Source organism: Bubalus kerabau, chromosome 2 (assembly GCF_029407905.1).
Source record: "Bubalus kerabau isolate K-KA32 ecotype Philippines breed swamp buffalo chromosome 2, PCC_UOA_SB_1v2, whole genome shotgun sequence".
Classification (NCBI taxonomy): domain Eukaryota; kingdom Metazoa; phylum Chordata; class Mammalia; order Artiodactyla; family Bovidae; genus Bubalus; species Bubalus kerabau.
The window spans coordinates 180353620-180930335 of NC_073625.1; the positions used below are offsets into that span (position 1 = coordinate 180353620).

Here is a 576716-nt window from a genome sequence, read left to right on the forward strand (position 1 = left end):
TTTACCACTGAGTAAGTTCAGAGTTCTTCTCTGCAATACAACGCATTGCAGTGCAGGCGTCATCTGGCCCAATGCATGCCATTCTGTGGGGAACGGGACTCAGGGAACCAGTCCAAAAGCTATGTTATTCTGGTTCCTGCTATTTCTGTGGTAATAAACTGCCCTTCATTTCATGAGAAATGTTGTATGACATTCCTTATACATGGAATCTAAAAAGAAATGGTACAAATAAGCTGTCTTTCATCTCTGACCCAGGAGTCTGATAGAACGGCATTCATAAACCAATGGCAGGTCACTTAGTTTGCAAGTAGGGTAAAATCTCTTGACCCTTCACAGGTTTGACAGTGTCAGCAAACATGTGCACCAAAATATATGTTCAACCAGGCAATAAATTGTCCTCCATTTCATTGCCTGTTAATGACAAGGAGTTGGGGAGGAAATGTAGATTGAATACTAGGGAAAAGGTTCAAAGACAGCTGTCTGAACTGGGCCTCGCATGTTGCAACTCTCCTCTAATGGGGACAATTTGTCAGTCCACTGGACAGCTTCAAGTTCACTGTATAATTGATATGAAGATTTTTCTTGAGGGCAGCTGGCCAAAGGTTCTGTCTCCATTGAATAATAATTACAAAAATACCCACACACCCCTGAAAGGAAATGAGGGGAATTTGTGACCACAATGTAAAGAAAGCCAGAGAAATCTGTAAACGTTTGGCCAGTTCAGTTGGAAGATGAAGAAATGGGATGTGTGATTCTTGTTAAGGAAAGTTGGGAACAACTGGTTCATCTATCTGTCTGTCATGACAACTACAAATCTATTTGGAAGTGACAATATAGGGTTCAGAGATTTCTTTCTTTCTTTCTTTCTTTTGCAGTAGGTACTAGCCACAATAAGGGAGTTTTCCCTAAAACAAACTCCTCTGGGAAACCATAAATAAGGTGTTGACTAGTATCTAGGGCCTTAGTGCCCTGGATTGAGTTTACAATAATGATTAAAGTGACCTACTGCAGAATGAGAATCTGACCCAATGGAATCTAGACAAATGCTTGCTGTCAACCCTGCCACCCTTGAAAATTCCCCTAGTCCTTATGTAGAGATCGAGTAAGAACATAGGAGGTTTTCTCTTAGTAATGGGAAATGATGCCCCAGATTAATGAGGGCTCCTCAAAGAAGGTTATTGGAGTGGGAGCCAAGCCTAAGCCAGCCAGATGGCACACATCCCATGGCCTCAGTGAGAAATCAATGTGGCTGTGACTGCTGAGTCAAGAGATTCCCAATGATGAAATAGAGGGTGTCAGCCGTGAGGACATCACCATTCCATTTAGTATCGGATAGGCTAAAACAATGGAAGTTTGTTTGTAAGAGCTGAGAGAAGCTGCACTGCTTGAAATGAAAAGTAAATGTGCCTTGCTTACTGGTGTGGAGTTACTCTCTCCAGTTCCCTCGATTCTCTCTTTATCCTCAGTTACTTTGAGGATAAAGCTGATTATGCATGGGGCTGAAATTTCCTCCTGTTCCAAGAAGTTCTGAAGTCAATATGCACCTGTCTGTGTGTGCTAGGGGACTTTGAGGAAAGATTCAAATTGGTGTGACTCTGTTGGATACAGTTATCCAAGTCACCCTCATGCCTGTTGCCCGATTATTTAATACCCACTTTTATGAAGTATAATATAGAAGAAAAATTGTAAAAATTGTAAATTAAAAGCCTGATGAATTTTCATAAAGCAAACTCATCCATGTAACCACTACCCAGATCAGGAAATAAGAGAGCAGATGTAGTTAATGGGGTTTGAACAAGTTTCAGGGGCGAGGAAGGGAGTTAATGTAATTTTGTGGTTGGGACCCTTCAGGCCAATTAAATGTACTATGGCTGTGGCTTCCACTGCTGGATGTGCAATTGATATTGATGTTTTACATGCATGTATTGTGAATGCTAATAAAGTCCAGAGGAGAGTCTCCTGATCAGAAGATAAGTGTTCACTGAATGCTTATTATTTCCCCACAGATGCCTAAACTGTGCTGTGATTTGCCGGAGGTGAATGAGTCAGATTTTAGCAAGAGTGTCTCTACTTCCTGATGTCCAAAGATTTCTTACAAAAATGATGCCCTGTTGGTTGGCAAGTCAGAAGCTTGGGTCTCTGTGGTTCTGACTGTAGTATAATCATACCTCTGGGGTGGCTGATAAACCCTGACAAAATTCAATTCTTGGGACTATGTGGATGGATTCACAGTGTTCAGGTATACCTCTTTTGAAAAGCACCTATTAGCTTGCTCTTGTGGAAAGTGAATGTGTGATCATGAAGTCCTTGTAACTCAAGATCAATGATTAACAAATGGGAAATGTCCAATGAGCCTCACTTGTCAAATGGAAATAGTATGTTTAAGTCCCTAGCCAGGTTGGCCCAACAGCACCTTGGTTTTTTCATTAAAAAAAGTGAAAACTATCTCTTGGAAGAAACTTCATGTCCTATTCTATGACTTTGGAAAACTACTTGAAAGTATCTGTACCAAGCAATTTCACTTCTGGATATATACTAACAGAAATGCAAACATGTGTTTATCAAAAGACATGTACACCAAAAAATATGTGTTAGAATATTCATAGTACAGTTATAACAATCAAAAACTGGAAATAACTCAGATGTATGACAATGGGGTAAATAAGCAAATTGTGGTGTATTCACAAAAGGAATATCATAAGCTATTAAAATGAACAAATTAAATTGTAAGGACATGAATTTCACAAATATGATTTGAGCAAAAATATCAGGTACAGAAAAATACACACTATTAACCCATTTATATAAAGTTAAAAATAACACAAAACATTATGTTTAATGTTTTAGGTAGCAGGAGATGACTACCTGTTTACTTTTGCAAAGCTTCAGGAATTGTGACTGGGAGGGAACTTGATGCTAATGGCTTTCTTATTTCCTGATGTAGGTTGTAGTTTCAGGGGTAAATTTGTTTTATTAAAAGTCATCAGAATATTGACTTATAATCTGGACAGTTTTTCTTCTGTATTATACTTTTATAAAAGTGAAAATTAAATAATCAGGGTTATTGAAAATAAAATACTAGCACAAATATACAAAGAAGAAAACTACACATTAATCATATTATGAACACAGAAGCAAGAATCCTAAGTAAAAATATAACATATCAAATCCACCACTAAATTAAAAGCAAAACATACCATGATGAAATATTTTGCTTCAGGAATTCAAGTCTAGATCAATATATTATCTTCTCTGTAGATGCCAAAATGCATTTGAAAAAAATAAAGTACCTATTTAAAATAATAATTCTTAGCAAAACAAAGATGCTCTCTTACTTGAATATCTATATAATAGCAGTAACCAATACCACACTTCATTATGGAACAATAAAGGCATTTCTGTTTAAATGAGCAGAAAGACAAATATATCTGCCAATATTATTATTGAACATTTTTCTAGATGTTCCAGACAATGCAAGAAGGCAGGAAAATAATTAAATTAAAAAATATTGATAACTTGGAATTAATATTCTCTTTTATTGAGACTGTAATATTATGTACCTGAATAAAAAGCAAATGAAATAATAAATTTCATTGAAGAAATGTTAAATAGTAATAATGCTCAGCATTATTGGTATTTGGATATTTATAAAATGTACATTAGGGACTTCCCTGGTGGTCCAGTGGTTGAGAATTCACCTGCCAATGCAGGGCACGCAGGTTTGATCCCTGGTCTGAGAAGATTCCACATGCCATGGAGCAACTAAGCCTGTGAGCCTCAACTACTGAGACTGACAGCTGCAATTACTGAAGTCTGCATGCTTAGAGCCCATGCTCTGCAATAAGATAAGCCACCGCAATGAGGAGCCTATGCACCACAACAAAGACTAGCCCTGCTCACTGCAAGTAGAGAAAGCCTGCATGCAGCTTTGAAGACCCAGTGTAATCAACAAATAAATTAATTAAAAATACATTCAAAATTAGAAAGTGTAATGAGAAACAAGGTTCTCTTAACTATAGCAAAACTTGAATTACAGCATTTATTAGCAAAAAAAGACACACAGCATCTATAAGAAAACTACAACACTTTGTTGCAGACTATAAAAGACTACTTAATGAAATGGAGAAAATTCCATATTTATAAATTACATGGTATATGAGGCAAGGATTTCTACTCTCCCACACTCATATTTAGAGCTATATCTTCCAGCTGAATGAATCACAAGCTGGAATCAAGATTGCTGGAGAAATATCAATAACCTCACATATGCAGATGACCCCACCCTTAAGGCAGAAAGCAAAAAGGAATTAAAGAACCTCTTGTTGAAGGTAAGAGGAGAGTGGAAAAAGCTGGCTTAAAACTCAACATTCAAAATACGAAGATTATGGCCTCTGGTCTCATCACTTCATGGCTAATAGATGGGGACACATGGAAACCGCAACACACTTTATTTTCTTGGGCTCCAAAATGACTGTGGATGGTGACTGCAGCTATGAAATTAAAAGGCACTCTTTGAAAGAAAAACTGTGACAAACCTAGAGAGCGTATTAAAAAGCAGAGATGTTACTTTTCCAACAAAGGTCCATCTAGTCAAAGCTATGTTTTTTCCAGTAGTCATGTATGGATGTGAGAGCCGGACAATAAAAAAGGCTGAGTGACGAAGAATTGATGCCTTCGAACTGTGGTACTGGAGAAGTCCCAAGTCCCTTGGACAGCAAGGAGATAAAACCAGTCAATCCTAAAGGAAATCAACCCTGAACGTTCATTGGAAAGACTGATGCTGAAGCCGAAGCTCCAAAACTTTGGCCACCTGATGCAAAAAACCGATGCATTAGAAAGACCCTGATGCTGTGAAAGATTGAAGACAGGAAGAGAAGGGGATGACAAAGGATGAGATGATTGGATGATATCACCAACTCAAAGGACATGAGTTTGAGGAAACTCTGGGAGATGGTGAAGGACAGGGATGCCTGGCGTGCTGCAGTCCATGGGGTCACAAGCAGTTGGACACAATTGTGTGACTTAACAACAACAGAGCTATATCAATAAAATTGCCAGTATTTTGGAACTTTACAAAATAATCTCGTAATTCAACTGGAAAAATATATAGGGGAAAATAGTAATGAAAATTATGAAAGTGAATAAAGATTGATGACCCATGATACACAACATTAAAATGTGTAATGAGGCTGTGATAATTAAGATAGTGCTGTCCTGGAATAAGAGCTAGCAGACTAATGAAGCATCTCACATGTCCAAAAACAGATATGTATATACGTGTATGTATAGAGACACACACATGTGTGTGTGTTGATCTAGTTTAAAGGGAACAAGGGAAATAAGAGGGGAATGGGTAGCTTATGCCCACTATTTCCAATCACAGGCAACCATTTTATTGTGTTCAATGCAGATACTTTAGTTATGTATGTATATAATAAAAGAGGTATTACATTATCCATCCTAATTCTTGCTTTGCCTACTGATCTTAAAATTTTTGAAAGCTTCTATGTGAAACTCTACTAGTCCATTACCCGAGACACAAGCACTCCATGGTGTGCATCCAACACATTTTGGCTATTGACTTTCTCAGCAATAGGCTCCCAGATTGCCTTGATGTCTTACCATCAGCCAACTTCTGGTAGAGTCCAATGACATTAGTCAACTAAGCTGGGAGATTTGAAATCAGTTAGAATGGCTGATCTTGACTCTTTTGTTACTGTTGAGGCCTTGCATATTCTCTTGGTCATGAGTTTTCCCTTTTCTAGTGTAAGAACATTCCCCTCGGCAAAGATGCATGTGCCATGTTTGGAAACCGGGCCATAATCGGTGGCAATTGTGTTGTCTTCATGGCTTGGCTCTGTGTGCCATTTGTGATCAGCATCCACACATCCACTTTTACACACAGGAAAGCAAGGTATGTTTTAGAAAACAATGTGTATTTTAGGGTCAGTTAAATCAGGATTGGAATCTCGTCTCTGCAACCCAGTATCTTAACCAAAGCATGCAGTCTTCCTATGCCTCATCAGTTTTTACATCTAAGTTTTTACATCAGTGAAATGCTAATAGCAATACCTTGTTCATTAGGGCATAGTGAGGCATAAATGAGATAGCATATGGCAAGATTACTTACTGTTCTTTGAAGACATCAGGCTGTTTTTTGAACACATCAGATCATAGCTTCAGTGGCATTTGCCTACAAAACTCCTATCCGGGTCATTTCCTTACCTCCTTCAAGTATTTGCTCAAATCCCGTCTTCTTAATGAGTTCTGCCCTGATCACCATAATTAAAATTGTGAACTACTCTTCTTCTCTCCAACTTTTCCCTTTTCCACAGCACTTTTACCTTCAAAGATGTTAGAAAATTTAAGTTTAAGTTTATTGTTACTGTCTGGATCTTCCCTGAAGATCCAGATCTGTATTTTGTCTACTGATGGATCCTAAGCACTTGAAACAGTGCCTGTTTCCAGATGCTTGAAGTTCCTACTAAGTAAACATTTGTTGAATGAATAGTTACAGTTAGCACTGTTAAAATCAGAGTAGTCCGGAGTCCCATTTTTCACAATGCCAGTATGGATGCTTGAGAAAGTCAGCCTTTGGAGAAGACAAATACCAGACTGAAGTCTGGGTGGGGTTGAGAACTTATTGTCAATTACTGTGTAAGAGACCAGAGGTCCTTGGGGGATTTAGTCAGACAGAGTCACCTTTGTATGGAGTAGACACTTCATAAAGGCCTACTGGCTGGATTTTGGAGATGGCATGCATTTCTTAACTTTGAACAAGGAGACATACATTTGTGCCTTAAGCGAGAAGAGTTTATACCTTACGTTCCATGACCAAATGAGGAATGTCCTTTCTTGTCTATCAGCCCAACAACTTGGAAAAGAGCTCAACTTTTGTCTAAAAGTCAGCCTGGAAGCTGATCCTTCTGGCAGCTGAAATGAAGATGGAGTGCTCATTAGAAAGGGTTTTCAGGATCCCACGTGAGCAAAGGAGGAACACCATCCCTGTTTTACAGACCAGTGAAATGACATTCCTCCTCCCCCAGTATCAGAAGAAGGCTGGTGCAGCTGCAGGTCACTGATGACTTGGCAGTCAGCTCCGATCAGAAAACTACTAGGAAAGAGAGGTCCCAGGTGAGGGCAGATGCTGGTGTCTGTAGGGTCCATGGAATCTGTGGGCTGTTTGAAAATAACAAGGAGTATATGACTGTTACAAGGAGTGTTTCTCTTCTCTCTCAGTTGCCTTCTGCTCCTCCTGTGCCACTATCAACTCTCTTCCTTTCTTCCCACCCCCCTTCACTGCTTTCCTTTCCTTCCTCTGCCACAGCTCCTCTGCTCTAGATCAGTGGAAGCCTGAAAAAAAACACAGATGGCAGGGCCTGTCCCTCAGAGCTTCTGATCCGTTGCTGCTGGGCTGAAGCAGAGAGCTTGTAGTTCGAACAAGTGTCCAGCTGATTGCTGCAGCCACCAGTCTGGGGTCCACAATTTGAGAAGCCCTGCTTTACTGCCTGCTCCCTCTTTACTCAACTTCTTAGTATGTTTATCTACTTCTGCCTCCATCTCCTCTCTCTCACTGTCTTGGTCTTTCCTCTGTGTGTGTGCTTAGTCACTCAGTCATGTCCTACTTGTAGCAAACCCATGGATTTTAGCCTATCAGACTCCTCTGTCTGTGGAATTTTCCAGGTAGCAATACTGGAGTGGGTGGCCATTTCCTCCTCCAGGGGATTGAACTCATGTCCCATGCATTGGCAAGCAGATTCTTTACCGCTGAGCCAACTGGGAATCCCAGTCTCTCCCCTATGTCCTCGCTAATTTCTTTGTGTGCTGCTCTGAGGTCACCGGTTCCTCCTTTGGTAACTTAGAATTGTGAACATGTAGAGAAGGAAACCCCAGGTCCCATTACCCAGCACCCTGAACCCCAGGCTTGACTTCTGTCTTTCCTTTTCTCCCTGATGCTCTTCATAAGCCCTTGTGCCAAAGCCTCTCTGTGAGGGACAGTGACACCCTGCATGCCCATGTGGGAACTAAAGCTCAGGTCCTTCCATATGGCAGACCTGTACCTTTGTTCCTTTCTCCCACAGAGAATGCCTGGGAATCTTCAAAGAGCTCAGAAGTGGGGGAAGAGATGAGAGAAAGTGAATCCATTAAAAGGCGTAAAAGTTGACAGTTTCAAAAATAATGATCTGGGTTTCCTCTTATTTAAAACTACTCAGATGCCCTGCTGCTTCCATTGCTGTTGCAACTGACACTCAGCTACGTTTGGAATTAAAAATACATAAGTGCTTTTTGAAAGAGCTGCTAATTTGAAGGTCATTAGCAGCCAAAAACATATTTCTTTTATTTATTAAAAAAGGCATGTAATAAAGCTATTAATATTTACTCTCCTCCTGAGCTCTGGCATGCTGACTCGTTCCAGCTTAAGCTGCTTGCCTCCTCTTGGCCCCCAGCAACATGTCCTTTGTTGGCCTTTGCGTCCTCACACCTGCCCTGTATCTTACAGCTGCCTGGAGGCCTCCAGGACCCAGAAGAGCCTGTGACTCACAGCTGACTGGGATGGATGTAAATTGCCATTAGAGGTGGTGAAATGGCCCCGTCTTCCAGGACGAGGACACTTGCGGGCAGCTGTTAAGCGCTGATGGGTTCAGAGGCACTTGCCTCGATAATGAGAGTATTTGGGATAATTTCCCCTGTGAGCTGCAGCTTGTGTCCTCAGTAGCCCTGGCCTGTGTCACAGCAGCCAGGCAGGCAGTCTCCCCTGGGGCCTGCTTGATGGCCAACAGTCCGGCTGGCACTTGGCTCATCATCCTTTCACGTCTCCAGGGAGCATTGCACACCTCGCCCAGCCCCCCAGGCTGGGGTGGCCCCGGCTTCACACCACTGTCACTCACTGCAGCCTGGACTCTTTCTTTGTGTGTGCACATCACTCTCTTGTGTTTCTCTGTCTCCTGTGGCTTCCAAAGAGCTGGTCTCACCCCACAGCCCCACCTCCCAACTCCCTCTCCTAAGCTGTTTTATGAGGGAAATTACTAGAAGACCAGTCTGTCAACAGCTTCTCTGCAAATCCTACTTGCAAAAGGAGGAGGGGATGAGGAGAGAAGCGGGGGGTGAGGGACGCAATGAGGGTGGGGGTTGTGGTTGCCATAGAAATAGAGAAATGCAACTGACAACTGAGAAGCTCTGCGGAGCAAAGGAGAAGGAGGGGAGGATGACGAGGGTGAGAGGAGCTGTTGATCGATGGGCAGTTGCATAATATGTGTTTGGAGGAAGGAAGATGTGGAGAGAGGTCTCCATCTAAGAGTGCAGATCCTGCCAGAGGGCAGGGATGACTACAGAATGCAGTCACCAGGCCTAGAGCAAGAGAAACAAGTAACACAGGGTCTGCTGAAATGCACCAATGCCATGGGTACCAGCCGGATGCCCTCTACGCCAGTTGTGGGACTAGCCACCAGCGTTCTGGTGTGGGTGAGGTGGAGCCTTATGTCAGCCAGGGGACCTTGGGATTCCAGCTAAAAACCTGATGTGTGACCAAAGGAGACACAATTGTGTACTCTGCTTTCACTCCTTTTCCCTGAGATTTATTCCTTCATTATATATATATATATAAAAAAGCCATTTTGAGCTTACTTAACCAATTTTATCTAATTGCTTTTATTTCTTCTAATTACTATATGTATGAGGCAACCAGTTATGCTGGAAGCTATGTGGAGGCTGGGAAAGGGACACATTCCCCATGGTATATGAAGAGTATAGGTCTCAGCGAGGCTTTAGGAATGCTCTTGGGGCCTCAGAGGCTGCAGGGGTGGGCCAATGGCTCTGAGAGCCAGGGCCAGGAGCACACAGCATCTGGGTCATCGGAACCATTTCCATCGCCGCCAATGACAGGGGACCTCACCTGGGAGGGTGTGGGCTGCTGGGGGCCAGACTTGCCTAGCTGGCCTGTCTCTGGAGCATGTCTGCTGCTCTCTGTATGTCCGGAAATGGCCAGCTTGTCTCCTGCCAGACCCCTCATCCAGGAGGCCAGACCTTCTGAAATCAGTCTCCTCTGCCTCCTTCAGGACTCCTGCCCTTATGACAGCACCTCTCAGGTCATTTTTGTCCACTCCTCAACTAGAATGTTAAGTGCCATTGGAGCAAAGAGTGTGCCTGTGTTATAGTGATTCAGTAAAGACATGTGAGTCAATGAATTCATAACTTTGGTTTAACCACTTCGAGACCCTTTTTGAGTCTTAACTGCATCACTCTCGAGTAACCTGCTTGGATGTCTCTGCTTTCCCCTGTCCCTCTATCGGTTGCCTGGAGAAGGTCCCATTCTTTTCCTTAATCCCTAAGGAGAGAGATTCCCTGGGATGATTCTTCCCTTTCCTGATGCTTCAAGACCAGGATCATTTTAACACTGACCATGAGCGTCTACCTTTCACCACTCACAGCAATGTTCTGAGAAACGTGCTCTGTTTCCATCTTTCTATATGATGGGTGCTAATAAGCAGGGTGAGAGTCCAGTAAGAATCTCCTGAAATGGGCTTTCCAGGATGACTGTAAGAGACCACTAATGAGAATCCCAGGATCAGGATATAGTTGGGGAGGCTTTTGTAAGTATTTTGGATTCCTGAACTTTACCATCGCCTCCCTGACTCCAGTCACTGCTTTTCCATCCACCTGAGGCAGGTTGCATCCACGCTGGCCTGACTCCAAAGTGAAAGTTCTTAACCACTAGCTAGACCAGGCTCAGCAAACTAATACCTGTGTACCTTATGTAGCCCTCCACCTGTTTTTGTAAATAAAGTTTTATTGGAACACAGTCATACCCACTCATCTAATATAATTTATGATGACTTTCGTGCTACAATGGCGGAGTTGAATAGTTGTAGCAGATACCATATGGCTCACAAGTCTAAAATATTTTTTTCTCAAGCCTTTTACAGAAAAATGCTACTATCTCCTGGATTACATCTACTGCAGTAGATTCTAGAAGAGATGCTGAATAGTCCTGCTCTCTGGTTATCCACAGGACTCAGAACCACAAACAGTTAACTAAATCTCAGTACCATATGACAGTTTGCAAATAAGACCAAAGGAATGATGTTCACTCAGATGAAATCAGCTGTACAGTTATGCCCCCTGGGCCAGACAAGTTAATGCTTGGCAAACTGCCCTTTCTGTGAAACATCCCAGCAGGAGCTGAGCCCCATGGTGGGAAGAAAACAATAAAAAAATTGTTAATTGTTAAATTGAATGTCAGAGAGAATATCTTTCAAAGTCGCAGTCGGCAGTTTGCATTTGGAAAACATTAGATTGTGAGTAAGGCTGGAGGTCACCAATGAGGCAGAAGGGCCCTTCCCCAACTGGGCAAAGTGGATGCAAGGCTGGGTGCCATCTGCTCTGTTCTGCAGGGGGACCCGTCACCAGGTGCCCTGCTCAGCTGCTGAGTTTTCCTTCAGAGAAAGCACAAATGAAAGCATGTGAGCAGGGCAGTGTAAACACAGTTCTAAAGAGTTGAAGTAAACGTGGCCCAGCTTTGCACCTGTGGTGAAGTCACTTCAAGAAGAATCCGTGTAATCAGTGAGTATTGTTGGTCTTTTGGTTTTCTCGGCTGGAAGCAACTGATGTCAGAGATGCATGGATTCAATTATTAGTTTACTTATTCAACAGATTTACTGTGTGAGGACTCTGCCCCAGGCCTGCAGGCTCAGCCATGAATAAGACATGCTTCCCAGTTTGGCAAAGCTCCCAGTCTGGGAATGTGGGATACAGATGCATCAACAGACCATTATAATACAGAGAGTGAGCATTATGATGGCGAGAAGCACAGGGAACTGAGGGGCCCCAGAAGAGAAGCAGCTGACCAAGTAGGAAGCCTCTGGGATGCCTTCAAGGGGAGCTGAGACTCAAAGCTTGGCCAGGAAGCAGCCAGGTGATACGAGGTGGGCCAGAGCATTGTTCCAACTTGGAATCCCAGGACAGACAGCAAGGCCATGGGTATCAGGGAAAGGGTCATGGGAGATCAGAGCAGGGGGTTGGAAAATGTGAAAAAATATGAGGAAGATGCATAGGTTTCCAAACTTCCATTTTCCAAGTCCCTCCTTTAAGCACTTTGCCACGTGTACGTGCTTGCTAAGTCACTTCAGTCGTGTCTGATTCTTTGCAACACTATGGACTGTAGCCCACCAAGCTCCTCTGTCCATGGGATTCTCCAGGCAATAGCACTGGAGTGGGTTGCCATGACCTCCTCCAAGTGATTTTCCCACCCAGGGTTCGAAAGAACCCTTATCTGTAATGTCTAGTTGCATTGGCAGGCAGGTTCTTTACCACTAGCGCCACCTGGGAAGCCTAAGCACCTTGGCTATATCCACATGTTAATTACACTGTCATTTAGTTACTCTTTCTTCTTAAAACCAAGGCATAGTTTTACTTAAATAAATTTATTTTAAAAGGAAAGTTGATGGTATCTGTGAAATAATATAGTATGTATTTTATGCACTGCATATTTTTTCTTTAGTATGCATTAAAATAAATGTATGACTATTATGAGTTTAAACAATTTAGACACATAAGTTCTTGCCAATTGATGCATTCATGGAAACCCAGCAGGTTGACCTGCTAGACTGCATTTCAGTCACAAGAAAATCTCTGAACAGTTATAGCTGAAGAAAGCCCCTCATATGGACCAATAGGCCCAGAAACTGGGTTTTGATCCAATGAAGAGATTTGGTTTAGAACCAGGAAGGACGAGAGCAGGCAACGTGCCTAGGCAACATATTGAAGGCATTTCCAGAATCCAAGCCTTGGTCCAGGATGACAGGCAGCCTGGGAACCCACTCAGGAGCAAGGCAAAGTTCAGTTTCAACCTCAGCAAACATGCGAGGTGAAGGGCAGAAATGATTAAGATGACAGATACAAGCAACTGTGAAGTTCACACAAACCCCACATCCACAGAGGTTAAGGATTGACCTTATCAGAGGCAAGAAGGCTTTTTACAGCAAACCTCAGGCACTGATTTGATTTCTATTTTTAGATCATGTTCCCAAATCTCTAGACGCAAAACAGATACCAGGCAACATTTATGGAGCCCTCACTAAAAATCGGAAATTAGACTGTGTGAATAATGGGGGCCCTCATTTCCTCCTCACAGAAACCTTGTGAGGTAGAGAATATGATCCCCATTTTATAGACACAAATCCTCCATGTGTCAATAAGTCACCCATGCTGAGTGACAGGATTGGGACATCCAGTAAGGAGTTCTGGGAGGACTCCTCACAAAGGATGGCAGTGTGCTTGTGAGTCAGAGAACAACCTTCAGACAAACAACCTGTGTTGAAATCCTGGCTCTTCAGTGTCGTCTAGAACAAGTTGCTTGAACTTGAGCCTCATTACTTAATTCATTTTCAAAATACGTATGATAATACCAGTTGAATAAATACTTGGTGTGCATGGTTCATAGCAAGTGCTCAAAAATAAAAATGTAGCAATAGTAGTAATTGCTATTACCAATTATATAATTTAATTTGTGATTATTATTTTTAAGAACTTCTCAAGTGGCCATAATTCCGGCTTCACCCTAGGAATACCTCCTCTAATTAGCTGATAGAAAGACTCACTTTAAATTCTAAATGAAGGATACTCTCCGCTTTTACACAGACTGAAGCATGATGCTGCTGCTGAGTCACTTCAGTCGTGTCCGACTCTGTGCAACCCCATAGACGGCAGCCCACCAGGCTCCCCCGTCCCTGGGATTCTCCAGGCAACAACACTGGAGTGGGTTGCCATTTCCTTCTCCAATGCATGAAAGTGAAAAGTGAAAGTGAAGTCGCTCAGTCGTGTCCTACCCTCAGCGACCCCATGGACTGCAGCCCACCAGGCTCCTCCGTCCATGGTATTTTCCAGGCAAGAGTACTGGAGTGGGGTGCCATTGCCTTCTCCATAGGAGGAGAGCAATCATGTTTAAAATAAAACCTCTTACCCATCAGAGACAGTTGGAGGGCTCAAACAGAACCTTGTGTACACCAGGACCAAGGGAAGGGAGCAGTGACCCCACAAGAGACCGAGCCAGACCTGCCTTTGAGTGCTTGAGGGTCTAGGCCTTGTCTCTAGCGCCATGGGTTCAATCGCGACTCTGGTGGTCACATAAGAGGCTACGGGAACCATGTGACTAGACTGGGAGGAGATGAGAAGGTGAGCTTGAGTTCTGCTAGAACTCCTGTCATTGCTCATTTCATTCACCCTCCAAACTGAATTACAGCAGCTGCATTTTCAGTCACAACACCCATCCAGCAGCACTCCCTGCTTCTTGGGGCCTGACCCTCTCCATGCATCTTCCTGTCTTCTCTCCTCATGAGTTCCTTTTCATCAGCCTTTAAACATGCTCAAGTTTTTCCCACTAAAACATAACAAGCAAAGGGGGCTTCATCCTGCTACTTCTTTCTTTTTCTTCTTCCCTTCAAAGTAGAGCTTTTTGAAAGATTGTGATGGCCTCTCTGTCTTCAGTTCAGCCAGTGTCTTCTGTCACTGCTTCTGCTGAAACTGCCCTACCAAGATTGCCCATGGCCTCCTGCAGCTAAACCCACAGCCAGTTTTCAATCCTTGCCTTATATCAGCCCTTCTTGGCAGCGCTGGGCCCTGGAGCTGCTGTTCTTTCCCTAAAAGGCTTTCCTTTGGCTCCACAGACATGGCACACTCTGGCTTTTCCTCGTTTCTTGCAGTGGCTTCATCCTGACCCCTCTGTGGGCCTCCATTTTCCAGGGCATCTTTTAAATATGGCTGTTTTCAATGCATCCACTTCTCTCCCCAACTTCACATCCTCATGCAGGAGACTCTTCCATTTCCATGGTTTTGCTGATCATCTAGAAGAAAGATGGCCCCCAAATCTATATAATCTACCCAAATCTCTTTGCTGAATTATGAACCCTATTTCCAATGGCCCATCAGCAACTCAGATTCAATTGTTACCCCCTCTCTCATATTTTCCTCCTTTCGTATCTTTTATTTCTGTGAATGGTATCAAAACCCACTCAGTTGCCCAAGCCACAAGTTTGGGGTGTCCTCCTCAACTCCTCCCACCCTCATCCCTGACAGCCAATCCACCTCTACCTTCTGCTGGTCTTACCTCCTTCATATTCCTCGAATTGGTCCACTTTTCATCCCCAGTGGTACTCCATACCCCCATCCAGACCACCATCAGCTCCTGCCTGCATTATTGCACCAGCCTCCTAACCAGGCTCCCAGAATTGAATCTAGTTCCTCCACTACATTTTCCATTTTGTGGCCAGAGTGATTTATAGAACATATTAATGCCCTTGCTTCAGTCCACTTTCCACCATTCGCACTTAGAACAGTACCCAGATTCCTCATACCACATAAGACCCTTCATGATCTAGCCCCTGCCTACCTGTCCAGGCATCCACTACCAAAATCTTCTTCTCCAGCCTTGTTGAACAGCCAGTGATCCCACAAACATGCCACCCACCCTATGGCTTGCAAATTTTCATCTGTGCTGCTACCTCCTCTTGCAAGGCGAGTTTCATCACGGACATCTCCCGCTTCCCGATTTGATAAGTCCTTTCCATCCTCAGTGAACCCCCTCACCAAGGCCTTTTTAGACCCTCTCGGATAATGGCAGTGCCTTTCTCTGGGCTTCCATAGCCATGTTTGTTTATTTCCCCACTAAAGTTATGTACGAAATTTAGTTCAGCTACCAAAGATGGTAGCTGGGAATTGGCATCGTAATCTGAGTCAGAGAACCATTTCCAAAGCTACATTAATTCACACTGTTGTTGCCAATATGAATTTAAAGATCAGAAAAGGAAACTGAAGTCTCATTGGAATGAAGAAACCTCTCTCTTTTAGAACAGCATAGCATGGGCTCAGCATCTCGGTAGCGTAGAAGTGGCTTATTTGCCCATCATTTTGTTTTTTGATTTCGCCTTTTCCTGTTGAATGTGTGGCTACAGGAAATCTTATAGTGGCTTTAGAAATGTAAAACAACTCTTAGAAGAAATTCATAGGGTACAAGGAGTGGCAAAGATGAAATAAAGTTTCCTTGCTCAGGGAAGTCCTGCCCATCCTTTCTGCCAAATTTGACATTGTCCTGAAGGGACAGGGAGCTGGTTCTGCTTTCAGGAGAATGACCATCCAGTGTGTTCCTTTGCCCTTCCAGTTTATCTTTACTGTCCCAGGGACGATGTCGCTTTCATTTCTGCATCTGTGGAACTTCGTACAGTGACTGACACTCGGTGGGAGGCTGCTTTCCCGGATTGGTACCCTGGGGAAGTTCATGACATCGTATCAAAGATGCAGGGTTGAAAGGGGGTGTGTTAAACTTCACACAACTAAAATTAGAATAGCCTACAATTGATTGCAGTTAAGAGTAAGTTAGAAAGATTCCCACTGAATACCTAGCAATTTATTTCTTTAAAAGCATGTTGTTTAAGGTCAGGGGCCTCTATAGGTGATGTAGGACATGTTAGATTTTCTCAACTCAAACTAATTGAAGTCACCCAATATGTGTGGAGCACCTTCCTGTGGCAGGCAGTGTGCTGCCTACAGAGATGAATAGGATGTGCTCCTGTGCCCACTTTCACTTTGGGGATCACTTTTCTATCACTTTCCCCACATTTCTATCTGGCAACATTTGTGTGCCAGCCATGATTCCCAGCAACACAGGGCCGGCCCATCAAGGGCTTGTGATAATATGGTCAACCCAAGACGGATGCAAATGTGGTGGGAAAGGAGAGGAAGCATCTTCTTTTCTCTCAGGTGAGTGATACAGGTCTATCTGCTGCTGCCCACGGATTGTCCAGCCCACCCACGCTGAGGTCTGCAGAATGTGTTGCCCCCACCCACCTCCAACTCCCAGGCCTGCTGCTCTCTGAGAAGGACTGAGAGTTTGTTCTTAGACCTCTGTGCTCCCGTTCTGTTCTCAATATGAAACTGCTGATCTTAAGAGACTCTTGGTGGTGATTAATTCAACATTTGATCTCAATCAACTTGAATGACTTCCTTCCTTTGATAACCTTTCTGTGACCTCAGTGACTCCCCTGTACCACCACTAGCCCCTAGCCCTATTGGTATTTTGGACAATATAAAACGTCTGGCACCTTTTGAAAATGATCCTGTGACTTCTTTATGAACTGCAAGGTGTGGCAATGAACACAGGGCTCACTCTACAGGGATCTTCTTTGAGCCTTCTTGGCGGCAGCGAACCCTGGATGATGCCTGTCTACTACTGGTACCCTATCATGCTATGCTTCTCCTTTTACTCACTTTCACAGTAGGAATTAATCATGCTTAGTTAGTTGGTGCCCGAGCCATTATTACCCATGCCCCTTGATATTCCTGGAGTCCTAGTCCTGTGTCCTCACTGGTTTCTACTCACTTCACAAATGGATGATCAAGGGTATATTCCAATTCTCGTTGGATTTAAATTATCCTAAGGGTCCTTAGTGCACTTCCCTGGTGGCTCAGACAGTAAAGAATCTGCCTGCAATGCAGGATACCTGGGTTTGATCCTTGAGTTAGGGAGATCCCTGGAGAAGAGAATGGCGTGGCAACCCACTCCAGTATTCTTGCCTGGAGAATTCCATGGACAGAGGAGCCTGGCGGGCTGCAGTCCACAGGGTTACAAAGAGTCAGACACAGCTGAGCAACCACTACTACTACTAGGAGTCCTTGGTGTGAGCCCAGTGAACTCCTTCTACAGTTACCTTGGTGGGGGGCGGGTACAGGGAGGCAGAAGGAGGTGTATGACCTCAGTAGTATGTGTGCCTGTTCAACATCTAAGAACTTCAGTGGTTTTTCAGATATGCAATAAGTACATGTCTGTAGATTTATCTATTCTATCCTTCATTCCTATCTTTGAGTATTGGAGAGGGGCAAGCAGAGGACACAGGGAGGTGAGTCATAATCTTCAAGGCTTTCCCACAAATCACTTCCATTCCAATAACTCCTGATCCAGGAACATGGATTAAGCATCTCCCACCTGCCTCCCATGTCACCCCCACCCCTGTGACTCTTGGTGATTCAGGTGGCTCCCCTGGGAGCTACACCCTGGGCTGAACAGCACAGCTGTAGATTTCATTTCCTTAAGCTGGTTCTTAGGGCCACAGGCCGGAGAAGGCAGTGGCACCCCGCTCCAGTACTCTTGCCTGGAAAATCCCATGGACGGAGGAGCCTGGTAGGCTTCAGTCCATGGGGTCGCTAAGAGTCGGACACAACTGAGCGACTTCACTTTCACTTTTCACCTTCATGCATTGGAGAAGGAAATGGCAACCCACTCCAGTGTTCTTGCCTGGAGAATCCCAGGGACGGGGGAGCCTGGTGGGCTTCCGTCTATGGGGTCGCACAGAGTCGGACATGACTGAAGCGACTTAGCAGCAGCAGCAGCAGGGCCACAGGCCACTGACTACTGTGCAAAGTGTGTTTTAAAGGAAGCATCTGAATTAGAACTAATTCTCCTCCATAGGGTGAGGCAGCCTCGCTGAAATGCGTAAGACTGGGGTCTTGCTGGCACCAGCCTTCTCCCCAGGGGCTCTTTTGACGGTGTGAGTAGAGTCACCTAGTGCCAGTGGGCACAGATGCCTCGTGCAGGAGACCAGCCTCTCCCATCCCTCATGCCCAAGAGTGAGAGGCTTCATTCCCCTCTTTCTGAGTAACTCGAGAACCTCGATGTCTATCAAGCCCCGAGTCAAGGGCTTTACCTCTATTGTCACGGTTAGGAAGTCAGGTTACTGCAGTGGTTCTCAAAGTGTGGTCCCCAAACCAATGACATCAGCATGACCTGGCAACTTATGAGAAGTGCACATTTTCAGGTTCCCCTCCTGAGATCTGCTGAATCAGAAAACTTGGAGGTGGGGCCCAGAGATGTGTGTTTTATTGACTATACCCTCCAGGTGATGCTGGTCAGGCACAGGTGTAAGTCCTGCTGGGATGGCAGGCGAGAGTGTGGAGTGGCTCACCACAGCCTGACTCCACCATTCTATGATCTAGGTAAGGTCTCTGTCCTTCAGTTTCCTCACCTGAAATGGGGCATCTGCTAAAGGTTAATACAGGTAAAGCACTTAGGAACATGCCTGGCATGGAGAGCCTGCCCCACAGTGTTAGCTAGGCTTCCTCCAAGGTATTAATAGTTATCACTAGCTGACTATTCACTTGAGGAGACTGAGGTCAGAGAGATTAGTGACTGCCATGCTCAGAGGAAGGGCGAGGGGTCTCACTCACCAGAGACACTCTGCATCATTGTAGACAGTTGTGTTCAGGCTTGGCCATGCCCCTCCTACTGGGAACTAGGCAGAGGGTGCCTGAGCCTTGACTCTGTTGACCCCTCATGTTTTCCCCTTGGGTATGTTGGATTCTTTCTCTCTTTCATGGGATCTTATGGACACACCAAAGGGCTTGCCGTGACCCTCGCCTTGACCATGCTTTGTCCACAGCCAGGAGGTGGAGGTGGACTGGCCTTGGTGGAGTCACAGTGAGGATGTTGGGTTTAGGAGGCTGCTTGAGAAATGTGGTGACAAATTAGAATTCATTCCTGTGGAAAACTGAGACTAGATTAGCCAAATTGCCTAGCCTCATGAGACATGGCGTGGATCGAGGTCTTTGGGGATAATTCACAAATTATGCATGGAATTGGTGAGCTATTAATGAGGGAGGTTCTCTCCTCTACCTGCTGTATGGCTGGATGGGGCCATATGCAAGTCTGCTGAGACAGTTTGGATCGTCTCCTCCCAGCCTCTCACGAAGCAAAGGATGGAGCTTTCAGATAGGGCCCCCCCTGCATCAGAGCCTGTGAGCCTGTCTGAAGGGACTTCAAGAAGGTAAGTGTCTCTCCAGGTAAAGTTCCCTGAGAATAGGTAAAAAGGCTAATCTCACCTTAAATATGTTTGAAATTACCTAAGTGGGAAACCTAGCTTCTTTCTCTGACTACCGCACCTCCCCCAACACACACACACCAACTGCATGTTCACAGACCCCACAAGGAAGGGCCTGGATTAGTCTTCAGTGGCTTTCACAAAATTCACTTGGATGTGAAATCCTTGAATGCAGTGTGTAAACTGAGCTGAGGGCAGAGTCTGTGTTGCTGGTGATTATTTATGTTAATTTGCCCGTGACTTCTTGTGCTGTATATTGGAGGCTTTGGAGCCTCCTGTTTATTTGGCTCTTTTTTGGGGTCACATCAGTGAGAGTGATTCTCACACATTCTGCTTCTTGGGTGTCGTGGGGTCTGGGATTTCCCCCCACCCCTTATTAGGGGAAGAAAGGCAGTTATTAAGGATTCTCCCATACCATGGGGAGGGACCCGCTGGCGTCTGGGAATACACACTCTGACACCATTCTATGTAAACCCGGACATGCTTCTGCTCATTTTAATTAGACAGATAAAATTAGCAAGGAGATTAAGGAAAAAGGAGAAATTAAAAATATTTAAATGTTAGGTGGAATTTACAAAAGTGAATTGAACAATGAGGTACAGGAAGGAATGCAGAGAAACACAGACACATCTGAAACGTTCCTCAGATGCCACACAGCTCAAGCCAGTCCCCAGATGAGGGGAAGAAGAACTCTCTTCCTCACCTTCTTGAATTAGGTTCGGGGGATGTGGAAGAACATTCTCCAGAAACACCTTCCTTCTCCTTCTCTTCAGATGTCACCAAGAATAACGAATCAGTCAGTATCATTCTCGAATGGCCCACACTGCATCCAATTCAAACCACTCACCTGTTTCCTATCTGAATTTGCAAGCTTTCCGGAGATTTTTTCCCTTTTCATTTTATTTTTCTCCCTACTCTCTCTCCCCACTGAGCCAACAGGCCAATGGGGCCAATCAGAAAACCAGACCGACAACATGCTCCAGCCCCTGTGGATTTTCCAGGGGCAAAGACGTCCCAGCTCTTTCTTGTTTGCATCTGTTACGAACAAGCAGTTACCTGATAACACAGACATACATAGGCGTGCCTTTGCACACGGAAACAGGTGTTTTTTGTTTTTTTTTTTTTTTCCAATTTGTGGTTTCTTTTTCCTTTTTGCAGAAAATGCAAACAAAAGAAAAACAAGGTTTTCAATTGAAGGTACATCTCTTCTTCAATATGAAGACATTAATTGAATTGGTTGGATCCCCCATGCAGTGGTCAGCAAGGTCCTTTGGCAACTGACATAACATCTGGAGTCTCAGGAGCTGGGGTTTGTTTGAAGAAACTTCCCTACACAAGTCATGAGCAAAGGGAGATGGATGTGCGGGGAGGGAGAGGGCTCGTGGGGAGGAGGACAAAAGGAGAAAAGAAAAGAACGTCATTGGTGAGGAAGAAAATGGGAAATTACTTCTGTTTCTTCCCTCGACCTCCTTCCCTTTCTTCTTGCCAGTGGATGACTCCAGCCCACCCAGGGTGCGAGCTGAGTTCACTCTTGGGGTCTTTGACGCTTACTGTTTTGTCTTCACTTCCACTGAACATCACCTTTATGTATTTTTATGCTTACATATTTGGTTCCCCACGGCACCTTAAACGTGCATCAGTCACTGAGAAATGAAGGTTGCCTATTAGGAATAGGTCCAGCTTATTCTTCATTATGAGAACGCATTTCTCAGGTGAGAAGCCAGTCTCTCCAGAACATTCCACAGTGGTCAACCTCTGGTTCCCCTTGAGCCTAGTCCTTTTCCTTCCTCTCCTCCCCACAGAAAACAAGAGTTGTCATGCCATTGCCGTTGGTGACTGACTCATCTGGACCCTCATAGACAGAATGCTGTTCAGGATCTTCTTCTGATGACCTGCCAGGGTGACCCCTATTCTCAGGAGGTCTCTAGGAGGGAAAAAGCCACAAAGAAGGGACATTAGTGCTTTCCACTGGTCAGAACTCATCACAGAAGGCAAGCTTCTAATAATAGTGGGGTAGGCAAGAAAAGATGTTTAGAATCCAATGTGCCCAAGTTTATCGGAGGCTGGCAAACATCTAACTCAATATTCCCTTTCTCAATCTCAATTTCTCCATGCAGTGGCCCTTGCTTCCAATGCCCCCTCCAGCTTAGAAGACCCTGAAAGTGCTGTGCATTCTTCTTCACCTACAGGTTCTGGAGCAGCCTTTTCATTGTGTCCATGACCCTAGGCGGACTAGAACTTTCCTCTGCTATTTTTTTTTTTTTTAACACTCCAAGCACAGACTGTATGGGGCTTTGGTTATTCTGTGAGGTTTCTGCCTAAATTAGTGATCACCCATTGTGATTGAAAAGATGTAGGGCTTGCCTAGTTTTCTGATGTTTTCCCCTGAGTTTCCATTTTCTGCTTCTGTTAGAATTTTAATGTCATGAATTTTTAAGAAGGGTGATCTCAAAATAACTTTCAAATATCTGCCCAAGCAGGAATCCAAGGAAGATGTTTAGGATAGGGATTTGGACTGGATTCATCTATGAGCTGTGAGTCTTAATATGAACAAGTTCATGGCTTATATTTGACTTTGGGGAGACCCATGCATCTTCCTTTAGTTAATAATATTACATTATTTGAGTGCTTCCCATGTGCCACATACTAATTCATTTATACCCATGGAAGCATTTCATAAAAACTGCCAAACCACTCAGAGTCGATGATAATAATTTACCAGCAATCATTTCTCACCTGTGTCCTGCGGGTAGACAATAGACAAGTGCCTTATATATACTATTCCACTTACCTCTCACCACAAACCAATGAGGTGGGTACTATTATTATTTGCATATTTATAGACGAGGCAAGCAGGGCTTAAAGAAGTTAAGTAACATGTTCAAGATCACACAGCAGGTAAGCAGTGGTGGAGCTGGGCTTCAAACTCAGGACGGCCTGGCTCTCAGTTACCCTGCACGGCTGCTCTCAGAATTCTTCTAATGTCCTGACTGTACTCCCTGAAGACCCCCCTGCCCCAGCAGAGCAGATGGGTCTGAGCACTGTACGTGAGATTCATGGGGAGGCCCCTGTACTGGCTTCCCGTCTACACCTGGGCCCCCCAACCCCTCCTTTCAGCTGGTGGTCAGCCTCCCTTGGGTTGCAGCTGGCCTAGATTGTCAAATTGTCCATGTCTTTTCAGCAAATACTTTTGAGAGGTATCCTTGAATTCTGAATTCACAAATTGTCCTGCAATCTACTTTATTTAGGTACACGTGTTCTTTTCCCACCTTTTATCACTCAAGAAGCAAAGGAAATTGCTCCAATAGTGTGTGGACATTTTTTACTTTTAACTAAATCCCTTAATTTTCAGTTTCACTTTCCTTTTATTTTTCCCCTAGCTCTTTATCATGTGGCTATTCCCAGACTGAAGGAATGACTCCACTTGATTCCTTAGGCTTGTGGAGGATCAGGTGATGCGGGTCCCCATACTCATCCCATGACAGTGGGAAATCAGATACAGTCCTGTGTTCATGGACACTCACTCCACTTCTAAACCCAAGCATCCTTTTTAGCTCTGTAAGATGGGGAAGCTGGTTTTCCACTGGGAAGGGCTTATTTTTTATTTTTGGTGTCTGATGATAATTCATGATGGCAAGGGCTTTTTAAGGCATCACCGGGAATTGAACTCAAGTGTGAAAAAATGAATTCTGGTGTTTAGTGGATCCAAGGCTAGAGGGACATCCAAGCCATTTCCCAAGAGAAAGTGGAGGTTCCATCATTTCTGGAGGGAATAAACCTGAGAGATATGAAGCTGGACTCTAGGAAAATTGATTGCAGACTAGCAGGCTGGGACAGAAGGCTGAGGGTCAATAAGCTGTCCCCCTGGCACCCAAATGCTAGAGTTGGAAGACCCCCACCTCTCCCCAGGGACTCAGTAACTGGCCCACCCCAGGATGGAATCCCAGCCCAGAGCACTGTGTCTGAAACAGCACAGGTTTCAGTGTTTGTCCATTACCTGGCAGACTGACCAGGGGAAATATGTGTCACAGGCCACCAACCCCAGCTGCAGCAGGGCAGCTGGTCAGGTCCCTGCTGGTGTGTGTGTGTGTGTATGCATGTGTGTTCAGAAGTTGACTCTTGCCCACTGTAATCCAGATGCAGATTTGAGTCAATGCACATTAGAATTACCTAGGGAGTTTTAACATCCGGATGCCCAGGTCTCACCATGTCCCAAATCAATCATAAGATCTGGGTGTAGGAATCAGTAGTTAAAAGGATCTCAGGAGACTCAGTGTACATGCAGCAAAGTACAGCCCCATGTGTCCCCAGTTGGATAGGCGGGAGCATACGGAGCCAGCAGTCAGGAAAGCAGGCTTCAGTTCCCGCTTCGTCACTCCTGACAGCCCAGTCTCCAGGCACTAATGCCATCGCCTTTCTGAATCTCTGAATGGAAGGGGTAGAACTAGATACAGATTTCCCAAACTGCAGGTCCACAAAACCCTGCCTTCTGAAATACAGTTCCACGGTATTTAATAATTTTCCATGGGCTTCTTTATCTCAGGATTTTTCATGGCCTTTACAGTGCTAATATGTGGAGTGAATCTCCAGGAGAGTGATAAAGTACTCAGTATTTCCTAAATTTATTTGACCATGGGACCTTTTTTCCAAGGAGAACCTATTAACATTTCTCAGAACGGGTGCTGCTCAGAACATTCTTGGGGAAATGATGGACTGCACGGGTCTTTAAGACCCTTTCTGGCTCTCATCTTATTTGAATAATTTTAGTTTTTGTATTCCTCCACACTCCTGTGGGGGCTGCAGTTGGAAAATAATTTGTGGGGGCTGGAAACGTCTGCTTATTTACAAGTGCTATCTGAGGACGAAGACAGGCTCCGGGCGCATAGGCGACTGCTGCTGAATCAGTGCTCTGCCTCTTCCTGCTCTGATGTTTAAAGTGCTGGCTGGCTGTGTTCTTTCCATCTGGATGCTCTTCTTGATGGGCTGAGTTTAAAAACTTAAATGGAGGAGAGGCTCTCGGTGATTAGGCAAATGACATATGGCAGTAGCTTGGAGGAACTCTCATTTGGGACCTGAAATAAATCTCAGCCTCCCCACCTCACCCCTACATCATTCCCAGGCTCTTCCCCGCCAGGCCTGGTTCTATCCCGAGGTGGGGCTCTGAGGATGAGGCCAGACCCGCACCACGAGAGACAGCAGCGAGGGAGCCTTGACCTCCACCCTCAGGCAGGACAGAGACGAGGCCCACCACTTACTCTGATGTCATCTGGGTGACCAGCTGGAGGGATGTGAAGCCGGCAGTGAGGAAGCTGTCCCTGTACTGGCCCATCTTGATGGCACTGAGCCAGTCGTCCACGGTGGTGAAGGCTGTGAAGTCTGGGATGGAGCGGTCAAGTAGGGGCTGGGAAGGCCTGGGAGACAGACAGAGGGGAGCAGTGACCCTACAGCTGCAGGGGGGCATGGGCAGACCACACTCTGGGCGGACGGTGGACTTCATGGAGGTTCGGCACCCCTGGTGGGATGAGGATTATGGAGGAAACCGGGGCTGACCGTTCCTTCTCTATACAGTTCTGAGCTGGCACAGCTCCTCAAGGCCAGGCGGCCCATCACCCTGCCCCTGGGCTCTGTCCCATGCCAGTCAGCCCAGACCAGCAGACTGACACAGCATGGAGTCTGAAGGGAAGAGAAGGATCCCACTCCTTTGTAAACTGAAATCTAAGAGCTTCACCAACCAAAGATATGGTTCTTTTACAAATATATGAAGTTCACTGCAGGCTCCACAATGTCAGCAACATTCTTTCCTCCTTGTTCCATCCTCCACTGACTGAAAGAAATGGAATAGAGCAGTCCACTGCTGACCTTCTCTCGCATACTTTCAGAGCAGACCCCCAGGTACCACCCCCAGAAATCAGGGTGCCATTTTCACATCGCCCTCACCTTCAGCATCCACACCCAACCCTTCACCAAGTCATAAAAATTTAACTTTCAAAACCTCTCAAGCTCACTTGCTTCTTTCTACACAATTAGCCTGATTCAAGATGCTATCTCTATGGTTACTGCCATGTCTTCCTATCAAGTCTGTCTTCATGCTCCCCTCAACATCAGGTCCACACTAGCCTGCACTCTTTAAAAAAGGTAGATGTGATCATGACAGGAACCCCCATCCCTTACCCCTGATCCATGTCAAACTTGACCCACTTCAGTGAGTAATCATTGCTATGAAAACTCAGAGGCCTTAGCAGGGCCTAAAGGCTCTGAGTATCTGGCCCTTGCCTGTCTTCCCAGCCTCAGTCCCCACCTGGTCTCCTCACAAACAGCACTCCCAACACGCTGGCCCTGTCCTTCCCATGCTTGGGCCTCTGCACAGGCTGGAACCCTGACCTTCTGCTCCCACCTCACTTTCACTCAGCTACTGCATCCTCGCCCTTCAGCTCTCAACTGAAATAACAGGCATCAGGGTCGCCTCCCTCACGCAAGACCAAGGTGTATGCTCTCCAAGTATCACACACTTCCCTGCCACACTGGCCAGTGAAGTGTCAGTTGGAGTATCTTTGGGCAACCATCTGATTCATGTGTACTGCTCCTAAAGGATTCTGAGCTCCATGGGGGTGGGCATGTCTATCTTGTTCATTCTCTATGGCCAGCAAGGTCACAGCAGTTAGCACAGAAGCACCCAATACACTCTGGTCCAAAGGATGAATTAAAAAACAAGTTAACACTGCAAAGGTAGATGAGTGATGTACAGCTGACAGTTGCTGACAGTAGCTGACAGCTCTGTGCATTTGCTAGTAACACATCCAATTGCTCTAAATTTCTGTCCCATAGCTGTCAGGTTGGCCAAGGTTCCAAGTCTGCAGCTCCCCCTGCCTCACACTGAAAGGTGTCCTCTGGAAACCGAATTGCCCAGAAGTGGGGTCTCATATCAGTTAGATAAGATAAGCCTAATTATTACAGAGCCCATGCCCAGTCTATCTGACGCCAAAGGACATAGACCGCCAGACAGGTATTCGATCATCTGTCTACAGCCCATGCTGGGGATAGGGAATATTTCAGAAAGGTAGAGGGAAAAAAGGAAGGGAAGAGTCTTGGAAATTCTTCTATCTGTGGATAAGCTCAGTCACCTCTCCCTTGCTGTCAGTGGATTGAAGGCTAGCAGACTTGCTCAGGGCTCTTCCCAACTATGAGACCCCACCCCCACCCCTAGGCACCACTTTGCTCAACTGGACTCACACGGCGGTGATGGTAGCCACAGTCTTGAGACTTGCCGGGTTCCGGATCATCTTGTCCAGGGTGTTGACAATCTCTGCAAAGCGGGGCCGGCTGTTACGGTCCTTCTGCCAACAGTCCAGCATGAGTTGGTGCAGAGCAGCTGGGCAGTCCATGGGAGGGGGCAGCCGGTAGTCCTGCTCGATGGCATTGATGACCTGCAGAGACACACATGAGAACAGGTATGACTGCTGATGAGTCACTAGTCAGTCATTCACAAATTAGCCCTGGAGGGTGGAGCCTCCTTGCCCCAGGTCCTCATTCTGTGCCACTATACCTCTCACTATAACAGACTTTATGGGCACTTGGCTTCTGCCCCTCGACTATGAGTTCCCAGAAAGCAGGGCCTGCATCTTATTGTGTCTTTGTGTCCCCAGCTACTGGGATAGGGCCTGACATTTACTAGATGGCTATGAAATGTTTGCTAAAGAACTGTTGGAGCTTCTCCTTTGAGAAGATACCAGGCCCAATCTTGCCTTCCTGGCAGCTGGTGGGACCAGGGCAGATGAAACAATGGCACACGGAAATGCAGTGAACCCACTATTTGCAAACGACACCCACCAGAGCCCATGGTGGGCCTCATCCTTCTACTGCTATGGGAAGAGAAAGGGAGAGAGGGGATCAGAATGTGATGGAGAACCTACTTCATGCCAGGGACCCGTTAGATGCTTTCTAGACTATCTGCCTTAATCTTTATGAGGCAGCGACAGGAATTCGATAGAAGATAATTTAGTTAAACAAACTGGTTCAGTACAATGACAATGGTAGAAATAACAAGGTGATCCAACATAAATATCTTCAATCAAGTTTTGTTAATTTTCATAGATTCCAGGGGATAATTTTGCAAAGATTTTAGGATCTGTAAGCACCCTTTACTTCTCAGTTTCTAATTCATTTAAATTAATTATGCCTGCTCTCTGCTTTTGGAAATGGTAAAAATAATTACAAGTGACCCAGTGCTAAACATACAAATTTATTATGGCACACTCATAGCACAATGCAAGGAATGGAATACAATGCAGGCCTTAAGATGTTGCAAAAATGTACCTATTGAAATGGAAATATACTCCCATTATTATATTAGGCAAAAGAGCAGGCTGTCTAAGTGCAGGTATGGTATAATTTTACTTTTGTAGAAAAACAAGAATCAAAACAAAACAAAACTAATAATTACACACATACATAGAAAAGTCCTTGGAAGGGTCTATACGATAGAGCTAAGGGTGGTTGCCCCTGGGTGGGTAGAAATGTGAATGCCCTTGTGTTTGTCTTTTTGTTTCTTTATATGTTTATACCCTATAATAATTAGGCATTGATTTTACATTAACACAACAGTTAAAGACCTTTAACAACATAGGAAATAATTTGGAGCTCAGGAATTTTCAGGTGTTTTTGCTTCTACTTTAAAATATGTCAGATTCATTTCAACTGATTATTCTTTTTTTTTTTTAACTTTGTAAATTGGTCAGAAAGTGAATATTCTTGATTAGTTTATACTGTTACAAATTCTATGCATGGTATTCAGGGCATGAGGGGGAATGAGATAATATAATAACCTGAAGTCATTAGAGATAATCAAGGTATATTATTACTTCTATTCAATGTGGCAATAAAAAAAAAAAACAAACAAAAAAAAAACACCCACAATGTTTCAGGAAAACAAGCACACAAACCATACCAATATGATCACTTTATAAAAAACCAGCTACTGTGGACGTGCACTTTTGAATAATATGATATACCACCAACAAATGTTTACCTCGGCCAGACTGTTGTCAATCAGACTACCTATTACCCTCTCAGGAGTCCATTTTAGCCCTATTTCCCCATGAGGAAATGAATATGCAATCAGGGGGAGTTATTTACCTAAGGGCACGCAGCTAGTGAGGGACAGGGCTGGGAAAGAGATATCTAAGTTCATGTTCTGAACACCTTGAAGCCTACTCTTTCAGACTCTCTGGGATTGCCACAGTGATCTCAGCCTGGAGAACAGTCCTTGGAGCTGTTTGATGTCTTCATGGTAGGAAATGGGGATATGCAGCTAAAGCAAGTAACCCAAGAGGGTGAGTAACGAGGCATCCTTTCTAGCTCCTTCCAGACAGCCAGGTGGAGGGGCCCAGTCACAGAGTTCCCACTCAGCATGGGGACAAGTGGGATTATCCACTGAATGGCTCCACAAGCTCTGGATTGCCTAAAGACAAGCTGGTGGGGCCAGCAGGAGGGGTTTGTGTCCAGATTCAACTTCTTTGAGGGGGATGGGGCCCCTAAAGTCTTCCAATGCAAGGCAGCTCATGTTCCCCTACACTGCTGGCCTCGTTGCTCGAATTATTTCATGGCCAGATTCCCATACACCAATGTTCCCCCTAACAAGATTCCTCTTCTGCCTGCCCAAAAGAAGAAGGAGCACTGAGGCAAAGCCCTTCTGTGGGCACAGCTCAGAGGTGTGACCAGCTGACCCAAGCACTCCTGGCACATCATTGAGTGGCCAGAGTACTGGCATGCTCTGACTCTCCTGTCTGGGAGCTTTAGACCAGATGGCATTTAGTCGCTTTGCCCTTGTCTCCTCTACACACCACCTCTTTAGAATCTCCGAAAGACTGTTCTGGTGTTTGATTATGTATTTCCTCTGTTTGTTTGATGTGCTGACTTTCTTTTAAAGAGGACATCAAAGAGTCACTGATTCCTCCTCCCTGCAGGTCCGAAGCCCCATGCACTGTGTCGATGATGGTGTGGCATTGCCATTGAGCACAGAGACCTTGGAGATCTGGGTTAAAATACTAACTCCATTTCTTATTAGCTCCAGAAACATGGGAGAGTCACTTGACTTCCTGAAACTGCACAGATGGGGGTGTCAGGAGAGCCAAGTGATACAATGAGGCAGTGTGCATTGAGCACCAAACGTTAGAGTCATGAAAAGGATCCCATCGTCACGTGGAGGCTGTCACTGTGGCCATGGCTATTACAGTGGAGGTCTTCTCTGCAGAAAGTGCTGCTGTTCTCTACCAGCCATCTGGAGGTTTAGGAAGATGGTGTCTGGAAAACACCAAGCAGGTAGTGGGGACTTGTTAAATGGGACCTCTCTCCCAGAGTGTCACCTTTTGTGATAGAGGAGACGGGAACCCCCTCCCCTGCTTTTGCTTACAAAATTGGACTTTATTCCATCTACTATTTCTTCTGGACAACTTTGCTGTTATTGCTTGAGTAGATAATACTTTGGGAGCAATGATGCTTCTTAAAGCTTTTCTCTCTGCTCCAAAGAAAAAATACCAAATCATTAGTTGGTATATGGGTAACATTAATCTATGATTTTACCAGTGGCTCAGTGGTAAAGAATCCACCTGACAATGCAGGAGACCTGGGTTTGGTTCCTGGGTCAGGAAGATCCCCTGGAGAATGAAATGGCAACTCACTCCAGTATTCTTCCCTGGAAAATCCCATGGACAGAGAAGCCTGGTGGGCTACAGTTCATGGGGTTGCAAAAGAGTCTGACATGACTGAGCTACTAAACAACAACATTCATCTACTTGTGTCCTTCACTGAAGCACTATACATTTGAAAATTTTTATTCTCTTTTTAAGGATTGGTGTTTTCTAAATTTTCTAAGTACATATAAGTTATATTCAAATTAAAACATCATTATTTCAAAAAAGTACTTGTGATCCTCTAATGGAGCTTGGGGATCACTCCCTGTCACACCTGCCTCACTGGCAGCTGTGGAAAAAGCCAAGAGGAGGCAGAATTGGGACTTACAGTCCTAACACCAGTGACTGCATCCAACTGCATCTGACTTGTGAACACAGATGTGACCCAAACCTGGGGTCAGAGGGCATCCTGCTGAGCAGACTTGAAAATCAGAGCAAGTCCTGGGCCCCTTGTGGGCTTCCCTGGTGGTTCAGACTGTAAAAAAAAATCCACCTGCAATGCGGGAGACCTGAGTTCTATCCTTGGGTTGGGCAGATCCCCTGGAGAAGGGGACAGCTACCCACTCCCATATTCTTGCCTGGGGAATTCCATGGATAGAGGAGCCTGGCAGGCTATAGTCCATAGCATTGCAGAGAGTCAAACAGGACTGAGTGACTTTCACTTCACTTCTGCCTGGGCCCCTTTCCTTGATCCATGACAGGATGAGATAAGTGGATGTTGAAAGACTGGCGATTGAAATGAGATCAGATGGTATTTCCAGAGAGAAGCTGATGGTGAGTGTGGCAGTGAGAACATGTCGGGCGCTGTCATGGAGCAGGCCTAACTCACTTTGAATGGTCTGCAGCGACAGGTGCAGTGGGCTGCCTTTGCTCATCTGTACCCTGGGATGGCAGGTGTGGGGTTGGGTGGGGATGAGGGGCAGGTGGTCTGGCCCAGGGGCCCAGGGCTTGTGCTCCTCTTTGAAAGGAGCAGGACCCCTCCTCTTGCCTCCTGTCCCCAGCGGGGCTCCCAACTGCCCCCAGACATGCACTTTTCATTAGTGAGTTGGGCGGTGGGCGGGCTTCCTCGACCTTCCATGTGGAGAGTGAAGTGGAGGAGCTCAGAGTAGTGGAGGATCCAGGGCAGAGGGGGTTAAGTTGAGCTCTGATGTTTCAATAAAACCGCAGCTCCTCTCCACAGACACTGCCACTCTCATTATCTCTGTCAATCAGATCCAAGCAGTAGAACTTCCAAGTTCTCTCTCTGGCTGACAAACTGTCTGTACATGTTCAAAGAACTTCCTGGGCTCTGGAAGCCCAATTACCAGCACTCCGACTTGCCTCTGCAATTCTCTTTCTTAAAGCCTTTCAATTGTCATCTGTAAAATCCTTTACTGCCACCACCTCAGTGGTTTCTGATGAGTCGGGCTGCAGCCGGGAGCCCCTCCTGGGTCTCTCCCAGGCCGGGTCGGGAGATGCCTTCTGAATGGGCAAAAGTCACTCTCTGCCTTCCACAGAGAGTAAACTGGTACTTGGGTCAATGGTGAAAGGCTTTATTTTAGGGGGAAAAAAAAACACAAAAAACAAAAGGAGAATAAAACTGCTCCTTTGCAGATGTTCCTATTCCCTTTGAGGCCCAGCTCAAGCATTAAATATCTGGAAACCTTCTTTACCTACCCCCAAATGTTCCCATAGCCCTGTGTATATGGTGCTGGGCTGTAAACCCCCAAAGAATAGAGCCAGTAAGCACAATGCTTAGTCACGGTTAGCAAACTCTGAGTGTCTGTTGAGTGAATGATTTGGGATTTCTGAAAGTCTAATATCAGAAACTTCATTTGTTTTCAGCAGAGGTGAATACATTTGCTGAGAATATCCTGAATGTCAAATCTTGCCTGTCAGAGAGTTTTCAAATCCATTCCACATGTGCTGAATTGTTCTTAATCGGATTACAGTCTCTGGGCAGGACAACATGGGTCTGCTTTTTCTGGCTAACATTTATTTCTCATCTAGCTGACAGTGTGGACGGAACCAGAGTGCAGCTGATTTCATGAAAGCAGCCTTGGCATCAATTCCGACACTTACTGATTCGACACGCTACAGGAGCAGAGGCAAAGCATGGAGAATCAGAGATAATAGAGGATCTAGACACCACCTATGGTCAGCAATAGAACCTGGCTGAGGAGACAGCTTTTTCACCTGCTCTGGGCTGAAGGCACTCTACCCTCTGGAACAGGGGGCATTACTGCTAAGCACCCAGCTCCTTTTCTGTTTCATTAGACAGGTCACCACCTTTCTCAACCTTCTGAGCAACAGCCATGGCTGGAAACCTCTGACTGGACAGAGGACTGGTTGGGGGCCAACTTCTCCAGTTTACCAGTGCCTTGGGAGCCCAACCCATGATGGAAGTGCTTCTGGGGTGGCTGTTTTCCCCATCTGGACTGGGCCAGCCCTGTCTCTTCTTCCTTGGAGGTTGGGGAAGATAATAACTGCTCCCCAGTGATGGGAAGAGCAAGTGAGAACACAGGTAATGCAGATATTGCAGACTTCGATCCCCTTAGCCCCAAAGGAACTGTATATATTCAGAACACAAGAAGGAGTGGTCCCAGGGATGAGGTGGGGGGGATCCAGGTAGGATTTTGATTGTGACCTTATCAAAGCAAATCATCCACAAAACGTTATCCACTTTTTGGTAATTATGGAGCAAAGGATCCCATCTGGAACACCCCTAAAATGCCTCTGCTAAAAGCATCTCAGATGACGCTTCTCTTTCCTATCTCCCTGTCCCTTGCGGGTCAGGGAGGGGTGTTGCTGACCACTCAGCTTCGTCCCCGCCCAAGACCCGTCTGGAGCTGACCAACTCTGGGACTCTTGCTCAGCACCCCCTTCACCAACAGGTGCCAAGGATTCAGAAGAACAGATTCTCAGGAATAAGGGCCTTTACAATGAACTCCTCCCTTTAGAGCTGAGACACAGAAGTCGCAGACAAAAGCTGCTGCTGGCTCAACACAGCACATCTGTCAGAGCAGAGCAGCTGGAAGCCAGGTCCTGCCAGGCAACCAGCACTGCTCCCTCTCCATCACACACGGTGACAGAGGGCACGCAGGCAAGTGCTTGGCAGCAGGGTACAATTCCCTGGTCAACTTTGGGCCTGATCTATTCATGATTCAGGCCATTCAGAACCAGCCCATCATCTCCCAGATTGGTCAGGGCACATTTTCAGGCTTTGGGGTCATAGGAACCATCACATCTCTGTGCTGGGTTCTTGATTAGTTCAAACACTGGTGCAAAGGAGGCCCCTGAGTACCCTGCATCAGACACTTCACATTCAGGACCCAAGGCCCAGTGAGAAACCAGGTGGGCCTGGCATGCCAGAGCCCTGGAACCCCTGGGGTGAGGGTGGTAGCAGCCGGGAGCAGCTGACACTTACATCTTGGTTGGACATGTCCCAGTAGGGTCTCTCTCCAAATGACATGACTTCCCACATGACAATCCCATAGCTCCAGACGTCGCTGGCAGACGTGAACTTGCGGTAGGCGATGGCCTCTGGAGCCGTCCATCTCACAGGGATCTTGCCTCCCTGGGGGAAGGAGAAGCCTGGTCAGTCCAACTACTGGGTTCCCAGTTGAAAGTCGGTAAGAATAAACTGGGCACACACGTCCATCCTTCCACCCCTACCCCGATGTCTTGCGAACTAGGACAGTGGGGTCCCCAGGCAGAGGAATCTGCAGGGCTGGTCTCTCTCACACCACGTGTGGGCACATCGAATTGCTCCACACCAGGGGTGGTGACTGGGGCTGCGGTTGCATTCACCCCCAGTTCCCTATGTCCTGATCCTATCATCACCATGGGTGAGAGGAGCAGTGGAACTAACATAGATGCATAGGACACTGTGAGATCAGCTACGTGAGCCGTGACAGGCAGATGCGGCTCTGCTGGCCTACGGTATTGTACGTACGAGTCACAACACTTGGGTCAGAAGGAAGCTAAGCAAGCAAAACAGGAAGACAGTGAAGGTAACACCTCTGGACACCCCCAACCACAAATCACCCTCTGCCCCCTGCACCCTGTGCTCCAGCCCCGGGGACAGGCTGTCCTCACTCTGCAAGCCACAGGCAGCCCTGGCCACACTTGGTTTACCCGGCCCAGCACTGAAAGATGCTGGCTCTCCCCCCTGCCTTTCTGTGCAGGTTGACATCCAGAGCTGCAGACACTTTCCTAAATGGCCAATCTTAGGTTTGTTTCCCCATCTTCCCCCCTCCAGCCCCACCCTGGAAGTTTTCAGCTTGGCTCTCTGCTTGGCCCTCAGGTCATCTGCCAGACCTCAGCCTATTTTGTTTACCAGTGTGCATGCTCAGCCACAAAGTCATGGCCGACTCCTCGCGACCCCATGGACTAGCCCTCCAGGCTCCTCTGTCCATTAGATTTCCCAGGCAAGAATATTAGAGTGGGTTGCCATTTCCTCCTGCAAGGAATCTTCCTGACTCAGGGATTGAGCCTGCATCTCCTCCATTGGAAAGCAAGTTTCTTACCACCAAGCCACCTGAGAAGCAAGGGATTGCTATCCATCCATTTGTACACGTACCCCCTCAACAGATAGGCAGTGGGCACTGCTTTGTGCCAGGCCCTTCCTGGCACAGGAGGAGCTGGTGTCCCAGAGCTGAGCCAGCTAGGGGCCCTGCCCTCAACCTGCATGGGGCATGGGAAGGCAGACAAGAAACAGAAACTTAATATGTACTGTTAGCAAGATGGAAAGTGATGAGGGTGAGGCCGAGGGGGATACAGGGTGTGTGAGAACTGGAGGAGACTCCCTAACACTGGAAGGGGTCAGGGAAGGTGGCCAGGAACAGTCAGAGGGGCAGTTCTCTGGAGCCTTTGGCCAAATGTGGATACCAGTACTGTCCCTTTCTACCTGTGTGACTTAGGGAAAGTTATCTAACCTCTCTGTGCCTCTGTTTCTTATTGCCAAAATGGGAGTAATGATCACACTTACATAGTCAGGGTGTCATGAGGAAAACGGGGTTACTATCCATCCAGTGCTGGGGCAGGGCCAGGCATAGAGGGTCCATGCTATCCACTTGGTAACTAGTTAATCAGGCAGAGCATGTGGAGGAGGGAAGTCCAGGCAGAGAGGAGCACGGGCAGATGCTGGGGGTAGCAGGCAGCAGATAGGGAGGTAACTTCCCCCAATGTAGGGTGGTCAGAGCACGGAATTCTGAAGGGGGATGTAAAGAGAGGGGAGCTCTCTCGGGTACTGATGCCACTCATGGGGGCAGAGTTCATCATTCTCTAGGGGAAAAAACGATCCTCGTTTTTAAGTCTTCACACCAAACACTGGACTTCACTGTCCTGGCCCCATTGAGATGCCTGGGCTCTGCCTCCATAATACACGAGGCCTACATGTCCCTCCATCCCCTTCTCATCTGCTCCCTGCCTTGACTGAAGGAGGCTATTTTTATTCTGACCATCCTCATGATCTGTTCAGATCACCAGAAATACACGTTGGACTTCAGCAAAAAATACCTTTAAAATGCATAAGTGGTTAATCTGAGCACCAGTGAGAGAAAAAGGAGCAAGCTGCAAAGTGTATTTTTATCTGGTTTCCTAGCCGGGGTCTGGGAGGAATGAAGGCATTCTGGCCCCAACCTCCCCAGGCACACATCCAGCTTTCCGCAAAGACAGCCCTGATTTCCCCCAGGACTGTGGCAGGCTTTTGTGGTGGGAGAGTCCTCAACTCAAATACCAGCCACGTGACAAATGCCTTGAGGGCAGGTTCTGGCTGCGGAGGCAACAGGATGCTCCGTTCTCACCATCCCCCCAAACATGGATGAATTTATTGGTTTTATCTCCTTGATACCACGGTTGGGAAGAGAGGTGGAAAATCCAGCCAGTGAACCAGGAGTTGTCGAACACAGTGTCCGACAGCTCAGAGATCCCATGCTGTGTGGCCACACTGGGTGGGGGATATTGCCACACCCGGAGAGGACCTGGGGCTCCCCTGGAGCAGAGGGGTCTCTCAATACAATACACCTGGGTTACGTAAGGTAGGAGAGAGCAGGAATTTAATTAGTGTCAGGCTGTGTGTGTGTGAGAGAGAGGCAATGAGACTCAGAGTGAAAACGTACCAGTGTGTGTGAGAGAGTGAGAAACAGAGAATTTGGTCATGTGGGTCTGTGGATCAGAGTCAGGGCTTCTCTTTTGCGCCTGTTTGTGTCAGGGAACGGGGAAGGGAGATGAAAGCGTGCTTCTCCTGAATTTCAAAGAGGCGATTTGGGAGTCTGAAGGTGTCCTCTCTGCCAAGTCTGGGGCAGACCCCGGGGGCGGCTTTGACAGCTGTGGCACCTCCCTCCTGCACGTCAGCTGGCAGTGCCAGGCCCCTGGCGAGGCACCTCCTTGCGTTGTTGGGCCTCACTGAACACAGAGTTCATCCTGTCACCACCCTGCCTCCATCCCAGCAGGTGACAGAGCCTTTGAGAAGAGTCACCCTGGACAGGCAGGTGACAGTTTTGTCACGAAGGCCCCCCGCCAAGAGAGCAGGGGACGCTGACCTCCAGGCTGGCAGGAGGGAAGGGGCTGGGTGGTCTCCTTCCTGGGGGGTTTAGAGTTCCCTCTCAGCTTTGCAAACATCACATCATCAGCATTGCCTTCAGATGCTCAGAGGTAATTATGATGGATTATTTAACTCATCTTCAATTACATGGAAGAAAATCTATTAATGTAGAGATGGTGACCAGCCCCACGCAGGGGATTAGGTGAAAAGGAAATGGAATGGCATCGCAGCTGCCGGCGCTTCCTCTCATGAGGAAGGTCCTTCTTCCAGAAGAGAAGTCTGGACCAGAAAGACCAAGGTCAGGGTGCCCCTGTGACGGCCAAGTGCTCTGAGGGTCCTGGTTCTTGCCAGTGGAGGCATGAGGAAGAGGCATAAGGAAGGAGTGATCTGCTCTGCTGGATGGGAGGAAGCACAAGGGACAAATTCTCAGGGGGGCAGACGACAGATGAAGCCCACGGGAAGGATTCTGCACCCTTGTGGGCCAGAGGGGCTGACACTGGGCTTGAAGAGAGCATTGTCCCCTGCACGGGTTCCTCCAAGCACCAGATGCTTTGATGTCCCCCAGGGATGCTGAAGGCACAGGTGTGCATTCTGCAGGGACCGGGGACCAGGTTCCCTAGAGCATCTATAGGAGTCACCATTGGGACATGGTGGGAGAGAAGAGAAGAGGATGGGAAGGCAGCTCACCATCAGTGTACTTCATACACTGACCTTCCAGGTAAAGCGTGGCATTCTTCACAAGTGTGACACTTCTAAAAGTGTGTTTCAGAATACTCACGCCTTAACTCAGGTATGAGACCAACTGCAAAGACTCTGTGTGTGTGTGTGATTTGATACACTAGGAAGTGATGTCTGGCAGCAGATTAATTTTAACCCAGCCATTCAAGGGCACCTGCTAAAAACACACAGCCACACCTACCACTAAGAGTGATGCCAATAGGTAGAAGGTTTCAGCCTAGAGGTACTGTAGTTCCTCAGGCTCAGCCAGCCTGCAATAAACATCTATGCAGCACCCACTCGGCAAGCACCCTGCTGGGAACCTGACAGGAAGGACACTCAGCCCCGCTCTCGGGTGACAGAGATCCCCAAGGCCCCCCAGACAGCTCGCTGCCTCGCTGCAGTGACATTAGAGAGGTATAGCTCATATCTCCGGCTCTAGGACCCACCGGACTGTGGAGTTTTTCAGGCTACAGTCTGAGCATAGCACTGGTTTCTCTTCCTAGCTATTCAGCATAGAGATGCCTAGAAGGGTAATGTTTCTAGCTGTCTGGGCACTGTTACAGTACTTTTCTCCATCATCAGGTGTGAGACAAAGCCTCAGTGGGGATATTACAGGAATCCAGACACTGATGAATATTGAGTATTGTCAGTCATAGAATCATTGGAATCATGTGCGGGAGGAATCCCCTTGAAGTGATAGGTTTATGACTGAGACGTGATGTAGTGGCTCTGAATTTCATAATGCCCACGCTCAAACAGGTTTATAATATATAAAACATATTGGGGTCGTTTTGAAGATCCAACATGATACATATATATATGTAAACCACTCAGAATATTATTGTTACCATTAAACAAGAATTTATGGAGTGTTGTGAGTTGAGTTTGCCCCCACCAACCCCCAAAACAATACACTCAACTTCTAAATTCCTGTATCAGTACACGTGATAATCTAACCCTAACCCTTATTTGGAAATCTGGTCTTTGAGGATGGAACTGTAACCACAGAACCAGCTCTAATCTGGCCCTATTCTGTTTCTAACAAGATGCTGAGTCATTTTTCAGAGGCAATAGGAACAAAACTGCAAGTCATACAGCTGAAGTGTATGCAGAGAATTTATTGATCTCATATAACACCCGGAACCAAAGTTTTTCCACGCCACAGAACCAAAGGACCAGGACATGATGGAACCTGAACGCTGAAACCCTTTCAGAAGCTAAAGGTTCATTGTCCATGAAGACCAGTTCTGCAGCTTCTTTACCATACCACAAACAGCCACGCTCCAAAACCCTCTAATCAAAACCTGCCGCACCAGTGGTCCATGTACCAACCCTCCTCCCCTAATTTGTAAAACTATGACCCAACCCTGGATCGATCAGAGAGAGAGAGATCTGAGCCCTGTCTCCTGTCTCTTTGCTGGTCGACCTCACAATAAAGCTTTGCCTGTTCTCAAATGCTGCTGCTGCTGCTGCTAAGTCGCTTCAGTCGTGTCCGACTCTGTGCGACCCCATAGATGGCAGCCCACCAGGCTTCCCGTCCCTGGGATTCTCCAGGCAAGAACACTGGAGTGGGTTGCCATTTCCTTCTCCAATGCATGAAAGTGAAAAGTGAAAGGGAAGTCGCTCAGTCGTGTCCGACTCTAGCGACCCCATGGACTGCAGCCCACCAGGCTCCTCCATCCATGGGATTCTCCAGGCAAGAGTACTGGAGTGGGTGCCACTGCCTTCTCCTCTCAAATGCTAGTGCCATAGTATTGGCTTCTATGCACGTCAGCCCTTTGCTGGGTAACAGGAAGTAAAAGGTGAGGCCATACTGGATTAGAGTGGGCCCTAAATCCAGTCACTGGTGTCCTTACAGGAAGGCCATGTGAAAATACAGAGATAGAAGAGGGCATGCAAAGTGAAGACAGAGACAGCAAAGGGAGTGATGCATCTACAAGCCAAGGAATGGCTAGGGTTGACAGCAGCCACCAGAAATGAGGAGAGAGGCCTCGGTCACATTTCTCTCTGGAAGTTCTGGAGGGAATGTGACCCAGCCAACAACTTGATTTTGGACTTTTAGCCTCCAGAACTAGGAGGGAAAAAAAATGCTTGCTGTTTCAGATCAGTACAGTAGCTCAGTGATGTCTGACTCTTTGCGACCCCATGGATTGCGGCATGCCAGGCTTCCCTGTCCAATACCAACTCCCAGAGCTTGCTCAAATTTATGTCCATCGAGTCAGTGATGCCATCCAATCATTTCATCCTCTGTCGTCCCCTTCTCCTCCTGACTTTAATCTTTCCCAGCATCAGGGTATTTTCCAATGAGTCAGTTCTTTGCATCAGATGGCCTAAGTATTGGAGTTTCAGCTTCAACATCAGTCCTTCCAATGAATATTCAGGACTAATTTCCTTTAGGACTGACTGGTTTGGTCTCCTTGCAGTCCAAGGGACTCTCAAGAGTCTTCTCCAATACCACCGTTTAAAAGCATCAATTCTTCTGTGCTCAGCTTTCTTTGTAGTCCAACTCTTATATCCGTACATGACTACTGGAAAAACCATAGCTTTGACTAGATGGACCTTTATCAGCAAAGTAATGTCTCTAATTTTTAATACACTGTCTAGGTTGGTCATAGCTTTTCTTCCAAGGAGCAAGCATCCTTTAATTTAATGGCTGCAGTCACCATCTGCAGTGACTTGGGAGCCCCCCAAAATAAAAAGTCTGTCACCATTTCCATTGTTTCTCCATCTATTTGCCATGGAGTGATGGGACCAGATGCCATGATCTTAATTTTTTGAATGTTGAGTTTTAAGCCCAATTTTTCACTCTCCTCTTTCACTTTCATCAAGAGGCTCTTTAGTTCTTCTTCACTTTCTGCCATAAGGGTGGTGTCATCTGCATATCTGAGGTTATTGATATTTCTCCCGGCAATCTTGATTCCAGCTTGTGCTTCATCCAGCCCATTGTTTCTCATGATGTATTCTGCATATAAGACAATATACAGCCTTGACGTACTCCTTTCCCGATTTGGAACCAGTCTGTTGTTGCATGTCCAGTTTTAACTGCTGCTTGTTGACCTGCATACAGATTTATCAGGAGGCAGGTCAGGTGGTCTGGTATTCCCAACTTTTTCAGAAGTTTCCACAGTTTATTGTGATCCATGCACTCAAAGGCTTTGGCGTAGTCAGTAAAGCAGAGTAGATGTTTTTCTGGAACTCTCTTGCTTTTTTGATGATCCAACGGATGTTGGCAATTTGATCTCTGGTTCCTCTGCCTTTTCTAAATCAGCTTGACAATCTGGAAGTTCACAGTTGACATACTGTTGAAGCCCAGCTTGGAGAATTTTGAGCATTACTTTACTAGCGTGTGAGAGGAGTGCAATCATGTGGTAGTTTGAACATTCTTTGGCATTGCCCTTCTTTGGGACTGGAATGAAAATGGAGCTTTTCCAGTCCTGTGGCACTGCTGAGCTTTCCAGATTTGCTGGCATATATTGAGTGCAGCACTTTAACATCATCATCTTTTAGGATTTGAAATAGCTCAACTGGAATTCCATCACCTTCACTAGCTTTGTTCATAGCGATGCTTCCTAAGGCCCACTTGACTTCGCATTCCAGAATGTATGTCTCTAGATGAGTTATCACACCATCGTGGTTATCTAGGTCATGAAGATCTTTTCTGTATAGTTCTGTGTACTCTTGCCACCTCTTCTTAATAGCAGCCCAAGGAAATGGATACACTGAGTATATGCCATTTTATCAGGCACTAGTTAAAAATATTGCTGTTAAATTCCCAGGTCCACCATGGGCTACTACTGGGCGGGTGATGGTAGTGGGATCTGGGGATGAGGGAACTTTCTAACATTAAGGTGGAAGCCCAGCAGATAAACCACAGGGCCTTCTGTAATATCTCCTCAGTGCTGGTGATCAGTCTTCTTCCTGAAGGACTGCCCTTTGCCTAGCAACATGAGCGCTGTGGGGTGGGGTCTTCAAGGACAGAGCCTTGGTGCTTCCACTGATGTGGTACTGAGGACCACAGTCAGAAGGCAGCTCTGATGATGACGGTGACATGCCCCAGGGAGAACCCACCCTCACTCTGCTAGCAGTGTCCTCAGACCCAGGCAGTCAGTCCAGGCCTGGGTAGCTGCATCTTAATTACAGAGCACTAGCTGAAGGCCATGTCAATATCTTTTCCTGACATACCCAGTAAACCTAGCATGTGCTTCTGGGATCACTCTGGTGAAGGTCATTACTATTATTATTTTAAAATGCCAATAGGTGATCCAATTTCTTCAGAATCTCTGGGAGTGGTGCCCAAGTACTGGTGAGTTTTAACATGTTTCAGGTGATTCTAATGAGCAGTCATTGAGCACATGTATTGGTCTGCAGCCGTGGTTCTCAAATTTGAATGTGCATCAGAATCAGTCCTGTTAAAACACACATCACACAGCCCTAACCTGGACTTTCGAATGTACTAGCTCTAGGGTTGGCTTTGAGAATTTACATTTCTAATAAATTTTCAATGTGGCTCCTACACTTTAAGAATCACTAGCATAGACCAATCGAGCATAAGTCATGGATTGAGTGAAGTCTCATCTCAAATACCAGCTCTGGTCATTGTTAACAGCTGGGTTGAGAAGGATCCTAAGGCTTCATCTGGACTCAGCAAGGAAACGTGCCATGACTGCTGAGCGATGCCTGCCACAAGTGAGGGAGTGGTAGCCTATATACGGCGAGTATTTGCCTCACTGCAAGGAACTGCAAAAGATCTTAAAATGGAGGGGGGAAAGGGCAATGAGCTGGCCTCATCAAAGTTTCCATTAAGTATTTTTAAGGCCCGAGGGAAACAGAGGGTTAACTGAGGTGAAGTTTACATCATATGGAGCAAGCAGCCCTCTGGAGTGGCAAGTGGAGCACTGCCAGAAGCAGTGACTGTCCTGAACGTGTCGTTGACCAGCCTTGATGAGGCATCTGTCCAGAAGGGGCTCCTTGCAGCCCTCAGTAGACACTTCAGACACCAATGTCCCTCTCCTCAGGGTACATCCGTGGGACACGCTCTCCTGCTCTCCAGTTCCTGTCCACTGCATTGAGCCCAGAGACCTAACATGATTCCAAGGGTTAAATTAAGAAGGTATTTTAGAATGAATGTCTCTATTTAAAGCACTCTGAAAGTACACTGACCCATTTTTTCCAACCTAATCAGCAAAGTGATTTTTCCTCCAGATAAGACCCATATCAGCCTAGAAGGAAAAGAAGTTTACGCTGAAAAGGTTATCTTTATCTTAGCATTACGGGCTTCTAACAGCCAGTGGAAATGGCTTCTGGCTGCTGGATTGCAACTGAGTCTATATTATAAAGAGGCCGTTCCTAGTTCCCTAGGATGCCAGGAATTTGCATGAAAACACTCTCTCCATCTCTCCATCTTCTGAGAGAGTTCATCTGGCCCCACTGCTTATTTCTTTCCAGAAGCCACAATCTTGATGGTGACACTGTAATTTATTACCATGCTAAGGATTACGATGCAACATACAGAGAATTAGAACTTTAGGTGGGAAACCGGCTGCAGGAACAGGTGAGCTTTTGGAGAGGATGGTCTTATTTGTCATGCAAATGGCACACAGAACAGAGAAAAGGGCTGGGAGAAAAGACAACCCAAAGAGACACACTGCGTTGGCTGCAGACAAAATTGTTTCTAAATAGAATGTTTTTCAAAGCTTTTCTTGAAGCATTAGCTGCTCCTCCGAAATGAATGACACAATGTATTTCGTACTAGTAATAAAATATGTGATTTGAATAGCTACAAATGGAGAGATTTACAGTCGGTGGGGTCCTGGCTGCCTCTCCCCTGAGCTTTGTGAGCGTTGAAACCCTTCTGTGAGATGCTGCGAAAGGTAATTGCAGCCCAAACATCATTTTCCAGCAGCGAGAGAAAGGCCTATTTGGACATAAATTAACTAAAAATATGCGGATGATAGTGTGAAGAACAGAAAGGCCATTTGGTGACGTTTCCCAGCTGGAAAACACACACACACACACCCTGTTTTCAACCATACAGGCGTTGTTTCTCTGTACTATACCGTCAGGGTAAACAGCTGTCTTTTACTATCCACCCCCAAAATAGCCCCTGATGGCTGAGATGTGGGCATTTAGTTTATATATATATATATATACACACACACACACACACACACACACACACATATCACAGATTTCTCGAGTTTATAATTTAAAAGAAAGGGTAGAGAGACAAGGGCTAAAAATTCACTGGCTGCCTTCATTCATTGGACAAGCAGGGTGTCTGTACCCTCTCTGGGCAGGGGCGATACAGGGGCAGAGAACAATACCACTTCTGCCCTGAGGAGGGCGCTTTGCTCAGAGTCCAGCAGTGGTGATCATCGGGGATGGTGGGGCTTGGTCTCTCCTGGTGCAACCCCCAAGCCTGGGCCTCACTCTCAGTGCTCCTGAAAAGTCTGCCCCTAGAGAGCATTTGGATTAACTGGTCTAATCTGCTTCAGATTCTCCACACTGTGCCTACCCAGAGGCGGACTGCTGGTCACCCAGGGAGGGACCCATTACCCCTCAAGGACCTGCTGAGCAAGGATGTGTCTGCCCAGCTGTGAAACAAAAATACCCCCCTCCCCAACAAGGGGGTCGGGTGGGAGAGTGAGCTTCTTCGCCCTCCATCCAGGGATGAGCAGGGCTGAGGGGGAGGCTAGCCAGTCACCCTGATCTCTACCCTTCCCCTCGTGGGCTGATCCAGTGCGCAGGGCAGGAACTGAGCTTTTTCCTGGAACCGCCATCATCAGAGCTTCACTGCTGACGGGCAGCCTCAGCCCCACCCTTAGAGACCACAGTTCTCTCCTTTTCTAGTCAACCTGCTTGCCTTGCCCTGGACCACGTCTCCGTGACTCCTGTCTCTGCCAACAGGCTGTGGTGGTGCCCCACCTTTGCCCCCAAGGGTCTCCCCTGTGACCTTCAGGTAACCACACTTCTCCCCTTCTAGTCCTGCCCCTGTCTGCGAGCTTCCTGCTGCTGCGAGGCGCGGCTGCACCTCGCATGGCAACCTGGCGAGGCCTCAGACAGTGAGCGGTGAGGGGAGGGGCCGCAGGTCGGGCGGCTGCCCCGTCTACGCGGCCATCCTGGGACCTCTGTCCCGCTCTGGGAAGCCTGTGAGGTTTATTCCTCGACCTCACTGAGCTGACTAAGGCCTTCCATGTTTTCCTTCCTCTGCTGTAAGCATCGGCGGACGGTGGCAACTCATTTTCACTGGTATACTCGGTCTTTTCCTTATTCACAGGGTAATATGCTGCCTCACCAACGTCCACGAGCCACGCTTCCAGCCTCTCTTCCTGTTCCCACCCTCCAGCAGCTATTTTAAAATAATCAGTCACATTAAATAGCTGAAGTTCCCCTGGCCTTCTGAACTGCCCTCCCTTCTTGGCACGGCTTCTCCCTCAAACAATCCCAGCAGTTATAACAAAGTCACTTAACCACTCTGTCTTACCATCTCCACCTGCCAATAGGGATAATAATGCTTAATTATCTCAGAGGGGCGCAGGAGGCGCTGCTGGCGGATGCTGGCAGCGTGTGAGATGTGTGAGCGAGGCTGCTCTGCCTGCCTCCTGGCAGGAGCCTTGTTCTCCAGGCCGCCTGACCTCTCTGGCAGCAGTGAAGGAGGGCAGGGCCAGCCCCAGAGACCATTCGGGGAGGCCAGCTCTCCAGAGCCCCTTCTTAATCAGTTACATGAACCAGGGGAGGCAAGGATGGGGGCCAGGGGTCCACACCTGATAGACGGTGGAGGGGGCACTTGAAAGCGGCTTCAATTCCTAATCCCATGCTGCCTTTTCCTCATAGCAGATAGTGAGAAAGAAGAAGGAAAGATAAATGGGGGTAAATGTCCCTGAATATGGAGGCCAGGAACATCTTGTCTACCCAAAAAGGGAAAAAAAGAATTGATTTCTGTTTCACTTTTACAGAGCATGGAGCCACTAGCTTCATCATCTCCTCTAGACTGTCCAAGGCCCAGTGGGTTCAGGGCTACAAAAGACCGTGTGAGTCTACCGCATTTTTGATGTTTGGGGAGCCTTTGTTGAGATATAAGAATACTAAAGTGTACCTCAAAGTAAAACGAGAAAAAAAAAATACGTGTTGCTTTCTTTTTCAAATAAAGCATTAACAAGCACAGTGTACTGAGGAGGCATAAACTAAGAAGATTGGTGGTGGTCCCCACATAAGGAGGGGCATGGGGAGGTGGGAGGAACCTCACAAACTGTGGCAGGAGTATACACTGGCAAAAAAGTTTTAGGAAGTGAACTTTTTTCCTACCCAGACTTGAAATATGCAGTTCTTAACATCACCATGTGGGGCAGCTGAACATCATGTGCTCAAATGTGGTACCCTGAGAAGGACACACCATCATTTATGTAACGCATAAAGCATAGCCCAGTTCTAAGCATGAGGAGAGATCAGACAAACCCCTAAAGAGGAAGCTTCTATTCAAAGTAGGGGCAGTGTTCTTTAACAATGACAATATCATAAAAAACAAAACAAAACAAAACAAAAAAAACAAAGAAAGGCTGTAAAAGTGTTCCAGATTAAAAGAGACTTTATCAACATGACAATGAAATGCAGTATCTGATCCTGGACTAGATCTTGCACTAGAAGGAAAAAGTGCTAAAAAGGACATTGAGGGTCAGTTAACAGTATTAGAATACAGACAGTAGATTTAATAGAAGTATCTTATCCATGTTAAATTACTGAAGTTGACAACTGCACGATTACAGTTATTAACCGAATATCCCTATTCTTAGGAAATTCAGAAATATATACTGAAGTATGTGGGATACTTCATGGGAATAAAAACCATGATATCTGCAGCAGGCCTTCCAAGAGTTTAGAAAAAAACTTTTTGGGTGGGGAGCAGACAAATAATAAAGAAATGGGGTGAAATGATAAGAACAAGTGAAAAATCTGGGCAGAGGTTATATGGATATTATTTGTATTATTTTTGGAACTTTTCTTTAAGCTTGACATTAAAAATTAAAAATGTGCAAATTCTTTGGCTCAGCAATTATTTTTCTTGAAGTTAATTGTATAGAACTAGCTATACAGGTATGCAGAGTCATCTATATAAGAATATTCACTGAAGCACGGTTTGAAATAATACAACATCAGAAGCTGCCTAGATAGCCATCAAAGAGAGTTTGTTTTAAAAAAAAGGAAAGTTTGTTAGTTCCTACAGCTCATTCATACAAAGGATGCCTGAGAAAAAATCTGAGAAAGCCACAGGGGTAGCAGCAACAGGTTTCCAAAAGCAGGAAGTAAGGTACTAAGCAGGGAAAAGCTCATATCTATGATACATTGTCAAGTGACAAAGCAAGGCAATGAATGGATTGGTTTGTATATTGAGACTATTTTTGAGACCATAAAAATTATAAACACACACACACATACAAGCTGGGAAGGAAACACACCAAACTATTCATGACAGACTTCTAGAGATTGGGAAGTGAGAGTCTCTTTCACTTTTTACTTTAAACACAATTTTAATTTATTTTTTAAGCATTGCTTTTAAAAATAAACCATAATATTTTAAAAACACAGAATTACTAGGGACTTCGTTGGGTCCCTTTGTTCAGATGAGCTGATGTTTCAAGTTGGACCCATGAGGTCCTTCTTCCTGCCTGCTCTGGGTGTGGGGGGAAGGAGTTGGATGAGGACAGGCCTAAGTCTGGTGAGTGGGGCCTGTGATAACAGCCACTAAGAACCACAAGGGGAAGGGTCAAGTCTGGGTTGGAACAGCAGGAACTGAAGGGCATCTTGCTCCTGCTGTGAAGAGCCCAGCTGCCTTGGGACAGCCATCGCACTCCCTGGGTCTATGGGTTTCCACTCCGCTCAACAGTGACCAGTCTTCTACTTGGTATTTCAGATCTCTAGGAAGCATGTGTGTCACTCATTAATTAATTTCTTAATTCACTCCACAGTTACTGAGCTGCACACGAAAGCTGAGGTAAACGAGGAAGCCAGGCCAGCTGCTGGAGAGACAAATGCAGGGCTGGCTGAGACCATGAGGCCTGTGGCAGAGGCCTTGAAGAGCCACTGAGCCGCCTGGAGGAGGGCACTGATGTGAAAGCAGGTATAGGCTGTGCCAGCAGCGTCGTGAGCACGGTGAGAGCTAGGCTGTAGGCTGAGCTGCCCACGGTTTTTCCCAAGCTCTCATGCTCTTTCTAGGCCTTGGATTCTGCTGTCCCAACGAGGCTTGCATACAGAACTTGCTTGGGGTGTGGTGGGACCCCAGCCTGATACAGACTTTAGTCAATGTTGCTTGCATCTTATCTGTTCTTTCTCTTGATTAATCTCTCTATTTTCTGATCTACTTTAGGATTTATAGTTTTCCCATTTCTTAGAAAACTGACTCCTGGAGAGCCTCACACATTCCCAGGCTCAGCTTTCTCTCAACTTGCTGGATCTAAACCCCTGGTCTGCCTCCCTGCCTATCCTGCTGGAGCCCATAGGAGCCCAGGGCTGGGTGGTTTGGAACCACCTGGGCACTTCACAGTAGGAAGGAGAAACACATCAGTGTCTGCACCTCTAGCCCTGAACTTGACCTTTTCGCTGTGGCACTTAGTAGCTGTTGTCACTTGGGGCCTTCCTAATCTCACCGGAGCCTTAAAACTCTGTCTGGGATTGCAAGGCCAATTCCATTCCAAATTTTCTGTAATTGTGAGAGTCGTGGGAACATTCCCTGCTGAAGTCCAAGGCTCTTTCTCTTCAGAGACTTTGTAACCCATTTTATTTGGAGCTGGTAAACTGTGAGCCCCTCCAAAACAATTCCTATTCTCACCAGATCCATAGTCTCCTGAGGTCTGGGAACCCACTGTTTTGTAGGAGCCCACAAAGTTCAGGAGACAGTCTCCAATCACAAGACAAGAGAAACTCTGGCAACTTCCCAAGACCTGTGGTCTCTGCACATGGTAAGCAGAGCCTGCTCATCTGGGCTTGGTGGACAGCTTCCCAGTGGTTCTACAACCTGTAGGAAACATTTCAGTATCTCTGGAGGCCTCTCAGACTTTCACATTTCTGGGCCCTCCAGTGCTGTGTTTTACTACCTGGGGCAAAGGATGGGTAAGGTCAGAACAGGGCAGGGTGGAGTTGGGGGAGGGAGGGCATCCTAGCTCTGGAACAAAGTAGGCATGAGGCAGAGAAGCAGGAATTAATGAGCCAGCATATTTGTGGGACAGATTGGAGTTTGTCTACTTCCCCCCTCTTCTACCCTCCCCTCAAGTAAATCAAGTAGATCAAAAGTGTGGGCATCTTTGAAAGGTCATAGCCTAAAACAGGAATTGGTAACCTGGGGACAGATGAGAATGTTAATGTTTCTGGCCAAAGATCATTCCAAAAGTTCTCAGGCAAAAATCATAGAGTGTGATCTTTAGAATGTTATTAGGTTGAGTTTCCAAGCATGACAAAAGAACATTTGATTGCCTTACGGAACTAGCATTGAAAATATTCCCTTTGTCAATGACAAGTGCTGGCTTGGTGACAAGAGTTGGAAAAGGTAATTTTGCAGCTGTGGTAGTACAGGCAGGTTCAGATAAAAATCATCAATGAATGCTAAAGCTAAGGAAGAGAGAGTGGGGATTTTGATGAAGAACAGGGTATTTTCATAGCCTCACTGTCTTCCCACAGACTGCTTATCAGTTACAAGAGAAAAAATATGTACATATATTGCATGTAAATATACATTGGAGAAGTTGGAGAAAACCTTGACTGGGTGATCAAATCAGTAAGTCCAGTGTGAGGCGGCACATAGACATGATATATTGAGATATGATACTTTAGGAAGGACACACATCACTTACATAGACTGTGGCCAAGAATGTAGAAACTGAATCTAATTATGATGAATACCAGAAAAACCCAAAGGGATAACGTTCTATTAATGAAAACAAAACTGACTGTACTATTAAAAAAAAAGTCAATGTCATCAAAGACAAAGAACGACAATGGAAATATTCCAGATTGAAGGAGACTGAAGAGATATGAGGACTAAGCCCTGACCCTGGACTGTAGGTCCTAGAAGGCAGTCAGTCTTCATAGACACTGATTTGAAGAAAATTAAAAATCTTATCCATAGTGTAGATGTCTCCATCAAATATGAGGTGGGGGGTGGGTGTAAGTGTATGGATTTTAGCCAAATGAAAAGTTCTCTGAAATATCATTTTCAAATGATGAGGTATCTAAAGAAATTCTCTGACCAAATAATGGCATTTCCTTTTGAAATTGTTCCTACAGAGAAGCCAGTGATGAGTGCCTCTGAGCATTTTTATCATGACTTCAAATGTAGACAGTGAAGAAAATACAACACGGACAATAGTTTTGATGGTCCCAAATTAAAACTTCCCTGAATCTTCCTTAAAGACTGATGGTGGGCATGATCTGAAGAGTCTCTTTCAGGCCTGAAAAAATATTGATATGATTAGTGGAATAAAAATATGGAACACATAAAATGACCCATTGTCATCAAATTGGATGATCTATTGTCTTCAGGTACTGTTCTTGTAGCGGCCAATCCCTTGTCTGAAAGGAAACCCTGGTAAGAGTTCAATCTAAAACAGAGTTGAGTAGGTGTGTGGTTGAAGCTGGGTGGTAGTCTAAACCTGGCTAGGTTTCCCCATCTCCTTGGCAGGGTCCCAACCCAGTTCCTTTAAATTCTAGGACATGGAGCTGACATTATTGACCATGTGAGTTGAAAGGCATTCTAGTGACTCACATTGTTTTCTTTCCTTTAATTCACATGTATATTCTAACATAATTGCTTCAATTTTGATCTTATTAAGAATTGTAAAAATATTATTTGTTGCAAATGGTTAGGCCCAGTGATGGTTCAACTATTTATTAAGCCTAAAGGAAGCATATGCCTCCTGTAGGTGACTGAATGGACTCTAATATCTTAATACAGGTTTTTTTTAAATGCCTTATATAGTTTTTGAAAAAACATTACACTCTGCAAAATTGCACAATAAAACAAAAAAGACTATGGGGAAAAATTGCATTTGGAGAAGACCACTCAAAATATAACAAAACCACAACAGTCCTAGGAAAAATAGCAAATAGGCAAATTAAAACCTGCATTTGCAATCAAAACCTGGATTTTGTGCTTCTTCTTTGGAGATATAGGTCCTGGGAGGCATTTCCATCCCACAGAGATCAGTTTCATTAAAATTAAAAATCTGACACACAGTATAGACTTATTTATCCAAAATATTATAATTTAACATAAAGGACATTCTTCCATAGTCTCCTCATTTTTTTGTCTCAGCTTTATCAGGTAGCAGAGTAGAAAATAGAGTGGTTCTAAAAACTACTAAACCAGCCACTACTTGCACTACAGAAAGGCTTTTCTGTTATTTCAACTTTTTTCTTAAGGTCTTCTTATGATGCTAATTAAGGTTTTCTGTTTAATTTTAAGAAAACTTGCCCCTCATTGCTTTATGACATGAGTATCCCAGGAAAGGCTCATATGAGAGCCATTATTCTGACACTGTTCCCCCATTAACCAACCACGTATTGAGTGAGTTTGCATTGAAGAAACAGATGCTGTAAGAGAACAGCTATATCTCCATTCCTGTTTTTTATGAGGAATCTCAGAGGAGGCGAGAACAAATGAACATTTATCAAGGATCCACTGGGTACTCTGCTGGACACTTGGTATATTTAAAACCGTTTGATTTTCACAGTCATACCTTATTAGAAGCAGGTTCTTACCCTTGTTTTATAGATTAGAAAACTAAAGTTCATGAAGTAAAAATCTCACCTGGTTTACATAATATATTAGCAGCAGATTCTGGATTTGTACTTCAGTCTCATTACCATCCAAGATTGTACTCTTTATACAACATCAGTCAGATTTTAATGCAAGGATCCCACCATTTGCATTATTAACTGAATGTAACTTTATTGGAACAGATTTTCTCCCCAAATCACGTAAAAATATTTCACTAAGATTCAGAATAATTGATTCTATGTCATCAACTTTTATAGTAATTTGTATCTTGTTACATTTTACAGGACTTTAGAAATTAAAGCACTTTCAATACAATATTTTTCCTTTGATCTCTACAATCAACAGTCATGTGATATAGACAGAGTATAATATCCTATTCCCATCTGACAAATAACAGAGCCTCAGAGAGGTAAAGTGACTTTTACCATAAGTTAATAATTTGGCCAGGACTCACCATGTGTTCTGGCTAAAAACTCAGCCTTGTTCTTATAAGTGCTGAGGGGATCACCCTTCAGAATTATCTACTCTGAAGCTCTATGCTTTGAATTGTTTGTTATTAGAGCTATTGGACCGAGTTATGCTACATGTTTTGAAATGTGATGAAAACATTGAAAAATAAAGCAAGGAAAAAATTATTTTAGTGTGTCATTGAAGATAATGATTACTGGTAGAATAATGCATATCAAAAGCCAGTACAAATAAACAACAACAAAAAAAAACCTGAATAATGGATTTCAAATGATGAGGTATTCTAATTTACTAAAATAATTTTCTAATACTGAGAACTATTGTAGAAAACCAATCATTATTTTAGAATAATAGAACCATAGCATGTGTAATAACAAGTAATTTAGGAGGAACATCAGTTCAGTTCAGTTCAGTTCAGTCGCTCAGTCACGTGACTGAGCGACTGAACTGAACTGAACTGAACTGATGTTCCTCCTAAATTACTTGTTATTACACATGCTCGTCCGACTCTTTGCGACCCCATGAATCACAGCACGCCAGGCCTCCCTGTCCATCACCAACTCCCGGAGTTCACTCAAACTCACATCCATCGAGTTGGTGATGCCATCCAGCCATCTCATCCTCTGTCGTCCCCTTCTCCTCCTGCCCCCAATCCCTCCCAACATCAGAGTCTTTTCCAATGAGTCAACTCTTCTCATGAGGTGGCCAAAGTACTGGAGTTTCATCTTCAGCATCATTCCCTCCAAAGAAATTCCAGGGCTGATCTCCTTTAGAATGGACTGGTTGGATCTCCTTGTAGTCCAAGGGACTCTCAAGAGTCTTCTCCAACACCACAGTTCAAAAGCATCAATAAGCTCCCTTAAAGTGATACTAAGGAACCAGCCCCTCCCCTTGCCCAGGCTTTTGCTCCCACCTTTAACCCCATTCCATTCACTCCTGTCCCAGTGTTTCCTGGCCAAATCTCTGCCCTTCTAATTTCTCTATGTAGAATATCTAACTACGAAGCCATTTCATACTATTTTATCAGTGATGTTGGTTTAAAAGCATATGAACTCACATTGCTGGGAGATGGAGGATGGAGCCTCCCTGGATTTTCTGCCATCCTCTACCATCCTTGTGCATGCTCGCTCAGTCATGTCGGACTCTTTGCAACCCCATGAACTGTGGCCTGCCAGGCTTCTCTGTACATGGGATTTCCCAGTCAAGAATACTGGAGTGGGCTGCCATTTCCTTTTCCAAGGGATCTTCCCAACCCAGGTATCAAACCTGCATCTCCTGCACTGGCAGGAGGATTTTATTTTTTACCACTGAGCCACTGGGAGAGATCCTTCGAGTGTGCAAAATTCTCTTTCAAAGAAGTTTAAAACAACAACAAGAAAATGATGGTGCCTAAGGTCAAGGCCCCATGGCCACTCCTGGCTAAGTCATGGACCAGAGCCCTGGGGCATGTTCTCAAAACATACATCTCTAATAGTCAAGAAGTAAAAAGATGTGTGCTGACAAGGCAAGTATCTTGTCCCATCTGGCATGGAGTACCAAGATGTGAAGCTGCTGGGTCAGGCCCAGGCAGAATTGGGCTGAGGCTTTGCATGTTAATAGAAAACTCTCAGAAGGTTAATGAATGGAAGGTCAGCCTTGCTCTTGTCACTTGGGTCACCTCCTCTCACTTCTCCCCACTGCGCAGTTCCTTGGCTAACAAGAGAAGAAAGGAACGAAGATCTGACAGGTTACTTTGAAAAGCCAGTCACTGCTGACCAAGAAAAAAAAAATATCCACCTCCAAGAAAGAAAGAGCTGGCCAGGAGGAGAGGCAAGCAGCTTGTAACTCACAAGCTGAATCCATGGGCTTTGAACATTTCTTTATGCCTTTCCCCCCCCCCCCTTTTGATCAAACACCCAGATGGCATGCGTTCTCTAAGTGAGCAGTATTAGTAGAAGTCTCCAGGGATCTTTTTACCAGAGTCTTCTTTTCCCGTTTTGTACTCTCTCACTTTCTCACAGGAAAAGGGTTTCCTTGAATGCTTTTGTGGGAGGATTAAAATAAAATCTTCCCTCTGAAATCCTCCCCACATATTCCCCCGGAGCTACAGTATATGCAGGATGAGGCAGCCAAGTGACCTGTGATCAGCTCTCTGCCTGCTCTTTCCCTTTCTCACTTTGCTCTCTCTTCCTCTCTTGCTTACACTCTGACTCACTCTTTCTTTTACCTCTGGATCTATAAACTACTCTGGAAGAGAGCTCCTTGGCTGCCTTCAGATTTTTAAATTCAGCTTTCCCAGAGGAGGTGTAATATGCTCAGCCTTGATAGGTCTAGTTTTGAGTGACTGGGGTCTCTAGAAAATCACTCTTGTTTCCATGTGCTCTCAGAGGGCTGGATGGAAGGGCCTGGTTTTCCTCTCTTGGATAAACAACTTGCCTTCTAGAGATTTGCTAGTCCCAGAGGCCTCTCTGTGAGGAGACTCTGCCCTGGGCAGGGCTCATGGATCAAGCCCTCTCAGGTCCTAAAGTGAAAGTGAAAGTGAAGTTGCTCAGTCGTGTCCGACTCTTTGCTACCCCATGGACTGTAGCCTACCAGACTCCTCTGTCCATGGGATTCTCCAGGCAAGAGTACTGGAGTGGGTTGCCATTTCATTCTCCAGGGGATCTTCCCAACCCAGGGATCAAACCTGCGTCTCCCTCATTCCAGGCAGACGCTTTAACCGCTGAGCCACAAGGGAAGCTAGGTCCTAAATGCCCTACCAAACTGGGAGCAAGCACCTCCCTGTCCCCAGTACCAACTTCTTTAATGACACAGAGGAGGCCTGTGTCATTAGAGGAGGCCTCTAATGAACTAGAGGGAGATTGCAAAGACTCCAGAACCTCATTCTTAAAAGGACACAGGTCATTGGATTTAGGGCCCACCTTAATCCATCCCATCTTAATTTGATTATATCTGCAAAGACCCTCTTTCCAAATAAGGTCACACTCACTGGTACTGAGGTTAGAACTTCAGTGTAACTTCTTTTGGGGAAATACAATGCAACCAATAACAGGGCCCTTCCAGGGTTAACGTGCCATGATTTTACTGCCCTGCACACCCTCTTCCCAAAGCCAGCCTGTTTATAAGTTGGGAGCACACACTACTTTCTGACCTCTCCCATTCTGATCTGTTCCCCTTTCTGGAAAATCCTCAGCCTCTGGCCCTTGTAACCTTATTCATTTACCCATCCATTCATCCATCCTTCCATCTATCCATCCTTTCATCCATCCATCCTGTTAACAGTTACTGAGTACCTTTTCTGTGCCCAGTTTTTCTGCTGAGTTTGCCTCTAACTCATCCAGAAACTTACTCCACCCCTTCTCTCATCTCAGCTGAAAGCCATCTCTCTTTTCTCTAAGCCATGGCTCCAACTTATATTTACTAAGCATCCAATCAGCAAAGCAAGCTTATATCTTGGTGAATGATTTACAGATACTACTGTCAATCAACATATTAAATATAAATAACATTTATTCTCCTTCCCTAGCAGCGGTCCTTGGCTCTTGCAAGGAATCAATGATCCTTGATTGACAGCTTCATTGACTTCTTGACTCACTCTTTGGGACTTCAGCTGAGAAGGTGAAATCTTGCTCTCCACCCTCTGCTGGGTGTGCTTCAATCCAGGCGCCCTCAGGTTTCAAGCCCCATTTCTGCATAGGGGGCCCCAGCCTATTCCCTGAGAGTGTGGGTCAGGGTCTCATTTACAGCTCCTCCTCTCTTCCTACCCCCAGTCCCACCCCTAGAGTGCAAAGGCTGGAGCAAAGCTAAGGGGAGCTCACTTAGGTTGCTCACAGTCCTATCCCATGAAGCTGACTCACCTCTCCTCACCATTCCCGAACCATCCCTTTTGAAAGCTTTTCCTCCTGGACAGCTGATTCTCCCCCATCTGTGCTGTGCACCAGCTTTCCCAGCACTCTTCTCCCCTCCACACCCTGTCCTTGCTGGGATGGTCCTCATGGGGCCCTGGCTTCACTCTTTCCCTAATGAGCACCTTTCCACCTCTGAGTTTCAGCCCAGAAGTTCCTTCCTCAGAGTATGTAACACATGCTTGATATCTGTTTCACCATGGCACCTAACAATTGTAATTATAGCATGCAACAACTGTAATTACATGGTTAATTGCATTTGTTGTAATTGCATTTGTTGCATCTTTTTTGCTAGGAAGGAAATTCAAAGAGCTCAGAAAGCATCTGTTTTTTGCATTGCTGTATGTTGTACACAATAGGTGCTTAATATGTGTTTACTGAGAATGACTGGCGGAAGCATTGCAGGGGCCTGCGCTTTCCTACAGGTGGCTGGCCCCTCCTGCATGATGACAGGCATGATGACAGGCACACAGGGAGGAGGGCTTTGCCTGGCTGAACCCGCACATCAGGCTCAGAGCAGAGAGAAGTGCTGGCCGAGAAACCTGACCTGGGCCTTGCTCTACTCCCCAGGGTACGAGTTGGCTCAGGATCTGAAATCCCATCCTGATTCCACTCATGCTAATAATACGCTGGCCTTACTAATAATAATTATGCTGAGTCTTTTTCAAAAGGGCATTTCAGTCAGGGCCTAATATCCCTAACTGAGCATCTGGTGACAAAGTGATCCTGGGAGAGAGAGCAGTGGAGCAGGGGCAGGGTTGCCGCTGGAAGAAGAGTGACGTCAGTGGCCAAGCAGGGGCTATGGAGGCAGCATTTGAATGATTCAACCCTCAGCTTAATTAATGCAACTGGGGAAAGTCCAGGGGACTGGGATTCTGTTTCATTCTGGCTGCAATTAAAGGGGTTCCCTTATTTTCTTTCCTTGTCTTTGTTCTTCTGCACTTTGCCATCCACCCCAGAGAGAACCTGTTACCCTAGTTCAATGACTGAAAGAAGAGCAAGAAATCATAATTTGAAAATGGCCTCCTGAGGGAAGCCTGGGATCAGACCAGGAGGAGAAGTATGATTTAAATGCAAACACTGCCAAGAAGGGTGAGGAGAAGTGAAACTGGACCTGAACTCACTGGACAGAGAGCCAGAGCACCTTTCTCATTAGGAAGGACTGAGTTCCCAGCCTGAACCCAAAACATTAGGCAGAGGGACAACCTTCTTAGTAGCAATTTCTGAATGAGAAACTGCAGAGTGCAGACAGAGGGGCTCTCTCCTGAAGCCTGGAAGGAGTGATTCTCTCTGAGGTAATTTTCTGCTTCTAGTATCTTTTAAGTATTAAGTATACTATATAACAAACAAAACAACAACACCAAAACAAACAAAATAACCCCCAAACAAAATAGAATGCTTTAGCAGTATCACTCACTTCTCAGTGGTAAGGAAAGGAACAGCTTAGCCCTTACCTCATGGCAGCTGGGAGGGCTTGTGTCTGCATGTGTCTGTCTCGAGGTAGCCCTGGGTGCCTGTGTGTTCCTCTGTGTCTTTGGTTGTGATAGGGTATCTACGTGTGGATATTGCACTCTATCTGTGTATGTGCCTGTCCATGTGATGTGTGTGATGCTGATGGAAGTCACTCACCACAGGCTTTAAAAAAAATTCATATATATATATATATTCACACACACTATTGAGAAAAGAGAAAGCAAGGGAATTCCAGAAAAAAAAAAAACATCTACTTCTGTTTCATTGACTGCCCTAAGCCTTTGACTATGTGGATCATAACAAACTGTGGAAACTCTTAAAGAGATGGGAATATCAGATCATCTTACCTGTTTCCTGAGAAACCTGTATACAGATCAAGAAGCAACAATTAGAACTTTATATGGAACAATGGACTGGCTCAAAAGTGAGAAAGGAGTATGACAAGGCTATATGTTGTCACCCTGTTTATTTAACTTATATGCAGCATACATCATGCGAAATGCCAGGCTGGATGAGTTACAAGCTGGAATCAAGATTGCCGGGAGAAATATCAACAACCTCAGATATGCAGATGATACCACTCTAATGACAGAAAGTGAAGAGGAACTAAAGAGCATTTAGATGAGGGTGAAAGATGAGAGTGAAAAAGCCAGATTAAAACTCAATATTAAAAAACTAAGATCATGGCATTGGGATTCCCATCACTTCATGGCAAATAGAAGGGGAAAAGGTGGAAGCAGTGAGAGATTTCCTTTTCTTGGGCTCTAAAACCACTGTGAATGATGACTGCTGCCAAGAAATTAGAAAACGATTGCTTCTTGGAAGGAAAGCTATGACAAACCTAGACAGTGTGTTAAAAAGCAAAGACATGACTTTGCCAACAAAAGTCCATATAGTCAGAGCTATGGTCTTTCCAGTAGTCATGCACGGATGTGACAGCTGGACCCTAAAGAAGGCAGAGCACCAAAGAACTGATGCTTTCAAACTGTGGTACTGGAGAAGATGCTTGAGAGTCCCTTGGACATCAAGGAGAGCAAGCCAGTCAATCCTAAAGGAAATCAACCCTGAATACTCATTGGAAGAACTGATGCTGAAGCTGAAGCTTCAATACTTTGGCCATCTGATATGAAAAGCCAACTCAAAGAAAAAGACCCTGATCCTGGGAAAGATTGAAGGCAGAAGGAGAAGAGGGTGATATAAGATGAGATGTTTGGATAGCATCACTGACTCAGTGGATGTGAACTTGGGCAAGCTCCAGGAGATGGTGAGTGACAGGGAAGCCTGGCATGCTACTGTCCATGGGGTCGCTAGGAGTCAGGCACAACTTGGTGACTGAACAACAACAACACTATTGATACTACGGGGATCCCAGGTGGTGCTGAGTGATAAAGAACCTGCCTGCCAATGCAGAAGACATAAGAGATGTGGGTTCAATTCCTGGGTTAGGAAGATCCCCTGGAGGAGGGTATGGCAACCCACTCCAGCAGTCTTGCTTGGAGAATCCCATGGACAGAGAAGTCTGACAGGGTATGCTCCATAGGGTCATAAAGAGTCGAACACGACTGAAGTGACTTAGCATGCACATTGATACTATATATAAAATATAAACTACTAAGAACCTACTGTATAGCACAGGCAACTTTGCTCAGTGCTCTGTGGTGATTAAACAGGAAGTAAACCCCAAAGAGATGGGATATATGCATATGTATAGCTGATTAACTTACTGTACAATGGAAATTGACACAACATTGCAAAGCAACTATACTCCAACAAAAATTAATTTTTAAAAAAGTTCACAGAGGCTTCCTATCTTCACCTAGAATCCCCCTAACCATTTTTCACCCATGAGGGCTGGAGATGGCGCCACTGGCTCCGGGTGAACAGAAAGTCTGGGCAGCCTGGACGGGAGACGGCTGGCTGTGCACCCAGCTTTGCCCTCAGTCCCCCGCTGGTTCAAGGACAGTGATACAGGTTTTCCACTCCTCTGGAATATGCCCAAGCAAAGGCGGTCTCAGATTGTTTGTGGTACCCACTACCCCTGTGCAGGGTGGGCTCAGGACCTGGCATGGAGAAGGGGGAGGGCCTCTAAGGCTGAGGCTCTGACCCCTCCATTGATTTTCTCTGTCGATTCCCTCTTTGAAAGTCTCCCAAGTAGGTTCCTAGAGAAAAAAAGATTCTCCATCTCAGATATGCCCCTCAGGCACCCTGGACAACTTCCCTTCCTTAAGCACTTATTGACTTAAAGAAGATGGAGGCTAAACAAGTGCAGTGTACAAAACCTCTGTGTGCTGAACTTTAGTGTCTGGCCAGTAACCATGTCAATGAAAATGATGGAGGTGTTAATTCGTGTAAGTTTGGTGCTATGGCATAGAAGAATCTTAAAGCTGAGGGTAATCATCAGTCTGTCTCCAACTCCTAAAAACCAACCTCAGGATATTCAGGACTGATTTAATCAGTTACGCTTCCCACCCCCACCCCCACCCAAAGGAGAGCTGATGAATGGGGCAGGGGTGAGGCATTCAGATCTGGGAAATGGGTTATTAGGTGGAGCAAAGTAGCAGGGTCAGATAGGGGTGCTGAGACCCGGAGGCATATGCTGGTGTGGGGCTCTGTGGTGGAGACACTCACCCTTCTCTGCCTTCTCAGACACAAGTGATGCTGGACTAAGGCAGAGGGGCTCCAGTTCCTACAAAGACATGGTGCCCGAGGGTGGCCCCAGGACCTGCATACTCCCCGGGGCTTGGGGAGAGAGGAAGAGGTCTAGGATGACTGAAAACACATTTTCTTTTCTAGTTTAATTGGACAGGGACTCAGTATCAGATTTACTCTGATTTTTGAAAAATAACTGACGTGCCTTGCAATGTAGTTTGTGGGGAAATTTATGCTTCCTCAAACAGTTTCAATGCAGACATTCCAAAAGTGCGGTCCAGCTCTAGTGCTATCAGCATCATCTGGTCCTTGTCTGAAATGCATATTCCTATCTCAGGCCCACTGATCAGAAATTCTGAGTGCGGGACCCAGAAATCTATGCTTTCCTAGCCTTCTAGGGCATTCTGGGGCACAGGGAAGTGTGAGAACCATGGGGGCTTTTTTTTTTAAGATTTTTTTTTTGATGTGGACCATTTTTAAAGTTTTTTTTATTGAATTTGTTACAATATTGCTCCTATTTTATTATGTTTTGGTTCTTTTGGCCATGAGGCTGCACCCCCCGCTTTGGAAGGTGAAATCTTTCAAAATTCTTCCATGTCGATCCTGTCACGAGGGCCCTCAGTTTTCCTTTTGAATATCAGCTTTTCCTGGGTTTCTGGAAGCTCTCTGTTCTACTGTTTTCTGTTTTGCAATGACTCAGAAGAGGGAACGGAGAATGCAATGGCACCCCACTCCAGTACTCTTGCCTGGAAAATCCCATGGACAGAGGAGCCTGGGAGGCTGCAGTCCATGGGGTCACGAAGGTCGGACACGACTGAGCGACTTCACTTTCACTTTTCACTTTCACGCACTGGAGAAGGAACTGGCAACCCACTCCAGTGTTCTTGCCTGGAGAATCCCAGGGACAGCAGAGCCTGGTGGGCTGCAGTCTATGGGGTCGCACAGAGTCAGACACGACTGACTGAAGTGACTTAGCAGCAGCAGTGTTAGTCGCTCAGTCAAGTCCGACTCTTTATGACCCCATGGACTGTAGCTTGCCAGGCCCCTCTATCCATGGGATTCTCCAGGCAAGAATAGTGGACTTGGTTGCCATTCCCTTCTCCAGGGGATCTTCCCAACCCAGGGATTGAACCTGAGTCTCCTGACTTGCTGGCAGATTCTTTACTGTCTGAGCCACCAGGGAAGCCAAAGCATCGTTTGAATCCAAATCTTGCAAATTCCTACCATGTTCAAAGAATCATTTTGCCACCTCAGAGTGGGAGAGAGTTCTAGAGAGATCTTTTTGCCACCTTCTCAGCCCACATTCCTGAAGACATGGGCAGCATATCATGGAATAAAGGCCAAATTTTTTGTGAAAGGAGAGGCCCTGGAGACTTCAGCAGGAATCGATAGTGGCTAGAATGGATGCTGTCTCCCGGAAACACAGTGAGGATTCAAGCTATGGCTGAGGCGATAAGTCATGGGAGTAATGGGAGAGGACAAGACAAGGGTCCTGCCTTCATGGTGACAGGTGACTGAAATTCATCACAGGGGAACAAGGGCCTCTGCAGAGCACATGTGGAGTAGGCTCAGGAAGAGCCCTGGGGCCAGGTGCTCCAGAGATGGCTTCGGGGGACAGACTGACCCTTGTCCCTCAGGGAGGGTGGACCTTCCATGTGCAGTGCCCCTGGGGGGGCACTGTGTCTGACACAGGTGGAGCAGATTCTTGAGGAAGGGGCCCAGCAGAGCCATCCCAGAGTCCATCTTCATGGAAAGCAGGGAGTGCAGCATGTGAGGGAGAGCTGGGCAGCCTAGAAGTCGGCCGGCTGATCACCTGAGAAGATGGATTCTGCTTCCTGCCAGGAAGGGCAGATGCCCAAGAAGCAGCTCTGTTTGAGGTTCACAGATGGGGACAGAGTAGGCAAGGAACGTCAGCTGACATTTGAACAGAGAAAGCCGGAAGGAGAGAGGCACAGGCAGGCTAGGACAGAAGGGAGCCTCAGAAAAGCAGAAACACCGGAAACACACTGGGAGCCAGGGCTGAGACAAGAGGGTTGAGAGGAAGGCAGAGCAAAGGGGAAGGGGCTCGGGAAGATCAGAGGCACCTTGAAGACAGAGTGCACTTCACATAAAACAGGGAGGCCTGCAGGGAGCAGCATAGAGGGAAGGCGCGGGCGGGGCCAGAGACTTCCTAGAGAGATAGCCTGGGGCTCTGAAGGATGGGAAAGTTGACACTGCTTTAGCAGAAGGAACCTGGCTGAATACTAAGAAGGGAAGATTCTGCTCACAAAGGGACCCGATGGAGGCTCTTCCTACTGATCAGAAAAGAAAGCCAGGCATGATGGAGCAGAGCTTTTGACTTACCCAGCAGAAAGCTGATACACATAGAGGGTCCGTGGAACCCTGTGAGGGCTCTGTCTACCAGTGTGGGCTAAGAAAGGGTGAAAGTCAGGTTTGTGAATTGTGTTTGTGAGCCCCAAATGCAAAGAGTTAACCAAAGATGTGGCACTTTCCCTGATATGAGTGCCTTTTTGTGCTATTAGTATGACCTGTGAAGTCAAACACTGAGTCTGGGTCTGTAACTCAAGCATGGTGTCATGGACCAAATGTACATGTCCTCCCCAAATTCATATGAATTCATGTTTATCACATATTTATCACATAACCTCCAATGTGATGGTATTTGGAGATGAGGCCTTTGGGAGGTAATTGGGTCTAGAGGAGGTCATAAGGGTGGAGACCCCATGATGGGATTAGTGTCCTTATAGGAAGAGGAAGAGAGACCAGAGCTGCTTGCTTTCTCTGTCTCTTTCTCTGCCTCTGCCTCTCTCTGCCATGTGACCATAGAGCAAGAAGGCTGCCAACTGCAAGCCGGTAAGAGGGCTCTTGTTGTCAGGAACTAAATTTGCCAGCATCTTGATCTTGGACTTCCCAGTCTCCAGTTTCTCCAAAACTGTGGGAAATGTTTAATGTGTAAGCCACCTAGTCTATGATATTTTGTTATAGCTGCTTGAGCAGACTAAGACACATGGAAATGTTATTTTGAATACCCATAACGGCATTCAGACATATACCTGCCAAAAGGAAAGTGGTGTAAATTGTACAGGTGTTAGAGCCCAGCTAAGCTCATTGTTCTGTCTCTCTGGAATGTTGGGAGCAATTCAGAACTCCTCCCTGTTTTAGTGGGCTTATTTCAATCATAAGAGCACAAAGGAGCAATTCTATCTGTTCATTATACCAGGAGCCTGATGGGAAGGAAATGCTCCTGGGGCTAGAAATAGCAATTTAAAACAGAGAAGGAAGACCTGGGGGGAAGCATGGTAGAGAATTAAGACAGAATAAGAGATGAAGGCTGAGGGCCTGATAGGAAAAACTAGAAAACTTTAATAGCTATGACTGAGGTCTTCACTTATAAAGTAACACAAGATGTATTAGAAGCTGACGATGTTTAAAAGGTCTTGAAAGAATTGCATAAATAGGGAACTTAAGATGGAGCAGAGCTGGCTGAAGGGCTATTTCATGGATCTGCTGATTAAGGGTTATTAATAAGCCGAAGGTTCCACTTTTAGTGTGGAGGAGCATGCCTCTGACAAACAGATTCTCTGCAAATTAAAACAAAATACAAGAGAAGAGAAAGGAAAGAAGAAAAAAAGAAAGAAAGGAAAACCTACCTGAAGGTTCCAGAAACTGAGCAGCACAAGGTGAGTCTTATTTTTGCAGTTTTGCCCTGGGGCAGCTGTCCACCCAGTGGCTAAAACACTAATGGAAAAAACCTACCATCTTTCTGGCTGAAGAAACCAAGGAAGGAGTCCTGGATAATCGGGGATGCTGGAGAGCTGGGGAAGGATCCCTCAACACAAGAGAACCAGGGAAATGGAATTCCAAATTCTGGGTGTAAACTTTCCTCAATTCTATGGCTGACTCCTGAACCATGCAAGCATAAGATAGACTGAAAGCCACAGGAACTGAGCTGCTACCCACTGCAGACATAACAGAGTCTGCAGGTTGAGTGTAACATGTTAACTTCCTGCTATATCAAAAACATCAATAATCTTTGGGTCAATGTTACAGAATTCAGAGTCTCTACAACACATAATAACATTCACAACACATGTAATCCAAAACTACTAGACATACAAAGAGCCAGAGAAATGTGATCCATCTTCATGGGGAAAAAGACGCCAACCCATGATGACCTAGATTTATGACAGTGGTTACTATGGCTGTGCTCAACGGGGTAAAGAAAAATATAGTTATGATGAATAAAAAAAACTCAGTGAACAATTAGAAAGTATAAAAGAAAGATTCATAACAAAGTACAAAGCTTAAAAAAAATACAATATCAGAAAAAAAAATTTCGAGGGAAATTTTCAGAAGAATGGAGATGGTAAATGAAAGAATCAATGAATTTAAAGATAGAGATGAGGAACGGAGAAGAAAACAATGGGGAAAATAATGAACAGAGCCTTAGGAACCTGTGGGACAATCTACACATTGGTAATTATAGTCCTAGAAGGAGGGAAAAGGGGAAAGGAAATAATATATGAAGGACTGTGGTTGAAAAATTCCCAAATAATAGTGAAAGACATAAATTTACAATTTAAGAAGCTTAGAGAATCTCAAAAAGATAAATTGGGGGGAAAAAAGACATGACCGTGCCCATCATAATCAAGTTAAAAACTGAAAATAATGGGAAAATCTTAAATGCAACCAGAGAAAAAGTGTGTGTGTGTATGTGTGTGTGTATATATATATATATATATATATATATATATATATATATATATCTCCTAGGGTAACCATGAAAATTGTGAAGAAGTAGAGCTGAAAAAATGCATAGACAAATGAAAGTTAATAGCCTGCCCACCTCTGCTTAAAGATGGGGTGGTAGCAGTGATGAAGCATGGCCTGACCTCCACATTGCCCAAAGGCCCGCGGAGCCAGTTGGCAAACATAACAATTCGTTTCTGGATCTTTGGGAAGGAAAGGGGAAAGAAAGAAGGAGAAATAGGCTTTCTGGGACATCACAAATGACCTAATCTGAGTAGGGAGTCTGGCACAGTGTGGGGCCAGGGAAAGAGCCCAGGTGTCCCAAGCACTGGGTGCACAGTCTGGAGACTGGACTGAAGGACCAAAGCTACACGAACAGGCTCTGAACTGAGCAGCTCATTTGATCACTTTGGGCCTCAGATCCCTCCTCTGCAAAGCGAGGGGGAAGGATTTACAGTAAATTCTTAGTAATTGCCTCTCTAGAGGAAAGGGACAGTTGAGCATTCATGCTCCTACTTGAGTTTTGTGCATTTGTGTTGGTCACTGTTGGGCTTCTTCATGATCAGAATGAATTCCTTTGCCTTCTTTGTCCTCTCCTGAGCCAAAACACATTTACACCCCCGTTTTGATTCTTGTCTTTATGCTGATGACTCCTTAATGCACGTCTTTTTTGGACTTCTCCCTCATGATCCAAACCCATAATCAGTGGCCTATTCAGCAGCTCTACTTAGCCTACGAGCACCTAAAAGTCAAATTTTTCTAAACAAGAGTCTTTCAAAATTTTGTATCAGAATCATCCAGGAATCTATGCCTCTGTACTCCTTATTAACTCCAGGTAAACCTGATACCGGAGAAGGCAATGGCAACCCACTCCAGTACTCTTGCCTGGAAAATCCCATGGACGGAAGAGCCTGGTAGGCTGCAGTCCATGGGGTCGCTAAGAGTCGGACACGACTGAGCAACTTCACTTTCACTTTCCACTTTCATGCATTGGAGAAGGAAATGGCAACCCACTCCAGTGTTCTTGCCTGGAGAATCCCATGGACGGAGAAGCCTGGTAGGCTGCAGTCCATGGGGTCACACAGAGTCGGACAGGACTGAAGAGATGCAGCAACAGCAACAACCTGATACCCACCAAAATTTGAGCAATACTTATTTAAATGAAACCCACAATTCATTCAAAACCTGCTATTTCTCTAACCGGTTCCTTTCCAGCATCTCCATTCAATCAGAGAATGGCATCACCATCCACCCAGAGGCACAGTCCAAGATGCCAAGTGTCATCCTTGGACCTCTGTCACCCTCTCACCCAAGTATCACCCACTACCAAGTCTTTCCCATGTTTCTCTCCTGATTCCTCTGGGTTTCATTCATCCCCACTGCCCTTGGCCTCCTAACACACATTGCTTCCACTTTTGCCGTCTGTCCTCCACATTTGAGTCATGGTATGCAGGTCAGGAAGCAACAGTTAGAACTGGACATGGAAAAACAGACTGGTTCCAAATAGGAAAAGGAGTACGTCAAGGCTGTATATTGTCACCCTACTTATTTAACTTATATGCAGAGTACATCATGAGAAACACTGGGCTGGAGGAAGCACAAGCTGGAATCAAGATTGCCGGGAGAAATATCAATAACCACAGATATGCAGATGACATTACCCTTATGGCAGAAAGTGAAGAGGAACTAAAATGCCTCTTGATGAAAGTGAAAGTGGAGAGTGAAAAAGTTGGCTTAAAGCTCAACATTCAGAAAATGAAGATCATGGCATCTGGTCCCATCACTTCATGGGAAATAGATGGGGAAACAGTGGAAACTGTGTCAGACTTTATTTTTTTGGGTTCCAAAATCACTGCAGATGGTGACTGCAGCCATGAAATTAAAAGACGCTTACTCCTTGGAAGGAAAGTTATGTCCAACCTAGATAGCATATTCAAAAGCAGAGACATTACTTTGCCAACAAAGGTTCGTCTAGTCAAGGCTATGGTTTTTCCTGTGGTCATGTATGGATGTGAGAGTTGGACTGTGAAGAAAGCTGAGAGCCAAGGAATTGATGCTTTTGAATTGTGGTGTTGGAGAAGACTCCTGAGAGTCCCTTGGACTGCAAGGAGATCCAACCAGTCCATTCTGAAGGAGATCAGCCCTGGGATTTCTTTGGAAGGACTGATGCTAAAGCTGAAACTCCAATACTTTGGCCACCTCATGCGAAGAGTTGACTCATTGGAAAAGACTCTGATGCTGGGAGGGATTGGGGGCAGGAGGAGAAGGGGACGACAGAGGCTGAGATGGCTGGATGGCATCACTGACTCGATGGACGTGAGCCTGAGTGAACTCCAGGAGTTGGTGATGGACAGGGAAGCCTGGTGTGCTGCGATTCATGGGGTCGCAAAGAGTCGGACACGACTGAGCGACTGAACTGAACTGAAATGTTTTTTAACAATATTTTATTTTGAAACAAGTTTCAATATCTAGAAACATTTCAAGATTACTACCAAAAATGCCTATACATTCTTCATCAAGATACTCTATTCAAATTCTTAAAAACTGTCACAGAAATGCCCTATAGGGATCATATATATTACCCAGTTGTCATGCCTCTTTAATGCCCTTCAATCTGGAACAGTTGTCGGTCTACTTAACTTTCATGACTTTGAAATTTCAAGATCCTAGGTTAGGTATTTAATAAAGCATATCTCAATTTTAATTTTTCTGATGTTTCCTCATGATAAGACCCAAGTTAAACGTTTTGAACAGAGTATCTGAAATGCTATGTTTTTTCACTGCATCTTCTTAAGTGTCTGTTATTGGTGGTGTGAACTCTAAACATTTGATTCAGATGGTGTTACCAGATTTCTCTGTAAAGTTACTTTCTCCTCTTTTGTAATACATATTTTGGGGGAAATACTTTGAGGCTATGTAAGATCCCCATTTCTCTCTCCAGTTTCACCTGAAGTACAAGCATCCATTATGTTTCTTAACTATTAATCTGATGGTCACCAAATAGTGATTTTTCATATCCATGTTAACTGCACAGTTCCTATCTTATTCAATAGATTATAATCTGTTACCATCAGTGTATATTAAGTTCTAAATTATCCTATATTTGGACACTGGGAAGTCCTTCAAGCTGAGTATTGTGTTCTTTTGGCATATTACGATTATTCTTTGAGTACTTTCTTACTTTCTGGCACAAAACAATGTACATACTTCCTCTGTCTAGGCTCTGGAAGGGGCCATTTAGCTAGTGAGTCCTGGTTGCTTTTAGTATAGAAGAGAATATAGAATCCAAGATCTGAGTGCCAGGTGTATTTTTTGCTACATGGGTGCCATTGCTTTGAGGCACTCTCAGCTCATATTTATTTATCTCTTTTTATATTGAAAACCACAAGTTTCACACTGATACCTCCAATTCCGGTTCAATTTTTTTAAACATGGAGAGGCTATTTATTCAACAGCAACTTTGAAGACAAAGCCTCAGAAGTCTGAGGGGATACATTTTCCTTATTTCTACTTCAGTTCACATAATTCATTCTAGCTTTCATGCTTTCCATATTTGTACCTCCTTTTCCAAAAGCTTCCATTATCTCCAATATAATTTTCAATATCTCTATGTATATAGCTAATATCCCAATCATATTGGGTTTCCAGCTCCTTCACCTGTGAGTCTCAATTCCTGCTAGGGTTTACTTCTCTAGGTCAGGACATCTACCTAAACTGGGCCTGCCAAATGGAGTTTTGGAGAAAGAAAGATGGAAGGAAGCCTTCCTTTTGTTTGTTTATACAGAAGGGAGGGAAGATATTGGAAAGAAAAAGCAAGAGGAAAAACCAGGTTATTTTCCTAAAATGGAAATTAATCACCTTTGGGTCATGTGTGTGCATCTGTGTACACCCTTCTCTCCCCCCACCCCTACCCCCATACACAGAATGACTGCTTATTGCTCTAAGGCAGTAAATTCCATCACAAATGTCTGGGAGGCCCATCTAATGTAACTACTGCTGACCTCATTGGTCAGTTTCCCTTCTTTATCCAAATGCTCTTCTAAAATTCCACCTGCCCTATTGACACAAGCCCTTTGTATGTACTACTTACGTTTCTCAGTGCTCTAACCTACCATATGCATTTGGTTGACTTATTCTTCAAATCTCTGCTGGAGCCCATCTCCTCTGAAAGCTCTCCTTAATTCCCCTAGGTCTAATAAGGCTGTTTTTCTCATGTATTATTTTCCTCATGCAGTCACAGAACACAGTGACTCTCAGCTGTCAATTATGCACTTATTTGTGTGTGCATCTGACTGAGCTTCCCTTTCCTCATTCAGTTGTGAGTAATGTGAGAACAGTAATGCTGTCTCTTTTCAATCCTAATTGTGCCTCCAGATTGTACCCCAGGATTGGCACATAGTAGATGATCAATAAATATTTTTCATGTGAATAAGCTGCATTTTTATAAACATAAATAGTTTAGTCATCAAACATGATAATTTTTTCTATTTTGAATAAAAGGCAAAACATGGAAGAATAATATGGTAAAATATATCCTGAAAACTGTTAGGTTTAGGAGTTTATACAGTTCGTCATTTAGAAGAAACACATACAGAGTCACAACAGATGATCTAAATAATGTGTGCAGGACAATAACATAGGAAGCTTTACATCTAAGAAACTTTCAATGTAAGGCATATACAGATTGGATGTTTGGTTCACATTATTATTTATGTGACTCAAGGTCATTAAAACGTCAGTCTTTCCAAATGTAGAATAGCATTCCATTCAAAACTCATATGTGAGTGTATATGTATTACTAGGTAGTTTTAGGTAGATCACTGGACAAAGTGATCTTAAGTTGAAATAAAAGACATTTGAAAAGAGCCAAGATTTTTTAAACACAAATGAAGATAGCTTAATTTATCCAAACAGTAAAACTCTTGCTAAAATTAATATAATCAGAATAATACTGAAAGTAAAACTTTTGATAAAGTTACTATAATTAGAATAATATGGTTGGGCATAAGAATAAATAAATTGACCAACGGAGGAGATTTTAGAATCAAAACATTGTTTATGTAAAGAACTTAACATATGACAAGAATGACATATGAGCCAATAAAATATGGAAAATATCTTCAATAAATGGTGTTGATATAATTTTCTATATTTACCTGCATAAAAACACAATAAAAATATATGTCCTAACATATTCAAAATCATATTTGAGAATAGCCCTGGTGTCTACCAACAAGAGAATGGATAAATAAACATAGACTGTTACAGTAATTAAGAAAAAACTACTGCTTCACTCAGCAACAGGAAAGGATCTCATACTCAGAATGCTAAAAGAAAGCAGTCAGGCATGAAGAGCATCCTGATACCATTTATGAGGAGTTCTAGAAGAGACAAAAGGAACCTATATTTGAAAAAAAGTCAGAACAGCGGGCACCTCTGCATTTGGGACAGAGGAAGGACATGAGGGAACTTCCTGGTATGACGACCAAGTTTTCTATTTTGATAGAATTTTGGGTCACATAGTTGTATACATTTGTTAAAACTCTGTAAATGTACACTTAAGATCTGTGTACTTCTTTGTGCAAATTTTGCCTTAATCAAGTAAAGAAGTATAAACAAATATATATACTCTCATTAAAAGTCATTTTGATATTTGGCAAAACTAATACAGTTATGTAAAGTTTAAAAATAAAATAAAATTTAAAAAAGGCATATGCTAAAGTGTTTATGGGTGATGTGTGCACATGTCTACAACTTTTCTGGAAATATATCAACAAAATAGGGTGGAGTGATGAATCGATAGAGGAATGGATTAAATAAATAGTTACATGATAAATCAAACTTATCAAGATAATAAGATAGTATAGGAAATTTTAAAAAGCATTTTACAACCTTGGGATGGAGAGAACTTTTAGAATAAGCCAAAAAATCCAACAAGTAGAGAAAAAGATAGATATTTTAGACCAAATGAATATGAACCACTTTTGCAAGCCAAAGGGTATCATAAATAATATCAAAAAGACAAGCGTATTTTTTTAAATACAAAAAAGAATTGTACTGGGACTTCCTTGGTGATTCAGTGGTTAAGAATTTGCCTTCCAATGCAGGGGACGTAGTTCGATCCTTGGTCTGGTAAATGCTGCTGCTAAGTCACTTCAGTCGAGTCCGACTCTGTGCGACCCCATAGACAGCAGCCCACCAGGCTCCCCTGTCCCTGGGATTCTCCAGGCAAGAACACTGGAGTGGGTTGCCATTTCCTTCTCCAATGCATGAAAGTGAAAAGTGAAAGGGAAGTCGCTCAGTTGTGTCCAACTTTTAGCAACCCCGTGCAGCCTACCACGCTCCTCCGTCCATGGGATTTTCCAGGCAAGAGTACTGGAGTGGGGTGCCATACTGTGGGGCAACTAAGCCTGAGTGCTGCAATGAAGATGCAGAGCAGACAAAAAGAAAAAAATAATCTTTATAAAAAATAACTGTACTTTTTTGTGCAGGAAAACATGAAGGAACTAACTGTATCATAACCCAATAGAAAAATAGGTAAATACATGTATAGATAATTAGTGAAAGAAGAAACATGAATCCCAATAACTATGCAAAAATATCTCTAGGAGTCAGTTGAAAATTCAATGAAAAGAAAACGAGTTATCATTTTTCATCTTTGGATTAGCAAATTTTAAAATATTGATTACATCCAATGCTGGTGAAGATGTTAGAAGATGGGCACCATATATCCCTAGTGGAGTGTGAAGGTTTACAAACTTTCAAAGTAGCAACATGGAGTAAGAATCCCCAAGAGAATCACAAGACACAGAAAAACAGGCACAGTATGATCCCATTTTTATAAAATAAAAAATTTCTTTTTGAACAAAGATAAAAGTGTGAAAGCAGACACATCTAACTGTTGAAACTGATGCTTCAGAACAGGAGTTGGTAAACCATTGCCTAAGTACCAAATTTGGCAGGTCACCTGCTTTTTTACAGCCCAGGGGCTAGGAATGGCATTCATACATTTTTAAAGGGTTACATTTTAAATGGTTATATAATCATGTACATAATATCCTCATTTGGCCTTTTAGCCAGCAAAGTCTAAAATATTTTCTATATAGCACTTTAGGAAAAGTTCACCAAACACTTCTTTAAGGGAATTGTAGGTTCTTATTTATCCTTTTTTCTTCTCTGTATTGTTCTGACTTTTATAATAATCAGGTATTGTTTTTGCAAGTTTAAGGGATATAACTGGTGGGTAGATTAGGAAGATCAGTCACTTTTGATGCTGTTATGAATAGATGTATGAAGACAAAAGGAAACCAGGGAGACTCATTAGGAAGCTACTATAACAGTCCAGGTGAGAGAGAATGGTGCTTTGGAATAGGGTGGGGTCACAGTAGAGATGTGAGAGTTGGATCATAAAGAAGGCTGAGCACCAAAGAACTGATGCTTTCAAACTGTGGTGTTGGACAAGACTCTTGAGAGTCCCTTGGACAGCAAGGAGATCCAACCAGTCAATCCTAAGCAAAATCAACCCTGAATGCTGATTGGGAGAACTGATGTTGAAGCTGAAGCTCCAATACTTTGGTCACCTGATGCAAAGAGCTGACTCATTGGAAAAGATCCTGATGCTGGGAAAGATTGAAGGCAGGAGGAGAAGAGGACGACAGAGGATGAGATGGTTGGATGACATCATCAACTCAATGGACATGAATTTAAGCAAACTCCAGGAGATGATGAAAGACAGGGAAGCCTGGTGTGTTGCAGTCCATGTGATAGCAAAGTCAGACATGTGACTGAACAACAGCAGAGATGAGAAGAAAGGAGCAGACTTTATAGAAACCTATAGGAATAGGGTAGGGCTTCTCTGGTGGCTCAATGGTAAAGAATCTGCCTGCCAATACAAGAGATACAGGTTTGATCCTTGGGTCGGGAAGATCCTCTGGAGAAGGAAACAGCAGCCCACTCCAATATTCTTGCCTGAGAAATCTCATGGACAGAGGAGCCTGGTGGGCTACAGTTCATGGGGTCATAAAAGAGTTGGACACAACCTAATGACTAAACAACAATAATATAGGATTAGTGGAAGGATTGAACTTGGATGGGGAGGCACAGAGAGAACTCAAGACTGATTCCTAGGTTTCACCGTTAGGAATGGTACAACTACTGAGTTGAAGAGATGGGGGAGAGGAGATTGGAGAGTAAATCAAGAGCTCTATTTAGGACCTGTTAAGTTTTAAAGGGAATTGTGTGAACTAGGCAGTTGGACACAGATGATTATAGCTGTTCAGGCTGTAGAGGAGGCTGAGATAGAAATACAAATTTCACGGTACTCATCATGTTGTTCAATTACCAAGTCATGATACTTATAGCTTTCTGGAAGTAATGAAGACAGAGAAGAGGACTGAGGTAGGACATAGATGGGCTCCAGGTTAGGCATTTACAACTGGCCTCCCGTTTACAATTCACGGGCAGGAATAAAAGTGGGCTTCAGGCTGGACACTTAAAACTAGCCTCCTGTTTGCACTGCCTGAGACGGAAGATAGGTGGGCCCCAGGTAGGCATTTTCAATCAGTCTCCTATTTGCTCTCCAAAATGGAAGTAACAACAGAAACAGAAATAGCCAGGCTTTGTCTCTTGTGGGCACCTTAAAATAACCATCATGGCAGGAACAGAGAAGGGCTAAATTTTGTTTCAGTATAAGATCAAGAGATCACATGTTTCCCTCCTTGGGGCAAGGGAGACACTACACATGCGCAGAGAGATTCTTTGGGGGTCAAAAGTCAGGGGATGCCAGGTCATAATCAGTTTTACTTCTATCCTTCCAGACACTTTTTTGTTGAAATCCATCTTGGCTGAGGAGCGCATGCGTGCCTAGGGGAGGGTCACAGAGTTCGGCCACGTGTCTTACTGCATGTACTCTGCTTTTGCAAAATATGTTTTACTTGTCTCTTTACCTTCCACCTCTTCATCAGAATTGTTTCTTGTCAAGTGAGGTAAGGACTGGGGATTTAGGCTCTAGTCACACTCTGTGGTCAAGTGGTTAGGATGCCTGGTCAGGGAACTAAAGTCTCACTTCCAACTACCACTCACTGCTGCTGCTTACTGCAAGCTTCCACTAGCTGCTGCATGTGCCCCAAATCAGGACCAGGAATCTACCTGATGACACAGTACTCAACCCAACTGGAGCCCGCTCCCTGTAGATGATGTCTTTCATGCCATTGACCAAATGTTTGGACTCCCCCAAATCATCCTTTTTCAAAACATCCTCTTTCATTGGCCAGGAACATCATGGCTTCAGAGGAGACACCAACACTTCCTCACAGCCTGTGCCCTAACATTTGTCTGAACAACCAGTGGCTGTCATTTCTCCTGGACGAACGGTCCACCCAGCATTTGGCTTCCCCAGAGGACAAATGAGCTCTGGTCCCAGTTCCTCCCTGCATGCCCCACCATCGATCCTCGCTATGTGCAGCCACTTTTTACTCCTGCCACGCTTTGACCTGAAAAGACCCAGAAGGACTCACCAAGGAGCTGGTGTAGGTGGGATCTGAGGTGTCATCCTGGAGGTAGCGGGAAAGGCCAAAGTCGGACACCTTGCACACCAAGTTACTGTTGACCAGAATGTTCCTTGCAGCTAGGTCCCGGTGCACGTAGTTCATCTCCGCCAGGTACTTCATGCCCGCAGCAATGCCCCTCAGCATCCCCACCAGCTGGATCACCGTGAACTGTCCATCATTTTGCTGTAATAAGACACCAAAGGCATCCAGATCAAGACTGGCTTCAGTGGTTACAAGGAAGCCAAGCTGCCACGGTCCCACTACTAGTCACTTTTGTCAATGCTGGACTAAGCTGCTTCCACCCCCTCCCGGCCCCACTCCCATTCTCTTACCTCTCCTCCAATACTCTGCCTTCTTCTGGCCAAGCCTTGTGGATTTCATCTTCAAGTTACATCTCAAAGCCATTCACTCCTCTCTGCCTTCACTGCCACCATTTTAACCAAGTCATCTTCATCCATCACCTGTAACAGCCTCCCTCCACCTGCTCCCCTCTGAAATCCCTTCTCTAAGGGAAGTTAGAGCCATCCTTGTAAGACATAAATCCAGTCATGTCACTGGCTGGCTTAAAGCACTCTACTGGCCTCCTATTGCATTAAGGGAAAGTGCCAATCTCCTCAGCTTGGCCCACAGGGCCCCAGGGGATCACCTTATGCTACTTCTCTTGTACTCCATGCTGAAGGCACAGTGCCTGATGACCTTTCAATTCCCTCCCTGGCCAAGCCTTTCCTGCCTCAGGGCCCTGATACAGGCTCTTCTCTGCTTCTCCCCCACAGTCAACACCCACTTGCCTCAAATCTCCACTTAAATGTCACCTCCTCATAGAGGAGTGTCCCTATAAGCAGTTCCCTCCCCAACCCATAATTAGCACGTTCATATTACTATCTTCCAGTGCATGCTCTTACTTTCCTTCTCAGCACATATCACAAGGTGTAGCTGTATGTGTGGATGGCTGTGTGTCTGCCTGTCTCTGCTGCTCTGAGATAAGAACTCTGTCTCTTGTGGTTGCCATAGCACTCCCAGTGCTGACGACGTTTGAGTAGACAGATGCAGCTCAACAAACATTTGCTGGATGAATGACTGGTACGTTACTTCCTGGCCCCAGAATTAAATGTTAAGATGTTTTCCTGGACACTGGGATAACACATGTGCCTCAGAGGGCTGGTTGGTCAGGAGAAGTGCATGTGCCACGTCTGGCTTGTGGACCTTCCCAGTAAATGAGAGCTGTTGCTGCCCCACCTCCTGCCAACCTGAAGCGTTGTCTTCTTTCCAATAAGTTTCTTACCTGGCTGCCCTCCCTCCTCCATGGTTACAGACAGCTTGTCAGTGAATGAATGTGTGCCTTGCTCCACCTCCCCAAAGCCACTGAGTTTGGACATTGCCCACCCACACTGGTTACATCAGTGGACCCTGGACTGTGCTGCCAAGAACACATTTTCCCAATCAGTCCAGCCCCAGCTGCTCCCTAAAGTGCTGTGGGTTATGTAAGTAGAGCATGGTCCAGGCATTGAGGTGCTCTGACTGGGGGAGAAGTGGGAGGAGCCAAGATACCCTGGGTTAGTCTAGTTATTGCTGAACACAAACCTTGGACAAAGCAGCCTCTCCCTCTGCCCCAGAGTCCTCCTGTGAAATACAGGAAGCATAAACAATGTGAGGAGCTCCCATTTATTGAGCATCTACTGTCTGTGAGATGGCATACAATGCACTCACATGCATTATCTCACTAATATGTATGGGACACATCATTAGGCATGTGGTTCTGCAAAAGTAATTTTCTACACAAAAGTAGGTAAGGAAAAATAAAACAGCTGTTATCAAAATGTTACACATTTTTTTTATTCAGGAAAAAATCCAACAATTGAAAAGTTTAACAATGGTGGCACTAATTGTTGAAGACTCTGTTCCTCATGCAAGATTGGTTATGCCCCTCGGTCAATTGAAGGAGGGGAGCAGACTGGCACTCCCTCTACTCCTTCCTGAGTACACCTCCTCCACCGGAAGGAGGTCCCCCCAAACACACTGAGTCTGACACACTCCAAGTTTCAGTTTCTCACTCAAACCTTAACCACCTCCCAATCTGCCCAGAACGCTTTCCCCGCAATATTTGCTTCTAACCAACTCCAAAAGAAAGTGCAGGGCTGCTTTTCGGAAACTGATTGGTTTTCAGCACATGGTGCCCATCTGCCAGAGCTGGATGTGCTGTGAGTGATGCAAATCTTCTTTACTAATGAACTTCACTCCACACCTCCTTACGAAGCTAGCCCTGCTTTCCCCAGCACCATCATTTCTCTAAGTGGGTCTCTGGGGATCTGCCTCCCCAGAAAGTTGTCATGCAACTTTCGTATATTAGGAAATGTATTTCAGCCACGAGCCACAAGGGTCGATTTTTTTCAATTCAGTTTGTTACTTCTCCTTTGTAAGTGGAGACAACAATGTGGTTAAAAATAAATGTCTCCCTACAGAAGCCCACTTGCAGACAGATGTTGGGGAGGGCACTGATGGCAGCTGGAAGCAGTTCTGCCAAGAGCAGCATTGAAAGCATTTGCAGATTTGTGTCTGTGTTTCCACTTTAAGTCATTAAAGACTTCACTGAGCTGCTTCATTTTCTGATTGGAATATTTAGATCAGTCATCTTACAGATTCTGGTGTCAACAAACAACAAGAAATGGTTAAAAGTCCAGGCTTTGGAGCCAGACAGATCATGGTGGGTCTGAGCTCCATTTCTCACTGGCTGCATACCCTTGGGTAGGTTATTTAACCGCCAGAGCAGTGATTACCACATCTGTAAAATAAGAGTACAGTGAATCTCTTTTCTTTAGATTTGAGATTCAAGGTTAAATGAGATAATACATATGGAGGGATTGGCTCAGTGCCTCATGAATAGTAAGATATAGTGTATAGTGAAGTTGCTCAGCTGTGTCCGACTCTTTGCGACCCTGTGGACTGTAGCCTACCAGGTTTCTCTGTCCATGGGATTCTCCAGGCAAGAATACTGGAGTGGCTTACCATTTCCTTCTCCAGGGGATCTTCCTGACCCAGGGATCGAACCCGGGTCTCCCGCATTGGAGGCAGACGCTTTAACCTCTGAGCCACCAGGGAAGTGATAGCAGTCACTATTGCTGACATTATCAGTAAGGCCATAATGTCTTACTAACCAGCTCTCCCATGAACCCCAGGTGCCTGGCGAGAGACACGGAAGACACCTCAGGCCAAGACTGTAGGTTCTTCCTGGCCTCTTTGGTGTGTGGGGCAGATATCTTAGAATCACTGTCCTCAGAGATCCTAGTTCGCTGAGAATTCAGAGTTCAGCAGGTTGGCACACCCACCCAAACTGTCAGTCAGTCAGTCAGTTCAGTTGCTCAGTCGTGTCTGACTCTTTGCAAGCCCATGGACTGCAGCACGCCAGGCTTCCTTGTCTATCACCAACTCCTGGAGCTTGCTCAAACTCATGTCCATCAAGTTGGTGATGCCATCCAACCATTGCATCCTCTGTCATTCCCTTCTCTTCCCACCTTCAATCATTCCCAGCATCAGGGTCTTTTCTAATGAGTCAGTTCTTCACATCAGGTGGTCAAAATATTGAAGTTTCAGCTTCAGCATCAGCTCTTCCAACGAATATTCAGAACTGATTTCCTTTAGGATGGACTGATTGGATCTCCTTGCAGTCCAAGGGACTCTTAAGGGTCTTCTCCAACACCACAGTTCAAAAGCATCAATTCTTCAGCACTTAGTTTTCTTTATAGTTCAACTCTCACATCCATACACGACTACTGGAAAAACCATGGCTTTGACTAGATGGACCTTTGTTGGCAAAGTAATGTCTCTGCTTTTTAATATGCTGTCTAGGTTGATCATAACTTTTCTTCAAAGGAGCAAGCATCTTTTAATTTCATGGCTGCAGACACCATCTGCAGGGATTTTGGAACCCAAGAAAATAAAGTCTTTCACTGTTTCCATAGTTTCCCCATCTATTTGCCATGAAGTGATGGGACCAGATGCCATGATCTTCATTTTCTGAATGTTGAGTTTTAAGCCAACTTTTTCACCCTCCTCTTTCATTTTCATCAAGAGGCTCTTTAGTTCTTCTTCGCTTTCTGCCATAAGGGTGGTGTCATCTGCATATCTGAGGTTATTGATATTTTTCCCAGCTATCTTGATTCCAGCTTGTGCTTCTTCCAGCCCAGCGTTTCTCATGATGTACTCTGCATATAAGTTAAATAAGCAGGGTGACAACATACAGCCTTGACCGACTCCTTTCCCAATTTGGAATCAGTCTGATGTTCCATGTCCAGTTCTACCTGTTGCTTGCTGACCTGTATACAGATTTCTCAGGAGGCAGGTCAGGTGGTCTGGTATTCCCATCTCTTGAAGAATTTTCCACAGTTTGTCGTGATCCACACAATCAAAGGCTTTGGCATAGTCAATAAAGCAGATGTTTTTCTGGAACTCTCTCACTTTTTCAATGATCCAACAGATGTTGGCAATTTAATGTCTGGTTCCTCTGCCTTTTCTAAATCCAGCATCTTGAACATCTGGAAGTTCATGGTTCATGTACTGTTGAAGCCTGGCTTGGAGAATTTTGAGCATTACTTTGCTAGTGTGTGAGATGACTGCAATTGTGTGGTAATTTGAACATTCTTTGGCATTGCCTGTCTTTAGGATTGGAATGAAAACTGACCTTTTCCAGTCCTGTGGCCACTGCTGAGTTTTTCAAATTTGCTGGCATATTGGGTACAACACTTTCATAGCATCGTCTTTTAGGATTTGAAACAGCTCAAATTTCCATCACCTCCACTAGCTTTGTTTGTAGTGATGCTTCCTAAGGCCCACTTGACTTCACATTCTGGGATGTCTGGCTCTAGGTCAGTGATCACACCATTGTGGTTATCTGGGTCATGAAGATATTTTTTGTATAGTTCGTCTGTGTATTCTTGCCACCTCTTAATATCTTCTGCTTCTGTTAGGTCCATACCATTTCTGTTCTTTATTGAGCCCATCTTTGCATGAAATGTTCCCTTAATATCTCTATTTTTCTTGAAGAGATCTCTAGTCTTTTACATTCTATTGTTTTCCTTTATTTCTTTGCATTGATCACTAAGCAAGGCTTTCATATCTCTCCTCACTATTCTTTGGAACTCTGCATTCAAATAGATATACCTTTCCTTTTCTCCTTTGCCTTTAGCCTGTCTTCTTTTCTCAGCTATTTGTAAGGCCTCCTCAAACAACCATTTTGCCTTTCTGCATTTCTTTTTCTTGTGGATGATCTTGATCACTGCCTCTTGTACAATGTCATGAACCTCCATCCATAGTTCTCCAGGCACTCTATCAGAATCCCTTGAATCTATTTGTTACTTCCACTATATAATCGTCAGGGATATGATTTAGGTCATACCTGAATCATCTAGTGGTTTTCCTTACTTTCTTCAATATAAGTCTGAATTTGGCAATAAGGAGTTCATGATCTGAGCCACAGTCAGCTCCTAGACTTGTTTTTGCTGGCTATATAGAGCTTCTCTATCTTTGGCTGCAAAGAATATAATCAATCTGATTTTCGTATTGACCATCTGGTGATGTCCATGTGTAGTCTTTTCTTGTGTTGCTGGAAGAGGGTATTTGCTATGACGAGTGCATTCTCTTGGCAAAACTCTATTAGCCTTTGACCTGCTTCATTTTGTACTCCAAAGGCAAATTTGCCTGTTACTCCAGGTATCTCTTGACTTCCTATTTTTGTATTCAAGTCCCCTATAAGGAAAAGAACCTTTTCTTTGGGTGTTAGTTCTAGAAGGTCTTGTAAGTCTTCAACCATTCAATTTCAATTTCTTCAGCATTACTGGTTGGGGCATAGACTTGGATTAGTGTGATATTGAATGGTTTGCCTTGGAAACAAACAGAGATCATTCTGTTGTTTTTGAGATTGCATCCAAGTACTGTATTTTGGACTCTTTTGTTGACTATGATGGCTACTGTTTCTTCTAAGGGATTTTTGCCCACAGTAGTAGATATAATGGTCATATTAGTTAAATTTCACCCAATCCAGTCCATTTTAGTTCAGATTCCTAAAATGTCAACGTTCACTCTTGCCATGTCCTGTGTGAGCACTTACAATTTGCCTTGATTCATGGACCTAACATTCCAGGTTCCTATGAAATATTGTTCTTTAATGCATTGGACTTTACTTCCCTCACCAGTCACATCCACAACTGGGTGTTGTTTTCGATTTGGCTCTGTCTCTTCCTTCTTTCTGGAGTTATTTCTTCACTGATCTCTCATAGCATATTGGGCACCTACCGACCTGGGGAGTTCATCTTTCAGTGTCCTATCAGCCTTTTCATGCTGTTCATGGGGCTCTCAAGGCAAGAAAACTGAAGTGGTTTGCCATTCCCTTTTCCAGTGGACCACGTTTTGTCAGAATTCTCCACCATGACCCATCCATCTTAGGTGGCCCCACACAGCACGGGTCATAGCTTCATTGAGTTAGACAAGGCTGTTGTCCATGTGATCAGTTTGGTTAGTTTTCTGTGATTGTGGTTTTCATTCTGTCTGCCTTCTGATGGATAATGACAAGAGGCTTATGGAATCTTCCTGATGGGAGAGACTTACTGAGGGGGAAACTGGGTCTTGTTCTGATGGGCAGGGCTGTGTTCAGTAAATCTTTAATACAATTTTCTCTTGATGGGGGGGCGGGGGGGGTGGGCTGTGTTCCTTCCATGTTGTTTGACCTGAGGCCAAACTACGGTGGAGGTAATGAAGTTAATGGTGACCTCCTTCAAAAGGTCCCATGCATGCACTTCGGCACTCAGTGCCCCCGACCCTGCAGCAGGCCACTGCCGACCCTCACATCCTACTACCCAAACTGCAGTAGGACCTAATAACAGAGGCCTGAAGTTAGGATCATTCATCTATAAACTCTGACTTCTTCCCTTCCTTGGTTTTTGTATGGAAAGTCATACTTCATAGAATATGTTTTCATCCTTAACACTGGTCCTGTGGAGTAGGTAAGGCAGGCGATGTTACTTTGTTTTTATAAAGAAGATGAAAGAAGTCCAGAAAGTTTAAGTGATCAGCCTTAAGTCATTCTGTGTGATATTCATTTATTAAAAAAAATCTAAGTCCAAACAACAAATTGCTTCTCCACTGACATTCCATCTTTGATCGATTGGGAATGACTGCCTGTGTGGAAAAGTCTGTGTATAAGCTTTGTAGGAAGAAGAGCTATGATTGATGAATGATGTCTGCGATGGCCATAGAAATAGAAAGGAGAGCCATGAACCACAAATATGCTACACTAATCTGAATCTTTTCTAATTCCTTTTCAATGCCTTTTCCCACCTAAAGGGAATCAGTCCTGAATATTCATTGGAAGGGCTGATGCTGAAGCTGAAACTCCAATACTTTGGCCACCTGATGCAAAGAACTGACTCATTGGAAAAGACCCTGATGCTGGGAAAGATTGAAAGGAGGAGGAAGAGGGGACAACAGAGGATGAGATGGTTGGATGGCATCACTACCTCGATGGACATGAGTTTGAGCATGCTCCGGGAGTTGGGGATGGACAGGAAAGCCTGGCGTGCTGCAGTCCATGGGGTCACAAAGAATCAGACACGACTGAGCAACTGAACTGAACTGATGCTAACTCTGCAATACTTTTTCTTTAAGATCTGCAGGGAAATCACATACTATGATAAGACAGTCACACCAGTTGAGTTCATAATCTTGGTGAAACTTATAGGTATGAATATTAAGTTTTTCTTACATGTCCAGCTGTTTTATATTCAGTTCATTGATATAAACTTCCACAAAAGAACTTCCAGAGATAATGAACATCAACATACAAAGATAAACAAGAAAGGAAAAAAAAAAAAAAAAAAGCCCAGATTTCTTAGAACTCCAGGAAAGGATCTGGTTCCATGCTGAGAACATGGTAAAAACAGTTTATAGAAGAAATAAAGGCTGGGTGAAGTGATTTAAACTTTCTTCCCTTCACAAAATGCTTTCTGCTGAAATTGCTTTTCTGCAAATTCACTGAAGCCACTTGCTGGCCCTTTTATTAGACAGGAAGGATTTAGGTATTTCAACTTTCATTGACAAACCCACTTCAGGAAATGAAACCCTTATTTGATTTGTTTGAAGAGAATGAATCATAGATTTTTTTTTTACCTGAAAGAACCCTTTCAAGACCATCCAGCTCAATGCCTTTAGTTTATAGATTAGGAAATTGAGTTAACAGACTTGCTCAAGGCCACGCGGTGACTCATAACAGAGCCTAAAGCAGGGCCTTGGTCTCAGAACTTGCAATCTGGGATTCTCTCCCTGACAACTGGCTTGCTGTCATCTAGCTCCAGCCTATGAATGAGCATCCCATGAATGATAAATGCCCCCAACTGACATTGCTCAGTGACTTTTAAGAGTTTCCCAGTTACGGCCATCTGTGAATGCACCAGCAATAACCACAAAGCCTTGCTTTAGCCATGAAGGCCTTACAGAGCAGGCTAACCTTCTTGGCTAGGGCATAAGGCATTGAGATGGCATTCCTTAGGCATTCCTAAGATGATGGAGGAGCAACCAGATTGAATGCCCTGAGTCTGAGTGCCAAGAAGGAAATATTTAATTATAGATTTGCATGCTACCTAATCCATAGCATATTTTTAAAAAATATGGATAATTATGACCCCACTGAATGTATGGTTAAATAATAACAATGTTTCCAATCCCTCCATAATGTGAAGGGTTCTAAGTCCTGCGATGAGAGAGGAGCTTTGAGTGGACTGTGAGAAGCGGTGTCTGATGTCGTCACTGGACCATTGATGCTCAAAGGCTCTGAGACCCTGACTCAGAGCTGCAGGCATGGCCACAATCCAAAGCTACTACATCTGGTGTGAAGGGGCCCCTTTGTGGGGTTGGAGGAGGAGAGAACAGGTGCATAAATTGAAGTCGGACCCTTTTCCTTTCTTCTGTGAATGGAGATCCTAAAATTATACTACCTCCCAGAAGATGGACCCTGCAGAACTGAACTGATGACCCACTTTTCAATTTTATCAAGCAGCAGATACATCAATTAATGCTGCTATGCTCCAGGGTCTGGTAGTAAGGCTGAAATTAGATTTATAGATTACCTGCCTCTACACCGCGCAGGGAGTTGGACACGCTTCATTTCCCTCCCCTCCTGGCGCTGCCTGCTCTGGCCGCTCCCTTTCTGCCATCTTTCCCCTCCATTTCCCTGTGCTTCTCTCTCATCTTGAGCTTTTCTCTCACTGCCTAGGCTGCATCATCATGAAAAATAACTGGTATCCAACTTGCCCCCATGTCCTGTGCCCCGCAAATGGAAATAGGTGTGTGCAGAGCAGCGCAGAGTTCTGACTTTTTGCAGGCTCCTGAGAATGAATCACTTTGCTCCCCTGCATGTTCCCAGGAGAGAATCTGATCTCAGTTCCCAGGTTGTGTTAAGAGTCTCTGAGAAGCACCGACAGGTGACTTGTGGGAAATAAATGACTCCTGAATTGGTCTGGAGGCTGGTTCCAGAAGATACTTCTTCTTCTAACATTACCACCTATTCATGTTTATTTGACTGTCTGCATGAGCAATCTGATCATGAAGGAATGCCCCCAGGGGAGCATGGTCCATGCCCCATTGTGACACAAGAGGTCTGGTGACAAGGACAAGAGATCCGTGTACACTCAGGATGCTCCATCAATCATGCCACAACCAACTGCTTTTGCTCTAGAAATGGTCTTTCATTCCACTACCCTCTACTCGGTGCTCACTGTGTTAGGTGCTGGGGTCATACAAAGTATATCCCACACCCTCAAAGAGACTGTACCATGACAAGTACATGGGTCCCATCACCTATATCATCTGCCCCCCACTCTGCCAAACAAAAGCCACTACTGCCTATTGACCCAGACGAGCATAAAGCATGTGCTCCCCCTGCAAAGGAAGCTTCAGTATGTACAAGTGCAGCTTCTAGACAAGTCCCCAGCTTCCTGTCCACAGGGAAGCCCCTAAACTCTACTTCTGGGCTTCAGAGCCACCGTGCAACTGCTGACAGATTACCGAACAGGCCACCCTGACTTCAGCCTCTGAATACGCAGCTCTACTGTTCTGTCAGCCTATCTGCTGTCTGGCAAATTCCTCCTTCTTCAACATTAGAGAAGTTCTCTCTCCTCTTTGAAGCCATCCCTGGCTTTCTCAAAAAGGTTTCAGTTCTACTATATGTGATACCTCTGTCCTTCATGCGTGGAAACAAAAAGTCACCCCAGGGATTGGAGCCTGCCAGGCTCCTCCGTCCATGGGATTCTCCAGGCAAGAATACTGGAGTGGGTTGCCATTTCCTTCTCCAGGGGATCTTCCCAACCCAGGGATGGAACCCAGGTCTCCTGCGTTGCAGGCAGATTCTTTACCGTCTGAGCCACCAGAGAAGCCCATCATCACATATGTGACACCTCTGTGCTTCATGCATAGAAACAAAAAGTACAATCCAGACAGATGATTACTGGAAGCTTCCAGCATGAAGGTCCTGGGGGGCAGGGGCATCTCTTCAGGTTGTATTCTCTATGATGGACATGGCAGGACTTCTCATCCCTTATGTGTAAGAAGACATCAGGTTAAAGTACCCATCAAAATGTGGGGAGTGCTTCCTCTCCATGAATCTGGGGGAGTTCATCACCATGGTTGAAGGATGCTATGTGACTGTTCAGGCTAGGTTACAGAACTGATACAGCTTCTACCTTCTGTGCTCAGGATGCTTGTTCTGAGGACCCAGCTTGCTGTGAGGAAGCCAGAGATGGCCAGGTGGAGAGATGCCAGCTGACACCCAGCATCAACTATGAGACAGATGAGTAAATGAGTCTTTGGGTGATTCCAGATCTTAGCCCTTGAGCTGCCCCTGCTGACAACACATGGAATAGAGAGGTGCCTACCCAAATTACAGACTTATGAGCAAACTAAATTGCTATTGTGCTAAGTCACTGAAGTTTGGGGTGATTTGTTTCATGGCATTAAAGCAATCTCTCTCTCATCAGTATAGGCCCAGTTCCCAGCACAGGGCACGGTCAGAGCAGTCACCTGGTGAATGCTTCAATGACTGACTCCTGGTGAATGTTTCAATGAATAGTCCTTTGATCTGAAGTCATAGCTACTGTTTGGTAGCTTTGATAACATGCATAGCCAGCTACTTGGTATTACCCTGAAGCCCTTGCTCAGGGGCCTTGCCCCTGTACCCTCTTGCTCCCAGGCTCCCCACCTAAGCCTTTGGTCTGAGGCAGGCCTTGCTCCATGGCCTGTGGTTAGACAGCTTCTATCCCCTAGACGTAAGCACTATGGCCACACTCATACAAGCCCTCTCTGAGTAGCTCTGAGATGCCCCATAGAAATGAAAGTGCCTCTATTGTGGCTGCATTTGGGCATTCTGACGATGGTCCTTTGTAGATCTCTCGGCTATAGGCCTTTGGGGCCCCCATCCCTGCTCCAGGCTGGGTGGGCGCCACAGCTCTCCATCAAGCCCAGAAAAGACTTGTGGACACTTGTGACACACTGTTCCCGTGTCCTGCCCAGAAGCACCTCCTCAGAGGCCAGGTGGCCCAGGCGTCAGACAAGGGCAATGTGTTTTATTTCTGAACTGCAAATGAAGAGAGCTGAATGGAAGGGCGGCTGTGCTGGGGAAAAGGCAGGGATGGCCACCGATGTCTGCATGAATCACGCAGGACAGCAGAGCAGCTGGGAGTCTCTTCAATCTCCATGATTCATACGGATGCCAATGGCCATCCTCTGTCCTCTGTTCATTCTTACTCATCGAGGCCTGGCTCTGTGCCATCCTTCTATGGAGGGGTCCACGTGCTCTGCTTTGTTCTTTCTTTTTAGAAACAAATCTGTTAACCTTGCTAACACCTCCAATGCCTATCTGTATTTCATCAGGGATTCCTAAGTGCAGGTGGTCCTCGCGTGGACGCTTCTTCCCAGCCCACCACGGTCCCCCAGCTCCCACCAGCACCAGCATCCTCTGTGTTTTTACTCTGAAGGGTAAAGGTAAGCTGAGCAGTTCTTACCCTGAGAAACGAATCCAAAGCGCCATTCTCCATGAACTCCGTGATGATCATGACCGGCCGGCTCTTGGTGACCACACCCTCCAGGCGAATGATGTTGGGATGGTCAAACTGCCCCATGATGCTCGCCTCACTCAGAAAGTCCCGTCGCTGCTTCTCTGAGTACCCAGCCTTCAGCGTCTTAATGGCCACATAGATTTCCCTCTTGCCTGGAAGTTTCAAACGCCCCTTGTACACCTCTCCAAACTCTCCTGCAAAAAGAATGCAATTATAACCCGCTTTCTCCTCATCCTGTGCTGCCATGAGGGGAGGCAGCTTACCAGGAACAATGGTGCTCCAAGTGGAATGGTGATTAAAGTGGCAAAAAGGAAAGGGTGACCTCTCATTATAACTGTGACGGCCTGGCTCTTAGCAGTTCATGGCAAACACAGAAGAAATACCCAAATACACTCTTTACCTTGGATTTTAGACAGCTTGGGTAACTGAAGTGAAATTACAGACTCTATATGGGTTTATTTTTCCTCACGTTTAGATTTTCATTTGTATCCCAGCTGAACAATTGAGATGAAATGGTCAGTTTCACTGTGGCAGAAACATAATTCATTTTTAGCAGGGCCTAGTATAAGAATGTCCAGGGGCTAGGGACATGTTCAGGTCCTCCAGTCCTCTGAATGAGATGTATAGTGTTTATGTTCCTACATTGCCCTGAAAGTGTTTATGTTTATTGGGTCCCTAAGAAGCAGACACTGAGGAGTTAGGAAGGGAAGTTAGCAGACTCTGCAGGATAAAGGGGAGAGGAAGCAGGATTGCTCAAGCCCCAGATTACAATGCAGGAGAGGCCCAAACTGCAGTGCAGACCTGACAGCTTCATCCAACCCAATGCGGAGCTCCAGAATAAAGAGTGCCCATCCCAAAAAGACCCTACCCTAGCATCCCACTGGCTCTGTCACTGGCTGGGGTTTTGCCAGAAAGAGTTGGGCCCTGCGGGAAAGCTAAGGTAGATCCTGAAGGCACTGCGGTGGGAAGCTGGCAGCTACCTGCACTCCTGGCAGCTGAACAGAAAGTGGCTTTTTCAAGTAGACACAAGCAGCGCACCTCCATGGGTTCTGCAGCATTTAAACATTTGTGTAGTAAAATCACCAGGAGTAAAAACAATTCTGGTGATGCTATTTCACAGCTGCTTAAAAAATCTGTTGAATCTTGTTCACGTGCTTTCAAAAGTTATGATTTAACTTGGTTTTGTAACTTCGGTGCCGTCATGTGAAGCAGTTTAGAATCTACTTATAAGTGCATCACAAAGATGGGTGTCAAAGGCCTGATAGAAGAAACATGTCTTTCTGCCAGGAGAAATTTCTTTGTCACTTTCAGCTTCTGGAAGACGATGATGGAGCAAACTGTGAGCGATCAGATAAATTACTGGCCGAATTACGAAAGCAAGTTAACATCTGTGATTTAGATGGGACTTTTTTTTTTTTGTATTTTCTGCTGCATGGATTGGAAGGAAGCTGCACGAAAGGGCTTTGGATGTAAAGCTGCTCCAGAGTCAATGGGACTTTTTAAGACTCCTAAGGCTGGAGTAGAGGTTGTCTTAAGCACCATTAGGAAGATTTCAATGAACTTAAGATAGACAGCATGTGTAATGCTGGTTTTGATACATGATCATACTGCTTGAGGTCAGACCAAGTCCCATTCATATCCGCACCTTGCACCCACTGCATTGCCTGGTATGTGGTAGGCATGCAATAGAAGCTGGGGCATCACATTTATTATTGTTTGTTTGGCTTTGCCCATCCTTGGGTTATAAACTGCTGGAGGCTCTATCTCTGTCCTATCCAAAATAAGTAGAAGTACCAGTATTAACATTTTTATAAAAGAATGTTTACTGCAGCATCTCCTTTAACGTCAAACACCATATGCCCATAACCAGGGGAATGGTTAAAAAGAGAACCGCCATACTGCAGAATGCTATGAGCTACTGAAGACTAATAGATGAATGAGATTTACTGACTTCAAAAAGATGTCCACATTATATTGCTAAGTGAGACAGAAAAGAAGAGAAAGTTAAGAATGTGGCCTGTAGAATAAGCCCAGGTTGAGATCTGTGTGTGTATGCCAAAAAACATTATGGAAAAAATTCATAGCAAATTTATTTTCAATTTCAAATTGTTTAAAATTTGGTTACACTGGAATGGTGGGAATAGGAATGGGGGAGTATGGATTAGTAAACTTAAATTAGTTGCTTTTCTGTTGTTTAAATTGTTACAATAAGCATTGATTTTTCAGTTTGAGTAAAATTTAAAGAAAAGTATTGAATAATAACTACTTGTCATATATGTGTGTGCTTGCATATGTACATATTTGTGTGTATGTATATGTATGTATACATATATGTGTGTATGCGTGCATATACATGTGTGTCTATATGCATGTTTGCATATATTGTATATATGGCTGTGTCTCTATATATGTGAATGTGAAAGTTGCTCAGTCATGTCCAACTCTTTGCAACCCCATGGACTATACAGTCCATGGAATTCTCCATGGCTAGAATACTGGAGTGGGTAGCCTTTCCCTTCACCAGGGAATCTTCCCGAGCCAGGGATTGAACCCAGGTCTCCTGCATTGCATGCGCAGATTCTTTACCAGCTGAGCCATATGTGAAGTCATGTGCAATTCCCCAGTAGAAGTGGAGAGACTGTCTTTGGTATCAAGGTCAACAGTGAGGTGTGAGGGCTCTTGGAATTAAAACTCTGTGGTTTTTCTTTAGCTGAGTTTTTACCAGAAAAGAAGAGGTAACCTTTTTCTTGTTGGATTCAGAGATTGTCCAAGGGCATGAGAACGCCCCTCCTGTTTACCGGGTTTTATTTAGTTGTACTTTCTCTTTCTTCTCCTCCTCCTCATGCTTATTCTAATTTTTTTTTACACTTTCCACTTTGATCAAGGGCTTCCAAGGTAGCACTAGTGGGAAAGCCTGCTAGTGGTAAAGACTCCTAACTTAGGAGACAAGGTTTGCATGTATATACATGGGTGCCTGTGCATAGATATATATGCATTCAATTCTCTGACACCTTGATCTAGTAGGTATTCAATAGCTATGAACTGAATGAATATATATGCATATTTAATAAGTATACATACTGAAGAATATCAGTATTTCTTTCCTATTATTGTACTAATGAATTCTATTTTCTTTTAGTAAAAAGACATAGTTCAGAGTGAGGGGAAAACATGCTAATATTTCTTCTTGGGGGAGATAGTACACCGATATATTTTGACCGCCTATATGCCAGGCACAGTGCTGGGTTTTTTGTGTGTCTTATCTCATTAATTCTCACAACCCGTTTATAAGTTGGGTATTATTATGCCCATTTTACTAATAAAGAAACTGAGGCACAAGGAAAACATGCCTCAGACCCCACAACTGTGAGGCAGTTAGGGATGCTGTGCATAGTTCATACCTTTTCCTGTCACATCACCTCTCAGAAGGTGTATTCAGTTAGCAGTGCCACCAGGAAGAGAGCTGGGGGAAGTCCCACGCAGGGACCACTGTGCCCCAACCGTGCAGGGTCCTAAGCATTCAAAGGCAGTTACTGTCACAATGAAACAGTAACAAGGGAACAGCAAACACGGTGGGACTATCTTGTAGACAAACGGCATTAGGCAAGATTAGAATATTTAGGAATCAGAATATTTATCTATTTCTACACATCAGTCTGGGAGTTTGTAAAAGCACCCTGGGTGAATTTATTATTCCTCACAACATACATGTAAACCCCAGAAGTTGAGGACTTCTGTTTTATACAAGCCGTTCTCAAGGATGGCTTCCCACAGCAACCCCCCCCCCCCCCAGAGAGCTTACAAAACACAGGGGCCTGGATCCCACCTGCAGGAATTCTTACTAGTTGGTCTGGGTGCAGCCTGGGCATGGACATATTTAAAAGCAGCCCACAGGATCAGCTACATAATTTGCAGGGCCTGGTGCAAAATGAAAATGCGGGACTCGCTGTTCAAAATTTATTAAGAATTTTAAGATTATGGTGGCAGAGCATTAAACTGAGCATGGGCCCTGTTGAGCGTGGGGGCCCGTGCACAGGTCACAGGTCCATAAAGTCAGGCCTGGCTGCCCAGGTGGGTCTGAGGAGCAGCCAAAGTTGAGAGCCATGGGTCAAAACCACCCAAGCATACTCAAACAGATCAGGGAACTGTCAAAGGCCCTGGAGCACCTGGAATTGATCCCTACACCTTTGAATTCTTTTGAAAGCAGTGCTTGCATATGAGCTGCCTCTCACTGCACAGGGCCTGACACACAGAGTGGGCTTTGTAGCTGTGACTGGTGAGAAAGAAGAAGAGAAAGAAGGAAGACGTGGATGAATGTGTGGCATCGCAAAGTCCCATCTACAGAGAACAGTGTGGGCCACGCACATTCCTTTCCTAATCAACAAATGTCATGTCGTTGTTTAACCTTTGTGGCTGACTGGTCTTCCGGTATAGTGCTCCTAACACTTTAGCTCTAAATTATATCCTTTAGAGGGGGTCTCTTCATATAGGTTTTTGAAATTATAAAGTAAAAATGTGAGAGGATTTTTCAGGCAGTGAAATTCCTCTGTAAGAAATTAAATGGGGAGGGGTGCCTATCATTATAAATCTGTCTAAACCCATAGCATCCAGAGTGAACCCGCACTAAGGACCTTGGTGATAATGATGGATTAGTGTAGGTTTCTCACCTGTGACAAGTGGAGCACTCTGCCTGGGGGTGTTGACAATGGGAGAGACTGTGTATGTGTCAGGCAGGGGTTATATGAGACATCGCTGTACCTTCCACTCTATTTTTCTGTGAACCTAAAACTTCTCTAAAAAAAAAAAAAGTGTTTTTAAAAAAGTGCTCTCCTTGGATAGGGAGAGATGGGTTCTGTATGGTTACCACATAGCAGTGTTATACGCTCTTGGAAAATCTGCTCCATAATCACTGGAAAGCAGTGACTTAAAGGATTGTGATTCTGTAAAAATAGCTCCTTTCTGGTATCTGACAAAGGAATGACTTCATATTCTCCAAGCCCAGAGGTTTTCAAACCACCAACTGCAAAGGAAGTCACTTCATAGTTCTCACTCAGAGGCTGTCCTCCACCATGTAATTCAGTGGCCCCCAGAGCAGTTGGGGCAAACTCTGGCCAAAAGGAGAAACTCTGGAGAAAGAAACCTGAGTCTACACCACCTCCCCACCCCCTCATCCTGGCACCACCCCTGGACTTCAGGCAGGGTGCTTCCCTGGTTCAGCCTCAGATTTCTCAGCTCTGTTGGACAAAAAGAACTGATTAACTGTGGGGCCTTCCCAGGTGTGGGGTCTATAAGAAAGTGCATTGCAAACTCCAGACTATTGAAGATACAGCAGGGTGGTGATTTTAAAAAGACAAACCAGGGGTGGGGAGTGGAGAATGGAAGAGAGAAGGGTTTCTGCAGCCAAGACAAGTAGGGTGCCAAGGGTCGTGAGAAGTCCCCCTGCCAGGTATCTGGGCATGGACAGTGTCTCCAGGTAAGCCCTGTGCACTAAAGTCTGCGGGTTCTGGCCCTTCTAGCACCCCCACAGGCTCATAGGGAACTGGAGTTGATGCACCATTTTAGTAATAAACAGAAAATTAAGGCCATCCATCACTTACAACCTGACTGCTGTCACCTGTAGTCTTTGACCTCAGGTTCATGTACTATGTTCAGGGGACTATTTTTGGACACCTTTCCTGCCATTAGGGCCAGAACTTGAGGCTTGTGGTGCTTTGACTTGCCATGATCTGAATTCTAGACACGACTGAGCACACAGACACATCACAAGAACTCTAAAAAGCTTCCTTTCACACGAGCTCCAAATCATAGCCATCCATTTTCCATATTTTTAAGAAAAATTCTTAACCCCTAAAATCTATTTTCAACAAATTCAGTATTAGCATTATATATACATATATATATATATATATACACACACACACACACACACATACTATACATAAACACACACACACACACACACACACACACACACACACATTGTTGTTTAGCCACTAAGTCATGTCAGACTCTTTGCGGCCCCATGGACTGTAGCCCACCAGGCTCCTCTGTCCATGGGATTTCCCAGGCAAGAACACTGGAGTGGGTTGCCATTTCCTTCTCCAGGGGGTCTTCTGGACCCAGAGATAGAAACCACGTCTCCTGCATTGGCAAGTGGATTCTTTACCACTGAGCCACCAGGGAAGCCTATATATATACACACACATAGATATACATATAATTTTAATTTTGGCCATTCTGTGTGGCTTGAGGGATCTTAGTTCCCCAACCAGGGATTGAACCTGGGTCATGGCAATAAAAGTGCTAAGTCCTAGTCACTGGACTGCCAGGGAAGTTCACAGAATTATATTTAAAATAGATACTTATAGGAAATGACTGAGTAGTGGTTATGGTTAGTTCTTTCTATGCAGTTCCTTGACTGACAGTAACGGCAGCCAACCTAATTTTGGTCTGGCTGAACTTTGATGGGCACAGGTCTTTGCAGCTGACCTTGGATCCTCTCCTAGAACCAAATCTCCTCTTGGCTAGGACCCAACTTCAGCTTCAGGCCAGTTTAGTGCCAGTGGCTCTTAGCAGTGGTTCTCAAAATGTGGTTCCTGCCCACCAGCACCAGCATCACCTGGAAACCTATTAGAAAAAGCAGCTTTGGAGCCCAACCTCTACCCACCCAGATCAGAAGCTCAGTAGGCAGGGCCCAGTGACTTGGGTGTTAACTTGCCTCCAGCTGATTCTGACGCCTGGCTCTAGTTGGAGAACTGCAGCCCTCAAAGCTGTCTGCTGAGGGTCATTTTGCTAGTTCCTGTCACTGCCCTCCCAGACAGCTGCTGAAATGATTCCCTACAAATTTCAGCTCCTTGCCAGGTCCTCTTCCTTATATTCCTTGACAAAATGAGGAAAAGAGAAAAAAATGGTTTAGCAGCATTAACTGCCTCAACTATTATATATAAAATCAGAAGGAAAGAATTTTCAATTTTTGGAAATGAAACATCCAACCTGCCAGCAGGTATTTCAAGTACTAGCTGTTGGCTATGTGCTTCTCGGATCCACACACAATTGCACTCTTTTCTTTAGCATTTTGAAGTCACAGACTGCCTCAGGGAGGGAAAAAGGGAAGTAGAGCTTCGTGTAACTAATTCAAGCTTTCACCAGAAAAGAAAGTTTTAAAGAATTCATTTAAACTAGGTTTAAAAATATGATTTATAGCGAGTTTTAAGACACTAGCCTGTGTAAGATAGGTATGGCTAAACTAGGGATAGTAAAATCATGGCAGGCATCCCACCACTTCCTGATGCTATACTCAGGACAGACATTACTAATTGATCACAATCCCACTTCTCTGCAGAGTTCCCTAGGTACCCATTACTAGGCTACTGGAGTTGGCAAATTAGATGACTCTAATTAGTAGCCATGATGCCCACAATACTTAATACCTAAATGGTGAGAGCAAATCTAGTTTTCTCTTTTCTCATAGCTTCTTATAGTCATTTATACAACCATATACCTAGATATCATTATTTTTAGATTGAACCCAGGTCTCCTGCATTGCAGGCAGACCATTTATCATCTGAACCACCAGGGAAGTACTTAACATAAGCAAGCACATACAACTAAAAATGCTAAATATTGTGGCACTCAATGTTAGCCTTCTTAAGTCAATAACTGATTATATTAAAATAGGAGGACCAGAGAACAGGACAAAGGTATTCTAGGAAGAACATGCTCTTCCCAGGGAATGAGGGGCATCTTTGTGGCATCACCATATGGGCACACTGAATTCTAGGACAGTACTGCCATTCCCAGTCAAGTGGCTTGGGTATTCCAAACTGCTAGATAAGAGTTTGACATCAGAAGCAATGTCTCTGTATACTTAGCTGCTGTTTTCCAGGACAGTGACAAAAGTGGAAGGTAGTGTGTGGGAGTTACATTCACTGGATTAAGGTCATTCGTATCTGGGTTTCAATTTTTGCCCTACTATTAACTCAACCAGTAACTTGGCCTTTGACAAATTGTTCACTGAATATTGATAGCCTTGAAAAGAGAAGTGAAAGTGTTAGTTGCTCAAGTCGTGTCCTACTTTGCAATCCCATGGACTGTAGCCCGCCAGGATCCTCTGTCCATGGAATTCTTCAGGCAATAATATTGGCATGGGTAGCCATTCCCTTCTCCAGGGGATCTTCCCAACCCAAGGATCAAACCTGGGTCTCCTGCATTGTAGGCAGATTCTTTAATGTATGAGCCACCATCCTTACCAGTTTACAAATGCATATGCAAATGCATGAGTGCTTGTGTGCATGTGTGCGCGCGCGCGCGCACACACACACACACACACACACACTAACTCACAGGGCTAACAGGGTCATTATGAGGGCTGAATGAAGCATGCACATGGTAAGTGTTCAGCGCATGCCAGCTATATTAATTATAATTACTGACAACATCTATTTATTTTGCTCCTCTAGAAACCTTATAGTCAAAGCTATGGTTTTTCCAGTAGTCATGTATGGATGTGAGAGTTGGACTATAAAGAAAGCTGAGCACTGAAGATTGAACTGTAGTGTTGGAGAAGACTCTTAAGAGTCCCTTGGACTGCAAGGGAATCCAACCCGTCAATCCTATAGGAAATCAGTCCAGAATATTCATTAGAAGGATTGATGCTTAAGCTGAAGCTCCAATACTTTGGCCACCTGATTGGAAGGACTGACTCATTGGAAAAGACCCTGATGCTGGGAAAGACTGAAGACGGGAGGAGAAGGGGATGACAGAGGATGAGATGGTTGGATGGCATCACTGATTCAATGGATATGAGTTTGAGTAAGCTCTGGGAGTTGTTGATGGACAGGGAAGCCTGGCATCCTGCAGTCCATGGGGTCGCAAAGAGTCAGACAGGACTGAGCGACCGAACTGTAATCTGGAAACCCTTCCTGCTGTAACTCCTATCCAGTATTGGTATTTTCTACCAAATCATCACCAAGAAACCATTCTCTTCCTCAAAGAGAAGAGATGGGTCTTCTTTGCTGGCCCCATCCTATCCGTATACACCACAGACTCCCTCTCCCCAACTCTCCTTATCCAGCCCTCTCACCTAAGCCATCTGTGGAAATGCTGGGTCAGCATCTGCTGGAGTAAGTGGGGGGGGCGGGTATTAATTAAAATACAATGGGCATGTCTCCCCTTCGATGATCCCTTCTGGTGACACCTTTACCTATATTTTCATTGTTGTGCTCAGGGCTGCTACATACAGTTATGCAGGTTGCACACTGTACAACCCAGGAACACCATTCATGCTTTAGGGCCCAAGTATACATGGAAGCCTTAGTTTATGCTCTGGGCTTGTCTACAGCTCAAACTGATCAGAATCAAGCAATGGATCAGAACTCCAGAGGTCAATTGAAGCTGACCTGTGAGTGATTCCTGTGAGTCAGATTCATGGTTTCAAAGAGTTAACTCTCTCCAAAGACAGCAGATGCCCTCTCTAAAAGGACTTCAATAATTCCCATCACTGCAAGGAAAAGAGGAAGGATCAGTCTTCCTCATTCCGATAGGCTCCTTTCAGAGCACCGAATGACTCACAATCTCGTGTGACCTCTTTCTGGTTTCTCTGCATACTCCCAAACTATACCCAGTTCTTCAAAGTCTTATCCCTATTATGATTTTCTTCTAAGGACATTTTTAACTGAGCACCTTAGTGCCACAGCAGGCCAGGCACGGGACTAACAGAAGTGCTCAAGTTTCATCACTCCCATGGAACTTTGAGCATGGTGATAAAAGAGGGGCAGTAAACAAATATTGGGACTTCCCTGGTGGTTCAATGGTAAAGAATCCTCCTGCCAATGCAGGAGACACAGGTTGGACCCCTGAGTTGGGAAGATCTCCTGGAGAAGGAAATGGCAACCCACTCTAGTATTCTTGCCTGGGAAATCCCATAGACAGAGGAACCTGGCAGACTATAATCCACAGGGTCACAAAAGAGCTGGAGACAATTGAATGGCTAAACAACAACAAAGCAAACATTACATAATGATAAATGACTAATTATATAGTTGACTCTTGATAAACATCAAGAGTTTGAATTGCATAGGTTCACTAGTACGGAGACTTCTTTCAATAAATAGGTACTATAATACTACACAATCTATGGTTGGTTGAGTCCAGGGATGTGGACTCATGGATACAGAGGGCTGGCTGTCGAGTTATACACATCAATTTTCAACCATACAGAGAGGTCTGTGCCCCTAACCCCTGTGTTGTTCAAGGGTCAAGTGTAATTCAGTCCTCTTGGTTGGTGTCACATCTGGCTCACAGTTATTTTGATTCCTTTGTTCATTATCCTCAACAATGGTAGAAGAATCTTTGGAGGTTGGTGCAATTCTTCAACCCCAAAGTTTTTAGATTGTATTCCATTGGCCTTTACTGGCAAGCACAACCACCAGTCCCCACACCTTGGGTGGCCACACAGCCCCCTTTTCCCTTTAAGGTGTTTAACCTGATGGCCATCACTTCTGGCCACAACCTCCAAGCCATGTCTCCCTGTCAGCTCCAGCCATCAAGCCCACTGGCCCCTCCATTCACCGTGTCTGGGTACTTTCTGGTTTAGGTTGGTTTACTTGCTGCAAGGCAGCCTTCCTTACCACACTTGATTCCAGCATTGACCACCTCAAACCTCCTCCATGTTTCCCAGCCCCATAACTGGTCTATGTGCCTCTGAATTCTTACAAACCTTTCCCATCACCCTTTCAAGTTCAATCAACACAGGTTCATCAGGTTCTTCTCCCACTTCATTTCTACTGCCTACCCTGCTCCGAGACTACTCACTCACTGTTTTATATAGGATACAATTCATACCCAACATCCTGATTGCTAGATTCCAGACTTAATGCTTAATTAAGTCACCTACCCTCAGGGATCCCCTCTGTAGGAGCCTTCTCTCAGCCTTGTTCTCAGAGTGTGCCACACAGAGCATCAGCCCATCCAGCAGCCCAAAGTTCTTAGAGGCCCCCCAGGTGCCTCTTTCCTGCATTCTTCCTTTGGCCATCAAGCCTCTCCTCATCCTGCCTCCAGGGCTTCGTGTTCTCTGACCCCTGTCTTACCTCTCAGTCCCATCCCCTCCTCCTGCAGAGCAGGACTTTGTGTCAACACATCAGCTGGGATTATGAGGTACTCAATGTGCTTTTCAGCATCCAGCACAGTTTCAGGCACGGAATCAATGTTTAATGAATGAGGATCTTTTTGAATTCTCTATTTAATCCCTCCTGCAACAAACACAGCCCTCCCCTCTGGATCTATATGCAGCAGAAATGGGCCAGTTCCTCTGCAACCTCTTTGAAATTATCTTGCACATTCTGGAAGGCCTGGGGTATGCTAAACTATCAGCTCTCCAGGAAGTGAAGAAACAAAACCTTTGATTTATACCATTTGCCAATTATCATGGTGTAAATACTTCTCCTATGGCTGATGTCAGACTACCAAGATGTCACCAAACACAGGGCTGCAAAATGATGCACACAATTGGCTCCTGCGAAGTAGCACAAACTGGCTCAGCACACCACTGCTGCCAGGCCATGGTCATTTCCCTCCTTAAGTTATTTAATTTTCCTCTTCTGTCTCGTTCTCTCATGCGTTTCCTCCAAACTTACTTTTCCTACTAGTTTTCAACCTTAAAAGCTCAGGCCAAAGGTGACCTTCTTTGCAAAGTCCTCCTGATCTCCCCATTCACTCCCAGAACCAGGAGCTGGACGCTGCTCTCTGTTGGCCCCAAACTTCACATTTGCTTGTGTTGTGGGATGTGTGAAACAGTGAACATGTTACTGGCCTGTTTCTCAACAAGACTGTCAGGGCAGGAGAGTATCTGTTCATCTCTGGGACTCAACATCCACAAGCAAAAAGTATTTAATAAGACCATGTTGAGGGAAGGAGAAAGGAACAGAATGAAGGAAGGGGAAAGGACTTCTGATTCTTCTCATGTTGTATTACCATTTTGGAACCCAGATTTGGTCCCCTGAGCTGAATCTGCCAGGTGGCTAAGAGAAATACTACCAACTACACTACAAATGTTACCTTACAAAATTCTTTTTTAAAAAAACTCAACTCACACAAGCTTTTTAGCATAAAGTGAAGTCAAGCTCAGTGAGGCTAGGAGTGGGAAAAGCAGGAGTGGTGACAGAGAGGAAGAATCAGAGGACAGAGAGAGACTGACTCCAGCCAGGAGTGTCTCCTGATGAAACTGCATCAAGTTCCACATAGTGAATTCACATCCACAGGGATGAGCTGTGCGATTAATGAATTGCAAGCAGATGGCTATCAGGTAGAAGGCAGTCAGCAGCAACTGGACAGAAGACTATCCCAAGCTACTGGGCATCTTCTATACTGCTCCATGTATCCATCCCTCCCCAGGACCAGGTAAGCCATGGCAGGGACTACGTCTTCTCTGAGCAGAATGCACAAACATGACAGCATCAGCAAAGGCTACCCAGAGATAGAAGGTGAAGGTGGGCCATGGATTGTCCCTTTATAGGCATCCAGCAGTTGGTGAGCTCACTCCAAGCTGCACCTCCCCAACAGGGTCATAAAGTGAGAAGGCTCTTTACTCCTCCCCTGACAAAGATGGGAGGGGGGCTGATATGGGCTCTCTGGGATGAAATGCAGTCCAGAATGCATTGCGCTAAGCACTCAACATAAATAACAACATTAAAATCACTAGCTCCATTTTCACATGACATAACAATAATGAACAACACAGAGGAGCAGGTACGAGATCAAAGCTTTCACTTTCAAGTTTACTGGAGAAATCTGAGTCCCTTCAAGTCATCCAGCTTATCTGGGATCCAGCCTTCTAAGGCATGATCCTTAGGTCTGTCGGTATCTAAGGGGGAAGAGAAAATTATCTGCACGGAAGTTAAAGTCGTGGTTCAGTAACATATTTAATGAAAATCAATGGGAAATACGTATAGACTGATGTAGATCAGATTATGGTCAGCTGGCTGGAACACGTGAGAGGTTGGTAGAAAGAGGGTCATGAGTCCTATAGGGAGGGTCCAGCACCCACCACAGGGATCCCATGAGGTTGGAGCTCTTTAAGAGGGAAATCAGAGCAGGAGAATGTGACTTAATGGGGCAAGCTTTCAAATGCAACTTCCAATTTCACAGATGGCTTTTTGACCCCTCAGCGCATTAAGAGAGGCAGTGAATGGGAGGAGGGTGAGTTTCCCCCTAAAGATAATATATGGAGTGGCTGTCTGGAAGACTTTGACTAAACATATTTTATGGAGCTTAAAATATTGGAAGAGGCAACCCCATAGCTCTCCAAATATTGATATGAAAAAAAAAGCACTTCCAGACATAGGAGCTTTGGGAGTACACAGCATACGAGTGAAGAGAGCCCGAACAATGTCTAATCCAATTTAAAGAAGAAGAGAAGACAAATAATGTTGCATAAGGAACCAAAAGTAGGAAAGAGGACACAAAGCAAACATATATTTTAAGAAGATTCAGAAAAGACCACAGAGGGGGCACTAAAGAGATTATTTCCAAAGGAATGATATTTGGGGATATTTTCCTCATTTATATCAATAAGGCTGGATCCATTATCCAACTGACTCAACTATTGATCTATTAAAGGAAGATGAAAATGCTAGACCAGCCTTTAGGTAGAGTGTCCTGATACCATCTCAGACAGTTATTCTCTGCTGGGCTGGGCTTGTATTCCAATGTAGATGAGAACATGCATTTCTTGGGAGGGAAGTCTGTCTTATATTATCATCCATATCATGGATCTTTTGTAGAAAATATGGATATGGGTGAGTTTTCTTCTAGAAATAGTGGTCCTTCTTTAGTTCATCATAGTCTGTCTCCAAATCCATGTATATCAGAAAAGGAAAACTGGAAGTGTGGGAATAAACTTTGCCCCAAAGCCATGGAGATATTGGAATCAGTGCTTGGGATTCTAAGTTCAGCTTCTAAAAAGAGATGTGCATTTCTCAACTTATCACCCTATTTCTCTGTCTTTATTTGCATTTGGTGTTCCATTTCCAGAGCTATTTCTGAATCTTTTAAAGCCAGAGTTGACTTCTCTGCAACACCAAATAAGCTTGGACACCATGAACAAGGTCCCAGAAGATCCTTAGACACACATTGTAGATGGCTTAGATGCACCTTTGGGGGAGAAAGATGATAGACATCACCCAGAATGGTGAAAGAGGATGTCTAGACACCAAGAGGGCAGAAAGGAGGGAAGGGAAGAAGAGCCATACCTGCTCCGATGACCTCTTCGATTTTCACAAAAGAGACATCAATCTCCTTCGCAAATTCCCGGACAGCTTCGTTGGGGTCCTCGTAAGTGAAGGGGTCAATGTAGATCTTCATCCCTGGGGAGCCTTTTTGGAGGAGATAAGCAGGGTTAACATCCCAAAGAGGACACATTAAGCACTGGCTGGTGTCCCCAGCAGTAATGGTCTGGCTGGGTTGGGGGCACCTCTCCTACACGTCCAGCTGCCTCACTTTTCCTTGTTGGACCTCCCTGTCTCCCTTCCCTCTGGGCCATGCTAGCCTGGCTCTCTGTCCTCTACCTCTCCTCCATATTTTCTGTGTTTGAGCTCTTGATGAAATGTGGAGCAGATTACTTATAAGTGACAGATCGGGACCAGTTCCCACAGCAGGAGCTCAGAGAAGGCAAAGAAGCTGATTGATGCCAACCAAATGCATTAGCAGAAAAGTGGTGGTAAAATGGCAGGGCAGATATCAATATTTATCAACTTGACAACTTTCCTGAGTGGAGGCCACCGTTAAGGTTATAACTGACAGCAGTGTCCAGGGCTGGAAGAGGTATGAGGATGGATTAAAAACAAAAAAAGAAATGGCTATTAGAAAAACCTCAAGATAGGAGTGCCAAGCCAGTAACCAGAACAGAAAACGTGAAGAGAAGAGCATAGAAAATACTGAGAGAGAAAATTGTAAAGTCTACACAGAATAAATGAGGTGGAATGAAAGAAGAAATGGTAATTGAACCCCCATGCCTTCAGACACAGTGAAGTATGAAAAGTGAATAAAATGGTGAATGAGAAATACATAAAGGAATATGGACTTTGTCACTGACGTTTACAGTGGCAAGATAAATAGGTGCGCATGGGGACAAAATAGAGAATTGTCATTGCAGAAAAAATACATTCGAAAAGTGGAAGAGAGGGGACAAAAACAGGAAATGGAACCCAAGAAACAAATGGATTCATCACAACGCCATTTTTCACCGTGTTGGACGTGTCATTAGGCAAGCAGGGGAAGGGATTTCCTGGGGGTGGTGAGATGGGAGGTGGGCTTCAAAGGCTGAACAGGACAGTCTGGCATGGCAGCCTTGTGAAGAGCAGTCATTTTCCCTTTCCGCTGCTGTTGTCTGGTTCCTAAAAGAGGCAGGTCATCAGGGCAGGCAGGTGGGGAAAAGCCCTCGTGCCGTGGCTGCGGCTAAGGTAACCTTAGGTTCCCTGAGCTTTGCCCTCTCAGCACACACTCCCCACTGCAGCTCCTTCTCAGCAACTCCCAGCCTTGAAAACACAATTTATATGTGTATAAATATATATACATATATAATGATAATTTATATATTATAAATTATCACATAATGACATTTCCCATCCAAAAAGTTCTGGTGGCTCTACGGTGACCCCAAATGAATGTTGCCCTAGTCACCAGGTCAGGCCAGAGTTTAATCCAGATGGAGAAGGAAGATGCAGCCAAGAACTCAAAGCGGAAATGTTTTTAAAGCCAGGTGCCCCGCCCAGAGGAATTACTTTTTCTGAAATTTGGATTATTCCCAGTCATGAAATAAAAGCACTCCAAGTGTGCTAGATATCAATCTAAAATGCTCTTTGAAAACCTGGGGATGACAATGTTGACCCTGGAATCTACTGATTGAACTTTGAACAAAGAAAATCCTCATCTTTATGATAGAATGTCTTAATCCCTGGGGCAGGGGTGGAGAAGGAATGGAAATTTTACTTTAATAGCAGTGGACAAAGGGAAAAATAGAACTAGAGGCTCATCTCTTTCTCCTTTCTCCAGAACAAGTAAAGAGCAAGAACGAGCAAACCACATGGACGTCTAACAACCCTGACCAGCATGTTCAGGCAGTCTCACTTCAGATTTCTTCAGAAGCAACAACTTAAGATAAGACGTGAAAGCAAGTAGGTGGTGATCCCTACTGGGATTATCTGGGAGGTGATCCCAAGAAGTGCCTGCAGGTCAGCGGGCAGTAAGGTAGGATGGAAAGGCAGCCTAAGAAAAACGTGCCTTCAAGGTGCTTACCGCCATGGGCTGTGGGTAACTGACACAGGCTTAACTCTCCCCCCCAAGGAACCTCTGAGATCACAAGCTTCAGAGTCAGCTAGGGTGGCGTGAGCTGGAGTGGCACCACACGACTCCCGTCAGTCATTGGTTGGGGCCTGCTCTGCCTGCTGTTCAGGTGGGCTGGAAGGGTCCAGGGCCAGAGAGGCGCTTAGGTGAAGAAACACAGATGCTTTAGGCGGAAGTTGGCCCCTGTGTGCTGGAGGGCTGAGCACTGGAGACAAGGCCACAGCAAAAGACCCACTCAAAATGCTAAACTGGTGGCAGGCCAGTGTCGACAACCTGTGACTTCTCCCCAGTTCTGGACTGAGATGAGAGAAGGCTGACAGGCCAGAGGCGGGGATCCCAAGGTAAGGTCAGAACTCTGAAGCCTCTCACTAGCTGGGCATTTTGCAGCAAGACCACATACATCTCTTCTATTATTTTTTTCTTCTGCCGAAGGAGGAGAAACACTTTCCTCCCGGGGCAGCTGTAATATTAAAGACCACATTGCAAGTGACATATCTAGCATGGTGCCGGGTGTACAGGAAGGGCTCACAAGCTGAAACACTCATGATTACTATCAGTAAATTGTTCTAGGAAGTGTATGGGGAGGTAGGAAGCTGGGGTGGTGGGGGTGGGCAGTGTTAAGGTTATATTAGTTACTTTAAAAATACCACCTTGTTATTTTGGATTAAGGGCTTTTAAATGATGTGTGCTAAGCTGTCCTACAGGAACTCTTCCACGAAAACTAATTAAACAATCTAGAATGCGCTGTAATGAATGGTTTGCAAGTAAAGACATATGTAAGGATGAATGAGAGAGGATTCTGAGTTAATGAGCTCCACAGATATTGGCCCTGATCAGTTCTGGGAAGGAACTATTCCCAGAAGGGAGAGTTTCATCTCTTAATGGTGCCAGGATTCATTCAGGCCAATGACGTCCGGGCAAATGTATCTTCATGGGAGAAAGTTCATCTTCTAATCACTGTCCGGTTTATTCATGAGCAGGTGTGCTACCTCACTGGCATGTGGAATTAAGGGGTGTGTGTGTGTGTGTGTGTGTGTGTGTGTGTGTATGCATGTATATGAGTACGTGTATATATGGGGTGTGTGTGTAAGCAAACAAATGTATATCCATGTATGAATGTGTGTATATGCGTGCATGCACACAATGTCTCAACTGCTGCTCTGGGCCAGGCATGGGCTTTGGTCATCACCAAAGTCTTTCACAAGAAACTGAGGAGAGCACGCAGCCTAGGAGAGCTGATATAATGTCAGTTTAGAACATCCTGCACCTATGCAGGGTAGGAATCGGTCTTTGTTTTCCCTGAAACTGAGGGTACGTTATTAGACTGAGGCAGGAAAACTGAAATCAGAAGTCTAAAATCGATTCAAACCCAGTTCTTTTGCAATGACAAGGGTCTGATACAGTCAGCTTAGGAATGGCCCTGGCTGGACTCTTCTGCTGAGGCGGTCTCTATTCCTAAGTCTGGAGAACCATTTGGCTGAACATGTGCTCTAAAGGCTCTCCCTGCATCCATCTTATCCCTGGATGACACATCTCACCAGATCTCTCTCCCGCATCACAACTACCCTTTTTCTAGTCCCAGAAGGAGACGTGGGGAAAAAAATGCCTTCAGCTACGCAGAACAGGTCATTTGTCTTTTGGCTCATTTTGTGTTTCTGCATAAATCCTGCATCAGCCTGTTCCTGCTCCCACTTGCCAGTGAGCAGTTTTTAATTATCAGGGAAATGGTATTTAGTGCAATGAATCACCAGACAGTGAACAAGGAATTCACGTCAGCTGCGGAGTCGGGCACAGCCAAACATTTGGAGACAGGGCTCAGAAAATGTTCTCAGATTGTGAGTGTTGGGGAAATATTATTAACGGCAGTTACAATAATATCAGATGTAATATAGCTCTATAATGTAAGACATTTTATAATGCTCCGTTCAATGCTTCTCATTATTATTAGTGTTAATATTGCAATATTTATAGTATTTTATAGTTTCTGGTTATTTTCATTATTTTTAACATAGGTTATATACCTTTGGCACAAAAATGGTATGCACAGATCTAAACTGATTGATGGTGCCAAGAGAGAGAGGAAATCTCTTCAATTTTATCATTTTCTAGCTTTCTAATTTCTATTGAAGGTATGATTTGCAGATATGTTTGTTCTTTGCTCTCAAAATTCATTTAAGCTATGACTAGGGTCACAGCCTGGATGGCTATAGCTTTAAAGGACCATAGTCCCAAGAGATCTGCAAAATCTTAAACATGAACCAAGGCTTTAAAGATATTAAGTTTGGGAAAAAATGACTCAGCCACTATCCAGAGCCTTCCTACGTGGTACGGAGCAGTCCGTGAAGCATAGGAAACTGCTGGCTATGGCTGGAGACTCTGGATCAGGAGATCAGGATGCTCTCAAAAGGGAAGAGGCTGGGACAAATTTGGGGGATGCTGGCAGATTGTGGGGTGTATCTAAAAAGTCAGCTTGACAAGTTTGCAAGTGCCAGGGTCCCAGGACAGGAGAGCATAGGCTGGGAAAGGGCCAGTTCTAAACAGGCAGTAACATTTGGGTATTAACAGTGGAAGGAGAAGATGGAATGCTGCCATCCAGTCCTCTTGCACATTCAGAAAGTACAAAAATGGTACCATGAACATTTTGTGGGTCCCATGACAGAGGCTTCAAGGGTGCCAGGAAGAGCCCAGTGCCTTCCTGCTGAGGGAAGATTCCTGGAATCTCACAGCAGGGTCCAGAAAGCTAGTGTATTAATTAGGCTGTTTTCAGTCTTTGACACCTTGTGTCCCAGCAGATCTGATGGAGCCATGGGGAAGGTGAAAGGCTGCCCCTCCTTTCCCACTCTGGAGCCAAGGCAGACTTTGCCATACTCGTAATTCACCTAAATTTAGTCCAGATATCTAAGCACAAGAGGGAAGCTGTTTAGGGGTTCCTGGGAGGGACCTCAGCCAGTCCTCTGCCTCGGGATGTTGATCACTCCTCATTCTCTCAGTGGTAACCCGTCACCCAACTGTGCCAGGGACCATAGGAGCCACAGGGAAAACAAAGCTCCTGGAGCTCTCAGTTCACTGAGACATGAACTGGGGAGCAGTGCTGGAGAGTCTAGAGTCAGGAGCCCGCAACTGGAAATGAGCTATAAGCGTAGCAGAAACCAGAAAAGGCAGAAGACTGTGGATGCCAGTCTCAAAGTTAGAGACCAAAAAGGACAGGTCACATGGTCCTTCACTGATGAGGGACAAGCTTGGAGTGTCCCAAGGCATAGCTCAGAGTGATACCTGCCATTGCATGGGTGAGGAGAGTGTGGCCAGCTTGAGTGTGGAAGGAAGTGGGGTCCAAGGTGGAACACTGGATACACTAGTGGGAAGGCCTTGACTACCATCAAAGGCATCCGATTGCTGCCAGTGGACACACAGAGCTGACAAATGTGCCAGCAGCAGGGGAGGGATGTGCTGAGAACAAGACATCGGGGAGTTCATTTGGCTGGCAGCCCTCACCACTCCCATGCATTGTTATGAGGATGGGGCTGGAGGCTGAGAAAAGAGTTCTGAGGTTGTTGCAGTAATTAAGGTGCAAGATAACAGTTTTTAGCCAGAGCCTCATAGTGACAACAGCAGAAAAAGCAAGAGAAATTTCAAAGGAAAAACTGACAGCACTTGGTGAGCAATTAAAGATGAGGAATGAAGGAAGGACCAGAAGAATCTGAATTAATGTCAAGACTTCCAGAATCAAGTGGTACTATTAACTACATGATGCACTTTGGGAAGGAAACTTGATTGTCCAGGAAGTTTGCACACGTGGTTTTAGACTTTGAATGCATGGACGAAACATACGGGTGCCTAGAAGTGAGTCTGAAGACTCAGAATAGAAACAGAGCTGCAAGACTGGATGTGGAGTGGTGGATGTGGGGGACACGTGAGTGACAGCTGAAGCTATTGGTATGAAAGGCTAAGGAATGGGCAGTTTCCTAGACCAAATTTGCCAGGCATTAGAAACACTTCGCTCCACCTGCTTCTTGAGACCAAGGCCAGGAAAATGGGTGGATGTCTTTTTCTATGAATGAATGGAGGTCATGGGTACCCAGCCAAGGTTAGAGGAAGAATCCAAGAAGGGGAGCCCCAGGGTGGGCAACAAGCCTGAGGGAAAAAGCACCGAGTCTGAGGAAGCTCTTCATTCAACCTTCTGTTTGGGGGTTTTACCACATTTCAAGATTTGTTCTTAAAAACACAGTCACAGCCTAATATGTGTCTCTAGGAGAAAAAAAGTGGATCACAGGCTACTTACTTCTTGATAGAGAAAGGTATTTCAGGAAAAACAGTTTAACATCTCTCTACTTCTTGGGTATCAATGACTAAGACAGGAATGTCCTTCCAGACAAGGCCCCCTGCCTCTGGGCCACTGAAGTCCTGTCAGGAAGCTGAGGGCAACAGCCTAGGAGCTGGGGACTCAAAGAGTTAACCAGGTTTCTAGAACTCTGGCTTAGAGCCAACAGCAGCCACACGGGTGAAGCCAGCTCATTAAATTTATTTGGCATTTAATAAGCACCCACTGAACACTCAGCCACCTTTTGCACCTGGGGGCTTTTCCTCCTCTTCCCATAGGCCCTCATTTACTCCTGTTCAGGTACCTCCAGGAGAGGCAGCCAAATGCCCAGTCTGTCTCCCTCCTCCAGGTATACCTGATCTTCACCCTGGTGTACAAGGTGATTCCCAGCACACTGGATGCTGTGTTCTGTACGGTTGGGAAATCCCTCCCACCCAGAGTCAAGCAAGCTGGAGCTATAGGAAATCTTGGAGCTAGATGTGCTTCTGGGATGAATCAAGTCCAGTGTCTTACCTAAAGCAGAACTCCATTCTACAGCATCTTTTACTGAGATCTGTGTCTGTGAGGGCAGAGGGCTCACCCCTCTTTCCACAAAGCAGCCTGTCTCTGCATGGACAGTTCCAGTATGGGGGGCTGTTCTTACACTGAATCAAATCTGGCCTACTTGGATCTCTCACTGATGGTTCCATTTATCCTCACAAAGCACAATAGCGTCACCTTTCCTTTGCCATGATGGTGTCATGCTTGGTGATGACCCCTAGGTCCCTCCCTGGATGTGACAGTTGGACCATAAAGAAGACTGAACATCAAAGAACTGATGCTTTTGAACTGTGGTGCTGGAGAAGACTCTTGAAAGTCCCCTGGACAGTGAGGAGATCAAACCAGTCAATCTTAAAGGAAATTAACCCTGAATATTCATTGGAAGGACTGATGCTGATGCTGAAGCCCCAATACTTTGGCTACTGATGTGGAGAGCCGACTTATTGGAAAAGATCCTGACACTAGGAAAGATTGAGGGCAAGAGAAGGGGCCAACACAGGATGAGATGGTTGGATGGCATCACTGTCTCAATGGACATGAGTTTGAGCAAACTCCAGGAGACAGTAAAGGACAGGGAAGCCTGGTGTGCTACAGTCCATGGGGTCACAAAGAGTCAGACATGACTGAGCAGCAGAAAAAAGAAAAAAAAAAAAAAAAAAAACAGGTCCCTGCCTGCATTTTCCCAGCACCAAATCAGTTGGTGTCTCTGAGGTCATGACTTGGCACCCTCCATGGGCCGGCTGCTTTGTTGACAATATCCTTCTTGACATGGGGTTCCTAGAACCAAGAATGTCCCTTTAGATGTTTCTCACCAGTGCAGAGGACAGCATGTCCATGTATTACCTCCTCTGATCCAAACTTTAATCTTGACCACAGAGTCAGACAGACCTGAGTTTAAAACTTTATGTTGCAAATCACTAACTCCAAGACTCTGGACAGGCTACTGGATTTTTCTGAGGCTGTTTCCTCACATGTGAAATCTACCTCATGGGATGGTTATGAGGATTCAATTAGTTACTGTGCTTAATACAGTCAATGCTCAAGGTGGAGGCTTTGGGCAGTATTTTCCTGCTTTAGTGGCAGTGCTTAGCTTTTTTACTAGTTTTTTATCACCCCTATTAAGCATGTGATCAAGTAAATACATAAACTTTCTCATACAAACAGATAGCAAGTCAGGTCTCCTCCTTTTCTTACTGCTTTATTTTTGTTTTAACCAACACTAGCTTCTAGATTTATCCCTCTAACATTTTGTCTTGCAGATTTCAAATTAGCATTCAGAGCTGTTGGATAGTTCTGAATTTTGATTCTGTCTTCTGTGGTGTTACTTATACCTCCCAACTGTTACCTACCAACTTGATAAGCATCCCTAGGTTTGCACCTGGCTATGATTTTAAAAAACAATCAAACAAACAAGAGATTGAACTGGACAAGGACTAAGATAAAACTGATGACTCCCTCCCTGGCTGACAGACTCATTAACCTACTTTCTTTCTGTATGAAGACCAACTCTGTACCCACTTTACTGTGCTTCTTCCCCTTAGGAGATCATCAAATATTTTGCCAAAATATGCAATGTCTTGCAAAGGCACAGCCCTAGTAAATGAGATGAGAGCCCCATGGTGGTGGTTTAGTCACTAAGTCATGTCCGACTCTTGTGACTCCATGGACTGTAACCTGCCAGGGATTCTCTGTCCATGGTAGTTTCTAGGCAAGAATAGGAGAAGTTGGAGTGAGTTGCCATTTTCTTCTCCAGGGGATCTTCCCGACCCAGGAATCGAACCTGGGTTTCCTGCATTGCAGGCAGATTTTTTACCCACTGAGGTATGAGGGAAGCCTGTATAACTTTTCTTAATAATAACTTTTAAAATAACCCTGTATTTAACCCTTAATAATCCCCAATGATCACTGAACTTAGTTTTAAATGTCCTGAACGCATCTGCTTCCCAGCTTCTTGGGTGTTTGGCAGGGACTGAGCTCACACTTGTGTTCTGAGGTCCCTGTGTTCAGTCCTCTTGTCCTGTGTGGAAATTAACGTGTGCCAATCTCTTATTTTGGATACATATCTCATTTGTTTTCAAAATTTCTCAAAGCTTAATAAAAATAGCTCTGTGATTATAACTGCAGCTGCCTGTAACACGGAGATGATTCTGTTAGGGCTGCTTTCTGAAAACCCTTGACCCCTTCCCAAGCCCTCACCTCCTCTCCCCACCTCTGCTCACTCCATCCATCTTAGAATTCAGTGCAGTGCTAACTATCATCCAGTGTGTAGCTACCCAAGCCTTAGAAGTACCTGGTAGCATTTCCCAAATGTAGCATCAACTGGAACTTTTCTAAAGATAGATTCCCAAGCCCACCTGGATCATCCCATCCAGACAGTTTTTAGTCAGCCAGCATCTTCTGAGGACTGTCCCATGGAAACCATAAGAACTTGCCATCTGTCTGCCTCTTTCTAGACATGGGAAACCCACACTTACCCACTCATCCTTGAACATGAACCACAGGCTCCCGGGCTCTTCAGCTTAGCATCTGGCACCATATCCACGCACTTTCTCTTCCCTACCTGCCTTCCCTCTAGTCACTCTCACCCCAATCAAATCCTCCTTTATAAGTCCATTCTCTGTGCTGCAGGCTCAGAGCCTGCCCTGGAAAGCACTTGGTATTCTCAAATTGACAAGATCTGTTGCATCTCCACAGGCTAGAGAAGGCATTACATTTGCCAATATTTCTATTATGTCTCCTTCAGTCTTTGCATCAGCTTAAAAGGCAGGTCTGGGAGGACAGATGCCAGCAGACTCTGTATGAAGCCCTGTGCCCTGCCTGCAGGGAAGACAGGCAAGGGCCTTCTTGGGTACTGATGAGTGAGGCTGGGGAGCTGCTGCAGGTTTCTTGTCCCTTCCAGGGCAGGAAGTGCTGAGATGTCCAGGTTAGCATCCATGTCCCCCCCAGTGAGGTGCATGCATATAGGTAGCCCAGGAATGGTTGTGTGCACACTTTCAGATCAACTGCATCTGCCTTTCTGCCTCCTGCAGTGGGACCCAGAGGAGGAGCCAACAAACCACCATCTAGGACTCCTGAGATTGGTCCTCATGTTTTGACTTGCTCCTGACCTCCAGGCACCTTGAGCTTCTGCAATATGGAGAGATGACGGGCTCTGCAGCCAGGTTTAGAGAACGTGAGGTCCATCTCTGCCACGCATGAGCTGCAAGACCTGGCAAAGTCATGGAACCTCCCTAGATTAATGCCTGCCACTAGAGTGGTTGCCAGGGTTGGAGGAGTTGAAATGAGCTACCAGAATAAAGTTCCCCATGCATGGCACCTGGTAAGCTTTCCATAACTAATTATTCCTACCCTCCCCCATCTCGGGCCGGTCTGTCCTCCATCAGAGCCTTGAGTTCCTTATTCTGCTTCGTGTGTGCTGTGTCTTCCCCAGCTCCACATCCCTTTGGCTGGTTCTCCAACAGTAATAGCGTTAGTCAGAATGACGGATGTCCATGGGAGAAAATGCACTGATGCAATTCAGTATGTGAGGCTATGAGTTCAGAGAACCAGAGTGCGGGAGAGGAGCCAGGTTTCAGGGACTGGGTAAAAAGAGGAGGGTTATTAATAGAAAGAAAGAGCATTTATAAAAGGAGGACAGATTTAAAAAGAAGACAGACTTCTAAGGCAGCAGAGGGACTGAACTCTGGTGCAGGAAGAACTCTGTGTGCCCAAGTCCTGGGGATGAAGACTGCACAGCTTGTCAACACTGTGTCCTCAGCCATCCTCAGTGGTTTCTGCTACTGAGGACTGGGTGTTGGGTCTTCTGCAGACCCTGAGAACCAGGGAGGCTTGATTCTCTTGGCCTTAGAGGTGAGAATTCCCCAGAAGGAGGCTGTGAGCACTTTGGAAGCCTATCTGCGCATGTGGGTGACACGTGGCAGCCTAGGAAAGCCAGCCCCTCCAGAGAAGAAAGTCAGGTCTGAGGCTGAAGAGGCCAAAAAGGCAGCAAGATGCACCCCAGCTTGAGGCTTGGGAACTCTCTGTACCCTCAATGAAGGGTATAAGGTTTAACTTGCTTGCCTTTAAAAGGAGGGGCTCCCTCCGAGGGTATCCCATTCTCACTATGGGCGTCTTTAGTTTTCAAAATGGCATTCCTCCTTTCGAGCCCAATTTTGTGTCCTCTGCTTTGAGGTGGACATGGCCATCTTTAAATGTTTCTTTCATCCAAAGAGTTCAAAGGATGCCAAATCTGAAATTGACTGCATAGTGGCTCTCAAGGCGGCCAGGCATCAGCCCAGAGCAGGGAGGTGGGGTGATGTCAGAACCCCAGAAGGCAGAGGCAGGAAGGCGGGGTGATGGAGAGAGCCCACCAGGTAATCTTGATGCACCCTGGATGGGGCACCTCCACGTGAGAATCACAGACAAATCAAAGTCTCTGTCCTTAGGAAGCTAAAGACCTGCCTGGAAGGGAAATGCGTCAGTTTATATTAAGTGAAAGTATCTGAAGATTTTGCTTTGAGGTGCAAAATCAGAATGTGAGCAAAGGAGAGAGAACACATTAGGATTTCCCTCTAAAACCAGCGACATCTGGTTAAAATGGAGGCCCAGGTGGCCTGCTGGGGGAGAGAAAGAGGGACAGATGGACCTGGAGTGTTGCAGGAGCTGTGTCTGTAGCCTTAGAAGGGGGCTGCTCTCCCAATCTCCCTCCCCCGACCCCAGTTTGTGTTGCTGAACATGGGTGTGAGCTGGACCACCCTGAGAGAGCCTTGGGGTCTCAGCCGGTGCCCAGTCCACAGCCCCATCCCCATCATGACTTACAACAGCAACCCAGGTGCCAGGGGCTTAGTCCTTTACAGACCCTTGGTAGGTTCTTGGTCTTGGATTGAAAACCCTGGGGAACAAAGCCATATCTACAGAGCAACCTTTGCAGAGCCCCAGCCTTGCCCTCATTCTAATACAAACTCCTCCGTGGCGAAACTGCTATGTGGGCACCCCGGCATCACTCTCTTGCCTGGGGTCACCTCGGGTGAGAACTTTTGCCTTGGACCCCATTTCCACTCCCAGAACCACCCAGAGAAGGGCTGCTTATGGTGTGTGTAGACAGAGCCTGCTTTCCATGCTCACCACCCAGGGAGCAGGGAGAGGGGGCTGGTACAGCCACAGCAGCACTGAGGTGAGATGCGGCTCACGGAGGAGGCTGGAGACAGAGAGGGCAGAGCACACAGCGCGGGGCAGGTTTCTGAGTGTGTCCGTGGAATTTGAAAGGAGTCATTTAGAAACAGCATGTCTGCTATGAGGATTGAAGCATTCTGCTTCCTGGAGGCAGGAAATAACCCGGCTGACCAGTGGGGACCTCTGCAGACCCTGCAGTGCTGCCCTGACACACTTCAAAGAAGAATTCCGACACAGGACTTAACATCACAAGTCGATAAAGGGAAATTTTAGTTATAAAAATATTATATATATAGGTTTTGAAAAAAGAGAGTAGATAATGAGTGAAAAACTTCTAAAGGCATTGCTTAAAAGAAAACACTTCGGAGATATCCCAACACTTTGGCCTCTTGGGCTCTGTTATCTTTTTAATTCCCTCCGTTCAAGTTCTCTGGCTTATCTGTGAATTTGGTTAACACATTCCCCAGCTGCCCCATTGGATAAGATAAGGCAGAAGATGTTAATAGAGAACCCTCCATCTTTTTCCACTGAGTCTGGTTTTAGGATTCATTGACTTGCTAAACCCAATCTCCCTGCATTCCGTGTCCTCTATGGGCTTATCATTGAGGAAGATAATTTACCTGCCAGGCATCCAATAAGTGCCCATGATGGGTGGACACAGATGGGGTGGACAGCCTTGGTCCCTGGGGACCCAGCCTCTGGGCACTGGTGGCTGGGAGGGGGCTCGCAGTGGGGACGGGCCAGTCTGCCTATAAGGAGCCCCCAAGCACTTGCCTCTTGACTCCGGAGCTCAGGTGGTGAGTGGCTCAGGCTTTCTACTCACCTCGGCCCGTGCTGTAATGCTGGAGCTTATCACTGTACACAGCTTCTTTGCTGTAAGCACGTTTCCTGTGGACACAAGGGAGAGGAGCTCTCTCAGCCAGGGTATATCCACACCACTCTGCTCCCAGGACCTCCACCCAGGCCCCCTGTTCTGATGCGGGCTCACCGGGCTTCTCCTGGGGTTGGGAACTGCAGCTGTCAGTTAAGCGGAACTGCTGTCGTGGCCAGCATTCTAGCTTGACCATCTCCGTGGGCAGGGGGCTCTGCTTTCAAGTCAAGGTCTTTCAGAGGTCAGGCAGGGCCAGGGACTCTACAGAGCTTGGTGAGAGGCCCTGGAGGATGCCTGCTAGCACTCTGGCTGCACTGTGGAACTTTTCAGGAGAGGCCAGCTGAATCTAGGCTAACCACCCAAGGCAGCAGCAGCAGTATTAAAAATTCACTAGAACTTCCAGACCCACCCTCCTGCAGGACCCGCTTTTGCAGAGCTCCTCTTCCCCTCCTTAGCTCCCTGCTGCCCACCTGCACCCTGTGCCCAGGCCCCAGCTCTGTAGCCAGAGGATGGATTGAGGCACAGGGCGGATGTTCCAGAGGGTCAAATGCAATTTTGTAACTGTCACTCCAGGAAGATCATCGTGTGTAGAGGGGTTAAATGAGTGGGCAAAAATGAGGTTGGGGGACAAATGCTCAGAGCCTTGCCCAGCCCCTCCAGAGGATTTATCTCCAGCACAGAGAAAATAAATGATCTGGAAAGTTCTAGGCTGCCCGTGGACAGAGAAAGGGTGATGACTGGTGAGCCTGACGGTGTGTCCCTGAATGGTCAGGTCCTGTTCAGTTCACATGACCGGGGAGGGTCCATGAGCCAGCCTTCCTGGGTCTGAGGAGAGCAGGCAGGAGTGGGGCCAGGGGGCCTACCTGCTGCAGACGATGGAGATAGCCACCAGGGACACCACAAACACCACCCCAGCTGCTGCTGAGCCAGCGATCAGGGGCAGCTGCTCCCGCAGCTCGGACTTGTAATCATCTAGCAGAGAGAGAGGTATTAGAAGCTTCCTGTCTGCCCTCTGCATGGGGCTGCTACTCAGCAATGCCACCAAGGACATCAGAGTGATAGATAGATAGAGTTTCTATACTTCAGAGCTGTAAGCCTGACCCAAACCAAGAGTAATCTTTAAGTCACACACACTCACAAAAGTAACCCCAAACAAATAATGTCAACAATAAAAGCAAGATAACAGTGACAGAGGACCTCACAACTAAGAGCTGATGACATTGGCCCTGGAGCAGAGGTAACTCTGTCTCCATGCACTCATGCGGAAGGCCTCTCAAAGGTCTGCCAGCCATGCTAAGGATACATCTAACAGGGGACATGGAAACCACTGCTGAAGTACCTTCTAAGACACAAAGTTGCTGAGATGCAGCCAGTCAACAGATTCACTGAGCAGAGGCTTAAGAGCATCTGCAGCCACCCAGTACCACATCCAGTTCTGCAGAGAATGAAGACACGTCAGGAAACAGCCCAGAACTCTCAAGCTCACACTCAAGAAGAATAGGGTCCCGGCTTCTGCCAGTGTTAGAAACACATGGGGGAGTGGCTGCCTGCGGGTCACAGAGGTGGACAGAGCTCTCTCAAACCCTGGCTTTATCATGGAGAAGCTTAGTGATCTTAGACAAAGCATCTAGTCTTGGACTCTCGGATTCTTTATCTGTTAAATTTTTAAATTAAATCATGTGACACATATTTCAGTGTCTGATGTATCACAGATGCCCCAAATACAAATTCTCTTCTCCTTAATCCATACAAACCACTCGGCCCAGGGGCCTATTGTTATTATTGTGGTTCTTCTCTCACTTGGTGTCAAGGAGCCATCACAGAATTTCAGGACTGAGGCAGATGGGGGTCAAGCTATGTATGTCCTATTACAACTGGGGCTGCCAGATACAGCGAATGAAAATATGGGATGATCAGTTACATATGAATTTCACGTAAACAACAAATAAGGTTTTAATCTAACTATGACCCAAATATTGCATGGGAGATACTTAGACAAACATTATTTGTTATTTACCTGAAATTCACATGTAACTGACCTGTATTTTATCTGCCCCCCACCCCATCATTCTGAGGTTCCCTGCTCTGCAGGTTTCTGCTCTGCAGAATCACTCAAGCCCAACTGTTAGACCCTTTTCCAGGTCCCTCCTCAGATCTACTGAATGGGAACCTCTGAGTGAACGGCAGGGTATCTGTGTGTTTACCAAGGACTCGGTGTGGTTCTTATGCGCCCAGATGTTTGGGAACCATGGTTCAACTTTGTGGCTAGAGGATGAGACTTGCCAAGACAAGGATATTGTTCTAGAAGCCTCCCACTCTCTAGAAATCAATTTTAAAGAGTGAAGGTAGAGTTTCAGTTTCCCTCTGCTGAGAACTTTTTGTAACATGTAACTTTTTTAAAAGTTAACTTGGCAAAAATAAAATAAATAAAAGGAAACACAGGGAGAAGTCCACGTAAATTAAAAAATTCCTAAGCCATGTGACCTTCAGCCCTTCAAATTGATTTCTAGATGTGTCCAGAACCAATATCCTTGGGTTTAGAAGTCTCCTTTTCCCACAGTGTGGAAGGAGCATAAGAATCACCCAGAATGCTTGGCAAACATGTAGATACTTGGCAAACATGTAGATACTTGGCAAACATGTAGATACAGAGTATATACTATATCTACATATACTGTATATACTGATTTATACTGCTGTATAAATCAGTTTTTAAAAAATTAGGCAGCCAAGTCAAAGGTTAGCAGGTTGTAGCTAAGTGCAGCCCAGAACCACAGCAGCTCTGTCCCTTGTGGAGGTCACCAGTCCAAAGCACAGCCACTGACCCTGGGTGGGATCCCACAGGTCCTCCTCGACCCAATGACCCTATCACTGACAACCTTCAGACTCACCTTTGTGCTGCAGAGAGGCCTGAAGCCTCAGTGAACATAATTATTACTGATGTGTGAACCTCAGTCATTAAGACAAATACTCTCCAATTTGGCCACTTACCAGAACTCTCTTACATCCAGCCCCTCTTGGGTTTACAAAACTTAACTGCCAAATGTAAAAGGAATAGCCTTCTTGGGAGAAATTTGTTACTTCTTGATTTGTCTAGCAGAATTGCCAAGAGACCAGTGCTCACAGCTTTTTGAATTTTGGGCTTTTAATCCTGTGTACCTTTTGATGCCAAAGTGCCCATAAATCTAGATGTGAAGTAAGGTACAAAGAGGGGAACAGAGTCCTTAAGGAACTGAAGATGGAGTGTGTTCTTTTCACACCAGCAGCATCATTAATCTGGATAAACTGGCTCACCTTTCTATCCTAACTCACCATCCTCCAAATATGAGTCCAAACTCACCTAAAATAAACTCAGAACTGACTGCAAACTCTAATCCTACAGAGGCCAGACAGCTCACATTGAAGCATCCAGGTACAGACCACTGGGAAGTGATGAGCCCTGCATGGGGCAGCAAGCCTCCGTCTCAAGACAAAGTCCTCATGCTAGGATGCTCACCAGCATTGCCTTCTCTTACAATTTTTCAAAAGAAAACGGATATTAAAATTTTTATATGAAATCATTTGATTTTTAAATCTTTCTGATGACTTTACAGAGAATGTTGGCCTAAAATAAAATGTTTTTCAAGGGCAGAGTGTTTTCTGTATAATTTAAGTAATAAAGGAAAAAATTAAAGCCTTTCTATTTGAGAGGCTGGGAATAGACTGACACTTGGGAGCTACCAGGAAATAGCTCATCAATGAATAAATATAGATACATAGTCAGTAGATAAATGAGTACATACACTATGGAAAGTAGCTAATGAAATAGACACCCATACACAAGTCTGAGGTTACAGGGAAACAGAATTTTATAACAACTAAAAGAGGTGATTTCAGAGGAGTAGCAGAGATTGTGACAACAGGGAACCAATAAAGCCCAAAGGTGGAAGTATTTTCAGGGACAAGATTGTCTAGCCTTGGAGGCTGCTTGGAAAACAGTGGCTGTTCTCTCTGGAGACACCTCAGCTGGACCTACTGGGGGTCACATGTGAAGCTGTTTTAAATATTCTGAGGTGTGTGGAACAGCCACTCCCCAGCGTGTCCCTCTGTTTCCTTCCCAGAGCCCTTAACTCATGCAGTGAAGCTGTGCACTCAGCTCCCAGCCCCGAGAGCAGAGGAGTAAAGTGGGAGTGACGGTGAAACAACTCAGAACCCCAGAAGAGCATGTCCTTTGATTTTGTGTTGGGCTCACTGCTCTGCAGACGCAGGCGTGTGTGTGGGAGCCTCTGCGCGTGCACGGTACAGAGACCTGAGAAGGAAAACCCACTAGATGTCGAAAACCCGGCCAGGCTTCAGACAGATGTTCTGCCTAGTGAATGCAGGTCCTCCTGGGGGCAAACCCTTCTGAGGCAATTCCACTGGAATCCAGTTAGCAGCTGGCATTTCGGCTGTGACCACTGCCTCCTGGGGGCTTCTTCTCCCCCGACTGCCTGCCGTGATCCAGGTCACCCGCCTGCCTCTTACCGTCCGTCAAGGTCTGGAAGCACATCTTGCCACTGAACTTTCCATAGCCGGCCACGGTGCGGGCGCGCACCTGGACCACGTACACCATGCCGGGCCGCAGGCCATCAATCCGCGCGGTGTTGGTCTGGCTCCTGGCCATGGAGGAGTTGAACTCATTGTGTTCCTGCAGGAGAGCAAGGGAAAGGGGTTGACAGCCTGCTCCTGAGCACGGGGCCCCTCGGTTCTGGGTCCTACAGATCTGCTAGAAGTTGTCCCGAGCCCCAGGCCATCCCTTGAAACCCCACAGACTGGGCTGGACCTAAAGAATAATAAACAGACTCTGGACTGTGGGGTGGTGATGGTCTGAAGAGAGGTCTGAGTAAATGGCTGAGCTCTCAGGGCCTGGCAAGGGGACAGTCATTTTCTACTCCTTCCCCTCCAGGGATCAGAGACAGAATGACAAAGCACATAGAGCTTTGCAAACCCCCTCTCATCCCTGACCTCAGCAGAAGCAAATGGCCACATTTGCACCTACCTGCCTCTCTTTGCATTGCTTCTGCTGAGCCCTGGTCTTTCCTCTCCTGGTCACTCCTAACAATGGCTGTTCTAGATCACTCCTTAAAAGACCTCAAGTCCTTGGACAAATGACTTTGTGTTCGCTCTGCTAAAAAGCTTGAGGCCATGCTGGACTACCTCCCACACCTGCTTCTGCTTTCATCTTGGCATGTGTCTGTCTGGGTGCCCACTGTCCAAGTTCCTCTCCATCAGCATCTAGGGAGGGCATGCTCCTTCTCCCTGGAGAACATGGCCTCTGTCCTCACCCCTCCCACTATTTAGGGGGTCAGTCCCACTCTTCTGTGTCATTCTCTTCAGCACCTTCTGCCTGGCCCTCTACAGTCCCTGTCACCTGCACATAGGTATCCTCTGGTGCTCACAGACCTGCTGTGTCTTTCTTCCTTCTGACTCTCCCACCCAGCACGAGTGCCTTACCGTGTCCTTGCTTGTGCTCTCTTTGCTGCTGATCTTGTGTAACATATGGTTTAGCCTGAACTTTTGTAGCTTCCAATCTTTTCTGCTACTCTCTTCCTACCCAATCCAAAGTTCTTTTGTAAAAAAGATCTGACTCCCTAAAGCTATTATCCAGTAGACAAAACTCCTAACTCTCAGTCCAGGGGCCTTTCATAATGAAATCAACTCCAATCTCTCACATCCCCCTGAGCCGCCACCTTGCTGCCTCTCCGGGTACCATAGCCCTGGCCTCCAGACCTTTGCTTAGGTTGCTTTCCCAGTCTGAAATGCCTCTCTCCAGGGGCTCCTCTGCATTCTCTGGTTTCCTTAAGCCTACATCCCTCAAGATCTCCTCTTCCAGGAAAGTGCCCCTCACTGTTCCAGCCCAAGGACTCTCTTCACTGCTGCCCATCATCTTTCTGCCTCGCCCGCATGCACCAGCTCATCTCTAATCATTTCCAAGTGACCACTGTGGAGATGGCAGCTGTTCAGAGTCTAGGTCTGCCCCTGTTTTGCACTGTGAATCTTAGAATAAAATGAAGATCTTAGGTCACCAGGAAGGAGGCCCCAAGTCCCACATGCAGATCTAGGGCACTGTGACGCGTTCTAGGCATAGCAGTTCAAGAGGCAGGGTGGTAAATGAGGAGAAAGTTGTTGCCCAGTGTGGTCTGTGAGCCACATATTTAGTCAAAGGACGGAAGAAATGTTGGGAGTTGAACCCGGACAAAAGAATACAGTACAGTGAGAAGAAATTGCCATCATCTTAAAATATGTAGATGTCTACTGTGCAGAGATGACCTGATATGCAATCATTCATTCATTTGGCCAGATGGTCACCATGACAACACACTACCATGTGGTGCCTGCTACCAAGGACTGTGGGTATCAAGCCATGGTCCCTGCCTTTGGGTACACAACATCTTGGGGGGGGGGGCTGAAAACTGCAGTGCTGAGTGAGTGACGGGGCAGAGGGCAGCTCAAGGGGTTATGAGGGTGCAGTAGAGGGCACCCCCAGCGCAGACTGATAAGGTGGTTGCGAGGGACTCAGAGAAAGGGTGGCATGAGTGAGTCTTGAAAGATGAAAGAAATTAGCCCCATGGATGAGTGAGGAGAGTAAGAACTGAATAGAGTATCCTTTGAGAACAGAATAAAACATGCAAAGGTGAGGCTGAAAGGAGATTAGGCACCTGCAAGTGACTGGGAGTCTCTGGAGGATAAGTGGCATGGGGGTGGTGATGAGTGACTTGGAAGCAGTTGTAAAGGACCCCAGGTGAGAGGCCATAGCAAATAGACAGCTGAAATTTACAAAGAGGCCCATGCTCACCCTAAGCAAAGCGATATCCACTGGCCTCTGGGCAAGATGGCCTGGGAAGAGATCACCCATACATCATTTGATCTATTTAAGAAGCAGGTGGATTCCTAACCCCACTCCACCCCCAATAAAGAATTCATCAAAAAGAAGGCTGTGCACTCTAGAAGGGGTGCCATCTAAAACTTTCATCGTTACTATCTTGACACACTGAAAACATAGTCTGAAACTACGAAAACATGATCCTTGCAAATTAGGACAAAATCCCATAGCTCCAAAATCTAGGCAGCTGCTTGACGTCTCTGGTTTTACTGTATTGGATGCAAGTGTGCACTTCTTGAAATATGTGAAACATCTCCTGGGCAGCTCTTTTCCTGAAAAATGTGTGCTGGTGTATTGGCATTTGGATGGTGAGAACCCATAATCACTTCATTGTCCACACATCCTTCAAGAAGTCCAGTGATTAAAATGAGTATCAGTCCTTGTTCTCTCAAAACCATTCATCAACCTCAGGCAGATAAGAGTGAAGAGCGGAGTTGCTTTTCCTTTTCTTCTTCTTCTTCTTTTTCTGGTTGCTTATGATTTTGTAAGTGTGAGGGGGACAGATGCTGCAGCTGTTGAGGGCAGAGACCATATCTTCTTTCTCCATCCCTAACATGTAGCATGGGGCTCGCCTTGCCTGGGTGCCCAACACCTCAGTGCTAATGAATAAATAAACAGTCCACTTTGGACCAGTAATTTGAACCCATGGATGGAGCACAAGATATTGCCAAGGTCTGAGTGAGTTCCTGTCAGAAAATGAAGAGTAGAAATAAATTTGAAGGGTATAAATACCCAAGGCCTAAAGCAGTCTGTCCTCACCTAGTTAATATGAAGAGCGAGTCGACGTCTAAATGCTTAATCATTAAGACAGCCAAGAGCAGCTGTAGATGTTCTCCCTTGGTTTGCCTATAAGCACTGACGTCAGGAGTGAAAAGTGCTACAAGACAGTAAACAAGAGAGAACATGAATGGAAGCATATTAAAATGGGGAAGAAGATGAGCATGGGAGAGTTCCTGGGAGTGTCATCAGCTTGATGGCATCTGAGCTCTCTATTAATGAGCTATTGGAGGAGACAAAAGCCTCATTGATTCCACTCACAGTACTGAGGTTGACAGGTGTTCCAAGCACAAACCAAGAGAGTGATGTGGAGTGGGAGACCCAGACTTGGAAAACTACAGCCTATGACCAACTACCTGTTTTTGCAAATAAAGTTTTATTGGATCCCAGCCATGCCCATATTCTATCGTCATCTATCTATTGCCCATGGCTGCTTCCTGCTATAAAGGCACAGTTGAGTAGTTGCAGTAGAGACTATGGCCTGTAAGCCTAAAATATTTACTAGCTGGTCCTCACAGAAAAATGATGTTGAGTCCTAGTTTAGAAGAAGTGGCACAGGAAGAAGGAATGATGAGTTCTATTTCTTTGGGTTGAATCCAGGACACCTACTGGGCTGAGTTCTGTTTGTATCTTCTAAAGACCAGGATTCCACACCCCTGTGGAACAGGCAGGCAAATGATTCTGGCTATAAGTATTTGGATTGAAAATTAAGATACACTGTCTTATTTCCGAGGCCAACAACATTGCATCAACATTGCATCCAGTCTTTCATTGAACTCAGAAATATACTGAAATATAATAAAAATATCTACAGTTCCAATTCTGTGGTTCCCTAGCTGTGGCCCGTGAGGTTAAGGGTAGATCATTTGACCTTTCTGTGACTTAGTTCTATTATCCATAAATTGATTATACTCAACTATCAAGTATCTTTCATTTCTTTTGAGAATCAGAACTAATATATCTGTGAATATCTGGCATATAACTGGCACTCAATATGTGATGAATTATTGCCATTGTGATTATTATTTCAAAATACCCTCACAAGATAATGTCCTTTCTTTAGAAATTAGAGATGGTCAAGGCAATGTAATGAATTTTATATTTGAGCACTTTATAAGCAAGTGAGACTTCTATTATAATATGTTGAATGGTAACCAATGCTTAGGCAAAGAATCTTCTCTTTCAGGAAAGCATTCTATCCTCTGGGACAATGATCTGCCTCACTGAGGTATGGAAGCCCCCTCTGGCATTGAACTGCTGTGCATGTGTTCTGTTAATAATTAGCATAAATTATTGAGAAGTAGGGACAGGATCTATAAGGAAGAATAAGCCTCCTTCATAGCATCAGAAGGCGAAGTTAATTGCAGTTTGTTTAGTGGGGAGGCTTGCATGGACAGGGAAAGGCTGTGGAGGAGTTGGGCGTGGGTGGCGGAATGAGGAGCTGGGGGACAGAGGCCTGAGCCTCATGGTTTCAGTTCTGAGGCTTTCACCCCCTCCTTTGGTGACTGCCCTTGGCACAGTGGGAGAGGAGAAGGGCAGGTGGTCTCCCATACATCCCACCCCTTCCCAGCACCACCACAGGCTACAGGGCAAAGACTAGAGACTCCCTTTCTAGCTGTGTGATCTGAGTAAGTTGGCCTTGTTTTTTTAAACTTCTTTATGTATTTGTTTCTTTACCCAAAACAATGTTATTAATATTTACCATGCTGGACTGTGAGGGGGGGAGATTGTTTAGAAAGTCTCTGGCACCCAACAGGGGCACACAAATAAGACATTATTATTTATTTGAGATGAGCTACAAGGCTCAAGTTCATGTGTGTATGGGAAGGGGAATGGGTGTGACCTTACTGGTGACTCTGACATCACACCATATATGGCCAAGCATGATATTCTATTGAAGAAGGTCAACTTGAATTTGGTCCAGGTCAACTTTGGTGATGAAATGAGGTCATGAAATCGATAGGTCCAGATTGGTCAAAAAATTTTTTGCATTTGTCCAACATTGACTTCATTAAATGATAAAATATATATATATATATATATATATATATATATCTAGTAAATAAAGACGCTCAGTTCAAAGCTGAATGAAAATAATGGTGGCTTATGAATCCAGATTATGTGAATTACCCCCAGTTCCCTGAATTATCAGAATCAACTGTGAAACTCAGAATCCTCTAAATGAGTAAATAGCTGCCTAATGCTCACCTTGCTTGCAAATTTGGCTATAACAGCTGAAGGGCACACCTCCTTGCAGGCTAGATCGGTGATCCATCTGGACTTCTGCTTTCAGGGAGGTAAACTGGTGACTTTTACAAATGTGAAAACTGACCTAGAGTAAGTGGTTCAGTAATGGGACCACAGCTGTGTGGTTGTCAGTTACAGACGGCTCTGGAAATGAAGGCTCCCTTCCCAATGCAGTCATGCTCCATTTCAACACTGCATCCATGTTGGAGTCTGCAGGTCTTCATCCTAGAACCTCTTCTTATCTCCACTGACCCACTGGACAGTCTCACCTGGGCTCAGGGCATCCACACACTGACAACTTCCAAATGGTCATCTCCAGCCCAGTCCACTCCTCTGAACTCCAAATGTGCATAGCTGCCTATTGCACATCTCCACTTGGCTATCTCAGAGGCATTTTAGACACGAAGCTGAATGGTCCCTTCCCTCAGCCCAGACATGCTCCAGTCACGAGTGATCCTGTTCTCAGTCATCCTAGTGACTCAGGCCCAAACACTCCCAATTGAAAATCCAACCTGTTGGAAATCCTGTTGGCTTTGGCTTTGTCCCCCATTTTTGTCTTAGATTATTATAATCTAGCAGGTCTATTTTCAGTGGAAAAGCTTGAATGATCCTTTTAAAATGTAAGTCAGATTCTGTTTCCCTTCTGCTCCAAACCTGCTATGGATCCCAATCTCATCTGTGGAAATGCTCAGGTTCTTACAGCCCAACATGAGCACCTGCTCGGATTACCTCTCCCCTAACTATTGTTTTCCTGTTGCTCATATGACTCCAGTCATGCTGGTCTCCTTCCTGCTCCTTGAACCAGCATTCATTATCTGGCTGCAGGGCTTTATATAGGCTCTCTATCTCCCACATGCCTGCTATACAACACCCTTTCTTCCTTCGGGTCTTTACTTAGAACTTACCTTCTCCAAAAGCTTCACTTTTACCATTCTATTTATTTTTGCAACTACTCCTCCCCCAAACCTGACCATTCTAATCCCATTTACCCTGATCTATTTCCCCCACTTTACAATCCTCTTTTTCTAACATACTGTATGATACCCTTATTCATTATGCTCATTATTCATTTTCTGTCCACTTGAATTAGAAAGTAAGCTTCTTGAGGGCAGGAATCCTTGTTTTATCTCTAGTATATCCCAGAACATTACTTGCCAAATAGCAGGCACTCAAAAAAAAAAAAAAATACTTGCCAAACAAATATAAATGAATAAATGGTGTTTGCACAAATACTGTATTGGGTCAGTATATAAGAAATACTGTATTTTCCTGGGATGTTGCAAGTGTTACAGTTCACCATGGTGGGAGGAAAGCCCTACTTCCCCCACAGATAGGCCAGGGGTAAATACCACAGGGCACCATTTCCCTTTTCTTGGCAGAACATGCCCTGCTGTAGTCCCCAGCAACAGCTACAAGAGAACAGTCAAGATGATGTACAAACTTCTATTTCTATTAATTTCTAGCTCTCGTTTCTTCATTTCCACTTAGATATTTTAAACCTTCATACATACATCAGTACATACATGCATATGATTTATAAATAAAAGATCTTTGTAGCCCAGCAAACACATGTAGCAAGTTGGTGAATGGGAGAATGGAATTGGTCCTGTCCATCCACGACGGCCCAGTGAGTGGTCCAGACAGCGGGGTAGGGTGTTGGAAGTTTCTCTCTTGAGTTGGTGCAGAAAGTGCCTGAGCGCTGGAGGCCTTTGCTGGGGCAGAGCTGGGGAGTGCTCTCAGGGAGCCTCTGGCCTCTGTCACCAGATTCTTCCCCCCATCAGGACTCCCTCCAGCCTGTATCCCCTCAGCTGACTACCACCCACACAACAGTGGCTGGCCCTGGATCTTGCAAGCCTGCAGGCAGGGCTGGCTTACCTTCTCATAGTACCGGATCTCATAGTCCAGGATGATGCCGTTGGGTTGCTCCGGCTGTGGCCATGACAATGTGATGCTCCTCATGGTGGCACTGACCTGGTGCATGATGGGAACAGTGGAAGGGGCTGCAGAGAGAGGAAGAGATAGGGCAGATGAAGAGACCCTTGATGATATGAGAAAGGTTGTCTTTCAGAGATAAATAGGCAGAGAAATGCTATTGGGTTGGAACGCTGCCTTTTCTTTCTCATCAGCTCAGCTGGAGCTACAGAACTTCCTGTAGGTTTTTCAGAATGAATGGAGTTTGGGCACCAAAGGAGAGAAAAGGTGACAATTTAGGACAGGAAGACATGTATGACGGCAGGAACTGGAGTGAACAAGAAGAAGAAAGATTTGACTAAAACAAGAGATGGCTGGAAAAACCACAGGAGAACAGTATGAACTGACAAATCCAGAGTCAGGCATGAAGGGCGTGACCAGCAGGACAAATCTATGCTTCAGGTAGTGGATCACGAAGAGCGATGGACTGCTTTTGAGCAAATGGTGTTGAAGGAACCTCAGTCTTGCAATAATGGGGTGAACCATCACAGAGAAGAGAATGTGGAGGCAAAGCCTGTCAGCGAAAGAGTCGAGCTGGTCAGTGCTGAATTGCTGTGCAGTGGAAAAGAGCATTCTAGCAAACATTTTCTGAGACTGCATGGAAGATTTTGCTGTGTTTCAAAAGGAAGAGAGGCGGCATCTCTCCAAAAGATATGTATACAGGCCAGCAACAGAGTTCTTTTCGACTTCTGTCAGAGTTTTCCAAATGAGGACATTTGCTATTGAGTGCTCACAAATATAAATGAAGAAATGATACACAAACCAAACATTTGGAAACAGAATAATAATTTCAAAGTCTGTGAAGTGCTTCTGAAATCTCTGTTTAAAAAGAATATTATTTATTTCCCAATTCAACATTTTTCACACAGTGTAAGTAAAATGAAAACAGTCTGGAAATAATAAATGGGGGCTGTCTGTCTAGGGAAGAAGCGGGTAATGGATGAGGCTGCAGTCTGCGCTCTGTTCAGGGGCTGTTCCGTTTAGTCCTGGCACTTCTGCAGTGATGAAGGTCGCTTCTTCACATGAGCTCGACTTTACAAGGCTTTCTCTGGGGACCATGGCTGAGTGACATTTACTGTCCCGGATTTAAGTTAATAGATTCCCCTCCAGGACCTGAAATTACAGAGCAGAGCTGCTGGGTCACAGGGCTCCCTCATTCTCCATTTTTCCATGATCCTAGGACTCTCAGCAGACACCCACTGCATGAGGTGCCTGGGCGAGGTGGAGATGCAGGGACGATTCAGGATATTAGGAAGATGCTCATAGTCTGGGGGAGCCATAAAAAGAGCACAGAGTGAGAGGTGCTGTGATGAGCCCTTAGAATCACAGTGTTCACCTGGGACTTTGCCCACTTCCCATTAGAGACCTTGCGATGTCTGTGAAAATGCGCCCCTCAGAGCTCCTACTCCTAGGAGCATAACTGACTAATGGCCCCAGCTGCAGCATTCTGAGATATATCACTGCATCCATGTGGAGCGGTTTCCCACATGCTGCTCCCACCCAATGACTGAAAGTGGTGGGGATGCTATGGCAGGTCCATTCTTAACTCTTCCAATGGGTGACTTATGCTCAAACATGCCCCATTGGACTTCCCGACATTTCCCTGCAACTCATGTCTGTCTAAAGCTCTTCCCACTCAATTCTTCTTCCTTCCCTCTCTCCTTTAGAGGGATCAGATCTTCACTGTGGTCTGATAGTTCACCCAGCCTCCTCTGGCCTCCACCCCACTTCCCCAGTAAATCTTTGGTATATCTGGTTTCATCGTGGCATCTGTGAATGGAGGACCTGAATTGATGCAGTTCTGAATCCCCTTATCAATTATTCTCTGCCAGCCCTGCTGCAATCCTGGGGACGGGAGGCTCACTGACTCCAGGAGTTGCTGCTCCATGCCTGCGTATCTCTCACCCATGTGCACGTCTTCCTTATCCTTATCTGAAATATGTCTTGGAACTTCCCACTGGTCTCAGTTCTGCCAACTGAAGTAATACAGAATGTTCCCTCTTTCACAGAATGGCTTGTCAAATAGCTAAAGAAACTAGTTAGGTCTCCCCTGAGTTTTTCCTGCTGAAAAGAATGACCAGATCCTATGGAAATTTCTCCCATGATTCGCTGCTACCTGAGGTGGCTGTCTTCCAAATGGGGCTTGTTATCTAAATCTCTTTAGGCATAAGGCCCGGAGGTGAATCCAATTCTCTCACTGCTGTTTGAACAGCAAAGATTAGAGTAAAACTAATATCTACAATGATCTGTGTACTATGCATCTATTCATAGGACCAGAAGCCTTTGCTTCAAAAACACATACCTGCGATTGGATTTTGAAACCACCGTCAATATAAACTTTAGGTTTTCCCATGGTATGCGCCTCATCTTTTGTCTATAGAGTTGGCTTTTTGCTTGGACTACAGGGATTTACATGTACCTTCATGGTGTCGAATTTGGCCTATTTGTCAATTAAGTGGAAATCATTTTTGATCCTGACTCAACTCTCACATGCATCTTCACTTCCTCCCAACTTAGGATCATGGCCCAGATCCACGTAATTAACTATTTAAACAAGTATTTACTGGGCATCTGTCATATGCCAGTAATCATTCTAGGTTCTAGAGAGTACAAATTAACATTATCTGTCTTCACAGAGCTTATTTTCTAGTGGAGGGATTCAGAGACTTAGACATAGTAAATATATAAATTATAAGGTATGTTAAAAATGTCAAGTACAGTGGGAAAAAAATGGATCAGAGGAGAAGGGATGCAGAATGCTATAATGTAGGAGGCCAGCTGGGGAGAGGCTGCAATTCTGAATCAGGTGGTCAGCCAGGCCCTGCCTGAGGAGCAGGTGTAGGAGCAAGGGATGAAGGAGGGAAGAGAGGGAGGCAGGTGGATACTTGGGAGGAGAGCCCATGAGATGGAAATGTCAGGGCAAAGCTTCTGATCTGGGAGCAGCCAGGCAACAGTAAAGAGCCAGTGGGACTGGTGCAAAGATGAGGCCACAGATGGTAGGGCCGCAGGGACAGTAAAAGAGGACCTTGGCTTCCACGGAGAGAGACGGGGACTCATGAGAAGGTCTTCGAACAGGGGAGTGACATCATGTGAGTTTCATGTATCACCCTCTGTTGTGTTGCAAATGGAGTGCAGAGGCTGTGGGAAAGCTGAAAGAACTATCTTAACACAATTGCAATAGGCCAGCTAGAAGACCATGGTGACTTGGATCAGGCTTGGAGTGGTGGAGGCAGTGAGAATGGGGATGGTCAGATTCTGAATATACTTAGACTATCTCAATGGATGTGGGATGTGGAAGAAATAGAAGAGTCATCATGACTCCAGGGTTTCTGGTTTGAGCAGCTGGAAAGTTTCTGGGTAGGGGCATAAGTGAGATCAGGGAAGACACTGGTACAGGCAGTCTGGAAGGAAAGACCAGGTGCTTTACTTGGGACCTGCTTGCTTTGAGACATCTAGGATGTACCAGACTAGTAGATGGCTGAGATGCATGTAGAAGAGGTCCAGGCTGAAGACATAAATTTGAAGTCACCAGTGTATCATATCAAAAGCACCAGAAATGACAGAAATGACCAAGAGCAGGAGCAGAATAGGTTATACAGTCTAAGATTCAGGAGATGAGGGAAAGCTGCCAAGGGGCCTGAAAAGAAAAACCAGGGCTCTGGAAGGAGAACCAGAGAGTGTGATCACCTACAGACCAAGCAGCAGTGTTCCCAGGAGGACAGGATGTGTGAGGTGCCGCTGCTGAGTTACTAAAGTAAAACTAGGCACCAGGTATGGATTGGTACAGGCTGGATTGTTAATGGTGGGGGGCGGGGTGGGAGTGGGGTTGACTTTGTTTCTTCGACACCTGTGTTCACTGTGTGCGGAACATCCAGGAGAGGATGAAGCTGCTTCAGGGAGAGTGAGGCTGTGTTCTGGAGTTTGTAGAGTTGGTCTGGGATCCTGCTGTGTCCACCAGGATGGGTGGGAATGGCCTCTTTGAATCTTCTCCCCAGCATCCCAACCACTGCCCCCACCCATCACACTGAAGGGGCTGCCCTTTCAGTCCTCTGTGGAAACAGGCTCCTTTGACATGATGTTATTCATGTCAGGGCCACATAGATTTTCAGGATCCTTCTGCCTAAAAAGCTGAAGCATTATGTATTAAAAATTGGAAAGATTAATCCCAACGACCTGAGGATTTTGATGGGATTGTTTCTTTTCTTTGCCTCTAATCCCTGGAAAGCCATCATTCAAAACTCAGCATATTTGCCACCCATGGTGCCAGGCCCCTCCTCTAACCACGCAGGACAGAAGGACAAGTAAAGTCACAGTCCTGCTTAGAGGTCCCGGTTGGGGTCAAATGGCAAAGAGACTTCATAGGGCGGGTTGATCCAGACTCAAAGGAGTCAAATCCACGGACAGGAATGCGCCTGTTACATAGGTGGCAAGGACCTCCTGGTAGCCCCTCAGCAGCACAAAGACCCAGGAGAAACTGCCAGCGGGTGACGGCCACCACGGCCAGCATTTCTTAGATTTATGGTGATGACGCTGTGGTCACAGACCCCAAGGCAGGCTGTTTATCCTCATATAGGTCATTCTAAATGTCTTACCTTTTAATTGAGATGGGATTTTGCACAGGGGAGAAAGTGGGAAAGTATTACTCCACCTCCCTGAAGATCAAGGGCAGCGTACATTTGGTACCCTGCCATCAGTCATCACCTATGGTGACAACTTCTTTTTCCTTCAAATGCAAATGCCACCTCTAAATCTAATGTTTTATATGCAAGAAAATCTTCAGACCAAACAAAACTAAAAAGTGCTCAGGTATTCATTCAAATACCAACTGCTTTTAGTAAAAGCAGAGGTAAGATAGGAGGGAAAATTAATTCAGAATAAGATAGGAGGGAAAATTAATTCAAAGCAGCAGCCCCTGGAACCCCAAATACAATGGTTTGAACAGTACACCCTGGCCAGCTGTCTTTTCTCATAAACCTGCATCCTCAGATGAAGGGATAGTTTCACTGAATCCTTGAAAGAATTTCTTCTTCACAAGCACACAGATCACTTTTGACTAAACTAAACATTCTACAGAGAGAAAGAAATGAAAATTATTAAAATTTAGCAAGTAAGCAAATACAGACCTTTCTTTAGAAAAAGAAAGGGCAAAGAATCAATTTAGAGGCTATTTGGAAAGAAGGTACTGATCAAGAAAGATGTGTTTGCAGACACAGAAACCAGATTGGTGGTTGGCAAGGGGGAAGAGTGCTGGGCAGGGATAGACCAGGAGTTTGGGATTAGTAGCTATGAATGATTATATATAGGCTGGATAAACAACAAGGTCCTACTGTATAACACAAGGAATTATATTCAATATTTTGTGATAAATCATTATAAAAAAGGATATATATATATATATGCATGAAAGTGAAAGTTGCTCAGTTGTGTCCAACTCTTTGCAACCCCATGGACTATACAGTCTATGTAATTCTCTAGGCCAGAATACTGGAGTGGATAGGCTTTCTCTTTTCCAGGGCATCTTCCAAACCCATGAATCAAACCCAGGTCTTCCGCATTGCAGGCAGGTTCTTTACTAGTTGAGCCACAAGGGAAGCCCAAGAATACTAGAGTGGGTAGCCTATCCCTTCTCCAGTGGATCTTCCTGACCCAGGAATTGAACCGGGGTCTCCTGCATTGCAGGCAGATTCTTTACCAACTGAGCTATGAGGGAAGCCATACTGAGTCATTTTGCTGTACAGCAGAAATTAACACAACACTGTAGATCGACTATACTTTAATACAATTAAAATTACAAAAAAGAAAGATATGTTTGGCCTAAAGAGACAGTGCTCAAAAAATCCAAACATACTCAAAATTGCCCTGAACTTTTTCTCAGTAAAGAGGCCAACCCAACAGGAAGCCAGGATCCAAAGAGGAGAGTGGGGAAGCAGTGACAAGTGTTCCATCAGGCACTGAGGAAAATCGTGTGAGGGTCCAAACAGAATCAGAACCAGGAGTGTCTGAATGAGTGTCTAGAGCCAATAATAAAAGGCCCTTTAACTGTGTCAGAAGCAGAAAGAGACTTGAACATCATTGGTCCAGGGGCTCAGGGATGGAGAAAATGCAAGGCAGGTGGGCTGAGTCCTTTGTCTCTGTTATTGTGAAGGAAGACCTTAGGGAGCCCTTCCTCCCAAACTGCTTTTGAAGCAGACAGATCTAAGCTGGTATATCACATTCAGCAGCGAGAGTGCACAGAATGTTCCTGCCTGAACTGACAAATGAGATGTGGATAAATTGCAGGGATGGGATGGTCCCAGTTGCAAGTTATGAAAGATCACACAGGTGACATGGGACAAGTGTCAGCCCAAACTGGTCATAGGTCACCGCCGGAGGCATCATGGATGGGCCCAGGCGGACCACCTACCAGCCCTCCATTTGTAAAGAAGGGCTCCAACGGAGATTGGAGGGCCTGCACCCCTCTGAGACTCCGGCTGGGTCTTGGGAGGGTGGCGTGATTCTGTCTGAAATTTAGTAACCCCAAATCTGGACCATGGAGTCTTACTGTGGAGCCTGATTTCCTATCTTGGGTTCTCCTGGACCAAACATTTTAAAATATTCTTTGCTTGACCTTTTAATCGAGTTAGAGACTCCAGTCATGTTCAAAGTTTTCTCAGAGAAAATAAGGGGCAGTTTTCTCCAAATGATTAAGCATCTCAGATTCCAAATGCAAGAATAGATTGATAATTTTTTTTCCCTAGGACAATTACTAAGTTCTAAAGCATTATCTTTCCTTATTAAAAATTACTTCCTAATGTCTTCATTGACTTTTATGTCCAAAGAATTCTTTCAACAGTTATCACCATAATCCATTTGGGGATATAATAAATGATGTTAAAATATTTTATTTAAGATAACAAAAGTATTTATCAGTAGTTTTGAAGAAAAATAATAGAAAACACACATGCATTTAAAATTAAGCTGATCTATTATATCAACCCTGAATGTTCATTGGAAGGACTGATGCTGAAACTGAAGCTCTACTACTTTGGCCACCAAATGCAAAGAGCCAACTCATTGGAAAGGACCCTGTTTCTGGGAAAGATAGAGGGCAGGAGGAGAAGGGGGTGACAGAGGATGAGATGGCTGGATGGCATCATCAACTCAATGGGCATGGGTTTGAGCAAACTCTAGAACAGTGAAGGACAGGGAAGGCTGGCATGCTGTTGTCCATGGGGTTGCAGAGTCAGATACAACTTAGCAACTGAACAACAACAACAATTGGAGTGAGATGTTTGAAGAGGCGATGAAAATATGGAACTTGAATTTTCAGAGTTCAGCAAATCTCATCTAAAGGGGAAAACAGTGTTTCTTCTGCAGGTAGAAAGTGCCAGGGGAAGCCTTGCTGTGAGGCCCAAGAGGGTCACTGCTGAGTCCCCTCTGCTTGGCCTCAGGTAACAAGCTTAGCAAATGTCCTGGACGACACATGGCCTTCAGTTAGGGGTTCTCCTATCTGAACTCCTCAAAGAGGCCAGTGGATAGGAGAGTCCATTGCCTCCCTCACAATAACTCATGCTGGACTGGCTGGTGCAGCTTTCCTCAGTCCTTCCATGAAGAAATGTTTGCATGGTGGGTGGCGATCCTCAGAGTGACCCCTCAGAGTGATACAGCTGCCCCAGCCTGAACAGTGTCCATCTGAGGTTTATCACCGCTTCTACCATCCTGGGCATTGCTGTTTCTAGGACAAATATCCATCATTTGATGAACATTTGGGTTGTTTCCACATTTGACTATTGTGAATAATGTTGCTAAGAACAGTCATTGTAAATTTCTGTGTGGACCTATATTTGCATTTCTCTTGGATACACGCCAAGGAGTGGAACTGCTGGATCACATGGTAATGCTAGCCCCTTACTCTTTCTAGAGTAGCATTTCCCAGCTAAATCATCCCTAGACTAATCACCTGCAATATACACCATAGACCTCAGCTGTGAGGAAGACAAGGAGGGTGGTGAGGAATGGTAAGGAGCCAAAGTCCCAGCCCAGAGCAGTAGGAGTTAGCAAAAATGCATACGGGCCATGCTTGGGGCCCAAGAGATGCTACAGAGAGAGGGGGACTCCTATTCTGGCTTTGCCATCTGCTTACTGTGTGGTCATGGGTTAAGGTTACTTAACTTCTTTGGACCTTAAATTCTTCAACTATAAAATAGGAATATTAACCCTGATGTTATGAGGTTTTCAAATGTTCCAAGGATGTGCCCTGTGTGGTCCATTGCTTCTTCCAACTTGATCCAGTCTGCCAACACAGGGGACTTGGCAACCAGCCCAAAGTCTCCTTCTGGGTCCACCACTGTTCACAGATGCAAATCAATCCCTGGGCATAGGTCCTCAAGGTAAATGTGAAAAGCACAACTCCGTGACAGGCCTTGGGTATTTGTATGATAAATATCTTTGAGGGGATAAATAAACATGTCAACCCAGTCAGAGTGGAGCGATGAATAAGAACGGGCTTAGAGAACAGGAAGGCTAACAGCAGGGTTCCCCGGAGGTTGGTGTGACAAATGCTCTGGAAGAAAGATGGTTTCCTGTAACATCTCGGGATGACCTGCAGTTTTGCTGGGAAGTAATCTAGGAAATAAACGATGGGGTGCCTTGTCCTTGAGGACAAGGAGAGCTTGTGACTGTGGGGAGGGGATGAGGCAGGACCCAACCATCCGGTGGTGTGAGTCAGGCCCAGGAGTCATGGACGGTCCCTTGGCTCTGTGCCCTCATTTCTTCTGGTCTGGTCGCCCACATTGACTGACACGTTAACATCCTGTCCCTGATCCTTGTCTCCCTCTGGGCCTCTTCCTATTATAGTACAGCCAGATTAATCATCCCAAAGCTCATTTTACCTACTTCCTCTGATGCTCCAAAACATTCATCGGATCCCCATTGGAAAGAGATCTCTACAGCTCTGGCCAGTCCAGGCTGCCTCCCACTCTTCCATCCAAGGAACCCGCCGCTCTCATCTCACTGCTCTACTCACTGATCCCAGCAGCACTCAGCTTTAGGGATCTCTGCCTGCAGAACCACCCCCTCTGCCCACCTCTCTTTATAACCCCACCAAGGCCCAGATCACGCCACTCACTGCCCTGGCTTAGCTGTGTCAGACCACGCCCACCAGAGTGTCCCTTCCTTCCTCCCAACTCAAAGTCCTTATTTTTAATAACGCTTATTGGGCTGTAATTACCACTTTGGGACACAGTGCACTGAGACCTAACTTTCCAGGTGCTCAGCTCTGCTCTCCATCACTGGAATAAATTCTTTAGGGCAGAGGTCTTGTTTTTACCCTCCTCCCACAGTGTTAGCATGTAACAGATGCTCAGTAAAAGTTTGCCTTTACTGGAAAGATCAGGGGCTCTTCTCCAAAGGCACTAGAAGTAAAAGGGGTCAAAATCACAGGTTTAAAGGCCAAACTTGGACAATAACCTTTAAAGGAGAAAGATGTGGGGTGGGGAGGCAGAATTGTGATTCTGCAGCCTGTACCTGGGAAGGACTATGGAGTGGGGCTGAGTATAGAGGTCCCAGGGGAGTGGGGACAGGAGTGCTTCTAGACCACAGAGGCAGGAACTGGGGAGGCTGGGGCCATTCCCATCTCACTGGAATTTGTCAGCTGAAATGTTACCCTAACATGCACAGTTTTCTAACTTCTTTTCTTTTTAAGCCGTGGAATTCTTTCTCCCAAGAAAAGATACCCTGAAGCATAAAGTGTGAAACAGAACCATGCAGTGCTGCTCTGGGCGATTCAAAAACAGGGGTCCCAGAACCTTGAGGCCAGTCCATTTTCTATGTCCTCAGCTCAGACTCTAAAGTGTTTGTGGAGGGAACCAAAACTGCTGGCAGCCTCCATCAGTCCCCTTGAGACCTCAGATTAACTTCTGTGAGTTCCTAAAAGGCATTAGTGATGAGGTTGGACCTGAGGAGTTGGGGGTGGTGGGTTATCTTTTTCTTTACATGAAACATAGCCTTAGAAAAAAAACCAAATCTATAAATGTCAGCTAAAGACATCAGACCCAATAGTACTGATGACAAAGAAGAATAATTTGCATGCAGAAGAATTGTGCAAGTGATGAACTGTGCGTAGAGAAATTGTGTTTCTTCTGACATCCCTATTCTAGGAGAGAATTTTGTTGAGAAGGTAATGCTTAGATAACAGGTTCCTCTTCTGTTGATGAAAACTCATTTCATTGCACAAATATGCTTGAATTTTACATTAGGAAGCCTGACTCATTAAATATTTTTGGTGCAGTAACATTTCTGGTCAAACTAGATTAAACAAATAAGCAATTAGTTTGGAGACTGGGTATGAATACAAAAGCAGAATTCATTATTTTTCTAATTGTTTTTCCCTAATGTGGACATTGGCGTCTTTGCTTTCACTCTGGGCTCTGCCTTGAGATGACCCAGACAATCCGTTCCAATCTCCCTCTGTACCTTGAGTCCCCTGGGGATAGAGGACTGCTCTGGGTGGGTGGCATCACTTCTATGCTGTTGTAGAGTATTACCTGAGTCTCATCAAAGGCTCAACCAAGTGTGAGTGGGGGAGAAAGTGACGGCTTGCAGCCTGGGTGTCTGAGTCAGCCCCACATCCACAGGGAGGCACTTCCTTCACCGGTCCCTCCACTGAGGGTTTGGTTCTAAGCCAAGGGAGCATGTGACAGAGGGGGCTGGGGCCTGGGGCCTGCTCTAGGGGTATGGGTTTACAGCAGAGGCCTTCGTTTCTGATAATTACCTCTGAGGTAATTATCTGAAATTACCAGATAATTCTCTAGTTCTCTCCTGGAATCATCTACCTGCTAGTTCTCAAATGTATTCCCAGATCAGCATCACCTGAGCACTGGGAAGGAATGCGGCATCTTGAGCTCCACCCCAGACCTACTGAATCAGAAACCCTGCAGGTGGAGCCCAACAACCTGTGTTTTAACAAGCCCTCCAGGGGATTCTGGTGCAAGCTCAACTTTGAAAACTGTTTGTCTAGAAATCAGAATGTTACATCTTAAAAGGACATCCGGGGTTATTCAGTTTTCTGTCAGTTCTTACAGTTTATGGATTATAGCACTGAGGGAGAGAGAGAAAGCTGACTTCCTTGTCCCTAGCAAGCTAGAGCAGAGTCTGAAACAGCATGGTTCCTGCCCCTGAGACGGCCTCTCTCTCTGCTCCCCATATACTCAAGCTCCTAGCATCTTCAGAACCCCTGGAGGATGCACAGCATGGGGAGGGTCACATAATTCATGGTTGCAGAGATCAGGGGTTCCACAGAGGTGAACGTGTGCAGCTCCCTATGCTAGGAGGGTAAGACATCCCAGTGAGTGTGTCCTGGGGCCTCTCTGCCTGCTGGGTCACCCCTCCTGGCAATTTCTCTCTCCTGGGGCAACCAGAAGGTGTGCTGGTAACAGGAAGCGACACTGAATGCTGTGCCCCATGGCAGCAGGAGGCTGTGAAGGGAAGTGTGAGTGATGGGGGTCCTTGTCAGGTGATGTCCATCCTAGGCAGGGGCCCCAGGGTGGCCTGTAGGGCGGCTGGGGTAGGCCACTCAGCTCCACCTCCCACAGGCCTGTCAGCCTTTGTCCTGTGGGACCAGAGCGATGGTAGCCCTGGTTTGCTGAATGCTTGATCACAGGAGGCACCAAAGGGGCCACAGGGGAGAGCAGATGACACCCCGTGTACCCCCTTACTCCCTGATTCTCACCCACACACCTGCAGCAGGGCACCTACTGACCACCCAAAGCCCGTCATCACCACACTGACACCAGAGAGGGGAGCCATGCCTGCAGCCGCTGGGACTCTCCTCCCTGGGCCTGGAGGTCAAAGTCTTCTGGCCTCAGGGCCAAGAGGTTCCCTGCAGGTAGGATTCCATGGGCACTGCCCAGCAGCGAGCTGTCCCTAAATTCCATCCCCACCATGTTCGGGGCCTCCATCCCCTTGACCTTGACTTCCTCCTTTACCACCCTGCACACCTCCGCCCCGGGCCCTCCAAAATGACTATTCAAGAACCAGAAAACTCCCCATGGCCTCCACCAGGCTCTTTCCAGAACATTCCCTCCATGTCTTCCTTAGGGAACAGTAGCTCCCCTGCAGACCCCTCCATCCTGAGGCTTTCCTCAGCATGGTGGTTATGACTTCATGCCCAGCACACCTCAGGGTCAGGAGGTGGGCCGTGTCCTCCTTGTTCCCCATCCACCTGCACCCTCGGCACAAATGCCCTTGGGCTGAACCGCTGCTCCCCGAGTGATGCTCCCACATCACACCCTGACTCACTGAAGCCTTGGGCTTCCCTCTCGGTCATCTTCTCAGTCTGTGCCTTGCCCTCCTGTAGGTAACTCCAAGGTCCACTGAATAGCGCACACTCACTCCCCAACCCCCACAACTCATCCAAATCTGCCCCTTCCTGACATTCACTTGGACTTGGCCCAGCCTGAAGTTGCTCCAATTTCAAAGCCACACATCAAGTATACTTTTTGAATGCAAGCATCCTGCCCACCTGGTGCAGCCTCTGATAACTCCACCCCACACCCCCAGCCCCACCCCACCCCCGCACAGCCTTAACTGGTTCTGCATAGCCCTATCCTGCTTCATCCAGCTTGGGTTCCATTTTGCAATAGCAGCGTAATTGACAATACTCCCCTAAGCAACAGGCGTGAGTTGCCTTCATCTTTCCATAGCATACAACCAGTAAAACTCAGCCTGAGAGAGACCCACCATCCTCTTTCTATAGGGCCTGCTCAGAGCAGCCAGGTACTGCTGAGAAAGCCACGCAACAGGGCAAATGGGCAGCTTTGTAAATGGAAGATCACAAACTTCAAATGGGCCTTCAAAATACTTTCTAGAAATGCTGAATTTCTCTGGTCAATTCCATCTCCCCTTCTCTGTAGTGCACTGCCTAACATTTTCATTCTCCTTCAACTCCAAAGCCTCCTCTCTCATTCTCAGCAACCGAGCTTATCTCCCACCTACGGAGAAAATAGAAGACTGAATGTCCAACTTCATAAATAATACCTCTGCTTGGGCACTCAGAATCTCAGCAAGTGACACATGCACAGAACCCAGCCCACCATCCCTGTGCGCTTCTGGGAGCCCCCTTGCGTCTCCCACATATTTGCAAATCAGCCCTCATTCTCCTGCTTTGGTTTCTTTGTTTTATATGCAGGCTGCCTGAGGAGCCCATAGAAAAGCTGCTCACTGAGCCAGACTTCCAGGGCCCTCCCTGGGGAGCCGTGGGCTTATAAGAACTCAGTTTCCCTGTGTTCCCCCAGGCGGCACCCATTCAGCCTCCCACAGGCTGTCTCCCTGCTGAGCTGCAGCGCCTCCTCGGAGCCTTGGGGCTACCTATTTGAGCCTTGAACCTCAGTGACCCGTCAAGGCCTCCTTCTTTGCCCTCCTTATCTTCTCCCCTTTTTAGGGCATCCGATGAGCCATCAGACACCAGAAGGCCCTGTCTCCACCCAGCACCCCCAATACCCAGCTTCTCCCAAGCTTCCCTTTCCACATGCAAACCCATTCCTGCAAACAAATGGCAGCACACTGGGTCAGGAGACGCCACCAAACTGTGAACATTATGTCAGGCCCAAGGGAACTTCCTGGGACACAGGACACTGCTTAGAGGTACAGGGATTACTGGAGCCGTGAGACCTGGTCTTTTCCCTTACGAGCCCTGGTCCATCAGGAGAAATACAGTCCATGTGCACAAACAACTCGTGCACATCCAAGAACTCATGCGTTGTCTTTACAACTAGTACAGCTCAGATGACAACGCATGCATGGGCTCACAGGGTCATGAATGGGTGCTTGTTCCCCTGAGCTTTTCTGGATACAGAAAGCATTTGTTCTGTCCAGAAAAAAAGACAGAAAGGAAGAAACACAAGCACATATTTAAATCTCCAGGGCTCAATGCTACAGCTGATGTTACCCTGCAGCTCAGCTCTCCAAGGAAACTGAGCCCCAGGCCTGGGATGCTGGCAAAAAGTGCCCCTTGCACAAGAAAAAATCTGGGGTCCAGCATTGCCTTTATTTACCCAGAATACTTAATGTGTCTTTTTTTCCCCATCTTTCATATCCGCTCAGAGAAGATGTTAATTTTCTGAAATTAAACACTTAGCTTGATTACTGTTTTGTTAATTGCTGCATTCAAAAACCCCTGGTGCTTCTGCCTGTTTAACATGAATAGTGCTGTGAAAATGATAGGCGCGGAGCTGGCGTGCAGGTGGACAGACAGCAGCCCTGGAACGCCACCCTGACATCCCTGCTGGTGCCTGCTGGAGCAGCTGGGGCCCTGACTGTGGGGGAGGGGGCAGTCCAACCGTCCAGCGTGGCTGAATGTCTCCCACACAGGGCTGTGTTTTGGAAGAATACTGCACCCAGGAAGTCCAGGTCTCAGCAACATCTGGGAGAATGTGGGGTCTCAACTCTAAACACAGTGCCTGCCCAGAGATGCTGGAGGAAGGAAAGACCATAGAGAGCACGCAAGCTACACCATTTGTTGATGTTTGAGATGAATTTAAGAATGACTGAGGCATCCATTCATACATTCATTTGATAATTTATTAATTCATTCAATGAACATTTCTCAAATGCTATTATTTCAGGCACCTAGCTAGACACGGGGGGATCATAGCCACACAGATGGATATAAGACCCAACTCTCCTGGAGATGACAGTCTGTTCATGGAACTGACATTTGCCAGAGGAGCAAAGAGCAGGCTCATTTGCCTGGGCCACCCCCTTTGCCTGGGCTACAAAGCAGACAGAAACTATCTCCTGATCCAGCTGGAGGCTCCCTCTGTAAAGAGGGTGAAAACAATTTCATTTGGACTTTGAATAGGGGAGGAACTTACTACAGTTCTACTGCCAGCAATCTCCTTTTCACCTAACAAACTCTGTACCTAGAGCGCCTGGCCCAAGAGCTAGTAAAATGAGCAAATAGGTCCCTGGGGCCCATGGGGCCCTCCAGTCATCCTCAGAGCAATGCAGCTGTTCTCAAGCTGTTAGCAGCATCCTTAGGCATTGCTCAGGACTGGAATAGGGAGCATACCTATGCCCAACCACCGAGTGGCCCAGCACATGAAATCTGTCCACAAGAAGTTCCAACTGGTCAGATAATGAATAATATAATATCCCACCCAGTATTGTCTCTGTGTGGGCTTCCCAGATGGTGCTAGTGGTAAAGAATCTACCTACCGATGCTGGAGATGCAAGACATCCAGGTTTGATTCCTGGGTCAGGAAGAGCACCTGAAGAAGGAAATGGCACCCCACCCCAGTATTCTTGCCTGGAGAATACCATGCACAGAGGAGCCTGGTGGGATACAGTCCCTGGGGCTGCAGAGTTGGACATGACTGAGCAGTTGAGTGCACACACTGTGTGGCAACAACCTCCTCAGATTGAAAGCTCTCGAGCAACAGCATGTGATCACATCCTAACTTTCACCAAGTGTGAGTTGGTGCTTGCAGGCTGTGGAACCCAGAGCCCAGCTGAGATCCCCCTTGGTGCCCTTCTGGGCCTCTGAGACCAGTTTCAATGAATGCTGGGGACCAGAACATGAGCTCCCCAAGACACAGACTCTTGTCTGTGCTGTTTGTTCCTGTGTTCTTTGTGCCTGGAACCATGTATGACACACAGAAGACCTCAATAAATATTTGTCGAGTCAGTGAATGAGAGCCCCTAGAAGCAGAAGACAAGCAATCAGCAAGTGGAAGGCAATCGCAAAGACTGTGGTGAGTACATTTCCAAAGTTAACATGCTTAAGCAACAAACAAATCCCCCTCTGAATGTGGTTGAATCTCACTATGTTCCTTTGAGACCACTGGGGCTCCTGGTAATACCCTATGATCAGTCCCTTACATTTTCCCTTTAGGATCTATAGGGGAGGAAGACACCTGGTTCCCTGCTGACCTGGAAGAATCACTTGCCCACCTGTGGATCACCAGGACATATTACAATCACTACACATCAACCAAACATATGTCATATGCAGGGACTAAAGAAGCGTGGCAAATATTTATCAAGACTTTATGCCTAGTGCTGTGTGGTCCTTCTCTCATGAAGCTGTGGTAGGGTGGGAAGTCTGATTCTCTGCAGAGGTCACCATCTAGTGCAGAACCTAAGGCTGCCAGTAGTGGAAACCCATGACTTTGGTCAAGGGCAATGCTACATGCTGACCTGCTCAGCTCAAAAGACAAGAAACCCTATTTGCTAATGGCAGGACCTCTCTGAGGCTGCTTGGAAGTTCCTTCTCAATACCAGGGCTTCAGAAACAATAAAAACAACCTTTTTATGATAAGAAAGCAATGAAATGAACTATGAAATTGAATTGAAAACAGTGAAATTTTCATTGACTTTAGGTTTTTAAAAAACTTTTCCTTATTAACCTCAAAGAAAGTTCTCCTTAAAGTCATTCCCATCTTTTTGAAGTTCCAACTCAATCTTCTCTCTGCTCTGGAGCAAATTTCACCTGCTAATTTCCAATGAGACCAGCCCTTAAAAACAGACTAGATTCACCATATGGATTGTAACACTCTAAATTTTCACAGGCAGCAGTGTAATATTGTTTTAATATTTAATTTTGAGATTTACATAATATCTTTCCTCCAAAGAGCTCAATATATTGCAATATCATAAAATTCCTTTTCATATTCAAAGATTATTCTTTATGCATGCAAATACTATATTTAACCAAGGAATAATGCAAATTAGGTGATATGTTCAGAGGAATTGGTGGGCTGGGTAATTCATGTATGGGAAAAGTAGCATCTCTGAGTGTCTTTAATTGTTTGGGAACTTCAAAAATGCCTTAAAATGGACAAACTAGAGGCTTGTGGCGATTGACAGAGTGGTATAGAGTTTTTTAAATAAAATTAAGTAACGGCTTGTGTCTGTGTTGCAGGCTCAGGCGATATGTTAGTATTTTACATGCAGTCAGCACAGCAGGCCATATATGAACTGTGTGTAAAATAAATGTCAGATAGAAATGCTGCTGATGCGTGCTGCTGCTACTGCTGCTAAGTCGCTTCAGTCGTGCCCGACTCTGTGCGACCCCAGAGACGGCAGCCCACCAGGCTTCCCCGTCCCCGGGATTCTCCAGGCAAGAACACTGGAGTGGGCCGCCACCTCTTTCTCCAATGCATGAAAGTGAAAAGTGAAAGTGAAGTCTCCCAGTCGCGTCTGACTCCAGCGACCCCATGGACTGCAGCCCACCAGGCTCCCCCGTCCATGGGATCCTCCAGGCTGATGTGTAGTACAAGGGAAAAGTGCTGCTTCTCCAAACACAATGAGGAGAGACAGTCGGGCTCCTCGGAGCCACAGAAAGAGCCTGTTCTGGGCACACACATCCCATTCTATCCTCACCCTCTCCGTTAACCCCCGGGGACACAGATTTCCCTGCTCTCCTTTCTGGTACCTACTCCTTTCGTGAAGAATGGCCACACTGACATCTATCATTTATCTTATTTAGATGACATCAGTCCCAAACAAAGGGACTCAGGGCTTTGGAAAGAGAAAAACTGGGGGGAAAAGGCCCAGCAAATTGCTGTCTGGCTCAGGATACATTCTCAGAAATGATGCTCATCTCCCAGTCCATCACACGGTTTGCAAAGTGATTTTCTATCCCCTGTGTCATTTGCTCGTCACACAGCACTAGGAAGCAGGTGTCATTACTCCCGTCTTACTGGGGAGAAAGGAGGGATTGTGGCAATTCAATGGATTTGCGTGAGTCACGTGAGGAGCAGAGAGAGGGACCAAGCCCAGGACTCCCCGCCCACTGCACAGCCACCACCACGAGCCCAGGAATCAGGGAAGGTGACTGCCCCATGGTGGCATGAGATGGTACAGCACAGCACACTCACCATTTAGGCCTGGGTAGATCAGATCAGCTCTTTGAGTCTATGGGCAAGTCACAGCCAAAAAGTCAAATCCAGAATTGGATCTGATTGCCTTGCAGGTGTTTTAGGATTTTCTAGTTATTTGTCAACATTTTTAATATGGATTTTCAGTTTCTAGAATCTGGCAGCACTGGGTATGGCACCACTTGCTGGAGCTGAGTAGGGGCTGCTCCTTTCTCCCCATCAGTTCCCTGTGGTCTCCACCCCTCCCCTCTGTCTGGCCCTGGGTGGCTCCTCTCCATTACCTTCCTGGCCTCATGGGTCTTTGAGTGTGCTCTCTCTGGCTTAGATGCTCCCAAATTTACTGACTTTATTTTACCACACTACAAGTTGATTTTATGGATGTGCTGGTCTGGTTTGTCTCATTTTTCCCAACATTTCCTCCAAGGTCCTCGTCCCCAACTCTGACACTCTGAGTCTAGTTGGCAGAAAAGATAAGTAAAGTTTGTCATTCACTTTAATTCTGTCTGACAGCTGGATGATCCAGCCATCACTCTGAACCTGGGGCCAGGTGCCAGAGAGTGACTGCAAGAGTTAGTGGTGATAACAACCTCTCTGCAGATCGCTGGGCCACTGCAAGAGAGAGAGTTCCACCTGATCTGGTCTATTTTAAACTCAAGGCAGCTGTATTCAGTGCAAGGCTGCATCCCTAAAGACCTCACGTAAATCTAAGCTTGCATAATTCATGACCAACCCTGACCAAAGATGATGGACATTTTTTTGACAGCTAAAGTGGCCCAGCTATGTGGCAATAGCTTAGAGGAAGCTTACAACTTACACGGCTCACCATAATGCGATTTTTGATTTGTCCGAGGATAAAATGGCTACAAACCTAAGTATGAAACCCAGAAACATCATTTGCTGGCTGTGAGAGGCTGAGCAAATTTCAAAAGCTCTCTGAACCCATTTTCTTCATCTGACCCACCTCATTTTTATAAAGAACTTGATAGGGACTTGGCACATTGGAGTTGCTCAAAAATGGTAGTTCTCTGCCACTGTTTATGAGCTGGATGAGGACCCTACCCTGATCCTCTCCAAGTAATTCAAGATCCTCGAGTAGTCTGACTGTATACCTGACTGGGGTCATCACAGGAGGAGATGGAGGTTCTCTGGATCTCAGGATTCAATAGACCCTTTGGTGTCCCCAGCCACTCTTGTTTCTGACAGAAGAACTATTACTATATCCAATGTGTACCCAATGGACCAAAATATAACTATAAAATCTCCTTAGATCACAACCTTAGGATCAAGAGAAGTGTATTGGTGACTTTCTCAGATAGAATGATGCCAACCATAACCGTTTTTGTCAGATACAAAAAAAAATCAGCTAACATGAGCTGTCTGCCTCCATTGGGTAGGGCTTATGAGAGTGATACAATGCAGCATCAATGCAGCATACCTGGGAAGCCCCAAGGAAGAACAGCATGACAAACCCTGACTCTGTTGGTGAGTAAGAATGGCTCACCCAGCCACCTGCTGTCCATAGCTCCTAAACAAAGGAGGAACCACCCCACAGGAGTGCACAGTACCCAAAAACAGACAATGATGTTCAGAATACTTGCAGCCAACTCGTCCAAACTCTTCCCTCATGTGACCCAAACATCCATTGTCAGAATCCAACTCACCTTGGGAACAATTTGCACCCCTTAACAGTTGCACACCTAGCTCACCTCTCCATCCAAAGGCAGTGGAAGCCTTTAATGATTCACTGTCACAGAAAAAATTGTGGAAGGTAACCAGGTTGTTCACTGAGGTCCCCTCCCCTCAGCAGGATGGCATTGTCTGGCTCTGGATAACCCCTCTGTGTGTGTAAGCTGTGACATGGGGAGCCCAGAGGCACCATCCACCTTTCAGGGCAGGAAACAGAAGGCAGAGGCAGAATGGACGGCCTGCTGACCCTTCTTCTAATCCTAGATTCCTCAAGCCATTTGAAGTCTCTGTTTCCTTATTGGAAAAATTGGGAACAATAACACACAAGCCACAGAGTAATTATGAAGATCAAACGAGTGCAAGTATTCCAAAACTATCTACTCAAAAGAGACACAAACATGAATAATAACTATTCCTCACCTACTCCTTAATCAGGACCCACTAGTAGTCTTCCGTCATTTCAGTTTGGGCTGTTCCAGGAAGGGAACAGATGCTCAACGAACACTTAGCAGTTGACTTAGTGCTTGACTCCGGGACTACTCCTGGTCAAATTCTTTACCTGCCGATCTATCTGAAAGTGTAAGTGTTAGTTGCTCAGTTGTGTCTGACTCTTTGCACCCCCATAGACTGTAGCCCATGAGGCTCTTCTGTTCATGGAATTCTCCAGGCAAGAATACTGGCGTGGGTAGCCCTTCTCCCAACCTTCTTCCCAACCCAGGGATCGAACCCAGCTCTCCTGTAGATTCTTTACCATCTGAGCCATCACTCATGACCCAAATAGTAGGAGAGATGTGGCCACAGGTACTGACAAGGGGTCACAACACACCCAGAGATGAGGATAGGGAGGATGAACCGGATCTTGCCAGAGTGGAAGAGCTCTGGGGTGCCCTGGAAAGGGGACAGAAATGTCATGACTTCTTGGTGATACAGGAGTTCATCTACCTCATCCCTTAACAGATCTGAGTGAGTCACTACGAATCTTTTGATGGTATTAGTCTCTCTTTCATCTTTTATAAAATCTGGAGCTTCCATTCATGTTCTTAAAGTCCTCTTGCAGAAGTACAGGCTCAAGTGTTTATTTTTAAAATTCTCGTCTTTTTAGGCAAATTATCTTTTGGTTGAAAATATTTTGCATTCATGTGTGGATTCACCATAGCAGCACATTGTTTCTTATCCTATGGATAAGAAATCACTGGTTAACCTGATCTTTATTTTATAATAACCATATGCCATGAAGAAGCAGGTGCAGCTTTACCTCATCGATCATAAACTTTCTGACACCCTAATTCCAGGATTCCCAAAGAGAAGTCATTGACTGGATGGTGACAGTGGGACTATGACTACGAAGTCAGGAAAAATTAAGAATAAAGGGCCCATCAGAGGGGGAACAAAGGACATGAGAAACGCTTCTGGAAGGGCCAATGGGTGAGGATAAAGATAAATATTTTGAACACTGGTAATGCAGGGTCCCTTGTAGGAGCCCTGGTCTCTCGGCCCCACAAGCCTGGGAAGGTGCAGATGGCAAGACAAGCAGATGGGCAGGTTCGGGAATAGCAGGGTAAGGGAAGGGAGGGGCAGAAATCAAAGCAAACCAATATAAGTGGCAGGTTTGTTCACACATGCTTAGAGAGAGAAAAGACAGCCAAGCCCAGCGTAACATGACAGCCTGGCAGGATTATTATTCCCAGAAGCTGGGACACTAAAATATTTCAGCCAGTTTTCTGCCTTAAACTCTCCAAGGGAAATACTGCTAACAAAGGCTGCCCATGTTACGTGCTCATCATGATGCAGAAATGACCATTTCCTTCTCTTTGGCTAAGACAGGCTGTCACAACCTTTCTCTCCATGGCACTGGGGCTGCGGTCACCAGCTGGAGGCTTCCACACTTCCACTCTTATTTTCTCACTACACACGTATGCATGTAAACACGTGACCACAGGCATACATACAAACACGCACACACGAACACACACATGCTCTCAGCAACAACGCAGCCATCTGGACAGCCATGCTCTCTGATGACACCTTTTTTTCTTCTCCATTCTGACAGCTTAAACCCAAGAATCATCTGCCATCAAAGATGCCTGGTATTAAAAGAGGCAGAACAAGTCTCAGGACTGGGGGGAGGGGGTGATGAGGAGTAGGAAAGGATGGAGAAGGATAGAAGAGGTCAACAATTGGGAGCTACGTGGAAAGAGAGAGAGCCCAGCTCCTGCTATTCCACTAACAAGCTATCCTTTTACAATTTGCTGATTGAGAAAAATCCATAATTCCAAGTAAGATAATGGTCCACTGCTTATGATTCTCATCATTGTCTATAAGAGGTGATCTTAACATCCCCTTTGCAGCCTTGAACCTTCCCCCCAGGGGGGACATTGCTCATTTCTCTCTATTTCCTTTGGTATTTACTGCATGAGTACAGCATATGATGCTTGGGATACACCACCTTGCAGCTCTGCACTTTGTGTCTACGCCCTGGAAATTTTTCAGTTAATGAGTTTCATGGGAGGAACAAGGGTACCCAAGTGTCATTGTATCCCTCACAGTGTCTAATCCACAGCTTGGCACACAGTAGATGCTGAATAACTGCCTCAATAAAGAGGGAATAAATAAATAAATGAGTGAGAAGGCAATGGCACCCCACTCCAGTACTCTTGCCTGGAAAATCCCATGGATGGAGGAGCCTGGTAGGCTGCAGTCCATGGGGTCGCTAGGAATAGGACACGACTGAGCGACTCCACTTTCACTTTTCGCTTTCATGCATTGGAGAAGGAAATGGCAACCCACTCCAGTGTTCTTGCCTGGAGAATCTCAGGACAGGGAAGCCTGGTGGGCTGCCGTGTATGGGGTCTTACAGAGTCGGACATGACTGAAGTGACTTAGCAGTAGCAGAGTGAGTACATGAATGGACTGATTAAATGGATTTTTAAAAATGGATTGTTGCAAGAGGTGTGAAATGTAATAAAAGGAAAAGGTCAGAAGAGCAAAAGACTTGGAAATAGAGAAGAGAAGAAAATGTGTTCTGAGCTATGCAGTACAGGGATGTACTGGCCATCAGGATCGATCTATTATAAACTGTCTGAAGTCTCTATAACAGTGTAGCATTCATCTGAGCATGCTGTAAAGGAGAGTGCACTCTTGAATTACATGGGTTTAATTGAAAAATAATCTATGAAGGCAATACTGACAAGATTTCTGGGAAGTTGCTTTCATTGGGTTTTCTAAGAAAGTACCACTGGTGTTCTCAAGATCGTACAGTGCTTCTGCCCATTCACCCACCTACCCATCCATCCATCTGTCCATACATCCTTCCAAGGATGGTCCTTGAGCCCTAGCTGAATGTACAGAGCACTGGGTCCATGCTAGCCTGAGTATACATCTTTGCTTTTGTACCAGGCACAGGAAAAGCCCTCAGAATCCAGCTCACTCTCAGAGGTGAAACCCTACCTCTCCATGGTCTCAAATGCCCATCACCTGATACCTTCACTCCTGGGAGGAGGCCTGGGTGCAGAGTAACGGGTTGGGTGTGGCTGCAGCTTTGCTCCTGCACAGAGGTGGCCAAGTGTCAGCCCCACAGACAGACAAAAGGGGCATAGACACCTCCAGACTTACCAGCTTGGTTTGTGGTGATGTTGACAGAGACGTGCTGTGGGGGAAAGGGACTCTTGCTGGAGACCCCATTGACAGCCTGGATGTCAAAGGTATACGGGGTATGGGCCCACAGGCTGCTGATGGAGACGCGGCACTCAGTCAGGCCCAGCTGCCTGGGCACGAACTCCACATTGTCGTCACAGCGGGAGCAGCTCCGGCGGTCTGCCCGGCACTTCTTACAGATGATGTTGTAGGTCACATCATCCCGCCCACCCGTCTCCCGAGGAGGGTGCCATTCCAGAATGATGGATGTCTCATTGACGATGGAGATGACATTGCGGGGACCTGATGGGACACCTGCAGGGAGACAAAGAAAGGCCCAGTGAGGTTGGGTGGAAGCTTGGCCAGCTTCTCTCCATCCCTCTTTGGTGTGATCCCACCCTCCTCACATACACATATCCCCTTTCTTCCCTCAACTCCAAACAACCATGTCCCAATCCTTTCTGAGAAAAAATGACAGATGGAGATGACAACCTGTTGCCAGCTCCCCTTTTAGTCATCCCAGTGAGGCTTTTCTTCTCTGAATCATGTCTGCCAAGGGAGAGGAGGATGGAGGTCTTGGATACAAGCCCTTTTGTTCTCAGGACTCAGCTGCATCCTCCAGGCAGCTTTAGCATCAGTGACATGTATGTATATTGGACTCTTATTGGATTCCATGTCTCTTCTTAACTTGTGGAGAACTCAAGGGTTGGAGGACAGGACTCAACATAATCAGGCATCTTGCATACAGTCTCACACAACCTGGGATCTATGTGGTATGTGCATGGCAGTGGGAGTGTTTCTCTGCAGGATGGGCTTCCAGAACACCTGGAGAAATGAATATTCACATTGTACAAGCTGTGGTTCAAGAAGCCATGCTGGGTAGGAGATTCACACAGCCACTATTTCTTACCCCATAATACAAGAAGAGCATAGCGGTTTGTCCCAGACACTCTGCTAGCTACCAGAGCTGGTCTTAAGCTGATATGGCACTCCAAACATTGGTGGTCAGATCTATTCATGGAAAACAAGAGATCTGAACAGACCGTCTCTCCTACAAACCAGTCAGGCTCACTGGGACTCAAGGAGGGCAGCCTCTTTCCTCCGGACAGTTCCATCCATGGCTGCTGTTCACACACCTGCAAAGGCTGAGATGCCTTGTTGCAAAACTCTAGAAAGCTTGGTCCCTAGTAGGAGAGCAGAATGCTGCTAAATTCATAGCTGCAGTCCTGAGCATTTTGAGATCCAGTTGGAGAATCTCCTGCCCAAGAACAGAATGGATCATAGCCTCTGGTTCCCAGGATGGGCTCTGCTTATCCTCAGTATCCAGCTGATGGAAACAGACTCTGACTGGAAGCTCCTTTTCTAAATGGCAGGCCTGTGGGAGCCACTGCTCTGGATAGTAATGCATTCAGAATTCACGCACGTGACTGTCGCCAGCTGAACGGAGACATGTGTAAAGCGGTTCATGCTGGAGACAAGAATCAAATGCCAACACACAGAATGAGGGAATAACAACAAGGTCGGGGGGCACCAGGGAAGGATTCTGTGTTGAATCAGTCAACAGCAAGCAGAGAGAGCAGAAAGCAAATATTAAATCGGATTCTATTAAAACATGAAAGAAAATCAGTACTGTACTATATAAAGCCCATTAGACCTGAGCTAAAGCATAGTTTTCATGCATGCTTGTGACAGGGCAGGATTCATGAAGCATTTTTACTGAGGTCTTGCAAATAGCATTCAAGAATCCCCCACCCATCTGACCAGGGATAAACATCCATCTCTTTTGAAATCAGTGCACAGCTAGTATTGGGCAGGCATTGGGGATCGCCCTAGGTGGACTTCTATTGGTCATGGCCAGCCTTGTCTCACACCACATTCATCATTAACGCCCATATTGGCCAGTGCCTGTCTTAGACATGTCTGTTTGCTTGGACAGATGAGACTCAGACCACAAGCTCCCTGTGGTGAATGCCATCACTGTCTGACTCACTGTCACCGCAGATAGCCTAGCCTCAGCCACAGGCCACTGTTTCTCATAGTCATAAAAATTACATTCACCAAGCACTTGTTCCACGCCAGGCGTGGGGTAAATCCTTTAACCATATTATCTTGCTGCATCCTGTGGAATCCTCTGGTTATCACTCAAAAAGCAGCCTTGGGTGGAGGGGCAGAGACAGTACTGTTAGGGAGAGTGACCATTGACCCCTCCCATCCTTTGGAGATGGCCCCCCACACACACCCTGATTCCAGTTACCTCCTCTTGTCCTTGAACTTCAACTTCATCCTCTCCCCTGACTCTGCTTTCTCCACCTAAATTTGCATAAGTCATAGCCATTTAAAACCCAAACATGGTCACCCGGCATATCTTTCTCTATGTTGAATGTCCCTCTTCACTCTCCAGCCAAGCTTCCCCAAAGTGGAGTCACACATCATACAGGCTCTCCTCTCTCCCTGTTCAACCACCTGCAGTCTGGTTTCTCCCCAACTCCTCTGTCATGCCTGCCTCCCCCACCTTTTTTTGGACAGGGGTAGGGTGGTGTGGGGGGTTCCCTACTTGACAAATCCAGAGAATTGGTCCTTACCTTCCTAACATACTTTGTGGTCACTGGCCAGAACATGGGGACCCAACACACAGTTCGTCAGCGGCATCTCCTTTCCTCAGATCTTTTCCTTCCTCTGTATCTCTATCACCTCACAAAAATGGGCTCCACCAATTTTCCTTCCCTAAAGCAAAGCCTCTAATCAATCCTTCAATCGCTTTCCATATCTCCCATCTATTCTCATCCACCAGGGTGTGAGTTTCAAAATGTACATGGGATCATATCATTCTCTGCTCAAATACCAGTTATTTAAAAGTTTACCCTCCTTTCCATGTCCTTCAAGTCCCCATATGGACTTGCTGCTCTTGATTTCATCTCTGGGTCATACTGTGACCAACAGGAAGTTCCCGCCACGTCCTGTGCACACTGAACTCACTTCACATCCCTAAGCCTCTGCACTGCATTCTCTCTTTTGTCTGGAATTCTTCTCCTTCTATCTACTCGAGGAACTCTTGCTCACCCTTCCAGATCCAGCACATTTCACTAGGAGACTTCCCTGATGCTCACAGTCACACACCTCCCCTCTGGGCTTCCATAAGCCCATTTCTGGCGGTGTAACTCAGAATCGTATGGAGGTAAGAGATGGACCATGAAGAAGTGCCGAAGAATTGATGCTTTTGAACTGTGGTGTTGGAGAAGACTCTTGAGAGTCCCTTGGACAGCAAGGAAATCAAACCAGTGAATCCTAATGGAAATCAAACCTGAATACTCATTGGAAGAACTGATGCTGAAACTGAAGCTCCAATACTTTGGCCACCTGATGCGAAGAGCCAGTTCACCCTAAAAGACCCTGATTCTGGGAAAGATTGAAGGCAAAAGGAGAAGAGGGAGGCAGAGGATGAGATGGTTGGATGGCATCACCAATTCAATGGACGTGAACTTGGACAAATTCCAGGAGATGGTGAGGTACAGAGAAGCCTGGCATGCTGCAGTCCATGGGGTTGCAAAGAATCACACACGACTCAACAACTGAACAACGACTCAGAATCCACCATCACACTGAGATGGGCTCTTCCTAAGCATCCTCACCACACTATGGCCTGCTGGTGAGCAGGGCCTGGTAGCTGGTTTGTCTCCATGATTCCCATGTCCAGCACTCTGCCTAGGGGAGGCCCCATTCTACCAGTTTTCGACCTCTGCTCAGTGTGCAAGGCTGTAGGTCACACGTGTGCACCCCTCTCCAGCATGAGACAGATGCCCTGCGGTGGGGCAGAGGGAACATGCAGGAGCAGTGAGGACCCTGTTGTGCCCCTGAGTGGTAGAGTGAAGTCAAAGTCACTTAGTAGTGTCCGACTCTTTGCGACCCCATGAATTGCAGCACACCAGGCCTCCCTGTCCATCACCAACTCCCGGAGTTCACTCAGACTCATGTCCATCGAGTCAGTGATGCCATCCAGCCATCTCAGCCTCTGTCGTCCCCTTCTCCTCCTGCCCCCAATCCCTCCCAGCATCAGACTCTTTTCCAATGAGTCAACTCTTCGCATGAGGTGGCCAAAGTACTGGAGTTTCAGCTTTAGCATCATTCCTTCCAAAGAAATCCCAGGGCTGATCTCCTCCAGAATGGACTGGCTGGATCTCCTTGCAGTCCAAGGGACTCTCAAGAGTCTTCTCCAACACCACAGTTCAAAAGCATCAATTCTTCAGTGCTCAGCCTTCTTCACAGTCCAACTTTCACATCCATACATGACCACAGGAAAAACCATAGCCTTGACTAGACGAACCTTTGTTGGCAAAGTAATGTCTCTGCTTTACAATATGATATCTAGGTTGGTCATAACTTTCCTTCCAAGGAGTAAGCGTCTTTTAATTTCATGGATGCAGTCACCATCTGCAGTGATTTTGGAGCCCAGAAAAATTAAGTCTGCCACTGTTTCCACTGTTTCCCCATCTATTTCCCATGAAGTGGTGGGACCGGATGCCATGATCTTCGTTTTCTGAATGTTGAGCTTTAAGCCAACTTTTTCACTCTCCACTTTCACTTTCATCAAGAGGCTTTTTTTTTATTGTATACATTTCCTTTTGTATTCCTTTCTTATTTTTAAATAAGAATATACATTGAAGCTCTATTTTTTTCTGACATTCAACGTTCCTCTTCACTTTCTGCCATAAGGGTGGTGTCATCTGCATATCTGAGGTTATTGATATTTCTCCCGGCAAGTTTGATTCCAGCTTGTGTTTCTTCCAGTCCAGCGTTTCTCATGATGTACTCTGCATAGAAGTTAAATAAACAGGGTGACCACATACAGCCTTGACGTACTCCTTTTCCTATTTGGAACCAGTCTGTTGTTCCATGTCCAGTTCTAACTGTTGCTTCCTGACCTGCATACAAATCTCTCAAGAGGCAGGTCAGGTGGTCTGGGATTCCCATCTCTTTCAGAATTTTCCACAGTTTATTGTGATGCACACAGTCAAAGGCTTTGGCATAGTCAATAAAGCAGAAATAGATGTTTTTCTGGAACTCTCTTGCTTTTTCTATGATCCAGCGGATGTTGGCAATTTGATCTCTGGTTCCTCTGCCTTTTCTAAAACCAGCTTGAACATCAGGAAGTTCATGGTTCACATATTGCTGAAGCTTGGCTTGGAGAATTTTGAGCATGACTTTACTAGCATGTGAGATGAGTGCAATTGTGCGGTAGTTTGAGCATTCTTTGGCATTGCCTTTCTTTGGGATTGGAATGAAAACTGACCTTTTCCAGTCCTGTGGCCACTGCTGAGTTTTCCAAATTTGCTGGCATATTGAGTGCAGCACTTTCACAGCATCATCTTTCAGGATTCGGAATAGTTCAACTGGAATTCCATCACCTCCACTAGCTTTGTTCGTAGTGATGCTTTCTAAGGCCCACTTGACTTCAGATTCCAGGATGTCTGGCTCTAGGTCAGTGATCACACCATCGTGATTATCTGGGTCATGAAGATCTTTTTGTACAGTTCTTCTGTGTATTCTTGCCATCTCTTCTTAATATCTTCTGCTTCTGTTAGGTTCATACCGTTTCTGTCCTTTATCGAGCTCATCTTTGCATGAAATATTCCTTTGGTATCTCTGATTTTCTTGAAGAGATCCCTAGTCTTTCCCATTCTGTTGTTTTCCTCTATTTCTTTGCATTGATCACTGAAGAAGGCTTTCTTATCTCTTCTAGCTATTCTTCGGAACTCTGCATTCAGATGTTTATATCTTTCCTTTTCTCCTTTGCTTTTCACTTCTCTTCTTTTCACAGCTATTTGTAAGGCCTCCCCAGACAGCCATTTTGCTTTTTTGTATTTCTTTTCTATGGGAATGGTCTTGTTCCCTGTCTCCTGTACAATGTCACAAACCTCATTCCATAGTTCATCAGGCACGGACTATACAGTCCTTGAATTCTCTAGGCCAGAATGCTGGAGTGGGTAGCCTTTCCCTTCTCCAGGGGATCTTCCTGACTCAGGAATTGAACCCGGGTCTCCTGCATTTTAGGCAGATTCTTTACAGACTGAGCCACCAGAGAAGCCCAAGTGGTAGAAGTTTTGGTGAAACACAAGTGGCAGAAGAGAAACTGAACCATCCCTGATCCATCTGTGTCCCTGAGAGCTGAGGAGACCCACCCTGGTCGATACTTTTTCCATGTCTGTTCATTTGCTTCCCATTCAAGAAGAAAAGCAGTGGGTTTCTGTGAATGATGAATTTTTCATGTTTATTTAAAACAGACTCCATATGAAGCAAGCACGTCTCATCCATGGCTGCGCTCCAGGGCACATGCATCTGTGGGCCATGAACGGGGGTCTCTGGGAGCCATGGTTGCTGAGTCCAGGGCTACACAAATCTGAATCCTTTCCTTCCAAGATCAGGAGCAGACTTTAATGGCCCTCCCTGGAGAGCAGACTCAGACAGCCAGGAGAACCTGAACACTATCTTGTGGTCTCAGAAGCCAGCATGGTGCCTGGGTTCACAGCATACCCTTATGGAGGTGGCCCAGGTCTGGGCCACCAACAACTACTAGAACCCCATTCATTATTTATTTGTTTACTCACTCACTCTTTAAATAAATACTCCTGCACTATTGTGGGCACTTGGGAGATAGGATAAAGCAAAGCAGATGAGCTTCTGCTCCCATGGAGTTTACACTGGTGGGGGTGGGGGAGTGACAGAAAAGAATAGAGAAATAAAGAGATAAAGGACACAGAGATAAAGGAGATGAAGGAAATAAAGCTGCCCCTAGGCTCAGATTGCCTCCCTGCAATGCTTCACACCTGACCCTTTTCCTATGAGGAACCCTTCCAGGACAGGCAAGCCAGGCCCAGTGTCTGGGCAGCTAAAGCAACGATGGTTCCCAAGTCCTGCATTGTCCTGATGACAAGGACGCATTTCTGCAAGTAGGTAGCTTGGATCCTCCTGTGTCTGGACAAAGAGTCTGACCACAGCAGAGCTGGCCTCCAGATAAATCTTCCTAAAGGAAATGTCAGGGCCACTTCCTACTCATCTAGGCTGTAGCCCCTTGTTTGGGGTCCTCCCCCTGTAGAGAGAATTTGTCTAGCACCAGGTCCCCAGCAACATCCTTAGGAAGGAGGCCAACTGAGACCAGCAAAAAAAAAAAAAAAAAAAAAAAAAACCTTTAAAAGGGGGAGTGGAGAGGGAACCAGAGAGAGAAGAAAATTTGCTTTATCCGTCCTCAGAAGCCCTCAGGAAGTGCGCTGGCAGGGCTCAGAGCCAGGGTCTCCTTGTCTAAGCTCCCTGCTCTCTCGTCCGCGTCCTCGTTTTTCTTAATTACATACAGACAGGCTTTTTGAAGCCTCTCTGATCTGTTGCCACGGTTACTACTGATGAAAGCTTCCTGCTAAAAGGGCTAGGAAAACTCAGTCCTTTTAAAGGATGGGAAAACTGCTGAGCTGTGATTCTCTGGGTGGGAGGAACACGGTGGATTCTGGACTGTGGGGATGGGTCTCCAGGGTCTTCCAGGATGTGCCTGAGAGCTTAGCTCTGCCCACATGAAGCATGGATGGCACTGGGAATTCAGAAAGTTAGGCAGAATTTATCCTTCTAGAGCCATAAGCTACCCCTAATGTCGTCACACTGAGATGGAATCTCCTGCTTCTTAATGTGTTTTGGGCCAGATGAATTTTTTTTTTTAAAGATTTGAGAGACAGAGTGGGTGGGAAAGAGTAGGTGAGTTTATTTGTATAAAGCTGGAAATAAGAGCACTCTTGAGTAATCAGAGGGGAAATATGCTTAAGACAGGTAAGCCTCAAAAGCCAATTTTATCAGGAATCTTAAAAAAGCCAACATCTAGTTTTAGAATTTAAATGTGAATTTCTGGCTGGTCCAAAGTACAGAGCAGGCAATGTCCAGCTAACTGCGCATTGCTGTTGCCAGGGTTTGTGTCCTCATATCCCTCACCATGGAGAGCAGGTGAAGATGACAATCACAGGAAAGTGATGTACTCCTGGGAGCCCCCTTGTGCAGGCTGGAATTGGACTCCTCTGCCTAAGGCCAGAGATGAGGTCCTCCCTTGTTTGTGAATGACCCCTTGAAGAATCTGATGAAAGCAACAAAGCTTTTCCTGAGAAAAATGAACATGTATTTGAACATATATGCATGTTTTCAGAGACTCTGAGGGATCTTTGAAACCAACCAACAAACCTCTTAAATGTTTTCAGCAACAAAATTTTAAAAAAAATATTCTCTTGTTGGCAAAGCTTAGGAATGTGAACTTCTGAGCCTTAATTTTCTCATCTGAAAAATGGTAGTTTTGAAGATGTAATGAGATAATAAGTCCAAGGGTTTAGCTGTGTGGCTGGTACACAGAAAAACTCAGTTAATGTCAGCTGCTATTAGTATTAGTATTGTCATTATTGGATGATCTGGAATCCTGACCCTCTCATCAAACTAAGGCTATTCTAGTTCAGTCACTTATTCCTTGAGCAGAGACCCTGATGCCCAGACCTGTGTGGGCAGCCATAAAGATATAGAGGTTACAGCCCATAATGTTGGGGAATCCATTTGTTTATTACTGAGACAAGATCCCTTACCTATGGAGTACTGGGAATTGTGGACACATTTAGCTAAGGATCAAAGCAAGTGATCCAGACACAAAGAGTTACAGACAGATGTTTGAGGAATGGTAAGATCAATGCATGACAGAATTTTTTGAGATGGTGTCTGGGCATCTTGCCCACAAGATTGGAGCTGTACTTGGGTAGAGGCATCTTGAAAGCTATTTGCTCTAATATATGCCCTCTGGACCACCTAACCCTTATAAGCACCCCCTAGGCAGAGGCCTAGTCTTGGGTATGGGGCTGTGTCTTCAGCATGGTTCCACACTTTTTGTCTTTTGGGCTTAAAATTTCTGTGTGCACTTACACATCTGTTTCCTGGCCTCCCAAAAGGCAGCCTGACTTCGGCACAGTATCTGGTCTTGCTTGTTCTCCTTCCTCCTGTGGACAGGGAAATCCCTCTTTTATACTTCTAGAGTAAACTGTGTCCTCTACTCAATATTCTTTTAGGAGAAAGGATTGAAATAGGGTCTGTGAATGAGCCAGAAAGGACATGGGATACTCAAAGCTCTGAGATGCAGAGGTAGTGTTCTCATGGCTAAGAAGAGTCAAGATTGTGGTTTGGAAAACTAACTGCATATTTTAATGTGAGTTGAGGGTTAAGAAGGGATAGAAAGGGAGATCAGAAAATAACATCATAGACAGGGGTGGCAAAAAAACAGTGTGTTGTGAGGGGCCAGGAAGACATGTGAGGAGCAGGACCAGATGGGTTATTGAAAATGATAGTACTATCAGGACATCTCTACTCATGGCCCACTGTGACATACCTACTTTAAGAAATTGTGTCTGAGTGATTAGAAGGCTTCCTAGAGAAGAATAAAGGTCTTTGAGATTTTATGGAGAAACAGGAGTCAAGGAGAAGAAGCAGACATGGAATTGGGGGCTGTGGAGATCTAAAGAGGTCTTCTATCAAAGCAAAATATGCAGGAAACTAAGTCAGGCTGGTGGTTATGCCTTTGTCCTCAGTACAGAACATAGGGCTGAAAGCAGAATGGGCTGGAGTGTAACATAAGCCAAAAAAGGGAACGTTTGTCAGAAAGGTAGTAGAGTTACCAAGTAAACATGAGGTCAGCTTCATGTTCAGTTATGGTTCCTTCTTTGGGTAACTTGTTATTTGAAAACAATGTCAAAACAAAAAGCCCTCTGTATTCTCTCTGGCTGCCATGTGTAGCTTTGACACTCTTCAGCCTAAGTTCAGCTCTCAGTCTTTCTCTCTGCACTTCTCTTTTCCTCCTAAGGCACCAATTCCTCTTCCACCATTCCTTCACTAGATGTAGATTTCCTGGGGAAGACTAGACAAGAATGACCACTATGCTAGAGGAAAGCGTTGTGATGCAGGGGACCATGCTGGTTCAGCACCTTGGAGAGGGGCATGAGTTGGCTTGCTCTCACTCCTTTCACTGGGATTCCCTGGATGGCAGTAGGCAGTTTCTAAAGATCTCTCTCAGGTACCAATAACACCATAATAATAGGAATCTGTGATAGCAGGGGTTAGACGGTCTTGTCTTTGGAGGTGGGATGGGTATATGACTATTTGAGGCCATATCAGGGGACCAAGAGGAAGCTATCAGGAATCTGAAGAAAAGCAGTGGCATCAAGTGGACAGACTGCTGAGGCACACTCCATTCAATAAAGAAACCAAGAGGGGCTTAGGAACTTTGGAAAAAGCAGACCAAGTGTTGGCTATAATTCACGAGTGACAGACTAGACAATTGGAACACAGTTTTGCTCAAGGTGAAGATGGTAATATCTCAAGTCCTAAAGTGGCTTTTCCTAAAAGGGAGTCAGTCATGCTGGGGGCTTGAGGCACAGAACTGGAAAGCTGAGTCCAGTTTGTCTCTTTGCAAGCTCAGGTACACTGGTTACTCCCCTAAGAATGTAGGCTGTCTCTCCTGAGGCAAGGAGGAGAGGACATTGAAACCTCGAGCTGTCGTGTTGTTTTACTTTTCCTAATTGCCCCAGGGGCAATTTTATATTGCTTTGAATGAATTTAAACTAGACCCCAGGGACATGCCTTCCTGTGAACAGACACCTGTGCCATCTGCATGGACATCTGAAGGACAAGGCTTTGATTTGGTTACACGTGTTTGTTTCATACCACTGAGTGACTGATTAATTTTGGTAGTTCATCTAGACGATTTCTACAAGGATCATCTGAAAGATCAGAGAGATGGCCGTGGTTTCCATTTTAATAGAGTTCTGCATGGAGTTGTGAATTTCATTTCAACAACAAACCTACATGCAAAGTACTATCATAGGCATTTTGGTACATAAGTTAATGAAGCCTCATTTTCCCAATATCCCATGAGGTAGGAACTATTATCCCCATTTTACATATAAAGAAACTGTAGCTCAGAGACATTAAGTAACTTGCCTAAATTATGTGGTGGGTGAGTGCTGGAATCAAGACTTGAGTATAAGCCTGGATGTTCCCAAAGCTTATCCTTAACAACTCTTCCCCCCAGGGTGGAGGCACCTAAGAGTGCAAAGTGCAGGTGTGATGCAAATACAGCCAGGTGCTGGGGGCAGGGGGCCAGTCTCTCATGAAGGCAGGAAGCTCTTGCTTCTGAACCATTTTAGTAGCTTCCCTGTAGAAACAGAGCAACCGCGGTTCCAGGGCTGGGCTGAGCATGTCTGCATGTGTTGCTCATTAGGGTCTTGGAAACACTGGGCCTGTACTCAGGCAATTCCCCTAATCATAACAGTTAGTAATAAGAAGAAACGACTAGTCAAAACAAGGAGGGACCCTGATGAGAGGGATTTCAGGAGCATTAAAGAACCCAGTGTTACACATTTCTCCAAACACCAATGTTTGCAGAAAGTATTTCTTGTTTCACTTGCTTCAGTGGAGCTAATTGTGTGGGAGAGAGGGGATGGATTCACTTTCTGGGAAAAGAGTCCCCTCTCCCTGACCTAAATTGAAGCCTGAGCATCTAGGTTTCTCCAGGGCTGCAGAAGCCCTTGGAGGACAGCTGAGGCCCCTGCCTTCCTAAGGAAGTGCATCCCAGCAGGAAGGGCTTACGACCATCTGTGTCACTGCCTGTGGGGACAGGAGGCTGAATCTTCTATTTGTGGCCCCAAGTGAGGCCAGAGAGAGGGAAGTTTGGATAGAATGTCCCCTGCAGATTTCCTGGGGACACTTCAATCAAGGAGAGACAGAAGTCATGTCATCTTAAAGACCTGGTCTTCAAGACCTCCTTTCTGGCCCTGAAATGAGGCCTCAGGGCTTTCTGAAATGGTGAAAGATGTGCTGGAAAATTGGGCTGAGTGCCAGCTTTGTGACTTTAGGCAGGTCACTTGCATAGTCTGAGCCTAATCTTTCACTCCTGGCTGATCCATCCATGTTCCTGAGACTCTATGTTACACTAAGACCCATACATAAGATTATGGTATGAAAAGTTCCCTGGTGTCTACCCTGAGGAGCTCAAAGTGTGCAGCGAAGGCAGGCACCTGCACAGCAGCCACACAAGCCACTGACTGACAAGGCTGGTGGACACACACCCCCTGAGCCTGGAGATGGCCACACACTGAGCTGCAAGGGGACATGCAGGCTCCCTGCTCTCTTCTCACTGATGAGGGAATCAAACAGCTGAATATACATTGAGGCTGTCAGTGTATCTTAGTGTGCTCCACACGCACTAAAGACTATCTGGTAGTTACCCAGAAATCCCTGTCCATCCATCCACCTTCCAGCAGAGAAACAGTTACCACGTACACACCTGTGCAGTGAATAGAAGACACTGTCTGGGACATTTGACATGCAGGCCCTCTGAAGACATCTTCCTGCTTACGACTTCTGAGGCCCTAGACAGACTTCCTTTATGGGATTTACCAGGTTTAAAACTAAACATGCAAAAAACTAAGATCATGGCATCTAGTCCCATCACTTCATGGCAAATTGATGGGGGAAACAGTGACAAACTTCATTTTCTTGGATTCCAAAATCAGTGCATGGTGACTGCAGCCATGAAAGTAAAAGACGCTTGCTCCTTGGAAGAAGAGCTATGACAAGTTTAGATAACGTGTAAAAAGCAGAGATATCACTCTGCCGACAAAGGTCCATATAGTCAAGGCTATGGTTATTCCAGTAGTTAAAGTTATTCCAGATGTGAGTGTTGAACCATTAAGGAGGCTGAGCACTGAAGAATTGATGCTTTCAAATTGTGCTGGAAAAGACTCTTGAGAGTCCTTTGGATAGAAAGGAGATCAAATCAGTCAATTCTAAAGGAAATCAACCCTGAATATTCACTGGAAGGACTGATGTTGAAGCTTAAGCTCCAATACTTTGGCTACCTGATGCACAGAGCTGGCTCACTGGAAAAGACCCTGATGCTGAGAAAGATTGAGGGCAAGAGGAGAAGATGGAGGCAGAGGATGAGACAATGAGATAATGAGATGGTTGGATGTCATCACTGACTCAATAGACATGAGTTTGAGCAAACTACAGGAGATCGTGAAGGACAGGGAAGCCTGGCATGCTGCAGTTACTGCGGTGGCATGATTTAGTGACTGAACCACAAAGCTTGTCTACAGGGCTCCTACCCAGGTTAGGGAAGGCTGGACACTCCTAGACCCTACTCGTGGCATCTCTCACTCCAGTATCCCCATATGGTCCCCACAGATCTTCCTCCTGAAAGATCCATACACTAGGCCAGAGCCTGCCAGGCATGCTGCAAGGTGTTTACTGTCACCAGAGGCGACAGTCTAAGCCAGAGTCTTCTTGAAATCAAAAGACTTTGGGACATATACCAGTTTTTGGCACAACAGAAAGATAGACCCTACTTTGGCAGAGCCTCCCACAGAGCAACATGTTTTGGAACATCATTTCTAATTGATACCAACTCAGACCCTGAACCACCCCAAACCACTTATTTGATTTAGCATGTCCTGACTCAGCCCAGAGCTTGGTAATTCCCCCCATGCTGGTGCAAGTATGGAGGCTGAGATCAGGAAAGAAATCTAGAGCAAGGAAATGGATGCTATGGGTCTTGAGATATGGTTGGTAGCCACTGGGATAAGGCCTGTCAAGGATGAGGGTCACACACATGATGGAAACCTTAGAGGTAAACCACCTCAGCTCCCTCAAACTCCCTGTAGCACACAGCCTACTGTGAGCTCTCAAATACTAGGTACTAAAGGGAGAAGGGCATGGATTTTCCAAGGTAGTTTTTAAAATACTATATCCATCTGGGCCAGACTGGACAAGCCCCTGCTGCATGTGGGGAGCTGGAGAGGGAGGCAGTAGCTGGGATGAGGTCTCAAGGCTACTGCATGATTAGCAGTCATCTCTCCTCACCATCCCCAGAGAGAGGGTGGTACCCATGAATGAGTCTTGCATCTCCACAGTTCTTCACAAATTACCAAAATCCCTTTCACTGTGTGACAGAATTTTTCCAGTTGTCATAATTCTCTATCATTTTTAGACACTGTATAACAGAAAGGCATCAAAACAATAGCTGGGAAGGGACTATGGGTTACATAGTAATGGGTTATTCATTTAGTTTTCTCTAGGAAAACACAGAAGATAAAGAAGAGTTTTCAAAACAAATTTCAGATTTGCTATTATTCCCCTGGGGCTTCCCAGATGGCATGGTGGTAAAGAATCCACCTGCCAATGCAGGAGACACAGGAGACACATGTTCAACCCCTGGATCAGGAAGATCTCCTGTGTGAGGAAATGGCAACCCACTCAAGTACTCTTCCCTGGAGAACCCCATGGGCAGAGGAGCTTGATGGGCTGTAGCCCATGGGGTTGCAAAGAATCTGACATGACTGAGTGAGCATGCACACAGAAGAATCTCCCAGCACCGGCTTATGTGGTTCTAAAAGAGACACCCAGCCTCTTTCTGGGTGTACAAAAAGGCCCAGGATCCTAAGACAATAATTCAAGGTCAAGGGAACAAAAAGAAAAGTTGAAAAAGGCAGGTATACCTCCCAGAAAGGGAGGTATACCAAAATCAAATCATCCAAAATCAAGTCCTGATTCTGACATGTCTCATTTTTGGCATGGGAAGGAATCCTGGAGGTTAGGATGTATCCCTGGTGGTGAATGCCCTCTACTGTCCCTACCTGGTTGGCCAACTTCTGTTTAATTCCTCCGGTAATGGGAAGCTCACTATTCCCACCACCAGGAAGTCCTTTGCTAACAGTAATCATAACCTCTTTGAAAAATATAATGAAAAAAACTACCTATTCACAATAGCCACAAATCCCATAAAATTCATATGATTAAATCTCACAAGGCTTGTGTAATGCTTGTATGAAGACAACTATAAAACTTTACTTAAGGATATAAAAGAAGACTTGAACACATGCTCCTGGATGAAGAGATGCAGATCATAAAGATGACAGTCATCTCCAAAGTAACACATTTATTCAATGCAATCCCAGTCCCAATGTAATAGGATTGATTAATGAGTTGTGCCAAGCTGATTTCAAAGGTCATCTTGCAGATAAAAATGTTTAAGAGTTGGCAAGACATTTTGATAATGAATAATATGTACAGACTTCTTTTACCAGTTGTTGAAATATATGACAAAGCTACTACCTTTAGAACAGCTTAGAACTGGTGCCAGAAAAGACTAAACAATCAATGCTAAGGAATAAAGATGAGTACAGATAGGCACTTAGTCTGTAACCAAAGAGGCATTTCACTAACATTTTGGATAATTCAGATGGAGCTGATGGGATGCTATTTTTAATAAAAGAAATAAGAATACCGATATCACGTCTTACACAAAGCAAGTTTTAGATGAAGGAAGGAGCTAAAAATAAACACCATGTAAAGAACTAAAATAAAATGAGAGTGTTTTTATATCTTAAAGTGGGGAAGACATACACAAAACCCAGGCAAAAAGTCAAGACTCAAATCCCCCAAACCAGAAATAAAAAAAAGGTCAAGTTTAAGCTCAAAAATTAAAAATCTTGAAAATGCCAAAAATGTATTCATAAATAGAGTTAAAAATAAGTAGAGGGCTGAACAATCCCAAGTGGCTCAAGAGGTAAAGAACCCACCTGCAGTGAAGGAAATGCAGGAGATGTGGGTTCAATCCTGGGGTCAGGAAGATCTAATGGAGGAGGAAATGGCAACCCACTCCAGTTGCTTAGAAAGTCCCAGGGACAGAGGGTCCTGGAAGGCTATGGTCCATAGGGTCACAAAGCGTTGGACATGACTGAGCACATGCACATAAGAGGGCTGGGGGGCAAGATGTCACATTTAATTAACAGGCATCTAGAAGTCAATTTTTAAAAACATAAAAAGGGCAAAAACAGTCAATTTCCAGGAGACAAAATAAATTGGTCAATAAATGTATGAAAAAGACATAGTAATTTATACTAAGGGAAATACAGCCAAAATTTTTAGGAGGTCAGTCAAACTGGCAAAAGCCAGAGTCTGGATAACATCCAGCTGAGCCCGTGGGTGGAGAAGCAAGATGTACCCCACTGGTGGGGGTGTCACTTGGTCAAGCCTAGTCCTCCGGGACAGCACTTTGATTGGCTTTCTGAGTACATGTGCCCAGCAACCCAGCAATTCTATTTCTAGGTTAATTTCCTCCACAAATATAGGCTTGTGTGCCCTCAAGGTATGTCTGAGCATTTTCATTTTTATCTATATTAGTGAAATGCTGTGTTGACCACCTATGGGGGACTATATAACACAGCAGAGGTGGCTGTGCCTCCACCCTCTCCCCTCTCCCCCACTGTCCCCTCCTCCATCATCTTCCGCTTCCCTGACCCGCCAATTCCCCTCTGTTCCCCAGTCTTGCCGAAGGTCATTTCCAAGCCACTTCCATAGAGCTCACAAAATGACCCTTGACCATTGACACATAATCCTTCACTGTCTCAAGTGGGTAGCAGCATTAGTTTGATGTCAGGCCATCTCCGAGGCAATGGAACTCCTTCCTAAGGATTGAAGCCTAGCACTGAGGCCAAGGAGTCCTACCTGGTCAGGTCTGGGCAGAAATTGGGCCCTGCCACTCACGACCAAATGTATGAGCTAGGGCACTAGGCATGCTGGACCTCAGTTCTCTCATCTATACATTAGGAATAACAGTAGTACCACTTTATATTCTGTGAGGGTAACTGAGAAAATCCACGTCAGGGGCTTAATCAGCACCAGCTATCATGTTAGACTCACTGTTACTTGCTTATGCTCTTGATCCAGTTGGTTGTGGCCAGGGGTACCAGGCACATGGTACTTGGGGTCCACTCAGAAAGGGCCTTAGCCGTAGGCCATGGTGCTGCACAGTCTTTGCCATGCTTGGGATGCAGGCATGGGTGTGGCTGACCTCAACAGAGCTGCCTGCAGCCCTTTCACTGGCATGACCACAAAGCCTAGCCTTTGCTCACAGTAAGAGTGACTTCTCACCTCATGTGCAAGTTCCTCTGTGCTGGCCAGCAGATAGCACCCTTTTGGGGGGGAATAGAGCGGCTTTCTAACTTTCCTTACTGAGCACTGGCAGGGCCCCCCACTGCTCCCCTCCCCCAACCACCCACCTTCTAGGCATGTCTGATGCAGCAGAGCCAGCCTGTACCAAGCTACATCCCAATCTCACTACACAGGTGCCATGCTGGCCTCTTTCCACTCAGCAATGTTGAGCATCCTTTACTGCTACTTGCAAGGTGAGCAGAGCTTAGTGATAACCCAGAGGATCTGCTCAAAAACCACCTTGGACATCTTCTTGCAAGTCTAAGCCCATAGCCATGAGGAGCTAGGGGGAAGCAACACATCATGACCACCATTGCCCCAACCTTCTCTCTACAGAATGGGAAGGGAGGACAGAGGGACCTTTGTGTCCAAGTGGCATTTGGCCCTCTACCCATAAACCCCTGAGACCATTCATTCTTCTCAATGCAGTCTCAGAGTCAGAGCACCTTGGTTGTGCTGGGCAGAGGTGGTCGCACAATTGACTTAAGACTGGAGCCTGCTTTCTCTGTGCAAAGTCATCCATGACCATTTACCCACGGGGGAGTCCAGACTTTAAGCCCACAGCCAACCCCCTATCATAAGAGTTCTCAACCCTCTGGCTCCAAATGTGTACTTTACAGCCAATTGCATGGAAATTTTCTCAGAAGACCAACACAGAGTTTCAAAATAAATCACTACAAAATGCTAGTGTCCTGGTCCTATGCCACACATAATTCCAAGAGTATGGACAAGCCCATACTGACTACAAGACTCATTTCTTTTTACTTCACCCAATTTCCCATACAATTCAGAAACCTTCCTGGCAGGAATACCTCTTTGTACAATTTCAGTCAGTGTACTTCACTAATTACACAGGTAGCTTTGCTTACTTGGACAGTGTTCAGAATATACCCTTATACTAATTGAGAGTGGCTTCCTTCTATGAGAGTCAAAGAGCCCCTGGTCTTTGTCACACCCAAGCAAAGCCATCAGTGACATCGGTGGGTCTCTAACTGCTTTGGGGCTTTCACATGTATTCACCAGCCAGGGGATGTAGAAGATCACTGTCATGATTTGAGAAAGGGTCGGCTAGTGCCAGGTTTCTGATATGGCAGCTAGAAGGGCAGAGCTGGAGCCAGGAACCCTACCCAATGTAATGGGGTTGAGGGTGAGTTCTGAGTCCAGCCCCCAGGGAAGCTTAATGATCAGTAACAGAGGTGCAGTAGGCTCATATGGGTACCAGGACTGATTGGCAGCAGTGAAACTGAAAGCTTATTGCAAAGAGGCAACTGGCTGAAGGTCCAGGAGTGAGTCCCAGACCTAACCCCCTAGGGGACTTGGGCTTGGCCTCTGGTGTCAGAATTGGATCAGGATCTGATTCTGGGTTACAAGGATGGAAGAAGGGGGGGTAGGGGAACCAGGACCCTAGTCACAGCTGGGGATCACCTGTGAGGAGCTGGGGACCAAGGTGGTCTGCACCAGCAATACCTGGATTTGTGATCACATCATGATGGGGTCGAGATGGGGATGATGGTATAAGATTCCAGCCAACCTAGGATGACTCTCCAGAAGCAACTGCTCTAAAATGCCCATTCCCCACCCCCACCCACCCCCCACCCCACATTTTCTGTTCTGATTTTGGAATATGCAATTCAGATATGACTCAAACCTTATTCATAACAACCAAAACAAAGACAAGTTTTTGAGACCTTACCATACGTCTGATGCTGAGTTAGGTATATACATCATAACAACTCGAAACAATGATAAACAATATCCTCATTTTATGGAAAAGAAATGGAGTTTCAGAGAGGTTAAGTAACCATAGCAACAGAGGGGTAGAGTCGAGAGTGAAGTCTGGTCTGCCTGATCCCAACAGCAGGGCTCTTACCACTTGGCTATGTTGGGCACCTACCATGTAAGCCCACAGAGAAGATTTAAAAAATCAGATCAGTATGTCAACAGCTTCCAGTCCAGTGGACAGAGAAATCCCTACACCTGAACAGATCTGAATAGAATATTCAGAGCATGCACCTTCTTTCCTGGGGATGAAGTAAGATGCTGGCAGAAGAGAGACGATGTACAGCCACGTGCCTCTGACTGTCTCCTCTTTTGAGGAGGAGAATTAGAGCAGGGAAGATTTAAGAACCCTGAGCCATAGCTGCCATCCAATTCCAGCTTCCATCCCAGACCTGCCTGGGACCAAAGCCTGCAAATTAGACATCAAAGCCATTGCCTGAAGGCCAGCAAGGAGCATTCAGGACCACAGTGACTCCCACAGCCATGCCTTAGACAACTTTGTTCTGATTTTCAAAATAGAGAAGAGAGTAGATTAAATGAATAAATTTTACCTCAATCCCCTCCTACTTCTGAAACTTCATAGTTAAATCAGTGCTTTGTGAGCCTCAAGGAAACCGTGACAAAAATCAGCATGGGCCTCTAAGTATAAGTCAGGCCAAATGACATCATTTCTTTGTCTAAAAGTTTATGAGCCTTTAGAGAAAAAGAATATAGACAATATATCTAGATTTCAAGGACAGTAACTGAAAAAAGTACACAGATACTTGTGTACCAAAGGAAGAAATGTTAGCTAAATGATAATTCCAGTGCTTGGATTCAAGCTGCTTTGAAAATAGCACAAAAGTAGAGTGCACAACTCCAATAATAGTAGTAAAACAAAATAGCTTACTTTCATTGACTGCATCCTGTATGCCAAACACTGTTCTAAATAGTGTTCTAAATATTACTCCATTTATACCCTTGACAACACAGTGAGGCAGATGCTAACACTACACCCAGTTTATGAATGAGAAAATGGAGACAGAGAGCTGTGTCACTTGCCCCACATCACACAGCTGGAAAGTGTCAGAGCGGTGCTTGAGCTCAGCCCTAGAGCACAGACCGCAAAGCCCACACTCTCAACCCGTTACGCTAATACTTGTCAGTTGAAATCAGTTTTCAAAATGGGGTACACTTGAAAGAGCCCGGTGCCCAAACCCATGAGGCCAAAAGGTCTGAAGTTACAAGGATAAGTGCAGGAAAGAAAAGACCCAAATGGGCAGTATCTCCTGAAAAGACAAACAAAAACTTTTAATGTTTAGAAGTAAAGAAGTCTGATTGGAGCCCATGGTGTGAGAGGCTGCACCAAAGTGAACAATCAACAGGATCCCAGTCTCAGAAGAGCCACCAAATTTCTTTGGACCCTGCTTGAGGATGAAGGTCATATGTTTCATATGAGGGTCATATGTTTCTGGCTGCCATATTTTAAGAGTTGGATTGATAAATGTGAGAGATTCAGAATAGGCAGCCAGGACACTGAGGCTCAGGAAATCATGCACATTCGGGAGCAGATGATGTTTAGCCTACAGTAGGTGATTGAGGAAGGATGAGAAAGTTGTTCATAAGCAATGGAACCAAAGGTTCCACCCGCAGGACACTGCTCCTCAGTGATGGACCAGTGGTGAGGAGTGAAGGAAGGCAGAGCCTGACCCAAGGTGCAGAAGCTCTCTCTTACAGTGATAGGTGATGGCTGCCTAGCAATGGAGTACAGCCACCCTGCAGAAAAAGAAAAAAATCAGCTGTTTGTCATCACAAATATTCAGAAAGCTAAAAATGAAACGACTAATTCTCAGGGTTGTTGGAGAGACGAGAGGCTGACACTGGGGAGGAGTTTGAGAGGCAGGACCTAGAAGGCCACTCCAGGTGTTAATAATCTGTGACTCCAAATGCCCATAAGATGAAATGTTCTTAAGATGAAAAGCTGAAACAGAAATGTCAGCGCTTATGCCCAGCTATTAGCTTAAACCTTAGAGCTACATGATGCCTCCTAAGGGTTATATTCACTTGGGTCCAACAACTGTGAAAATAAATTGTAGACTATAGAAGTGTGAAAGCCCAAGTACACAGGCAATGCTGACCCTTCTTGAAACAGCAGTGACAGCTATAAATAGCTTTCAGCTCCCCGTCACATGACCTCAATTCTACATCCAGGTGTATATACTATCCGAATCCAGGTGCTCAGAGAAACAGCTTGCCCCATGACACTTGTTCCTCCATGACCCTTGTTGGAATTTCACCTCAAGGAAAACACACATTACCTCCACTTCAAAAGCACAAATGATGTTTTTATGCACAAGTGTGGATCACATACCAGGGTAAAGTCAAGTAGCTCCTTTACCTATAAAAAGGGGTACATGGTGGAACTTTTCCTAAAGCCCTGATCAGTAATGAATGAGTAAAACTAACCTTGAGTAAAGTAGCCCTCTTTCAATAGGTTGCAACTCCTAGATGAAGAGGAACGTGGCTTTGAAAAGGTTGGCTTTGGGGAAGTATTTAAAATCATCCCCAATGTGTCGGCATGTGAGCAAGCAGTCCCCAGTTTATAACACTGGATTCCTGTGCCCTGTGGAGTGTGTCACCCTGGGGGAAGCTTCCTGCTCTATTGGACTAAAGGGATCCTCCCTGAAATGATGGCACTCAGAGGCTACCTCTGGACCTTCTCGCTAGGTGGTGAGAAGGACCATCTGAGGGGTGAGACCCATCACTCCATCACTCTGCTCACCTGATCCTCCATCTGAGCTCAGGGGACTGGGCCCCACCAGTCACCAGTCACTTTCCTTCTGCTTCAGTTTCCCCCTCCACCCTCCCTGAGCCTGCTCCAGCCAGGCAGTGCTCACTCATCTCTACTCTCTCTCCTCCATCACTGCTCCCACCACCCAAGACAGAGAATGTCATGGAAACTGCGCCAGAGCAGGTGGGAGTGGTTCTGAGAACTAGTGACATCCTCCCCTGAAACACTCAACACTGACACACACTCACATCACACCCCCTCCTCTTCTCTTCTTCCGCGGGTATGTATTCATACCCTCCCAACCCCCCGTCTTTCCAGTCTGCTACACAAGACATTGATGGGGAGGAGCAGGCGCTTTGATTCCACTCGGCAGGAATTCACTCAATGGCCTTTTTCCCCAGGAGTCATAAAGCGGAGGACAGAGAAACATGACTAATTCTAAAGCGATGTTCTCAAATTTTAGTGAGCTTCAGAATCACCTGGAGGGCTTGTTAAAACTCAGATCTCTGCCTCCTCTTCTCCCCACTCCCCCTCCCCAGAGTACTTCATTCAGGAGGTCTAGAGAGGGGCTGAGAATTTGTATTTCTAACAAGTTCCCTGGTGACACTGAGGCTGCTTGTCCAAGTACTGCATCTAAAAACCACTGCTATAAAGGAAACCATTACTGGCCATCTTGTCAAGCATAAGCCAGCAGGACCCAGGATTGGTGGAAGAAGGTTATGATCTGATGTCCTTACAGACTTTTCACAGTGGCATGAAGACTATCAGACCTGTCTGCAGAGGAGTTCCTTCTTTCTCTGTCATCTCAAGGCCCCTCCCATCCCCTGAGTCCTGCTCCCCTCTTCTTTATCCTGCCTGGAAAGACCAAGTTTGGGCAATGCCACATTCCTGGGCAGTCCATCCAAGGACTATGTTCCCTCTATCATAGGGACCACTCTGCTGCCCTGGGACAGTTGGGATGAAAGAGGTTAACAGCTGCCAACAAAGGATGAAACATGAGCTTAAAGAGAGAAATGGGAGTAGGCAGAGATGAGAGAAGGAAGAGTGTATTCTTTTCCTTTGCTGTGGGAGGCAGATTCAAGAGCAAGAGGAACAGCAAATCTCCATCACCACCTGGCCATCTCCAACATCCTCCTCAGAGCTACCAAAGGGTAGTTCTCAATGTGTGTGAGGTCACGGCACTGGAGGCAGACAGTCATGAGCTTTCATTCTGGGGGCTTCCAAGACATCCTGTCATTAATTCCCACAACCTCCTAATCTGAGTTCCATCATGCCCAATTTGGCCAATAAGAAGCCCCAGTTCATGGAAGATGTCACATGTCCTAGGCTACACACCTTAGGATCCACACCCAACGTGCCTGCCTTGCTGCTCAGCCTCTCTGAGTCAGGAGGGAAGTCCGAGGTGGTCACTGGGGGATCACAGGGACTGGCCGCCAACATGTCTCCCATGAGAGGGGACAGCGGTATAGGATGATAATTTCTGGAGCCCTTTCTAACACTCCACCTCTATGATCAAAACGGCAGAGGGAACCGAGTGCATTTGAAGAAGAAATAAAGAAACAAGACAAGTACTAGCTTGTCTCTGTGATCCATCAAAGTTTTTCCCATGTGGGTGATGGAGAAAAAGGGTTTTTGTGGTCAGAAATGTAACAAGGCAATTATTTTTACACCAATCCTTTCACATAGTTTTTCACAGACAGCAATTTTATAAGACATAATTATCTATTTTCACCTGCTTCATAAATTCCTCCTTTCCATTTCTTCCCCCATAAATAGAAATTACTTAAAACTGAAGACATGCATTTCGGAGCTCACAGTGCTGCACAATTCCTCATGCATTCCTGGCTCCCAACTCTCTCCTGCTGGCCCACCCATCACACTTCCAGGGCCATGGGACCCTCCTGCAAAAGAAGTGAGTCTGGCCCTGAGGAGTCATGGAGTCCCTGCTCCCTGAGAACTGAGAGCTCAGCTCCTTGGCCATGGCTCCCGCCCCGTTTCTCAGCGTCTCTCAGCTCTGAAGGCCAGCTGCACCTGGAGTCCTCAGACACTCTGTCTGCAGCCCCCTCCTCCCATGGCCTGTCTGCTTCCAGTGGCCATCACCTTCTCATTTGTTTTCATCAAGAGCTCCAGGCCAAGGTGAATGGTGACTGTGATCTGAGCTGTACGATAGATTCTGCTGTGACACTCGGGGCTGGCATCAAACCTGTTCTCCCCCTGAGGACATCACTTTTATTTTTAGATCTCCAATCACACTGGAAGCTTCCATATCTGCTGCAATCTTCACACTTTCCAGGGATGTAACCAAAGCAAGTTCTAACACTGATTGAGAGTTTACTATGAACCAGGCACTGAGCCAAAGACTCCATAATATGATTTTGTTTAATCCGCATAACAACCCAGAGAAGCATGCATTATTATGAGGTCATGAGAAGAAAACAACAGAATGTAAGAAAGGTAAGAAATTAGTTCAATTCACAGAAACAGTAAGAAACAGAGACAAGATTCAAACTTCTGTCTGTGAAGTGCCAAGCCCACCTTCCCAATGCTACATGCAAATCGATGATTCAATCAGCATTCCCAGGACCTATTCAAGGAGATTGGGGGCAGTTTGGGGTGCCAAGACTCCCCAGGGGGCCTCAGGAGGAGAAAGCGGGAGGAGAAAGGTGAGAAAGTTCCTCAGCTGAAGTCAGTAACCTTGATATTCAGAATCTCAGCTCCCCAGCCTAGAGCCTTTGCAACCCTTCCTGGATGGTGGGGCTGGACATTCCCTTTGATCTCTCCTCCTGCCCACTTCTCTAAGTAGCCTACTGATAATTCCTCCTCGTTAAAGGTGGTCCCCACTGAGCACCCCATATAGCCTAGCTTCTTTCAAGGGGTTCTGTTAGCAGGGGTTGGGGTGGGGGTGATGTCACTTGTGATCTGTGACCTGCCTCTAGCCATCCCTCAGCTCTCACCTGATTCCATCCATGGCTTAGGTTGTCCTGTCTCTGAGAGCAGCCCTGACATGCTGCAGCGTTGCACCCTAAACTCTTACATCAGTCTTCTCAGTCCTCCCTTCCTTCCCTCCAAACCCTGCTGAGAACAAGGCTTCTTCCTGAAAATGAGCACATAGGGCCATGGCAGGACAAGAGGGCAGTTGGCCGGATATAATGCAGCAGATCTAGAATGTCAGGACTGGCAGAGACTCAAGGAGGATGGAGAAGAAGGAAGAAGGGAGCTGGGTGTCCGAGATCAGCAGCAGCAACATCATCACAGACTCATTCACACAGCTCCCTATGCCCCTCTTCTCTGACTTCACTAAAAGCCCACCCCAGCCCTTTGACACAGCCTTGGGGTGCATCCAAGTCCCTGCTGAATCCATGAACTTTGTCAAGCATAGGGCTGGACACTGTGCTTGGGCTTAGGGCTCCCAGGGCATTTCATCGGTCAAGGAGATCCTAGGTTCTCCCCAGAGATTAAAAAGAAAATAAAGAAATGCCCACACAGGGCTATGAAAGTTGTCATGCATTTTAAATGTTTAGCCTTTTAAATGTTTAGATTAATTTAAAATAAATTAACACTTTGAACACTATAAAAAATACAATGACTATATATGAGGTGCTTGTTTCACGAGATTAGCAAGAGTCATAAAAACATCAATTTTTTAGCAAACTACAGGTATTTTTAGCCTTGTAAAAGAGTACATTTTAAATCATAAACTTTTTTGTAAAATGTCCAGTATTGTCAGTGAATGACTATAGATACCACCTCATTAAAAGACAGTGGCAACAGGCATGCCTGAGGCCTAGGCCCTTGGAGGCTTCCCACACTGTGTCCCTTTCCCCCATCACATCCCAAACCTGAACACTGTAGGCACCCACCACCCTATATATTTTAGGACAGAGCTCCCCTTTGCCTGGGTCCTCCAAGCACCTCATCGGGCCATCACCATCCTTTGTTTGCCTGGACAGAGGTATGCTTGCGAAATGAACAAGCACCTGGGCCCTGCCCACCAATCCCCCCCCCCCCCACCCGCCCTGCCACCAACCCTCTATCAGCTGGCCGGGCCCATGCTGGCTGCCTTGCTCCACCTGCAGAACCAGCTGAGACCTAAGGCCATGGGGCAGGGCTGTGCCAGGCCTCCACAGCTCCAGATATGCTCCTTGTATCTGAAAAATTATTTACATTGGTGATGTGCTATGCCTTTTTAAGAGAACAGATGGCACCTCCAATTAGAATGCTTTAAAAGGAAACCCTAATGAGAGTATAAAAGCCAACAAATTGACTTTTTCATACAGTACTTCCCTGGCACACAATAAATCAAATATATAATGAGGCTCAATAAAATAATAGGTTTATTTACACTTGTTTTGCCTAGCACTGTGCTGCCAGCCAGCCCGGCCTCTGGGTCCTCTTACCCACTGCTGGACCCTGCCAACCAGAGCCTGGAGCTGGACAATGCGTCCTTGAGCTGCTCTTGGCCAGACCTCTACAGGCAACTGGGACTCTGATTTGGCAATTTCTGGCCAGACCCTAGAGTTCTGCTTGTGGAGGTTGAAAGAGCTCAGGGCTGTGTACAGGGTGTGGTGACATTCCTCCACACCCTGACATCTTGACAAGTCCTGCATTCACCTCCCCACTCTGGGTAACATGTGGAGATTGTGGTGGGACATAGGGGCGGGAAAGGTGTGCCTAACTTAGAGCTAGCTGCCAGTGCAAGAGAGAAAAGCTTGGGAGGTCTGAGTTTAATGAGCTGGACTCAGGACATGGGTGAGCAGTGGGGAGTGAAGGTCTACAGTGTGCAGAGTGAAGGCTCTGGGAATCTCCTGTTTATACCAGGAATCAACCCTGTTGGCTCAAGCACATCAGGTAAGGTGACAGGAGAGAAAAGGGAGATGTCATGTGAGAGGTAAAAGGAGAGGTGCTACAAAGCAATGAGCTCCACATCTGTCACTGTTCTACCTTCTTTCTAGGGGGCCTTCTTCAGGGCCTGGATGGATTTATAGGGTGTGTATGCTGGAGTTGGAAGCTGGGGTCCCAGACTTTTATTTTCATGAGTTTATCCGCAGAGGGAGGCTGGCCAGTAAGAGAGGGTCTGTAAGAGTGGAGGGGAATGTTTTCAGGATGCAGGCTGTGAGAACCTGGATTTTGGCAATCATGGAGACTGGTCCTTAGTCTGGATATCCAGGAAGCAGAGATTGAGCCTAAGTGGCTTCTAAAGAAGTGCATGAAACAATGCTTGTCGGGTTCACAGGGACACACAGAAGAACCTCAGAAATCAGTACAGGGGTACCACAAAAGGAAGACTGGGACTACAGGCAGCAGAAATGGAATCATTTCTGTTCATATCAACCCAGAGAGATCTGCGGAAAAATCAATTTACAAAAGGATGAGCTTTTTCTCAGTTCCAATCTATAAGCATTGATTGACCTCAGAAGTTTGATCTAGAAGACACTTTCATTCTTCTGCTTTATCCAGCAAAGGTTATATATACTGCAAGGCCAGAATTAAGAAATTCTACCTGGAGTTCAGTCATTTTTTTCTTCCCATCAGAACTGCAAATATGTATGAAATATTTCCTCCATGTCTTTCTATACTGGGGTAGGTGGAAGGAATTTGGTCAGAGGAGGTGAAGGAAAGGTCCTTACTCGGAGCAATCTGGGCAACATTACCCAACACAGAAGAAAGTTCCAGCATAATTAGAGGTTAACCTGGAGCACTGACTTCTGAATGCAACAAGAATACTGAAAGGGAAAAGTATCCCTATTTTAGGGCTGCCACACTTAGGAGTGGAGGAGCAAGTTCTTGAAAGTGCTGTGCAAGGATAAAGGTGCTTCTGATCTCCACATAATGCTGAATTATGAGGGAGAACATGGTGGGGAAATTCTCCTCTCCTCCAGCCCTCCCCCCAAGGGAGAAGAGTTGCCCCCCTTCCGTTTTGGCAGGATGACTGCCCTTCCCTCTACAGCAGAGAGTGGGAGAATGGTGGGGCTGATGCACAGGCCCCAGCCCCTAGAATTTCTGCCTCAGGGATTCATGCTAGACTCTGGTCCTGTCGTTTGGCAGAGGCATGGATGTACCATATAGGCACCTGGCACACAAGGACCTTCACTGGGTAACCAAAAAGACAAGTGAAGGATGACTGGACACTCTGCGGTACAGTAGAAACTCACACAACATTGTAAAGCAACCACGCGTGCGTGTGCTTGCTTGCTAAGTCAAGTCCAACTCTTTGTAGCCCACCAGGCTCCTCTGACCATGGGATTTCCCAGGCAAGAATACTGGAGTGAATCGCCATTTCCTTCTCCAGGGGATCTTTCCAACCCAGGGATCAAACCGGCATCTCCTGCACTGCCAGGTGGGTTCTTGTACACTGAGCCAATGCTCCAGTATAAAGTTTAAAAAGGGAAATACTGAGAGGCAGAGGAAGGCTTCTTGAGCCTGGCTGGGTGGGGAACAGTTTAGAGGCCTTATGAGAAAAAAGCTGAAACAGGGGAAAATCAGCAGCTGGCTGACAAAGTGGGAAGCAATGGTTGGGATCAATGGCTACTGCCAAATAGGAATTTTTGTTTAAAAGTGTTCAGTTCTCTTTTCTACTTCTCCATTGAATGTTCAGTAGAATCTACATCCATTGCCACAATAAGTTATCAGTGGTTACCTCTGGATATAGATAATATGGTTGCATTTGTTTTCATATTTACTCATTTCTGCTCAAATTCTCTCCAGTCAACATGCATTAACTTTATAATCAGAAACTATAACAAATGTTGTTTTATAAAAATCTACATTAGAAAAAAAGAAAAATTTTACTAGACAATTAGTAAAATCATGAGAGTTCTGAGGGGAGCCTGGTCACAGAGATACAGGGAGCCTAGTGAAAAGAGAGGATATTCTCAGCTGTGAAGACCAAGTGATCTTGGAGGAGGTGACTGGGAGAGTTACCAGGAATTATTCCAGCATCTTGGTGCACCTTGATTTTGCACTCAAAGAACTCTCCATTTGACATTTTTAACCATCTGGTGGACAGAAATTGTCTTGCTTGGGTAGGAGGAAGGCCCTCTCATCTGGGAGGAGAGGACAAAGAAAGAACATAATCTTGACCAATACTGATAGAGGGGCCCTGCTTGCCCAGCAAGGAGCTGTTCATTTCAGCACCACAGCCAGCATTTCTGCTTTGTACCTTGCAATTGGAGAATGGTGTCTTAAGTCTTCCCTGCCCCAGGCCCACCACTTGCACTATCAGACAATCAAACTCCCCAGCCCAGAGCCCCTACTATACACTTACTAGTGCATGCCACTTCTGGGGGGTCAAAATCCGCTCGGTAGTAGCCAGTCCGGCAGGTGCAGATGGGAGATGCCTCTGAAGGGGATCGGCTGTTGGAAGGGCAGTGAGAGCAGACCTCAGCTTCCTGGCTGGCCTTGAACATCCCTGCAGGGCAAGCTGGAAAATAAAGATGCTGTCTTAGAATTAATGGAAGAGGGGCCACAGAGGCCTTTCCCCGGAACTGGAAAATGAACCATTCTGTCCCCTTAAAAAGGACATTGAGATACCCCATTGCTCAAAGTGAGCATTTCAGATAGCGGAAACACCTACTTAAAACTTCCAAGTCTTCAAACATCCTCAGTGAAATATATTTTCCCAGTACCAATGGCCTCTCTCACTTAAACAATGTGAATAATGATTCTTCCCTTTCAGGTGTGTCAAGAGATTTAATTGAGAAAATGAATCTAATGTGTAGCTCAGTGTCTGAGGCATAAGTGCTCTATAAATGGTTATTCCCTCCCTCTTCCACCTGGTTAACAGTTGGGGCCTTACCCTGATCCACTCAGTGAAGGATTTTCACCGGTACTCAGATGGAATGATGCCCTGGTTGACAATGGGCTGGACCTATGGTTCTTAAATGTCATATTGCAACACACATGAGGGACACTGTGAGCTGTGTTAACACTTATTATGAATGATGGTAAAGGGCTGAAATTCATGACTGATCCTTTAAGAAGAAATGAAAGTGATTTCAAGGTTACTGGCTTAACAACATCATTCTCCCTTAATTGCATTTTGAAATGCTTGGAGGTGGGGGTGGGGCAAAGAAGGATGGCTTTACAGGCAGTGCACCAGGGAATGTGTCATGCACTTGGTATCATCTATCATGTACATGTCAGTGGGCAAGTTTGGGAACGCCTCGTACAACCCAATGCCCACTAGAGCTGTCCACAGATATAAGGCACTTATTCTTTTTTCTCCATAGGTCAGCCTGTGAAGAACCATGCCCCCAAAAGTCTGGCTCTAGGCCATTCCTCAAGCTTTTACCATGCCTCATCTCCAGAGACCTTTGATTCCAGACATCTGGTTCCTGCCTTGCCGATTCCTCAGAAAATTGGCCCTGCCTGTCTTCTTCCCTCAGGCCCTTTCTCACTATCTCAGCTCCTGACTCTTCTGGTCCTCAAGAAACCTGCTCTGGCTTATCCTCCTTTGAGACCAGGCAAAACTAATTTCATGGTCAACTGGCTTTCTTACATACTTCACTAATTCATTCAACAGACATTTAATATGATCCTGCTAAGAACTTGACCCAGGGAATTTTGAGAACAGAACCTGCCCTCAAGGAGTTCTTGATCCAATGTAGTCATACAACCACAACACTATGTGATCATTGCCAGGGACTTCCCAGATGGCAGTGATGCTAAAGAACTTGCTTGCCAATGCAGGAGACATAAAAGATGTGTGTTCAATCCCTGGGTCAGGAAGATCCCCTGAAGAAGGAAATGGCAACCCACTTCAGTATTCTTGTCTGGAGAATCCCATGGATGGAGGAGCCTGGCAGGCTACAGTCCATAGCATTGCAGAGTCAGACACAACTGAAGCAACTTAGCGTGCACACACATGAACACTGCCACAGTAGAAGTGCCACTACTAAGGTTTCTGCTTATACAAAGCTCATCTTCCCAAATAGACTGTCCTCCTGGCAAGTGCAGAGTATTTGTTAACAGTAGCAGTAGCCACCATCTGTTAACATTCTTGTCAAGTGCTTACATGCGTTCCTCTACGGGATAGCTATTATTAGCTCCATTTTGTTAATAAGGAAATTGGAACACTGAAAGGTTAAAAAAAGTTGCCTAGAATCACACAGTGGGAGAAGTAATAGGGATGATATACATATAAACTATTCGGAAAATATCCATATCTCTTCTACCGAGACAAGAAAGAACTGTTTCCTTTGCTGGGTAAGTTTTCTCACCCCCTCATTTGAAGTGAGCTAAAGGGTTTTGGTCACTCTGGAAGTGCCTAGGGCAGGAGCTCATCTTGAATGGGAGGAAATTTTTGTCATGGAATGTTCTGGAATGGCATAACTCAAGCATGTTCCAAGGAGTCCATGTCCTTTGGGTTGTTAACACCAGCTACTCACAAAAGGGGTCTGTGGTCAGACATTTTACATCTGTGGATTTAAAAAGGTCATGTCATTTTTTAATAAGAATTTTTAAGAACTCCCCAAAATGGGATATAGAATGCTGTATTTTCTCACCAAGAAACCCTATTTTGAAGAACATCTCCTGGGATTCCAGTTCCATGGAACACACTGGGGTGAACACTGTCTAGATGCTTCAGTAACCTTATCTTAAAGATTTCTGTTGTAACTCATGTAAAAATGGGCCACTTGCTACACGTCTCAGCACATTCAAAAGAAACTTCTGGGCAGAAAGCAAAAAGCAAAAAAACTTAAATCTCTACTAAAGGCTTAATAAATAAAACACCAAAGGAAAACTGAACGGTACACCCAAAGTGTCCTAGAATTTGACTTGCAGGTTTATCCTTTCAGACCCACACAGTAAAGTCTCTCCTTCTCGTTCCTCCTCTCTCCCTTTCTCCTTTCCATTTCTCGTCCTTCTCACCCGTGAGAAGCACTTGGCCTTTTCTACTGCGGATCAGCCAGCATTGCTGCCTCCTTCAGTTCTGGAGGTGGAGAACATGTAAATCCCAGGCCTGTGCTGCCCAAACACAGCAGAAGCTCTTTGCCTGGAAAGTGGGGGAGGGGAACATGGTGACTCATGCATTCACTGGATCCCAGCCACAAGTAATTTTCTTAATGTATCAGTCCAAGAGAAACAAGGTGTTTTCACTTTCTTTCCAGCATTTAAAAGCCTCCTTTCTTTACATTTAATACATTAACAGCATAAACAGCCATCCTGATGTCCACAAGTAGCAAGGGGGTTAGAAAGTGTCTTCCTCTGAGATCTGTGATGAAGGAAGGCAGAGAACCAGAATGAGGTGACTCCAGAACTAGGTGATTCCACAGAGTGGGGGCAATGACAGAGAAGGGGCCAAGCTGAACTTCAAAAGAAAGAAGTTCAGAGAAGGGCTGGGGTGAAAGGCCTTGGGAGGGGGCAAGACTCCATCCCCAATTAGCAACAGTCCTGGGTCCGATTCCTGGCTCAGCCGGATACTACCTGGGTGACCACTAGCAAGTTATGTCATCCTCATCTTGCTTATCTGTACAAAGAATCTATAAAAAAAGAAATTTAACACTTCTCACAAAAACTCCCACAGGTCATTAGAATTTATTAAACTCAAATATGAAAATTTACCAAGGATCAGTAAGAGTTAAACAGTGCTAATTCTTCTTTACCCTCATTTTTCCAGTTCCTTTTAAAAATAAGTTTTCTTTTAAGATTGATAAGCTTAGATTCCCAAAGTGGGCAAATCAATCCTGGGACCAAATGGAAAAATGTGTTTCTGCACAGATTATTTCTGCTTTGTATAATGGGAGAATCATTATATCTGTAACATATTTCTTATTGGTAATCACAAAATAGATGAATCTCATTAATATTCAGATTTCATAAGTTAATATTGTTTTAAAATCTATGTCTAGGCATTCCTTAATTTATAAAGAAGCCGTATTCCTAGGTTCACTTATTGAACATTTAGACTAACTTGTCAGCATAATTGGGCTATATTTTCTCATAGAATTAATGCTTTAAATAATGCTTAGCATGCCAGACTAGTCCACAAAGCCTTTTTTAACTCATCTTGTATCAGACATCACTGAAAAGAAATAGAAGTTAATAAGACTGTTACGTTACTAGAAATTTAACATAGAAAAATAAGTAAGAAATTTGTGCTACCCCTTGAGGAAAAGCAGCTTTAATTAGAGGTGATACATGGAGCTGCGCTTAGAGGCTAGCAAAAAAAATTTAGACCAAGAGAAGCAAAAGCAATGGCCTCAGCCCAGAGAAGTCACCTGAGTATATAAAGTAGTTTGGAGTAACACAGTAGAGAATGGTAGGGGCTCTGGCAGCCACACACACCTGCCTGAAGGCTCAAAAAAAAAAATAATTAAATGCTGTGATCACCTAATCAAGCACATATCCAAAATTGTCAAGCAATTTTGAAGTTGATAACACAGTTACTTGCTTTAATATCATTTCAAAACTCAGGGGTTGCCTTTCTCTTGATTAAAATTGTGGTCAGAGTGAAGTAAGCCAGAAAGAAAAACACCAATACAGTATACTAATGCATATATATGGAATTTAGAAAGATGGTAACAATAACCCTGTGTACGAGACAGCAAAAGAGACACTGATGTATAGAACAGTCTTATGGACTCTGTGGGAGAGGGAGAGGGTGGGAAGATTTGGGAGAATGGCATTGAAACATGTAAAATATCATGTCTGAAACGAGTCGCCAGTCCAGGTTGGATGCACGATACTGGATGCTTGGGGCTGGTGCACTGGGACGACCCAGAGGGATGGAATGGGGAGGGAGGAGGGTTCAGGATGGGGAGCACATGTATACCTGTGGCGGATTCATTTTGATATTTGGCAAAACTAATACAATTATGTCAAGTTTAAAAATAAAATTAAATTAAAAAAAAAAACTGTGGTCAGCACTGTCACTATAGTCACGAACTTCTCATTCAACTAATTTTTTTTTAATTTAAATTTTATTTTTTTCTTTTTTTTATTATCAATAAAGCTCTTTTAAAAATTGGGGGGAAAAATAAATAAATCATTCAACTAATTTTATAGACGATCTAGGCAAGCAGAGCCCAGAGGGTAGGGGACAGGCTCTGGGAAGTGCCCTTCCCTGTGGGGTGAGAGAGGAGGCAGACAGTGGAACGCTGGTGTGTGTGTGCTTAGCTTAGGGGTGGGGGCACCGGTCAGACAGGAAGTGCCTGACTTGGAGGATCCCCCACTATGAGATGAGGACCAGAAGAAGCATTTTCCAGTGGCGACTAAGGGGTGAAATTCAAGAGAGGCTAAGACAAAACTCGAAGGGAAGAGGTGGAAGAACAGGAGAGGTAGGAAGGAAAATTAGGTCAGAGTACCCAGGCCCATCTCCCCCGGGAGCATTTCATCACTATTCCGGGAGGTGCGTGGGAAAGGAAGAGCCGCAGGGCCTTGCTGTGTATTCCCACAAGACCTCTGTCCGAGGGACACCTGTGACTTGGAGGGCTGTACGTTTCTGACATTAGCACAGCCCAGACCGCTTTGTTTCCTTAAGAAAAGGGTGGGGGTGACTTCCATTGACTCCATTGCAGAGGATCACGGTTCAGACAGGTAAATGGAGCTTTTAGGTGGTACCCCCTCCCTTGCCACGCACACACATCTTTCCCCGCCCCTGACTCGGGCAGAGAGCAACAGACAAGACATGAGTACCAGGTCCCTAAGCATGTGTGTATTTTCCATCCCCCAAGCAAAATACGCAGCATTTCCCTCCCACTTCAAGCAACAAGGGACTGGTACATGTGACCTCTAGCTGATATCCAGAAGGGCACCTTGAAACACCCACCCAACTTCTCAGAGCCTCAGGATGTAAGGAATCATCTAGAGCTTACAATGCTCTTGAGAACCCCCTCCCCTCCCCTCCCTGCACACAGCCTCCCCGTGACACTAAATCCATCACCAACAGTACTATTACTTTATAAAGAAACAGATTAAGTGTCTCATAAACAGTGCAGTGATTGAGATAATGGAAAGCGCCTCTCGTCCCCATCTGCAGCATCAGGTTATGAAGCATTTCCAAGCAGCCAGGAAGAGGAAATTAATAGAAGCAAGAGGGAATAACCACTTTTATGCAATTTCCTCAGGAGATAGTGGACCATCTAATCTTTATTGGAGCCCTTTAACCTGTCACTCAGCACTCACCAGAGCCTCTTTAGCTCTCACAATTTTTCTTGATATCCAAGAGAGATAAAATGAAAACCTCATAACATTATTTTATAATTTTTGTACTTGGAGGGTGCACATTGCCTCTGCCCCTCCCCCTCTACTGAGGCCTCACGAAACATTTTTATGCAGCAGGAATGTGGGCGAGCTTAACTATTCCCGGTGCATGGTCCAGAGGGTCACAGCTTCTCTGCAGAAAGGAAATCTCTCCGTGCATTTTAAATGCGATGCTTCCCTCCACCGCCGCCTTCTGTCCTTGGTTTTTCTTTTTAATAATTTGATTACTTCTCCTGATCTAATTTTTTTCCCCCAAATGAGTTTGCAAAGGTTCATGCCAATGAATATTCATCCCCTGTTTAAGAACCGGGTGCCTTTTTCTCAAGGCAGGTGCAGCTCAGCAGCTGGCTGGGGAGGTGTGCCTGCCTCTCGGGTGACAGTGAGAGGGGCGAGGCTCGTGCTCCTGGTGAGGAAGAAAGAGGTTCACAGCCCTGAGCTCACTGCCTCTCAACCTCCTCTTTTGTCTCCAAACTCTGCCGGTGCTCTTGAGGAGCCTGCTGGGGTGGGCAGTGGCTGAGACACACCTCCGCAGCCTCTAGGATGGGCGTGGTGGGCGGGACAGGGGGGCGGCGGCTGCTGCTGCTGCTGCTGCTGCTCCTGCTGCTGCTCCTAAGTCGCTCCAGTCGTGTCCGACTCTGTGCCACCCCATAGACGGCAGCCCACCAGGCTCCCCCATCCCTGGGATTCTCCAGGTAAGAACATCGGAGTGGGTTGCCATTTTCTTCTCCAATGCATGAAAGTGAAAAGTGAAAGTGAAGTCACTCAGTCGTGCCGGACTCTTAGCGACCCCATGGGTTGCAGCCCACCAGGCTCCTCCCTCCATGGGATTTTCCAGGCAAGAGTACTAGAGTACCCGGGTTGCCATCACCTTCTCCAACAGGGGGCGGCGTCAAGCCCTTTATGCAGGGCATGTGCACAGCTCTGCAAGGCTCTACTCTGAGGTCTTGTGGCCTCAGGTGAGCCCTGTTTGTACATTCACGCCGGCGACCCAATGCCTCCCTCATCTTCACTTTACAGAGGCTGACCCCAGGGGTTCTTGACTCTGGGCCTCCAGTCATGAAGCTCTGGGGAAGGAGGTGTGCTGGGGTTCCCTGTCTATGTCATCAGCAGTCTGTGTGTTTCCCAGACATGGGTCTCCCTGAACAATCTCAGGACATCCCAGTTGGACCCAGGTCTTGTGAAACCCCCACTTTCCCTTATAGTGAGGGCAATGTATTGAGAAAACCAATAGCAGAGAAGTGGTTTCCAGGCATCCACCCAGTGGATCATCCAACTACTGTACTAGATGGAAAGGTCTCTGAAGGTTGATGCTAGGTGTTGCCCTCTCTGCATTTTCTTCTCCCTGGTACTGAGCACAGGCCTTCCACATAGACACATGCATTGGCTGCCTGGAGGTGGTGGCACACGCACAGGCCTTGAAGGATAGGCAAAAGCTGATGCAGAAATGGGAGGGTGAGGCAAAGGGAAAAGAGTGCCCCAAGCCTCGGAGAGAACAGAAACAGCACTTGCCTGGGGAACTTGGAGGGAGAGGCGACCTGGCAGTAGAGGCTGCCTGGCACACACAGCATTCTTGGGGCCACAGCAGGAAGTGGGCTGGAGTACTCAGGTGTGTCTGACTGTATACATGGGGCCAAATGGATCTCCAGTCCCTGCCTTCATGGGCCCAGTGCCAGCAGTAACAGCCTGTGCAGAGGGAACACTTAGCTGTGTCATACAGTCGCATCACTCTTAGTGACACTTGCTGAAATTGATGAACGCTGCAGGCACCATGACATAGACGAGACTGTAACTTCCAGTGCTATTAAGCTGCTCAGGCAGTAGCAGCAGCAAGCCTAGAACACATCAATCAGCAGGGAAGTTGTTAAAGATGGGGGGTCGGGGTCAGGGGCACTTAGCCTTGGTGAAATGGGGAGATCACTGGTCAGAACTGAAGGATGACAAACAGAAGAGCAGTGTCCCGAGGGGGAGGGGCAGGCACTTAGATCTTTGTCCCTGATGGCGCCTATCCCTAGGAAACAGCCGGGCACAGCACATCCAAGACCAGGTTTGGGGAGGGAGACTGGACTGGGGTTCAGAGCCTCTCAGCAGGGAATTCAGGGCTGCATCCTGCAGTCCTGGCCCAAGTCAGTGTTTAGGTGGTGGGATAGTGTGAAGCAAACCTAGGGGTTTTCTATGATCTAGGCCAGTGATTCTCAACCTGTGGTCTCTAGACCAGAACCACCAGCAGCAGGACCTTGGAACTTGTGGAAATTCAGAATCCAAGACCCTACTCCAAACCTACTAAACCAGAAATGCTGGGGTGGGGCCCAGTGATCTGAGTGTTCGAAAGCCTTCCAGGGGATTCTGACACAGCTCTAGTTTGAGAACTGCTGCTTTAGGATCTCCAGGTAAAGTAGAAACATTCTGGCCTTGGGGTCTGTGAAAACGGCCACTCCCTGGTTATGTGATCTTATGCAAGTTACTTAACCCTCGACCTCAGCCCCCAACCCTGTATACAGGGACACTAGAGTAACTTCCTTCTTACAGTTTTGTGATGATCAGTATAATATATGTAAACATACTGGAATGTAGCATCGCCTCAATAAATAGCGGCTAGGTGTTTTCTACAAGGAGCCAGACTGAATGTTTTCAACTGTCATTCATTTTAAACTATTTAAATTGGCCACTTAATATAAACTTGGAGCCATGCCACGCACTGAGATCTACCGGTGGATGAAACACACAAAGAGCCCTCCGCCATGAAGCTGACTTCCTAGTGGAGGAAGTGAAGTGAAGTCGCTCAGTCGTGTCCAACTCTTTGCGACCCCATGGACTGTAGCCCACCAGGCTCCTCTGTCCATGGGATTCTCCAGGCAAGAATACTGGAGTGGGTTGCCATTTCCTTCTCCAGTGGGTCTTCTGGACCCAGGGATCGAACCCAGGTCTCCCACATTGCAGGCAGACGCTTTAACCTCTGAGACTCTAAACTGGAAATTCCAACAGAGAGAATCAGTTTTGGAGGCCAGATCAGGTACTAACTGAGGCTGGGAGGGTCTCAGACAACTGACACCTAAGTAAAGACATAAAGAATTAATAGAAGCTGAATAGGTTGCAGAGGTAAAGTGGGTTAGTGAGGTGAGACAGAACACCCTCCATGTGGAGAAAGCAGCATGTGCAAAGGCCCTGGAGAAAAAAAACATGACTCAGTCCTTAAATTGTGAGCAGTGTTTCTAAGACCAATTGTTGTACATGGAGTGGGCAGGGGTCAGTTGATAAGGAGGCTGAGTTTCCTGTCAGCTCCTAGATTTGATCCTTAGGTCACGGGCCACTGCTGAGTTTAACACTGGGGAAAAAACACAATCAGATTTTTTGTGTCTGAAAGATCACACTGGCTGCTGGGAAGAGAATGGGTCAGAGGAGTGGGGACAGCTAAAGAGAGTCTCAAAAGCCCAGAAAGAGTGATAATCACTGGGGTAGTGGGAACAGAGTCAAAAGTCATTAGAAGAGGAGGAGCTGGCGATTAACTGGGCCTCCCTCATTCATCAACAGTATGGACGGAGTCCCCACTGGATGTCAGGCACTGGGCTAAGTGACCTGTTGATGGATTGTACCCCTACTTTCCTACCAGTGCCAGAAAGCCTGCCCTCCATACTTCATCTACTTGGGCCAGGCATTTTCCTCTTCCTGGAGTTCTCTTTTAAAAACCCTATACCCTGGCATTGAGTTCACTTTCCCTATGACTTTGAGGGGGTTGAGAGTGACATTAGGAAAGGGAAGAATGGGGAAGTGGGGTGGGGACTCCTCCTGGAGCTGGCTGGGTCTGCTCCCCACCACCAGCCAGCAAACAGGGCCCTCACCCTGAGGAGGCTCCTTCACGCAGGAATCTTTCAGGACCTTGGACAGGGAGGGAGGGGTCCTCTAGCTGGAGACCCAGCCCCCAGCTACTCCACGTCACTGGATCCTGAAGGTTGCAGTGCTACCTGAGTGCCTTCCCAACAGGCCACCTGACAGCCAGTAGCTACTGGGGGCCCCATGGAACGGCTGCTTAAGCTTTAGCCGGACAGAGCCCTTTCCCTTTTATAAGTTTGACTCATTTGAGGGGTACTTCCTGTGTGCCCTGAGTTAGATCTAAGACAGTCACTTTCTTTACGCTGGGAGAGGAGAGGGCCGTTGTTGAGGAGTTAGGGCAGACATGCAGGGAATCAGATGTAGAAGGGGGCCTGGAGGAGCCCTCGATCCATAGGTAGCAGATGGCCAGTGAAGATGGAATTCTTCAGATGTGGGGCTCCAGGGGCAGAGCAAGGCCTCCTGGAGAAAAGCTAATGTCACAGCCAGGTGGTGAAGGAGGTAGGTGAGCACATGCTGGGGGTACAGCAGGGGAAGGAGGGGTCTGTCCTTGAGCAGAGAGCAGAAGCATGCTGCCAGCAGCAGGACAGATCCCTTTAAGGGAGTATGGCCTCCCCATTTCCCACCCCACCACCCAAGATGCTCCTCAGGGTCCCTGGAACTCGACAAAGCAGAAATGAGGGTCAGATCACTTCAGATCTTCCAATGGGCCTCTCCTGATATCCGACACTCTGGGCCACAGGGCTGCCAGGCCTCAGCTCCCACTGCTGTGTCAGGGGAGGGGGTGGGCAGGGAATCCCCAGATGCCCCGTCTCTGGGCCCTGTTCCCACCCACGTCAGAGCCTGCCTGCCAATGCTCTGAAAGCACTGTCAATCTGGTTTCTCTGGGCAGCAGGCAACGGGGACATATGCTTGCAGTCAGGTGGCTTCCCACATTTTCTAACTGAAGTGTTTATTTTACCCTTTGAGAAAAGCCTTATTTTTAAGTATTCCCCGACATAGAACTTGATGGATTCCCTTAAAAAAATAATTTATGATCAAGTGTTTAAGGTAAATGAAGGTGACTTCTTACTGCATTTCTCAAGGCTGGACAATGACGAGAAGCCACCCTCCCTCTTCCTGTGGCTGGGGCAGGGCTGGCTACCTGCACGCACACAGACAGCCAGGCCTGGTGAGTCATCACACCCAGAAACAACACTGCTGTCCCTGCTCTCTGTTTCTCGGTGACAATGTAGGAAAAGGGAAAAAAAAAAAAAAAAAAAAAAACATGTTTGGATGCATCACACAAATTGCATTTCCTCTCCAAAATCTGACAAGGTAAATAGCACTCGTCTCTTAGGGAAGGTTATTGTTTCTCCTTTTCCAAGCTTCCTCGTTCCAGGGTTTTGTTGAGTCCACAAATCACATGCAGTCAGGGTGGAAACAGACCTTAGAAACACCCTAGAAGAGGGTCAGCTGGTATAGCTATGATCACCACCTCCCATGTTGTCCATGGCAGACATCGCTAATCAATCATGGCACTCATTCCCAGTCAACCTAGATCAGAGCTCAGAATCTTTAACACAATGCCCCCCACCCCACCCCCGCCCCAGGCAGCTGCTACCCACGGATCAGAGTTGGCGCATCCTAGATCTATGATGGAGAAACTAAGGCCAGGAGAAGGCAAGGGATAACTTGGTCAGAGATGCACCAGAACAAGCCTCAGGGAACCAGAACAAGCCTCAGAGTCTGCTCCACCAGCCTCATCAGGATGAGCCCGCTGCAGCCCTGGGGGAGCTTACCCCATCCCTGTCTCCGCCTGCCTCGACTCCTTCTCCTTTTCGTCTTTGAGGTCAGCCCCACTGCACAGCCTCCTCTCCAGCTGGGATGCCAGGGAACCTAATTATTCTCTCTGTGTGCATCCGGGGAAGAGTTGCATTATGTTTAAGTAAGTGTAGCTAAGAGGTGCCACATCTCACGAGAAGGTCAAGTGCTGCATATGTATAATATAAGATTAAGATTTTCTCCTTCTGCAGTGTACTTGATAAAATAATTTTGCTGTGACCTTTACAGAAATGCAGGAGTAGAAATGGGCACAGTGGAACTTCCAGCTTCTCCCCTGGTCACAAAGTCATAAACACCATCAATCTATAACACTATTACACACCATTCAAGTGGGACAAGTGAGCAAAAGAAATGATTTTTATTTTTATTTTTTGGTAATGACAGAACAAAAGCATTGGAGGCTGAAATTCTCAAGCCGGATTACCAGAGCCGTTGACAGATAAAGGACATGAATGAATCCTTTCCGCATGCTGCCCTGGCCTAGCCTGGTGGCACAAAGCCTGGGGCAGGGGCCTCCTGCAGAGTGTCAGAGGAAAGGGGCCTGTCCAAGGTCACAGAGGAATCAGTAGGGTCTGATCGGCTCTGCCCTGCCCTTGTTAAGAGGGTGTGGGGGACTGGTCTCAGCTCCTGAACTGTGGTGACAGTGGGTGCACCACTCTGCAAGTCTGGGAGTCAACTCTAACAAAAAGGGAAAGAGCTGTGAGTAACAATCAATATTGAAATAATAAGGTTATATGCTCCAAGTAGGATTGAACATGACATTTATCCAAAAGGCTGAAGGCAGACAAAGTTGGCAGAATATTTTGGTCTGACCCATGACTTTCACTTGAGAACCTCACCAAATATGAGCAGGGAAACAGGGCTCAAAGATTCTGGAACAGGGAGGACACCCTCCTTCTGTGCAGCTGAGCAGAGACATCGGAGGCGCTGGACCCCTGGAGGCTGTGTGAATGGCCCAGCAGCTGCTGTAACTCAGAGCAGCTGAAAAAGGGCTCCTGCTGAGGAAGGGCAGAAAAGGGGTGAAGAGCTGTATGCTCTCTGGTGACCATTTATTCCCAGGTGCTGAGAAGTCATTTCCAGCATGCTCTGCATCCTTCCTATCTGCAGTTCCTGGATGTAATGATACAGGAGCATCACCAGTTACCTTCAGGTCTGTTAATTAAACATGACTAAGGGGGGAGCTTGCAGTAAAGCTCAGAGGTGTGAGGGTGGCACTTAGCACTTATCTCTCAATGTCCACCTAGGGCAGACAGAAAGAGCCATCCTTCTGAAGGCACCACATGAGGGAGGGTTTGGGAAGGAGCAACAGGTGCAGATGCCCAGGGAGGACCATGAGGTAGCAGTGGGGAGAGATGGGCGGGTCCTCCTGAGCAGCCCATGAGAGGATATTCCCAAAAGAAACAAGTCCCAGGCTGACGGGTTCATAGGAGCCTAGCGGGACAGGAGACCACCACCTGAACCCTCCACTGCAGAGGAGGGCGCCTGCTCTTCCTTGCTACCCTCTCCCTGCAGCAGAGGTCTCATATTGAACGAGAGACCAGCCTTTCCTGCAGAGCACAGTCGGGGGGTGATGCTGAGCGCTCTCCTCCCACCCTGTGCAACCTTTTAAGGCAAGGTTTGTGGGTGTCAAACTGACCTCCATTGGCTAAAACTGGTTACAAAGTTGTGTCAATAAAAATAACAAAACTAATAATAACAACAATCAGCATTTAAATAGCACATTTATCAAGGGCCAGGTACTCAGGTGCTCAGCAAGACTTCATTTCATACTCATAACAGTCCTAAAAGACATAAGCTACAATTATTCCCATTTTGCCCATCAGGAAACTGAGGGTCAACACAGTCAGCAGCTTGTCCAACGCCCGAAGTCAGTGATGGAGACAGGCACTGAACACAGGCTCTCTGACTCCAGAGACTTGAGAGCTCACTTGGAATGTTTTAAAATCAGGTAAATTTCCTTGCAACCAATAAAAACCAATGTGTATCATGTTAAATATAAACTATGGCAACGTGACTTCCTGGGGAAGGGGTGCCAGCTTCTAAGTTATAGACGCTACTACTCCAAAGTCATAGGAAACAAGTTCTATCATTTTTTTTTTTTGAGCCTTGGTTTCTTCATCTGTAAAAATGGAATTAATTGGCCCTATCTCATAGATTTGTTTTGATCATTAAATGAGATAATGAATATAAAATGTTTGGTGCTGCACCTAGCATATGATAACTACTCAGTTAAAAGTAGCTGTTTCAATGCTATTCTCTCAAATCATCCTACCCTCGCCTTCTCCCACAGAGTCCAAAAGACTAAAAAATAAAATAAAAGTAGCTGTTAATTTATTCTGTTATAAAATTATTATTGTTCACTATAAGTACTATGAGCTTCCCAGATGGCTCAGTGGTGACGTCGGAGATGCATGGGTTCAATTCCCGGCTCGGGAAGAGCCCCTGAAGGAGGAAATGGGCACCCATTCCAGTATTCTTGCCTGGAAAATCCCATGGAGAGAGGAGCCTGGCAGGCTACAGTCCATGGGGACATGACTGAGCACCTAGCACCATAAGTGGTGTGCTGATGTTACACTTTTAAAAATTCAACATTTGTCCCACTCCATGGAACATTCCCATCAAGGTTTAATAACCCATAGGCTTTGGCTTGAATTGCTAAGATTTAGGAATATAAACCGAAGCATATGTAACCTCTGGGCAGTGACTGTCAAGAGAGAAAGTTAGCTGGAAAGTAGACATTATGGCTGAACTCAGGCTATGAGGATTTCAGAGCAACAAGTTTAATATACCTGGGTCTCTAACACCAGGATACAGAGTACCCTACCAGCCTGGATATATTTTACATGACAGAAAACAAATCTCTCTATTTTAAAAAAATTATCTTACATATTTTTTCTTTCTCATCGACAGCTGGAATCCTAACACATCATTTCCTTTCAATTAAATTTTATAAGGAGGATGGTACCATTCCCATTTCACTGGCAATGACATTTGGGATCAGAGAGGTAGAACAACTTGCCTGGTATTTCACAGCTAGTCTGTGGAAGAGGCAGAATTCAAAACCAGATATGTTTGGCTTCAAAGCTGATATCCTTCCCAGTTATTGGGTTGGCCAAAAAGTTTATTTGGGTTTTTCAATAAGACTTGAGAATGACATGTTCAGATGCACTTAAGTTCTGATGAGAGGCTTGGGAAATGGATAAGATGTATTGCTTGTCTGCTCAGTGAAGGCATCTTGTCCTACTTTCCCTGCTTCAAAAGGGACGAGGGAAAACCATCTATGGTCCATGTCATATGCTGGCTCTGATCCCTCTGAGTCCCCGCCTGCCTTCATTCCTGACCAGATGTAAAAATGTGATGTATGGATGTGGTTGCTGGGCATTCTGCAGAAGCCTGCTCTAAAAGGCAAATTCATCCTTCCTGTGGCTTCTGATAGGCATAAGGAAGTGAAGGCAATGTCAATGGTAAGACTGGCTGATTTTCCAGAAGACAGTAGATGAGCAGCCCAGCAGCAGGTACGGGGTGATAAGTATTCACTGGACTACCTACTCCCACCTCTAGTGGGCACCAGCTCCCTAAAACATAAGATGTTTGCTTGGACATGACAGACAGGTACCTAGAATTATTATTGTTTATTATACCCCAGTCCAAATATGCCAAAGGAGGCTATCATATTTATGCCCACAGCCTGAATAACTTCAGGATGGGACAGTGGTACAGAAATAGCCAGCCTGCTGTCCACCAGCACTGGGGGCATAGAGAGTGAGTGCCAAGGAAATGGCATGCATTGAAATCTGGATTTCACCATCATCAGACTAATAGTCATTATAATCCTATGAAACTTCATTACTGAATTCCCCCTTTACCATTTCTACACGTAACACTCATTTGTTAATAACCAAGATAAAGGTCCATAAAACAATATTGCTCCCATGTAACACGTCTCTTTCTCCTTGCTCTCAATAAGACTCCAGAATTTCATCAGAGGAATGCAAGTGCTTCTATAAGATGTGTCAATTATTTCAAGATGACAGGTATTCGATTCCCAAACTCATCAGTAGGGGCCGAGAATGTATTGGTTCATCAAGCAGAGCACATTTCTGGAAGCGCTCTCACCATTTGGGAATCAAATAATAATTGCAATACCAACACCTTGACTTTCTAATGCATTTTTTCAAGCTAAAGGTTTTTGACACATTCCCCCACCAAACCCATTCTTAGCTTCATCTTCTTTGTAGGCTTCTGAAATAGTGAAGGCACTAGTTTTATTTCTTCCATTTTGCAGAGGAAGAAATTCAGATTCTCAACTCAGAAGCTGAGTGACTTACATAAACAAAGCATATTGGAGGCAAAGGAGAGATAGCAGATCTTTCACTCTGGAGCTCCAATCACTTGAGTACACAGCTTCAGAAACATCACTTCTTGAATCCAGGCCCTGAGCCGGATGCTAGATATACAGCACGGAGTAAGTCAGAGCCCCCATTCTCAAGGAACATCAGCGTAATGAAAGATGCTGACAATAATGACAAAATAACATGATTAATGGGAAAAGAGAGGCATGTAGAGAAGTGAGGAGAAAAGAGACAGTCCCCTCTCATATTAGTTGGGAGAGAGGACAGGTCTTTTGGAGATGACAGTTTTGAAGCATGAATAGGAGTTTGCTGCTGCTGCTGCTGCTGCTAAGTCACTTCAGTTGTGTCCAACTTTGTGCGACCCCATAGACAGCAGCCCACCAGGCTCCCCCGTCCCTGGGATTCTCCAGGCAAGAACACTGGAGTGGGTTGCCATTTCCTTCTCCAATGCATGAAAGTGAAAAGTGAAAGTGAAGTTGCTCAGTCGTGTCCAACTCTTCTCGACCCCATGGACTGCAGCCTACCAGGCTCCTCCGTCCATGGGATTTTCTAGGCAAGAGTACTGGAATGGGGTGCCATTGCCTTCTCTGGAATAGGAGTTTACTAGGTAGATAAAATGAAATAAGGCATTCAAACAAAGAAAATGGCATGTGCAAAGGCATGGTGATTGGGAGAGTCAAGGATGTTTAGTCCCTTGTTGGTGCCCTTTGAGAAGACTTCATCTTCAACAGAAGAGATATCAGCTGTTGCAAATGGGCTGAAATTAGTTTTGGAGCAGGTCAGAATGTTGTACTGAGTCTTGAAATAAGCTGGAATCATGGATGTTTCAGGAACACTCATCTCCATCCCCCATTGCTGACACTCTCCTGATGAGTGTCTGCCTCACTCTCTCATACAGTCCTTCTTGCCCGCCTCCTTCGGACCTCCCAGAGCTAATCAAAGAACCTTGTTCTGGTTAGTAGGGTATGGGTGTTGCAGCTCTGGATGGGGCTGCCCAGACTTCTGAACCCTGAGATAAGCACCTTTCTAATGTCCTGAACACATCTGAATGCATTCTCTGGGATACATTCGTCTTTTGCCCAGAGCAGAATGACACAAGTGCAAAAGGGCCCTTCCGTACAGAGTGAGAAGGTGCCACGGGCTGAATGTTTGTCCCCCACCCTCCCTGACAAGGGTTTCCCTGGTGGCTCAGATGGTAAAGAATATGCTTGCAATGCGGGAGACCCAGGTTCAATCCCTGCGTCCTGAAGATTCCCTGGAGAAGGGAATGGCTACCCACTCCAGTATTCTTGCCTGGAGAATCCCATGGACAGAGGAGCCTGACGGTCTTCAGTCAGTGGGGTCACAAAGAGTCAGGCACAACTGAGCAACTCTGTTTCCCCGACAAATCCATACACTGAAGGCCCAACCCCAGTGTGACAGGTATTTGGAAGCAGTGCCTTTAGACTAGGTCATGAGAGTGGGGCCCCCATGATGTCTCTCTCTCTCTGTTTCTCTCTCTCTCCCCCAGCCCGCCCCCCTTCCAGGTAATAAAGAAAGAGCATGTGAGGACCTAATCGGAAAACAACACATTGTCCAGGAAACGGAACTTCCCCAGACACCGAATCTTCTCGTACCTTGAGACCCCTCAGTCTGTGGAATTTTGTTAGAGCAGTGCCCACTCAGACGTAATGTGAGTTTCCCTTTTCGCCAAGACCCTGGCCTTCCCTCCAGGCGCAGGCTGATTCCTGTCTCCTGCGGAGGCCTCCTCTCTGCTCCAAATCAGGCTGTACTTCCGTCCTACCCAGGCAAGGCCCAGTGTGGATTTATGATTTAATTTGTGTGTATGGCACTAAGAAATGATTTCTGGGCTGGTCACTTAAGAAATGATTAAAGACCATCATTTCAAAGCCGCAGCACTCCCTGGGGGAAGGGAAGCAGAGCCTGAGTCAGAAGGAGGTGTCAGCAGAGCACAGGCTAGATGGACGCGTGACAGGGGAGGCCAGTCGCCTGGGGGAGAGGAGGCGGGAGGGCAGGGCCTGGATGCCTCCTTTCTGCGGTTGGGAGGGGTGTGCATGCCGGAGCCCTGGCCACGCCCCAAGACGGGGTGAGCTGGGTCTCCCATCTCACATTCATGACGCTATCTTTGTCCAGATTAGCAGGTACCATCTGAGGCAATTGCAGGCAAAGCCTGGCCCAGGCTCCCTTCCTCGACATCTTTACAACCTCAGAGCAGTAAACCTGGGCCTGAAGGTGGCGGAGTGTGAAGGCAGAAAGCAACTCATAAAGGCCTCCACCCTCCAGAAGCTCTCCGTGCACTGACATAGACCGGAAACCTGCATGCGGCAGCTCTAAATCACCCCGCCTTTTCTTCCCCGCGGACAGCCAAATGCCACACTGTGCCAATTTATGAGGTGTGGCTGTAAAGTTCTGAGACCAGCTAATAAGCTTGGGAAGACGCACTCGGCTCCCCTCGAGGAATTCCTCAAAGTCAGGGCTGTTCTCAGCACCTCCTGTGTTAATCAACCCAGTTGGGCACAGGAAAACCCAGCTGAGTCCTGGCTCCGCCTGCTCAGGGCTACACATTCAACACGCGGCCCAGGTGTCCCCAGAGGTGGCCATGGACCAGCAAAATTCACCCTAAGAGTTGACCCCAAACACCAGGGTTCCAGAACCAGTTCCTAAATCCTTGCTGCCTGTGAGGTCGTGGGTGAGACCTGCTGTCGCCTCTTTGGGCCACAGCGGGCTCATCTGTGAAATGGGATGGGTGGGGAGTAAGACCAGCTCTGTACCTTCACTGTTGGCTGGGGCGGTGAACACCTAAGACCTGATTTTCACATGAATTGCACCTCCCACAGCTGCTAACCTGAGCCTCTGAAACATTCGTCATGTTAAATGACACTCTGATTTTTGTAAACTCCTTTTATTCTGAATAGCAAAATCAGCTGCGGGAGCACATTCTAGTTTGTTTTACAACCTTTGTCAAGCATAATGACAGAGAGGTTCCTGGCAAGAAAGGGGCTGAGCCCCAGGCCAGCTCTGCTGCTGAGGGGTGTGAGCCCCTCTCCGGACCACACTCACCCCTTTGGTGAAATGAATGGCTAAAATGGAGTCAATGGCTCACCTATTCCTCTAACACATACTCGCCCTTACAGTCATCCACCTATCTTCTCCCTACTTGGCATGCTCCTTTACTAAGCAGGGGCCCAGCAACACACACAGGCGAGCAAGAAGCAGTCCCAACTACCAGGCCTCACACGCTGACCTGAAGGACCGACCCCACTTCAGTGCAGACAGTCCAGCCGCCATCGCTATTCTTTCTGGCTGTACCCGTGGGTCAGCTGGGGGTACCCAGAAATTAAAGGCCGTGCTCACCCAGCAGGGCTAAGGCAAGGTGGAGACTCGGTGCATCTGGATTCAGGCCTCCTAGAGAGATTTTCCCATTAGTTTGTACAGCTTCTCCATTCATAATGATACCAACCGTAATGAAGATAAATATTTTGCAATGAACTGTCGCTTTTTCACATGGGAAATAGCTATTCAAATTAAAGGCACTTTGGTCTCTCTCTTTCTCTTCCCCTTTATTCCATTTCATTTTCTTGGCATATTTCTGAGCTTAAAAAAAAAAAAAAAAAAAAAAGGAAAGAAAAAATCTGTCCTGAAAAGGGAGAGGGAGGACCATGGACTATCCAGCAAAGCATTTACTCGCTGCCTTGATTCACTATTTTACAGTTCTGCTGCCACAAACATGTGCCTGTGTGGGTACTCACTGAACTGCCATGATCACCTGCTCCTTAGAGGTGGTGGTGGGGGGGGCAGGATGGGACTGGGGACCATGGGGACCCAGGCTGCAAGGACTGTTCTGGGCTTCCAAGGAAGCTAGGGATGAGGCCAGGGGATAGATGTGATGGACACACTTGGCCTTTATTATCATTATTATCGTGCAGGCATTAATTAACTTGACCCAGGTAGCACTAACTTGTCTACTACACACAATTAAAAGCTTCAGTTATAGAGATGGGAGAACAGCAGGAGGGAACCTCACCACCTCCCCTTACACCTCCCCAAGCTCTACAGAAGATGCCCCTTGTGGTGCAGATGAAGCAACCCATCCCCCACTCACTTTCAGCTCATTTCATGCCATTGCTGCTAGGATTGGAGCCTTGCTCTGACGGTCTCACACTCTCTCTGTGTTTTCAGCCTCTGTCTCCAGGACACATCCTATGAACTGTCCACCAGCAGATGTCCCACCACCTGTAACTCCTCTAACCTCCTTCCCCTCCCTGCATCCACTTGTCACCACATCCTGTCATCTCTACATTCTGCTATTGTCAAATTCCCCAATTTCTGTCCCTACCTTGGTTCAGGCCCTTGTCTTGTCACCAGCTCCCTTATCTCTGTGATTGTGGCTCGCCTCCCCTGCACACCTGCCAGAGAAATCTGCCAGTAAGCCTCCAAGGGCACCTCCAACTTGGCAATGACGTCCTGTGCCTAGTTGTGGCTGATCTCAAGCCCCTCAGGATCAATGGCCCTGCTCACCCTTCTACTCTGTCAGCCTCTCCCTGCCCCTAAACACCCAAGCCCGCCCAGCTGCCTGAGGTGCTCAGGGCCCTCCTCCTGGAAGTATTGGGTCCTCTGCACCTGTCTTGACTTCTGTGTGCCCAAACCAGGGGTGTTTGTTTACCTGCCTGTCCCCCACCTCCACCAAGCTGCTCCCAGTACCTGATGCATCTTTGCCTGCCAGCACCTAAATAGCACTCATATGCCCATGTTGACTGGGTGAGAAAGTGGGTACAGGCAAGAAAAACTTTGAAGAGCTCAGACCTCGTTTTAACTTTTCCTACCATGTGACTAACCTCCTCCCAAGAGGTCACTAACACGAATCCTACTCTCTGCAGGCTCTTTTCACTCATCTGTGCACCTGAAATGTGACCACTGCCTCCAGTTTAGCTTACAGGCCACCTACCCATGTCAGTGCCCCTCATTTCCTGGTTGGCATGAATATCTCCTCCCAGAACTGTGCCCTCCTGCCCCGCCCTGGCCCTGCTTAGCCCTGTCTGTGCTTTTGTGTCCTGTCTGGGTTACAGTGCAGGATATGGAGCCAGGGGCCCAGGGAGGGAGCCTGGCCCCACCTCCTGCCAGCTGTGTGACCACAACCAGACACTAACCTCTCTAAGCCTCGGGCTCCCCACCTGTAAATTAGGAATAAAAGTAGTTCCTATCTGCTCGAAATGAAAGTGTTAGTGGCTCAGTTGTATCCGACTCTTTGCGACCCCATGGACTGTAGCCTGCCAGGCTCCTCTATTCTTGGAATGTTCCAGGCAAGAATACCGGAGTGGGTTGCTATTCCCCTCTCCAGGGGATCTTTCTGACCCAGGGATTGAACCCATGTCTCTTATGTCTCCTGCACTGCAGACAGATTCTTTACTGTGTAAGTCACCAGGGCTCAATAATAGTATACAATGGCAGCGCCTGTTGGAGAGTAAAAGTGATAATCTATGTAAAATGATTTGTAAATTAAGCAGTCAAAAGGGTTCATCACCATCATCCTCCTCTTCCTCCTCAACACCACCACCACCACCATCCGTCTGTCTCACTAATCAGTATACTTTGAGGGCACAGCCTGTAACCAGGTGCCATTTGCATGCTTCTATGTCAAGATCCTGTGCAGCCCAGGTGGTGTCTTCAGGCATTTGTTGAACTGAACTCACTATAAGACTATGCTCTTATCTCATTGGCTCTCGGGCTCTTACACCTGTCCATGGTGGTCCTGCCGTTTTCCCACGAAACCCCTGGCTTTCTCCCAAGCTCTTCTCTTGGCCCTGAACCAGTTTTAGGGGGTCCTCTGAGTAATCCAGGATGCCCTGTAGCTCTGAGTTTACTCCACCTACCCATGCTGGGGAAAGCCTACATTTAGCGCCCCTGAGACTGGGCCTCCTGCTCAGATCTCCCCACTCCTGCTGCTGCTCCATCTGCCTCACAGGGAGGCGCTCAGGCCTAACCTCTCCTTCCCCTCCCTCCCCCAGAAGTTGTGCAGCTCTGAACTCTCTGCCCACAGTGAATCCTTGGTGCCTTTTGTACCCTCCCGCCTCCCTGATGCTGGCCCCACCTCCGCACATGTGACTACTGCCTTTCGGATCTTAAAGTGATCGAATCCCCACCTCAGTGGATTGTCTGTTAGACAATCAGTCCCCCATACATCTCCAACCTTTTCAGATCCTCTTAGGCTCCCAGGTGCTGGAAGCAGGGGAACTACATTTCCCAGAATGCTGTGCTGTGGGGTTTGGATTAGAGCCCACCAATGACTGGCCTTCCACCAGAGGGGTGGAGGCAGAGGTGGGAACAGCCCACGGGTTTGGTAGAAGTGAAGTTTCACAGAGACCTCCGCCTGTTGTCCCTGCACTTGCTTCTGTGCTAGAGGCAGCAGTGGCCTCTGCCAATGCCACCTTCTGGCTACTGACTCCCTGAATGTTAGTGGCCAACCTGAAAGTGCTCGGGGGTCTGCCTGACCTCTGTCTCCTGTCTCTTTCAAGAGTTTTGTAGGCATCTGTGTGCATGTGTGCATGCTCAGTTGTGTCTGACTCTTTGCGACCCCATGGACAGTAGCCCACCAGGCTCCTCTGTCCATGGGATTTTCCAGGCAAGAATACCAGAGATTAGGTCGCCATTTCCTCCTCCAGGGATCTTCCTGACACAGGAATTGAACCCACGTCTCTTGTATCTCCTGCACTGGTAGACGGGCTCTGTACCCCTTGAGCCACTGGAGAAGACTTCCCCTATGTCAGACTGATTCTACTTGAAATACCTGGAGTATTTCTCTATCAACTCCTTTATCCTCCCCATACACAGCTTTTTGTAAAATACTTAATAGGTTGAAATAACTCTTCCCAAAGCCCCCCTTTTATGCCATACACTCTGAGAAGGTGTGAGAAGTATATTCAAAGGTACCAGGAACACAAAATTCCTCAGACTTCAAGTGCTTTGCTGATGATGGAGGGGATGGAGTGGAACTCTGGGCATTCCTCCCCCTACCCCTTCGCCCCTCTTATCCACCTGATTTTTCCCCTCACTACACTGGCGAGAGAGAGGATGGAGATTTTGCAGTGGAAGATGTCTGACTGAACTAGAAACGGTTGGATGTAAAGGCAACACTCAACACTGAATACACTGTGCTGTACAGAAATTATGTAATTATGCCAGTTAATCCTCAAAACAGCACAACAGCCATGCACAATAACAACAGGAAATGCCAGTGTGGGCGAGGACTTGCTCTGGGTGGGTGATGCACTCAGGCTCAGCTACCTTGTCATCTTCAATTCTCCCCCCAGCCCACGAAGGAGGTGCTGCCATTACATCTTTTAACAGATGTGGACACACCAAGATACAAGAGATTAAACAGTTTAACCCAGGTCCTACAGCTGCTTGTGACAGAGTCAAAATTCAACCCAGGTCTGTGTCACTCATGCACCTGTTCCAAGTTAAGGGAAGGTGGAGTTTGAAGCCTCAGACCACAACCTTCAGCTATTTTCACTGGCTCTCAAATCCTAAAGACACCGAGTTGTCCTTCCAGTGCCCCCTCTGAATCCTTCTCATACCTGTTCCCCCTCCCCTTCCCCAAAACCATCTCCTCAGATGGTCCAAACAGTGCCCTCTGGGAGTTTCCTGGCAATCCACTGGTTAAGATTTGGCACGTTCACTGCCATGGGGCCAGGTTCAATCCCTGGCTGAGGATCCCTAGGATCCCACAAGAAAAACACACAAAAGAGCCCACAGCCCTCGGAAGACTCTGCCTTTGCCCCACTCCAGGTGTCCCCAGGGTAATTTAATTAAAGAAATTCACCCTGTCTTGCAAAGAAAGTTTGCGTTTCCCCAGAAACAATTTCTTTTAGAAAGAATCTGATTAACCTTGTAAGACAAGCAACAGAAATTTGGGGTTGGGGGCAGGTTGTTCCTGCTCATCTCTCCCCTGCCCTCTCTGCTTTCTTCCCTGGCCCCAGCTTAACCTTCTGAAATCCTCCTCCCCCAGGAAGCCCTCCCCCGAGCCCAAGATCTCGTCCTATTAAGGCAGTAATCACCTTTTCTGCATGACCTTCCTCTTGCCCTTTGCAACCTTGCAAGTCACTCCCCAACCAGCAAGGATTGTGCAGACCAAGAGGCAGGGCTGCTACAGTGCCAGCTCCAGGGGACAGGGTGCCTCTTTAGCTCCACCAGCCCCCCAGAGCCACCCCCAAGCAACAGGACATCTGTTAAAACAGTGCCAGCTACCTCTATGCCCTTTTGTACCCTGGGTCCCCTCTAGACATATGTAGGTGGGCCTGGGGTGGCCATTTCTACTCAGACACTCCTGTGGCCCCTACATCTTGAGTAAGGGAGGTAGCTGGGGTGCTGGTTGACAGCAGAGGAAGGCAAAGCTGCAGTGAAGAGTGATTCCTGTCGGATGCCATTGCAGTGCCTCCGAGACTATACACCGGGGATGGCAATTAGCGTACACATAGCCACACACGCACAAATTGCAGAACCATTATTTTGTAATTTCCATAACGAGGCCTTTGGAATAACAATCAAACTGAAAGGAAATGGAAGAAGAACTGCCTAGAGGGAGCTCAGGACTGTCTGCCAAGGGCCTCCCCCGCCCGGCTCTCCACCATCACTGTCTAAACGAATGGCTGGCCTCCAGGAGGCGGGAAGCAGATTGAAGCCTCCTCTCTCGTGGGGTTTGTAGGCAGAGTCTTTCAGAGTACTTGCTCTAATGGAGTTAGGGAATTCGTGGCAGCAGCAGCAGGTGGAGGTCTCACACAGCACCAATTAATTGGAGGCATGGACCCATTGCAATGGAGGCATGGGTGCCCTATGGAGAGAGCTATGGGCCTCTGGATGGAAGTTTGGGTCCCAACTGGATGGAGGCATGGGTCTGAACTGGATGGAGGTCTGGTTCCCAACTGGTTGGAAGAATGGGTCCCAATTGAACGGAGGCCTGGCTCCCAGTTGGATGGAGGGGTATATGAGTTTCATTTGGATGGAGGCATATGTACCATCTAGATGGATATTCAGGTCACAGTTGGATGGACGCATAGGCCCACAAGCAGATTATCATCTTTTTGCAGGCTGAGAGCTCTATGATCAACTCATTCTAGCCTTCTGGGCCATCACTGCCCAAGTTCAAGACAGGTATTAATTCTTTAAGAAGAACTTATGGAGGGTAACTCTTTAGCGGTTGGCTGGTTGGTTTTTAAATTTATGTCTGCTCCCCACCTACTTCCTAACACAGGCACTGTTTTGGGCTCAGAATTGTGGTATCGGATGCTGGATGCTGGAGATCTGTGGCACCTGCTCACAAGTACTGTTACCCCCAAGGACCTTCTCTGTGGGTGGAGAAATCAGAGGAAAGGAAAAGAGACCCAGAGAAGGGAATGAACCTGCCCAGATCTATGAGAAGGCCTCTGTTCTAGAAGCTGAACAAATGGTAAGTGCTCAGAAACTACAGGCTGAATCTGAAAACCACACTAGAAGTTCTCTTGAATTTCAAGACTCTTCTGCTACTGGATTCTTCAAGAGTTATGCCCTTGTTGCTGTGAGCCCTTACCCTCCCTAAGAAAGATGCAAGATTAGGTTTCTCTGGACACAGTACGTTCCAACTCTAAAACTCCCTCTGCTTCCCTCTACCTTCCTCTTATAGGCTGTGTCTTCTCTGTCCACACTGGCCTTATAGGCTGCTCTTTTGGAAGACCTCAGCTGGCTGTGGCTGAAGAAGGTGATGGCTTTGCAATACGCAGGCCATGGGGTGAAGAGCTGCTGGCCCAGGCTTCTTCTACCTGCCTGCACATCGCAGATGTAGGAGATCGCCTTGTGAATGGCTGGTCTTTCCTGCCACCTGGGGCCAGGGAGCTGGGGTCAGGGTGCATTGCCCAACCAGTCCCTCTCCCTCTAGGAGACAGGCAGCCTCAGGCCCCATGGGCCTCCAGGACATCTCCCTGGCAGGATCCATGCTCTCTTCTGTTCTCGAGTGCATCAGCTGCTTCTCCCACTCTTTTGTTTCTCCCTTGCTGGGCTCAGGAGATGAGCTGGTCTTGAAGTCCTCCAGCCTTTTCACACAGGACCTCTAAGAGTCTGGCTTCTGACGCCATCAAACTCACTCTTAGCAAGGACCCTAGGTGAGGGATGCAAGAAGTAGACACCCATTGTTCAAGCTCCAATCCAGGCTCTGCTGCCAGTTGCTTTCCAAAGCTTGGGTAACTTGCTTTACCCTCTGGACCTTAGTTCCATATCTGCAAAATGGAGTGATAACAGCAGCACCTACTTCAAAGATTTTTGCGAGGATTAAATGAATGGTTACTGATTGCATACTTTCAACAGAGTCTACCAGGTATTAAGGGCTCCAAAACTGGGCTCAAACTTCTGACAGGCTAGTTCATACTGAATGTCTAAACCAATAGCAAGGTTGACCCTCCAGGGGGTCTCAACTCCCAAAATTCAACAAAGTCAAGCTCAGAAGGCCCTAGCTGCTCCTGAGCATCCTACTGCCAGTTTCCTGGTTATACCCCCAAGTTGGGCCTCCCGGGCTGTCCAGTCCTTCCCGTGTATGAATATCCAATGGTCTTTATGTTTGCACACATCCCATGCAGTGTTCCTTCAGCACCCTCTCAATCCACCAGCTCCTTCTACTATGTCTTCCCCTTCCCTAGGTTTGGGACCATTTCCCAACAAGTTTACACCCAGCCATCTTATTGCCACTCACTGACACAGGCTAGAAAGCAACTATGCCCATCAGAGGAAACGCCTTCCAAGGCAATAGAGAAGGCAGGACAGACGGCCAACACTGTGACTGGGACGGGGAGAGCTGTGATGGCTGAGGAGGTGCAGAGGGCAGGAAGGCACCCATTTTGTCTGCGGGAGGGAGAACAAGCTTAGGAGAAGGGATAGTGAACAGATGCCTCAGGGTTGAGCTGCAGAGCTACCGAGGGCTGCCTCTCCTGCAAGGGACAGAAGGTTGGCAGGACTCAGCTCAGTGGGCTGGACCAGGTGAGGTCTGCACCCTCCTTCTAGGCTTCACCCACTCTCCCCTTCTCCCCCTCAAATGAAGTGATCCTTTTGCCAAAGCATATTTTGGAGTCTAACTCTCTCCTTTCTTCCAGTAGCACAACTGGTAAAGAATCCGCCTGCAATGCAGGAGACCCCAGTTCAATTCTTGGGTAGGGAAGACCCCCTGGGGAAGGGACAGGCTGCCCACTCCTATATTCTTGGGCTCCCTGGTGGCTCAGATGGTAAAGAATCCACCTGCAATGCAGGAGACCCAGGTTCAATCCCTGGGTGGGGAAGATCCTCTGGAGAAGGGCATGGCAATCCATTAGAGTATTCTTGCCTGGAGAATCCCTACGTACAGAGGAGCCTGGTGGGCTACAGTCCATGGGGTTGCAAAGAGTTGGACATGACTGAGTGACTAAGCAGAGCAGAACAAACAACTTTATGGAGATATAATTAACAAACCATAACATTCATTGCAATTATACAGTTCAATGATTTTTAATAAATTTATAGAACTGTGCAACAATCACAATTCATTTTAGAACACTTCCCTCATCCCTGAAAGTTCCCGCATGCCCTCATGTTAATAAGTTCCCTCATGTCAATAACTTCTCCTACCTCAACTGTAGGCAACCACTGGCCTATTTTTCATCTACAGATTGCCTTTTCTAGATATTTCAAGGACTTGTTCTATATGTTCTTTGCATCTGGCTTCTTTCACCTGGCATAACATTTTTGAAGTTCATCCATAATGTAGCATATATGAGTACTTCATTCCCTTTTACTGATGAATAATGCTCCATTGTATGGATGTATCACACTGTGCTTACCCATTCACCAGTAATAGACATTTGTATAATTTCTACTTCTGGCTGTTATAAATAATGCTGCTGTGAACATGTATAGCCAAGTCATTGTGTGGACATATGTTTCCATTTTCTTCCATAAAAAAACCTAGGAATGGAATTTTGGGGTCATATGGTAAATTTATGTTTAAGAAACGGCCAAATTGTTTTCCAAAGGGGCTGTGTAATTTACATTCCCACCACCAGTAATGTACAAGGGACCCATTCCTTAAATTTAAAATTTAGAATTATAGCCATGCTAGTGGGCGTGTGAAATGGTTGCTCGTTGTGTTTTTGATTCGCATTTCCCTGCTGACTGATGATGTTGAGCATCTTTTCATGTACATATTAGTCATTTTTATATCTTCTTTGCTGAAATGCTTATTCAAATCTTTTGCTCATTTTTAAATGAGTTGTTTGGATTCTTACTACTGAATTTTTAAATATTTTTATTTATTTAGTTAGCTGTGTTGGGTCTTAGTTGTGGCACACGTTGTGGCAGGCAGGATCTTTCAGTTGAGATATGTGGGATCTATATTCTGAATTTAAGTCCCTCATCAGACAGATGATACACACATATTTTCACCCAGTATGTGCCATGTCTTCTAATTTTCTTAATGGTATCTTCTGAAGAGCAAAAGTTTTAATTTTGATGACATCCAACTTACCAATTTTCTCTTCTGTGGATTGTGTTTTTAGAGTCATATGAAAGAAATGACCTTTGCCCTAAGGTCACAAAATACTTTCCAAAAAGTTTTATAGTTTTAATTTTACCATTTAGGTCTCTGACCCATTTTGAGTTGATATGTGTGTATGGTGGGAGATAAAGTTCTAAGAGTTTGTGTTGAGTATGGATACCCAACTGTCCCACCACTGTGCCTTCTTTCTAAATGGATACCCAGCCCACCTCGTGGGATGCTTTCCAATCACCAATGTGACTCTGACTATCCATTCATCTCCAGATGCCTCAAATGGGAGGAAAGTAACACTGCATATCTGGTGCTGAGGAGAAAGGCCCAGGGATCCTCCTTGCAGGGTGCAGAGCATACCTCTTCCCTCTTAGACTGACCTGCTCACTGTTTACACTCAGGCTGAAGCAATGATGGTGGAGAACCATGAGGTGATGGAGGCGGGGTCTGGAGAGCAGCCTTCCTACCACAGAGAGAAGGAAGACACCAAGTCCCCTTATCAGCCAAACCCTTGTCCTTGGCTACTAAAAAGCCCCGCCAGCCCCTAGCTATTGCAGCTAGTATTGGGAAGCAGGAGAGACAGACATCACTAGACACTTCATCAGATCCATGTGAGCATCACAAACACCGATCTCTCTGGGGACCAGCGTTGCATGCTGCTGACCAAGATGGGGAAATGTGGACTCTGTGACTGGAGGGTGGGGACACAGATGACAACTCAGCAGCAGGCTTCCTCCTCAGAAAGTTCCCAGAAGACAGGCTCTGGAGGCCCACACAGAGGAACCCTGTGACATACAAAAGGAAAATGCGAGCAGACCCTCTGGCACTCCAAGTGTCTGAATTTCCAGATGGGCAGAGCTGCCAGGGTGGCAGGGACGGGGAGATGGACTGAGGGTGTGGCTCGGCTCCAGCAGAAATGCAGGGAGTGCAGAGGTGGGGAGTGAGGGGGGTCGTGGCTCAGGCATCAGATTCCCCTGCTCCAGGGACCACACTTTGAAAGCAGCCTCCTGCATCCAGCACCTACCCTCTCTTCCTCCAGACACCACCGGACGTTCCCAGAAATCTACCCTAATCTGGTGGGTAATCACTGCTCCCACCACATGCCAGAGAGCTTTATCAAACTGAAACCCAGAGGGGAGGTGACTGGCTCAGGCCCACAGTACAGGAGCCTGGACCAGGCTTGATCAGTGCCATTGCCTCTGGGCCAGGGGACCAGGACTTTCCCAGGTGAGAAACACATCAGTGGGTTTTGATAATGAAGTGACTCAAGACCTAACTGAAGGCATTTTGTTCAGAAGCAGATGGATAAGCATATTTCTAAAAGCAGGGACTATGTCGGACTTATTTAGTTAAACCCTAGAGGACTACACAAATCATTAAGAAACAGAATTAACCCTAAAGGAAAATCTTCCAGTGGTTTTGCATATAAAATCTGGGACTATAAAGTCTGGAAAGAGAGACCTGAGAGCCTATAGGACATTCTAAACTTGCATTCACTCAGTTATTCTTGTATAATTCAACAAATATCTGTTGACAGAAATGAATCACTTCTGTTTAAATCTAAGAGCTCATGATGATACTGAAAATGAAAATCCTCTGTGATAAATTTTGGAGGATGTAGGGACCAACTCATTATTTTAGAAACTGACAAAGAATCAAGCATGTATCTGCCTTTCCTATATAAATTATACCTCAAGGTAACCAAATCATAATGAGGGTAAGTTTCTCCTTATAAAAGTATTTCAGCTAATATGTGCAGAAGGATAGGCAGAAGAATATTAACACCTTGTCAAGTCTAATGAGATACTGGATCTGGGCAACGATACCGCCCACCTTTAACATCATGGGGAGACAAGCAGACACCATATGCCTCCTGATGGAAGAATAAGACAAGAGCAGTCTTTCCAAAGAAACACATCCAAATCTTATCAAGTCTCTTAAGTCCAATTTACAGAAAAATGCAGGGGACAGAGGAACATGTTAAACAACATTCAGTTCAGTTCAGTTCAGTCACTCAGTCGTGTCCGACTCTTTGCAACCCCATGAATTGCAGCACGCCAGGCCTCCCTGCCCATCACCAACTCCTGGAGTTCACTCAGACTCACGTCCATCGAGTCGGTGATGCCATCCAGTCACCTCAGCCTCTGTCGTCCCCTTCTCCTCCTGCCCCCAATCCCTCCCAGCATCAGAGTCTTTTCCAATGAGTCAACTCTTCGCATGAGGTGGCCAAAGTACTGGAGTTTCAGCTTTAGCATCATTTCTTCCAAAGAACACCCAGGGCTGATCTCCTTTAGAATGGACTGGTTGGATCTCCTTGCAGTCCAAGGGACTCTCAAGAGTCTTCTCCAACACCACAGTTCAAAAGCATCAATTCTTCGGCACTCAGCTTTCTTCACAGTCCAACTCTCACATCCATACATGACCACTGGAAAAACCATAGCCTTGACTAGATGGACCTTTTTTGGCCAAGTAATGTCTTTGCTTTTTAATATGCTATCTAGATTGGTCATAACTTTCTTTCCAAGGAGTAAGCGTCTTTTAATTTCATGGCTGCAATCACCATCTGCAGTGATTTTGGAGCCCCAAAAAATAAGGTCTGACACTGTTCCCACTGTTTCCCCATCTATTTCCCATGAAGTGATGGGACCAGATGCCATGATCTTCGTTTTATGAATGTTGAGTTTTAAGCCAACTTTTTCACTCTCCTCTTTTACTTTCATCAACAGGCTTTTGAGTTCCTCTTCACTTTCTGCCATAAGGGTGGTGTCATCTGCATATCTGAGGTTATTAATATTTCTCCCGGCAATCTTGATTCCAGCTTGTGCTTCTTCTAGCCCAGCTTTTCTCATGATGTACTCTGCATAGAAGTTAAATAAGCAGGGTGACAATATACAACCTTGACGTACTCCTTTTCCTATTTGGAACCAGTCTGTTGTTCCATGTCCAGTTCTAAGTGTTACTTCCTGACCTGCATACAAATTTCTCAAGAGGCAGGTCAGGTTGTCTGGTATTCCATCTCTTGAAGAATTTTCCACAGTTTTTGTGATCCACACAGTCAAAGGCTTTGGCATAGTCAATAAAGCAGAAATAGATGTTTTTTTTCTGGAACTGTCTTGCTTTTTCCATGTTCCAGCAGATGTTGGCAATTTGATCTCTGGTTCCTCTGCCTTTTCTAAAACCAGCTTGAACATCAGGAAGTTCACAGTTCACATATTGCTGAAGCCTGGCTTGGAGAATTTTGAGCATTACTTTACTAGCGTGTGAGATGAGTGCAATTGTGGGGTAGTTTGAGCATTGTTTGGTATTGCCTTTCTTTGGGATTGGAATGAAAACTGACCTTTTCCAGTTCTGTGGCCACTGCTGAGTTTTCCAAATTTGCTGGCATATTGAGTGCAGTACTTTCACAGCATCATCTTTCAGGATTTGAAATAGCTCAACTGGAATTCCATCACCTCCACTAGCTTTGTTCGTAGTGATCCTTTCTAAGCCCCACTTGACTTCAGATTCCAGGATGTCTGGCTCTAGGTGAGTGATCACACTATTGTGATTATCTTGAATGCAATTAACAAACCTAGATTATGCGACACTCTCCTAAACAAACTACCTGGTTTTTCAACAAACAGATCACAAGAACAAAGCAAGAGAGTTGGAGGGACTAACAGACTAAAAGACATTATACCAATTGCAATTTAAAGACTTCCTTCAGATCCTAATATAAACAACAACCTGTTTTAAAAAAAAAATGAGACACAAAGAACTTTGAAAACTCACAGGATCTTTGATGATATTAAGGGATTCTTGTAAATTTGTTTAGATATGATAATAGTATTGTGGTTATTTTTTTCTGAAGAACCCTTATCTTTAAGAGATACACATTGAAATATTTATAGATAAACTTACATGATTTCTCGGATTTGCTTCAACATAGGTCAACAGTTGGAAACAGACTGACCTTGCGTTGATAACAGATGAAGCTGAGAGATGAGCAGAAGATCCCCTGGATAAGGAACTGGCAACCCACTCCAGTATTCTTGCCTGGGAAATTCCATGCACAGAGGAGCTTGGCGGGCTATAGCCCGTGGGGTCACAAAGAGTCAGACATAACCAAGTGACTAAGAAACAGGGACGGAGCATGAAGAATGCTTTAGACTTCAAGGTCAGAATCAGCCATACAAAAGATCTGGGAAGTACCTTTCTAGGCAGGAGTGGCAAGTATAAAAGGCCCTGGAATGACCATGGGTTGTCTGAGAGGTAAGATGGCTTACATGGCTGCAGCTCAGTGAGCCTAGATGAATCGTAAGGAGACGTGTCAGAGAGGAGAGAGAGGTCAGGTCACAGTGGGCTGGTAAGGAATTTAGTTTTCTTAACAAAGACAATGATGGTTCTATTAAGAGAAGGAAGATGGCAGTCTCAGCTGGGCTCTGTGCCTGAGATGGAGCAAAGACTGGAACATATTTTCAAAATAAAGTTGATAGAACCTAGTGGTGGATGGAAAGCTGATTTGGGGAAGATACTGAGAAGTGGAATCAAGAATGACCTAACTTATTCAATTCAACAGCTGGATCTGTGCTGATGCTATTTATTGAGATGTTGAAAAGTAGGGAGCAATTAATGTGAAGGAGAAATGCAAGAGTTCTGCATGGGTGGTATTGAGCTTAAAATGCCCATTAGCCATCCAGAGGGAGATGTCAAGTCAGCAGGTGAATATATGACTCTGGAGCTCAGGTCTGGCTGGAGATGTAAATTTTGGAGTCATTAGCATATAAATGGTATTCAGAGCTAGGAGATTTTGCACTTACTACCAAAACAAAGAACTAAGGGGAACCCCCACTTCCTTTCCAAAAACATCTCTGGAACTTCAAATAAAATGGCATTGGAACAGAAAGAGGTGTCAAATTGCTTTAAATTGTCAACCCCTGTGTGTGTGTGTTAGTCGCTCAGTCTATGAAATACCATGGACTGTAGCCCTCCAGGATCCTCTGTCAATGGAATTCTCCAGGCAAGAATACTAGAGTGGGTAGCCATTCCCTTCTCCAGGGGATCTTCCTGACTAAAGGACTGAACCCGAGTCTCCCGCATTGCAGGCAGATTCTTTACCATCTGAGCCACCAGGAAAGCCCATCAACCCTCAGAGCCTAGTATGTAAGACTCCATAGATTCTTGTCCAGCACATTCTCTCTTTGTATCCTGCAGTTCCTCTTCATGAACTCCTCAAGAGTCACACAAACCCTTCCTCTGACTCAGCATATGCAACTGCTACTCTCTTTGAGGACTCTTAAAAAGTCATGTTATTCTCATGAAGGCTTCCTGTCCCTCACACTGGGTGGAAATGACCTTTCTTTGTCTGACTCATGCTGACCTGCATCTGCCTTCCTCTGAGATCTCCCTGCTCTCAACCCAGTGCGGTGCCTGTGAGGGCAGTCAGCCTCAGACAGACTGTGATGTCCACAGAAGCAGAGATTGTGTTACTCTCACTTTCGTGTCCTGACACAAAGGGGATGGTTGTTTGCAACCAGCGTCTCCTTAGTGGTTGTTCCAGTGAAGGGTCCTCCAATGTTGAAGGTTTACAAACCTTGTGCCGAGGCAGAGCCAGATCAGGTCAACAGAGGAAACCAGACAGGAAGCAAGTCTCCTTGGCTTTTGAGGAGGATCCTATGTAAGGAAGTGGTCTTGCTCACTCCCCAAAGCTTCCAACTGTGTGGGAAGAAAGAAGACATGACCAGGCAGACCCCCTCTGACCCTACGGGCCACACTTCCGCAGTGGTACAATGAACACTTGGCCTCAGGCATCATTTTTGATTCTATGTAGAATCAGAGCTTACCACCTGGTGTCCTTGTCTATCTACCTGTCTCAGGTGTAGAACTCCCTCTTTCATGCCCCAAACCTATGTCACACCCGGCCATCCATGCCACAACTCTCAAGGTATATTTTAAGGGTGCAGAATAATGCAAACATTTGCCTAAAACTGCAAAACCAGGGAGTTAAATAGAATGCAGAAAGTATCAGACATACAATTATTGAATAAATTTATTACTTGGCTGTACATCCAGAGAAGGCAATGGCACCCCACTCCAGTACTCTTGTCTGGAAAATCCCATGGACGGAGGAGCCTGGTAGGCTGCAGTCCATGGGGTCACTAAGAGTTGGACAGGACTGAGTGACTTCACTTTCACTTTTCACTTTCATGCATTGGAGAAGGAAATGGCAACCCACTCCAGTGTTCTTGCCTGGAGAATCCCAGGGACAGGAGAGCCTGGTGGGCTGCCATCCATGGGGTTGCACAGAGTCGGATACCACTGAGGTGACTTAGCAGCAGGAACACATCATTTTTACTTTATTGTTATCTCTACCCACTCCATCCCAAACTCCTCACAGTAATAAGCAAGTGACCTGGGCTGATGAAAAGAGGAAGGTCGCCTGAAACAGTGGCCTTGCCAGTCCATTCCTTACCTCCCTGGGCCCAGGACTCTTCCCCAAACGCTAAGGCTCAGCCTCCTGTTAGCCTGGTCAGTTCTACTGACAGTAATGCTGGTCAATGAGCCCAGAGACACCTGGCTTTCCACCCTGGACATGATCAAAGGTCAAGCCCCACTGATCCAGAACAGCTCAGGTGAGTTGTGGTTCCTTGGCTACCCAGTGCCCAGAGGAATGTAGGAAGCCCTGAACATCAGACCAGCCAAGAGTGAAGACCTGAACGCTTTACAGGCTGTCCAGAGTCCCTTTCTATAACCAAGCCAGCTTGATGGACTGTTTCAGGCGCACAGAGGGTGAAGCATACTCTGGGAGGCAAAGCACTCTGTGCCAGATTGGGCAGAGTGGCACCTGACCCAACAGTATCACACACAGACAGAGGTCCAGCTCTATGACTGTCATTTCATTTACATGATGTGAAACTGGCATTCAGTTTTTTCAATAGCTCTTTCATAGTTAAACTAATTTGGGAAATCCTGCACAACACATCTCCCTCCTCCAGATTCAGGCTAGATGTTCCCAGAAAGACTTCAGAAAGTGTCGTAGTAAAGAGACCTATTTGTGTTTAATTTAGTGGTTCTCAGTCATTCACGCACATGACCATCGTCTCTCACATTGCTACAATACGCATTTGAGGAAATGCTACTCAACAGCTCCACAATCAAACCATTCTAACTTTTTCTTTTTTTTTTTCAAACATGACATGTCAGTGGGACTCAAGTGGCCATCAGTGTCTTTAGTACCAGGTCATCAATGTCACATTTCAGAGCAAACACAGGAGGCTTGGAATGGTTCAGTGAGTGGCCTAGGATCACACAGCAGGTTATGGGAGAACTAGCAAGGGGACCTAGGGCTCCAGAAACCAGACCAGTGCTTGAGCTCTGGGAGGATGCATGTGAGCAAGAACACCAGGCCTCAGCTCGCAGAACTTGGCTCAGCCTCTATCCAACCTGGCAAAGCCTTATCCAGCTCTAAGGCCTGCTCACTGGCACACCTTTATCCATCTGACCTTCCTCATCAGAAGACCGAACCAACTTCCCTGCCCCAGGACAGCCCCACTGGCCTCTACTGCTGCTGGAAGTCCTGCTCTAAACCGTCTTCCGTGGGGTTTGAGGTTCTCCTCCATTATCTTGTAAAAGGCAGGTAGCCTGACAAAGAAGCAGCAGAGATCGCTTAGAAAACCCTTGCTGAGAACTGGCAAAACTGATGACCGACAAGAAGGCTTGGCTTGATCCAATAGAACACAAGAAGGTTTTGTTTTCAATTGAACTGATTGCCTTAAAAAGAATGAGCTACAAAAATTTGCTCAAAAGGATGAAAGGCCTAAATTAAGACCTAAAACTACTTATAAAATTCTCAGAAGAAAACAGATATAAATCATGTTCTTGGATTTAGGTAATGATTTCTTAACTGTGACACCAAACACACATGCAGCAAAAAGAAACAATAGGTCAACTGGATTTCATCAAAATTAAACTTGTGCTTCCAAGGATACCATTTACAAAAAGTGAAAGGACAACCCACAGAATGGGAGGAAATACTTGCAAATCATATATCTGAGAAGGGACTAGTATCCACAATATGTGAAAACTCTTACAAATCAACAATAAAAAGGCAAATAACCTAGTTTAAAGATGGGCAAATTGGTTGCACCAACATTTGTCTGAAAATGTACAAATAACCACAATAAGCATATTGAAAAGACATGCAATAACATTAGTCATTAGGGAAATGCAGATTAAAACTACAGTGAGGTACTACTTCATATCCACCAGGATGGCTGTAATCAAAAAATGGACAATAACAAATACTGCTGAGGATGTGGGGAAACAGGAACCCTTATATATTGTTAGTGGGGGTGTAAAATGGTGTACCTGCTCTGTAAAACAGTTCTGCAGTTCTTCAAAAGGTTAAACATAGAGTTAGCATATGATCCAGAATGCCCAATCTCAAACCCAGGAGAACTGAAAACTTATGTCCATGGAATAGCTTGTGCACAAATGTTTATTATTACTCATAATAGCTAACCCAATGCCCATCAACTGATGAACAGATTAACAAAGTGTGGGATATCTACAATGGAATATTGTTCAATTATAAAAAGAAAAGTGACAACATGGAGAACCTTGAAAACATTATGCTGAGTGAAATAAACCAGTTATAAAAGACCATATACTGCATGGTTCCATTTACATGAAATGTTCAGAATATGCAAATCCACAGAGACAGAAAGTAGGTGAGTAGGCAGAGGGGACAGAAGAGAGGAATGGGGAGTGACTGTAACCGGTATGGACTTATTTTGGGGGTGATGAAAATGTTATGGAGCAAGATCATGGTGATGGTTGGACAACTTGGTGAATACACTAAAAACCACTCTAAAGGGTGCATTTTATGACACATGAACTATCTCAACATTAAAGAGAGAGAGAGCACAAGCACGCAGGTGTTCCCGTCTTTCCCCATGGCCTTCCCCCTGGCTTGGCTCTTCTTGGTACTGCCTCTGGGAATTGTGGCCCAAACTGGTTTTCATCCTATGCACTAGCTCCCTGAGGCCCACAGGCCGTATGGACTCATCCGAGGTCACGTGTTAGCAGTGGTGGGGCTGGAACCAGAGCCCATGTCCCCATACCTGAGAGCCCCTGAGGGCCTATTCAGCTGCCCTAGGAATTTGAGGCTGTGGGATGCTATTTGGAGTAAAACAGATGCTTCACTCTTTTATGTCTACATTATCACCACCTCCATCCAGTCCCATCAGGAAGCAAATATCTGTGACTCTTCAAACAGGTAAAAATCCCATGCCCCCATCATGCAACAAACGCTGATAGTGAACCTAAGAGGCTTGGCAACTTTTGTTCCCCTAGGGTGCGAGGCACTTCCTGGGCCTCACCTCCTTCTCCACTGAAAACTCCCTCTTTTCCTCTTTTCTCCATCCCCCTCCTCTCTCTTTGCTCAACTTTTTGAGTTGTTTCAAGTAGGTGAGAGTTCACTTCTCAAGTAATGGCAAATTGGGAGACCTCCCTGTAATGGGGTGAGATGCCAGGGATCAGCCCATAGCACAAAAGTGACCTATGTCATCATATTCAGAGAACCTGCTACTTCAGATGCTCTCAGGTGACACCTAAATTCTAAATGTCAGCTTAGGAACCATGAAGCAGTAAATGATTGTGTTCACTCCGAGAGAGCTGCTTCTGTCTTAAAACTCTTCCTGCTTCCGAAGTAAACCTTGTGGAGAAGTTGAGCCCACATCCCCGGCTTTTATCACAGAACAGAATTTGGACAGAAGAATCTGCTGCCATAGGGACCAACCTGATACACTGCACATGGAAGAGGCAGGAGAATCTTTGTTGAAATGAACTGTTGGATAATATCCATAAGGATTGCTTCAGGAATTTGAACAAGGAGTTGATTTTAAAAATAAATTGCTTTCCCTTTTGTTCAAAGAAAGGGTAGATGTTATCTCTTTAGGCTACTGAAAATAAAGGGAAAACATGCTCTCAGACCCCATCATGCAATCTGATTTAATGGAAATGAAAGCCAAATGGAACAACATCTGACATACATTATATTACAATAAGTATCTATGCAAATAAACATTTACAATGTATTATTAAACAAAAATAAAGCTTTTCTGTGGTGTGTGTATATAATATTCTAAAATAAATACATATTAACTAAAAAATAAATAAATAAATTGCTTCTTCCCAACTGGATTCTGGGAGATGTCATTACATGATCTGAGGAGAAAAGCTTCCTGGGCTCAAATAAGTTTAGTAGAAGGTTCATATTACAACCCCCTACTGGAATCTTTTCTAAAGGAGATCAGTCCTAGGTATTCATTGGAAGGACTGATGCTAAAGCTGAAACTCCAATACTTTGGCCACCTCATGCGAAGAGTTGACTCATTGGAAAAGACTCTGATGCTGGGAGGGATTGGGGGCAGGAGGAGAAGGGGACGACAGAGGATGAGATGGCTGGATGGCATCACCGGCTCGATGGACATGAGTTTGAGTGAACTCCGGGAGTTGGTGATGGACAGGGAGGCCTGGCGTGCTGCAGTTCATGGGGTCGCAAAGAGTCGGACACGACTGAGCGACTGAACTGAACTGAACTGAAATCTTAGGAAGCACTCCAGAATATGAAAGAGTATGAAAATTCTCGAACCTGCAAAGAACATTCTCCCACATTCCCTGCATCATCTGACCACAGACCCTTTTCTACAGAACCCCCTTGTCTGCTGAAGAAACAGGAGCTCTATGATGTAAGTAGGAGATGCCATGGCTGAGCCAAGAGTGCTGCAAGACAGCCAGTGCTGAAGGAGAAGGTTTTGCTCCCGATGCTGGGGATGGGCGAGCAGCAGCAACAGGTAAGGTGGAGTTTGGGCTGAGACACACAGATGGGGTGAGGGGGTTGGTGAGGGTATGATGCATACCCTCAGGAGCTTTGTGGTGGCAGATGTCCAGAGATGCTGCTTGGACTATGTTTATACATCAGCAGGAGAGCTGTGTCCAGGAGATCTGGACAACGGTGAAGACAAGCTGGCAAGGAATCCCCTGTTGTGGCTGGGCCCTCCTCCTCTCCAGGTCATGGAGTGGCCACAGTCAATGGGGTAGGGGTCAAGAGGGGAGGAGAGCTGAGCCCACTCTCCAGCCAGGTGGGCCACCCCACCATTCCCGTTCCCAGCACCCCCAGCAGCAGAGGAGTAGTCGTCAGTGCTGCCATGAGAACACTTCATTCACCTTCTGCCACGTTCATAAAGCGAGACTGAAGCAGAGGGATGGTGGAGACATCGAGGCAGGCAGAACACACCAGGCCAAACCCATAAGCTCGGCTCCAGCACTCAGCACATAGTAGCTTTTTGGTGACCTTATTTCTCTCTTTTCCAGCCTGTGCCCCTCCACCAGTTGCCTGAATCTCTGCTCCTGGGGCTTGGGTGCATTTCCTTGAGTCCTGTCTCACCCCAGAGAATGCGTACCAGCTTCAGAGGGGCCGCCTCCTGGGCAAAATCCCAATGTTTCAGTATCTGATTGCTGTCTGCAGCTGATCAAATGTGATTTTCCAGTTGAGAGAGAAAAATAAACTCACTAAAGGAAGGGAGCTCAAAGTGAAGCATCCTAAAAGACAAAAGCCCGAGCACAATGCCCGAGCAGCCCCATGGCCAAGGTCGTCCCTGGCTTTCAGGAAAGGCAGCAAAGGAAAAAACTGGGGGCATCCCTGCCAACACATGTGTATGACACACACAGTGTATGTGTGTGTACAAGCACATACATCCATCCAACATGGTGCACATATGTCAAGGGACCTGATTTTGAGACTGGAAAATCTGGTCACTACACTCTGAAAACCTACAAAGAAGAAAGTGTGACCAAAACACTGTGGACTTGGGGCAGAACTCCTCTGAAGAGCTAGACAAGGAAGCCACCCTGTCCTAAGGACAGAAGGCAGGATGGGGGTTGCCAGGAAGAATCACAGGTGGAATGATCCAGTGGGGACCTCTGTCCTCTGTGAGTCTAGGAGGGTGGTTTAAGGAATGCATGAGGCTGGGCAGTGGGGGATTCTGGCTCTGGGGGACTTGCTAACCCCATTGGTAGGTCACACCAGAACCTCCCCAAAGAGGAAGAGAATAATAGAGTAGGAAGAGAGGAAGGAAGAAGATTTGGGGAGAGAAAAGCAGTACTGTCCCTGGGGCAGGATGGGAATGAATTGGGTGGCCTCAGCTCTGGAGACTGGGGGCTCAGAGGCTATCCCTAAATTTCATGCTTTCCATACCTTTCATCTGCCTCCAAACCCCTCCAGCTCTGACCTCTTGCTCTTTGGCCCCCTCTCCTCTAAGCCTTCCTCATTCAGGGACTCTTGCTGGGAAGGACTCTCCCAAGGAATCCTGGGCTGCACGTGGCCCTGGAGCCCCTCTGTGTTGGCAGAACACTTCTGAGCTTGCGCCAGCTCCTGCCCCAACTCCCACCTCACCTGCTCCTAGGACCAAAGGCAACAGGAGGGATGTGTCTTTGACATGCGTGGGGGTCTCCTTTCCCGAGGGTCACTGAGCTGGTGCAGAGGGGACTCCCAATTTCACCTCTCTGCACATGGATGTTCTCTCAGTCCACGTGAGGGGCAGGTCCCCTTGAGTCTGACACTTTGGCCAGAATCTTCTCCCGCATGGGGGTGGCCCATGTTGCTCACAACCTCTATCCCGCCCACCCATACTCCTCGGATCCCCTGCTTGCCAACAGCTCTGCTCCCAGGGTCCAGCCTCTTCCCTCCCCGTCTGCCTGTCTGCAAGGCCTCTGAGAAACCTCAGATATCTCTGTGTGGCAAATGCATTTAGAAGCATGAAATCTGTTGGAAATCTAATGAGACCAGGAGAAAAGAAAGACAGAATTTAACTTCTTTTTCCCAGTCCTGGATTTGATGTTGCCATCTCCTGTCTGCCCAGATGTGGCCCTGTTTTTGCTCAGACGTGCCAAGGGTGCCATCAGCACACCTGAGCTCATCCCCATGCTCTCTGTGGCCTCGGGGAAAAGAACACAGAGCATCTCATTGGCTTTGCTTATGACAGGTCCTACCAGAAGCTCCAGGAAGTCCATAGGCCTGCGGAGGGGTGCATTCTGGGAAGAGCCTAGCAGGACTGCTCCGTTTGAAGAGGACAAGGAGTGTGAAGTGTCTGTGGAGCCTCTACAGCCTGAGGGTGAGCATCAGCTCTGCAGGATGGAGCCTCACCCTTACTGTGTGCAGAGTGCCCTGTGCAAGCTTGCGAGGCAGAAGGTTCCAGCCCAGTGTTCCATGGTGATGTGCAAGTTTATGGTACCGTGGTCACCAGTCCTGGTCTTGGAAGTGAGCGGCACCCTTTCTCCAGGGAGTAAACAGCTGACGGGTGGGCGATCAGTGCCAGGACAGAGGATACAGGGCAGAGTGCTGTCCCGGGAAACCCTGGGCAGAAAGGCCCTAGGGAAACGCTGTGTTTCCTGCTTCCTGTCCTCTAGGCCACAGGTCTAGGTGCATGGATGGAGAGAGTAGGAGCCTCCCCACAAATGGAGAAGAAGGGACCACCTAGATCTGTGCTGTGGGGGCCGCACCATGGAGACGAGGCAGCCATCCCTGTGGGCACCAACCGAGTAAGTACAGGATGGTGCCAACCTTGACTGCATGACCCCCTTCACTCTCAAAGAGGGTTCTGCCACTTGCAAACTAACCAAAAATCATGCACAGGTCCCAGTCACCTCATCTCCTTGTACCTCAGTGTTCTCATCTTTAAAAAATGAGAGTCATGGCAGCAATTCCATAAGGCTGCTTCACAAGCAACCAGGCAGCGTTGAGCACAGGGCGGGCCCATGGGAGTGCGCAGGACATGTGAGCCAGCAGTAGGATGGAATCGCCCCTAAATATGGACCCCAAAAGACAGACAGAGAGATAGGTACAATATGTTCTCCGAAGTGTTATGCATCATCATTTTATGAAAAGCAGATACAAACCAAATGTCCAACATTATGGAAATTCATTTTCTATATGATATTATACCCAAAGATAGACAGCCAAATGGACAGTCATTAAAAAGAAGGTTCATGATGTTTTATATCAAATGTTTGGACTAGATTGTTAGGTACCAAATGCTAATAAACCAGATAATGAGGCTACAAGTTAAAGTAAACATACCAAAATATTAACAGAATTATGGATACTTTGTTGCCTACTTCTTTATTATGTTAACTTTTCAAATTTTTGACAGTAGGCATCTGTTAATTACATAGTCATCCTTCAGTATCCACAGGGGTTGGTTCCAGGACCCCTGCAGATATTAAACTCTGCAGACTTTCAAGTCCTTTATATAAAACAATGCTGCTGCTGCTGCTGCTGCTAAGTCACTTCAGTCATGTCCAACTCTGTGCGACCCCAGAGATGGCAGCCCACCAGGCTTCCCCATCCCTGGGATTCTCCGGGCAAGAACACTGGAGTGGGTAGCCATTTCCTTCTCCAATAAAACAATGCAGTACTTGCAAATAACCAGTGCTTATCCTTCCCCATATTTTAACTCACCTCTAGATTACATACAACACCTAGTACAATGTAAATGCTATGTAAATAGCTGTAAATACAATGTAAATGCTATGTAAATATTTGCCAGTGCATGGCAAATTCAAGTTTTGCTTTTTGGAACTTTCTGGAATTTTTTTCTTGGATATTTTTGATCCATGGTTGATTGAATCCATGGAGGTGGAACCTGCAGATACAAAGGGCCAACTGTACATTAAAAATATTTATTTACTTGGCCAAAAATCAAAAGTGAGGCCAGAGGAATATTCTCTAGGCATCAGGACATGCAAGGGAATGAGGTTCAACAGGACAAATGGACGCTTTTGGAAGAAGCAGCTCTAAAATCAGGAAAATACCCACAAAGAAAGGGATGAAACCCATGGGGAGTAAAAGAAAATCGAGCTTATAATAAATTTGAGTTTATAAGGAATAAATATGCAGTGTTTGTGGAAATTGTGTTGCATCTGGCAAAAAGAACAATAAATATGTATACAATGTAAGTCTTTTATAATAAATCCGGGAAGATCCAATGAGCCAATGACAAAGCCAGCAAGCACTGTAAGGAGTCTCAGGCCCCCCATGGACAATCAAGGTCTTTAGTACAACAACGGTGGGTTTAGGTGGCCATGCTCTGAGGCTATTGCCCTCTTCTCCAGTGTGGGAGGCCATCTGATGCCCCCCAGGGTAGGGGGATGCAAGATGCACAGCATGCCCATCTGGACCCTTCCCAGCTTCTACCCAGAGCTCTGTGGATTTCCCTCTTTGCACCTGGCTTCCCAGGGCTCTGAAGACTCTGCATTCCATCTTTCAATCCACTTTTGTTCTGCTCCAGTTTCAAGCCAACCTCCACTCCTCTGGAACAAACCCAAAATTTAAGGGCTCAAAGAGAAAAAGAATGATCATTTAAGAGGAACATAATGTGTGCTAGGTGTCATGAAGGGGACTGGGGGCCTAGCAGCAGATGAGACAGTTGTCATCTCCCAGAGGTTAAATTCATGTCAAGGTACCTTGTGCCAGGTCAGACACAGAGTAGAGCCTTCGAGCCTTGAATGAATGAGTGGGATAACTTAAAAATTATTTTATCTGCTCCATTAGTCAGAATTGTCTATAGAAACAGAACCAATGAGGGGTGTGTATATGTTTGGAGAGAGAGAAAGAGAGATAGAGGCAGAGGTAGAGACAGATTTTAAGGAGTTGGCTGACACAATTGTGGATCTAAATATGCAGGAGAGGTCAGCGTTCTAAAACCCAGGAAGAGTTACAATTCAAGTCCAAAGGCTACTGACAAAATTCACTCTTTCTTGGGGGATGTCAGTCTTTTTTTTTTTTCAACTGTAGGCTTTCAATTGATTAGATGAGGGCCATTCTTTTCCAACAACACAAGAGATAACTCTACACGTGGACATCACCAGATAGTCAATACTGAAATCAGATTGTTTATATTCTTCACAGTCAAACATGGAGAAGCTCTATCCAGTCAGCAAAAACAAGACCTGCTGCTGACTGTGGCTCAGCTCATGCACTCCTAAATTGCAAAATTCAGGCTTAAATTGAAGAAAGTAGGAAAACCATTAGGCCATTCAAGTATGACCTAAATCAAATCCCTTATGATTATACAGTGGAGGTGACGAATAGATTCAAAGGATTAGATTTGGTAGACAGAGTGCCTGAAAAACTACAGACCAAGGTTTGTAAAATTGTACAGGAAGCAGTGACCAAAACCATGTCCAAGAAAAATAAATTCAAGAAGGCAAAGTTGTTGTCTGTGGAGACTTTACAAATAGCTGAAAAAAGAAGAGAAGCAAAAGGCAAAGGAGAAGCGGAAAGATATACCCCAGTAAATGCAGAGTTCCAAAGAATAGCAACAAGAGATAAAAAAAAAGGTCTCCTTAAATTAACAATGCAAAGAAATAGAGGAAAACAATAAGAGTGGGAAAGACTATCGATCTCCTCAAGAAAATTGGAGATATCAAGGAACATTTCATGAAAGGATGGGCACGATAAAGGTCAGAAACAGTAAGAACCTAACAGAAGCATAAACAATTAAGAAGAGGTGGCAAGAATACACAGAAGAACTATACAAAAAAAGTTTTAATAACCTGGATAACCATGATGGTGTGGTCACTCACTTAGAGCCAGACATCCTGGAATGTGAAGTCAAGTGGGCCTTAGGAAGAATTACTACAAACAACACTAGTGAAGGTGATGGAATTTCAGCTGAGCTATTTCAAATCCTAAAAGATGATGCTGTTAAAGTGCTGCACACAATATGTCAGCAAATTTGGAAAATGCAGCAGTGGCCACAGAACTGGAAAAGGTCAGTTTTTATTCTAATCCCAAAGAAGGGCAGTGTCAAACAATGTTCAAACTACTGTACAATCGTGCTCATTTCACATACTAGTAAGTTTATGCTCAAAATCCTTCAGGCTAGGCTTCAGCAGTACATGAACCAAGAACTTCCAGATGTAAAGTCTGGGTTTAGAAAAGGCAGAGGAACCAGAGATCAAATTGCCAACATTTGTTGGATCGTAGAGAAAGCTTCATTGAGTACTCTAAAGCCTTTTACTGTGCAGATCACAACAAACTGTGGGAAATTCTTAAAGAGATGGGACTACCAGACCACCTTACCTGTCTCCTGAGAAACCTGTATGCAGGTCAAGAAGTAACAGTTAGAACTGGACATGGAACAGTAGACTGGTTCCAAATTGGGAAAGGAATACAGTAAGGGTGTATATTGTCACTCTGCTTATTTAACTTATATGCAGAGTACATCATGTGAAATGCCAGGATGGCTGAATCACAAGCTGGAATCAAGATTGCCAGGAGAAATATAAATAACCTTGGATATGCAGATGGTACTACTCTAACGGCAGAAAGTAAAGAGGAACTAAAGAGCCTCTTGATGAAGGTGAAAGAGGAAAGTGAAAAAGTTGGCTTAAAACTCAATATTCAGAAAACTAAAATAGCATCCAGTCCCATCGCTTCATGGAAAATAGAAGGGAAAAAAGTGGAAGCAGCAACAGATTTTATTTTCTTGAGCTCCAAAACCACCATAGATGGTGACTGCCGCTATGAAATTAAGACACTTGCTCCTTGGAAGGGAAGTTATGACAAAGCCAGACAGCATATTACAAAGCGGAGCCATCACTTTGCCCACAAATGTCTGTCTAATCAAAGCTACGGTTTTTCCAGTGTTCATTTATGAATGTGAACAACTGGACCATAAAGAAGGCTGAGTGCCAAAGAACTGATGCTTTCTAATTGTGGTGCTGAAGAAGACTCTTGAGAGTCCTGTGGTCTACAACAAGATCAAACCAGTCAATCCCAAAGGAAATCAACTCTGAATACTTATTGGAAGGACTGATGCTGAAGCTGAAGCTCCAGTACTTTGGCCACCTGATGTAAAGAGTCAACTCATTGGAAAAGACCCTGATGCTGATAAAGTAGAAGGCAAAAGGAGAAGGGGTGGCAGAGGATGAGATGGTTAGATAGCATCATTGACTCAACAGACATGAATTCGAGCAAACTCCAAGAGATAGTGAGGGACAGGAGAGTCTGGTGTGATACAGTCCACATGTCCAAAAGTTGGACATGACTTAGTGACTGAACAACAACCCACATTATGGAGGGGTAATATGTTTTATTCAAAGTCTACTGATTTAAATGTTAATATCATCTAAAAAAGTCTTCACAGAGACATCTGAGAAACATTTGACCAAATATTTGGATACCACGGCGTAGTTAAGCTGACAGAGTAAATTAACTATCACACTAATCTTATAGATTAAAACCTTATAGAAAAAAGCCAATCCTTGGAGACACCATGACTTGGTTATAGAGCTGACAGAGCCTAAATTCATAGTCCACCCAGTGTCTAAGCTACTTTCCTCCTTTACTCTGTATTTCCTAAATCAAAAGTTTTCTTTTCATTTTTTCTTTTTCTACCCAGCCTTTCCCTCAAATCCAGAAGCTAATTCAAACTTCAAATTTCAATGTTCATTCAAACTCAGAGACCATATTGAAGGTACTATCTATCCTTGTGGTCAATTTTCCAGAACTTCCAAAATATTCAATCAATACATACCAGAGATTCATACACTGTTCCATCAAGCCCATCCATGGGTTCTGTTCTACCTCTGACCAGCCATCTTTTTACACAAACCCAGTTTGATGTCTGCTGTGACCAGGGCTGAATACTGCCTCTGCAAGGACTGGAAATCTTTTCCTAAATGCTCATATACAACCTGTTCCTCTCTTCCCAGTACAGATTAACTCTGTACTGGCAAAGACATGTGTTAAACTGTTAGGTTGATCTGTATGAAATTGCTGATATCTGACCTATGAAGCAGCATTTTCATAGAGTTCAAGGAAAAATGAGCTCATCTTTCCCTGGTCGGACCTCACCTTCCTGGCATCCTGTTCTCTGTAGAGAGAGACTCTCCTCTCTCGCTGTGGACAGGAATGAAAGATGCTGTTATTAAAAACAATCTAAAGTGATTTGCGAAGTGACAGCATCTCTTAGAGCAATGAGGTAATGCATCCAGTTTGCCTTCTCCACCATTTAACTTCCTGACAGGAGGCACGGAATGGGAACAAATTGATTGTCCTGTACAAAGTCAAGTAAATAAATAGCAATGCTTAATGCAATCATTTTCCATATTGCCTCATCAAAACCCATGCAGTCAAAGCCATTTATGAATTACGTAGGTCCCTACCGTGGTCGTCTTTTCAGTGTGTTTCTCTCAAAGATGCCTGTAGGTAGGGAGAAATAGGAGAGCGGGTGCTAATCAATCTTGAAGCTATGATCAGAAACGATTTAGCAAGATGACAGCTTTTGCTTGAGCCATTCCTAAATTTCCAAGAGGAAACCTCCAAGGGACTAAGTCATTAATGGAATGATAGGAAGGAGACTGGTGGGGGAAGGGGGAGTTATTATTAGAGAATAAACACCTTGCTGCCTATGTCTACCTTATTTTTCAAAGCAAAAATGAAAAAAACTTTGGGAAGAAGAGAAAGTGGTTGAGATCCAGGCCCAGAGTGAGTGTGGGCTAGAATGAAATGGCCGCCCCCACATACACTCTAGCTTGCTGGATTTCTTATTTCCCTTTCTTTTGGCCATTCTCAAAGTTACCAGAGCCCAGAAAATCAAGGATAAAAAGATCTATATATGGCTGGAAGTTGGATATTGGAGTTATTCCATCAGCAGCTAAAAGTGGATCAGAGGTTCTGAAGCAGACACTCATGAATGAGATGAGGCCCAAACTGCAGGAAGCAGAAACCATGGCCTAAAAATCCAAGGCCACTCACTTTCCCATGCAGAAAGGATGGCCCCAGGAAGACAGTGCCCCCAACACGGATTAATAATCTGCAGTATGATGAGAAAAATATGAAAAATTAAATATGCTCTAATAAAGATACATTCATTTTCATTAAAAGGACTGCCCTTTATTATTATGTCCTTGCCACTTTGGGAAGTTGGGGATAAGATGTCTTCTCTCTTATAGAATTAGCAATGGCTGTAGATGGTCATTACATTTTCAGTGGTTTCCCAGGAGAATCACATCTAACTCAAAGGTTGGGTTATAAAGTAAGCATGTAAGACAAAAGTCTTAAAGTTTAATCCTCAAAAGCGTCCTCATTAGCCTTCCATGGCAGTCATACATTCATCCTCGTTTCATTCCCTCCAACTCATTCGTAGTCAACACTCTGTATCAGTTTGAATGCTAGTAACAGTAAAAGAATCCGCCTGCCAAGCAGGAGCCTGGGGTTCAATCCCTGAATCGGGAAGATCCTCTGGAGGAGGAAATGGCAACCCACCCCAGTATTCTTGCCTGGATAAGCCCATGGACAGAGGAACTCCAGGCAGGCTACACCCCATAGGGTCACACAGAGTCAGACACACCTTGGCAACAGAGCACACACAAGAGAACACCCACTGCACAAGAGCTTAAATTCCAAAGGGAACACACTGGCTGTGAAGACTAAAATGGAAGAAAACAGCAGCCTTCACTCCCTGGGGGAAGCCTGTCCTGGGGTTACCACAGGAAGCTCACAGCAGAAGAACTCAGGGACCAGCCAGCTTTTATTCCAATTCAGGTTTTCAAGCGCAAAGAACAATAAAGCACAGAGTTCAAAGGTCCAGAAGTTAGCCCAAGAGTGCTGAATTACTCACAGGCAGGAAGCATGGCTTTGCCTCTGTCCTCACAGAGAACTTGACACAAAACTAATGCTCAGGACTATATGATCAATGAATGAATGGATGAAGAGCTTGTTTGCTCTTCTCTAACCACATGCTTGTTGTGAAGGATTTTTAAAAATTAATTTATTTTAATTGGAGGCTAATTACTTTACAATATTGTAGTGGTTTTTGCCATACATTGACATGAATCAGCCACGGGTGTACATGTGTCCCCATCCTGAACCCCCCTCCCACCTCTCTCCCCATCCCATCCCTCAGGGTTGTCCCAGTGCACTGGCTTTGAGTGCCCTGTTTCATACATTGAACTTGGACTGGTGATCTATTTCACATATGGTAATATACATGTTTCAATAGTATTCTCTCAGATCACCCCACCCTTGCCTTCTCTCACAGAGTCCAAAAGTCTGTTCTTTATATCTGTTTCTCTTTTGCTGTCTCACATACAGGGTCATCATTACCATCTTTCTAAATTCTATATATATTCATTAATATACTGTATTGGTGTTTTTCTTTCTGACTTACTTCACTCTGTATGATAGGCTCCAGTTTCATCCACTTCATTAGAACTGATTCAAATGTGTTCTTTTTAATATCTGAGTAATATTCCATTGCGTATATGTACCACAGCTTTCTTATCCATTCGTCTACCGGTGGACATCTAGGTTGCTTCCATGTCCATGGCCCCCAAAGTACCAGACATTCTACCCATGCACAGGTGGGATTTATGTCTCCACCCTTATCTGAGCTCTGAGCTCCTGTCACTGTTTGAGGTGTTGACAATGATGGAAGCTCTGCTATGTCAGTTTCCAAACAGTAGCATTAGGAAACTCTTGGCAGCTTTCAATTCCTGTCTGCTGGGACACTCCCTCTTGGAACCCAGTCATCATACTGTGAAGAAGCCCAAGGCACATGGAGAAGAAAGGTGTTTTCTGGATGACGGTCCCAGCTGAGTTCTCAGTTGACAGCTACCATTGACCACCAGACCTCCCAGCCCAGTGCCATCCAATCATAAAGGCACAAGAGAAAGAGAGAAAGATGTGCCCAGCTAAGTCCAGCAAATCTTAGAATTGTGAGAAATATTAATGAAATCACTGTTGTTGTTGTTAGCCAAAGCATTTGTTACACAACAGGCAAAGCACATTAAGCAGCTTAAAGATGTAGTCTCAAAGACTTAAATAAGGAGATGCTTTTCAATGAGGAGGCTCCTCTCTTGCTCAGCTGCTGAAAGCTGAGTGCAGTCCTATGATGGCGTAGGAGTAATAAAAAGGCAGGGTTTTTAGACCAGGCTGTTCCATTTAGCTCCCCAAACAGCCAGTGGAGCATGACGGCCAGAGGCACCTTCTTCAGAGGAATAGAAGATGGCCCACTTCTAAGCCTATAAGGAAGCACCCACAGGGATAAAAACTCTAGCTCGATCAGTCCCCACACCTTCTAGAAATGTGTGCTTAGCGACCAAGCCCACAGAGGAAGGAAGCAGGAGTGAAGTGGCTATTGATTGGGCATTCGAGCTACTTCATCATCTCCTGAGACAGACACTCATGCGAGGAGGCACAAAGTTGGAAGGAGCAGAAGTCAGAGTGGCCTCATGACTGAGGGCCCTGGTGTAGATGCCATGGTGCGAGGAACACAGTGTTCACTGCCCAGCAAGTGTGACTAGATCCCTGCATGTGCATGGAGTGGCAGATGCAGTGAGAACATAGCTACTCAGCTCCCCTATAGTTCACGACACCAGTTTCAAACCTAAGGTTGTGGGCCCCTCGCAAGAGGAGAGACTTGCCAAGACTCAAAGGGAGACTCAGGAACGACTAAAGGAGGCTTCTTTTTCCTCTCTCCCTGAGACCTCAATCTGTGGTCACGCCACCCTCCCTAGCATCCCTGCCCTTGTTGTCCACTGACCCCTAGAGAGAATGGCTTCCCCAGGCTCCCTCTTCAAGTCATCACTCCATCGTATAGGTCTTTACCTTGACATCATAGGTTGCTATCTACTGTTTCCACTGCCTATTCACTCTCTGGGTAACCACTGCATGTTCATCTTCCATCTAGCTCAGGGCTCTTGATCTCAGTGTCATTGACTTTGCTGTTGTTATTTAGTTGCTAAGACACATCTGACTCTTTGTGACCCCATGGACTGTAATCTGCCAGGCTCCTGTGTCCATGGAATTTCCCAAGCAAAAATACTGGAGTGGGTTGCCATTTCCTCCTCCAGGGGATCTTTCCAACTCAGGAATCAAACTCACACTTCCTGCTTGGCAGTTGGATTCTTAACAATGAGCCACCTGGGAAGCCAGTACTATTGACATTCAGTTCAGTTCAGTCGCTCAGTCGTGTCCAACTCTTTGCGACCCCATGAATCGCAGCACGCCAGGCCTCCCTGTCCATCACCAACTCCCAGAGTTCACTCAAACTCACGTCCATCGAGTCAGTGACGCCATCCAGCCATCTCATCCTCTGTCGTCCCCTTCTCCTCCTGCCCCCAATCCCTCCCAGCATCAGAATCTTTTCCAATGAGTCAACTCTTCGCATGAGGTAGCCAAAGTACTGGAGTTTCAGCTTTAGCATCATTCCTTCCAAAGAAATCCCAGGGCTGATCTTCAGAATGGACTGGCTGGATCTCCTTGCAGTCCAAGGGACTCTCAAGAGTCTTCTCCAACACCACAGTTCAAAAGCATCAATTCTTCGGCACTCAGCTGTCTTCACAGTCCAACTCTCACATCTATACATGACCACTGAAAAAACCATAACCTTGACTAGACGGACCTTTGTTAGCAAAGTAATGTCTCTGCTTTTCAATATGCTATCTAGGTTGGTCATAACTTTTCTTCCAAGGAGTAAATGTCTTTTAATTTCATGGCTGCAGTCATCATCTGCAGTGATTTTGGAGCCCCAAAAAATAAAGTCTGCCACTGTTTCCACTGTTTCCCCATCTATTTCCCATGAAGTGATGGGACCAGATGCCATGATCTTCATTTTCTGAATATTGAGCTTTAAGTAGGGGCCAAATAATTCTTGGTCTTAGTAAGGTGTCTTATGCATTATGGGCTTCCCAGGTGGCGCTAATGGTAAAGAACCCACCTGCCAATGCAGGAGACTTAAGATCCCTGGGTCGGGAAGATCCCCTGGAGAAGGAAATGGCAACCCACTCCAGAATTTTTGCCTAGAGTATCCCATGGGCAGGAATGCTTGGTGGGCTATAGTCCATAGGCTCACAAAGAGTCAGACATGACTGAAGTGACTTAACGTGCACACATGCCTGTGCATTACAGCATCCTCTTACCCACTATTTGCCCACACACCCTCCAACTTTGACAATCAAAAGCCAAACAAGAGGGAAAACAATGCCTCTTCTGTTTAAGAACCGCTGAGGCTACCACACGGGTGTGAATAAATCTTTTTTAAGGGAAGGAAAAAAGAAAATGAATGAATGAATGAGTCAGTGTTTTGGAGAGAAAGCATTCTGCCCCTGGAAAGCCCTTGCATACAGAAAGCTGAGAGCTGCAGGCAGAGAAGAGTTAATGGGTCTGTCAGTCCTACTGATGCCCTGCATCCTCAATGGACTTTTGCTGGCTGTGCAGTTCAATGCGTTTCCAATTAACGAGAAGACGTGCAGATGCCAATGGACCTTTAATAGGGCCACAGGAATGGGGCCTCTGATAAGCCAGGCTGAATTCAGTGTGTGACATGAGAAGCTCAGGAACCTGTCTGCCAAGGTGCTGATTCACTTCCTTTGTCAAGTCGTACTTTGGAATGACAGCTTCTCAACTTCTGCTTCCCCAGCTGCCATCTGCAAAGGTTACCTGCTCTAATTTGCCAAGCATTTCTCCTCTCTCAGCCCCTCCCAGCTGTCACTTCTCTCCCGCTCCTTCAGGGACTCTTTTGGAGTTCACTGGACTGCTGTGTGCTATCCCTCACTGAGGTAGGACCAGGGAGCCTGTGGGGTTACAGGCTGTCAGGCGTTCATCAAGGAGAGAGGAGACAGAAGGCTCAGGGGCTTGGCTGCACCCCAATCTTTCTTGACCTCCTGGGCCTCTCTGCTCCCTTTCCAACTCAGTCACCCTCCTTACCCTGAGCTCAGGGCCCCCAAATATGAGCAACAGCAGGGTTATGGGCAAGGAAACAGTCCAATAAGATGTAAGATGTAAAACAGTCTAGGCATTCTTATTCTTTAAAATGAGAATAGGTACTGATTCTCAAAGGTTTAGCTACCGCTACTAAGCATCTTATGAGTGTCATCTCACGAAATGTGTTGGCAACCTCAGGAGGTAGACTTCTAACTTCCATTTTACAGGAGAAAAAAAAGTGTTTAGAAGATCTCTAATTTTAAGTTACATCAGAACTACCTGGAAGACCTGTTAAAACCCAGAGGATGGCTGGCCCCAATTCAGAGTTTCTGAGTCAGTAGGTCTGGATGGGGGCTGAAGAATTCCTGTTTCCTATTTCTCAATTGGAGGATGAATGCCTCAGACTAGAAAGCGATTAACATACTCAAGTGACTACACAGATGCCAAGGGGCCCTTCAGGTTACTCTGTGGGCCGACAGATCCCATTCTTATAGATGGACAAATAATCCAACCACCATCGCTCCACTCGTTAAATATTTGCCAGATATCTACCATGTGCCCTGCTGTGTGCTAATTGCTGGGGATGCAAACAAAAATAAGTTGTTCTCCAAGCATATATGCCCAGCAACGGAGAGAGGCACACGCAACAATGAGTGTGTACTTAGTCACTCAGTCGTGTCCAACTCTCTGAGACCCCGTGGACTGTAGCCCCTCAGGCTCCTCTGTCCATGGGATTCTCTAGGCAAGAGTACTGGAGTGGATTGCCATGCCCTCCTCCAGAGGATCTTCCCAACCCAGGGATGGAACCTAGGTCTCCTGCATTGCAGGTGGATTCTTTACTGTCAGAGCCACCAGGGAAGCCACAATAATTACAATAAAATGCAGGAAGCGTATGGCTCAGAAAGAACAAAGCATTTGCTGGAGCAGCACTTCTCAAACTTTTTGGTCTCAGTGTCCCTTGATAATCTTAAAAATTATTGAGAACCCCAATAATAAACTCATTATATGTGAACACAAAAAACATATTTGATGAAAAATAACTATATTCTCAATAAAACTATATTTTCTATAAAAGCGAGAAGACTAACATTGTTTTACAGTTTTTCAAATCTCTCTACTTTTGGTTCAACACTCAGCATTTGATTCATCATTTAATCAACTGCCACAGTCATGTTATATGTTATTTTGGTTGAAGTATACAAAGAAAATCAGTCTCACTCAGATATGTAGTTGGAAAAAAGAAAGGCATTGTAGTAACCTTTTCAGATAACTGAGGTCATTCTTTAATATTATACCAAAAATCAGTAAGTTTGGTTACAATGTGGAATTTACACCTAAACAACAATTTTGTGTTAATGTTTCATTAAAAATGTATTCTTCTATTTTGAATTTTTCATGGAAGTTTTAATATGCTTGATTTAGTCACATCATATATTGGCCATTTGGCAAATATCAATACAATGAGTTATGCGGGTTTTTCAAATGTTGACATATCATATGGTATAAAGAAAGACTACAGTCATTAAAATAAAATCTCTGAAATAACAGGAAACTGTCAAGGTTCCCCAAACACTAATTTTCACTTGAAATCTCATATTTTATTGTTATCATTAGCAAACAGTATTTTCAGTGGTTTTCCCTGGAATGAGGAGAAGGACATGGCAACCCACTCTAGTATCCTGGCCTGGAGAATCCCCATAGACAGAGGACCCTGGTGGGATACAGACCATGAGGTCTCAAAGAGTCAGAAATGACTAAGAGACTTCCACTTCACTTCACTTCACTTCTCTGGAATGAAAAGCTCACTCCTTTTATTTTCAAGTAGATATGTGCCAAATGTCCAAGTCTGAATAGCCATAATTTGTATTTCTATTGTTCTTTCAAGTAAAAAGTGATGTTCCATTTAAAAAAATGGTTAGTTCAGCTTGCAACTCAAATAAATATGTACTTTTGCTTGAGACAACCATGATACTTCAGTGTTCAGCAGAAGTTTTTTATTTGAACTCAATATTCCATCATCCAGAATCTTAAAAGGACATGTACTCAAGGACCAAAACTTTTAAAAAAATGTTAACTTGTTCTGCTTCATCAAGGGTATTCTTTTTTTTTTTCTTTTTTAATTTTATTTTATTTTTAAACTTTACAATATTGTATTAGTTTTGCCAAATATCGAAATGAATCTGCCACAGGTATATCTATGTTCCCCATCCTGAACCCTCCTCCCTTCTCCCTCCTCATACCCTCCCTCTGGGTCGTCCCAGTGCACCAGCTCCAAGCATCCAGTATCGTGCATCGAACCTGGACTGGCGACTAGTTTCATACATGAGGGTATTCTTAAGTGAAACTGACCTTTTCTGTTTGTTTCTTTGAGAAATTGTTAAGGACAGAACAATCACTTGTACACTTTGGAATACTAGCTTCATAGGCAGGTAGATCCAAGCTTTACCCTCTATCTGTGCAAACATCAATGCAGTGAAATAGGCAAATGGCATATAAGTTTTATTAAGAAAACAGTTCTAACCGTGAAGACCCCCTAAAAGGGTCCCCTGGGTCCATGGAGCACACGTTAAGGTCCTAGGTACCACAGTAGTACTAAATTCCATTTCTGAGGTGTCTCCTGAACAACTACTTATCCAGTTCCTACTCAGCTTCACTTCTGAGATGCCTCAAGAGATATCAAGAAAAGAAAACACCAAGGTGAAAATGTAGGGGAAAACATTTCAGGAAAGATAGTAATCTCTACTGAGAAGCTAAGAATAAAGCTGAATTAAGCAGGCAGCTTAAAAGGCATGACTTTAAAAACAACCAAATGTGTTAAGACACTACAGACCTAATTAATATGTTTTCTATTAATAATAATGAGTACCATTTATTAAACATTCACTAAGGGACAGACAAGTTTTGCCAAGAGAATGCACTGGTCATAGCAAACACCCTCTTCCAACAACACAAAAGACTCTACACATAGACATAACCAGATGGTCAACACCAAAATCAGATTGATTATATTCTTTGCAGCCAAAGATGGAGAAGCTCTATACAGTCAGCAAAAATAAGACTGGTAGCTGACTTTGGCTCAGATCATGACCTCCTTATTGCCAAATTCAGACTTAAATTGAAGAAAGTAGGGAAAACCACTAGACCATTCAGGTATGACCTAAATCAAATCCCTTATGATTAAACAGTGGAAGTGAGAAATAGATTTAAAGACTAGATCTGATAGACAGAGTGCCTGATGAACTATGGACAGAGGTTCATGACATTGTACAGGAGTCAGGGATTAAGACCATCCCCATGGAAAAGAAATGCAAAAAAGCAAAATGACTGTCTGAGGAGGCCTTACAAATAGCTGTGAAAAGAAGAGAAGTGAAAAGCAAAGGAGAAAAGGAAAGATATAAGCATCTGAATGCAGAGTTCCAAAGAATAGCAAGGAGAGATAAGAAAACCTTCCTCAGCGATCAATGCAAAGAAATAGAGGAAAACAACAGAATGGGAAAGACTAGAGATCTCAAGAAAATTAGAGATACCAAGGGAACATTTCATGCAAAGATGTGCTTGATAAAGGACAGAAATGGTATGGACCTAACAGAAGCAGAAGACATTAAGAAGAGGTGGCAACAATACACAGAAGAACTGGACAAAAAAGATCTTCACGACCAAGATAATCACGATGATGTGATCACTCACCTACAGCCAGACATCCTGGAATCTGAAGTCAAGTGGGCCTTAGAAAGCATCACTATGAACAAAGCTGGTGGAGGTGATAGGATTCCAGTTGAGTTATTTCAAATCCTGAAAGATGATGCTGTGAAAGTGTTGCACTCAATATGCCAGCAAATTTGGAAAACTCAGCAGTGGCCACAGGACTGGAAAAGGTCAGTTTTCATTCCAATCCCAAAGAAAGGCAATGCCAAAGAATGCTCAAACTACCGCACAATTGCACTCATCTCACACGCTAGTAAAGTCATGCTCAAAATTCTCCAAGCCAGGCTTCAGAAATATGTGAACTGTGAGCTTTCTGATGTTCAAGCTGGTTTTAGAAAAGGCAGAGGAACCAGAGATCAAATTGCCAGCATCCACTGGATCATGGAAAAAGCAAGAGAGTTCCAGAAAAACATCTATTTCTGCTTTATTGACTATGCCAAAGCCTTTGACTGTGTGGATCACAATAAACTGTGGAAAATTCTGAAAGAGATGGGAATACCAGACCACCTGACCTGCCTCTTGAGAAACCTATATGCAGGTCAGGAAGCACCAGTTAGAACTGGACATGGAACAACAGACTGGTTCCAAATAGGAAAGGGAGTATGTCAAGGCTGTATATTGTCACCATGCTTATTTAACTTATATGCAGAGTACATCATGAGAAGTGCTGGGCTGGAAGAAGCACAAGCTGGATTGCCAGGAGAAATATCAATAACCTCAGATATGCAGATGACACCACCCTTATGGCAGAAAGTGAAGAGGAACTAAAAAGCCTGTTGATGAAAGTGAAAGAGGAGAGTGAAAAGTTGGCTTAAAGCTCAACATTCATAAAACAAAGATCATGGCATCTGGTCCCATCACTTCATGGGAAATAGATGGGGAAACAGTGGAAACAGTGTCAGACTTTATTTTTCTGGGCTCCAAAATCACTTCAGATGGTGATTGCGGCCATGAAATTAAAAGATGGTTACTCCTTGGAAGGAAAGTTATGACCAACCTAAACAGCATCTTAAAAAGCAGAGACATTACTTTGCTAACAAAAGTCTGTCTAGTCAAGGCTATGGTTTTTCCAGTGGTCATGTATGGCTATGAGAGTTGAACTGTGAAGAAAGCTGAGAGCTGAAGAATTGATGCTTTTGAACTGTGGTGTTGGAGAAGACTCTTGAGAGTCCCTTGGACTGCAAGGAGATCCAAGGAGTCCATCCAAAAGGAGATCAGTCCTGGGTGTTCATTGGAAGGACTGATGCTAAAGCTGAAACTCCAATACTTTGGTCACCTCATGCGAAGAGTTTACTCATTGGTTAAGATCCTGATGCTGGGAGGGATTGGGGGCAGGAGGAGAAGGGGACGACAGAGGATGAAATGGCTGGATGGCATCACTGACTCAATGGGCATGAGTCTGAGTGAACTCCGGGAGTTGGTGATGGACAGGGAGGCCTGGAGTGCTGCGATTCATGAGGTCGCAAAGAGTCGGACACGACTGAGTGACTGAACTGAACTGAAGGGACAGACATTGTGTTGAGAGGTTTGTCTATGTTATCTTGTTTGCTCTTTCCAACAACCCTATGTAACAAATGCAAGTACCTCCATTTATAGGCAAGGAAACTAATATTCGGAGAGGTGAAGTAACCCCACCCACACAGTGAAGTAAGTCAGAAAGATGAAGGCAAATATTGTAGGTATATTAAAGCATATATATGGAATCTGGAAAAATAGTACTGATGTACCTATTTGCAGGGCAGGAATAGAGATGAAGACTTAGGAAGGAGAGGGTGGGATGAATTGAGAGAGTAGCCCTGACACATACACACCATCATGTGTAAAACAGACAGCTAGTGGGAAGCTGCTATAACATAGGGAGCGCAGCCCGGTCCTCTGTGATGACCCAGAGGGTTGGAATAGGGCAGGAGGATGGGAGGGAGGCTCACAAGGAAAGGGATACACACACACACACACACACACACACACATATAGTTATGGTACATCAGAAACCAACACAACATTGTAAAGCAATTATCCTCCAGTTAAAAAATTAAACAATAAGAAACAAGCAGAACTATGATGATGACTGAATGGGAAGCTGGTGGTGTCAGCCTCTCTGCTCTGCAGCATCTTGGGCATGACTGCCCGCAGACTAGGAGGGTGTCACTCCAGTGCTTGCCGAGGGTCAGGTGTTGGCCTGAGTCCACAGGGACCACCAGTCCCTCAGGGCAGGTGTGGACACAACTGCTGTCCTCCAGGAAAGCACAGCTCTGCCGCATTTGCAAACCCCCAGGAGGTGCTCTTGCCACCCCATCATTTCTCTTGTCTTTATTACAGTGGCCATGGCAGTGTCAAGCTCCCCGGACATGCTTGTGACACATACAGAAACATCTGTCCCCTTTTCATTAAAAAAAATTAGTGGTTTGAAGATGAGACACATTCCATTTTAATTAGAATCCACTTCCTGAAAAATTCACTTCTCAGGACATGTTATAATCTACCTGCTAATCTGTGACTGTCCTACTTGCTCTTGGACAAGCCCCGACTTGACAGCCTTGGAAAAGTGTAGTGCTGGGAGAGTGCAGGGCAGGGCTGACGCGGGGTCAGCCAACACGTCCTGTCCTCAGTGTTCCGTCCTCACTGTCCCCCCACCATCTTCCACCTTTGGGGAACACTCAGGTCAGCCTCCCCTGCTTCTTCCTCCCCTGGTACAATCTCAGGAAAGGGCCTATGGAGCACAGTCCAAGGTACTAGGGACCAATCAGCCTCAAGGCATCATTGGTGCCGGAAGCAACTGCATCTCTATGGATGCTTCCACTGAAGGAATGCATCTTGGGAATTCCCGGTATGGAGATGGAGCAGGACCTTACATGGGCTGGGGGTGGGGTCAGGGGAGAGACAAGGGACTTCGGAACGAGGCCTCCCCACACCAGGAGGTCAGCAAGACCTTCTCCTAGTCAGGGGAACTGGTGTGGAGTGGCAGAGGAGGAAGACTGGAGAACTGGTGCTGGGGAGAGTCTGTACTCCCAGCTTTGGCCTCATGGAGGGGCTTATGCTCTGGGATGGATCTCTGGGCACAAGAGAGCCTCATTCTAGCCTTGATTAAGCTTGAGTCTGGTTTACTAACAGTTAAAAGGTTAGAGAGAGTTTAACGGCTCAGATGGTCTGTTGATATGAGAACAGGATGTAAACAAGAAAATAAAATCCTAGGAGTTAACCTCTTTAACTCGGATTCAATGGTCAAGCACTTGCTGTTTGGTATGGGGAGCTGTTCATATGCTTAAAGAAGGGGCATGAGGGGATGAGTCATGAGGTTTCTCTAGATCAGCTGAAGAATGCACTTGCTGTTTGGACAAACCAGATAACAAGGCAGCACCTTGCCTACTTGGGGCCACCGACCTTGGAGCAAGTGAATTCCTCAAGAGGAAACAATCAGCTGAAGCTGACTTGCAAATTCAGCCAACTCAGCAAAATTCAGCTCGGTTCGCAAGACCCAGCCACCACTGACGCTGGGGGCTGTGTCCTCAGGCTGGCCTGCAGGATTTATCAAATAAAACACTAGGTGCCCACCCAACTGGCTCTGAATTTCAGACAAACAAGTAATTGCTTTTAGCATAAGTAGGTCCCAAATATTGCATGGGATATACTTATTCTGAAAATTCACTTTTTGTGAGAAGTTCTTTGAGGACATACTTATGCTAAAAAGTTATTTACTGTTTATCTGAAATATGAATTTAACTGGGCATTCTGTATCTTACCTGGCCACCTCATCCTCATGGTCTCAAATCTTAGGCTTCAAATATTCACCTCCTGCCCATGGAGTCTGGAGCTGTCTTTTTCTTTGCAGAGGGTGGGCCTGCTTAGGCTGTGAGGTGGAGATAAGACCCTGGTATTCCAGATGAAAGACTAGTTAGAATGCATTTGAGAAACCCCACTTGAGGATGTAGCTCTACAGGAAGGCAAAGAACCCCAGCATCACAGCTAGTACTTCTGCACCCACAGAAGGCTCCCCCGGCATTTCTTGCTTCTCAACAAGCCAGCAGCTCTGGGCCACACGAGTAAACTCCAGGGGTCCACATTATGGTGTGTGGGGTGTGGGGATAGTGAAAGTCGTTCAGTCATGTCCGACTCTTTGAGACCCCATGGACTATACAGTCCATGGAATTCTCCAGGCCAGAATACTGGAGTGGGTAGCCTTTTCTTTCTCCAGGGGATCTTCCCAACCTAGGGATTAAACCCAGGTCTCCCACACTGCAGGCAGATTCTTTACCAACTCAGCCACAAGGGCAGCCCTGGGAGCTATTCTCTCCGTGGCAGAGACAAGGAGGAAGGACATTACAATTGTATCTACAGAGTTCTAAGTACTCAACCGACATACCCACTACTACATCCTGGAGAGTGAGTGCATCCCTGCCCCACTGGTTCACAGATACCCTGGGAAGGGGCCCCAAGCAATGGAATACATCCCTTACCAGCAGGGAACCCTTACCAGCAGGGAATGTATCCACACAACAGAAAATACTCTCTGAGGGGATTCATTAGATAAAGTCCTGGTTGAGCCTTTTCTAAGGGGCTCTGGGCCTTCTGCAGCTGGACGCTCTCTAATCCCCATAACAGTCCAATGCAGTAAGAAGGCGACGGAATTACAGATGTACAACTGCTATCAGGAGGATTCAGGCGGATTTCTCCTTGCCCGCTTCCTCTATCTCCTCCTCTTTGTCATGCTATTAAGAATAATGCCTTGCACATAGAGAGCGCTTTACAGTTTAGGAAGAGCTTTCCTGGCATTATCTCCAGTGACCCTCCTGGGCTGCCACATGATGCCCTGAGCCTTCACAGCTCCTGCTTCAGTGCTCCTCACACCACACTCGCTGGACTGAACAACTTTAACCTCAGTCCCTTCTCCCCTTTGGCCCACACACACACATGAGCATGGGCACATGGGCACACCTTGCAGATACAAATGTGTCTCATCCATAAACCCAATGCCTGCACTCCTGGCAGGTCAGGACACAGGCCTACAGCTCACCAAATGCCCCCCAGACCCAGGGCATCTTTGGGTGGCCCTTCCCTACCAATACCATAGGTCCCCAAGAGGACAGACCAGGTCCTGTACACCAAACTATAGTGCATGCCATTCTTCTGAAAGGAAAGCAGTGTTACCCAGTTTTTTTGTTTTTTTTTTTTTTAATTTTATTTTAAACTTTACATAACTGTATTAGTTTTGCCAAATATCAAAATGAATTCGCCACAGGTATACATGTGTTCCCCATCCTAAACCCTCCTCCCTCCTCCCTCCCCATTCCATCCCTCTGGGTCATCCCAGTGCACCAGCCCCAAGCATCCAGTATCGTGCATCGAACCTGGACTGGCAACTCATTTCATACATGATATTTTACATGTTTCAATGCCATTCTCCCAAATCTTCCCACCCTCTCCCTCTCCCACAGAGTCCATAAGACTGTTCTATACATCAGTGTCTCTTTTGCTGTCTCGTACACAGGGTTATTGTTACCATCTTTCTAAATTCCATATATATGCATTAGTATACTGTATTGGTGTTTTTCTTTCTGGCTTACTTCACTCTGTATAATAGGCTCCAGTTTCATCCACCTCATTAGAACTGATTCAAATGTATTCTTTTTAATGGCTGAATAATACTCCATTGTGTATATGTACCACTGCTTTCTTATCCATTCATCTGCTGATGGACATCTAGGTTGCTTCCATGTCCTGGCTATTATACACAGTGCTGCGATGAACATTGGGGTACTCGTGTCTCTTTCCCTTCTGGTTTCCTCAGTGTGTATGCCCAGCAGTGGGATTGCTGGATCATAAGGCAGGTCTATTTCCAGTTTTTTAAGGAATCTCCACACTGTTCTCCATAGTGGCTGTACTAGTTTGCATTCCCACCAACAGTGGAAGAGGGTTCCCTTTTCTCCACACCCTCTCCAGCATTTATTACTTGTAGACTTTTGGATCGCAGCCATTCTGACTGGTGTGAAATGGTACCTCATAGTGGTTTTGATTTGCATTTCTCTGATAATGAGTGATGTTGAGCATCTTTTCATGTGTTTGTTAGCCATCTGTATGTCTTCTTTGGAGAAATGTTACCCAGCTTTATAAATGTTCCAACTAAGGTTTCAGAAAGTGAAAGTGAAAGTGAAAGTTGCTTGGTCATGTCTAACTCTTTGTGACCCCATGGACTATACAGTCCATGGAATTCTCCAGGCCAGAATACTGGAGTGGGTAGCCTTTCCCTTCTCCAGGGATCTTTCCAACCCAGGGATCGAACTCAGGTCTCCCACATTGCAGGTGGATTCTTTACCAGCTGAGCCACCAGGGAAGCCCAAGAATACTGACTCCAGTATTCTGGAGTAAGGTTTCAGAGAGAATCAATATTCACTTCTAGTCCCAGCCAGAAAGTGGCAGAACTGAGATTCAAACCCAGGAACCCAAACTCATATTTTTATTATCTGTAGAGTTCGTGGGGGTCAGGAATTCAGACAGAGGTGGGTGGGGTAATTCTTGGGCTCCAAGTGGCATTAAGCAGTGTCCCTTGGTTAGTGGCTGGGCAGGGCAAGAGGATTCAAGATAGCCTCTCTCACCTGCCTGGCACAGCAACAGGGCTAGTTGGCTCATCAGGGCCCATTTCCCTTGCCCTCACCCTGCAATGTTGGGGTTTCCTCATGTCCTCCCTCTAGCTGGGAGGCAGGACTGTTACGTGGCAGCCCAGGGCACCAAGAGATGAGGAGAGAGTCTTGGTAGCAAAGTCTCTTTCCACATTCTATTGGTCAAAGTAGTCACAGGCCAGGGCAGATTAAAGGGAGAGGAAATGGGTCCCATCTCCCCATGGAATGAGTGTCAAAGAGATTGCTGTCATCTCTGTTTTCCCCAAAGGTGAAAGATAAACACACAGATGAACTTGGCCAGCCTGCCCCATTGGAACTACACATGGCCAACCTGCCCCTCACACCTTATTCTGGTAAAGGTGATGAGAGGAGCACACTTATAGGAAGGGGCACCCCAGAATTCTTCAATAGGAGCAAAGGTTCTGGGGCTCATAGGCTGGGAGATTTTAGGCTAGTGGGCAGAAATGCTGGGGCTCATAGGCTGGGAGATCTTAGGCTAATGGGCAGAAATGCTGGGGCTCATAGGCTGGGAGATCTTAGGCTAGTGGGCAGAAACAATGATGATTTTTTTTTTTTAAGGATAGGGACTGATAAGGGTCATATCAGAAAAGCATTCTAACACTCACAGAATTCCTGCAACTTTTCTTCATAAATCACCCAAACAGTCAAAGGCCAAGGAGGAAGAACACATGTGGCCTGATGAAACCCACCACTCAAGCAACACAGATGAATCAGTTCCTGTTTCAGGAAGACATCATGGAACCTCCAGGAAATATGAAAGCCATGTTGCAACCTTGTACCTCTTGGCTTGCTCTGTAAAGAGACTGTCATTCCAAGTGGACCTGAGGTGCAATGCAAATTTTAGCTCATTCATTCACTCTTTTTCAACCAAGTACAAAACCTCCCCTCTACAGAAATCAGCATTGATAGGGTTTGCTGCTGCTGCTGCTAAGTCGCTTCAGTCATGTCCGACTCTGTGCGACCCTATAGACAGCAGCCCACCAGGCTCCACTGTCGCTGGGATTCTCCAGGCAAGAACACTGGAGTGAGTTGCCATTTCCTTCTCCAATGCATGAAAGTGAAAAGTGAAAGGGAAGTCGCTCAGTCGTGTCCGACTCTTTGCGACCCCATGGACTGCAGCCCACCAGGCTCCTCCATCCATGGGATTTTCCAGGCAAGAGTACTGGAGTGGGGTGCCATTGCCTTGAGAACAGAACAAAAATAGATGCTGTCCCTGGCCACAGGCAAGTCACCTAAACTCTCTGAAGCTCAGTCACCCTTTGTGTAAAAATGGGCTTGGTCTTCTTGATTTCAAAATCTCTCCAATATTTTCACGTTGAGAACTAGTGTCAATGCCCCTTAAAAGTGAAATCCATGCAAAGCCAGTCATTTTCTCCCTTATATTAATGTACCTAATGGAGTACCTTTCTGCAGAAAACATTTATACTCAAGGGCCTCCACCCTGAGGGTTTGAACTCTCTCCAGTTTTCAAGTTCAAAACCACATAGAACTCTAACAAATCCTTTCAGAGGCCAAGACTCATCCCAGTAGGCCTCCTTTCTCAAGGATATTTGAAGCAGAGAACAGACTTTTCATTTTCAGTGTGCATCTGGGGTAAAGAGATTGAGTTTAGAGTGATGTGCTGAACAACCGAAAACCCAAATTTTGCTTCTGGGCCTGAGCAGTGACTCTGGGTCCTCAGCACTTGCTAATTCTCTAGTTTGAGGCCTGCGATCTGATCTGATCTGATGAGGATGGCATGTCTCAGGTCGGGATGCTGCCCATATCTTAGAATGTCTGATTCCAGAAGAGCAATCCATTCATTTCTCCTCAGTCCAGTCACCATCCTAGCCTCTGGTCCTGCCCACTTTGCCTGGCATTCCACTCCCAGAATCAACCAGGGCAGCAGATTGCTGTCCTTATGGCTGCTGCTGGTCAAGCCCTGAGGCCCACCTTGTAAACCTCCACAGCTCTGGATCCTGGCCATGTCAGCCCCTTGCTGTACCCTGGGCAGATCCTAACTGTGGCTTCCAAACCTCAGTTTTCTAACCTGGTTGCCTGTCATCAGCACAATCTGCTATTTTTGAAGATTCCTAAATAGGCAGAGGGACCCTACTGACCAGAGAGGTAAATGCACCAATGCCAAGTTCAGAAAGATTTTCGGGGGAAGGTGAGGGCAGGACAACCCCCTAGCTAAACTATCACAGCAGCGGAGTTAGCTGCACCCTTCACAGGCCTGAAGGTGAAAATAATGCTGAAGATTGCATTGCCTAAGACGTGAAGGCTGAAGGACACACATCTCAGGGCATGGTCATCTCTGCACTGCAAGTCCTCGTGTAGGAGAGATGCCACACAGGATAGAGTAGTGAGGGGCCTGCTGACCTCACAGGCCGCCCCTCATCCTGAGTCGGGACAGGTGTGTGCTGATTCCACCACTGCCTTGATTAAGACATTCTGTGTCCTATCGGCCCTGGCCCACCTGGGCACTCCCCACCCTGTAGGTATGATACTGTCTGAGGCTCTGGCTCTCCAGGAGCCATGCTCTATCAACCTCACCGTGCTGTTTATGCTGCTGGCTTTGTCTGCCCTCCCCACCCACCTGTGGGCTCCCAGGGTCAGGAGCAGCTTCTTACCTGTCCTCGGCCTTTAGCCCAGAGCCAGGCAGCCACTGGGGGGTACTCAGTGGGTGCATGTGGCATCAGTGAATGGATGGAGACATGAGTGGATGGAGGCAGGACAGATGGAGAGGGAGGTAAGTGAATGTTCGCACCTAAGGGGGTTTCCACACCCTCATGCTCTTTTCCTCATACCTGTGAACCTGCCCACACCAGAAACACTGACAAGTCCCATGAGCCAACCTCCCCATGGACCAATTTTCTCTTCTTGGTGGTACAGCAGAGTGCTGGCATGTTACACACAGGCCTCCAGTGCACCAGTCATCTGACGCCTGCCACAGGCTCATAGGCTTTGGATGGCCTATGATTCATGCATCAGGCAAGGTGATGCTGAAATAGTATCTCAAGGCCAACAGACACCAGGCCTCCAGGCGGCCCAGCCTTCCCCAGCAGCAGGAGTCAGATCCATGCAAATGGTGTGAGAGGAGTTGTGCTGGTGAGTGGAGGGAGGGTCCTGAGAGGGAGGCTGTGTCCCAAACACAGGACCTGCTGGATTTCAACCTCCTTGTCTAATTACCCAAAGATGTGTTCCCTAGGATGTACTTAAAGAATAAAAGACCCTTTAATTAAAGCTAATCCACTTTTCCCAATTCCATTTATCACCACATGTAATTATCATAAATACTGGCCTGGAATAGGAAAAAAGTTCTTTTTTCCCTGTGCAGTTCTAGTTTCAGCATCTGTGGAACTAGGGGGCAAAATCCCCACTCTGTGGGTAAGAAGCCAGCCCCTGTTAATGGGAAGGGATAGGAGACAAGGCCTGTGGATAAGAGAAACCACAGACTCCTGCCAGGGGTGACACAGACATCTCTGCAGCAGCCTCCCCAGGGAGACACAGATGCAGGAGGACAGGGGCTTGATGCCATCAGGGCGGCTGGCACAGGGCATGCCCACTCCTCTTGAGCGATAGAAGCCTAGGGCTCAGATAATGTGGCTCCAAACCCCAATGGGATTAGAAGAATGAGCTCAGAATGCGGCCATGGCAAAATCTGTGAGCCAAAAGCAGGCAGGGCGGGTAAGGATTGCTCCAGCCTGAGAAGCGTGTGAGCGCTCAGCCTCCTTCTCAGCTTCTGATACTCAGGGGGCCTCTCTGTCCCGCCAGGGTCTGCTCAGCAGCCTCCCCATCCACTGTCCCCCTTCCTTCTGATCCTAAGTCCTACTCAGGACTTCCAGGCCAGTGTCCATTCCAGGCAGGGCCTCCTCCAGGAGAGGCTCTGACAGCTCCCAGGTGAGGACAGGCTGCACTTACACACCAGCTACAGGGCCAGCCCCTCTCCCATCTGCTTGCATATTCACATGCCCCCCTTCTAGTGACCCTCAAAAGTCCCTGCTGCCAGGAGTCCCAACAGCTTCCTTGACAGGATCACCTAAGCTGGCACGCAAGGATTTTCTAGGCAAAGCCACTTGGCAGGACCAGCCCAGGGGCCCTGCGGCTGTGACTGGAGGCTGACCCTTGTCCAGGCACTAAAGCTATTGCTTCACCACAACCCCAGCTCCCCAGGGTCCCACATGGGGTTCCAGCCTCCAGCTCTCCTCCAGGCAGACAGTGCCTGCCTCTTACAGCCTCTGGACCGGGCTACACACACAGTCAGGAGCCTGAACTCCGCCCACAGGACTCCCTTCTGTGCCACCCAGGACCCTTCCAAGTAGACGTGCCCACACTTCTCAGCCTGCCTGCCCCCCAACCCTCCCCAGACAGGAGGTGCATATGTTATCTCCAATGGACCATGAAGGCCTGTAGGAGGTAGACTGATTTATCAAAGACATAACCATACAGTTGAAATTGTGTCAATATATCTTTGCATAGTGGATTCTGAGGGATGCCCCCTGTTTCTCCAGTAAATCATATACATTTAAAGTTCCCAAATGCCTAAATATATATTTATCCAGTAAATCAACTCCGCCTTGAAGTGGTTCATTTCTTTCCTGCAGAAATACAGGATACAGTTGCTAACCTTGTTTTTCTTTCCTTCTCCAAGTTTAAAAAAAAAGAAGAGCAGAGAAATGAAATTCTGAATAATGAATGTTTAAATATTGACGAAGGTTTGACACTAATGGTGTGAGGGAGTGAACTGCACACCAGCTTCGCTGCGGCAGGATCCACAGAGGGAGGCGTTTTACGGGAACCTCTCGAGCCCCTTCCAGCAGCTGGACTCTGAGTCTGGGACTCACTGCTGAGCACGCTCCGGGGGCCAAGAGAGCGCACTGGGCTTGGACTGAAATTTCCTGATGCACCAGGAAAGGGCTGGTGATTTATTTGTCTTCATTTCCCCATTCCCTCTCTCAATCTACTAGCAAACAATTTATTCAGAAACAGTGATTTCTTATGTTTTAAGGATATAACTCTGACTCTAGCTAGCTCCATCTTTCCAGGAGTACGTGTGTGAAATCCCTAACATGGGTCCTGGTGCAAAGCTAGTTCTCAAGCCATGGTGATTCCCTTTTCTACAACCTCCAGACACTTGGGTGGGCTGTGATTTCACAGCCATAGGCCCCAGGGTTCCACATGGGGTTCCAGGAGGCTGGAAACAATCCCTTCACTTTAGAGTCAGGAGGGTGGAGGCCTAGTCAATGTCACAGAGAGAACAGCTGTCCTGCCTAATTCCTGCAGGGTTAGGCTGGCCTTGATTATGGAAGCCTAATGGCTCTAATGATGGAAGACCCCAAGGGGAACTGACCTTTCCTGCAGGACACATGCTTCCCTGTCCCTAAGACAAGCTTTGGTCTAGAGTCCTCTGAGTCTATTCCTCTATATTTAAGCTAAACTCATAGTAAATGATTCCAGAATTTACTGACTGTCACAGTGCAGGAAAGGAAGTCCCCTGCAATACTCTATCCCAACACAGACTGAAGCCTGCATTGAAGCCCAGGGGCTGCTATTCCTTCCTGTGGCCCCTTCAGGTACTTCTTCTCTACCTGCTGTGCTAGGCAGTCACAGGGGCTTTGCCACCAATGCCATCATCACAGCCACATCTCTAATTCAAACACACGTTTTGCTCTGCTACCTCCTGGAACTCCAGAAATGACAATACGTAGTAGAAAAGGTGTAAACTCCCCATGGACAGGGAGCACTATGGAGACTCAGCACACAAAGGTCTGTGTAAAATTTTGGAGGAGGAATGTACACTGACTTGGAGAAATGGCCACAATGCCCGGACCCTGAGTGGGGCCATGGGAGCTGCGAGGTCACAGGAACTTCTCAGAGGCATGGTCCTCCAAGGGTAGACGTGGAGGTACAGGCAGAGATGCCTCTGCTGGAAACAAACATAAATAACGGATCAGGAGACTGAATAAACCATCTCTTCAGAAATTGAAGGGCATCTGAGAAAAGACCTCTAGACACTGACCCCAGTGAATTGATCACCTTGCCATCTGACCACTAGACAGTTTGATCTATCCATCAACAAGCCCCAGGCGCTCACCTTGAAGTATGAACATCTTTCAGTGCTACACACTAAAATATGAATAGATGGCCTGGAATCTCAGAAATGATTTTTAAGCCAGCAAATGAGATAGTAAACTTACAAACAGGAAGAGCATCCAGAAGAAAAAGAAGCAAAGCAGAAAACTGAAGGAAATGTCTAAAATTAAACTAAATACCCTCAGGGAGATGGGAAGGTATTATACTCATGAAAAAAGAATAGGATGCTATGAAAAGAAACAGGTTTTAGAAAACAAAAAGAAAAGAAAAAAATCAGTAAAATTATTGTGTGATGAAATTAAAGAAATCACCTACACAGGAGAACAACAGCAAAAATATAGAGATGAAAAATAGGAAAAAGATTATTTTAAAAATAAAAAAGAAGATCCATCCAGGAGGTCTCATTCATATTTGACTAATGAACGTTTAAGAAAAAAGATAGCTAATAAAATGGACTAAAAGAAATGATTAAAAAATAAAAACACTAGGATAAATTTCACCAGAATACTCTAGCAATGAGTGTTAATGATGTATAGAACAGTCTTATGGACTCTGTGGGAGAGGGAGAGGGTGGGAAGATTGGGGAGAATGGCATTGAAACATGTAAAATATCATGTATGAAATGAGTTGCCAGTCCAGGTTCGATGCACGATACTGGATGCTTGGGGCTGGTGCACTGGGATGACCCAGAGGGATGGAATGGGGAGGGAGGAGGGAGGAGGGTTCAGGATGGGGAACACATGTATACCTGTGGCGGATTCATTTTGATATTTGGCAAAACTAATACAGTTATGTAAAGTTTAAAAATAAAATAAAATTTAAAAAAAAAAGCATGAAATTTCAGAATCCCAGGATATAAGAAGATACTAAAAACTTCCAATGAGGGAAATCAAACAAAAGAGAATACAAAATAAGGAAACTCAGGATGTCATTGGAACACTCCAACAGCAGCACTGACATGTAGAAGAAGTCAAATCAATGTCTTCACGTGATTTTTTAACCTAGAATTCATACCCAGTCAATCAATCAAGTACAAGAGCAGAATGATCTTCTTAGACATGGGGTGGATACAAAACATTTACCTCCCAAGCACTTTAAAAAAAAAAAAAAGGGAATTTCTGAAGGATGCACTGAAGTTAAAAAAGACAGTTAAACCAATACAGGGAAGACATAAGACTCAGGAAACAGGAAGCGATGGATGAAAGCAGTGAAGTCCTAAGACAGACGCCAACTGTGCAGCAGGACTGAAGAGCAAGGTTTCAGCTGGAGAATGGAGGATTTCAGGAAGGACATGGGAAATCATTTGAATTTTCTGAGCTGAGGAAAAATAATATACATTATTACAGGATCAATTTGATTTTGTGAAAAAACATAGATACGCTATAGAAAATTAAATGAAAAAAATGAGGAAACTATTAATCCCAAATTTTATAAAAAGCAAACAAGAGAGAAAATAACCATGTAAAATGAAAAACCATGAAAATGATTGCATAGATAGAATAATGTAAACATAATATGGATTTAGCCAAAGTTATCAATATAGGTTCACATTAGGAGCTTATTCTGCATTGTACTCAGATAGATATCCTCAAATCAGATATATATATATATATATATAAAACAAAAACATTATATAATTATATATAAGAAGATAGAGTGATCGATATTAATGAACTAAGAGAAGAGGAAGGCTGTGGGGAGGAATGAAACAGGAGAAATCCTCAGCAACCGTTGGGTGGAGTCAAAAGACAATGTCCAAATTAATATCAATAATAGCATTAAAAGTATATAATTCAAAAAATGGAAGTAAATATATAAGAAACAAACCCAAGTGTTAGGGAATAGGATGGAGTAGGGAGAGAGGTGGTCAGGAAACTGATATTTTTTCACTTTGTTACTAGCTGAATTTTTTAACCTATTTACTTTGATAAAAATTAAAATTAATAAAAAATGAAAAGCTGCTACTCCCACAGATGGACCCTCTACAGCATGGGGGAGAAGGTGCTGGTCCACTCCCTGGTGTGGGGTGGGGAGGGGGCAAATGACATGGGAACACCTGAAGCATGTTCCGCTCTGGCTGGCACTGACACTCTTCTTAAACTCTGGTGACATCCATCCTTGTTTCTAAACATGAGCTGAAAGGTTTCAAAGAAGGTGGCTTTAGCAGATTAGTTGGAATTTTCCCTCTCTGGGATTGAAATAGAAGTAAAAGTTGTATTTTCACAACTAGAGCCACACTGGGGCCCTGTTTTCATTCCACCACACAGTGTGTGACATGGAAATAAACAACCCTGGAATGGAGGTGCGTCTGTGTTTTCCAGAGTCTCTTGAGACTGAGTTGGGCAGAGGGTATGCAGCCAGACTACTTTCACACCAACCCTTGACTGAGTCTCGCACGTCTTTGCCTTTAGAGGGGATTTTCGTCACTGCCTCGTTTCAGAACTGACTAGTTGTAGATGGCAAGCTGATGGCTCAGCCCAGAGATCTCAGCCAGCACGTGTAGCCTGAACAAGTTGTCTGTGGATCTGGAATGAGTGACCAAATATTGAAGCTTGCCGAGGGGCCACTTTTGAGTGTGGCCCAGAATAAAACAACTTCACTGGGCATCCCAAATGATAGCCTGAACCAATGACATAGTCACTCAAACACCAACATATGCAGTCAAAACAAATCCCTTGAGAATCAAGAATTATTTTTTAAAGAGTCTGAGTATAAAAATGCGGAGTGAGAAAATTCACAAGGGAGAACGGTGTAAAAAATTCACTGGCCAGCAATGCCTGGCAGTTTCCGCCAAATTCCCACTAAAACACTGGTAAAAACTAGACAAGTAAAAACTCAGAAGACACTATGTAAACTACATTTGATAGGGTGCTAAAACCTTGAGGGATTTTCACCAAGTATAAAGCCATGGGCTCAGGACTGAAGAACACAAACAGAGGCTCATACGTAGTTTTTTTGCTTGACTTACCACCCAATCAAAGTAAGATGGGAAAGACGCTCTGTTCCTCACTCAAGTTCAAAACACAAGTGCATGCCACCCTCTATCCTAGAGATTCTCACAGGGGTAACTGTGCCCCCTAGGAAACATTTCACAACATCTGGGGATGTCTGAGGCTGTTGCAACTTGAGGGGAGGAGATGTTCCTGGCATTTAGTGAGTAGAGGCCAGGGAGACTACTAACACCTTACAACGTACCAGATGGCTCCCCAAACAATGATCTGAACAAAAATGTTAATAGTTTTCAAGGATGAGAAAAGCCGCTATACCACGTGGGGGAATATGTGTGTATATACATATGTTTTGGGCAGCTCCTCATGGTTTATGGGATCTTAGTTCCCCTACCAAGGATCAAACCTGGGCCCAGGGCAATGAAAGCACAAAGTCTTAACTGTTGGACCACCAGGGAATTCCTGTGTGGGATATATATTTTAAGGCAGTGAGAGTATCTATTTTCCCATCATACCAAATCTTGCTAACACACACACACACACACTCACAGTACACCTTAGCAGATTAGGCTTGAAGGCCTAATGTTATCTAAGAGGACTTTTAAAACATTTACAAGTATTCAGGTGGGAGAAAAAGCAAAACTGAAATAACAATAAACGACTAGCCTCAGACCACCTCTACCATATCACAAAGGCAAGAACGGAAGACTTCAGACAACAACACTCATTGAGTTTTGCAGAAAATGGTTGTGACCATGAAGTTTTATACTCAAACAATACATCGTCTAAATGTGGAGCAACAGACATTTCAGGATAAAGCATGAACTCTGAAATTTAAGTATTGTGTAGAAAAGAAAATATTACTTGAAAATACACTTCAGTCAACTGAGTGATGAATCAAAATGAAGAACGTAAGAATGGGAAAGCTGGAGGTGAGTGATAAAACCCATTTCCATGTACAGTTCTCTGTATTATTACTGTAAATGAGAATGAGAGAAAACAAATAACATAGTAAGAATCGGGATACACGACAGACACAGTGGTTTCCTGTAGTTCAAAAAATCTTTCTATATAGCACTGGGCTAAAGAATTGAAAAATCTCAACATTTGAATGGTTTCCCTGAAAAATGTAAATTATTAAAATGTGACACAGGAAAAAATAAAAAAAAACCTTAAGGGATTAATTGTCAAGGTAGAATGAAAAAGCTACTGAAGTTTACATCAGAGAAATATTCCAAGACCAGAGACTTTTACGGAGGGGAGGGGGTTCTTTCAAACTTACAAGAAAAAGATACCATCATGCTGTATTATCTGTCCCATGCATTAAAAATATATAAAACTGTCTAGTTCATTTATGAAGTTAGTAGTAAAACCGTCTGCCAAAATGTGCCAATATAACAACAACCAAAAAATTCACTTAAAAATACAGATGTGAGCATCTGAATAAAAATACTACAAACCAAATACAACATTCACTATGGTCAACTGATGTTTATTCTAAACACTGAAAATATAGTCTTATATTTTTTATTAACATTAATCAAAACTTCATGTCAATTAGCAACAAGCGAAACATTATACTTATCTCAAAACATACTGATCATATTCTTCTCTACTTTTGTTTCAAGTAAATAATGCTATTTTTCTTTCTAGTTTTCTACTCTAAACCTGTACTATTTTAATAATGAAACAATTTAAAGTCACTTCCAATAAAATTAGAAAGAAAATGAGCTTGTTTCCTCTCACTAGCGCTTTACACTTTTCTAGAGGATCAGGCCAAGGCAATATGAAATGAAATAGAAATTAGAGATGTAACTACTAGAAAGGAAGAAAGAAATCATCATGGCTTTGGACAGTGTGATTAGAGACACAGAAATTGCAAAGAAACAACTGGAAAATATTCTGTAATTAGAAAAGAGAGTTCAGAAAAGTAGATCATTACAAAGGGGGCGGCGGGGGAAGAGCCTTCTTTAATACCAAAAATAACCAGTTTTTAAAATCCACTCACAATAGCAGTAAAAAATATCAAAAGCAAAGACATCAGAATAGCCCTAAATAGAGAAGCCTGGTGGGCTTCCATCTATGGGGTCGCACAGAGTCGGACACAACTGACACGACTTAGCAGCAGCAGCAGTAACACCAAAATGAAGAAAATTAAAAGCATTACTAACATATATAAAATAAGATTTGACAAAATGGGGAGACATGCTCCTGGATAAAGACGGAATACAATCAATTCTCAAAATAACATAGAAGTTTAAAACATGACCAGTCAAATTACCAGCAGCTGATGGTGGGGAAAAGGCATTGTTCCAGAGAAGGGAAGGAAACCTGACCAAAATATTCTAAGATCTTCTGGTAAAATGAATAGGCAAAGGAATTAAGAAAGTCTGTATAAAGAAGAATAAAGAGAGATGAACTCATCTAACCAGACTGCACCCTGTTTTGTAACTGTTAGAATTAGAAAGCCCAATGCTGCTGCGATCGTGGATAAAGAGAACACAGAGCACTGCATCACTACTGAAAGAGCCCCAAGTACATTTAAGAACTTAATAAATTACAGAGGAAGCAGAACAAGTAAATGGCGTAGAAATGTACTAGGACAATTGGCTATTGGGAAAAAAATTAAATTAAACTCTCACTCTATTACTATTTACTAAAATACATGCTAGGTGGATTGAAGAGTTGATATAAAAACTAAAACTGTTTTAAACAGGACTACATCCATATATTACTTTTGAGATTTAATTATCCTAATGTTTTAATGAAGCAGTTAAAAAAAAAAAAACTAACAGAAAATACAACTGTAAATTTAACTGAAGGGCATTTTAAGCATAAAAGCCCTGGAGAGAGAGAAGGTAGATAATAGAAGGAAAACTCAAAACATTCATTACATAAAAATTTAAAATTTCTGCTATTAAAAATTATAAGCAAAATGTAATTGCACACTGAGGTACTGAGACATGCTACAACCTTGAAAACATCCTGTTAAATGAAATAAGCTGGTTACAAAAGCCCATGTATTGTGTGCTTTCCTTTATATGAAATGTCCAGAATAGGCAAATCCACAGAAACAGAAAGCAGATTAGTGGTTTCCAGGAACTGTGGACAAGGGGAGGGGAAATGAAACGGGGAGAGACTGCTGGTGGGTACCAGGTTTCTTTTCAGGACGATGAAAATATTCTAAAACTGATCATGGTGATGGCTGTAGAACTCTATGAATATCCTAAAAACCAGTGAATTGTACACTTTAATGGGGTGAATTGTATGGCATGTGAATTATATCTCAGTAAAGCTGTTATAAAAAGCGTAATGGCAAACAACCAATTGGGAGAAACATTTGTAACATATTTGAATAAAGATTAATAATCTTGCTATATAGGGGACCCTTTGATAAGTAAAACTGTGACGCCCTATTGGAAAACTGGGCAAAATCAATGAACAGACAATAAATGACTAAGAAACGAATGTGTCTATTCCATCAAGTTAGCAGAGATTTAAGGAACCGTAATGCTCAATGCAGAAGAAGGTGCCAGAGCAAGGACAGTCTCATCTATGGTGGCAAAGCCTTCAACTGGAGACCGTGCTGGACAGCAACCTATAAATAAGCACCTAGACCCATCACCAAATCACACGCCTTTTATTTCATGTCTAGAAATCTGTCCTTAAGAAATAAGCACAGAGTGCCCAAGGATTTATGTATGAGGATGCTCACAGCTTCATTATTTGTGGATATTATGAATATCCACAAATTAGGATAAGCATAAGTGCTCAAAAAGGGAGAAATGGTTAAATAAATTATGGATCAGCCACAAGACTGAATATTATGCAGCCATTAAAAATGATGTTTTCAAATAAATTTAATGACAAGGAAAATGATCACAACGTAATGTTCAGTGGATGAAGGATATAAAATTGCTTACAATATGACCCCATCCACACAAAATGCTAGAATGAAATACACCAAAAGGCTGCAGAAATGATCTCTAGATGGTGGCATTCTGGGTGATTTTCATTTTTCTTTTTATTTCCCATATCTTCCATGTTTCCTACAATAGGCATATTTTATTACTGTAATTCAAAAACAAAAAAAATAATATTTTCCTGGAATATTCATCTACAGGCAAGTATTTGGCCAGAAGAATGAATAACTGCAATGCAATTTCTTTGAAAGCTGGTATCTGCTTTGCACCCCCTCCCTATTGCCTTCCCTCCTCCCAGAGTCCTAGGGTGGAATCAGTTTTAAAGGCTCACCCCCATCCTGGAGGCAGCTCCATCCTGCACAACCAGCCTGGCTGTCTTAGACTCTACAGGCTGCTATAACAAAACACCACAGACGGGGTGGCTTATAAACAACAGAAATTTATGTCTCACAGTTCTTGAGCCTAGAATCCTGAGATCAAGGTACCAGCATGGTTGGATAAGAGCCTTCTTCCAGGCTGCAGACTTCTCAGTGTATGATCACACAGCTAAGGAGCACAAGAACTCTCTGGACCCATTTTTATAAAGTCATTAATTCCATCTGTGAGGGTCCCATCCTCATGATCCAATCTCCACCCAAAGGCCCCACCTCCTAATTTCATTATCTTAGGGGTTAGAATTTCAACATATGCACCTCGGGAGGACACATTTAGATCACAGCCCTGCCTATGGAGCACTCCTGTGCTCCAGCTCACTTAGGCTCTTATCTCTGGGGGTTGAGTCTCTCTGAGAATAATACAGCTGAAAACATTGATGCATCTGAAGGTTTTCTACTCAAAGTATTAATAGAATGTGGAGCCCAAAAATTTCATTTGAGTTTTTTCAAATGGGTTGCAGAAAAATCTGAATGAACTTTTTGGCCAACCCAATATTTATTCTAATAAGGAACATATAAAAGGCTAAAGAATCTTTAAAATTGAGTGAGAAGAATGTGTCATAATTAAATAAAATGTGATATATATTAATATATATATTCCATTGTACATAACTGTGATATGTGTATATATATGTGTGTATATGTGGTAATGTATGGATGTGAGAGTTGGACTGTGAAGAAGGCTGAGCGCTGAAGAATTGATGCTTTTGAACTGTGGTGTTGGAGAAGACTCTTGAGAGTCCCTTGGACTGCAAGGAGATCCAACCAGTCCATTCTGAAGGAGATCAGCCCTGGGATTTCTTTGGAAGGAATGATGCTGAAGCTGAAACTCCAGTTCTTTGGCTACCTCATGCGAAGAGTTGACTCATTGGAAAAGACTCTGATGCTGGGAGGGATTGGGGGCAGGAGGAGAAGGGGACGACAGAGGATGAGATGGCTGGATGGCATCACTGACTCGATGGACATGAATCTGAGTGAACTCTGGGAGTTGGTGATGGACAGGGAGGCCTGGCGTGCTGTGATTCATGGGGTCACAAAGAGTCGGACACGACTGAGCGACTGATCTGATCTAATCTGATCTGATATATATTTGTGTGTGTGTGTGTGTATATATATACACATATATACAGTCTATCATATAATGGAATATTACTATTCAACTCTAAAGAAAAAAGAAAATTCCACCATTTGGGACAACATGGATGAACCTGGAGGACATTATCCTAAGTGAAATAAGCCAGACACAGAAAGATAAAGATTACATGATCTCACTTATATATAGTGGAATAATAGATATAAAAGCCAAACTCATAGTAATAGAGAGCAGAATGGTAGCCACAGACTGAGGTATGGGGGAGATCTAGAGATAAAAGCAAAATGGTAGTTACCAAGGGCTCAGGCTAGGGTTCATGTGAAGTCTCTCAGTCGTGTCCGACTCTTTGTGACCCCATGGACTGTAGCCTATCAGGCTCCTCCGTCCATGGGATTTTCCAGGCAAGAGTGCTGGAATGGATTGCCATTTCCTTCTCCAGGGGATCTTCCGACCCAGGAATCAAACCCGGGTCTCCCGCATTGCAGGCAGACGCTTTACCATGTGAGCCACCAGGGAAGCCTAAAGTTCATGGGGACCAATTGTTTAATGGGAAAGATGTTAATTGTGCAAAAGATGAAGGAAGAGAGCTGTGGTATGTAGGGTGGTGAGGGCTGCACAGCAATACGAATGAACTTAGCACCACTGAACCATACACTTCAACATAGCTAAGGTGGTAGGATTTAAGTTAAGAGTATTTACCAAAATTTTTAAAAATGATGTGTCAGGGTGGAATCTCAGTTCTGTGGAAGAGATGGGGAGGAATCCCCACTGAGCCCCAAAACCAGCTGCTGTGGGCAGCCCCTTCTCTGCTGGAGCCGGAGGCAGGAGTGTGGGGAATGGTTTATGGGGCCCCCAGGCACTCTGCAGCACAGCACAGAGAGCCCCACTGTCATGGCGTGGAGCCTGGCACTGTGAACACATGAGTTCCCAAGCCGACTTCCCCCCAGCCCCACTGCCTCAGCCTCTGCAGGGGAAAGATTCAGCCTGGAATTCTGTCCGTTGCCATAAGCCGGTATAACTCACTCCTGTCCAGTGCTGAGGAGGAAGTGAGATCACACAAAGCCCACATACAACCCCCGTCACACAGCGTCACTCAGAAAGCATTCAGAAATTGGCCTGTCAAGGAAATAAGCCCTGTGCTTATTCAGCAGCTACTAGGCAAACTGAATGGGGTGCTGTTAGTGTCCTGGGCCGCTCGTGGACGGGCACACCATAGGAAAAGGCAGAACAACAGTAGCCAAGACACAGGGGAAACGGCGGTCACGGTGTAAGCAGAAGTTTCAAGAATCTGCTGAGGGGAGGAAGGTGACATCTGAGCTGGTCACTGAAGAAGGGAAGGAAGGCTGTTACAGCAGGAGCTCAGAGGCTCAGCAAGGGCCCCTAGGCAGGAGGAGTGTCAGATGTGCTGAGAGCCTCGGAGAGCCTCCCGAAGAGGTCGGTCCTTACTCAACACCCCACCAAAGCAGCTGACAGTCCTCGCTGGTCACTCCACTCACTGGCACTGTTTCTTGGAGGACTCATACCTCCATGGGTCTAAGTTGAGCAGAGTGTGGGGAGGATGCAGGGCTGCTGCTTGCCTGGAAGTGCCAGCACCCCTCATGAGCAGGGATTCACAGAACCTGTCCATCTGTCCAGACCCAGTTTAAGCATCATCTTCTGCCTCATAGCTTCTTTTCCCTCCACTGTCCTCCCCAGGGGTCTCATCACATCCCATCAACTCACAGCCCAGGCACAGTGGACAAAGTTGGCAGTGAGATGACCTCAGTGTGTCTGAATGTATGAAGGTCCCTTCTGTGCCCAGGCATTTATTCAGTCATTTATTCATTCAACAAACACATACTGACTGACCACGGTAGGCCAGGCCCTATTGTGGACTCGTGGGAATGCCACAATAGAAGAACGTGAAAGACTTACTCCTAGACCCCAAGCTATTCAGCTTTGAGTAGATGAGACAAAGGAAAAGCCCAAGCCCCCTGAGCTCAGACATGGAAGGTAGGGAGAGCAGAAGGCTGTCGGAAAAGCAGTGATGGTGGTCTCCCGCCAGGGTGCTGTGGGGCACCCCAGGGAGTTGATGGCATCTATGCTGGTGCTGGAACACCTGGGCAGGTGGCCTCCCCGGCCGATGCTCCACAGGCACCTGAATCTAAGATTAATCAGACGGCTCTGGCTGCCTGGGAAATACTGATTTATTCTCTCATTGTTACACACACACACACACACACACACACACACACACACACACACACTCTCTTTCTATTTGCAATCCTTTTGTTCTGGGTTTTCTACACATTTAATTACCTCAGGATAAATCTGATTTCTCCTCGTGGAAAATCTCTCTTTTGTTGTCTTTTAATTTCCCTTCCTTTCACATTATATTTGACAAAGTTGGGAGAGACACCAAGGCTGATGAGCAATGGGGGCAGTGGGGAACGGGGCGGGGAATGCTGAAGAGCCATCAAGGCTGTGAAGGGGGCGCCCGGCGATGCAGGCTGCCTCAGCTCTGCACCCAGAGCCATAAATTAGGAGAAGTGCCCTGGACTTATATTTAATTCAATAACAAATACTTACTCACATAAAAATAACTTATTTTCATTCTGGGAGGGTAAGGCCTAAATTTAAACAAGCTTTCCCAGGCTGCCTGAGGAAAGTCCGCCAGTTTTGCCTCCTCCGCCCCCTCAAGCTCCAGGCCTTCATCCGCCACTTGAGAGGAGGGAAGGGAGTCTTGTGCTGGCCACAGCCCAGCCGGAGGAGGGTTGTCTGGGCATCTCTGTGGTGAGCACAGTCCTGGCCAGAGTCCTGAGAACTATAACACACAGACTTTCTGAAAGGAAACACGTCAAGTGGATGGAATGAAGGCTGTGCTTATGGAATACAGTTTCTATTTCAAGCTTGAGGGAAGACAAGAAAAGCTATTGGTTTCCCTGGGAGAGAGGACACTGCCCCCAGATTTTGGGCCTGGGGGGGAGGGCACTGCCCCCACCTGGCTGCCAGACCCTGGGCGGGGTAGGACTCTGGACTTGGTTCTGCCTCGAATGGTTACCCCAGAACAAAAGACCTCAAACAGTTCTTTTAAACCCTGGCACCTTATGGAATCACCTGGGAAGATTTTAAAAATACTACAGCCCACTCCCATGGGGACCAATTCAGTCAGAAGGGCAGGGGAGGGGCACAGGCTGGCATCAGTGTTGGTTTAAAAGTTCCTCAGGCTTTTCACAAGTTCAGCCAGGTTGAGAAGCCCTGGGTCAGCACATAGGGATGTGTGTTACCTGCTCCTGGAGGTATGCAGAGGCCACTGGGTCAGTGGTAAGCAGCCATAAGTCCATTCCTCTAGCTACTGGGCACTGAGATGCCCCGTGACACCAGGAGCGGAGAAGCAGGCAGAGGGCAGCAGAGAGAACAGGACAGAAACCTGCAGATGGGAGCTATGGTCCTGCCCTCAGAAGGATGCAATCAGACTCCCGGCCCAAATGGGGTGGCTATGCAAAGGAGGAGTCAGGACCAGAGCCTGGGGTGCTGCCTGGGACTTCTTAACACCCCCAAACACATACACATCTGATAATGCAGTACCCTTCATCCCTAAAGACAGAGGGTGAATCTGTGATTGGCAGTGACCAGCAATTCTCTGCCTCCATTAAATAAGAAGAAAGAGAAATAAAACCAGAAAGCAAAAACTAGAAGAAACAGTGGGTGATTCGTGCCTCTGTGAATGCTGGGTTCTGGGTAAGTTGTCACTGTTCAATGTCAAGACCTTACCTGACCCTTCACACAGGCCCACAGGGCACCGCCCATTTTGAGTAGTGATCTGGAAGCTGGACAGGCATGTCTCCTCTACTGGTGTGAAAGCGCCAGGAGGGCACGTTTCCTAGTGTTTAGCACAGGGCTTCCCACCAGCACTATGAATGTGAATTATGAGTAACCCTTTACTGAATTATGAATGGGCATTTCTCCATCTCTGCCATAGATATAGTCTTCCTGTTAGAAGCAGCCTTCCTCGAAGAAACACCTGGTAAACTCAAAACTCAGCATCACTCTTTTGAGTGGTGGAGGATTCCTTGTTGCAAGCAATAGAAATTGTGGATAAATGAAAGAAACAGAAAAGGGAGGCAGACTTATGGAAAGTGATGGAACAGTGCTCTGAACCCTCAGAAAGACTGGGCAGGAGACAAGGTAGCCTGGGCCACACCTAGAATGCATCTGGAGCTGCCTAGACATTCCTGATGACCCCTTGTCCCTGCCCACCAGCCAAACACCTGACACAGCTGCATTTGCTGGGACTTAATGGAGATCAGCCCTGGGATTTCTTTGGAAGGAATGATGTTAAAGCTGAAACTCCCGTTGGCCACCTCATGCGAAGAGTTGACTAATTGGAAAAGGCTCTGATGCTGGGAGGGATTGGGGGCAGGAGGAGAAGGGGACGACAGAGGATGAGATGGCTGGATGGCATCACTGACTCGATGGACGTGAGTTTGGGTGAACTCCGGGAGTTGGTGATGGACAGGGAGGCCTGGCGTGCTGCGATTCATGGGGTCGCAAAGAGTCGGACACGACTGAGTGACTGAACTGAACTGAACTGAATGCTACTGCGAATGTTCCAAGTCACCTAAACCTTTGAGACCCTCCCTCAGAAGTCAAAGCCTTAGTGAGAAGCACCCAGACGGCTGACCTGAGGTCCGTCCAGTGCTCATGCACTAGCTCCCTGAGAAGGGAGGAAGACCTTGAGGCCCCTAAGAGTTCCTGAGGCTCTGCAGATGAACATCCCTAGCCCTGCTTCAAGCAGGAAGGAGTTTTCCATTTCTAAGTGGTTCCCCTCGGCCCCTTCACCAGGCATGTGTCCCTGCAACATGGAATCCCATCTTGGAATTCCAGAATGACTTTATTCCATCAGACTTTTAAAACTAGCTGAACTGAAGCAGGCATAAGCTCTCTTGCTTGATGTGTAACTGAGGCAGTTCTACAATCTAGTGTTGACAACACACTTCATCCCTAGCCAGAAGGAGATGGCGGCAGTTGTAATGTTAGCCTCTGGTTACCACGAGAGGCTGGGGACACTGTTTAGGGGAGACACTTGGGAAATAAAGCACCCTTAGAGAACTAGGCTATTTCCAAGCTGTGGGCTTGGGGTGGAGAAGAGTGGACCGCTTGGCTGGAGCAGCGGTCTGGACAAATTTACTTTTCTCTCTTCATGGAGCTTAGCCCCAGGCTTCTCAGAAGCCTGATGGCTGACGCTTCCTCCTTTCCCCGTCCCTGCTCTCACCCTAAGAGTATCAGCCCAAACCTGCTGCCAGCCCTGATGTGTCCCCTGACACACTGAGTCTGCAGCATGCTGTGGTGATGCGATGGGTCAGGTTCTGCTCCCAGTGCTTGCAACTTGCCCATCGCCCATCCTCCCAAAGGCAGCTGATTTCACAGCTGTCCCAGTAAGGAGAGTGAGCATCACATCACTAGGGGGCGGGGCGGGGGAACCACAGGGATGGACCACACGTGAGTTTGCATCACAGGTAAACCTTGGTGCCTTCCTCAGTCACCTAATAATTGTTACTCAGGGCCTGGAAGAAACACAAGCTGGAATCAAGATTGCCGGGAGAAATATCAATAACCTCAGATATGCAGATGACACCACCCTTATGGCAGAATGTGAAGAGGAACTAAAAAGCCTCTTGATGAAAGTGAAAGAGGAGAGTGAAAAAGTTGGCTTAAAGCTCAACATTCAGAAAACGAAGATCATGGCATCCGGTCCCATCACTTCATGGGAAATAGATGGGGAAACAGTGGAAACATGTCAGACTTTAATTTGGGGGGCTCCAAAATCACTGCAGATGGTGACTGCAGCCATGAAATTAAAAGACGCTTACTCCTTGGAAGGAAAGTTATGACCAACCTAGATAGCATATTCAAAAGCAGAGACATTACTTTGCCAACAAAGCTTCGTCTAGTCAAGGCTATGGTTTTTCCAGTGGTCATGTATGGATGTGAGAGTTGGACTGTGAAGAAAGCTGAGCGCCGAAGAATTGATGCTTTTGAAGTGTGGTGTTGAAGAAGACTCTTGAGAGTCCCTTGGACTGCAAGGAGATCCAACCAGTCCATTCTAAAGGAGATCAGCCCTGGGATTTCTTTGGAAGGAATGATGCTAAAGCTGAAACTTGATCTGAAGGTCCTGAGATGGGCATTTATCATCATCTGTTCATAGTTTTAGGTAGAAACAAGGTTGGGTCTGTGATTCCCACTTCTGTTTCCTCAACGTTCCTTTCTCAGAAGTGGAGATGACAGCCTTCCTGACTGGCATGGTCCTAAATGGGTAAAAGTGGGAATGATTTGGGAGACCTAGGTTTTCACTCTGAAGTGGTCAGGTGCCACACCTACTATGATGCCATGGCTGGAAACTACCCTGGAGAAGGGAGGCTTTGGTCACCCTGAAGCACCTCCAGCCAGCCTCCTTGCTTCTCAATAAAGCCCAGATACACAGATAATAGTGCAGGTGATGACGGTGCACATGGCTTTCACCTGGGGAGCTGAGTCAGTGGGTTTGGTGGCTTCAGAATTTCTCCTGGCTCACCACTTGCCAATAAAAGAGCTTCAACAGAAAAATGAGGTGACGCTACCCCTGGGCTGAAGTGTATTTCCCCTGAGAGGGAGTTGGCTTGGGGTGGCCCCAGCACTGAGCAGCTCTAGCTTCAGGAACCTGGGCAGCAGGGACAGTGAGCCAGGTGTCCCCCTTAGACTTGTCAATTGCAAAAAAAAAAAACAAAAAAAACAACAGAAGACGAAGAAGAAAGTTGAACCTCATTCTGCCCTTGGCTTAGACAGAAAGGTGGAGAAAAGCAAAGTTGTAGCTAAAGCTTTCTATCTCTAGCTAAATGCACAAAAGGGTTTTTCCCTGTAGGAAGGGAAGAAAGATCCACTTCTACTAAAATAAACAAGCCATCACAACAAAAGAACCTGCCAGCCAATGCAGGAGACAGAGACGTGGCTTGATGCCTGGGTCAGGAAGATCCCCTGGAGGAGGAAACAGCAACTGCTCCAGTATTCTTGGCTGGAGAACTCCATGGACAGAGGAGACTGGCAGGCTACAGTTGAAGGTAGCAAAGAGTTGGACAAAACTGAAGTGACTTGGCACGTACACACTCACTACAAACTGCAGAGTAGAAAATGCATAGAAATTTGGAATAATATTGAAAGCTGACACAAACCTCCTCAGACTTTGGGCAAGATCTGGATTTCTCCAAAGGAAAAGTTGCCTCCTGAAACACCCTCTGGCATTCTGAGAGCCAAGGTGCAGGAGAAGGTGTGGAAAGCTGCGAAATAGCCCGAGATTGCTCGTCTCTCTTCTCTGTCTCTGCCTCCTCCTGTCCCCATCTCCAGGGCTACCAGGCTAAGGGGTCCTGGCTGGGAGAAACTTCGAGAAGAGAGTATGGAGGAGGCAAGGAAACAGCCTCAGTGGGTCCCAGCCCACATTCCCAGTGACAGCAGGCTGGGCCCCGTGCACCCACCAACAAAGCTTCATCAGTACTCTGCAGACTCCAGGCACAGAGCACCTGGAGCAGGCAGGACGAAGCCTTCCTGAATTAACGGCTTGACACTGCCATCTGAAAAAGCCAAAATACATCCCAAGGTCAAATCAAGACACATCCTGGTGAATCACCAAACCTCAAGGATAAAAGAGGAGTCCTCTGGACATCCAGGTGGAAAAAGGTAAAAATCAGGCTCTCCCTAAACTGACCACAGCCATGCTCAATGCCAGAAGACACCAAAAAAGGTCTTCAATTCTGAGCGAAGGAATGGATGTCACCCATGTATTTTAAAGTCCTGCACCCCCACACACAAATAGGCAAGAGGCAAGAGAACCCAAGTATTCTCAAGAATGCCACATTTCAGGGAGCACAGCATCAGTGAACTATGGCAGGGAGGGCTGGGAAGGGGTCAGAGGACAGAATGTGATCAGCTAAGAAGTAAAACAGTTTACAACCTGTCCATCAAAGTGCGGTTCTTGCAGCCAGCAGCATGAGTATCCTAAAGGAGCTGGTTAGAAATACAGATCCCCCCACCTCAGACCTAGAGCCCCCAAATCTGCATTTTAACCAAATCCCCAAGGGACTCATATGTACTTTAATGCTTGAGAACGTTGCCCTGGAATATAGGAACACCTGCTGGTGAAGGTCAGGCAAACAGCAGGTGAGCAGAAGGGAGGACAGTACTGTAAACATCTCGGCCCGACAGCACAGAACAGGATGCAAATGCTACAAACTTTATTGATGTAAAAATAGTAGCAAGAGAAATCCAGAGTTGGAGCGAAGGAGGGGAGGCGGCAGGAGACACTGTGAAATTTTAAAACTGGGACCAAGTCTCATCTTCTGCCCCCAAAATAACTAACTACAGAAAATTCTCTCAGAAATGGAAATAACTTGGAGGGAAGAAAACTATTTCTGACCTTCAGCAATTTTTGAAGTTTCAGTTTAATTTTTCTGTCTATTAAATTCAAATCAAACTAAACATATTGCTTTTAATTTAAAAATGTGTACAGTAAAATTCTATTTTTGTAAAAGTGTTTCAATTTACCTAATTAGCTATCACTCTATCAGAGAGAGAGAGAGCTGTGATAATGTTCACCAAATGTTCATTTCTTTTCCATGGTGGAATTTGAAGTAATTTCTTCTTTTTTATTTTTTTGGGGGGTAATTTTGTATGTTACTTGATTGAAAAAACAAATAATGGATTTGAATCAATTTCACAAAAGAAAAGCTCTTAAAAACAGATAATCAGAATTTCATAATCAGAAAGGTCTATCTTTGTTTTAAATAACAGATTTATGTTATATTCTAATTAGCTCTTAGGTTGTATAAATCCTAAAAAAAAAAAATAATTAAAATGAGGCTAAAAGAAGTCATATTGGGAAATAAGCTGGCTAAAAATGTAACTGCTCTAGGTCCACTTAACACTGTTTTTCCATTACCAGGGTATTAGAAAAACCTTACAATGCGTTCTGTGAAGAAGCTTCTCTGACAGTTTGCACATGCTCTGGATCTCTTCAGGGCCCCTTGCCTCTCCAGGGCTCTGTCCCTCCATGCCATGCCTGTAGCTGCACCTCCAGCTGTGCCCAGTCCTGCGTGTCATCAGCCCCGGACTGAGTTCAGAGACCTGCCTTTGCTTCCCTGTCCTCTGCTGCTCTCTGCACCTCTCAAAGCCAAACACAGGAGAGCCCACAGGCTGCCTCACCTTGTCTGCACAATGGAACACCCATGGCTCTCAGAAATTACCGAGCCACACCTCAGACCATTTGTTCTTCATTTTGATGATGATCAGAATCAGTCCAGAAAAACATAGTAAAAATATAATAGCCTGGGCCCTATCCTCCTTCCAGGCTCCCAGGGGCCACGCGTGCTCAGTGGCTGATCCTGATCCCCACAATTGTGGGAAGACCGACTGAGGCTCTGTACATGGGCCGGGGTATCAGTGAGTGTCCAGCCTTCCCAGATTCTGACTTGTGCAGTGGGGCTGAGGACCACTGCCCTCACCTCTGCTCCTAGATCTAATGAAGGATGTGGGTTCATGCTGCTTCCCTTCCCCAGGCAACATGGGGCTCTGTGAGTCTTGAAGAATGTGATGGAAGGCAAGCCCATCCCCATGTGGACCCCAGCTGTCCAGTGAAGAGGCTGCCTGCACTGAATGCCCTCATCCAGGTGTGTGACCTAGGTTCCCCCATCCTAAGACAGACTGAATTTTTACATAAGAAAGTAACTACAGTAAAGTTGTCTTTTAGATCAGTCTTGTCTACTCACAGATGAAACAACTGAAGACCAAGGGCTCAGGTGATGGCAAAGCCCCCACCCTTGACCCAGACCTTCTCCACTGTCCCTGTACTATTCACATGGGGAACATGATGAGGAACATAATGTTCAGGTAGGAACATGATGAGACACCTTTTGAGGCAGATTATTTAACAGCTCATCATAGCAATCACTTTCACCTCTCCCACTTGGCTGAGAGAAGATTCCACAGGGACTGAGGCCCTGGAGAAATTTACCTGAGGTCTGGAGTCCCTGGGATTAGCCAAGCAGAACATGCCAGTGGATTCTTTGAACTCCATTCAATAATACGATGGAGGGACTTCCCTGGTGGTCCAGTGGCTAAGACTCTTGTGCTCCCAATGCAGGGCCCTGGGTTCAATCCCTGGTCAGGGAACTAGATCCCACATGTTGCAACTAAGACCCAGTGCAGCCAAATAAGTAATAATAATAGTAATATGATGGAGGCTGAGTTTTCCAAGGCCACAGGGTGCAGTAAAGAGCACACACCCTGGATCCAACACGCTTGGCTTTCAACCCTGCAGGTATGACTAAGGGGAAATTACTTAAACATTCTATGTGCTTCTGTGTCCTCATCTGTAAGATGGGAATAATAACCACCCTACACCTGCCTCCTAGGATGTGTGAGAATGAAATGATTTCACATATGCATAGGACAGTGTCTGACACACAGTAAGCACTATATATAGTTCTGTTATTCCTAGACTCAAATTATACCTACATGTCTGTATGCAACCACCCTTCTATCCTTTTGCAGTTCCATATACCAAGTCAATACTTTCGCCCAAGTGCCCCCTTCCACTGCACAACCTACTTGTTCCTTGGGTTGTGCAGTCAAAACTTAGGCACTAAAAACAGCTTTCCTGTTTTGTCCCCCAGCTCTCCCCACAGGCTCCATCATCTTGATATCAGCAGAGCCCCTGAGCCCCTCATAATTTCACCATAGGCATGATACTTGGCTGAGACCTCAGCCGTTGCATCAGTAATAATTCTGTTAAATAACTGTATCCTGTCAGCCTTGAGAAATGGGATGTCACCACCTGACACTGCCCTTGGTCCTGACCTAATCAACACTGTAATCCATAGAGTAGAGGGGAAATATTTAATGGAATGTATATCAAATCGGGAAGTGACAGAAAGCTGGAAGAAATTACGTAAAATGCTGGTGAGTGAGTTAAGATTCACTCAGACTGATCATGGGGGTTTGGAATTCTGGATTGAAGCCAAAAGAAGGTGATCTTTAGACAGGACAAATGTATGTTATAAATCAAGTGCCTTGGCTCTGGAGCTAACTGTTTGAAGAGGACCAAACCGTGCGAGGTGGTACATGCTTCCTGCATGGACCCAGGGCAGGCTGCATCCTGGAAAGGGCCAGCCCACTGTCCTGTGAACTGAGGAGGTGCCTTCCTAAGAATTCTATACTGGTGAAGAAGTCTCAGGGTAATAAGAATATTAGTGACGGCAATTTGCAAGTAACTCATGTATTCTTGGAGTCATTCACCAGCATTTATTTCAGGCTCTATCTTTGCAAGTAACTGACCCAAAAGCTACTCAAATAAGAACTACATTTGTTCTGGTTCTTCAGAGGACCCTAGATTACGGGATGGAAAACCAGGAGGTACATTTTATGGAAAGTAAGTTTCCCAGGAATCAGGAAGGAGTGAGCTTGCTGTCAGGAGCTGTGTGCAGACTCTCCAGGTTGGGAAGGGAGCACACCAAGGACTCGCTGTACTGGGCAGCTGGACCTGGTAGGTCCTCTTCCGAGGTGCATTCTGTCGTCCATGAATCACGTGAGAAAGCTAAAGCAGAGGGTAGAGGGAGGCTGGGGAGGGGTAAAGGAGCCAGAAGTTCTCCTTTCACACCAGCCAGCCACCGCTGTGCCTCCAGGCTGCTCCTGGCCTATTTCCATCTTGACCTGGGACCAAGGTGACTCCTGATCCAGGGAGTCTCTGACACTCACCCCACATGTGGCATAACCAACTCAGAGAAATGCAAATTAAATCCACATGGGGTCCCATGTTTCAGCTGTCAGGGTGGCAAAGATCAAACTGTTTGACATCATAATGTGGCTGGTATCAAACCAACCACATATCTCATGAGTCAGAGCATTGCCTAGTCCAATCTTTTGAAAGAAAATTTGGCATCATATATCAAAATGCAGGCTAAAATTGAAGAAAGTAGGGAAAACCACTAGACAATTCAGGTAAGACCTAAATTAAATCCCTTATGATTATACACTGGAGGTGACAAACACATTCAAGGGATTAGATCTGATAGAGTGCCTGCAGAACTATGGACGGAGGCTTGTGACACTGTACAGGAGGCAGTGACCAAAACCATTCCCAAGAAAAAGAAATGCAAGAAGGCAGAGCACTTGTCTGAGGAAGCTTTACAAATAGCTGAGGAAAGAAGAGAAGTGAAAGGCAAAGGAGAAAGCAAAAGATATACCCAACCTAAAGCAGAGTTCCAGAGAATAGCAAGGAAAGATAAGAAAGTCTTCTTAAGTTAATAGTAAAAAGAAAAAAGGAAAACAATAGAATGGGAAAGACTAAAGATCTATTCAAGAAAATTGGAGATACCAAGGGAATATTTCACGCAAGTTCAGTTTAGTCGCTCAATTGTGTCCGACTCTTTGCCACACCATGGACTGCAGCACGCCAGGCTTCCCTGTCCACCAACAACTCCTGGAGCTTGCTCACACTCATGTCCATCGAGTTGGTGATGCCATTCAACCATCTCATCTTCTGTTCTCCCATTCTCCTTCCACCTTCTTTCCCAGCATCAGGGTCTTTTCCAGTGAGTCAGTTCTTCGCATCAGGTGGCCAAACTATTGGAGCTTCAGCTTCAGCATCAGTCCCTCCAATGAACATTAAGGAATGATTTCCTTTAAGATTGATTGGTTTGATCTCCTTGCAGTCCAAGGGACTCTCAAGAGTTTTCTCCAACACCACAGTTCAAAAGCATCAATTCTTTGGCACTCAGCTTTCTTTATGGTCCAACTCTCACATCCATACATGACCACTGGAAAAACTACAGCTTTGACTAGACAGACCTTTGTTGGCAAAGTAATGTCTCTTCTTTTGAATGTGCTGTCTAAGCTGTTCATAGACCAACCTAAATAGCATATTCAAAAGCAGAGACATTACTTTGCCAACAAAGGTCCGTCTAGTCAAGGCTATGGTTTTTCCTGTGGTCATGTATGGATGTGAGAGTTGGACTGTGAAGAAGGCTGAGCGCCGAAGAATTGATGCTTTTGAACTGTGGTGTTGGAGAAGACTCTTGAGAGTCCCTTGGACTGCAAGGAGATCCAACCAGTCCATTCTGAAGGAGATCAGCCCTGGGATTTCTTTGGAAGAAATGATGCTGCAGCTGAAACTCCAGTTCTTTGGCCACCTCATGCGAAGAGTTGACTCATTGGAAAAGACTCTGATGCTGGGAGAGATTGGGGGCAGGAGGAGAAGGGGACGACAGAGGATGAGATGGCTGGATGGCATCACTGACTCGATGGACGTGAGTCTGAGTGAACTCTGGGAGTTGGTGATGGACAGGGAGGCCTGGCGTGCTGCGATTCATGGGGTCGCAAAGAGTCAGACACGACTGAGCGACTGAACTGAACTGAACTTCCTTCTAAGGAGCAAGCATTTTTAAATTTCATGGCTGCAGTCACCATCTGCAGTGATTTTGGAGCCCACGAAAATAAAAGTTTGTCACTGTTTCCATTGTTTCTCCAGCTATTTGCCAAGAAATGATGGGACCAGATGCCATGATCTTCGTTGTTTGAATGTTGAGTTTTAAGCCAGCTTTGTCATGCAAAGATAGGCACAATAAAGGACAGAAATGGCAAGGACCTAACAAAAGCAGAAGAGATTAAGAAGAGGTGGCAAGAATACACAGAAGAACTGTACAAAAAAGGTCTTAACTACCCAGATAATCATGATGATGTGGTTACTCACCTAGAGCCTGACATCATGTAATATGAAGTCAAGTGGGCCTTCATAAGCACTGCTAGAACAAAACTAGTGGAAGGGATGGAATTTCAGCTGGGTTATTTCAAATCTTAAAAGATGATGCTGTAAGTGCTGCACTCAATATGCCAGCCAATATGGAAAACTCAGCAGTGGCCACAGGACTGGAAAAGGTCAGCTTTTATTCCAATACCAAAGAAAGGCAATGCCAAAATATGTTCAAACTATTGCATAATTGCACTCATTTCACACACTAGAAAGGTAATGCTCAAAATCCTTAAAGCTAGGCTTCAACAGTTCATGAACCGAGAACTTCCAGATGTACAAGCTAGAATTAGAAAAGTCAGAGGAACCAGAGATCAAATTGCCAACATCCACTGGATCATAGAAAAAGCAAGAGAATTCCAAAAAAACACCTATTTCTGCTTCACTGACTACACTAAAGCCTTTGACTGTGTGGATTACAACAAACTGTGGAAAATTCTTAAAGAGATGGGAGTACCAGACCGCCTTACCTGTTTCCTGAGAAAACTGTATGTGGGTCAAGAAGCAACAGTTAAAACCAGACATGGAACTATGGACTGGCTCAAAATTGGGAAAGGAGTACATCAAGGATGTATATTATCACCTTGCTTACTTAACTTATACGCAGAGCACATCATGTGAAATGGTGGGCTGGAAGACCCACAAGCTGAAATCAAGATTGCTGGGAGAAATATCAGCAACTTCGCAGATATGCAGATGATACTATTTTAATAGCAGAAAGTGAGAAAAACTAAGGAGTCTCTTGGTGAGGGTGAAAGAAAAGAGTGAAAAAGCTGGCTTAAAACTCAACATTCAAAAAACTAAGGTCATGGCATCCAGTCCCAAGACTTCGTGGCAAATGGATGGGGAAAATGTAGAAACAGTGACAGAATTTCTTTTCTCGGGCTCCAAAATCGCTGTGGATGGTGACTGCAGCCATGAAATTAAAAGACACTTGCTTCTTGGAAGAAAAACTATGACAAACATAGACAGCATATTAAAAACAGACGTCACTTTGCCAATGAGGGTCCATAGAGTCAAAGCTATAGTTTTTCCAGTAGTCATGTATGGATTTGGCACTGACGTTCCAATACTTTGGCCACCTGATGCTTAGAGCCGACTCATTGGAAAAGACCCTGATGCTGGGAAAAATTGGGGGTACAAGGAGAAGGGGGTGTCAGAGGATAAGATGCTTGGATGGCATCACTGACTCAATGGACATGAGTTTGAGCAAACTTCAGGATATAGTGAAGGACAAGGAAGCCTGGCGTGCTGCAGTTCATGGGGTCACATGACTTAGCAACTGAACAACTAGAATCAAAATTTTAAATGCACACACTCCCTCTCTGTAACTCCATTTATCATACAGATATACTGTATTCCTACAGAGTGCTCTATTGTAAAAGGATGCTCCCTGAAGCGTTCTGTTCCTTTTAAGACTTCAGCAACATATTACTATCTTCTCTATCTTTCTACTGTCATTTCTTTTTATTGTGATAAAATATACATAGCACGAAAATTTTCATTTTTAACTATTTGCAAGTATATTATTCAGTGGCATTAAATACATTCACCAAAACACTCACAAACAAACACACACACACACATAGCAAATACAAATGCATTCTCGATATTGCACAACTATCCCTACTATCTACACCTGAAAGCTTTTCATCATCCCCAAAATAAAACAGGGTTTCAAGGTGCTGCTACTTGTGAAGAATCTGCCTGCCAATTCTGGAAGCACAAGAGGCATGGGTTTCATCTCTGGGTTGGGACAATCCCCTGGAGTAGAAAATGGCAACCCACTCCAATATTCTTGCCTGGAGAATTCCATGGACAGAGGAGCCCGGCAGGCTACCCCATGGGGTCGCAAAAAGTTGGACACAACTGAGCGACTGAGCACACACACACACAAACAGTACATGTTAATACAGGCTAGTGGTTCTCTGAAGTTAAGACCACTGAGGCACTAGTTCAGGTCCTGCCTACACAAACTTCAGGTCAGTAGCTCTGGGATAAGAAACAACATAAAACTTTGTATCCATTAAACAATACCTCCTCACTCCCCTTTCCCTACCCCCCAAACCTCTATTCTGTTTTATCCCTATGAATTTGCCTATTCTACATAATTCACACAAATGGAATCATAAACATGCGTCCTTCACTCAACATGCTGTTTTCAGGCTCCATCCATGTTGTCGTATGTATCAACATTTCATTCCTTTTTATGACTGGATTATTATCCATTTTATGGATATACCATATTTGTTTATCTATTCATCTCCTGAAGGACATGTGGGTTGTTTCTGCCTTTTGGCTCCCGTACAGGTGAATAAATACTGTTATAAACATTTTTGCATGAATATCTGTTTGAGTCTCTGCTTTCAAGTCTTTTGTGCAGCATGTTTTAATGGTAAAATAGAAATGAGTAGAAACAACCAAAGAAACTATTAACAGGGTATTAGTTGAATAAGTTATTATACATCCACACAATAGAATTCTATGCAACCCTTTAGAATGAGGCAGGGTTATGAGTCTTGGTATGGAGCCACCTACAAGATAAATTATCTCAAAGAAGAAGGGGACGTGGTGCCAGGGGGTGGGCAGAGGACAAGGAGGGGAGAGGAAACAGAGGAAGACCAGCAGCACCATGGACAGTGACACGGCAGGAGGAACTGAGGGCATGCCTGATTCATAGACTGTCTCTAGAAGGTTCCATGGAGCCAGTAAGAGCAATACTCTGAGAGGTCATGAGACCCAGGGTTAGCAGTGAAGGAAGGCTTACTCTTTCCTATAGGCCCTTTATCCTGTTGGAAATATCTTAATGGTTTGCCTTCTGAAAGTCTAATCAATATTTTTTTAATTGTTACATGATCTCTTCAGATCCTGAGTTTGGTCACGGGTCCAGCAGAAGGTGGGGGCGTGTGACAACCAGGAGGCTGCAGAGCAGCCCTGACAGTGGAAGGAAAGGGCCCTCTTTAGAGCTACCATTTCGGGCCCTGGAAACACGGTGGCTGCAGCCCCATCTTCCGGCACTGAGCTCACTACCAAAGTCTCCCCAGTGCCTGTGGTCTCTCACTTCTACTCCCCCTGCTTCTCCTTTTCTTCCTCCTCTCCCTGGAAGAGTAACTTTGAGAGCTGCAAGGTGAAAGATGTGGTCTCATCCCACCAGAAAGGGAGGCTGTGCAGTGAGGCTTCAAAGCTGCAGGGACACCCTGCGAGGAGGAGGTCACGCCCCACAAGGAGAGGTCTCTTCACCCTCTTCTGGGCTGTACAGGTCAAAAAGGCGCCAACAGAACAGACCTCACAGGATGATAATCAAATCATATTTGGAAATGAGATAAGGATGGGAGTCAGAACAAAAGCCTGTGAAAAGAAAAATAAGGTGAAAGTTGCTGAAATTGGTGTTCTGTATTCTAAGACCTGCCTGGCTCCTAGCAGGGTTTGAGATTAGTGTTGATAATAGCCTCACCATAGGACCACAAAAAATCAATGGAACTGGGACTGAGGCAGGATCCATTTATCTTCTTGGGGTGAAATAGAAGGTGTGATTTTAAAAAGACAAATTATACTGAATGCGTGTAATTGATGTGCGTACACAGAATCAGGCAAGGAAGGCCAACTGCACACAATTGCACGATATCAGGCATTATTCTCATCAAGAGTTCCTTGTAACAAGGCCAACCCCAGGGCACGGTTCAAGTGCTCTGGAGAGTGGTACTCAGAATTGAGTTCTAGAATATGCTGCATTATTTTTGCATGGTTAATTATTTGTTTGAAAGGGCACTGAAGAATACAGAAAGGAAAAGTTAATTTTCAAGTCCTGGTTTATCATGAAATGGCTTGGTTGAGACAAGACTCCAGACTCACTCCATTCATCCTTCCACCTCTCCTTTCAGTGGGATGTCGGCCCCTTGGATGAACTGCCCTCCTTAGTTTAAAGGCTTTATTTTGAGCTATATGTACATTCTCATGGGCATGGATGATTGCCTGATCACCTCCAGGGTATCAGATAAATGTTTTATTTATTAATTGATTAATTGAGATCTTGTTTCTCAACTCAAGAAGACTATCATAAAAGCACAAGTTTAGAGCTGAGTATTTCACAACCACACTGTCAACTGGGTCCAGCTGACAGTGGTAAGCCAGTCCAGTTGAAGGGCTCAAGTTTGTCCTTGGAGAAGTAAGTTAGCAGAGAGGAGTGGGCAGGGGCACAGAGGCTGTAAGGGGAACCGCTGCCCAGTGCCTGGAGATCAGTGAGCCCAGGACAGGGACATCTCCATGGAGGTTTACCGTGTGGCCTCCACCCACATACTTCACATCTCTGGAGACAAGTATGGAGCCGTACCCCACAGCACCTGAAAGGGGAGGAAAAGGGCAGTGGTCCAGGGAGAGCCTCCCTCCTGACTTCAAGCCACTTCCTGCAAGCTTTCCTCAAGCCTCCTGGAAAGACAATCAATGTTAGCACTGGGCACAAGGCCACCTAAAGTGAGATGCTTTCAAGGCTCTCTTGTGGTGCCACCCAAGGTTGCCTCTAGAGGCTTCTTTTGACCCCAGGCTGGGCTGGCAGGCTGCCGGCAACACTTTCATCCTTATTTTTTTACACCAGGCCTTCTGTGCCCCGCTCCTCCCCCTTCCCTGCAGCCTACCACTCCTCCTGCAGTAGGAAGGTGGAGAAGAAGGCCCCTTCCCCTCTGTCCTTGCCCCCTAAGGCATCTCTGTCACAGCCCCATCTCCCCCACCCCCCAACACACACACACACACACACACACACACACACCTGCACCTCCCTTGCCCTTGGCGCCTCCTGCGCAGAGAGTGACCCTCACCTTCCAGGGGTTCTCAGACCAGCCTCCCCTCCACTCCTCTGATTCCCCTCCTCAGGTCAGACTCACACTGGCTTTGGATCCTACTCCTCCAGTCTTGTAATTGCTCTTTCTAGTCACAGTCTCCTTCCCCCAGGATATAAAGCTGATCAGATCTTCCCGGTTCCAACAACAGCAACAACACTCACCAAAACAAAAAACCCTTCTGGCATGCTGATTTCCCCTCAAGCCCTCGTTTCTCTCTTTTTCACTTTTCCTTTTAAAATCTGTTCAGAACTGCTTCCACTTCATCTATCTACACAGCCATTCAACTATGGAAGGGACTGTTTCTTTCAGGCTTCTGAAACTAAAGGTCACCAGTGACTGACCGCTTCACTCATCACCCTTCTCAGCCCTCTGGCAACCCTGCCAGCCTGGACCAGTCGGCCTGCCCAGCCCTCTCCCAGCCAGCCCTCTTCCACCCAGCCATCCTCCTCTGGTCTCTCCTTCCTGGTTTATCTTCCCCTGCTGCTGCATGTCCCTCAAAGCTTAGCATTCTCTCTATCTCTCTCTGGTCTCTATCTTAGCAATCATATCCCAGTTTAATTAAAAAAAAAAATTCTATTAAATTTGATGAACAAGACTCTGTTAGACACTGTTGATGTAGTGCTGAATTATAATTCTTTCCGAGAGCTGACAGACAAATGCAGGCAGGGGAAGGTGGGGAGAAGGGTGTAAACTGATAAATAAATGATTTAACACACTACATTTAAGAAGACTTTCTGGCTCAAAATGTGGATGATAGCCCAAGGCATGCACAAGTTTTCAGGAAAACTTTTATGATGTCAGAAAAATGTTGAAAACTTACAACAACCTTTCTTCAAGCTAATACTAGCAGATAATCTGGTGTGAGGATGGGGGAGGGGATACTCTACATCAGGGCTGTATTGAGAAAACACATCTGGGCTTAGAACAGGCTCACCAGACTGTGCTGCCTGAAACAGAGGATTGCCTGAGAAAAAAGGTAATAAGATCCACCTGCTGCCCCTCCCCTGAGACCCAGGACTACTACCAGTGAGGAACTGGGCTATGCTGGCAGTGAGGGAAGTTTTCATTTCTTGCCCCCCGCCCCCAGTCTCTTCCCTAACCCAGAAAACATCCAGATAGAACATAGCTATCCAAGGTCATACAAGTGACATCATGCATCTGAAAGCTGTGGGCTGAGGGGAAGAGCACTTCTGGGAACAGGTAAGGAGAGTAACACCCAGAAGTGAAGCAGTCAGGGAACTGTACTTTTCATGTACTTCAGTACTTTCAGACTTCAGACTAAGTCATTTCAGTCGTGTGGGACTCTGTGTGACCCCATATACGGCAACCCACCAGGCTCCTAACCCCGTCCCTGGGATTCTCCAGGCAAGAACATTGGAGTGGGTTGCCATTTCCTTCTCCAATGCATGAAAGTGAAAAGTGAAAGGGAAGTTGCTCAGTCGTGTCCGGCCCTCAGAGACCCCATGGACTGCAACCTTCCAGGCTCCTCCATCCATGGGATTTTCCAGGCAGGAGTACTGGAGTGGGGTGCCATTGCCTTCTCCAACATCAGACTAGAAGAACCAAAGAACCAGATGCTTCAGGTCAAAGGAATGTGCCACCTAGGCAGAGATACATCATGGGAAGCACTTTACATGTAAGAAAGTGGACAGGGACCTGTGCACATCCATCTTCCCAGCTGGTGCAGATACAAAAGGGGAATGAAGTCACCCTGGCAGAGGGCTGACATGGAGTCCCAGGATGGGCCTCCCTCAGAATTGAATGGACACAGGTTCTCAGGACAGGCCTCTCACCCAGTTTGTGGAACCTCACTAAGTCTCACCAAAGTCTATCGTGCTTTCAATTACAAGGGGAAAACCACACAGCCCAAGAATGAGCACATCATTCCGTATAGCCAGAGGAAGAGCATACCTCTCAAAATGAGATACTGCAGAATTCAGAAGAAAAATTCAGGAAACCATTTACTTTTTCAGGAGAGTATAAGAAGTTTGGTTTCTAAGACAGAGGAACAAAAAAAAGTGATCAACAAGATGAAATGAAAGGGAAGATGGATTCAAAATGAGAGGATAGCAGTAGCAGGAACAAAGCCACTTTGTAGGCAGGGAAGAGTAGCAATCAAACTTCAAGATATCAAGTCAGTAACACAGAAAACAAATGTGAGAGAAATTCAGACAACATGGCAGAAGGTGAAAGATTTGGCAAATGGAGAACGAAGAACCACATGTAGATAATGAAGACTCCTAAAATAGAATCCACAACAAATGAAGCAGAAGAGAAATGAGAGATATAATGTAATAAAATGTTACTGAGCTGAAGATAAAGGCCTGTGTGTACAGACAGATGGGCTCACCAGGCAAAGTCAGCAAAAAAGAGATCCTAGACGCATCACGGAAAATAATAAGATAATATCGAAGAGAGAAAGCAGGCTGCTTGCATGTTGAAAAGGTGGCTTCAGATATCTCAGTGACACAGAGCAGATCTGAGAGCAGAAAACAACGTGGGTCGTGGTGAAGAGGGCCTTTCCCATCGGGGAAAAGACACAAGCCAGCTACTGGAAAACAAATTAAATCCCCACTTTATACCAAATCCCCAAAATGAATCCCTACTAAACTAATATTTAAATGAAAAATTGAGCCATAAAAGTAATATGGTAAAATACAGATGAATATTTATATAACTTTAGAGTGAGGAAGAACTTTCAAAGGAGGAACTGAAGGGAAAAGCACTTAAGAGAAAACCTGATAGACTGAACTACATAAAAATTTTAAGGTTTGCTGCAAAAATACTGTTCTAAATCTAATTACAAATTTAGGAAAAATGAAATATATATGACAAAGGTTCATATCCTTCAAATCAATAGAAAAACTGATAAAGTATAAAAACAGGCAATTCACAACAGAAGAAATACAAATATTTAGTCCAACTGGCAATAAAATTTAAAAATCTAAAATTAAATAAATAAGACATCATTTTCTGCTGTCAGAATAACACAGATTAAAAAGAATTACAATGAGCATTGCTGGAAACAATCAAGGTCACTTATGGGCAGCCAGGATATGAAGGGTATACCAGTATAGCATGCCTGAATGGCAACTGGGAATTTTATCAGAAACCTTAAAAATGGGGAAAAGTTTAATCCAAAAATTCTACTGAAATTTATCTTGAAAATATCTTCCATTAAGTTATCAAAAATACATGCAACAAGAAACTTCATTAGGACATGGAACAACAGACTGGTTCCAAATAGGAAAAGGAGTACGTCAAGGCTGTATATTGTCACCCTGCTTATTTAACTTATATACAGAGTACATCACAAGAAATGCTGGGTTGCAGGAAGCACAAGCTGAAATCAAGATTGCTGGGAGAAATATCAATAACCTCAAGACTGAACTGAACTGAACTGATAACAGGAGAAAAGAATAAAAATGTCTAGATGTCTCAGCTTAGTGAAATAAGTCACAAATTTAATATAAGACAAGTGTTAACATTATAACATAGGTACTCATTGATATGAAGAAGGCAAACTCTATACTATGAAAAAAAGTCAGAAAAGTATATGGCACCATTTTTGATGAAAGAAATATACACACACACATACACATACACAAAATATTCCAAAATGTTACCAGTAATTATGTCAAGAAGTTATGGCAAGATTATAGATTGTATCCTTTATGTTTATTCATATTTCTACTTTTTGCATTATGGATATGAATTGGGTTTTTTTCAAATTTGCTTTAATATACAATTTAAAAATGCCCAAGAGTTAATTACTGGATTATATGATAAAGACATGTATAGTTTTGTAAGAAACAGTGATAATCTTTTCCAAAGTGACTGTACCATTTTACATCCCACTGGCAATGTATGAGTGATTCATTTTTTCCACATCCTTTCCAGCATGTGGTATTTATTTTTAATTTTAGCTATTTTGAGAGGTGTCTAGTGACATCTCATTGTGATTTTTATTGGTATGTCCCTAATGGCTAATGATGTTAAGCACCTTTTCATATGCTTGTTGGCCATCTGTAGAAAAATGAAAACTTATGTTTACACAAAAGCCTGACAATGAATGTTCATAGCACCTTTATTTGTAATTGCCCCAAACTGGAAATAACCCAGATGTCTTGCAACAGGTGAATGGTTAAACAAACTACAGTACAGTCATCTCTCAGAGGATTGGTTCCAGGACCCCCAAGGATAGCAAAAGGAATGGATGCTCAAGTCTCTTACATAAAATGGCCTAGCATTTGCATATAACCTACACACACCCTCTTGTGTACTTTCAATTATCGCTAGGTTACTTATAATACCTCAGTTCAGTTCAGTTGCTCAGTCGTGTCTGACTCTTTGCGACCCCATGGAGTGCAGGCCTCCCTGTTCATCACCAACTCCCGGAGTTGACTCAAACGTATGTCCACTGAGTTGGTGATGCCATCCAACCATCTCATCCTCTGTCGTCCCCTTCTCCTCCTGCCTTCAATCCCTCCCAGCATCAGGGTCTTTTCAAATGAGTCAGTTCTTCTCATCAGGTAGCCAAAGTACTGGAGTTTCAGCTTCAGCGTCCATCCTTCCAATGAATATTCAGGATTGATCTCCTTTAGGATGGACTGGTTGGATCTCCTTGCTGTTCAAAGGACTCTCAAGGGTCTTCTCCAACACCTCAGCTCAAAAGCATCAATTCTTCAGCACTCAGCTTTCTTTATAGTCCAATTCTCACATCCATACATGACTACTGGAAAAACCAGAGCCTTGACTGGACGGACCTTTATTGGCAAAGTAATGTTTCTGCTTTGTACTATGCTGTGTGGGTTGGTCATCACTTTTCTTCCAAGGAGCAAGTCTCTTTTAATTTCATGGCTGCAGTCACCATCTGCAGTGAGCCCCCCAAAATAAAGTCTGTCACTGCTTCCACTGTTTGCCATCTATTTGCCATAATCTTAGTTTTCTGATTTTATAATACCTAATACAAGGTAAATGTTAAGTAAGTAGTTGCCAGTGCATGGGCAATTCAAGTTTTACTTTGGAGGACTTTCTAGAATTTTTTCCCTAATATTTTTTAATTTAATATGTTTATTGAGAGAATTAATAAAACTGAACATTGATACAAAGACAAAAAGGATAACACCCATATAAAACTGTAGGTCCAGTTCATCTGTGAATATATTAATAGATATAATATCTGAAATAAACTATTACCAAGACAAATCTGGAAAATCCCATGGATGGAGGAGCCTGGTAGCCTGCAATACATGGGATCGTGAACAGTCGGACATGACTGAGCGACTTCACTTTCACTTTTCACTTTCATGCATTGGAGAAGGAAATGGCAACCCACTCCAGTGTTCTTGCCTGGAGAATCCCAGGGATGGGGGAGCCTGGTGGGCTGTCTATGGGGTTGCACAGAGTCGGACACGACTGAAGCGACTTAGCAGCAAGACAAATCTAACAGTCTAACAAAAAAGACTATATCATGGCTAAGATGCATTTACTCTAAGACTATAAGGATGAAAACACTAGGAATCCTAAGAAGAAAAATTATATGATTTTTTTCTCCCAATACTTTTCGGCCACTGTTGGTTGAATCTGCATATATGAAATCCATAGATACGAAGAGCTGACTGTACACCAATACCATGGAACACTCACTAATCAGCAATAATAAGGAATATTTGATACACACATTGGATAAGTCTCAGTGGAAGCTTGTACTAAACTGTTCTGTATCTTGACTATGGTGATGGTCATCCAATTCTACACATGTGATTAAAATAAATAGGTCTAATTACACACACAAGTAAGTGCATGTAAAACTGGTGAAATCTGAATAAGGTCAATGATTGCATCAATGTCAACTTCTTCCTTGTGATATTGCACTACAGGTTGGGTAACGGGATGAAGGGCACATGGGTCTCTCTGGTTTCTGTATTGCTTCTTACAACTGTATCAGAATCTATGATTATCTCAAAAATTTTTTTTAATGTAAATATGGGACAGAAAGATATACAATGAAAATGTAAAAAGATACAGCCTAAGACAGCTATGTGAAGAGCAATGTAAATAGTAGTGCTTGGGGGAGGGCCACAAGGAATTCAGGGAGGCCTTCCTGGAGGAAGTTGATTGTGAGCAGCAAGCACATTCCCAGGCAGGAAACAACAGGAGTTGAAGACACAGCCTGAGATGACTAACTCTGAGGCCCCAGAAGCCTGCTGTAGAAGAGTAAGAAGTAGGATAGACAGGCACAGAGAGGATCCCCCTAGGTGGGCCAACTTTTTTCCCCCACTTAGTGATTTTATTCATTTATTTTTGTATCATTCCTTTATTTATTCATTACTCATGTGTTCAACAAATATCCTCCATGTGCCAAACACTGCATCATGCCCTAGGGATAAAATTATAAATAAGAAACCATCTTTGTCCAACCCACCCCAGTCAAGAATTTGGTGATGAGATGAGCAAGTAAACAGAAAAAAAATGCAAACACATGTGCACAGACTGCATATGGAAGGGGTACCTCACCCTGGAGGGCTTCATGGAGGAGGTGGCATCTCGTATAAAACCTGAAGCATTGGTGACAGAAATCCAAACGAGCAGAAAGTGGGGAAGAACAGCCTTCAAGGTAAAAGGCATCCATGGCTTGTACAAAGGCCCAGAGATGAGAATACGTGTCACAGATGGGGGGACCCAAGGCATTAAATGTGGCTAGAAAGCTCATCAAACCCAGGACCTCACAACGGCCCAAATGCCACGCTAAGGAGTCTGACCAACACTTGAGGGTAGGGGCGGAGGAGTCAGTGTAGCCTTTTTTTTTTTTTTATCAAGAGATCAGAATGAGCTGGAGGAAGCCCATGCTGTGAGCAGTGAGGGGAGTAAACGGGGGTGGCTCAGGGAACCCAGCCCCGTCTGTGCTCCAGGTCCCCACAGCACAGCTGTTCAGAGCTCTCACATGGCTCCCCAGACCCGTGTGCTGTGGTCGGCGCATGTCCCCTTGGGAAGCACTGAACTCCGTGGTTTATGGAGTTCTGAGCTCTGGGGCCAAGCTCTCTCCCATCCCCGATCAATTGCTCCCTGTCACGAGCTGATCTTGTTCCAGTTCTTTACTTTCTGGATCATAAAGTTGTCCTCTGTGTGACTTAGGAGGCTCTCTGGTGCTGGGCATTTGTAACCCAGAGATACCTGTGCAGTCAGCAGCCCCATTAGTGTGCTGCTTGACGATTTAGCTGTCCCCTCCGAGGCCAGGTTTAGATCTATCTGTTTCCCCAGGTCTCACTTGCCTGGCATCCGGATAAGACTGGATGGCTTCCCAGCAAGCGCTCTGGCAGCAAGGGCAGCCAGTGACCTGTGCTGCTGCAGCTTCCAAAGACACAGAGCAAGAACTGCAGATGGGCACCCTGGCCGCGGGGCGCAGGGGACAGCGCCCCTTCTGGCCAGGCCGGCAACCTTCTGGACCTTGAGGTGTACAATCGGTGGAGAGGCTTTCAGAAAAGGACACAGAACCAGGGGCAGGGAACCCACCATCAGCTCCAAAATGGGGTGAGAAACAAGAAGCAGAAATTCCCAGATGGGGCTAGGAGCACACTCTCAACACAACAGCAAGGCCGGGGTGATGTAGGTCAGGAGAGATGGGATTTGAGTGTTCAGGAAAGAGAGAGGGAAGAAGAGGGTCTTGAGATTCCCTTTCATCTGCTGTCTCATTGCAGCTGGGGGGATGAATAAGACAGGTCTTTCCAGGGACTTCCTTGGAGGCCCAGTGGTTAAGACTCTGCACTCCCAGTGAAGAGGGTACAAGTATAATCCCTGGCTGGGGAACAAAGGTCCTGCATGCCACAAGGTGCAGCCAAAAAAAAAAAAAAAAAAAAAGATAAGAAAGGTCTTTCCTCCAGGAGCTCACAGCACAGAGGGGGAGGGACAAGGCTCCACGCTGTCCCCAGCTGCTCTAGACAGTCTCTTTCCTGTAGGGAGCCTCTGCTGAGACTGTGGGCACAAGGGATTTTGAGGGCATTGGCAGCCTTAATGCTGGCAAAGATCCCTCCACTACAGCAGGACCATTCTGTACTTGTGTTCAAAGCTTCAGACAGTGTGCAGCAGCAAGCTGATGCTCAGTCAACACTCATGCAATGTCTGTCTTGATTTAACTAGGAACACAAACAAGTTTTGATTCCAAACACTGACCAGAAGCTTGGTCAACATCGTCCTAGAACCAGAGGGAAGTCTGGAGGCCCATGAGTTGCATGGGGTTGCCTCCCTCAGAGGCATCACCAAGCTCTCCAAGCTTACAGCTCAAAAGAGAGATTCCTATGGAGCCAGGTCTCAAGAGCAGATTCCAACCTTCATCTTCACAGCAGGGCGGCCCCTTCACTCCCTGAACCAGCCCTCAGATCCCTGCAGCATAAATCACAAGCTTCTAACGTGTCTCAGATGAGGTCCCAATATTGAACTCATTTACTGTATGACCTTTCAAAAAAAACAAAAAGAAAAGGCAGTTTTCCCTCGTAAGTGACCTGGGATTAAAGTTTCCAAATTGCAGCTAGAGAAAGTAGAAGCTAAGGAAGCCTGGGGAGAAATGGATGACTAAAACAAACAGCTCTGGAAAGGGGCTGGCTTCCAGGCTTAGCCATAAGTGGAAAGTCCTGAAGGAGTTTAACTGCACACCTCAACTCAAGACGAATTCTTGCCAAGCGGAGTGGAGAGCTGTGCCAATCGTGATGGGCATGGCCTGCGTGAGTGGTCCCTGAATGCTCCTTGAGGTTGGGACATCTGAGCTGAGGTCTGACTTACATGAAGTGTGAAGAAAGGGAGCAGTGATTCGCGCAGAGAGATCAATATTGGAAAGGCTGCAAATTGGAAGAGAGCATGAAGCAGGGCGAGGAACAAAAGCAGGCAGGCAGGAAGGGGTCTCTGGCCAGGGGTATGTGGTTTACATCCACCAGGATGAGGGTAAGGCAGGCAGACCATGCAGGTCTCTGGGGACAGTTCAGTGTAGCTGGTGAGTTGGGGTTCTGAAAATTCTCTCCAGACCTCTTCTTTGTAGAGTTAGAAAGGAATAGGCTAAAAGGGTATATTTTTTCTTTACAGAGCTAACACTCTTATAGAAACAGAAGTTATTGGGGTTCCACCTTGAAGCAGGGAAACAATTCAAATGCCAAGGCTTTACCCCAAACTCAAGGAGGACCAGCCCTAATTGGAAACACTGATGGAGTGTAGATTTGGTGCCTCCATCAAAGATGGTACACAGATCCGGCTGAGCTTTCCTCCTCCCCTGTGGGCAGAAGAGCTTTCCTCCTCCCCTAGGGACAGAAAGGCGGAGGGATGAGTAACTGGGTGCTTCAGCTGGGGCTCAGGTGTGAAGACAAGTGGCCCGCAGACCAGGCATGCAGAAAGTCAAAGAGGGAAGAGAAACGGCAGGTGTGCCCAGAGCTGCCCTCGGAAAATGTGAACAATATGAAAAGAAACAAAGGGCAGGGCAGATCACTACCAACTGTATAAAAAAATAAAAAGAAATATAGAAACATAGCATGAAAAGAAAACAGGAAAAGAACTCAGTATGAAAGAAAATACAGTCTAAGAAATAGAAAAAAAAACCATAAAGATTTATTTTCAGAAGAATTCATAATACAAAAGCTAAAAACCAGATGATAAAACAAAAAACCCCCTCCACAAAAAAAAAAAAAAATGTGTTAGAGATTAAAGACACAAGTTATGACGAAAATGGACTTCCCTGGTGGCTCAGCGGTCAAGAATCCGCCTGCCAAAGCAGGAGATGTAGGAAACCCAGGTTTGATTCCTGGGTCAGGAAGATCCCCTGCAGAAGAGAATGGTAACCCACACCAGTATTCTTGCCTGGATAATCCCATGGGCAGAGGAGCCTGACGGGCTACAGTCCATGAAGTCACAAAGAGTGAGACATGACTAAAGCAACTGAGCATGCAAATGATGAAACTAATAAACTGTGGAAAATTCTGAAAGAGATGGGAATACCAGACCACCTGACCTGCCTCTTGAGAAACCTATATGCAGGTCAGGAAGCAACACTTAGAACCGGACATGGAACAACAGACTGGTTCCAAATAGGAAAAGGAGTACATCAAGGCTGCATATTGTCACCCTGCTTATTTAACTTCTATGCAGAGTACATCATGAGAAACGCTGGACTGGAAGAAGCACAAGCTGGAATCAAGATTGCTGGGAGAAATATCAATAACCTCAGATATGCAGATGACACTACCTTTATGGCAGAAAGTGAAGAGGAACTAAAAAGCCTCTTGATGAAAGGGGAAGAGGAGAGTTCAAAAGTTGGCTTAAAGCTCAACATTCAGAAAATGAAGATCATGGCATCCGGTCCCATTACTTCATGGGAAATAGATGGGGAGACAGTGGAAACAGTGTCAGACTTTATTTTTCTGGGCTCCAAAATCACTTCAGATGGTGATTGGAGCCATGAAATTAAAAGACGGTTACTCCTTGGAAGGAAAGTTATGACCAACCTAGACAGCATATTCAAAAGCAGAGACATTACATTGCCAACAAAGGTCCGCCTAGTCAAGTCTATAGTTTTTCCAGTGGTCATGTATGCATGTGAGAGTTGGACTGTGAAGAAAGCTGAGCGCTGAAGAACTGATGCTTTTGAACTGTGGTATTGGAGAAGACTCTTGAGAGTCCCTTGGACTGCAAGGAGATCCAGCCAGTCCATGCTAAAGGAGATCAGTCCTGGGTGTTCTTTGGAAGGAATGATGCTAAAGCTGAAACTCCAGTACTTTGGCTACCTCATGCGAAGAGTTGACTCATTGGAAAAGACTCTGATGCTGGGAGGGATTGGGGGCAGGAGGAGAAGGGGACGACAGAGGATGAGATGGCTGGATGGTATCACCGACTCAATGGACGTGAGTTTCAGTGAACTCCGGGAGTTGGTGATGGACAGGGAGGCCTGGCGTGCTGCAGTTCATGGGGTCGCAAAGAGTCGGACACGACTGAGCGACTGAACTGAACTGAACTGAACAATATTATGAAGCAAAGCAGAAAAAGCTACAGAATCGGTTGGGTTTAAGACTGAACTACTGACAGAGTAAATACATAAAAAATAAGTGGTGAGCAAAGAAAAGGCTCAGAAACTATGGATGACAACTGGTATTCCTAAATTAAAGCCCCCAGCCAAAAAACAAAAAAAGGATTCAGTATTCAGAGACCCAACAAAGAAATCTCCTAAAAATGAAGGAATTATGGGTAGAGTCACAAGCATTCAAACATTGCTTGGTGAAGGTGTTGAATTTCAAAGGTAAGGAGGTGCTCAGCAGGCAGAGGACAGCCAGTCAGCCCCACGGGAGGCACAGGTGAGACTCAGCTTGTGTGCAGTGATCCTGCATCCCAGGCAGATGTTCTCACGGATATAGAACCTCAGGTAACAGAGACTCCTTCTACGGGGAAAAGAGTACTTAATAATCAAATTCAGTCAATCAAGAGATAAATCAAAATGATGAATTCAATGGATATGGGTTTGGGTGAACTCCAGGAGTTGGAGATGGACAGGGAGGCCGGGCGTACCGTGGTTCATGGGGTCGCAAAGAGTCGGACACGACTGATCGACTGAACTGAACTGAAATGAATACCGAGTAACCGAAAAAGCAACTGGGAATTGTTATAGTATTTTAAACAGAGAAATAAAATAAAAACACTTTGAAGTTGTTATAAACCCCAAAATTAAAAAAAAATTAATTAATGAAAATTAGGAACTAGGGAAAGGTAAAGAAATAGAAGAAATAGAAATATACCTACTTCCTCATCTTTAATAGAAAGGGGTTAATAGTTACTATTTAAAATTGAAATATGAAGTTTAGAATAACAATTCAAATCACCCAGTTTTTTTATAATATTCTTTCTTATCGTTACAGAATCTTTCAGGAAATATATTTTCTGGTGAAGAAACATTATCAAATGTAGCAATAGCCTCCACTGTATATTAGTTTCTTTTCTTCAGTTACATTTAAATAAAATTAAATTAATATTTTCACGATTACCATTATCACATTTTTCTAAAATTATTTCTGATTCTCCATCTATCTTTCTAAAGCTATAGCGAAGACAGATTATAGAGACATATCTATGTTGACCTAAAGTTAACAACTATAATTTCTGGATTTTTTGAGTTGTTTTTTACTTTCCTCATTATACTTTTGTTTTGCTTCTGTGAAATGTTAATATAAATGTGTAACTTTAATAAAAACAAAAATCATTTTTCTTAAAATGTCAGAAACAAAAAGAATATCAATAAAATGTTCCATAAATTAAACTAATATTTTATGATTTCCATGCTTAGTAATACCTGTTCACTGGCTCCTGTATGCTAAAAATACTTTCAGAATCTCCCTCTACACAGTTTCAAAAAGGTATTTGTAATTTTCTCACTCTGATGCAGTAAATAAGCACACTTATTCACTTGTTTTTGTCCCTGTCTCATCCTCTAATCAAATATTCAGAACCTTTCTGAGAGATATGACTTATGTCACTTGTCCCTTAGACCTTGATTCATCGCTTCCACTGGGATACCAGAGACACAAGCATTGGGAAGTTTTGAAACATTTGCAGGAATCTATTTAATTTACCCCAGAAGACCTCTGTAGGTGTCTAATTCCTCAGCCTGCTAACAAATATGGTAGGAGAGACAACCAAGTCCCCGGCCTTGAACTCTGATCCCAGGCCAGCACATCCCAGTACCCACCGGGTCTTCCTCAAGACTGCTTTGTGAGCGCTGACTACTGCGCTGCCTTCCACTACTCTCCGTTCTCCTACGGCCATACTGTAAAGAACCCCCAACAGCAGCGACTCAAAACCTGAGTGTTCTGGAACTGCAATTCTCAAAGCATACAGAAGTAAATCCAGGGATACCAGAATTCCATGAAAAAAAGAATCTGTGTTTGGGGAGGGATTACTGTATCTACAAACCCCTGTAAGTAATACAAGTATAAATCAGGTGAATCTGGACACCTGAATCTTTATACCACGTATCTGTCATGGTCACCCTAGCCAGGATCCATTGACAATAAGAGGGCTGGGGGCGGGCATCTTCTGGTGTGATTAGTCCTGTTTTCAGTCTAAGGGCACATTCATTTACTGTGAAAAGTGAAAGAAAAAGGCACTGAATCGTGTCTGACTCTTTGCGACCCCATAGACTATACAGTCTATGGAATTCTCCAGGCCAGAATACTGGAATGCATAGCCTTTCTCTTCTCCATGGGGTCTTCCCAACCCAGGGATCTAACCCAGTTCTCCCACTTGCAGGCAGATTCTTTACCAGCTGAGTCACAAGGGAAGCCCTTCATTTGCTGTGGTTGCTCTTATTAGGGCCGTTAGCACTTCAAGACACAATTTATAGAACCTCACAGTGATTCATTCTGCTCATGTTTACTCATTTGATTAGGCTAACTGCTCCTCTTAGAAAAAAAAACACTTAAGCTGTTCTAGAAACATGGTTATACATTAAGCTGAAGACAAAGAGATGCCAACATATTCAGTGTGCGCATGTGTTTATTTATCAGATCCCATTAGTGCTCTTGAGCTCTCGCCTACTTGTGCCCAGCTCGGAGCTTGGGACTTTATATTCATTCTCTTTCTACCATAATAGCTCCCCTTGGCTGGCAAGCATTTCTCAATACAGAGCCTTGCACCCTGGCTTGGAGGGACGGAGCTCCTGGCTTAGATTGCAGAGTTAGGACTTGGGACTCCCTCCAATCTCAGTGCAAGGCAGGTGCCTTAACGGATTCTAGCTCAGGCTCTGGAACAGAGCCAAACACCACGATTCCTGCTCAGCCATGGACAAGCTGCTCATAATCCTGGGATTCACGGCCCTCCTTGGCAAAAAAGGAGCTGACAAAAGTATATATCCCATAGGGTTGTTGTTGTATTAGTCTGCTTGGCTGACATAACAGAATATCACAAACTGGTCACCTACGCATCAGGAATTTATTTGCTCACAGTCCTAGAGGCTGGAAGGCTAAGTCAAGGTGCCAGCATGATTGGTTTCTGGTGAGATCTAGCTCCTCAGCTTGCAGATGGCACCTTCTGATTGTGCCTCACGTGGCCTTTTCTCTATGCATATGTGGAGAGAGAGGGCTAGTGTCTCTCCCTCTTCTTATCAGAGTCCCACCCTTATGACTTCTTTTAACCTTCATCACCTTGTCAAAGGCCCTACCTCCAAATACAGTCACAATGGAGGTTAGAGCTTCAATCCTGGAATCCTGTGGGGACACAGTTCAGTCCCTAAAACTTGTGGGGATGATTAGATGAGTTATGCATCTAATGCACTTAGGTAGAACAGTGCCTGTACATACTACATGCTTAATAAATGTTAGCAAGTATTATTATTGATCTTGTTGTTAGCAAAAGATTGCATCATCACAGACTAACACTTGAAGAAGAGTGAGCATCCAATATTTCACAGTTCTCTTTAGGTGAGCATCTTGATGAGCTGTATGAGGTAAGAAAGGGAATGAATGTCCCTCACCTTTAGAGCAGGTAAGATCAGCTATTCCCACATGCAAATTAGTCAAAGATGAGAAAGCCATATGAGCACAAGAGGGATAATGGAATGAGTTTCACAAAGATGAAATTTTCATAAAGATTAAATTCTTAGATGTACAAATTCTGAGATTATAATCCTCTCTCTCTCTCTCTTTTTTTTTTTGAAGACTTAAGCTGTTCCCAGACAGTGATGACACACAAGTTGAAGAGAAGTTGTTCTTTTTTTGGTGTTAAACGGACCTCCCTTTAAGAAATTATGCGCCTGTGATGGAAAGCAGTTCTCTTGTTTTTGTTCAAGCAGTGGTGTGTGTAATATCATTAATAGGGATTTTATATTAATTACCTGTATTTTGGAGAGCTTTTTTGGTCCAAAAGTCTGGATCAACTCATGGGCTGGACTGTGGTCCAATGTGAACTGAAAAATCAGAGTTCTCTGTCCCAGGCCCTACTTTTCAGATGAGTAAGTTGGATTATGACCCCACTTGGCTTCCAAGTGCCCTGGCCGATGCTGAACTTCAGCTGGTCCCTCAGGCTACCTACCATCTGGAACCAGCCACAGGTTAGCCAGGATGCTAACTGCCACACACACAGATGTTTATAAATGCACATGCTTATTTGTGAGGATTGGCAATTAAGAAAGCTCATTTAAGCTGCACTGCATCCGACAGGAATGAGTTTAAAAAGAACCATGCAAGAAATAAAGTACCCTGAATGAACTCTGGCTAAATTCACTGAATATTGTCACTACTTTTCTCAAATGAAAAAGATGGTTCCATGGAATAATCATGAGGGATTCTCCCAGCACTCACATTCTTTAATTATCTGGAAAACAGTCACTCCCCAGAAAAGTGGGATGAAGCTAAGGAGTTGGCAGCTGAATGATCATATTGTGACCTGATGTGTTAAGCCTCAATTTATAATCTAAAGAAATGATGGAAAGTCAGATGTTTTTATTTGTGCCTCACTCCTGAATTGCTACAAGTGAACCCCCTGTCCAAGGGTCATGATCTTGGCGAGCACACTTTCTGCTGGCTGGAGTGCAGCTTAACTTCTGACCAGTCACTGCCCAGCAGCCCATGGCCACTGGCTGTCAGGATCAAGCCAATGATTCAGGCTTGAACCACCCTGGTCTCAGAGTTATGGGGTCCTGCCAAACAAAGCCAACAGGTAACACAGACTAAGCCATCCTGGGTGAGGGGCAGGTGTTCTGGGAAGAAAGTAGCCTTCGTAAAGTAAAAGTAAGAACAACAATAATAACGTGAGTAACTTGAGTACTAATATTTAATGAAGGTGTGCTCTTTTCTACCTAACATGATGAACACTTCACTCATCTCATTTAATCCTCCCTACATTCCTAACAAATAGGCTCTAATATTATTCCATTCTTAAGAATGAAATAATGTCATCTGCAGCAATATGGACAGACCTAGAGATTACCATCCTAAGTGAAGCAAGTCAGACAGAGAAAGACAACTATCCTATAATATCATGTAAATGTGGAATCTGAAAAATATGAACTTATTTACACAACAGAAACAGACTCACAGACAGAAAGCAAATTTATGGTCACCAAAGGGGAAAGGTGTGGGGGGAGGGATAAATTAGGAGACTGGGATTAATATATACACATTATATTTAAAATAGGTTACCAGCAAAGATTCATTACACAGCACAGGAAACTATGCTCAATACTCTGTAACGGCCTAAATGGGAAAAGAATTTGAAAAAGAATAGATGCATGTACATGTATAATTGACTTTGCTGGACACCTGAAAATAATACAACATTGTTAACTATGCTCTAAAATAAAATAAAAAATTTTTAAATATCATCTCATTTTATAAAGAAGAAATCTGAGGCACAAGGAGCAAGTGGTAAAGATAGTCATTGAACCCCTCCAAGGGCATAACAATGAAACCCTCCAAGGGGCAGGAGGATCCCAGGGTCAAGCTAAGTCCTGTGGGGTAGTTACTGAAAGTGGCCCACAGTCAGAACCCAAGGATCAGGACTGGGAAGCCAGGTTTAATCATGCAATAAAAAAGACTCAATTGAAAATGTGATGCCAGGGTGGTGGTCCTGCAATCCAGCTTCCCTGTGGAGTGACCTCGGCTGGGAATCGCAAACTCCATGAGGTCTCCATGAGGTCGTGTTCGAGACCCCACGCCTTTCACTGCGGCCACTCAAGAGCCTGGCCACAAAGTGGACTACGACATGACTGCTCCCGCTCCGCACTGCTCTCTCTCTCCTCCAGCCTCGGGCCCCACCCTCACATGCTCCACTCCGACCTATGGTAGCACATCAACAGGGTTTCCCTGGTGGCTCAGCGGTAAGAAGTCTGCCTGCAATGCCGGAGACCCAGGTTTGATCCCTTGGTTGGGAAGATCCCCTGGAGGAGGGCACGGCAACCCAGTCCAGTATTCTTGCCTGGAGAATCCCATGGACAGAGGAGCCTGGGAGGCTGCAGTCCAGGGGGTCACAAAGAGTTGGACATGACCGAGCGACTAAGCAGCAGCAGCACATCAACCCCTCAGGACACTACGCTGTCCCTTTCTGAGGCTTCCGCCCCACAACTCTGTGGGCCCCCTCACCCCAGGAATGCATGCCTGGATCTGTGGTGAGACGTTTAACATAGCAAGAAGGGCTCCATGCAGACCCTTGGGCTCGACGCTTTGAACTCTCTAGAGCTCCCAGGGTGAGGGCTCTTCTCTCTCCACTGCTTGGAAGCAGCTAATCCGCGCCCCCTGCCCCTCAACCTTCCAGAGAGGCCTCTTGGAGAGCTAGTACTGCACCTTGCTGCCTGCTTGTCGTGTGGCGCTGCCCCAGACGGCTCCTGTTCTCACTGGGGCTTCTTCCCGGGAGCTCTGTCTCCACTCCCTGAAGCCGCATCCCACCCAGGCCTGGGCTGTGGAGGGGGGCTCTCTGAAGGCCACTGTCAGGACCACTGTCTACGAGGTAGCTGCGCCTCAGTAGGGTGGGGGGAGCAGTAAAAGGAAGAACCCCCACCGGGAGGACTACCCACGCCCCGAGAAGGGTCATCTCGGGCTGTTCTCAGGCCCTCACTTTCAATGAGCGTTGAGACAGAGGCCAGGACGCAGGCCACAGAGCTCAGGACCAAGAGTTCCTGCTTCTTCAGCCCTTGACCCACTTGGAGATTTTTATTATGAACACATTACAGGTAAGAAACTGCCCATGGCCACCCAAGAGTCACCTGCTCCCTTGCAGGGCACAGAAAAGGCAAGACCACAACTGAAGTCACAGTAGCTTAACCCTCAGGACACCCTGGGCCCACCAGGAGGGTGAGGGAGGGGGTCACCCCCACTTTACGGGTGACTTGCTGAGGCCAAGGGTGTAGCTGTCACACAGGGGCGGGGCGACACTGCGGAGGGGCCCCAGCTGCCAGAACAATCGTCCAGACTTCCACCAGCCACTTCTGTCCTTGAGGGTTTGGGTCACTGCTTGGACAACGGGTCCAGGAGAGAGGGTCACTCTCTGCATGCAGAAAACCAAAGCCCTTCACAGGCCGGGAGATGCCAGGCCCTGGATGCGGGGTTCTGCCACACGGCAGCACCCACTAAGCTTCTGACTCCCTGGAGAGGTTTCAGGAGCTCTGCCCTTCATCTCCCTTCCCCTTCTTGCTCTGAAGCAGCTTTCCCTCTTCTCCCTGGGCCCCTCTCCTGAGGATATGCTCTGGCCAGAGGAGGTGCCCAAACCCAGATGGTGGGGAGATTGAGCACTGAGCCATGAAGGGAACTCAAGAGGCGAGTACTTGACACCTGCAATTAGTCACACACAGAGAACTGTGCTCACAACTAGTTGCACCTGCAAGTGGTTAATTGCTAAAGAGCAAACGCAATTAGGCACTTACACATCAGCTCCGGGCCACAAGCTTCCAACACAGTAGTCACTAGTACACGCATGGTCACACACGGGTGCACGCACACACACGCACACAGAGTATACATAGGGGTGCACACACCGATACAAGGGCACACCCACATACACAGAGGTGCACACACAAGAAGAACTAAACACAGGAGAAAGCAATTTGACCCTTGAGGTTGGAGCCTGAAAGACACTAAGGGGGGAAGCCTTTTTATTAAATGTCAACAAGCTCCACTAGAAAAATCTAGGTTAACCGAAGCCGTGTATTGATATATAGGACACAGTCTCAGGCTCCGGCACCAGACAAGAGCAGCCTAGGACTGCAGATTGTTCTTCTGATAAAGCCTGAGCGATCGTGGAAAACAAATTGGACCTAGCACACGTGGTCAGGCTGCAGAAAGGAGGATGCTTTCAGGCCTCACGGACTGTTGTTGATCCCAATGTAAACCATAATTTAACTGCAGAGGATGGAGGCGAGCCATAATTGTTATATATTTTTTTAAATCTCAAAATACTGCTTTGGAAAGTAACACACAAAATCGGAGAGTGACCTTTAAAAATTCTGTTTAATGCCTCCTTTGTAGCCCTTTCTCCCTTCCTCCAGTTTCTCCAAGTTATGATACTGAGCTGTCATATTTTTCAAAATATTTCCTTTCCAGCAGCCGAGTGAGGAGGAATACATCTGTGCATTTAATTGTAGACCATTCAGACGTGGTAGACTGGAGAACCTCTTCAGCGGTGATGAGACACACCAGGCACGGAACTGGGAGACCGATGGACAGAGCTGAAGATCAGCGATGAGCAGGTTATAAGAGCAGCACCGTTGACTTACAGGGCACCTTCCTACCGGGTCAGCGCCCTCACCTGCCTTCCGCACCACGTCCCACCACTTCAGTCAAGGCTTTCACTCTATGTCAAGAGCATCAACACCCCCCTCATCCCCCTCCTTTGTTCCTTTCCTCCCTTTTCTTCCTTCCATTCTTCTTTCCCTCCCTCTTTTCCTCCCTCCTTCATCCATTCATCAAAAAGAATTTGAATGATCAGAAATCGCTGGAAATGATCCTTGCCTTCCAAGTGTTCATGGTACAACTGCAGAAAATAATTCTTGTTGTTTTCAGGTCTCTGATTCAGAGAGAAAAAAAAAATTCATGAGTGTAAAAAATAAGTATAATGTAGCTGTTGAAGAGTAAGAACTTGGACTTGGCCCAAATTTAAACCTCAACTCTGCCACTAGGTAGCTGTGGGATTTTGGACAACTGATTTAACCCCTCAGAGGCTGAATTTACTCATTTGTAAATGGGCATCAACTAGCCAATCACTCAAAATTGTAGTGAGAGTTAAACTGAACTCTGAGCAAAGTGTCTGGCTTACTGCAAGGGCTCAATATTAGTGAAAAAATGGTTATTATTATGCTTAACCATTGAAGACATATTTTTGAGGAAAGATCCATTAATACTTGATATCTTTGTGGAAAGTCTGGCTACAGTCTGAAAAAGTTGCATAGATTTTGAACAATCTTGTAAGATTAGGTACTTCTCCAGGGAACCTTTTCATCTCCATATGCTTAGCACCTGGAGCCATACCTGGCACAGGACAGGTGCTCACTACACATTAGATGAGCAGATGGATGGTTGCTTGCAGGCATGCATGCATCAGTGAAAATGTGAAGAGGGAAAGGACACTGTGAAGAAAGGGCAAAGATACGGATTTTCAGAGACCATTGTGGTATTCATGTGCGGTTAAGGCAATTTGCCATTTTTCCCAGCTCTCTGTGTCCCAGGGACATGGTGGGATTGTGCTTCTGGCCTGCTGCTGCTGCTAAGTTGCTTCAGTCATGTCCAACTCTGTGCGACCCCAGAGACGGCAGCCCACCAGGCTTCCCCATCCCTGGGATTCTCCAGGCAAGAACACTGGAGTGGGTTGCCATTTCCTTCTCCAGTGCTTCTGGCCACAGAGTTGTAAATGGAAGCAATGTGTGTCTCTTCTAAGTCAGGGCATAACTATCAATGTAAGACCCACCAAAGTCCCCCTTCCCTCTCACAGCTGACTTTCAATGGCATGAAACACAACCCTTGTCAACCTATGATGAACACAAACTATGAAGGGGGAATAAACAAGTGTTGTTTTAAGCCACTAAGACTTGGAGGGTATTTGTTATTGCAATATAACCAAGTCTCTTGCTGACTGGAACAGGCATAACCACTCATGAAAATTTAATGACAAAGTCTAGAGTGGCTGGAGTGCTGGTGAGAGAACCACCATGTGGGAAACGAGGTACGAAAGCTCACTGGGGGCCACCTATGACTGCCAGGAATGAAGCAGCTGGTCAACATGTGTCCTGGGAGACTCTAATGTGTCAGAGGTGTCTTGGCACAACACAGATGACCCTGCAAAGTTCCATGTTCTGCCAGTTCTGTGCATATCTCCTTGCTCCAGCCTTGAGTAGGGGAACCTTTGGAGCTCACGGATAAAGTACTTTGAATTTCCAGGAAGCCAACTCTTTACTCCTGTCTCAGAGGGGTTCTCATTCCCTTCACCCCTAAAGATTATACCAGATGAAATATCTTCCCTTCAAGGAGATACATGGTCGGTCATGGCTTAGGAGCAGCAGACAGAGAAATCTCAAACCACATAATCCTTAAGCCCTGGCCTAGCAGGATGCTTGGTGATCCACCTGACATGCGCTGAGAGTTTACCCAAGCAGAGTGTGGCAAGTGCCACTTCTTCTCTGGCCTGGTCCAGCCCAAGAGGACCAGGTGGGACAGTCTAGAAACCCTGTCTTCTTCTCATGGGAATGGACGAAATCAAAGGTATCACCAGAGTCCACTGCTAGCAAGTGTCTCCAGAGGTGAACTTCTTCCTCTCCTTTCATCTAGATAACATTGAGCCCAGATCAAGCCAGAAGAGAAAAGGCCTGTGTGGTTTTAAAAACATGACTATGAATTCCTAACACCCTCCCCATTTACTGGGATCTACATATCCTTGCCTTGAATCTGGGTGGGCTTATGATTCCTTTGACCATCAGGGTGGCACAGAAGTGATGATGCATGACTCCTGAAAGTAGGTCCTAAAAGCCAAGGAACCTCTACCTTCTTCACAAAAATACTCTAAGAACATGGAAATAATACTCTAAGAATTCAAGGGATTAGATCTGGTAGACAGAGTGCCTGAAGAACTATAGATAGAGATTCACAACACTGTACAGGAGGCAGTGACCAAAACCATCCCAAAGAGAAAGAAATGCAAGAAGGCAAAGTGGTTGTCTAAGGGGGTCTTACAAATAGCTGAGAAAAGAGAAGCAAAAGGCAAGGGAGAAAGGGAAAGATATATCCAACTGAATGCATAGCAAGGGGAGATAAGAAAGCCATCTTAAGTGAACAATGCAATGAAAGAAGTGAAAGTTGCTCAGTCGTGTCCAGCTCTTTGTGACCCCATGGACTGTAGCCCAGTCTCCTGTCTCCCAGGCTCCTCTGTCCACGGGATTCTCCAGGCAAGAATACTGGAGTGGGTTGCCATTCCATACCAGGGGATCTTCCCGACCCAAGGATCAAACCCAGGTCTCCTGCATTGCAGGCAGATTCTTTACTGTCTGAACCACCAGGGAAGCCCAAATGTGAAGAAATAGAGGAAAACAATATGATGGGAAAGACTAGAGATTTCCACGAGAAGAACCTTGAACAACCTCATAAAAAATTCAAATTGCCCTGAGGCCACCATGCTATGAGGAACCCCCAGCCACATGGAGAGGACATCTGTAAGGGTGCAGTCCAGTTCCAGAACTCTCAGCTGAGTTCTGCCTTTTAGTCATCCCAGCCCAGGTGCCAGACGTGTGAGTGAAGAAGCCTCTAGAAGATTCCATCTCTCAGCTATTCAGGTCTCCCAGCTGAGGCCCCAGCCACAGTGGAACAGAGGCAACCCAGCCCTGTCTAAATTCCTGATCCAGAGAATCTGAGAGCATGATTACAGCAGTTACTGGTTTATCCAACCATTGAAGTGGTTTGTTATGCAGCAAGAGGTAAATAAAACACAGTTCTACCCGTTAAGTTTCCAGCAGTGCTGTGTAGGGACAACCCAAATAACTCTGGCATTCAGACATCCAAATAGCCATGAAAAAATATATGATTTCGAGAAACAGGGTTTGGGCTCAAACACCGCCTATAACCATGCATTGACAAAATAGTCTTGTGCTGGTCATTCAAATACTCTCCTTTGCATTTTTCCTTCTACAAAATGGGAATAATGTTCAGAGTAATAATCTCCTCACAAGCACACCCTGCTGCTGTCAACAGAGTGAAAAAGGCCCTTTCTGAAATGTTTTCTTGAGGTGAAGAGAATAATTTTAAGCCATGTACAGAGACTGGTGTGAGTTACACACACACACACACACACACACACACACACACACACACACGCACTGCCAGTTCCCCCTTTCTGAAGACAATGGATGTCTTTTATAGAAGTTACAGAGAGAACTGAAACACATCAATCTGGTTGGATTTTTTTTCTTTCTTTCTTTCTTTAAACATACTCCTTTACTAAAGTTTTAAAATTACACAATAGCTTCCAAAGATCTAATCACTAGATTTCTTCTTAAGATTCTAGGTTAAAAATACCTTAAACACACTTCTTCTGTCAGTCAAATCATAATGCAGAAGACACTGTACCATTCTAAATATAAGTTGAGAATATTTATTTCCCTAAGGAAAAATTCTCCGACATCTTGATTTTGTTTCCTTAGGGGCTTTGACAAGCTATATCGTGGGGCCAAAAATCCTGAATGTCTTCCTAGCTTCCAGATCCCAGGACCAAGGCCCTCAGTCCTGCCCTCAATGGGGACAGCATGTTGGGGGAGGAACCCCAAGAAAGCTGTTCTATCTTACTTCTTTGAAGCTGGGTGGCAGCAGCATCCACCAGCCGGCACATTGCTGTGAAGCTCTCATACATTATTTCATTCATTTATTCAGCACATGTGCAATGAGTCCTTGTAATAACTACACTGGGCCCAGTGAGGAGCCACAGAAGTGACTTGGAGGCTATCCTGCCTGCAGGGAGGTCACCATGTCATGAGAGGACTGGGAGAGAGATAGTACCATGTGATGGATGCGACCAGAGTTGATGCTTACAAAGGACTGGAGACACAGAAGCAAGAATTGCTGACAAGCTTTTGTGGAGGAGACAGGGGAGGCTTTGTATGGAGGAGCCACATGAGCAGACTTGAGCTGTACCAGTAAAATAGAGAGGGAAGGCAACTCCAGGAAGAGGAAAGAATGTGTAAGCTACATTGAAGACAAGATTCAATTCTGGGAACCTCTTGGCCAGAAGCTTGAGGTGGGGCCACAGGAGACAGGTCTGGAGATAAATCAGGGACCAGATTACTAAATGCCCTGGTGCCATGGAGGATGGGTTGCATAAGATTTTATCCATCAGAAGTCATGAAGGGACATAAAGAGTTTTGCATAAGTGGTCAAGACCAGCTTTATTTTTTAGGAAGACCCCTGGGGCAGTTGTGTGGAAGATGCACTGAGGGGTGAGGACCAGAGCCAGGGTGACCAGGGAGGGCCCAGCTGCAGTAGAATAGGGGCAAAGGAAAGAAAGGGAAGGTTCCAGAGATCTTGAGTAGTAGAAGGGACAGAACTTGGCAACTCAATGGCTTGGGGAGATGGAAGATTCTGTGGGAGGAGGGAAAAGTTTGGACCTCCAATTTTGATGTTCTGGAAGCAGCCCCCTGGACCCTCAGAGGGGGCTAAGCCAGCCACAGGCTGATGTGTAAGCATGGCAGAGATGCCAGGCTCCTTCAGTATCCATCACAGTCACAGATCCTCCACACTGGCCTAGACACTGTGGGAAGAAAAATGGAGGATGGAGAAGACATGGGAAAGTCTCCTTTGATTTCTTCCTCCACAAGTGGAGTCATCCCTCCAGCCTGGCTCGGGGAGGCTGGAGGCTCTGTTTCTACCCTCAGTATTTCCCATGTTCACTGGGCTCATGCCTCCACCCTTTCACCTTCTGTGGATGACCCAGGCGGCATCTTGGGAGAGTGGAAAACTCATCCCACCCATGGTAGGGATGGGAGAGGAAGCAGCTGGGAAGGTCAAGTCAAGGTTGGGACGGGTGAGGGTGAGCAGAGAGAGTCACAAAGGATGACCCTAGTGGGAAGCATCCCCCACTCAAACTGCCACCTCTCACCGCAGGAGCAAATTGGGAACTCCTAACTTCAGGATGGAGAAGGAAATGGCAACCCACTCCAGTATTCTTGCCTGGAGAATTCCATGGACAGAGGAGCCTGGCAGGCTACAGTCCATGCGGTCACAAAGAGTCAGACACGACTGAACAACTAACACGACACAACTTCAGGAAGACTGAACATCCTCAGGGTGATGGTGAGAAACTGAAGTGAGGAACGTGGGAAGGAGAGGGACCAGAGGGTACCCTGGTCCCTGAGGGAAAATTTTTGAGACTTGCTATCTTTCCTGAAGGGAAAGCATAGGTTTTGGGGGGCATCAGCATGGTGTGGGCCACAGAAGGACAATGAATGGGATGCAGGACAGGGCATCCACTGTTCCCGGAATGATTTTCCTGCAGCTCCCGCCCCTCTTCTGGCCAGGAACTGGGGATTTTCTGAGGCTCTCATACCGCAGACCCCTCTGTGACATGCAGCATGGGCTGAAAGTCTGCACACATGCTTCCTTTAGTATAAGCTGTGGCCGTTTAGCAGCTCCAAGTACCTTGGCTCCTCCCCTCCATTGAGCCATAAAGGTGGGAATGCAGGCAGCCTCAAAGACATGGCTGCCTATCTTAAAACGGTCATAAGGAAGCTTCAGATTTTTAATTTTGACAAGTTGGGTCTCAACAAGAAGTGAATGCCTTCCAGAGACCTTACATTTCCAAGAAGAAGGCAGGGCCCCAGGGTTCAAGGCTACAAAGCCTTCACCCACAGGGAGACAGAGATTTATCTTAGCTACTGGTTTTGTTCAGTAGGATTATTGTCTTTCTTAGGGCGTTAGCTACAGAGTGCCTAAGTGATGAAGGACAAGCCCTGACCTTTCTTTCCCCAGAAGCACTGGCACCGCAGGGTGCAGATTTAGGGAACTGCATGTGGCATTACAAAAGTATGCCTGGGCCATAGGCACGCAGGAAGAGCTGGCATGGCTTCTGAATAAAGTGACCCCTAAGCTGAAATCCCCAAACTGGCAAGAAGTTAACCAGGGAGAGAAAAAGGGCAAAACTGTTCCACAATTAAGTCTAGATGATATCTAGAAGTTGGTAAACAGGCCAAGGGTTCTGTGTCATTTCAGGATGGTTTGATCTCTTTTCAACTATTGTAAAAGTTGCTCTTGCCCCCCATTGCTTTTACTGAGCACGGTGATGAACTGCCAGGGGCTGCAGGCTGCAGTGCCCAGAGGGGCTGCTGCATGGATCCAGCATGTCCTTGACCCCTCCTCCCTGCCCCTGCCCAGGAGCCTTGGTCAGATGAGCTGTGGTTAGGCTACTGCTCTCCAGGCTGCTTCCACAGAGCTCTGAACTCATGTGGGTAGTGAGTGAGTGAGGTCACTCAGTCGTGTCCAACTCTTTGCAACCCCATGGACTATAGCATACCATGCTCCTCTGTCCATGGAATTTGCCAGGCAAGGGTACTGGAGTGGGTTGCTATTTCCTTCTCCAGAGGATATTCCCGACCCAGGGATCGAAGCCGGGTCTCCCACATTGCAGGCAGATGCTTTACCATCTGAGCCATCAGGGAAGCCTTCAACTAATGGCTGCAGAACCCATGCAGGGAGTGGTAGGGAGGAACAGAGCAAGAACTGGTGACCATCAAGCAGTCCATGTAGAAGGACCCACCTCTGACTATGGGTGTCAGGACTTTCAGCTACAAATCATCTTAGACCCCTGCCTTTATTTTCCCTTCATCTGTTATCTTCATCTATTCTCCGGATTCTGCCAGTTTATTTATATATATCCAACGTCACTCCCAAAAAGATGTCATGCAGCCCACATACGTGAACACAGGCATCCTCCAGGAGGCAGGATTCTGCCTTTTCCCTCATCACTCTGCCCACTTAGCTCTTTCTATTACCTCATCTTTACAGATCATATATTTGAACCTACTGCCCTTCCCTAACTTTACTCCTGCAATGTCATCTTACCCACAAAGTAAAATGTAAATAACATGACCTGCCCCCTAAGGTTACTGAAGGATTAGATGAGATGAGGCAGGCAGGGCCCTCAGCACAGGCACTGGATCACTATGTGCTTTGTGGGGGAAAGATGAGACCAACCTGTCTAATGCCAGGGCAGCAAGAGCCTCATCAGCGAATCCCACCATGGTCCTCCACCCTGCCTGCCCCCACCCCAGTGGCTGACAGTCATCTGCTTGGTCTTCACCCAGCTCTACACCTGCTCTTTACCCTTATCCTCAAGGCCGGGTCAGGGTGCAAGGCCTCTCCTGCCCAGTGCTTTCTGCCCCCAGACTGTCACCCTGATCCCAGCTCATGAGATGTAGCATCTGAGGTCCCCGAGTTCTCTGAGTTTCCAGAAGAGTTTCCAACCTCTAAAGAAGATGTGGTACATATATACAATGGGATATTACTCAGCCATTAAAAAGAAAGAAATAATGTCCTCTGCAGCAACATGGATGGACCTAGAGATTGTAATACTGAGTGAAGTAAGTCAGAAAGAAGAGAAATATCGTATGACATTTATTACATGTGGAATCTAAAAAGAAATTATACAAATGAACTGACAAAACAGGAAGAGAATGAACTTATAGTTGTCTATAGTTAGGGAGTTTGGGACGGACATGTACACACTGCTATATTTAAAATGGATAACCAATAAGGACCTACTGTATAGCATAGGGAGCTCTGCTCAATGTTATGTAGCAGCCTGGATGGGAGAGGAGTTTGGGGGAGAATGCATACATGTATATGTATGGCTGAGACCCTTTGTTGTTCTCCTGAAACTATCACATTGTTAATTGGCTAATCCCAATACAAAATAAAAATTAAAAAAAAAAAAAAAGAGTTTGCAACTTCGACTACTAACTCAACAGAACAAAGTCAATGGCTTCTGAAACAGCTTTGTTCCTACATGTAAATATAAGATCATGAAAAGTGCCCCCAGAAAAAATCAATGCTGGCTTTTTAAAACTCCAAATCAATATGACGTGTGAAAGTTCTCATTAAGACCGAGGTGGGGGAGGTCAGAGAAACAAGGAGAATCAAGAAGAACGAGGTGGTGAGAGGGGAGGACAAACAGAGGAACAGAGGGAGCCAGGTGAGGCTGGGAGAGGAGGAGCATGGGGAGAACGAGGAAGGCAGAGAAGCAGGCGCCAGCACTGAAGCTGCTCACGGGGGAGAAGCACTGACAGCTGACCCCTGCAAGAAACAGGGAGACGGGGAAGACCAAGGAACAGGTTTGGGACCCCTCAGTGGCTTACAGTCTGTCTCTGGCACTTGGGGGGCAGGAGGACTGTGGGCAATATGCTGGGAGACGGGTGTGGACAGAAAAGTCAATTATGTCCAGTTGGCAATGGGAGCAAGAAATCAAAAACTGTTTATAGAAGAGGCATATGTTCAGGCAGGCCTTGGAGGGTTGATGAGATTTGAAATGTGGATTGCTGGCCTTGAAGGGGGAGGGGCACCAGCAGGCTACCTGTGAGAGCTGGAAAACAATAACGATGATTCATTTGTACTGACCACTCTCTAAGAGCTAGCAGTGCCCTGAGCGCTTTGCAAGCATTAATTCGTTCAGTCCTCCCAATCACCCTAGGAAATAGGTTACGCTCATGCCCATTTTACAGCCGAGAAAACCAAGTAACCAAAGTAACCTACCCAAGGTCATACAGCTAGTAGGTGTTGGTGACAGAGTTCAAAGCCAGAAAGTGTGGCCCCAGAGTCTATACTCTTAACCAAGCTTTGGGGACTGTGGTAGTCATGGGTATTGTGGTGCTCCAAGTACAAAAGAACAAGGTGAACAAGAAGGGTCTTAGAATACAGCAACAGTAAAAAAAAAAAAAAAAGACCCTTATTGCCCATCCCCCCATCTTGTAACTATTGAGGAATTTTGGGACCCTCCTGAGCAGTATGGCCTATCTTCCCTTCTATCCCATATAAGGAAGAGGTATTTGCCTTACCCTCCTGCCTATATGATAGGTACCTCATCCAATTAGCAAATAACTCACAAAACCCCTACCCCACTCCTTGCCCTCTGGCTATAAAAACAAACCAAGGACCCATGTCCAAGGTCAGTTCTCCCTGGCTATCAGGAGGCCAGCCCAGGGTATGGCAGTGTCCCTCCCCTCCCCTACTCTAATAAACTTTACTCTCCTTTCATCCTGCCTCATGTCTGGAAATTCTTTTCCAACCTGGGCCTGGACCACGACAGGTACACGTGTACTTTTGAAAGCCTGCCTGAGACATGTGCTTAGAGCAGTGAGGAGGTGTAAGAGTCTGTGAGCAGAGGGATGAATGAGCAAGTCTGAGATTTAGGAAGATGAATCTGGAGATGGGGTGAGCCTGGAGTACTGGGGTGGAGTTTGGTTAGAGGCCACTGCAGCCGACAGGGTCTCCAACAAAAACGCAGGGGGACGGGACACACCCTCCATTCAGAGGCAGCTCTAAATCACTCCACAGCATTCTCTGAAGACTGTCCCCTCAACCACATCACTAACTTCCCGCTGGTCTATGGATTCTCCCTCCTGCAGACACGTGTCTCTGTTTTTCCAGGTCAGACACATTTCAGCGTTTCCCCGAAGAGATGGGACATGCTCTCCTACTTGGGCCTTGCAGTGTCTCCTCTAGGAGACACAAATACCTTCTCCCTAGGTTCCTTAACTACCCCTTCCCCAACCCACCCCATTACTCCTGTGCATTTTAGTTCTGCTCAGTTGATTCATTTTGGGAGACCAGAATACAGACAAGGAGAGCTTCTTCTCAACTTTACCTCTTTTTCCCAGACCTGCAGTGGGCTTCCCCAGAATAAAGAAGAAGAGAGCATTCCCATCAAGCTGAGCCAGGTCTGGCCTGGACCTTGGTCAGCCCTTCATTTCACCATCAGGTCCCCCTGCCCTGCGCCCCAGGAAAGGCAAGGGGCCCTGCTTCTCAGGACAACCAGAAAAGTAGCCCCTTTGGGTGGCTGCCCCTGGACCAGGCTGCAGACCTGGGTGTCAGGGCATACAGGTACCCACAAGCATCTAGCCCACAGGGGGTGCCATGAGGCAAGGCTCCTACAGGAAGATTCATTCCCCACACCCAGGAAAGGAAAGTGACTGGGTCAGCAACCTCCCAGCTCAGTCAGCCATCAAATCACCTGTCCTCTGAATCAGACTCCAAATGACTCTGTCCATGGAGCACCCACCAGGACTGTAAACAGAGCAAGAAGAGGACTCAGACCTACAGGGATGGAGATGATGCCGAGGACCAGCTGGGAGGCATGGGTGGGCAGGTGACCAACCTCAGTCAGAGCTGCCCAGCCCTAGGGGCTAAGCCAGGCTGTTGCCAGCAAGGTAGGAGGGCCACCTGGGCTCACTCCCATTCAGGAAATACCTCAAATTCACACTTAGTGAAGAGTCACAGGACTGAAATGAGGAGTCCATTACAACTTCAAACATACCCCATTATCCAACCACCCTGCCTCTAAGGGGCTACACATGTACACATCTCATAAACCCTGCAAGTACCTTCTGGTAGCATAACATCAAGTATTGCAGTTTTTGTGTTAAAAGCATTTGTTGAAGATAAACACTTAAATCAGGCTTCCCAAGTGGTGCTAGCAGTAAAGAAGCTGCTTGCCAATGCAGGAGACATGAGACATGGGTTCAATCCCTGTGTTGGGAAGATCCCCTGAAGGAGGGCATGGCAACCCACTCCAGTATTCTTGCCTGGAGAATCCTCATGGACAGAGAAGCCTGGTGGGCTACAGTCCACAGAGTTGCAAAGAGTTGGACACGTCTGAAGCAATTTAGCACACGTGCACGCAAACATTTAAATCATACCACAATATCTGTAACCCTGTTGTGACATTATCATACGTAGATTCTCAGAGAAAGACCAAAAGACCCCAGCACTCTGCACAGCTAAGGAGCCCTGCACCCCGCGCTGGCTCACAGCAAGGATGCTCTGGAGGGAAGGGCACCCAAGAGGGAGGGCTCTTCCTGGGCAGGTCTTCCCCCCAGAGGAACCACTGGAGACAGGTGTGGCCAAAGGAACAGGCTTCAGGCAATTCTCAGACACTGCAAGCTTCTGTTTCTGATCTGTAATTAAGACCTCCATTTAAGCTGGTAACACTTCTTCAAGAAAAAAAAAGACAAAGGAAGACATTTCAAGTAGATCTGCTTGGACTTCCTTTCTGTGAATTATTACAAGTGTTAATAGGTGTCTTCATTAAAGTATAACTTAAGAAATATTACAAGCTGGGTTCCTCCATCCTCATAGGTCTGATGACTCAAAATCAGCAGCGCCTCCCACTGAACTGAAGCAAATTTATCAGAAAGCAAAATTAGCCAATTTGGTCTATCCAGTGGTGGAAATGAGACAGAAATAGGAAACAACGTGGGTTTGCTTTTCTGGGAACAAACATAGTATGTGACCAGATTCCAAACAGGTCAGGAGCCTTAACTGTTTAGAGATCATCAGAGAGCAGGGCCTGCTGAACCATCGGCTGCTGTCATGATCCACGGGCCCTGACAGGTTCCACCTGGGGTGGGAGGTGGGGTTGTATCTAGGGAACCAGTTCTCCTGCAGAGGGCCAGCTCCTCCTGCACCCAGATCTGGTTCCCATCAGCACCCACACCCTAAATTAACATTCCCTTTAAGAGAAGCAGGGACTTCCCTGGTGGTCCAGTGGTTAAAAATCTAGCTGCCAATGCAGGGGACACAGGTTCGATCCCTGGTCCAGGAAGATTCCACATGTTGTGGGGCAACGGGGCCCGTGGGTGACAACCACTGAGCCCATGCTCCACCACAAGAGAAGCCACCGCAATGAGAAGCTTGCCCACTGCAACTGGAGAGTGCCCTGCGCACCATGACCAGAGAAAGCCCGAGCCCAGCAATGGAGAACTAGCACAGCCAAAAAGAAATACATAGTAATTAGAAAAAGAACACTGGGCTTGCTTCGCAAATGCAGCCTTCAAGTGCCCCGTCAGGCCTTCCCCACCCACCCAACCATGAAGTGGCCCCAAGCTCCTTCTATACAGAACTTCCAGAGTGGACCCCAGGGGAGACAGTCCCATTTCAAATGACAGGATCTACTAAGCCCCCCACTGCAGTTTATCTAACCTGCCCTCTTTTCTTCTGGCCTCTCCAAATCCTCTCCTCGTATCGCTACTTTCTCGGATTCCCTGGGCCTCTCCCTCAATGAGTTAAGCCTCATCGCTGAAGCGGAAGCACTGTCAGCCAGGGGAAACCTGCATGATAGCTGACTGCCTCCTAAACAGCTCTCCCTGCACGTCCTCTGCCCTGACAACACCTCATCTCAGAGGCTTCCAACACCCAGGGCTGATTAGAATTTAAGATGATTTTCCCAGGGAGTTAGAGCACTTTCTTTCTTTCAAGGGGCCTAAGGGTGAAAGGGGGATAAAGCTTAAGTTTCGAGGAACAAATACTTTAGATGTAGAGGAAAACTGTTTAATTGCTTAAGTTCTTACTGGTCTCAAATAATACAGTAGGCGGGTGAGGAAGAGGAGAGCTGGGGTGCAGTGTTTTACAAACCTGTTTTGCCTGATGAACCAGCGAGGCAGGGCTCTATACAACTCACTTCTTTTTTTTTTTCTTTTTTTTTTTTACTTTACAATATTGTATTGGTTTTGCCATATATCCACCACGGGTGTACACGTGTTCCTCGTCCTGAACCTCCCTCCAACCTCCCTCCCCATACTATCCCTCTGGGTCATGCCAGTGCACCAGCCCCAAGCTTCCTGTATCCAACAACTCACTTCTGATCTGACCTGGCCTGGGAGTTTCTACTAGCCACCCCTGCACCTTCTCATTCTGCAGCCCTGTGCCCTGGAGGACCCCAGCCTCTTCATGCATCCCGTTGAGTTAACAAGAAGACCCCTCCCCACACACCCTCAAATATCCCTGCCTTCAGGCAGTGCACATTCTAGTGTGAAGACACAGACAATACACACATAAGTTACACACTACACTAGGGATGAAAAGTGCCATGGAAAACATAAAGTGAGGTAGGGTAGACGGGAGAGCTGTTAAGGGTGGTCTACACTGTAAGTAGGGTGGTCAGGGCAGGGGGCACCGAGAAGGTAACAATCAACTAAAGGCTTGGAGGAGAAGGAATCATCTCTGGTCTTGGAACAACTAGATATCACAGGCACAATAATAACAAAATGACCTTCATTCTGAACCTCATGCTTTCAACAAATGCTACCTCAAAATGGATCACAGACCTGAATATAAAACACAAAACTATAAAAGTTTTAGAAGATAACATTCGGAGAAAACCTGGATGACCTGGGGTTGGGCAAAGAGTTATTGGACATGAAACCAAAAATATGATTCTTATCCTGGAACAACTGAAAAAATAATTGGTTGGATAAATTGGAAAAATGGATAAATTCTCCAGACAATGGAGTATTATTCAGCTCTCAAAAGAAATGAGCTGTCAAACTGTGAAAAGGACATGGAGAACCCCTAAATGTACATTACCAAGTGAAAGAAGGCAATTTGAAAAGGCTACACACTGCATGATTACAACTGTAGGACATTCTGGAAAAGGCAAAATTATGGAGACAGTAAAATGATCAGTGGTTGCCAGGTAATGGATGTGGGAAGGGATGAACAGGCAGAGCGCAGATGATTTTTAGGGCAGTGAAAGTACCCTATATGGTACTATAATGATGGACATATCATTATACATTTGTCCAAACCCACAGAATGTACAACCTTAGAGTGAACTCTAATGTAAACTGAGTGATTATGATGTGTTGGGGTAGATTCATCAATTGCAACAAATGTGCTACTCTGGGGGGATGTTGATAATGAGGGAGGCTATACATGTGTGGGAGCAGCAGGTATAGGGAAAGATATATAATATATGTACTTGCCTCTCCATTTTGCTCTGAACTTAAAATTTCTCTAAAAAGTAAAAATCTTCCATAAAAAATTAATGGATAAATTGGATTTCATCAAAATAAAAAATGTTGAGTCCCTTGGACTGTAAGGAGATCAAATCAGTCAATCCTAAAGGAAATCAATTCTGACTATTTATTGGAAGGACTGATGCTGAAGCTGAAGCTCCAAGCGAGCTCTCAGGAGATGGTGACGGACAGAGAAGCCTTTCGGAATGCTGCAGTCCATGGAGTCGCAAACTGTCGGACATGACTGAGCAACTTAACAACCATGCTTTGTAAAAGACACGGTTAACAGAAAGAAGACACAAGTTACAAACTGGAAAATGTTTTCAAATCACATGTTCAACAAAACAACTTGCATCCAAAATATGCAAAGAAATCTCAAAACTCAATAGTAAGGAAACAGCCTAATTAAAGCGTGGGCAAAATTGTTGAACAGACACTTCACCAAAGAATATAAACAGATGGCAAATAAGCCCATGAAAGATATGCAACATCATTATTTGCTGGAGAATGCAAATTAAAACCACCATGAGATATCATATACCAATTAGAATGACTAACATAAAGATACTTACAATACCAAGAGCTGACAAGGATTCAGGGCAAGTGCTGGTGGTAATGCAAGATGGTACAACCATTCTGAAAAATCAGTTAAACGTACAATTTCCATATGACCAAGCAATCCCTCTCCTGTGTATTAACCCTACAGAAATGACGTATATACAAAAATCCATGCCTGAATGTTTATAGCAACTACTTATAATCACTCAAAATTGGAAACAATTCAAATGTTTGCCAGCAGGTGAACAAACACGGTGCATCCATACAATGGAATGTTACTAGCAATAAAAAGGAAGAAACTACTGACACAAATCAACTTTGATGATGCTCACAGCATTATGGTGAAGCCAGTCTCAAAAGTGGGCACAGTGTATCATTCAGTGTTAAAAGGCAATATAATGGTGATGAACAGATCATGGATCAACAGAGGTGGCGGATGGGAGGAGGGAATGGAGAGAAAGGGAAAGCATAAGAGAGCTCTTCTGTTTCCTAATTTTTATGATGGTTGCACAAATCTACACTTGTGTTAAGTTCGTAAAACTGTCCATCAAAATAAGTTTAATTTTCTGTATGATAATTTTTTTAAATAAAATTTAAAGTTACTTCAAAATGCAAAAATAATTTAAAAAAATTAATTTTTCAGTGATAAACTGGACAAACTTATATCCACTGATGACTAGATAGGCGGCTTCTACCATCTTCAGAGGCTCAAATACTTTCTGTACCCCTGACTCAGATCATGTTATCTAAGCCTTCCTAATATTTCCTGGATCTCTGTAAATGTATCACATTCTTGCCACAATTCTCCTATGCCTCAAGAGAACCAGCCCCATACATAGAAAATTATGCTCTGGTTTATTTAATAATGAATTGTTAATAACCTCAAACCCATTTTTAACCCTTGCAATGTGCCAAGATCTCAGCTGAACTCTACCTGGACAGATCCTTGTGGTGTCTTCACAGAAACCTCCTCCCCTGCATTGCAAGGCAAATTCTTAACCACCGGACCATGAGGGAAGTCCTCTGTCTCCAGCTCTTGACAACTACCCATCAGTGGCCATTTTCTCAATGGCTTTGTGGCCTGGCTAACTGCATAGAATATGGACTTAAGCCCTTATTTTCTAGAGGAGTCCTTGGGCAGGGTTAAGACAATATGCACTGAGCTTTGGGAAGTACATTATGTACTAGAGATAGTCCATACAGACTCCAGAAAAATTCATTTCGAGATCTCGTCCCAGAATTGGGGGATTTTCCCAGCAGATTCCAGTGGGGTCTCTTTTGTCACATGTAGCCATTACCTAAACAGATACCAGTGGAAGAGAATGAGCTAGTTATAGTGTTTGCTTTCCAGATTCTATTTCCTTTTCCTTTCTTCCTCCCTGACTAGTCAGTACCAACATGTATCACGCTGATACACTCTTCTCCTTTTCAGTTGTTTACATTCACAAGAAATCAGAAAATTACCCCATGTTTTCAATGCCCAGGCACTGACGTCAAAGCTTTGACACATCTGCGTCATCAGTTTGTTCACCATATGCTGGGAGAAACTGCATCTCTAGACAGGCCGAGTTACCAGGTAACCCCCTCTCCTCATGACTTCCAGCTCTCCGAACTGGTCGCCCTGTCACTTCCAGGCCTTCAGAGTGACCCTGGCCCAATGAAGCATGGGCCACTCCATTCTAAGCCACAACAGAACTGCCAGGAAGGTGCTGACTGCTCTGGTATCTGGAACCTCCTGTGAGCCTGCAGTGGGTTCAAAGACTTGGGTCGGAGCTGGGTTCTGTCCTAACACTGGCTGCTGTTCCCCTGGTAACACACGAGGCAACTGGGCTGCTTTCAGCAAACCTAGTGACACAGGGTTGGGAACAGAAATTGCCTGGCGAACCAAGAATAGGACTGGGTGAGAAAAAAGCCCTAGAGAGTGCCTTGACTTGTCAGAGGAGGTTTCCTAAGTTGGGGCATCCTGATGACTCAGCAGCTCCTCCATAAGGAAGGTCCCTCATACCAGTGATTCCCACCTATCAGCCAGAACAAAATTACTAGTAAAAGGATAGACTTAAGTGTCCCCCCAAAGAGTCTATTGTGTGTAGGGCTATTGAAAGACGGACAAAGATAAGAAGGGTGATGGACGCCAGCAGTGGGAGTTTACAAGAAACTCTGTCATTTCTTGTTTCCTCTCTCTTAGGATGGGAGGTTAAGACAAAGCCCCTCTTTGCCATTCTGAAGAAGCTTTGTTGCTTATTTTGTCAAACTCTCCCTCCCAAGCCTCTCCAAGGTCCCCCTGCCCTTTCCTCAGTGGCTGACTTGCACGGGAGTTGGCCCCTCCACTGCTCCCCTATTCCAGGCTCACTCTCATTCTCTGGCTCTAATTAGCAACTGCTTTTTTATTTTTGTATGCATGTTCAAAGACAGAGAGCAGGGGGCGGGGGGTGGGGAGACTGAAAGGGAGAAAGCAAAGGTCTGTGTGAAAGGAGAGAGCAGCTGGCTTCTCCCTCGCCCCCTCCGTGTACCCGGGCCCCCGTGTTGGCAAACAGCACACAATATCTGCCTACAGAGCCCTTTGTGGCCCAGAAGGAAGGGTCTGCATACAGCTAGGAGCAGGAAAGGAGACTGGAGTGGAGGTGGGGAGGGGGCTGGGTGGGCAAGGAGAAGGCTAGAAGACGCCTGGCCGTCTGGGGGAACCAGGGCAGAGAGAGGACTCAGGGAACCAGGATGTCCCACCACCTCTGCCTCCTCCTTCTGGGTCAGGAAGACGAGGGGTAATGGATGTCCAATTGGCTTGTGTGCTGATGCTCTCAGCTCTCTGGAGAGCACATCCATTGCCCCCAAGGCTGCAGAAAGGGCTCAGAAGGAAGGGGGCCTGCTGCTTGGGTTGGGACTGTGAGCTCACATTTAGACTCCACAGAGGTGCAAAGAGGGGGCGCTGAGTGCATCCTGATGGGGTTCAAAGCAGAAAGGCATGGAAAGGCCAGTCCCCAAAGGTGAAACACTCTCCTAAATAGTTGAGTTTTCATTGAGGAAATTCTGAGGTAAGGAGGCAAAAGGGGAGGCGCACTATTAGCCTGAAAGGTTAACTCTGTCACCCTGACTAGGTATGTTTAAACCACAAACAGCTATGCTTACTAGTTCTTTATTAGTACCTGGACTGAAAGATTTAAAAGATGATAAGAAAAAATAAAGTCTGAAAGAATTCTCATAAGTCAAGAATCATCACGAGTGAGGTTCAGGAAGCTGAAAGAAGCATTGTATGTTCCAGAAAAATTAAGAAATGAGCATGAAGAAGCAGGGCATCCTACAAAGATATTGTTTTAAAAAAGCAATTGTTCTTTTAAATAACTGATCTTATTATCAATATGTGTGATTATATATTAATAATTTTATGAATAAAATTATTCATAATATTTACAATTGATTTCACTGATAAACATTGACTTCCTTTATTTCCCTCTATGAAAAAAAGAACTTTTTCTTGCAATTTGCATTTCAACAGCTTTCTAGAGGGAAAAAAATGAAAACAATGAATGGAACTAGCCATTCACTCATTAAAATTCTACCAATGGAATGTGTCTTCTCATTTCTCTTTTTTTCAAATCAAGTCCAGAGAGAAGACAGACAAGAGACTAGCATAAATGGAGGAAAAGAAAACAGCGGACAGATGAGTTTGGCCAAAGATGCAGAGGGGAAGACAAACAGAACCAGCAAGGAAAGGGAAGCCCACGTTGCAAAGGCCTCCACATTCGGATTAACACAGGCATGTGTGTGACAGACCCAGAAACCGAACAGAAACCCTCCAATTGCCTAACTCCCAGAACAGGCACATTTTTGCCAAGTTGATGATTTGGCAGAGTTCTTGCATATTCCATACAATTTCATGGAGAATCTCTATCCATCATGTGCAAAGAGCAGATTGTTGTTTTCCACTTGAAACACACACGTTGCATTGACCTTATGTCCTCTGTCAAACTGACACATTATCATCAACTTTTGGTGAAAGGGTTTCAAGATGTATGGGCTTGCTGTCATTCTGTTGATTTTCTCCTGTGTGTGCTGTGTGTGCACAACGTGTCACTCTATTGGACAACAGACAGACAAAGCCTCTGCCATCACTGGTTACTTCCTCCATCTGGTTCTGCCACTGTCACCTCTCCAAGTACGTGGCTTGTCATTGGACTTGCACTCTCTGCCTGCCTGGTTTTCCTGGAGTTTACGCTACCAATGCTCCTGAGATGTTTTCTTACACATCTTTTTTTTTTTTTTTTTTTTTTTTTTTTATACTGGATTAGTTGACTAATAAGGCTGTGTTAGTTTCAGGTATCCAGCAAAGTGATTCAGTTATACATATACATGTATCTATTCTTTTTCAAATCCTTTTCCCATTTACGCTGTTACAGAATATTGACCAGAGTTCCCTGTGCTGTACAGTAGGTCTTTGTTGGTTATCTATTTTAAATATAGTAGTGTATATATGTCAATCCCAAACTCCCAATTTATCTCTCCCCCCCATCACTCTGCTGGCATCTTTCCTCTTTGGTAACCATTAGCTTGTTTTCTGAGTCCGTGAGTCTGTTCCTATTTTGTAAATAAATTCATTTGTATCATTTTTTTAGATTCCACATATAAGGGTCGTCATATGATATTCGTCTTTCTCTGTTTGACTTACTTGCAAAGTCTTTCTTCCTCCTCAGCTCACATCCTGCTTCCACCAATTTTGCTTTCAATGTGTTTTGTTTCATTTTCATTTAGCAGATGGCACAGAGTAGGCATTCAGGACAAAGAGGCACATCAGGGGTGGCCCTGCCCATGGAGAGCTGGGGGAGTAGAAGAGTGAGAGCTGGGCTGACCATGGAAGTGGAGGGGTGTGTCTTGATTCATATGTACCATGAGTATGGTCACTCCATGAACCTCCCGGTTCCTCTCAAGCCAATGGGAAATACTGATCAAACTCTGATGGCTTTTCTTTGCATACCTTAGTGAAGGCTTCTATCTCAGTCCACATGGGACACTGAAACCCCAGCTCCCATCACACATCACACATTTGCACCTAATAGACTCTTGCTCTTCTTCCTTCTGGGGAGAAATACAGAACAGCGGTTATTAGCCAAGCCTCAGAATCCTATGCTGTATGACCTCGGCAAAGCTATTTGGTTTCTTTGCACCTCAGTATCTTCAACTGAAAAGTGAGCATGATGATTGTGTATACTTAACAGGGCTATCTGAGGATGTACGAGATAATGCAAAAAAAGAATCTGGCAGAGAAACTGGGACATAGTGAGTGCTCTATAAATGATAGCCATGCCGCATTAGTGCCTCCATGCAAGCTGGAAGCCGATCCAGAGAAGTTTGCTCCATACCTGAATCAGACCCATCACTGTGATCTGACAGTGAAACACGGGACTGCCCAGCAGAGCCTATAAGCTGCTCTCTTAGCCCAGATAGACAAGCCAAGTCAGCAGTCTTTTAAACGTCAATCATTTGCATATTATCTCTATTGCTTTTTGCCCTATTTTCGTGCCAGGCTTTTAATTTATTATTTAACTTATTTTTTTAGGCTGACTCATCTTTCAACCTGAATATATTTAAATAGAAAAGTATTGAGGAAGGAAGGGAGGGAGGGAGGGAGAGAAGAAGTAAAAGAGGGGGCGAGGAGAAGATGGAGAGGCAGGAAACAAGGAAGAGGAGGGCTGAGGCCAGGAAGGGAGGTGGGAAGCCCACGGCCCCAGAGAGAAAGAACTGCTACAGAGTTGAAGACAAAAACCAAGAAGAGAAGGAGGCAGTGAGCAAAAGACTGGGGCTAAGACAAAGCCCACTGGCACAAGCAGACCTGAGGCATCAGCAGGCTGAGCTAGACATGTGGTCAGGGAGTGGACTGAGACAGATCCAGGGCTGCTGGGGAAGGGGTGGCAGGTCTGATGAGAGTGGGATGCTGCAGAAGAAATGAAGAGGAGCTGGAGGAGGTAGGGGCTGAGGGTTGCTGACTTTTCAGGGGTGGTAGAGTGGGAGGCACCACAGTGGGCTGAGCCCCAAGGCCCCAGAGGTGAGCTGGGAGAGTAAAAGGAAGGGATGTGGAGTGGAGAGACTGGGCCAAGGAGGGAGAGCTGAGAGGTGCATGCCAGAGGGGAAGCAAGGAACTCAGAAGAGGCAACGGGTAGGAGAAAAAGGATGAGAAAATCAAGGCATTCTTCCCACCAGACTAGCTGGAGTGGCCTTCCTGAGACAGCATGGCCCTTCCACACCACCACCGGCTCTTGTCCTGTCCCACCCCAATGCCCCATTCCCCACCACAGTCAGGGAAACACCGAAACAGGTGTACAGCATGTGCCAAAATGTCCTGAGGCTACAGATGGGCAAAGAATGTGTGAAGGGTGGGATGCAGGGCAGAAGGGAAGGGACTAGAGAGCGAAGGGTAGACCACATCATCGAGTGAGCATACTCCAAACTGATGCAAATCTACCTGATGTAATGATGCGTTATATAAGAATATTCATGTTTCAGCTCCCCAACAAGGCAATTTATGGAACTTTGCCAAGTTCAACGCCCCTCAGAGCAAGAGAAATGCAAATGGAAACCACAGTTGAATGCCAGTTTTCATCTATCAGATTGGCAAAGACAAAAACAATTGATATTATATTATCTTGGCAAAGGTATAAGGAACAGAAACTCTAAAACTTGTTGGTTAGAGCAAAAATCAGTAGAAAATGTCTTTTTTTGGAGGACTGTTTGGGAATATCTATCAAAATTAAAAATGTATATACTCTGATTCAGCAATTTTACTTCAAAGAATCTGTTGCATTCTTAGCTCTTAGAAAAGTGCTTGGCACACAGAAAGCCCTCAATAAATATTCATTGACTAAATTAATTAATGAATTAGTCTCACAGATAATGCTCACACCTAAGTGCAAAGATGAATGCACAAGGATGTCTGCCGAAATATTGTTTAGAAATATCAAAACACAGGAAGCAACCTACGTGTATATAAATGAAGGGCCAATTCAATAAAGGCACATCGATCCAATGGGATACTACACAATCACTGGAAAGTAAGAGGCAGATCTCTACATAATACAACCAAATCACTCCTAACTTTCATTGTTAAGTAAGAAAGGGAGTAGGGGGTATGGGGGTGGTGGATGGAACTCAGTGAAAAACCCTGTGCAGTAAGCCCTGTGCAAATGAAGAAAGGATGTGTCTGTATTTTGGATGTGCAAATGCATAGACCCTGTTAACAAGAGAATATCAGAAACTAAAACAGTGAGGGATCTGATGAAGACAAGAGTCAGGGAAACTTAATGTCCTACCTTTTCAAAATATTTAAAAAATAACAACAAAAAGTAACCTGGGATAAGGGAAATTTGCATAAACGTTCCACCCCAGGGTTAGCAATGGGCCTCTGATTCATTTCAGCCCTAGGAAGCGCTCTGAGATGAACCAGGCTGCCTCTGGAAGTCTGAGTGTCAGATCACTGGAGGTGTCCAAGAGCAGGTGGGGGACCACAGTGGGGAAGCAGACTATGTGTCACCTGGTGGGCTGGACTCTGTCCTCAGAGGCCTTACCTAGCTGAGAGGGGCCACCCTCCATAGGCCACTCATGACCCTGACCTTTGGACATGGCAAACACTTTCTAAGAACTATGATTCTAGTAGATTCTCAGAAGTAAAATTGCTCCATCTGATTGTTTAAGTGTAAAGGGCCTGGCATCAGTAGGTACTCAATAACAAACTAGAGAAAGAAGTGAGCATAGAGACACTGTATCTGCAGGAACTCACAAGTGGAATCCAACCAGACTGAGGAACTGGAGGCCACAAGTGCCAAGGCCTGCAAGGAGTGAGCTGAGCAGGCCCCAAGGGTCGTATCCACCTCATTAACTGGCCCTTAAAACAAGAGTGGAGGACTCAGCTGCAGCCGCCTGACCACGTAACTAGTACTCCAGCTCTTAGCTCAGCCGACAAAGACAGTACAGATGGCATCTGCAGGCAGAGACCCCTCCCCTAGGGAAAGGCCAGGGTGCCCCTCTCTCAACATCCCTGCCACAGTTCCATTGGCAAAATAAGGCTTGCTCCTGGCAGTGTGCAAATGGGATGTATTCCTTCCCCTTTTGCAGCTGCCCTGAGCTGACTGTCTCAGGCTCTTCCTCCACTGACTTGAAAGAGAACTGAGGCCCAGGAGCATTAGGGTACTGTCAACACAGCTTGTCAACGGGCCAAAGTATGGAAACCAAACTCACACCATCAGAGCTCCTGGGGCCCAGAATCGAGGGACCGCACTCCAAGCAAGTTCAGATTCACTGGGAGTTTTCTCTATACTTCCAACTCAAAAGTGGCAAGGAAGTTTGTGCTGAGATATGTGCGTTCAGGTTCTGCACACAAGACCATCCAGCTCCAGAGAGAGGCAGGACCAGGGAGAAAAGGGGGTAAGTCTGGCAACAGCACCGCCTTGGAGGCCCATGTTGGTCCTTGAGGCCAATTACTGAGCCATAACCAGGACTCCATCCTGCAGCCCTGCCACCCTCCCTGTCCTTTTGTAAAAGCACAAAGCCTTTAGACCTCATCCTTCCCAGGGAGCTTTGTGTCACTTACCCCCGCTACGGATGCCATGACCTTCTGGATGGTCCAGAGGCAGGTCAACATGTCAGAGCATCTGACGTGGTACTGAGAGGTGGTACTGCTTCCAGAGAGATTAAAAAGAAGATGGGCGTAGTCAACATGGAGCTCTGTGATGTACAGTGCAGAAACATAAAACCACAGAGCACAGTTGCACGGAGCACCCGGACCCAAGAAAACACAAAGGGCAACACAGGTACAGAGAAAGTGTTCATGTGACAAGAGCTGAGAGGGGGTTGCTATTCCTGAAAACAGATATTGCATATCCAAGGATGGTTAATTTCAAGAAAAACCAGTCTCAGAAGCAGAGGCAGACAGTGGCCTCCCAGACTTGAGTTCCGATCCCGGTCTGACATCACCCAGCAGGGCTCCCTAGACTGGTGCCCGGCGATGCTCTCTGTCTGCCTGCTCTCCATGGATAAATAAGGCCGCCAGAATAGTTGACCTCTTGGTATCCTGCCCACTTCCACCCCAGCTTGGGCTGTTTCAGACTCCATAGTTCTTCATGGGCCCAAACTGGACTGCTCACGCTGTGATGTACCCAACCACCTCAATAATGATCTTGTGGTGCCTTTGTCATTGATAATGTTTATTAAGTCATGGACGTATTTCACTTTTTCTCATTATTTTAATGTTTACTAAGCCAGGACAGCTATCATGCCCAGAACATTCTCAGCAGCTTCAGCACTGACCTGGGAGAATCATGATTGCTTGGTCAACACCAGTGGAATCTGGGTACTTCTAACCTGTCCTTTAAAGGCAGAAGGGGCGGTGCAGAGCACAAGGGGATTTGGAACTCAGAGCTGCCCTTCCCCTGTTCCCTGGTTGTCCCCTGCAGCCCCCAGAGTCTGGGCTGTGCACCCCCGCACAGTATGCTGGAGTCGGTGAGGCAGACAGCATCCTTCTAGCTGTTTGCTGTTGCTCATGTTGGGGTCACAGCCCATTACATGCAGCCTATTACATTAGAGTCCTCTCTGGAGGGCACTGGGCAGGGCCACCGTGGAGGCCCAAGAGGTTTCTAAATGAAGTAGCCTATTGGGAAATCCCATTATGAAGCTCATCTTACAGGACTGCGGTGTTAATAACTCTGACCTTCCCCAGCGCTGAGCTGAGCGGGTCTCCCTGGGGCCTAGGAGGAGGCATCTAGGCTGTGGCCTTCCTCTCAGTCACCAGCCAACAGCTGATGGGCCAGAGAGCAGAGCAGAAAGACTTCCCCAGTGCCCCTGAATGTGGTCACCTGTACACACACACACACACACACACACACACACACACACACCCAGCCAGGATGAGGAGGCAGGAGGAAACCTAGAGCTGGGACCAGTAACCCTAAGGGAGGTGGAAATAGGCCCCAGAAACTTCTCTTTTCCACAAAGAGCTAAACTAGATACATTTTTCTCCCCTTTCAAACTCGGCAGATTTTTCTGTCTTAGCTCCCCAGGTTTATAAACTGGCTCTCTCCCTGGCTGCTCAAGTTGACAAAGGCACTGAAATTACTGAAAGGTTCAAAATGTCTCTTGGATTTCCAGGCATGAAAGAATTTACATGTAGGTGGAAAATCACCAAGGAAAACAGTCCCTCCCAAGGAAGAAAGGGGAGGAAGGAAGGCAAAAGAGACCTGGAGGAGGGGCAGGGAAGTGTGGGTAAAGGTTGGGGACGCTGTACAGACAGTGCCCATAAGGTCTCAGGATCCAAGGCAGGGCTCTGATGGATACCAGGGAACAGGAGAGACACGAAACAGGGGGCAGAAGAACCAAGAACAGAGTTGTTCTTCTTTAGGAACTGCCAAGGCCCTGCCAAAACCCAGAGCTGGAATGATCTTAGCTGACCTCCAAGACCAGCGCAACATGTTAGGGACCACAACACAGAGGGAGCTTGCCAAGCACTAGTTCTTGGCCTCCCTGGTCCAGGGACAGTCAGGCTACAGGGACTCACATGGAGAATCAACTCAGCCATCAACCTGAGCAGGGACGGCTTGAGGGTGGATAAAGACAAAGCCATAATTTCTCATTAATCGGCTATACTATCAGCATAAAACTTGAAGCTGGGGCAGATAGACCATTTTGCTAGTAATCAACAGTTTCACAGAGATAAATGCATGATGGGTTAGAGTCACTGGTGGGGTCAACAGGCTTCTGGGATTCTGCCTGCTTGGTCTAACCTATGTGTACAGAAAGGATGAGGCTGGAACAGGCCTTAGGCCATGAAGCCTCTAGAAAGTGTGTGAGCTGCTTGCTGCACATTCTGATGTGCAAGCTCCCCAGTGGCTTCCTCTGCTTGCCAACCCCTCCCTCCTCACAATAGGAACAGCTCTAGGCCAAGACCATTCTTTGCTGGCTGGGCCACCTAATTGGTCTCCAGGTGCTTCTGCAAAACCAAGCAACTGGTCACCATGACTCTGACAGGCAAGGGTTTAACAGAGGCAAAGTGAAATTCAGAATAAGAATCTTGCCCATGATGGAAGTCTGTCCCACCAGAAAAACAATACAAAGGATATGCTTTCTGCCACCCCATAGAATCAACACATGCAAAAGCTCAGATTCAAATATCCAGAAAAGAAAATTGATCAGCTTGACACAACTGTGTGACTCACGGAACCATCCAGGCTTCTCCCAGCTGGGCCCTGGGGCATCAATTCTCAGGGCTGTGCAGAGAGAGAGCAGCTTGCCTCCCTTCTCAGGTCTTACCAGGATCGCTGATGGAGACTCACTCTTTCTCACTCACAAATCTCTACTGCATCCACCGATCTCCATGCTCTCAGTAGTAGGCTGTACTAGGCAGGCAATTGTGGAGGATCACGGTGCCCACCTGACAGGCCAGCATGAGAATCCAAAATGAATTGAGCAGGTTGCCTTGAAGATACACCCCAGGAACCAGTTACAAATACCTCCCCAAGCACTGTCCATCCCTATCCAAAAAGTGCAGAATCTACCCAAGGCCCTTCACCTCCCTGGGCATCCCACTGCTGTGAGCCCTAGAGAGGTGGAGGTTGGTCTCAGTCATCAAGCCCAGGTTACTAGCAGAGCCAAGGGCAAAGAATTCAGAGGATTCAGCTTAAAATTCTTGAGACAGAAAAAAAGGTGCCTTTCTAGAGCACTGAGCCCAGCCAGGCTGCTGGGCTGCAGGACCTAAGGTACTGCCTGGCTCACTACTCTCTGCTCTTAGAACTCCACCAAAATGTGGCTTCCTATGTCTCTGAAATGGCAAAATCATGGTGCTCGGGGCTCCCCATCTCCTCCAGCTTCCAGTGAGTTTGCAACAAGCAGAGTGTGAAGTCAAGTCAGGTTCCTAACAGCTCTAGATTAGGAACATCCACCAAACATCAGGAGGAGGCTGAGGCTAAGTAGACAGGATGGAAAGCAGCCACTTGGTTTTACATATTTGCCCCCATAGGCCCTCCCAGGACAAGCACAGGAGGTGACTGAGAAGCAGCAGGCACTGCAGAACCCTCCCAAAAGAGCAAAGTTCCGATTAGCCCAGAGAAATGAGAGCCTGTTCCCAGAGTCCCAATTAAATCAGAACCAATCAATACTTTCTCTGGTTCCCGCTGTTCTGCTCAGGAAATAATGAGAAAAACAAGGGCCCCAGCCAGCAAGCGTGGGATGGCAGCCCTTTGAAGTCTGGAGAAATCACCCCTGCTATCAAGAGTGTGCCTTGCAGCTATGGCACCTGCAACTAAACTCGGCCTGGCCTGGGTCCCCACGCAGACCCGACACATGCTCAAGAGGGCACTGCCCTCCCACCCCCAACCAATGCGACAGGGGAGCATGGTGGGACCAGGCCGGCTGGTATTAAACCAGTCTGTGCTGATTCATCACTTGATCTGGCACTTTCTCTCCTCTGTTTCCACATCATCCATCATGGCACCATAACCAAGAAATCCATTAAAGACACAAAGGCGCAGCTCCCTGCTCTCAGCAGGCCTCAGAAAGGCTGTGAGCGCCACAGCCCAGGCAATTGGCTGAGTCTAAAGGACTGCAGAGTTGGTGGGCAATAGCAATACTCTGCCTGGTACGTCACCTGCAGGTGGTTGGTGACTAAAAGTGGAGAAGGAGACACACAAAGGATGTTCCATTGCTCAGGCAGGGTGGGGAGGGCGCCAGGGGACAGCTGGCATGAAGCTCATGATGGAGAAAATGGAGCAACTATAGCTCCCTCCAGGCTTCCCTGGTGGCTCAGTGGTAAAGAATCCGCCTTCCAGTGTAGAAGACATGAGTTCAATCCCTGGGTCTGGAAGACCCTCTGGAGAAGGAAATGGCAAACCACTCTAGTATTCTTGCCTGGGAGATCCCATGGACAGAGGAGCCTGGTGAGCCACAGACCACAGAGTTGCTAAGAGTCAGACAACTTAATGACTGAGCACACACGCTTGCCTGGCTCCCCCCATCTCCACGTGGTCTCCAAAGGACTGGGGGCAACCCGAGTAAGGAGTCAGGGTCAAGGTGGTCATCTCTGAGGTCTGTGTGGGAAACCTTGCTTTTGAAAGACTCTGAAACTTTGAAGGCCACAAGCAAAAGATAAAAATAAAGGAAAATAGTCTTCTCTTCTTCAACTTGGGTTCCCCTCTGTTTGGCTTCCATGTGCTCAGGCAACAGATGAGCCATGGACCCTCTCGATCTTTCTATTAACTCCCAGAGAAGGCCGAGTCTCCAGCCAGTTCAGCATATTTATTGCCACAGACTGGACATGTTCTCTCCTGGACTGAGGAGGGCCAATATGAGGACAGGGTACCCTGACACCACCAACTGCAAAGTCACCATCACTCCGTAACATCCTGAAGCAAAAGTAACAGAAAACATGGTACTATACCACCCCCATTCCAACACATTCATCTCCTTCCAGGACCTACTAATGCTAGGCCCCGTCCCTGCCCCATGGCCTGGCACTAAGTCCCTGGAGGAAGACAGCCAAGCCAGGAGGCTTTGAGTTAATGAGCTGCAGGGATTCAGTACCAAGCTAAGTGATGTAGGAGCTGGACTGAAATGAACAAAAATATTTTCCAAGTTCAGTTGCTTCTCAATTACCCTTGAGTGACTTATCCATGACAACCCAAATAATCCATGCCTCAGAGCACAGGGCTAGACAGGATGCAGGGGTGTGTGTGTCTGTGTCTAAAAGAGGGAGAAACAGAGAATATGAGTGTCAATGTTCCCAAAACTAAATACACATGAGTGGTTATGATCCCCCGTTTGGAATTCTCCCCATCTCTTTCCTCTACTCGGAATACAGAAATTCTGGTTGAACACAACTGGAAAACCATCAGGCTTAGCACTGGAGATGGAGGTTCTCCAGAGCTTTAGAAGAAGCCATTAGGCTCTTCTGTCCCTATCTGATCCAGAGATGGACGTGGGGACTCCTGACTCCTGATTTCTTTGCTGCAGGAAGGAGAGGCCTCAAGAGCCTCAGGGCTTACCCTTGCAGGCCACGCTGTTCTCGGGTTCATAGCCAGGCTTACAGGTGCAGCGCCCGATGGGCACCATCCACTCCCCGTCCCCGTTGCAGTAGAGTTTAATGGGCACATCCACTTCCTCTGCATTGGGGATGCACGTGCCCCGAGCAATGACCAGAGATGTGCTCTCTGCCCCAGTCATAGTCTCTGGGAACACTGCAAAATTTTGCACAATGCTGGGACACTTTTTGAAGAAGACACGGACAGAAAGGAGAGACATACAGGCTCCATAATCCTGGAAAGCGAGGTAAAAACCATTCCGTGTAAGAGGCCCAAAGCTCCTGACTTCTGTGTTGACCTTCATCAATCTTCCCCCAAAGTCCACCTGAGAGAAGCTCTCATCTGCCGCAATGGTGTCCACTTTGAGGTAGGGGGCCTCGGACCAGAAGGCCGACTTCTTGGTGGCAATGACAGAGTCAGTCTCATAGTAGTACAAGTTGAAGGTCTCCTTGCAGGAGCCTGGGACGTTGGGGAGGCTGCTGCAGTCCCTCACAGTGAAGCGCATCTCCGTGTAGATGCGATGCGCCCCCCGCCGGTTGATGAAGGTGGTGAGCAGCCAGTTGTTCTGATTGGGCTCGAAGACATTGCACACCTGGTAGGTGCGGATGGTGTTCAGATTTTCATCGTAGCCACTGACTTCTTCCCACTGTACCAGGCCGGCCAGGCACACACATGGAAAACACAAAATAGAGAGTAAGAAGACAAGGAGAGGCAGAGCAGAAGAGAAGTCTGGCACTGAGGGGGCCTTACGAGCTCACCAGTGTAACAGCTTGACTTGAGAAATGAACACGCTTAACCCTAACTTGCATTTAAAGATGTCCTTATGAGCACATTTCAGGAGATTCCTATGTAGTCCATCCCAAAATATAACAGACTTCACTGTATAAAGCTTCCCATCACCTAACCCACAACTCTCATGCTGTGACAGTGACTCATTATGTCCACAAGGAACATTATGTCCACCTGCAGCTTTGAGTCCCATATGATGGCAGAGACTTTCATCCTCAATGCCACAGCCTCTACTCTCAATAGTCACTCAGGATCAGGGGTCTGACCACATGTCACCACCATCCACCTGGGAAATCCTCATTTCTGAACCTAATTTTTTTATTGTGATATAACTCCTTTATATCTCCAAAAATCATATGAATATAAAATTTTTCAGAATTTTTCAACACAGATTCACAAAAACTTTTGTTTTATAACATCAATCTCTTTGAAAGAGCTAGACTGTGAAACTGGGAACAGCAGAATTGCTGAGGGATCCTAAATGAAGCAAATTAAGCTTCCTTGTGTGCATACTTTGAGCAAAGATGTGATGGAAGAGAATGTTGGAAGGTGTTACTTAGGGAGTAAAGAAAGCTTCTGAATAAGGGAAATACAACTGTGACTCTTGTTGGAAAAGAGTTCTCTTATAATCAGCAGTCCTGTGGATCAGAAGGAAAATAATGTCTCTCAATCATATCAACAGTTCCCCCAAAGAACTAGCTTACCATCACCAATTTATAGGTGCAATTCATCATTCAATTCAACTCACCCATGCTCACATCGCCATAAAGGATATGGGGAAGACAGGAGACAGAAACAAGTGCTTTGAATGGCTGAAGAAATTCACTTAGTAACTTATTTTAGTAATAGGCAATAGGGGAAGAGGGTTGGTCTGTAAAGACATGGCTCCTTTCATGAGCCACCCAGGGGGCCAAAGAAAAGTTGCTGGATCATTCACTCTTCCCTGTTCTGAGAGAGGAAGCAGCTGCCCATACTGGGGAGTCCTCAGAACCCTGCCCTCAAGAACTGGGGGTCTTCCCAGGAGGTTCCAATGTGTTTGCTAAAAAAGTAAATAAGGGGCAGAAGAAATTCCACTTCCTAAAGTGAAAATAAAAAATAAAGATCCTTGACTAGTTAGCAGTGACGACAAAAGAAATCAAACAGTACCATTTCTTTCAATACTGTGTTAGTTGCTTATTATTCACAGTGTACAGTTGAAATATATAAATGAGAATTCTTCATTAAAAGAGCCAAAAACTAATCAAGTGTTACATGGGAGATACACTAGGATTTCTTCCTGCACAGAATTAATTCTCTGCAGGAGCAAGAGGCAAGGCAGAGGCGAGGCTGTCCTTCAAAACTGTACCAGGGCTTCTGAACACCAGGCATGGAGCAAAGGGAAGAACACCTGGAGACCTGGCCCTGCCCGCTCAGGCCTGTACAGCAAGCCCCAGTGACACTCCTCCCCAGACCCCTTCCAGCACTCTCAGGAGGCCCAGTTCCTTCCCTAGTCTGGAGTTTTAGTGGGCTCCTTCCAGGATCCTTGCACACAGCCAACCTCACCTGCATTTTGTTTAATTTCTTATCCAATCTCTAGATGTTAAGGTACACTTTTAGATTTTTTTTTTTTTTTTTGGTGTTATATTCTATTTAAGTGTGTTTGTTAAAGTTACATTCTGCTTGCCTGGTTTTTTGGAACCAGAAAGTAAATACATTAGGGATAAGTCTTTGCTAGCAGTTTTTTTAGTTCAACTGTTCAGACCTCCCTCCCTTTTCATGGCTGTTTTGAAATTACATTTTCCCAGTTGACCCTACATGACTTTAGACGGAAGGACAGGATTTTTTTTTTTTTTTTTTCTGTTCTGCAATTGTTTAAATACAGCAGGTCTCACGATACATCATTTCACTGGGCTGTATGAGGTTTCAGCATGAACATGGAGCGCCTTTGTCAATGCACAGGTGAAGCCTGAGGCCCACTTAGGGTGGGGACCTTGAGCCACCCAAGACTAATGCAGCTCTGCTATGTGAGAGCAGGACAGGAAGCCCACCATTTGGGGCTCATCTTAACACTAAGGCTGTCACCACTAGCCTGTCTCAAAATAGACAGAATGAGGATTTACACTCTTGTGGAGCTGGGATATTGAGAACATTTATCTTAGAAAATGACATTGATTGGTATTATACGACCCAGTAGAGGTAATTGTTTGCATCATTAACCTCGCTGGGCCTCAGTGTTCTCATCTGTAAAATGAGGAATCATACTGGGTGACCTGGAGTCATAAAAGTCTACAGATCTAATTGATTCCATGACAGCTCCTAAGGGAGTGATCAAAGCAAATTAGGGGGAATACAGCTGTATATTCAAAGGGAAAGAGCAGAAAGAAATTGAGAGAAAGAAAAATAATTCCTCGTTGTTTAGGGAAAGGCTATGATGAAGTCTCTTTCCCTTTTTTATTCTTCTGCCTGCTAGAGCTACAGGGGTTAGAAACACAGCAATCAGAGTGGGCTGGAGGAAACACAAATACTCTCTGAGCAAGGGGCAATTAGGATTGTGGGCCCTGAAAGAGAAGATTTGAGTAACTCAAGATGAGGGTGGGACAGCATTCCCAGCAGGGAGGCCAGACATTATTATTTGCTTGTGATACTTGGAATCAGTGCCATTGCTTTATAGTTCTACTTCATGCATCCATCAGTGAAAAAAATATTTACTGAAGGCCAACTTTATGCCAGGCATTCCATTAGCCACTGGGGATGCAGAAATATGAAGCTTATAATCTAGCGAGAAAAACAGAAATTAGACAAATGGTTATTAAAATAAATAAATTATTACAACTGTGCTAACTGCCGTGAGGGAAAATTTCAGGATGCCAAGAGGCCTGGCAGAGATGACCCTCCAAGCTGAGAGGGATGGGTGGATAGAAGTCAGCCAGGAGAAATGCGCGTCTGCTGCCAGCAGAGAGGGGAGGAGAAGGGACAGAGCACTGAGGCCCAAGAACAGCAAGTGCAAAGGCCCTGTGGTGGAAAGAAATGTCCTGGCACCACTGAAGAAGGAAGAATCATTAAAAAAAAAAAAAAAAACTAGAGGTAGCAGGAAGAAGACCGCAGAGAGGGTGAGTCTGATGGAGAACTTGGGAATTTCACCCTGAGAGTTGAGGCACTGATAAGTTTTAGGGATGAAAATATAGGTGACCAGAGCTGAGTTTTTAAAAGAGTTCTCTGATGCAAAGTAGAGCCTGGGTTGGATGAGCACATGAGCAGGACAACCGGCCTTAGTTTTCCTGCTTCAAGTGAGAGATGGCAGAGGGTTGGACCAGACCGGTGGAAACTGAAAGTGTATCTTGGTGCAGAAATTCTAGGTTCTCATCACGTTGAGGTGGGGTGATGGGGTGAGGGACAGAGAGAGGGTGCTTTGACCAGACCCATGTGTCCCCTTAATACTCTTTCATGCATCAGGTCTGCCTCCCTAACCAAGCTTTGAGGGACTCAGTGTCTCTAGGTGCACAGCTTCACAATCCTTGAAAAATGGGTTTCACCAGCGTTGGATACACAACCCCATTGGTATTCAGACCTAAGACCTGTGCTGGTTCCAGTCTCTGGGGGGCGCTCTCACTGCCCTTCCCAAAGCCAATCTCCTACTAAAGGTTTCTCAGCCTCCACTTCTAGGCATTTAACATGCTGTCTCCTGTGTCCCTTTCTGTAATTATCTCCTCCCATTAAAACAACAAAACACCTCCATTTGCTTATCAGATTGGCAAAAAATTAAAAAGATAAAATATCAAGTCTCTGTAAGAATATAGCAAAAAGGCCACTCCTGAGCCTATATGTGGCAGAGAAACTGGTGGGATGTTCTAAATATCAAATCAATAGGTCTCACCATTTGGAAGGTTGGCCACAACTCAAATCAGTGGGGAAAAGGTGAACCATTTTTTAAAATTGTTGTAATAGCTAGGTATCCATCTGGAAAAAACACATAGTTCTACATCCATACTTCTTACCTTACTCCAGAAAAAATGTCCAGTGAATCAAAGATTTAAACATTAAAAATGAAACCATAAAAATACTAAAAGAAACCATAGAGACAATATATGTATAGTAATGATGACATGAAACTCAGAAGCCATAAATGGACAAGTCAGCACCATACAAATTTTTTTTTTTTAATTAACATGATGGAAATAGCCATGGTAAAATCAAAAGGAAGAGAAAAGAAAACATGCTGGGAAAAGATTTATTGCAATTTATCACAGATAAAGTGTTAATTTCCCCTAATAGATTTTTTTTAAGAAGTCTATACATCAAAAAAAAAAAAAAAAAAAAAAAAAAAACAGAAAAATGGGCAAAGCATACTAACACTGTTTACTAAAAGAAACAGATACAGCTCATAAACATATGAAAACGTGCTAAACCTCATTCAATATAACCAAAATGGTAATTAGCCACATGGGGATACTTTTGACACTTTTTTCTTTTTGGTCAGACAAAAGTTTGATAACACCCCATGTTGGAGAGGGTGTCAGAGATAAGCATTCTAATAAATTGCTGGATGAAGGGTGAAGTGGTACAATCTCTATGAAAATTTTGGTTTTATTTATCAAAATTAGAAATGTATACAACATGGGAGTTGGTGATGGACAGGGAGGCCTGGCGTGCTGCGATTCATGGGGTCGCAAAGAGTCGGACATGACTGAGCGACTGATCTGATCTGATCTGATCTGATACATCATTTGACCCAGAAATTCTACTTCTAGGATCAACCCAGAGTTTGATGCCAATCTGACTGCAGTCCTCGCTTCTTGGAGCTCTCAACTGGACTTTAATATGACACCTGAGACTGAGTCTTCCCCATGTTAATGTGCATAGTAAACACATAAACTACTAACCACACAATTAGTAAGCACATAAACTACTAAAAATATGAAATGGGATATAGCTATATGATGGAGTACTATTTGGAAATAAAAAATAAGGAAATACTGGTACATGCAACCTCTAAACCACGGCTGCCCAGTGAAAGAAGCCAGACACAAACAACCACATATTGTATGGTTCTCTATCTACATGAGTCCAGAAAAGGCAAATCTATAGACATAAGAGTGTTAGTACTTCCCTGACTGAGACCGTGGATGGGAAAGGAGAGTGACTGCAAACAGATATGAGGAGTCTTTTCTGGAGCTGATGGAAATGTTCTAAAATGGGATGGTGATTACACAACTCTGTAAATTGACAATCATTGACTCGTACACTTAAAATGAGTGAATTTTATGATATGTAACTAATACCTCAACGCAGCTTTTTCTGAAAAGCACTCTTGGTTATTGGGTACAGCCTGTCCCTCAACACCCAACAATGATGGCCTGGTCTCTATCATCCACACACAGTAGGCCCCTGGCAACTTCATGCCCAATTTGTCACCACAATTTGCCATTTCTTCCAGAACAATGTTGCTCCTATCTGGCCTCTCTGTTGCTTTCCACTGCCGTGCAGTAGTCTGGCATTACCTCACTCCTGGACTCATGCCCTGGCTTGCTGTTTGGTCAGAGTAATGATAGCAGACCAGGCAAGAGATGGCCAGGGCTTAAGCCAGGACCACATCCTCTCCCATCACTCAGAGCCAGTGCCTATTTCTGCCCCTGATGTTGTTGCTGATGTTCTGGCACCTTTCTTCTGCACCATCCTCATCCCATCTCAACTCCTCCAAGACACAGAACCAGAGAATAACAACCTGGGAGGAAGCCATGATAGGTCGTGTTGACCAAGACCTTTTGTTGACAAATGGGCGCACTGACTCTCAGAGACACTCAACAGTAGCCAGGAGTCAGGCCACTGATGGGTGGCAGAGCTGAACTCTCTCCGCAGACATTGCTTTGAGGGGCCTCGGGTCTTATATAGGGCTTCCCAGGTGATGCAGTGGTAAAGAAACTGCTTGCCAATTCAGGAGACTCCAGTTTGATCCCTGGGTTTGGAAGATCCCCTGGAGAAGGGAATGGCTACCCACTCCAGTATTCTTGCCTGGAGAAACCCATGTACAGAGGAGGCTGGCAGGCTACACAGTCCATGGGGTTGCAAAGAGTCGACATGACTGAGCTACTGAACACAGGTCTTATTCCCCCCATGATGTCTTTCCAGCTTCTATTCAGCTACCATGTTCCAAATGCTTAAAGTATGATTGAACTTATTCCACACAATTTAGCATTGGATAATAGAGTGTTTTGAACGATTCGTTAATTGCTTTGGTTTCTGCTTCCAGGCTGTGAGCTCCTTGAGGACAGGGAATTATGTTTTGACTAATTTATTAGTTCTTGTTGACAGTGAAGTAATTCTGTGCATTTAGCCTTGCAACACTGGTATTACATGACAAGGTTTTTGTCCAGGATATCTGGGACCAGTGGAATCCACAGGCTTCTCAGGGCTCCACCCTTACTCCCTTCTCCTCTCACTTTTCATCCTGGGTGATCTCAGCCACACAGAAGGCTGTAACCACAGTGGGGACCATCACTGACCTCCTCCCAGTGTCCAGAGTTATTTATCCAGCTGCCACCTGGACATCTCCAGGTAATCTCCTGGAAGCCACCACCTTGCTCTCTCTAGTCCTGCTGCAGTCTCAGAAATTCACCCCCTATTCCCAGTGCCTAGCCCTCGGAGAAGGCAATGGCACCCCACTCCAGTACTCTTGCCTGGAAAATCCCATGGACGGAGGAGCCTGGTGGGCTGCAGTCCATGGGGTCACTAAGAGTCGGATACGACTGAATGGCTTCACTTTCGCTTTTCACTTTCATACATTGGAGAAGGAAATGGCAGCCCACTCCAGTGTTCTTGCCTGGAGAATCCCAGGGACGGGGGAGCCTGGTGGGCTGCTGTCTATGGGGTCGCACAGAGTCAGACACGACTGAAGCGACTTAGCAGCAGCAGCAGCAGCCCTCAATAAATACAGACAAACTGAGGGGACAAGCGAGGTCCTGGTCTGTTCCTCAGCCCCTGGTCCTTGGCTGGGGACTTAGAGCAGGTGTCACCAGGCTAACTTGTCCCTGGGAGAAGAAGAATCAAAGCAGCCTTGCACAACCAGCAGAATACTAATAGCCTTTGAAAGGGCATTATTACTGATGCCAATAGACCATCTGTCCTTGAGATAAACCTAATAAAGAAAGCAATGCACCCATTAGAAAGCACTTGTTCAGGCTTTCAGATCAGGACATTGATGTATGAAAAAGATGCCTCCAGGTTCCTCCAGGATCTCAGTTTCTCAGACTGACTGGCTTGTTGGAATCAGAACCTACAGGTCTGTTGATCTGGAGGAGGCTGGAGTGACTATTGACATTTGCTGTTTGGGCAACTGCATGCGTGTAAAATACACTGTTCTCCTTCAAAACCACTGCCATGAACCCTATCTACTGGTCCATCGACACCACCTTCTAGGACATCCTTCTAATACATTCTTCATCCTCCAAGAATGGAGGTGGATTTCAGAAACAGACAAAGGTCATCTGGACCCCAATCTGATGAGTTAGATGGATGAGAAAGCTAGGAAATACTACATCTTGATCAAAAATGAAGAACCACTCTAAAATGAAGTTAAGAGGTTCTGATTCTACTTGTGCCTCTGAAGACAGTTCCAGACATGGAGTTCTGGAAAGATCTATGGTTGATAGCCCTTCCTTGGACTGCTGCATCTTCCTGGGCCAACCTGGCCCCTCCCAGAATGCCCAGTGTCTGCCAGGGTGTTGTATTGAAGCAACCGCTGAGAATAAGCCATTTATACAGGGCCTGTCCTAGACACAGGCTCTTCTAGACACAGAAATCACTGAAACTGGCTTTTTGGGCTCTCTCAGTCTAACAGGAGGCTATTCTGATGGGTTTCCAACCCCGCTCATTTAACTCATTTTTAAAGTAAAGAATTGAACACCTAACACATCCCCAAGCACTGATCTAGGTGTTAGTGTGACACAGCAGGGACTAAGAGACAAAGTCCTGCCCCATGGGCCTGATAATCTAATGGAGCAAACCAGAGGATGAATGAGCAAATGAATTAGTAATATAAAGTTGAACAGTGTTAAATACTACTGAGGAGCAGGAAGGGGCTAGAAAGCAACAGCTGGCAGCGGGGTTGTCAGAGATCTCCTTTCAGGCAGAGATTTGAACAACTCTCAGGAGCCCCCAGCTTAGAGGGGAGATGAGGGAGGAGCACTCTAGGCTCAGGGAATAAGAATACACTCTCTGGAGCAAGAGTGTTCCTGGCACATAGCCGAGAAAGCCAGGATGCCAGAGTGGCTGCCAAGTGGCACGGGGTAGGGAAAAGGTGGGAGGAGGGAAGGTGGGAGAGGTTGGCGGGGACAGGCGAACCCCACTTTTGCCAGTTACAGCTCTGTGACCACACACAATTTTCTGAGCTTCAGTTTCCTCAACTGCAAAATACTCTTTGCCCTGCAGGGTGTCAGGAAGATTGAAAGATCATCACCTAGATAAAAAAACCACGTAGCACTGAGCTTGCACGTAACTACCATTTACTAAGTACCAACTATCATCATTACCATCAGCAGCAGCACGGCTGTCATGTTAACCTCAGCATCCACTTCTGACTCACGCATGAAGGTGTAAAAATCGTCTCCTCCATCTTAGATAAATAATCCTGCCATTCAGTCAGCAGGAAATGCCGAGACTAAAAAGCTGAACTCAGTCTGTGTACCGACCCAGAGGGACAGCCAGGAACCTTCTCTCCGCCTCTCCCAGAATCTCCAGGACTGCCTCTGGCCAGGTTTCAGCATGGGTCTCCTTCTCTCATCAGGCAATCCCTGGGTCACTGCCAGCCACCAGTTCAGACCACAAGGAGACAAAATTCGACACAACTCACAGACTTTGGTCCCCTGTCTGCATTTGGGCACAAACTTGTGTTTGAAGGAACCTGCTATTTTGCAAATGGTTGCCATCGCTATGCCCCATAGGATCCTAACTCCCCTGGCACTGCCCAGTTGAAACGAAGGAAGGGGGCAGGGCACAATCTTTGAAAGAATGACATAAGCCCTGCATATGTTCTCAGTCACTCAGTCATGTCTGACCTTCTGCAGTACCAAGGACTATAGCCCACCAGGCTCCTCTGTCCATGGGATTTCCCAGGTGAGAATACTGGAATGAGTTGCCATTTCCTTCTCCAGGAGATCTCCCCACACAGGGATCGAACCCACATCTCCTGAGTCTCCTGCATTGGCAGGCAGATTATTTACCACTGAGCTATCTGGGATCTTGATTAGAACCAAATAGGTTTAAGATGACCACAAGTCGACTTCCACTAGATCTTGAGCCTCAGTTTACACTCACTGTAACACACCAGCAAGCTAAATGACACACCTGCCAGAGCCATGACAGTTCCAAGGCCGACTATCAAAGACCCAAAAGTAGGCAGGGCCCCAATTCCTGGAAATCTCTGCCTTTCCCCAAAATTACTGGACTAATCCTCCCACTCATTAACCTGTGATATTACCCAGCCTATAAAAACTAACCACATCATTTTGGGGAACTGCTCTCACCTTCTGAGGTGGCCCATACTCTTGTCTGCGGAGTAGGTTTCTCTCTAAATCCACTCCTTACCTATCACTTTGTCTCTCACTGAATTCTTTCTACAATGAGACATGAAAAACCTGAACCTCATTAAGACCTGAGACCAGGTGTGTGACTTCAGTTAAAAGACTGGATTCAAGTCCCAGTCTGAGTTACACAGTATGACAATCAGGGAAAATTCAAAGTTCTGCTTTTAGGTTCCCAGTAAAAGATGGCTGCCCTCTGAGCAGGAAGAGAAGCCCACTGAGGCCCGGGAAGCACAGAACATACAGGAGGCCAGAGACTCCTCAGGGCTGCAGATTGCTCTGACCAGACTGGAGCCAGCATCACCGGATGCCCTGGATCCTAAGGACACAGGTCCTGTGTAGACAGTAAACTAAGCCTGAAAGAGCTTGGATATTAGACAAGCTCGAGGGCTAATTAAAATGTAAAATGTAGTCCATGGGGCATAAACTCCTACAAGCCCAGAGGGATCTACCATTTAGCGCACCAACCAAGCAAGGCAGCCATTTACTCAGGGGCTCCCCTGAGGACTGTGCGCACCACCTCACCTCCCAACATGCTCCATTTACCTCCCAGATGTGCTGAGCTGCTGGGGGGACATGGATGGCCCCTATTCATTACCATGGCCCTATGTAATGTGCCAAGGAACTGGGCACCTGGCTTGGGGCAGGCGTTGCTTCTGAGAGCCCAGAGCTCTGAGAGGGCACAAAGCAATGAATTTCCTAAAGGGGCAGAAGAGCAGGGGATGGGGGCAAAGAACACAATTAGCATATGGAAAGAATTAGAGTCTGGAAAACACAGTCATTGTTTCCCAAGGCAATCTCAACAAAATTCTTCTGGAAGTTTGGATGGTGGAAAAATGCAAGAAATACTGGGCTGAGGTGAGAGTGAGAGAGATGAGCCCAAACATGATCTGTGCAGACTGCCTGGAAGTGTCTGTGTCGGCCAACAGTGGGTTGGGATAAAGCCCTGCTGTCACCCTGCCAACCCTGACCCTCAGGAGTTGAATGCACAGGCTCTGGAGTCAGTGAGACCCAGCCCTGTGACCATGGCACACCCCTAAACCTCCCTGAGCCTCAGTGTCCACCTCGGACACAGGGATACTCAGAGTATGGAACTACTTCACCAGATGGCTGTGAGGATTAAATGGAAAATGCATGTGAGGGACCTCAGCCTGATCCGAGACCCCCGTGAGCTGTGGCTATCAGCCACAGCCTTAGGCTTAGCCTCTCTGAGCTCCTGGCACTTTTCTTAGAAAGACTGCTCTCCCTCCATGATGCGTATCATCTATGATTCTCTCCTGTCCCTCTAGTTGTCTGCACCTCAGCCTCATCTTTGATGTGTGCACGTTTGCATGTGTGTGCAAGCATGCTTGTGGGTATATGCATGACTGTGGGTACTGTATGAAGTTGGGGACACTGACTATGGCCTAAGCAGGGCCTGTGTGCCCTCCCTTGGGTATATGCCCACCCATCAAAGGCCACAGGAACCCTGGTCAGCTCAGACCACTCCCAGCCAGTGAGTGCCCCGCAGTGCTCAGAGATGCCATGGCTATGGGCCAAAGGAGCCACATTCATCGAAGGCAAGGCCAGCCAGCCCAAGGTCCAGATGGCTTGCATCTCGGCATCTGGGCACATTTCACACTCTGGTCTCTGCCAGTGCACCAGGAGAAACACTGCAGGCTTGCGCCTCGGGAGGAGGCTCCTTGTCCACAGGACCCGGGTTGCTGTAGCTTCCCCCAGGCAGCAGCATTTGGTACCAGGCCCTGCCTGGAGTGGGGTCCTCAGCCATTATGACAGCTGCTGCTGCTGTTGACACTGAAACAGTGACAAATTCATCCTTCTGACAAGATCCCTTTAAATAATTCACAGGGAGCTGGGGATTAAGACACTGTTTCTCTCTGTCTCTGTTGAGATTTAAAACACCTCCAGCTGGGGTATTTAAAGAGCATATAATGGGCTACCCCTCTTGGGTCTCCCCTCCCCCTTTTCCTCCTCTTTCCCATTTCCCAAACTCACCCGTCCCCCCACCCCACCAGCCAGCCCTGTAACAAGGAGGCCCAGAAAACAAGAAAGAAAAAAAAGGAGGGAACCAGTGCTTGGCTGGTCACTATGGCAACAGCGGCAGGGTATTCAGCTGTCATTATCCCAGCACCTCACACATGTGATTATCTTAAGCTGTCGATTGAATGCGGTCCTCACTGCTGCCCAACAAGGTCTTGTCGAACAAGGCAGGGGCGGGAGCTGCCGGCCCCAGGCCCCACCAACCCGGTGCTTCTCTGCCCAGGCCTGCTCTCCATCATCGCTGAGGAGCAGTTACCCCTGAGAGAGACCAATGGCATTTCCCTTCAGCTTGGATGGATTTCCGCTCAGAACACAGAGCCGAGGCCAGCACCCTAGGTTACAGGCCAAGGAGATGGGCTCTCCATTCCATGGGTGCAGAGTTTTGAGAGTGGGTCAGGCTGGCCGTGGCCAGTGGGAAGCATCCTGGAAACAAGGGAGCAAGGCACAGGGGGAGGAAGAGACTGGCCTTCCCAGAGGAGCTCCTGGCATCATGCCCATTCTCAGGGTGCAGGAAACTCAAATCTGGCCTTAGAAGGGGACACAGTCCCCCCATCCTGCCTCCTCCCCAACGGTGGGAATGTGGCCACTGTGTGTGATCTACTTCAGAAACCATGGCTGCTGGAGCTTGGTTGGATAAGCCTGGGGAGGGCTTTGATCTCGTGCCTTTGCCTCCTGGACTTTGCTTCAGATTGTTTCCGGGCTGAGGTTCCCAGGTCTAACCAACATTCTCTGAAAGACACAATCACTGGTCAGCCCCCACCAGGCACCACCCCCGCCAGGCATCACTCCAGGTCTTCCATTGTCCCTTTCAAAACTGGGATCCCAGAATAAGCCCATTTCTGCAGACGTGCTCAGGCGGGAACAGCATGCAATGAGGCCACCATCACCTGTGACTTGCATTTGCCCTTCCTGTACCTCCATCGTGTAGTTGGTCCCCAGGAATAGGTAACCAGCCACTCACAAGACCCCACCTGAGCCACTGCCCACCTGGCTCACAGTGACTCATTTGCACCTAAATGAAAAAGTCCCCACCCTCGTCCCAGGCAAGTTAAGTCCCTCAGACAAGAATCACTGCACTAGTCAAGGCAAGTGGTATTGACTGAGCCTTGGAGTCTACAAGGAAGCTAAACACAATTTATGCTGCCAACCACTCTGTAAATAAGATCTTACATTAGCCATGTGACAAGAGGCAGAAGATAGACTCAGAAGTTAAAGAACTCAGAGGGAAATGGCAATAGACCCAGCACATCAGACTCCAAATCCTGGGCTTGTTCCTTGATGCTACCAGAAATACAGTGGGATTCAGGCCAAATGACTCTTTTACATTTGGCTGTACCTGGGGGTCAAGTCAAAGGTGTATCCCAGGGCTTCCCTGTTTCCGCACAGGTCAGGCGCCTCCTTCCAGAGCCAGGCTAGAGTCCCCATCTGGCTGCTGCCAACCCTGAGCCTCCTTTCTCCACATGTTTTACCCTGGCCCATCTTCTACAGGTCTCTTAACTCTGCTTCACCTTTCTTCTCATGCTTTGTCCTCTCCTGTAATAGATTTCTTCTTTCACCAAGGAGACCAGTGAGAAGCTGTGAGTCAGGGCTGTCAAAGCAACGAGACCCTGTGGACCCCGCTCAGCTCCATCAGGAGCCCTGTTTCCTTCCAGGGCCCTGAGGTCCACTCTGACCTTCACCAGGCAGTTGGTCCTCAGCTTCACATACCGGTGGGAGAAAGGTTCCCAGGGTTTGGACAAGGGGCACGGCAGGGGTCTGCCTTCCTGGAAAAGATTTTAGAGAAAAGACATCTGTCTGTCTGGACAAATGAGGGTTAAGCCTACCTCTGAGAGGGGGAGGGGGAATGGGTGACCTCTGGGGTTCCCTCCCGGATTCTATGGACAGAAATATCTCCCGCTCCACTGAAGAATGAGTCTGTGAGCCATTTTCAAGAGCAAGAAAATAAATCTGTCAGATAGTCAGGTTCTGGTGAACCACCACAACTCCCGGAGTTCTTTAACACAGTGAGTCAAGAAGCATCTCTCCCTTAATCCATCCCACTCTCCACTCCTCCTCACATCCCTCCCTCCACAAACCTACACACAGTCATACTGCGTGCATTTCTGTTGCAGGAAAGGGGAACCCTTCCAGGGCTGGAGAGTGGGCTCTTATCTAATACTCAGAAATGCATTGTGTCAGGAGACACACACCCTGACAAAGCAGAAAATGTTATCGGGAAGGGGCACCCGGGTGGGGAGCAGTAGGGTAGGGGAAACCAGGACAACTGCTCTGCCATGTGGCTCACAATCTCAGGTTTTACGGTGACAGGGTTAGTGTCCCAGTTACCTCTGGCCAATCATCTTGCATGTGCCCATATTTGATGTGACTTGGGTCCTTCCTGGTGGCACTCACATCTCTCAGCCAAGATGGACTCCAGTGCAAAGGATTCTGGGAGGTTATTGGGAGATATTATGGGTTGGAGTCTCCTTCCTCCTTTGGGCCCCTTCCAAATTATCCCAGTTAGTTTTCAGTGGCAGCATGCTGTTCCTTATCGGGACCTCTTGTTGTAAGACAACTCATGCAAGTGGTTATCATCTTGCCTAACCAAGATGAGCAGTTTCGGTCAACGGTTCCCTAACACTTCTGCAACCAGTGCAATGATTAATATTCTACTCAATGTAATAATTCATATTCTACCCAATGACATTGCTCATCTGTAACACTCTAATCACCTCTCTGGCAAAGGCACACACATGCCCACAAAAGACAGCTCATGTAAAAACCCAGTGACAGCAACCACACATGATGAAGTCAGGCAGAAGAGTGCCCTTTCTGGCCCACCTTTCATCCCAGGGGATCCACCAGCCTTGGCCAACCCACCCCAGGGCTGTCACTCTTTCCAGTGCAGTGTCTGAACCCCATGGATCCCTGGGCCCATGGCTCTGTCCTGAGCCCCCAGCCTTTGTCTGTCACTGTCTCTGTCAAGCAGGTGATTTTAAACTTCCATTCCTAAAAGACATGTATTATATATATAAAAAAAAATGTTTTAAGTGCCTCGGGGTGTTTTGTTCCTCATTGCTTCATAAAAGTGACATTAATAGCCAGAGAAGAGCACTGCTGAGTGCAATTACAGAGGATGTTTCAGGTATGAAAGCTGTTTTGAGCCTGCTAATGTTTCCTAATTACAGGCCTTTTGGTAGCGAGAGAAAAAGATAAAGAGTTGGTGGGAGGCGCAGGGTGGGAGCTCTGACTTATCTCAGGGGTTTACCTGAAGAGGGCAGGAGAGCGGGGGGAGGGGGAGGGAGCAGGGCAGTTGGAGGCCCACCTGCTGGGAGGCAGGGCCCCTCGAAGTGGAGAAAGCAGTACTTACTCCTTGGTAACAGCTCAGGGAAAAGATACCACTGTGTCCTAACTGTGAGAAAATCTTTCAGACACTGAGCCTGAATTCAACGGACCTCCAGCAACTCAAAACTGGAAATTGCGTTGGAAGCCACTCTCTGGAGACACTGCAGCATTTTACCAGGAGAGAGGGTACAGCGTGGTTTTCAGCAGGCGAGCAGACAGCAGGGGGTTAGATGGCACTCTCCAGCCATGTGATCAGAAGCAATTTAACAGCTGTTCAGTGCTTCAGTTTCCGCTTCTGTAAAATGGGGCTGTTGTGAGGACTGACGTACTCCTGGCTGTGAAACACACGGGGCCTTGCGATGTAGTATTCAATTTCCTCTTGCTGTGCCCAGCACCTACTGACCTGGGGAGTTTCTCTTTCAGTATCCTATCATTTTGCCTTTTCATACTGTTCATGGGGTTCTCAAGGCAAGAATACTGGACTGGAAGAAACACAAACTGGAATCAAGATTGACGGGAGAAATATCAATAACCTCAGATATGCAGATGACACCACCCTTATGGCAGAAAGTGAAGAGGAACTAAAAAGCCTCTTGATGAAAGTAAAAGTGGAGAGTGAAAAAGTTGGCTTAAAGCTCAACATTCAGAAAATGAAGATCATGGCATCCGGTTCCACCACTTCATGGAAAATAGACAGGGAAACAGTGGAAACAGTGTTAGACTTTATTTTTCTGGGTTCCAAAATCACTGCAGATGGTGACTGCAGCCATGAAATTAAAGGACGCTTACTCCTTGGAAGGAAAGTTATGACCAACCTAGATAGCATATTCAAAAGCAGAGACATTACTTTTGCCAACAAAGCTTCGTCTAGTCAAGGCTATGGTTTTTCCTGTGGTTATGTATGGATGTGAGAGTTGGACTGTGAAGAAGGCTGAGCGCCGAAGAATTGATGCTTTTGAACTGTGGTGTTGGAGAAGACTCTTGAGAGTCCCTTGGACTGCAAGGAGATCCAACCAGTCCATTCTGAAGGAGATCAGCCCTGGGATTTCTTTGGAAGGAATGATGCTAAAGCTGAAACTCCAGTACTTTGGCCACCTCATGAGAAGAGTTGACTCATTGGAAAAGACTCTGATGCTGGGAGGGATTGGGGGCAGGAGGAGAAGGGGGCGACAGAGGATGACATGGCTGGATGGCATCACTGACTCGATGGACCTGAGTCTGAGTGAACTGCGGGAGGTGGTGATGGACAGGGAGGCCTGGCGTGCTGCGATTCATGGGGTCGCAGAGTCGGACACGACTGAGCAACTGATCTGATCTGTGCCCAGCAACTATTCAGCTTTCTGGTACCCACATCCCAATTCCTCTGGAGAAGTACTCCCTCCAGCCCTTCAGCCCAAGGCTTCTGGTGAGCTCAGCCCAGCACAGGGTTGGAACACAGGCCCTGAGAGTACCACTCAGTACTTCCTGGATGCAGGGACTGGGTCAGGGCAGGTGTGGGAGCCAAACTGATATAGTCAGGCCCATTCAGAGCTAATTCCAGGGCTTCTGCTGGGGGATCCCAGAGGAGGTACTGGCTCTTCCCCAGGGGATGATGGATGAGATTGTAGGAGCTGGAGCCTCTGCAGACTTATGACCAAGAGAAAGCTCAGCAAGGAGCCAACACCAGGGGAGCAGAGAGAGGAGAAAGGTGGTGGGGAGAGACACAGCTTGATCTAAGGATTTGTACCCAGCCACACAGGAAGCCACATCATCCCCTGGACCATTCATTCACATAAGCCAAGATACCTCCCTTAAGACTGACTTGTGTTTTCCTGTCCCTAGCCACCAGGAAACCCTGACTGATCCTGAAGTGTGGCTCCCAGCAATCAGTGACCAGTTCCAATGCTCCCGAGTCCCAGACAGGGGTACCAATCTGAAAAAGGATGCCCAACTCTGTTCCCCTCTGCTCGCCTGCCCCTGCAATGGCCGGAAATTCAAACACCATACAACTCCATTCACAAAATCATTTTGCCCAGAGCTAAATGTCTCCTGGATTTGCCTAATTTAGCTCAGGCTTTTCTGTCTTAATTAGCATGATTGAGTCATCGAAAGAAGAAGAGAGAAAATCCAGGCCTCCAGAGGGTGAGTACTATGCTAACACTTTCTGAGTGTTTACCCAGGAAAACTTTTTGTCGACACGGTTGCATATACGGAATCGTTCCCATCCTCGCCCTGTTGAGCAGAGGAGACCCTGGGACTAAAGGAGTCTCGGTGATGGGCCAAGATCACACAGCCAGGGAACTGCAGGGCAGGAACAGGAGCCAGATTATTTGATGCCAGGGCCTGAAGCCTTCTCTGCTGCACCATAACCTTCACACCTATCAGGCCAACTAAATTTCATTGATTTTGCTTGGCCTTGGAACAAATGGGGCGCTATTAGAGTAGATTTCTCTCCTAAGTGTGCTGTCCTTACTTCCAGGATGTGGCAGCCAGTGAGGGTGCCTGGAACTGGTAGATGGGGAAAGGGAACAGCCAGGAGGGTCCCCGGGAGGGCTGTGGGGAAGGACAGACCCCGTGTGCCGTTCTCATGGGCGTGCATCCTGTTTGAGGAGGGTTAATTTATCAGACACATACACAGGTATTCAAATGAGGGCTGTGCCCTACACACTGGCCTCTCCAGAAGCTCTCCACTTAGTCCAATAATACTCTCATCACTTATGATCTTTCCAGAACTCTGGAAACTGCCTGCAGAGGCATAAGGTGAAATCAGCTCATTTAACATCATACACCCACACCCTCAAACACATACACTCACACACGTATCACATAGAAATACACACACACATATCACACAGAAATATTCAGATGCACATATACACACAGGCACATACACATAGACATACATAAAACTGGATATGGGCTCTCCAGGTGGCACCAGTGCTAAAGAATCCACCTGCCAAGGCAGGAGACACAAGAGACATGGGTTCAATCCCTGGGTCAGGAAGATCCCCTGGAGGAGGGCATGGCAACCTACTCCAGTATTCTTGCCTGGAGAATCCCACGGACAGAAGAGCCTGGCGGGCTACAGTCCATAGGGTCGCAAAGAGTCGGACACGACTAAAGCGACTTAGCACAGCACAGCACACATACCTGGATGCACACATATATAAACACACACTTCACATATTTATACACAGATGCACAGACACACACACACACAGATATACGCACACGGAGCACAGGCTCACACACACGCAGCCTGCTCAACCTGAAGGCTCGTCAGGCTTGGCTCCAGACTCATTTGCATCTTTCCTCTATCAACCTTCCCACCTTCCCACGATGAAGATTTGCCAATATTAATGTGGCAAACAGAACATGTCACAGGTTGTGAGAAGGTGGTTCCACAGGGTAGCACAGATGGAGGTGGAGTCTGGAAGCCCGTGAAGTGCTCTTTCAAGGTAACTCAGGATCTGTAGATGTTCACACGGTGGCCACATGTTACACAATCACAGACTCCCACACAGAGGCTATTGGCTGCCCACATGCAAATAGCCAAGGAGCCCTGGCAATATTCTGCAAAAGTAAAAGGCCTTGCTTTGATTTCCAACAAGCAAGCTGAATAAGCCTCACTATCAGAGGGACCCAGCTTGCCTTCCTTATCCATCACAGCCAGTGTGTGAAAGAAGCTGGACCTTCTGGAGAGCGTCCTGGTCTTCTCCGTCATGCTCATCGCAGGAAAGGTAGCTCTATCTGTATCACTGATTAAATTTCTTTAAAAGATACTGACAATCAATTGGGTATTGGGAGGCCTACAAAAAAACATTTTATTGGGCTACAATAAACCTAAACTGAGCATCTCCTGAGTTTAGAACTCTGGGTTGAAGATGCAGGAAGTATCATGAATGCGCTGCTCCTTCCCCCTTTTATGTGGCCGACAAACATTTACTGAAGCCTGGCCCCTGCTGGCCTGGGGACAGATGAAGCCACTCCTGTCTCTGCCCAGTGGGAGGAAGCACACAACAACACAGGTTTAGCTCACAGAGTGATGGACAGTTAGGAGTTGGCAGCAAGCCTTCTGCTTTAGGAAAAGGGCCCCTACCGTGGAGTTCTGGTGGGGAGGGGCACCCCGGAGGGCTCCCCGAGGGGAGGGGAACGGAACTGACAATTGAGGGACAGGGATGCAAAGGGGAGAGGGAAAAAGGAAAAGAGGGGAGAGGGCCAGGCAGCATCTAGGAACAGTGGTTGTTGTTCAGCCACTCAGTCTTGTCTGACTCTTTGTGATCCCACTGGCTATAGCTCGCCAGGCTCCTCTGTCCATGGGATTTCCCAGGCAAGAATACTGGAGTGACTTGCCATTTCCTTCTCCAGGGCATCTTCCTGACCCAGGGCTCAAATCTATGTCTCCTATATTAGCAGGCGGATTCTTTACCACTGAGCCACCCGGGGAAACACCTCTAGGAATGGGGACGGCTGCTAAGGTGGACCACGAAACCATGAGAACTAGCACTTACTGAGCCCTGTGGCAGCTGAGCACCGCCCTCAGTGTTGACCACAGGACCTCTCAGAGCACCCTCCTGCCCAGAGCTTCACATCAACATGTGAAGGTCAGGACCCTTTTGGAGCAGGACGGTAAAGAAGGGTTAGGGAGAGGTAAGTGAAGGCAGCCCAAGGGAGGAGGGTGGAATTCACAGGGTCATGGGTGAGGGTCCTGGGATGCCCTCTGATGGGAGCTCAGCCCCTCATCCTCCCAGCATCTGTTACTTCATAAATATATTTGTTATTTTCTCCCTCTGCTCACCAGGTGGCCTCTAATACGGGTTAAACCTAAAGGCTTTAATTTAAAGCTGCAATTAGATTATAAAGCAACATTTTGCCATTTGAGCAGAAATACTTTCTGGTTTTGACATGCAATATTATAATCCATTTTCCAGAGATATAACTGAAAACAATTTGCAGGCTATGTGTGGGTGGGCAGTCCAAAACCCTTCCCGCATCTGGCAGTCCTTGAGTATAAAGGTGAAGATATCCAGGGAAACCATAAAAGGAAGTCTCCTGGCCTCTATCTGGGGAGCCTGCCTCACAGGCCATGCACCGTGGATAGGTTCATTGCAATGCCAGCTGGGCGCCCTGGTGGAATCATGGTACCCCTTCTGGACCAGGTCTACCAGTTCCCTGGAGACCCCCAGGCTACCAGAACAATGCCCACCCACACATCAACATCTTCCGCACGCATGGTATCCTGACTGCAGGGGCCATCTGAGGGACAATCTGCTCTCCTTCTGGGTTGCTGGGGCGGGGCTCATCTCCTCCCCTACTGGATCCCAGGAAAATGCAGACTATTCACCCAGCCTCCTGGCTTCTCAAATGCCGGACCCTGGCCCCACTCCCCAGATCCCTTTATCACCCAGAAGTACTCTGTGTGTCTTAAAGTTAAGCCCTGATTCAAAGCCATGGCCTCCAGTCCTCCTCCAGTCTCCTTGAGAGCCCCAGCTGGGCCTCTGTACTTTGTCACAACGGTCCTGGCTTCACTCTTCTTCTTTGTGGGGCAATGTCACGCTACAAGATGCTGACCCCCTCCCGCCAACGTCCTCAGCTTCTGACCCTCCAGGCCCACCATTCTCGCACAAGCACAAGTAAGAATGACGCCACTGCCACACCGCCTCCAGGTGCCCCTGATTGGGGCTGTCACACACACAGCCTGGACCTCGACTAGGTCCTTACTGTAGCCACCTTCCTTCCAAAGAGTCCAGACTCTCAGCAGTGGCAGTTACCTCACACCTTTGCCTCCTTTCTAAAACCTGCTACTTGAGACTCCCCACCTCCACTCTCCCAACCGCCCCTCCAACCTCAGAGAGAAGATGGGAAATTAAAAGACTTCTTATCTTACGGCTTCTATACCAATCCCGAGTCCTCCCATCTCTCTGTCCTGCCATTTCAACAACAAAGGCATCCCGTTCCCTGAGAGGTGCCTGCCTCCACAGCCTCCCTTCCCTCTGCCTGCCGTGCTCTGCATTCCCTCCTCTCACGGGCTGCCCCATCGCCTCACCTCCCATTGACCCTTCCATGTCCTGCTTTCTGGCTTCTGACCCTGATCCCTTCTGAAATCATCAGCATGTGGCACCAACAGGGTCCTTGTAACCAAGCCCAGTGCACCATCCAATGCCCAGCAGCACCTGCCACCTTTGCCCCCTTCCTCCTTGACCCCTGCTCCCTGGGCTTCTGTAAGAAGACCACCTCTTGGTTTTCTCCTGCCTCTCACTCCTTCTCATCCCCTTCCAGGGATCTCTTAACTTGGAATATTTTCCAAAAGGACCACCTGCTTTGGGAAGGAGTTCAGAAGTTTAAAGAAGACAGGTGGTATGTACAAAAATCAAGGAGAAAATGAACCAAAAGTCACATCAATGACTTAAGTCATGGGAGAAAACATGCAAAGCTTCCACTAACAATGTAACTTGTAGAAGAGGGGCAAGTCCTTAATGTCTGGGCTGCTTGAAAAGCTGCTGCATCATCAGCTTTCACGAGGTCCCCTGTGGGAGAAGGAGGTGTTTCCTGGGGGCCTGCAGTGTTCCCAGCAGGATTTGGACTTGTCGGTGTGGGCAAGATTGGCCCCTGCTCCTGGCCACACTTTGGGAAACGCAGTTCACCTCAGACCTTGCCCTGCTACCACAAGGCTCCACACCTGCACCCAGAAGTGAGAACCCGGGGAGAAAGCGCAGCTGAGGCCTCAGTCTGCCTTGGGACCTGAATCCCAATGTCCCTAAGACATAAGCAGGAGACTTAGGACCAGCTGTGACTCACACCCTGGGTTGCAGAGCGGCCTGAGGCTGCAGGTTGGAGGTGACCAAAGGCAGGGAGGAGAGAGAAGGTGTAGGGTTAATGAGAAGATCCAGCTAACCCTGCCCCTGCCTCAACCCCTCGCGGGGATGAAGAGTCCATGCACTCCTCCTGTCCCCTCCTTTCGTGATTAAGCCTCACAGAGAGCCAGCCACTCGAGCCTGAGATGTGAATCCCATCCCACTTCCTCCCTCTGCCTTTCCCCACCCCAATGTCTTCACCCACTGCCAAATGCTACCAAGGCCTCCTGCTTAGCTTTGCTCCAACTGTCCTGAGTATCCCATTTTAATCTGATGCTTCTGACCCATCCAAGACAGCTGAAAGCGCCTTCTGTCAACTGTTCCCTACAATCATGTCAGCAAGTGTGACAAGATCCATCCTTTACTTATAGGAGAAAGCCACATGGCTAACTCAGCAGGGCAGTCCCAGTTCCCCACGCTGTGCACTGCCCCATCCACAGCCCAGCCCTACCTCAGCACTATCTACACCCTCCCATGGTCCAGACGCACAGACTCTTGATCTTATGTCGTTTCATGACTCCCACCCCTTTTAACCAGCTATTCCTCATACTTGGAACATCTTTCCAGACTCCCTATTTACTGCCTGTCAAACTCCTACTCACTCTCCAAAGCCCAGCTTGAGTGCACTTTTTTTTTTGTAAAGGCTTCTTGTCTCCCTCTAAAGTGTCTCGCTTCAGTTCTGTGCCCACACCTGGCTGTCAGTCTCCCCACTGCCACCCAGGAGGGATACATTTCAGCTCATCCATGCATGTGCTGGATCCCACAGGAGGTCATGAGCTCCTCAAGAGTATTCATCTTTGCAGCTACAGATTCTGACCAGGTGCATAACACTGAACAAATGAATCCAGAACATTGCTCTAAGGCAGCACCAGGTGAAAGAGAGCCTCAGCCTTTCTGAACTCGAGCTCCTCCTCATGCCCTGGCCCCTCTTCAGCCCCAGGGGCATCCGGATCTCCCCACCACCACTGACCTGAACACCCAACTACTGGCAGCCACTGGCCCCAGTCCCACACAGGCCTTAGCCACCTGCTGCTGCCTCTCTGCGGATGGGCCACGGACAAAGCCATTCACACCTGTAATCCACATCCCAGAGGGGCAAGTCAGGCCCTGCTCCCATGACTGCTCATCAGGACAGGAGGACAGATGGTCTGACACTCACCCCTGATGCGGGATTGGCGGTCCAGCCCAGCTCTGCAGTAGCCGTCCTGGTGTCCATTAAAGTTTCTGAAGGTCAAAAAAGAAAAAAATGGTGCGTCAGAAGAATTACTGGACAGTGAAGTTACTTAGGACTGTAAATGTCAGTGCTAGGAACCCTGGGGCTCCTCTGCCGAGCCTACGGCTGAGGGGAAGAGATCTGCTAGGAGGACACAGCTCATGGCAGAGTCAGGTACAGATCTCAGGTGTCCTGATGCTAAGGCTCTACTGAATGACCCCAAGCCACCTGGGGGATGATGTGTGACGTCATCTGCCTACTCATCACTTTAATCCCGAGACATGGCATCTTCTCACATCACTCAACCTATGTGTTCTCCACAGGCCATGCTGACCCAAGAGCCAAGCCTAATTCCCTCCGCAAGTCTTTCTCAGCCACCTCCTTCTGATTTCTGACTCCCTACTCCTTTCTCCCCACTCCTCTCCTCTGCTTCCCCTTAGGCATCCACGTTGACACTCTCAGCTGATTTCCCTTCAACTTCTCTGGCCCCAACACTCCATCCTCCTGCAGGTCCTTTTGCCTCTGGGCCCAGATACACAGCCACCCCCTTCCCAAGACTCTGCTGAAAGCTCATGAGGCTTTGGCAAAGGCCTCACCCCAAACACAAACACACATCGCAGACCCCAGGGGCCTGCTTCCTGGTCACCAATCCCTCTGGCCAGTAAGGGAAAGATGGACACCCTGACTTGGCTATGAGCTCCCAAGGGCACCAAGGTGGCTACAGTACATACACCAAGATCACCAGGCACCATGTAGCAATTACAGAGCTGATATTTACTACAACTGTTTTTGGGCACATAGCAGTGAAGTGTCCTAAAGTGGGGCAGCTTTTTCTTTTTTCTTTCTTTCCTTTTCAGTCTATTATTGACTGCTGTCAGCCCTACCTCTCGATGGAAACTTCTCCCCAAAACCTGACTAGAGCTTTGATCAGCAAGTCCAAATGCCCTTTTGTTTGCAGGGGGTTTGTTTGTTGTGTAGGGGGGGTTGTGTGTTTTGGCTGTACTACACGGCGTGTGGGATCTGGACTGAACCCGTGCCCTCTGCACTGGAAGCAGAGTCTCAACCACAAGACCACCAGAGAAATCCTTTTCTTTTTTTTTTAAACAGCAGCTTTACTGAGGTAGAAATGACATACAATAAACTGCACATAATTAAAGCATACAATTTGATAAGTTTTGACATATATTCATACCCATGAAACCATCACCACAATCAAGAAACATAGCCATCATTCCCAGAAGGTTCCTGTCCCTCTGTAACCCCTCCTCCCCTCTTGCCCCTGCCCTACCCTGTCACTGTCCCCAGGCAATAAGTAATCTGTTTTTTGTCACTATAGGTTAACTGGCATTTTCCAGAAATTTATATAAATGAAATCATGTAGTATATTTTCTTAATCTGGCTTAGCTCAGCATAACTAAGATTCACCGTGTTTGTGTGCATCAATATTTCATTCCTTTACATTGCTGAGTAGTATTTCACTGTATGGAGAGATTGCATTTTGTCTACTGATTCACTTGTCATTTCCATTTGGGGGCTATTACATGAGAGCGTATGAGAGTTCCAGTTCATCCACATCCTTGCCAACACTTGGCATGGTCAGTCACTTTTAATTTTGGCCATTTTAACAGATGTGCAGTGGTATCTCATTGTGGTTTGAATTTTCATTTCCTCAATGAAGGGTGATATTAAGCATCTTTTCACATGATTTCTTGTCATCTGTATATCTTTTAGTGAAGTGTCTGTTTGATATTTTTCCATTTTTAAATTGGGTTGTTTCCTTATTGTTGACTTTGGTAGTTTCTTTATTCTGGATACAAGTCCTTTATCAGACCAGATGGTCTACAAATATTTTATCCCACTTTATGACTTATCTTTTCATTCCTTTAATAGCATCTTTCAAAGAACAGAAGTTTTAAACTTTGGAGAAGTCTAATTTATCAACTTTTTTCTTTTATAGTTTGATATCACACCTAAAAAATCTTTGCCTAACCTAAGACTACAAAGGTTTTTCTCCTACCTAGGTCTATGATGTATTTTGAGTTAAGTTTTGCCTAAGTTAGAAGCTATGAGTCAAATATATAATTGTGAGGGTTTTGTTTTTTTTTTGGCATGGGAGTGCAGAGTTCCAGAAGGGCACCTTTCAAAATCACACAATGGTGCTCTTTAGGCTAGTGGAGGTGTCTTATGCACTTGAACTTTCCAAGGCATGTATCAAAGCACCGGGCACAGCACACCCTAGCTGAACAGGAGGCTCAACAAACATGGGCACAGGACACAGACTTGACGTGTTGCTCTGGTTTCTTCCTACTCTGCTTCCTTTTCTCCTGAACATCCCTCCACGCCCTGTGAACAGTCATTCTCTGTTCTCTATTTCAGGCAGGAGATGGGAAGTATGAATGCAGAAATTTGGGCCCCTTAGGAAACAAAACGGAGAAGGCACTGGCACCCCACTCCAGTACTCTTGCCTGGAAAATCCCATGGACGGAGGAGCTTGGTAGGCTGCAGCCCATGGGGTCTCGAAGAGTCGGACACAACTGAGCGACTTCACTTTCACTTTTCACTTTCATGCATTGGAGAAGGAAATGGCAACCCACTCCAGTGTCCTTGCCTGGAGAATCCCAGGGATGGTGGAGCCTGATGGGCTGCCGTCTATGGGGTCGCACAGAGTTGGACACAACTGAAGCGACTTAGCAGTAGCAGCAGCAGCAGGAAACAAAAGAATTCCTGGCATAAACCAAAGGGTTAGGAAGAAACTACCCTGCGGGCAGGACTGAGGCAGTGAAAATAAAGTGATAAATGAGGAGCTGTGCTGAGCCACGGGGTGTCCTATGCCCTTGTCTCTTGGTGCTCAATCCCAGAGAAGGGATGGTGGGAGTCTGTCCAGGTGACAGGGCCTTGGACACCCAGCACCCCAGCCTGGAGTGACCCCACCAGGCAGATATGGCATAGATGGAGCAGACAGAGTCTTTGGGCCAGAACAGGTCTAATGAAGGGACCCCAGAACCACCCCATGGTGATCTGCATGGACTACACCCACAGCAGATGGGGTCCAGGGTATCTCAATGGGTACCAGTATGGACAGGTGCTAACAGGTCAGGGAGGTACCTCCTCACAACCTGACACTACACAGCCCACCGTGACAGCCTTCTGCCTCCCAGTGGAGTGGGGGCTCTCACTGCAAACAGGGGAGTAAAGCAAATACAGTGAGCTGGGTTTACTAGCCCATCCAAGCTCACTTGGAGTTGGATCAAGAGTGGTGCCCCTTGTATAACTGAAGGAACACAAGCACAGGAACAGACTTCTTGAGTTTGTTTTCTCCTCTGATTCTTCCGACAGCTGGGGAGGCCGGTTCCTGCACCAAGCAGCCCTCCTTCTCCCCCGCGTCTCCACTTCACAGCACTAATAATGATCATAATGACACACCAGATTTACATAATACGTGTCTCCAAAGGCACTCCATGAGGCCCTGGAGAAATTCATCTCCATGATTAAAATGCTGTCGCCAGGTGGGCCTGAAGCAGGAGTCACTGAACCCACTTGGCAGAGTTAGGGACCAGGGTACAGAATAGCATAATGCCTCCTTCAGGGTCACACAGACTCCCATCCTGATCTTGATAGCCTCAAATCTCAGCCTGCTGCCTACTGGGCAGACATGGGTGTCTGCAGACTCTGCAGTGTCCTGGGATGGAGGATCTTGCTCATACAGCTAAGAATCCACAAAAGCCCCCCAGAACAGCACATATTGCAATAAAAATGTATATGGAGACACTCCCCAACTTCAGGATCATGCTGAAGTGCAGTGAAGAGCAGAGGACATGGGCAGGGAGGGAACTAGAGTCCAGAACCAAAAGTAAGAAACAGCCTTCACTCCTAAATCTTCCAAGGTTTGTTCTGCTAACCCCATGAATACAATCTAAGAGTTCATTATATTCATAGTTACCTGCTCAAGGGCTATAATTGAATCTGTTTCTAAATAATTTTTCCATCCACCTTCTTGGACAGAAGTTGCAACGAGAAGAATCCATTTCTCTGCATCCTGCCCGCCGCGGAGACGGAAGGCCACCAAACCATAAACCATCCACTCGATATGATTAAGGGCAGTTTCTTTTCTGGCACAGAGCACTCCTGATTATGGCATTACACTCTGGTGGGGGCTGAATTAAAGTGATTTGAGGAGGTTTACATCTCCCTGGAGAAGAAGAGAGTGCTCATTTGCATTTATAAAGCATATTGAGAGTTCTGGCAGAAAGTTATGGTGGAAGCACAATTAAATATTTACCATCACTTCTGCTCTCAAACAGTGGCATGGGGACCAAACCAGCTGGAGGTGCATGTGTTGCTGTCAGATCGCAGGCCTACAGGGGACAGGACTCTGGGACCCATACCCACCACCAGCCTCTGCTCTCTGGGTGTGTGTGCTCACTGCCCAAGGGAGAAAAGCTGGGGAGGGCACATGGAGGGCAGCAAGGACACTGGTGTAGGCAGATGGGGTCCAGGCCCCACTTCCATCACACAGTGACCATTTCTGTCCCCTCCCTCCTCATCTGCAGAATGGAGGAGGGCTCGTCAGAGCTCAGGGCCAAGAGCGGACTGCGTGACACAAAGCACAGCAAAACGAATGCGTTTATTATTATAACCTAACCACTCCAAGCTTCAGTTTCTTAGCTACGAAAAGGATCTAATGATGGTATCTGTAAAATATCTCTAAGATTTCTATAAGAATTAATGATCATAGATACCTACTGATATCTACCGCCTTCCTTTAAAGACCCAGGAGTGACACAACCGTGGAGAATACGGCAGCGAATCAGAGCAGTGGGTCCCCTGGAGGGACTCTTGGTCCAGGGGAGAGACAGAAGCAAAGTCTCACTCAGCATTCTGTTCTGGCTGAGACCATGAGAAGGAAACTGAGAAACTCAAGGGAATGGACGTGTGGGGAGTAAGTGGGTCCATCCCCAAAGACACATGCCACTGTCTCTGGGCAAAGGCAACACTGGCCTCCTGGGCAGGGCTGGGCTATGGTGGGGGCGAGGAATGGAGACAGCCACCTGCCACCTGGGAGAGACAACAGAGTGACCAGGGGAAGCAGAGACAGGTCGATGCGGATGAACTGGGAACCATCCCAAACCTAAGAGGCGGGTGAGGAAGACTGAGCCAGAGGGGAGGGGAGGCCGCAAGGGGAGACAGAAGGGGGTCTCTGGCAGGAGCCGGCCAGACTGGCAAGAACCCGAGAAGCCTGGGGCACATGAGCAGCCTGGTAGAGAGACGCCATTTTCCCAGGGAACAATTTCCCTTCAGTGGTTCTGGTAGGGAAACCCTCAGGGTCCCCCCTCCAACCACGGGGGGCTGCCACCCGAGGGTCAGGGTGGTGGGGGCAGGTCTGAGCCCCCTGCACAGAGGAAAAGGCAGCTGCCACCCAGCTCTGCAGACGGTTCCCCTTTCTGTCTGGATTGGCACCTTGGGATGTATTGACATTTGGGATGAATTAGATGCCCATCATGGTGAAAGAGAGCTAAATAAACCCTCTCCTTACAGTTCTGCCACTCTTGCTGGAGAGACATTAATCAGACATTCAGCTGAAAATATTTACAACGTCCTTCCGTGGTGGTAACAATATACAACAACATACACAGATGGAATGGGGGCTTCCGGGCCTCCAGTGAGCAGAGCCTCATGTGTATTTGATAAGGCAAATTCAAGAACCTTCCAAGCAGGGAAGAACCAGCACGGCCGTGCAGTCACTGCCTGGTGCAGCCTTCCGTGGCTCACAGAGCTCCCGAAACACAGGAGCCACAGCCCAGAGTCGCTCCACGAATCCAGGTCCTCCCAGATAAAGGCCAGGAGTTGGAGGTCAGCCCACTGCAGCCCAAGCCTCTCCCTCAGCCTTCACGAGGGGCTGGGATCACTGGGTCCACTGGGATCACTGGACCATCAGGGGGTGATGGTCCCCATTCAGCAAAGGTTGTCTGAGTCGCTCCCACAGGCAGGTGGGTGCTGTGCAGAAACCAGAGACAGAGCAGAGGAAAACAGACACCCTGGCCCTTGAGGACTTTGCAGACAAGTGAGAAGACAGAAATTAATCAAATAACCACGCGGCTAAATCTGCAATTACGGCCTCGCTGAGCGGCAGGAAGGGGAATCCCAGGGACAGTTGTGAACACTGAATAAAATGACAGGTGTGTGAAGCCTGGTGCACAGCTGACACTTCCTCCTTGCTTTCCCAGCCCCAGCTGATGGAGGTACAGCGACCAGCCCCTTCACACACACACACACACACACACACACACACACACACAATTGTCCCAGGATTGAGTCCACACTGGCAGGAACAGGACATGTAGTGAGCAGTCTCCCCCACTCCCAAATCCAGAGTGTGCCAGTACTCACAGTGCGCTGGGCAGCTCTGACCATGGTGAGGCCCTCAGCCTCTCCATGGGACCCCTATGTTGCCCTCCAGACCTGAACTCATCTCAAGAACCTGAGCATTTCCTAGAGCTCACTCCTCCAGCCACCATCCCAGGCTCCTCGGTGTCCCCACTCATGGCCTTGCTCCGCCCATCACGGTGGCCTGCCAAAGATGCAGGCCAGGTTCACTGCAGGGGCCTCGTGGGGCTCTTTCTCCAGGTCTTCCCTGGGGGTGTGTCCTATCTTCATACATCCTGTTCACTGGGCAAAGAACTCCTGATGATTCCCACAAGATTCCTCAGGTGTCTGCTACTCCCGCAAACCCCAGCCCCTGACACAGGGTCCCGCAACCAACAGCTGCTCAGCTCCACCTTCACACTTGCCCAGACTTCCTATTGCCAACTCAGTCCAGCCTCCCGGCAATCTCATCACCAACCTTCTGAACAGGCTTCAGGTTGACCCCCAGGACAGAGGAGCGAGAGCTGTGCCAGCTCTGGGTTTGGAGATGGCTCTGGTTGAGCGTAAACTGGGAAAGGTACCAGCTAGCCTCAGGGGCTCGTGTTCTGGCGTAACTGGGCCCTGGGCCCAACACGGCTGGTGAAAAAGTATTCCAAGCAAGGCATTCACATCCCATCCCACGTGTCCACCCAGGCAAAAGTTCTTCACACGCACCCTGCTCCACACTATCCCACTGCCATTCCCTGGAGCCCTTCTGGGAAACCTCAGGTGCATTTAGCTTTGATTCCTTGTTCTCCCCAGTCCATCATCAGATCACTCACCACGCCACAGTGACTCCTGCATCTTCTTCACTGTGTGTTCCTTTCCAGTATCAGCAACTATGAGTCTAGGGCATCAGCCCTGCGCAGTGGGACCACAGCAACCACCTCCTATCTGGTGTCTCAACAGAGGCTCCATCTGTACCCTTCTCCACACAGCTGCCCAGTTTAGCTCCTGCTGTCCATGTAACTAGTTCAAAGGCAATACTGCCACATTCAGCAAAGCCTTATAGAATCTCGGTTCCTCTGATTACCGAGTGATGTCACCCCTGAGACATTGGCCAAAGGAAAACAGAAGGCTCTATATCAATAAGATATTCATTGCAGCATTATTTAGAACATGAGAACACTAGAACCAGCCTATCCAGAGGGGAAGTAAATGCAGGATGGCACACTCATGTTCACACTCCTGGAGTGTAACCATGTCACAGCATCAGGATGTCAGCAACTAAACACAGAGCAGGACACAGAACTGTGTCTGCCCCACGGATGCAACTCTGGAAACAGCACTTCAGTGGAGTGAAGTAGCAGCATGAGTGCAAAGACCAGAAAGCCAAGTGCAAGAGTTCATAGGTCAGGGACACCAGTTTACTATCACTCACTCTCTTCTTATTCCTATGCTGTTTTAGAAGACACATGTTCAGAAACAGAAATTTAACCCACCTTCTAAAAACCCCTATTTCATCCCATCTCACTCCCCTACTTTATGATTTCCAAAGTCTCTTCACTAATCCAAGATATGCCACAAACTTCTGGCCTCCATGAAGCTTCTGCTCCAAGCCTGGCTTTTCCATATTGACCTTCAGTTTCCCAAAGGAGACCCATCATCCCCCACACCCCCACTTGTGCTCAGGCAGGGCCTCCTGCCTGGAATGGCTTTTTCCTCTTCTCTACCTGAATTCTGTTCTGAATCTTTCTTGCCCAACTGTGCTATAAGTACTTTGAGAAGGCATAGCTGTGACTTACATCCTATAGACTTTAATCAGATGCCTTCTGTAGCAGAAATGCTCCATCAGCTCTGGAGACCTGGTTCAAGTCCCAGCTCCAAGACTAACAAGCAAATCAACATCTGAACATCAAAATCTGATTTTCCAGAAAGAGGTATCTCCCTTGCATCTCTGAGCCAGTAAGACCAAGTCCAGAAAGATGCTCTGTGTATTTTTAACAACACTCATTGGAATAACATTTATTTACTGTTAGATGGCATCACTGACTCAATGGACATGAGTTTGGGTAAACTCCGGGAGTTGGTGATGGACAGAGAGGCCTGGCATGCTGCAGTTCATGGGGTTGCAAAGAGTCAGACATAACTGAGCGACTAAACTGACTGACTGACTGTCTCTGCCAAGTACAAAATGTAAGGTGAAGAGGAACAGTTATCACATAAGTCTCCATTGACTGGTATGTAAGAGGGGCTGATGAGAAAGAGAAGTAAGCCTGAGTAAATGGAAGGAGCCAGTCCAGCCCATCTGCTGAATGACTGACTGACTGAATGAGTCGGAACAGGCACTTAAACCATAAATACAAACTGTGAAATTTGCTCTTTTAAAGAACACAGATTAGTGTAGTCCTCCCCACCACACCCTTCTCCTTCTGTTTCTTTCATTTCTCAAGGTGCAATTAATTATCATAAATAGAAGCCACAGCTTAAATGGGTCAGAGCATAGAAATGTGCCTCTAAGAGGTGGGAGGGGCTCTGGGTCTGGTCCTGGTTTCCACGTGGCAGAACCAGTAAACAAGCCAGAGGCATAACTCTGATTTCCCTCCCTCCCAGAGCTCTACCAAGTGAGGCTCCCTGGGAAGCAGACCAGAGCATGGGAACCTGACATGGGCTGTTCAGCTGGGGAGCTGGAGAGGGCTGGAGACAAGCCTCAGAAGGGCTGCCTTCTCTGCCCAGCCCAGCCCAGCTCAGACTTGGTACCTGGCTTGGGAGGGTCCCTCTCCTCTCTGGCCTCAGCAGGTCACTTCTGGCCCTCAGTCCCTAGAGCGGTCTGTAAGAAACATGGAAAGAAACCATAAGGAATCTCTGGAGCTTGAACGGACCCTTCTGCCTCCTGAATCCCCAGGTCTAGCTTGGTCTTATGGTGACTTATCAGTGCATATGCCAGTACCTTGCAAATGCTTTTTACTAATAAAATATAAAAACTGATTTAGGAGATATATTAGTTTCCTCCAGCTGCTATAACAAAAGCACACAATCTAGGTAGCTTCAAACAACAGAAATCCAATGTCTCACAGCCCCGGGGGCTAAAAGTCCAAAATCAGGGTGTCAGCAGGGCCATGCTCCCCCTGAAACCTGAAGGCGAGAATCCTTCTTGGCCTCTTCTAGTTTCTGGGGTCTTCCTGACAATCTTTGGTGTTCTTTGCCTTGAAGTTGCATCATTCCAATAAAAAGCAAAGACATTACTTTACCAACGAAGGTCCTATGGTTTTTCCAGTAGTCATGTATGTACGTAAGAGTTGGACTATAAAGAAAGCTAAGCACCGAAGAATTGATGCTTTTGAACTGTGGTGTTGGAGAAGACTCTTGAGAGTCCCTTAGAGCAAGGAGATCCAACGAGTCTATCCTAAAGGAGATCAATCCTGAGTGTTCATTGGAAGGACTGATGTTGAAGCTGAAACTCTAATACTTTGGCCACCTGATGCAAAGAGCTGACTCATTGGAAAAGACCCTGATGCTGGGAAAGATTGAGGGCAGGAGGAGAAGGGGATGACAGAGGATGAGATGGTTGGATAGCATCACCAACTCAATGGACATGAGTTTGGGTAAACTCTGGGAGTTGGTGATGGACAGGGAGGCGTGGCATGCTGCAGTCCATGGGGTTGCAAAGAGTCGGACACGACTGAACAACTGAACTGATCTCTGCCTTCAGGGTCATGGGTGACCCCAAGTGTCTCTTTCTTCACATGGCCATCTTAGAAGATATCAGTCATATTGGGTTAGGGGTCCAACCTACTTTAGTTTGACCTCATGGTAATGAATTATATCCACATGACCCTATTCCAAATAAGGTCATATCATAAGGTATTGAGGTTAGGGCATCAACCTAGGCAATCATTTGGAGCCAAGGAAGTGCCACTAGACACTCATTGCCCAAGTGCTTGACAAATCAGAGTTGATCCCCTAATAGCAAGCACTGCCATGCCCTGTGCTTGGTCCTAGTGTGGGCAGTGGAGTGTCTTAAGGGCTTAAGGTCCCAGCTAGGTCCTAAGGCCCACTCTGAAGGGTGGGCTTTGGTCCTCCAACCCCAGTCCGCCATGGCAGTCTTGATTGAAAAGCCTCGGCCCTCCAGCTGCCCTCTAATTTCTCCTCAGCCCTCCTTGTCCAACCCCCAAAGGACCCTGTTGCAGCATCCTTCAACCACGGACACCGCACACGGGGGATCTGGGATGGGGCCGCAGCCTCAGCATGAGTGTACCGAATGCCTCTCCTGCAGGCTGCCCGCTTAGACACACTGGGTCTCACCTGGGCCTAAAGGGAAGGCTGACGATGTATCCCGAATAGCCAAGTGGCTCCCCTGACCCCTCCTACACTCTGAGGCCCAGGGAACACAAACACGCCAGGCCTCTCCTGGGCCCCATGTTATTCTCAGTGCCCTGGTGCTGGGGCAAAGCTGGTGAAGTTGGCATGCAGGGGTACCAGCCACAGCTCTACAGCCACATCCCAAACCCAGTGACCCCAATACTACCCTCTTCAGCACATGCCTCCCCATCCCATGGGGCATGGGCTCTGCAACCAGAGGGCAGCAGCCTCCAGCAGCCAGGCCTGGGGCCCACAGCACCTCTGCTGGGCTGGACACAGGGACTTTCTGGGTTAACCAACAACAAATGTCTGTATAAGGGCCCTGGTCAGGGATGGGGACCCATGGTGGCCTGTGGAATGGGGCGGGGGGAGAGAGGGTTATGGACTCATGCACACGCATGCCCCACAGCCCATCTTGTTCATGAGTGTGGCTCCAGCAGCCTCTGCTATGGAAAGCACAGGTCCTCTTGGTGCAGTGTGGCATGGCTTCATTCTTCAAAACTATGGCTGAAGAATCACCAGTTTGAGAACAGTGGTGCTGGGCATGGTCTCTCTCATCAACAGTCTCATGTGCCACCAGGGAGGGTCCCCTCTTGCAAAGCCACCAAGAACTGAAGGCAAGAGTCTCTCCTCACATCCAGAGAAGCTTGGGAAGAGGTCAACAAGCAGCTCAAACATGACGGAGCGACTCACTTTCACCCTTTGAGTTTTCCCCAGGGCCAAGGTCAGGGACAGCATTTCAGAACAAAGGCAGGGCCCCCACACACCTGTGCTATTACCTACTCATCGTCCCGATGGATCAGGACCACCGGGGCCACCTTTCACAGTGAAAGGATTTCAACAGTGTTCTTGCCCAAGTGGAGGTGGAGGCTCTGTGCCAGGCCCGCCCTTGGGAGACTGTTCCCTTGTGGGGCCCAGCCTGTCCCCTCCCCACGCCCCTACACTTATCTTGCATGGCATGCCACCCTCATCTGTCTCCTCAATGGAGGAGGGGGTTTGGAATTCAAGGACTGGCAGCTGCGCTCCAACAAAAGAGAAGCCCTGAGCAAGTGAGACTATACACAGGCGCAAGGAAAAGGGGAGACTGAAAGTCTTCATTTTAGGCACAAAATGCCAAACAGCCCCTCTGTCTTCTGCCTGATTCCTTATCAACATTCTTTTCCTTTTATCTCAGCTCCCTTTCCCATTCCAACGTCTATATTTCCTGATCCTTCAAGCTGGCCAGGCACCCTCAAATCCACATGCACCTCTCCTACGTCTGAAAATACCCCATAGCCAGAGAACTGAGAAGAAAAGTGTGTCTCACCCATCCTGGCTGGGGATCTCTGGCCCTCCACAGCATCAAATATCTGTAGGCAGAACCCAAACCAGCCAGATGGTGTCAGTGGGCACAGGCAAGGTAGACCTGGGAGGCTCCTCTCTGCCCAGGCATGATGGTCAGCAGCCCCGGGCACACCCAGGTCATCAGGCACTGGGGGGCCTTTAACCAGACCTGTAGCAGAGCTTCTGCCCAAGCCCTCACCTCCTCCTGACCCAGCTTCCCACCCCAGCACCAACACGGGTGCCTTCCAGCAGCAAGAAGAGAGAAGAGAACCACCCAGGAGCGTTGTGGTCCAGGGACATCCTTTATCTCTCTGCTCCAGCATGCTGATGGTGCCAGCCTGGCTAAGCGCCCACTGCTCAGTGCTTCACCTGTTTGCATTTTTGTGGGGAGAGTCAAAGACCCATTAAAATGGAGAAGCCTGGCATTTTGCAGTCTCCTAGCACTAAATTCTAAGGGAGATTAGATCCGTTTGCCCTGGCCATTTTGACAGCCCTGTGAGTTGGCGCCAAGGGCACACAGGTAAGAATCATGCATAATAAGCCGGCTGCCTCCGCTCCTCATCCACAGGAGGAGAGAGGGCTTCTCACTTGCTGGGGGATGCGGGCACCTGGGGGGCATCAATCACCCTGGAGAAGAGAGGGGAGGAGAGGTTGCACGCCCATGCAAAATGACTCTCTGCAGCCCTAATGAAGGCCGGCGATGGATGGTGGCCTGGGCTCGTTAATCAGAAGGAACATGCTGCCGTCTGCCTCTCCTTCCAGCCCTCCTGTGCCCACATCCTGGATTGATCTGTGGCACAGTAACTCTCAGATGTCACTGCCCCCTGCCAGGGGCACCAGGGGGAGGGCTCTAGTAGGGGCTTGGGGGATGTGCCAGAGAAGAAAGGAGTGGGGGCTGGCAGGCAGGCCCTGGCCTTCTCCTGGACATATCCTGGACCAGCCAGGGGCTGATGACTCCCAAGGGGACACCAGAGCAAACACACCCCCTTGGGGCCTCTTCACAGAGTGCCTCCCACCAGATACACAGACATCCTCTTCCAGGAGTCTGTATCCTTGGCATGGCCATGGAGGGGTGCTGCCCCATGGCACCACTCTCCTGGCCTCCAGCCTTCATGCCCAGCCCACCTTCCTCTCTCCAGAGAGCCAGACTCCATCCGGAAAAAGGCCCGGAGTGGTCAGTTGGCCACCCTACTGTTGTCCACCCCAGGAGCATGGGTAGAGAGGGTCCAGGCTCTCATCACATGCTGACGGCAGGGCCAGGCCTACTCTGCAGGTCTGCCGTCTCCTGGCCTGTCCCCTCTGACAAACTGATGGGGAGTTGGCCACCCTTCTGCTCATCTCACTTTAGTTGCTTGTTACATGGAAACAACTGCATAAAATGTCTCCTCAGCGCTGAGGGCCTGTCCTAAGGCCTGGGTGTGTGTGGGAGGGCATCTGGGTTGTGATGTGGCATTTGTCCAGTCCCCAAAGCCTGACAGCTCTCAGAGTGTGACAGTTCCTGCCCTGGGAGGTTTCAGGTCCCAGACTCCCCCCTACCCTCCTTTTCTGGGGCAGAGGGCAGCTCAGGCATTCCTGGTCAGAGCAGGTGAAGAGCGGGACTCCGGCTACCAGGCCTGCCAGCCCCAGCTGGGGCAAGCCAGCAGGACCCCTCTAAGGCTAACAAGGGAGCCTCAAATTCTCTGGAGATATTTCTGTACAAAGGCATTCACTGTGGGGAGGACGCTAATGGTGTCGAGACTGTTTGGGGTCTCAGGAAACGCTGGGTGCTGGGGGCCAGTCAAGTCTATTGATTGGAAAACACAGATATAATAGAAGCATTCCTGGGGTGCTCCTGGGCTGTCTTGGCGATGATAGAGGGTTCTTAGGAGCAGGACTGACAGACAGGGCAGGACGGCTCCCTGACAAGGAGAGGCACAATGGCAAAAGGTCAATTCCCAATGCCAGGAGGCATCATGGAGGTACAAGGGCAGCACCAGAGGGGCTGTGGGCGTCACCCCACTGACCACAACACCCACTCAGCTAGAAGAGGCCAGAATTACGATCTCACAGACCAGAGGGAGCCATTCCCCTGGCAGGCTCCTCCCTGGGTCTGCTACTGGTGCTTCTATCATCACCTCACAGATGACGGGGTCATGCGGTACAGGAGGGCGGGTTCAGAGCCCAGGACAGACCCATCACAAGCATTCAAAATCCATCCAACAGAACAGGGGAAATGACGAAAGGCAGACAGTGACTGAGGCTGCCCTGAGGGTGCAAGGGGAGGTGGGGTAGAACGCGGGCTTCAATCACCAGGGAGGTTCCTGCAGGAAGCATGATGGGGCCTCCACCTTGCAGCCGGCAGCCTGTGAACTTGGGGCCTGATTCACAGAGCAGGGCTGGCACATGAGTCAGGCACAGACAGTCCACAGATGAGACTGACATCACTCACAGAGTCTATAGGACATGGGTCAGGGGCTCGCTGAGAAGGAGCCCGGAATGCAGGCCCTACAGAGCTGGGGTACCAGTGGCACATGGGCTACACCCTCAGGGCGGGAGGAGAGCATGGCTGGGTGGTCAGGCAGGCTTTCACAGAGGGTGCTAGGGACTGTGGCCAAGCTTAAGAGAAATATACAGATGTGGTGGGGTGGAGGGTCGGTATGACGAGGACAGACTCTCTCTCAGAGGCTCTGCCTGACAGGAAGCACAGCCCCTGTCTCCTGACCGAGGGCCATGGGGGCCCCTGGAAATCGCCACCTCCTCCTCAGGGCCAGAAGCTTACAGGGAAGGCTGTTCATGGACTTGGCCTTGCACTCTCCCTGATGGCGTGAGGCAAAAGTACTGTGACTCTCCACTGTAGTTTTTTGGACAAAAGAACAGATTGAAAAATCAAGTCTGCATTTCTCTTCCTTTGAACTGAAAAGAGATTAAGTTCAGTGACACAGGATCTGGAGCTCTGTTCCCTGTCCTCCAGCCTGCACCCAATGACCAGTCCAGACTTCACCTGCCCACTCACTTCACTTCTTGCCTACCCAAAGGCAATCAGAGACTAGGCCCAAATCTGGGTGCCACTCTCAATTCTGAACCTCTCAAAGAGGGCTTCCCTGATGGCTCAGATGGTAAAGAATCTGCCTGCAATGCAGGAGACCGAAGTTTGACTCCTGCATCAGAAAGACTCCCAGCAGAAGGGAATGGCTACACATTCCAGTATTCTTGCCTGGAGAATTCCATGGACAGAAAAGCCTGGCAGGCTACAGTCCATGTGGTCTCAAAGAGTTGGACATGACTGAGCAACTAACACACACACACACACACACGCACACACATGGTCTAAAAAGCTCCAGAGACTTGGTGCACTCCTCCTTCCCAGCTTCAGGCTCTGATCCAGCACTCTCACCAGTCGGTCACTCAATCTTTGCTTGCATACCACCCAAGATGAGGCACTTACTACCTGCCCAGCTGGGCCATTTTCTTGTCAGAAGTCTGCCTCCTGGGATTTCCTTTCTTCAACACTTGCTGTGCCCTAAAAGGGCCCCCACAGAACCAATTGGTCCCCTTTCTCCATGGCAGCCCTTCCGAGTTTTCTCTCTCCCAGTCGCACGCTCCTGACTCCATCAGCTCTTCTTCCAGCCCCCACCACCTCTGACAGGTCTGAACATCACACGAGAGGGAAGGGGGCTGTCACATATTGCTGGGCACATCCTACTTCTCTCTTTATCTCCCTGCAGATCCCCTTACCAGGCATGGGGATGTAGGTCCCCATCCTCCCCCACCAAGCATGCCAGGGTCTCCTTAGGAGAACCTGAGGCTCTCCTCAGAGCTCTGAATCCATTGCTGGTACCCCTTTCAAGTCTCTTCTTCCTGGCCCTCACCTCCCTCCTCCTATTCCCTCTACCCACTCCCTTTTTGTGCTGTTGTTGCTGCTTAATAGGGTGTTTCTGGGATGAATAGTGTTTTCAGCTCGGGCTGGGAATACATCCGGCCTTTCCCAGCCCCGCCCCTGTCCTCATGGAGCTGGTGAAGGTTTAAGGAGAGCTGGGCCCAGACAATGAGCCAGCAGACTCACTTAAGAACTCACAAAAGCCCCACTTCCCTCCACGTAGCAGAGTGACAGGCACAGAGAACAAACCCCTGCCTGCATGCCGCCCACATGGGATGCTGTGGGGGCTTCGGGCCCCTGAGCAGAGAGGCTGCAGCTCTTGGGCTCTGGCCCTGAGAGAGAGCCAACACGAAGGGTTGGAATTCACAGAGCTGCAGATTCCCAGGGGCTTGGCACAGTCCCCACCTCATGCAGTCACTGGGAGCACCAGCACCTCCAGCGCTGACACGCTGGGGCCTCTGGGTGCACATACAGAAGGGCCCATAGCCTGTGTTTAGATTCTGAGAGACGAGGGCTTGTGGAAAGGAAGACAGGCTATGAAGCTCCCTGCACTCCAGGCTTCCTGAGGCTGGGCAATGTGCCTGGAAAGACAGACATGGAACACTGGCCCCTACGCATCTGCTGTGAGGACAGGTGAATGGATCAGCGACTGAATCTGTGAGGGGATGAGACCCTAGTAGGGGTGCCAGCTCTGGCCTCCAGCATCTTAGGGAGGAAGCTTACCTGGAACACACTGATCCCTAACTCTGCACCAGGAGACCCTAACTTTAAGGGCAGCAACATGTAAATCCTGGCATGTGGGAGAGAAGAGCACAGGTGAGGCAGATTTGCACATGGACTACTACCCCTCGCCTCTGATGTACTGGTGAAACGTGGACCGATTCTAAGACTTCTGTTAATTTCTAAGTTGAGTAATGCAACCAAGGATACAGTCTTTATTGTAAAATGCCCATTCTCTTTGCCTTCTCTTGATATCCATCATCAGTACTACTGGTTGGCTTTCATGGGAAGAAGGCAGGAGCCACCTTCTCCCTGCTTCGTAAGGGTCACTCTAATGAACATGACATGACATCATAACATAACATAATGATGATAAATGGCAAACAGCAAGCAACTGTGCGTCCCTTTGGCAAGTCCACTGGTGCTGTGATTCAAATTCACATCTCAGCAAAATGACCTGGAACTTCACTCTACAACAGTCACAATTCAGTGTTAACTTTGGGAATGGCTAGAGACAACAAGCCGTGTTTTCTTTATGCTTCACTAAGATCCTTGGGCTTGCCTCCCCAAACTAGAGAAATGATGCCCAGCGTTATTTACCAGCAGAGGAAAACACACGCCTACCTCCTTCAGAGGCCCCTTACCTTGTCAGCCATGCTGTAGCGAGGAGAGCACTCGAGTTAAAGCCACAAGGCATGGGTTCTAACCCAGGCTGTGTACATAAGACCAGTGTGGCCTGGGAAACCCACAAATTCTGAGCCCCATATTTCTCACAGGGAACATGGGTGCAAATACCTGTTTCTCAAGGAAATAGGAAGATCAAATGAAATGTGATTTGTAGAGTGTCTGTTATTGTCTCTAATCTATAATAATCACTTGTCAATATTACCTATTATTATTTCTAAACAGTTGGATATAAATGATGCTTTTTATGAAGGATATAAGTCAATAATTCTTTTCTTTTTTCAGCATGTGGATGGCTGGTTGGTTATTTTAGCACCATTTGTGGAAGACACTATGTTTTGTTCCATTGTATTACTTTTACTCCTTACTTACAAATCCTAAAAGATGATGCTGTTAAAGTGATGCACTCAAAATGACAGCAAACTTGGAAAACGCAGCAGTGGCCACAAAACTGGAAAAGGTTAGTTTTCATTCCAATCCCAAAGAATGTTCAATTCATTCCAATCCCAAAGAATGTTCAAACTACAGTAAAATTGCACTTATTTCACATGCTAGCTCAAACCCTTGGAAGTTGGGCTTCGACAGTATGTGGACTGAGAACTTCCAGATGTTCAAGCTGGATTTAGAAAAGACAGAGGAACCAGAGATCAAATTCCCAACATCTGCTGGGTCACAGAAAAATCAAGAGAATTCCAGAAAAACAGCTACTTCTACTTCACTGACTACATGAAAGCCTTTGACTCTGTGGATCACAAGAAAATGTGGGAAATTCTTAAACAGATGGGAATGCCAGACCACCTCACCTGCCTCCTGAGAAACCTGTATGCAGGTCAAGAAGCAATAGAACCAGACATGGAACAACTGACTGGTTAAAAATTGGGAAAGGAGTATGTCAAGACTGTATATTGTCACCCTGCTTATTCACTTACATGCAGAGTACATCATGAGAAATGCTGGGCTGGATGAAGCTCAAGGTGGAATCAAGATTGCCGGGAGAAATATTAATAACCTCAGATATGCAGATGACACCACCCTAATGGCAGAAAGTGAAGAGGAATTAAAAGAGACTCTTGATGAAAGTGAAAGAGGAGAGTGAAAAAGCTGGCTTAAAACTCAACATTCCAAGAACAAAGATCACGGCATCCGGTCCCATCACTTCATGGCAAATACATGGGGAAACAATGGAAACAGTGTCAGACTTTATTTTCTTGGGCTCCAAAATCACTGAAGATGGTCACTGCAGCCATGAAATTAAAAGATGTTTGCTCCTTGGAAGAAAGCTATGACAAACCTCAGTTCAGTTCAGTCGCTCAGTCATGTCCGACTCTTTGCAACCCCATGAATCACAGCACGCCAGGCCTCCCTGTCCATCACCAACTCCCAGAGTTCACTCAAACTCACGTCCATCGAGTCGGTGATGCCATCCAGCCATCTCATCGTCTGTTGTCCCCTTCTCCTCCTGCCCCCAATCCCTCCCAGCATCAGAGTCTTTTCCAATGAGTCAACTCTTCGCATGAGGTGGCCAAAGTACTGCAGTTTCAGCTTTAGCATCATTCCTTCCAAAGAAATCCCAGGGCTGATCTCCTTCAGAATGGACTGGTTGGATCTCCTTGCAGTCCAAGGGACTCTCAAGAGTCTTCTCCTACACCACAGTTCAAAAGCATCAATTCTTCGGCACTCAGCCTTCTTCACAGTCCAACTCTCACATCCATACATGACCACAGAAAAAACCATAGCCTTGGCTAGATGGACCTTTGTTGGCAAAAGTAATGTCTCCACTTTTTAATATGCTATCTAGGTTGGTCATAACTTTCCTTCCAAGGAGTAAGCATCTTTTAATTTCATGGCTGCAATCACCATCTGCAGTGATTTTGGAGCCCAGAAAAATAAAGTCTGACACTGTTTGCACTGTTTCCCCATCTATTTCCCATGAAGTGATGGGACCAGATGCCATGATCTTCATTTTCTGAATGTTGAGCTTTAAGCCAACTTTTTCACTCTCCTCTTTTACTTTCATCAAGAGGCTTTTGAGTTCCTCTTCACTTTCTGCCATAAGGGTGGTGTCATCTGCATATCTGAGGTTATTGATATTTCTCCTGGCAATCTTGATTCCAGCTTGTGTTTCTTCCAGCCCAGCGTTTCTCATGATGTACTCTGCATATAAGTTAAATAAGCACAGTGACAATATACAGCCTTGACGTACTCCTTTTCCTATTTGGAACCAGTCTGTTGTTCCATGTCCAGTTCTAACTGTTGCTTCCTGACCTGCATATAGGTTTCTCAAGAGGCAGATCAGGTGGTCTGGTATTCCATCTCTTTCAGAATTTTCCACAGTTTACTGTGATCCACACAGTCAAAGACTTTGGCATAGTCAAAAAGCAGAAATAGATGTTTTTCTGGAACTCTCTTGCTTTTTTGATGATCCAGCAGATGTTGGCAATTTAATCTCTGGTTCCTCTGCCTTTTCTAAAACCAGCTTGAACATCTGGAAGTTCATGATTCACGTACTGCTGAAGCCTAGCTTAGAGAATTTTGAGCATTACTTTACTAGCGTGTGAGATGAGTGCAATTGTGCAGTAGTTTGAGCATTCTTTGGCATTGCCTTTCTTTGGGATTGGCATGAAAACTGACCTTTTCCAGTCCTGTGGCCACTGCTGAGTTTTCCAAATTTGCTGGCATATTGAGTGCAGCACTTTCACAGCATCATCTTTCAGTATTTGAAATAGCTCAACTGGAATTCCATCACCTTCACTAGCTTTGGTCATAGTGATGCTTTCTAAGGCCCACTTGACTTCACATTCCAGGATGTCTGGCTCTAGGTCAGTGATCAAGCACAGGAGTGGCCGAGAGGAGCTACCCCTCACCCCCAGAGGCCAGGGGTGGCAGCCGGGAGGATCTACCCTACGCCCGAGGTCAGGGGCAGCGACTGGGAGGAGCAACCCCACGTCCAAGGAGCAGTGGCTGTGTGGGCGCAGGAGGGCCGAGAGGAGCTACTCCACGTTCAAGGTAAGGAGGGGCGGCAGTGAGGAGATACCCCTCGTCCAAGGTAAGGAGCAGCAGCTGTGCTTTGCTGGAGCAGCCGTGAAGAGATACCCAATGTCCAAGGTAAGAGAAACCCAAGTAAGATGGTAGGTGTTGCGAGAGGGCATCAGAGGGCAGACACACTGAAACCATACTCACAGGAAACTAGTCAATCTAATCACATGGACCACAGCCTTGTCTAACTCAATGAAACTAAGCCATGCCCTGTGGGGCCACCCAAGATGGGCGGGTCATGGTGGAGAGGTCTGACAGAATGTGGTCCACTGGAGAAGGGAATGGCAAACCACTTCAGTATTCTTGCCTTGAGAACCCCATGAACAGTATGACAAACTTAGACAGCATATTAAAAAGCAAAGCCATCACTTTACTCACAAAGGTCGATCTAGACAAAGCTATGGTTTTTCTGATAGTCGTGTACAGATATGACAGTTGGAGGCTTAGCGCTGAAGAATTGATGCTTTCAGACTGTGATGCTGGTGAAGACTCTTGAGAATCCTTTAGACAGAAAGGAGATCCAACCAGTCAATCCTAAAGGAAATCAACACTGAATATTCATTGGAAGGATTGATGCTGATGCTGCAGCTCCAATACTTTGGCCACCTAATGCAGAGCTGACTTATTGGAAAAGACCCCTATGCTGGGAAAGATTGAAGGCAGGATGAGAAGGGGACAGCAGAGGATGAGATGGCTGGGGTTGCAAAGAATAGGACATGACTGAGCAACTGAACAACAAAATTATTTTCACTCTATCAAAGATCAGTTGACCAGTGTTGTGTGGGTCTACTTCTAGGCTCTCTATTCTTTTTGTAAATATCACACTGTCTTCATTACTGTAGCTTCACAGTAAGTCTTGAAGTTAGGTAAAGTCAATCCTCCAGTTTTGTTCTCCTTCAATATTGTGTTGGCTATTCTGAGTATGTTGCTCTCCCTATAAACTTCAGAATCAGTTTGTCAATATCCACAAAATCTTTGCTGAGATTTTGATTGTGATTACATTAACTCTATGATCAGGTTGTGAAGAACTGACATCTCAGAAATATAGTCTTCCTATCCATGAACATGGAATATCTCTCCTTTTATTTAGTTCTTTAGTCCTTCCTTGAATTGATTCATCAGTTTTACAGCTTTCCTTCTACAGATCTTATACATATTTTGTTGGATTTACAACTAACTAGTGCATTTTGGGGAGTGCCAATGTATGTATTTTATTAATAGTCCCTGGCTAGCCCTTGTTGTTGTTCAGTCACTCAGTTGTGTCTGACTCTTTGTGACCTTATGGACTGCAGCACACCAAGCTTCCCTGTCCTTCACCATCTCATGGAGCCTGCTCAAACTCATGTCCATTGAGTCGGTGATGCCATCCAAGAGTCAGATATGACTGAAGTGACTTAGCACGCAGGTACATTGAGTCCTTCCTAGAAGATCTGAAGGAAAACTGGAGGAACCATGGGCACCATAAGCCTATTCACCACTAATGAATTTGCAGAGGAATGTGTAAAATTAATGTGTTTGTTGGTGGGGAACCTGTGGACCTGGCACATAATGAAAATTTGTCATCCCGGGAGCACTCTTAAGGGCCCTGAGCTCAGAGAAGAGTCTCCCCTGGTCTGACGGGGCCACAATCAGAGGAATGATGAAGGAGGGGAGAGAAAATACAGCACAGGTCAACCAGGTGGTGGGCACAGAGAAGCCGGCAGGTGGTCAACAGGGACTTCCGAAGGGAAGACAACAGCAAGATGCTCTCTCAAAAGAGGCCAAGATCTACCTGCCCAGGAATGACGGAAGGGCGGCAGGGCTCCAAAGCCTTGAGGGCAGCTGGGGGAAAATGGACACAGCAAGGCCCTGGTCACCACCCAGCAGAAATATCATTGAGGAAGGTTTGGCCAGACCTTACAAGCAAAGGAGTACTGGGATCATCAGGGTCACTCCTCAGAGCCTCCAGCGTAAGACAGCTGTAACTAGCACTGTGACGGCAGTTTCCCAGGGCTACCTCCAAACTCCTCCCGCAGTGAAGGGAAACTGGGGAGTCCACAAAGATCAGATAACAGCCAGCGAGGTGCTAAGGCCGAGGCTGTGCCCTCTCCACACCTGGCTCGTGTTATTGTGAATGGCTGTAATGCACGATGGCAGGGGCTCCTGGGTGAGAAGGCTGGACCCCCAACCACACCTCCAGTGGGGAGGAGCAAGGGTCAGCACAGTGCATTGAGCTGCGTTCCCCGAAAGACACATCCACGTCCTATCCCACAGTACCTGTGAATGGGCCCCTACTTACCGATGTAATGAAGGATCTCAAGCTGAGATCATTCTGGATTTAGGGTGGGCCTTAAATCCAGTGACTTCTATTCTTAGAAAAGAAAGAGGCCTGACACACAGAGATAGACATAAGGACAGATGCAGACCCTGAATTTCTGCAGCTATAACTAAGGAACACCAAGGATCAGCACCGACAGAAGCTGGGAGAGTCTTGAATCAGCTTCTCCCTCAGAACCTCCAGAAGCAAGCACCCCACAGACACTGTAGTTTTGGGCTTCCGGTCTCTAGAACAATGAGAAAATAAATTTCTGTGGTTTTAAGTCCCCTCAGTTTTTGGTTTTGTGTGTTTGCTTTTTTTTTTCTTCTGTTGCTTGTTTTTTCTTTCACAGCAGTTCCTTTGTTGTGGTGGTTCAGTTGCTCAGTTGTGTCCGACTCTTTGCAACCCCATGGACTGTAGCACACCAGGCTTACTGTCCCTCACTATCTCCCAGAGTTTGTCAAATTCATGTCTATTGAGTCAATGATGCCATCCAACTATCTCATCCTCTGTCACCCTTTTCTCTTCCTGCCTTCAATCTTTCCCAGCATCAGTGTCTTTTCCAATGTGTCGGCTCTTCAAATCAGGTGGCCAAAGTATTGGAGTTTCAGCTTCAGCATCAGTCCTTCCAATGAATATTCACGGTTGATTTCCTTTATGCTTGACTGGTTTGATCGCTTTAGTGTCCAAGGGACTTTCAAGAGTCTTCTCCAACACCACAGTCTGAAAGCATCAATTCTTCAGTGCTCAGCCTTCCTTATGGTCCAACTCTCACATCCATACATGACTACTGGAAAAACCATAGCTTTGACTAGACGGACCTTTGTGGGAAAAGTAATGTCTCTGCTTTTTAATGTACTATCTAGGTCGGTCATAGCTTTCCTTCCAAGGAGCAAGTGTCTTTTAATTTCACAACTGCAGTCACCATCTTCAGTGATTTTGGAGCCCAAGAAAATAAGTAAGTCATTGTTTTCACTTTTCCCCCATCTATTTGCCATGAAGTGATGGGACCAGATGCCATGATCTTTGTTTTTTGAATGTTGAATTTTAAGCCAGCTTTGTCAGTCTCCTTTTTGACCTTCATCAAGAGGCTCTTAGTTCCTCTTGGCTTTCTGCCATAGGGTGGTGTCATCTGCATATTGCAATTATTGATATTTCTCCCTGCAATCTTGATTCCAGTTTGAATTTTATCAAGCTCGGCATTTCACATGATGTACCCTACATATAAGTTGAATAAGCAGGGTGACAATATACAGCCTTGACGAACTCCTTTCCCAGTTTGGAACCAGTCTTTTGTTCCATGTCCGGTTCTAATTGCTGCTTCTTGACCTGCGTACAGGTTTTTCAAGAGGCAGGTAAGGTGGTTTGGTATTCTCATCCCTTTAAGAATTTTCCACAGTTTGTTGCATTTGTGTGTGTGTGTGTGTGTGTGTGTTTTCTTCATAGCAGTTTCTAGGAAGCTAATTCAGCTGGGAATGGCATGTCCCTCCGTGATCCCAGGGGCATGGTCTGTCTTGTCTGCCCTCTGTCCTCAGCCTCAGGCTCACTGTAAATATACTGCCTGCTCTGGGTTTGGATGGTCAGGACCACTGAGGCCCTGAGCTGGCTGACAGGTGATCCCTAGGCCTGAGGGTGAGACAAGGAGTGAGTGGTCAGCCAGCCAAGAGGAAGGCCTGAAGACTGTGAGTTTCTCTGCCTTGGCTTGGGAGGTCCTCAGCTCAAGGGTGCTGGGGCAGTGGAGGAAACGTGGCAGAGGGTCAAGGGTCTGTTGGGCTCTGGGCAGGAGAAAAGAGCCCTGGGGTGTCAGGAAAGCTTCCTGCAAGAGGTGGATGACAGGCAGCTTGGTTTATGAAAAGGATTTGGATAGGAAGAGACATGAGAGGGTGGAGGGTTTGGAGCTGTTTCCCAAAGGGTCATGTTTGGAACTGGGGAAACACAATACATGTTCTAGGAGGAAACAGCTACTGTGGTCAAATCAGGGAGGTTAGCGAAGCAGCCAGCATTGTTACTGCAAAACTCTTCAAAGTGAGCGTGAAGGGGCGAGCTGAGAAGGGGGCCCCAGGGACAAAAACAATCCTCAAAGCTGCCCCTGGACAAGCACTCTGGCCACCTAGGTGAGGAACAGTAAATGGATATGCGAGTGTGGCCATGTCAGGGCCAGGCTGGTACTGTCTGGCAGGACCACCCTCTTCATCCTCGGCCTTCCTCCCACATCACTCAGGAGCTGGGCATGATGCCGGAGGTGAGGGGAGCCCAGGTCTGGGGTGGAGGCATCTCTAATAAGACCCTGGGATAGCAAAGGACCCCTCCCAAACAAACACAAGCAATTCCATCTTTTCTAGTCAGGAGGAAAACTTCCTAATTAGGAAAGAAGGCACGATAACGGGCACAGACTGTGTTTATCTTCATTTTATATCCTTTACAATGATCTTAATGACAATGTTTCACTTAGGCACAACTACCATTCCCCTGAAGAGCACACTGATCCTGATTTGTTTCATTCACAGCTCACTCCTGGGTGGAATTCCTGCCCCAGCTCCCCAAACTGTGCTCATTTCAAGAAGGGGCAGCAGAAGGGGAGAGGGAGGGAAGCAGCCCCTGCCTGAGGCACCCCCTCACTACCCCTGAGCCCACCCCGACCCAGCTTGCCACTCATCCCCCAGGGAGCACACAGCTCAATGTGGCCCCCAGGCCATTCTAACTGGTCCTGTAAATCCACCCACCACACGCTTTGCATCCTTTTTGCATCCACCTATGACCAACCTAGATAGCATATTAAAAAGCAGAGACATTACTTTGCCAACAAAGGTCTGTCTAGTCAAAAATTTGTTTTTTCCAGTAGTCATGTATGGGTGTGAGAGTTGGACTATAAAGAAAGCTGAGTGCCAAAGAATTGATGCTTTTGAACTGTGGCGTTGGAGAAGACTCCTGAGAGTCCCTTGGACTATAAGGAGGTCCAACTAGTCCATCCTAAAGGAAATCAGTCCTGAATATTCATTGGAAGGACTGATGTTGAAGCTGAAACTTCAATACTTTGGCCACCTGATGAGAAGAACTGACCCACTGGAAAAGACCCTGATGCTGGGAAAGATTGAAGGCGGGAGGAGAAGGGGACGACAGAGGATGAGATAGTTGGATGGCATCACTGACTCAATGGACATGAGTTTGAGTAAGCTCCGGGAGTTGGTGATGGACAGGGAAGCCTGGCGTGCTGCAGTCCATGGGGTCGCAAAGAGCTGGACATGACTGAGTGACTGAACTGAATGGAGGCACCTTTACCCAGCAGCAGTCTCTAGCCAGGCTGAAAGAAAGTGAAAGTGTTAGTCACTCAGTCATGTCTGACTCTTTGTGATCCTCTTTGTGAGCCCTACCAGGCTCCTCTGCCCATGGAATTCTCCAGGCAAGAATACTAGAGTGGGTTGCCATTCCCTTCTTCAGGGGATCTTTCCAACCCAGGCATCAAACCTGGATCTTTGGCACTGCAGGCAGATTCTTTACCACTGAGCCACCTGGGAAGCATCTGAGCTGATAGATAAAGCTTGTGTGCTTCCCAAAGCAGAACTTCGCCCTCCTACCTGGGTCTGCAGTGGCTAGGCGGTCAGGAATACACAGGGTGACAGAAGGAATGTTAGATGTCACGGAGGGTGGAGGGTGACTGGAAAACCATGTGGAAGGTGAAGTGGTGTGGTGCCTGCAGTGGGCACAACCACTGTGTGAAGCCCACAGATGGTGCAAATGTGCAGATGAAGTGTTAACTTGCAGGAGAGGCTCGTGAGCCCCCTCCATCCACTGCTACAAAGAGGAGGTTGATCCCTGGTGGCTTCTCAACCTCCTCCACCTCAACGTACCAGAGGATCTGAAAAGGTGCCCTCCCGAGGGAGACACCTTTCTATAGCTAGCTGAGGGCAAGGCAGACCCTTCTGATGGACCAGCCCACGCGCCCACCACCCAGCCACCACCACCCACCTTCATGTGGCCTGAGGGACTGCCTGGTGATCAAAATACATAGCTGTTCCCCCCTCACCCCCATTACCCTTACAGATTCAGCTGCCATGGAGATGATTTGTCTCTCAAAGTGCAGCTCTGTGACAGGCGATCCAGTACCTGCCACCAGGTACAAAGCCTCCCGCCCACACAAAGTGCCAGGTTAAAACAGAGAGGAGCCAGAGAGAGGCTCAGCTGACCAAAACAAGCAACTTTTTGTCAAAAATAAATCTCCTTCAGGCTAGCAAAGCTTGAGCAACTTACACAAACACTATATTTAGATACTTTAAGGCAATTTTTCAAGTCTGTGTTCCCTAAGTCACATCCGATGTCGTCCCTGACTACCTCACAATGGTGATCAGCCACAAAATTCATTTCCTCCCTCCCACGCTTGGGACCCACAGATGCTAGCTTCAGTTTGTATCCTCAAATCTCTCTGCCACAGCCCCTCCATCTGGAGGGACTTCTCCAACCATGAACTCCCCTCCTGCCTCCTGCAAAGAGAGTCTGAAACAACCCCTAGCAAGTGTAAAGGCCTGACCACCTAGACTCTCCTCCAGATGATCTCTGGGGGGATGTTACCCCTCATGCACTTCCTGAAGCCCCCGCCTTCGCACCCCCTCCCCACCCCTGCATCTGCCTTCTTGCACAAACTGCCTTAGTAAGATGAAAAGAACTGCGTCCCTCAAACAGAAGAGAATATTTTGAACAGAGAATTAACAGCAAATTAAATTGGTTTCATTGTACTCATTCATGCACAAAATGAGTGTGGGTGTTAAACAGAGAAAAACCAAACAGGCGATGCATCGCAATAATCAGGGGGCAGAATCCTGCTGCAGAGGCGGTGACAGTCAGGGGAGGAGACCAGGCAGGCAGAAGGGCTCCTGACCAGTCCAGAGCCGGGCCGTCCCTCTTCCCGTGCTGGGATACTTCCTCTCCAAGGTGGAGCTGGGAGGTCTGTGAGGCTCCTTCCAGCTGCAGTTGGTCCATCACAGGTGGACACAGCCTCCTGAAAATGGCCCCGCTGACTGCCCCTCCTTGGAGAACTGTGCTGGCTCCCCGAGCAGGAACACTGCTGCTGCACCCCATCCAAAATGGTCCAGCAGCAACCAATTAGGGCCCTGGTTCTCCCGTCCTTTTCTCCTCAGGCACATCGGGCCGCGCTGGGGTGGAGGTGGAACTGCTCAGCACAGGAGTAACAGGCAAGCCCATCGGTCTCCTGGGAATTCTTCAGGACCCACGGTGAGCAGCAACACAATGATAACTAGCTTGAGAACATGGAACAGTTTTAAACAACCCCACAAATCTCTTTTCTGTCACCTCTATCTGGTTAATCTATCATCTGATTTTCCCATCTCTGGTGGGTGCCCGGGCCCCTCCCTTTACAGACTTCATCCACCCACTCCCTAGAAATAAACCTGGTAAAAGTGCATGCTGCCTAGGCTGGGTGGGAGGGCAGTGCCCAGGATCAGGCAACTGGGGGACCCTGGCCTCCAGCCCCCAGGACCTTCTGAAAAGGGGATTCTCAGAAAGGGCAGCCATGGTCCCAGGCAAATTCACTTTTAATCACAAGGGATGCTGCCAAACGTGAGAGTATTCACCCGCATGCTGATGCACACCAGGCCCTGGGGCAAGCTGCCGTTTCTCTCTGGCCAGACTGCTGTAGAGGCCAGAGTTGGGTACAAGAAGCCCCCGCCCTCTCCCCTCCCCTCCCAGTGCCAATAGGACCCACCTCAACAACCAGACCATAAGCTTCGGGGTACCTGAGATTCAGGACCCCAGACTGTAGCCCTGAACCAGCTGCTCAGCGCCTCACCTGCCTTAACTACTCCCACAAAGCATGTTGTTATCCCACCTTGGCACAGAGCAGCCCAGAACTCAGGTGGAGTGCCTGTACTTCTATTCTTTTTTAATACATAAAAGAAGATGAAAGAAAAAAATTAAGTTTTAGTCATATGGAATATACAGACAGACCCTGATGCTTGGGTCATGGTCAGGGTCCCATGGCGGGTGCAGCTTCTGAGGTGTCCTGGGAGCCTCACGAGAGGACAGCACATGGGAGGGGTCCCAGGTACCCTAACTCTGTGCATTTTCAGGGTGATGTTCTGGCAAAGAGCACTTAGAGCTTATGTGATCTGATTTAGACCAAATCAACCCCAACAAAGGTGGAATAAGTGACTTTAAAAGATTCCTGCAAAGAATACACAAGTTGAACCCTTCCAACATCATAAGGGATGTAAGTCCATGAGCCTAAGAGTGCTGACACTTGCCCTATTCCTAGTAAGAACTCTCATCAGCCACACCAAAAGCTACAAGCTATGACAGTCTAATTGGATCTGACAAGAAATTGGCCATAAACATCAAATAATCAGGAAGACTATTTGAAATATGGATATGCATCTACTACCATGAATGATGAACCTCTCCCAGACTGTGTATTTTGCCTTGCTATACCAGCTAATGAGATTAAGAAGCCATTTTAATCATAGCAAGTTAGTTTAAAATATTGCTTACTTCATCTTTATCTGATTTTTAATAATTTTTATTTTATTGTATATACTAAATATGCACAAAATATATTAGTATAGTAGCACACATGTTCACTGAATACATGAATATACAAGTACTGGGGTAGGGGTTTGGTCTGGGATCTTGGAAGTCTGCAGACTACTCCTGCCCCATCTCCAAGGGTGGCACCACCCTCTTGCCAGACTCAACCCCAACCCCTGACCTCTTCCTGGATCTCTGGCTCCTCTGTATCTCCCGCATTGTCTATTATCTTGTCTCTGTTCTTATTCTCCCAATTGTGAATACTTCTCAATTAGTCCCCACTGCCATGACCCCACCCAGGCCAACCCCTTTTCTTCTGGACGACACCATCAGCCTACTACAACTGCTATCTTGCACCTTTTCTTGCACCTCCAAATTTCATTCTCCATCTTGCAAGACTAGTCAGGCTTCCTAAAATGCAAATCTGATCATATTACTCTGATCCCTGAAGCTTTCAATCAGTTCCCATGGATCTCAGTTGGAAATGTCCAAACTCCCTTCCCTCCTCCTCCACACTGTCATCGTCAACATCATGATCACCAACAGCACCGACTGATTCCTTTCTACCTGCCAGGTGCTGGTGCTAAAGGTTTTTCATCTCTTTTAATCTTTCGTCTCTTTTAATCTCCATTCTACAGATTAGGCTTAAAGGGGCTGAGAGACCACCCAAATTCCCACAGCTCTGCTCTGCCTCTGCTTCTGGCCCAGTCCTCTTTTACCATGGTGCTGAGCTTGCCACTCACATCCCAGCCTCTCAGAGCTGCTCAGTTCTAACATGTCCTCTCTGACGCCCAAGCCTCAATTCATGATCCCATCCCCTCCCCTTCCCTTCCCTGGGGTGACTCTTTTGACCCAGCTGGCTTTAGCTCAGATGCTGCAATCAATGACATGTCCTCCCCAGGGAGGCCACAGCCACCAACAGCTGCCAAACCAGCCTGGAAAAGCCTGTGCAGAAACTAAATTAAACCTGAGCCTGTCTAGGCCAATAGGTTTGACTCTCAGTTTGTTTACAGGATTCCAGGGGACCAAGCGACATGCTAAGCGACACCATGGGGGTTTGATCAGCAAAATCCAGACTCTGCAGAACTCTATAGGACATGTAATGTGGTTCATTCTACAAATAATTCATGGGAAAATGAAAAGGATTAGATGAGACCTGAGAGATGAGTCAAGCAGACATAACGTGTGCATCTTGTTTAGATCCTGATTTGAATAAACCAACTGTAAAAACGTTTATGAGACCCACAGGTACTCTGAACACTGACTGGCCATTCAGTAACACTAAGGAACCAGTGCTGACTTTTTTAGGGGTGATAATGGTGTTATGGCTATGCTACAGAATGAACACATGCACATATTTATGTAAAAATGTAAATTATGTTTATATTAAAATTATGACAAATAAGATGAAAAGATGAAAGCTTTTTAAAAAGCAGATTGTCTTCCAAGCCCACACAGATGAATGATGTACTTGTATGAACTTTCAAAGAATTCTGGAAATTGCCCATCAGACTAGTCATCATACTTTCAAGGAATGATTTCATTAAGTCATTACAGTCCTTTTTCCCCATGTCACTACAGTGGCGAGCTTTGTGAGGGTGGAAAAGTGTCTTTCAGTTAGTGTTGGGCAGACACATCCCCCCAACACCTACACATCATTGTAAATCAACATTGTAAATCAACTATACTTCAAACCTACACACACTGGCAAGTACCTCTACCTACACACAAACACATCTGCTCTCACATGCCTGCCTAAGTCTGCCCCCACCTCCCAGGCCCCATGAGCCCAGGCCCTTCCCCTAGAGGCTCCAGGACATCCTGGTGGCCTCCAGTCCAGGTCACATCAGAATGTGTTTGAAATGTCCTGATTTCTCAGGTTCCCCTCCAAACACTCCTGCTTCCTATAACCCACCACCAAAGCCTTCTTCCTTAACTGCCACTTCCACTCTGATTCTTCCAGCTCAAAATTCTTAGGGTATTATCTCTTTTTTCCCCAATTCTATGTATTTTTAGATTTTTTTCTTATTTATGTATTTTTTACTTTACAATATTGTAATGGTTTTTGCCATACATTGACATGAAGCACCCATGGGTGTACATGTGTCCCCCCATCCTGAAACCCCCCTCCCACCACCCTCCCCATCCCATCCCTCAGGGTCATCCCAGTGCACCAGCCCTGAGCACTCTGTCTCATGCATCGAACCTGGACTGGTGCTCTGTTTCACATACGATAATATACATGTTTCAATGCTCTTCTCTCAAATCATCCCACCGTTGCCGTCTCCAACAGAGTCCAAAAGACTGTTCTATACATCTGTGTCTCTGTTGCTGTCTCGCATATAGAGTCATCATTACCATCTTTCTAAATTCCATATACATGCGTTAGTATACTGTATTGGTGTTTTTCTTTCTGACTTCACTCTGTATAATAGGCTTAGGGTATTATCTTCACTCTACTTTAAAAAGTGAGCAGCCAGGAAGCACATGCACTATGTGAGGCCAACTGGCAGACCTAAAGATGTAAGAGGTATGATGCCTGCTCCCAAAGGCCTCGGCTTCTCAGCCCAGATGAGTTCAGTTATGTCCGCCGCATCTGAGCACCTGCTTCACACTATACCTGCATCACCTCACACGATTCTCACAGCAGCTTATGCAACAGGCTCTATTATCACATGTCTACAGGAAGAGAAACTGAGGCTCAAAGAAGATGAAACCTCATAATATACTGTACCCCAAAATCTTATCCCAACCAAGGTCCTGTCTTACTGCCCTGCCCATTCACCTTGATGGCTTTATCAGCTTAGATCTCCAAGCCTATGTCTTGCCACTCCTGCCCTGGGGGCATCAAGCCCTGGGTCCACTTGTCTCCCCACCACCTCATAAACTCACCAGGCGTGGTTGTGAGTCCTGCCACTGTCTCACTGTGCTGCTCCCTAGAAAGTCCTTCCCCTCAATAAGCTCAAAGTCTAGTGTGTGTTTTGGATGGTCAAACAATGGGGACGAGATCAATTTTAGCATGTGATAAACACTATCCTTGGAAAGATATTTATTCTGTCTGACAGAAGAGGAGCTTAAGCTGAGGCTTAGCACATGAGCAGGAGTGTGCTAGTCCAAGAAGGGTGGAAGGACACTCTCAGCAGAGAGAAGAGCAAGGGAAAAGGCACTGAAACATGCAAGAGTGAAGTGCTTTGGGGGGCGGGGGAGGTCAGCAAGCTGCCTAGTGCAGAATCTCAGATAGATGCACAAGAGTGAAAGATTGCCAGGCCAACCTCAGCAGCAGCAGTCTTGCTCTCTGCCTAGAACACCCAGCAAAAATATCCCATAAAAAGAATCCAAAAAAGAATATGTGTGTGTGTATATGTAACTGAATCACTTTGCTGTGCGTCTGAAACTAACACAACATTGTAAATCAACTATACTTCAATTGAAAAAAAAAAAAAGAGTTCCATAGTCCCTGGGCCCCCATGGCTGAGGATGCTGATAAAAATCATGCTGCTGACACTCATGTACCAGGGGTCCACAGTGACGCACCCCTCCCTACTAACTCCTGGGAAGTGTCCTGGATGCACCCCAGGTGATGTGAAGTGCCCGTGGCCCACCTCTGTCCTCCACTCTACTGACCAGCACCCTGGGAATTAAGAAAACCTCTGCCCTGTGCAGTGGGCCCTCTGTCCCACTCCCTTGGGGGACCAGCCCAAATCAGAATTCTGTGCATTGCTAGACCTGAGCTCCCAGCCTGTGAGCAGCATACCCAGAACTCCACAGATTCATTCCAGCCAGGAAAGGAATCATCAAGGTGCTCCCAGGCCTGGAGGCAGCACTCCCGAGGGTCGGAACCCCTTCGGGGCTTCTCGGTTGGGAAACAAAATGGTACACGCAAGGGAGCGGGCACTTCCAGTCCTGAGCAGCAGTTGTTTCCTCAACAAGCAAGCAGACCCCGCACAGACCCCGCTCTCCTCCACAGATGGGCGCCTGGGAAACACAGAGTCGCTTCCAGACTACAGATTGTGCCGAAGCCCCGTATCACCTGCTACATGCAGACTCTACTGCCACTTGTCTGGAGTCTCCTGGGAGTTGGAACATCAGGGCTGGCCTGCCACCAAGTAGAGAGAAGTCAGATCAGTGCCACGAAGTGAGGCTGACGGCTAGATGCTGGGGTCAGGGGGAAGGAGGGACCTGTGGAGAGGGACCTGTGGAGATGGGCCTGCAAATCCCACCCTCCCAGCTTCTCCCCCAGCCCTGCCGTCAGAACTCCTGCCACATGATCAAGTCATTTTTTTCCATCTGACAACGGGGCTGTTAATGAAGCCCATTTACAGGATGACACTTGGAGTTGTGAGATGGTAACTATGAAAATGTAACTGAGAGGAGCCGGACATGCCGTCAAGAAGCTGGGATGACAAACGCACAGCCTGAGTGCAGCCACACCTCTCCCCCTGCACACAACACACATGGCCAGAGACCCAGGATGCTCATCCACCAGGTCACTGTCTTCCTTACCCTAGTCTACCTGGAGATGCCCCATGCGATGCCAGCTGGCACACAAGACATGGATTTGCTACTTGGGACTAAATCAGCAAATCCTTAAGCCAGGAATCCCTGAGGGATGTTTAATGGTGACATACATGGGTGTCACAGCCTCAGGCCACAGTCCCCAAGCGGTTTGGGTTCTATGAGAAGAGAATCTGCCAGCGGAAGGGGCTCTAAAACACCTCCCTTCCTCAAGGCATTGAGAGCCAGCACCCAGAGCAGAAAAAGGCTTCGGCTTGGGCTGTGGGGGGTGGAAGGTGGGGCGGGGGAGGGGGGATGAGCAACACACACTCTTGTGCTGGGCCTAGCCCAGCCCTGGGCCGTCCGGTGCATCAGTCACCAGTGCAATGGAAGGACAGGGGCTGGAGATTTGAGAGCTGGTGGTCAGTGGAGGCCACCCAGAGGATGTCCCTCTGAGTTCTGGATGAGTTGCAGCCCCAAAGAGACCAGAGGGGAAAACATTCCAGGCAAAGGAAACAGACAGTGCCCATGTCTGGCAGCTCTGTGAACAAAAACCATTTGGGGAACACTGCTTTGCGGGCCTGCACTCCCAGGGTGGCCACGCTCTCCCGCGAGGCTGCTGCTGCTCCGGTCCTCCTCCCTTTCTTTGCCCCTGGACTAAGTCCCAGGGGGTTCAGAGAGTGACTGGGATTGGGGCACTATCCCTTCAAGATGCTGCACTCACCACTCCCCAGACCAAAGAGAGGTGCGAATCTTCCAGGGTCCTAAGGATCAGGAACAAAGCTGACCAAGAAGAAAACTCTTCTTTAGGAATAAATCTGATGAGGGGACTGGGTGTACCCTGGGTCTGTCAACTCCAAGCTGGTTGTGAGAAAGGATCAGAGAGAACCTCTTCCCTCACTCATTCAGGGAAGTTCTCTGGGATATAGTCTCCCAGCCAAGAACTGGAGCCTGCCTCCTTCCACCCTGGGTGCCCTCATGACCCCACCTGCACAGCCCAGATGTGTCCCAGGTGATGCGACAGATACCACGTGAGGAGGGTGACATTCACCAGAGAGAACTTCCCACCAAGGCTAAGCCTTCACCATCCTCCCTGTCACTGAATCAAGAAAGCAGGGGCTCTGGTGGGGCCTTCATTCAGATCACCACCTCTGTCAACACCAAAACCATGGTGCTTTCTACTTTTAACAAATCTGCCTCAGTGGGGCTGCTGTCTGAGCCTGACACCCAATGGAACTGCTCTCAATGAGCAAAGCAATGAGGGCAGAGGGTATGGGGTGGAGGAGGTTGACTCCACAGAGATCTGCAAGTAGAGACCAGGCTGCATGGGCTGTGATGGAAGGAAACCAGCAAGTCAGCTGGCAAGAAGAAAGATGACTGGTGTCATGCCAATAGAGACTGTAATAACGGCTGCCATCAGGAGATCCAACCAGTCCATCCTAAAGGAGATCAGTCCTGGGTGTTCATTGGAAGGACTGATGTTGAAGCTGAAACTCCAATACTTTGGCCACCTGATGCGAACAGCTAACTCATTTGAAAAGACCCTGATGCTGGGCAAGATTGAGGGCAGGAGGAGAAGGGGACGACAGAGGATGAGATGGTTGGATGGCATTACCGACTCAATGGACATGAGTTTGGGTAAACTCCAGGAGTTGGTGATAGACAGGTGCTGCGGTTCATGGGGTCAAAGAGTCGGACACAAGCAACTGAGCAACTGAACTGAACTGAACATCACCATTATCATCATAACAGCCACCACAACAACATCAACTCTTACTGGGCGCTTGCGATGTGTCAGGTGTGGTCCTGGCACCTATGTTGATCCTCAGTGACTCTGAGGGAGGTTCCATGATGGTCTCCCTTTACTGACAGGACAGCTCGCATCCAGTGGACCAGGTTATGGGAGGGAGAGCTGAAGAGAACGGGCAGATGCTAACAAACCCAGACCCAGCATCTCTGAGATGACTTCTGTGGGGCACAGGCAGGCACAGAGAACCCTCTGAGGTCTGGGTGCTCTGCATGGCATCTCAGTGCTTCTTCCCTGGCCTCAACACACCACATACCTGACCTGGTGAGCCACTCAGATACTGCTCTTTCCACATCTCCCCAGTGGTCCCAGAAAGATCCCAGAAAGCCTACAACTCCCTGTTACTGGCACATGGAACACAGGGGTCAAAGAGAAGATTCCAGTTCCTTGTTTCTTCGCAACCCACACCCCCACCCCTCCACCATTTTTAAGCCCTGTATGCCCATCCTGAAGATGCTTGGCAAAGCCTGCAGAATTTGGGACTTGCTTGGTGGCACAGTGGATAAGAATCTGCTTGCCAATGCAAGGGACACAGGTTCGATCCCTGGTCTGGGAAGATTCCACATGTCACAGGGCATCTAAGCTCATGTGCTGCAACTACTGAGCCTAGGCTCTAAGGCCCTCGAGCTGCAACTACCAAGCCCTCGTGCCAGTACTCCTGAAGCCTACAGCCTGTGCTCCGTAATGCGAAGCCACCACAGTGAGAAGCCTGTGCACCACAATGCCGAGTAGACCCTGCTCGTTGCAACTAGAGAAAGCTCCTGTAAAACAACAAAGACCCAGTGCAGCCAAAAATTAATTAATTAAAAAAAAAAAAACACTGAAGAATTTGGGGTCAAAAAGAAAGGTAGAGGGCAACTTTATGGAGGGACCCATGCACCTTTCGTCTGGGGTCTAAACTGTACCCACATCCCCAGGCCAGCCCATCTGTTCACAGTGTAAAAGATAAACCTGGTATGCTTTCCTATTATTACACACCTTCTCCAGTAGTTTAAACCTCAATAGAAACTTCAGCTGCCCTCTTAACATTCGGTAGCTTTTCCTCTTAGAGCTTATAAACAGCGAGTTCACTTTTGCTTACAAGAGTACTAGAAAGATATTTGAGCATGTACAATAGGAAATGTGCATGTTTTCAGATTCCGTATCTGCACACAAAAGGTCCTGGCACCATAGCTTTCTTTTCAGCTTCTTCCAAGCCCAGAAAATTTCCACTTCAAAGCTGCGACTTTCTTATTTCCTTTGTGGAAAAAATGCATTGGTAACAGTCAGAGATGAGCCACTCCAAGCTCAGCCTCTGCCACACACAATCACAGTTTCCACTCACCAACATGCCCCTTCTGCGCTGGGCACCACAGCCACGCCTGTGTCCGCTTGGACCCTGATTCTCTGTCACTAGGCAAAATGTTTAATTCACCAGCCACCCAGCGGGCCATCAAATGCAGAGTGAGAAGACAAGATAGAAGTGGTTTTGATCTCTGTGTATGTCAATTCCTGGGAGGCAAGCTTGGCAGGAAAAAGCAAGGTTGCCCCACAGGGCCACAGGGAAGGTGCAGGGCAAGCAGAGGGCTTTAGAGCTTTCCCAACACAGACTCCTATTTTGTAATAATTTCTTTTAAATGATACCTGTTAAGCTGCAAATCTCCAGAAGAAAGGGGAATGGTTATTAAAGCAGAAGATCTGGCCACACATTAAAGAGTGGAAAGCCTGTTTCCGTGCCCAAGGCTGGAGGCTGTCACTGCCTTCAGATGCTGAAGATTTACTGAACTCCAACAAGAAAGAGAGGCCCTCGCATAACAGTTCCTCATTTCCAGAGACAAAGAGAAAATGAAAAACTAAGAGAGAAAAACACCAGTTATGGGAATAAAACCATCAGAAGGGAACGTCTTCCAGGAACAAAGCACTTGGCTTGTCAATCTACCTCTGCAGATGGGAGGTGACCACAGGAGAAGGTGGAGGAAGTGCCCTTTCTATGAGTGAAAGTGAAAGTCACTCAGTCGTGTCTGACTCTTTGCAACACCATGGACTATACAGTCCATGGAATTCTCTAGGCCAGAATACTGGAGTGGGCAGCCTTTCCCTTCTCCAGGGGATCTTCCCAACCCAGGGATTCTTTACCAGCTGAGCCACAAGGGAAGTCCTTTCTATGAATGTTTGTATCCTCTAATGCTGAATGAAGGAGTGAGTCTCCAAGAGTCCAAGGCAGAGAGTCTGGGGACAGAGGCTGGCTGGTCTGCCACCAGAGCCCTTGTTACAAACAGTACTCTTTATCATCCTTCCAGAACCTTATTTCATTTGCCAGAACCCAAGGAAATATCCAAACCAAAACTACTGGGCTTCAGAAACAGTGGGCAGACAGTAAAAAGGACAATACAGAAAAACAGACTCTCAGAGAGGAAACGTTATCTTTCCTGGAGGCTGGCAGTGGCTTAGACAACCTCCTGAAAGGCTTCTGAGCTGAGAAGCTTTAGTCTTTGCATTCCTGCTTCAAAAAATTCAAAGTGTATTAACAGAAGGGTCCTCAGGTGAGGAAACTGAGGCTCAAGAGCGGAAACTGAGACAGGGGGAACAGCCTCAAGACAGCACGTTGAGTCAGGTCCTCCCGAAGCTGAGAACTTGCTGCCAGTCCACCCCTCCCTCCACCAGCCACATGCTGCTCAGCTCAGACGTGGTGACAAGGCATGCCCTGCGCAGGGACACCTCAGGATGAAATCACCAATCAGTCCAATGTATACAGAGAAAGCCTCACATGCATGAGCTACGGGAGTCCCACACGGGAGAAAGCTTGGCCCCTCCTCCCTGAGGCTCTGGCTTTTAGAGGGGATAAACCAGCATGGATTCAACTAAAAAATAAACAGGAATAAAGGAGAGTGGGAAGCAAATAGAGGAGAAAATGCACATTCCAATGCCAACATCTCCCAACAGCAGAGGGAAGAAAAATGCTGTTGTTCTCGGTATTCTTTTCTCCCCTCCTCTCCTTCTCCTCCTCTCCCTCCCTCCTTCCTTCTTTCCTTCCTTCCTTCCTTCCATCCTTTCTTCCTCAGTTCAGCCCACAGGTTCTTAGGGAGCAGTGCCCAGTCTGCAGCTAAAGCCCAGAACATAACAGGCAGGAGCCCAACCCCCAGGGAGCCTATGGTCTGGAGAGAACAGACATGCCACAAGGAGTGGACCAAATACTTACATCATGACCTCTGCACTAAGTGACACGTGGAGGAGGATGCCAGCGGGTGGATAGATAAGGGGAGCTTGCTCAGCACAGGGGCCTGGGGGGTGTGAACGTTTCCTAGAAGCAGCAGCTTTGGGACTGAAACAGAGGGATGGGTAGAGGGACCTGCTGAAGGAGGCAGGGCTGCTGCCTGGTAGGAAGCAGCAGGGAGAGCCATCCTGGTCCAGAGCTGGCACTTCTGAGCAAGTGAAAGGCTCCCATGGGCATCTGCAAGTGTGTGTTGTGCGTGGCAGGGGCGGGGGAGCGTGCACTTGGACTTGAGCGAGTGGGGAGGAGACCGGCAGGCAGGGCCTCCTGGGGCACATTAAGATGTTCTTTGTTTGAATTTATGGTGTGTTTGCTTGTTTTCCTGCTGTATTCTCAGTGTCCGGGGATACTGCTGAAGTGTGTTTGAGGCCAAGCAGCCCATGAATGGTTTCTTTCACTCCTTTCAGTTACCACAGTCTAGGTTTACACTCTTTATGTGTATTCTGGATGCAAACCATAAAGGTGTTACATGCCTACACTTGCTAACGACACAACTAATTAGGTCTATAATCAGGACAGTCTCTAGGCTTCTGAGACCACTGGCACCCAGAACCACATGATGGGGAGGGTAGACAAGTCAGGAACATCTCTTCCTGCATTCTCACAACTTAATTGGGTCTCAGATGGATGACTTGAGATTTTTCATTATATTTGGCTAGGGAAAGATGTAGAGGGCTGATAAGCGCGGGCGAGCACGAGCCTTCGTGCAGGCTGCAGGCATCCTGTTTGCAAGGGGCTTGACCCAGGCTACATAGGGTGGTGAGCTAGCCGGGATGCAGCAAAGCAATCCATTTATTATAATTCTGCTGAGAAGAGGCCCAGTAAATCAAAGAGACAACCTGACTGCAAACAAATTACACACCAAGAGATAGGAAGGAGGGAGAAGGGGAGGGCAGAGGAGAGCGGTAGCCAATTGGGAAAAGTGAAAAAAAAGGGGGGGGGGCGGGGAAAGGGAAAGCCAGGGAATAGGGACCTACAGGGATGCCTGGAGTCTGAAAGACATAAAAAACGGAGCCTAATTTGTCCATCTGGAAGAAAACGAAAAAGAAAAGCATCCAGGAAGAGAGATCCCATTTGCTGGTTATCCCCAACTTACAAATCCTTGACTTAAAAAAACAATTGCCCTTTGTTCTCCCAAGGGGTCACCTAGGGAGTGATTGATGGGCAGCTACTTTCTCTGGAACAAGGGCACTGAGTTCTCTTTTCTCATGCAAATAGAAGGGGCCTCTTCTTAAGATAGAGTTAACCTGTTCCTGGTACCCCTGCTGCAAGCACGGAGCCCAGCCTAAGTATCCTTCAGAAGCCACTGCCCTTCTGGAGATGAAGACACTCTCACTGAGCCAAGGTTAGAAAGGATGGGCTTCTGGAGAGGGAACTTCGCCCAGGTTCCTGAAACCAGAATGTGACAACTGGGGAGCAGCTGTGGCTGGGAATGCCACCCTAAACTCCTGGGAGGGACATGAAGCAGTAAATGGGCTTCAAGGCCAGGAAGAAGTGTTAGTTTGACTACGACTTAAAACATCTTTTTTTCTGGCAAAATAAACTCCTAGATCCACATGTCTCCTTTACAAATTCAACGCTGAAAAAAGAACCTGCTTGGAAAGCTGTGAAGTGCTTCCACTGAAGCAATAAACAGAGCAGACAAGAGGCTGGGAAATCTGCTTAGACAATGAGTTATATCTTGTTCTCCAAAATGCACTTCTATGGGAAAAAACCCAACTAGAGAGAGAAAAGTATGAGCTATTACAGGAGGCTGTGGTCCATGGTTATTTCCAGGGAATCTGACAGGCCCCTCCTGTTTGAGGGGCCATCTTTTTCTGTGACAAGATTATGAAGGAGACCACCTCTAGAAGGCTGAAGGTCTGCGGATATTTGGGGACCAGATAATCATGAGAACTAACTGGCTCTTAGTATAAATGTTGAGGCTGTAAGGGGGACTCTAACACCCAAATCCCACAGGGTGGGTGCTTCATTACCACTCAGGCAAGCTTTTGAAATCAATCTTTCTTATGAATATCTGTGCACAAATCTTAAATGATTAGCCAAAAATCCAATAACACAGTGAAGGACCCCAAGTTGGGTTGACTGCAAAGCAAGAATGCTTCAATAACATAATTTAACCAGACTTCTCAGGAGACAGGTAAGGTAGTCTGGTATTCCTATCTCTTTAAGAATTTTCCACAGTTTGTTGTGATCCACACAGTCTGAGGCTTTTGCATAGTCAATGAAGCAGAAGTAGATGTTTTTCTGGAATTCTCTTGCTTTTTCTATGATCCAGCGGATGTTGGCAATTTGATCTCTGGTTCTCCTGCCTTTTCTAAACCCAGCTTGTACATCTGGAAGTTCTCAGTTCACGAACTGTTGAAGTGCTGTGGACAGTGCCTGCAGTCGTGAAATTAAAAGACGCTTGCTTCTTGGAAGAAAAGCTATGAAAAACCTAGACAGCATATTAAAAAGCAGAGACATAACTTTGCTGACAAAGGTCCGTATAGTCAAAGTCATGGTTTTTACAGCAGTCATGTACAGAATATGAGAGTTGGACCATAAAGAAGGCTGAGTGCTGAAGAATTGATGCTTTCAAACTGTGATGCTGGAGAAGACTCATGAGAGTCCCTTGGACAGAAAGGAGATCAAACCAATCAATCCTAAAGGAAATCAACCCTGAATACTTATGGGAAGGACTGGTGCTGAAGCTGAAGCTCCAATACTTTGGCCACCTGATTCGAAGAGCCAACTCATTTGAAAAGACCCTGATCCTGGGAAAGACTGAGGTCATGAGGAAAAGGGGACAACAGAGGATGAGACGGTTGGATGGTATCACCAACTCAATGGACATGAGTTTCAGCAAACTCAGGGAGATAATGAAGGACAGGGAAGCATGGCGTGCTGCAGTCCATGGGGTCTCAGAGTTGGACACAACTGAGTGATTGAATAACAAACAACAAAAACCAGATTACTAGATTCAAACATTGTCCATGCATCTCAACAGACACTTAAGAGACAATAAATAAAACAAAAGTCATTCTTAATTGTTTGAAAACTCAAAATAATATCAAGATAGATGGCTATATTTCTGCCACGATGATACATGCTTTCTCAACAAAGAATGCTTAATGGAAAAGCAGATTTTTCACCATCAAAATTAGAAACAAGGCAAAATGTCTAGATTTATCATATTGAGCAGTGTTGTGGGGAAAAACAATTTGTACAGGAAATCAGGTATATAAATTGGAAAGGAAGAGACAAACACAGTCAACGTTGGTAGATAACATGATTGCATGCCTGGCAAACCCAAGACAATCAACTTGCAACCTACTCTAAATGGTAAAAAGACAGGTTATAAAAGTAATATCTGGAAAGCAAATTTACTACCACCCAACTGGAAGACACAATGGAAGAGAAAATTCTCATTTATAATAGCACAAAAATGACATAATACCTGGAAATGTACTTAGTATGAAAAAAAGATAAGTCCATATTCTTGGATAAGAATTCGAAACATCATAAAATGTTAATTATTCATGAATTAATCTATAAATTTAATTTAATGAAGCTGTGTATTTATATGTTAATTTGCAAGTAGTTGAGCTAATTCTAAAGTTGTTTTTTTTTTTTAACAGCAAAACAAACAAGTATACTCACTTCAAAGAGCAGTCTGACTCTAAGATGCCTGAACAAGTGTATATCTGATGAACAACTATGCCATTCCTAGGTATAGATCCAAAAGATCCACAGGAAATTCTTAGAAATGCACAAGATGTCAGTAGAAGTACTGTTTATAATGGTAGAAAATGTATACAAGCTCAATGCACAACAACAGGAAAATGAACAAATTGTGGTATTTTCATACAAGAAAATACCACCCAGCTGTGGCAATAATGGACTAGAGCAAGTTTTCTCACTTGGAAGAATCTCTCAAATATAATGTTGAGTTGGGAGAAAAGGAGCAAGATTCAGAAGGACACAAAGTATAATACTATTGATATAAACTTCAGAAACATCTAGGTTACTGTTAGGCTTCCCTGGTGGCTCAGTAGTAAAGAATTCACCCTGCTAATACAGGAGATGAGGGTTTGATCCCTGATCTAGGAAGATACTCTGGAGAAGGAAATGGCAACGCACTCCAATACTCTTGCCTGAGCAATCCCATGGACAGAGGAGCCTTGTGGCTTACACTCCATGGGCTCACAAAAGAGCTGGACATGACTTAGCAACTAAAAAACAAGGTTACTATTGTGTCTAGGTCCACATACATAGGCATTAAAAGTGAATAAAATTCACAGAAACAAAATCCACCAAATTCAGTGGCAAGGAGGAGCCACCCTAGTGGGTGTCCTCAGGACACACGAGAGGTGGATCCTTCCCCACCAGCCCTCCCCCGGCACTGCCAGCAAGAAGAGCCGATTTCCCAGTCTCCTCCCAGGTGAGCTCATTGTTTGGAAAGGAGCATCACTTCCAAGCTGTGTGACCTTGTCTCTCTCATGCTGCCCACACACAACCATTGCATAGGTTCAGTTCTGTTTCCAGTCAAGCCACCATCTCCCATTTGTTGGCAGAGCAGCGTCTCCCAAGAAACTCTGGAGGCACCTGCTTGTGGCAGGATACACCCTGCCCTGAACAAGCGCTTCTGGATCCAAAACCAGGAAATACTGCTCCATCTCCTTCACCAGGAGCCCGACGGTCTGCCAAGTTGGCAACATCTAGGTCTGCTCACTTGACTTTGCTGTGTCCAAGGCTTCCCAAACTTTCTAAGCCATAAAACCCTCCTTTCTCACAACATCAATTATGTCCCACAAAATTCCCTGAAAGAATGTAAGGAAGTTTGGTCAGGGTGTCCTAGAGGTATAGAACTGGAGAAGGCAATCTGCCAGTTGCTGGCTAGTTCCAGTTCAGTCACTCAGTCATGCCCAACTCTTTGCGACCTCATGAACTGAAGCACGCCAGGCCTCCCTGTCCATCACCAACTCCCGGAGTCTACCCAAACCCATGTCCATTGAGTTGGTGATGCCATCCAACCATCTCATCCTGGCTAGTTTAGTTCAGTTCAGTTGCTCAGTCGTGTCTGACTCTTTGCAACCCCATGAATCGCAGCACACCAGGCCTTCCTGTCCATCACCAACTCCCAGAATTTACCCAAACTCATGTCCATCGAGTTGGTGATGCCATCCAGCCATCTCATCCTCTGTTGTCCCCTTCTCCTCCTGCCCCCAATCCCTCCCAGCATCAGGGTCTTTTCCAATGAATCAACTCTTCACATCAGGTGGCCAAAGTATTGGAGTTTCAGCTTCAGCATCAGTCCTTCCAATGAACACCCAGGACTGATCTCCCTTAGGATGGACTGGTTGGATCTCCTTGCAGTCGAAGGGACTCTCAAGAGTCTTCTCCAACACCACAGTTCAAAAGCATCAATTCTTCCGCGCTCAGCTTTCTTCACAGTCCAACTCTCACATCCATACATGACCACTGGAAAAACCACAGCCTTGACTAGACGGACCTTTGTTGGCAAAGTAATGTCTCTGCTTTTTAATATGCTATCTAGGTTGGTCATAAAGTTAACTGTCTTCAAATCTGGGACTGCTTATCAGATTATAAATACAAATAGATGATTAATGGCATGTTTATTTTTCTGAAGGAATCACAAGAAACTGTTATCAGTGATAATCAATGGGGAAAGACATGGGGGTATAGATTGGGGAAAGAAGCTATCACTTTCATTCTGTACTTTCTCCGCTGTTTGTATTTTCTAACATATTTTACATTGTACTACTTTTTTTGGCTGCACTAGGTCTTCTCAATTGCTGTTCAGGCTTTCCCTAGTTGTAGTGAGAGGGAGTTACTGTTTGTTGTGGTATAAAGCCTTCTCATGGTGGCGGCTTCTTTTGCTAGAGCACAGGCTCTAGGAGAATGGGCTTCAGTAGTTTTGGTGATGGGCTTAGTTGCTCCACAGCATGTGGAATCTTCCTGGACCAGGGATCAAACCCATGTCTCCTGCATTGGCAGGCAGATTCTTATCTACTATACCACCAGGGAAGTCAGGTACTACTTGTTTTAAATACCAGTTCACTGATGCTCTGTTCATTATTCTTCAATCATTTATCCCTCATCTTGGATTAGGTCTTCAAGTTCACTCATCTTTCCTGCAGTGCCTCATCATCCTTCAATTCTATCCAGTGTATTTCTCATCTCAGATGTTCATCTCTAGATGTTTAACCCGGACCTTTTTTTTTTTTTAAACATCTCGTTTGTCTCTTCTTATCATGTTCATACATTCCTCTACCTTCTCACAAAGCCAGGATGACTCTGCACCATTAGAATCCAAACTTTTTTTTCAATTACTTGAGGGAATTCCTTTCAGACATGCAGCCTGAGAATCATTGCATCCACTCCTTGTGTTTCCTCAAAGGGCTGATGTCAATTCCAGCATGCCTTTATTTGTATGATTCAATAAATGCATGCTGATTGATAGACCACAGTTCCAAAGATCAGGTCTAGATAGCTGGATTGCGCGATTTCTGTTCATTGGCCCACAAGTGCCTCCCTTGTGCCCACACATGTCAGGTGTGGGTACTGCACAGTGGAGAAAACTGAGAGGCTTTCTCACTTACACTATTCCAGTGCCCCAGTACCTTGGCTTTTTAAAATGCAAAGATTCAAATTAGCCAAAGAAAATATGGTCTGGGTAATTCAGGTCTTTTGAAAGAAAAAAGTTTGGTTAACTTGCATCCTATTGCTTGTTTATGCTGACTTTTGATATTTTATTTAACTAACAGAACAGTGGCCAGTGCTCACTCAGTCTTTGAACCCTAGCTAATTAGAATCCACCATACACTCTGGCAAGAACAGACCACCTCCTGATCAAAACTTCTGAATCCCCAGGAACAGCATCTGAGCAGCTTTGGCTTCCAGCATGTATTTTAGAGTTAAAAGAAAGCTTACACTCATTTATTTATAATAAGCATATGCATACAAAAGGCTTCTATGAGCCTTCAGAAAGTGATTAGAATTGTGATTGCTCATGGATTCAGAATTCTTCCATCTGTGCCCTGCCCAACAAGGAACTTTTACATCCCAGCTTCTCTACACCACCACTGTTCTCCAATATGCTGTGGGGGACCACAGCCTCTAACACATGGGGTTCAGCCAATGGAACACTGCTCGGACATTCAGACACTATGTCCCAGAAGTCCGACCACAGTCACAGGGCCTGACACATAGAGATCAGCATGAAAGGCAGCACAGGGCAGTACTCCTAGCTCTACAATGGACGAATGGACCTGGGCTCAGATCCCATCCTTCGCCCACCTACCAGCAGTGTGACCCTTAAATTCACAGCGACTACATTTCTCTACCTCTTAAACCAGGGGAAGCAGTTTGTGATTCATACAGTTGCCATGAGATGATGCATAAAATGCATTTAGCACAGTGCCCAACACAGGGAAGGTCCATAAGACACCTTACTCTCCCTGACCACTGCCCTCATCCTCCAAGGCAGGGCAACATCTGCCCTTTGAGCACCTCAGCCCTGCTCGGAGCTGCTATGGAGGCTCCATGGTAATCAGAGATTACTCAGGAAGGTCCAGTCTCAGAACAAGCAGTGATCTCCTTGTCTCCCTCCCCACACACACCCATTTCTCTCCATGAGAGAAACAACACCCTTTATTTATTCATGGCTAACTCAGGCTTAGTCTGAATTAGCCAATCAGAGGATGAGATGGCTGGATAGCATCAATGGATATGAGTTTGAGCAGACTCCTGGAGGTAGTGAAGAACAGGGAAGCCTGGTGTGCTCCAGTTGACAGGCTTGCAAAGAGTCGGACACAACTGAGTGACTGAACAACAACAACTCAGTGTTCATTAAAAGTTAGCCAAGGAACCCTCTCTTCCTCCCCAAATCTAAAACTTATCACTTATCCTTTCTAGGAGAGTTTAAAGTTGGTCCTGCTTGCATCTCAGAATTTTACAGCACAAGGATTAAAAAGGCCATTTCAAACTCAGAACTCAAACCCCCCTCAACATTTTTGGCAGGAGGTTGTACAACCTCTGCATGGGATGAAGGGCTCACTGTCCCCCAAGGCCGGACATTTCTTTCTAAGACAGCCAGGGCCCAAATCAGAGACTCGATGTCAACTATGTATTAGGGGCCCTTTTCCTTGCAGTGCCTCTCACATCTGCCTTTGAGATTTTTCCCTTGCCAGCCTGCCCTCATTGTTTCAGTGGTTCTTCTTAGGAAAGGATTCCAGAGCCTATTCTTCAAAACAGACTGTGGCTTGTTTCCCCTCCTCCTGAGTGGAGTGCCAACAGGGTGGAATATCTCCTTCCAGTCCCAAGAAGTCCTAAGGCAGGAGGAAAGAATAGTTCTTACACCATTCTTCAGGTTTCCAACTCCATCATGTTCGAGATACACGCCCCCCCCCCCCCACACACACACACACAAGCTGATTCTTCATGGTGAGTCTCTGTTATAGCCATCTGGACTCTGATGCTTTGTAATTAGGAATTTTTTTTTATAGCTTTAATTATTTCCTCTGTTCTCTTTTCTTTTTTATATACAATGAATCATTCTGCTCCTGAGAGAGGAAAAATAAAAAGATTTTTGAAAGTTATAGCTCTAATTTCAATAGAAAGAGATGGGGCTTTGAGGAATATGAGCATTTGTTGTATTTTCTGAGTCCATTTTTCATCCCCACTGGTTAATGAAGATGTTATTTCTCTCTTGCATTTCGGTTGCTAATTTCTGACAAGTGTGTTTTTCAGTTATGGCTGGTTGTATGCCTCTTGGTTCATCCCTCTTTTGTATACTTTATGAAATATTCAGTTCTTCTTGATAGGATGAGGCTTGATTCTCCCCTGGCTGTGATTAATTGTGTTCGCATTTTAGGACCTAATTTATGTTTATACGATTCCTCTAGTGTTTCCATTTTCTTTTCTAATTATCCATTTTCCTCCATCTTTTTCCCTGAAATTAGTACTGAATTAGCTTGCCTCTGATTACAGTCTTGGACGCATCCCAAAGAATATTGTTGGACAGCTCCCCATTATCATTTCATTCCATGAATTCTTTGTTTTGTTTTTGCAATAAAGCTTTATTAACTCTCCGTGAACCCTCCTTTTCATTTGCTCAGTCATTTCTGATGAGAAGTCACACCAGGCTACGACCGGGTGTTAAGGCAGTCACTCCCACATTCTCTGCTGCTGTCTGCCAAGTCAAGTCAAGCTCTTTTTAAATAGTCAGAATTCTAGGGATTAAAAATAAGATCTATGCCTGTGTTGAAGGGCCAATTTCAATTATTTATTTATTTACTATTCTGGTGGACATCTGTTGAGGTAGCTCTGCTGATGGACAAGAACCCATCTCTATCCTTTGCCCGGTCTCCTGGCCTGTATGTCTTTCCTGGTTTATAATGACAGATCCCTTCTGACCCGGCTCCATAGATGACTGGCACTCAGTCTCTGCCAGTAGGTCTCTCCAGTGGCCCCATTAGTCTGAGGCAGGTGGGGCCCCAGGTGAAGCTGCTCTGGAATGAGGTACCTCTCATCATCAACCACCAAGACACCTTTATCTCAAGTCAGCCTATTTACAGACTAGGGTCCGTAATTTGCTTCTTGGTATGCTCTCTTTTCTGACAATTCATCACCCCTATCTGCCTACACACCTCTACATGCCCCTCCTACCACATGCAAACTATATACAACATTCTACTATGTACCCGTTACATACCCAGTATGCCCATGTACCTGTGAAACACATGCCCACTGCCTCTTCCCATGAACCTGTGGGACCTCTGCCTCCCTGGGAGATGCTATTTTCTGCATTAGGGATGTTGGCACAAGGGCTCTGGGTGACTGTTAACAAAAGACCCTTCCACAGCCAGCAAAGGCTTGGCTACTCTCAAACTGTTTTGACCAGGGTCCCTCTGCAACCCTTGACCTGCCAAGGTGAGTGCAGAAATGGTGCTGTTTCAGTGATGAACAACTCTACACCCCTTAACTGCACCCCAAGTCCAGAACCCTTGGCTATGGAATTCTCACACCACCCCTTCCTCTCACAGATAAAGCAATAATATCTCTTTCTTCTTGAAAGCAGGACCCAGAAGCCCAATTCCAACCTGCCTAACCTTCTTATGAGGACACTGCAGGGATTCTCCACAGCACTGTGAGCCTCACCGCTCGATCCTGCAGCCCAGACGCTCATCGCTGCAGTCTCGGCCTGCGAGCGCTGGCTGGTGCTCCGAGGGCCCAGGAAGATGAATCTTGGCTGAGCAGCGATGTGAACCTTGCTGTCTGGCCTTGTGGGCCCTGGTGATGGGCCCTCGATGCCGTGTCCTCTGAAGTGATGGAGACTTGGCTGTGTGAAGGGCAACTGTAGCCTCCAGGAAGAACCTCTGGTGGGGTGGACGGCATGCTGCCCCACCCTTAGCAGCCCTGCTGGGAACCTTTCCGGCCAGTGGCAAGAGGAATGAAAGCAGAACCAGCCTTTACCACCCATGGGCTGCACCTGGCCAGCGCCACTGCTGAGCGGACAAACCAGCCCTGCTGGCCTCCTCACCAAAGCCCCTCTGTAGGCCTAAGAGACTGTTCATGATTAAAATGTCACTGAGGTGTCCTGAAGAAACACGCTACCACAGAAGGCTGGAGCAAAGCAGCCGGGTCTGTCCACACTCCTCCCTCCCTGCCCCCTAACTTTCCCCAGTCAGTCCTTCAGCGGCTGCAGGGCAGCAATGTCCCTGTCACCTCTGCTTCTGTGTTTACTGTCTGGCCAGCTGCAAAGGGGCCAGTTCAGACCAAAGCAAAATGTTTCCTCCCACAAGGTCTCTTCCAGCCATGGAGCAAATGGCACAGTTGCAAAAAGCTGAGAGCAAAGCGTGGAGCGCTGTGTCTGGGAAGGCCCAGTGTTCGGGGTGGGCAAGATCCCAGGATGCTCAGAGATGTCCCTTGGGGTATGTGGGCTTTTTCCATCCTCATTTATATCACCTCCCTACCAACTGGATCCTCTCCCACCCTCTGTGTGTGGGTGGTAAGTCACTTGAGTCGTGTCTGACTCTTTGTGACCCTACAGACTGTAGCCTCCCAGGCTCCTCTGTCCATGGGATTCTCCAGGCAAGAATACTGGAGTCAGTTGTCATGCCCTCCTCCAGGGGGGATCTTCCCAACCCAGGGATCAAACCCAGGTCTCATGTCTCCTGCATTGGCAAGCGGGTTCTTTACCATTAGTGCCATCTGGGAAGCCCCAAATGGATCCTACCAATACCCATTTTGGATTGGATTTTGCCTGTTACTATGGCATCCAACCCACTCCAGTGTTCTTGCCTGGAGAATCCCATGGATGGAGAAGCCTGGTAGGCTGCAGTCCATGGGGTCGCACAGAGTCAGACACGACTGAAGCGACTTAGCAGCAGCAGCAGCATGGCATCAGTCTAGATTTGGATATAAATCATTCTACAACAATTCTGCAGACCTGTCTTTTCTCTTCCACAATTTTGTCCAAACTAGGCTCCCTTCCCCTAAAGCTCAGGAAATGGAACCAATCTCCCCATACTGAATCTCCATCCTTTATATTTCTTGATGGAATCATTGTTTGGTAAATGCTTTTGGCTTGGCACTGGGATCAGATGTTGGTTTTCCAGGCTGAGAAGTGATCCAAAGATACCAGTTTCCCAGAAAGTCTTAAAACTTGGGCTCTGCTTTCTGACCAGCTCTGGGCACCTTGGATATATTACTCTATATATGAGCCTCAGTCAAGTTTTCTGAAAAATGGGAGAGAGGATTGAAAGGAGCAGGGTTTTCTAGGTGAGGGGGAGAAGCAGACACCATTGTGACATTAAAAGAAATTTTAGGGTAGCACCAGACACCAAACTAAATCATACTGAATGACTTAGAAAGAAATGCAGCTCTTTCTAACTTCCTTTCCATCCTTTTGATTACCTTAAAGAAGAAAGTCTTAGTTTGAGTCTGACATTTCAATAACACCTCTTTAAACCTTGATACTCAAAAACAAGAAAACCAGCTTTAGATTTTAGCTAAAGCTTAATATTTTTTTCATTCGATTCATTTTAACAGTTGCCTTTCATTGACTGCATATTTTCCATGTTCTAGATTGATTTAAACTTTCTTTTACAAATGAGTGCACTTAGGCTTTTAAAAGGTGAATCAACAATAATACAATGGTGAGCCGACAATAGTAAACTCCTGGCAAAAATTCATCATGGTGGTTGGTATGTGAACAACAGAAACGGAGGAGATGCTGGGCTCTGTGGCCCTCTGCATCTGGACTCCTGGCTAGGAAACCCGATCATGACCATAATCACAGCTATCACAAGGGGATAAGATCCTCCCTTTCCACCAGCCAGAGAAAGGCACAGCAGGGAGAGAGCCCTGTCTCCAGCACTCATCCCCCAGCCCCCAGCCCCCAGCCCCCAGCCCCAGTGGACTCACCCGGTGCATGGCAAGCAGATCGCCCCCTGATGGCCAGGGATGACAATGCCAACTCCGGGGGTTAGTTACCTCCACTGACACAGTGGTTTTTAATTCCTAAGGTTTCCAGCCTCTCTTTGTTCTTTAATAACTTTACTATCAGCTACCAACTATCCCTACCCCACTATCTGGCTGATTCTCCATTAAGAGAAGAGCAAATATAAATTTGGAAGAAGGAAAATGAATTATTCAGAATAGCTAATTTCACCTGGGCCATTGTCTTAAGAAACTGCTTGAAGAGCAGCTTGAAAATTGTTCTTAACTCATGATGTACAAATATCCCTCAGAAAGATCAATGGAGACAGAAGGTTCTCCTCCACGAAGCACCAGCCTTCCCAAGGCCACCCTCAGCTGGGGTGTGAGCAGCTGACACACCCAGTGCGGCCCTCACCTGCGCTGGGAGGACCTGTGCTCACAGCCACGCAAGGGCAGAGGTGGGGAGGGGCTGGCCTTCCCTCGGCTGCCACTCCACCCCCTGACTCAACTGCACCCTGGCAGCACTGAGAGCTGAGGCATGGGTGAGGGGGCACTCCTACTGCTGAAGGGAGGGAGAAAGGCCTAGAGCGCTGGGTCCTGCCTGAACCCTGCCTGGTTGGGTGACACTGTCCGGCTGGGCACAGCCTCCCCAGGGTCCCCAGGTGAGGGGGAGGCTGCAGGCCCCCCTACAATAGAGCCACACCTCCTCTCCCACACAGGAAAGCACATGTGAGTGAGGGGCAAGTTGTTATAGGGAATAATCTTGAATCCCAACACTTTGTTAAAGAAGCAAGTAGGTTATTCACAAACTTGGAATTTTTTTGTCATCAATGACAATTTCCTTATGGTCTATCCTGACTGACGGAGACCTCGTTTCTGCAGTTGGTGCTTTGGGGAAGATAGTGTCCTGGGTGTGCTCAGGGAACCATCAAAGTGGCCAGCGGAACATGGGAGCCTGAGAGACAGTGGAGGACAAGGAGAGCTGTCCAATAAGGAAGGGACAGAGTTCCAGGGCCAGCCCTGCTCCTGGGGGCTGAGGTGCTGGCAGCTGCATGGATTCCTCCCCAATATGGAAAGGACCAGCTCCTGTGACACTGTACCACCCATCCCCATCCTTGCGGGGCAGCATCCCCATCGGAATCTAAGGTTCTCCAGGTATCCTGTCTGTGACAGGACATCTCAGCCCACGAACGAGCGGCCCCAGTGATGGATCTTATCAGACCACAAGACCCGCAGGATCTGGACTGCTGTACTCGGCAAGGGTCCACATCGACCACCATTAGCATCGCCCAGAACCATGACCCCAGTTCTGCCATCTGACTCCAGACTTCTTAGTGCGGTTCTCCTTGTGCATGAGCTGAGGTTGCAGTTCAGTGGGTTCCCAGGTACCGAGTCCCCATGGGGTGCAGGCCTGGGGTCAGGCAGCGGGGAGCCAGTGCTGAAGGCAACACCCACCCGTCCTCAGGCAGCTCGCAGTGTAGTGGGAGAGACAGGTGCATGAGCAAAAATTCCTCCCCTTGTATAGAGAGTAGCAAGGCACTTGGGCAGCAAACAACCCTTGAGGTGGCAGGAACAGTCAGGGAGTATGCTGGAACCTTCTGTGCCTGCCACCCAGCATTTACACACTTTTCTTTTGTAAGAGCACCCAATTCTGCTCCAATAAACCAGTCCCTCCCCATCTCGGTCCAGGAGAGTCAAAGACTCCCCGTCCTGCCCCGATCACCTGCCCCATCCTAGCCCATCACCTCCAGCCACAATGGAGGGTCAGTCACATGAGTCAAAGCAGCTAACAATGCTCCTGCCTAAGGTCTTGTGTGGCCCCACTATGGAGATGCATCACTGTCTGCATTTTAAGCCTGATCTGGTGACGGGCCATCTTTGCCACCACTTTGGGGGCCTAAGAATGAAGCTTCCAGGGAAGACAAGAGAGCCACAAGATAGGAGAGATCAAGTCCTGGTGCTGTCTGAGCACCTGCACAAAGCTCCTCAGTTCTGTGAATCAAAACACTTCCTTTTCCTTGAAGCTATTTTGAGTGGCATGTCTATCTCTTGCAAGCTTCCAAAGGCTGAATCGTGAAGGCTGGGCAGGAAACTGGCAAATGAAGAGGAAGGGAGGAAGAAGAAAGGGCAGGGAACCCAGCACCAGCCTGGGTGTGTCTGAGAACTGCACCTGCTGGGAGTTTCACCTGGAGCTTGGGGAGGCAGGGGAGTGAGGAGGATGGGCAGGGGTCCGCACCAGAAGACTTGGGAGCCAGGATCCTTTCCCTCAGTGGCAGAGCAGCCCCAGACTGTGAGCCTGGGGACAGGACTGTGCCCCATCCTTCTCCCACCTAGCTGCTTGCCTTGTATAGAACTCAGGCTACATATCTTATGTGAGTTATGACCTGAAAGGTTTGGAGTAGAAAGACGACAAGACCACAAGAGCAGTTTCCCAACGCTCCCTCCAGGGGCTGTGTGGAGGACGACGGCACAGAGGCCAGACCTGGTGCTGGGAGGCTAGTTAGAGGGCGGAGGCAATGGTCTCCTCTGCAGCAGGAGATGACAAAGACTCAAAAGAAGCCCTGTGGTCGCTTGCCTGACCTGTTCCATTTGGAAGTCTTTTTTAAAAAGTGCATTAAAGACCTGGACGAAAAATAAGTACTTGAGAAGTGGAATAAAAATAAGTAAACATAATAATCTTCTCACTTAGGTGTAGCGATCTATGGTGTTTCAAGCCCTCTCAGCAACATGAGCTCATCACCATGTTGAGAGGTGGTTATTATCCACATATTATAAAATGTGGAAATGAGAGCTCGACGGTGCTGAGGAACTTCCTGTGACCACGGCAGCATCCGCACAGGAGCTCAGGGAAGAATAGGTCTGCCAGGCCATGTGCCCAGGCCTCCCAGGGCACCACAAAGGCCACTAGTCCCCCTACTCCCTGGAGCTCTGCACGTGAGACCCAGGCCAAGACCTCTCCACGCTGCCCACATGCACACCCTCCCCAGTGCCAGCAGCACCTCCATCTGCCCACAATCTCCCTCCCAGCTGGCCTTCTGCTCCCCTCTGCCTGCCAACACAAGCCCTAATGAGGGACCAGGTGGGCAGGTCAGCTGTTCCTGGCTGATTCAAATGGAAGAGGAACAGGACAAGGCCCCGCATCTCCCCAGGAGCCGGGAGAGCCACCTGCTGGAGGATGAACTGGGCTGCCCCCTTCCTCACCTGGTGTCACTGTGCAGGGTCCCCACCTCGAAGACTGTCCAGGTGCCACAAGCCCCATGGCAGGCTAATCCCTTGGGAGATGAGTTCCTAAGGTCACCAGCCAAACTCTGGGCCGGACCCCAAAAGGGATGCAAAAGCCTGGCCCACTGGCCTCCCAGGTCAGACAGGAAGGGGAGGGAGGTGAACTGATTCCCTCAGACAGGGGCCCACCTGAAGTTCTCAGGAAGGTGCAGTGATGCAGACTCAGATGCCACAGAGCAGGGAAGGGGCGCCAGTGGTGGCAGAGTGGGGGCCCACGCTCCACAAATGCTATAAAGAACACGTGCATGTATGTTTGTGCTAAGTCGTTTCAGTAGTGTCTGACTCTTCGTGAACCCATGGACTGTAGCCTGCCAGGCTCCTCCGTCCATGAGATTCTCTAGGCAAGAATACTGGAGTGACTTGCCATGCCCTCCTCCATAATTAACACAGGTACAGGTAAATGTATAGGTAAACCCTATAATGAACGCAGCCTCCACACTGGGGGGCCTCCTGAAAACTCTCCAGCAAGCAAGAAAGAAGAGGAATGTGTCTCCTCATTAGGAGTTATTTCTGCCTGTGCTTTTCAGATGGGGAATGGACAGTCACCACACGCCCACCACATATTCAATCCAAAGACTCTGCCAGGCCATCTTGGCCAGCCTGTTGCCATCAGAGGTCAACCCCCATAATTCTAAGCTGCCCACAGACTTTCTGGAAAGGTGGGGGCAGGGAATGGTGCATAATAGTTTTAAAATCTGTTGCTAATGTTTAAAAAGTGAAGATTTCACACAGAAATCCCTGGACTGCATTAAGGAACATGTGAAGACCGAGCTGTGCCTGCTCCTGTTGGAGGCGAGGGCAGGGCTGAGGCCATCAGCCTGAGCCCACAGGCTGCATGCCCGTCTGCCAGCATTGTCTGCCAAAGCCTGCTGAGTTCAAGTTTCCACCCAGAAACAGCCCGCAGAAGCTGCCGGATTTCTGCTCCTATCAAAGTTTCTCTAGAGAGGAGGGCTCCCCAGCCTCCTCACTCAGCCCCTCCTGGAAACCTCTCAGCTGAGTGACAGACCCCTGTCCACAGGCTTCCCAGTAAAGGCTACCCTGCCAAAACTGGAGCCTGAGGTTGAGCGAGATGGCCTCCTTGTTCTTGTTTATTTCTGTTCTTCAGTCCACACTGGAGGCCCTTCCGTTGCCCATAAACTCACCGCAACCGTCCCTCCTCAGGGATTCGAGGGTCACAGTCTGCCACCACCCGCTGGCCCAGATGCATGAAGGGGTCATCATTTAATGGCCATTCGGTGCCAGTCCGGCTTCTCCAGAAGAGCAGAAGGTGGGGTAGGGCAGAGCTACCTCCTGGTTTCAGGATAGGCAGCTCTGAACAGAATTTTGCAAACTGACAGCCGCAGTCTCCACTGCCATTTCTCGATAAGCATATACACTCCTATGGCTGCCATGCAGACTAGAGGGAAAGCAATTACTGTGGCTGACTACTAGAATACAGATAAATTCATTATAAATCTCAAAGCCATCTGGGTGGCTCAGATGTGGCAAATACACCCCAGAAAAATTTTCTCTGATGTGGGATAAGGGTGGCCTGAGTAAAGGCCAAATCCTTTCTCACGCTCAGAGCAGCAGGATGTCCAGGTCCCATGGTGCACGAGGGAAGCAGGAGAGAGGAGAAACCCCTGCCTGGCTCACCCTCGCTCTGGGCCCTGCTCTCATCTATCTCCCTCTCCTGGGCCTCTCTCTCTCCCCTCTCTCCATGAGGGCATGAATTGGCTCGTGTTCTCCCCATCTTTGTCACAGCATGGGTAGTTAAGTTGCTGCTGCTGCTGCTAAGTCGCTTCAGTCGTGTCAGACTCTGTGCGACCCCATAGACGGCAGCCCACCAGGCTCCCCTGTCCCTGGGATTCTCCAGGTAAGAACAGTGGAGTGGGTTGCCATTTCCTTCTCCAATGCATGAAAGTGAAAAGTGAAAGTCAAGTCGCTCAGTCGTGTCCGACTCTTGGCGACCCCATGGACTGCAGCCCACCAGGCTCCTCTGCCCATGGGATTTCCCAGGCAAGAGTGCTGGAGTGGGTTGCCACTGCCTTCTCCAAGTTAAGTTGGCAGGATTCCAATTTAATGGTTGAGGGTAGGCTGAGACAGAAAATTTCAGGTGATGTGTCAAATATCCAGAAATGGCACTGTGAATTACGGCTGAAACACGAGCCACGTCACATCCAGAAGGTGTTCCCGCATCCATCCCCAACAGCCAAGGTCCCCAGGATCTTGGGCTGATCATTTGGTCATCCATCCCCTTAGTTATCCTCTGCGGCACTCTCTCTGGATTCCAGGTTCTGTGCTGGTCAAGGGACATAGAAAATAGCATGGTCCCTGTCTCAAGGGAACCCAGTCTGGTGGCAGAGGCCCGTGGAATGGTCTCATACGGTTCTCTGATGCCAGGATGGAGGGGAGCTGTGCAGCATTCACCATCGTCCTAATTTATGGGAAGTCACTGAAGGAGCTTAAGCAGGAAATTACATGATCACTCATGTAATTGAGTAAATTAGCTGTCAAGAAAAAACCTCTCTGCCCACGATATTGTTCGCTGGATTGTAATACAACTGGCAGGCCCCGTTCTAGCTCCCCTTTATTTATTGGAAATCTGTGGTGTGTAATGTGATAGGCTGGTCATAAAAATGTCTAATCACTACGTGTGAAATAGCCATGTCTTTCAGCTTTGTATGAAAATGGCAAACTCGGCTTAATGCTCCTGGACTCTTTTACAAGCTGATTAATTGCTGTTGTTGTTTGTTGCTGTTTAGTTGCTAAGTTGTGTCCAACTCTTCGGTGACCCATGGACTGTAGCCCACCAGGCTCCTCTGTCCATGCGACTTCCCAGGCAAGAATAACGGAGTGGGTTGTCCTTTCTTCCTGCAGGGGATCTTCCCGAGCCAGGGATCGAACCCATGTGTGCTGCGTTGGCACGTGGATTTTTTTTTTTTTTACCACTGAGATCCCTGGGAAGCCCCTGATTAATTACATATGATCCAAATGATAAGGAATAGAAGAGGTGAGAACTAAGTCTATGGGCACAGGGCCTTTCCCTTGAGTGGGAATTCTTTTCCAATGTGTTTATCAAGGCCCAGGCAAACCACATCAAGGCTCCTCTGTGAGGAGTCCTAGAGACCCCTCAGTGAGGGAGTCATCAGTTCCCTCCTAGAGAGACAGAGTTGTTACCCCGAATCTAGCCATCCTTTGTCTATTTGTTGTAAGAAGATTTCTTTATTCTAAGGGACCAGGTGAGGCCCAGAACAAACAGAATGTTCCCAAGGGCAAGCAGAGCAGTGGGAGAGGACCAGAAAGTCAAAGCTTTTACAGCAGACGGGGTCCCTGCCACACACGGGCATGAGAGCAGACGCAGGCATCAGAGGTGATTCGAGGGCAATCTGGCAGCCCCCGCGTCACCCCATGGTGACACAGCATTGGGGCTTGCTGTCAAATAGCTCCATCCACATGGCTTCACTCTGGTCTGGACTTTCTGCTGACACTACCCTTGGTTGCATTAATAGCTTGATACCATAAACTATATTAAGTCCCCTTAGCAGGCTGATCAGCAGCCATCACAGGCCACACCATTTTGGTCCCTGTGGTTAAAACCCAGAGATTTAGAGCAGCCACTATGCATTCTACTCCCCCTCCCCACATACACACACTTGCTCCCTACCTGCAGCTTCTAAGATGATGAAGATGGTATTGCAAAGACCCCAGGAGTGACCATGAGTCCACTAAGGAACATCTTTCCAGGAGATATCTCAAACTTTCTCTTTTGGGAGCAGTACCCAAGCAGGTTTGTCTTGGCAAGGTAGCAAGGTTTTAGAGAAGACTGTTGGAACAGACAAAACTGGATTTGAACTTCATCTCTGCCACTTACAAGCTTGGATGACCTTAGGCAAGCTATGACTTCTTTGAACTGCATCTTCCTTAATAACTGAACAAAGGAAACCTACTTTGCTAGGTTATTACTGAAATCAGAAAAACATTTGTTCACAGATTCAATCAATAAGTACTTACTGAGATTCTACAATGTCCCAGGCACTGTAGTAGGCCCTGTTGAGAGCAGAACCTGCACATTAGTGGCTCCTGCTCCAGTGCATGTAGACTCTAGCACATGCAGACTGTACGTCAGGAAACAAAGGAGTAAGATAATTTCAGGTAAATACAAGTGCTGCATATACACTGAAGCAGGATGCTATGATAAGGGGGGTTATCATTAATATTTAAACTAAGGTGAGCTGGGAAGGCCTCTCTGGAACCTACCGATGAGAAACAGCCAGTCTAGGAATCCCTGAGGGAAAGGGAACAGAAAATGCAAAGACCCCGAGATGGAAACAAGCCTGCTCTGTTAAAGGGCCAGAGAAGTCAGTGCAGCCTGAAGAATACTGCAGAGTAAGAGGTGGCAGGGTTGCAGCTTCCCAGGGGTGCTAGTGGTAAAAAGCCTGCCTGCCAATGCAGGAGACATAAGAGATATGGGTTCGATTTCTGGGTCAGGAAGATCCCCTAGAGGAGGGCATGGCAATCCACTCCAGCATTCTGGCCTGGAGAACCCCCATGGAGAAGGGAACTTGGTGGCTGCCGTCCAGAGGGTCTCAAAGAGTCAGATGTGACTGAGCATGCGTGCATGCAAGAGGCAGGGTTGCAGAGGTAAGCAAGGGTCAGAACACATGGGGACCTAAAGGCCATGGCACCGAGTTGGGGTCTTATTTTACATGTGACAGCAGGATGTTTGAGGTGGAGCTGGGAATCATCTGGCTCAGACTTAGAAGGGCAGGGAGGGAAAACCCTGGAGGCAAAAGATGCTGGGGGCTAGGACCAGGTAGAGAGAAACAGATTCAGGAGTTACTTTGGAAGGAGAGCCAGCAGGGTGTGTGGGTGACCGGAAGAGGGCCACAAGGGAAAGAAGGGGTCGAAGGGGACCCCTGCTTTGGGACTGTGACAAGGAGACAGATCAGAGTGCCATTCACTGGGTTGTAAAGGCTGGCAGAGAGGCAGTTCCCATTTTGGACTCACTGTGGCTGAAACAGCCCAGCAGAAAGGGCAGGAACAGAAGAGAATCGTGTGTTTGCAGTGAGTAGAGAAACTGAGCTGGAAGTAAATTCGGGAGTCATCATCATCTTGGTGGTATTTCAAGTCCCAGGCTTGTCTGAGCTTACCTAGGGAGCCCTGCATGCAATAAAGGCAATAATAATAATGATCATAAATAATGAATACAGCTAGATGGCAGACCCCAAACCCCACATCTATTGATACTTGATTTTTCACTGACAACTGCATCTGCTTTGAACAAAAGACTCAGAACTGCAGAGCTCTGCACTCTGCCCCTCACCCCAGTACGAGGGTGTGAGGACCTCACCTGCTGAATTCCTCACCCCTCAGCCCAGCCAATCCCCCACCCAGAGAATTGGCCAAAGTGACTCATTTGTTGCTCAGATTACAAAAGGGACCTACCTGCCTAGACCCAGGGGCATGCACGCAGTAACAGCCAGAAAGCAGCGGCATTATAAATAAGTGATGGGCTCCTTGTTAGGCCCCGAGCTGTAATCATTACCCAGCTCCATTCATTCCCTGAGTTGCAGCTGGTTTAAAAGGTCGTTATTTGAAATGGTTTTAGTAACCAGGTATTTCCAAGGCCTCCCTCTGGCCCATGTTTTTTCTAATCTCTGCTACATTATTAAACTGAGGCCCTCCTCACCATGTGGAACCCATGGTAAAGGGTCACAGGCCACCCATCCCAGGGCAACAGTGGGTCTGAGCTGTAAGAGAGGCAGTGGCCTGCCTGGTATATGGACTGCAGACAGCTACGAGGAGGAGGTGGGGAAGAGTGACTTCAGGGGCCCCGCTCAGCCCCTCTTGTATCATAATAAACACAGCAAGTTAACTTCCGTAAAATCAGTGGAAAACAGGGAGACACGGCTAAGAGGAAGCTGAGACTTACTAAGTACTTACTCTGTACTGGAAACTTAGTGATTCTCAACTCATTCAGTCCTCACAACAGTCTGTGAGGCCCATATCCATGCCTTCATCTTGTTGATAAGGCTCCTGAGACCAGCTCTGTGTATGGCTGGGGTTTTCTGGGGCACAATGCAGCTGATGTCAGGCTGTCTGGGGCAGCATTAAGTGCTGCCAATCTCTGCCAAGATCTGGAATCCAGTGGGACTCAACATTTTTGTGACCTGGGTCCCTGTGCCAAGGGGTCAGTGCCTTTCTGGGCAGGCAGCCCCTTCTGAATACGCCTCAAGTGACCCAAGGGACCACTTCTGATTGTAAGCCAGGCTACTGCCTGCTTTGCTCTGCCAATTGGGACCACCCTGAAGGGATACACTCAAAGTGGGCAGGATGCTCTCTGAACACCCCCAACCCCACCCCTGCCAACTCTGCCCTGGGTATCTTCCTTGCACAGATCAGATGCCCACAGACTCTGGACATCAGGTCTGCAGGTGAATAAAGTCACTGTGTCTCTCTCTGGACTGTTGGCTCTTCTTAGGCAGGCCAGAGCCGCCCTCCTCTCTCACTTATTCCATACAGCCCAGCTTACTTTCTCAACATCTTCTGCAACTGGCCCCAACATGCCAGGGATCCAGGAGCAAACCTGGGCATTGGAAACTCTCTTTAATGACCTTATCTGATCTGCCTGCCTTACCTACTCTTTCTATTTGCTCTGTCAAATGCATGGACCTGATGTCCACAGAACTGTGACAACTCAAGGAGCCTCGTGGACTTGTGCCTACAAGGCAATCAGAATGCTTGCCCAAGGTCTACCGTGTTGTCCCTGCACCTGTTTGCCAGTTGTCTTTGTGATTATAAATATTTAATTTATTCAAATATTAATAGACCTATGAAGTATAAAAGAATCCACCTGCCCATGTAGGAGATGCAGGTTCAATCCCTGGGTTGGGAAGATCCCCTGGAGAAGGAAATGGCAAACCACTCCAGTATTCTTGCCTGGAGAATTCGATGGACAGAGGAACCTGGCAGGCTACAGTCCATGGAGTCGCAAACAGTTGGACACAACTGAGCGACTAAGCATGAGCACGATGAAGTATAACTGTGAAGAAGAGCTGTTGCCTCTAAAGCACTAAGTTGAATGCTTTAGGTTAAGACACAACACGCTGCTAAAAAAAAAAAAAAAAAAAAAGTTCACTTTTTGGACAGGGTAAAACAAAGCTACAAGATCAGAAACAAAATTTGCAGGCAACATGCTTCCGGCTCTTAAAGACATTATTCCATTACAGGAAGCTGGACAGCGGACACTGTAGATGATGTGTCCTAGATGGTCAGAGTGGAATGGTCTCTGAGCACTCAGCCAACCTCAGTGACTCGTTCAAGGTCAGGACAGGCTTAACCGGCCCAGGTCCATTCAAGGGCTTTTCCTAGAAATGCAGGAACAGAACTCTTGCTATTACTCCCCTCTGAGTTCATCCTGGAAAGCTACGGTCCCAGCAGCTGCCTGCAGCCATCTTGGTGAAGTTGTTCCAAGAGTCTGTGAGAATAGTATCAGTCCAGTGGAAGTGGCTAAAGAGGGGAGAGAAGCCAGGTCCATGGTGCTAACTGACCTTCCTGGTCCATTGAGAAAGTCAGTAAATTTATCATTCATTTAAGCCAGGTTGGGCTGGGCTCTCAATCACCTGCCTAGCTTTTTCTCTTTGACAACATCCATCTAGTTCTGCTTTCTAGACCTCCCCTTCCCTTTCTTCTCCATCATTAAACCTCTATATAACACGGATCACGAAGAGTCAGACACGACTGAGCGACTTCACTTTCACTTTTCACTTTCATGCATTGGAGAAGGAAATGGCAATCCACTCCAGCGTTCTTGCCTGGATAATCCCAGGGATGGGGGAGCCTGGTGGGCTGCCATCTATGGGGTCCTACAGAGTTGGACACGGCTGAAGCGACTTAGCAGCAGCAGCAGCAGCAGTCCTTCCAACAACCCTGTGAAGTGAGTACCAATGTGAGGAAACCCAGGCACATGGTGTTAAATGACTCCCTCAAGGCTATGCAACTTGTAAGAAGCAAGACCCGAACCCACCTAATCATCCCTCCAGTGAGAGTTCCTTAAACGCTGGAGGCCCATGGCCTCCGTTGCACCAAGTGGCCACCCAGTGGCACGTGACGGCTGAGGGCACAGCGTGACAGCAGACCCGTCTGTAGATTCCTTATTTTCCCGTCAGGAGGTCTAACACAAACGTCTGTTATCGAACAAGCCATAGGTACATCACACCCAATGTTTAGCAGTCCATTTTCCTTACTACCCGGTAAGCAACTTAAAGCCAGGGACATACCTTATTCCCCAGAACCTGACATACAGTATGTGCTCAATAAACGTCTAGTGAACTAAACTGTGCAAGTCAGGCCTATCCTGGGTATTTCACTTTCCAAGTCCTGCACCCTACCTTCTCTTTCAAGGACGAAGTCTCCGTGGGCTTTGCCTGGTGTGTCTGGAGATAAAATTGCCCCTGCCCTGGGCGCCAGCGCTGTGCTCTCCCCATGTCCTCTACATCCATTTCCCTTCCTGGCACAACACAGAATCTCTGCATTCCTCGTGACCTGCATCACACATTACAGCTGCCACACTCAGGAGGCAGTTTCCTTTCACCAAAATACTCTGCCCATAAGGAGGGTGACACCCCTCAGTGCCACGGCTGCCTTTGCACAGGGCCTGAGGGTCCAAACAGCTGAGTTTCACATGCGGGTGATTAATTGATGAAAAATGGTCAGAGTCTACACTAAGTTATGCTTTTTAAGTTAAAATAGAAGTCTTTGTTAAAACAGCCAAACCGGAGATCCTAATAGCATTAATCATGTCCACATTTAAAAATCTGATACATAATTTAAGAACAAGAGCCAAAGAAAGATAAGCACTTAAGTACAATTTAGTATCTTTTCATTAAACCTTAACTCATCAATCAACGACTCGTCAAACCCTAGTCTTCTCCCCTGGCTAAAGCAGAATCCCTCCTTCAAATCTCCCTGAATTTCACATTTAGAGACAGTTTTTACTTAATGTCCTCAGGGTACACCCTTTGCTGGTTCTGATTCTCCCCCAAGGCCCCCAGCTCCATTTCCACTGCAGGCTAAAGGGACCACTGGGGACAGAGCCCATAGGAAGGGGCCTCCAACACATGATTCCCATAGTATTTCCCTCAGAAGCCCTGGGAGACCAACCTCCTCTCCACTCAACCCCTAACCCCACCCCATCACTCTTAGCCCAGAACCCAATGAGAAGCAACACAATACAATGCTCCCCAAAGGAGCAGTCCCCTTTGGTCACCTATTTCCTCTGTATTACCTGTTAAATGATTTCATTCATCCCTTCATGTGAGTGACTCACCACCTTTGGCTTCTACGAAGTTTAAGTCAAAATCTTGAACTCAGTCTCAAGCTTGAGATTAACTACCAGGGAATCAGGGCAAAGGAAGATAGGACTCTCCATCACCATCACCAAGTCAAACCTTAAAGTCCAATCTTAAACTAATTAAGCATCTTTTCCCCTCAAGACTCCTCTCCATCACACTTCCCACCACCAGGCTTGAAGCAGAGTCATGTCATGTCTGTCTTCTTACCTCTGATATTTAGTCAGTTTCTGAGGCCTATCATTTCCTCCTTCCCAAGACAGATAACACCACTCACCTGCCTACTCCTCCCAGCCCACGCCCTCGGGCTGCTCCATTGGAGTTCCTGCAGCAGCTTCCTACCTGGCCCTGCCCAGCTCCTGCTCACTCTATCTGGTACTTCCTGGTTAATTTCACAGAGCCCTTCTTCCTGGTTAATTTCACAGAGCCCCACTGGGGTCCCACTATTCTCTGTACCCACCACTATCCAAGGCTGTCTCTGTTATCTGAGCAGAGGAGTGTTGGGTTAAATGTAGGTAGAAAATGAGAGGGAGCATAAGATCCTCTCCTGCCAAAATACATACATACATATATGACTTGGATAAATGTATACATGTGGTGTTTTCCAAAAATCTCTGTCCAGACAGAACCAACTATAATTGGAATAAAGGTATATAATGCTAATGAAGGAATGTGCCCCACAAAGGAGACTGGTTGCACCTAGAGAATAAAAAGAAACTTCTAAGAGATGATTAAGCCATGGCTCTGCCAGCACTGCCCCCACCCCAGTCCACGTTCTGGTCACACATTCTCAATGGAAAGGATCAGCCCCCAGGTTATCCTTCAGGGCTGGTGCTCCTAACCCTAGGCTGGCCTGTGTAACTCAGATTCCTGCCTACCAAAGCCTTTTGATGCTAGTTTTCTGCCCTTCTGGAGCTGCCTGAAGGAGAAGGTATACTGGTCAGAGGGCTTTTGTATCCATTTCCCTTGGCGGTTCTGCTCCCATAATGAACACACCAGGCTGGGTCCGCATATGAGTCTCTGGGAGCCTGAAGAACATCCACATGCTGATGAAAATAAATTTCCACACCTGTAGCACTAAGATGGTGGTGGTGAAGGGCCAGGTAAATGTTGCCCTATGAGGTCCTAGCTGAATACCTTGCCAGCTGCCCAGGGATCCTTCTTGGTCCTAGAAACTTGAACTCAAACAGCATGGGCTGTGAAGTGAATAGACCAGACCCCACTTCCACCTCATTTCTATCCTCATCCCTATCCCTATAGTGGCCAACCCCTCAAGACACCTGACCAGATGACTCTAGGACCTGAGAAACCTCGCCAAGGCTGAACCTTCAGGCTTGGCATCAGGCGCTGGGCAAGAGGAAAACTGGCAGTGCTCCTAAGTCCTAGGCCCTCTCCAGCCCAGGCCTGAGAAGTACGAAGTCCCACTTGGTCCAGGCTACAGCAATCAATATTCCTTGTTGCTGTCGTTCAGTAATGAAATCATGTCCAACTCTTTGTGACCCCATGGACTGTGCCACACCAGGCTCCTCTGTCCTCCACTAGCTCCCAGAGTTTGCTCAAATTCATGTCCATTGAGTCTGTGATGCTATCTAACCATCTCATCTTCTGCCACACCCTTCTCCTTTTGCTTTCAATCCTTCCCAGCATCAGGGTCTTTTCTAATGAGTTGGCTCTTCATATCAGGTGGCCAAAGGATTGGAGCTTCAGCTTCAGCATCAGTCCTTCCCATATTCAGAGTTGATTTCCTTTAGGACTAACTGTTTGATCTCCTTGCAGTCCACAAGGGACTCTCAAGAGTCTTCTCCAGCACCACAATTCGAAAGCATCAATTATTTAGCACTCAGCCTTCTTTATGGTTCAACTCTCACATCCATACATGACTACTGGAAAAACTATACCTTTGACTATACCAACCTTTGTCGGCAAAGTGATATCTTTGCTTTTTAATACACTGTCTAGGTTTGTCATAGCTTTTCTTCCAAGGAGCAAGTGTCTTTTAATTTCATGGCTGCAGTCACCATCTGCAGAGATTTTGGAGCCCAAGAGAATAAGTTTGTCACTGTTTCCACTGTGATTTTCCCTACTTTCTTCAATTTAAGCTTGAATTTTGCAGTAAGGGGTTGGTGATCTGAACCACAGTCAGTTCCAGGTCTTGTTTTTGCTGACTGGATGGAGCTTCTCCATCTTCAGCTGCAAAGAATATAATCAATCTGATTTCGGTATTGACCATTTGACAGTTCTTGGGTGATGCTTTTTGACACAGCCAATTGCATTCAAAATTTTAAGTTTTGAAAGTTAAATCTCTAACCATGCCATTCACACTTGATATCTAGAAAGAGGGAAGGAAAAAGAAGGGAGACAGAGGCATTCTCCAGCTGCTAGTCCCCTCTGTCCCAGTCTCTACTCCCTGTCTGGGCTGGTCTTGCCTGGGTATCAGGCATGAAGACAAGGACCAGTGGCCTCTGCTTGTTCTCCACTTGGGCATGGGGCTGCCCTTGGTTCTGCCATGGCTCAGAGTGAGCCCCACTAATCAATGGGGTTCCTTATTCTAACAGGTCCTAGTGGGAAATCTCCCACCTGTTCTTACCTTACCCTTCCTCTATGCACATTATATTGACTCATGTGAAATTGCCAATATTCAGTTATTTTGACCTTTCAAAATGGTAATTTCATATTATTCAACCCAATATAAACAGGGATGAATATAGACTCTAATTACCCCCTTTTTACTCAAGAGGTAACATATTAAGCACAGTGTTTTGCATCTTGTTGTCTGAGTTAATGTATCTTGGCAATCTTTCCAACTGAGGTCATCGTCAGCTTCCATTCTCTTAACACCTGCAGAGCGTTCTTCTATTATGTGGATGTTCCATCAGTTATCCAGCCAGTCCCATCATGATGCATGCTTGAGTTGTTTCCAATCTTTTGCTATTATAAACAACAGAGCAAAGAATGATCTTGAACATCATTGTGCACAAGTATATCTATACAATAAATTCCTAGAAATGGAATTTCCAGAAATTTCTCAAAGTGGAATATCACTGTATGAACATCAGGGTCAGTGGGTGTATGTATTCGTAAACTGACAGATATTGCCAAAAGGCCCTTATTAAGGATATGCTAACTTACACTCACTGTCTTCCCAGGTGGCTCAGTGGTAAAGAATCTGCCTGCCAATGCAGGAAATGTAAATTCAATCCCTGGGTCGGGAAGATCTCCTGGAGAAGGAAATGGCAAACTACTCAACTATTCTTGAAAATTCTTGAAAATTCCTGAAAAACCCCATGGACAGAGGAGCATGGCGGGCCATAGTCCACGGGGTTGCAAAGGGTCAGACATGACTGAGCAACTGAGCAAAAAAAAAAAAAGAAAAAGACAACCTACACTCCCACAAGTGAGAAACGAGCAGTCCCACATCAGTGATCCCTAACATTTTCCTTTGAAGTGCAGGTTGTGACTCATTACTGGGTCATGAAGTCAGCTTCATGGGCTGCAGTCAGTATTTTTTAATGAAATAGAAGAGTATAGTTTATTATAGAATCAAGAAGAGTAAAACAGAAAATACCACATTGAAGTACATGTAGAATGGTAAGTACTGTTTGGGGAACTTTTGTTTCAGAGATGATACAGATAAATATGGATACAGAAATAGATACAGACACCCACACAACTAGCACACTCTGTCTCTCTCTCATACACACACACACATACACATACATACATAATTTGCGAAACAAAGTCTAGACAGGTCTTTTTAAGTACAGGTCATGGTTAAAGAAATAGGAAAGTCTTAGATCTTGAATCTTTTCAGGAATTCAAGGAAAACTGTAGAAACTCTTCCCAGAAAATGAAACTATACACATCTTACACCTCTGACCTCCCGGAGGCCCATGCAGGGACCCCAGGTCTGGAGGCCTGGACGATAACTGTGGGTTACTCAAGGACAGCCTGGTGGGTCCTGCACCCCTGGGCAGCCCCACTGGCAGTGAGGTGTTCTGAAAACACATGCTGCCCTGAAGAAATTAACAAACCACTGACACAGCCGCTCCGTGTGCCTTCCACTGCTCCCTCTCTTTCTCAGCCATGGGGACACTATCCTCGACCTGCTGCTTTGGGTCTTATGAAAAGAGTGGGAAAAGGTTTCAGAGACAGAGAATAACAATTTCTCTCCTTTGAGTTCACTCATTTCTTTTTCACTCTGAGCTTGTGGCTCTGGACAGAAACAGAACCATGAGAGGAAGGGGTGGGTGGGGAGGAGGAGGAGGAGGTAAGAGGACAAATTAGAAGGATAAAGGCAGTCAGTGGGGCCCCGAGACAAGGTTTAGAAAAGGCCAGGGAAACAAGGCGGGTGGCAGGGACTTTCCAGGATAGGAGCATGTGTGCACAGGTCTCTGAACAACCTGAGGAAAGGTGAAAAGCAAGGGCTCAGGGAAGAAAATAGCCAGCCTGACAGCTGGGGACGGGGGCCCAGGTCATTGCTAGCCCTCTCCTGCCCCAAGGATTGCCCAGCCGGGTCCAGAACCCACTGATCAGGGGATTTAAAAGAGAGGGTGAAGGAGCCTCACACAGAAGCATCTAGCTTCAGCAGGACTCGGAAGAGGGCCAGATGGAGGCAAATAGACACAAAAAGGCCCAGCGCCAGGGTGCGAGGTCACAGCTGAGCCATCTTCTCTGCTGTTCTCGAGAAAACAGAGGACAGGATGCACCACTTTCCTGCATCATCTCTCCAGCGAGGCAGTCTTCATCCTGTCCCCACAGAGATGCTGTGACCTCCTGCAGCACTATTCCTGAGCCCCGCTTCCCACCACCTGCCTCCCCAGTGAAAGCTGACGCATGACTGGAGAAGGGCAGGCAACAGAGATGCCCAATCCCATCACCTGTTTTCCCTCCCAGAGGATGCAGTCTGGACACAATAGGGTGTCAACACAGCAGGACTGTCTCTCTGGATCTCTGCCTTAAATATTGCAAAGGATGCCACACCTGTTGTATTTCCAGGCTCCAAGGTGAAAGAGCAAATTCCAAACGTGGATTTTCTATCCCCAGGCTCGCTCCCGGAGCCTGGCAATAGCAGCTACTATTCCCCGGAACCAAGGATAGTAAAAGACTCTTAAGTCTTTAAAAACTCAACACAAATATTGATTCTCCCTTTACCTAATTTCTTCCTTCTTTTGTTCCTGGTAGAGCTTGCTGCCACTTAAGAGCATTGGGCTTAAAAGATGAGCACGCATGAGGTTATTGATTTCCTCCTAAGAACTTGCCTGCTCTTGAAGTGGGCTCGCATCAGGCAGGTGGGGGTCCAGGTTACGGCTCGGTGGCCAGCCTCCGCAGGTGGGGGCATGCCGGCCAGATGCCGGAGGGGCCCCTCCACACTCACTTTGTTCCTGTCAAACTAGAACGCTTCCTTAGAAGAGTAAAATACAATTCGAAAAGTTTGAGTTGATGACTGTAAAAATTAGTGGATAATAAAAAGATAAGTAGTCTCCTACACAAGAAAGATGTGACTTAAAGCTGTATATTCATTTGTACCATAACTTGTACACAAGGATACAGATGGTTGTGTACATAATGATGCAAGACAGGCCAGTGGAGGTCAACAGACCGACTTGGAGGAGCAGCAAAAGGCATATCTCGCTGGGCTTTGAGGACGGGGTAGCCAGGGACAGTTTAGAGGAACATCTTATTACTTCCAGAAACCTGCCAATTAGCTTGGAGACTGGAGTGGCTGAACAGAGGGCTTCTGTACACACAGGCAGGGTGGGAGATGAGGAAGACGGGGTAGAGTGCTCAGGGGGCACAAAGCCTTGAATGCCAGGTCCACCAGGTCAGGGGAGTCTGGTGTCCACTCCATCTGCTGTCCAGGGACTCCTGGAGAGGGAGTGGTTCTCAGAGCCTCACTACCAAAAGGAAGGAAAACAGCACCCCCAAATTTACTGTGGCCTTTGAGTCCAGGTGACTCTCTCGGGTATGGCCTATGAAGCCCCCTGTGTGACCCACCCTGAGCCCCACCAGGGACAGGCTCTACTCTGCTGCATATGCAGCCAGCACCAGCCATGAGTCCCTCTGTCTCCAGGAAAAGGAGCAGGAGGGCCACCACCTGTGGACAGGTCGAAGGACTCAACAAGAGGGATGTCCTGTTCCCAGGACCCTAAGGAAGCCTTCCGTTTCCTGCTCTGCAAGCCAGCAGCATGTCCAGCTGGCCCTCCAGCCGCCCCCTGAGCAAGGCTAGTGCTTTCAGGCCAGTGGGCCTTTCTGGTTGCTGCTTGTTGGAAGCACTTTAATTAGTGCTCTATTGTAACTGATGATATGTTTTAATTGGTGTTTTGAGTTAATAAAAGTTTTATTCTAATTTGGCTGTCTTCTTTTTTTAAGTTCACAAGATTTGAACAAAAGAAAGAATAAGACCTTGTCCAAATAATAATAATAATAATAAATCTAAAACCAGCATCCCCAGGTGAAGAACTGTGGTTACAAGCAGTTTAAGTCTTTAAGGGATCCAGGGACACAGACTGAGAATATGCATGGAGTACACACCTCTGACCTCTTTGGGCCCAACTTAAACCGTTCCCCCCTGCTGCCCTCCACCTCCAATCCTGCACCAAGTCCTCCTTCCCCAGAGGGCTGGGTGCCTCTCCCAGACATCAGCCCCATGCTAGATGCTCAGGCGGCTTTGCCCATGAGCCCCAACACCCTCTGCATTAGACCACATGCTCCCAGCAGGCAGGGAACGCCCAGGGCAAGGCCATGATTCCTTGCTCTTCACAGCATCTCACCCTCACCCAGGCTGCTCAGGAGAATCTGCGAAGCTGAGAATTGACTCTGCAGCCAGTGAGGCCACTATGGACACTCCCTATGGAGCAGAGCCCCTCACCCGGAATGCGCTGAGAGGCTGCCAAGTTCTTATTTCTTCACTCCTCCAAAATGAATGCCCAGGTCAGACACCAGGCAGAAGCCCAGGGACTATATTACACTTGAGCTATTCTTTCAGCCCAACAGTGGCTGAGTACATCTTTCCTACCTCTTGGGGGATCAGTTTCTCCTCCTATCTCCCTCTACCCCCCATCCCTTCCCTGCCTCTTTCACACACCTTCTTTCCAGGGCAGTTTCCTTTTTTGGAAGCTGCCATGGCTTTCCTTACTCTGAAATCTCCTTGCCTCTTCTAGCTGGTATTACAAATTCTCTAATTGTAGTTACTGAAACTCTCAGGTCTACATCCTAAGGCTCACTGTCTGCAATCGCCTTCTTATCCCCCTCGTGGGGGTTCCTCCCCACCGTGCCAGAAAACAAGCTTGTCAAAGTCTGCTTTTCTATCCATGCCCTTGGCCAATCATCTTGGCCGCATCCCATGCACTCTACTTGACTGCGTACTCCTTAAATGCCCTGGCCCTTGACAACTCCAGAATGACACTACCATCCTTCTATTCCATCTGTTTCTTTTTCCTGGTCCTAGGGATTCTCTCTGCTCCTGGGACCCCAGTAAGTCCTGGATATATTTTCTTTCCCCACCCCAGCCCCATTCCCCTTCCTTTAAACCCCACAATTTCAACACCTGCAAACTTGGCCCACCCCTTCTCATGGCATTCAAGTCACTGATTCCCTCCACGCCCTCTCCGACTCATCCTGTGCATAGCCAGGGAAGTTCTTCTTGGGGAAACACAGAAAGGGAAAAAAAAACACACGGAACACACACATGCACACTGGGCAGTGAGCCCTTTTCACTTATTCACTTATTTCACTTAATCTGGGGATGAGCTGGGGTGCTTGGGGGTGCAATGACTGGGGGAGGATCTACAGTTTCCCTTTTCAGAAAGCATTAAGTGAGCTTGCTTCTTATACTAAGGCGAATTTGAAAAGTCCATATAGTCAAAACCGCCCTTGAGAGTCCCTGAGGAAGGCACCACGCTGGACACCGCCACATCCTCTTTTCTGGGAACAGATGGCCCTTCCTTTGGCTGGGTACCAGAAGAAGCAGTTGGTGTATACTTAGGTGCCAGAGAACACGAAAACCACGCATCTTTAACATCGGAGTCTTTAACGAGGGTGTGGCTTCCAGAGTGGGAAGCTTGAGCGAGGGAAGTTCATTTAGGGGTCAGCAGAGCCCTGTGCCCCTTCTGCTCATGTGTGTGGGTCTCTACCCCTTCTCTTTTTGTTAGTCTTGTCACTTAAATGTGCCTATGATGTAACTCTGCATTTTCAACAGCTGTAACTGTTAAAAATAATCCATTCTTCAGAGTTTATCAAAGGGGAAAAAAAAGCAGTATTAAAAGAAGCTAAATACATGATATACTTTGCTGTACACCTGAAACTAACACATTGTAAATCAACTATACTCCAATATAAAATAAAAGAAAACAAATACATGATATACTTATTCCCAGTTTCATAAAACAGGTGAATGCTTAAATACTATAGTCACTTGATAGGCTGTTACAAAGCCATTGAAAATTGACAATTATAGAGATTATGTGAAGCAAAGAAAATTTACAGTAAATCCACATGCATCTGGACACAGATTGGAGACACCAGAAAAATGTACTTACTGATTTTGTAAAGCACTATTTCAAAAAAGGGAAAGTTTGCAAATAAATGCTTATTAATTGAATGAATGATTACATTTGGGGAGCAGAATGGTACAGCTGGCAGGCTCCAGAAGACCAAAGTCAGTGTCTTGAGGGCCAGAGGAAGATGCTTTAAAAGCATCTAGCAGAATACTCAGGGGGGCTGTTTCCCCCAGGGCATTGGGGGTGTCAGGTTTCACAGAGCAACACCCTTGGATGGGCCCTCTAGAGACTGCAAGTCTGGGACCACTGGATCAGATCAGGGCCCAGACCTGCATACCTTGACCAGCGTGGCCTAGAATGGGCTGGACACCTCCTTCCCTCCAAGTTCACTCCCCGCAGGAAGACTGGGCAGAGAAGGCTGGTCCAAGGCCAGTTCCCTCAAGCCTCCTCGTTGCCACCACCCAGGGCTGCACTAGAGAATTTTTACTGCTGATTAGCGACCATCATTTGATGAGGTATATAGAGAGGGGCAACTAGGAAGTGAGGGAGGAGAGAAGATATTACACCACGCATCATTGAGCAAAGCCTGAAGATACAGGGTGTTTGTCTGCCCTCAGACGTGGATGGAGAAAAGAACACCCCTCCAGATCAAAATGAGACCTCCCCCAGTTCCTCCTGCCCTTAGTCCATGGGTCCCAGCTCATGTGATCGTGCAACAGGGAGGATGAGGGGTGAGCAGCTCCCCCTTCAATGAAGATGAGTTGGAGCCCGTGCCAGGATTCCCACTCCCCTGGTGGAAAGGGTGCCAAGGACTATCATAAGTGCCTCTGAGGGACCTGTCAGGGCAAGCTGGGCTTGTAGGGACCCACTGAGGGGATGTCCTGGCCAGGGGGTGTGGCTGGCCAGCCCTGACTCTGTCACTAACTCTGTGGTCACTTCTCCTTCCTATGCTGCCTCGGTTTTCTCAGGTCAGATGTGTGGGCTCGATCAACTCCCAGGGGTCCCTTCTCAATCAAGAGTCCATCATTTCACGCTATTTCTAGCAGATGAGCTTTCCTGTGCCCTGTTCTGGAAGTGATTTGGGGGTCAAGCTACACAAGCTCCAGGCTTCCTTAATTTATGTTGGGGCTGCTCCGGGGGCTGCCAATGGGAACAGATTTAAATCATCCCTTTGCCATGCTGAGCACAAACACGCCATCCCTTTCGTGCCTAACAATGCCGGCCATCAATGAAGCTCCATATTTAGCAGATGTTCAGCAGTAATTACGTGGACATCAGACACATTCTCCTGTTTAATTACTCGGCTGCAGTGGTCCCACGTGCCACCCCAAGTGCTCACATAGACACACTCAAAGCATTGCCCTTGATTCTGACCCAGTAGGGGACCAAATACACATCTGGGAAGGTAAAAGAACAGGCTTGGGGGACCCCCAGCAAGGAAAACATGTCACCCCATCTACAGTGACACCCGGAGGTGACAACAGTGATGACAATCTTGATGGGACCAAACGCTTGCCATTGAGAGCAAGAGAAGGCGGTCAGCCTGCAGCTGTTCTGTAAAAGTTAGGTGGGGGCATGGCAAAAGTTAAGACCCCCTGGGTGGCTTCCAGGAAGCCTGCCTAAACGGTACCATCTTTCGTGAAATTATGTCACACCAGGTCAGATCCACAACTGTGGTAACTGCAGGTCGACTCATGCTACCAATATCTACAGAGTAATGCATACCCAGGATGCCAATGTGTTGCTTTCAAATGAAATAAGTACCTCTCCAGGAGCCAGGACATCTATGTTGGCTCACCTGTGCACTCTTGCCCATGGACAAGCTACACGGAGAGTCCCATGATCCACCAGGTACAGGGGAACTGATGATAGAACTTAAATACTCGGTAGCATCAGGCTCGCAGGCTCTGCTTTCGCCTCCACCGTGGGGATGTACAGGCATCACTCCTGGACAGATGCCTATGGCCGACACTGCCCTTCAGCCTGGTGCAGGGATGGACACTGCAGTCTTTGCTTCTGTTCTCCTGACTGACCCCCACCCCCCAGTGCCTACCAGGCCCAGCATCCCTGCCCTCTGCTCAGGGACACACACCAAGCTGGCATCCACACAGAGGCAGTCACGGAGTGGATCTAGGCCAGTTCTGGCCCCAGGGCTGACATCCTCAGGTGGTCAGTGGCCAGAACATGGCCTGCTGTGGAAAGGTGACTCACATGGACCAGAATGCCTGCTCAGGGTGAGGGAGCAAGGGGGAGCTGAGGCTGTGAGGGGACAGGAGGCAGGGCTAGGCAAGCCCAGAGGAAGCAGGGAAAGGTACTGATAGAAGAAGGAGACCATATGCCAACAAGAAGCAGACAGGCCGGAAGCCTCGGCTGTGCAGCCGGCTCTCCCAGGAGGCCCATCCTCATGGAGCTCACTGCTCCCTACCCTACTGGGGCTGGCTCACTTGGCTGCTTCCCTGGTTTCCTGGCATCAGATGCCCACCACAACACCCTGCCCAGGAACCTGACCTAAAGCTACCTCTGAAAGGATACATTCCTTCTTTAGATGCATTTCATACCACAGAAATCCAGTTTCATAAAACATGCAAAAGTTGCAAGTTTCCTTTTTGTTTTTTTAACAATTTTCCACCTTGTCTAAAACAGTGCTGTCCAGCAGAAATATAATGTTGTGTATATAATTTTAAATTTCACATTAATAAAATTAAATTTTAATCATTTATGGATCCCCAATATGTGCCTACAACGCGGGAGACCCGGGTTCAATCCCTGGGTCGGGAAGATCCTCTAGAGAAGGAAATGGCAACCCACTCCAGTACTCTTGTCTGGAAAATCCCATGGACAGAAAAGCCTGGTAGGCAACAGTCCATGGGGTCGCAAAGAGTCAGACAAGACTGAGCGACTTCACTTTCACTTTAATATGTCCAAAATAGTACCACTTAACATGCAATCAATACACAAATTCTTGAGATAGTTTATTCTTTCTTTCACACAATGTATTCATAATCCAGGGTGCCTTTGACATGGACAGAACTTCTTAGGAAGGAGCCACATACCAACAGCTCAGTTGCCACAGGTGGTTAGTAGCCACCACACTGAACAAAACAAGGCTATGAGAGCAGACAAAAGTACAAAGTTAAAGAAAACTCCATGTCTTCTGGTTTAAAAGAATCTCCTTTCAGACGTACTCAGGCTCATCTGCCTCCCACCCCATCTGTGGGGTGAGGTGCAGAGAGGCTGAGCTACCCTCACTGGGGGGACATGAGATGTGGCTATCTGCTGCGGTCCCTCTCTCACACACAAGTGCCCAGCCCCTCCCCCCCCCACCCCTGCATGGAAGGAGCACTGCCTGGCGTTTTGTGCAGGCCCTGGGTGCCTGCCCAGGTCACTCCCACCGTGGCGCAGCCCCTCTCTAGGCCTGCTTCCATCTGCTTATCCACTGCAAACATCCATCCTTCCCCCAAAGCTGCCTAAGGACCTCCAAGTTCACAGCACCCTCCCACCACCCCACCCCAAATTTGGGGGCTGGAGCGCCAGCACTCAGTTCCATCTTTCCACAATTGCTTCCCATCTTCCTCCAGGAACCAGAAGGGCTTCCTTATTTGTATTTCTGTGTGGACCCTGGAGTCTCGTGGCTTAAGGGTGACATCTGTAGTCAGGCCACTTGACATTGGACCTGTCTCCAACCATTAGCAGCTTCGTGACCCTAAGTCACTTGGTTCCTCTTTTCCTCTATTTAGTCATCTGTAAAATGGGTATAATCCTAATTCTGCCATCTAATCAAGTCTCTTTGTGGACCCAACACTGAACACACAAACCATTCAGAGGGTACTAGATAAGAGTTATTCCAGTGGAGCAGAAACATTTCTAGGTCCTGGCTTCCTTTTTCCCTGTGCTTTGGTATATTCCCTTCTTCCTTCCCCCAGCATCATTGGTGGGAAAGCTACAGGGAAATAAAGCACCCTCCTGATACAGAAAAAAATGTTTTAGGAGCTATTTCTACATCTCAGTCCCATCACAGTCTGTACACTCGGGTCACGGCCCCATCTGCCACCAGGAGTCATTCTGCAGCTTTAAGGTGACGTCCACTGTTTCTGCTGGAGGAAGGGCAGGCCGCTCAGAGGGCACACATGCACCCCACTTCTAGCACTTTCTAGCAGCTCCAGTGTTCTGTCTGCAGGTTCCACGAATGAGTTTCCTCCAGTCTGACTCTGGGATCCAATGGGCACCTGGGAACTTCTTCCAGTGTGTTCAAAATCCTCTCAAGAACCCAAGGCAGCCTTCCCAGGGCAACTCCATCCACAGGGCAGCTCTCACTATGAGAGTGTCGGTCCAGAGCCTCCGGCTTCTGGGGCGCACACCCCAGTCCATGATTTGCTGTAGGCCTTGCCTCACTCTGGGTTCCAAAACTTCCCTGGAAGATTCTGCCTTAAATCTTACATGTTACTTTATTTATAACCCACTCTATTTTAGAAGATTTAAGATGGCTTGCAAGGATTATGTAAAATACTCTAAGATATATATGTAACCAAGTAAAAAAATATGACATGTACTGCTATTTTTTTGAAGTTACTAAACACTATGTATAACATGGCAAAAGTGTTGTTTGAATATTATGCAGGTGTGTACGTGTGTGCACACCTATGTGTCATGTGCTCATGTGTGTACAGGACAGAGACAGGTAAGCTGAACACAAAATTTAACAGATTTCCACAAGGATGGGGTGGGGATTACAACTGACTCAATTTTCTTCTTTATAGTTTTCCATGCTTTATTTAACTTTTGTAGAGCATCTATATTTGTTTTATATTAAGAAAAAAAGCAATAGAAAATCTCTAAATAAAAATAAGTGAGAAGAAAAAAACAGGAGTAAAGACATAAACTGGAGCCCACAGTAAGGCTAAAACAACTCATGTTCTTTGGCCAAGACACCCATGAAAGCTGGATTTTCTAGCAGTAGATGGATGAAGAAAACCTGATCAGTTACACGAGTCATGGGATCCATAGGACATCAACAAAATGACTGTCAGCAAAGTCCACTGTTCTTGCTATGCAGCCTGAAGCCAATGCCTCCCCCGGGCCCCCACAAGGACACCGAGGAATGCAACCGATGACCCCCTCATGATAAATACCACCAGGACTTTACCGGGGCTGCTCTTCCAAAGCTCCTCAGTGCAGGCTGACAGCACCTCGGCAAACTGTAGCTCAGGAAGGCAATTTCTCAAGGAGAAGAAACCAAGAGGCCAGGCTCATGGAGGGTGTCTGAGTTAGTCCAGAGGGAGATGTTAGGAGATCACGATTAGACACACATTCAGTGGCCACCTCTAGGGCTCCGTGCAGTTCAACTCAACCCCTGGGGTCATCAGGCTATCCATGCCCCCAAAAGGCTGCAGGCACCCACTTACCTAGACATTTGTTCATCTCTCACAAGTTCACTGAGCACCTACTAAGTGCTCCAACTGCATAATTCCTCTCAATAAAGCCATATCCATCACTCACATGGAGACCCAAGCCAGCCCCACCTGACATCAACTGTGGGCTTGCAGAAAGACAAACATCATTTCTGTGCATGGGAGCCCTGGGTAAACTCCCAGGACATGAGAGGAACAGGTGCGCCTGCTTGCACAAGGACAGAATTTCACAGCCACTGGAGGAAAGGATGCTGAGGCTGAGCACAGGTTCCGCACAAGAGCTCTGTGATGGATACAGTCCTGGTCGAGGAAAATGGGCTTTGCTAAGATGAGTTGTCATTCTTGTACGGAACCCATGTCTCATATTTTCTATGGAACTCGTGTCTTACCCTGCTTAAGCTGTGTGCAGGGCAGGGGCTCAAAACTGTCTCTTCCTCCGAAAGCCTTCCCTTTCTCTACCCGTATAAGAAGAGTTCAAGAGCACCACCAGGCCATGGTATTTCTGGCAGGGAATTTACCATCTGTGTATACCCATGGTTACCAACTTTCCACCTAAATCTCAGCCCACAGACTTCTCCTCGGAGCCCCAGATCCACACATCCAACCTCCTTCGCCACATCCACTTGGAATTCTCACCAGTGTCTCAAAGTCAGCACATTCAAGTCTCCCAAACTCAGTTAGCTCCCCATTTTTCCCATCTCAACGAGAAGACCCACTATTCATTGACGGTAAAAACCAGAAACCTAGATGCTACCTTCGAGCACTCCCTCTCACCTACTTCCTGTCCCCAAAACATGTCTGCCATTTCCTCCTGTTTCCAGCTCCACTGTGAGAGCCTGCCCAACCTCCACATGAACTGGGAGTCCTCGGGGCACCCATGGTACCCCTACCTGGATCTTCAGACTGATCCAGGGAGGCACACAGGGCTCGAGCACACACGCCTCTCACGTGCCTCCTGGAGTTCTGCCATGTGCTTCCCTCCTGCCTCCTCCCCCAACACCACCAGCTCCCAGATAGCGCTCACCTTTTCTCTCTCGTTCCTTTTCTCCTCTTGCTTCTGTCTCATCTTCTATTTTGCTTCTTTCACTTTTACTGCTTGCCCCTATTTCCTTCCTCTCTCTTCCTCTCCCTCTTTCTTCCTCCCCCATCTCTCCCACTCTGCATCCTGCCCCAGTTCTCCTCTCCTCCCCTTTTCAGATGTGACAATCACAGAAAATTGGAGCTGGTAGCGACCTCCCTGGCCTTCCTGACTTGATGGATGGGGAACCTGGGGCTCAGATGGTGAAACCACATGCCCACATCCTTACAACAGCTGGCAGCAGGGCCAGCCCTGTAGAACTCGGATGTCCTGGCTCCAGCCCAGCATTCTCTGCTACTCATACTCCCTAGTCCACTGATTCTCCTGGTCCCTGCTCCTTACCCCAGGACTGTGGTCCTCTACTCAAGACAACAGGGCTGGTCACCCTCCACACAACACAAATCAACAATTAGGGTGCTCGGGTGTGTCTCTTTGTCTGTCTCTCCATATTTACTGCATACTTGGACACTTGCACCCAAGACTCCGAGGGGAGTGGCTTCACCCTCTCCATACATGACTCCATGGCTTTTCAGGCCTTCAATTCTCCTCCTGGTGAGGCGGATGCATTCTGTTACACTTGGATGCACCTACAAAAGTCCTCTTCCAAACCCCATCACTTCACCACAAAGGACAGACTACAGTACCATGATGAAGGTGTCTGAAGGAGATGTAGGGGGTGGGGGTGGGCAATCAAGTGTCTGACCCTCTGTCCTTTTCTCCTATAGCCCCATATGGCCTTGGCACACAGGGCTGCAGAAACCCAATAATGCCTTCAGATTTAACAGAGCCATCTGTGAAAATGTGCCTTGCCAGGGTAGGACTGGCAGGGCCCACTGTGGCTGCAGATTTAGGGTTGAGGCCGACCATCAGAGGGGTGGGGCCGCCTGAAGAAGGGGACCACTGAGGCGGACAGTGGTGCAAGGCGGGGACAGCTGGATGACACGAGATGGCAGTGTGCTTTCCTGGCATGGCCACTAAAAACAGGCACAAAAACACCCCTGAGGAGGGTTAAGTACAAGGCGCCAGCTCAGGATCGGGGCCGGGCATGTAATCTGAACTTGAACAGACCCTTGAAACCTTGGGGGTTTACTGGAAACCCATCCTTGGGCAGAATTTCAAAGACAGACATTGGGCCAAGAAGGCTGGTGAAGATCCAAGCTCATCCCGAGGTCCACGGATGCGCATCAGCCCTCCAGAGCCTGACAAAGGACGACAGCTCAGCTCTGAGCATAGACGGAGCTACAAAAAGGTAAGCACGGTGACAATTTTATTTTCCAGACTGTCAAGATTTTCACCATTTTATGATTTTTAGCCAATGTTACTCATTAAATGTGTAACAAAGGAGAGTCCATATTTATACCTTCGTTTGTAAGGATTAACATGTAAACAAATCTCAGATGTGAAACAAAGTACCCTTTGTCAGGCAGTGAAGAGTGACCACAGTGCCCATGGGTCAAGGCACTGAGGACAATGAGCATGGTTTGGCCCTCTGAACTGGCAGTAGCCCAAAGGACAAGACCGCAAAAGCCAAGGCAGCCCATGTGTACCCAGCCATGCACACAAATGTGCAGAGTCCATTCACCAAGGAGGGGGCGCCTGTTGTCAGCAGAAGGTGACTGCAGAAGGAAGGAATTTACAAAGGAGGAGGAAAGGGACTGAAGAAGGAGGAGGGAGAGAGAGAGATGGGGAAAGAAAGGGAAGGGGAAAGAGAGAAGAGGAAATAACCAGTGCGGGGCAAGGGGACCTCAGGGGAACAAAGGGGCAGTGGGGAGAGGAAGGGGGCTGCCAGGAGGAGAAGTAGGAAGGCAGGGCACCAGGGATCCATGCAAAATGGGCTGTGAGGACTGGACAGTGGAGGAAACCCCAAAAGAGACTCTGGAAAGGACTCTCTTCAGAAACCTTAGCCATTTTTGCAAACCTGTCACTGAGAAGCAGCATTAAGGAGCTATGTATGTGCCCTGCTTGGTAATCTCCCTGCAGCCAGACAAGGCCTGCCCAGCCCTGGAGAGCCCAGCACTCCCAGCTCTCTTCCCTAGACCCTGGAAGGACACAGAACCAGCACTTTACGTTCCAAACACATTTGGGCCTTCAGCCAGGAGGAAACAGGGCAATGATTCAACAGAGACAAGGGGAGAAGGGCAGCTTCTGATCCAGGCCCAGGCCACGGCCCATCCTTCCACTCTGATGCAATTTCCCTCCCAGCTGCTTCTGCAGGGCTGCCCCAGGTCAGGGGACACACACATACCCCCTCCTGGCTCTACATCAACCAGCCAGAGGGTCTGCTGCAGACCTGTTCCATCCATGAGGAGACTGTCCGCGCCCCGACCTCATGCCCACAAGGAGATCAAGCCAGTCAATCCTAAAGGAAATCAATCCTAAATGTTCATCGGAAGGATTGATGCTAAAGCTGAAGCTCCAATATTTCAGCCACCTGATGCAAGAGCTGACTCACTGGAAAAGATCCTGATGCTGGAAAAGATCAAAGGTAGGAGAAGGGGACAAAGGAGGATGAGATGGTTGGATGGTATCATTGACTCAATGTACATGAGTTAGAGCAAACTCGGGGAGATGGTGAAGGACAGGGAAGTCTGGTGTGTTGCAGTCCATGGGGTCACAAAGAGTCGGACATGACTTAGTGACTGAACAATAACCACATGCCTAAACGGCAGCCATGGGAGTGCCCAGGGAACGAGGAGTGGGATGGATCATGACCCCCAACACCATCAGACAAATCAAGAATCCCAGCTGTGCAGGCCCAGCAAGGTGGGCGGCCCCTCCCTGCTTGGGCACAACTCCCTGACTCCTAAGTCAGCCCCCAGGCCCCACAGACCCTTCTCACCTCTGTGTCCAGGACACAGCCTTTCCCTGCCCTGCACTCCCCATCTCCCAGCCCTAGAGAGCACTCAGTGAAGGCAAGCCCAGAGAACTCCAAGAAGACCCCTGAAGGCCTCCCAGCCTCATTTCTCCAAGCCCCAAACCAGGGTGGTCTCGCAAGGGGTCAACGTGGAGGGTGCCCCTCTTTCAGAGAAGGTCTCAGCAGCAGGCTGGCCCCTGTGGCCCTGGACGCACCAGGGCCGGCGCTCCTCCTGTTCTCTCAGGAGCTCCACATGGCTTTGATGTGGAGCAGCCGTGACATGGCAGTAACTGGGGGGAAGGAGCTTTAAAGCTGCTGTTTTAAATGACAGTCATTGTTCCTTGGCAATTTTATGATGAAGGAAAAGAAAGAGGCCTTTTAAGCTACAATGTAGCACATTAAAGAAGCCCTAGAGGATTGGGGAAGGTGGAAGGCTCCGAGGGGAGGAAGCTCCACACTGGCATCTCGGCAGTCCCCTCCCCACTGCCCCAGAGCACAGCCACCAGGAGCAGCCTCCCAGCCAGCCGTGGAGAGCAGCCAGCAGCCAAGGCCACCCCGCTGCTGGGCATGGGCAGGTGCCAGGCCCCTTCCCAAGGCAGTGGTCCTTTTCCCCACAGAAGGGGCTCTGTGGAGCAGAGATCCAGGGGCCACATCCGTCCCCTCCCCTCCCCCTCCCCCACCCAGCAGAGGCAGCACTAACAGTCCCAACAGGAGGCCGGGGTCATGGGCCACGACCCACAGGTGTCTTTGGTGTGGTCCCGCTGGGCTGCATCTCAGGAGGGAGCTGTCCAGCTGGGGTGAATGGCTTCTGACTCCAAATCTCCCAACTCTGCCCTCAGGATACTCCTGCATCCTCCCTGTGCCACTCACCCCTTTCCAGTGATGGGGAGAGAGAGTTCTCCATCTCCAACCCCCAGATCCACCTGCTGTCCACCTCCATGTATGCTGCAAACGCTCTGCAGCCTTCTCCCTGGGCTGGCTGCCCTTAAACTTCCCACCTCCAACTCTGGCCCCATCACTTTCCAGGATTTCTCCTCCTCTCTGCGAAGCTTCCTGGTTTATTCATAGCAGCCTGTGGACTAAAGAAAATAGTCATAACTTAAAAAGTTGAGAGTTGTGTTTTATTTGTTGGGAGTTTTTAGGACTCCAAGAAGGGTGGGGACGGGGGGTGGGAGGAGTCAAGATATATAGAAGTTTGCAACAAGTGGCAGGTAATCCGAACATCAAAAGATTACTGTTAATTAAGGAAAACCAGATGTCTCAAGTTAAGGAATTTAGCACTTTTCTATGAATGGGAAGATGTAAGAGTCTGCTCTCACTAACATTATTCTTTTCATATGCATTTCAGCTATCTGGGGCCAGCATCCTATGATTTGATTTTTCACATCCTTAGTTCCTCACTCACCACAGGGAGTAGCATTGGGAGTGGTTGTTGCTGTTTTTGCTCAGTTGCTAGTCATGTCCAACCCTTTGCGACCCCATGGACTGCAGCACATCAGACTTCCCTGACCTTCACGATCTCCTGGAGCTTGCTCAAACTCATGTCCATTGAGTCGGTGATGCCATCCAACCATCTCATCCTCTGTTGTCCCCATCGCCTCCTGCCTTCAATCTTTCCCAGCATCAGGGTCTTTTCTAATGAGTCAGCTCTTCACATCAGGTGACCAAAGTATTGGAGTTTCAGCTTCAGCATCAGTCCTTCCAATGAATCATCAGGACCAATTTCCTTTAGGATTGACTGCTTTGATCCCCTTGCAATCCAAGGGACTCTCAAGAGTCTTCTCCAACACCACATTAGGAAGACATAGATTCTTTGGTGCTCAGCCTTCTTTATGGTCACATCCATACATGATTACTGGAAAAACCACAGCTTTGACTAAATGGACCTTTGTCAGCAGAGTAATGTCTCTGTTTTTTAATATGCTGTCTTGGTTTGTCACAGCTTTTCATCCAAGGAGCAAGCATCTTTTACTTTGGGAGCGGTGGAAGCCTGATAAGCTTCCAGAACTGATAGGGGAAGCACACTGACTGAAACCGCCCTCCCTGGCCAGGCCCTTTAGTAACCATTCACTTGAACTGTTTTATGACAGGAGATCCTGGTAAGGAATATGGAACTAATAAGCCACCACCAACCAGAAGAGTTCAGGAAAGGTCGAAAGGAGACACCGGGTGTCCATCCACTTCCCAGAATCCCTCTCGCTAGCATCCATCTTGGCTGAGCGATGCGTGCACCACCAGGAAAGACTCTGGATTAGAATGATTGGCCAAAGCCCGGAAACTAATCCCATCACCATAAAACCCGAGACTGCTAGCCACATGGCAGAGCAGTTCTCCTGGGTTCCCTTACCCTACTGCTCTCCACCCGGGTGCCCTTTCCCAATAAAATCTCTTGCTTTGTCAGCACATGTGTCTCCTCAGACAATTCATTTCCGAGTGTTAGACAAGAGCCCAGTTTCGGGCCCTGGAAGGGGTCCGCCTTCCTGCAACAGAATCACAGGTATTGTTTTCCCTGGGTGCCCTCTGGGCTCAGAAATTCACATTTGGAGGGCCAAAATCACTTATGGCTGTGATATCCTTGTGTATTGATATGATAGTAAATACTCCATTTCTCAAGCCTTAGTCTAAATCAACGGTTCTCTAAGTGTGGTCATCAGATCAGCTCTGTTTATCCTCTGGGTGCTTCTGTCTGCACTGCTCCTCTGAGACTCACGCCTCCCGACTTATGTGTGGTATGGCCTCCAAGAGCAGGCTGAGTCTTGCCTCTTTTGGCATCTGCCCTGCATCTTGCAGGCACTCAACAATGATCTCTCATACTGGGCTGAAAAAGAGAGACCTATGACTCCTGGACACACTTCCACCACAAAGAGACAATCCCAACCCACCAAAGGCCCTTCTGCTTTCTCAAGGAAAAATACACGAGACTTAAGGACTATAGATCATGGAGGAGCTTCCAGTGAGAGAAGCCTTACTCCCGAGTGGCTGGCGCCTTGAGGTTTGGGTTGGAGAGTGGCAGCCAACTGCAGCAGGGAAAAAAAGCATGACAGCTTGTGACAATTTCCTCAAAGTCTCCAGCACTATTATTGTATCAGCATCAAAATAGCAAGAAAAAGTTAGTTCTATTTTAAATTGTCAATATTAACCTAATGCCGGTGATGAATGGAGTGTTGATGATAAATGAGGTGTTTAATAAAGATGAAAGCTCTGACAGCCTAAGAGAAAACCTCCTTTGACTTAAAGTTATCGTCTTGATTAAAATTTCCATTTTATTATCCTAATCAGCAATCTTTGTTCAATGTGCTACAATCTCTATTTTTTCCACTTAGAGAGATAATTAACAACATCGTAAACATATTAAAAGTACAATGTTTATTAAAATTGCTCTGTTATCCATATTTAACTTATGTTTAGTAATGCCCCTGCCTCAAGACATGCCCCTGCCTCCCGGAGGACTTCCAGGAACTACCCATTGCTGGGAGCCTCATCCTATTTCCAAGGCCCCCAGGGAACAGTCAGCCTCTGGTCCTAGTCACATGTTCCTGTGTTCACAGCTTTGTCAATTTAACTCAGCTTAATTTCATTTCATATGTTATGATACCTCTTTATGCAGAGACTAAGAAATTTACTCTTCTCCGTGGTGAACGTGCGGCTGGGGTTGCATGCAGACACAGATGAGAAACTGAGGGAAGGAAAACACATAAATCCCTCCAAATTAATCACCTCTGCATCTCTCTGCAAAGCAAAGGTTTCTTTGAATGAAAGTTACTTAATGAGCAAACAGCCACTAGGCACCAGTGGGAGGAGGCCCAGCGTCTCACAGGCCGGAGCCTGACTCCGGGCAGCACACCAGGACACACAACGTCTCCAGGCCACAGTGGAAAACTGTTTAAGTCTGATTTTCTTTTTTTTAAACACAACTCTGATCCTTATCCAGACACAGAATCTGACTCCCCATATGGGATCTCTGTTCCACACAATATGAAACACCAGGTTGCAATGGCCATCTTGGTCACTGAGGGACAGTCTTGGGAGGAATGCCCAGGCAAGGACCTTCTGGGTCCCTAGTCCTGCCTTCCTCTTGACTTCCTCGTCTCAGGGCAGATCACCAGCCTCAGTCCACCCACCTCACCTTGTCCTCTACACAGGGCTGATTCTGCCTCAGGAGTGGTCCTCCCTGCAGCCTACCAGGAGTCCAGAGGGACAGCGAGAGGCCATCCTCCTGCAAAGGACTCTAGTTTAAAAGCACAGCTCTCATTTAACCTCTCTGAGGCCTGGTGATGTAAGCGTATCTCTGCAGTTTATAGATGAGGAAGCCGGGCTTGGGGTGGTTGGACACCTTGCTCCACATCACACAGCTGATGAGCAAGTAGCAGCCCATCATGCTGGAGTCCTGGTCCCAGCTGTCTCTCAAGGGGTCAATGCTCCAGCCTGCTCCTAGGATGAGTGGCTACATCTGAAGCAGGAGGGGACCCAGCAGCTCATCATGCTGGAGTCCTGGTCCCAGCTGTCTCCCGTGGGGTCAATGCTCCAGCCTGCTCCTAGGATGAATGGCTACGTCCGAAGCAGGAGGGGACCCAGCCTTGTGCCACCTCTATTGGCAGCTTGCAGAGGTTTTTGGGGATGGCCTCTCTCTGTCTGGGATGTGTTTTTCCATGATGTGTGGGTTTTAACCCAGGTCACTTCCAGGTATCTTGGAGCCTTCCACAGGGAAGGCTACGTTCCCTTAATCAGCGCGAATCGGCACACGCCCCCTGACCCCAGCATACTGGTGCTGACGACACCCGGGGAAACGCAGGAAACGGCTATCCGTACAGGCCGGGAAGGGCCATTAATCTCCCTCCCCTGAAGGAAATGAAATCATTATGTCTGCAGCTCCAGAATCCAAAAGAACAAATTTCCTGCCAGGATAATAAATGGATTCTTTTGTACTCGCCTCGACTCCCGTCACATGACCCTCCTGGCCCATTCCTCATCCAGGTGACTTGGCTGGGTAAATACCCAGAGGTTTCAGTTTCAACTTCCAAAGCAGACCAGGGAGTGGCCCACCAGAGCCCTTGGCTGTCTTCCCTTTCTGCCCTTAACCTTTCCTTCCCCAAACACTGCCCGCCAAGGTAAGCAATCCCTTTACAAACAGGAACACTCCTGCCTTCAGCCAGGAGCAGGGTTTGAAGTAACTCTGTGGAGAAGACAGACAAAGAACGATTTTTCACTGACCAGGCATCACATAAGATGTACTTGGGAAACAACAATGAATAGTAAATCTGGGCTGTAAAGCTCCCAGGGCCAGCAAGGAGCATAGAGCGATGCTCTGGAGGAAGCACGTGCAGGGAACAGCGCTGGGATCAGGAGGGCTCTTGAGGGGAGCATGATAGGCAGGTGGCACGGGGCTGCACTAACATTCTTCTGAACAGGGCCCCAGAGTCCTGTCCTGGCAGGTGGCAACGTGAAAGCAATGAACCACTTCATAATGGGCTTCTGTTCTGACATAACACTCAGCACCAGGCTTCAAAAATGCGTCGGTATTTGCAGAGAAAAACTGTTGCTGGCTTAACACAACAGGAGCCATGGTGCCTGGCAAACAGACCCAGGGACAACCTGTCCGCTGCTCCTTGCCCTCCTGCCCCTACACCCCCAAGAAGAGGCAAGACTGAAGCAGAGAAGAAAAAGCAAGTCTGGGGCACAGGTTGGCAGCACCTCTTCCCCAAGGATGTGGCAACCTCAGAAAATCTCTGCAGACGGAAAACAACCACAGTCTTCACTTTAACCTGCACACGAAAGCCTCTGCCTCCTAAGTGTGGGCATGTTGGGGGCAGGAGGTAGAAGCAGGGAGACGGACTAGCCCCAGTCATCTAACAGAGGCAAGAGTGTCTCCTCTGTGACAAAAAATGAGAGCTTGTTAGGCACTCCTGGACTCCACGAGAAACTGTGACACGTAAGTGCTTTGCGGTAAAACAGTGGCTAGAAACGATACGTGTCTTGGCAGGAAAAGTAAAACTGTCCTCCTACAGAGGCAGTGTGAGCACATACATGACTGCTATAGCCTGAGATCCACTGGATTACCTCCCTTGGGCTGGCATGGGATGAAGAAAGTGCTAGGTGATCTTGTCACTACCCACCTCAGCTTTCTGCCCCAACCAGAGAGCCTCAAAGCCACAGCAGAGGGTAAAGGACACTTCAGTATCACTCCTCTGGCCTCTGTACTGGCAGCTCATCACTCATACCTGCCATAGCTCTTGTCCACAGGATTGTAAACTATCTGGGTTTGTCTTCTTCATTAAAGGTGGTTCTCCAGAGCACATTTCCTGTCTCATTTATCTCTGCATCTGTAGAAAGATGGCTGGCTGGATGAATGGATGGATGGATGGATAAGCCAGATTACTGAAGGCATATTATCTTCATCAACCTCACATCTTAGAGGAAGAAATGAAAGCAATAATTGTAAAGCACTACTCCATGCTGGGATTGTTCTAGATAACTTCTACATTTTCTCTTATTTAATTCACACAGCTTATCCCAAGAAGTGAGTTTTATTTCTGACATTTTACAGATGAGAAACTAAGAAGTAGTAAGGCAAGGTACTGTACTTGAGAACCAAAGCCAGGTCTTTCTGAGTCCACATACAGCATTCAACTGGATTACCCCATTTGTCAGCCATCCTTAAGATCGTAGGTCCAACAAACATAGGCTGGGCACCCACTGTGTGCCAGTATGATGCCATTCATTGGGGATCCAAAGACAACTCCAAAAGTGGATTCAGACAGAGCTCTTAAGTAAGTAGGGAAGGAAACCCATGCTCTCCAGTGACTCTGCAGCCAGGAAAAACCTGATCACATTAAAAAATATATGCAACCTGGTAGAGACTCAGGGCTGAGCAGAGGAAAGAGGTAAGAAGATATTCTTTTTTTAAAAAAAGCAACTATCAGTTCAGTTCAGTCACTCAGCCGTGCCCGACTCTTTGCGACCCCATAGACTGCAACATGCCAGGCTTCCCTGTCCATCACCAACTCCCAGAGCATGCTCAAACTCATGTCCATTGAGTTGGTGATGCCATCCAACCATCTAATTCTTTGTCATCACCACCTCCTCCTGCCTTCAATCTTTCCCAAAATCAGGGTCTTTTCCAATGAGTCAGTTCTTCACATCAGGTGGCCAAAGTATTGGAGTTTCAGCTTCAGCATCAGCCCTTCCAATGATATTCAGGACTGATTTCCTTTAGGGTTCCCTGGTCGGATCTCCTTGCAGTCCAAGGCACTCTCAAGAGTCTTCTCCAACACCACAGTTCAAAAGCAACAATTCTTTGGCACTCAGCTTTCTTTATATCCAACTATCACATCCATACATGACTACTGGAAAAACTATAGCTTTGACTAGACAGACATTTGTTGGCAAAGTAATGTCTCTGCTTCTTAATATGCTGTCTAGGTCGGTCATAGCTTTTCTTTCAAGGAGCAAGTTCCTTTAATTTCATGGCTGCAGTCACCATCTGCAGTGATTTTTGAGTCCCCCAAAATAAAGTCTGTCACTGTTTCCATTGTTTCCCCATCTATTTGCCATGAAGTGATGGGACTGGATGCCATGATCTTAGTTTTCTGAATGTTGAGCTTTAAGCCAACTTTTTCACTCTCCTCTTTCACTTTCATCAAGACGCTCTTTAGTTCTTCTTCTCTTCCTACCATAATGGTCATCTGCATATCTGAGGTTATTGATATTTCTCCTGGCAATCTTGATTCCAGCTTGTGCTTCATCCAGCCCAGCATTTCTCATGACGTACTCTGCATATAAGTTAAATAAGCAGGGTGACAAAACACAGCCTTGACATACTCCTTTCCCTTTTGGGAACCATTCTCTTGTTCCATGTCTAGTTCTAACTGTTGTTTCCTGACCTGCATACAGATTTCTCAAGAAGCAGGTCAGGTGTCTGATATTCCCATCTCTTGAAGAATTTTCCAGAGTTTGTTGTGGTCCACAGAGGCTTTGGCATAGTCAGTAAAGCAGAAGCAGATGTTTTTTTTTTTTGGAACTGTCTTGCTTTTTTGATGATCCAACAGATGGCAACTTGATCTCTGGTTCCTCCACCTTTTCTAAATACAGCTTGAACATCTGGAAGTTTACAGTTCAAGTACTACTGAAACCTGGCCTAGAGAATTTTGAGCATTACTTTGCTAGCATGTGAGATGAGTGCAATTGTGTGGTAGTCTGAACATTCCTTAGCATTGCCTTTCTTTGGGACTGGAATGAAAACTGACCTTTTCCAGTCCTGTGGCCACTGCTGAGTTTTCTAAATTTGTTAGCATATTGAAAGCAGCACTTTAACAGCATCATCTTTTAGGATTTGAAATAGCTCATCTGAAATTCCATCACCTCCACCAGCTTTGTTCATAGTGATGCTTCCTAAGGCCCATTTGACTTCACATTCCAGGATGTCTGGTCTGGCTCTTGGTGAGTGATCACCCTATCGTGGTCATCTGGGTCACGAAGATATTTTTTTGTATAGTTCTTCTGTAACTATAAAGCAACTATAAAGCTGGGCAAAAGTGGCAAAGACAACCATCTCAGCACTTTGAACCTTTACCAAAGCAACCCGAGAAGTGTTTATGTCTCAAAGGCTGAACTTTGGGTAAGAATGGGGGAATTTATGATATTCATGCCTAGGGCCACTCCCTGCTCTCCATTTTCCTCTGAGCTGGACTGATAAGGAGGTTCTGCCAGAGAAGGAAGACATGAGAATGGCAGATCTTTGAAGTCACAGAAGACTTGGATTTGGAGTGATTGGTGATGCCCAAGTCCAGTATCATTGCCACCAGAAATGAGGATCTTGGCAGGCAAGGCTGTAATAATGGCTGAGGCAAGCATACCCCTGGCTGAGGCTGCACACGTGTCCAATGAAAACCAGAGAGAATCCAAGATATCCTCACACTAGCCCTAAGACTGTGCCTGTACATAGGAGAAGCAAAAGTCCCACCGGGAAGTTTAAGCTGAAGTAGGTTTCAAAATGGTCTGAACTTTTTCACCCACACACAGATCCATCAGCAGAGAATGGAAGATGGACTGGTTCAAAGTGTTTGAGCACAACTTCCGTCTAATCACTGGACGACCACTAAGCTACATAGACGGAGGGGCTGATGAGACTTAAATTTAAAAACAAAAATCAAAAAATAAAAACTGAACCAAGTGGGGGCCACACACCCCAGGGGAGACAGATTTCACAGATTTAACCCAGGCAAGTTACAAAACAGACCTATAAACAAAAATAGTAACAACAGCCTTCAAGGGGGAAAGAGATAGCATAATATATTGACCTAAACGTCTAGTTTTCAATGTTTTTAAAAAATATGACACATCAAAAAACCGGGAAAGTGTGTCCCATATGCAAGGGGGGAAAAAAAAAAAAAAACAGTCTCCCAATGTTGGAATTAGCAAAAACTTCAAATTAGTTATTATAAATATGTTAAAAAATAGAGGAAATCATGTTTAAAAGTATTGTGATAACTACTAATCAACAGATATTTTCACTAAGGAGACAAATTATAAAGAATGAATCAGATGGTAAGTCTGGAGATGAAAAATGCAATAACTGAAATGAGAAACTTCCTGGAGGAGCTTGACATAAGATTCTTCAAACTGGACAAAAAGGAAAAAAATCAATGAACTTGAAGACAGGTCGATGGAAACTATATCTAAGAACAAAGAAAGAAGATTAAAGTAAAAAGTAACAGAACCTCAGAAATCTGGATAACATTTAGCACACCAATAGGCATTTGATGAGCATTCCCAAAGAAGAGTAAAAAGGACAAAATTTTTGAAAAATAATGGCTTAAAACTTTCTGAATTGATGAAAAGCATTCACCCTCACACAGTCAGGAAGCTCACTGTGCCCAAAATAGGATAAGTATAAGGAGACTCACATATAGATACATCATAGTCAAATGTTTAAACATCATAGTCAACTGTTTAAAAGACAAAGAGAAGATTTCTAACCCAGCAAGAGAAAAATGATTTATCACATACAGAGGAACATCAATATGATTAATACCTGATTCTTTTCTGAAACAATGGAGACCCAAAGGCAGTGGAATGACATACTCAGAATATCAAAATGAAAAAAAAAAAAAAACTGTCAAGCAAGAATTCTATATCCAGCAAAAGCAAAACTATCTTACAAAATCCCAAAGGCAAAATACAGACATTCCCAGATAAACAAAGAGAGAATTCATTGTTGGCAAACCTGGCTCGAAAAGTTAGAAAAGGATGTCACGCAGAACGGAAGGAAATGACATCAGAAGTAACATGGAAATGGAGGAAGAAATAGAAAGTATTGGGTATGGTAAATATGTGGGTTGTAATAAAAGACTCTATAAATATATTTTTCTCATGTATTCGTTCAGTATCTTTTAAAAGCATAAGATTATATAATCATTATAACATTATGTTGTTGAGCTTGTCACATCTGTAGCTGGAATAGGTACAACATTAACGGCATAAAGGAGAAGATCAGGACACTACTTCAAGCAGCCTATTAAGGGTGGGGGGGCAGTGGTGGTAAAAGATGGAGACAGTGGGGCAGCCCTGCAGGCAGAGAAAACTGAACAGCCCAAAGTGGGCAGCCAGAAATACCACATCTGAGGACAAGCCAGCTGCCTGGTTGGAGGGCTTAGAGGGTAGAGTTGGAAGAGTCAGCTGCAGGTAACACCTAAGGAGGCCCAGGGAAAGCAAGTGGCTTGCAGATCTTAGTTCCCCAACTAGGAATTGAACCCAAGCCAGGGTGATGAAAGTTCCGAGTCCTAAACACGGGGCCATCAGGGAACTCCTGGGTTTTGTTTTTAAGTTAGAATAACTGACCTTTCCAAGGTGCCTTTGGAAGGGTCTTCTGGAACTGAGGTGGCACAGGTCCTGGGTGGGGTGAGCCTTGACAGGGTGGGCTCTGGTTGGCGTGGCGTGGAGGAGTGAGGCTCGGATCAGGGAGGTCTCCTAGGAGCCCACCCTAATGGTACGAGGTGATCTCCATGACATCCTCTTAATTTATTCTCACCCTGAGTTTCAAAGTCTCTGCAAATAAGCTCAGCAAGGTATAAAGCAGTGAGGGAAACCCTGTGGGGTGGACAGCTCAAGTGACTAAGCAAGGAGGAGAATTTAAACCAATCTATACACGAAGTTAAACACTCCAATAAGCACCTCACATTCTCTAATTTAAGCCTAAAAGGAGATTTTATTAAACCCATTTTATAGAAGAAGAAACTGAAGACATACTGGACCACAGCCACACAGAGAGGTCAGGGCAAGAGCAGGATTCAGATGCTCACGTGCCTGACTCCCCATGCACACTGCTCCCAGACTCAGTCACTCTGGTGAGAAGTTACCCATGCCAGAGTCAGCTTTTTCAATCAAACAAATGGGGGAACTAAGGAGAGGAGAGCTCTTTAAGCCACTGTTGCCCCATCTCCTCCCAAGAATCTCTCCTCCCACAGCCCATGAACCTGTTAAGATTCCCCAGGAAGCAAAACATCTGGACTTAGCATTTCTCCCAGCCACCCACCCCTACACTGACCTGCCTGAAAAGTAGCCCCCCTCAGAATGTAGCCCAAGGGACCAGCACTGCGAGGAGCTGGGACAGGACACCCACTCCTTCAAGGTGTCCAGGCTGGATCTGAACATGCCGGCAGAGCACTTAACAGGGTTTTAGAAATGTCCTGACCATTTCTCGCATCAGAGATCTTCCCAGAAACCATGAAAAGACCCCAGGATGGGCAGGAACCACAGCCATGCTGCAGAGCCATGAGTTCTGCCCCTTCTCCGCACACACGTCCTCTCTTGGCCAGGTGGGAAGAGAAGCAGCCAGAAAGGGGGGCTCTGAGAGCGTAGGAGACCAGGGAGGGGGCCTGTCCTCTGGAGGGAGCCCCAAGATGGGGTTTGAACACACCCCTCCCCCCGATAACACCTGCAATCAGCAGCCTGAGGACCATCACCACAGTAATGAGCTCATCAGAAATGAGCCTAAGGGCTGTGAGCTGCCAGGGCCAACAAAGTCCATCCCTGTGCCAGGAGCTTTGAGGGGGGACTCTTAAAGGGAGGTGGCTCCACATCTGTCACCAAATGAGCGGTCGAGGGGGAGGTCAACTGGCATTTACAACGTGGATCAGTTCTGCACCCTGTAAAACAGCATCCAGATTACAACTCTCTCACCAACTTCATAAAATACATTTTATTGGTATTGTTATGGTTCTGACTCAAACAACTGCATAAAATTTTTCCTACTCATGAAGTGGATGTTCTGACACACTCACTTGGAAGACAGAAACCCAATTGCCAAGGCCCATTTAGTTAGGCATATGCATTGAGAAACTATTTTTTAAAGGACAAGGGCATATGTGGGCTATTTGTGGGGCTTTAATTTAGAGGTTTTTAATGCATCTGAGAGCCAAATTGATTTTATTTGGCCTGCACACCAATGTAAAGTGAAAAAAAGGCATTTTTTGTCAACATTTAAAAATTGGGGGTTACCCTAGAAAACCCAGAAGACAAGGCAATGACCATACAGATAGATAGGGCACTCAGATGGTAAAGAATCTACCTGCAATTCAGGAGACCTGAGTTCTATCCCTGGGTCAGGAAGATCCCCTGGAGAAGGGAATAGCTACCCACTCCAGGATTCTTGCCTGGAGAGCTCCATGGACAGAGGAGCCTGGTGGGCTAGAGTCCATGGGGTCACAAACAGTTGAACATGACTGAGTGGCTGTCACACACACAGGGCAGGGGCTCATCAGTTCACACGGCCCCCAGCAGGCAACTTCAGCTTATGAAGCCTGTGTGTCCCCAGCCGGCTTTTGGGCCCCTGCTTTTAGATGAATCACAGACACTTACAGCACAGTCTACCATAGGCGAAGTCCTGTGCCGGCACCATGGGAAACGGTAAGGCCTTGCCCCTGAGCGCTAGTGACTGGGAGACACCCAGACAGGCAGACATACAGAAATAACTGATCCAGAAAAGAATGCGTCTCAAGCAATAAGGCAGACACCAAGTGGAGACAAAGGGATTTCTTAGGGAGAGACAGAGGACTGATGGGGTTCCCTAAAGAAAGGCCACTCTTCTGCTTTGCGCCAGGACCTCCTGGTGGGATGCCCCAGGGTCCCCAGAGAGCTATCAGCCCAAACCCTTCCTGAGCAAATCCTCAGTGAAGCAGAAGCACACTCAACCTTTCACGTGTTTATTCACCAAAGAGTAGCCCAGGATACATAGCAGAGTCACTGGGAAGCTTTTTCACCCCCACACAAGCAGGCCCCACCAACTAGGGAGTCGAGCTCCCTTCCTTTGGGGGGTGTCTGGTCATGGGGACACGGAAAAGACTCGCCAAATGGGTCACATTACTCACTGCTATCCTCTGATGCCAGGCCCTGCCCCAGGACACAGCCTCTCTCTCCAGGGCCACCTACTATATTGGTCATCCTACTTGGGCTAGTCTGACATGAGGTCACAGCTCAGTCAGGGGCCCAGGATCTGGCACCCTAAGCCTTGTGCCTGGGTGTCTATGAGTAGAGTTGTTTTCAGGACATGCTCCACCCCTTTGCCTTGTAACTTAAGCATCCATCATATTCTCTTCCCCAGGACTCACCCACTTCCACTCCAGCCCCACAGCAGCAGAAGCTGGCAACACAGTCTGAACAGCCAACCACAAAGGAACAGACTCTAAAAGTATAGGTGAAACTCAGATCAGAAGTTCTATCTATGAGGCAGAATTAGTTATCAGCCAATGGCTCTGCTCAGTCGGTAGAGAATCTGCCTGCAATGCAGGAGACCCGGGTTTGATCCCTGGGTTGGTACAATCCCCTGGAAAAGGAAATGGCAACCCACTCCAGTATTCTTGCCTGGGAAATCCCGTGAACAGAGGAACCTGGTGAGCTACTGTCCATTGCGTCACAGAGTCGAACACAACTTAGCGGCTAAACCACCACCAATAACAAAAAGGGGAAGTCATGGAGGTGGCCACTGAACACTGATGCCATCAGCACACACAAGGCTGCAGAATCAGGAGGCAGGAAAGACAAGTAATGTCTTGAGCCCAAAAACTCGAGTTCACAGCCTAATCCTGTGAGTTCCAGAGTGTAACTCTGCCTGTTAACGCCTCTGCATCTGTATAAAGGTAATATCTTGGGGTTGTATACTGAGAAGCAGGGCTTCCCAGATGGCTCAGTAGTAAAGAATCCACCTGCCAATGCAGAAGATGCAAGAAAGGCAGGTTCAATCCCTGGGTCAGGAAGATCCCCTGGAGAAGGTAATGGCAACCCACTCCAGTATTCTTGCCTGGAAAATTCCATGGATAGAGAAACTTGGTGGGCTACAGTCCATGTGGTCGCAGAGACAGACACGGCTACAGTCCATGTGGTCGCAGAGACAGACACGGCTGAGCAACTGAGCACGCATATTAAGAAGCAAAGAAGATAACACATATATAGCACTTAATACACTTAGGCACCTGGCATACAGTATGCACTACATAAATATTCCTTCTCTTTCACCTGGACATTAAGTGATGATTAATGGTGGCTCAGACAGTAAAGCAAAGAGTCGGACACGACTGAGCGACTTCACTTCACTTCACATGCAGTTTAAAAACTGATCTACTTGAACATGTTCCAGACTACATCTAATTATTTTGTTCTTACTGTTTTTCAATAGAATCTGCCTAGGAGTAGAAAGTTCCCCTTTATTTTCTAGCTTCAAAGTTGCATGTGAGAAAGCTGCCCTCCTTTTAAATATATACTTATCTTGTAATTAGGGTATAACACTACCAGGTGGCAGTAGCTGGTTGCTCAGGCCTCATTAAGCTGGAAGACACATGATTTGTCTTAGATCCAGCTACAACCATGAATTCTCCAGATATTAAATTTCACAGAGCCAGAAAGCCTACATGTGATTGATTAGAAGATGCTATTAAGTGAAGTTTTTTTTTTTAGAGAAGAGAGCTAAGCAATTATTCTCCCATGACTTTCAAGTATACCATGAAGTTTTAAATGTGGGCAACACTAGATGACAGACCCTAGGAAGAACTGATTGACCAACAGGGTAACAACATTTTAGCATAAACTTCTGGGAGATTCTTAGGGAGAAGCATCCAGGTGATGTCCCCAAGAACCAAAATAAGCCCAGGAAAACTATGAGAGGGCAAAAAGGCTGGGGCAGGAAGGAAGGAAGCACGGTTTCCCTTTGGCTCTGCTCCTAACACTCTCGAGACTCTGGCCAGATCACCTAACTTTTCAGTTTCCTCCACTGTAAAAGGAGGAAATGATCTTCTGTGGCTCCTCTGACCTCAGCCCCAACAAACCTTCCATCTTTTTTTCGACATCTCCCTATTCCCAGGCTGGGTCCTACATGGTGCTAACAGCTTTCTCCACGTGAAGGCAGAACTCAGACCACAATCTCAGGAGGCCAGCTGCATTTTCAAGCTACAAGAAACCTGGGCATGAGGGTGCTAGGGACCAGAGCAAGGCCAAAGCACAGTCCAGGACTGAGGACTACCTAAAACCTGAAGCAAAATCCCACTCAACCAAAGCCCTTGGTCTGTGTTCCCCATCACATGAATGAGCTACTCATGTTCCCCACTTTCTTTCTAAATTTTCCTTGTTTGGAAACTGGTAAAAGTTCCACCAAACAGCCCTAAACACCCAAGTCGTATCGGCTAATTCTCAATCTTCAGAGACCAGAGGAGAGCTTTCTTTAGGATTTTGTTCCTTTGATAAAGCCATGCTTTTATAGATACAAGCTACCCTGGGTTGGGAAGATCCCCTGGAGGAGGGCATGACAACCCACTCTAGTATTCTTGCCTGGAGAATCCCCATGGACAGAGGAGCCTGGCGGGCTACAGTCCTTGGGGTCACAAAAAATCGGACACGACTGAGCAACTAAGCACATCATGGCCTAAACTAGCTCCAGGCCAAAATACTCTCTCTACTCACCATGAGGGGCCAGCCCTGAGGGCATCATGTCCCACCAGCCCCACTTCATGGGGGCTCCAGCAAGGTCTGCACAGGAAGACTGGTTACCCACTCCTCTGCCACATCCCAGGGCAGCCAGAGTCATTCTGCAAAGCAGCCTGAGGCCTTGGTGTTCATCCTTAAGTTTATATCAACAACATCTGCATCTATGTGAACCAATGATGACAGTCAGAGATCCTTTAGAAGTAAATTAGATTTTTAAAACATCTGTTTCTGAAAAAAATTAACCCCAATTTTTAAAACATTCATTTGCTTTCTATAACAAAAAAGACATGCTAAAGCTCAAACATATACTCACAGAATAGAGAACATGCCTTTTAGTTATGGGGTGTTTGAGAGAATAGATTATTTTAATCTTTTTAAAAGAAACGTTTTACAAATAAGTCTCAATGTGCCCCTGACGCACTGGTTCCTAGGATTCCCTTAGATGAGCTGGGGTCACTGTTTCTTTGTGGGGACACCCTGACATCCAGCCATGTAGACAACTAGCTACTCTCCCTTTTCAATATCAGCTTTATGAGTCAGAGCTAAGGGTGGATGAGTTACGAGACAGAGATTCACTGATGAGTAATTTCAACTCATCAGTTAAAGTCATTTACCTCAAGTCATCAGAATATTAAAAAGATAAACCAAGCTTTTAATAACAGTACCCTCTTCTATAGCTGAAGAAACAGTATTTTCTTTCTTTAGACAAATCTATTTGAGATTAGTCACTTGAGAATTGGAAAGGCAGGCGAGCTCAGATTTCTTTTCCGGCCAATGAATTAACAGGAAGAAGAAGGTAAGCGGCTGCATAATGAAGACATTAACTTTCTTATCTTGATTAAACTTAGGCTGATTCATATTTACAGTTTTTTTAAAGCCCATGTTTAATATTTATAACCAAAATACTAACAATGCACGTACATGTTTTTGTTAAAATGTGCTGTTGTTGAATGTAAATATTCATAAATATGCAGTTTTAATCAAGGAAAATAGCTTGACGGTCTGTTATTTTGGCTGTACTTTATTTGCCTAATAAAGTATCATTTTAAAAAATGCACCAAATGTATATCATACCTCTGTTAGATTGGAGATGGTTTGCCTCTTAATTTACAAAGATCTGCTTCGATTTGTGCTTAATGAAAATACTGAAAGACTACTACATTTTCAAATGCAAAATTAAAAATAGAAAAATGAAGCAATTCTTTAAATGCACCTTTTAAAAAAGCTGCATCTGACTGATGAGAAACAAGGAGCTAAAATCCATTAGTAAAATTTACTTTTTAATTGAAAAGAGTATAATAGATGTTGAAATCATGCTTTGCATTGACCATTGCTGTCAAATCAACCTGAGAACAAAGGGAGACCGTGCTTTAGGGGGGTGCTCAATGTGGCCAGTGTGCCCAGAGGGACCAGGGTGGCTGGGCCGGGCAGGGCCCAGTGGACAGCTCTCCCTGGGGCTTGGGAGGGGGGTGTCCCACCCCTTCTGTCTCCAGCCAGCCTATGCATCAACTTCTGCCTTCAGACAAAATGCCCACAGAAGCTCCAAACTGTTGACTCTAACCCAACGTTTCACGAAAACCTCATTTATGGAGAAGCTTGCCAACTCTTGGCGGAGTGCCGGTCACTTCTGTGTTTGGACCAACACAGGTCCCATGCAGCAGCCTCCAACCTGTGGCCAAAGGAGCCCATAGGATGGGGCGACAGCAACCTCAAAGTTCTGGTGAAAGAGATGAGGGTGCGGGGGCAAAGAACGGCTGGAGCCCTGGGGAGCCTGGGAAACCCTGACACCACTTTCCGGTCCTCCTTCCCCAGACAAGCCCTTCCCTTTACAGAGCCGTCCACGAGGCTCAGGGGCCTGTCACAGTCAGCCTCATGGTCTGTCCCACCTGACTGGATGAATCAGGGGCAAGGACAGAAAGAACACAGGCTTTGAAGCTACACAGTCCAGGACTGGATTCAGCTCTCACCACTTCCACTCGCCTTGGTCATGTGGCCTCACCTCCTCGGGCCTCCAGGACCTCATCTATAGAGAATTGTGGTCAAAATTCAAGGCAATGCAGGTAAAGACACCAGCCCAGTGTCTGGCTGCACTGTCGGCATCAATAATGTCAAGTTTACACATACACTCTTGTGTTCTCATGAGCAACCTTCCACAGAGCTGGAGGCAGCCATCACAAGGGCTGGAATCTGAAATCTACCAGCATTCAATGCTGTCCGGCCTGGAGAAGGGGAGGGGTCTCCGATGTCCTGGCCCCAGCCCCTCAGAGATGGACTTGGTTTCTCCAGGGTCCCCAACACCACATGCCAGCACCTCTTAGCTCAAGCAGGGGCCCAGCCAAGGCACCACCACCGGGAGTGGCGCAGCTGCACAGGCGTCAGCACGGCTTCACCTACAGTCACCTGGCCCCTGACAGAATCAAGAAACGGATGCCCAGACACCTTGTGGAAGCCAAGAGAGCAGGCTGCCAACCCACTCTGCATGTGTCCAGCCAGCCAACCGTGAGAGAGTATCTCTAAATTACCCCCTGCTCACTTGACTGAGGAAGTAGCATTTGTTTTTATTTTCTAGGACAGACAGTCAATCAGTCGTATGTGACAGAAATAAAGATAAATACCACCCATTGAACTTTAAATCAAAATGCTAATCCCAAGCTGACTTCTCTGTCAAGGTCTGACACTGAAGTAATTCAGCGGGCTTTGATTATGCCCAAAATTAATGCTCTGTTGGAGACTATGTCTATTAATCACAGATTCTGATGGCAAGTTCATGCTTCTCCACTGGGTGACATCCCAAACTGTCCTGGTGGCCAGGAGACCTTTAGCTGGGTGTCCTTAGCTCACCTATTATAAGGCAACATCCAAACAGGAGGATCCAGAAAGACCACTTGATATTTACATAGTGAAAAGGCTCAAAGGGTAGGGTCATCCCTAAGAAGAAGCTAGAAGGTGACATGTTCTGAGCATTAAATGATGGCAAAGCATTATTCTATCTTCACTAAGGACCAAGCCAGAGAGGTTTAGGGTGGTCAAGCTGAGTTCAGTAGAAAATAACCCAGAGATGAGCTCACACACAGATTCCCAAATAACCAGAAAGCGCATCCCAAATGACCATCTTAAGTCAAGAGTTTGGTTTGTGTGAGAAAAATAGAGCTCTTGTCTCCAGAGGTCTGCTCGAAGGGACAGTTAGGGATCCAGGTTGTAACACCAAATGCTTTTCATCTCCATAAAACCCAATCCCTAAATCTCCCATCAGTCTGAACCTCTCACTCCACACGTATCTATTGATCACTTACTGTGTATCAGGCTCTCGTCCAAGCATTTGGGATATGTCTGAACAAAACAGTAAGATTTGCATTCTAGGGGATGAGGTGAGCATTCTAGGGGATGAGAGAAGCCCTCTGGCCAGGCCTTCTCATCCCTGCCTGGAATGACATGGAAGCCTTTGAGTTGGTCTTTTCCTTCTGTCTTAGCAGCCTCCCATCCATCACCCACACAATAGCAAGAGCAACTTTCTTAAATGTAAACTTGACCCAAATCCTTCAGTGGTTCCCCTGCTTAAGACTGAGAGTCCATACTTCTTAACAGGCTCTTGGGTAGGCCTCCATAAACCTCCTCTGCTTGTCCCTCCAAATTCAACTCATGTATTTTAAAATCTTATTTTTTACGGCTGCGCTGGGTCTTTGTTGTAGCACATGGGCTTCTCACTGCAGTGGGTTCTCTTGTTGCAGAGCACGGGCTCAGTAGTTGTGGCCTCAGGCTCGGCTGCCCCAGGACATGCGGAATCTTCCTGAGCCAGGAGTTAAACCTGTGTCCCCCTGAAACCACTGGAGCACCACAGAAGTCCTCAACTCACTTGAGAAATCTGGGCGGATGGGAGCAGCTCAGTACACACAGTGCTGGTCAGCCCCGGCCAGCTGTTGGCTGTCCATCTCCACTCCACATCCCTGCTCTTCACCCATGAAAAACCTTCTTCAGCTTCAAGACTCAGCTTCAGGGCAGCTCCTTTCCGAAGTCCTCAGGCTTAGCCAGTCCCAGTGCTCGACCTCCCAGCACACTGGGCCTCCATCAGTCCTGCACCCGCTGCCCGAGGCAGCTGCTCTCTGCTCATCTCTCCCACAAGACTGAATTCCATTTAGCCTGAAACAGTGCTTTCTACATTTTGTAGTCCCAGCACAGTGTCTGGAACATACTAGGTGCTCAATGAAAATTTACTACCCTGAACCAATCATACCATAAAACCTAACCACCCTTTAGTACATTGTTTCCATGGAAAAATTGTGTTCCAAGTCCTGCCCGGCCTGTCGAGGACATGGCGTGCCTACTCAGCTTCACTGACAATGACACAGGTCCATTCAGCACACTCTACAATGTGCTGGCCTTGCCACAAACCAGAGGGCCTGGCTGGAGGTCCTAGGGGCAGCACGGGGCTTCTGACAGATAAAAGCTGGAGCGTCTAGCTGGGTTTGCCTCTGCGGCCTCATGGGGGAATGAGGACACCAAAGAAGCCCAAGGTGGTTTCCACTGGATGCCGGCTCACAGCCCTGGCACAAAGGATGTGGGGTCAGGTCACTCTGAGTGTACATGTGGTAGCTCGACCCTGACCTGTAAAAAGTCAAACGTCTCTCCAAGACAGAAAAACTCATTTATAAGGGACTTAAAACAAACCATCATTAGTGGTCATTACTAAGACGTACCCAACACCAGTATCTTCTAGAAGCCAGAGCCACATTAGTCATCAAATACGCTGGCCTACAGGACTAGAAAGTTCATCCCTTGCAGTCCTTCTCTGGCCCTTCTGATTATGTCAAGAAGAAAGTTTCAAGCAGAGATTGTGTCTCATTAGCAACTCTCCACCACTTATTAAGTTCACTTTTTAAGGAATCATGAACAGGTTTCAGAAATCAAAGTCAAAGGCTGGAGTTCGATAACAACGTCATGGTCCTTACGTTAACGTCACCTGCAATTTGTGAAAAGTGAGACTGTTTTACCCCTGAGATTGATGGAATCAGCGTTCCTTCCTGAAATACATTTATTCAAGGTTTTAAGTGAATGGATTTAGGAAAAACATTAAATCTACACAAGCACATAAGGGGTGGGGGGGAGTCACAGCAGTGACCTCAGATGGCTAGAGCTGGAGACAGAAGGGGCCTCGGGGCAAATTCTCAGGAGCTATGATGACTCAGGGGCTTCCCAGGTGGCTCTAGTGGTAAAGAACCCGCCTGCCAATACAGGAGACAAAAGAGACATGGGTTCGATCCCTGCGTCAGGAAAATCCCCTGAAGGAGGGCATGGCAACCCACTCCAGTTTTCTTGCCTGAAGAATTCCATGGACAGAGGAGCCTGGCAGGCTACAGTCCATGGGGTCGCAAAGAGTCGGAAACAAATGAGCAACTGAGTGCATACACACTCACAAAGGTTAGCTTGGGGATGAAGAATCAGTTCCACTATAGGGAAAACATCCTTGCAGAAACAGAGGCAGCCCACAGGAACGGCTCTGGAGACCTGTCAGACCATGTCAGACGGGTAGGATAGGCCAGAAGCAAACTTCTGCTGCCTGTTTTGAAGAGACCTGAACAAGTCTGTTAATGTGGGGGAATAAAACGAGAAAAGGAGGGTGGGATGCAGTTGGACATGGTCCCAGAGCATTTTCTGGATCCTGAATCTATCTGCTCAGCTATAGGGTCAGGCAGTTGGCCCAGAACTGCAGGGTCAGGTTCCAGCTCAACAGACCACAGCTTCTTTCATTAGAACCTAAAATCTTGCGGGCCCATTCCTGGTCTCCCAGCCACTCCTGCATCCTCGAGGGAAGAATGGAAGTTCACTCTGGTCAGTACTTTCAGAGCTATGAGAAGCTGCCTGCCTGGACAGGACACTCGATCTCAGTTATGCCAGTGAGGAGCCCTTGTATGACACATCTTCTTCCCAGAGGAATTTCTCTATCGGAAGGTGTTAGGAGCCATATTCTGGTTGTGGATGCCACTCACTTGACATGAATAGGAAGTCTCTATCCATTTCAGGAAAGCAGGGAGAGCTGATGGAAGTCATGAGGGATGTATGCCCACTGCCCACCTCCCCACCTTTGCTGCCTGAGTCCTTGCTGACTTCTGTGGGAAGAGAGGATATATTCCATGCCTCTCCCCTTGCTTCTGGTGGGTCGCTGGCAATCTCTAGCGTTGCCTCACTCCAATCCTGGCCCTCAGGTTCACACAAAACTGTCCTGTCACCGGGCACATGGATCATCCAGACTTCCCCTCTTGATAAGGACACCAGTCATACTAGATTAGGGCCACATGGCCACCCTACTCCAAATGACCTGAACTCAATTTAATTATATCTGTGACTGCCCATTTCCAATAAGGGCACACTCTGGGGTACTGGGAGTTAGGAATTTAACATGTGTTTGAGGTGGGGGTATAATTCAACCCATAATGAGTGTATAATGCAGTTCTTTATACTGAATATGGTTCCTATAGGTCTAAAGTCATTTCATAATTAAAGTTGTTTTTTTTTTTAAGAGAAATGTAAAGGAGTTCTGAGAAGGACTGAAGAACGGGTGTGCTGGAGAGGACAACACTGCTGGGGAGCCTCTCAGAGCCCTTATAACAGCCCAGCAGGGAGACTGCTGCCACGAGGCACGTGAGGGAGGCGACCTTCCCAAGTCCCAGTGTCCCCTGGAAAAAGACAGCCTCCAACTCCCCACCCCTGAGGTGAAAGACTCACTCAGGACTGGGGTCAAGAGTACAAATTAATTTTTTTTTTCCATCAAAACAAGCATGCAGCAGGCATGCTTGCCCAGCATCTCAATAGATGCTCGTGGTGGTTAATTAGAAGAATGTTGCTGAACAAAGACAACTAAATAATTGTGTGTTTCATAGAATTTTATTCCACAGCTAGTATCTCTTAAAAATAGCACCCACCATATGAGTTTTTCATTCATTCAAATCATGTCTGAGAAACAGCACATCTCTACAGCAATACTTCATCGACTGCAGGAAGAAAGGGGCTCTGGGAGATGGTAGGTGCTCCCCAGAGTACGAGCTGGGCGATAGAGACTTCTGCTCAGACCTCCCCCTTTAAGCCTCCAGAGAAGGGACACAGGGCCATCCTGCATGGCCCACCCCAGGGTTCTGTCACCTGTCATACTATTTATTCCTCTGCAGTATGGAAAATATTGAGGTGGCACCATCCTAACCAGAAACTTCCCATCCCAGAGAAGATCATTAGCCAATCTGGGGACCACACAGACTCAGCATCCATGCATGCCCAGGACTATGCTGACCAGTCTCTAGGAAAGTCCATCAAATCCTGTCTATGACCCTTAGCGTCTTCCTGGCTGGGGTCAGCCTGTGGTCCCCCACAGTCATTCCCCAGCGTAAATGCCTTGTTGGACCACCCTGGAAAACCACAGAGAGTGGAAACAGCACTAGAGAGGGCACAAGAGAGATTCTCTGCTTCTATCTCTGCCTCTAACCCACTGCAGGACCCTAATTCAGCTTCTCAAGGTTTCAGAGTCCTGATCTGTAACATGATTAGACTGAGTCAGATGCTGGGAATTAATGCATTTTCAGGTATCGTGGTCCACTTGGAGACTAAGCTTCCAAAAGGTTCTAATGGACCAGGAATAGAACAAGAGGACAACAACCTCCCAGGCCAAAATACCCCATTTGTTTGTATTCCAATTGGCTGGCTGTCTACCAGACTTCTCATGATGGCACTGCATTGAGACTCAGAGTCATCACTGGTCTATTAATACCCCAGGATCTTTTTTGTTCCCATTCATACACCATTAGTTTAGCCTCTGTTTCTTTGCTACAGTGATTTTTCACCAACTATTCACAGAAAGCCCCAAATGCCACAGAGAAGTGAATTTTGCACATTTATTCCAACTCAGACATTATCTCTTTTCTTGAAAACTATCCAAAGTGGCAAGCAGATGTCTTTCCTCAGTGGATTATCAAGGAAGAGACAACAGGAATCCAGATCACAGGTCCTCAAGGGAGGAAGCTTCTGGAAGCCAGGCCATCAAGGAGGCTTCCTCAGTCCCAGAAGGCAGGAAACAGGCCAACCTCCTGGAGATTCAAATGGGAAGGGCAAAAAACAGGATCAGGAAACAAGCGTCAGCAAAGAGAGGCTGGCAGGACAGGCACTGCCCATCTGAGGAGCAGCCCAGATGAGCACAATGGCTGTTTTCTGCCAGTCAGCACCCACTCGTCCTACTTTTCATAACTGTCCATGGTCCCTGTTTGCAATTTCACCTCCCCTTTAGAGTGTCCCAACTCGTACCCCTTCAGTTGCCCAAGGGAAAGCATAATCTAGGCCCATCAGTGAACTGAGCCCCTGGGTATGGTGACCAGTTCAGGGATGAGCATGTGACCTAGGTTGGCATCAACCAGAATGACTCCCAGGATCTGTGCAGGAACTTCCAAGAAGTGAATCTCCCTGTTTGTGTTGTATCAGGACAACGGACCTACTGATGGTGATGGGAGAACATGCGGCCACCCCAGAGGAAGTGGGGCCGAAAGACAGAAAGACACTGAGTCACACATCCAGCCCACTGCACCCAGTCACACCTGAAACCAGCACCACAACATACTTGAACTGCATGGGTAAGGACACACACACGTGTATGTGTGTCTATATGTATTGATTTTGCTTCCTGTCACTCAAAACTGAAATAGTTGGAATGGATGTAGCCATCAGCTCAGGCTGGAGAGAAGAGAAAGTACTAGACTAGAGTGTTAGATTAACCTGGTCTCTGATCCCAGCACTGCCACATGTTAGCTGGGCGAGTTAGAATAAGCCACTGACCTTCGACAAGCCTGCTTCCTCATCTACAAAATGGACATAATAATTCATGGGTTGATGTATGTGTAAGCACAGGCTCCTTGAATACTGGCAGAATCTGTGGCATTTGTGCTTGATGCTGTGGGAGACACTGAAGCACTCTGGACAGAGAATGCACTCTACGGGAAAAGTGATTTATGGTCATTATCCTGGACTCTGTACCAGCAGATGTACAGAGGCGAGGGGCACTGGAAGCCCACTGTGTGACAGTGGGGAAGAGGCAGCAAAGCCCACTGGCCCAGTGTCGGATACTGAGAGCGGAGGCCTCTCCCGCATGGACCACACTGCCCAGTGCTGACAAAGAAGTTGCTTGCACCTCCACGGCCTATTCCCTGTAAAATAAATGACCCCTGCCCCTTTTCTCCAGAAGATGTTGAGAATTAATGATGAGCTCTACAAACTACTTGGTATCCCCTGCAAAAAGCCGCTGTATGGCTATAAGGGGGTGATTAATTTTTTCTCTTTAAATGTCTCAGTATCATTTGCCAAAACAATGATTTATTATTTAGACAACCTTTATATTTCCAAGGGGCTTTAAAATCATTTATAGTGGAGAATGAAATAAAAATGATTAGGGCCCTGAAAAACAGGGGTAGTGAGGAAACACAGAAGGAAGTGAGGGTTATTCATCCAGAAGCAGAGAAGGCAGATGAAGGACACAGCAAGAACTGTCAGTTATATGAAGAACAGTGCCACTGAGGAGAGGCCTGACTCTTCTCCCTGCCTGATGAGGGGGAAAGACATGGGAAGAGAGATGCACTGTACCCCAACTTCCAGAGGCTAGACATCAAGGTGACAATGGGAAGCTGGAGAGGGTGTGGAGAAGGGAACCCTCCTCCACTGTTGGTGGGAATGTAAGTTGAGGCACCACTATGGAGAACAATATGGAGGTTTCTCAGAAAATCAAAAATAGAACTACCATATGATTGAGCAACTCTACTCCTGGGCAAATATCCAAACAAAAATACCAATCAAAAAGATACATGCATCCCCGTGTTTATAGCAGCACTATTCACAACAGCCAAGACATGGAAGCAACCTAATTCCCATAGACAGATGAATAAAGATATGGTACATATACACAATGGAATACTACTCAGCCATAAAAAAGAATGAAATAATTGCATTTGCAGCAACAGTGGATGCAATTAGAGATTATCATACTAAGGGAAGTAAGTCAGAAAGAGAAAGACAATTACCATGTGATATCACTTGTACATGCAATCTAAAATATGACACAAATGAACCTGTCTATGAAATGGAAACAGATTCACAGACATAGAAAACAAATCTGTGGTTGCCAAGGGGGAGTGGGTTGCAGGAGGGGTGGAGCTTGCAGTGCAAGAGATTGGGGTTAGCAGATGTGAGTTTTTATATAGAGAGAGTGGATAAACGACATGGTCCTACTACAAAGCACAGAGAACTATATTCAATATTCTATGACAACCCATAATGGAAAATAATATTTTAAAAGAATATATATTATATAATCTATATAAATCTGAATCACTTTGCTGTATAGCAGAAATTAACACAATATTGTAAGTCAACTATACTTCAATAAAAAATATTTGAACAATGACAACAGGAAGAACTTCCTAAATATATACTCATTCTAAGCACCATATCTAAAAATGTTTTCATTGCCTTTTACGATATAATATTATCTGTGGGGAAATACAATATGGAAAGACAATGCAGATACAAAGAAAGACATCTTCAGGGAATGAGAAGACGAATAAAGGGGGAGTAAACTGAGAGTGAGAAGGCAAATGTAATTCTTCTTTAAGTAAGACAAAGGTAAAAACAGTGAACACTGTATCCCATGGGCCAACCCATGGGGGAAGGTGGGGAGCAGACGCTATTCATACACAGGGGAAGCACGGAGGTCTACTGGAGGGTGATGGACTGAGTAAGAACCACCAACTTGAACTCCTTTCCTGATGAAAGTTTTCCTAAGCCACTAAATCATGCTGTGTCTCTATTTCAGTAAGGCGCTTCATGAAATGGTGCATCAGATGGAGAAGCGGAGGCCAAGACAAGTACAAATTGGTGGATTCACAGCTGGCAGAATAATAGTACCCAAAGAGGGCCCCCTGGAAGCAGCATTTCCTGTGAGACTTCACAGGCTCAGTGCTCTCTGGCATTTTTATCAACCGCTTGGATGAAACTCTGCAAAGGGACATTCATCCAACCTCAATTGCTGGGAGACTCAGCCAAAACCAACCAGATAAAATGAACGGTCCTGCATGCCGAGGTTCAAAACCATCCCATTGGAGCTGCAGCAGATCCGGCCTCACTGGCATGTTAAACTGCAGATGAACAGCCAGGCTCCTGTGACTGATGGCGGATCCCCACACTCCCCACACACCCTCCTGACATCAGGATTCACCCACAGGCTGGCCACTGACTGTCTTCTGGTTTTGAAGGTCAGAGGCCTTGCACTTTAGGGCCCACCACAGGGCCAGTCACCTGAATGACTGTCATCTCTGAGCCTGGACTGAGTTTCATCTCACATGACATATTCAAGTCATTGTGTGTGTCCCTGTGAGTACTGTGTGTAACAGTTGCCCTGGAAATGGAGCAGCTGGTGATGATGATGATGATGATGATGATGCTTCATTTCATGCCACAATTCTGCAGGTTGGCTGGGCTCAGCAGGGTAGTTCTCACTGAGGGTCACTCAGGAGCTGCAGTCTGTTGGCAGGGTCTACGGTCACCTCTACCAAGCTTGATGCTCAAATGGCTGGACATACACCTGGAACCCCTCCACGTGGCTTCCCCATGTGGCTTGGGCATCTTACAACATGGCAACTGGGTTCCCAGCATAAGCATCCTAACAGCTAGAGTTCCCAGACATCCAGGTGGAAGCTGCGAGATGCTGATGACCTAGCTTTGGAAGGTCCATCACTTCTGCCACATTTTATCGGTGGTGAAACTCACTGACACCAGTCCAGACTCCAGGGAAGGGGAATTTGATTCTGTGCCGGTGCAGTCCCACTGCCAAAGAGCATGTGGGATGGAAGATGTTGTTGCAGCCCTCTTTGAACAACATAATCAGCTACAGCTTTTAACAACATGGAACACTGCAATGAGAATGATTCCAACTGGCAAAAGGATCCAGGGCTCTCGGGTCACATGGTTGGAACTCCAGACCTAGTGCCTTTCAGCCCCAGCATATTCAGCATCTGGGCTCAACCACCCAGTCTCCTTCCAGAAACCCACTTGCCTTCCAGTACTTGACCCCCGATTGCCCTTTCTCCACTGTCATCCCCAGCCTGCTATGCCATGTCGGCAGGAATTAATCCCCTCCCTATGCTGGGCACACAAGGAACCAATCATCACTCAGCCAACTGCAATGCCCCAGGATTACAAAACAAAAAAACAAGAAAAGAAAAATTAAAAAGTATTGTCCTTTTAGCAAACAGTCAAAGAAAACTTTTAGAGAAATCAAATTTGTTTTTGGCAATTCTGTGACTTTGCAAGCAGAAGCATTCAGTGGTTTATCAAGCCCCTATATTTGCTTGTATTTGCTCTGAAGATCAGTGTATCTCCCTTGGAGAAAGCTGATGCTGGGGGAGGGTGGGTGGCAGGCCTGCACAGCTGGGCTAATGGATCATGTTTTATATCCTCTCTGCCATGGCTTCCCATGTTCCTGCCTTGTCTCTCTGCTGAGCCAGGCATCTGTCTGTGACAGCACAGCCTGTTGCCACAAAAACTGATGCTATCCCCAACTTCTGACTTCAGGCAATAAAATGTCTTTGGGTTTACAATTTCCTGCGAGGGCCTCAGTGTGAGTCTTCCCATGGTTGGTGCTCAATGGGAAACTTACTAGCTTTTAGAATATTCATCATATTCCTTACCACCAACGGCCTCAGGGGAATAGGAGAAAGAATCCTACCCTCGGCGGGGGGCGGTGGGGGGGGGGTGGCGCCCAGAAATGGCTCTGGTGTTACCTTAGCCAAGTTGGGCCTTAGTTTCCCTATCTGTAAAATGAAAAGGAGGATGCTTAGCCTTTGGGATTACCTGTCACAGAGCCTGCAGGAAGGCAGACACTCAACAGGCAAGCCCTCTCTTCCCCAAGACCTCAGAGCTCTGTTTTAAAGAACCTGTGTGGCCTGAATCAGTAGGAATCCTGGCAGATACTGGGGACTGGCAATGGGGGCTAGAAATTCTGAGCATCGGACAGGACTAACTAACTCTGAGCCCCTTTGCCCTCTCTCCCTTTTTCCTCTGTCCTCACTCTCTGCTTCCCCAGCGTTCTGCAAGGTGTTTCTGCCCAGAAGGGGGCCCAGTGAAGCAGGAGAAGCTTATCCTCAGCCACACTCGTCTCCTCCTCTTCCTCGCTCCTTTCCTCCTCCTTCAGCACCTCCTTCCCTCCCACACTCCATAATCCAGAGCCTGACCCTCCTTTAGTCTGGGAAGACCTGCCTCCCACCATCCCAGGGCACTCATCTGTCAGCCTGGGCAGCCCCATCTGGGAAGAACCCACCCTGCGGGCAGCTTTGAACGGAGGTGCAGGCACTGCTCTGGGCTCCCTTATGCCCCCAGCAGGCATGGCCTGGTTTCTCTGGGACACCTTGCTCCTTCCAATCCCCAAGTCCAGGGTGACCTCCTGCTCCCTTTCGATTCTCCCTTGTGCAAGCTCCACCCGACTCCTTTCATTAAGCCCACTGCTCACAGAAGACATCTCTCATCTGGGAGAGCTTCCTCTGCAGTTGTATTCTGGAAGCTTCTCTCTGAATTTACTTCCTCCATCAAGGAGGCAGGTGAGTCACTTGCATCAGTTCGTCATTTCTCCTGAGAGACTTAATGACTTTTAAGCAAAAACAATTAACTGAGAAGCCACAGGCCCAGGCCTTTCAACCCAGTGCTGGGTGCTTGGGGGTACAGGGAATTGGGAAGCTGGTTGGTCCCACTGCGGGGCAAGGGATGGCCCAGTGCCCTCCATCAAGGGCAATTCTGTTTCCTCCCTAGCTGGATGGGAGGCCAGAGTGCAGGTCTTGCTGAGTCTGGCCCCAAGGTGGACAGTCTAGCTGCCTTTTTGCCAAGTCAACCTCCCACACAGCTCACCGATCCCCATGCACTCTGCCAGCAATTCTGAGGACACAAATCTCTTCCAAGGTGATTGAAAACAATCTTTTTTTTTTAATTTTTTTTGAAAACAACAAAATTTGCTATGTAGAAACAGAAGGGTCCCTGATGTAACTAATCTGTCATCTTTGCAAAATGAGGCAAAATAAAAAAGGACCATACTTTGGTGAGGGGTGGCTCACTAGAGCAAGGTGGGGAGAAGGTGGAAAGGTTCTGCCTTTGGAAACACACACTATGGAATATCCTACAATTTTAAATAAGAATCACAGGTGTTCCTGAAGTTTCAGGGCCAGGTTCTGACTTTAGGGGGCAAATTCTTTTGCAAGAGGAATGAGAAAGGGAAGCATGTACGCTGGCTACTGCCCCCACCCCACCAGCCTGCACACACCATCAGCCTGACATCTCAGCTCACCTGCAGCCAGGTGGGAGTGAAGGATGACCAGTATCAAGGGTGAGAGACACCAGTCTCTGGCAAGTCTAGGCTAGGAGGATGTCCGTGGAATTTGCCCATGTCTGGAGACAGCCCTGAAATCTCCTGTGTGGGGACATGGCTGGTGGGGACCAGGAGTTGTGTGGCCAGGAGACTGTGTTCCAGGCAGGAGGGGAGTGGGGGGGAAGGATGTGTGTCTGCCAGCTGAAGCAGTCCTTTACACAGGGACCCAAGAACCCAGCAAAGCACGAAGATCCCCCCAGCTTCCACACCAGTTCCCAAACTGGTAACACCCTGTTAGCCCTGCCTGTCCAATTTTAACAGTCTTTACCTGTCCATTTACTCTATGTTCTCCTGAGATGCTGCCTTAGAGGGGGCTGCTCTATTCTTAGCTTGTGGCCCCCAATTCTGAGTGCCAGAGATGCAGTTTCAATCCCTGGGTTGGGAAGATCCCCTGGAGAAGGAGATGACAACCCTCTCCAATATTCTTGCCGGGAAAATCCCATGGACAGAGGAGCCTGGTGAGCTATATATAGTCCATGGGGTCACAAAGAGTCGGACACAACTGAGCGACTAAGCACACACAGAACCTACCTCCTTGCCTCCAACTGTCCCAAACACAGGGAGAAAAGGGACACAGAAAGGCGGGACCCTAGGGGCAGGACAAATAGTGCCAGCTGCCCCCAGCCCCCAGCCCCACCATCCCCGCCCCAGCCTCGTTCCCATAAAGAGAAGCACTGTTTCTATCCACATTAGAACTTGTCCTGCCCAAGAATCCTTAGAGAAAGAGACAGATGTCCACCTTGGAACTCTCACAGGGCTGTGCCCCCATCACCTCTGATCTGGGAATGTCTGCCTCCTTCTGAATTTAGTCTTCTTGGGCTACACAATCCAGCCTTCAAGTATTTTAGGTTTTTTAATTTCACATTTTATCTTGTCCACTTGGGCTTTTACCGTTTTTGTTTTTTTTTTTTCACAGTAATTGTTATCACTCTCTTTATCTTTACTTAACCTTTTTTCACTTGCACTAATTCTTTCTGGCAATTAGTTCCCTGGTTTTACCATTTTACTATCATTTTTAAAATTCCATATCTTCTTAATTCGAATACCTTTTCTTCATTTTAAAAATCAGTGCTCCCTCTGAAGGCTTATCTGATCTCTCTGCTCCTATTTCCCAGCAGCGGGAGCAGCCAGCCGGTGCAGACGTTCGGAGGCGGGCAGGCCGGGAGTGCCAGGAGAAGAGGGGGCAGCAGGTGGGGGGGGGCACATTGCAGACGGTCAGACACACATAAATACATGAAAAGCAACTACCGAGAAGAGCTGGTGAAGAAGCGCTTGGGCCCTGGTCTCCTCTAAGTGGAATAACCTGCGTCACTTTTGGCCTGTGATCAGAGAGCTCAGCCCCCACGATCTGAAGAGTTACCCCTGAGCATCTCTTCCTCCACTGCATCAAGGCAGCCAGTTGCCAGTCTAAGGGGAGGCTCGCTGGAAGGATGGAGGGAAGGAAGGAAAGGAATGGGGAGGGACAAAGGGAGGGAGGAGTATTCTGAGCCCTCCTGGTGGATAAGCCTCTCCGAAATGGGGAGGCGTCGCCCCTCTCCCCAGACTGCAGAAAGGCCATGGTACAGCGGCAGGCACATACCTGCTCTCTAAACCTGAGCCCTCTTCCCAGATAGATGCTCACTCCATTTCCCAGGTCCTGTCCAGCTGGGACCACGAGAGGAGAGGCAGTGAGGTGTCACCTCCAGGCTAGGAAGGTAAGAACGGGTGGACTCCTCCTCCACCAGCACCAGTCCCGCCACTGGCCTCCAGGGACTGTGATGCGAGAAGGAAACACACATTTATCTCGTCAGGTGACAGGTTTGGAGTCAGCTGTTACGGCGATTAGCGGATATCGACCAAATCAGACATTGTCACCAGAGGTGTCCATCTGTCCTCAAGCTGTGCCCACCCTGGTGAGGCTCAGACAGGAGGTGGGAAAGGCAAGGCCGGGCTGGAGACAGAGGTGAGAGTGTCTGTTACACGGAAGCCCCATTAGGGCAGAGAGGACAGAATGGGGCTGCGGGAGCTCGGGGCAGGGCAGCCGCCTTGCCCACAAGCAGGAGGGTCTGAGCTGCTGCGGGAGGCAGGATATGGGTGGGAAGGGCAACCTAGCTTCTCCAAGCAGAACCCCCAGGCTGCAGCCTTGAGGACGGGAAAGAAGGATGCATCTACTGAGTACCCACTACTCACCCAGCACTGCACCAGGCACTGGACATGTGTCATCTCACTCCCTACTGAAGCTCCTACAAGGGGGTCTTACTCATTCCCATTTTACAGAGGAGTTGACTGTCCAAGGCTTTCTGGGACAGAGCATCTCACGTGCAGCAGCTCCAATTCCTAGTCAATAATCTCTTACTGGTTAGAGGGCAGGAGCAATTCCTACACAATAACTCTTTCTGCTTAAAGAGCAGGAGGTTGGACCCCATCGACCCCAAATGAAGACAGGGATGCAGTCTTTGAGACCACCCAGCACATACCACTGCACCTCCCTGTGGGTGGGAATCCTGTCTGCTGGCCCCCTGTGCAGAGCACCGAGGCACAGACAGTAGGAGGACCCAGCCCCAGCCCTCAACGTCCAGGAAAAGGAGGGACGCACACCCAAGGGAAAACCCCAATTTACCATGGGAATGGTAAGACAGAGGTGTGTTTCTGCCTTCCCACCTTGCATTCACCATGTTCAGTTCAGAGCTCACCTCTGCCAGCTCTCCTGTTTGGTACCCCACATACAGACCCATTTCTGTCCTCTCAGACAGCCCTCTCTGTGCCAGTGCTGGCCCCTAAGCATCCTTTGGTGTCTGAAGATTAAATGCGCCCCACCTCCTACTCCACCCTGTTTCCAGCCAGGCTACCTGTTCTCTTCTGCTCCTCGGCCTCTGCTCAACCTATTTGCCCTAAAACACAGTCATGTGAGAGGAGAGGCCAGATGGGTAGAAGACTCCTGGGGGACCATATCACTGTCCCCAGTCGCAAGGGCCCACCACGGTCAAGTCACACATCAGAAGCCAAGACACCCCCCACACCTTCTGCTACTGCCTGTCAGGCTCTTAGGGCACCAGGGACTTCTGATCTCATTACTCCAGAGTTGAACACAAGTTTCTCACCTGTGGAATGATGTTCAAAGAACAGTAAAATCTATCACAATGGTTTGGGAATCTTCCAGAAATGTGAGATGGTCATTTGGGATACATCCCGTGCCTGATTATGCCTTTCCTTTCCACATCCTTCCTCCCCATGTGGCCCTTGGCCACAGAGTCAGGGGCACAGACAGCCCCACAAGCTCAGGTGAGCCAGGAATGAGGCAGAGAGGGACACTTGAGGGACACTTGTTTGAGGAGTAGATGGATGGGAGCTCAGCCCTGGGACCTTGAGAGGTATCTGTGAACCAGGCTAGATGTGAAAGCAAGCCCCCGCCTGTCACCCTGCCCTCCCATCCTCTGCTAGGTGGTGGGGTCTTAGACTTGGTTCCCACTATAGGGATGACCACTTGGCCCCCAGAATCAATTGCACCCACTATTATGGTAGAGGTGGCTTGCATCTCCAGAGTGTGGCCAGTTCTGGAAAGAGCATCTCATGTGCAGTGGCTCCAATTCCTACTCAATAACCTCTTACTAGGGACCTCAGAGGGCAGGAGGGTGGACCCCATCAACCCCATTAGACGGGCTGAGGTGACTTTCCAAGGTCATGGCAGCCAGTCCTCTGCCTCCAGTACCACACCTCTGCTGTTGAAGCACACCTTCAGTGTGAGGCCAAGGAGGGGCCCTGTGTGGACCCTCCACCATGACAGGGAAACGAGTGCCACCCAGTACAACTGGAACCCACCACACACATCCACCTCCAGCTCCAGTGCTCTTTCTAGCTGAGCCAAGAGCCACACTGGCCATAAGTCCAAGAAGAGAGCATCAGGGCGTCCGGCCTTTAAGGGATGAAAGTACTGTGCAAACTCCAGAGCGGCCGGATGGACATTCCATGCTGAGGACAGCAAGTGCTCGAGAGCACTCTCCAGCACCCTCAGTTCCCAGGGCCACAGAGAGAGAGGCCAAGGCAGACTGAGACCCTCAAACTTCATTTTAAAACGTTTTTATTTACAGAAATAGGCAGCCAACCCACAGGCTAGAGTTTGAAGATTTGATTTTCTTTAAACTGCATTAAAATATTTATTTTGGTTCCTGAGTTTTTGATGCCCCCTTAAATTTGCAGGCCTCACTCCTCTGATCCTAGCCCCAGGACTGTGCTTCCCTACCCCTACAAACATGAATCCTGGTCTAGCAAGAAGAAATCCTGGAGACAGGACGGGAAAGGGAACGGTGAGCCACACGCTCTCTCCTTACTTGCCTGGGCTGCGGGATCTTCACCCTGACGCGCTCACTGGGGGTTAGTGACACGGAAGCCCTGCGGCTGTGATTCCTGGTCGTGATGTCAGCTAATTAACCTCACCCCAGCACACACACCCGTGTATCAACTTTCCAGAGACAATTGGAGCCGACAGGACAGAAGCACATACCAGCAATGTAAGGTCCACACAAGGTCTTAGTCGGCAGGGTAAAGACTTAGGGATCAGCTTGCTGGAGGAGGTGGCCTGGAGGTCTGCACTAAACAAAGAGACATTGTGAAGAAGTGAGAATACTAACAGCTAAGCAGGTTGCCTCATTTATCTTTCACCACAATCTGAAGAGGTAAGGGGTACTGTCCCCACTTACCAGATGAGCACACCAGGCTTAGCGAGATAAGTAGCCCAGGGTCAGAGATGGAACCTCACTTTAGGCTTGTCTGACTATAGCATTCTCCTAAAGTGCTCCAGAAAACAAAACAAAATAATTCCATCTGTTAAGGAAGCAACTTGGGGAAAAAAACCTGAGAGACAAGAGGCCAAGGACCAGGTGCAGAAGGTGCAGAGGCTCCATCACTTACCTGTTGCTGAATTGTGCCGAGTCTCAACTCCCAACCTCCCCTACCCCTCAAAAAATATGTGCTGATAAATAAACATGGTAAAATACTCAACAATTGTTGAAACTGGGTGGTCAGCTATGGATGTTCACTGCACTATGATTTGTCTTTACTTTCAGAAATATTCATAATAAATTGGGAAAAAATAAAATGGCCACAGGTCAAAACTGATATATGACCCCATCAAAAAAAGTCCCTGGCATGAAAATAGCTGAATTAAAAATAGCTACATCAGACAGCTGCAGCAACCTTCTCCTGGCATTGTGAGAATATAAATTGGTTCAGCCTTTTGGAGGGTAACTTGCAACATCCATCAAACTTTTAAACAAGACACATTTTATAAAAAACTCTTTATTTTCAAATGATAGCAATTACACAAGAAAGGGTCATGAATAGACCCCGATGCAGCCTGACCCTGAGATACCAGTTTTTAATGTTTTGCCACATTTGTGTTTTATTCTCTACACATGTATTTTAGAGTATGAGAATATAATCGATGCCATATATGCTTTTGCATTATGTATACATTTATTACAAGACACACACACACTCATTTGCTTGTTTTCTTCCCGAGTCATCTGAGAACAAGGTGCATACATGAGGAGAAAAAGGATATTCTCTTACTTGGCCACAGTGTACACATGTATGCTAAGTCGCTCAGTCGTGTCCAACCCTTTGCAGCCCTATGGACTATAGCCCTCCAGGTTTCTCTGTCCATGGGATTCACCAGGCAAGAATACTGCAGTGGGTTGCCATGCCCTCCTGCAGGGGATTGTCCCACTCCAGGGATTGAACCCGTGACTCCTGAAGCTCCTGCATCACAGGTGGGTTCTTTACTGCTAAGCCACCGGGGAAGCCCATCTGACCACAATACAGTTGCTAAATTTGGAAATTTTAACATTGTGATGATATTTTTATCTAATGAGACCCTTTCCCTTAATTTGGGGAGTTCATTGTCAACTATCCAAATACCGTGATTTAGAACAATTTCTTTACCAGGGTATAGTAAAGGATGTGTTCTATTTACTTGTCATGTCTCTTTGGTCTTCAGCAATCTGGAGCAATTCCTTTTTTAAAAAATGTTCAAAAAATTATTTGTTAAATTGTTTAAAGAGGCTACTTCCCTGATGCAAGAGTCTTAAAGCCTAGGGCTCGGGTTGAGGCAGATCTGAATACAGTTCTTTCGAGGCAGGGCCTGAGATTCTGCATTTCCCACAAGCTCCCAGGTAAGGCCCATGCTCTGGCTGGCATACCACATGCTGAGTATGAGGTCAGAGAAGACAGCTGTGAGAACTGCTGCAGACCATTGCAAAAAGCATCCTGCATTCCCCAAGATGAAGCCATGTTGGCAGTGTCAGCTAGGCCCAGGGATTCAGGATGTAGCATAGATGGGAAGCCCTTCCCCACAGGAACATCTCCTGGGCTTTGTGGAGCCAGGAGAGCCAAGACAGAGGGGCACAAGTCACAGAAATGGGCTTCTCTGAGGTTCTCCAGCCCAGATGATTTTGGCCCAGGGAAGGGCAAGCCTGGCTAGAAGGGAATCCTATATATGAATGCCTGCTTCTTCTACAAGCACAAACCTTCTACCTTCTTCAAGGGGTGTCCCTCCTTCAGGAAGCAATCCTGGTTACCCTGGCCACTCCATCTCTCCATCCTCTAACCTCCAACAGCACCAGTCACCTGGCTGAGCCACTGAGCACTCACTTGGCTGTACTGCTGCTCCATGTACTTGCCTCTTGCCTTTCCTTTCCCCGTGCTAGGCCTCCACCTCTGCTACTTCTGCCATGACATGCACCCCACCACTTTCCATCTCCACATGTTCAAGGTACAGTTTACCCCTAGGCTTCCTATAATACAGGTCCTTTCAACGGTGGCTCCTTATCTGAACCATCTTTGGTCTCTCCATCCAGCCCCAGATGTGTCAGTCTTGTCTTCACAATTAGATCTGGGTTCCTATGCAGCTGTTGCTTTGTGCTTGATGAGCCTGGTTTTATGTCATGGTGGCACCAGCATCAGCCTCTCCCTGAGTGACCCTGAGCAGTGTGATAGGGACACAGTCCATCAACCACTCATCCATCCATCGTTTACCAAGGGCCTCCCTTGTGCCAGGTCCTGGGCTGGATTCTGGGGGACCCTCAGAGACCCTCACCCTGCCCAGGGTCAGAAGTGATTCAGTGTCAGTTGCATCCTTGCTCATGGGCACAAGAGGTGCTTGTGAGATGTGACACGGGGCCCAGCCATGCCTATCAATTCTTGATGACGCCGCGGCAGGCCTCTACATCCTTGTCATGTGTCACCACCCCCATGATTACTGTGATCACTGATCATCATCATGCAAATACCAGGAAACGCGGCTGAAGTGCCTACATCATCCCTGGTGTTGAGAAGCCTGAGGAATCCTGCATCTGTCATCTACATTCAGAAATGAGCCAAAGTCATGACCTATGGCTTGAATGCAGCACAGACCAGTGGATCTGGGAAGCCTCTCAAGAAGCAGAGCAGGAGAGAGGTGACGGAACGCCTGGGTTCCCTACTGCTGGGCCCAGCCTGAGGCCAGGCATCCTGAGCAGTGCCACACCAGCCCTCAGAGGACAGCCTGTGACGAGGAATCACACCTTTCCCCTTAGGAAGGAAACTCCAAAAGACGCCTGTAATAAGACCACCCTGAAGAAGCAGGATATTTGGGGGTCTCTGCCTGATTTCTGCCACCACCACTACAGAGGCCCAGGTCCTTCTGCAATGCTGGGCAGGGGCAGGGCATGGACCCTCCCTTCAAACCCAGGAGTATGGCAGAGACAGGCCTGGCACTTACAGACAACACACAGGAAACAAGCACAGGGTGACACAACCCGGATGACCTGGACTGTGTCTTCCTGCAGAGGCTCACACATTCTCACGGCAGGAACCACTCTCCAGGGTTCTGACTCTGATCTAGGAATGCACGTCTTCCCTGATAACTGACAGCCATCCTCGTCGAGAAGGTCATGGACCCCTGCCCCACCTCCAGGAATGAGACCCAGCAGGCACCAACCCTCTCTGCATACCACAGCAACCACAGTGGTCAGTGAGAGTCAGGGAGAAGCTCCCCTGGAACCTCCAATCAACCATACACATGGAAAGGGGCCCAAAACAGAAAACCCAATCACACACACACACACACACACACACACACACACAAAACAGACTAAAGGTCTGAACATCATTTCATCAAAGAGTATGTATGAATGGCCAAGAAGCATGTGACAAGTACAACACTAATAAACAATGCAAATGAAAACCACGGGATGCTGTCATATACTCCCCACAATGGTTAAAATTAAAAAGATCGACAATAACAGCTGCTGGTGAGGATGCTGGTGAGGAACTCTCATATGTAGCTGACGGAACGCAGAACGTTCGAAAAACACGTTGGCAGTATCTTATAAAGATAAATTCACGCTTATCATATCATCCAGCAATTCCATGCTCAGGTATTTACACAAGAGAAACAAAAACCTATTTTTCATTTTGTGTCTTCACAAAGACACATAAACTGTGGTCCAGAGCAGGACCTCCTAGACCAGTAGCTTTATTCACAAAAGCCAAAAACTAGAAACTAGAAGAAAATAGAGATCAACTATTAAATGCATAAACCAAGTATACATATAAACCAAGCATGTATATATATATATACACACACACACACACACACATACACACACACATATGTATATGCCCATGGGGTCAAAGAATCAGACATGACCAAATGACTAGGCACAGCACATTTTTATATATATATATATATTCATTTGATTGAACACTACTCAGCAATAAAAAGGGCTTCCCTTATGGCTCAGCTGGTAAAGAATTCACCTGCAATGTGGGAGACCTGGGTTCGATCCCTGGGTCGGGAAGATCCCCTGGAGAAGGGAACGGCTACCCACTCCAGTATCCTGGCCTGGAGAATTCCATGGACTGTACAGTCCATGGGGTCACAAAGAGTCAGACATGACTGAGAAACTTTCACTTCCTTTCAGCAATAAAAAAGAAGGAACCACAGATGTGGGACCACAGGGATGAATCTGAAATGCAAGCACTGAGTGAATAGAAGCCGGACAGAGAAAGACAACGTATTCTGTGACTCCATTTGAATGAACTTCTAGAAAAGTCAAAACTGTAAAGGCAGAAATCAGATCAGTGCTTGCCAAAGGCCAAGGAGAGAGGGACAGAGGCAGGGGACGGCAGCAAGGGCACAGCAGGGTGATGAAAATGCTCTATATCATGTTTGTATGGGGGCTACGTGTCCACATTCATCAGTCAAGTCTCATGGCATCATACACTTAAACTTGGTGAATGTTACTGTGTGGAAATCATATCTCAAGAAAGCTTGTTTATCTAAAAAAATGGACCCAAACTCAAGAAACCATTTTCAAATCTGGGGAACTTGGGACTGATATTCACTAAGCATGGGCTGGCACAGCCATGCTTGTTAAAATACTGAAAGCCTTCCACACTTACTGGTAAATCACCACTGCTTGAGGTTTCCAGTTACCCTCCTGTTCCCAGGCTTCCACTGGGCCCCTCAGATCAGCCCAGGACCTGACAACCAAAGGCAACAGAAGGCAGCAGAGGATCTCCTAGGCCAGCTAAGGTGGACACCATTCTGACTGGCTGGTGCCACTCCTGATAAAAGTTATGTGGAAAAACAAAAGACATCAAGTTGTGCTCTAACTCAGCAGAAGGCTGGCTAATTTCCTGCCAGGCTTATTTTGTTTAGGTCGTGCTTTCTGAACAGGGGTGCCAAGTCATTCTTGGGGGAAGGTGCAGAATGAAAAATCTTAGCCATTACAATCATCGCTGGCCCCTCAAAGGGCCTCAATATGTAAAGAGATGGACAGTCTCTCCAGGAATGCATATTTCACAGGGTATGGTACTGGGTTGTCGGGAAAAATTATCTACAAAGGCTCCCGGGAGTGAGGGGTGGGAGGACAATGAGAATAAGGCTGAGAAACACTGGTTCAGATGCAGAACAGAGACCGCCCTGACACCCCAGAGTTAGCCCCAGTCCTTGCATGGAACTCCCACCTGATGGTTTTCCCTGTGCAATGGGTGCCCATCCTCGGCACAGTGAGGTGGTGTCCTGAGCCGGAGGATACGGCCCATTATGGCAAAGCCAGTCACTCATTCTCCATCCTCTGAAAGGCTTTAAACCAACACAACTCAGCAAACTTTCCCTAGAACCCTGGCAGCCAGCAGCCAGCCTAGCCCCTTAGGATGGCCTCAACCATGACTGCACACAAAGCTCTACAGGGAGCCAAGCACAAATCCAAGGATTCCCACCCCTTTCCTCTGGACAGATTTGCTCCTGGAGCCCCTAATGGCAGAAGTGCATGCAGCATTTAGGGGGCTTTCTGTGGCATGAAATGATGAAGACCACCTCCAGGTGAGCAGAAATTAAGTGCAGTCTCTGAGTCCTGCTTCGTCAGGCTCAGCTGAGCCCCCGAGTCCCTGTACAAGGCTGGCTTGCGCACTCAGACGTTATGACAATACTATAATTGTTCTTTCAGTCTTTTCCGGATATTTAATAACAACGTGAAGTGGGAGTCGCAAAGGTCAGCCCTGCTGTAGAATGAGCTTTGTTCTCATTGTCCTTTTCTGAATAGCATCTTCCATTTGCCAGCTGTTCCGTGCCAGTGAGCCCTGGTGGTGGAGGCCTGGTGCTGCTAAAAAAGTAGCACCACTGACTGGCGAGGAATATTCTGATTTGCTAACCAGTCCCCGGGCCACAGTCTAGCCACGTTATCTGCATAAATACACACACAAGCGCATGCATGCACAGACACACCAACTCACATGCACATGGGGCTTCCCCTCACTCCTCCGACCTATAGCTACAAGCCCAAGAGTGGAAAGAACGCCGACCACCAAGATCAGAGAAACGAGGTGCTGTACACATGTGGCATATTCATTCAGGCAATTACTCTTTCTGGATAGGTGAGAAATAAAAAGCTCCTAGGATTTCAGAAGAGTCATATATCTATGTTTTGGCTTTTTATATTTCTTTTTTTCATTCTTTCTTTCAGTTTATTCCTAAAGCTCACAATAGTTGGCAAATGGGAGTCACTCTTACGGTCTATGACAGCAGAGTGTCCCAAGCTCCAGCCACCCCACCTCAGCGTGTCCAGATTCCTGTCCCATCCTATCATTTCACCTCTCTGAGCCTCAGCAGCCAGGTCTACAAAATGGAACAAACCCACTGCCTGTCTGAAGACAGGACACTCATCCAGTGTTGAGATCTGTGACTCTCTTCCCGAAGACCTACATCAGAGGGCAGTTTTCAGGAACATATGGACTCTTGGGAGCCTTTCAAGAACTGGGGTCTTCTTAGAGGTCTGCGTGTCAGATAGAGTAAAAGGGGAACTGCGCTGTAATTCAGAACCCATGCAATGTTGTCAGTGAATGTCTCTTGCGTCTGGGCAGGGCTCAGTTTGGGAACTCAGGTACCATAAAAGAGGGCGATGTAGCCCTGGTAGTCTGTGTCAGAGAGCAGCTTTGTACCTAATCCAGAGAGTATGATAGTTGCTAAGGAACCATTGAGATGCAAATGAACTGGCAAATACTTAGCAGCAAGATATCAGAAAAGGGTGGGGAGGAGATGCCTTGAACAAGTTAGTCAGGTGAGTGAAAGGAAAATTACTTTCTTCTGATTGGAAAAAGAAAACCACGGGTTTTCGTGCGGAGCGGCAGCACTGTGCTACCGCGTTTAAAAAGGAAAAAACCAAACTGTTCTTGTTCTGCTTGGCTGGGAGTAGAGGAAAGTTGGAGCTAAGAGCAGGGAACCTGGAAGGACAAATGGAGTCTTCCTCTGGTGAACTCTAAGCAGATTTCAGATACCTCTCTCCCAAAAGAGAAAGAGACACCTAAGGTGTGACAAAAGAAGTCTGCAAAGGACACTGAAGACCTGCCATCCTTATGCAAGTCTCAAAACCTAGTCAAAAAGTACACAGAAAACTAAATGTGCTACTGACACAAAATGGAAATTTCTGGTGAAACTAAGCCATGATTGAGAGTGGGGGAAAGTAAGGGGAAATGAGCCATCTTACCAGGTACCTATGAGTTCACATTTCTTTCCTTCTTGCTCTGCACCGAGCATTCAATTTAAATGCGATGGTTAGGTTAGGATGTTGTGGCATCTGTGTTGGAACCCAGAGATACAGTGAGAAGCATGGCTCCTCACTCATCATTTTTTCTCATCTTGCCCCCAAAAGGAGCCCTCCTTTTTCAGAGTCTAACTGAGATGCTCTGGTCTTAAACTCATTTTGCCTTCAGTCAAATACCCCTTCAGTCTGCCTGTTCATCACTTTGAGTTTGATCTTAATGCTCAGGGATAAAGAGAACATCCTCAGCCAGAGGCCGCTGGCCCAGCCATCTCCAGGTTGCCCTTCCTGGGGTCTCACTTTTCCATCACCCACAGCTTCCCCAGCGTTTCCCACAACTTCATCCAGGACCACCACAGCCACAGCCGCCTCCTTCTGCCCCGAAAGTCCATGTTCTTTCCTTCCTTGCAGACCAGCTCTCTTATGTTCCAATGATGCCAGAAGGTTGAATGGCTATGGAAGGCTGCTGCCCCGTCCAGCACCCAATCCCACTACTTCCAGGAACAGCACCCTGACATTTCTGGGGGGAGCCAGCCCTCCCCATCTCTGGCCTGGGGGCTCGGGTGGGTCTGGGCTGCCCCTCTCCCCCCAGCTATGGGGATGGGTAATCATGCACCCCACAGCTGGCCAACGAGTGCATTTCAACATGCTGGTGACAGAGACTGGTTCATGGAGAGACTTAGGACCCAAGGGAGCCAAGGAGGCAAAACTTCCAGGGCCTCTGCTAGAGCCACTAGGAATGAGAATTCATCACTCTGCCAAAATTTCCAGAGGACATGAGTTTGAGCTGCCAGCAGCCACGTGAGTATCTGGTGGGAGAGCTGTTGGAGGATAAAGTCAAGGTAAATAGCTGAGCTGATTATTCTGCATAGCCCGTGGAGGCCCATTCTCCAGCTCGTGTTGCACTCTTCTGATGCTCAGGAGACTGACTTCCATGGACCAGGCCACCTTGTCCTCTGTCTTCTTGTTGGGTTCACCCAAAAGGAGGTCCTGGCAGGCGATGAGAAAGTGGAGGAGAAAGAGTTCCAGGACTACATCGCCCCTCTCTGCCCCCATGCACTCCTCTGTCTGGGACTACAGCTTCTGCCCCCAGGGCCCTCTCCCAGTACAGCCCTGACCAGGTCCTGATGGCACCTCCCATTGCCATTTCTGGCCTTAGGGAGCTATCGCTTCCCACTATTGCCAGATTCTGGGTACACCCAATCCTGTTTGGTTCCCTTGCTGTCCTCTGCTTAGTTGCTTAGTCATGTCCGACTTTTTGTTGTCCCCATGGACTGTAGCCCACCAGGCTCCTCTGTCCATAGGGATTCTCCAGGCAAGAATATTGGAGTGGGTTGCCATGCCCTCCTCCAGGGAATCTTCCCAACCCAGGGATCGAACCCAGGTCTCCTGCATTGCAGGCAGATTCTATACTATCTGAGCCACCAGGAAAGCTCAAGAATACTGGAGTGGGTAGCCTATCCCTTCTCCAGGGGATCTTCCCGACCCAGGAATCAAATCAGGGTTTCCTGCATTGCAGGTGGATTCTTCACCAGCTGGGCTACCAGGGGAAGCCCATTTAATTCCTTTAACTCTGGTCACACCTCTAGAAAAGAGTCTCTTCACTGAACTCTCCTCAACTAACCCTTTGAGAATACCATCTGTGTTCTGCCCAGAACTTGGCTAACACAAATACAAAGCTAAGGAACAAAGAAAAGCAGACTGAGCCCTGAGACAGCCTTGGTGCCCCAGATAGTCACAACCTGAGTCCCAAAATATCCAAGAAAACAAAGGCCAGTAACCACTCCTTAACCTTTGCTCTCCTCCAGTTTAAGCTGTACATCCGTCTCTACAACTGAAGATATGGCTAACAAAACAGGTAAAGCCCTTCATGGAGAGCTCTAGTGGATTATCAGTTTTGGGTTCTCATCCCAACCCACTCCCATTTCTGTCTGACAAATGTCTACCTGTCCCCCAAGGAGGATGTGTCTCTATCCGTCTCTTACACACACAATCCTGCCTCAAATCCTTCCCACTGGAGTATGATCCTCTCCTTTGGTTTCTCCTAGCAGCTGATGTGCAACTGTTATACCACAGCTAGCAGACTGCATCACACCTCCCGTGACAGTCTGTAGTCTGCACAGCTCTGTCTCCCCCACCAACATGTTAATCAGTGAGCTCCTGGAAAGAAAGGCTGTGTCTTCTTGAACTTCATGTTTTCAGCTTCAAGTACATTTCTCATGTAGATGCTCAGTAAATGTGCTCTGTATCAGTATTTATGAACCTGGCGGCTCCCAAGTCATCAGTTCTGTCCTGCAGCTCCCATCCCCCATTGGCCTCTTGTAGAATTTGGGCTCTCACCTCTGGGAGCAGCTCGGCCCTCCTTGGACACTCTGGGATGGGGTTGTATCATCCCTTTAGGCTTGGTTCAGCCTGACTGGAAAGAACTGCATAATCAAGCCAAAACCCATCTCCCATGCAGAGTAAAGCCTAGCCTGCTTGGCAAGACCACCCTTCATGTATTCACAGAGAGGCCTTTCCTCCCTACCCTCTCCTCTCATTCTCAGGTGCCCTGAATCCATCACATCACCCTGTTTATTCCCTTCATAGTACTTTCCTGAAATTATGCTCTCCATTATTTTTCTTCTTAACAACCATCTGTCCCACTGCTAGGATGCCCCCAAGGGCTGCATCCCCCTTCATCACTCCCTGTTTTGTGCATACTGCCTGGCACATAGTAGGAAATATTTGATATTTCCTAATATCTGATAGAAGTTGAATGACTGAGACATTTCTTCTCCCCGTCCCTAACCTCCCTCAAGCTCTCTCTGCTGCTGCTGCTAAGTCGTTTCAGTCATGTCCGACTCTGTGCGACCCCACAGACGGCAGCCCAGCAGGGTCCTCCATCCATGGGATTTTCCAGGCAAGAGTACTGGAGTGGGGTGCCACTGCCTTCTCCACAAGTTCTCTCTAGTTTTCTCTAAACCATTTTTCTTTTACTACTTCTCCTAGGATATTTTGGCTATCAATTGCTACATAACAGACCACTCCAAAACCCAGTCATTTTAAACATGACAAGATCTATTTTGTTCACAAATCTATAATTTGGACAGGGCTCAATGAGGAAAGCCTGTCTCTTCCCACTCAGAGTCAGCAGGAATGACTAGAAAGATGGGGGCTGCAACCATCTGAACGCTCCCCTGCTCAGAAGTCTGGCATGTTATGCTGGCAGTGGGCTGGAATATGAGCTAGGGCTGTGGCTAGAACATCTACAAGTGGTCTCTCCAAGTTGCTTGTGCTTCCTCACAATATGGTGGCTGAGTCACAAGGGCAAGCATCCCTCATGTAAGAGACAGCCAAAGAAAAGCTGCAGCATCTTCTCTGAACTCACCTCCAAAGTCATGCAAGATCACTTCTGCCATAGTCTATTCATTAGAGTCAGAAGGCCAACCCATATTTAAAAAGGAGAAGAATTAGGTTTCATATTTTGATGAAAAGAGGAGAAAAACTTGCAGACATTGTAAACTCCCACAAAGGACATGATTTTGGGGAGGGGGGTGGTGTGTGTTCTGCTGATTTTCCTTTCTTTGTATTCATTAATACAACATATATTTATTGCTGTCACCTATGTGCCATATGGTGGGGATACCATGACAGTTAAGCTGGAGCCCCACCCTGCAGGGGCTCACAGAGCTATGGGGTACCCAGACAAATCAACATATAATTACGGACCAGTGTGGACTGAGCTCCCACTGAGGGAAGCAGAGCTAGGTGTGGTGGGAACCAGCTGGCGACCTCATCCAGCCAGGGGCTGGGATGAAGGCTTCCCAGAGGAGGCGGATTGTGGTAAGTTCAAAAGAATAAATTAAAATTAGCCAAGAAAAGATCAGTGACAAACACAACACGGACACTCCAAGCAGGTACAGACTCAGAGGTGCACAGCAGCAGAAGGCTCAGTTAGGCCTCTACACATATGGCAGAAAAGAAATGGGGGATGCCCAAGGGTGTGCCCATGCGGTGGGTGTGCACCTGTGCCGGCATGGAGCAGGGAAGACGGAGCAGCAGGCCATGATGCTAGCACGGAAAGGTGGGGAAAGGAGGACCCAGACTGTAAAAGGTCTCACATGATGAAGGTGCTGGAAGAGACTCACGCATATCCCAGCCAGGATAAACCCAAACAGCATGGTATGTGGTCTGACACCCAAAGTATGGTCTGAAAGTGCCCAACATGGGCCACTGGGTGCCTGCCCACAACTCAGTGAATGTTCTGATACTAAGACCCTCTTCCTCGCCCTGAAGCTTACAGCCTGCCCCCTCACCCCCAGTTCATCCAGACCACTTGAATGCACTGCCGAAGGGCTGAGAGCATCCCTGGATGGGCCACCCTCCAGCCCCTCCCCGAGAGGTTCCTCCCTTCGTTTTAGCTCTTCCAAGCTCACCACCCGGCTCAAGCTTCAGCATCAATGAGAAAGCCAAGGGCAAAGGTCCCACCTTGATGTGCTGGAAAAATAGCGAGAGGAAAACAACAGAACAATTAACTGCGGGGCCCAGCTGTCTCTCACAGATAAGGCATTTTCTCTGTCACCCCTGTCGATGAAGCTGCCTGCTATTATTCCCAGTCCTTCTGCTCAGCCCTGTCCACAGGCGCGGCCCCGGGGGGACCAAGCACTGCCCAGTGAGACTAGGATGCTCAGGGGTTTCTCTCCCCCCTCCTCCTACACATCCATCTATGCTCAAACCTGATGCTAAACCCCTGTGTCCTCCCCTGATGTGAGTCTGCACCTATCCAGATGGGCAGGAGCTGCCAGAGCTCTGGAAGTAACACGGCCCCAAGCCGGGTGGGGTGCACAGGGCAGAAACTGGGGCGGCTCCCAAAGGAGAACATGGGCAGCTGGCCCTCCGTCTAGAGGGCAGGCCTGTGGCGGGAGCTCCAGGAGGCCAACAGCAACCCAGTCCCCCCACACACCCCCACCACCACAGCCCGGCACAGATGCCAAGCAGCCACCATCTGAGCAGCACATCAAAGACGTGAGCCAGACGGATACGCAGCAAAGAGAAGACCACTAATGACCACAGCAGGGGTCTGACTGGTGGGAGAACATGGAAAAGGCCATGTACAAACAGGAAAATGCAAACGGAGAAGGGAAACGGTTTTCCTCTAGCTGGAGCACAGGTCAGGCAGGACCAGAGAGCAAGAAGAAAGCCTGGCCACAGGGACCAGGATACTCTCCGGTACTTTGGACAGCACCTGGCAGGACAGTGAATAAACAGCTGGTGCTTAAAAAGTGCTCCCTGCTTTCATTCATGAGTAAGCAATGTTCAGTGGAAAAGGCACTGAACTTGGAGGCAGTGGCCTGAAGGGCTGTCCAACTTCAATTTGTTAAAACTTCAGTTTGAATCTTAGTTCTTATGTAACTTAACCTCTCAAAGCCTCGGCTTCCTCACCTGTAAAACGGGACAACAGATGCTTGGATATTAAGAGTATGGGATCAATCAGCACATGATAAATGGAAAAACAAAAGCTTAGTCCAGTCCTGGCTCTAGTGCTGTCAGGCTGTAGGATTTCTAGAAAGTCTCTTCCCGTCCCTAAAATCTGCCTCCAGTCCCACTCCCAACATCCAGGGCCCTAGGAACAAGACCTGTGGGCTCCCACATGCTGCAGCGGCCCCTTGATCAGTCCCAGGGACCTCAGACACGAGTGCTAGGCTAGGCCTGGGGCCCCCCGCTCCCTCACTTGCCCCTCCCCTCCTGGCTACCTGCCTCTGCCCATTTCTCTGCTCATTATCACCTCCACTGGGCGGGGGGGATAGAGAAGCAGGGCAAGGAGGTTAAATTCAAATCAGTCATTTGGTCACTTGCTGCTAGGAAGCAGGTGGAGTGAGAGGAGAGACTAGGGCCTCAGGTGCAACCTGCGGGCAGAAATGAGCCCTGGTAATTCTCGGGAAATTTCCTATATGTTTCCACGTTGGCCCAGCTCTGCTACTGAGAACTCTGGGAACCTTCAGCAGCTGCTAATTGTGTTGTCTGTGGGCGCTGGGGCTTCCCTGCCCTGGAGGAACACCTCTGCTGGGGAGGGAGTGAGAGGGCCTTTTTCACCATGTCTTCAATGTCTCTAGTAGCTGAGGATCCTGAAGACTCCATTATGGGGGTTGTTACGATATAGCGAAGGGCCCCAGATTTTCAGCTCTGAGGCTGAGTAATAAATACTCCATGCTGCCCAGGGATCAAGAGAGCGAGTGAGTAAGACACTCTTCTGAGGCTGTGGAAATGACACCTTCTCTTTCATGAAGCTAGTGGCAAATGTAAAGCCAAATTTCACTGAGCGGCACCTGGCAGATGATGTTATATGGGACCAGTGGAGACTGTGGTCCCAGTGCTGGCCAACAGGAAGTCCCAGGAGCAAAGTCTCCTTGTGGAGGCACCAGGCTCCAGCCCTTCCTGATGTCAACCAAGCTCACCCTCACTCATCTTTGAGCTGCTGTTGCAGAACCCCCGCCAGTCTATAAGGATCCACACCCCACCCACAACTAGTCAGGGTGTCACCATGCCCCAGACTTCACATTATCTACTACTGCCATCCCAAAGCTCCTAATTCTACCACTGCTTCTACCCTGGGGTTTGCCCCCACCCCAAGCCCTTTCTATCCTCTCCATCATGATGGCCGGTCCTCTAGTCTTTCAATAATGAGAAAACTGGGACACAGAGAGGGAGAGAGTGAACTAGACATCCAGTTGCTTCTTGTGTCTTAGGTCAGATGGAAAGCAGGTTTCCATTAGCAAAGAAGAACCAAGTCTACCATCCTCCAGAGCCCCAAGCACAGCATGTTCCCATCTCTCTAATCCCCAGAAGAGTCATCAACAAAAGTTAGTGAGGCAACTCAGATGTCAGGCATCAGGGGCCTTTGATGGAGCAGGTGGCCTTGACCTGGTCACTCAATGCCCCCCCTCTGAGCACAAACACACACCTGGGGGCCCTGATTTATCGCTGCAATTTAAACAGAATCTACAGAAGGGACTGAGAAATTTCTCAGCAAAATTGTACTTTGAAATATGGACTCTCTCCCAGGGTGTTACTTTATTATTATAGTAATTTCCTCAGAAGGGCAGGCATCCGATGCTCTGTTTCTGCACCACCTTTGGAGACATGGAAATCTAACAGAAATATTCAGGTTGCTTTAGTGGCTAATGCAGAAGAGGGAGACATAAAGGGAGCTCTTCCAAGGAATGCGGACTCCTAAAATCCAGGTGTAGGGATGTGCTCTAGAAGACTGGGGGAGGGGATAAGACAGGTAAGGGTCCAGTGTGCTCCCTCCATTGCCCCTAAGATGCCTAGGGAGCCCAGGCCCATCTCCTTTAGGGGCCTTTGTCTACAATCGTTTCTTCCTTGGGAGAGCTGGCCAGGGCAAGAGGAGGAACAGAGATGCTCCCAGTCCTGCTACTAAATTCCTCATCAGAAGCCATGCCATGGTGAGGGTCCCCAGCTCTGCATCTGCACGTGTGCAGCGTGGGATAGGTGGATCGTGGGAAAAGAGGGGCAGGAAACCTGCTCCAGCTGAAACATCGAGACCATCTGAACAGTTCACTCATCTCTTCTCCCGTGACCATGAAAACATGGAGTCCCCAGTAATCAACAGAGTACCCAGTGACCAGAGGCTGAATCAGCACTAGAATTTTTCCAGTCCGTGAATTCAGGCAGATCTGAACCTTTCTTCTCACAAAGTTCACAAAAGTGGTGAAGTGAGGTGGAGTGGTTAAGAACATTGACTGCCTGGATTCAAATGCAAACCTCTTACCAGTTTTGTGACCTTATCAAATCATTGAACCATCCTGTACCTCAATCTTCTCATCTGAAAAATGGGAGAGGAAGGTCGATAATAATATCAATCCAACAGGGTTGTCTAAGAACTAAGCAAATTAATTTACATAAAGTACCTAGAATAACACCGAGCATTAAGTGTGAGCTATTATCAGCAGTTTCCAAATATACCAGTGCCAGGCTGTCTGCATCTGCATCACTGGGGACCTTTATAATTGATAAAAATGAAGATGCCCAGGCTGTTCAGCAAGGGCAAAGTGGAGCAAGACCTGCCCAGGATTTGTTACTGCAGCTATTTTAGAGAAATTCCCCTGGGCAGAGTTTCCAGGATGCAGGATCTTCAGCAGGATCTTTTGGGAGGCCAGAATACAGTCTTTCAGAATCTATCCAGACCTGCTAAACTTTGGCAGAAAGAGCCCAAGAGTCTACAGCAAATTGCCCAGGTGGCATGAAGCTGCCTCAAGCCAAAAACCCTGCCTGAAATGACATTCCCCTCTGTTGCTTCCAAAACTGCCTCCACCCTTTGCCCACACTGGAAACCCTACACTCAAAACCTTAGGGTTTCTAAGAACTCTTAAGGACTAACTAAGATGACTGTTTTAGTTTAATAATATGAATGTATCTTTGACTTTAACAGCATCTTTATTTTTAAACTAGTTCAGGGATATCCTCATGTGTGTGTTACCTGTCTGACTTCCTAGGCTGGAGAGGGTGAGCATCACCAGCCACTGGCAGCTCTGCTCTGCCAAGCCAGAAGGTTCGGGACTGGCCAGGGCTCGGCCCAACCCCTGCAGCTGTCTACACTGCCAAGACTCTTCTCGAGAAATAGCCCGAGGCTGCGTTACTCTATCTCACCAGCATTCCACTCAATGGCTCCAGGTGTCCCTCCACAAACACTGAGTAAATGGCAACCATTTTACAATGCACAGAAAATAAAGTCAGCTAATGGATAGGACTCTCTCAAATTTACTTTTCCCTCCAGATTAAAACTTCGGTGCCTGCTACCACTTGCTGGCTCAGGATACCCAAATCAGAGGCACACATAACAAAGAAACATTAACTGAAAATGCAGAAACAGTCAATTGCTGCCTGACCTGGTAGCCTGTTGTAGGCATCCAGACTGAGGTTGGGGGTTTTCGCCACCAACCTGTGATAGACTTAACTGTGGATGGTGACCTTAGGGCCCTTGCATTTCAAGGTGCGGCATGTGTGTTCATGCACCAGCAATTCCTCCGGAGAATCCACTATTTGCTAAGTCCTGAGAAATCTACCACCAAATCAAACATTTGCACACTCAAGGGTGGCAAGTCCAGGATTTCACTCTGAGCCACACCAAAGAGCAGTTCTCCTGGGAGTGCTCTGGCTGGCCAGCCAGCGTGGCAACCAGAGGCCACCTGCATTTGTTATGGTCATTCATAGACACTGGTGCTGAAGCTAGGAGGAGGCTACAGGCTGTCAGTGATTCCAGAGCACCGCCTCCAGAAGGGCCACCACGCTTAGCTCAGGAATACTCTACTCCATGGGAAAGTGTCTGCTTCCAGCCCGACACCATAGAAGCCCAGGTCTCCAGACTCCATCATGAAGGGCATGGGCCAAAGGGCAGCTCAGAGAATGCAGCCTGCAGACACCAGCAGCCCATCGACAAGCGCTCAGATCCAATGTGAAAAGACATGAGCTTCAAGAGGCAGCTGTTTTTCTAGAAACAGAGAAAAGAGGCCTGGTTCTCTGTCCAGAAGTCCAGGGTACATCAGCATCCCTGCCCCCCCCCCAACCCCACCCCAAGCCTGCCTGCTCCTCTCTGAAAATAAATTTAGAAAGCCTTTGCCCTGCAGGCCATCTCTCTCCAGAGCAGAGCCAAGAGCTAGATGGAAGTGGGAGGAGAGGGCGGAGAGCAGGAGCGGTGTAGGAGCGGTGTCCCTCAGCGTGGGCCTACCCCTCTCTGCAGGTTAGCCAGCTCCCTCTTCCTTCCATCGAGGCAGAGGGTCTCATAAGACACTGCCTGCTTCTGGCTAAGTGTCCCCACCTGGCCCATGGTTTCTGCTAAAGCTTTGGTCTGGCCCTGGCCTGTGCTGAGGACCTGCCTGGTCTTGGAGCTGCTTGCCATGGGTGACAAGGCCCCACTGAAATTCCATCAGAGACCCAGGACAGAAAGACCACAGGCGGACACAGAAGTGGCCAAATCCGCCAGGAGGGGCGCCCCCTGGCCAGGCAGTTTGAGAAGGATCTGCGATCTGCGTAGGCAGCTCATTGATCCACTTTTCTGATAATTATTCCTCACTCATCACAAACGAATGACTCTGGCCCCAGCCCAGCCAGGCAGGCGAGAACGCACCTCCGCGTGTGCAGAGGAGAAAATGAGCCTGCCTGTGCTCACCCGGGAGAGGCAGGAGTGAATGGTGTGTACTATCTCTGTGCACTGAGCAGGAGGCCGGGGCTGCTTTAATATTCTGCTGAATGGGGTGTTTCTTTTAACCCTTACTAGAGAGACGTTCAGCCCAGAAAGCCAGGCTCTTCTGGCTAGGCTAAAGTTTCTGGGCTACGCACAGAGAAAGACCACAGGCCCCACCCTCTGGGTCGCTCCAGAACCCGCGGGTGACCGGATGGGTACACGGGGCTGGGTACCAACACCACAGCACCCTCCTTGGGGCCGCTCCAGTTCAACAGACAGGTCAAGAGAGGGTCTAGGGCGGAACTAGCACGCCGCCAGACGCCTGGGGACTTCACATACATTTGCTCCCCAATTTCGCTCGAATACAAAATTGTAAGTGCCCTCCTTCAACGTGGAAACCCAACCCTGAAACCAGGTTCCTAAAGTGGGCACCCATCTGCTCTCCGAGCCGAGCCGCTGACCCTTCAGCGGGCGCCAAGAGAGGCGGGCAGGATGCGCCGCCCCAGCGCTAGAAAGTCCAGTGTGCCCTCGACCATTGCAAATGCCCGCTCTCCCAGGTCGTCCTGACCGCTTTGGAAGTGTGCCTCGCCCACCCGGCCCTAATTCAGCCGCTCCCGCGCTTGTCCCTCAAGAAGCCAAACCAGAGTAGCCCTTGCGCGGGGCGTTGATTGCACCCCACCATGCTCCAGTCCCTGCACGACCCCAAAAGCAACCCACAAGCACAAAGACCCAGCAGCCGGAAAGGGCAGCGGCACGCGCAGGGCAGACAAAAAACCACCTTCAGAAAAGCAAGAGCGAGCTTTCTAGGCGTTAATCGCCGCACCCCCGCGCCGCCACCAGAACGAACGTGGATATGGTGGTCTTCACCACCAGGCCGGGGAATCCCAGCCCTGCCCGGGGCCAAAAGGCCCCAGTTTCGCTTGGAGAAGGGCAGCGCTTTCCGGAGGGGTCGGGGCGCTGAACCACGGGGCTGTGGGGCGGATGGAGGGTTCCGCTGGGCAACCAGTAGCAGTAGAACAAGGACCCGGGCAGCCCAGCGGAGCGAGCTCCCAGCTCTGAAGGTGGCGCCGGCGCCGGGGGCCGCGCGCGAAGTCCTTCGAAGGAGTTTCACCCGCGCCGGACATGGAGACAGCGAGCGGGGCTGAGGTGTGCATTTCCCCCCGAGTTGCTTTCATCCCGGCACTAAACTCCGCTCCAGGCCGGGCTGTGTTTCCGGAGAGGGGTGCGACCGCCGCTCAGCTGCGAGGAATGGGGCGGGAGAAGAGGGCGGGTGGCGGGAGGCGGGAGTGGGGCAGGGATTTCCCACAGGGATTCGCGGGCGCCGCCGAGCGCGGAGCTCCCTGCTGCGCCAGGCGCGGTGCCCGCCGAGCGCGCTTTCCCCGCCGCGGCAGCGGAGGCACAGTCAAGGCTGAAGTAGCGGGGAGAGCAATGCTGCGCATAGGCTACCTTTCCCAGCCTAAGGGGAGACTGGGCGAGTTTAGGCAGGACCAATCACCCACCCTACCCCACCGTCGTTTTCAGGTGCAAGAGGCCACAAAGGTGTCCACGTCTCCCCGACTGACTCGGGAAGAAGGCAGCCCGCAGGCTCCCGGACGACCAAGCTGTCCCCCGAGAGTCGGGCCATCTAACTCAGCCCCTCTCATTCGGCAGCCACTTGCAGGGTACTGGGGCAGAGCATCTCCGGTCTCCGCGTGCAGCGCCAGCCTGCCAAGCCGAGTCCCGGAGCCTGCGGACCCGGAGCGGGGGAAAAGGAGAGGTGGCGCGCGGCCGCCTAAGGGCATCGGTGCCCGGGATAGAAAGGGAGCGGACAGACGCCCGCACTCCAGCGGCCGGACGGCCAGAGGCGCCCCTTCTTCCCCAACGCCTAGTTGCGCCGGAGCTAAGGAGCGTGCACCGCAATGCAGCGGGCTCCGTGTTCTCCGAGGCTGCGGGAGACCAGGGCTGCTAGGGAGCGCAGGAGCCAGGGGGCTCCGCGAACCAGCTGCGGGCGCCGAGAGCCAGCCGGGGGCGCGCGGGTGGGTGCCGCCCCAGCCCCGCGCTCAGTGGTGGCCGACGCTCTCCCACAACCTGGCCCTCGGGTCTCGGGATGAGGGCGACGCGTAGCAGCCAGAGAAGCCCTGGGGATACAGCCGCCAACTTGCTCCGCGGAGGCTACGTTACCTTCCATTGCGGCCACTGCGGATGCCAGGAGGAGCAGCAGCAGGAAATCCAGGGCCATCGCCGGCCGGCGGCCCCCAGGCCGAGCCCGAGCCGAGGCGGCCGCGCGGGGAGGGCGCCGCGTCCCGGGGCGCCGCTGCGCTCCCCGCCGGTGGCTTCTCCGTATCCTTTCGCGCTCGGGCCGGGACCGGACTTCCCGGAGCGCGGCGTGGGCGTGGGCGGGAGTGTGCGCGCGTGGGGCGGTGCGGGCGCGCGTGGTTGTGGGTGTGCATGTGTGTGTGTGTGTTTATGGGAGAGGTGGGTGTGTGCGTGCCTGTGTGTAAGAGAGAGAGGGCGAGGGAGTGCGAGCCGGGTAGAGCGCGCGAGTGCGTGTGCGTCCTGGTGTCACATTGCGAGCTACATCCGAGCCTACGAGAGGACGGAGCCGGCCAGACTGACGGGGGAGGGAGCGGGATCCCCCACCATCAGCTCTCTCCCCACCCCTAACACCTCCTGTCCAATCAAGGAATCAAACCTGCAAAATTCCCCCATCCAATCAGGCGCGAGCACCTCCTTACACTGGCATTGTTAGTTTAAGAAAAACTTTTGCTTGCAAGGCTGTGCGGGAGGGCTCGGAAGGCGCTAGAAGGGGTCGGGGCTCCCCCTGGTGGTGCTCTCGGAGAACCGCACCGGCCGGCCGTAGCTCTCCACGCCCTGATTTAGGGGGCCGAGGGAAGGAACGGACTCAGGCCCTTCCCTTTACAGCCCACCAGCTTTAGGTGAGCTTTAAATAATCAAATTTTTCTTCTTTCATCTTCTCAGCAAGACTACGCTGACTACCCTGTTTAATGCAAGCCCGATGGCACACCTTATTCCTCCTATCCATAGCACTTCACCTAACATGTGATTTTATACTTATCCTGTTTATTGTGGGTCTCTCCTTACTAAAATGAGGTCTTCATTCTTGGGATTCGTGTGTGCTTTGTTCACTGTGGAATGGCAAGTGCCTATAACAGTGCCTGGCCCGCCAAAGGTCATGGTGTGCATCTGTTGACTGAATGAATGAGGTTCAGAGAATCTGGGGGCATCAGCCAAGTGTGCAGAGCAAGGCATATGCTTCCTATCCAGCTCCCTGCTGCTCTCCTCCCCCAAGAAGTCCCTGACTTCTCACTTCCCCACGTGTTTTATGAACATCTGCTGAGGACCCCAATCCCAGAAAACAGGTCAGGTGATAATGGCCAGTGGTCACATAACCCCCTAGAGGGGCGTAATGCGATAGGGACAGTGGAGAGCTCTGCAAGGTAGTGGGCAGGGGAAGGCACCCATACTGTGGGGGAAGGACTAGAAGGACTGCAGAGGGGGACAGGGCATTGGAGACAGGAGTGATTCTCCCTAGCCCAGCTTCCCCAGCTCTGCTTTCTTTAGCCGGATGGTTTAAGATCAAGGACCTGCCTGAGGCTGTAACGCTATGCTGGAGAAGTGTCCTCACTGTACCTCCCCCTCTCCAAACCTGATGATGGTCTCCTCCTTTAGGATCAGGGACGACCTGTTAGGTTACCCCTCCCCACAACAGTCACCTCTTTCCCACCAAGCCTTCCCAGATTTGTCAATGACTTGACAGTGGGCACATGTGATGGCCTCTTCCATGCTCCCTGTTCTCCTCTTACAGCGTCGCCAAATCAAGTTCTCACCCTGAAATATTTAGTCTCTCCTGTGCTTGGGACTGCCCCTATTCAGTCCTAGCCAGACTCCTATCTCCATTCTGACATTGTTTTGCTTCCCCTCTCTGACTCAGGCTACCTCCCTCTCCACTACCCTCCATCCCAGCTGCCTCGGCATCGGCCTTCACTCACTCCTGCTCCTCAACACCGTGCCAGCTGCCCTCTGTCCCATCACACTGCACCAAGTACATCCCAACGACTCTGAAGCCATCATCCCAGGAAGAACGTGCTCCCATTACCCATAGTCCTCCTAGGCCCTCAGCACTCCTGACATTAGGGACCAGTTCTCCTGGAGCTCTTGCCTCAGTTTCCACAGTGCCCACTTTCCTCCTACCTGCTTAGCACTTCTTACTGTTCCCTTTTCAGTTGTCAAGGAGGTTCGCCTGACCAGGCTCCATCCTTGGAACCTCTGCTTGCTGAGTTCCTCAGCAGCTTCACCGACTCTTCTGCCTCCAGCCCTCCCCCTATGGATGAACAGATAGATGAGTCTCAGACTCCTTTCTGTCCTTTGTTACATCACAGTCTTAGGAGAGACATATCCGGCAGAGTCCCCTCTGCCACAGCTTGCTCCCTTGTCCCAACCCATGAGCCTGTGCTAGTGCCAGCCCAATGCCTTGGCCACCCAGCTTCCAACCCCTCCCTTCCCCAATCCTTCTGCTGCCAAACCAGTCCTCCTCCAGCCAAGCTTGATCTTATCTCTTCTCAGTACAGAAACCTAATGGCTCCTCATTGTCTGCTAAAGAAAGACGGACCACTTTGGGCTGGCATCCAGACTTCTCCACAAGCTCCCTGGAACCTGCCATCTCAGCCCAGACTACACCAGCCTCCCTGTGGGCCGGGCTGTTCAACCAGCTTGATCCCCTAAACACAGCCCAGGCTTTCCTTCCCTTGCATCTGGCTAGCATGCACTCACCCACTTACTCCAGGGAAATTTATTGGGTAATAACTACTAGCCACGCAGGCCTGCTCAAGGCTGTAGGGACGCAGACACAGGCACTGCTCTGAGAGAGCTTATGGAGTAGTGGAGAAGGATGACCATAAAGAGGAAAAAGGTGTCAGGTAACGGGAAGGACTGGAGAGTCAGCAAGGTACCAGCTAAAGGGTGATGGTGGGTAGTGAGAACAGGTGTTTATTGAGCCCCTGCTGCATACAGGCATTGTACCAGATGTTTTTGTGCAAACTGAAATATATTTCCTGCCTTCAACTTCTTCCCAAAGCCCACCTCTCTCAGGAAGCCTTAATGTCCCCTGTCTGTCTCACTCACAATCTTGTGCTACATCTCCTTGTGTGGGTACAGAGTGGCTCTTCCAGACCTGGCTGAAGGCATTATCCAACTGCAAACCTCCCTCCTGGGAGGACGCTGGGACATCACAAGTGCAGGAATGCCAAGAACTATGCCAGGCACTCTGAACCTGTGCCAGGACCACAAGGATCACCAACCTAATATCTTCTGGCCCCTACAGCTCACCCTGAGGATCATAAATCGGTAGGGATGAGTAGGGCCACAGATGTTCTTTACAGTCCACACCTTGATGAGTTCTGCTGCTCAGAGAGGCTCGGGGGCCACTGTCTAGGAGTTGCAAGCTGTGCTCTGAGGATCTCTCAGGGGACATGCAGGTGGGAAAGTACAGGAACAGTCAGAGGATGGGGCTTCAGACCTCACCTCTGTTCAGACAGCCTTTTGTTTTACTGGGCATCTATATCAGGTTTTGTTTAAAGGAAGGGTTCTATGACAAGAAGAGAAGGAGGCAGAGGAAAAGTAAGAGGGGTGAAAGGAGAGAATTAGATTGGGGTGGGAATGGACACATCAGTTCACAAGGATATGAGGGAATAACACTGATGACTTTTAGAACACGCTGGTGGCTCAGGTAAAAACAGCTTCAGTTAAGGGCTTTTGCTAATTTCCCTAATAGCCCAGGGGATTGACTTTTCCTGAGCAAGTTAAATATTAATTTAGCCATTCAGCAGATTGATCTCTCTCGCAACACGTTATGCTCTGTAAATATCCCTGAAAGCACCATTGGTTGGGATTCCAAGCCTGGGTGCCCATTTTCCCCAAAGCATCTCCTAGGCTGTTTTTTTTTCTCTCTGATGTCAAATGCTCACTTGTTTTCTTGATTAATCACCCCTCTATTTGATGTCACTAAATCACTCCTTCAAAGTGACAGATGTTCGCCTGTAAGCCAGCAGCTGAGCACTCTCAGGCACCCAAGAGTGACTTGACCCTTTTTCTAGGACTCAGAGGCCCTTCTGGTTGGAAGGTTTGGGGGCAGCTAACTAGGTCACCCCCACCTCTAAACAGCTTTGTGTCTAAAAGATTGAAAAGCATTTCTAGTGAAAGCAACTGCCCAACTTCCCTTCTATACATTATGAAGCTACTCTACTAGAAAGTTCCTGCTCACCTCCAACCTGTATCCCTTTTGTTGTAGTGTTAGCCTGGTTTCTTCATTCTACTTAGTAGTGGGAGCATCAGTTCAGTTCAGTTGCTCAGTCGTGTCCAACTCTTTGCGACCCCATGAATCGCAGCACGCCAGGCCTCCCTGTCCATCACCAACTCCCGGAGTTCACTCAGACTCACGTCCATTGAGTCAGTGATGCCATCCAGCCATCTCATCCTCTGTCGTCCCCTTCTCCTCCTGCCCCCAATCCCTCCCAGCATCAGAGTCTTTTCCAATGAGTCAACTCTTCACATGAGGTGGCCAAAGTACTGGAGTTTCAGCTTTAGCATCATTCCTTCCAAAGAAATCCCAGGGCTGATCTCCTTCAGAATGGACTGGTTGGATCTCCTTGCAGTCCAAGGGACTCTCAAGAGTCTTCTCCAACACCACAGTTCAAAAGCATCAATTCTTCGGTGCTCAGCCTTCTTTCACAGCAGTTTGAGAATGATCATATGGATGTCTTGTACATGAGATCTTAAGTTGCTCCTTTATCCCATTGTTTTCTTTCTAAGCATTGCTTAACTGCACAAATGAAAGGTTTTGTTACACAGTCCGTGACCCAAGCTACTTTTAGGTAGATTGTTAAGCTGCAAGACACATTTTCATCAATTCTTTTTGGAGAAGCAGGTGGATCATGTGTGGGTTAGTTAAGGCATTTTAACAATGGATAATAGGCAAAGAACAAAACTTTCAGTGTTTATTGAGCAGGAATTCCATGTTGGTGACCAACAAGGTGCAAGAGACCCGGTGATGTCTGTGACCCCAAGCCCCCCTTTAAGGATCTCAGGATCTTCCTGGGAAGACAGACACTGAAATGCATTGTGGGACTTTCTGTAAAAAATGGCCTCTGGCTAGTAGCTTCCAACAAAGTTTCTCCTTATTTCTCAGGAAAATGCCTCAGCAAATACAGACAAATATGAAGACTCAGAGTAACAAGGTGAATGAACACTGACAGACAACCTAATTGCCAGGATGTAGAAGGAACTGACAAGCCTTATAAGGCTGATGAAGCTGGGTGGAGAAAAACCTATCAAGCACATGTATGACATATGCCAAATTCTCTTCTATAGAAAGAACTTGCTTTAAAGAAATAGGTAGGAAGATACGTGGTAATTCCTATTCTGTCAATACCTGACTCAGACACCCAGGCTCTCTACTAACCAGAGAATGGAGTAAATATCCATTACCGTTACTGATTCAGCTCCAAAGCAAATGAAGAACAGTTTCCCTGAGTCATCTTCCTCCCTTCCCTAAGGTCTTCTTATACCCAAGAGAGTCTGAAAACAACCAAGTTCAGCTCAGTTCAGTTCAGTCACTCAGTCGTGTCCGACTCCTTGTGACCCCATGAACCACAGGATGCCAGGCCTACCTGTCCATCACCAACTCCCAGAGTCCACCCAAACCCATGTCCATTGAGTCGGTGATGCCATCCAACCATCTCACCCTCTGTTGTCCCCTTCTCCTCCTGCCCCCAATCCCTCCCAGCATCAAAGTCTTTTCAAATAAGTCAACTCTTCACATGAGATGGCCAAAGTATTGGAGTTTCAGCTTCAGCATCAGTCCTTCCAATGAACACCCAGGACTTATTTCCTTTAGGATGGACTGGTTGGACCTCCTTGCAGTCCAAGGGACTCTCAAGAGTCTTCTCCAATGCCACAGTTCAAAAACATCAATTCTTCTGCGCTCAGCTTTCTTTATAGCCCAACTCTCACATCCATACATGACCACTGGGCAAATAAGCAAGACAACTGTGGAAACGGATGAGCTGATGGAGACACAATGCATTCCAGAGGGGCTGAAAAGTCAAGAGGCTGCAGCAGACATGGTAATAATAGTGGGAGCAGTGCATCTACCGAGTGTAGTTTTTCCTGTGACATATCAGGTCAGAACACTAGAGAATCAACATGGTATTTAGACAAAGATGCCACTTCAGTTTGGCAGATGAAGCCTGGTGGCAACTGGCAATTGAACACTGGCTCATCCTCTAGATGTAGGTCTAAAAAGATGATTCAAGCATCAAGCAAGCAAGGACAAGGAGAGCCCAAGGCCAATCCACTCCTCCTGCCTAGCATAAAACAGGACTACGGGTCTTCCCTTCTCAGGGAGGAGTGAAAAGGGGTCAACAGAGCCCAGGGACCTATAGGAAATACTGCAAGGCAAGGAGCAGGGATGGTACCTCCAAGACCCAGAAGGAGAGCATCACTTTAAACATGATGTTCTGCCCAGCCAAGAGACATTTCAGGAAGCTTCTTGGTATGCATGAAGACAAATTCCATGGCTAAGAAAGAAGCTGACAAGAAAACAGACTAAGAAAAAAAGGCAACCAAATGAGAGAAGGAAGGAGAAAGAGAGAATAGGGTTTTAAAGAAATAAAAATGCAGGGCAGAATTAAACTCTACACATGTGTGTCAGGAAAGAATAGATTTGTTGCTGCTGAGCATTTAATAGGTGGTGTGGAAGACAAACTGGGGAATCTTTCCAAGAATGCATGCAAAATGGACAGAAAAGGAAAAACACCAAAAAAGAATACAAAACATATGGAAGACAGAAGATGGAGGACCAACATATGTAATATTGTGTTCTTACTTGCAAGGGAATGGGAACTATAAAGAGTCCCCAGGAGCATTCCTGAAAGAGCTTAGAGTTCCTAAAAGAAATAGCAGTACAAATGTCATCAAAGTAATTGCAAGGCTATAAAAAAAAACAAAACTTTTCTTAGCTGAATAAAGACCTGATACTCACATCTCAGTGATGTTTTTGAACTGTATGGATATTTTAAAGAAATCTTACATCTACCCAAGGACGCACACAAACACACACATAGAAAAAGAGACTAAATTGCCTATAGTTGGAATAAATATCATTAACTTCATAACACTGAATTCCAAAAGAAAATGGAGCCAGAGCTGTAGACTTTGAGAAGTGAAAAATTTGTGACACAGATAATATATTTCCACAGACTGAGAGCAACAGACATTTTCAGTTACATTTTAAAATCTCAGAAAATTTGCAGCAGTTTGGGAAAAAAGTTACTTGAAAATATATTCCAAACGACAGAGATGAGATTTGGTGGCAGACGTAAAATCAATTAAAAATAGAAGTCTAAATGTTTGTAAACCACTTTTAAATTTAATTAAAATGTCAAAAGTAGTCTCAATACAGAATGTTGTCAAAATTCAGGTTACAAAAACCTAAATCTAATAGCTCAAATTGTATTAAGATCAAGAAGAAGGGAATGTTAGGTGGGGGAAAAAAAGCTATATGAAATTCCTTGTTCACGTAGGAGGGGTTCAGAAGCTTTTTGTTTCTTTTAATGCTTACCTTACAAATACTGAAATTGGCTTAAAATAGTTGAAATTAGTTTTAAAAAGTTTTAAATATTAAGTGTTTCTATAAATATAATTTAAAGACATATATAGATCTTTAAAAACACTGGAGAAGGTAAAAATAAAATATAACTTGTATATTTTTTAAAGGAATTGAAAAATTATTAAATGGAAGGTAAATTATTGTTTAACAATAAAAATGCAAAAGAAATAACAGAAATAGCTTCCAATAACAAATATGAATGAATTGAATATTGACTAAAAACTCTTTGGCTAAAAAATATCATTATATAGCATACATAAAGAAAAAATAAATCATAAAAGAATAACTTACATTCACATTAATAATATAGGTTAACCCACAAAATTGTTACTAAACACATCTAGAAAAACCCAATAATATGTAAAATATTTTCTTCTCAATGGGCTGCAGAGTCCTTAAGAAGGATCCCCAAGAGCCTAGAAACAAAGTGCTGAAATCCAGAGGATAATGTGGGTGCTTACACTGCAGGCTGGGTAGGGATTAGTCCCCAGTCAGGAAGCCTAATGGCTTGAATTTTAATGTGCGTTAGTAGAAAACAAGAGTTTGAATGAATGCAAGGCACAAAGTTCGAACTGAAACCATTGCGTAAAGCTGAGGCCTCAAACTGCAGCACCTTCATTGAAAGCATGGACTGAGAGAAAAGTTTATCCTCTGTCAGAGAGGAGGACAAGGAAGTTTGCTTCTCAACCTAGGCTCAGGATATGAGAGAAAATAACCTCCCCATAGAACTCCTATCATAGGCCTTCACTCACATGGGCTTCAGTTTAAATTTTACTACTTAATCTCAAAACTTGCAAGGCAAAAACTCAATTAGAAATATTCAATACTTTTTAATAAATGGATTGGTAGAAGGAAATACAAAAAGCACAAACCCTCCATAAGATTCCCACAAATAAAGCCATGCCAAGTGTGAACTCACAATCCAGAATCACAGAACACATGAATTAATCTACCATAAGCAAAATTCAGCCAACAAAACTGATTTCACTGGCTAGTGAGGTTATGCTCAAAATCCTTCAAGGTAGCCTTCAGCAGTAAGTGAACCAAGAACTTCCAGATGTACAAGTTGGGTTTTGAAGAGGCAGAGAAACCAGAGATCAAATTGCCAAAATTTGTTGGATCTTGGAAAAAGCAAAGGAGTTCCAGAAAAACATCTATTCCTGCTTCATTGACTGCATGAAAGCCTTTGACTGTGTGGATCACAACAAAATGTGGGAAATTCTTAAAGAGATGGGAGTACCAGACCACCTTACCTGTCTCCTGAGAAACCTGTGTGCAGGTCAATAAGCAACAATTAGAACTGGACATAGAATAACTGACTGGTTCAAAATTGGGAAAGGATTTTTATTATTGTCTCCCTGCTTATTTAATTTATATGCAAAGTACATCATGGGAAATGTCAGGATGAATGAATCACAAGCTGGAATCAAGATGCCAAGAGAAATATCAACAGCCTCAGATATGCAGATGATACCACTTTAATAGCAAAAAGTGAAGAGGAACTAAAGAGCCTCTTGATGAGGGTCAGACAGGAGGGTGAAAAAGCTGGCTTAGAACTCAATTTTTAAAAAACTAGGATCATGGCATCTGGTCCCATCACTTCGTGTCAAATAGATGGGGAAAAAATGGAAACAGTGACAGAGTTTCTTTTCTTGCGCTCAAAAGCCGCTGCAGACAATGACTGCAGGCATAAAATTAAAAGAACCTTGCTCTTGGAAGGAAAGCTATGACAAACCTAAAAGCAGAGACATCATTTTGTCAACAAAGCAAGCTCTGGGAAATAGTGAAGGACAAAGGAGACTGGCATGCTTCAGCCCATGGCGTCCCAAAGAGCTGGACATAGCTTAGCGACTAAACGACAACAATTATAGATCTTTCAGAGAAAGACTTAAATGTCAATATTTAAAATAAAACACTACAAAAACTCTACATTTGAGAGAGAAGCACATAGAATATAAAAAATTAAAGACATTGGAATAAAAACCTACATGGATATTCTTAAGAGAATAAATATGCTTGAGGAGATGTTTACAGGAACTTCAAGTTAAATCTGAGGAAACTGGCTATAATGTAATACAGAACAGTAAAGAAATGTAAGATATTACAAGAGGTTGAGAAATTTGGATGATGCAAAGAGAAGGTTACCATATATTTTTAAAATATTTTGTTGTGTTGTTCAGTTAGTCATGTCTGACCCTTTGTAACCCCATGGACTACAGCACACCAGACATCCCTGTTCTCTACTATTTCCTGGATTTTGCTCTGACTCATGTCCATTGAGTCAATAATGCCGTCCAACCATCTCATCCTCTATTGCCCTCTTTTCCTCTGTTCCTCAGTCTTTCCCAGCATCAGGGTCTTTTCCAATAATTCAGCTCTTCGCATCAGGTGGCCAAAGTATTGGAGCTTCAGCTTCAGCATCAGCCCTTCCAATGAATATTCAGGGTCAATTTCCTTTCAGATTAATTGGTTTGATCTTCTTGCTGTCAAAGGGACTCTCAAGAGTTCGCTCAAGCACTACAGTCCGAAAGCATCAATTCTTTGGTGCTCAGCTTTCTTTATGGTCCAAATTTTACATTCATACATGACTACTGGAAAAAACACAGCTTGGACTAGATGAACCTTTGTCAAGAAAGTTATATTTCTGCTTTTTAAAACACTGTCTAAATTTGTCATAGCTTTTCTTTCAAGGAGCAAGCGTCTTTTAATTTTATGGTTGCAGTCACTGTCTGCAATGATTTTGGAGCCCAGGAAAATAAAGTTTGACACTGTTTCCATTTTCCCCCATCTATTTGCCATGAAGTAATGGGCCCAGAGGCCCTGATCTTCATTTTTTGAGTGTTGAGTTTTAACCTAGCTTTTTCGCTCTCTTCTTTCACCTTCATCAAGAGGTGCTTTAGTTCTTCTTCTTAAAATACTTGAGGAAATAATTGAAGTAATGGGGGTGGGTGGGGTGTAAGCAATATCAAGAGAAAATAGAAAAATCTCTAAAACTGTTGGAAGATATAAATTGTTCAGGTTTAGGAAGCACAGATTTAGAAAGCCTTGAGCAGAATAAAAAAAAAATTATTCGTGCCTAAACAAATCATAATGAAACTTCAGGCTACCAAAGACAGAAAAAAGCATTAAAAGTGATCAGAAAGAAATGACAGTTACTTTTAAGACATGACAGTTAGTTTTCTCAGTAGCAAAATGTTAATTACAGAAAGAAAATAACCATGAATCTAAAATTTTGCATAACATAAAATCCTGCATGCATGCTCAGTCGCAAAGTCGTGTCTGGCTCTTTATAACCCCATGGACTGTAGCCCACCAGGCTCCTCTACCCATGGGGTTCTCCAGGCAAGAATACTGGAGTGGGTGCCATGCCCTCCTCCACGGGATCTTCCCAACCCAGGGAACCCACATCTCCTGCATTGAAAGGCAGATTCTTTACCACTGAGCCACCAGGAAAGCTCAACCTAAAATCTGCTAAAGTTGTGCTCAAAATTGAACACAAAATAAAGGCATTTTGAAGCAAGGTTTAGGGCATTTATCCCCAAGATACTATCTCCGAGATCTACTAAAAGGAATAGTTCACAAATAAAAGAAATGAACTCAGAAGAGCAAAATAAGATGAAAGAAACAATAATGTGGGCAAATGTTTGAAGTTTATAAAAGCAGGATAACACTAAAACACTGAATATAAACAGCATCAAAGATGGGAGTTAAAAACCTAAATATTTTTTAAAACTCTGATGCCATTTTGGAGGCAGACAGAGATATTGAATAATTTTAGATCTTGTCTAGTTAGCCATGCTTTAGAATGTTAAGGGTAACCACTTCCCAGATAAGCAGTAAGGGAAAGCAGGGATAATGAAACTTAATTAAAACAATGGGGAGTAGGAAAAAAGAAAAATAAGGAACAAAAAGCATAGCATACTATATTCTGATAAAAATTAATTTGAGAAAGGAAAACATAGCATAAATAAAGCATAAAATAAACTAGTGGAAATAAATCCAAGGATACTAGCGATCATATTAAATGTATCTGTAACATAATAAATATAAATGAAACAAACTAATTTAAAATATGAACATCAGATTGGTTAAGAAGAAAATCCAGTTATATATTGTTAGAAAAAACACCTTAAAAATAAGGATTCAAAAATGTTCAAAATAAATGGATAAGAAAAAAATATGCCAGGAAGTGCCAGGAAAATATTGATTTTAGAAATCTGTTATAGGTATATTGACACAGAAAATAAGGAAAAAGCATTATTAGTAACAAAAGAAGCATTACACAATAATAAAATGAATAATTTTTTAGGAAGATACATGGATTCTGGACTTTTGTGTGCCTAAGGCATGGCCTCAAATTATTAAAAGCACAAAATTTTAAGGAAAAGTTGACAAATCCACCATAATAGAGAGAGGTTTTAAAATAACTTCATTTGGTTATGTATAGATCAAGCAGAGGAAAATTGAACTTAGAAGACTGTGACAACATAACTACTCAACTTAAAAGAGATGGACACAGAGTCCATCTAATCACTAGTGCTTGCCTGTTGCTCTCAGCTATGTATAGAACAATTGCCACAAAGGACGTCTCAGCAAAGGCCAAACAACTGGCCATACAAATCACATTGTGCGTGCGTGATAAATGGCTTCATTCTTGTCCGACTCTTCGTGACCCTATGGATGGTAACCCACCAGGCTCCTCTGTCCGTGGGATACTCCAGGCAAGAATACTGAAGTGGGTTTCCATGCCTTCCTCCCAGGGATCTTCCAAACCCAGGGTTCAAACCTGTGTCTCTAATATCTCCTGCATTGGCAGGTAGGTTCTTTACCACTAGCACTACCTAGGAAGCCCCACAAATCACATTATCTGGCCTCAAAGTAATGCAATTAGAAATCAATAATGAAACTTTGAAACACACTTTAATGACCTTTAAATAAGAAATTGCTCTCCCTCTCTTTTAATTTATTTGGTTGCATCCGGTCTTAGTTGAGGCACGCAGTGTTCCCCCTGTGTCACATGAGAACTTTTGATGCAGTGCATGGGTGGTCTAGTTGAGGCACACAGGCTGGTCGTTGTGGCATGCAGACCATCTAGTTGCCGTGCAGGCTTAGTTGCTCCTTGGCATGTGGGATCTTAGTTCCCTAACCAGGGACTGAACCCATGTCCCCTGCTTGCAAGGCAAATTCTTTACCACTGGACCACCAGGGAAGTCCCCTAATTAAGAAATCTCAATGGGAAATGAAAAATATTTCAAATTGAATGATAATTAAAACTCAACCTCTCAGAATTTTGACATGCAGCTAAAATGATATTTAAAGGTAATTTTGTATCCTGGAATATTATAAAGTTGAGAAGAATAGAAGTTGCTAAGTAAAACTTCTCTCTCAAGGAGCTAAAACAAAAGCAATAAAACTGAGAATAACTCAAAGGAAAGAAACACAACATAAAGAGAAACACATAAATATACAGGAATGGAAAATACAGAAATTATTAACAAGACACCATATCTCAAAGCTCACTGTCTGAAAAAAAGGAGCAAGATGGAAAAGCTTCTGACAAGATTGAGCTATTTTGCAAGGAATCTGTAATGAGATAAAGTGTTAGGGATGAAAAGAGGGACATACGTATAAAAAAAAAAAAACTTTGAAATTTTAGAGAATACTGTGAACCACATGAATGAAATAGAAAAAATATGACATATGCAATCTAATTCACAAAAAGAATATTTGAGTAGACTCATTACCATGAAATAACTTGAATCAGTAAAATCTAGACAATGAAAAGGTAACAATATTAAATCCAGACGGTTTTGCCAGTGAGTTCTACTCCAAATATTCAAGGATGTTTCTAAAATCATGTTAGGAACAGTACAGGAAAACAAAGGACCAAATAAATGCACAAATAAGCAATAAAATATTATCAAACTGAACCCAGAAATGTACTGTATTCTTTTTTTTTTTTCCATAGGACCAATTTGGGCTTTCCTAGGATTGTAAGGATGGTCTAACTTTAGATGAATCTATTTACTTCATTAACTAATTAAAAGACAAAATGTGTATACTCATCTCAACAGACACATAAAACCTCTGATAAAAATTCAGAACTTTTTCACAATTTAAAAAGTATTTAACTAAAGAAATAGAAAAGAACTTTCTAATCTGAAATATGATATATACCAAAAGCAAATAATACACTGGATGATCAAATATCAGAAGCATTCTCTGTGAAGTTGGGGAAAAGAAAAGGATAACTGCTCTTTTGTTTCTATTAAACATTTTACTGCAGGTCCTAGGCAGCACTCTAAAACATGAAAAAGAAATGAAAGTTATAAAGAAAGGAAAGGGAGAAAAAAGGAACATATTGGGTCATAAATAGTAAGATAATCTACAAAACCCAAGAGACTGTACAAACAAATCATTAGACCAAACATGAGAGATGAGCAAGTTTGCTGATAAAAAGCCAATATATAAAAATTTACTGCTTTCCTATCAAGGATAGACCTAGATATTGCCATGCTGAGGGAAGTAAGTCAAAGAAGGAGAAATATTGTATGACCTCCCTTATATATGGAATCTAAAAAGAAATGATACAAATGAACTTATCTACAAAATAGAAACAGGCTTACAGACTTAGAAGACAAACTTACCGTTGCCAGGGGGAAGACTGGAGGGAAACCGAGAGTTAGGGGAGTTTAGGATCAACATGTACACATTGCTATATTTAAAATGGATAATCAACAAGAACCTACTATATAGCACAGGGAACTCTGCTCAATGTTTTGAGGCAGTCTGGATGGGAGGGAGTCTGGAGGAGAATGGATACATGGACATGTATGACTGAGACCCTTTGCTGTCCACCTGAAACTATCATAGCATTATTCATTAGCTATACTTAAATAGAAAATAAAGAGTTTTTAAAAAAGAGGAAAAAATTTACTGCTTTCCTAAACATCAACAAAAAAATAATTTTCAAGATCATAGCATTTAAAAACACAAAAATCAAAGTATTTTAGAACAAATTTAAAGAAAGTTTTAAAAGACTTGTATGTAAAAAAAGTATAAGACTCTATTAAAGAGTACTTAAGTAACCAGAGAGATGCACCACTTTCATGGATAAGAAAATTGATATCAATTATCCCTGACTTTAAATATAACCTGTGGTGGATTCATTTTGATATTTGGCAAAACTAATACAATTATGTAAAGTTTAAAAATAAAATTAAATTAAATTTAAAAAAACTGTAAAAAAAAAATTAAAAAAATTAAAAAAATTTTTTTCAAAAAAATAAATAAATAAATAAATATAACTTTAATACAAACACAAGAAAAGCATTCACACTATTTTTGAAGAATTTGATTGTTTGACCCCAAATTCAAAGGCAAAAAGACAAGAACAGCCAAGACGATTTTGAAGACAAAAGAACAGAAGGCCTTGCCTGATCAACTTTTCATACTTATTATAAAGCTACCATAAATAGAACAGTGTGGAAGTGATGTAGTGATTTAGGACCAATGTATAGATGGAAAAATCCATGTCAAAAAAGAATTACAAAGTACTGGGGAAGGGATAAACCATGCTGTAAATGATGCTGGGAAATTTGAAAAAATTAACATTAGATATTTTTCTCACACCAAATATAATCAATTTCAAGTGGATTAAATATGAACATTAAAGGTAAAGCTCTAAAAATGTTTTTGAAGAAACTACAGAATGCCTTAATGACGAGCAGTGGGTGGAGTAGGGATTCATAAATAAGACACAAAAAGCCCAAATTACAAAAGAAAATATAGGTACCTTTGATTACATATGAGAAGCTTTAGTGCAAAAAACACCATAAACATAGTTAAGCCAAACACTGGGAGAAAATGTTTGCAACCCATTTAATGAAGAAAGTATTCATATCTAGAATACATAAGGAATTCTCCAAACCAAAAAGAAACATTTAAAAAGTGCCCAAGTGCTTGCTTTGACAGTGTGTTGGAACTAAAATTGGAATGACACAGAAATTAGCATAGCCCTTGAAACAAAAATTCATGAAGTGTTCCATATTTTTCCACCATACACAAAAGGGCAAATGCTGTGTGATTCCACTCTTCTGAATTATCTAAACCGGCAAAGTCATCAAGACAGGAAGTAGAGTGGAGGTTAACAGGGGGTATGGAAAGGAGGTGTGGGGAGTTACTGTCTAATGGGTCGAGTTTCTGTTTGAGGTGATGAAAGGGTTTTGGAAATGGTGGTGATGCACAACATTGTGAATGTAATTAACATCACTGAATCATACACTGAAAATGATTAAAATGCAAATTTTATATCGTATATTTTTGACTATCATATTAAAGGCACTCAATATTAAAGAGGGCTAGAAATTCAAATAGACATTTCAGATAAAGGAAATGTGAATGAGCTAATTGTATTTTACAAAGATGCACAACCTCATTTGCAAGTGAAAATAACAGCAAGATAATACTTCTCACACCACTAGGCAAAAATAATACAGTCAGACAACAGCAGGGTTGGTTTGATGTGGAGCAACAGGAACTTTCACATGTTGTTAATGGGGGTATCAATTGTTTCAAACATTTCGGGCAGGAGTATAGCATCAGTGAGGTTTAGCATGTGCTTCCTCATGTAGTAATTGAGGTACAGGCTGCTATAATCAAGATACTAACAATAAAATGCTAACAGTAAAATGGCTTAAAGGTAAAGAAATTTATTTTTCTGATACCTTTCATTCTTGAAGTTTATAGTCCTGATTAGTGGGACAGCTCTGATCCTCATGGTCAATGTTGATCAAGGTCTTTGATCCTTTTCAGGTCATTGCTCTGCCACCCTCTAGGATTCTGCCATTTTCTGCAAAGTTGAAATTGGGTCACCACCACCTATGGATTTGGGTTAGAGGGAAGAGAGATGAGAGCATGGAAGTGGTGTGTCCATTGCCTTAAGGCTCTGATCTCAAAGTAGCAGGATGGAAAGCTGCTTAGATTTTATTGGGAAAACTTGGTCGCACAGCCACATCCAACTATAAGGAAAGCCGGGGAAGATGTCTATCTGAATACCTTGCATGAAGGTGGGGAGAACGGATTTGGATGGACAACTGGTAGTCTCCACTGTACCCTAGGACTCAGCAATTTCACAGCTAGGTATACCTTAGCAACGCTCCTGCACATGTGACCCAGGAGACATGCACAAGAAAGCTCAGATTTCAGACAATTCATCACAGGAAAAACCAGGAAATAGTCCAAATGTTCATCAGTGTAGAAACATTAATTTTGGTATATTCATACACAGGAGGAAAAAGGAATGAATTACTGCTGCATAATTAGAAAGATGCTCCTAAAGACAATATAATCAGCTGAGTGGTAGGCATTAATATTTAAATTGCATATGCATACATACACACATATGTACATCTGTTCATTACATAGAAGTATATATGTTTGTATTTATAATAAAGTTACTTCCTCAAAATTAACTAGATACTATATTTTGCCCAGCAGACTGGTAAAAACTAATGTTTGCTAACATTAAATGTAGGCAAGGAGGTGTGGGCAGATGGACAGTAAAAATATAAATTGCAGTTTTACTCTTTAGGGCACTTTGGTAGTATCTAAAAACCTTAAACTGGGCTTTTCTATGAACTCCAGTTTCACTGCTTAACACAAACATAAAGAAATAGTCATGGAGGCACATAAGCAGACAATGTGCTAAGATGTTTGATGCAGCAAATTTTAAAATAGGAAAAAATTGAGAATAACAGTTTTTCAGTCTTTAAGTCATGTCCAACCCTGCAACGCCATGGACGTCAGGCTCCTCTGTCCTCCACTATTTTCCAGAGTTTGCCCAAATTCATGTCCAATGAGTCAGTGACACTATTTAACCATTTCATCATCTGATGCCCCCTTCTCCTTTTACCTTCAATCTTTCCAAGTATCAGGGTCTTTTCCTATTGAAAAAAAGTCAGCTGTTTGCATTAGGTGGCCAAAATATTGGAGCTTCAGCTTCAGCATCAATCTTTCCAATGAATACTCAGGGTTTATTTCCTTTAGGATTGACTGATTTCATCATCTTACAGTCCAAGGGACACTTAAAAGTCTTCTCTAGCACCTCAATTTGGAAGCATCAATTCTCTGGCACTCAGCCTTCATTATGGTCCAACTCTCATATCCCTACATGACTACTGGAAAAGCCATAGCTTTGACTATAAGGACCTTTGTGGGCAAAGTGATATTTCTACTTTTTAATGCACTGTCTAGGTTTATCATAGCTTTCCTTCCAAGGAGCAAGTGTCTTAATTTCAACGCTGCAGTCACCGTCTGCAGTGATTTTGGAACCCAAGAAAATCTGTCACTGCTTCCACTTCTCCCCAAACTTTTTTTTTTTTTTTTTTTGTGGTCATAAAATGATGGGACCGGATGCCATGATTTTAGTTTTTTTAATGTTGAGTTTCAAGCCAGCTTTTTCACTCTCTTCTTTGATCCTCATCAAGAGGCTCTTTAATTCCTCTTCACTTTCTGCCATTAAAATGAGGTTACTGGTATTTCTCCTGGCAATCTTGATTCCAACCTGTGCTTCATCCAGCCCAGCATTTCTCATGATATACTCTGGGTTTAAGTTAAATAAGTAGGGAGACAATATACAGCCTTGTCATACTCCTTTCCCAATTTTGAACCAGGTGGTTGTTCCCTGTCCACTTCAAAACTGAGAATAATCTAGATGCCATTAATTAAGGAAGTAACCAAGTAAACTATGATTCAGCCATACTACTAAATGCCAGAGTTAGAGGGATATGGAACTATCTGTGCTTAATGTACATGAATCTTTAAGACCCAATGTTCTGTGAAAAGGCAAGTTGCAAAATAAGTGAAAGTAAGCAGTTTTATGTCTCCCAGAAGGGTTGTGTATATGTATTTTTATTTTTTTGAATTATCTCCAAAAAAATTTTGCTGTTTTAAAAAAGCTGTACATAACTATTGTTTTAAAATATTAAACTTGAAAATGTTTTAAAACCAATAAAAGACACTTGACTATCTAAATAAAACTAAATGAAGAGATGATACAACTTATCCATTGATTTAAAAATATTTCTTGAATGCATACAATGTGTCAGATTCTGAGCCACTGCAATGAGTTACAAAGTCTCTTCTTTGCAAAATTCAATCATTTGAAGGACTGAATCTCACCAAAAATAAAACTTAGAAACCACAGTTGCTAGCCATTTTCTTGTATTTTCCTTAAGCAAATGCCCCGGGTTTTTATTTAAAAAAAAAAAAAACTGAATCGTTTGGAAAAGTCCAGTAATTGTTCAGAGCCTTGGTTTATCCATCTAAAAAATGAGGTGAGTATATATTCTGCTCAAAAGTCAGCTAAAAGGCATTTGAGAGTGCAAAATCTGATCTTTCTCTTTGTGAAGTGCTACGTGTGGTTGATCAAGAAGAAGAAATGAAGGCAATTTATCTTGTTCTTCACAGAATCTAAGGTATGAAGTGCTAATCATTATAACAAGAAATACAGTCCAGATCAAAATACTGTGAGATGATCACACAGTTAATTGGAGAGTGAGAACCAAAGGGTCCTTATTAATGGTAAAATCCACAAGTATTTTTCAAGGAGGTCAATGTGAAATGTGTGCTTTTTTCAACACCTACACCAAGGACTCAATAATGCAATAGAATGCATGCTAGTTAAATTTGCATTTGTCACTTCTCACCTTTGGAAATCTTTCTTTTGAAAAATTAGAGTTAAGAATTGACTTAAAAGTCAACAAAAGGTTGACTACCATGGATGGTTTCAAAGACCTTAAAAGCAGTGTCCTGAAAGTTCCTTCAGTTCCTCAAGCAAGTGGTCCCTATCTGCACCTCCTTTTTACAGCCACAGCATCAGCCACTGCCCCACTTCTGTGATCTCCAACTCTGGAAATTGCCCTCTTGGATCAGGACCTCCCAGGCTTCCAGCCCATCCCTTCTCTTCTCCCACTCATCATTACCCTTCAGCCTTATTGTGGATCTCAGTCCTCAACTGCAATCCAGCTACCCCACACCATCAAGAACATCAGGTCCTTCTGGCTTCACCTGCCTTGTGGTCCAGGCTAGTTACCACCGTTTGGCCATTTCAACAAAACCAGGCTTACAACCAGACACTATGGAATTGAGCTCTCCAACATGGTACCCATTAGCTACCTGTGGCTAGTGAGCACTTGATATGTGACTAGTCCAAATTGAAATGTTCTTTTGGTATAAAATGTACTGAAATTTATGCCATTCTTTAAGAATTAAGGATAAAAATGTAAAAATATCTTGTAATTTTTATATTGATTACATGTTGAAATGATTAATATACTGTGTTAAATTATATTAAAGTAAATTTAACCTGCTTCTTTTATTTTTTGTGTGTATTTATTAGAAAGTATATAGTTTGTATTATATTTCTACCTTAACCAGCTGATGACTGGTGCTGTGAAACAGAATCTGGCTCTCTAGGGCCAGGGGCTGGTGAGGATTAGGTGAGCATCAGGACCACACAGAGGTGGGTTATGGTATGGGGCATCCGGAGGGACTAGGCTACCACACCAGGGAGGCGCCCCCCAACACCACAGAGGCCCTGCCCACAGACTACTGGGCGGGGAGGTGGCTTCCTGAGGAAGCAGCTGGCCATATAGGTAACACCTGGCCCTTTTGCCATTTCAGCTGTTAGTGCTCGCTGTGTAGATCTGATACGAGAAGGGGGGATTGGGCAGGCAGAAAGCCCCACATCCACAACTGAATGACAGTAAGAAGTCGACTGGAAAAAAAGGAGCCAGGTCAGTTCAGGAGGAGCAATATCATTCCACACAGAACGAGCGATGGATAGAGAGGAGGCCACTATCTAAATAACTCCACCAATTATCCAAGAACCAAATGGGCAAATGAGTGCTTGAAAATACTATTCAGGGGTCTGATGCCTCCCTTCTCTTGGAGACGTAGGTAAATGGTAAATCTGTCTTTCATCCATACCCAGAATCAGAGCCTGAGACAGATCAGAACGCCAGCCCATGTGGCCCCTTCCCTCCACTGGCCGATGCACCCTTTCTTCAGCTATGGGCACTGGTGGCTAGCAGGTCACAGCTGAGCCCTTTTCTGGAGCATTGTCTTTGGCTGAATGGCACCACCTCAGCTGGGAGGATATGTCTACCCACCCCCACCCTTCAGGGCGATCTTCAGGAAGTAACTAACTGAAATGGGGGTGCCAAAAGTCAGCTTCCTCGACTCCCGGGGGACTAACTTTGAGGTAAAGTCTGTGCTCCAGAGTTCCCCAAAGGATCAGGCTGAAGCCATCTCCAGCGAAGACCATAGGTTTGCTCAGCTCTTTCCCCTGCCCCATGACGGTTCTCCCACTTGTTGCCTGAGAGCACTCCCCACTAAGTCATCTGGCCAAGCTTCAGGCTCTGCTTCTAGGGACCTCACTTAGACAGGAGGGGAAGGAAACACAGAGAGGTGAGTGAGGAAGTGAGATAATGGAGGAGAAGTAGCCACAGAGTGTACTACCAAGCCAGCACCACCTTGGGTGACCCAAGATTAATTCTGTGGGGAAACTGCATGCCAGTGTAGAGCATATGCCTACAAGTTATCTCACTCAAGGGGCAAGGAAGCGGGGGTATTTATACACCAATTCTCAGGAGACATTGGTTCAGTCTGCCAAAGTGGAGAACGTCCACTCCACAGCGCTGCCAGCTGCGTGAGTATGGCCGACAGCCCTCCGAGGTCCAGAGAAAGGCCTTGGGCCCCAAAGCTGGCAGCTGGAAGTCAGGCCTCTGTGACTGCAGCTAGGGCTGAAGGAATGTGATCAGGGCAAGTGTAGTCTCAAACTTGTCTCTTCTTCCTGAGTTTAACGCCTGGACCTCCATTACTTCTCCACTAGGCGCCAAACTGACCCAGACACACACTCACCACTCTCACTCAGATTGTGTGTGTGAGGTTGACTTCACTGAGGACTCAGTGTGACGGAGATGTTTACTTTGCAAAAATGCAAATAGACTCAGAGAACATTACGTGTTCCTATTCTTCAAGGTCCTCCCACAACCCCACCCAAGGGACCCTCGCTGCTGCCTCGCTCTAGGCTATCCATGTGGACAAGAGCTCATGAGGGGATTGGGCGGAACAGTAGGGTCATTCATTTTATGGGACTCACTCTCCTGAAGTCAAGTGGCCTTAGGAAGCATTTGTATGAACCAAGCTAATGGAAGTGATGGAATTCCAGCTGAGCTACTTTGATTTTTTTTTAACTTATTTTAATTGGAGGTTAATTACTTTACAATATTGTATTGGTTTTGCCATACATCAACATAAATCCACCACAGGTATACATGTGTTCCCCATCCTGAACAACCCCCCCCCTCCCTCCCCATACCATCCCTCTGGGTCATCCCAGTGCACCAGCCCCAAGCATCCAGTATCATGCATCGAACCTGGACTGGCGATTCGTTTCATATATGATATTATACATGTTTCAATGCCATTCTCCCAAATCATCCCACCCTTTCCCTCTCCCACAGAGTCCAAAAGCCTGTTCTATACATCTGTGTCTCTTTTGCTGTCTCACATACAGGGTTATCATTACCATCTTTCTAAATTCCATATATATGCGTTAGTATACTGTATTGGTGGTTTTCTTTCTGGCTTACTTCACTCTGTATAATAGGCTCCAGTTTCAACCACCTCATTAGAACTGATTCAAATGAATTCTTTTTAATGGCTGAGTAATGCTCCTTTGTGTATATGTACCACAGCTATCTTATCGCAGCACTGTTTATAATAGCCAGGACATGGAAGCAACCTAGATGTCCATCAGCAGATGAATGGATAAGAAAGCTGAGCTATTTTGAATCCTAAAAAATGATGCTGTTAAAGTGCTGTACTCATTATGCCAGCAAATATGGAAAACTCAGCAGTGGCTACAGGACTGGAAAAGGGCATTTTTCATTCCAATCCCAAAGAAAGGCAATGCCAAAGAATGTTCAAATTACTGTAAAATTGCACTCATTTCACATGCCAGCAAGATTATGCTCAAAATCCTTCAAGATAGGCTTTAGCACTATGTGAACTAAGAACTTACAGATGTACAAGCTGGATTTAGAAAAGTCAGAGGAACCAGAGAGCAAATTGCCATCATATTCTGGATCATAGAAAAGGCAAAGGAATTCCAAAAAAAGCAAAAATCTATGTGGACTTCCCTGGTGACTCAGACAGTAAAGACTCTGCCTGCAATGCAGGAGACCTGGGTTCAATCGCTGAGTTGGGCAGATCCCCTGGAAAAGGGAATTGCAATCCACTCCAGTATTCTTGCCTTGAGAATTCCACAGACAGAGAAGCCTGGTGGGCTACAGTTCATGGGATCACAAAGAATTGGACATGACTGAGTGAATAACACTTTCACTTTCTGCTTCATTGACTATGCTAAAGACTTTGACTCTGTGGATCACAACAAACTATGAAATATTTTTAATGAGATGGGAATACCAGACCATGTTTCCTGCCTCCTGAGAAACCTGTATGCAGGACAAGAAGCAACAGTTAAAATTGGACATGAAACAACAGACTGGTACAAAATTGGGAAAGGTGTATGTCAAGACTATATATTGTCACCCTGCTTATTTAACTTATATGCAGAGTACATCATACAAAATGCCAGGCTGGATGAATCACAAGCTGGAATCAGGATTGCCAGGAGAAATATCAACAATCTCAGATATGCAGATGATACCACTTTAATGGCAGAAAGTGTGAAGAGGAACTAACGAGCCTCTTGATGAAAGTGAAAGGAGAGTGAAAAAGCTGGCTTAAAACTCACATTCATAAAACAAAGATCATGGCATCTGGCCCCATTACTTCATGGCAAATAGGGAAAATGTGGAAACAGTGTCAGATTTCATTTTCTTCGGCTCCAAAATCACTGTGCAGCCATAAAATTAAAAGGCACTTGCTCATTGGAAGAAGAGCTATGAGAAACCTGCTGCTGCTGCTGCTGCAGCTGCATCGTTTTAGTCGTGTCTGACTCTGTGCGACCCCATAGACGGCAGCCCACCAGGCTCCCCCATCCCTGGGATTCTCCAGGCAAGAACACTGGAGTGGGTTGCCATTTCCTTCTCCAGTGCATGAAAGTGAAAAGTGAAAGTGAAGTCACTCAGTCGTGTCCGACTCTAGCAACCCCATGGACTACAGCCTACCAGGCTCCCCCGTCCATGGGATTTTCTAGGCAAAAGTACTGGACTGGGGTGCCATTGAGAAACCTAGATAGTGTATTAATAAGGAGAGACTTATTATCACTTTACCAGCAAAGGTCCATCTAGTCAAAGCTATGGTTTTTCCAGTAGTCATGTATGGATGTGAGAGTTGGACCATAAAGGCTGAGTGCTGAAGAACTGATGCTTTCTAACTGTGGTGCTGGAGAAGACTCTTCAGAGTCCCTTGGACAGCAAGGAGATCAAACCAGTCAGTACTAAAGGAAATCAACCCTGAATATTCATTGGAAGGGCTGGTGCTAAAGCTGAAGCGCCAATAATTTGGCCACCTGCTGTGAAGAGCCAACTCATTGGAAAAGACTAATGCTGGGAAAGATTGAGGGCAAGAGGAGAAGGGGGTGACAGAGGATGAGATGGCTGGATGGCATCACTAACTCAATGGACATGAGTTTGCACAAACTCAGGGAGATAGTGAAGGACAGGGAAGCCTGTCCTTCAGGGAAGGGAAGCCTGGCGTGCTACAGTTCATGGGGTCGCAAAGAGTTGTACATGACCTTAGCGACTGAGCAACAACAACAACTCTCCTGACAAGGTACTTGTGGATGAAGAAAGCAATTTTCCTCTCCATTACATTAGTATTGTGGCATGCTGTCACATTGCCTCAAGTCAAGTTTTAAGTTTGTATGTTAACTTGGAGAGTAAATCATTTGTGTCATTTCTTGGTTATGTGACTTAGCACAAGGGAAGGAACTAGAATGCAGATACCAGTGCCTCCCAAAGAGTTTGGAGAAGGGAACAAGGGTGAAGGTGAGGAAGCCAACATCAGCCTGTTGAAGGAGGTCATGGATAGGATGTGACTACTGGTGGACCCCTGAACTGACCCAGACCATCAGATGCTCCTCATACTCTCTCCTTGGAATGTATGTTCTGCCCACTATTCCCACACTAGGAGCCATTCAAGGACACAGCCTTGAGACAGCAGTGTGTGACCCTCCTGTGTTTGTGAACCAGCCCAGACACATGGCGGGGAGGTGTCAATTAGATAGCGATACCCCTGGCCACACCAGTGGGAAGTGTTTCCTTCCCTCTGGCACCCAAAGGACAGTTCTTACCCTCTTCCCCAACCCAGGAAGCCTCTGCAGCAGCAGGGTGAGGCCCTCTGTTCCTGCTGTCAGTCAATGATGTACTCGGTATGTATTTTCTGACCACTTATTGCATCCTGGGTACCAGGCTGGGTACTGGAGAAGCAAAGACAGGACAGAAAGTCCCTGTTCTCATGGGTGTGAAATTATGGAGGATACAGACCCTCCCTTCAAAAGACTAAGCAAATACAATAAGATCATCTCAGAGGGCATCAACCAAGAACCATGCAGGAAGTAAAACCCTGCATGACAGAGGGGATGAGGAGCACACTTCACCCAGGGCCATTTGGGAGGGCATCTGCGGGCACATGACACTTCATCAGGGGAAGGAAACAGAAATGTCAGGGACAGGGGAGGGCAGTGGGGCTGAACCCTAGTGAGGAGCCAATAGCTGAAAGTATGGGGCATGAGGTTGGGAAGATGGGCAGAGTTCATTTATGTGGAGCTCTGTTCTGTTACCATTTTAAGTATCATGTTCATGGAGATGTATGCTGAGGAATACACCTGTGACCAGAGGTAACATGGCAGGTTTCACTTGGATTTTCTCCCCTCCATATGGGCTAATACCAGCAGCACCTGGAATTGAGTGCTCAAGATTGACTTAGATTCTATGGGTGCCATTGCCCAGGCTAAGGGAGTGGCTTAAGCAGCCTCCAAAGGTCATTCCCAGCCAGGCCATGTAGAGAGGGCCTGCCCATCCACGAGGAACTGTCTCTTGCAGGAAGGGAGCCCATGTGTCTGTGACGGCTGGGTCTCCTGTCTTTTCTGAGGCCTTGGCTCCATCCTTGGGTGCTGGTGGTAGCAAACAGGAGCAGGATCCTGCAGCCAGGGATGGAGAAGGAGGGCAAGGAAGCTGTGCAGTGTCTCCCCACTTGGCCAGTGCGTGTCCCTGCTCTCTCTCTCTGAGTGCACGGGCACTGGTGGGAGGCTTGGGCTGGCAATCACACTCCAAGGGGTTCCGGACTCCAGGGGGCTCTGGGCACCTCTGGGCAGACCCTAGGGTATATGTAAGAGGAGCCCGTAGCTGCCTCCCATGCTTTGGAATCTGAGGACTCCTTCCCAGGAGAGGTGCTTTGGCAACAGCAGCCTGGATAGCGATCTCCACCCACCAGAAGCCAAATTCCCTTCCCCTCACCCCTGCAAGGGGCATAAACTGAGTCACAGTCAAGCTGAGCTCCTGGAAACGACCGTTCAGAGCCCGAGAGGGCCAAGCTCCCCAGTCCTCCTTGGGGAGCAGTCAGACTTCACAAGCCAGCGCTTGCACTCTTGCCCATGAGACTGAGGCATCTGGGAACATCACTGGGCAGCAGTGGGAGCCTGTGGCTCTGGCACTGCAGAGGCCCCACCTCAGGGGCACCCTTGGTAGGGACACAATGGGGAGAATCTAGGGAGCTGAGCAACCCTTCAAGCCAAGTCAAGAGTGGCTCTGAGTCCTTTTCACACGGATCATTTCCAGACCATGAGGGAGAGCATGGGAATGAACAAGGGAAGAAATGGAGGATAAGAGAGGACAGGGAGGGGAGAGAACAGAACAACAAGAACCTGAAGAGGAGCCTCACCTGGGTCTCTGTCAAGTGCTTTCCCCCAAAGTGACTGGCACGCATACAAGGTGTCCACAAGTCAAGTGTATCCTTTGCAGCCCTTACAGTCTCTCATTATAGCTGGCTAACAGAAATCCATCTTCTTAATGCTGCTTCGAACAGAGAGGGAGCCTAGCCAAGTCTGGCAAGAGGATCCAGCCATGCATCAGCTGCACCGGGTGTCTGGCATTAGAGGGTCAGGTTTCTCCCATCCACTTCTCCTTGCATCAAAAGAGCACAAGGCCTGCAGTGCCTCCAGGGGGGCGGGGGGAGGGTATCAGGCAGCCAAGTGTGATGTTTCAGACAGGCCCAGCCAGGATGCCTTTGCTCAGAGCCCCCATGTCTACTTCCACCCCACCCACCCTGGACGGCTGTGTCAATGTCCGCAATTCGATCTCACCAGCACGTTTGCAAATAATCCTTCATCCGTCAAATGTTTTCCCCTAAGTCAGAGAGCCAGACTGCACATGATTTTAAGAGCATTCCAGCTATTTCTCAGTGTCAGTGGACAAGAACTAGAAGAGAGAAGAGGTCTCCTGGATCTGGTGCCTTCTAAGGGTGGAGACTGGCATAGATTGCTCTTTGCTGGACCTTCAGTCTGCCCACCTAGCTCGACCTGGAGAAAGGACAGTAAAACCTCTCTCAGCTTGTCTCAGGAAGCTGGCAGAGTTGATGGTGTAAAAGCAGGAGGCAGAGTTGCCCTGCCTTCAGAACCTGTGAGGCTCAGCACCCAGGAGTGGAAGTAAGGATGCAGGCTTCCCTGGTTAGCATCTGTCCAAACGAATTCTTACAGTTACCTTCTGGCCAAAATGGGTTGATAATTTCGTATGGAGTTTGGGGGTGGTTGCTAAGGGAATCAGGAGGAATGTGTTTGGTATGTAAATCTTATCATTGTTTTCCAAATTAGCATCCATACAATCTGTAACTTTGGAAGACTTGGAAGCTAATTAGCCCCTGTTCTAATGATCAAGACAAACAGACAGACACAAGAGGAGAGAACTCAGGAGTGAGCCTGATGATGCTATTAACTATTTATGGTTTTTCCTTTGCCACTTCATAAGAAGAAAGTGGAAGCTAAGAGGGAAAATGGCAAAGACCTCATGGCTAGGGACCCCTCATCAATTATGATACAGTTAACCAATGTTTGCAGCTAGGAAGGGGGAAAAGTAAAAGCATCTTGAATGGTGTTTGATGACAAACTAGTTCAATGCCTTAAAATCACAAGAGAAAGATTAAATTCAGAAATCAGTTTGGGATGAGAAGTACCAGTAAATCTTGAGAAAAGAATCAGTTTAGTGGGGAAAAAAGAAGGTAAGTAGACAGAACTGTAACTGTTGTGAAGTATTGATAATTCTTTAACTTTTACTCTAATTCCTCTTTATTGATACAACCTTTTTGCTAAAGCTAGTTTACATTTAACAATGCTGGGATCCTTTTATAGAAAAAACATTTCTTTGTGAATAGAGGATGTTAGGATGCAATGATTCCCAAACTCACATGGACTGGAGACATCGGAATCTCCTGGGGTTTCTATTATAAGCTCAGCTATTGAATATCGTGATCTAGTGGTTCCACACTGAACCTAGCAATATGAATTGTCACTTTCCAGGAGATTTTGATGGGCAATTATATTTGAAAATGGTCTGGTGTCTCTTACATTACAATTACATGGCAAGTCTGCAATCTTAACCACTGGATCACCAGTGAAATCTCTGGGTAGCAATTCTTATTGTACAGTTAGAGGTGCTGGGGGAACTTAATTACAAATGTATAGCCCCACCTTAGGCTTCCCCGGTGCCTCAATAGTAAAGAATCCACCTGCAATGCTGGAGATGCAGGTTTCATCCCTGGGTTGGGAAGATGCCCTGGAGAAGGAAATGGCAACACACACCAGTATTCTTGCCTGAAGAATTCCATGGACAGAGGAGCCTGGCGGCCCATAGGGTCACAAAGAGACATGACTGAAGCAACTGAGCAGAAACGTGAGCCCCACCCCAGAAATTTTTAGTAAATTGGTCTGACGTAGGGTCTACGCAACTGTAACTTTTTAGAGCACCCCAACTTCTCCCAATCAACAGCCAAGATTGAGACTTGGATTGTTCTAGATTGTTCTAGTTGAGACTAGATTGTTCTAGTGTTACTACAGTAATCCTCAAACATGAACCAGCAGCAGGACCACCTGGAGAGCTTGGTGAAACACAGACTTCTGCCTTCACCCTGAGATGTTCTGACTCAGCTAGGCTGAGGTGGGCCCAAGAATTCACTTTTCTCTGGGAGTCCAAGTAATGCTGATCCTTCTTGTCCTGGTTCAGGACCACACTCAGAGCTACTAAGGTACTTAGTGCCTACATCTCATGAAACTTACAGTCAATTGAAGCTACATTCTCATGCCTATTTCTTAGCTAGCCTCAGAGCCCACCTAAAGTCACATCTCCCTCACCACAGCAAAGCTGTTCTACCTTGTGAATCTCCAAGCCCAAGACCCTGGCCTGCCTTGAGGGCTGTTTTGATGAAAAAAGCACAAACAGCTGCATTCCTATTGGAGGGTGGTGGCGGAGGTGCAGAGATCTGCTCCTAAAATCAATCAGGTTGTTACTAGAATCCAGTTCCTTGACGTTGTAGGACTGAGTTCCCTGAGTCTTTCCTGGCTGTCAATTGGTGCTCCTCTAGAAACCTCTCTGGTCCTTGCACTCCATCCCCTCTATCCTAGAGCCAGCAACAGCACATCAAACCCTTCTTGTGCTGGGACTCTCTTCTGGGACCCTCTTCTGCTTTTAAAGTTCATGTGATTGTATGGGACTCATCTGGACAGCCTGGGCTAATCTCCCTATCTTAAAGCCCACTGAGTAGCAACTTTAATGCCTCTTCAGAGTCCATTCACAGGTGCAAATAGGTTAGTGTTGATTGAATAACCAGGGTCAGGGATTTTGAGAGACATCTTTAGACTCCTGCCCACCATGCCACTCTGGGGACTACCAGGTGGCGCTAGTGGTAAAGAACCCGACTGCCAATGCAGAAGATGCAAGAGATTCAGGTTTGATCCCTGGATTGAGAAGATCCCCTGGAGGAAGTCATGGCAATCCACTCCAGTATTCTTGCCTGGAGACTCCCATGGGCAGAGAAGCCTAGTGGGATACAGTCCATAGGGTCACAAAGAGTTGGATACAACTGAAGTGACTTAGCACTCACACACGCATGCCCCCATGGCACTCTACCTGTTTAGTGGTGCTTTCCAATGAGCAGGCACTTGGAGAAGCTATGCCTTCCTAGTGTCAGCCCTGTAAATAGCACCTGGCTAACTAGAATCCCAGGGTTTCCAGCACCTGGGCCAGCCCACAGTTAGGAAGGGGTGCCAGTGCCAACTGAGAAGAAAGAAGGGTTCTCAGCTCCTTCTGGCACTGTGTGAAGAGGAAGAGAAGGAAAAATGCCTCTGGTCACTGTTAAAGCCTTTCACGGCCTTAATTAGAGCTCCAATAACTTCTAAGCAGGGCTTGCAAAACTCAGATCTGTAGGCAAAGTCTGTAGCAGGACAAATGAAGTCCTGTTCCTGGGAAACTCAGGTCTGTCTAGCTCAAGATAATCCTCAGTAATGGGGCAGCTTGTGTTAGACACCCTCCAGGCTCACTGCCTGTAATCCATTGGCCACAGCACAGCCACCAGAGGGTTGTCCAACATGCAGATATGATCGTGTTCCTGCCTGTTTCTTATCCTTCCATGGCTCCCCATTTGATTCCAAAGGTTTTGAGTTCCTTGAGTATAGGCCTTCCAGAGAAGGTCCTCTGGTCTGGTCCCTGTCAGTCCCTCCACCCTCAAATCCTGTCACTCCTGGCCTCACACTGTCCTCCCTAATTGTTTCAGCTCCCTGTACACATTATGATACTCACCTCTCCAGATCTCTGTCGAGGCTGAACTGCCTAGAGTCTTTGACTAAGCTTTAATCACCCATCACTCAATTCATGTGTCTACTCTTTCACGAAGGCTTTTTCCTTTCCATGACTGGATCAGATTCATTGCCCTGCATGTCCATTTTCCAGCGAAACATCTATCTCCTCCTTGAATGAGCTCCCTGAGCAGTGCGTGGTGCCGGGCACAGTACATGCTCTCAAAAAGGTTGGCTCACAAGCAGCAAGAACACCACCTGTGGCAAGAACTTGGTGCAATCAGACCCAGATTTGTGCATGTGCAGGTGAGTTGAAGTAATCAGTGTGGAGTCAGGAAAGGGCCAGAACAGGGTCCCCATCTGCTGGACTTGTCTCTTACCTACAGTGCCCTTTGCAAAATAAAAATGCAGATCTCCTTGTTAAGCAGTTATTAAGTCATCTCAAAATGACAGAGCATTAAACCAGATGTTTCTGAGTATGGAGCCCTGTGGGAATTCACAGGTCACACACCTGTCAGCCCAGCCTTCCAGCCTGGAATCTTGACATGAGCTTAAAAGGGTGAAGGCAGCAAGGCCCGGACACTCACCTCCATTTCTCCCAATCCTCAAGTGTCTATGACATTAACCTATTGAAATAGCCCTTATGAAGAGGTCTGTGATCCAGCATTCAGTTGAGGCCTCTTGGGCTAAGAATGGAGATACCACGTGCCCAACACCATTGACCACATGGTATAAAGCCTGGCTCTGTTGCTGCCTGGGCCTGAGTACCTGAGAGCCCATTTTCCCATGTAGTGGTTGTGAAGGCCAAGTTACTCCAACCTACACATGTCCACAGCCAGCCTCTTCCCAGCCCTGGGCATAGAGGGCTCCCGGTAGCAAGATGGAGCCAAATGGGAGGCCTGGGCTGCAGACCAAATGGTCCTCCACAGCAGAGCACAGTCCCAGGGGGTGAGCTGGGCACCCACATAGCAGGAAGCCTCTGGACAGAACCTGTCAATCCCAGGCACACCACCACCAACGGGGAGCCCATTGAGAGTCAATGAGCTACAAAGAACACAGACTTCTCAAGCCAGTTTTTCAATTCCACTGGGTATAGTGGAGAAGTGCTTTTACTGGATACCATAGAGGGAAACTGAGGGACACCAGGCCATGGGCAAATCGGAACTTAAGGCAATGGGGTGAGGGGCAAGGAGGGCGAGCTTCTCCCCAGGTGCCTCTGCTCTCCCTTGCCCCTGCACCGTCTTGCCTCCCCTCTCCTCTCATCAGCTCCTGCCAACAGGTGGTTTCTGGCCCTACATGACTTGGACTGCTCAAGCCCCCAGGGCTGTCCTGGCCTTCTCCCCTACACCATGGCTCTCTCTCCTGCAGTCTCTATGCTCATGGCCCGATCCAGTCCATTTTCCACATTCTCCTGGGAGGGGTCTGAATTGGCCCAACATTAGCCCAGGCACAGTCTCGGATGACCAGGCAGGTAGTGATGGTCAGATGACCACCCTAGGTCCAGCTGGTGTGACTCTGGTTACAGGTTGTGTACTACAGCCCCCAAGTTGGCCCACTCAGCCCCCACCAGGAGAGTGTGGTCAGGGCAGGTGGAAGGGCCTTTTCTTGCACAAGGCAGAGCAGGCCCTGCGGGGCAGCCTTACTGGTAAAAGATCCAGAGAAAGCAGCATAGCAGGCACTAGAATGTCATTTGTGCTGGAGCAGGCAGGGTCCCAAGAATCTGAGGAAGGCTCTCAAATCAGGATGCAGGCACCAGAAGAAGAGGAAGGACAAGGAAGAGTAAGACCTGGCTCAGAGCCATGGAGACTCTTGGGGCCACGCAGATTCACATCTCTGAGCCTCCACCATCAGAGCAGTCAGCAGCAGAAAACCACAGGAGAGGCAGATCCTAACGCATACACACAGCTGGGCCCTGAGTCCAAGGACTTTCACGGTATGAGTGTGTCCAATCTCAGTTCTCAGCATCCTTTCTTCCCGCACAAGTTGATTGAGTTGATTCTGTTGTAGGTGTGTGCTGTATTCATAAGTGTATTTGAAAGTCATGGGGAGCCAGGCTCAGCCAATACCTCCACCTTCTGACCCCTGTGAATAGGACCCCACGGCCTTACTTCAATAAAATGGTAACTAACCATAAGAATAAAGTTTTGCACAGAAAGGATGTTGTAGACAGTCTCCACATTGGCCAAAGAGATGCCTTGAAAGTACAACTGGGTCACGTTACCATTTCGTTTAAATTCCTTCACTGTTCAATCAAGCAACAACTACCATGTTTACTGAGAGATGGTTCTGTTCTGTGGGTGCTGTGGGATCAAATCCAGATGCCCTAACAGGACTTATGTGGCCTCTATCCAATCTGTGCCCACTTCTCTAGTTGAGTAACTCTCAAACATGAGCCACATCAGATCCCCTGGGGGGCTTGTGAAAACATAGATGGCTGGGCCCCACCCCCAAAGCTTCTGACTCAGCAGGTCTCTATGGTGCCCAAGTACTGGCATTTCCAAGAAGTTCCCTATTCATGCTGATGCTGCTGGTCCAAGGACTGTTTGGAGAGCCCTTGCCCCAGCAACACCAGTTACCATGGCCAGCTCCAGCTTCCAGTCTCTTTGTCTACTTCTCATCCTCCTCTCATACACAGACACCCTCCTCATTACCTGAACTTCCAGGTTCCATATCACACCATGCCATTACTCTCCCCTGATCTTTATACCTGATTTCTCCTTTACGTGGAACACATTCTCTTCCTGACTTCCTCTGGCTCACCCTTATTTCTATTTGAAGATCCAGTTTAGATGCCACTTCTTCCAGGAAGCCTTACAAGACTTCTCCCTTACTCACACAAAAGACTGGTCTGGAGCTCCTGCTCTGAGCCTCAGTGCAGTCTGTATTTTCCCTCCTATTGTTCTGAGCCCACTGTATCATCAAAGCTGGTCTGTAAGGAGAATTTGCATTTCTAAGAAGTTCTCAGGTGATGTTGGTGTTGCCAGTCCAAGAATCACACTTAAAAAACAGTGTAGTACCATATGCGTAAAATATTAAAATTCTGCCTGATTTGAATGTAGACTAATATCTTAATAAGATAATGATCAGTTCATGTTGTTCATCCATTCATTCAGCAAATATTTTCTGACTGATTGCTGGTCACTGGTATGTGTGTGTCTAAGTTTCCATCTGTTGATGGGTACCTAGGTTGTTTCTATATTTGGCCATTGTAAATCGTGCATCAGAGCTAGTGTGTCTTGCACTCTGAGAGGGCAGGGGTCAGAGCAATCCTAGTCACTATTTCATCCTTAAGGCCTGGCTAGTGACCAGTAGCCAGTCAGAAAATATTTGCTGAATAAATGAATGAATGAATGAACATGAACTTGATCATTGTTTCATTAGAATATTAGTCTACATTCAAATCAGGCAGAATTTTAATACTTTATGCATACACTACTATAGTAGTTCTTAAGGAGTAATTCTTGGACTAGCAATACCAACATCACTTGAAAACCTTTTAGAGATGCAAATTCTCCTTGCAGACCAGCTCTGATGATACTGTGGGCTATATGGGCTTCCTTAATGTCTCAGTGGTAAAGAATCCATCTGCGATGCAGGAGATATAGGAGATGTGGGTCCCACCCTTGGGTTAGGAAGATCCCCTGGAGGAGGGCATGGCAACCCACTCCAGTATGCTTGCCTGGAGAATCACATGGACTGAGGAGCCTGGCAGGCTACAGTCCATGGGGTCACAGCATTTGCAGCAACATGGATGGACTTGGAGAGTATTAATCTTAGTGAAATGTCAGGCAGAGAATGACAATACTATAAAATACCATTTATGAAAGTGAAAGTGAAGTCGCTCAGTCATGTCCAATTCTTTGCGACCCCATGGACTGTAGCCCACCAGGCTCCTCCATCCATGGGATTCTCCAGGCAAGAGTACTGGAATGGGCTGCCATTTCCTTCTCCAGGGGATCTTCAAGAAAAACAAACTAGTGAATATTAAAAAAAAAAAAAAAAACCAGACTCACAGACACAGAGGGCAAACTACTGGTTACCAAAGGGGAGCAGGAAGGGAGGAAGGGATTAAGCAAGTAGGGGTAGGGGATTAAGAGGTACAAACTACTCTGTATAAAATAAGTAAGCTGCAAGGATATATCGTACAGCACAGGGAATATAGCCAATATTTTATAATAACTATAAATGGAAGATACTTAAAAATTGTGAACTGCTATGTTGTACACCTGAAACTTATGCAATATTGTGCATCAACTATACCTCAATTTAAAAAATTTAAAATAGAAATGTAAATTCCCCAGCCCAGACTAGTTCATTAGAAACTCTGGGGATGGGCCTAGTCATCTGGCTTTACTAAACCCCAGGTGGCTCCCTCAAGTTTGAGAACCACTGCCCAACACACAGTGAGTCTTCAAAGGAGTGGAAGCACAAGAGTATTTTATGGGTGGTAGCACCCTCAACTACCATGAGGTCAGCCGTATGTGAACACTGCTTGGAGGATGCTGGACACAAGTCTTAGGGGGCAGGGTTTGCACTCAGCAGAGCTCTCTGCTTGGAGCAGTCGAGCTCAGTTTATTTTCCAAGTTATTGGTATGTATGAAGCAATGCCTCCAGGGATGGAGGTATCACTACAGATGAAGAGAGTTTGGAGAGGAGATTATTTCTCTGTCGGGTGAATAATTTGGAGACTAGATTGACAACAAGGAAAACCCAGAGAGCTGAAGGCTAATTCTGTGGCTGGAGTGAGTAGCATTGGGAGGGGGGACGTGTTCCATGCACAGCAGGTTCCGGGGAGCAAGTCCTTTCCAAATTCTGCTTGCTGCCCCTTTGGGAGAAATGAATCATGGTCTGAGTATCCGGGTATGAGAGACAAATGCTGCAGAAGTGACAACAAAATGGCTGTGGGCTTCTCAGGCTCAGGAGGAAGCTTCAGGACAGGAACGGGATCACAGTAGGGGTCAGGATATTGAAGGGAGCCTGAACCAAAGAAGTACGTTAGTGCCACACAACAAGGCAGATATTGCCATGTACTCACTATAAAAGAAGGGACAATCTGTTTGTAGGACATATATTAAATTAACCTTAAAAATGCATTCCAATATATACTGCTGTTGCTGCTGTTGCTAAGTCACTTCAGTCGTGTCCGACTCTGTGTGACCCCATAGACGGCAGCCCACCAGGCTCCCCTGTCCCTGGGATTCTCCAGGCAAGAACACTGGAATGGGTTGCCATTTCCTTCTCCAATGCATGAAAGTGAAAAATGAAACTGAAGTCACTCAGTCATGTCCGACTCTTAGCGACCCCATGGACTGCAGCCTACCAGGCTCCTCCATCCATAAGATTTTCCAGCCAAGAGTACTGGAGTGGGTTGCCATTGCCTTCTCCTCATGGACTGTTAGGTGCGGACAAATATTGATTCCACTCATATGAGATATCTAGAATAGTCAAATTCATAGAGTCAGAAAGTACATTGGTAGATGTCAAGGACTGGGGGGGTGGGAGACAGGGAGTGGGGAGTTAGTGCTTCATGTGGACAGAGTTTCAGTTTAAGAAGGTGAAAAATTCAGGAGATGGAGGATGGTGAAATTTGCTCAACAATGTGAGTGTACTTAGTGCCACTGAACTGTACAGTTAAATATGGTTAAAATATTATGTTTTATATCATGTGACTTTTACCACTGAAAAAACATTTTTTAAAAAAGGTAAATGAAAGGACCCAGGACTGTGCTCAAGGGGAGAGCTGACCAAGGTGGCTCAGAAGGTTCTGGAAAGAGGAACCCCAACCTGAACTTGGGGCTTGTCCCTGAAGGCCCACCAAAAAGAGCTCATTTTCCTTTAAAGACTTGGAATATGGGAACTCGTGCATTGAAACTAACTTAAACTTGGCATTGAAGCCGACTGGAAATAGAGCTGTCTTGTTTGTTGAACTGTGCCCACGGCAGGCTGAGGTTCTACCATGTGCTTCTGGATGGTCCAGGGCCCTGCAGAGTGCTTTCAGATGGCCTTCATGTGCCAGCAAAGTATATCCTACCCAGTAAATGAAGTCGACCTTGGGCTACCCTGATGACCCAGAAAGTATAAAGGTGAGGCTTGTCACCCTACCTGGTGCCCGCAACATGGGACCCTGAGAAATGAGAAGTCAGTGGTGGAGACCTCCACAAGAAGTGGATTTGCCACATGGAGCCAGAAAAGCATTCATCAGGTCACTAAAAACAAGGCATTATTTTAAATGACTGGGTCAAAGGTCATGGCTAAGGACACCAAGCTCAACATCTCAGATAACCTAGAGGAGACACTTGACCCACAAGGAACTGATTGCTCTAAGAGTATGTGTTTTGGTGATCAACACTCCTCCAATATACAGCTAACTGTGTGATCTTGAACAAGAGACTTAGCTCTTCTGATTCTCAGTATAATCTCAAAACAGGGGTATAGCACAGTGACCTTTATCAACATCTTGTGATAATCATAGGTTTTGGAAAAGAACCTGAAAAAGAATATACATACATATATATATATATATATAAACTGAATCACTTTTCTGTACACCTGGAACATTGTAAATTAATTATATTTCAATGCTAAAAAGGGGAGTGAAATATCTACTAGGCAGGATTTTTTTGAGCATTAAACAAGATCTCAGTGTCTCTCATATACACCCCTAACTGTTAGAGGTAGTCATCTCAGACTTCTTGATTGCAGAGTCTGGGCCTGTCTAAATCCTGGTTCATAAAAAGAAAGAAGATATGGGACACAGCCCTGAACTATAGAAAAGCTGTGCTTTGTAATGAGTCTTATAAATTACTGTCAAAAATCAGTGATGAAGCTGCTGCTAGCCCCTGCCCCCACCCACCCCCGTCTGGCTCTGCAAACTGTCTTCTTATTTACAGTGGGAAGAGTTGCCAGCACAAACCCTAGAAATTGCACTCACCCACTTTCTGGAACCCCAGGGGAACTTCTAGTACCCAGTCATTCACTAAGTCCTGGCATCTGTAGCTGTTGCTTATTGTTCAGTCACTTTGTGGTGTCCGAGTCTTTACGATCCCATGGACTGCAGCACACCAGGCTTCCCTGTCCTTCACTATCTCCTGGAGTTTGCTCAAACTCATGTCCATTGAGTCTGTGATGCCATCCAACCATCTTATCCTCTGTTTCCCCCTTCTTCTCCTGTCCTCAATCTTTCCCAGCATTTGTAGCTAGAGGTGCTTTTTGTTTGGTTTTTTTGTTTTTTTTTTTTTTGGCTGATAAAGTCCTCTTTACAAATTTGCAAGAGTTGCCCAGAGTAAACTGGGTGCTTAATCCACAGAAACGTGTTGAATCACCATTCTCTGAAATTCAGGTGCTGGCAGGATCTCACACGCACCGGGGGCTCTATAGGAAGGACCTGCCCAGACCTTGCTCTGTGGCTTGAAGATGGCCATCTTCTCCTGGTGCCTTCACATCATCTTCCCTCCAGGCAGGTCTCTGCCCAGATTCTTCCTTCTTCTCAGGACACCGGTCCTGTTGAATTAGGAATACCCTAATCGCTTCACTTTCACTTGATGAACTCCACGAATCCCTGTCTCCAAATAAGGTCACATTCTGAGGGACTAGGGGTTAAAGCCTCAACATAGGAACTGGGAGGGACATAATTCAATCCTTAAGATCCCTCAACTCCACTTATGTACACTTGTGCCAAATGGGGAATGTGAGTGCAAAGTGGCCCGGTCCAGATCACCAGAAAATGGCACATTCCCACAGTGCAGGGGAGAAATCAATATAATATTCATTCTCAGCAGAGCCCACCCGGGGTAGCTAACCAGCAAGAAGCGCACTTGGCCTGGCTCAGGCTGACTTTCCGTAGGCCTGCGGATCTCTTCAGAGTCTGGACCGACCTATTGCAATGACACACGTTTCTACGGGTCTCACACATGGGGAACTATGCAGAGTGGTCAACACCAAGCTTTCTCGCCTCTCGCCCTCCCCAGCTAGCTACAGAATGTGACAACTCCATTAAATCTCAGGATAAGAACTGCTAGAAGGTTCTGCTCCTCAGGAAGCATCAGGAGCAGGTGGAGAGGTAAAGGAAATCTAGTGTCGTCTACAGAATGTGGAACGAAGATGCCCAAGGCTCCTTCTGCTTGCTGTCAGGCTGGGTGACTGGCAGCTTTGGAGGCACCTCCTCAGCAGCACCTCCATCCACATCAGGGACAGGTGCGTTCGAGGGTTACACACAGATAAAATAAAAGAGCTGAGTCAGGTCTTTGCAAATCCTGCTCTGAATCTCCTAGACAAATCTGAAGCACTTATATCACAGCGGGTGGACAGAGTGCCCAGGAGGCCACGGGATCCCTGCCCGGAGCATCTCACAGCCTTGCTGCCCAGGGTGGACGCAACACTTCCCCCAGTGCCCATCTCAGCCAAAGCAGGAAGTTTCCCCCCTGCCTTTTTTGGACAAAATGAATGTTTTCTTGTCTCAGCTTTAAAATGAATCTCGGGAACACCTCCTAAGAGCCATCCTCTCTGAAGACTCAGCCCAAGGGCTGCACAGTGGCCAGAAGGTGCCCTGGGGAGCCCTGACCTTCCCCGTCCAGGCAGCAACAGGCCTCTCTCCACACCAGGTCTTCTCCCGGCCCCCTTCATTCTCCATATACATGCTTATAAAAATGAAAAGCCCTGAAGATCTGACTGGGGGACTGAGGTGGGAGAACAAATGGCTGAGCTTGATAAGCAGTCACAGGAAGCTGGTGGGCTCTGGGTGAGGTGCTGTCTGGGCCTTTAAATGGTAGAGCTCTGTGGATGAGCCGAGGAGTGACCCCAGGGACAACAAAAGCTGGATCCACATTCTTCCTCAGTGGCAAAGCTGAAGGGCGTTTGCTATAGAAGGTTATCATTTAAGAGCAAAAAGAACTCTCAGCCTTTTCTTACAGCAGCATTTTGAGCAACAGTCTCAGTCATTCCAAAGAATTAAAACTCCAAAACTCAGAAGGATCCCAGCATGAGAATTCAGTGGAGTGCTGCTGGAAAAAAAGCGCTGTATAGGCACTGAGGCATGAAGCAAGCGTGATTCCTTGTTACCTTGCAAAAGTGCCCCCCAACAAGATGGCACAAGCCATCAGGGTCTGCGAGTGGTGAGGAGCTACTTGATTGGACTCTGAGTTCTTCTCACACCAAGAACATGTGAGCATTTCAAGCTCTGGCTTGACCACACTGACAATTAGCTGTGTGACCTCACAAGTTCCTTAACCTCTCTGGTCTCCACCTCATGACACTATTATGAGATTGAATGCGTGCATGATAATGGATTAACACCATTCCTGGCAGGCATGAGTAATTGCCCATTAACCCTTCCAACCATGCTCTGGGGCTCTGCTGTGTGGATATACCAGACACACACTGAACAGGGATGGCAGTGGCCACTTTTCCTTGGACCAGTCTCTTGACCTCAGTTTTCCTTACCTGAAGAATGGACAGAAGGACTTCTGCCTGCTGCTCTGGGAACCAAAATGAAACCACCAGTGGGAAGGTGCTTTGGGATCTGAGATGATGCAAATTAATATCTTTACATTTGATTCAAGAGTGCATTCCCTAGAGTCAGACTCAATCATTTGATCTCTCTGTGCTCCAGTTTTCCAGTAGCGAAACAGGGATGACAAAGGCAAATATCTTGTAGGTTACTGCAAAGAATAAAAACCATGTGCTAAATGCTTGGGAGAGAGCCTGGCATGTGGTAAACACTCATTAGTCTTCTTGTTGTTTCGGTTACTGGCCTCACGGTTATGAACAGGAATATATGCAATACTCATGGTCATACTTCTGCTTTTAGCATTGCTTGCTTCCTAAGTGTTCTGTGCTTACCCTTCACTACCAGAGACCCCTGCCCACTATATAAAAGTCTGAACATCAGGCAAGTGACTTGGTTTCCCCTCTTCCCAGTAGCCACCACTGTAACTAGGGTGCTTTCTACACCACAGTCCTATAAATCAGGCTTCGCTAGTTCCCAGTTTTCAAATCCAGGTGCTGTGAGTCAAAGTCAGGCCCTGCCCGCTCCCAGCTTATTTGGATTAATTCCCTGCTGGGGGGATGCTGATGGTCTCCTGGAGGCAGCTGGGAGGAGGGGAAGGTTTCCCTTGTCAGGATTGTCTAGAGGCAAGGGTGCAACCTCTGTACAAGACCAGTTTGTGGGAAACAGCAATGAACTGGCAAGTAAAGGCTGTGATTGCTAAGAAGTCATGGCTGTAGCCATAAAGGGCCGCCCCTCTAACAGTGGAGAAAGACCCATTTGGCCACAGACTGTATTTGTTTATGACCGCTGTAAAAAATGACCACAAACTTAGGGGCTTAAAAGCACACACATTTATTATCTTATGGTTCTGCAGGTCAGAAGTCTCAAATAAAAGGCATCAGCAGGGCTGTAATCCTGGAAGTTCTAGGAAAGAATCTGTCCCCTTGCCTTTTCCAGCTCCTGGTGGCTCCAGGCAGTCCTTGGCTTGTGGCAGAATCTCTCCAACTTCGGAGTCATCTTCACAAGGCCTTCCCTTCTTCTCCTCTGTGTCTTTTCCTCTTATGTCTCTTATAAGGATAAATGTCACTGGATTTAGGGCCTGCCTGGTTAATCCAAGGGAATCCCTTGGATTGCAAGGAGATCAAAACAATCAATTCTAAAGGAAATCAGTCCTGAATAGTAAGTGGAAGGACTGATGCTGAAGCTGACGCTCCAATACTTTGGCCACCTGATGTGCAAGAATTGACTCATTAGAAAAGACCCTGGTGCTGGGAAAGATCGAAGGCAGAAGAAGGGGACAGACGACAGAGGATGAGATGGTTGGATGGCATCACCATCACCGACTCAATGGACATGAGTTTGAGCAAGCTCCAGGAGTTGGTGATGGACAGGGAAACCTGGAGTGCTGCAGTCCCTGGGGTCTCAAAAAGCTGGACATGACCGAGCAACTGAACTGAACTGGTTAATCCAGAATGATCTCTTCTCAATATTAATAACTTAATTGCATCTGCAAAAATCCTTTCAACAAACAAGGTCATATGCAGAGGGACTGGGGGTTCGTACCCTCTCTTTTGGGGTGCTCACTACAGAAGGAATGATTGGATAAATGGATGAACAAATGAATGGGGTACTTGCCTGTTCCTTAACCAGAATCCCTTTCTGCAGGGAGGTACATACAGGGATGGTCTATGAACTGGAGGGACCCCAGGGCACCCCCAGCTCAGTCCTAAAGTTGAAGCTGAGCCCCCAGAGGAGAAGGTGAAACCCACTGGGTGTCAAAAGAACACATACACTGGGAAGCGGGTCTGGGTGCAGGTGACAATTGAAGCAAAACGGAGCTGCCATTGACTGGGGCATCCCAAAGCTGGGGCGACAAAGAGCAGAAAGAGAATAACGCTGAGGGAGTGTCCCAGGCTGGCTTGGGAGTGGGCTCACACTGACTGGGAGGCCAGGGTGATCATGTCTAGGGGACCAGGGTATGGTTGCAATGGAATAAATGGGCCCAGAACTGGGCAGAGATGGGCCCAGCAAGCCCATCTTGTTAGGGAGGGGCAGTCGGCATCCCCTAGAGCTGCTCCTTACGCTGGCCACTGGGGAGAAATGGCCTGTCCGGGTTCCTGGACAAGCCTCTCCTTACAGATGAGGAAATTGAGGCCCTGGGAGAGGGGAGTATCCCCCACAACGATCAGTGGTACAGCCACAGCCAAAGCCTGGGCTCAGCTCCTGGCCCTGTTCCTCTTCTCTGTGTGTACAGCTAGAAAGCATGGCTGTGTCCTGCGAGGGGAGTCAAGCCCACGTGACCACATCTCCCAGAGAGTCGTCAGGCCCATGGTGGTAGAGAACAGACATGGTAAGAGTTCAGTGTGAAGCTGGAGTGTTGCCTAAAATCAAGCAAACCTGAAATGTGAACAATAGTGGGTGGTGAAAAATGCATCCCATGCAACCTACTGATGGAGCATGCCGCCCCTTGGGGGGAAAGATTTGCTGCGCATCTGATGGGATGGGGTGGGCATTTGGAGTCTCTGGGCAGCCCCCAGGGAGGCTTGCTTTGTGTGATGTAGAGACCGGCAGTGTCACAGGCAGAGAAGATGTGAGAGGCCTGTGTCCAGATGTCTGCAGACAGACAGGGGAGCCCTTGGCCTCCCACACACCATGCAGTTGGGGTGGACGTGGGCCCATCTCATGCAACTGACCCTTGGGTTACATCTTTTAATGACAGAAGTGGTCAATGATTGTCACAACAGTTGTGTTCAGAGGTGACTCGGTCTCACACAAGGTGTGCTTTGAATCGCTTTTCTTATTTAATCCCACCTCTATGCAATTTCTCTGGCCAGTCCATTTGGGCTTAGCCCCCGCCTTCTCACAGTCACGCACGAGGAGCACATGCACGCTCATGGCCAGATTCACTCCCAGACCAAACCCTCACTGACTCCCCACTTTCCTGGCCCCTCATCAGGGCTGGGGCTGAAGTCCCCACACCAGCACCCTTCTCTCACCCACTGCCGGAACTGCCTCCTACCCTCCCACCAACTTCTGCTTTTCTCTGACTCTCCCACCAAATCCCCAAATTCTATCAAGTTCACCTCAGGCTTGAAAACTGGTCCTGCCCTGACCCTCCTAGGACTCATGTCCCATTCTGCGTCCCTCCCTCTTGTCCCTCCCCAGGGGTATTCATGCCCTCAGCACCCACTCTTGGCGTCCCCCCAGCTGCATCCAGCTCCCCTCCAGGGTCGCCCCGCCTTCGCCTCTTTCTCCCCAGGCCTTGGCCCTGCCAACAGAGGTGACAACAGGAGGTCTCGTCCTTGTCTCAGGGACTCTGCCTCCCGGTGCCCCTCTCTCCTCCTGGCCCTGCCCAGTCAATCTTCATCCCCTCACGCATCTGACTTTAGTAAGTCATTGCTCTTCAGTCTAGAGAAGAGTGAATATATGTCTGTGTGTATGCATGCTCGGTCACTTCAGTCAAGTCTGACTCTTTGTGACCCCACAGACTGTAGACCCCCAGGCTCTTCTGTCCATGGGATTCTCCAAGCAAGAATACTGGAGTGAGTTGCCATGCCCTGCTCCAGGGGCTCTTCCTGACTCAAAGATTGAACCCGTGTCTCTTACATCTCTTGCACTGGCAGGTGGGTTCTTTACCACTAGCACCATGTGGGAATCAAGAATATATGTAAACAAATGGCCAATTCACTTTGCTGCACAGCAGAAACTAACTTTGTAAATCAACTATTCTCCAACAAAAAAAAAATTTAAAAAAAGAATGTCATTGCTTATCTCTTCCCTAATTTCTACATTCTTTCTCTCTTTAGGACTGAAAATTTTGGAATAATTCTTGATTCTTCTTTTTCCATGCCCACTCTCACTCTTCTACCAGTTACCAAATCCTGTGCATATTTAACAAATATTGTTGAATTGGATTTAAAAATTGATAAAACAGCCTAGTTGTGGGAGGGCAGAAGTTTCAGTCCAAAGTCTAACACAGGCTTTGTTATGGATCTGTTTGCTTATCCGTGAAAAGGGGGTTGGACTACCCCAGACATTGCTATGAGATTCTCTCTGCCATTGAGTGCACTCTGGGCCCATAAGGAAGTTTGTCCTACCTGCGCCATCTCCCCTCCAGCGCTGGATGGACAGAATGTAGGGCAAAGGCGCTCTGTCCACTGGGTCTCCTCTTTTCCAGGTTTCACTGGACCTTCTACTGTCAGGACAGGACTGGTTTCCAGACCCCACATCATACTGGTCCCTGAAATGTACCAGACATTGCAGCTCTCCATCCTGCACACAGGAGGACCTGACTTCCCTCACAAGGCTCTAGAAAAGGACACTCTTCTCAACTATTTAGGATCCCCCTGGCACTTTGTCAAGTGTTCATTGCTGAGATGAGGGTTTCTCAGCTGTCCGATGGGCCTTCTACTTTGATCTAAACCTGAACTCAAGAAGGCTAGATAGAATGTATAAGTTAGAAAGTACTGCTAAGAGATGCCACCCAGACCAGGAACACTTGAAACTGTCCTGTGGGTGCTGAAAGGATGCTGTCCCCTCGGACTGGGCAAGTGCCCCCACACAAGGGGCTCAGTGACTGTCAGGAGCCTCTCTGTCCCTCCTGCCTCCAGCCCCACTGACTCCAGCTCCCCAGCAGGGCCCAAAGCTCCTGCTGCTCCACCGTGGGGCTCAGGCCACTGTGGATCACATGTGCAAGCCTTTTTCCAAAGCAGGGGCAAGTCCCTTGCATTGTCCCTCAGAGGCTAAGCGGGACCCCACTTTGTGTTGTTTCTTAAATGCTGCATCTGGGGACACGTGAAGCACCAGCCCAGTTCTCACAGCTCTTCTGGCATCGAGCACTCAGCTGGCCAGGTGGGCATTCCACACACAGCTCCTCAGCGACAGGTATCGGCTCTGTGGGAAAATGACCAAAGCTGGGGCTCCTCTCAGGATCCGCTCCTCACTGGGAGCCCAGGCTGAGGGAGGGGAGGAGCCGAGGCTGAGATGTGGCCTCAGCCACAGAAGAGCCATGTTGAGAGGGGCTGGGGGAACTACTGTGTGGAGAGGTCCCGGCTCCAAGCCTTCTGCACAGGAAACTGAAGAAAGGGTGAGCTCTCCCCACGGAGAGGCTAAGTCCCCAGTGGGGCAGCCCTGCAGCTGTCTTCAAGCCAGATTCTTCTGTGCAGACAATGTCCTGGGCCCTAGCCCTCATCACCAGCCTCCTGGAGATGCCCTCTTGGAGCTGAGAAGCTGACCACCTGAAGGCCTCCATTCACAGACTCTCCCCTAGAGGGCAGCCCCGGGTGAGGGCAAGGCTCTGCCCCTCCTGAGAGCTCCCTGGCTCTCCAGTCTCAGGGCCTTGACAGGAGCTTCCCAAATGGTGGAGGATAAGGCACTCCCCTGCTCCACCCCCTTTTGTACCTGCTGGGTCCTCCATAAATCTGCTTTCACAGGCCACATGGCCCAGCACCCTTTCTCTGAGCTCAGAATAAGCTGACCTCACACCCAGCTGCTCAGGAGGCCCCACGTGTCCTGGCGAAGGGATTCGTGGTGAAGAGAGAGCCTGGGTGCAGCTGAGCTGTGGAGAGGAAAGTCAGAGTCACACAGGCAGCCCACTCGTGGTCTGCTTTCCCCAGACCCATGGGGCAGGCAGAGAGGATTTGAGGGGGTGAAAGCTTGCCTGACCCTGGTTAAAAGTCAGTGTGAAGGGCCTGGAGACCTTTTTAAGAAAACATACAGAAATGTGGCAGGAGTCAGGGTGCTGCCTAGCCAAGCTCTTAGAAGGAAGCCCAGTTTGCAGAACACAAAATCGGGAGTGGAGGATAAATAGACTGGTCAGTGGAGGATAAATAGACTCTCATCCCCTGAGTATCTGTAACTACCCACCTTCTCCACCCTGGCATTGATCGTCACTGAAGCACCTCACTGAGAGGCTACAAGTCTCGAGGATGCAGCTTGAAGCAGCCAAGCTAGGCTGCGTATGGCCTTGGATGGCCAGAAGCCTGGGCAGCCCTGGGTCGGAGCGTGTGGGAGGGTGACCTACTTTCGGAGGAGCCCCTCCCCACACTGGGGCAGCTCTTCTGTTGACAAGATGAGCTGTGTCCTTCACCAGAACCCTGGAAGAAAATTTTGGCCTCTGAGTGTGTTCCTGATGGGCGACATGGGAGCTGGGGGGTCTCTGCATGTTCACCTGCTCTCAAGGCAGTCACAGGGTCACAGACTCAGCAGGGGCAGCCCCGGAGTACCCAAAGACAAGGTCTCAAGGCGTCCTGGAGGCCAAAACATGATGTCGCCTGTCTGGCCCAGGCCCAGTCAGCACGCCATGCGGTGCAGCATGCCAAGGCAGGCAGCAGTGCGCTTCAGTCCGGAAGGGGTCTTGCACCTGGCAAGTCCTTTGGGCACAGAGACGTTGATTTGTCAAACTTTCAGTAAAGCCTAAAATGGGTGCATGAGCAGCACACCTAGAGACACTCCCAATAAGTTTGCATGCACAGCCTCTCAGATACTCACGTCCGAGCGTGCACACCAGCGTGTGGCTGGCACACATTTGTGGCCCACATATAGGGCCCTGCGGTAGTTTTGCAAAGCGGTTAGGAGAAAGGCCTGGGGGCCAAGAGCGCTGCTCTCTAGCTCTGAGTCCTCTGATCAGTTACCCTACCTCTCGGAGCCTTTTCATGCGTCAGCACTGTCTGCCTCCACAGCTCACTCTGAGGGCAGGAAGGGGACCTGGCTCCCAGAGCCTGGCCTGAGACGTGTCCCTGAACATGGGGATGCTGGCGAGGTGTGGTCATCAGACAACAGTGCTGAGTCGGGGCTCTTGAAACCAGAAGGACTAGCTCCCCGTCCATTGGTAGACTGTGGACTGGGGTGCTATTGCTGTTTTTAGGCCAGTCTTCCAACTCCAGTGATCCACGGGGGAGCATCCTTAGCCAGCATCAGGAGACCTGCCACATGTGGCCCATCAGAGGGATGGAGTTTGGGGAAATTCAGCCTACAAGCTCTTTTCTGGAAGACCTAAGTGTTAATAAGTCTGCACAGAGGGAGGCACTGACCCAGGGAGACAATGAGGGGAAGGAGAGCTGGGATAAATATAGAGAAAGAGAAACTGTAAATAGAGCAGTGACGGATGCTAACGGAACGAGAGAGGGCCGGGATACAGGGCTCAGCTGAGGAAGACCACACAGACACAGCCAGCCAGAGACCCAGTGACAGATGGACACAAGGACCATTCTTCCAGGTTCATGGGCTTGAGTAATCTCCTATGCCCAGACCCCACAGTTGGGGACAGAGAACAAAGGATGGAAACACAGAGTCCCGTCTGCCAGTGACCTTGGCGCCCACTTCGTGCTTGGACTCCCCAAAGGCTCTTTTCTCCCGGCAGCTGAGTCCCTGCCAGGCTGCTGGCCATCGGGCCCATGTCATGCCTGGGCAGTGGCAGAGCCTGCAGGGAGGGAGGCATGGGGGCAGTGCAGGTCACCCGCTAACCCAGGCATCAGGAAGAGACAGCGGAGCTTCAAAGAGCTCTGTCTCTCCCACAGCCATAGGCAATCGCCCAAGACCTTCACGCGTCAGCCCTGCATTTTCGTGACATAAATGAGACTTCCTGCAAATTTCTCCCTGGAGGAGTTGCCTGCCTTCTGAGTCCTGGCCCTGTGAGCCTGCCCCTCGCCCCTGGCTTCACCTGCTCTGTGAAGGAGTGTGGCAGAAATTCTTTCTGTTCTCGTTTTATGCTTGTGGTTAATTCTATCCAAGAGGGATAAATGACAGGCTGTCCATGGACCTAATCATCTGCCGGCCCTCCGCTAATTCACCCCGGAAAGGAGTTGGCTGCCATCCCACCACTAGGGAATGTGGGACGGGAGGGGCCGGGCCATGCCTGGCAGGCAGAGCAAAAGACCCCAGGCTAGAGGGCACCCGGCAGGATGCAGTCTTCCCTCCCCTTGGTGGGAGGGTGCAGGTCATGTCACAGGCTCACGGCCCCATGTGCTGAGCCCTTACCTCCTGCAGGGGTGCTGGCTGTAGTGATGGTCACATCTGATATGACCTCTGTCCTAGGAGCCTGTGCCCATGTGTCCACACGCAAGGTGTTCTTGGGATGGACTGACTCGTCTTAAAATACCTCCTTTGTGGGTTCCCTCTGGTTCCTTCCTATCTCTCAGTGATTTTCTTCATCTCTTTCCTTGATTACTCTTTTCCCACCCACCCTTAACTGCTGAGGTTCCCCAGGTGCCACTCTGGGCCCTCTCACTTCTCACTCCATCTCCCTTGGGACCCCCTGGACAAGAATTGCAGGCCCTGAGCCAGGCCCAGGGGAGCAGAAGGGACAGAGTGTTTCCTGCCCTCAGGAGCCCAGTCTTCCAGGACAGCAGCAAGAAACAAGTGAAAGTAACATCCAGGAGCCCTGTGCCTGGGGGCTACTGACGTGCCTAGGTAGCCCAGTGTTTTTTTCCTTATATGCAAAATGAGAATTTTCTCAGAGGTTGTTGGGATGATGGAAAAGTAGCAAGTGCTCAGAGCAGTGCCTGGGAAGATAAGCACTCAGGTAGTTAAGACGAATCTGATAGCCTGAGACACTGATGAGACCCACTTCAGCCTCAGCCCAGACCTTCCGCTGTGGATGCAGGTGAGCACACCCAGCCCTTCCCCCAGGCATGTCCACGTGGGCATCCAATGGCATTACAAACCTAGCAGATCTCAGTTCAGTTCAGTTCAGTTCAGTCGCTCAGTCATGTCCGACTCTTTGTGACCCCATGAATTGCAGCATGCCAGGCCTCCCTGTCCATCGCCAACTCCCGGAGTTCACTCAAACTCACGTCCATCGAGTCGGTGATGCCATCCAGCCATCTCATCCTCCGTCGTCCCCTTCTCTTCCTGCCCCCAATCCCTCCCAGCATCAGAGTCTTTTCCAATGAGTCAACTCTTTGCACGAGGTGGCCAAAGTACTGGAATTTCAGCTTCAGCATTATTCCTTCCGTCTCAATGGAACTCACCTCCCACTCCCTACGTGTGTGTTGGTTCACAGCCTCGGGAGTTCCCCAGGTGAAATCTGAAACTGAAATCCTCTTCTCTCCTTGCCCTGAAGAAGAGGAAGGGAGCCCCCACTCCAGTTTGGTAGGCAGCAGGTTTCATCAGGAAGGAAACTCACATGAGAGGCTTGTCTTGGTTGAGTATATGAGTAGACTTCCATACCCACCTGCCAGAAATTTAAAACTTTATGTGGAGGCTTAAAGAGGTTCAGTCTAGATGTATTCCCTGACTTTGCTCTCTCAGGGCTGTGTCCTTAATACAGCTCCTAGTGCAGGAACAGTGGACAGAATGTACATCCCAAGGACAGGAAGGGGGAAGGAGCCTCTGATCGCTTGGGTCCAGCTTTCAGTCAACTGGCAACGGTCATGTCCTCTTGATAACTTGCTCCTAAGATGCGCTCCAAGTGATGGCACCACTGTTCATTCCTTGGTCCAGTTGCATGAGTGGGACCCTAGGAGCCATCTCCTATCCAAACCAAGCAGTCACAGTGTCCTGGGAACTGTGAGGAATTGGTTCAGATGATATAGGAAAACCTTGAACTGCAAATAAGTCTCCTCAAAAGATAAACAATGAATTATCACATTATGAACCCATTCCTACATATCATTCCAACTCATAGGCACATATCCAAATAATTGAAACAGGTACTCAAATCTCTGTACACAAGTATTTGTAGCAACACAAGTCACAAGAGCCAAAATGTGGGAACAACCCAGATGTCCATCAGTGGATGAATGGATAAATGAAATGTGGTATATCCACACAAGGGAACACTATTCAGCCATAAAAGGAAGTACTGATCTATGTGGATGAACTTTGAAATAATAATGCTAAGTTAAAGAAGCCAGACACAGCAAGTAATATACTGTGTGACCCCTCTGATTTTAACTTCAGTTCCAAAATGTAAGGGTTTCCCCTCATGCTTCTAAGCAATTCTCTGACCCCAACTGAGTGTCCTACAATTCCACTCAATTCTGACACTATTGCCTGGAGATAGCATCAGGTTCCACAGGTTAAGGGCTCAGTGCCACAAGACTGACTCCACTTCAGGTGTCAGTCCCAAATCCAGGTTATTACCTATGCTTCTGACTGGCTATAAATCAGAGGTTCTCCTGACTCCTTCCTTGGGTTGGATTTATCTGCTCTTAATAGAATGGCTCACAGAACTCAGGAAACCAATTTACCCACTAGATTACCAGTTTATTCCAAATAATACCAAAGGGTGAAAATCAAAAGCCAGAGGAAGAGATACCTAAAGTAAGGTTCTGAACAAAGAAGTTTCTACTCGCTACAGTTTGGGCCCTGCAAGGTGGCATGTGGAAGAGTTTTGATCCACCAGCCTGGAAGCTCTCTGAATCCCTTCCTTTGGGGTTTTTATGGAGGCTACATTACATAGGGGCTTCCCTGGTGACTCAGATGGTAAAGAATCTTCTTGCAAAGCAGGAAACACAGGAGAAGTGGGTTTGAACCCTGGATGGGGAAGATTCCCTGGAGAAGAGAATGGCAACTCACTCCAGTATTCTTCTGTGGAGAATCCCATAGACAGAAGAGCCTGGCTGGCTATAGTTCATAGGGTCATAAAGGGTTGGACACGACTGAGCAGCTAATACACACACACACACACACACACACACACATAGGCATGAGTGATGACATTATTGGCCATTGGTGATTGGACTCAACCAATCTTGAGTCCATTTCCCCTCCCCAGAGCTGGAGGGTTGAGGATGAGGCTGAAAGTTCCAAACTTCTAATCATGTGGTTGGTCCCCTGGCAACCTTAGGTGACCAAGGAGCTTTCCAAAAATCACTTCATTGATAAATCAAAAGACACATTTATCAGTCTCATCACTTAGGAAATTCCAAAAGTCTTAGGAAATCTGTGCCAGGAACAGGGGAATGCTGCTGCCCTGGACTCGGGAGCATCTACCTGGACTGCTGGGGAACCCTGCTCTGGAAGTTCCTGGAGTCAGGAGCAGGCAGGATAGTATCTGTGGGGCTGCTTCTCCAGGAGGTGTTTACAAGGGCAGGGACATTTATTAGCAGAGAGGGAGGGGCTCTGACCAAAATTACAGCAGAGGCCCTGCTCCATCACACTATTCAACCATGGTCCATAGCTTGCCTACACTTGGATAAAAATTCTGTTCTTGAAGGAGTCCAGAAGAGCTCACACAGGGACTTCTATCCAGGGGCTGCTAATGGTGATTCACTCCAGAGCCTTGCAGGGTCTAGGGAGAGCAGCCCAGCCACAGCAGGTGAGGTAGTAAAGTGTCACTTGGCTGAATGGATCCCTTGCTTGTAAGTGCCCCCTCCCTCTGACACCAAGCTAGTGTCCTGCAGTGGCCGGGAGCCAGGGCTTAATCAACCGCTGGGAGACTAGACCTGCCACAGAACACCCATTAGCATCTGGGAAGCCCACCCCTCCCCCCGAAAGGCCCAGGGCTGGAAGCGCTGGTCTGTCTGTTCATCCTCTCCCCCCACCTCTCTGTCTGCCTGGCTCTCCTGTTCCCTAGCTTCCAGCTGGCGATCGATTCGTTGCTTGTCTCTCCTTTTGTTTTATCATCCCACTTTATCTTCTTTGTGGCATTTTTCCTTTCTTTGAACAGTTTCTGTTGCTCTTCTAATGAGGAGGGGAAAGCGGTGGAAGGAATAAAGGGAAGGGGGGGGTCTGTCTGCCTCTCTGTACAGGTCCCTCCAATGGACACCCTGACCCCCAGTCTGGATGTGTTGAGATGGTGATAAGATCCATTTGCATTCTTATATATCCTTTTCCCAAAGCTCAGAAGCCCTATTGATTCTCCTTACCATTTCTGCTTCCCATCCTACTCTCTCCATCCCCACACACCAGCTCAGGTTCGTTCAGCTCCCCACTGCATCACTGCAGCGGCCAACAGCCTTCTAGCCTTCTCCAGCCTATCCCAGCACAAAACCGAGCCCTTCACTTTGCTTCAGTGGTTCTCAAAATACGGGTCCCAGACCACCAGCATCAGCATCCTCTGGGAACTAGATAAAAATGCAAATTCTTAGGACACATCCCAGAACTACTGATTCAGCAACTCCAGTGCAGGGCCCAAAGCTTTGTGTTTTAACAAGTTCTCTAAGTGATTGTGATAACTGCTAAAGCTGAAAACCACTTATCTACTTAAAAGCCCTCATTGACTCCCACCTTCTTCAGCTCCTCCCACCTGCCAGTGGTGCCCTGAGCAGGGCTGGTCCAGGCCTCTGTGCCATGGGCTCCTCGTTTCAGAGCACACTGGCCATTTCCTTTTGTGGTGTCTCCTCCAGCCCTGACTAGCCTGTCCCTCCTGCCCTTAGCTGTCAGCCTGTTGCCCTCACTCTGTCTAGACTAGGAACTCTTGGAGGGCAGGGCCATGTCTTGGTTTGTGTGAACCCCAATACCATGCACATATGTGGCACCTGATTCAAAGCCATGACTTAAGTACTGTCCCCTGGGTCATCACAAGATCCCTAGACACGTGCTGGCACAGATTCATGGTTATTTGATTTTACTATTGAGCTTACTATTAATACAGAGGGGTTGGTGGGCCCCTGGAGGATGCACAGCAAGCCCCTGCAGCTTTCTCAGACTGTGCTCTTGAAACACAGCTTCTGGAAGTACCTAGAGTGTGTGGGAAGAACAAGGGAGTTGGGGTCTGATGAGCTATACTGGTACTCTGGCTCTGCCATTTTTCAGCCCTATGACCTCAGAAAAGCTCCAAGACTCATTTTTCTCATTTGTGAAATGGAATTGTTGTATTAAGGTTAGATAAGTTTTGTCCTAATTTGAGTGCCCCTGAGAGCAGGGCCTGAGATGAAGCTATGGATGCAGGGATTTATTACAGAAGGGATCCCAGAGATCTCCCCAGGAGGGGAGATTTGGGAAGGGCAAGTCAGAAAAGAGGAAACACTAACGTAATTATTACCAAAGGTGGTGGGAGGGTCCATCCTGCTGAAACTTCTGAGAAGCACACAGAATGTGCCCTCAGAACTGCCCACCCAAAAGACAGGGTTATTTATCACATTGCCCACATCCCATTGGCTCAGAGCTGCCAAGGCCCTCCCTCTTACAGGCTGCTGCTGACATTCTCCAGTCTGCAGGTATGTGGGTTCTGAACCTTCAGGGAAGGCCAGAGGCAGAGAGGCACAGAGGTGGAAGGTGCACTTGGGGTGGTACTGGTTTGTGACTAGCTGCTGAAACTAGAGGTGGGCCAAGGGGATGCACAAGGGGCCCTGAGAGCACCGACTCCCGTCTGTGAACACACCTACCCATCTGCCAAGAACGCATCTGCACTCAACATGCCAGCAAATCTGGAAAACTCAACAGTGGCCACAGGGCTGGAAAAGGTCAATTTTCATTCCAATCCTAAAGAAGGGAAATGCCAAAGAATGTTCAAACTACCACACAATTGCAGTCATCTCACACGTTAGCAAGCGAAGCTCAAAATTCTCCAAGCCAGGCTTCAACAGTATATGAACCGTGAATTTCCAGATGTTCAAGCTGGATTTAGAAAAGGCAGAGGAACCGGAGATAAAATTGCCAACATCCACTGGATTATCAAAAAAGCAAGAGAGTTCCAGAAAAACATCTATTTCTGTTTTATTGACTATGCCAAAGCCTTTGACTGTGTGGATCACAACAAACTGTGGAAAATTCTTCAAGAGATGGGAATACCAAACCACCTTACCAGCCTCCTGAGAAATATGTATGCAGGTCAAGAAGCAACAGTTAGAACTGGACATGGAACAACAGACTGGTTCCAATTCGGGAAAGGGGTACATCAAGGCTGTATACTGTCACCCTGCTTGTTTAACTTATATGCAGAGTACATTATGTGAAATGCTGGGCTGAATGAAGCACAAGCTGGAATAAAGATTGTCAGGAGAAATATCAATAACCTCAGATATGCAGATGACACCACCCTTATGGCAGAACATGAAGAAGAACCAAAGAGCCTCTTGATGAAAGTGAAAGAGGAGAGTGAAAAAGCTGGCTTAAAACTCAACATTCAGAAAATTAAGATCATGGCATCCAGTCCCATCACTTCATGGCAAATAGATGGAGAAACAGTGGACACAGTGACAGACTCTATTTTGGGGGGCCCCAAAATCACTGCAGATGGTGACTGCAGCCATGAAATTAAAAGACGCTTACTCCTTGGAAGAAAAACTATGACTAATCTAGACAGCATAGTAAAAAGCAGAGACATTACTTTGCCAACAAAGGTCCATCTAGTCAAAGCTGTGGTTTTTCCAGTAGCCATGTATGGATGTGAGTTGGACTATAAAGAAAGCTGAATACCAAAGAATTGAGGCTTTTGAATTGTGGTGTTGGAGAAGACTCTTGAGAGTCCCTTGGACTGCAAGGAGATCCAACCAGTCTATCCTAAAGCAAAGCAACCCTGAATAGTCATTGGAAGGACTGATGCTGAAGCTGAAACTCCAATACTTTGGCCATCTAATGTGAAGAACTGACTCATTTGAAAAGACCCTGATGCTGGGAAAGATTGAAGGCAGGACAAGAAGGGGATGACAGAGGATGAGATGGTTGGATGGCATCATCGACTCAATGGACATGAGTTTGAGTAAGCTCTGGTAGTTGGTGATGGACAGAGAAGCCTGGCATGCTGCAGTCCATGGGATTGCAAAGAGTCAGACACAACAGAATGACTGAACTGAACTGATTTGCCAAGACTTCCTCTCACATGGCTCTGCGCTCTGATCTGAGGTGGCCTGTTTAGCTGTCTGTATCCCCTACTTGACATGAGTTTTCTAGATGCCCATTACTATATCCTCAATGCCAAAGCAAGAGCAGTGTACAAACCACATCCTCGGAAATATCTTTTGAGTGACTGAATGAGCAAAAGCACTCTTCATGTGATAGAGACTCAGGACCATCCACTGTGGCACTAATCAGACTTCTAAACTGAGGGAGAGAATGTACTGCTTTATCATCAGGTTGCAAAGAATCATCCCAGGTGGCACAGTGGTAAAGAAGCCACCTGCCAATGCAAGAGATGCAGGTTCGATTCCTGGGTCAGGAAGATCCCTGCAGTAGTAAATGGCAACCACTCCAGTATTCTTGCCTGGGAAATCCCATGGGCAGAGGAGCCTGGCAGGCTACAGTCCATGGGGTTGCAAAGAGTCAGACATGATGGAGCACACATAGAAAGAAAAGAAATCCAGTATGAGTGGGTTGCAATTCCTTTCTATTCAAGATGGAATAACAGAGAACAGGTTTACCCCCACCCTGACAAGCCCAGACAAAACATAGAAACAATGATGCTCAAGAGGTTGGACTCAGAGCAAAAAAGAAAGCTCATCTTTGAGAGGAAATGAATGAGGTGAGCCGTGTGACTGCCCCAGCTTAATGGCTGGAAAAAGTTTTCGGGCAGCTGTGGGAAGCAGGGGTGGGAGTAAAGAATGGAGGGACATACTGCAAAGGGGCGTGAGGAAACGTGTCTGGGTGATGATCAGTTCACTGTCTTTATTGTAGAGACTGTTTCACAGGTATATACAGAACATGTCAAAACCTATCAAATTGTACACTTTATGCCATTTAATTGTATATAATCATACTTGGATGAAGTTGTTTTTAAAAATAATAAATTAGAGAACTGGTATTTCTGCTAGGTAATGAAGAATACTCTACATTAGTAAAAATACATGTAGAAACTCATTAAAGAGTATGTAACTAATCAACATCTTTCTGGTAAGATCCTTAGCTCTCTGGCTTTTGACAAATAATCTCTGTCTAAAATTTGGATCCTGTTTTCAAAGCGTGGTTCAGAATTTTGTTCAGCAGGCAGGCAGATTGAAAACCTTTGTAAATTTCACCTGAGTTACTCTCTCCTCCATATCAGAACCTGTTGCCTTGGGAGGGGCACACCTACTTCACTAGGCCACAGGCCAGGTTATCTCCTCCGGGGGATTCAGACATGTCTTCCACATCCACTGCTTCCTCCAGCGATGCCCCAGGGAAGCTTCTCACAGCTTCTCTGCCACACCTGGATCACTGTCAGCCATCTTTGAGATCTCTGTCCTTAGATGCCCTCTACATGTGCCCACTGCCTAGAGGTTCAGGGACCTCTCAGGCTCCCACCTGGAGACTGGAGGTGCTGGCTCCTCCACTGAACACTCCCCTAGTGGTTTCTTGGTCCCCTAGTGGAATAATTCTCTCAATGCACCACCCATTTCCCCAGCAGTATAGCTTCAATTCTTAAAGCCACAATGCTTTCAGTCTAATCTCATAAGCACTTCCTCCCAAGAAGCAAAGGACATCTCCAGAGAACTATGCTGGAGTGTGTTCAAAGGATGCTCTTTTCTCTTCAGGACCTTAGGCTAAGTTTGGCCACTGCACCAAACCCTGTATGTACTAATATGAGCATTTTTTCCCTCAGAGCTCTGTGGTCCTTCTTGACAACCTGACATCTTTCTGACAATACACTCCTCCTGCACACATCTAATCTTCCATCAAACTGTGTGCAACTGAATCTTCAGTGTGGACAGGGCTCTGGCTATTTTCTGTTGGGATGCTGAGCCCAGAGAAAGTCAGCCTAGGTGGGTGGGGTGACCATTATACTTCCCAAGGACCCCCAGGCTGGGCCACACAAAGCCCTGCAAAAGGACCCTGCCTTCTAGGTTCTGCCTCCTGTACATAAAGCTCTTATAAATAGTTAGATGTAGGGTTTTTTTGTGAATGCAAGTTTTCATTTATCTGGGATACATGTCCAAGAGTGTGATTTCTGAGTCTTGTGGTACAATGCATGCATGCATGCATGCTAAGTTGATTCAGTCATGTCAGACTCTTTGAAACCCTATGGGTTGTAGCCCGCCAGGCTTCTCTGTCTGTGGGATTCTCTAGGCAAGAATACTGAGCAGGTTGCCTTGCCCTCCTCCAGAGGATCTTCCTGACCCAGGGATCAAACCCACGTCTCTCACATCTCCTGCATTGGCAAGTGAGTTCTTTACCACTAGCACCACCTGGAAAATCCAAGTGTATAGTAGAAATAGTTTTAACCTCTTTTTCAATTCGTATACCTTTATATATATGTTCTTATCCAATTGCATTGGCTAATACCTCAAAGGCAATGTTAAAGCATACGAAAGGTAACGAACACCTTTGCCTTAGTCAGAGTAGCTCTAGTGTTTCCCCATCGAGTAGGATTCTGGCTTTAGGATCTGTGGCTTATCTATTTTGACATGTTAAGGAAGTACCCATCTGTATTAGTTTCCCAGAGCTGCTTTGACAAATGCCACAGGCTGGCTTCAAGCAACAAAATTCATTTGGGGGCTTAGAAGCCTGAAATCAAACTATCGGCAGGGCCACAGTCCCTCTGTAACTTGCAAGGAAGAACCTGTCCTTTCCTCCCAGCAGCTTCTGGTGCTTTGCCCACAGTCTTTGGCACTCCTCGGCTGGCAACTATAGCACTTCAACTGCTTCTGTTGCCACATGGTGACCCCTTCTGTGTCTATGTGTCTGTGTCTCTTCTGTTCTTATAGGGACACTGGTCATAGTACTCCAGTATGGCCTCCTCTTAACATTACTAACTGTATCTGCAGTGACTCTTTTTCAAGCCACCCACACACAACAAAACATTCAGTTCCTGCCTTCCTTTACATGTTGTTCTTGACAAGACTGCTGGAAGCTGAATTTTCTTATGCATCCAATTAATTTTATAGTTGGGCCTGGAATCCCTGATGAGTTTGTTTGTTTGTTTGTTTGTTTGTTTTGGTCTTTAAAGTCTAGTAGTTCATGTCTCAAATTTGAGATTTGAACATTCTGGGACAATTTTCAAAGTATATGTGCTGGGAGACAGTTCTCTGAGTCACTCACATTTCTGTATATATCGCAAATATATTGTATTGCAAATATATTGTATAGCAAATACATTGTACAGCAAACAGCCTCAGAAGATAGAGATAGTTTTGTCCTCCAGGACAAAAAGAAGACATGTTTGGTGTTCAGCACAGTGAAGCAAAAGGAAGGGATGATATCTACTCATTGTGAAAGACTCAGGTTCCCTGAGCTAAGAGATCCTCTCCTGTTACATTGTATGTGCAGATATTCTCTAGCCCTCTGTACATCACCCTTGAATATTAAGGCTGAGAGGATCAATGTTAAAAGGACAGTATATTGGGTACTAATATTTATGTGAGTAATAAGCGATCTTTACTCTCTGACCCAGGAATCTCATGTTTTCTATTGGCAACCATAAAGCTGTGGCAAGCTAACTTATTAGCTTATAAGTAGAATAAAATATAAGACTCTTCATAGTTCTTGACAACATGCTGGGGCATTTTAATATGGTTATTTACCTTTTCTGGAAAGTCTTCTTGAATACAGTTTTAAATATTTGTTGTTCCTGTGTTTGGGCATTTCAACCTGGGGATCCTCATATGTAGGCTGAATCTTCTTTGCCCATCTTCCTTTTCAATCATTTTCAGAATCATTTTACTTCTTTTGTTCTTATTATGTTGTTTTCTTTGTTTTCTGCCTTTCTTCAGTGTTTCTTTTCAAATTTTCACTTCGATATATTCCTCCTTGCACACTTGTAATTTATTCTTTATTCTGAAATTGTGTTGCCTTTTTCTTCAGTTTCTTTCCTGAGTTCAGTCAACTCATTGCATTTCTTTTGCTTTGCTCATCTTTGTTTTTAGATTTTTAATATATGATTCTAATGTTTTAATTTACAAATGATTTTTAACATATGTTCAATTCATAATGCAATGTGTATTATCAGTTTCTTCCATTTTGGAGAAAGGGAGACTTTTGAACAGCTACCAGTCTTATATGGACTTGGTTTGACTTATTTTCAATTTTTCCTATTCCTGAGCACTCTGTGTTCATAGTTTATAGTTCATAGTTTAAGAGTACCCTCTTCTCAGCTTTTTTTTTTTTTTTAATGGATAATAATGAGGGGAATGAAAAGGATTGGGATATCTTATTCCTTTTTTAATCTGCAGAATCAGTATTTTTTCTCTCTTATTTAAACTTTTCCTTCACAGTCAATTCACAAAGGACATAACTCATCTCTTTATTTTATTATCTCCTAGAAGCTCTGCATCTCTGAGGTGCCAGTTCCAGTCCTGTTCACTTTCAAGCCATTTTCTCTTTGGCTGTTGCTGTGAACTACCATGTCCTAGAGCTATGTTCAATTTTTTGACATTTACTATTGCACTTTCTTTTTCTGGGAGTAATTCTGTGTGTGTGTTATCTATGTCCTCTTCCTCTAATTTCCCTTTTTGCAGATGCTCATAAGCCTCTCCTCCTCTACTCTCCTACCTCTAGCAGCACAGACGCTCTATTGAAACAGTGCTTCCTTCTCAAGTTGTAGGTAATTCAAAGTTTGTGGTGGTCTCTATATCCTAAAGATGTAAAGGTGTGGACCAGGGGTGAACTTATTGCTTTTTCTCTTAACTTAATTGATTTTTGGATATGAGGTAGAAAAATTAAATGGATGCAGAAAGCTGCCATTATTTTTCAGACCATTCCAAATATTTTAAATGCTTGTTTTTATTTTTCATTTGATCTGTAGTTACTTAAAATTTGTTTTTAAATTTCATAATTTATAGGTTCCTAAAATTATTTATCTATTCACTTTCACCTTAATTGCATTGGAATAAGATATGTGGTCTCTATGTTATTACTGATTCTTTAAAATGTACGGAAACCCAATTAGCAGCCTACTTTGGGGTTAGTTTTCTACATGATCCTTATGTGTCTGAGAAGGTTTGTACATGCTCTGATTTCTTACTACAGGGTTCTCCCCACCCTGCCCCCGCTCTCTCTCTGTATATATACATACATATATGGGATCAAGTTTGTTAATTATATTGTTCAAACACAATGAAAGATTTGCTGTCTGTTTGATCTAATTACTGAGAAAGGCGTATCAAAAATTTCCCGATGTGATGTGTGTTTATCAGTTTATCCTCGTTGGTCTGTCAAGTTTTGCTTTATATGATTTGAGACTATGTTACTAAGTATATTTTTAAAATATACTTAATTGAAGATTTTATCATTATATCTTGATTGATATTCATCTCTTTCAAAAATATGATATTGATATAGCTACACAAGCTTTGTTTTGGCAAATATATAATTTCCATCCTTTTATTTTCAGCCTTTTCATGTCCCTTTGCTTTAGTGTGGCTCTTGCAAGCAGAATGTTTGGACTTTTCAACTTGATCTGATAATTCTGTATGTTAAGTAGAGTCTGGTACACTTGTATCATGCTATAGACATACAAAATAATGTATGTCAAAGTTATTTTTTACATTTACTCTGCTTTTATTATTTTTTTAAATTTAGATTTCTTTTAAGGAACTGATTCTTCTTTCTGTAAAATATTTATCTGGAGTTTAGTAATTCTTTCATTTACATTTTTATGTTCTTCTGTCAAATTCAAGTAAAACTAAATACATTGTTACATACTCATGTATATGTATACATACATGTATATCTATTTATATCTATTTTTCCTACAATGTATGTATATCGCTTTTATAATCCAAAAGTTATTTAGAGATAGTTTAATATGTAAATGAATAGATAAATGAAATCATATCTTTCTTTCTTTATTTTTAACATGGAAATGATGTTGTTATAACCAGGTAGATTTATCAACAGCCATAAAGTGGAAGTCATCTGAAGGCAGAATCTCCTCAACCTCTCCTACCCTGAATATTCTCTGCTGAGATTAGTAAATACCTGCAGAAAAATAAAGGTTGCTGTCAGGAGGTCGTGAACTGAGTTGCTATAGTGGGGTTACCAGATTTAGCAAATAAAAACCTTATGCAGGATATACTTTTACTAACAATTTACACGTTGTTTATCCGATATTCAGATATAGCTAGATGTCCTATATTTTATCTGGCAACCCTGGCCTATGGATTGCCCTTGCCCATGCATTTCACTGGAGAGTGGAGCAAAGCAGATGTCTCTTCCTTCTAAGCCCGTGACCTGTCTCTGCTGAATGGATCTGGGAAAAGGTAAAAATGTCTGCTCTCTATTTGGACACCCACACTCGTTGTCTCTTATTTGCTAGCAATCTCTCAGAGACCCCTTAACACTTAATCTAGAGAATGAGGACACTATGCCTTTGGTTTTTATCCTGCTAGAATTTCCATCTGACCCCTTGCCAACAACCCCAAAACTGGCCCACCACACACAAACACACATCCAGACTTTCTGCCAATGTCAGACCTCAGGAGCTAGAACCAATCAGGGAAACCCCACACTGAAGGATTATGGCCAGGTTCTGCTTCCTCCCTGAGCTCAGGAAAAGACTGCTAACCAGTTTCCCACTCAGAACTTCCTTATTGAAAAACAACAAATTTATTGATCCCAACAGGTACGGGTTCCTCAAAATCACTGCAATGTCCTCCTGGATCTTCTGATCATCCCCTCTCCAATCCTTATCCAGGAGTTTTCCTGCTCACAATTATTCAGAAGTTTCTGTTGTTCCTTCTTCCATGCCTAAATAATTATAATAAGCTAATAATTAACTTTTGTACAAAACTCTAAGTTCCCTGTGTATTCTTTTATTTGTGATAATTAGTTCTCAGTCCAGCTCTGACTGAAAAAGCATGGGCTCTGACCCTGACAGGCTTGAGCCTGAGGCCGAGATTACTCACTGACTAGCTTGTGGCTTTGGCCAATTCACTGAGCCTCTGTGAGGCCTCTATTCCTCATCTATAAAATGGGACTCGGACAAGTGACTTTGAACCAATCTTTATTCTATTAGACACCATTCAGACTCACAAGGGGAAAAAATTTTCAAACTCCATGTTTGAGCTAAATCGTACTCTTTTAGAAGCAGGCAGGAAAAAATGCAAACTTCATTGGCAGCAGAACTAATTAGACAGATTTCAATATATCTTTCGCAGCAGTCAGAATGCTGATTGGAAAGGAATTTCCAGACACAGAGTATTGCAGAAATGAGTGAGTTTATTAAGAACAAAGAGCAGAGATAATGTGGAGCACAGTGGTCCAAACTCCTGATAGACCAAGAAAAGTCGACAGGACACCATTAGAAAAGCGGGCAAGCTCAAGGAAGCGCCGACTGAAGGGAGAATAGATAGTGAGGGGCACTAAAAATACAGTGGCTGACTTCCTGAAACACCAGGGAGTTAGCAGCCAATTTTTATAGCCCAAGATTAAGAAAATTCCTGCTAGAAGGGTGGCGTTAGGTAATTGGTTAGGGAGCTATAGGATGAGTACCAAGGTGGGCGTTTTTGCCTAACTTGGCATCAGGAAGCTGGCCGGTAAGGATCAGGGGTCTTTTGGCAGCAGTTACAATGGGGCTCAGTCAGTTCCAGAGATGGCCTCGGTTCTGGGCTCTACTTCCATGGCCCCGGTGCAAGACCACACACCTGTGGCCTTGGGATAGGACTCCACAATGTCCACAGTAGATTAAAAATGAGGAATTTCTTTAATCCTCACAACAATAAGAAGTAGACTTCTTTTAGTGAGAAAAGCAAGATGGGGAATAATATATATAATATGTAACATTTTGTATAAGGAAGAAGGAATATAAAAACATGTTTATTGTATTTGCTTATTTTACATAAATAATACACAGAACTTAATGAAAATAGTTAAATCCAGTGTGAAGATTGGGGATGGTGATGCAAAGCACAGTGGTTTAGGGCAGGGATATTCTTTCACTACATATCATTTTATATTTTTTGGATTTTGGAACCATATGATTTGTATTTTGGAATCCATTCAAAAATAAAGATAGGAAGTTGAACACTTTTAAAAATTAAAAGTAAAGTCTACCTCTAAAAGTTGTCAGTTAAATGAAACTATATATGCAGCATGTGTGTGTATATGTAGTGTTATAGAATTATGTATTTTGATAGAGAAAATTTTGTAAGTTAACTTCTAAGGAAAAAATAATCATGCATTATCCCAATGCTCAGAGGCAAATTTGTTAATATTTTTCATATTGTTTATCAATATTTATATTATATTTAAATATTTTTATATAAGGAGTATGTACAGTTTTTTATCCTGCACTTACCCTAAAACAAAGCCATCCTTTGTAACTTCTGTTTTTGTTATCTGTAGTATACTTAATTATGTAAATGACCTTTGTCACCTGTTTATTTGTCTGTGTTCCCATGGCCCTATCAATTCCCCAAGGACAGGGGCTGTGCCTTATTCATCTTTGTGTTCCCTGGGTGTGATTTGTGGAGGGATCTTGATAAGTATCTATTGAATAAATGCACACATTATTTGACCAAAATTACCTAAGGAGTCACTTATTGTTGGCTATTTGGGTCATTTCCAATTGTTTTCACTCCTCTAAATAATGCTGGCACAGTCATCTGTATATATGAATCACAAGTTACTATGCACATCTTTACTTGTTTTCTTAGGCAAAATTCCTAGAAGTGGAATTACTGGCTCAATGGATAGGAAAAATTTAAGGTTGTTGAAATCACACTGCTAATTTGCCTTCCAAAATGTTGTCCCAATATGCACTCTCAGCAGCTGCCACAGGAGGCCTGGTCCTGACATTCACTGAAATTAGGAGCTCCTGTTCCTAAAATCTTTGCTTATTGAGGGGGAAGAGAATGGCATCCCATATGCAATCCTATTGCGCTGAAGTTTCTTTAACTTTTTTTAGTGAGTTTGAACAGGTTTTCAAATTTTCTCAGACATAAATTTTTTTTTAATTTTGTTTGCTCATGCACTTCATACATCTATCTACTCGGGCTTTCATATTTTTCATCTGTATCTTCTCATTTTAGATTGTGAATCTCTCTGCTTGTCTCTTTCCTCATAGGTTACCTAATCGTCTCCAGGGAATTTTTTAGAGGTTTAGGGGACATGCATATTATGGAAAATTTCCAATAAACAAAACAGTAGAGAGAAAAGTACAACAAAGTCCCAAGTTCCTGTCACCCAACTTCAACAACTTTAAGCACTTTGACAATTTTATCTGTTTACTATGTTTCTTCCCCAACATACACAGACATTTGAAAAACATTTTTTTCCTAGAGTATTTTAGGCAAATCCTAGACATCACAGCATTTCCCCCATAAATAGCCAAAGAATTTTTAAGCTGCCATATGAGTATTTCTATTTAAGAAGTGCACGGATTGACTCCACAATAAGGAATTTATTTATAACAGATTGGAATCCTGCCCTCTATCATTTCTCCACATTCAATGACTCTTTCTTTATGTAAAGCGTGGCCTTTGTCTTTCTTCAGCCTGCTTGCGTGTACTCCATGGGAGACCGCTGAAATATTGCAGCCATGCATTTAGGCCAAATGAATGGCCAAGGCCTTGTCAGAGTCACCCAGGTCTGCCAGAGAGGAGAACCATCAATTTGCATTTGCTGAGCATATAAACAACTCATCTCCAATGTTTGCTAACGGATTGCCCACCTTCATCAAACTCATAATTCAACAGTGTTAACACTGTTAAGTCTTAATTCATCTTCATTAAATAGCAGCTTGCATTGAGAAGGGAAATGGGTTGATTTCCGTGCCCACCCCATGAAATGGCAGCTTCTTTGTCAGTCTGGAAACAACGAATCCCTCTGCAGACTGGGCTTCATGTTTTAAGCAGAACTCAAGACGGTGGCAGTATTTTTATTTCCTCTCTTGGGACCATATTACCCAATTTCAAATATCTATAGAAATCAGAGTCCAAAGAAACTTTCTCAAATGGGAGGACTCTAGGTGTGCAGGGTCGAAGGAGAGGGAGAGAGAGTATGAGAGCGCGTCTGCAAGACAGCAAAAGTCGTTTTTAAAAAATAAGTGCTTGCAAAGACAGAACTGCAGCCAGGCTGGAAGAAGAGAAGGCCACGCACCCCCCGTGCTCCAGCCTGCCGTTCCCTGTGCTAATCCCGGTGACAGCAACAGAAGCTACTGGAATCTGAGCCGCCGGCCTGACTTCAGCACCTGGCGCTGGAGGCCGGGGCTGTGGATCTGGGGAAGTTATGCTGTGGGAGCGAAGAAAGCCCAGCTTGTTGAGGCCCAGACCCACCGTGCCGGGGATCCTGAGGGCACTTCAGAGATGTCGACACGCCTTTCATGAACCAGTGAAAGCCCCTTTGCCTCTCCTGGCCTGGTGTGCTGCAACGAGAGGAGACCGTCCCTAAGATAAGGGAACATTCTTGCTATGCGTGTGCATGCTGTGTGTGCATGTGTGCATATGTATAGTGTGTGTGTGTGTGTGTGTGTGTGTGTGTGTGCGCGCGCGCGCTCACACACATGTGAGTGTGCCTGTGTGTTGCTTTTGCTTCAGAAGCTGGAAGTTACAAAGCATCACCTTCAAAATGAAGCCCGCTGTCAAGTGGTAAACAAGGCGGATTCTGGGGATTAGAATGTCAAGCCAGGTCTTTGCTAACATGCACGGTGGCCGGATGGTGCCCAGAAAGGTTTTTAAAGGCTGGAGGCGGCACGAGGTGTGTGAAACCAGAGCTTTCCCTTTCCGTGGAAAAAGCAAGGGGAATAGGAGGAGACAGGCTCTCTCACACTGAAACGTGTTTAAAGAAGAATCATTTGAATTAAAATAGATGCGCTCCCGAAATAATCTTGTTTTGAAAGCTCAGAATCTTAGGAAGAGAAAAAGGCTATCAGTACACTTACCCTTTGAATCCGTTATGGCCCTTGCTATTTATAATTTATTTTTCCTCCATGTGGCTTAAAATAATCAACAGACATTATCACATTAACTCTTGCAATCCCCCTCGCCCTTCCACAAAGTCCTGTCCTTCAGGCCACAAAGGACACAGCCCCAGCCCTGTGGATGTGGCCTCCCCTGCCCTGGCGCCTCTGAGCCCCCTGGCCGGCCCAGGCCCGGGAGAACATTCTGGCCACCACAATTCACGGTCTTTCCTCATCTGCCCCAATGCCAGGTGGCAGGGAGCCTGCTGGAGGACGTCAGTGCAAGAGAGCCGTCAGGACCCCAGAGACACCCTAGGCCATCCCCCTGCTGCAGTGTCCTAACCGGTGTCACTGCAAGGCCCACAGCAAGCTATTGTTAACAACAATAAGGCTCTGGTGTTCACAAGTTGTTTACTTTTTAAAAAAAGCAAATTAGAGAAGGGTAAATTTATCTCAAGAGAGTGTGGGAAATAGCAGCTCACACAGTAGGTATGTGTTAACTTTAAAGAATTCACATAAAAATTTATATTATCAGCTTCTTTTGGAAAACCCAAGGCTGGGGTCAGCCCTTGATGGGAGCTAAGTGTCCCTGTCCCTTCAGCCAGAAGCAGGGCTCTCTCTTCGAGTGACACTGAGTCCCTGAGTGGGCATACCACTTCCCCAGGAGAGATACTGCTGGCCCCCTGCAGGCTTCTGGGGTGTGACCTCTGGAAGGCAGGAGTGGAAACAGTTTTCCTGGGGGCCAAAACCTATACAATTTCCAGCTTCCCAGATGGTGCTAGTGGTAAAGAACCCATCTGCCAATGCAGGAGACATAAGAAACACGAGTTTGATGGCTCGGTCAGGAGGAAGAAATAGCTATCCACCCCAGTATTGTTGCCTGGAGAATCCCACGGACAGAAGAGCCTGGTGAGCAATAGTCCATAGGGTCACACATTGGACACAAGCAAAGTGACTTAGCACGCGCGCACACACACACACACACACACATTTTAAGAAAAAAATACAAAGTTAGAGATACAAAGTTAAATGTAAAACAAATATTTATTTAGAATGAGAAAAGAAATGATAGCAAATTAAAAATTTGGTGACAAATATCAATGATGGCAATTACAAGCTATACAATGATAACAATACCCTTACCACAAAATCCAGAAAAATAATATAATTTTAAAAAACAATACTTCAAGCATGACAAACCTCTTTAATACTCTTTTTTAATGTTGTTTTTTGACTGCATACTCTTTGATTAAGTCTTCTTATGAAAATGATTGTGTAATATTTTCTCTAGAGAGAATAGATAAAAATTCACTCTTTCCCTTAGATCAGCTGTTTGAAATTTGGTTTAAGTTATTGAGGAGCCTGGTGGGCTACAGTCCACGGGGTCGCAAAGGGTCGGACACGACCGAGCGAGCGACTTGACTTGACTTGATTGATGGCACAAAAGAGTTTCTTCCAACTTCACCTCTCGTTACTGGTAGTGCCACATGAATTTTTAGGGTTGTTGTCAAATTTAAGAAAACTTTTATCAAATTTCTTTCATATCTGAGCTGCTGCAATTGTGCTTGAGGTTTGAAATACTGTTACGGGCCCGTGCCTGTAACATAGTAATTCTAATCGGTTCTGTTTTACATGATTCCCATTGAAAAAGGGAAAAGAACATACAGTACAATTATAATTGTCTGTTCTGCCTCACTGAGTATATTCTTGCATAAGTGAACTTCAGTTTTGACTAGGCATTGATGAGAATTGAATCCATTGCTTACAATTTTATTTGCTGAATAATTAGATTATCTTACCATAGTCTGTGTATGTTTCAAGCCTTATGTCTCCTGCATTACTCACATATTTCAGGAGCTGGATGCCTCGGGTGCTGAGAGAGTTTGCAGAATGGGCAGTAGGCACATTCTTGGAAGTCATTCCTATACTAGCATGGCCAGCAATGATTTATCATTGACAGTGATGCAAACCACAGAAATACATCCCACTAAACCCAAAGAGGAACTAAAAAGCCTCTTGATGAAAGTGAAAGTGGAGAGTGAAAAAGTTGGCTTAAAGCTCAACATTCAGAAAATGAAGATCATGGCATCCGGTCCCACCACTTCATGGGAAATAGATGGGGAAACAGTGGAAACAGTGTCAGACTTTATTTTTGGGGGGCTCCAAAATCACTGCAGATGGTGACTGCCGCCATGAAATTAAAAGACACTTACTCCTTGGAAGGAAAGTTATGACCAACCTAGATAGCATATTCAAAAGCAGAGACATTACTTTGCCAACAAAGATCCATCTAGTCAAGGCTATGGTTTTTCCTGTGGTCATGTATGGATGTGAGAGTTGGACTGTGAAGAAGGCTGAGCGCTGAAGAATCGATGCTTTTGAACTGTGGTGTTGGAGAAGACTCTTGAGAGTCCCTTGGACTGCAAGGAGATCCAACCAGTCCATTCTGAAGGAGATCAGCCCTGGGATTTCTTTGGAAGGAATGATGCTAAAGCTGAAACTCCAATACTTTGGCCACCTCATGCAAAGAGTTGACTCACTGGAAAAGACTCTGATGCTAGGAGGGATTGGGGGCAGGAGGAGAAGGGGACAACAGAGGATGAGATGGCTGGATGGCATCACAGACTCGATGGACGTGAGTCTGAGTGAATTCCGGGAGTTGGTGTTGGACAGGGAGGCCTGGTGTGCTGTGATTCATGGGGTCGCAAAGGTGGACACGACTGAGCGACTGAACTGAACTGAAAGCCAAACTCAATCCATCCAACTCAAACCGCTGTAACAGACCCAGAAAGCCCTTAGCCACTCCAGTGCCACCAGTGACACAGAGAGAAGCTTGACAGAGCAGACGAGAGGATGGAGAGCGACGATGGTTGCACTGTTGCCATTCAAACCCCTCAGCTCTGCAAACTTTGCAAATATGTGGGTCCATCTGCATATATTGTGAAGGTCCCTCCCTAGAGTCTTGAAGGGAACTAGAAAGTTAGAGGCCCAAAGTCAAAGCTTTACTCGCTTATGGGTGAATTAGCCTCTGATGGATAATAACAATCTCACTCCCCACTTTCCTGAATGGAAAAGAAAGATGTTAAGTAACTTGTAGAGATGGTGGACTTTCACATCACCCACAGCCCCTGGGACCTGAGCCAGAACCTGGTGTGAGTGCCCTTTACTGCTTCATCACGAGTTGTTGTGGTGCTTGTCAATTGTTGAAGAGACTTACTTCTCCAAAACTATCTTTTGGAGTTTTGTCAAAATCTGTATCTCGTGGAGGAAATGCATCTTTGCATTTCAACTCAAACTCATCCATTCAGATGGCCTTGCCCACCAGATGCCCCATCACAGAAAAATGGCAGAGGACTGCTGTGCTGGTGGGAGACCCTTATTTGCAGAGAGATGTGAGAACTGCCTGAGCATACTGGGCCCAAGATTAGATGCCTCCTGAACCATCCTTAGCCCAAAGTGCTTTCCACTGAGACTCAGAGCAGAGTCTCAGCTTTAAGGTAGCTCTATAGTTTCTTCTCACACCTGGTGAAGCACTACATGTACAGATGGGTCTTACTTAATATGTCGGTCAGGTATTGTGCCAACGTTGTGTAACCACCCACTTCAAAACCCTATGACTTGAAACAATCATCATTTATTCTTGGGGATTTGAAAGGTTGGCTGGAGAGGCTCTTTTTCCTGCCATAGGATTGTGAGCCTAATGTGGTTTGCTCCACACATTTCTCATCTTCCTTGGACCAGAGGACTGGCCTAGACATGCTCTTCTCAGAGTGATGGCAGAGGTTCAAGGTGATGAGCAGAAACATGCGAGGCCTCTTAAGACAGGCTTGGAACGGGCACACTACAGCTTCCATCCACGTGCCATTGGTCAAAACAAATCCTGTGGTCAAAATCAAAGTACAGGAGGTAAAGGGTACTCCATTCCTAAGGCTATGGCAAGGGTGTAAATGCCAAGAGGAGTGAAAACTTGGGTCAATAATTCAATCTTCCACACCTAGCAAGGAGCACAGATGACAGATGGGCAAGTCCAGAAGCCCACTGTAGAGATGAGAGAATTGGGGAGTGCCACAGACAACACAGCTTTAGCAGGGCATTTGGCAGGGGCCAACGTGGACAGCTGGGTAGATTTATTGCTGAACCACTGTGTCCAAAGAGCATTGACTAATGGATTGATGTCCATCTGGAAGAGGTTTGCAGAGGCATACCCTTAACTTCTGCCCTGCCCCACTCTTTTCATCCACATTTTGGATGTAGGTATTGGAATCATGTCTTACCAGACCTGCAGGTGATAGCCTGACTATCAGTGAGGAGCATGATTAATATGTTTTGATGGCAATTTTAAAATTCAAATTGGTATTAACAGGCTGGATTTATGAGTCCAAAGCAAGAATGAATAAATAAAAAGAGAATTGACATTTATTGAACATCTACTATATGCCAGACACATGTTTTATTTAATCCTTGCAATAACACTTTGAAGCAAATATGCTTTTCTTTTTCAGATTAAAAAACTATATCCTAGAAAAAGAAGAATAAACTACATCCAAATCAAGCAAAAGGAAGGAAATAAAAAGAAGTATGAAAATAAATAAAACAGAGACTAGAAAAACAATAGAGAAAATCAATAAAACTAAAGTTGGTTCTTTAAATAAAGATCAACAAAATGGATGAAACTTTAGCTAACCTGATCAAGGAAAAAGGGAGGAAACTCAAGTCATTAAAATCATGAATGAGAGGACATTATTACTGACCTTACAGAAATAAGAAGTATTATAAGGGAACACTATAAATAGCTTTACATCAGTAAATTTGATAACTTAGATAAAATGAACAAATTTTTAGAAAGATAAAAGTTACTAAGACTGTCTCAAGAAGAAACAGAAAATCTGAATAGGCCTATGACAAGAAATCAAACAAGCAATTTAAAAATTTCCCATAAAGATAAGTAGTCCTGGTCCAGAGGGATTCACTGGTGAATTCTACGGAACGTTAAAGAAGAATTGATACCAACCCTTCACATATTCTTAGGAAAATTAGAAGAGGAGGAAATATTTCTCAACCCATTTTATTAAGCCAATGTTACCCCAATATCAAAACCAGATAAGGACATCATACTCGCACACACCAAAAGAATCCTACAGAATTGCATGACTAAAGATATAAAAATCCTCAACAAAATATTTGCTAACCAAAACCAGCAACATATATGCCATCAAATTACATAGCATATAAACAATTATATGCCATGAAAAAATGCATTATCCCAAGACAACAAAGTTGGTTTAACCTTCAAAAATCAATTAATATAATACACCATATTGGGCTTCCCTGGTAGCTCAGTGGTAAAGAATCCGCTTGCAATGCAGGAGATCTAAGAGATGTGGATTCAGTCCCTGGGTTGGGGAGACCCCCTGGAAAAGAGCCTGGCAATCCGCTCCAGAATTCTTGCCTGGAGAATCCCATGGACAGAGGAGCCTGGCAGGCTAGAGTCCACAGGGTCTCAAAGAGTTGAACATGACTGAAGTAACTTAGCACAAGCATGAGGAATACACCATATTAATGGAATAAAGACAGAAACCATGGGATAATTTCAACAAATGCAGAAAACGTACTTGACAAAAATCAATGCATTTTCATGATACAAGCACTCAACAAACTAGGAACACAAAGGAACTTCCTCTATCTGCTACACGGCATTTATGCAAAACCCACAACTAGCATCATACTAATGCGTGAAAGATTAAACATTGTCTCCTAAGATTAGGAACAAGGTAAAGTTGTCCATTCTCACAAATTTCTTAAAGCATGTACAGGAGTTTCTAGTCAAGACAATTAGGTATGAGAAAGAAATAAAAGGCATCAAGATTGGAAAGAAGAAGTAAAAGTCCATTTTCAGATGCCATGGTCTTGTTTATAGAAATGTTGAACAATCTACTAAAACACTATTAGAACTAAAAAATGAATTCAATAATGTGGTAAGATACAATACCAGTATTAAAAAATAAACTATATTTTTATACACTAACAATCAAAATTAAACAGTTTAAAACTGGAATTAATAAAGCAATTCCATTTACAATAGCATCCAAAAGAATAAATACTTAGGTTTAAATTTAACAAAATTAAAAAAAAAAAGAAATACAAAACTTGACTTGTTGAAAGAAAATAAAGAAGAGCTAAATAAATGAGAAGACATACCACGTTCATGTTTTGGAAGACTTAATATTATTAAGATTGCAACCAGACGTAGGAGTTGAACTTGGCAGGGACGTGAAGCCTCGCGTGACCAGGAGCTGCCGAGTGACACAGCCTTCAGTGTAGAAATCACTCCTGTCTGGGTACCAGCTCTCCGCTGCTCCCTCACACCCGGCTAGCTGCAGACCTGAGGCAAGCAGATCAGGTCTGTGGGACGAAGCATGGCAGTGGGGTATTTGTGGCAAGAATCAAAAGGAGAAGGAGACAGCAAGTATAGGCCCAGAAAAATGATCAGGGGAAAAAAACCTCATCATGGTGAATATCCACTAGGGAAAGAAAGAAATGGAGCAGTCCATGCAGAATGGACAGGAAGACTGCCCTTTGGGAGGGGGTGAATGCCACCAGTCAGCAGGAAATCATAGAGAGTGACAGGCTCACAGACTTGCCTCTAATTTCCCATGGGCCATGCCCAGTAGGCAGGACAATGATGGAATCAGTGGAGATGGAGATGATATGGAAATTTTCATAGAGGAGTTGAGAGAAATTAGGAGAAAACAGAGAGCTGTAATTGAGGAACTGTCTTCCTATCCTCATGGGGGAGGTCTCTAATCACTAGGACCATCATGACGAACTTTGCCTTATGCCTTGACTCCTGCCATTTTCCATGAGATTAATACTGTGATTCCCACTGTTGTCCTCTTTATCCTTGCATTTTCTTGTTAATGCCTTTACTGGCCCATTTGCTGTGAACCGTATGTAATCTCCATGTGTCAGATGAATTCTGTGTTACCAGCTTCTAATTGGAGATTGCCATGGCACTCAATCTAAGTTTCCATCAACAGTAGAGTTTCGCCCATTTGCATGGAAAAATGTAAAGTTAATAAAGCAACTAAAAAGCAAAAAAATATATGTATATATATAGTTAAGATGGCAATACCTCCCAACTTAATCTACAGATTCAATGCAATGCCTATTAAAATATCAGCTGCCAATTTCTTCAGAAATTGAAGAACTGATCCTAAAATTCATGTAGAAATGTAAGATATCCAGAAAAGTCAAAGCAACCTTGAAAACAAAGAACTAAGTTGAAAGACCTACACTTCCCGATTTCAAAACTTACTACAATGCTACGGTAATCAATGCTGTGTGGTGCTGACATAAGACAGACAGACAGATCAATGGGATAGAATCGAGAGTCCAGAAACAAATGGTTGATTGATTTTTAACAAGGATGCCAAGTCCATTCAAAGGGGAAAGAAGAGTTTCTTCAACTAATGGTCCTAGGACAACTGAAATCTTCATAAACTAAGATTTGGCAACAGACCCTTAGATATGACACCAGAAGCATGAGCAACAAAAGAGAAAATTGATACATTGAACACCAGCAAAATTAAAAACTTTTGTCCTTTCAAGGATATTAGCAAGAAAGTAAAAAGACAAATCATATATCTGATCTGAGACTTATATCTGTAATAAATAAAGAATTCTAGAGCTCAAAAGTTAAAAAAATAAATAAATAAAAATAACCCAATGCAAACATGGGCAAGGATTTGAAAAGACATTTCTCCACAGAAGATACATAGCCAACAGGTACATGAAAAGATGCTCAAAATTGTTAGTCATTAGGGAAATGTAAATCAAAACTATTAAGAGATACTACTTCACATCCACTAAGAGCATATAATTAAAAAAAAAAAAAAAAAGACAGACAAGTCGTGTTTGTGAGGAGTTGAAGAAAGTGGAAGTCCCATATGTTGTCAGTGATGATGCAAAATGGTGCAGCCATTTTGGAAAATAGTTTGGCAGTTTCTCAAAAGGTAAATGTATGATCACCACAATAAACTAGACATTCCACTCGGAAGTATATACCCAAGGGAAAGGAAAACATACATCCACACAAAGACTTATACACAAACGTTCATAGCAGCATTATTCACAATAGCTAAAAAGTGAGAACAACCCAAATGTTTGTCAACTGATGAATGGATACACAAATATGGTACATCAGACAATATTATATTAATTGGCCATAAGACAGAATGAAGTACTGATATGTGCTATTAAAAAACATCATGAATTTTGAAAGCTTTATACTAAGTGAATGAAGCCACGCACAAAAGACCACATATTGCATGATTCCATTTATAGGTAATGTTCAGAATAAGCAAATACATAGGCAAAAGTAGACTAGTAATTGCTCAAGTCTAGGGCTTGGAAGTAGGAGGGGAATGCAAATTGACTGTAAGTAGGTATGGGAATATTTTTATTAAATGGGGACAAAAATTGTCTGAAATTATGTTGTGGTGATGGTTGTACAGGGCTTCACAGGTGGCGCTAATGGTAAAGAACCTCCCTGCCAATGTAGGAGATGTTAAAAGACACAGGTTCAATCCGTGGGTCAGAAAGATCCCCTGAAGGAGGGCATGGGAATGCATTCCAGTATTGTTGACTGGAGAATCCCATGGACAGAGGAGCCTGGCAGGCTACTGCCCATTGGATGGCAAGGAGTCAGACTTGGTTAAAGTGACTTACCACTCATGCATGCACGCAATGGTGGCACAACCCTGTGAATAGAGTAAAAAACAGTGAATTGGATGCTTAAATGGGTGAATTATGTGATATGTAACATATGACAATAAAGCTCTTTTTTAAAAAGTGCACAGGTGAAAAAAAAAAAAAGCTCTGTTTTAGGAAAGTGCTTGTCATGCTTTAATGTGCATGCAGCTCCCCTGGGGACTTGTTGAAATGCAGATTCTGATTTGTAAGTCTAGGAAAGAGCTTAAGACTCTGTGTTTCTAAAATCTGTCTGTAGCACACCTTGGAGAGCAAGACTCTAAGGTAGCTACACAGTTTTCTCAGGGTTAGACAGCTAGTAAATGGGGAAAACCAGGCTTCCATTTTGTGTGACAACAGAATTCATATCTAGTGGTTAAGTGCAGAGTAGATTACCCAGCTTCTCATCACCTGTTGTAAAAAAAACAGAGGCTTTACAACCATAACCTCAATGTATCAAGAGTTCATCCCAGTCACTGCAACTCTGAATAAAGTCTTTTTTTCAAAAGATTCATTTATTATTTTTTTTATTTTCTTGGCTGTGGTGTGTCTTTGTTGCTTCACGTGGCTTTCTCTAGTTGCAGTGAGCAGGGACTACCCTTCACTGCAGTGTGTGGGCTTCTCTTGTTGTGAAGCACTGGCGCTAGGCACGTCGGCTGAGTAGTTGTAGCTCACTGGCTCCAGAGCACAGGCTCAGTAGATGTGGAACATGGGCTCAGCTGCACTGTAGCATGTGGGATCTTCCCGGAGCAGGAATTAAACCCATGCCCTCTGCATTGGAGAATTCTTAACCATTGGCCCACTAGGGAAGTCCTGTAATATACTTTTAAAAAATACCTTCTTCATTTAAAAATACTTTCAGAATAAAGCCAAGCTGAATTAATTGAAGTAGAGGGTCCATCCTAGTAAGGAACAGGTAGCCTCCCCTGGAATCCCAAGTTCAGATGTGAGAGCCACATTTAATAGGAACACTAGAAAACCATAGTTTACCTAGAAAAAGCTAACCTGCATAGTGAGGGGATTCGAAATCTTGCCAAAAGGAGAACAGACAAAATGATTGATGAGGTTTATACTCCAGAAGTAAAGATTTAGGCAAGCTATAATATCTTTAAATAAAGTCTACTTTAAAAGAAGAAATTGATGTTTTCTATGTGACACAGAGGGCAGAATAAAGATTAAGAAAGGAATATTATAGGGAAGTCACTCCAATAAATTTTAAAAGTAATAAAACTCTAATAATTAAAACCTTCCTATATCATTCAGAACTCAGAAACTAAACACAAATTGGCTTAAGCCATGTGGAAAGTCTATTTTTCACATAACATAAAAGTCTAGAAATAGGTTTCAGGCACTCTATCATTCCATAGTTTTTTTCTATGCTGGCTTCAGTTTTGGACATACTCTCTTTCACGGGTGGTAAAGTGGTCAACAGAAGCACCAGACTTAGATTCTATCAGTTTGAAAGCCAAGAGAATGAATGTGGCTCCTTCTCAGGGGCTCCATCAAACCTCTCAGGGCTGACTTTCACTGGACAGCTTGAATCACATGCCCATTTATGAACCAATCATTACGGTCATAGTGTGAAACAGGATGATTCACGAGGCTTGGATCACTGGCCCGCCACTGATGATGAGAGCTAGGCTCAGTCCTGCCCAAACCACAAGGACTGAAATTGGAGGAGGGGTGGTTCTCTAAAGGAAAATAGCCTGGGTACTCTCTCCAGAAGAAGGGAGACTAGCAGTTTGTCAGGGAAACCAACAGATTTCCACAAACTGCCTGCTTTGATTAAAGAGGCTCCTTTAGGAAGGATGGAGGGAGAGAGCTCCCTACCTCTGGAGACATCCAAACAGGCTGGATGACCCCCACGAACTCTGCCCAGGAGGGAGCAGTGGATGGAAGTCATGTCTTAGATGGTCACCTCTCTTCCAAGGACAATGGCTCTCCATTGCATTCACTCTTGCCCTCAAGCACTCACTTACACCTCAAAATATTTAACACCTTTTATCATAAAGCAGCTTCCCAATTCATAGCACACAAACCTTTCTAGGCTCTTTTGGAAGTAGACTTATTTCCTTTTGTCTTTCCTCCTAAACCAACCTTGTGGACTTGATGTACTCATTCTCTGTCATTGGCCTTGGCTTTCTGTCTTTGCCCTAATCAAAGATGCTCTTTTCAAGGACACATTGGAGTGAAGCGTCAGAAGAGTGTTATCATGTCTTCTGTAGATAGTACTCTTTGGGAAGTCACTTCTTATTCAAGGTGACTTATTATTTTGTTCTGCAAGAAAATAAGACCACTCAAGCTAACTAAAGAAAGGTGTGTGTGTGTGTGTGTGTGTGTGTGTGTGTGTGTAGCAGCGCTGACATTGTGAGGATATGGAAGTGCTTGGGGGTGTCTAGGACAGGAATCATTGCCAACCAGCAGGGCTCACAGAAGCTGAAAATCTTCTCTGTGTTCCTGCTTCAGAATAGCCTGGGACTTGGGCAGCAAGTGTTCACACAGCCCTCCCCAGCACTCAGCCACATTTACCTGGTTAGCCACTGGTCACATGTTTGGAACTTCATACTCCACCAACCAACTTGTTTTTCACTGTTCTGGAGTTCTGGAAGAGGAAAATCATTGGGCCAGCTCTCATTTTACTTCAGACAATTAGTTCAGTTCAGTTCAGTCCAGTCACTCAGTCATGTCCAACTCTTTGCGACCCCATGAACCGCAGCATGCCAGTCATCCCTGTCCGTTGCCAACTCCCGGAGTTTACTCAAATTCATGTTCATTGAGTCAATGATGCCATCCAACCATCTCATCCTTTATTGTCCTCTTCTCCTCCTGCCTTCAATCTTTCCCAGCATCAGGGTCTTTTCAAATGAGTCAGTTCTTCGCATCAGGTGGCCAAAGTATTGGAGTTTCAGCTTCAGCATCAGTCCATCCAATGAATATTCAGGACTGATTTCCTTTAGGTTGGATCTTCTTGCAGTCCAAGGGACTCTCAAGAGTCTTCTCCAGCACCACAGTGGTCAGCCCTTATCTAAATCTCATCACTTATCCAAATACTCAGGGGTGAGGCAGGGCAGGGGGAGTCACAGACACAACAGTCTGCTGTCAGTGAGTCTGCAGATGGCACTCACCTAACCCATACCTGGAACTTGTCAAGTTTAAGTATCACAGAGAAGACTTGGGTGCCCAGTCTCATGTTTTCCCCATAAACAAGCAACCATCTGGAAAGGATGTAAAGCAACCAGACCATCAGGCAACACAAAATAACCATCTCAGTGGTGGAGGCAGAGGAGGCTGGGGGCTGTCACCTATGACTCTGAAGACAGTGCCAAGAAAGGAGATCAGATTAAGGAAAAGAAGGGAATTCACTAAAACTCAGGTGTCCTCCTCACCTCTGGCCAATGGCAGAGGGTGGGAGGCTCCAGCCTGTGTGCCCATGCTGTACTCGGGGCTGGGGCTACATGGACAGCAGACGGGACCAAACTTGGGGAATCCCAGCTGAGTATGAAAGGGACTGGCACCTGAGTCCCATGTGCCCCTATGCAGAGACTGACCCCACTCTGAACCTCCATCCCCTTCTCTGCATGGAGGGGTTCCAGGGCATTCACCAGGGGAGGGGTCAGACCTAGAGGACCAGGGTATCAGGGAGCCCCCCTGTGACTCCGCCCCTGCTGCTTACTGGGAATAGGGCAGAAAACATCTGATAGTATAAGCATCTGAGGGCTCACCAGCCTAACCTGAAAGACACCATGGCCATGAAAATACACAGCCACAGAGCCTGGAGAGAATTCAGAGAGACTGAAGGGATGCGTGGGCTGCAGGCACTGAAAGGAATTGGACACAGTAATTAATGGAATCTTATAAAACAAATTCAAATTGATCCATCTGTAAATGAGAGTATTGCCACCCAGACCAAAACCGATTTAAAGGAACATAAATTGAGTCAATAACAAATGTGGAAGGAGACAAGAGTCAGGGGAAAGTATCCAGTGTAGCATTATTGGAATTGATGTTATTTATTATAGAGGATTAATAGTAATAAAAAAAAAAAGCTCCCATGACAAAGCCTTTGGAAGAATCTACAATATAAAACTTAAACCTATAAGTAAGATCTGGCTTTAGGAGCTTAATTGGAAATATTAAACAGGGGACAGCAATTTAATTAAATATAAAGATGATGATAAATTGCTGGGATTGTATCTAGTCAGGGGAGGAAGGATCCTGATCAAAGGGCCCTGGTAGGAATCAGAGGCAGAGGGTTGGAAACTGCAGAGCATTTTTTTTTTTTTTTTTTTGTAAAGAGGAAATTTGCAGGGCATCAATTGTGAGCTTCCTTCCACCCCTGCCTCCCACAGGGCTCCCTGTAAGATATGTGCCAGGGCACCTTTAAGTGGTCAAGCCCCTCTGGGGTTGGTCTGTCTCCCATACTGTCCAGAGAGAGAAGTCCCCCTTTTCCTGCTGCCCAGCCTTCCTGGCAGGGCACACACACAACCCTGAATATGGTTGTGGTTCCCATATGGTTCCAATATGGTTCCCACACCAACCCTGAATATGCACATGGGCAGACAATCCCAGAATCACCCCTGTTCTACCATTAACCTGGAGAAGGGGAAACTCCTGGAGCTGAAGAGGTGTGATTCATCACCAATGACTCTGATTAACAAGGGAAGAAATTCAGGATAGAGAGCTGTGACGCTGCTTAATCCCAGAGCAGCTGACCTCTAGCCTTTTCCCAGAGTACTGCCCCAGCCCCAGCTGTGCTCACGCAAGAGAGGCCGCAGCTGGGCTCAGGCTTGGCATGGAGAGGGAAGTACCCTGCTGTCCTCATGAGAGCACAGAGAGGAACCGTGAGCTCAGAAGTGTGGGAGGACTCTAACAACAAGAGACAGACAGCCCATCCACAAGTGTGCTCGGGTCTTCTCTGAGCCCTGAAGAACTGCTGCGGCCGTGACATGACAAGACAGCCTCCCTAGATTTCCTGCCTCCCCAGCCGGTGTTGGCCATCCTCCTCCCAGGACATCGTCTGCAGAAGCTTCTTCCCAGGTGCTTAGCCTGGTGTCTGTGCCGGCCTCTCTCCCCGCTGCAGCGAGTCTGGTTCACTGCAGCTTCCCCAGCAACCAACAGAGTCGGGCACAGTGCAGTGGATGGAATGATCGACCGGCAGGGCACCACCTCAGCTGCCCACCCGTGGTGGGCGTGGAAAATGTTCGACGCTGATGGCAGGTATCAAGAAATGTCTGGCCACAACTTTCCCCAGAATCAATCTGACTTACTCATCCCTACATGCTGTTGGACCCCAAAGATGTGGCTTCTTTCTGAGCCCTGGGAGCCGACCTGAGATGTGGCCAGGGCTCCTGCTTTTGCTGTGGGGAGAGAAAAGGAGCACTCAAAAGACATTTGGAATTAACATACGCTCACTGCTATATGTAAAATAGATAACCAACAAGGACCTACTATAGAGTACAGGGAACTCTGCTCAACACTCTGTTAGAATCTAAAGGGAAAAGAATCTGAAAAAGAACAGATACACGTATATGTATAACTGAACCACTCGGCCATGTACCTAAAACTAACACCTCATTGAACATCAACCATAATCCAACATAAAATCAAAATTTTAAAGAAAACATCTGTGGACGTAAGATGGGACACAAGTTGAAGCTGAGTAATGGGTACACGGAGTGGGGTTCAGGATGGGGAACACGTGTACACCCATGGCGGATTCATGTTGATGTATGGCAAAACCAATACAATATTGTAAAGTAATTAACCTCCAATTAAAATAAAAAAATTTATATTTAAAAAAATAAATAAATAAACCTCTCTACTTTTGTATATGTTTACATTTTTTCCATAATAACATAATTTTTACTAAATTATATTTTTAAAAGACATCAACCTCAAATGATTGTCCCTCATGCTATTGATGCCTCACCACCCCTAGCCTCCTCTATCACACTGGTCCCCAAGCTGTAGTCCCCAGACTAGCAGTACTGACATCATCTAGAAACTTCTTAGACATGCAAATTTGCAAGTTCACCCAAACTGACTGAGAAAGAAACCTGGGGTGCGGACTGGCAAACTATGCTTAACAAGCGATCTAGATGGTTCCGATGCATGCACAGGTTTGAGAATGGCTGGCCTAATGTATTTTATTGATAATCTTCAAAATTATGACTTCTGCAGATTGATGATACTTCAAATTGTTGGAAGATCCCTTCCTACCACCTTTGGGAGAAGATGTTTTCTTCACAGCTGGCAGCCACTGCATGCATGCTAGTCGCTCAGTTGTGTCTGACTCTTTCAACCCCATGGACTGTAGCCCACCAGGCTCCTCTGTCCGTGGAATTCTCCTCTCCTGTGTTACAGGTGGTTTCTTTACCATCTGACATCCTCTGGTCCTGCACTAATCACTGGACATTCCTTATGCAGAGGACATAATGGCCCCACACTCAGGGGTTCCTGATAGTCATGGGCACAACTCTGAGCTCTCAACTGGTGTTATCTCATTTGACAATCTCAGCAACCCTAGAAGGAATTTACTGTGATCACTTTCATTTCACAAATGAAGAAACAGGGCATGAAGCAGCTCAGCAAGTTCACCTAACAAGCAAGTGGCAAAGCTCAGATTCCAGAGCATGAGCCCTAACCACTAGGACCACCACCTTACACTTCTGCCCCTTGTCTGGCTCTGACTGTGTGGCCCAGGACATATTATTCCCCAGATCAAGCCTGTACCCAGCTTGGACCCTGAGCCTACCTCCCTGTTTTAATTATACACCCAGACCTGGAAGCTGGGTGAGCTTCCTCACTCCCAAAGATACTTACCTAGTTAGGAGGCTTCCAGGTGCAAGGAACAAATTAATGAATCTAGACAACAGGTAAAATCTATCACTTGATCTAACAAGAGGCTTCCAGGTAAGGTAGTTGTCTGGTGGGTTAATGCAGTGGTTCCATGGTGTAATCAAGGCCCCAAGTTCTTTCATTCTCTCGTCTCAGCCATTCTCAGCATATACCTCTCTTCTCAGAGACCAGCTCCCCTCATGGTCACAGGTTGACAGCTGAGGTTCCCGGCTTCATGATCAGATAAGAAGAAAGACAGTTTCTTCCAAGTATCTCCTATTTCAGTGAGGAGTCCTTTTCCAGCAGACCTCCCCTCATGTCTCATTTGCTGAAAATAGGTGACATGCCCATTCCTAAATCATCCTGAAACCAATTGCTGGCAAGGGGAAAAGAGAATGACTCGATGAGATCAGCTTAGTTGGATGGATGCCTGAGCTACCTGGTATAGTTGTGCACACGCCAATACAACTGCAACTCGACCAAAGGGAAGAGGATGGAATGGCTGCTTCCAGTCTTTCCCCAGGAGTCCATGCCTGGACTCTTGGGGAGAAGGAACTGTCCCACTGTGAGGCTCCAGAGAGTGAGACACAAACATTTAAATCACTGGGATTTCAGTGTTGTTATCAAAACCTATCCTGACTGATATAGACATAGAATCCCTCCTCATGCTGCACAGACATGAAACTGGAGATGTTTGCTCCAGAGAGATTGAGTCAGACTTGCTTTGGATGGGGAGACACCAAGGGATGGTGATGAGCAGGAGTGAAGCTTCATTGTGAAATTCCCAGCCCTCTCTCCAGCCCCACTTGGCTTCCAGGCTGCTAATGGCTGGGTTATATCCAGGCAGGAAGCTGGAGAATATTCTGGAAACTGGAAAAACTGACTCAAGAGAAAGCTCTCTATAGTTTAAGTTCCCCCAACAAGACATCCAAGTCCCTGCCTGACCTTCCAAAAAAAAGACCAACCGCCAAGCCTTATGCATCATCTTCAGTTCAGTTCAGTTCAGTTCATTCTCTCAGTCGTGTCCAACTCTTTGCATCATCTTAAATGTGTGTAAACATTTAAGGATGCTCAGAATGGTGAGAGTTGAGATCAGGTCAAATAATCCCAAACAAACTGAAGCAGAAAAGATTTAACAACCTGAAAGAAACAGAATTCAGAAGAAAAACATTTTAAATAAGTATTTAGAAAGATGGTAACGATAACCCTATATGCGAGACAGCAAAAGAGACACAGATGTATAGAACAGTCTTTTGGCCTCTGTGGGAGAAGGCGAGGGTGGGATGATCTGAGAGAATAGCATTGAAACATGTATATTACCATATGTGAAACAGATCGCCAGTCCAGGTTCGATACATGAGACAGGGTGCTCAGGGCTGATGCACTGGGATGACCCAGAGGGATGGGATGGGGAGGGAGGTGGGAGGGGGATTCAGGATGGGGAACACATGTACACTCATGGCTGATTCATGTCAATGTATTGCAAAAACCACTACAATATTGTAAAGTAATGCGCCTCCAATTAAAATAAATAAATTTAAAAATAATAATAATAATTTTTTAAAATATTCAATTAAAAAAAGAAAAAAATATTTAGAGAGATGAAATACCTCACACAACAATATAAGAAAAAAATGTCAAATTTGAAGAAGGAATAGAGAATGAGTTTTATGAAGTTTATAAAATTAATAGACAGAAATCCTTTGCAATCCTATGTACTAATAATGAAAAGTCAGATAGAGAAATTAAGGGAACAATCCCATTCACCACTGCAACAAAAAGAGCACAATACCTAGGAATAAACCTACCTAAACAGACAGAAGATGTGCATTCAGAAAACCATAAGACACTGATGAAAGAAATCGAAGAAGACACAGATGGAGAAATATACCATATTCTTGGATTGGAAAAATCAATACTGTGAAAAGACTGAACCACCCAAAGCAATCAACAGATTCAGTGCAATCCCCATTAAACTACCAATGGTATTTTTCATAGAACTAGAACAAAAAATTTCACAATTTGTATAGAATCACAAAAGAACCCAAATAGCCTAAGCAAACTTGAGAAAGAAAAACGGAGCTGGAGGAATCAACCTTCCTAATTTCAGAAATGGCAACCCACTCCAGTACTCTTGCCTGGAAAAGTCCATGAACTGAGAGGCTCCTCAGAGCCTGGTAGGCTACAGTCCATGGGGTCACAAAGAGTCAGACACGACTGAGTGACTTCACTCTTACTTTATACTATAAAGCTATAGTCAACAAGACACTATGGTACTGGCACAAAAACGGAAATATAGACCAATGGAACAAGATAGAAAGCCCAGAGATAAATCCATGCACCTATAGTCACCTTATCTTTGACAAAGGAGGCAAGAATATACACTGAAGAAAAGATAGTCTTTTCAATAAGTGGTGCTGGAAAAACTGGACAGCTATGTGTAAAAGAACGAGACTAGGACACTTCCTAACCACCATACACAAAAATCAATTCAAAATGGATAAAAGACTTATATTAAGGACAGAAACTATCAAACTTTTAGAGGAAAACATAGGCAGTACACTCTGACATAAACCACAGCAAGATCCTCTTTGACCCACCTCCTAGAGTAATGGAAATAAAAACAAAACTAAACAAATGGGGCCTGATTAAGTTTAAAAACTTTTGCACAACAAAGGAAACAGTAGGGAATGCAAACTAGTACAGCCACTATGGAGAACAGAGTGGAGATTCCTTAGAAAACTGGAAATAAAACTGCCTTATGATCCAGCCATCCCACTGCTGGGCATACACACTGAGGAAACCAGAATTGAAAGGGACACATGTACCCCAATGTTCATCGCAGCACTGTTTATAATAGCCAGGACATGGAAGCAACCTAGATGTCCATCAGCAGACAAATGGATAAGAAAGCTGTGGTACATATACACAATGGAGTATTAGCCATTAAAAAGAATACATTTGAATCAGTTCTAATGAGGTGGATGAAACTGGATCCTATTATACAGAGTGAAGTAAGCCAGAAAGAAAAACACCAATACAGTATACTAATGCATATATATGGAATTTAGAAAGATGGTAACAATAACCCTGTGTACGAGACAGCAAAAGAGACACTGATGTATAGAACAGTCTTTTGGACTCTGTGGGAGAGGGAGAGGGTGGGATGATTTGGGAGAATGGCATTGAAAATGTATAATATCAGATATGAAACGAGTCACCAGTCCAGGTTCAATGCACGATACTGGATGCTTGGGTCTGGTGCACTGGGACGACCCAGAGGGATGGTATGGGGAGGGAGGAGGGAGGAGGGTTCAGGATGGGGAACACTTGTATACCTGTGGCAGATTCATGTTGATATGTGGCAAAACCAATACAATATTGTAAAGTTAAAATATAAAATAAATTAAAAAAAAAAGACAAGCCTCAGAATGGAGGACAATAATTGCAAGAGAAAAAAACTGACAAAGGGTTAATCTCCAAAATATGTAAGTAGCTCATACAACTCAATATCAGAAAAACAAACAGCCTAATCAAAAAATGGGCAAAAGATCTAAACAGACACTTCTCCAAAGAAGACATCTAGACAGTCAATAAGCACATGAGAAGATGCTCAACATCACTAATTGTTAGAGACATGCAAATCAAAACTACAATGAGGGATCACGTAAAACGTTACCAGCAATCAGGAGTCTCTCTAACACCCACTCCAGTCACTGCCCCTCAAGAGTAACCACTCTACTTCTAGCAACATAACTTGTAGTATGTAGTACGTGTTCAGTCGCTCAGTTGTGTCCAACTCTTTGTGACCCCATGGACTGTAGCCTGCCAGGCTCCTCTGCCCAAGGGATTTTCCAGGCAGGAATACTGGAGCAGAGTGCCATTTCCTACTCTAGGGATCTTCCCGACCCAGGGATCGAACATGTGCCTCTTGGGTCTCCTGCATTGACAGGCAGATTCTTTACCATTAGTGCCAGCGTACACAGCTGTTATGTCAATAAAGAAGCATTCACACAGAAATTGGTTCAAGATGGTGGAGTAGAAGGATGTGTGATTATCTTCTCCTGTGAGTGTTTGGGGGTCTCCTGCAGAGGCGTGGATTGGCAGTGTCCCGCCATGGAGACAGGGACACCAGTAGTAGCCTGTTTATAGATTTTTTGTTGAAGGCCATTCTGACTAGTGTGAGGTGATACCTCTTGCTTAGTATGGATGATCTTCACATGGATATACTCAGGTTCAGAAAATAATTAAACTTTATAGATTTTGTTCTGTAAAAAAAAAAAATCTACAAACAATTAATGCTGGAGAGGGTGTGGAGAAAAGCGAACTCTATCGCACTGTTGGTGGGAATGTAAATTGATACAGCCACTATGGAGAACACTATGGAGACTCCATAAAAAACTAGCAATAAAACTACCATATGATCCAGCAATCCCACTGCTGGGCATATACCCTGAGAAAGCCACAATTCTAAAAGATACCCTGATGTTCACAGCAGCATTATTTACAAGAGCTAGGACGTGGAAGTAACCTAGATGTCCTTCTACAAATAAATGGATAAAGAAGATGTAGTATATACATATATACATGTAGTATGTACATATATACAATGGAATATTACTCAGCCATACAAATGAACAAATTTGCATCAGTTCTAGTGAGGTAGATGAACTTAGAGCCTGTTATACAGTGAAATAAGTTAGAAAAATAAATATTGTATATTAACACATATATATGAAATCTAGAAAAATTGTATTGATGAGTCTATTTGCAGAGAAGGAATGGAGAGGAAGGTATAGCATCTCCAATTTAAAAAATTTTTTTAATTAAAATTTAAAATTCGATTGAAAAAATAGAAGATAATTTGCCAGAAGTTAAAAATATTAGAAAGATGACAGGTAGAACAAGTAAGGAATAAAATAGTGCATTCAGGAGTTCCCAAGTCCAACAAAGTAGTTACAGAAAGATCAAACAAGGGAAACAGAGGGGGAGGCAATGATCAAAGAAATGACACAAGAAGATGTCCTAGGACTGAAGGACATGAGTTTCTTCTGTTGAAAGGGCCTGCTGAGTATCCACCACAAAGGAAGGATGAGAAACCCTCACTAGGGCATGTGATCATGAAGTTTCAGAACACTAGAGCAAAAATTTCCATGCAGAAGCAAACAAACAAAAAGGTCGCATGTAAATGACTAGGGATGAGTGGCACTGGGCTTCTAAAGAGGAACTTCTAACAGTGCATCAGAAGACAACAGTGCAGCTCCTTCACAATGATGAGGAAAATTAGGGAAAATGATGTTTTGATGAGAACTCCAAAAATGGTCAAATTATTAATCAGGTGCCAATAAAAACATTTCTGAAATTCAACAGACATTCAAGTCCCAGAATCATGCACCCTTTCTCAGAAAGCCACAGGGGATCATGATTCAGCAAACTAGGAAATAAACTAAGAAAGAGAAAGAAATGGGACCCAGGACATGGAAGCTGCTGGAACGACAGAAAAGGGAAAGCCTAGGGTGACGGTCACAGGTATGCAGGAGGCCTGGGGAGGAACCAGGAAGGATGAAGAAGCCAGGTTTGATGTCCTCAAGCAAACACGAAGCTGGTAGATAGCAGCTGGTTTGGAAAGGAGCACTGAGAAATTGATAGAGACATGAAGTTAAAGCAAATAAAAAATGAGGCAATTTTCCTACTTGCCAAACCTTCTGGGAAAAAATAAACAATAAGTTGTTAAAGAAAGAAAATGTAATCAGAGAAAAATAGGTTGCTTGTCAACTATTTTTATAGTAATACTCTGGCAAACATTGAACATTTTATTTATTTACTCAAATTTTGTGGCATAAGCAGATTGGGAGAAGGGAGAAGTAAAAGTGTGTGTTTGTGTGTGTGTGTGTGTAAAAGGGTTAAATCCTAGTCTTTAAAGAATATGTCAAGAGATAATATTAAAGCTGGAAAATTAACAAACTGAAGTACAATTGTGTATCACTGGGAGATAGAGATAAACAGAAGAAACAAGCTAAAGGGCCTCTCAAGAATAGTACCTGGGGAAGGCAGGAACAAGGCAGGGACCTCTGACTCTTGACTAAGCCAGCCTAACCAGACTGTTTGAATGAATATTAAACACTCAGTTCAGTCAGTCAGTCATGTCCAACTCTTTGTGACCCCATGGATTGCAGCATGCCAGGCTTCCCTGTCCATCACCAGCTTCCAGAGCTTACTCAAACTCATGTCCATTGAGTCGGACATCCAACCATCTCATGCTCAGTCATCCCCTTCTCCTGCCTTCAGTCTTTCCCAGCATCAGGGTATTTTCCAAGGAGTCAGTTCTTCACATGAGATGGCCAAAGTATTGGAGTTCCAGCTTCAGCATCAGTCCTTCCAAAGAATATTCAGGACTGATTTCCTTTAGGATTGACTGGTTTGCTCTCCTTGCAATCCAAGGGACTCTCAAGAGTTTTCTCCAGCACCACAGTTCAAAAGCCTCAATTCTTCAGTGCTCAGCTTTCTTTATAGTCCAACTCTCACATCCATACATGACTACTGGAAAAACCACAGCTTTGACTAGATGGACCTCTGTTGGCAAAGTAATGGCTCTGCTTTTTACTATGCTGTCTAGGTTAGTCATAGCTTTTCTTCCAAGGAGAAAGCCTTTTTAATTTCACAGCTGCAATCACCATCTGCAGTGATTTTGGAGTCCCTCAAAATAAAGTCTGTCACTGTTTCCATTGTTTCCCCATCTATTTGCCATGAAGTGATGGGACCAGATGCCATGATCTTAGTTTTCTGAATGTTGACTTTTAAGCTAACTTTTTCACTCTCCTCTTTCTCTTTCATCAAGAGGCTCTTTAGTTCTTCTTCGCGTTCTGCCATAAGGATGGTGTCCTCTGCATATCTGAGGTTATTGATATTTCCCCTTGATTCCAGCTTGTGCTTCATCCAGCCCAGCATTTCACATAATGTACTCTGCATATAAGTTAAATAAGCAGGGTGACAATATACAGCCTTAATGTACTCCTTTCCTGATTTGAAACCAGTCTGTTTTCCATGTCCAGTTCTAACTGTTGCTTCTTGATCTGCATACAGATTTCTCAGGAGACAGGCTCCTTGGAAGAAAATTTATGACTAACCTAGACAGCATATTAAAAAGCAGAGACATTACTTTGCCAAAAAAGGTCCGTCTAGTCAAAGCTATGATTTTTCCAGTAGTCATGTATGGATGTGAGAGTTGGACTATGATGCTTTTGAACTGTGGTGTTGGAGAAGACTTGAGAGTCCTTTGGACACCAAGGAGAGTAAACCAGTCCATCCTAAAGGAGATCAGTCCTGAGCGTTCATTGGAAGGACAGATGCTGAAGCTAAAACTCCAATACTTTGGCCACCTGATGCAAAGAACTGACTCATTTGAAAAAACCCTAATGCTGGGAATGATTGAAGGTAGGAGCAGAAGGGGACAACAGAGGATGAGATGGTTGGATGGCATCACCTACTCAATGGACATGAGTTTGAGTAAGCTCTGGGAGTTGGTGATGGACAGGGAGGCCTGTTGTGTTGCATTCTATGGTGTAACAAAGAGTTAGACACGACTGAGCACCTGTACTGAGCTGAAAGGATCTTGAAAATTTGATCTCTGGTTCTTCTGCCTTTTCTAAATCCAGCTTAAACATCTCGAAGTTCATGGTTCACGTACTGCTGAACCCTGGCTTGGAGAATTTTGAGCATTACTTTACTAGCATGTGAGATGAGTATAATTGTGTGGTAGTTTGAATATTCTTTGACATTGCCTTTCTTTGGGATTGGAATGAAAACTGAATTTTTCCAGTCCTGTGGCCACTGCTGAGTTTTCCAAATTTGTTGGCATATTGAGTGCAGCACTTTCACAGCATCATCTTTTAGAATTTGAAATAGCCCAACTGGAATTCCATCACTTTATAGGGGCTTCCCTCATAGCTCAATTGGTAAAGAATCCTCCTGCAATGTGGGAGACCCTGGTTTGATTCCTGGGTTGGGAAATTCCACTGGAGAAGGGATAGACTACCCACTGCAGTATTCTTGGGCTTCCCTTGTGGCTCAGCTGGTAAAGAATCTGCCTGCAATGCAGAAGACCTGCGTTTGAACCCTGGGTTGGGAAGATCCCCTAGAGAAGGGAAAGGCTACCCACTCCAGTATTCTGGCCTGGAGAATTCTGCTCATGCTATTTTTTTAAACATGTCTTTTGAAGATGTAAATAAATGTCAGTTGCTCCAAGAGAACCCCCATAGCCTAGCCTTCTTGTGGTGACCCTGCTCATGACTCTGAAGAATTCCAAGCCAAGAGCGGATGTGTCCTTGTTGGAAACAGTGCGGCCTCAGCTCAGTTGCTGCAGAGCTCTTCATTTTCAACGAACAATATGACTGAAGCTTTGAAAAGCTTCCAGGGAGAAACCAACCAGCAAATTTTGAGCTTGCCCTCAAACCTCCAGCAGGAACTTTCCGTGTCCCTGGGCCCATTGGCCTGGGCTCCGGTGCTGTGAGGTCAATCCTGGGACTTCAAACAGCCCAGGAACCTTCCAACTGATGCTGGATGGCACAACTGCTACCATCATACCAGCCCCAGGTCCCCTCACCCTACCCACCACAAACGAATTTCAGCATCATACCTACTTATCCCAACCATCCTTCTCATTCTGAATCATCGTGCAGCCAGGATAACAGAGTGCAATAAAAATGAATTTAGACAGAAAAGATCCCATGTTCAAATTCATACCCAAAGCCAACTATTGCATCTAGTACCTACTTCTCCGCCATCAGTTGGTCACCAATCATCGTTCAATAATGCTGGATGTGTTTGTGCTCAGCTGCTTTAGTCATGTCCAACTCTTTGAAACCCTATGGACTGTAACTTGCCCAGCTCCTCTGTCCATGGGATGCTCCAGGCAAGAATACTGGAGTGGGTTGCCATGCTCTCCTCCAGGGGATCGTCCTGACCCAGGAATCAAACTCGTGTCTCCTAGGTCTCTTGCATTGCAGGCAGATTCTTAATCATTGAGCTACCGGGGAAGCCCAACAAAGTTGAGTATAGCATACTAAATATTTAAACTTTCTTTTTTTTAAGATTTTTTTGGGTGTCTTTATTTTTAAAGTCTTTATTGAATTCGTTGCAATATGGGTTCTGTTTATGTGGGTTTTTTGCTGAGAAGCATGTAGGATCTTAGCTCCCCAACCAGGGATTGAACCCGTACTCCCATGCATTAGAAGGTGAACTCCCAACCCACTGGATCACCAGGGAAGTCCCTACTTAAAGTTTCCTAATCAGGGAGGCTAAAGGGCTTGATCAGGGCCACACAGGTAGTAACTGACAGTCCAGCTCTGTGGGCGCCAAAGCCTGAATTCTTTCCATTTTTCCAGACTGTCTCTATAAGTGAGGCAGTTTACATTTTACTTTCAGGAGGGATGTGAAGTCACACTGGGAGAGTATTACTATTTACAAACAAGTCTAGCACTACACAAGTGTTTATTCATTAAGCCAAGAATTGTGCATGCCAGGTGTGATGCTGGGTGCAGTCCCTGTCCTCACAAAGGATGCATGCAGCCCAGTGTGGGAGGAAGACACCAGAATAAACAGCCACAGCTCTATGGTGGGCCTCCTACCTCTCCCTGACTCATTTCTAGGATACCTGTCTCTCAGATACCTGTCACAAGCCGGTGGATGTGTCCCCTGACTGACCATTTACTAGCAGTCATTGTCCTTCTTTCCAGCCCTTTTTTTTTCCCCCAGGGCTATTTTTCTGCTGAGGCTTTGGCTGTCACCTAGCACCCCAGTCCCATGACACAGCCACCTTCACCATGTACCACCTTCACCACCATAGCAAGAAGGCTCTGGAGCCCTGAGCTGCCAAACTGGGGCCCTGACTGCAGGAGCCAGAAGGCTGAGGCTGGAAGTGAGAGGATGCTCCCCTTCCTCTCGCTCCCTTCCCTTGGGAAGCTCCACCACCCCATGCCAAAGCAAGGTTTCCCCTGCACCCAAAGTTCTTTCAAAGTCACCACTGAAAAATCTTTCCTCTGTACCCTGGGTCTTACATGTGTCCTGGGGACACTGAGCTGGGGACAGACCCAAGGGAAAATTCTTCTACAGGCAGAGGGTTTGTTCCTGAGGCTAACTGCTGCCTGACTCCCTCTTCCCAGGAAGCCTCAATTCTTCACAAATATAGTCTACCCCCACCTCAGTTGCTCTTCCACACACATGCTGACATGGCTGAGGGTCTGTGATCGGCTCCCTCCCCAGCACACACGTGCACACACACACATGTAGCTGTCCCCAAGTCCACCTTGAATCGTCTGCCTGGGTGCCCTTTTGTAATCAAGGTCCAACACTCTTAAACTTTGTCATCTGGGGACAGAGATGGCAGGAGGGAATGTGTCCTCCCACATTTCAGGGCAATGTCCTGAAATTTCAAAGGATACATATGTTCAGCAATTGATAGCTATGTAGTAGAGAATTGAACCTGGTCATCTGGGAATAAGATGTACAAATGAAAGATATTTGCCAGAACTTTATGCTGCCATGGGGCAAAAGGCACAAAGCTGTCAACCATCCAGACACTGCAGAACAGGGACAAGAGGAGGGCTGGCCTAAGCCTGGAGGGGCCTTACTTACACAGCTCTCTTAAACCACCTTCATACGGAGCCTCAGAGTCCCCAGACTGCTTGATCATTCCCTCAGTGACCCATCAACATAATGAAAACCTCCCCTTCTGTGGCCTATTTCCTTGAGACCCTAGCCTCTGCAGGCCAAATTTTGTTGCTATTGGAAATCCTTGGCCAATCAGACAAGTTAATCTCTGATAAAAGATTAATGCAAGGATGGCAAATGGATTCCATTTCTGCTGCCAACTGTGATTGATGATAGTACTACCTAGAAGGCTCATTTGAGAGGAACCATGGCAAGAGTTTAGCTCAGCAAGCAAGAGTTCAGGCATCAATTCAGGATGTCTGCCCTGAGCCCTCTAAGGACAAGGGCATTATAGGGGCTGCTTGTCTGCCATCCAAGGATTAGCGACTGCCCTCAGTGAAACTATCCCTCCCTCTGTGGGTACATATATTCATACTGCATGCTCCTTGGGGAAAGGAAGGCCTACTCCAGATACTTGAGCCTATGAGGAGGTCTATGGAATAGGAGGACCCCTACCAGCCCTCTTGTGGCAGCCCTTTCCATGTGCCAGGAGTACCTGACCTTGCCAACAGCATCTCTGAGGACTCTTGGCACTGCTCCAGCCCAGAGTGAGAGAGGGCTGAACAGCCATCAATTCCAGTTACTCTCTCTGAGCATCATTAACCTGTACCCTCCAGGGCAGTTTCAACCACCATGTGTGACTATCTCGAGCCACTCATTGGCGGTCAGACCCAGGTACAGATGAGTAGCCACCTGCTCTAGCGACTCAGGTCCCTAGGAAGTGGGTCAGAGTCCGGTCAGCCCCTTCCAAGGTGAAGAGAAAGTGGATCAATTTTGTAAATAAACCCTGGGCAATTAAGGACCTGCTCATTTAGGCCTCACAGTACACCCAAAAGGAATGGGGGAATCCCAGCCTCTGAGAGGTTATTTTTGTTCCATTTTGTTTATTTTTCTAGGGCTTCACAAGCACTGGCTAAAGTGTTAAATATAAAGGGGCCTGAAAAGTTAGGCAGACCCCGGAGTAGTTGTGTGGCAGCTGCGATTCTTAGAGACTGGATATGAGACCTAGGATGTTAGAGGAGAACCAAGCTGATTCTTTTCTGTTTCTTGTGTCTGGCAGACCCTGGGCTGTCTCCCTCCAAAGAGTTCAGAAACTCCAGCCAGGCCTCACATCTCCAGTGAGCCACGGTCCTGCCATTCTGAGATTCGTACTCTATTTACAGAGGTTTCCAGCTCACAAACAAGTCCCAGCTTGTCCAGCTAGTCCAAATAAAGCACAAAGGGGCTATGATGGTAGATTGGCTCATCAGAGTTGCACTAGGAACAGACTCCTGAAAATAGAAGACCTGAGCTAGTCCTGGCTCCAGAGGAGAGACATTTCTGGTAAAAATGTCTTCCTATGGGCAGAGCTTGGGCTGGAAGGACTTGTAATCACAAAGATCTATGGATTCAACATGGTCACACTTCTTAGTTGGGCTTTCATCATTTTCTCTCGCTCTCTCTCTGTTTTTCTTTTTAATGTCATTCTTTCTTTCTATCCGTCTTCTTCTTTTTCTCTTTCCATTTTCACTCTCCTCTCATTCTACAAGTGTAGAAGTCTACTGAATATCAGATATGGCCCTGGGTGCTAGGGACACTGACATGAACAAAGCCGGATCCCTCTTCCAGGAATTCATAGGCTAGAAAGGAAGATTATAAAGCTATTCACACAGAAATACAAGGCAGCATGGAAGCACAGGAGAAAGAGCACTCAAACTTGCATAGAATTTAGCATCAAAGTTGGAATTTGCCAGATTAACTGATATTTATTAAGTTGGTAGTCAGCTAAGAACACTTCAGACAAAGACACTCCAAGAGGCAAAAGCAGCCAGGCCTGCAAGAATATGCGGTGTTTGGGAAAGTGCAGGCGGCAAAGGCATTACCCAAGTCAGTGAACAGCAACACTGGACAAGATGCAACAACCTTCCATGGTCTTCCCCACCTGCTCCCGCAACTGCATAAGGTCTAATCCACATAATAATTATCCCAGGTCACTCAGACTGTTCTGATCAAACTCTAACTGATACATCAGAGGTCAGCAAACTTTTAATGCAAACTTTTCATTGTAGGGGACTGAAATGCAAAAGTAGGAAGTCAAAAAACACCTGGAGTAATAGGCAAATTTGGCCTTGGAGTACAGAATGAAGCAGGGCAAAGGCTAATAGAGTTTTGCCAAGAGAATGCATTGGTCATAGCAAACATCCTTTTCCAACAACATAAGATGTCCATGTCTACACATGGACATCACCAGATGGTCAATACCAAAATCAGATTGATTACATTCTTTGCAGCCAAAGATGGGCCTTAGGAAGCATCACTATGAACAAAACTAGTGGAGGTGATGGAATTCCAGTTGAACTATTTCAAATCCTAAAAGATGATGCTGTGAAAGTGCTACACTCTATATGTCAGCAAATTTGGAAAACTCAGCAGTGGCCACAGGACTGGAAAAGGTCTGTTTCCATTACAATTCCAAAGAAAGGCAATGCCAAAGAATGTTTCAACTAT

At 46.3% G+C, this 576716-nt stretch overlaps 1 protein-coding gene, 3 long non-coding RNA genes and 1 pseudogene across 6 annotated transcripts; 1 reads left to right on the plus strand and 4 right to left on the minus strand.

The window, feature by feature from the left end:
- Nucleotides 1-21204: 21204 nt before the first annotated feature.
- On the minus strand, nucleotides 21205-483335 carry EPHB1 (EPH receptor B1). The gene is made up of 16 exons (XM_055569620.1): nucleotides 482501-483335; nucleotides 346042-346106; nucleotides 322307-322988; nucleotides 177572-177727; nucleotides 148689-149024; nucleotides 125440-125564; nucleotides 118143-118305; nucleotides 114503-114611; nucleotides 113592-113656; nucleotides 100668-100790; nucleotides 86368-86615; nucleotides 74297-74512; nucleotides 33954-34103; nucleotides 27090-27283; nucleotides 25115-25270; nucleotides 21205-21783 (listed from the first exon to the last, which is right to left on the minus strand). The coding sequence occupies exons 1-16, from the start codon at nucleotides 482556-482558 to the stop codon at nucleotides 21675-21677; spliced, it is 2955 nt and encodes a 984-aa protein (XP_055425595.1). The 5' UTR covers nucleotides 482559-483335; the 3' UTR covers nucleotides 21205-21674.
- Nucleotides 293721-306119, minus strand: LOC129644160 (uncharacterized). The gene is made up of 3 exons (XR_008710766.1): nucleotides 305926-306119; nucleotides 294235-294332; nucleotides 293721-293773 (listed from the first exon to the last, which is right to left on the minus strand). It is a non-coding gene; the product is annotated as an uncharacterized LOC129644160 (long non-coding RNA).
- LOC129644159 (uncharacterized) lies at nucleotides 373415-410203 on the minus strand. 3 transcript variants are annotated; one of them, XR_008710765.1, is made up of 2 exons: nucleotides 410138-410203; nucleotides 373415-373962 (listed from the first exon to the last, which is right to left on the minus strand). It is a non-coding gene; the product is annotated as an uncharacterized LOC129644159 (long non-coding RNA). The 3 variants fall into 3 exon arrangements; XR_008710763.1 differs by having other exon boundaries at nucleotides 373415-373966; nucleotides 410071-410142; XR_008710764.1 differs by having other exon boundaries at nucleotides 410071-410139.
- LOC129644158 (uncharacterized) lies at nucleotides 450528-475887 on the minus strand. The gene is made up of 3 exons (XR_008710762.1): nucleotides 475582-475887; nucleotides 462579-462666; nucleotides 450528-451736 (listed from the first exon to the last, which is right to left on the minus strand). It is a non-coding gene; the product is annotated as an uncharacterized LOC129644158 (long non-coding RNA).
- A 67701-nt stretch (nucleotides 483336-551036) lies between the features above and the next one.
- Nucleotides 551037-554781, plus strand: LOC129644533 (protein BEX3-like; annotated as a pseudogene).
- Nucleotides 554782-576716: the final 21935 nt, after the last annotated feature.

Coding starts and splice junctions, on each gene's coding strand:
- EPHB1 (XM_055569620.1), bottom strand. CDS start 482,558: ATGGCCCTGGATTTCCTGCTGCTGCTCCTCCTGGCATCCGCAGTGGCC. Junction 86,616..100,667: donor CGAAGAGGTCATCGGAGCAG/GTATGGCTCTTC, acceptor TTCTTTTTGCAG/GAGAGTTTGGAGAGGTGTAC. Junction 25,271..27,089: donor GTGGCTACCATCACCGCCGT/GTGAGTCCAGTT, acceptor TCTGTCTCCCAG/GCCTTCCCAGCCCCTACTTG.